Source organism: Mesoplodon densirostris, chromosome 10 (assembly GCF_025265405.1).
Source record: "Mesoplodon densirostris isolate mMesDen1 chromosome 10, mMesDen1 primary haplotype, whole genome shotgun sequence".
In the NCBI taxonomy this organism is placed as follows: domain Eukaryota; kingdom Metazoa; phylum Chordata; class Mammalia; order Artiodactyla; family Ziphiidae; genus Mesoplodon; species Mesoplodon densirostris.
In genome coordinates, this window is record NC_082670.1 from 20,115,254 (window position 1) to 20,691,969 (window position 576,716).

The 576,716-nt window shown below is 41.7% G+C and overlaps 11 protein-coding genes, 1 non-coding gene and 1 pseudogene across 28 annotated transcripts; 4 read left to right on the forward strand and 9 right to left on the reverse strand.

Annotated features, from left to right (window-relative positions):
• Positions 1-20,454: 20,454 nt before the first annotated feature.
• On the forward strand, positions 20,455-123,454 carry MRS2 (magnesium transporter MRS2). Its single transcript, XM_060110692.1, has 11 exons — positions 20,455-20,756; positions 22,572-22,645; positions 25,049-25,085; positions 26,335-26,447; positions 28,367-28,540; positions 30,671-30,801; positions 31,820-31,936; positions 40,330-40,482; positions 40,740-40,857; positions 119,203-119,316; positions 119,854-123,454. The coding sequence occupies exons 1-11, from the start codon at positions 20,567-20,569 to the stop codon at positions 119,962-119,964; spliced, it is 1,332 nt and encodes a 443-aa protein (XP_059966675.1). The 5' UTR covers positions 20,455-20,566; the 3' UTR covers positions 119,965-123,454.
• On the reverse strand, positions 113,646-115,092 carry LOC132497150 (5-azacytidine-induced protein 2-like). Its single transcript, XM_060110112.1, has one exon. The coding sequence runs from the start codon at positions 114,952-114,954 to the stop codon at positions 113,983-113,985; it is 972 nt and encodes a 323-aa protein (XP_059966095.1). The 5' UTR covers positions 114,955-115,092; the 3' UTR covers positions 113,646-113,982.
• On the reverse strand, positions 120,276-213,875 carry GPLD1 (glycosylphosphatidylinositol specific phospholipase D1). Of its 11 annotated transcripts, none has more exons than XR_009533602.1 (33): positions 213,768-213,875; positions 207,419-207,498; positions 194,250-194,325; positions 188,622-188,769; positions 184,344-184,455; positions 174,253-174,326; positions 173,852-173,982; positions 173,336-173,418; positions 170,482-170,537; positions 160,337-160,415; positions 157,201-157,298; positions 156,592-156,702; positions 155,763-155,811; positions 154,688-154,742; positions 149,041-149,148; positions 148,786-148,813; positions 148,543-148,682; positions 145,274-145,339; positions 143,562-143,685; positions 141,413-141,549; positions 139,132-139,318; positions 135,943-136,053; positions 134,536-134,610; positions 134,280-134,436; positions 133,264-133,405; positions 132,345-132,450; positions 132,164-132,257; positions 129,515-129,691; positions 129,011-129,171; positions 127,804-127,830; positions 127,299-127,349; positions 124,496-124,641; positions 120,276-121,728 (listed from the first exon to the last, which is right to left on the reverse strand). XR_009533602.1 is itself a non-coding variant. In XM_060110680.1 (33 exons), exons 8-33 carry the CDS (start codon positions 173,875-173,877, stop codon positions 124,555-124,557), a joined length of 2,535 nt encoding a protein of 844 aa, XP_059966663.1. In that variant the 5' UTR covers positions 173,878-173,982; positions 174,253-174,326; positions 184,344-184,455; positions 187,139-187,243; positions 188,622-188,769; positions 194,250-194,325; positions 207,419-207,498; positions 213,768-213,875; the 3' UTR covers positions 120,276-124,554. The 11 variants fall into 11 exon arrangements, 10 of the variants coding, with proteins under 10 accessions (XP_059966663.1, XP_059966666.1, XP_059966664.1 ...); XM_060110680.1 differs by adding an exon at positions 187,139-187,243 and having other exon boundaries at positions 120,276-124,641; XM_060110683.1 differs by adding an exon at positions 195,998-196,125 and having other exon boundaries at positions 120,276-124,641.
• Positions 178,396-206,373, forward strand: ALDH5A1 (aldehyde dehydrogenase 5 family member A1). Of its 2 annotated transcripts, XM_060110690.1 has the most exons (10): positions 178,396-178,803; positions 184,621-184,704; positions 186,885-187,055; positions 188,643-188,759; positions 190,270-190,413; positions 194,301-194,444; positions 196,232-196,390; positions 201,388-201,557; positions 203,970-204,028; positions 206,024-206,373. In XM_060110690.1, the coding sequence occupies exons 1-10, from the start codon at positions 178,477-178,479 to the stop codon at positions 206,227-206,229; spliced, it is 1,581 nt and encodes a 526-aa protein (XP_059966673.1). In that variant the 5' UTR covers positions 178,396-178,476; the 3' UTR covers positions 206,230-206,373. The 2 variants fall into 2 exon arrangements, with proteins under 2 accessions (XP_059966673.1, XP_059966674.1); XM_060110691.1 differs by lacking the exon at positions 196,232-196,390.
• Positions 213,876-218,082: 4,207 nt separating the features above from the next.
• Positions 218,083-288,733, reverse strand: KIAA0319 (KIAA0319 ortholog). Its single transcript, XM_060109353.1, has 22 exons — positions 288,630-288,733; positions 273,398-273,445; positions 265,102-265,261; positions 258,687-259,429; positions 255,819-256,011; positions 253,102-253,200; positions 251,824-251,921; positions 250,852-250,939; positions 249,802-249,894; positions 248,354-248,486; positions 240,390-240,618; positions 237,129-237,252; positions 236,355-236,487; positions 235,187-235,335; positions 233,573-233,724; positions 231,779-231,917; positions 230,937-231,096; positions 226,236-226,378; positions 224,423-224,545; positions 223,088-223,178; positions 221,278-221,369; positions 218,083-218,753 (listed from the first exon to the last, which is right to left on the reverse strand). The coding sequence occupies exons 3-22, from the start codon at positions 265,154-265,156 to the stop codon at positions 218,575-218,577; spliced, it is 3,216 nt and encodes a 1,071-aa protein (XP_059965336.1). The 5' UTR covers positions 265,157-265,261; positions 273,398-273,445; positions 288,630-288,733; the 3' UTR covers positions 218,083-218,574.
• Positions 288,734-291,777: 3,044 nt separating this feature from the next.
• Positions 291,778-304,113, reverse strand: TDP2 (tyrosyl-DNA phosphodiesterase 2). 3 transcript variants are annotated; one of them, XM_060109107.1, is made up of 7 exons: positions 303,820-304,113; positions 303,648-303,733; positions 299,240-299,413; positions 298,417-298,508; positions 296,541-296,659; positions 295,059-295,229; positions 291,778-292,701 (listed from the first exon to the last, which is right to left on the reverse strand). In XM_060109107.1, the coding sequence occupies exons 1-7, from the start codon at positions 303,982-303,984 to the stop codon at positions 292,420-292,422; spliced, it is 1,089 nt and encodes a 362-aa protein (XP_059965090.1). In that variant the 5' UTR covers positions 303,985-304,113; the 3' UTR covers positions 291,778-292,419. The 3 variants fall into 3 exon arrangements, with proteins under 3 accessions (XP_059965090.1, XP_059965091.1, XP_059965092.1); XM_060109108.1 differs by having other exon boundaries at positions 303,922-304,112; XM_060109109.1 differs by lacking the exons at positions 303,648-303,733; positions 303,820-304,113 and adding an exon at positions 303,422-303,576.
• ACOT13 (acyl-CoA thioesterase 13) lies at positions 304,063-319,453 on the forward strand. Of its 2 annotated transcripts, none has more exons than XM_060109110.1 (3): positions 304,063-304,520; positions 315,784-315,968; positions 317,637-319,453. In XM_060109110.1, the coding sequence occupies exons 1-3, from the start codon at positions 304,089-304,091 to the stop codon at positions 317,791-317,793; spliced, it is 774 nt and encodes a 257-aa protein (XP_059965093.1). In that variant the 5' UTR covers positions 304,063-304,088; the 3' UTR covers positions 317,794-319,453. The 2 variants fall into 2 exon arrangements, with proteins under 2 accessions (XP_059965093.1, XP_059965094.1); XM_060109111.1 differs by having other exon boundaries at positions 304,063-304,466.
• A 575-nt stretch (positions 319,454-320,028) lies between these two features.
• On the reverse strand, positions 320,029-335,273 carry C10H6orf62 (chromosome 10 C6orf62 homolog). Its single transcript, XM_060109112.1, has 5 exons — positions 332,898-335,273; positions 330,976-331,152; positions 329,842-329,964; positions 325,692-325,826; positions 320,029-321,424 (listed from the first exon to the last, which is right to left on the reverse strand). The coding sequence occupies exons 1-5, from the start codon at positions 333,024-333,026 to the stop codon at positions 321,299-321,301; spliced, it is 690 nt and encodes a 229-aa protein (XP_059965095.1). The 5' UTR covers positions 333,027-335,273; the 3' UTR covers positions 320,029-321,298.
• A 22,510-nt stretch (positions 335,274-357,783) lies between these two features.
• LOC132497835 (AP-3 complex subunit sigma-1-like) lies at positions 357,784-358,324 on the reverse strand (annotated as a pseudogene).
• A 26,941-nt stretch (positions 358,325-385,265) lies between these two features.
• Positions 385,266-395,991, forward strand: GMNN (geminin DNA replication inhibitor). Its single transcript, XM_060109947.1, has 7 exons — positions 385,266-385,403; positions 387,571-387,625; positions 390,570-390,647; positions 391,389-391,536; positions 393,873-393,955; positions 394,262-394,372; positions 395,578-395,991. The coding sequence occupies exons 2-7, from the start codon at positions 387,578-387,580 to the stop codon at positions 395,737-395,739; spliced, it is 630 nt and encodes a 209-aa protein (XP_059965930.1). The 5' UTR covers positions 385,266-385,403; positions 387,571-387,577; the 3' UTR covers positions 395,740-395,991.
• A 3,558-nt stretch (positions 395,992-399,549) lies between these two features.
• On the reverse strand, positions 399,550-402,052 carry ARMH2 (armadillo like helical domain containing 2). The gene is made up of 2 exons (XM_060109146.1): positions 401,791-402,052; positions 399,550-399,977 (listed from the first exon to the last, which is right to left on the reverse strand). The coding sequence occupies exons 1-2, from the start codon at positions 402,050-402,052 to the stop codon at positions 399,550-399,552; spliced, it is 690 nt and encodes a 229-aa protein (XP_059965129.1).
• An 8,009-nt stretch (positions 402,053-410,061) lies between these two features.
• Positions 410,062-465,280, reverse strand: RIPOR2 (RHO family interacting cell polarization regulator 2). 3 transcript variants are annotated; one of them, XM_060109914.1, is made up of 22 exons: positions 465,159-465,277; positions 461,296-461,451; positions 460,484-460,562; positions 458,535-458,558; positions 455,660-455,713; positions 451,903-452,052; positions 448,395-448,458; positions 442,418-442,461; positions 440,958-441,083; positions 440,490-440,638; positions 439,014-439,143; positions 438,164-438,310; positions 433,641-434,318; positions 430,509-430,693; positions 427,626-427,794; positions 424,247-424,382; positions 422,824-422,985; positions 421,720-421,878; positions 418,689-418,891; positions 417,332-417,415; positions 413,854-413,944; positions 410,062-410,162 (listed from the first exon to the last, which is right to left on the reverse strand). In XM_060109914.1, exons 1-22 carry the CDS (start codon positions 465,257-465,259, stop codon positions 410,062-410,064), a joined length of 3,192 nt encoding a protein of 1,063 aa, XP_059965897.1. In that variant the 5' UTR covers positions 465,260-465,277. The 3 variants fall into 3 exon arrangements, with proteins under 3 accessions (XP_059965897.1, XP_059965898.1, XP_059965900.1); XM_060109915.1 differs by lacking the exon at positions 438,164-438,310; XM_060109917.1 differs by lacking the exons at positions 410,062-410,162; positions 413,854-413,944; positions 417,332-417,415; ... (5 more) ...; positions 430,509-430,693; positions 438,164-438,310 and adding an exon at positions 431,791-431,862 and having other exon boundaries at positions 465,159-465,280.
• Positions 465,281-479,770: 14,490 nt separating this feature from the next.
• On the reverse strand, positions 479,771-479,877 carry LOC132498112 (U6 spliceosomal RNA). The gene has a single exon (XR_009533724.1). It is a non-coding gene; the product is annotated as a U6 spliceosomal RNA (small nuclear RNA).
• Positions 479,878-576,716: the final 96,839 nt, after the last annotated feature.

Consider the following 576,716-nt stretch of genomic DNA (forward strand, 5'->3'; position numbering starts at 1 on the left):
GCTATCAGCAAAATTTAAAATAAATATCTCACTATAAATTCTATAAAGCATTGAGCACAAACAGCTCTTCTTTTATACTGTGTGTAAAATATAATGTGGAAGGGAGATGGAGAAGAGAGGCTTTCTGGTGCAGGGAGCGGAGTCACCTTGGCGGTGCCTGCCTGGACCCTGTGGACTGTAACGTAGCATCCATGGTGCTGGCACCTGGCAAGAGATAGCATCACCTCACAGAGGCAACGGTACACAGGTGGCAGTGCCTGGCTTCACAAGCAGTGGAAGCCTCAGTAGGAAACAGCACCAAAAGGAGCTAGAGCAGGGAATGAGGAACATGCAGAAGCTGAGCAGACTTAAGAGCTCACTCCCTGGGAACTCTTCGAAGTAACTGCGGGAAGTTTCAGGGGGACAGTTATGGGATGCACACGTATGCTTCATAGGAAGCAAGAACCTGCCAAGCTGTGCCTTAAGAATTTTGACCAGTTTTACCCACTGGCCTGATGTGACCTGAGAAAATATAGGGGTTTGAGATCTTGAGAGTGAGAGAGGTATACGCAAAAAAAATGAATAGAACCTAGTGATGTTGAAAAAGACAAGAGAGTAACTATTTTAAATATCAGTGTGGGTTTTTTAAAGATAAGAAACACCTCTGTATTAGGGAGTTTCATCCAGAGATTCTGAAATGCAGCATCACATCTGCTTCACGATTGCTTCACAGACATGCCACTTCTGTAGATCCCATTGTAAGAGGTATGATTAATGAGATTCTTTGGCCAATAAGGCCACTTGTAAGCTACAGAAATCCTCAGAGGGATTCATCAATGCCCTGTGCCTTCTGGAGTCATTTAACTAGCCACCTGAAGGATTCCCTTGTCTCTAGACAATTATTTCACGGCAAGGAAGAAAAAAATTGCCTGAGGTTTCCAACCACAGTCAAATTCATTGGAGTCAATAAACATGTCAGATGGTCCATGTGGCTGCCACAGGATGGTTAAACACAAAACTTTACTCTTGAAGGATTGCTCTTTTTCTATACTAGAAAGCAGACAGATGTGACCAAAAATCATATATTCTAGATATCAGAGGATCTGACCTCTGTAACTGACTTCCTCAAAATGTATTGGTAATGATAGAATTTTATTATAAGAGAGAATGAAGAAAATTGCTAACTAGGGATGTTTCATGTTTTAAAATGCATACACATTGCAATGCGGTCATCAAATTATTATTTTTTTAATTAATTTATTTATTTGTTTATTTATGTATGTATGTATTTATTTTTGGCTATGTTGGGTCTTCGTTGCTGCGAGTGGGCTTTCTCTAGTTGCGGAGAGTGGGGGACACTCTTTGTTGCAGTGCATGGGCTTCTCGTTGCGGTGGCTTCTCTTGTGGAGCATGGGCTCTAAGGTGTGTGGGCTTCACTAGTTGTGGTGTGTGGGCTTCAGTAGTTGTGGCTCGCGGGCTCTAGAACGCAGGCTCAGTAGTTTTGGTGCACTGGCTTAGTTGCTCCACAACATGTGGGATCTTCCCGGACCAGGGCTCGAACCTGTGTCCCCTGCATCGGCAGGCGGATTCTTAACCACCGCGCCACCAGGGAAGTCCCAAATTATTTAAATCTCTTAATTTAGGGAAGATTTGCATCTATTTCACAGGGATGATCTCATAATTGATTTTAACTTGCTTCACTGAAAATGTTAATGTACTTCAAAGTAGATTGGTTTTGTTGTTTTATTTATACATAATACTTGTAACCTGGTTTTGAATCTTGGCTCCATCACTTAATAGCTCTGTCACCAGGGGTCTGTTGCTTCACTTTTCTAAGTCTCAGTTTCCTCATATATAAAATGAGCAACAAAACCCTACCCATATAGGATTAAAAGAGATAATGACAAATGTATAGTGTTTACAGTATGCACCAAATAAATATAATCTCATTTTTTTAAGAGATAATTTTTTTCTTCTTCTCTTGTGTAGATGAGTGTGGTCAATTTTAGATATTACATGTACAATATTTGGCCAGGCTCAGTAGAATATAACAGAGCAGAGAGCAACAATCCTGCTTGGGGTTTAGTCTTGAGGCCTCTTGCCTTACTACCCCAAGATGGACAGTGCTCAGCCCAGATCCTCTCAGATCCCTGAGACCCTGTGTGTCCCACCCCTGGCTTCTATGTTCCACGCCTGTGACTCTTCTTCACAGGCAGCCTCAGGCTACTGGAGCAGCAGCATCTGAACTGGCTGAGAGCAGAGAGTGCCTTATCTTTCCTCACCCCTACCTCTACCTACCACCAGCCCACACCTACCCACTGTCCCTTACCCTGTGACTAACCAGTGCAAGAGTCTGAAAGCCCTCCTCCCTTGCTTTAGGTTAGGTTAATTCTAAGGCATAAAGTATACTTCAGAGCTCCGCTGTGGAATCACGTTGAAGTGGCCCTCAGTGGGATACCGCCTGAAATCACGCCCTTACCTGGCTCCTTACCAATTCCTTTAAATGCACTTCCATAATAAGTCACTATATACAAACCTATGACCCTACCCCTTCTGACTCTCTAACCTCCAGTCCTGGACCTTAGCTGCCTACCTAATGCATGCACACATTCATTCATTCATTCATTCATTCATTACCAAATACTAGCTCAGAACCTACTCTGGGCAAAGCACTATTTCTCATTTATAGAGTATAGTAAATATTCTGCCCTTTCTCCACCTTCTGTGCCCTAATTTCATCTTCTTAAAAAGATTCCTGTCATATTGTATTAGAACTTACCCTAATGATAATTACCTCTTTAAAGATCTCCAAATACAGGCACATTCTGAGGGAATGGGGCTTAGGACTTGAACATATGAATTTTTGAGGGGTATGCAATTCACCTCATAACGTCCATTATTAGTAATTCGAGTAGTGCCAATTCTATCAAATCACCACTCTCTTTATTTTACATATTGTTTGTTCTAAAGAATGTCTAGTTATATCTGTTAGTTATACCCATTTACTTCCTTTTTGGGAAAGTGGATAGACCCATAGGTCTTAGAGTGAACCCAAGCTGAGTTTAAAGCTGGTAGTGAATGAAAAACACTAACCATCAAATGTCTCAATGAACCTATAAATGCTAGCTCAGTGGCATGAGGTACCAGTAAAGGATGCAGCAGAACTGGAACTATAGCGATTTTCCATTCTTTCAGTCAAGTCATTACCAATTGACTTACTCTTTGATTTGTTTCAGTGCATCTGTTGGCACTATACATCATTTGTATCATTGATTTGTTTTGTTCTTATACACTATAGTTTCTGGAAACCGAAGGACAAAGTATTACACTATTTTACAGAAAACCAGAACCCCCTTGAGACTTGATCATTTATGACAACTGAGGACTAGAACAAAGAGCTTCGCTTTTTAAAGGGTTTCTGCCTCAGTCTGGGAGGTGTAGGAAGCTGCTAGGCTGACTTCGCTTGCCTGCAGGACTGCTGGAAGCTGATGTAATGTTGATATTTTTCTTTGAGTAATTCCCCTTACAACACAATTTACTCTATCCTACAAGGAGTTTGTTGTGACACTTTGATTCTTTAAACAGAAAAGCTATTTAATCAAAGCAATTTCTCCTCCATGGTGATTTAACAGTCCAACTATAGGGAGGGGAAAAAAAAAACTTTCACAATACTAGGCAACCTAAGCTCAAAATCCTTTCAACACTTCATGCAATTCTCCATTCCCTTCACTTACAATTAAATTATTTGCATCACAAAAAGAAACTCAAAATGGATTAAAGGCCAGACACTATAAAACTCTTAGAGGAAAACAAAGGCAGAACACTCTATGACATAAATCACAGCAAGATCCTTTTTGACCCACCTCCTACAGAAATGGAAATAAAAACCAAAATAAACAAATGGGACCTAATGAAACTTAAAAGCTTTTGAACAGCAAAGGAAACCATAAAGAAGACAAAAAGACAACCCTCAGAATGGGACAAAATATTTGCAAATGAAGCAACTGACAAAGGATTAATCTCCAAAATTTACAAGCAGCTCATGCAGCTCAATATCAAAAAAACAAACAACCCCATCCAAAAATGGGCAGAAGACCTAAGTAGACATTTCTCCAAAGAAGATATACAGATTGCCAACAAACACATAAAAGGATGCTCAACATCACTAATCATTAGAGAAATGCAAATCAAAACCACAATGAGGTATTACCTCACATCAGTCAGAATGGCCATCATCAAAAAATCTACAGACAATAAATGCTGGAGAGGGTGTGGAGAAAAGGGACCCCTCTGGCACTGCTGGTGGGAATGTAAATTGATACAGCCACTATGGAGAACAGTATGGAGCTTCCTTAAAAAACTAAAAATAGAACTACCATACAACCCAGCAACCCCACTACTGGGCATATACCCTGAGAAAACCATAATTCAAAAAGAGTCATGTACCACAATGTTCATTGCAGTGCTATTTACAATAGCCAGGATATGGAAGCAACCTAAGTGTCCATCGACAGATGAATGGATAAAGAGGGTGTGGCACATATATACATGGAATATTACTCAGCCATAAAAAGAAACAAAATTGAGTTATTTGTAGTGAGGTGGATGGACCTAGAGTCTGTCATACAGAGTGAAGGAAGTCAGAAAGAGAAAAACAAACACTGTATGCTAACACATATATATGGAATCTAAAATATATATATATATATATACATATATATATATATATATATATATATATGTGTGTATATATATATGGTTCTGAAGAACCTAGGGGCAGGACAGGAATAAAGACGCAGACATAGAGAATGGACTTAAGGACATGGGGAGGGGGAAGGGTAAGCTGGGACGAAGTGAGAGAGTGGCATGGACATATATACACTACCAAATGTAAAATAGATAGCTAGTGGAAAGCAGCCGCATAGCACAGGGATATCAGCTCGGTGCTTTGTGACCACCTAAAAGGGTAGGATAGGGAGGGTGGGAGGGAGACGCAAGAGGGAAGAGATATATGTATACGTATAGCTGATTCACTTTGTTTTAAAGCAGAAACTAACGCAACATTGTAAAGCAATTATACTCCAATAGAGATGTTAAAAAAAAAGAAAAGTCCCTTCTTAGCCAAAAAAAAAAAAATTTATTTGTGTCACCCTCAACAGGAGCAAGACTTTCTTCGATGCTGAATTAATAAAATTGTTAACTCATCTTCTTCAGCTTGACTCTACAAACTGGCCAATACTTTTGGAATGGTTTCACCATGCCAAACTGAGTTCTGTTTTTCTACCTCCCAGTTCTCTATTTATATGCATAATCATTAAGTAAGTAGGTATAACTATCTTATTTACGTTAAGTCAGGAGTGATGTTTATAAAATGAATATATTTATCTTTACATATAAGGAAATAAGTTAAAAAGAAATAAAGCCAAAGCTTAGTAGTCACTTGATACCTCCACCCAGACCCCACAGCCCAAAGAATTCAAGGTCCTCTGGTCTCTGATGGGCTCGCTGCCTCTCCAGGTTGTTATCAGATTTCATTAAAGTGAAAATTAGAGTAATGCATATCTGAGATTGATTTTTTTTTGTTGGTAAACTGTGCTAATCCTTTTGTAATTCAGATTTGGAGCAATAGAACCACACAATGAATGTGGATTGGGCCTGTCTCCAACATTCCAGGGGCTTCTTTCATATCTTCGCACTACTAACGGGCTACATTTCTCCACAGACCTTAATTCTACACAACCTCAGAAGAGAGTTTTTCTTTTCTTTCCTTTTTTTAATTCCAAAATGAAAATTACTATCCTTTAACACCAACAAGTATGTGTCGATGGCTAGTTCTCTGCCTCTACCGTCATTAAAAGATTACTTCTGTGAAAACCTTAGATGTCCACTTTGGACTAACAATTTTTGAGTTAGTGTTTTAAAGGATTTTCTTTAGGTCACTGATAATTACTGAGGTAAAACGGTATTCTCTCTTAGTACCTGGGGGGGTGTTTGGTTTTGTTTTCGGGTCCAATGTGGTAAGCCACAGTGAATTTATTATAAATAGAAGACTTCCATGAAAGAAAACTACCCCTTGCTGTGAACAAACCAAGAGAGAAGTTAACCATTACAAAGTAACAATTTTGCAGGAAATTATGTCACTAATACAGAAGTTATTGGTTAACTGCAGTCCAGTTTCTGGATTAATGGAGGGAGCTGCTTTAGGGAACTATGACGTTCTGATGTTATTTAAAGTTTGGGAATTCTAATTAAAAAAAATTTTGTCAGTCAATATGACCACGACCAGCATAGGAGATGGTATTATTAAGGCTAGACACCCTAATGTTTGCTCGTCACATATATCGATTTCTAACTTAATTATAAACTACAGAACTTTCAGTGCTTGCACAATATAACATTTTTTCAACTCTCTGTTTTATGACCTATTTGATCACTTCCCAATGACATGTTCAGATAGTGCAGCAAAACCATACTGAGTGCAGATTTGAAAAGCACTTCTTAAAACATCTATGTGAGTGGATGACAAGGTTTAAATACTATATAAGTTAAAATGCAGTAAAACCTTTCCTGATAAGAACCCAGGGAATTCCCTGGCAATCCAGTGGTTAGGACTCTGCGCTCTCACTGCTAAGGGCCCGGGTTCAATCCTTGGTCGGAGAACTAAGATCCAACAAGCCATGCAGCGCAGCCAAAAAATAAAAAAGAAAAGAACCCAGCACACCCTGAACCCTGCCTACCTGACTTTTTCCCATGATTAACTCAAATTTAATCTGAAAGAGACAAATGACAAAACAGTATCAGAAACTTACTTAAGCCAGAAGGAAGAAGAGAGGAAAAAAAGAAACAAATAACTACATTACATTTATTTTTACATTATATAAAAGATGCCCATTTTTTCCCACCACCTTTACATCTCTGAAATCGGGATGTGCCTTACAAAGTCCTACACTTGTCCTTGACCAGGTGGTGTATTGTGTGAGCAGGTAAGAACCTGGCCATACTGTTCACAGTGTCACCACTTGAGATATGTTCATGGTTGGTACTTCATATGTTAGGTTTAACTGACTTTTAAAATGAATTTTTTAAAGATTTTTTTAAGATTAATTTTTTTAAGATCATACCATGATTTAGCATTGAAACAAAAAAGTTTTAGAAATGCCATAATATTTTGCTTACATTTTCCCCATTTATATACAAGAATGTCATGTGATAAAGAGCTATGTCTAAATAAGTCTAAAAGAGCACTTTCAATAAGTATATAATTTTTAAAATCTATGTTATAAGAAAGCATTGCATCATCATTTAATTGAATTTAATATTTTTCTTTGTTAGGGGTACATAAAATAACGGTGCATCTTGCAATCATGTTACCGAATTGGTCTTATGGACCCTGACTTGGGCCCTAGCCCAGCCAAGGCCTCCTGTTTCTTTTCCTATTCAGAGTCACACAGCCAATAATGAAACTGTTGCTGAGACTGAAACAGCACAAGCTTTATTGAATGGCCATTCAGTGGCTGAGAATGGAAGTGGAAACTTAGTTCACAAATCAACTTCTCCTCGGGGAGGATCAGGGCAAGATTTTTAAAAGTAAGGTTAATGAGGAGGAGGCCTATGCATTGGTTTTCTGGGAATGGGTGGGGTTCTTCCTGGAACTGGACTGCCATCTCTGTTTCTTCCTTCTATGGTCCTTCCTGTCTTGGCTGCCAGTAGGTGTGTCATTTAAAATGCTAGTGTAGGGACTTCCCTGGTGGCGCAGTGGTTAAGAATCTGCCTGCCAATGCAGGGCACATGGGTTCAAGCTCTGGTCCGGGAAGATCCTACATGCCGCGGAGCAGCTAAGCCTGTGTGCCACAACTACTGAGCCTGTGCTCTAGAGCCTGCGAGCCACAGCTACTGAGCCCGCATGCCACAACTACTGAAGCCCGCGTGCCTGGAGGCTGTGCTCTGAAACAAGAGAAGCCACCGCAATGAGAAGCCCATGCACCACAACAAAGAGTAGCCCCTGCTCGCTGCAATTAGAGAAAGCCCGTGTGCAGCAACGAAGACCAAACACAGCCAAAAATAAATAAATTATAAAAAACAAAGTAAATAAAAAATAAAATAAAATAAATGCTAATGTAGTACAATGAACGTATAACGGGGCTCAAGGTCTGCTGGAGGTCGGGTCTTCTGCCATCTTGGATTTGGCCAGTTGTTCTAACCAATTCTGGTGGCCTCTTGTTTTTCTCTTCTGGTGGTTTCCCATAGACAAAGATAACACTTGCCCACAGCTTACCTTCCCTCAAGGAAGGGAGAAGGTTAGAGCCCGAGGCTAACAGCCATGGTAACAATCCCAAGGGTCTTAGATTGGAAGAAGTAGTGCCATTCCAGTCCGTAGGGTCACTACTCATAAATCTCTCCAACAGCTTTACATGTACAGCTGGAATGCCCCACCCCAGGATCTTCCCTGACAAGTCTCTGCCCTAGTTGCCACCATCATTTCTCCACCACCAAAATCAGAGTTTCCCAGGAAAGGAGGAAGCAAAGCTGGCAACCACTTTTTCAGGCTCCAGGCATCACCTTTTACTCTCATCAGTCAACTTTGATTATAAGATATTATGGAACGCCAAAGTAAGTCTAGTGCTAGGGTATTAATCAGTAAGAAATTACATTTAGAATCATGACCCAGATTACCAAAGATTCATTTACTCTTGCAGAAAATAATAATATAGCTTAGAGGGCTTCCCTGGTGATGCAGTGGTTAAGAATCCTCGTGCCAATGCAGGGGACACAGGTTAGAGCCCTGGTCCCAGAAGATTCCACATGCCACGGAGCAACTAAGTCCGTGCACCACAACTGCTGAGCCTGTGCTCTAGAGCCCGTGAGCCACAACGACTGAGCCGGCACGCTGCAACTACTGAAGCCCACGCACCTAGAGCCCGTGCTCCGCAACAAGAGAAGCCACTGCAGTGAGAAGCCCGCGTACCGCAACGAAGAGTAGCCCCTGCTCGCCACAACTAGAGAAAGCCCGCACGCAGCAACGAAGACCCAATGCAGCCATCAATAAATAAATAATGTATAAAAAAATAATAATATAGCTTAGAAACATTCCCAATAAGAAGGGTTGAAACAAAAATGAGGTTTAGCTAACTCACCATCAGCTAAATCTTCACTTTCTGATAAACTAAAATTATGCCATTCTGTATTATAATCAGGATCCTATGAGAACTTCCCTTAGGCATTAGGGTTATATTAAAAATGTATGGATAAAAAACAAACAAACAAACAAAAAAACATGTATCGATGTACCTCTATCAGTTTCAAAGCTTCACTTCCAGGTCTGGTAAACTGGGGAAGGTCTAGAACATTTCCAACCTTCCTGAAAAAGTGAACTTAAATTCTTCTAACATCTTCCCAGATGATCATATCTGAACACGGCTTCCCTTTGTGTTGGCAGAGGGTGTAAAAAGCACAGTGGCATATCCATATGATAAGCTCGGTTTTTAAAAGAGTAAAATGGTAAAATTTAGTAAATTACATACCATGTCATACAAGGTTTTATTCTATTTATTTAACTCTATCTCGCCCACTCTAAATTTCTTGAAAGTAATTTTTCACCAAATTTGCCATATCATTCTTGGCTGTTGCCCGGAGCCAATTCAAGCACATTACAGTATGAAGTACATGTACATTTATTTTTTAAAGCATACGGATGTACTTCTATTAAGGTCTATTATCTTCACACACCAAAATCTTCACACATACATTTTGACAGCTGCCAAATTTTTATAAAAATTTCTAAAATGCTGCTTTATGTTAAACACCTTCTCAATACACCTGTATTTGGTACATAAAGGTGGAGACTTCACCAGTTATCAGATGTCACCATATACCCTGTGTTTTCTCCAAAGGAGAGGATATTAGTTCCAATACTTTTATTCTAGAAATTCTTTAAACCATCTATATGGTGCAGCAATCTTTCATCTACAGGTATGTATGGTCAGGCCACTCAAGATGGCTGCTTTCTTGCTCTCTGTACGCCCCCTGCCCGACCAGGGCCTGCTTCACCTACACCCTACTGACAAGACTGGCCTTCCTACATACTTGCCCCAGCTGTTGAGAGCTTATCAAAGGGGCCATGAGGGGCGTTCCCCTCTGCTGGTTTCCCTGATAACTAATGAGCCCACCTGACATCAGTTCCCCTATAACTGGTAACCTTCCCCCCGCCACCCCAGGAGCAAGACTACCTCCAACTCCTGCCCGCCTGGTGGCATGTGGCTCCAGGACCTGGCTTCAGACGTGTAAGCTCCCCCATCCATTAAGCCATTGATGTTTCTGATTGCTCACTCCAGGCTCTGTCTTCCATCCTGAAGCTGGGCAAGCACAGCCCTTGTAGGCCTATGGGGCACAGCCCAACAAGCTGCTATCTTACACTACTGGTTTCAAAAAATGTAACTGAAAAAAATAAATGTAGTGGCAAGTGTTTAGATTATAAAAATGGAGATGTGGTTAGATTCTCAATGTGTAAACTAGTGGTGATGGTTGATTTTATGTGTCAACTTGACTGAGCAGCTCAGGTTAAACATTATTTCTGGGCATCTGTGAAGGTGCTCCCAGATGAAATTAGCATTTGAATCAATGAATTCAGTAAACTGTTCTCCCCAGTGTGGGTGGGTGTCATCCAATCCACTGAGGGCCTGATTAGAAAAAAAGGCAGAGGAATTCTCCATCTTTTTTATTTTTCCTGCCTTCCTGTTTGAGCGGGAATACCTCATCTTCTCCTGCCCTCAGACTGGTATTTACACCATCAGCTCCCTTGGTTCTCAGGCCTCAGACTCAGACTGAACTACTCCCCCACTTTGCTGGGCCTCCAGCTTGCAGATGGCAGATCAAGAGACTTCTCAGCCTTCATCAGCGTGTGGGCCAATTCCTCGTAATAAATCTCCTTTTATCCTCTTGGCTAGAGTTCCCTGGAAAATCCTGACTAGTATACTAGCAGTGTTTCTGATTTCTGTATTAGGATTTCCCTGCGTCATTGAACTCTGTGGGACAAGCATGTATTAAAATAGTTAATAAATAAATAAGCAAGCATAGGAATAGTGCGCCCTCTTGTGGCCAAATTCCTTGAAAATTTTCCAACAAGGGAAACCTATCTCTTGCAGACACCAGGTGTTGTCATGGACCCAGACCCCAGAGAAGACCACTTACCATTGTAGGTGCTGTATGTAAACAGGAGCATGATTTAAAAAGCTGGGATTTGGGTTTGGGATTACGGACACAAACAAATAAGCACACACATTTAAGCCATAAAAACAGGAAAAATAATATTTTACTGGAGTCTGGTAACATTAGATTTTCACTTTTTAATGTCTACCACGTGTGAAGAATATGTCGAGAAACATCGAAAGGGATATATCTTCTAAAGGCAAAAATGGTCTTGGGGTTTTGTGGATTCTTCTCCTTGTTATAAAATACAGTAGTTCTCAATCAGGAGTGATTTTGCTCCCCAGGAAACAGTGGTGATGTCTGGAGACATTGTCACAACTCAGGGAAGGGGTGCTACTGGGACCTAGGGGGCAGAGGACAGGGATGCTGCTAAACATCCTACAACATACAGGACAGCCCTCACCCCAAAATTATCTGGTTCAAAATGTCAGTAGAGCTGAGATTAAAAAAATACCTGATATAAGAATTCTTTAATCCTTTTCATTCATTTGTAATATATAAACCTGCAACTTACAAGTAGTAGTTATTCATCTCTTGTGTATTTTTCGACTTAACCACAATACTTCTATCACACCTTAAATGCAAGGGAGATTTCTTAGTCTCTTCAAATAAACATTCAATGTTAAAATTTCAAAAAAAAAGTAGTAGTTATTAACTGCAAAGCCAAATACATTCTGTTAGAATTCCAGCAATAAAGCTAAAAATTCAGGAAGGATGATTCTTTTGAACTCAGTCTCATGTCTGACTACATACTTTTGGATTATATATTTTGTCTTATAATGTAATATATTTGCAATGTTTAACCATTGTTCTTCAAAATAGAAAATATATTTGGATGTTTTGGTTGCTAGCTACCGTGAGACATAAATTCAGTTATTCTTCTCTCTTAGCGAAATACTAGGAGAGTGAAGTTTTTAAATTAACTCCAGGTGGATCTGAAGTGTTTTCATTAGGAAAACATGCCTGCTAGCGACAGGTGCATTGAGAGCGGGAGAGAAGAGAAAAGATTGACTGCGGCATAGTCCTCCCTCTGGCAAGCAAGGAAAAGCAATTATTTTAGGACCTGGAGCCCCAGCCTGGGATCTCTGAATCCTTAGGCTCTGTGAAAATAAGAGGAGTCTGAAAGCTATTTTCAACATTTTAAAAATGCTCCAGGGGCTTCCCTGGTGGCGCAGTGGTTGAGAGTCCGCCTGCCGATGCAGGGGACACGGGTTCGTGCCCCGGTCCGGGAAGATCCTCACATGCCGCGGAGCGGCTGGGCCCGTGAGCCATGGCCGCTGAGCCTGCACGTCCGGAGCCTGTGCTGCGCAATGGGAGAGGCCGCAACAGTGAGAGGCCCGCGTACCGCAAAAAAAAAAAAAAGTAAAAAATGCTCCAATAACAACTAAAAATTTATCTACAAGAAAATTTCTTAGACTAACTAAAATAAAAATCTCGGTGTGTAGACACTTACTACATACAAGTTCATTTCATCTGATGAAATATTGTAGGAATTTATAGATCCTTTGGGACAAAATAATACGAGGAGTCTTTTGTGATTAAATAAAAAGTTAGAAACTACTGCCCTAAGGAAACCTAGCAGTTGAGATAAGCGTGGAAAAGTATAATCATGATACTACAATATTGCGCCAACTTTTTGCCTCTAGTTTACTACTTGCAGTGCTTAAGCACAGTGCTTGGTATATAATGATAAACTCAAATATTCTGGTTTAACCCAGGACTTTAAAAAGGAGTAGAACCTCAACTTCAGAATGGTGGTGATGACAGTAAGAAAGCCACAAGGGAAACAACAGAGGGACGATGGGCCAGACTCCTAAACCCATCACAGAGAGCCCTCCCCTCACATCAACGCTGAGGATCTGCATTTGTTTTTATCAAGGAGACCCATGGGTTGTTTCCTTATGGATCTTAGTGAAATTTAGAGCTATAGTAACTTCTAGGTCCTCACCATAACTACTCTGCCACCATAGTGAAAAGCAGTATTCTTTCAGGGTAACTCCACTATTTTATTTGGGGGTCACCGCTGTTTAGGCCAGTATATGCAAGCAACAGACAAAGTACCCACACTCCTCAGTCTCCTTTGCTGGCTCTTCCTCTATCACTCCGGTTTTGGTTGGTGTGCCTTGGAGACTGTGATCTGGACCCTTTTCTCCCCTCCTTATTATACACCCCCTGCCCCCAGGCAATCTCCTGCACGTCTATAACCTCACTGATTATCTATACACCAAATCCCCCACATTTATCCATCTAGCCTAGATAAACCCATATTCTTAGCTCCAGACCAATGATCTGTTTATTCAGTTGGATTATTTACTAGGCAGTCTCAAACCCAGCAGGTCCAATATAGAATTCCCAGTCTTTCCTCTGAATTATCTCTTCCTCCAGGTTTTCCTAACTCAGTCAACAGCACCATAATTCAGTATTTTACTTCTCCCAGAGTCATGGATTTCATCTTTACCTTCTGTCATTGAATGCATTGTGTCCCCATATTCATATTTTGAAGCCCTAACCCCCAGGACCTCAGAATATGACTATATTTGGAGATAAGGCCTTTAACGAGGTGATTAAGTTAAAATTGAGGCCATTAGGGTGGGCCCTACTCCAATCTAACCGATGTAATTATTAGAAGAGGAAATTAGGACTTACAGAGAAACACCAGGGGTGTGCGTGTGCAGAAAAAAGACCATGTGAGGACACAGCAATTAGGCAGCCAGCTGCAAGCCAAAGAAAGAGGCCTCAGGAGAAACCAAACCTGCCAACAGCTTGATCTTGGGCTCCCAGCCTCCAAAATAGTGAGAAAATAAATTTATGTTGTTGAAGCCATACAGTCTGTGGAATTTTGTTATGGCAGCCTGAGCAAAGTGATACGCCCTCTCCCTCGCCCCAGTCACCAAGTCCTACCCACCCTACTTCCTAAATAACTCTTCAGTCTATCCCCTCCATATCCGTTTCACCTGTCCTCATCCAAGCCCCCATCAAATCTTTTACGGATGCCTGCAGCAGCCTCGCAATGCTCTTCCTGCTTCCCCTCTCACCCCCCATAACCCAGTCTCCAAGGGAAACCAGAGTGACCGTTTAAAAATGAAAATCGTGGGACTTCCCTGGCGGTCCAGTGGTTAAGACTCTGTGCTTCCACTGCAGGGGGCGAGGGTTCAATCCCTGTTGGGAAACTAAGATCCCACATGCCATGTGGCATAGCCAAAAAATAATAATTTTTAAAAATTAAAAAATAGAAATGAAAACCACATCCATTCCCCTAGTTTAAAACCCTTCAATAGTGTCCCCGTTTCTCAAAGAATGAAATCAAAACTCTTTCAGTTGGTTGGTAGAGCCTGGCATGATATGCCCCTGCCTTCCCCTCTGGCCTCATCTAGAATCACTTGAACTCCAGACACAGCCACTTCTGATAGGTCTTCCAGTGGCCCAAGAACACTAGTCTTCCCACACAATTTTTCCCCTGGTTGGAAATTTTTCTTAGCCCCTCCTCTTCATTTGGCTAATGCTTATGCATCCTTCTGGTCTCAGCCAAATTGTCACTTCCTAAGAAGGGCTTTCCTTGGCCTCCCGTGTTGGTCCACCTCTTCTAAGTCCTCATAGAACTCTGTACTCTTCTTTCACAGTACTCTTCACAAGTGAAATTAAACAATTATCTGTAAAATCATGTTTTGAATGTCTGTCTCTGATATGTAAGCTCCCTGAGGCTAAGTATCACATCTCTCTTTTTTTATATTTCCAGAGCTAAATACAGTGCCTGGAAATATTGGTTGAAGGGATGAAGAATGACCAGAATATATAATTACTTTCAAGAAATGCATCTGAGGCTCCAAAGGAAATGAACGTACTTCTCCTAAAGGCCCAAAACATTTTGGGAGAAGGCTTTGATTTGAATTCCAAAGCCAAATATTAAAGAGCCATAAAAGCCAGAACTTAAGCCAGAGGAAAACATAAAATTATAACAGGTCTTACTTGCTTTTGGTCTATATCACTGTATTTCCTGACACTGTAAAATTATTTTGTACCTTAAATGACTGCAGAGTACTCCATCTGCTAAGACAGAGTAGAGTTTGGCTGGAATAAGAGGTTTGAGGATACCAGTAAATATTCAAAGGAGGTGTAAGGGGAAAAAAAGAAGGGACTGAGAGAGGGCAAAATAATTGGCAAGCAGCACTGAGGGCAGAGCTGGGACTGTGAATTTTATGGGCCCCAATGAACTAGAATTTAAGCTACATGAAAACATGTAGCTTATGAATTTCCCAGGGCTGCCATAACAAAGGACCACAAACTAGGTGGAGTAAAACAACAGAACACTAGTCTTTCACAGTTCTGGAGGCTAGACGACCAAAATCGGGTCAGCAAGACCATGCTCCCTATGAGGTCTCTAGGGGAGAACCCTTCCTTGTCTCTTTTGGCTTCTGGTAGCTTCTGGTGTTCCTTGGCTTGTGGCAGCGTCACTCCAGTTTCTGCCTCCATCTTCACATGGTGGTCTTCTATCTAGGTCTGTGTGTCCAAATCTCCCTCCTTTCTCTGACCAAGACACTGGTCATTGTGGGGCACACGCTAAGTCCAGGATGATTTCATCTTGAGATCCTTAACTAATTAAATCTGTAGACTCTACTTCCAAATAAGGTCACATCCTGGGACTTCCCTGTTGGTCCAGTGGTTAAGACTCTGTGCTTCCACTGCAGGGGGTGTGGGTTCCATGTCTCTGGCCGGGGAACTAAGATCCCACGTGCCACACAACCAAAACAGAACAAAACAAAAAACAAGGTCACATCCTGAGATTCTGGGTGAACATAAATTTGGGGGGACCACTATTCAGTATAAACAGGGACTTGTTTCATTCACTCCTCTACCCCTAGAACTTAAAATAATACTTGGCATGAAGTTTATGCTCAATAAATATTTGTGAAATAAATGACTGCATAAACGAATAAATAAAACAGGTGCAACAATCAAAGGTGCTGAGGAGTGTAGGTGCTTCCACGGAGATGCCAAGATAGGGTATCAGCACCAAAGTGAGTTACCAGATGGATTGCCAGATGCAAATTCCCCAGGGAACAATCTGAGCAGCCATCACAGAGCTCTTCGACCTCTCACCTCTCACAATATAGAAGGATTGAAAGACTGAAGACTTAGGGGCAGATATTATATGGAAGATTTGGAGAAAAAAACTGTGCTTGGGAATCCCACCCCTACCACGACCATCAAGAGAAAGGAGTAGGGGAAGTGTTGCCCACTCCAAGTCTAGTGAGAGGAACTTAAGAGCACTCCAAGAGCTGGAAGAGATCCTAGACTCACACCTGGGCGAGGGAGACCAGCTCTGCAGGGAAGTAACTGCACTCCCTCTAAAGGTGCATGAAATCCTACATGCAGACCTGACAACAGGAATATCAATCTGGGGTTGTTTGTAAAAGGATCCTGCCCCAAAGGGCAGGAAGAGAGGAACCTGGTCATCTGAGGCAAGAAGGGGCAGAATCTGAAAGTGATCAGGACGGTCACTGCCCACATCAAAGCAATGGCAATCAGATGGCCCTGGGTTGGGGGGTGGGGTGGGAGAGGGAGGGAGGTGGTCCTCTGGAGACCACGGGAATATGCCCACGATGAAATCAGCTTAAAATCTGCCCTGCCTAGAGAGAACACGGGGCCATCTTTCAATAAACACATTTGGTTCACTTTTTTTTTTAGTTCTTTATTTATTTTTAAACTTATTTATTTTTTTAAATTTATTTTTGGCTGCATTGGGTCTTCGTTGATGTGCGCGGGCTTTCTCTAGTTGCGGCGAGCAGGGCCTACTCTTGGTCGCGGTGCTTCTCATTTCAGTGGCTTCTCTTGTTGTGGAGCACGGGCTCTAAGCACGTGGGCTTCCGTAGTTGTGGGTCGCGGGCTCTAGAGTGCAGGCTCAGTAGTTGCGGTGCACGGGCTTAGTTGCTCCGCGGCATGTGGGAACTTCCCGGACGAGGGCTTGAACCCGTGTCCCCTGCATTGGCAGGCGGATTCTTAACCACTAGCGCCACCAGGGAAGCCCCGGTTCACTGTTAACTTTGCTTCACTGCCCCAGCAGAGTCAGAAACAGCAGCCATGGAATAAGAAAGGCAGTGGGAAATGGGTAGAAGGAGCTGCCCAGAATCTCTACCCACACCCAAAATTCTTATTTGCCCCCAGGCTTAACAAGGAAAGAGGAACTGAGTCTTTCCTTTGAATGAAGATTGAAACAACAATTAGTATACTGGGTCTGAGACTGCAAATTACTGAATTGAAGTATACGGAGTGGATGTTTTATTTTATTGACGTATAGTGGATTTACAATATATTAGTTTCAGGTGCACAACATAGTGATTCAAAATTTTTATAGATTATACTCCATTTATAGTTATTATAAAATATTTGCTCTATTCCCAGTGCTGTATCCTGGTAGCTTATTTATTTTATACATAGCTGTTTGTACGTCTTAATCCCCTACCCCTATCTTGCCCCTCCCCACATCCCTCTCCCCACCGGTAACCACTGATTTGTTCTCTGTATCTATGAGTCTGTTTCTGTTTTGTTATATTCATTCATTTGTTTTATTTTTTAGATTCCACATATAAGTGATAACATACAGTCTTTGTCTTTTTCTGACTTATTTCACTAAACATAATAAGGAGTGGATATTTTAAATTGCTGAATTGCAATTAAATTTAAATTGCTGAGACTAAAACGAACATAGGACTGAAAGACTGGAGAAGTCATGGAACCGGCTCAAGTTTTCAAGAGGCAAGAGAAAGACTAGCCCCACTCAGCAGGATTAAAGAGACAAAAATAAAGTGGCTTCTATGATTACATCCCATGAGTGCAACATGCTCCAAGTACAAGTCTTAGTGGTTTCAGTGATCAGTTACATAATATGGGCTGGGTAGAGAAGGAAGAGTATCCAGGAAGGGTCTGATGGAAGAATATAATCACTGTGGGTGTAGAGCCTCCAGGAGGCTATGGTGTGCATAACTGGTATAACATTTCTGTGATGAAACAATTCTGGGTGAGAACACAATCCAGAGTGTGATCCTGGGGGATTAGGTCACCGATGTGCTTTGAAGCTCAAGAGATAAGGAAAGAGATTAAGGAATGTTAAAGCCAAATGGTTATATAGGTGCAGAATCTTTTGGGATTCTGTCATGGCTTGAGATGAAAAGGAAGGTGATGAACAGTAGAGACTAACACAACATTGTAACACAACTATACCCCAATAAAAAAAAAATTTTAAAAAGGAAGGTGATAATCCAGATCCCATTCCCTACCACTCTCTGAAAACGGTTCCTGTCAAGATCACCAGTAAGCTCCACAGCATCACATCCACTATAGACAATTCTCATTTCTCACTTACCAAACAGTAGTATTTGACATAACTGATCACTTCCTCATTCCTGACACACTTTCTCCACTTAGCTTCAAGGATCCCACCCTCTCTAATTTTACTTCTCCTTCCTGGCCATGCCTTCTCATATTCTGCTGGATCCATCTTCGATTCTTAACCATTAAATGTTGGAGGACCTAGAGCTGAATCACAGGAACTTTTCTCTTTCCTGTCTCACCTCCTAAGAGATTTCACCCAATCATATGGCTTTAAATATTTCTATATAGTCTCAAATGTATATATCTAGCTCCAAAATCTCCCCAGACTCCACACTGCTTACTTGATATCTATGCTTAGATATCTGTCTAGTAGAGCTCTCAAAGTTAACATGCCCAGAAACAAACGCCAAGCCATCATCTGCTCTCCATCTAAACTTGCTCCTCTCCAAATTTCCCTAGTTCAGTAAATGGCACCATGATTGCCCAGTTGTTTAGGCCAAAAAATTTGGCGTCAGCTTCTATGCCTCTTTATTTACATCCCATCAGCAAATCTGGTCAACTCAGCCTTCAGTTTATAGCACCAAACCCATCCAGTCTCCACCACCTCCACCTTAACCCAAACCATCATCACCATCTCTCTGCTTCCACGCTTACCTTTCTGTAATCTCTTCCCCACACAGCCTGAACAATCCATTTAAACATAAATCAGATTTACTTCTCTGCTCAAAGTCCCCACAATGGCTCCCACCCCTCTCAGATGAAATTCTAAATCCTTGACATGAGTTTTAAGGCCATGTGTCTGGCCATGTCCCAGAGTTTTTCTAAGGCTCTGTAAGGGTCATCTTAAACAGAGTTGTCTCTTCATGCTGGGGACTAAGTACTGTCTCTGAAGGCACGCAATGTTCTTGAAAGATGTATTTCATCCTTTTTGCCCTTAGTTACATGAAAAATCTACCGGCCATGTACTATATACCCAGGGCTCTTTTCCAGACTTTCCAAACCCCACCCCATCCCACTGCCAAGGAAGCACTGCTGGAAGTCCTCCTTTGCCCTCAATGCTCAAGTCAAATGTCCCCTGTTTTGGAAGCCTTCTCTCTGTCTACTGCCGCCTAATCCATCCTCAGTCTCAATATCCTACAGGGGGGGAGAAGTTCTCTCGTGTTTCCTCAGCTCTGTACTCATACATAGTGATTGAATGAGAATCTGTGAAACTTGTGTCTGCCTTGCATTTCTACCTTGTAAGCGACAAGTCTTAACTCACACTTTAAAAAGATGTATATATACTATATTTCATCAATTCTAAGCCTAACTTTTTTTTATTTTACAGACTGAAATTGGGATGACTCTTAAATGATATAGAGAGCAAAGTTTATCAGCAATTTTTCTTTCTTGGTGGTATATAAACTGGCACCTTGAAATTGATACTATCTTACGTTTGATTAAATACAGACTATAAATCCTACGCGTTTATGTTCCTCAGTCTTCACTAGCAAAATGTAATATATCATTCCATATGACGGTTAATTATTTTTGCTACATTAAACTTAAATATAAATTGAGTTGGGAATGGGATAATTTCCTCACTTCCAAATTGCAGACTGCATCATACGTTTGAAAGTGCTCCAGAGACCGCAAAGCATTATATACATGCTGGGTATTTTTTCACATTTAACGATTACTAGTTAATAGAAATAATCGACACTCTACGCGCCGACCTGACCGCTCCAAGGCCCTAAGGGTCGAATCTGGGTTAGATAGTTCGACTCACGCACGTGAACGCGCCCCGCCCCCCCGAGCCGGTCCCTACACGCTTTACAGGTACAGACTCAGGTGCAGGAGACAAACTCCGATTGGCCGAGGGACACGAGATGCCCGCCCAAAGGCACCTGCCGAGCATGCGCAGAACATTAGACGCCAGCACGCTCCGCGCATGCCCGGTAGGCAGCGGCTGCAGCTTGGGCGCTCGCGCGGCGTCGCGAAGTGCCGGCTGCTTCGCTACCCTCAGGTATGAAGGGCTGGGGTCTTGCAGCTGCCTCCTCCTCGCTCCAGCGCCATGGAATGCCTGCGGAGCCTGGCCCAGCTCCTGCCCCGCGCGGTGAGGTTGCCCCGGCGCACCCTGTGCGCTCTAGCCTTGGGCTTGACCCCCGGGACTCGCCCCGTTGCCGCCTGCGGCCGCGCTGCCCAGCTGCTCGGAAGGAGGTGGGCCGCGCCGCTGTACGGGCCCCGCCGGCTCCCCACGGCAGGTACTCCCTTCTCCGCCCCGCAGCCCCGGGACGCCGGGCTTGCCGTGCTCCCGGGGCCCCGACCAGACCGCCGGAGCCCACGTGGCTGTGGCTGCTCCGGCCTCGGCCTCCAGGTCCGCCCTTGGGCGCCCGGCTCTTGTCCCCTTGCAGAGGTCCGCGGGCCGAGCTGCGTCCCACCAGCCCCGAACGCGACTGAGCACTGCGCCTTGTGCCCAGCTAGAGCCCGACCCGACAGGCCTCTGTCTTTCCCACCGCCCCGGCTGCAAATCTCCAGGCCTAAGTGCGCTTGTGAAAAGACTTTAATCATCATAGTGCTGAAGCTAAGATTAGGCTTATCTACCTGAAATATTTTTTTAAGTATCTTCCCTGTCTTCTTACTCTTCCTTATGGACGGACACATTTATACCTTTTCCAGTTGCTCAGGTAAGGGGTGGGGGAAGCACCTAGAGGTGAGGCTGAAGACTTTGAAACTTAATAGGAAGAGTTGCTTCTGAGAAAGATCTGACTTTTTTTCCAAGTACTGTGTAACCAGACAGCCAGAAGGAGTCGGGGGGATGGGGGGAGCGGGGTTGAAATTTGAGTTATTTTTTTTTCCCCTGAATGATAGAGCATGACGGTAATACGTTGACATTTTCACACATGTGACCGTGTGGGTGCTAAGATTGCTGAGAAACAAAAGGCATTAAAATATATGGCTTCGCAAAAAACGTGCTCAACTAAGTTTCTCAGTTGTACTTTCAAAATGCTCCCGAAGTAACTCACCATCTCCACCTTCTTCCCCAAACCCATTAGGAGAGTCTTTCCAAGCTGGGTTACATTTCGTATTCCCTTCTTTGTTTGGTAAATGCCTGGGAACCCAGGTTCAGCCCATCTCATGTTTTAGAACAAAACATTAGATGGTAACATTTAATCTAATTTGTGACTGATTAGCAAGTGCTGATGTGTAGCTCTTTAACCTTTATTCAGCTGACCCTCGTAACATAGTTTGTATTTTGTAGAAGGGAACCAACAAACCTCAGGTGGTAACAAGTTACATGTCTTTAAATGTATGTAATAGGAAGGAATAAGGTCAGAAATGAGAATATATCTACACGTTCTGTAGATAGCAATTCTGTTCATTCCTCTTATGTTTAGTATTTTGAACAGTGTCCTTTGTCGGGCATTAAAATTTACTTGGTTATACTTGAGAGCTCACTTCAGTTGAAATCACATGTTTTAAATAGGTTTATTTTCAAATAAAGATTTGTCTTTATTCCAGTTCACTGGGGTCTCCATTCCAGTGCAGTAGGTTATTTCATAAGTATGTTCACTCTAAAGTATATGTGTGGAAAAGAAGTTAATACACAGAAGTAAAATCAGTAGGTTTCATAATTTAAAGGTCAAATAATCCTGATATTGGAATGCTGAAAGGTCAAGTGGTTCTTGGAATGTATGTTTTCTAAACTGTACCAATGTAACTTGCATGAAGAGCCTTTCTAAACTAGGCAAAAAAGAATGGACATTTTATTTTAATCTCAGAACATTGTAATATACTTGTTCATCCAACTATAAGATATCAATAATACTTAGAAAGGAAAAAGGGTGATTGGAGTCCATAGATTATTCTAATGCCTCACCTAAGCTACTCATTCATTGCCAAACGTAACATTATCACCTACAAATATTAACAAGAGTGTTTCTTATTTTCCCTCTAGGAAAAAGATTCAAAACATAGTAAAATAGTCTGAAGACCTCCACATACTGTGAGAATTATATCTTAGCTGCATGTGAAAACCAATCATATGATCACAAGGAATTCTCTGATTCATTTTTCAGGTGAAATTCACCGGTTTAGAACTTCTGATGTCTTTCAAGCCACTTTAGCCAGTGTAGCCCCGGTGTTTACTGTGGTGAGTATGTGTGGTCCGTTTGATGATATTACTTACTTTGTTTTATAATGAATCCTTATAAGTCATTGTCTTTTGCTTAGCCAGTGACCTGAGTACCAGCTAGGTTTGCTTCACAGCACTCCCGAAACTTTGCTAATGACTATAGAGCTCATCTTTTAATACTAGAACAGGTGGCTCAAATCACAATTCAGAGCTGCCTATTTGAATACTCAAGATTTCTCCAGAAATCTATTTAGAAATCCTTGAAGGCTGTTAATTACAAAACGCCTTGAACCTGTGCTATGCAACGTAATATATGCAGAAGCATTTTGAGGGCAGCACAGTGTATTACCTGAGAGTGCATGCTTTGAAGGGTCATGATCTCTGCAGCTTTCTCTTTTTTTCAGAAAAAAAATTGAATAAAATAACACAAATGGTGTGTTTCACACACACACATATTTAGAGAGAGAAAAATAAAGTGCTTGCTCTGAGCCAGAGTTTCTAATTTCAGATCTCAACTCTGTCTCTTACGAACTGGATGGACTTGGACAAGTTATGATAACATCTTTGTGCCCTAGTTTTCTCACCTGTATGCTGGGGGTAAAAGTACCCACCTTATAGAATTGTGAGATTTAAATTAACTCACATATGTAAAACCCTTAAAAATAATACCTCATGCATAGTAAGCATTCAGTGTATATTAGCCATTATATATCATCCTTATTATTTAGGCTTACTAACATAAGAACTTTTCTTTATCAACTATACAGAACAAGATAACTTTTACACATAGTTCTGGGGGTTATCACTCTTATTCACTGTTCTGGAAGAATTAGCCAGTTTAATTAACAGTACAAAATCAGGTGTTAACTATTGAAAGAAGGTTCTTTGCAGGTGAAATCATTGTCTACCAAGAGCACTTAACATCAGTTGATGCTATTTGAAATAATGTGAGTTATATTATAAGGTAAACATTTTTTTTAAAAATCAGTTTGTGTGATCTCATGGTTTTTTTTAAACCAAAAAAATCCCATTAAGGAAAAAATATAAATATTGAGATGCAAAAATATTCACCATACATTGTTAAGTTGAAAGTGGAGGGGAGACTGCAAAGAAGTGTGTGTAACATGAATATATTTAATAGGAAAAAGTCTGGAAGGACATTCAGTAAAATATTAGCATGGTTTTCTCTAAAATTTGTGACCAAATAGTTTTATTTATCTTTATTTTCAAATTTTCTGCAGCAGATATATATATTTGTGAAATAAGTGTAAGGAGGAAAGCTAGTGTGTATTACACAAAACATAAAGCTTCCCTTGATGTAAATTTCCCTTGAACTCTGATGTTTTATGATACTCATATATTCCTGTTGATCTTATCTTTGCTCATGAGAAGCAAGCTGATATATATATTGTGAGGTTTTATTGTGTTATTATTAACACAGCATGTGTATTTTCCATGGTAATAACCCAGGACTTGGACCTACAACTGTATCTTAGAGTATGTCTTCCTGAAAATGCATATTTAATAGTAATTAATACAGCCCAGTACCTAGTGATTCATTAAATATTATTTGATATCTTCAAACTTGACTATGGACAAGTATTACAGGAAAACCTTCCCTCTGCTTTATAGGAAATAAGCACAGTTTCTGCATTGTGTCCTCTTTCTAAACTATCAGAAGAGGTCTTTTTTGTAAACATTTATTGATTCTGCAACACCCACCAGAGAGACTTCATAGCCTCCCATAGATACTTAGATTCACAAGATAAGCCACACTTGGTCCCAGTCTGTTCAGAAGGATAAAGGATAGGAAGTGCAGAAGGGAAGCATTAGGTGTTTTCTCTTCAAAAGAAGTCCTTACAGCCAGGCAGGGGCTCCTGTGGCCCCCTGTGTGACAGCTCAGGTGCGAGGAGAGGATATTCTCAAATGTGGCTGTGAGATCCACCTTGGCTTAGAATTCCCAGGCCCTCTAGTGCCAGTATCTTGTAACCATCCCAGAGACACATCCAGGGCTCCCACAAGGAGCATAGTCAGTTACAAGAACCACTACACTCGGGAAAGGCAGAACCATGGCTTCCCCACAGGTGTCTGTAGTCTGTTCTTAGTCTTTCCAGTCCAGGGCAGTCTGTCTACCAGTCACTTTTACCATAAGCGTTGTTGCCTAGTAACACAACTGACACTCCTTTATCAGATCTCCCGGGGATCCAAGTTAGAAAGTTAATCCAAGGTCAGATTTGTCCTAGCAAAGGGAAAGGGATTTTTTTTTTTTTGACCCTTAACTCAAAACTGAATTTAACTTAAGGGCAGTTATGGTTTTTAATCTGTATTTCAGTATTTGGGAGGATTATAATACCATATGATATGATACCATAAATAGTGTACTGATTTGGGAGAAAATAATATTTTATTATCTCTCTCCAGACAAAATTTGACAAAGGGGGAAAGGTTACTTCTTTTGGTGAGTATCTGTAATTTTCTTTTAAATCACTCAGCAGTGAATGAGTGAACCCACTGGAAGTCAAGAAATTATAATATTTTGAGTAGAATATTCTTTGCATATATGGATGTGTTGAAGGAGATCTTTTTCAGCATTTGCCAATCTGTCCTAATTGGAACTGGCAACACCTGATCTGTGTTGTTGTTGTGTCAGGAGCCACTTTCACTCTAACAGGATGTTAAAAGAAGAGCATAGGCTGGTGTGCAGCTGAGAGAGAAACACTCTTCTTCTCCCTTTTGTTTCTCTTCCTTAGTCTCCCTTTCACTGCCCCGGTCCTCATGTCCCTCTCCTCCTGTACCATGTTGAAGGCAGAGAATCACATAATACCACTGTTATTGCAGTAGCACTGGGTGACAGCAGACAGAAGGGACAGGGCACTGGATGGCAGTCAGATGGAACTCTGCCAGCGATGGCTCCTATGGACGGTTACTTTTTTAAATGAAACCAAGCATAACTTTACTGTCTGAGCTCAGGTGCAGGCTTCAGGTCTCCCACGTCCTTCCCACCCGGTGGTCCTGTTCCTGCTGTTGCTAAGATCCTAGTGGAGTATTGTGGGCATTTTTTGGCTCGGCATCTCCTTCAAAAGGTTACTCTACTTAGAGCTCTATCACAGGTGTGACTTGATACTACAAGAATAGATGCTACTATTGCGAGCATCATTTCTTGAGTTCCTTCATCTGTTTTGCTTTCTCTTAGGTAATAAATTTAGTTCTCAGGTAGGAGAATCTAGTGTGAGAACTGACTTCATTTTCTCATTTTGTATTAGTCCAAGAACAAAGAAGATTGAACTTGTCTGTTCATAGATTTAAAATGCTGAAGTTGATAATGTAGTAAGGAAAAAATAGAAAATAGAACTGTAGTTCTATACAGTTCATATTTAAAAATCCATGAATCTAGAGCTAGAAATTGATACTGTAAATTCCAATGATGTATAGCTATGGTTTTTATATTGGTCCCAAGGGGCTTTTCTAAGTACAGAGAAATTTTATGAAGTATGGTTAAAAGGAGAAAAGAAAAATTAGTTTGACCAGATTTAGCTTGAGTATGTTTTTGAGGTAGAAATGGGTATTAAAAAGACCCAGTTTAGCTCTCGTTTCTGGTAGTAATAGAAGATTATCTTGGTGGTGGGAGGGTACTCTGATATAAAAACCTAAACTTTTCGGTTTGTTGGTTTACCCACTTTTTTTTATTGAACATGTTTCTTTTATAGAAAGGAAGAAAACTGACTTATATCAAGAATTAGGTCTTCAAGCCAGAGATTTGAGGTTTCAGCATTTAATGAGCATCACAACCAGAAACAATAGGATTATCATGAGAATGGAGGTAAAGGATTTTATTTCATATACATTTCTCCACTGCAGTCTTATAAAAGTTACTTCCTAACTATCTTGATCAATAACTAGGTTAAAAGTAATTTCGTAATAAAAATAGCTATGTGAAACATAGAATATTTTATAATATAACATGTTGTTAAGAGTAAAACTCATTTTACATGGATTATATACATAATGCTCAGCAGGCATAGCACTGCTCTATTTATGATGGAAAAGATCTGACTTCGGTCTCCATTCTCACTGTTTGAATTTAGTCTCTAGTTTCTGAAATAAGAGAAAGAATCTTGATTTATAATAGACATTTTCAGTTGTATACAGTTATGTGTAATTGTAGTGTAACTTCAGCTACTAAGAATATATTCTGGTTTTCCAAATAGCCTAAGAATATCCTTTAAAGTTTATCATCTTAATTTAAATTTTTTTTTTTTTTTTTTTTTTTGCGGTACGCGGGCCTCTCACTGTTGTGGCCTCTCCCGTTGTGGAGCACAGGCTCCAGACGCGCAGGCTCAGCAGCCATGGCTCACGGGCCTAGCTGCTCTGCGGCATGTGGGATCTTCCCGGACTGGGGCACGAACCCGTGTCCCCTGCATCGGCAGGCGGACTCTCAACCACTGCGCCACCAGGGAAGCCCTAAATTTTTGTTTTTATGGAAAGCTTTAAGTTATTTTGGTGGGCTAATGTTTAAGGTTTGGAAATAGATGAGGGGACGCAGGTCTCAGTGGTATCGGTGCTGCAGTGGACATGAGACTTGCTTTCTTCAAAAAGTCTTTGATGGCAGGTTTTTGTCAATTTATCTAGAATTAATTTTTTAAAAAATTAAAAAGGGAAGCAGTCTTTTCCCAAGTGATTTTTCTCCAAAACACATTCTTCACTTTTATTATCAATAGATAGCACCCTTCCAAACAGTACCTCTTTAATGAAGAGATAGAGAAGTATGTGATAAAGCAGATTTAGCAGAATGTTAATTGTATCGAATTGGTATGTGTATAGGTTTTCACTGTGTAATTTTTCAACTTTTCTGAATAAAAATGTTCATATTATAGTTGACCCTTGAGCCACATGGGGGTCAGGGGCGCTGAACCTCCACACGGTCAAAAATCCACATAAAATTTATAGTCACGTTTCCTCCATATCTGCTGTTGCACATCCTCAGATTCAACCAACTACAGATAGTGTAGTACTGTGGTATTTACTACTGAAAAAATTCTGCATGTAAGTGGACCCGAATCGTTCAAGCCCGTGTTGTTCAAGGATCAGCTGTAAAATGGGGAAAATGTGAAAGAAAAATTTCTGATTTTTATGTCACTAATACAGTGGCCACAGGCTACTCTTCTGTGTTACTCTTCTAACATAAAAGATATCAGTCATTTTAGAATAAATTTTTAATTTCATAGTGTTCTAAATTAGAGCGCTAAGGATACATTTTATCTTTATCATTTTGAATTAGCTTAATGTGTTTTGGTGATATTTTAAAAAGGAAACTTTCCCATTTCAGCCAAACTAATCATGATTAAACTAAATCTTTTCTAAAAGTCTGCTGAATACCTGACTTTTAAGAAGACCTTATCTTGTTTCCTTTGTTCTCTATATTCCTCATGGTTACCCTGGAAGTCCTAATAAATACATAATTTGTTTAATTCTAGTTCTGTTGAGACTGAGTTAGAGGTATCAAGACTTGGATTTATTTTAGGCTTCCTCTCTTTAAAAAAAAAAAGTCTTGACTTTTTTTGAAAAACCAAATGAACAGTGATTTGGTTTAGGCTTAGTCCAAAATTAATAGAGTATTAAATCCTCTTTTATGAAGGTTATTTTTTCCCTACAACTCTACAACTTACATACGCGCGTGTGTGTGTACATATATATATGTGTGTGTGTATATATATATATATGTTGTTTTTTTTTCCCCAGTATTTGAAAGCTGTGATAACTCCAGAGTGTCTTCTGATACTAGATTATCGTAATTTAAATTTAGAGCAGTGGCTGTTCCGGGAGCTCCCTTCACAGTTGGCTGGAGAGGGTCAACTTGTCACATACCCTTTACCTTTTGAATTTAGAGCTATAGAAGCACTCCTGCAATATCGGGTAAGCCTGTTTTTATTTAGCTTCTTGAATGTTTTCTGGTTTTACAGTGCTATTGAGGAGGAAGACACATTGGTATTGGGTTTTTTTGTTTGTTTGTTTGTTTGTGGTACGCGGGCCTCTCACTGCTGTGGCCTCTCCCGCCGCGGAGCACAGGCTCCGGACACGCAGGCCCAGCGGCCATGGCCCACGGGCCCAGCTGCTCTGCGGCATGCGGGATCTTCCCGGACCGGGGCACGAACCCACGTACCCTGCATCGGCAGGCAGACTCCTAACCACCGCGCCACCAGGGAAGCCCGGTATTGTTTTAGTAGCGTTTTCCCTAACCACACCCTTCCCCCAAATAAAAACATTTCTAAGGGTCTTATATGCAGAAAGTACTTAATTCTTAAAATTTATGACCCAAACAAATAGATGTAAAGTCTCTAGGTATGGTATACATAGAGTCTCTTTGACAGTCATGTTATGACATTCAGTGAAGCTCATTTCAGGTTGTTTATCTGTTGTTCAATTTTAATAAGTGTATTCAGGGATGCTAATTCAAAAATACTTATCCTAAATATGATATAAATGAACATATCAGAAGGTTTTAACTGTACTCCATTTTATTCTCTAAATTGTTGTGTAACTGCTTGCACATGATAAATATTATAGCACAAATCTTTCATCAAATCATTCTGATAGTTTCCATATCATTCTTTGATTTGTTTGTGTAATCCTTTTTTTGAGCTAGCTGAGTGATGCCTGTGTTTGAGACCTAGTTTGACATAGAAACCGTGTACAATTCTTCTTACCATTCCTCCTTTAAGTTGATAATCATTGAGTGTCTGGGGATCCTGTCAGGCTCTGAACAAGGATGGTCACTGCTTTCCTGGCCCCGACAAATCTTTCATCTTTTCTTCCCCCTATTAGGATACTACTGTTCAGGTACTACGTTAGTCATGTAGTACCTGGCTACGTGCAAGAGTCAGTGCCATGAGCATGCTGGCCAGAGTGGGAGAAGAAGAGGGGAGAGTAAAGGGGACATGAGGTGGGTGGGGGTTGTTGGAACCTGGCACCCTTCCTTGTCTGCCTTGCTCTACTGAAGGAGTAGGAGAGGGCTCTGTTCCTTACTCAGGTTAATGAGGCAATGGCACCAGCTCGTGCCGGCCACTGAGATGGTGACTAGTTGAAGCCCAGTTACTAAGCGGGGAAAAAATGGAAAGAAATGAAGGTATAAACGGTCGCTGGCAAGCTACACAGACTGACTAAGCTCTTAGCAGCTAATGCTGGGATGGACAGTATATGTTGGAATTTACATTATTAATTAATCTTACTGCTTAGTTCAGCTGCTGTTCTGCTGTTTACCAACAGGTATGGAAGAATTTTAATATTTTAAGAACTAGTATAGCTGTATCAATGTATATCTGCTGATTGGTTCCTGCTGTGCCTATATTAACCTGAATAATAAATACACTTGACTTTTCAAGTTTATTTTGTAAAGTCTAAGGTATGTTTTGGTTTTCAAAAGAGCCTTGTTCATAGGAGTTTTGAACTGTATCCTATTTACAAAGAACATAGGTATTGTTTACCAGATGTAAAGTTTATGTTTGTTTGTTTTTTTGTGGTACGAGGGCCTCTCACTGTTGTGGCCTCTCCCGTTGCGGAGCACAGGCTCCGGACGCGCAGGCTCAGCGGCCATGGCTCACGGGCCCAGCCGCTCCGTGGCATGTGGGATCTTCCCGGACCGGGGCACGAACCCGTGTCCCCTGCATCGGCAGGTGGACTCTCAACCACTGCGCCACCAGGAAAGCCCAAGTTTATGTTTTAACCAAAGAACGGCAGCTTTTCTTTTAATCAGTCCTCCATTCCTTTCATAAGTGTCTGGTGTCTGTAGGGGGAAGAGTCTTATGGGAGTTAATTCCTTGGCAACCAAATGGGAGTTTACTAACAACGTTATGCATGGTTATCTTTTAACCTAGGAGATCTAGTTTTTAATCATCTGGGATGGGCATTCCAGCAGTGACCATGTTCTGAAATGTTACCAGCCTTCCTAGCTATTACAGATTTCTGTATTTAATCAGAGGATTCACTGACCCTGAGTATTCTAAAAAGATTGTTTTAATTCTTATGAAAGGTCATGTTGTTATCTAGATCAACACTCTTCAGGGGAAACTTAGCATTTTGCAACCAATTATCCTTGAGACATTGGAAGCTTTAGTGGATCCCAAACATTCTTCTATAGACAGAAGCAAACTGCACATCTTACTACAAAATGGCAAAAGGTAAATATGGGTGATTTACCAAGTTGGAAGTTAGACACAAATGTCTTAAACTTCTCTTTCAGTAGTCTTAACAGTGAAATGTTTAACGTATATTCAGGTCCAAAATTAGTGTAATTCTTAGCTGTTTTAAAAATACCAACTAATCTTGCTAATGATAATGACATTTTTTACTTTGTGACTTACTCTCAGTACCTTCATTTCCATATTTGATTTTCACTGTCTTTCATAACTTTAAGAAAGTAGCCTAGGTGGGAAGTTGAGCTAAAGGGGGCACACAAACTAATGTTTATTGAAAAGCTATTTTGCATGAAATGCTGTATCAGTCTCTTTTATGTGTGTGATGTCATCTCATCCTGTCAGCAATCCTGTTGACATGGTCCTCATTTTGAAGATAAGAAAACTGAGGTCTAAGTAACTTGTCTAAACTTTAACAGCTACTAAATAGCAAATCTAGACTCAAATCCAAATTTCTTTCCCTCCAAGGTCCATGGGTTTTTTTGTTTATCATAATGCATTCCAGAATTTAAGGATAATATTTTAATTTATATTACAGACTGAATGAACATGCCCTCAGGATTTGTACCCCCTAAAAATCCATTCAGGAGTTAACAGTTAAAATTCCTGAATCAGTAGTTCTTTGTCTGAAAATATTAGGATGTTTTTATGAATTAAAAGTAAATAGTCTGTTCATCACTGCCATACTTATTAAGAGTAAAGATAAATTTCTGAGCCCAGAAGCTTAAATCACAGTGATTATATGTTTCTGAGGTAAATAATATATGCTGAAAATTATATCATTGGTTAATTTTACTACTTAATGTAGTTTTGGAATTGGGAATTGATTCTCAGAGTGCATAGTAAATATAAAAATTTTTTTTTTTTTTTTTTTACAAATCAGTGTTTACCATGAATTTATAAGTAGATCTACTTGATAAGACACTAAAAAGGCATTATTCTTGTAGGGAAATATTTTTATAGGTTTATGTTATTGATCATTTTTATGCAACTACTCTTACAGCCTGTCAGAGTTAGAAACAGATATTAAAATATTCAAAGAGTCCATTTTGGAGATCTTGGATGAAGAAGAGTTGCTGGAAGAGCTCTGTCTGACAAAGTGGAGTGACCCACAAGTCTTGTAAGTAGACAGTCATGCTTTGTTAGTTTCTCTCTTAGGATCAGTTGTTTGTCTTTTTCAGGATGACTTTTTAGGGAGGACACAACATTTTTCTGGGATAGAGGATGTAGGCACTTTTCATCCCCAGTTGTTTCACTATTTCCTGTACCATATTGCATCTGATTGAATTTAATGAGGACTTATTAAGTGCACACTGTGTACACAACAATATGCTGGGCTTTGACTGTACATGCACCATTACCTTTATCTTCAAAGGACTGGCCACCAAAGTAACATACAAATCTACCCAGATAACTTACCTGGAGAGTTCAGGAGAGAAGAGGGAAAGGGGTGCAGGGAGGCGAGTAGAGACACTGGCACAGATTCTGTAAGTCTGGTTAATATAAAAATGCTCTCATCTTATAAACCTTTTATCTCTTATGAATTTAGGAATCATTTACACTTCTTGTGCACACCCAAGTTTAAATGTTGACTTTTAAAATACCCCAAATATTTCATTTTTGTACTTTGCAGATCAGTATCAGAGATTAATACACCTTTGTGATGTGCATAGTTTCTGTAGTGTGTACAGATTTTTCAACATTTTGAGAAATTAGTTATCTATATTCTAATGAACGATTAAGATAAAAAGGGCTCTATAACGCTTGATACTATAGCAGCTAGATATAGTAGCAGAAACTTCATCACTCTTGTAACTCTTGCTTTCTTTGCTTCTTAGACCAATTTATCTCTAATATGCTTTATAAGTGTCTTTTACAGAGTGCTTCATTCCCACTTATCCTCCTTGGTAGGGAGGATAATTTACAATGTGTGCTAATTTCTGCTATACAGCAAAGTGACTCAGTTATACACATATATACATTCTTTTTTTATATTTTTTCCATTGTGGTTTATCCCAGGAGATTGGGTGGATATAGTTCCCTGTGCTATACAGTAGGACCTTGTTGTTATCATTCTGTATGTAATAGTTTGCATCTGCTAACCCCAAATTCCCAGTCCATCCCTCTCCCTCCCCCTTCCCCTTGGCAACTACAAGTCTGTTCTCTATGTCTGTGAGTCTGTTTCTGTTTTGTAGATAGGTTCATTTGTGCCATATTTTAGATTCCACATATAAGTGATAGCATATGGTATTTGTCTTTCTCTTTCTGACTTCACTTAGTATAATCTCTAGTTGCATCCATGTTGCTGCAAATGGCATTATTTCATTCTTTTTTTATGGCTGAGTAGTATTCTATTGCATGTGTGTGTGTGCATGTGCGTGCATGCATATATATGTGTGTGTGTGTGTGTGTGTATGTATATATATACACACACACACCTCCACATCTTTATCCATTCATCTGTTGATGGACATTTAGGTTGTTTCCATGTCTTGGCTATTGTGAATAGTGCTGCTATGAACATAGAGGTGCATGTATCTTTTTTAATTATAGTTTTGTCCAGGTGTATATGCCCAGGACTGAGATTGCTGGATCGTATGGTAGTTCTATTTTTAGTTTTCTGAAGAACCTCCGTACTGTTTTCCATAGTGGCTGCACCAATTTACGTTCCCGCCAATAGTGTAGGAGGGTTTCCTTTTCTCCACACCCTCTCCAGCATTTGTTATTTGTAAAGTTTTTAATGATGGCCATCCTGACTGATGTGAGGTGGTACCTCATTGTAGTTTTGATTTGCATTTCTCTAATAATTAGTGATTTTGCGCATCTTTTCATGTGCCTACTGGCCATCTGTATGTCTTCTTTGGAGAAATGTCTATTAAGGTCTTCTCCCCATTTTTCGATTGGGTTGTGTTTTTGTTGTTGAGTTGTATGAGCAGTTTGTTTATTTGGGGAATTAAGTCCTTGTCAGTCTCATCATTTGGAAATACTTTCTCCCAGTCCATAGGTTGTCTTTTCATTTTCTTTATGGTTTCCTTTGCTGTGCAAAAGCTTGTAAGTTTGATTAGGTCCCATTTGTTTATTCTTGGTTTTATTTCTATTGCCTTGGGAGACTGACCTAAGAAAACACTGGTACAATTTATGTCAGATGATGTTTTGCCTATGCTCTGTTCTAGGAATTTTATGGTGTCATGTCTTATGTTTAAGTCTTTAAGCCATTTTGAGTTTGTTTTTCTGCATGGTGTGAGGGTTTGCTCTAACTTCATTGACTTAACATGCAGCTGTCCAACTTTCCCAGCACTACTTACTGAAGAGACTTTTTCCTGTTTATATTCTTGCCTCCTTTGTAGATGATGAACTGACGGTAGGTGTGTGGGTTTATTTCTGGGCTCTCAATTCTGTTCCATTGATCCGTTGTTTTGCTTACTGTAGTATTGTCTGAAGTCTGGAAGAGTTATTGTAGTAGTATTGTCTGAAGTCTGGAAGAGTTATGCCTCCTGCTTTGTTTTTGTTTCCTCAGGATTGCTTTGGCAATTCTGGGTCTTTTATGGTTCCATATAAATTTTGGATTATTTGTTCTAATTCTGTGGAAAATGTCATGGGTAATTTGATAGGGATCTCATTAAATTTGTAGATTGCTTTGGGTAGTATTGCCATTTTAACAACATTCTTCTAACCCAAGAGCATGGGATATCCTTCCATTTCTTTGAATCCTCTTTAGTTTCCTTTATTAATGTTTTATAGTTCTCAGCATGTAAGTCTTTCACCTCCTTGCTCAGGTTTAGTCCTAGGGTTTTTTTGTTTGTTTGTTGGTGTGATTTTAAAAGGTATTGTTTTTTACATTCCCTTTCTGATATTTCATTGTTAGTGTAAAGAAATGCAACCAATTTCTGAATGTTAGTCTTATATCCTGCTACTTTGCTGAATTCACTTATTAGATCTAGTAGTTTTTGTGTGGAGTCCTTAGGCTTTTCTATGTATATGGTATCATGTCATCTGCATATAGTGACAGTTTTACCTCTTTCCTTCCAATTTGAATACCTTTTATTTCCTGTCTGACTGCTGTGGCTAGGACTTCCAATACTATGTTGAATGGAAGTGGTGAAGGTGGGCATCCTTGTCTTGTTCCAGATTTTAGTGGAAAGGCTTTCAACTTTTCACCATTGAGTATACTGTCTTTGGGATTGTCATAAATGGCTTTCACTATGTTTTTATCATGAATGGATTTTGAATTTTGTCAAAGGTTTTTTCTGCATCTTTTTTTTGAATTTATTTATTTATTTATTTATGGCTGTGTCGGGTCTTTGTTTCTGTGCAAGGGCTTTCTCTAGTTGCGGCAAGTGGGGGCCACTCTTAATCATGGGCCTCTCACTATCGCGGCCTCTCTTGTTGTGGAGCACAGGCTCCAGATGCACAGGCTCAGCAATTGTGGCTCACGGGGCCAGTTGCTCCACGGCATGTGGGATCTTCCCAGACCAGGGCTCGAACCCGTGTCCCCTGCATTGGCAGGCAGATTCTGAACAACTGCGCCACCAGGGAAGCCATTTTTCTGCATCTTTTGATGATCATGTGGTTTTTTACTTTTATGTGGTGTATGACACTGATTGATGTGCGTATGTTGAACCATTCTCGTGAACTTGGGATGAATCCTGCTTGGTTGTGGAGTATGATCTTTTTTATGTGTTGTTGGATTCAGTTTGCTAATATTTTGTTGAGAATTTTTGCATCTATATTCATCAAAGATATTGGCCTGTGATTTTCTTTTTTGGTGGTATTTTTGGCTTTGGTATCAGGGTGATGGTATGTAGCTTCATAGAATGTCTTTGGGAGTGTTCTCCTCTTCAGTCTTTTGGAAGAGTTTGAGAAGGATGCGTATAAGTTCTTCTTTGTGTGTTTGGTAGAATTCACCTGTGAAGCCATCTGATCCTAGACTTTTGTTTGTAGGGAGTTTTGTTTTGTTTTTTTACAGATTATATTTCACTTCTAGTGAATCGGTCTGTTCAAATTATCTACTTCTTGATTCAGTTTTGATGGGCTATACGTTTCTAGAAAGTTGTCTGTTTCTTCTAAGTTGTCAAATTTGTTGGCATATAATTGTTCATAGTATTCTCTTACGGGTTTTTGTATTCCTGTGATATCAGTTGAGATTTCTCCTTTTTCATTTCTTAATTTGCTTATTTGGGTTCTCTCTTTTTTCTTCTTGGTGAGCCTGGCAAGAGGTTTGTCAATTTTGTTTACCCCTTCAAAGAACCAGCTTTTGGTTTTATTGATTTTTTTTCTATTTTTTTTAATCTCAATTTATTTCCTCCCTGATCTTTATTATTTCCTTCCTTCTGCTGACTTTAGGTTTTGGTTTTTCTTCTCTTTCTAATTCTTTTAGGTGGTATGTTAGGTTGGTATGTTAGGTGGTATGTTAGGTTGTTGAGATGTTTTCTTGTTTTTTGAGGAAGGCGTGTATCGCTATGAACTTACCTCTAAGAAGTGCTTTTGCTGTATCCCATAGATTTTGTGTGGTTGTGTTTTCATTGTTGTTTGTCTCAAGGTACTTTTTTATTTTTTTTTTATTTTTTTATTTTTTGCTTTATAACAGATTTAATCAGTTATACATATACATACGTTCCCATATCCCCTCCCCCCTGCGTCCCCCTCCCACCCTCCCCATCCCACCCCTCCAGGCGGCCACAAAGCACCGAGCTGACCTCCCCGCGCCACGCGGCTGCTTCCCACCAGCTATCTACCCTACGTTTGGCAGTATATATATGTCCATGCCGCTCCCCCACCCCGTCAGAGCTTACCCCTCCCCCTCCCCATATCCCCAAGTCCACTCTCTAGTAGGTCTGTGTCTTTATTCCTGTCTTACCCCTATGTTCTTCATGACATTTTTTTTTCTTAAATTCCATATATATGTGTCAGCATACAGTATCTGTCCTTCTCGCTCCGACTCACTCAAGGTACTTTTTAATTTCCTTTTTGATTTCCTCATTGACCTATTGGTTTTTAGTAGCATATGGTTTAGTCTTCATATAATCATTTTTTTCTCATTTCTTTTCCTGTGGTTGATTTCTAGTTTCATGCTGTTGTGGTCAGAGAAGATGCTTGAAATGATTTCTATACTCTTAAATTTGTTGAGGTTATTAGTTTTGTGCCCTAGTATGTGGTCAGTCCTAGAGAATGTTCCATGTGCACTTGAAAAGATGTGTATTCTGTTTTTTGGTTTTTGGTTTTTTTGATGTAATGTCTTGAAAATATCAATTAAGTCTAACTGTCCTATTCCATCATTTAGGATCTCTCTTGCCTTATTGATTATCTAGAAGATCTGTCCATTGATGTGAGTAGGGTGTTAAAATCTCCTACTATTGTTGTATTCCAGTCAATTTCTTCCCTTATGTCTGTTAGTGTTTTATGGATTTGGTGCTCCTATGTTAGGTGCATATATGGTGATGATTGTAAAATCCTCTTCCTATATTGATCCTTTTACCATTATATAGTGTTCTTTTCCTTTATGGCCTTTGTTTTAAAGTCTACTTTATAGTCTGATATGAGTTTTGCAACTTCTGCTTTCTTGTCATTTCCATTTGCATGAAATATCTTTTTCCATCCCCTCACTTTCAATCTGTGTGTGTCCTTTGCCCTAAGGTAGGTCTCTTGTAGGCAGCATATTGTAGGCTCTTGTTTTTTTATCCAGTCTGCCACTCTGTCTTGATTTGAGCATTCGGTCCACTGACATTTAAGGTAATTATTGATACATATGTATCCATTGCCATTTTAAACCTTGTTTTCCAGTTGATTCTATGGATTTTTGTTGTTGTTCCTTTTCTTTTTGTTTTTCTTTTTTGTGGTTTGATGATTTCCTTTTATTTTATGCTTGTGTTCTTTTTGTTTTTTGTGGATCTAGTGTGTGCTTTTGATTTGTGGTTGCCCTGTTTTTCAAGTATGTTAACCCCTTCCTATATCTGCTTGCTTTAGACTGATAGTCATATAAGCTTAAACACATTCTAAAAAACAAGAATCTACATTTTCTTACTCTCCTTCCCCACATTTTATGATTTTGTTGTCCTTTTTTACAGCTTCATATTTATCCTTTTGCTGTTTCTTGTGTTTACCATCCTTTCACAGTAGGTTTTTTTTTTTCTTTTTGATCTGTATACTGGCTAACTTAAGTGATTTACTTTTCAACTGTGATTTCCCCTTTCCTATATCGTCTTCTTTTGTATTTAGAGAAGAGCTTTCAATATTTCTTTTAGGATAGGTTTGGTATTGCTGTATTCTTTTAGTTTTTGCTTGTCTGAGAACTTTATTTCCCCTCCTATTCTAAATGATAATCTTGCTGGATAGAGTATTTCAGTTTGCAGATTTTTTCCCTCTCAAAACTTTGAATATATTTTGCCACTCCCTTCTGGCTTGCAGTGTTTCTGTCGAGAAATCAGCTGATAGCCTTAAGGGGATTCCCTTGTAACTAACTTTTTGTTTTTCTCTTGCTGCCTTTGGAATCCTCTCTTTAACTTTTGCCATTTTTATTATAGTATGTCTTGGTGTAGGTTTGTTTGGGTTCATCTTGTATGGGACCCTCTGTGCTTCTTGTATCTGGATATCTGTTTCCTTCTTAAATGTGGGAAGTTTTCAGCCATAATTTCTTCGAATATATTTTCAATCCCCTTTTCTCCTTCTGGAATCCCTATTATACATAGATAGGCACACTTTCTATTATCCCATAGGTCTCTTATATTGCTTTCATTTTTTTTCATTTGGTTTTCTGTCTACTGTTTTGATTGGGTAATTTCCATTATTCTGTCTTCCAGATCACTTATTTTTCTGCATTATTCATTCTGCTATTCATTGCCTTTGGCTTAGCTTTCATTTCAGTAAATGAATTTTCTAATTTTTCTTGGCTCCTCCTTATAGTTTCTAGTTCCTTTTTACAGTAATCTGCATTTCTGTTGATGGCCTTTCTTAATTCCTTCAGTATTTTCATTACCTCCTCTTTGAACTCGGTGTCTTTTAGACTGAAGAGGTATGTTTCATTGTTCCTTCAGGGCAATTCTCTTAACTGGGAGTGGTTCCTCCGTTTCTTCATTTTGCTTATATTTCTCTTACTGTGAGTTTAGGAGAAACAATTATCTACTGTAGGCTTGGAGGGCTATTTATATGCGGGAGCATTCCTGCTTAGCTTTTGTGGGTTTAATATTTTTTTGGCTTGAGGGCTGTTTTTGGTTTGGATGCTTGCCATCTCTTTCCTCAGCGTGTGCTGGCCATTATACCCTTGTCAGAGGGTGAGCAGGTGCACGCCCCATGCATGCTCCCAGGAGGTCAGGGGCAGTGGTTGGTGCTTGGTCACGGGACCCTCGGCGTTGGCAGGCTGCTCCCACCTCTGGAGCCTGAGATGGCAGTGGTGGCCCGTGCCCACCCCCAGAGCTCATGTAAGCGGTGCCCTGCTGCCTGAGAAATAAGCTCCTATGGAGGTCCCACCCCTCTCCTCATGCCCCCGCCCCAGCAGTGGTGCCCTACCTCTCTGGGGGGCCCAGGCTTCTTCCCTCAGTGGTGGCGCACCACACCGTAGCCCCCTCAGGCAGCCACCCCCAGTCTTCTCCCCTGTTCTGACCTCCGAAGCCTGAGCCTCAGCACCCAGCCCCCACCCACCCCAGTGGAGGACCGTCTCAGGCTGGGGAATGCCAGGCAGTGGCACCAACTGACTGTGTGGGGCTCTCCCCGCTTTGCCCTCCACAAACTGCTTGTTGTGCTCTCCTACGAGGCTCTGAAGCTCCCCCCACCCCGCCCCCCGTCCCAGCTGATCTCCCTGCCAGTGAGGAGACTTCCCAGTGTTCTGACACCTTTCCTCTTTCACAGCTCCCTCTGGGGAGCAGGTCCCTTCCCGGTTCCTTTCTCTCTCTCTCTCTTTTTTTTTCTTTTGTCCTACCCAGTATGTGGAGATTTTCTTGCCCTTTTGGAAGTCTGAGGTCTTCTGCCAGTGTTCAGTAGGTGTTCTGTGAGAGTCGTTCCACGTGTTGATGTATTTGTGGGAGAAGGTGAGCTCCCCGTCCTACTCCTCTGCCATCTTGAGCCCTCTGACTGTATTGACATTTTTCAAAAACGGTTTACTTCATATATGAAAATGATGTTATATATTTACCTTGGAAAGGAAATGCTCTTTATGTTCATTTTTAGTTTTTGGTTTTGTTTTACCTGATAGTGATTTGGGATTTGCACTAATTCATCAGCATTCACATGTCTGCATTTTCCTGTAACTGGTAGCATTGCATGAGCGTCCCTGGGATCAGGGCCATGGAATACAGTGAGGCCTGTGTAGGGATGGAACCCGTGTCCTCAACTACCTGTGTCATGTTTAGGATCAGTTGGCAAAGCCACTCCAGACTGGCCTCAATCACAATAATAGTAATGGCAAAGGGTAGTTTTTTCACTGGTAGCTGAATATTTTATACTAATTCAGGAAGTTCTGTGGTACTAAATGTATAATGCATGTATTGGGGGCATGTTAATTATGTTAATTCTTAAATAAAGTGAAAAGAGCAGTGCTGGGATTGACCATGCAGAAGAGATGGAGTTGCTGTTGGAAAACTACTACCGATTAGCTGAGGATCTTTCCAATGCAGCTCGGGAACTTAGGGCACTGATTGATGATTCACAGAGTATCATATTCATCAACTTGGACAGGTAAGAAGGCCTCGTATAAAACAGTCAGTAAGTATTTTCTTTATAAAATAGTACACAGTAATAAAGCTTTTAAGGATAGCTTTGTTTTTCCATTTTGGAAAGAATTATACCATCATTATTGTTTGTAATTACTACATGGAAATGTCCTTTTTTTAAGGTGTATGTTTAATCCATGTGGTCTTTAATAGATTATGTAGTGAATTTGCTGCGTGTAGTTGGTAAGATCTTCTGAACTAAGCAGTTGTTCTCCTCCCCAGCCACCGTAATGTGATGATGAGGTTGAACCTACAGTTGACCATGGGAACCTTCTCTCTTTCACTCTTTGGACTAATGGGAGTTGCTTTTGGAATGAATTTGGAATCGTCCCTTGAGGAGGTGAGAATATATTATTTCAGTAATCTAGAGGTTGTTTTTAATGTTTTGAAGATAATTTTTTAAATGGATTTTTTTTAAAGAGAACTTTATTTTACTTTTGGCTGTGTTGAGTCTTCATTGCTACGCGTGCGTGGGCTTTCTCTAGTTCCGGTGAGCGGGAGCTACTCTTCATTGTGGTATGTGGGCTTCTCATTACAGTGGTTTCTCTTGTTGCGGAACATGGGCTCTAGGTGTGCAGGCTTCAGTAGTTGTTGCTCGCGGGCTCTAGAGCACAAGGTCAGTAGTTGTGGCACATGGGCTTAGTTGCTCTGTGGCATGTGGGATCTTCCCAGACCAGGGCTCGAACCTGTGTCCCCTGCATTGGCAGGTGGATTCTTTTTTTTTTTTTTAACTTCTTTATTGGAGTATAATTGCTTTATAACAAAGTGAATCAGTGATACATATACATATGTTGCCATATCTCTCCGCTCTTGCATCTCCCTCCCTCACACCCTCCCTATCCCACCCCTCTACTTGGTCACAAAGCACCGAGCTGATCTTCCTGTGCTACGCGGATGCTTCGCACTAGCTATCTGTTTTACATTTGGTAGTGTTCATATGTCCATGCCACTCTCTCACTTTGTCCCAGCTTGCCCTTCCCCCTCCCCATATCCTCAAGTCCATTCCCTAGTAGGTCTGTGTCTTTATTCCTGTCCTACCCCTAGGCCCCTAATGACATCTTTTTTTCTTTTCTTAAATTCCATATACATGTGCTAGCATACAGCGTTTGTCTCTCTCTTTCCGACTCACTACACTCCGTACGACAGACTCTACGTCCATCCACCCCACTACAACGAGCTCAGTTTCGTTTCTTTCTATGGCTGAACAACACTCCACTGTATACATGTGCCACATCCTCCCCATCCGTTCATCCGATGATGGACACCTAGGCCGCCTCCATCTCCGTGCCACTGTAGATAGAGCTGCAAGAAACATTTTCGTACATGACTCTTTTTGAATTATGGCTCTCTCAGGGTATATACCCAGTAGTGGGATTGCTGGGTCATATGGTAGCTCTGTTTGTAGTTTTCTAAGGAACCTCCATACTGTTCTCCATAGTGGCTGTACCAATTCACATTCCCACCAGGAGTGCAAGAGTTCTCCGCACCCTCTCCAGCATTTATTGTTTGTAGAGTTTTTGATGATGGCCATTCTGACTGGTGTGAGATGATATCTCATTGTAGTTTTGATTTGCATTTCTCTAATGATTAGTGATGTTGAGCATCCTTTCATGTGTTTGTTGGCAGTCTGTATATCTTCTTTGGAGAAACGTCTCTTAAGGTCTTCTGCCCATTTTGGTATTGGGTTGTTTGTTTTTTTGATATCGAGCTGCATGAGCTGCTTGTAGGCAGGTGTATTCTTAAGTACTGTGCCACCAGGGAAGTCCCTTTAATGGATTTTAAACAGAAAGTTTTAACATGTATACTCCCCTAGTGAAATAAAATATATACTCTAACTCATTTAAAATTCATCCCATATTGTTAGACTCTGTTATAACGTAGATAACCTAGGTTACCTTATGATTCCCAAAACGTGTAATTACACGTGGGAAAGGTTTGACAAAACTGTAGTACACTGTGAGGCAGTGTTAATGAGGGATTCTTTTTTTTTCTTCGTTTAAATTCTTGTGTGTCAGGCAGTGTTCCGGGCAGTTGCATGCTTTATTTGACTCAGTTATCAAAACTCTGAAAATGAATGTATTTTCCCTGCTTTATAGGTAGGAAAACTGAGGCTCAGAAAACATTAGTAACTTGACCAAGGACACAGAGCTAGGAAATAACAGAACTAGGATTTAGTCCCCAAGACTTGCACTTTCCACTTTGCTCCATTTTAATATAACACGGAACTTGCACAGGTTTTTTTTTAAATTAAATTATTTACTTATTAGGCTGTGTCAGGTCTTAGTTGCGGCACGTGGGATCTTCGTTGCGGCATGCAGGATCTTTCGTCGTGGCATGCAGGCTTCTCTAGTTGCAGCACGTGGGCTTCTCTCTAGTTGTGGCGCAGGCTCAGTAGTTCAGGCATGCAGGCTCCAGAGTGCAAGGCCTCAGTAGTTGCGGTGTGCGGGCTTAGTTGCCCTGCGGCAGGTGGGATCTTAGTTCCCTGCCCAGGGATGGAACCTGCATCCCCCGCATTGGAAGGCAGATTTTTTTTGTTTGTTTTCTTTTTTTTTTTTTATTGGCGTACAATTGCTTCACAATGGTTAGTTTCTGCTTTACAACAAAGTGAATCAGTTATACATATACATCTGTTCCCATATCCCTTCCCTCTTGCGACTCCCTCTCTCCCACCCTCCCTATCCCACCCCTCTAGGAGGTCACAAAGCACCAATCGATCTTATCTCCCTGTGCTATGCGGCTGCTTCCCACTAGCTATCTACCTTACGTTTGGTAGTATATATATGTCCATGCCGCTCTTTCACTTTGTCACAGCTTACCCTTCCCCCTCCCCATATCCTCAAGTCCATTCTCTAGTAGGTCTGTGTCTTTATTCCTGTCTTACCCCTAGGTTCTTCATGACATTTTTTTTCTTCCTTAAATTCCATATATATGTGTCAGCATACAGTATTTGTCTTTCTCTTTCTGACTTACTTCACTCTGTATGACAGACTCTAGGTCCATCCACCTCATTACAAATAGCTCCATTTCATTTCTTTTATGGCTTAGTAATATTCCATTGTATATATGTGGCACGTCTTCTTTACCCATTCATCTGATGATGGACACTTAGGTTGTTTCCATCTCCGGGCTATTGTAAATAGGGCTGCTATGAACATTTTGGTACATGTCTCTTTTTGAATTATGGTTTTCTCAGGGTATATGCCCAGTAGTGCGATTGCTGGGTCATGGTAGTTCTATTTGTAGTTTTTTAAGGAACCTCCATACCGTTCTCCATAGTGGCTGTACCAATTCACATTCCCACCAGCAGTGCAAGAGTGTTCCTTTTTTTCCACACCCTCTCCAGCATTTATTGTTTGTAGAGTTTTTGATGATGGCCATTCTGACTGGTGTGAGATGATATCTCATTGTAGTTTTGATTTGCATTTCTCTAATGATTAGTGATGTTGAGCATCCTTTCATGTGTTTGTTGGCAGTCTGTATATCTTCTTTGGAGAAACGTCTCTTAAGGTCTTCTGCCCATTTTGGTATTGGGTTGTTTGTTTTTTTGATATCGAGCTGCATGAGCTGCTTGTAGGCAGGTGTATTCTTAAGTACTGTGCCACCAGGGAAGTCCCTTTAATGGATTTTAAACAGAAAGTTTTAACATGTATACTCCCCTAGTGAAATAAAATATATACTCTAACTCATTTAATATTCATCCCGTATTGTTAGACTCTGTTATAACGTAGATAGCCTAGGTTACCTTATGATTCCCAAAACGTGTAATTACACGTGGGAAAGGTTTGAAAAAACTGTAGTACACTGTGAGGCAGTGTTAATGAGGGATTCTTTTTTTTTCTTCGTTTAAATTCTTGTGTGTCAGGCAGTGTTCCGGGCAGTTGCATGCTTTATTTGACTCAGTTATCAAAACTCTGAAAATGAATGTATTTTCCCTGCTTTATAGGTAGGAAAACTGAGGCTCAGAAAACATTAGTAACTTGACCAAGGGCACAGAGCTAGGAAATAACAGAACTAGGATTTAGTCCCCAAGACTTGCACTTTCCACTTTGCTCCATTTTAATATAACACGGAAGTTGCAGAGGTTTTTTTTTTAAATTAAATTATTTACTTATTAGGCTGTGTCAGGTCTTAGTTGCGGCATGCAGGATCTTTCGTCGTGGCATGCAGGCTTCTCTAGTTGCAGCACGTGGGCTTCTCTCTAGTTGTGGCGCAGGCTCAGTAGTTCAGGCATGCAGGCTCCAGAGTGCATGGCCTCAGTAGTTGCGGTGTGCGGGCTTAGTTGCCCTGCGGCAGGTGGGATCTTAGTTCCCTGCCCAGGGATGGAACCTGCATCCCCCGCATTGGAAGGCAGATTTTTTTTGTTTGTTTTCTTTTTTTTTTTTTATTGGCGTACAATTGCTTCACAATGGTTAGTTTCTGCTTTACAACAAAGTGAATCAGTTATACATATACATCTGTTCCCATATCCCTTCCCTCTTGCGACTCCCTCTCTCCCACCCTCCCTATCCCACCCCTCTAGGAGGTCACAAAGCACCAATCGATCTTATCTCCCTGTGCTGTGCGGCTGCTTCCCACTAGCTATCTACCTTACGTTTTTTAGTGTATATATGTCCATGCCTCTCTTTTGCTTTGTCTCAGCTTCCCCTTCCCCCTCCGCATATCCTCAGATCCATTCTCAAGTAGTTCTGTGTCTTTATTCCTGTTTTACCCCTAGGTTATTCATGACATTTTTTTTTCTTAAATTTGATATATATGTGTTAGCATATGGTATTTGTCTTTCTCTTTCTGACTTACTTCACTCTGTATGACAGACTCTAGGTCTATCCACCTCATTACACATAGCTCAATTTCGTTTCCTTTTATGGTTGAGTAATATTCCATTGTATATATGTGCCACATCTTTTTTTTTTTTTTTTTTGCTTTATAACAAATTTAATCAGTTATACATATACATATGTTCCTATATCCCCTCCCTTTTGCGTCTCCCTCCCACCCTCCCTATCCCACCCCGCCAGGCGGTCACAAAGCACCGAGCTGATCTCCCTGTGCTATGCGGCTGCTTCCCACTAGCTATCTACCTTACGTTTGGTAGTATATATATGTCCATGCCGCTCTTTCACTTTGTCACAGCTTACCCTTCCCCCTCCCCATATCCTCAAGTCCATTCTCTAGTAGGTCTGTGTCTTTATTCCTGTCTTACCCCTAGGTTCTTCATGACATTTTTTTTTCTTCCTTAAATTCCATATATATGTGTCAGCATACAGTATTTGTCTTTCTCTTTCTGACTTACTTCACTCTGTATGACAGACTCTAGGTCCATCCACCTCATTACAAATAGCTCCATTTCATTTCTTTTATGGCTTAGTAATATTCCATTGTATATATGTGGCACGTCTTCTTTACCCATTCATCTGATGATGGACACTTAGGTTGTTTCCATCTCCGGGCTATTGTAAATAGGGCTGCTATGAACATTTTGGTACATGTCTCTTTTTGAATTATGGTTTTCTCAGGGTATATGCCCAGTAGTGCGATTGCTGGGTCATGGTAGTTCTATTTGTAGTTTTTTAAGGAACCTCCATACCGTTCTCCATAGTGGCTGTACCAATTCACATTCCCACCAGCAGTGCAAGAGTGTTCCTTTTTTTCCACACCCTCTCCAGCATTTATTGTTTGTAGAGTTTTTGATGATGGCCATTCTGACTGGTGTGAGATGATATCTCATTGTAGTTTTGATTTGCATTTCTCTAATGATTAGTGAGTGATGTTGAGCATCCTTTCATGTGTTTGTTGGCAGTCTGTATATCTTCTTTGGAGAAACGTCTCTTAAGGTCTTCTGCCCATTTTGGTATTGGGTTGTTTGTTTTTTTGATATCGAGCTGCATGAGCTGCTTGTAGGCAGGTGTATTCTTAAGTACTGTGCCACCAGGGAAGTCCCTTTAATGGATTTTAAACAGAAAGTTTTAACATGTATACTCCCCTAGTGAAATAAAATATATACTCTAACTCATTTAAAATTCATCCCGTATTGTTAGACTCTGTTATAACGTAGATAGCCTAGGTTACCTTATGATTCCCAAAACGTGTAATTACACGTGGGAAAGGTTTGACAAAACTGTAGTACACTGTGAGGCAGTGTTAATGAGGGATTCTTTTTTTTTCTTCGTTTAAATTCTTGTGTGTCAGGCAGTGTTCCGGGCAGTTGCATGCTTTATTTGACTCAGTTATCAAAACTCTGAAAATGAATGTATTTTCCCTGCTTTATAGGTAGGAAAACTGAGGCTCAGAAAACATTAGTAACTTGACCAAGGGCACAGAGCTAGGAAATAACAGAACTAGGATTTAGTCCCCAAGACTTGCACTTTCCACTTTGCTCCATTTTAATATAACACGGAACTTGCAGAGGTTTTTTTTTTAATTAAATTATTTACTTATTAGGCTGTGTCAGGTCTTAGTTGCGGCACGTGGGATCTTCGTTGCGGCATGCAGGATCTTTCGTCGTGGCATGCAGGCTTCTCTAGTTGCAGCACGTGGGCTTCTCTCTAGTTATGGCGCAGGCTCAGTAGTCAAGGTATGCAGGCTCCAGAGTGCAAGGCCTCAGTAGTTGCGGCGTGCAGGCTTAGTTGCCCTGCCGCAGGTGGGATCTTAGTTCCCAGCCCAGGGATGGAACCTGCATCCCCTGCATTGGAAGGCAGATTCTTTTTTTTTTCCTTTTTTTTTTTTATTGGCATACAATTGCTTCACAATGGTTAGTTTCTGCTTTATAACAAAGTGAATCAGTTATACATATACATCTGTTCCCATATCCCTTCCCTCTTGCGTCTCCCTCTCTCCCACCCTCCCTATCCCACCCCTCCAGGCGGTCACAAAGCACCAATCGATCTTATCTCCCTGTGCTGTGCGGCTGCTTCCCACTAGCTACCTACCTTACGTTTGGTAGTGTATATATGTCCATGCCTCTCTTTCGCTTTGTCTCAGCTTACCCTTCCCCCTCCGCATATCCTCAGATCCATTCTCAAGTAGGTCTGTGTCTTTATTCCTGTTTTACCCCTAGGTTCTTCATGACATTTCTTTTTCTTAAATTTGATATATATGTGTTAGCATACGGTATTTGTCTTTCTCTTTCTGACTTACTTCACTCTGTATGACAGACTGTAGGTCTACCCACGTCATTACAAATAGCTCAGTTTCGTTTCTTTTTATGGCTGAGTAATATTCCATTGTATATATGTGCCCCATCTTCTTTATCCATTCATCCGATGATGGACACTTAGGTTGTTTCCATCTCCGGGCTATTGTAAATAGAGCTGCAATGAACATTTTGGTACATGACTCTTTTTGAATTATGGTTTTCTCAGGGTATATGTCTAGTAGTGGGATTGCTGGGTCATATGGTAGTTCTATTTGTCGTTTTTTAAGGAACCTCCATACTGTTCTCCATAGTGGCTGTAGCAATTCACATTCCCACCAGCAGTGCAAGAGGATTCCCTTTTCTCCACACCCTCTCCAGCATTTATTGTTTGTAGAGTTTTTGATGATGGCCATTCTGACTGGTGTGAGATGATATCTCATTGTAGTTTTGATTTGCATTTCTCTAATGATTAGTGATGTTGAGCATCCTTTCATGTGTTTGTTGGCAGTCTGTATATCTTCTTTGGAGAAACGTCTCTTAAGGTCTTCTGCCCATTTTGGTATTGGGTTGTTTGTTTTTTTTGATATCGAGCTGCATGAGCTGCTTGTAGGCAGCTGTATTCTTAAGTACTGTGCCACCAGGGAAGTCCCTTTAATGGATTTTAAACAGAAAGTTTTAACATGTATACTCCCCTAGTGAAATAAAATATATACTCTAACTCATTTAAAATTCATCCCGTATTGTTAGACTCTGTTATAACGTAGATAACCTAGGTTACCTTATGATTCCCAAAACGTGTAATTACACGTGGGAGAGGTTTGACAAAACTGTAGTACACTGTGAGGCAGTGTTAATGAGGGATTCTTTTTTTTTCTTCTTTTAAATTCTTGTGTGTCAGGCAGTGTTCCGGGCAGTTCCATGCTTTATTTGACTCAGTTATCAAAACTCTGAAAATGAATGTATTTTCCCTGCTTTATAGGTAGGAAAACTGAGGCTCAGAAAACATTAGTAACTTGACCAAGGACACAGAGCTAGGAAATAACAGAACTAGGATTTAGTCCCCAAGACTTGCACTTTCCACTTTGCTCCATTTTAATATAACACGGAACTTGCAGAGGTTTTGTTTTTTAAATTAAATTATTTACTTATTAGGCTGTGTCAGGTCTTAGTTGCGGCACGTGGGATCTTCGTTGCGGCATGCAGGATCTTTCGTCTTGGCATGCAGGCTTCTCTAGTTGCAGCACGTGGGCTTCTCTCTAGTTATGGCGCAGGCTCAGTAGTCAAGGTATGCAGGCTCCAGAGTGCAAGGCCTCAGTAGTTGCGGCGTGCAGGCTTAGTTGCCCTGCCGCAGGTGGGATCTTAGTTCCCAGCCCAGGGATGGAACCTGCATCCCCTGCATTGGAAGGCAGATTCTTTTTTTTTTTCCTTTTTTTTTTTTTATTGGCGTACAATTGCTCCACAATGGTTAGTTTCTGCTTTATAACAAAGTGAATCAGTTATACATATACATCTGTTCCCATATCCCTTCCCTCTTGCGTCTCCCTCTCTCCCACCCTCCCTATCCCAACCCTCCAGGCGGTCACAAAGCACCAATCGATCTTATCTCCCTGTGCTGTGCGGCTGCTTCCCACTAGCTACCTACCTTACGTTTGGTAGTGTATATATGTCCATGCCTCTCTTTCGCTTTGTCTCAGCTTACCCTTCCCCCTCCGCATATCCTCAGATCCATTCTCAAGTAGGTCTGTGTCTTTATTCCTGTTTTACCCCTAGGTTCTTCATGACATTTCTTTTTCTTAAATTTGATATATATGTGTTAGCATACGGTATTTGTCTTTCTCTTTCTGACTTACTTCACTCTGTATGACAGACTGTAGGTCTACCCACGTCATTACAAATAGCTCAGTTTCGTTTCTTTTTATGGCTGAGTAATATTCCATTGTATATATGTGCCCCATCTTCTTTATCCATTCATCCGATGATGGACACTTAGGTTGTTTCCATCTCCGGGCTATTGTAAATAGAGCTGCAATGAACATTTTGGTACATGACTCTTTTTGAATTATGGTTTTCTCAGGGTATATGTCTAGTAGTGGGATTGCTGGGTCATATGGTAGTTCTATTTGTCGTTTTTTAAGGAACCTCCATACTGTTCTCCATAGTGGCTGTAGCAATTCACATTCCCACCAGCAGTGCAAGAGGATTCCCTTTTCTCCACACCCTCTCCAGCATTTATTGTTTGTAGAGTTTTTGATGATGGCCATTCTGACTGGTGTGAGATGATATCTCATTGTAGTTTTGATTTGCATTTCTCTAATGATTAGTGATGTTGAGCATCCTTTCATGTGTTTGTTGGCAGTCTGTATATCTTCTTTGGAGAAACGTCTCTTAAGGTCTTCTGCCCATTTTGGTATTGGGTTGTTTGTTTTTTTGATATCGAGCTGCATGAGCTGCTTGTAGGCAGGTGTATTCTTAAGTACTGTGCCACCAGGGAAGTCCCTTTAATGGATTTTAAACAGAAAGTTTTAACATGTATACTCCCCTAGTGAAATAAAATATATACTCTAACTCATTTAAAATTCATCCCGTATTGTTAGACTCTGTTATAACGTAGATAACCTAGGTTACCTTATGATTCCCAAAACGTGTAATTACACGTGGGAGAGGTTTGACAAAACTGTAGTACACTGTGAGGCAGTGTTAATGAGGGATTCTTTTTTTTTCTTCTTTTAAATTCTTGTGTGTCAGGCAGTGTTCCGGGCAGTTGCATGCTTTATTTGACTCAGTTATCAAAACTCTGAAAATGAATGTATTTCCCTGCTTTATAGGTAGGAAAACTGAGGCTCAGAAAACATTAGTAACTTGACCAAGGACACAGAGCTAGGAAATAACAGAACTAGGATTTAGTCCCCAAGACTTGCACTTTCCACTTTGCTCCATTTTAATATAACACGGAAGTTGCAGAGGTTTTTTTTTTAAATTAAATTATTTACTTATTAGGCTGTGTCAGGTCTTAGTTGCGGCATGCAGGATCTTTCGTCGTGGCATGCAGGCTTCTCTAGTTGCAGCACGTGGGCTTCTCTCTAGTTGTGGCGCAGGCTCAGTAGTTCAGGCATGCAGGCTCCAGAGTGCAAGGCCTCAGTAGTTGCGGTGTGCGGGCTTAGTTGCCCTGCGGCAGGTGGGATCTTAGTTCCCTGCCCAGGGATGGAACCTGCATCCCCCGCATTGGAAGGCAGATATTTTTTGTTTGTTTTCTTTTTTTTTTTTTATTGGCGTACAATTGCTTCACAATGGTTAGTTTCTGCTTTACAACAAAGTGAATCAGTTATACATATACATCTGTTCCCATATCCCTTCCCTCTTGCGACTCCCTCTCTCCCACCCTCCCTATCCCACCGCTCTAGGAGGTCACAAAGCACCAATCGATCTTATCTCCCTGTGCTGTGCGGCTGCTTCCCACTAGCTATCTACCTTACGTTTTTTAGTGTATATATGTCCATGCCTCTCTTTTGCTTTGTCTCAGCTTCCCCTTCCCCCTCCGCATATCCTCAGATCCATTCTCAAGTAGTTCTGTGTCTTTATTCCTGTTTTACCCCTAGGTTATTCATGACATTTTTTTTTCTTAAATTTGATATATATGTGTTAGCATATGGTATTTGTCTTTCTCTTTCTGACTTACTTCACTCTGTATGACAGACTCTAGGTCTATCCACCTCATTACACATAGCTCAATTTCGTTTCCTTTTATGGTTGAGTAATATTCCATTGTATATATGTGCCACATCTTTTTTTTTTTTTTTGCTTTATAACAAATTTAATCAGTTATACATATACATATGTTCCTATATCCCCTCCCTTTTGCGTCTCCCTCCCACCCTCCCTATCCCACCCCTCCAGGCGGTCACAAAGCACCGAGCTGATCTCCCTGTGCTATGCGGCTGCTTCCCACTAGCTATCTACCTTACGTTTGGTAGTATATATATGTCCATGCCGCTCTTTCACTTTGTCACAGCTTACCCTTCCCCCTCCCCATATCCTCAAGTCCATTCTCTAGTAGGTCTGTGTCTTTATTCCTGTCTTACCCCTAGGTTCTTCATGACATTTTTTTTTCTTCCTTAAATTCCATATATATGTGTCAGCATACAGTATGTCTTTCTCTTTCTGACTTACTTCACTCTGTATGACAGACTCTAGGTCCATCCACCTCATTACAAATAGCTCCATTTCATTTCTTTTATGGCTTAGTAATATTCCATTGTATATATGTGCCACGTCTTCTTTACCCATTCATCTGATGATGGACACTTAGGTTGTTTCCATCTCCGGGCTATTGTAAATAGGGCTGCTATGAACATTTTGGTACATGTCTCTTTTTGAATTATGGTTTTCTCAGGGTATATGCCCAGTAGTGCGATTGCTGGGTCATGGTAGTTCTATTTGTAGTTTTTTAAGGAACCTCCATACCGTTCTCCATAGTGGCTGTACCAATTCACATTCCCACCAGCAGTGCAAGAGTGTTCCTTTTTTTCCACACCCTCTCCAGCATTTATTGTTTGTAGAGTTTTTGATGATGGCCATTCTGACTGGTGTGAGATGATATCTCATTGTAGTTTTGATTTGCATTTCTCTAATGATTAGTGATGTTGAGCATCCTTTCATGTGTTTGTTGGCAGTCTGTATATCTTCTTTGGAGAAACGTCTCTTAAGGTCTTCTGCCCATTTTGGTATTGGGTTGTTTGTTTTTTTGATATCGAGCTGCATGAGCTGCTTGTAGGCAGGTGTATTCTTAAGTACTGTGCCACCAGGGAAGTCCCTTTAATGGATTTTAAACAGAAAGTTTTAACATGTATACTCCCCTAGTGAAATAAAATATATACTCTAACTCATTTAAAATTCATCCCGTATTGTTAGACTCTGTTATAACGTAGATAGCCTAGGTTACCTTATGATTCCCAAAACGTGTAATTACACGTGGGAGAGGTTTGACAAAACTGTAGTACACTGTGAGGCAGTGTTAATGAGGGATTCTTTTTTTTTCTTCTTTTAAATTCTTGTGTGTCAGGCAGTGTTCCGGGCAGTTGCATGCTTTATTTGACTCAGTTATCAAAACTCTGAAAATGAATGTATTTTCCCTGCTTTATAGGTAGGAAAACTGAGGCTCAGAAAACATTAGTAACTTGACCAAGGGCACAGAGCTAGGAAATAACAGAACTAGGATTTAGTCCCCAAGACTTGCACTTTCCACTTTGCTCCATTTTAATATAACACGGAACTTGCAGAGGTTTTTTTTTTAAATTAAATTATTTACTTATTAGGCTGTGTCAGGTCTTAGTTGCGGCACGTGGGATCTTCGTTGCGGCATGCAGGATCTTTCGTCGTGGCATGCAGGCTTCTCTAGTTGCAGCACGTGGGCTTCTCTCTAGTTATGGCGCAGGCTCAGTAGTCAAGGTATGCAGGCTCCAGAGTGCAAGGCCTCATTACTTGCGGTGTGTGCGGGCTTAGTTGCCCTGCGGCAGGTGGGATCTTAGTTCCCTGCCCAGGGATGGAACCTGCATCCCCCGCATTGGAATGCAGATTTTTTTTGTTTTTGTTTTTTTTTTTTTTTTTATTGGCGTACAATTGCTTCACAATGGTTAGTTTCTGCTTTACAACAAAGTGAATCAGTTATACATATACATCTGTTCCCATATCCCTTCCCTCTTGTGACTCCCTCTCTCCCACCCTCCCTATCCCACCCCTCCAGGCGGTCACAAAGCACCAATCGATCTTATCTCCCTGTGCTGTGCGGCTGCTTCCCACTAGCTACCTACCTTACGTTTGGTAGTGTATATATGTCCATGCCTCTCTTTCGCTTTGTCTCAGCTTACCCTTCCCCCTCCGCATATCCTCAGATCCATTCTCAAGTAGGTCTGTGTCTTTATTCCTGTTTTACCCCTAGGTTCTTCATGACATTTCTTTTTCTTAAATTTGATATATATGTGTTAGCATACGGTATTTGTCTTTCTCTTTCTGACTTACTTCACTCTGTGTGACAGACTGTAGGTCTACCCACGTCATTACAAATAGCTCAGTTTCGTTTCTTTTTATGGCTGAGTAATATTCCATTGTATATATGTGCCCCATCTTCTTTATCCATTCATCCGATGATGGACACTTAGGTTGTTTCCATCTCCGGGCTATTGTAAATAGAGCTGCAATGAACATTTTGGTACATGACTCTTTTTGAATTATGGTTTTCTCAGGGTATATGTCTAGTAGTGGGATTGCTGGGTCATATGGTAGTTCTATTTGTCGTTTTTTAAGGAACCTCCATACTGTTCTCCATAGTGGCTGTAGCAATTCACATTCCCACCAGCAGTGCAAGAGGATTCCCTTTTCTCCACACCCTCTCCAGCATTTATTGTTTGTAGAGTTTTTGATGATGGCCATTCTGACTGGTGTGAGATGATATCTCATTGTAGTTTTGATTTGCATTTCTCTAATGATTAGTGATGTTGAGCATCCTTTCATGTGTTTGTTGGCAGTCTGTATATCTTCTTTGGAGAAACGTCTCTTAAGGTCTTCTGCCCATTTTGGTATTGGGTTGTTTGTTTTTTTGATATCGAGCTGCATGAGCTGCTTGTAGGCAGGTGTATTCTTAAGTACTGTGCCACCAGGGAAGTCCCTTTAATGGATTTTAAACAGAAAGTTTTAACATGTATACTCCCCTAGTGAAATAAAATATATACTCTAACTCATTTAAAATTCATCCCGTATTGTTAGACTCTGTTATAACGTAGATAACCTAGGTTACCTTATGATTCCCAAAACGTGTAATTACACGTGGGAGAGGTTTGACAAAACTGTAGTACACTGTGAGGCAGTGTTAATGAGGGATTCTTTTTTTTTCTTCTTTTAAATTCTTGTGTGTCAGGCAGTGTTCCGGGCAGTTGCATGCTTTATTTGACTCAGTTATCAAAACTCTGAAAATGAATGTATTTCCCTGCTTTATAGGTAGGAAAACTGAGGCTCAGAAAACATTAGTAACTTGACCAAGGACACAGAGCTAGGAAATAACAGAACTAGGATTTAGTCCCCAAGACTTGCACTTTCCACTTTGCTCCATTTTAATATAACACGGAAGTTGCAGAGGTTTTTTTTTTAAATTAAATTATTTACTTATTAGGCTGTGTCAGGTCTTAGTTGCGGCATGCAGGATCTTTCGTCGTGGCATGCAGGCTTCTCTAGTTGCAGCACGTGGGCTTCTCTCTAGTTGTGGCGCAGGCTCAGTAGTTCAGGCATGCAGGCTCCAGAGTGCAAGGCCTCAGTAGTTGCGGTGTGCGGGCTTAGTTGCCCTGCGGCAGGTGGGATCTTAGTTCCCTGCCCAGGGATGGAACCTGCATCCCCCGCATTGGAAGGCAGATTTTTTTTGTTTGTTTTCTTTTTTTTTTTTTTATTGGCGTACAATTGCTTCACAATGGTTAGTTTCTGCTTTACAACAAAGTGAATCAGTTATACATATACATCTGTTCCCATATCCCTTCCCTCTTGCGACTCCCTCTCTCCCACCCTCCCTATCCCACCCCTCTAGGAGGTCACAAAGCACCAATCGATCTTATCTCCCTGTGCTGTGCGGCTGCTTCCCACTAGCTATCTACCTTACGTTTTTTAGTGTATATATGTCCATGCCTCTCTTTTGCTTTGTCTCAGCTTCCCCTTCCCCCTCCGCATATCCTCAGATCCATTCTCAAGTAGTTCTGTGTCTTTATTCCTGTTTTACCCCTAGGTTATTCATGACATTTTTTTTTCTTAAATTTGATATATATGTGTTAGCATATGGTATTTGTCTTTCTCTTTCTGACTTACTTCACTCTGTATGACAGACTCTAGGTCTATCCACCTCATTACACATAGCTCAATTTCGTTTCCTTTTATGGTTGAGTAATATTCCATTGTATATATGTGCCACATCTTCTTTTTTTTTTTTTTTTTTTTGCTTTATAACAAATTTAATCAGTTATACATATACATATGTTCCTATATTCCCTCCCTTTTGCGTCTCCCTCCCACCCTCCCTATCCCACCCCTCCAGGCGGTCACAAAGCACCGAGCTGATCTCCCTGTGCTATGCGGCTGCTTCCCACTAGCTATCTACCTTACGTTTGGTAGTATATATATGTCCATGCCGCTCTTTCACTTTGTCACAGCTTACCCTTCCCCCTCCCCATATCCTCAAGTCCATTCTCTAGTAGGTCTGTGTCTTTATTCCTGTCTTACCCCTAGGTTCTTCATGACATTTTTTTTTTCTTCCTTAAATTCCATATATATGTGTCAGCATACAGTATTTGTCTTTCTCTTTCTGACTTACTTTACTCTGTATGACAGACTCTAGGTCCATCCACCTCATTACAAATAGCTCCATTTCATTTCTTTTATGGCTTAGTAATATTCCATTGTATATATGTGCCACGTCTTCTTTACCCATTCATCTGATGATGGACACTTAGGTTGTTTCCATCTCCGGGCTATTGTAAATAGGGCTGCTATGAACATTTTGGTACATGTCTCTTTTTGAATTATGGTTTTCTCAGGGTATATGCCCAGTAGTGCGATTGCTGGGTCATGGTAGTTCTATTTGTAGTTTTTTAAGGAACCTCCATACCGTTCTCCATAGTGGCTGTACCAATTCACATTCCCACCAGCAGTGCAAGAGTGTTCCTTTTTCTCCACACCCTCTCCAGCATTTATTGTTTGTAGAGTTTTTGATGATGGCCATTCTGACTGGTGTGAGATGATATCTCATTGTAGTTTTGATTTGCATTTCTCTAATGATTAGTGATGTTGAGCATCCTTTCATGTGTTTGTTGGCAGTCTGTATATCTTCTTTGGAGAAACGTCTCTTAAGGTCTTCTGCCCATTTTGGTATTGGGTTGTTTGTTTTTTTGATATCGAGCTGCATGAGCTGCTTGTAGGCAGGTGTATTCTTAAGTACTGTGCCACCAGGGAAGTCCCTTTAATGGATTTTAAACAGAAAGTTTTAACATGTATACTCCCCTAGTGAAATAAAATATATACTCTAACTCATTTAAAATTCATCCCGTATTGTTAGACTCTGTTATAACGTAGATAACCTAGGTTACCTTGTGATTCCCAAAACGTGTAATTACACGTGGGAGAGGTTTGACAAAACTGTAGTACACTGTGAGGCAGTGTTAATGAGGGATTCTTTTTTTTTCTTCTTTTAAATTCTTGTGTGTCAGGCAGTGTTCCGGGCAGTTGCATGCTTTATTTGACTCAGTTATCAAAACTCTGAAAATGAATGTATTTCCCTGCTTTATAGGTAGGAAAACTGAGGCTCAGAAAACATTAGTAACTTGACCAAGGACACAGAGCTAGGAAATAACAGAACTAGGATTTAGTCCCCAAGACTTGCACTTTCCACTTTGCTCCATTTTAATATAACACGGAAGTTGCAGAGGTTTTTTTTTTAAATTAAATTATTTACTTATTAGGCTGTGTCAGGTCTTAGTTGCGGCATGCAGGATCTTTCGTCGTGGCATGCAGGCTTCTCTAGTTGCAGCACGTGGGCTTCTCTCTAGTTGTGGCGCAGGCTCAGTAGTTCAGGCATGCAGGCTCCAGAGTGCAAGGCCTCAGTAGTTGCGGTGTGCGGGCTTAGTTGCCCTGCGGCAGGTGGGATCTTAGTTCCCTGCCCAGGGATGGAACCTGCATCCCCCGCATTGGAAGGCAGATTTTTTTTGTTTGTTTTCTTTTTTTTTTTTTTATTGGCGTACAATTGCTTCACAATGGTTAGTTTCTGCTTTACAACAAAGTGAATCAGTTATACATATACATCTGTTCCCATATCCCTTCCCTCTTGCGACTCCCTCTCTCCCACCCTCCCTATCCCACCCCTCTAGGAGGTCACAAAGCACCAATCGATCTTATCTCCCTGTGCTGTGCGGCTGCTTCCCACTAGCTATCTACCTTACGTTTTTTAGTGTATATATGTCCATGCCTCTCTTTTGCTTTGTCTCAGCTTCCCCTTCCCCCTCCGCATATCCTCAGATCCATTCTCAAGTAGTTCTGTGTCTTTATTCCTGTTTTACCCCTAGGTTATTCATGACATTTTTTTTCTTAAATTTGATATATATGTGTTAGCATATGGTATTTGTCTTTCTCTTTCTGACTTACTTCACTCTGTATGACAGACTCTAGGTCTATCCACCTCATTACACATAGCTCAATTTCGTTTCCTTTTATGGTTGAGTAATATTCCATTGTATATATGTGCCACATCTTCTTTTTTTTTTTTTTTTTTTGCTTTATAACAAATTTAATCAGTTATACATATACATATGTTCCTATATTCCCTCCCTTTTGCGTCTCCCTCCCACCCTCCCTATCCCACCCCTCCAGGCGGTCACAAAGCACCGAGCTGATCTCCCTGTGCTATGCGGCTGCTTCCCACTAGCTATCTACCTTACGTTTGGTAGTATATATATGTCCATGCCGCTCTTTCACTTTGTCACAGCTTACCCTTCCCCCTCCCCATATCCTCAAGTCCATTCTCTAGTAGGTCTGTGTCTTTATTCCTGTCTTACCCCTAGGTTCTTCATGACATTTTTTTTTTCTTCCTTAAATTCCATATATATGTGTCAGCATACAGTATTTGTCTTTCTCTTTCTGACTTACTTTACTCTGTATGACAGACTCTAGGTCCATCCACCTCATTACAAATAGCTCCATTTCATTTCTTTTATGGCTTAGTAATATTCCATTGTATATATGTGCCACGTCTTCTTTACCCATTCATCTGATGATGGACACTTAGGTTGTTTCCATCTCCGGGCTATTGTAAATAGGGCTGCTATGAACATTTTGGTACATGTCTCTTTTTGAATTATGGTTTTCTCAGGGTATATGCCCAGTAGTGCGATTGCTGGGTCATGGTAGTTCTATTTGTAGTTTTTTAAGGAACCTCCATACCGTTCTCCATAGTGGCTGTACCAATTCACATTCCCACCAGCAGTGCAAGAGTGTTCCTTTTTCTCCACACCCTCTCCAGCATTTATTGTTTGTAGAGTTTTTGATGATGGCCATTCTGACTGGTGTGAGATGATATCTCATTGTAGTTTTGATTTGCATTTCTCTAATGATTAGTGATGTTGAGCATCCTTTCATGTGTTTGTTGGCAGTCTGTATATCTTCTTTGGAGAAACGTCTCTTAAGGTCTTCTGCCCATTTTGGTATTGGGTTGTTTGTTTTTTTGATATCGAGCTGCATGAGCTGCTTGTAGGCAGGTGTATTCTTAAGTACTGTGCCACCAGGGAAGTCCCTTTAATGGATTTTAAACAGAAAGTTTTAACATGTATACTCCCCTAGTGAAATAAAATATATACTCTAACTCATTTAAAATTCATCCCGTATTGTTAGACTCTGTTATAACGTAGATAGCCTAGGTTACCTTGTGATTCCCAAAACGTGTAATTACACGTGGGAGAGGTTTGACAAAACTGTAGTACACTGTGAGGCAGTGTTAATGAGGGATTCTTTTTTTTTCTTCTTTTAAATTCTTGTGTGTCAGGCAGTGTTCCGGGCAGTTGCATGCTTTATTTGACTCAGTTATCAAAACTCTGAAAATGAATGTATTTTCCCTGCTTTATAGGTAGGAAAACTGAGGCTCAGAAAACATTAGTAACTTGACCAAGGACACAGAGCTAGGAAATAACAGAACTAGGATTTAGTCCCCAAGACTTGCACTTTCCACTTTGCTCCATTTTAATATAACACGGAAGTTGCAGAGGTTTTTTTTTTTAAATGAAATTATTTACTTATTAGGCTGTGTCAGGTCTTAGTTGCGGCACGTGGGATCTTCGTTGCGGCATGCAGGATCTTTCGTCGTGGCATGCAGGCTTCTCTAGTTGCAGCACGTGGGCTTCTCTCTAGTTGTGGCGCAGGCTCAGTAGTTCAGGCATGCAGGCTCCAGAGTGCAAGGCCTCAGTAGTTGCGGTGTGCGGGCTTAGTTGCCCTGCGGCAGGTGGGATCTTAGTTCCCTGCCCAGGGATGGAACCTGCATCCCCCGCATTGGAAGGCAGATTTTTTTTGTTTGTTTTCTTTTTTTTTTTTTATTGGCGTACAATTGCTTCACAATGGTTAGTTTCTGCTTTACAACAAAGTGAATCAGTTATACATATACATCTGTTCCCATATCCCTTCCCTCTTGCGACTCCCTCTCTCCCACCCTCCCTATCCCTCCCCTCTAGGAGGTCACAAAGCACCAATCGATCTTATCTCCCTGTGCTGTGCGGCTGCTTCCCACTAGCTACCTACCTTACGTTTGGTAGTGTATATATGTCCATGCCTCTCTTTTGCTTTGTCTCAGCTTACCCTTCCCCCTCCGCATATCCTCAGATCCATTCTCAAGTAGGTCTGTGTCTTTATTCCTGTTTTACCCCTAGGTTCTTCATGACATTTCTTTTTCTTAAATTTGATATATATGTGTTAGCATACGGTATTTGTCTTTCTCTTTCTGACTTACTTCACTCTGTATGACAGACTGTAGGTCTACCCACCTCATTACAAATAGCTCAGTTTCGTTTCTTTTTATGGCTGAGTAATATTCCATTGTATATATGTGCCCCATCTTCTTTATCCATTCATCCGATGATGGACACTTAGGTTGTTTCCATCTCCGGGCTATTGTAAATAGAGCTGCAATGAACATTTTGGTACATGACTCTTTTTGAATTATGGTTTTCTCAGGGTATATGTCTAGTAGTGGGATTGCTGGGTCATATGGTAGTTCTATTTGTCGTTTTTTAAGGAACCTCCATACTGTTCTCCATAGTGGCTGTAGCAATTCACATTCCCACCAGCAGTGCAAGAGGATTCCCTTTTCTCCACACCCTCTCCAGCATTTATTGTTTGTAGAGTTTTTGATGATGGCCATTCTGACTGGTGTGAGATGATATCTCATTGTAGTTTTGATTTGCATTTCTCTAATGATTAGTGATGTTGAGCATCCTTTCATGTGTTTGTTGGCAGTCTGTATATCTTCTTTGGAGAAACGTCTCTTAAGGTCTTCTGCCCATTTTGGTATTGGGTTGTTTGTTTTTTTGATATCGAGCTGCATGAGCTGCTTGTAGGCAGGTGTATTCTTAAGTACTGTGCCACCAGGGAAGTCCCTTTAATGGATTTTAAACAGAAAGTTTTAACATGTATACTCCCCTAGTGAAATAAAATATATACTCTAACTCATTTAAAATTCATCCCGTATTGTTAGACTCTGTTATAACGTAGATAACCTAGGTTACCTTGTGATTCCCAAAACGTGTAATTACACGTGGGAGAGGTTTGACAAAACTGTAGTACACTGTGAGGCAGTGTTAATGAGGGATTCTTTTTTTTTCTTCTTTTAAATTCTTGTGTGTCAGGCAGTGTTCCGGGCAGTTGCATGCTTTATTTGACTCAGTTATCAAAACTCTGAAAATGAATGTATTTCCCTGCTTTATAGGTAGGAAAACTGAGGCTCAGAAAACATTAGTAACTTGACCAAGGACACAGAGCTAGGAAATAACAGAACTAGGATTTAGTCCCCAAGACTTGCACTTTCCACTTTGCTCCATTTTAATATAACACGGAAGTTGCAGAGGTTTTTTTTTTAAATTAAATTATTTACTTATTAGGCTGTGTCAGGTCTTAGTTGCGGCATGCAGGATCTTTCGTCGTGGCATGCAGGCTTCTCTAGTTGCAGCACGTGGGCTTCTCTCTAGTTGTGGCGCAGGCTCAGTAGTTCAGGCATGCAGGCTCCAGAGTGCAAGGCCTCAGTAGTTGCGGTGTGCGGGCTTAGTTGCCCTGCGGCAGGTGGGATCTTAGTTCCCTGCCCAGGGATGGAACCTGCATCCCCCGCATTGGAAGGCAGATTTTTTTTGTTTGTTTTCTTTTTTTTTTTTTTATTGGCGTACAATTGCTTCACAATGGTTAGTTTCTGCTTTACAACAAAGTGAATCAGTTATACATATACATCTGTTCCCATATCCCTTCCCTCTTGCGACTCCCTCTCTCCCACCCTCCCTATCCCACCCCTCTAGGAGGTCACAAAGCACCAATCGATCTTATCTCCCTGTGCTGTGCGGCTGCTTCCCACTAGCTATCTACCTTACGTTTTTTAGTGTATATATGTCCATGCCTCTCTTTTGCTTTGTCTCAGCTTCCCCTTCCCCCTCCGCATATCCTCAGATCCATTCTCAAGTAGTTCTGTGTCTTTATTCCTGTTTTACCCCTAGGTTATTCATGACATTTTTTTTTCTTAAATTTGATATATATGTGTTAGCATATGGTATTTGTCTTTCTCTTTCTGACTTACTTCACTCTGTATGACAGACTCTAGGTCTATCCACCTCATTACACATAGCTCAATTTCGTTTCCTTTTATGGTTGAGTAATATTCCATTGTATATATGTGCCACATCTTCTTTTTTTTTTTTTTTTTTGCTTTATAACAAATTTAATCAGTTATACATATACATATGTTCCTATATCCCCTCCCTTTTGCGTCTCCCTCCCACCCTCCCTATCCCACCCCTCCAGGCGGTCACAAAGCACCGAGCTGATCTCCCTGTGCTATGCGGCTGCTTCCCACTAGCTATCTACCTTACGTTTGGTAGTATATATATGTCCATGCCGCTCTTTCACTTTGTCACAGCTTACCCTTCCCCCTCCCCATATCCTCAAGTCCATTCTCTAGTAGGTCTGTGTCTTTATTCCTGTCTTACCCCTAGGTTCTTCATGACATTTTTTTTTTCTTCCTTAAATTCCATATATATGTGTCAGCATACAGTATTTGTCTTTCTCTTTCTGACTTACTTCACTCTGTATGACAGACTCTAGGTCCATCCACCTCATTACAAATAGCTCCATTTCATTTCTTTTATGGCTTAGTAATATTCCATTGTATATATGTGGCACGTCTTCTTTACCCATTCATCTGATGATGGACACTTAGGTTGTTTCCATCTCCGGGCTATTGTAAATAGGGCTGCTATGAACATTTTGGTACATGTCTCTTTTTGAATTATGGTTTTCTCAGGGTATATGCCCAGTAGTGCGATTGCTGGGTCATGGTAGTTCTATTTGTAGTTTTTTAAGGAACCTCCATACCGTTCTCCATAGTGGCTGTACCAATTCACATTCCCACCAGCAGTGCAAGAGTGTTCCTTTTTCTCCACACCCTCTCCAGCATTTATTGTTTGTAGAGTTTTTGATGATGGCCATTCTGACTGGTGTGAGATGATATCTCATTGTAGTTTTGATTTGCATTTCTCTAATGATTAGTGATGTTGAGCATCCTTTCATGTGTTTGTTGGCAGTCTGTATATCTTCTTTGGAGAAACGTCTCTTAAGGTCTTCTGCCCATTTTGGTATTGGGTTGTTTGTTTTTTTGATATCGAGCTGCATGAGCTGCTTGTAGGCAGGTGTATTCTTAAGTACTGTGCCACCAGGGAAGTCCCTTTAATGGATTTTAAACAGAAAGTTTTAACATGTATACTCCCCTAGTGAAATAAAATATATACTCTAACTCATTTAAAATTCATCCCGTATTGTTAGACTCTGTTATAACGTAGATAGCCTAGGTTACCTTATGATTCCCAAAACGTGTAATTACACGTGGGAGAGGTTTGACAAAACTGTAGTACACTGTGAGGCAGTGTTAATGAGGGATTCTTTTTTTTTCTTCTTTTAAATTCTTGTGTGTCAGGCAGTGTTCCGGGCAGTTGCATGCTTTATTTGACTCAGTTATCAAAACTCTGAAAATGAATGTATTTCCCTGCTTTATAGGTAGGAAAACTGAGGCTCAGAAAACATTAGTAACTTGACCAAGGGCACAGAGCTAGGAAATAACAGAACTAGGATTTAGTCCCCAAGACTTGCACTTTCCACTTTGCTCCATTTTAATATAACACGGAACTTGCAGAGGTTTTTTTTTTAAATTAAATTATTTACTTATTAGGCTGTGTCAGGTCTTAGTTGCGGCACGTGGGATCTTCGTTGCGGCATGCAGGATCTTTCGTCGTGGCATGCAGGCTTCTCTAGTTGCAGCACGTGGGCTTCTCTCTAGTTATGGCGCAGGCTCAGTAGTCAAGGTATGCAGGCTCCAGAGTGCAAGGCCTCAGTAGTTGCGGTGTGCGGGCTTAGTTGCCCTGCGGCAGGTGGGATCTTAGTTCCCTGCCCAGGGATGGAACCTGCATCCCCCGCATTGGAAGGCAGATTTTTTTTGTTTGTTTTCTTTTTTTTTTTTTTTATTGGCGTACAATTGCTTCACAATGGTTAGTTTCTGCTTTACAACAAAGTGAATCAGTTATACATATACATCTGTTCCCATATCCCTTCCCTCTTGTGACTCCCTCTCTCCCACCCTCCCTATCCCACCCCTCCAGGCGGTCACAAAGCACCAATCGATCTTATCTCCCTGTGCTGTGCGGCTGCTTCCCACTAGCTACCTACCTTACGTTTGGTAGTGTATATATGTCCATGCCTCTCTTTCGCTTTGTCTCAGCTTACCCTTCCCCCTCCGCATATCCTCAGATCCATTCTCAAGTAGGTCTGTGTCTTTATTCCTGTTTTACCCCTAGGTTCTTCATGACATTTCTTTTTCTTAAATTCGATATATATGTGTTAGCATACGGTATTTGTCTTTCTCTTTCTGACTTACTTCACTCTGTATGACAGACTGTAGGTCTACCCACCTCATTACAAATAGCTCAGTTTCGTTTCTTTTTATGGCTGAGTAATATTCCATTGTATATATGTGCCCCATCTTCTTTATCCATTCATCTGATGATGGACACTTAGGTTGTTTCCATCTCCGGGCTATTGTAAATAGGGCTGCTATGAACATTTTGGTACATGTCTCTTTTTGAATTATGGTTTTCTCAGGGTATATGCCCAGTAGTGCGATTGCTGGGTCATGGTAGTTCTATTTGTAGTTTTTTAAGGAACCTCCATACCGTTCTCCATAGTGGCTGTACCAATTCACATTCCCACCAGCAGTGCAAGAGTGTTCCTTTTTCTCCACACCCTCTCCAGCATTTATTGTTTGTAGAGTTTTTGATGATGGCCATTCTGACTGGTGTGAGATGATATCTCATTGTAGTTTTGATTTGCATTTCTCTAATGATTAGTGATGTTGAGCATCCTTTCATGTGTTTGTTGGCAGTCTGTATATCTTCTTTGGAGAAACGTCTCTTAAGGTCTTCTGCCCATTTTGGTATTGGGTTGTTTGTTTTTTTGATATCGAGCTGCATGAGCTGCTTGTAGGCAGGTGTATTCTTAAGTACTGTGCCACCAGGGAAGTCCCTTTAATGGATTTTAAACAGAAAGTTTTAACATGTATACTCCCCTAGTGAAATAAAATATATACTCTAACTCATTTAAAATTCATCCCGTATTGTTAGACTCTGTTATAACGTAGATAGCCTAGGTTACCTTGTGATTCCCAAAACGTGTAATTACACGTGGGAGAGGTTTGACAAAACTGTAGTACACTGTGAGGCAGTGTTAATGAGGGATTCTTTTTTTTTCTTCTTTTAAATTCTTGTGTGTCAGGCAGTGTTCCGGGCAGTTGCATGCTTTATTTGACTCAGTTATCAAAACTCTGAAAATGAATGTATTTTCCCTGCTTTATAGGTAGGAAAACTGAGGCTCAGAAAACATTAGTAACTTGACCAAGGACACAGAGCTAGGAAATAACAGAACTAGGATTTAGTCCCCAAGACTTGCACTTTCCACTTTGCTCCATTTTAATATAACACGGAAGTTGCAGAGGTTTTTTTTTTTAAATGAAATTATTTACTTATTAGGCTGTGTCAGGTCTTAGTTGCGGCACGTGGGATCTTCGTTGCGGCATGCAGGATCTTTCGTCGTGGCATGCAGGCTTCTCTAGTTGCAGCACGTGGGCTTCTCTCTAGTTGTGGCGCAGGCTCAGTAGTTCAGGCATGCAGGCTCCAGAGTGCAAGGCCTCAGTAGTTGCGGTGTGCGGGCTTAGTTGCCCTGCGGCAGGTGGGATCTTAGTTCCCTGCCCAGGGATGGAACCTGCATCCCCCGCATTGGAAGGCAGATTTTTTTTGTTTGTTTTCTTTTTTTTTTTTTATTGGCGTACAATTGCTTCACAATGGTTAGTTTCTGCTTTACAACAAAGTGAATCAGTTATACATATACATCTGTTCCCATATCCCTTCCCTCTTGCGACTCCCTCTCTCCCACCCTCCCTATCCCTCCCCTCTAGGAGGTCACAAAGCACCAATCGATCTTATCTCCCTGTGCTGTGCGGCTGCTTCCCACTAGCTACCTACCTTACGTTTGGTAGTGTATATATGTCCATGCCTCTCTTTCGCTTTGTCTCAGCTTACCCTTCCCCCTCCGCATATCCTCAGATCCATTCTCAAGTAGGTCTGTGTCTTTATTCCTGTTTTACCCCTAGGTTCTTCATGACATTTCTTTTTCTTAAATTTGATATATATGTGTTAGCATACGGTATTTGTCTTTCTCTTTCTGACTTACTTCACTCTGTATGACAGACTGTAGGTCTACCCACCTCATTACAAATAGCTCAGTTTCGTTTCTTTTTATGGCTGAGTAATATTCCATTGTATATATGTGCCCCATCTTCTTTATCCATTCATCCGATGATGGACACTTAGGTTGTTTCCATCTCCGGGCTATTGTAAATAGAGCTGCAATGAACATTTTGGTACATGACTCTTTTTGAATTATGGTTTTCTCAGGGTATATGTCTAGTAGTGGGATTGCTGGGTCATATGGTAGTTCTATTTGTCGTTTTTTAAGGAACCTCCATACTGTTCTCCATAGTGGCTGTAGCAATTCACATTCCCACCAGCAGTGCAAGAGGATTCCCTTTTCTCCACACCCTCTCCAGCATTTATTGTTTGTAGAGTTTTTGATGATGGCCATTCTGACTGGTGTGAGATGATATCTCATTGTAGTTTTGATTTGCATTTCTCTAATGATTAGTGATGTTGAGCATCCTTTCATGTGTTTGTTGGCAGTCTGTATATCTTCTTTGGAGAAACGTCTCTTAAGGTCTTCTGCCCATTTTGGTATTGGGTTGTTTGTTTTTTTGATATCGAGCTGCATGAGCTGCTTGTAGGCAGGTGTATTCTTAAGTACTGTGCCACCAGGGAAGTCCCTTTAATGGATTTTAAACAGAAAGTTTTAACATGTATACTCCCCTAGTGAAATAAAATATATACTCTAACTCATTTAAAATTCATCCCGTATTGTTAGACTCTGTTATAACGTAGATAACCTAGGTTACCTTGTGATTCCCAAAACGTGTAATTACACGTGGGAGAGGTTTGACAAAACTGTAGTACACTGTGAGGCAGTGTTAATGAGGGATTCTTTTTTTTTCTTCTTTTAAATTCTTGTGTGTCAGGCAGTGTTCCGGGCAGTTGCATGCTTTATTTGACTCAGTTATCAAAACTCTGAAAATGAATGTATTTCCCTGCTTTATAGGTAGGAAAACTGAGGCTCAGAAAACATTAGTAACTTGACCAAGGACACAGAGCTAGGAAATAACAGAACTAGGATTTAGTCCCCAAGACTTGCACTTTCCACTTTGCTCCATTTTAATATAACACGGAAGTTGCAGAGGTTTTTTTTTTAAATTAAATTATTTACTTATTAGGCTGTGTCAGGTCTTAGTTGCGGCATGCAGGATCTTTCGTCGTGGCATGCAGGCTTCTCTAGTTGCAGCACGTGGGCTTCTCTCTAGTTGTGGCGCAGGCTCAGTAGTTCAGGCATGCAGGCTCCAGAGTGCAAGGCCTCAGTAGTTGCGGTGTGCGGGCTTAGTTGCCCTGCGGCAGGTGGGATCTTAGTTCCCTGCCCAGGGATGGAACCTGCATCCCCCGCATTGGAAGGCAGATTTTTTTTGTTTGTTTTCTTTTTTTTTTTTTTTATTGGCGTACAATTGCTTCACAATGGTTAGTTTCTGCTTTACAACAAAGTGAATCAGTTATACATATACATCTGTTCCCATATCCCTTCCCTCTTGCGACTCCCTCTCTCCCACCCTCCCTATCCCACCCCTCTAGGAGGTCACAAAGCACCAATCGATCTTATCTCCCTGTGCTGTGCGGCTGCTTCCCACTAGCTATCTACCTTACGTTTTTTAGTGTATATATGTCCATGCCTCTCTTTTGCTTTGTCTCAGCTTCCCCTTCCCCCTCCGCATATCCTCAGATCCATTCTCAAGTAGTTCTGTGTCTTTATTCCTGTTTTACCCCTAGGTTATTCATGACATTTTTTTTTCTTAAATTTGATATATATGTGTTAGCATATGGTATTTGTCTTTCTCTTTCTGACTTACTTCACTCTGTATGACAGACTCTAGGTCTATCCACCTCATTACACATAGCTCAATTTCGTTTCCTTTTATGGTTGAGTAATATTCCATTGTATATATGTGCCACATCTTCTTTTTTTTTTTTTTTTTTTGCTTTATAACAAATTTAATCAGTTATACATATACATATGTTCCTATATTCCCTCCCTTTTGCGTCTCCCTCCCACCCTCCCTATCCCACCCCTCCAGGCGGTCACAAAGCACCGAGCTGATCTCCCTGTGCTATGCGGCTGCTTCCCACTAGCTATCTACCTTACGTTTGGTAGTATATATATGTCCATGCCGCTCTTTCACTTTGTCACAGCTTACCCTTCCCCCTCCCCATATCCTCAAGTCCATTCTCTAGTAGGTCTGTGTCTTTATTCCTGTCTTACCCCTAGGTTCTTCATGACATTTTTTTTTTCTTCCTTAAATTCCATATATATGTGTCAGCATACAGTATTTGTCTTTCTCTTTCTGACTTACTTCACTCTGTATGACAGACTCTAGGTCCATCCACCTCATTACAAATAGCTCCATTTCATTTCTTTTATGGCTTAGTAATATTCCATTGTATATATGTGCCACGTCTTCTTTACCCATTCATCTGATGATGGACACTTAGGTTGTTTCCATCTCCGGGCTATTGTAAATAGAGCTGCAATGAACATTTTGGTACATGACTCTTTTTGAATTATGGTTTTCTCAGGGTATATGTCTAGTAGTGGGATTGCTGGGTCATATGGTAGTTCTATTTGTCGTTTTTTAAGGAACCTCCATACCGTTCTCCATAGTGGCTGTAGCAATTCACATTCCCACCAGCAGTGCAAGAGGATTCCCTTTTCTCCACACCCTCTCCAGCATTTATTGTTTGTAGAGTTTTTGATGATGGCCATTCTGACTGGTGTGAGATGATATCTCATTGTAGTTTTGATTTGCATTTCTCTAATGATTAGTGATGTTGAGCATCCTTTCATGTGTTTGTTGGCAGTCTGTATATCTTCTTTGGAGAAACGTCTCTTAAGGTCTTCTGCCCATTTTGGTATTGGGTTGTTTGTTTTTTTGATATCGAGCTGCATGAGCTGCTTGTAGGCAGGTGTATTCTTAAGTACTGTGCCACCAGGGAAGTCCCTTTAATGGATTTTAAACAGAAAGTTTTAACATGTATACTCCCCTAGTGAAATAAAATATATACTCTAACTCATTTAATATTCATCCCGTATTGTTAGACTCTGTTATAACGTAGATAGCCTAGGTTACCTTATGATTCCCAAAACGTGTAATTACACGTGGGAAAGGTTTGAAAAAACTGTAGTACACTGTGAGGCAGTGTTAATGAGGGATTCTTTTTTTTTCTTCTTTTAAATTCTTGTGTGTCAGGCAGTGTTCCGGGCAGTTGCATGCTTTATTTGACTCAGTTATCAAAACTCTGAAAATGAATGTATTTTCCCTGCTTTATAGGTAGGAAAACTGAGGCTCAGAAAACATTAGTAACTTGACCAAGGGCACAGAGCTAGGAAATAACAGAACTAGGATTTAGTCCCCAAGACTTGCACTTTCCACTTTGCTCCATTTTAATATAACACGGAAGTTGCAGAGGTTTTTTTTTTAAATTAAATTATTTACTTATTAGGCTGTGTCAGGTCTTAGTTGCGGCATGCAGGATCTTTCGTCGTGGCATGCAGGCTTCTCTAGTTGCAGCACGTGGGCTTCTCTCTAGTTGTGGCGCAGGCTCAGTAGTTCAGTCATGCAGGCTCCAGAGTGCATGGCCTCAGTAGTTGCGGTGTGCGGGCTTAGTTGCCCTGCGGCAGGTGGGATCTTAGTTCCCTGCCCAGGGATGGAACCTGCATCCCCCGCATTGGAAGGCAGATTTTTTTTGTTTGTTTTCTTTTTTTTTTTTTATTGGCGTACAATTGCTTCACAATGGTTAGTTTCTGCTTTACAACAAAGTGAATCAGTTATACATATACATCTGTTCCCATATCCCTTCCCTCTTGCGACTCCCTCTCTCCCACCCTCCCTATCCCACCCCTCTAGGAGGTCACAAAGCACCAATCGATCTTATCTCCCTGTGCTGTGCGGCTGCTTCCCACTAGCTATCTACCTTACGTTTTTTAGTGTATATATGTCCATGCCTCTCTTTTGCTTTGTCTCAGCTTCCCCTTCCCCCTCCGCATATCCTCAGATCCATTCTCAAGTAGTTCTGTGTCTTTATTCCTGTTTTACCCCTAGGTTATTCATGACATTTTTTTTTCTTAAATTTGATATATATGTGTTAGCATATGGTATTTGTCTTTCTCTTTCTGACTTACTTCACTCTGTATGACAGACTCTAGGTCTATCCACCTCATTACACATAGCTCAATTTCGTTTCCTTTTATGGTTGAGTAATATTCCATTGTATATATGTGCCACATCTTTTTTTTTTTTTTTTTTGCTTTATAACAAATTTAATCAGTTATACATATACATATGTTCCTATATCCCCTCCCTTTTGCGTCTCCCTCCCACCCTCCCTATCCCACCCCGCCAGGCGGTCACAAAGCACCGAGCTGATCTCCCTGTGCTATGCGGCTGCTTCCCACTAGCTATCTACCTTACGTTTGGTAGTATATATATGTCCATGCCGCTCTTTCACTTTGTCACAGCTTACCCTTCCCCCTCCCCATATCCTCAAGTCCATTCTCTAGTAGGTCTGTGTCTTTATTCCTGTCTTACCCCTAGGTTCTTCATGACATTTTTTTTTCTTCCTTAAATTCCATATATATGTGTCAGCATACAGTATTTGTCTTTCTCTTTCTGACTTACTTCACTCTGTATGACAGACTCTAGGTCCATCCACCTCATTACAAATAGCTCCATTTCATTTCTTTTATGGCTTAGTAATATTCCATTGTATATATGTGGCACGTCTTCTTTACCCATTCATCTGATGATGGACACTTAGGTTGTTTCCATCTCCGGGCTATTGTAAATAGGGCTGCTATGAACATTTTGGTACATGTCTCTTTTTGAATTATGGTTTTCTCAGGGTATATGCCCAGTAGTGCGATTGCTGGGTCATGGTAGTTCTATTTGTAGTTTTTTAAGGAACCTCCATACCGTTCTCCATAGTGGCTGTACCAATTCACATTCCCACCAGCAGTGCAAGAGTGTTCCTTTTTCTCCACACCCTCTCCAGCATTTATTGTTTGTAGAGTTTTTGATGATGGCCATTCTGACTGGTGTGAGATGATATCTCATTGTAGTTTTGATTTGCATTTCTCTAATGATTAGTGATGTTGAGCATCCTTTCATGTGTTTGTTGGCAGTCTGTATATCTTCTTTGGAGAAACGTCTCTTAAGGTCTTCTGCCCATTTTGGTATTGGGTTGTTTGTTTTTTTGATATCGAGCTGCATGAGCTGCTTGTAGGCAGGTGTATTCTTAAGTACTGTGCCACCAGGGAAGTCCCTTTAATGGATTTTAAACAGAAAGTTTTAACATGTATACTCCCCTAGTGAAATAAAATATATACTCTAACTCATTTAAAATTCATCCCGTATTGTTAGACTCTGTTATAACGTAGATAGCCTAGGTTACCTTATGATTCCCAAAACGTGTAATTACACGTGGGAGAGGTTTGACAAAACTGTAGTACACTGTGAGGCAGTGTTAATGAGGGATTCTTTTTTTTTCTTCTTTTAAATTCTTGTGTGTCAGGCAGTGTTCCGGGCAGTTGCATGCTTTATTTGACTCAGTTATCAAAACTCTGAAAATGAATGTATTTCCCTGCTTTATAGGTAGGAAAACTGAGGCTCAGAAAACATTAGTAACTTGACCAAGGGCACAGAGCTAGGAAATAACAGAACTAGGATTTAGTCCCCAAGACTTGCACTTTCCACTTTGCTCCATTTTAATATAACACGGAACTTGCAGAGGTTTTTTTTTTAAATTAAATTATTTACTTATTAGGCTGTGTCAGGTCTTAGTTGCGGCACGTGGGATCTTCGTTGCGGCATGCAGGATCTTTCGTCGTGGCATGCAGGCTTCTCTAGTTGCAGCACGTGGGCTTCTCTCTAGTTATGGCGCAGGCTCAGTAGTCAAGGTATGCAGGCTCCAGAGTGCAAGGCCTCAGTAGTTGCGGTGTGCGGGCTTAGTTGCCCTGCGGCAGGTGGGATCTTAGTTCCCTGCCCAGGGATGGAACCTGCATCCCCCGCATTGGAATGCAGATTTTTTTTGTTTTTTTTTTTTTTTTTTTTTTTTTTTATTGGCGTACAATTGCTTCACAATGGTTAGTTTCTGCTTTACAAAAAAGTGAATCAGTTATACATATACATCTGTTCCCATATCCCTTCCCTCTTGTGACTCCCTCTCTCCCACCCTCCCTATCCCACCCCTCCAGGCGGTCACAAAGCACCAATCGATCTTATCTCCCTGTGCTGTGCGGCTGCTTCCCACTAGCTACCTACCTTACGTTTGGTAGTGTATATATGTCCATGCCTCTCTTTCGCTTTGTCTCAGCTTACCCTTCCCCCTCCGCATATCCTCAGATCCATTCTCAAGTAGGTCTGTGTCTTTATTCCTGTTTTACCCCTAGGTTCTTCATGACATTTCTTTTTCTTAAATTCGATATATATGTGTTAGCATACGGTATTTGTCTTTCTCTTTCTGACTTACTTCACTCTGTATGACAGACTGTAGGTCTACCCACCTCATTACAAATAGCTCAGTTTCGTTTCTTTTTATGGCTGAGTAATATTCCATTGTATATATGTGCCCCATCTTCTTTATCCATTCATCTGATGATGGACACTTAGGTTGTTTCCATCTCCGGGCTATTGTAAATAGGGCTGCTATGAACATTTTGGTACATGTCTCTTTTTGAATTATGGTTTTCTCAGGGTATATGCCCAGTAGTGCGATTGCTGGGTCATGGTAGTTCTATTTGTAGTTTTTTAAGGAACCTCCATACCGTTCTCCATAGTGGCTGTACCAATTCACATTCCCACCAGCAGTGCAAGAGTGTTCCTTTTTCTCCACACCCTCTCCAGCATTTATTGTTTGTAGAGTTTTTGATGATGGCCATTCTGACTGGTGTGAGATGATATCTCATTGTAGTTTTGATTTGCATTTCTCTAATGATTAGTGATGTTGAGCATCCTTTCATGTGTTTGTTGGCAGTCTGTATATCTTCTTTGGAGAAACGTCTCTTAAGGTCTTCTGCCCATTTTGGTATTGGGTTGTTTGTTTTTTTGATATCGAGCTGCATGAGCTGCTTGTAGGCAGGTGTATTCTTAAGTACTGTGCCACCAGGGAAGTCCCTTTAATGGATTTTAAACAGAAAGTTTTAACATGTATACTCCCCTAGTGAAATAAAATATATACTCTAACTCATTTAAAATTCATCCCGTATTGTTAGACTCTGTTATAACGTAGATAGCCTAGGTTACCTTGTGATTCCCAAAACGTGTAATTACACGTGGGAGAGGTTTGACAAAACTGTAGTACACTGTGAGGCAGTGTTAATGAGGGATTCTTTTTTTTTCTTCTTTTAAATTCTTGTGTGTCAGGCAGTGTTCCGGGCAGTTGCATGCTTTATTTGACTCAGTTATCAAAACTCTGAAAATGAATGTATTTTCCCTGCTTTATAGGTAGGAAAACTGAGGCTCAGAAAACATTAGTAACTTGACCAAGGACACAGAGCTAGGAAATAACAGAACTAGGATTTAGTCCCCAAGACTTGCACTTTCCACTTTGCTCCATTTTAATATAACACGGAAGTTGCAGAGGTTTTTTTTTTTAAATGAAATTATTTACTTATTAGGCTGTGTCAGGTCTTAGTTGCGGCACGTGGGATCTTCGTTGCGGCATGCAGGATCTTTCGTCGTGGCATGCAGGCTTCTCTAGTTGCAGCACGTGGGCTTCTCTCTAGTTGTGGCGCAGGCTCAGTAGTTCAGGCATGCAGGCTCCAGAGTGCAAGGCCTCAGTAGTTGCGGTGTGCGGGCTTAGTTGCCCTGCGGCAGGTGGGATCTTAGTTCCCTGCCCAGGGATGGAACCTGCATCCCCCGCATTGGAAGGCAGATTTTTTTTGTTTGTTTTCTTTTTTTTTTTTTATTGGCGTACAATTGCTTCACAATGGTTAGTTTCTGCTTTACAACAAAGTGAATCAGTTATACATATACATCTGTTCCCATATCCCTTCCCTCTTGCGACTCCCTCTCTCCCACCCTCCCTATCCCTCCCCTCTAGGAGGTCACAAAGCACCAATCGATCTTATCTCCCTGTGCTGTGCGGCTGCTTCCCACTAGCTACCTACCTTACGTTTGGTAGTGTATATATGTCCATGCCTCTCTTTCGCTTTGTCTCAGCTTACCCTTCCCCCTCCGCATATCCTCAGATCCATTCTCAAGTAGGTCTGTGTCTTTATTCCTGTTTTACCCCTAGGTTTTTCATGACATTTCTTTTTCTTAAATTTGATATATATGTGTTAGCATACGGTATTTGTCTTTCTCTTTCTGACTTACTTCACTCTGTATGACAGACTGTAGGTCTACCCACCTCATTACAAATAGCTCAGTTTCGTTTCTTTTTATGGCTGAGTAATATTCCATTGTATATATGTGCCCCATCTTCTTTATCCATTCATCCGATGATGGACACTTAGGTTGTTTCCATCTCCGGGCTATTGTAAATAGAGCTGCAATGAACATTTTGGTACATGACTCTTTTTGAATTATGGTTTTCTCAGGGTATATGTCTAGTAGTGGGATTGCTGGGTCATATGGTAGTTCTATTTGTCGTTTTTTAAGGAACCTCCATACTGTTCTCCATAGTGGCTGTAGCAATTCACATTCCCACCAGCAGTGCAAGAGGATTCCCTTTTCTCCACACCCTCTCCAGCATTTATTGTTTGTAGAGTTTTTGATGATGGCCATTCTGACTGGTGTGAGATGATATCTCATTGTAGTTTTGATTTGCATTTCTCTAATGATTAGTGATGTTGAGCATCCTTTCATGTGTTTGTTGGCAGTCTGTATATCTTCTTTGGAGAAACGTCTCTTAAGGTCTTCTGCCCATTTTGGTATTGGGTTGTTTGTTTTTTTGATATCGAGCTGCATGAGCTGCTTGTAGGCAGGTGTATTCTTAAGTACTGTGCCACCAGGGAAGTCCCTTTAATGGATTTTAAACAGAAAGTTTTAACATGTATACTCCCCTAGTGAAATAAAATATATACTCTAACTCATTTAAAATTCATCCCGTATTGTTAGACTCTGTTATAACGTAGATAACCTAGGTTACCTTGTGATTCCCAAAACGTGTAATTACACGTGGGAGAGGTTTGACAAAACTGTAGTACACTGTGAGGCAGTGTTAATGAGGGATTCTTTTTTTTTCTTCTTTTAAATTCTTGTGTGTCAGGCAGTGTTCCGGGCAGTTGCATGCTTTATTTGACTCAGTTATCAAAACTCTGAAAATGAATGTATTTCCCTGCTTTATAGGTAGGAAAACTGAGGCTCAGAAAACATTAGTAACTTGACCAAGGACACAGAGCTAGGAAATAACAGAACTAGGATTTAGTCCCCAAGACTTGCACTTTCCACTTTGCTCCATTTTAATATAACACGGAAGTTGCAGAGGTTTTTTTTTTAAATTAAATTATTTACTTATTAGGCTGTGTCAGGTCTTAGTTGCGGCATGCAGGATCTTTCGTCGTGGCATGCAGGCTTCTCTAGTTGCAGCACGTGGGCTTCTCTCTAGTTGTGGCGCAGGCTCAGTAGTTCAGGCATGCAGGCTCCAGAGTGCAAGGCCTCAGTAGTTGCGGTGTGCGGGCTTAGTTGCCCTGCGGCAGGTGGGATCTTAGTTCCCTGCCCAGGGATGGAACCTGCATCCCCCGCATTGGAAGGCAGATTTTTTTTGTTTGTTTTCTTTTTTTTTTTTTTTATTGGCGTACAATTGCTTCACAATGGTTAGTTTCTGCTTTACAACAAAGTGAATCAGTTATACATATACATCTGTTCCCATATCCCTTCCCTCTTGCGACTCCCTCTCTCCCACCCTCCCTATCCCACCCCTCTAGGAGGTCACAAAGCACCAATCGATCTTATCTCCCTGTGCTGTGCGGCTGCTTCCCACTAGCTATCTACCTTACGTTTTTTAGTGTATATATGTCCATGCCTCTCTTTTGCTTTGTCTCAGCTTCCCCTTCCCCCTCCGCATATCCTCAGATCCATTCTCAAGTAGTTCTGTGTCTTTATTCCTGTTTTACCCCTAGGTTATTCATGACATTTTTTTTTCTTAAATTTGATATATATGTGTTAGCATATGGTATTTGTCTTTCTCTTTCTGACTTACTTCACTCTGTATGACAGACTCTAGGTCTATCCACCTCATTACACATAGCTCAATTTCGTTTCCTTTTATGGTTGAGTAATATTCCATTGTATATATGTGCCACATCTTCTTTTTTTTTTTTTTTTTTGCTTTATAACAAATTTAATCAGTTATACATATACATATGTTCCTATATTCCCTCCCTTTTGCGTCTCCCTCCCACCCTCCCTATCCCACCCCTCCAGGCGGTCACAAAGCACCGAGCTGATCTCCCTGTGCTATGCGGCTGCTTCCCACTAGCTATCTACCTTACGTTTGGTAGTATATATATGTCCATGCCGCTCTTTCACTTTGTCACAGCTTACCCTTCCCCCTCCCCATATCCTCAAGTCCATTCTCTAGTAGGTCTGTGTCTTTATTCCTGTCTTACCCCTAGGTTCTTCATGACATTTTTTTTTTCTTCCTTAAATTCCATATATATGTGTCAGCATACAGTATTTGTCTTTCTCTTTCTGACTTACTTCACTCTGTATGACAGACTCTAGGTCCATCCACCTCATTACAAATAGCTCCATTTCATTTCTTTTATGGCTTAGTAATATTCCATTGTATATATGTGCCACGTCTTCTTTACCCATTCATCTGATGATGGACACTTAGGTTGTTTCCATCTCCGGGCTATTGTAAATAGAGCTGCAATGAACATTTTGGTACATGACTCTTTTTGAATTATGGTTTTCTCAGGGTATATGTCTAGTAGTGGGATTGCTGGGTCATATGGTAGTTCTATTTGTCGTTTTTTAAGGAACCTCCATACCGTTCTCCATAGTGGCTGTAGCAATTCACATTCCCACCAGCAGTGCAAGAGGATTCCCTTTTCTCCACACCCTCTCCAGCATTTATTGTTTGTAGAGTTTTTGATGATGGCCATTCTGACTGGTGTGAGATGATATCTCATTGTAGTTTTGATTTGCATTTCTCTAATGATTAGTGATGTTGAGCATCCTTTCATGTGTTTGTTGGCAGTCTGTATATCTTCTTTGGAGAAACGTCTCTTAAGGTCTTCTGCCCATTTTGGTATTGGGTTGTTTGTTTTTTTGATATCGAGCTGCATGAGCTGCTTGTAGGCAGGTGTATTCTTAAGTACTGTGCCACCAGGGAAGTCCCTTTAATGGATTTTAAACAGAAAGTTTTAACATGTATACTCCCCTAGTGAAATAAAATATATACTCTAACTCATTTAATATTCATCCCGTATTGTTAGACTCTGTTATAACGTAGATAGCCTAGGTTACCTTATGATTCCCAAAACGTGTAATTACACGTGGGAAAGGTTTGAAAAAACTGTAGTACACTGTGAGGCAGTGTTAATGAGGGATTCTTTTTTTTTCTTCTTTTAAATTCTTGTGTGTCAGGCAGTGTTCCGGGCAGTTGCATGCTTTATTTGACTCAGTTATCAAAACTCTGAAAATGAATGTATTTTCCCTGCTTTATAGGTAGGAAAACTGAGGCTCAGAAAACATTAGTAACTTGACCAAGGGCACAGAGCTAGGAAATAACAGAACTAGGATTTAGTCCCCAAGACTTGCACTTTCCACTTTGCTCCATTTTAATATAACACGGAAGTTGCAGAGGTTTTTTTTTTAAATTAAATTATTTACTTATTAGGCTGTGTCAGGTCTTAGTTGCGGCATGCAGGATCTTTCGTCGTGGCATGCAGGCTTCTCTAGTTGCAGCACGTGGGCTTCTCTCTAGTTGTGGCGCAGGCTCAGTAGTTCAGTCATGCAGGCTCCAGAGTGCATGGCCTCAGTAGTTGCGGTGTGCGGGCTTAGTTGCCCTGCGGCAGGTGGGATCTTAGTTCCCTGCCCAGGGATGGAACCTGCATCCCCCGCATTGGAAGGCAGATTTTTTTTGTTTGTTTTCTTTTTTTTTTTTTATTGGCGTACAATTGCTTCACAATGGTTAGTTTCTGCTTTACAACAAAGTGAATCAGTTATACATATACATCTGTTCCCATATCCCTTCCCTCTTGCGACTCCCTCTCTCCCACCCTCCCTATCCCACCCCTCTAGGAGGTCACAAAGCACCAATCGATCTTATCTCCCTGTGCTGTGCGGCTGCTTCCCACTAGCTATCTACCTTACGTTTTTTAGTGTATATATGTCCATGCCTCTCTTTTGCTTTGTCTCAGCTTCCCCTTCCCCCTCCGCATATCCTCAGATCCATTCTCAAGTAGTTCTGTGTCTTTATTCCTGTTTTACCCCTAGGTTATTCATGACATTTTTTTTTCTTAAATTTGATATATATGTGTTAGCATATGGTATTTGTCTTTCTCTTTCTGACTTACTTCACTCTGTATGACAGACTCTAGGTCTATCCACCTCATTACACATAGCTCAATTTCGTTTCCTTTTATGGTTGAGTAATATTCCATTGTATATATGTGCCACATCTTTTTTTTTTTTTTTTTTGCTTTATAACAAATTTAATCAGTTATACATATACATATGTTCCTATATCCCCTCCCTTTTGCGTCTCCCTCCCACCCTCCCTATCCCACCCCGCCAGGCGGTCACAAAGCACCGAGCTGATCTCCCTGTGCTATGCGGCTGCTTCCCACTAGCTATCTACCTTACGTTTGGTAGTATATATATGTCCATGCCGCTCTTTCACTTTGTCACAGCTTACCCTTCCCCCTCCCCATATCCTCAAGTCCATTCTCTAGTAGGTCTGTGTCTTTATTCCTGTCTTACCCCTAGGTTCTTCATGACATTTTTTTTTCTTCCTTAAATTCCATATATATGTGTCAGCATACAGTATTTGTCTTTCTCTTTCTGACTTACTTCACTCTGTATGACAGACTCTAGGTCCATCCACCTCATTACAAATAGCTCCATTTCATTTCTTTTATGGCTTAGTAATATTCCATTGTATATATGTGGCACGTCTTCTTTACCCATTCATCTGATGATGGACACTTAGGTTGTTTCCATCTCCGGGCTATTGTAAATAGGGCTGCTATGAACATTTTGGTACATGTCTCTTTTTGAATTATGGTTTTCTCAGGGTATATGCCCAGTAGTGCGATTGCTGGGTCATGGTAGTTCTATTTGTAGTTTTTTAAGGAACCTCCATACCGTTCTCCATAGTGGCTGTACCAATTCACATTCCCACCAGCAGTGCAAGAGTGTTCCTTTTTCTCCACACCCTCTCCAGCATTTATTGTTTGTAGAGTTTTTGATGATGGCCATTCTGACTGGTGTGAGATGATATCTCATTGTAGTTTTGATTTGCATTTCTCTAATGATTAGTGATGTTGAGCATCCTTTCATGTGTTTGTTGGCAGTCTGTATATCTTCTTTGGAGAAACGTCTCTTAAGGTCTTCTGCCCATTTTGGTATTGGGTTGTTTGTTTTTTTGATATCGAGCTGCATGAGCTGCTTGTAGGCAGGTGTATTCTTAAGTACTGTGCCACCAGGGAAGTCCCTTTAATGGATTTTAAACAGAAAGTTTTAACATGTATACTCCCCTAGTGAAATAAAATATATACTCTAACTCATTTAAAATTCATCCCGTATTGTTAGACTCTGTTATAACGTAGATAGCCTAGGTTACCTTATGATTCCCAAAACGTGTAATTACACGTGGGAGAGGTTTGACAAAACTGTAGTACACTGTGAGGCAGTGTTAATGAGGGATTCTTTTTTTTTCTTCTTTTAAATTCTTGTGTGTCAGGCAGTGTTCCGGGCAGTTGCATGCTTTATTTGACTCAGTTATCAAAACTCTGAAATGAATGTATTTCCCTGCTTTATAGGTAGGAAAACTGAGGCTCAGAAAACATTAGTAACTTGACCAAGGGCACAGAGCTAGGAAATAACAGAACTAGGATTTAGTCCCCAAGACTTGCACTTTCCACTTTGCTCCATTTTAATATAACACGGAACTTGCAGAGGTTTTTTTTTTAAATTAAATTATTTACTTATTAGGCTGTGTCAGGTCTTAGTTGCGGCACGTGGGATCTTCGTTGCGGCATGCAGGATCTTTCGTCGTGGCATGCAGGCTTCTCTAGTTGCAGCACGTGGGCTTCTCTCTAGTTATGGCGCAGGCTCAGTAGTCAAGGTATGCAGGCTCCAGAGTGCAAGGCCTCAGTAGTTGCGGTGTGCGGGCTTAGTTGCCCTGCGGCAGGTGGGATCTTAGTTCCCTGCCCAGGGATGGAACCTGCATCCCCCGCATTGGAATGCAGATTTTTTTGTTTTTTTGTTTTTTTTTTTTTTTTTTTATTGGCGTACAATTGCTTCACAATGGTTAGTTTCTGCTTTACAAAAAAGTGAATCAGTTATACATATACATCTGTTCCCATATCCCTTCCCTCTTGTGACTCCCTCTCTCCCACCCTCCCTATCCCACCCCTCCAGGCGGTCACAAAGCACCAATCGATCTTATCTCCCTGTGCTGTGCGGCTGCTTCCCACTAGCTACCTACCTTACGTTTGGTAGTGTATATATGTCCATGCCTCTCTTTCGCTTTGTCTCAGCTTACCCTTCCCCCTCCGCATATCCTCAGATCCATTCTCAAGTAGGTCTGTGTCTTTATTCCTGTTTTACCCCTAGGTTCTTCATGACATTTCTTTTTCTTAAATTCGATATATATGTGTTAGCATACGGTATTTGTCTTTCTCTTTCTGACTTACTTCACTCTGTATGACAGACTGTAGGTCTACCCACCTCATTACAAATAGCTCAGTTTCGTTTCTTTTTATGGCTGAGTAATATTCCATTGTATATATGTGCCCCATCTTCTTTATCCATTCATCTGATGATGGACACTTAGGTTGTTTCCATCTCCGGGCTATTGTAAATAGGGCTGCTATGAACATTTTGGTACATGTCTCTTTTTGAATTATGGTTTTCTCAGGGTATATGCCCAGTAGTGCGATTGCTGGGTCATGGTAGTTCTATTTGTAGTTTTTTAAGGAACCTCCATACCGTTCTCCATAGTGGCTGTACCAATTCACATTCCCACCAGCAGTGCAAGAGTGTTCCTTTTTCTCCACACCCTCTCCAGCATTTATTGTTTGTAGAGTTTTTGATGATGGCCATTCTGACTGGTGTGAGATGATATCTCATTGTAGTTTTGATTTGCATTTCTCTAATGATTAGTGATGTTGAGCATCCTTTCATGTGTTTGTTGGCAGTCTGTATATCTTCTTTGGAGAAACGTCTCTTAAGGTCTTCTGCCCATTTTGGTATTGGGTTGTTTGTTTTTTTGATATCGAGCTGCATGAGCTGCTTGTAGGCAGGTGTATTCTTAAGTACTGTGCCACCAGGGAAGTCCCTTTAATGGATTTTAAACAGAAAGTTTTAACATGTATACTCCCCTAGTGAAATAAAATATATACTCTAACTCATTTAAAATTCATCCCGTATTGTTAGACTCTGTTATAACGTAGATAGCCTAGGTTACCTTGTGATTCCCAAAACGTGTAATTACACGTGGGAGAGGTTTGACAAAACTGTAGTACACTGTGAGGCAGTGTTAATGAGGGATTCTTTTTTTTTCTTCTTTTAAATTCTTGTGTGTCAGGCAGTGTTCCGGGCAGTTGCATGCTTTATTTGACTCAGTTATCAAAACTCTGAAAATGAATGTATTTTCCCTGCTTTATAGGTAGGAAAACTGAGGCTCAGAAAACATTAGTAACTTGACCAAGGACACAGAGCTAGGAAATAACAGAACTAGGATTTAGTCCCCAAGACTTGCACTTTCCACTTTGCTCCATTTTAATATAACACGGAAGTTGCAGAGGTTTTTTTTTTTAAATTAAATTATTTACTTATTAGGCTGTGTCAGGTCTTAGTTGCGGCACGTGGGATCTTCGTTGCGGCATGCAGGATCTTTCGTCGTGGCATGCAGGCTTCTCTAGTTGCAGCACGTGGGCTTCTCTCTAGTTGTGGCGCAGGCTCAGTAGTTCAGGCATGCAGGCTCCAGAGTGCAAGGCCTCAGTAGTTGCGGTGTGCGGGCTTAGTTGCCCTGCGGCAGGTGGGATCTTAGTTCCCTGCCCAGGGATGGAACCTGCATCCCCCGCATTGGAAGGCAGATTTTTTTTGTTTGTTTTCTTTTTTTTTTTTTATTGGCGTACAATTGCTTCACAATGGTTAGTTTCTGCTTTACAACAAAGTGAATCAGTTATACATATACATCTGTTCCCATATCCCTTCCCTCTTGCGACTCCCTCTCTCCCACCCTCCCTATCCCTCCCCTCTAGGAGGTCACAAAGCACCAATCGATCTTATCTCCCTGTGCTGTGCGGCTGCTTCCCACTAGCTACCTACCTTACGTTTGGTAGTGTATATATGTCCATGCCTCTCTTTCGCTTTGTCTCAGCTTACCCTTCCCCCTCCGCATATCCTCAGATCCATTCTCAAGTAGGTCTGTGTCTTTATTCCTGTTTTACCCCTAGGTTCTTCATGACATTTCTTTTTCTTAAATTTGATATATATGTGTTAGCATACGGTATTTGTCTTTCTCTTTCTGACTTACTTCACTCTGTATGACAGACTGTAGGTCTACCCACCTCATTACAAATAGCTCAGTTTCGTTTCTTTTTATGGCTGAGTAATATTCCATTGTATATATGTGCCCCATCTTCTTTATCCATTCATCCGATGATGGACACTTAGGTTGTTTCCATCTCCGGGCTATTGTAAATAGAGCTGCAATGAACATTTTGGTACATGACTCTTTTTGAATTATGGTTTTCTCAGGGTATATGTCTAGTAGTGGGATTGCTGGGTCATATGGTAGTTCTATTTGTCGTTTTTTAAGGAACCTCCATACTGTTCTCCATAGTGGCTGTAGCAATTCACATTCCCACCAGCAGTGCAAGAGGATTCCCTTTTCTCCACACCCTCTCCAGCATTTATTGTTTGTAGAGTTTTTGATGATGGCCATTCTGACTGGTGTGAGATGATATCTCATTGAAGTTTTGATTTGCATTTCTCTAATGATTAGTGATGTTGAGCATCCTTTCATGTGTTTGTTGGCAGTCTGTATATCTTCTTTGGAGAAACGTCTCTTAAGGTCTTCTGCCCATTTTGGTATTGGGTTGTTTGTTTTTTTGATATCGAGCTGCATGAGCTGCTTGTAGGCAGGTGTATTCTTAAGTACTGTGCCACCAGGGAAGTCCCTTTAATGGATTTTAAACAGAAAGTTTTAACATGTATACTCCCCTAGTGAAATAAAATATATACTCTAACTCATTTAAAATTCATCCCGTATTGTTAGACTCTGTTATAACGTAGATAACCTAGGTTACCTTGTGATTCCCAAAACGTGTAATTACACGTGGGAGAGGTTTGACAAAACTGTAGTACACTGTGAGGCAGTGTTAATGAGGGATTCTTTTTTTTTCTTCTTTTAAATTCTTGTGTGTCAGGCAGTGTTCCGGGCAGTTGCATGCTTTATTTGACTCAGTTATCAAAACTCTGAAAATGAATGTATTTCCCTGCTTTATAGGTAGGAAAACTGAGGCTCAGAAAACATTAGTAACTTGACCAAGGACACAGAGCTAGGAAATAACAGAACTAGGATTTAGTCCCCAAGACTTGCACTTTCCACTTTGCTCCATTTTAATATAACACGGAAGTTGCAGAGGTTTTTTTTTTAAATTAAATTATTTACTTATTAGGCTGTGTCAGGTCTTAGTTGCGGCATGCAGGATCTTTCGTCGTGGCATGCAGGCTTCTCTAGTTGCAGCACGTGGGCTTCTCTCTAGTTGTGGCGCAGGCTCAGTAGTTCAGGCATGCAGGCTCCAGAGTGCAAGGCCTCAGTAGTTGCGGTGTGCGGGCTTAGTTGCCCTGCGGCAGGTGGGATCTTAGTTCCCTGCCCAGGGATGGAACCTGCATCCCCCGCATTGGAAGGCAGATTTTTTTTGTTTGTTTTCTTTTTTTTTTTTTATTGGCGTACAATTGCTTCACAATGGTTAGTTTCTGCTTTACAACAAAGTGAATCAGTTATACATATACATCTGTTCCCATATCCCTTCCCTCTTGCGACTCCCTCTCTCCCACCCTCCCTATCCCACCCCTCTAGGAGGTCACAAAGCACCAATCGATCTTATCTCCCTGTGCTGTGCGGCTGCTTCCCACTAGCTATCTACCTTACGTTTTTTAGTGTATATATGTCCATGCCTCTCTTTTGCTTTGTCTCAGCTTCCCCTTCCCCCTCCGCATATCCTCAGATCCATTCTCAAGTAGTTCTGTGTCTTTATTCCTGTTTTACCCCTAGGTTATTCATGACATTTTTTTTTCTTAAATTTGATATATATGTGTTAGCATATGGTATTTGTCTTTCTCTTTCTGACTTACTTCACTCTGTATGACAGACTCTAGGTCTATCCACCTCATTACACATAGCTCAATTTCGTTTCCTTTTATGGTTGAGTAATATTCCATTGTATATATGTGCCACATCTTTTTTTTTTTTTTTTTTGCTTTATAACAAATTTAATCAGTTATACATATACATATGTTCCTATATCCCCTCCCTTTTGCGTCTCCCTCCCACCCTCCCTATCCCACCCCGCCAGGCGGTCACAAAGCACCGAGCTGATCTCCCTGTGCTATGCGGCTGCTTCCCACTAGCTATCTACCTTACGTTTGGTAGTATATATATGTCCATGCCGCTCTTTCACTTTGTCACAGCTTACCCTTCCCCCTCCCCATATCCTCAAGTCCATTCTCTAGTAGGTCTGTGTCTTTATTCCTGTCTTACCCCTAGGTTCTTCATGACATTTTTTTTTCTTCCTTAAATTCCATATATATGTGTCAGCATACAGTATTTGTCTTTCTCTTTCTGACTTACTTCACTCTGTATGACAGACTCTAGGTCCATCCACCTCATTACAAATAGCTCCATTTCATTTCTTTTATGGCTTAGTAATATTCCATTGTATATATGTGGCACGTCTTCTTTACCCATTCATCTGATGATGGACACTTAGGTTGTTTCCATCTCCGGGCTATTGTAAATAGGGCTGCTATGAACATTTTGGTACATGTCTCTTTTTGAATTATGGTTTTCTCAGGGTATATGCCCAGTAGTGCGATTGCTGGGTCATGGTAGTTCTATTTGTAGTTTTTTAAGGAACCTCCATACCGTTCTCCATAGTGGCTGTACCAATTCACATTCCCACCAGCAGTGCAAGAGTGTTCCTTTTTCTCCACACCCTCTCCAGCATTTATTGTTTGTAGAGTTTTTGATGATGGCCATTCTGACTGGTGTGAGATGATATCTCATTGTAGTTTTGATTTGCATTTCTCTAATGATTAGTGATGTTGAGCATCCTTTCATGTGTTTGTTGGCAGTCTGTATATCTTCTTTGGAGAAACGTCTCTTAAGGTCTTCTGCCCATTTTGGTATTGGGTTGTTTGTTTTTTTGATATCGAGCTGCATGAGCTGCTTGTAGGCAGGTGTATTCTTAAGTACTGTGCCACCAGGGAAGTCCCTTTAATGGATTTTAAACAGAAAGTTTTAACATGTATACTCCCCTAGTGAAATAAAATATATACTCTAACTCATTTAAAATTCATCCCGTATTGTTAGACTCTGTTATAACGTAGATAGCCTAGGTTACCTTATGATTCCCAAAACGTGTAATTACACGTGGGAGAGGTTTGACAAAACTGTAGTACACTGTGAGGCAGTGTTAATGAGGGATTCTTTTTTTTTCTTCTTTTAAATTCTTGTGTGTCAGGCAGTGTTCCGGGCAGTTGCATGCTTTATTTGACTCAGTTATCAAAACTCTGAAAATGAATGTATTTCCCTGCTTTATAGGTAGGAAAACTGAGGCTCAGAAAACATTAGTAACTTGACCAAGGGCACAGAGCTAGGAAATAACAGAACTAGGATTTAGTCCCCAAGACTTGCACTTTCCACTTTGCTCCATTTTAATATAACACGGAACTTGCAGAGGTTTTTTTTTTAAATTAAATTATTTACTTATTAGGCTGTGTCAGGTCTTAGTTGCGGCACGTGGGATCTTCGTTGCGGCATGCAGGATCTTTCGTCGTGGCATGCAGGCTTCTCTAGTTGCAGCACGTGGGCTTCTCTCTAGTTATGGCGCAGGCTCAGTAGTCAAGGTATGCAGGCTCCAGAGTGCAAGGCCTCAGTAGTTGCGGTGTGCGGGCTTAGTTGCCCTGCGGCAGGTGGGATCTTAGTTCCCTGCCCAGGGATGGAACCTGCATCCCCCGCATTGGAATGCAGATTTTTTTTGTTTTTTTTTTTTTTTTTTTTTTTTTTTTATTGGCGTACAATTGCTTCACAATGGTTAGTTTCTGCTTTACAAAAAAGTGAATCAGTTATACATATACATCTGTTCCCATATCCCTTCCCTCTTGTGACTCCCTCTCTCCCACCCTCCCTATCCCACCCCTCCAGGCGGTCACAAAGCACCAATCGATCTTATCTCCCTGTGCTGTGCGGCTGCTTCCCACTAGCTACCTACCTTACGTTTGGTAGTGTATATATGTCCATGCCTCTCTTTCGCTTTGTCTCAGCTTACCCTTCCCCCTCCGCATATCCTCAGATCCATTCTCAAGTAGGTCTGTGTCTTTATTCCTGTTTTACCCCTAGGTTCTTCATGACATTTCTTTTTCTTAAATTCGATATATATGTGTTAGCATACGGTATTTGTCTTTCTCTTTCTGACTTACTTCACTCTGTATGACAGACTGTAGGTCTACCCACCTCATTACAAATAGCTCAGTTTCGTTTCTTTTTATGGCTGAGTAATATTCCATTGTATATATGTGCCCCATCTTCTTTATCCATTCATCTGATGATGGACACTTAGGTTGTTTCCATCTCCGGGCTATTGTAAATAGGGCTGCTATGAACATTTTGGTACATGTCTCTTTTTGAATTATGGTTTTCTCAGGGTATATGCCCAGTAGTGCGATTGCTGGGTCATGGTAGTTCTATTTGTAGTTTTTTAAGGAACCTCCATACCGTTCTCCATAGTGGCTGTACCAATTCACATTCCCACCAGCAGTGCAAGAGTGTTCCTTTTTCTCCACACCCTCTCCAGCATTTATTGTTTGTAGAGTTTTTGATGATGGCCATTCTGACTGGTGTGAGATGATATCTCATTGTAGTTTTGATTTGCATTTCTCTAATGATTAGTGATGTTGAGCATCCTTTCATGTGTTTGTTGGCAGTCTGTATATCTTCTTTGGAGAAACGTCTCTTAAGGTCTTCTGCCCATTTTGGTATTGGGTTGTTTGTTTTTTTGATATCGAGCTGCATGAGCTGCTTGTAGGCAGGTGTATTCTTAAGTACTGTGCCACCAGGGAAGTCCCTTTAATGGATTTTAAACAGAAAGTTTTAACATGTATACTCCCCTAGTGAAATAAAATATATACTCTAACTCATTTAAAATTCATCCCGTATTGTTAGACTCTGTTATAACGTAGATAGCCTAGGTTACCTTGTGATTCCCAAAACGTGTAATTACACGTGGGAGAGGTTTGACAAAACTGTAGTACACTGTGAGGCAGTGTTAATGAGGGATTCTTTTTTTTTCTTCTTTTAAATTCTTGTGTGTCAGGCAGTGTTCCGGGCAGTTGCATGCTTTATTTGACTCAGTTATCAAAACTCTGAAAATGAATGTATTTTCCCTGCTTTATAGGTAGGAAAACTGAGGCTCAGAAAACATTAGTAACTTGACCAAGGACACAGAGCTAGGAAATAACAGAACTAGGATTTAGTCCCCAAGACTTGCACTTTCCACTTTGCTCCATTTTAATATAACACGGAAGTTGCAGAGGTTTTTTTTTTTAAATTAAATTATTTACTTATTAGGCTGTGTCAGGTCTTAGTTGCGGCACGTGGGATCTTCGTTGCGGCATGCAGGATCTTTCGTCGTGGCATGCAGGCTTCTCTAGTTGCAGCACGTGGGCTTCTCTCTAGTTGTGGCGCAGGCTCAGTAGTTCAGGCATGCAGGCTCCAGAGTGCAAGGCCTCAGTAGTTGCGGTGTGCGGGCTTAGTTGCCCTGCGGCAGGTGGGATCTTAGTTCCCTGCCCAGGGATGGAACCTGCATCCCCCGCATTGGAAGGCAGATTTTTTTTGTTTGTTTTCTTTTTTTTTTTTTATTGGCGTACAATTGCTTCACAATGGTTAGTTTCTGCTTTACAACAAAGTGAATCAGTTATACATATACATCTGTTCCCATATCCCTTCCCTCTTGCGACTCCCTCTCTCCCACCCTCCCTATCCCTCCCCTCTAGGAGGTCACAAAGCACCAATCGATCTTATCTCCCTGTGCTGTGCGGCTGCTTCCCACTAGCTACCTACCTTACGTTTGGTAGTGTATATATGTCCATGCCTCTCTTTCGCTTTGTCTCAGCTTACCCTTCCCCCTCCGCATATCCTCAGATCCATTCTCAAGTAGGTCTGTGTCTTTATTCCTGTTTTACCCCTAGGTTCTTCATGACATTTCTTTTTCTTAAATTTGATATATATGTGTTAGCATACGGTATTTGTCTTTCTCTTTCTGACTTACTTCACTCTGTATGACAGACTGTAGGTCTACCCACCTCATTACAAATAGCTCAGTTTCGTTTCTTTTTATGGCTGAGTAATATTCCATTGTATATATGTGCCCCATCTTCTTTATCCATTCATCCGATGATGGACACTTAGGTTGTTTCCATCTCCGGGCTATTGTAAATAGAGCTGCAATGAACATTTTGGTACATGACTCTTTTTGAATTATGGTTTTCTCAGGGTATATGTCTAGTAGTGGGATTGCTGGGTCATATGGTAGTTCTATTTGTCGTTTTTTAAGGAACCTCCATACTGTTCTCCATAGTGGCTGTAGCAATTCACATTCCCACCAGCAGTGCAAGAGGATTCCCTTTTCTCCACACCCTCTCCAGCATTTATTGTTTGTAGAGTTTTTGATGATGGCCATTCTGACTGGTGTGAGATGATATCTCATTGAAGTTTTGATTTGCATTTCTCTAATGATTAGTGATGTTGAGCATCCTTTCATGTGTTTGTTGGCAGTCTGTATATCTTCTTTGGAGAAACGTCTCTTAAGGTCTTCTGCCCATTTTGGTATTGGGTTGTTTGTTTTTTTGATATCGAGCTGCATGAGCTGCTTGTAGGCAGGTGTATTCTTAAGTACTGTGCCACCAGGGAAGTCCCTTTAATGGATTTTAAACAGAAAGTTTTAACATGTATACTCCCCTAGTGAAATAAAATATATACTCTAACTCATTTAAAATTCATCCCGTATTGTTAGACTCTGTTATAACGTAGATAACCTAGGTTACCTTGTGATTCCCAAAACGTGTAATTACACGTGGGAGAGGTTTGACAAAACTGTAGTACACTGTGAGGCAGTGTTAATGAGGGATTCTTTTTTTTTCTTCTTTTAAATTCTTGTGTGTCAGGCAGTGTTCCGGGCAGTTGCATGCTTTATTTGACTCAGTTATCAAAACTCTGAAAATGAATGTATTTCCCTGCTTTATAGGTAGGAAAACTGAGGCTCAGAAAACATTAGTAACTTGACCAAGGACACAGAGCTAGGAAATAACAGAACTAGGATTTAGTCCCCAAGACTTGCACTTTCCACTTTGCTCCATTTTAATATAACACGGAAGTTGCAGAGGTTTTTTTTTTAAATTAAATTATTTACTTATTAGGCTGTGTCAGGTCTTAGTTGCGGCATGCAGGATCTTTCGTCGTGGCATGCAGGCTTCTCTAGTTGCAGCACGTGGGCTTCTCTCTAGTTGTGGCGCAGGCTCAGTAGTTCAGGCATGCAGGCTCCAGAGTGCAAGGCCTCAGTAGTTGCGGTGTGCGGGCTTAGTTGCCCTGCGGCAGGTGGGATCTTAGTTCCCTGCCCAGGGATGGAACCTGCATCCCCCGCATTGGAAGGCAGATTTTTTTTGTTTGTTTTCTTTTTTTTTTTTTTTATTGGCGTACAATTGCTTCACAATGGTTAGTTTCTGCTTTACAACAAAGTGAATCAGTTATACATATACATCTGTTCCCATATCCCTTCCCTCTTGCGACTCCCTCTCTCCCACCCTCCCTATCCCACCCCTCTAGGAGGTCACAAAGCACCAATCGATCTTATCTCCCTGTGCTGTGCGGCTGCTTCCCACTAGCTATCTACCTTACGTTTTTTAGTGTATATATGTCCATGCCTCTCTTTTGCTTTGTCTCAGCTTCCCCTTCCCCCTCCGCATATCCTCAGATCCATTCTCAAGTAGTTCTGTGTCTTTATTCCTGTTTTACCCCTAGGTTATTCATGACATTTTTTTTTCTTAAATTTGATATATATGTGTTAGCATATGGTATTTGTCTTTCTCTTTCTGACTTACTTCACTCTGTATGACAGACTCTAGGTCTATCCACCTCATTACACATAGCTCAATTTCGTTTCCTTTTATGGTTGAGTAATATTCCATTGTATATATGTGCCACATCTTCTTTTTTTTTTTTGCTTTATAACAAATTTAATCAGTTATACATATACATATGTTCCTATATTCCCTCCCTTTTGCGTCTCCCTCCCACCCTCCCTATCCCACCCCTCCAGGCGGTCACAAAGCACCGAGCTGATCTCCCTGTGCTATGCGGCTGCTTCCCACTAGCTATCTACCTTACGTTTGGTAGTATATATATGTCCATGCCGCTCTTTCACTTTGTCACAGCTTACCCTTCCCCCTCCCCATATCCTCAAGTCCATTCTCTAGTAGGTCTGTGTCTTTATTCCTGTCTTACCCCTAGGTTCTTCATGACATTTTTTTTTTCTTCCTTAAATTCCATATATATGTGTCAGCATACAGTATTTGTCTTTCTCTTTCTGACTTACTTTACTCTGTATGACAGACTCTAGGTCCATCCACCTCATTACAAATAGCTCCATTTCATTTCTTTTATGGCTTAGTAATATTCCATTGTATATATGTGCCACGTCTTCTTTACCCATTCATCTGATGATGGACACTTAGGTTGTTTCCATCTCCGGGCTATTGTAAATAGGGCTGCTATGAACATTTTGGTACATGTCTCTTTTTGAATTATGGTTTTCTCAGGGTATATGCCCAGTAGTGCGATTGCTGGGTCATGGTAGTTCTATTTGTAGTTTTTTAAGGAACCTCCATACCGTTCTCCATAGTGGCTGTACCAATTCACATTCCCACCAGCAGTGCAAGAGTGTTCCTTTTTCTCCACACCCTCTCCAGCATTTATTGTTTGTAGAGTTTTTGATGATGGCCATTCTGACTGGTGTGAGATGATATCTCATTGTAGTTTTGATTTGCATTTCTCTAATGATTAGTGATGTTGAGCATCCTTTCATGTGTTTGTTGGCAGTCTGTATATCTTCTTTGGAGAAACGTCTCTTAAGGTCTTCTGCCCATTTTGGTATTGGGTTGTTTGTTTTTTTGATATCGAGCTGCATGAGCTGCTTGTAGGCAGGTGTATTCTTAAGTACTGTGCCACCAGGGAAGTCCCTTTAATGGATTTTAAACAGAAAGTTTTAACATGTATACTCCCCTAGTGAAATAAAATATATACTCTAACTCATTTAAAATTCATCCCGTATTGTTAGACTCTGTTATAACGTAGATAACCTAGGTTACCTTGTGATTCCCAAAACGTGTAATTACACGTGGGAGAGGTTTGACAAAACTGTAGTACACTGTGAGGCAGTGTTAATGAGGGATTCTTTTTTTTTCTTCTTTTAAATTCTTGTGTGTCAGGCAGTGTTCCGGGCAGTTGCATGCTTTATTTGACTCAGTTATCAAAACTCTGAAAATGAATGTATTTCCCTGCTTTATAGGTAGGAAAACTGAGGCTCAGAAAACATTAGTAACTTGACCAAGGGCACAGAGCTAGGAAATAACAGAACTAGGATTTAGTCCCCAAGACTTGCACTTTCCACTTTGCTCCATTTTAATATAACACGGAACTTGCAGAGGTTTTTTTTTTAAATTAAATTATTTACTTATTAGGCTGTGTCAGGTCTTAGTTGCGGCACGTGGGATCTTCGTTGCGGCATGCAGGATCTTTCGTCGTGGCATGCAGGCTTCTCTAGTTGCAGCACGTGGGCTTCTCTCTAGTTATGGCGCAGGCTCAGTAGTCAAGGTATGCAGGCTCCAGAGTGCAAGGCCTCAGTAGTTGCGGTGTGCGGGCTTAGTTGCCCTGCGGCAGGTGGGATCTTAGTTCCCTGCCCAGGGATGGAACCTGCATCCCCCGCATTGGAATGCAGATTTTTTTTGTTTTTTTGTTTTTTTTTTTTTTTTTTTATTGGCGTACAATTGCTTCACAATGGTTAGTTTCTGCTTTACAAAAAAGTGAATCAGTTATACATATACATCTGTTCCCATATCCCTTCCCTCTTGTGACTCCCTCTCTCCCACCCTCCCTATCCCACCCCTCCAGGCGGTCACAAAGCACCAATCGATCTTATCTCCCTGTGCTGTGCGGCTGCTTCCCACTAGCTACCTACCTTACGTTTGGTAGTGTATATATGTCCATGCCTCTCTTTCGCTTTGTCTCAGCTTACCCTTCCCCCTCCGCATATCCTCAGATCCATTCTCAAGTAGGTCTGTGTCTTTATTCCTGTTTTACCCCTAGGTTCTTCATGACATTTCTTTTTCTTAAATTCGATATATATGTGTTAGCATACGGTATTTGTCTTTCTCTTTCTGACTTACTTCACTCTGTATGACAGACTGTAGGTCTACCCACCTCATTACAAATAGCTCAGTTTCGTTTCTTTTTATGGCTGAGTAATATTCCATTGTATATATGTGCCCCATCTTCTTTATCCATTCATCTGATGATGGACACTTAGGTTGTTTCCATCTCCGGGCTATTGTAAATAGGGCTGCTATGAACATTTTGGTACATGTCTCTTTTTGAATTATGGTTTTCTCAGGGTATATGCCCAGTAGTGCGATTGCTGGGTCATGGTAGTTCTATTTGTAGTTTTTTAAGGAACCTCCATACCGTTCTCCATAGTGGCTGTACCAATTCACATTCCCACCAGCAGTGCAAGAGTGTTCCTTTTTCTCCACACCCTCTCCAGCATTTATTGTTTGTAGAGTTTTTGATGATGGCCATTCTGACTGGTGTGAGATGATATCTCATTGTAGTTTTGATTTGCATTTCTCTAATGATTAGTGATGTTGAGCATCCTTTCATGTGTTTGTTGGCAGTCTGTATATCTTCTTTGGAGAAACGTCTCTTAAGGTCTTCTGCCCATTTTGGTATTGGGTTGTTTGTTTTTTTGATATCGAGCTGCATGAGCTGCTTGTAGGCAGGTGTATTCTTAAGTACTGTGCCACCAGGGAAGTCCCTTTAATGGATTTTAAACAGAAAGTTTTAACATGTATACTCCCCTAGTGAAATAAAATATATACTCTAACTCATTTAAAATTCATCCCGTATTGTTAGACTCTGTTATAACGTAGATAGCCTAGGTTACCTTGTGATTCCCAAAACGTGTAATTACACGTGGGAGAGGTTTGACAAAACTGTAGTACACTGTGAGGCAGTGTTAATGAGGGATTCTTTTTTTTTCTTCTTTTAAATTCTTGTGTGTCAGGCAGTGTTCCGGGCAGTTGCATGCTTTATTTGACTCAGTTATCAAAACTCTGAAAATGAATGTATTTTCCCTGCTTTATAGGTAGGAAAACTGAGGCTCAGAAAACATTAGTAACTTGACCAAGGACACAGAGCTAGGAAATAACAGAACTAGGATTTAGTCCCCAAGACTTGCACTTTCCACTTTGCTCCATTTTAATATAACACGGAAGTTGCAGAGGTTTTTTTTTTTAAATGAAATTATTTACTTATTAGGCTGTGTCAGGTCTTAGTTGCGGCACGTGGGATCTTCGTTGCGGCATGCAGGATCTTTCGTCGTGGCATGCAGGCTTCTCTAGTTGCAGCACGTGGGCTTCTCTCTAGTTGTGGCGCAGGCTCAGTAGTTCAGGCATGCAGGCTCCAGAGTGCAAGGCCTCAGTAGTTGCGGTGTGCGGGCTTAGTTGCCCTGCGGCAGGTGGGATCTTAGTTCCCTGCCCAGGGATGGAACCTGCATCCCCCGCATTGGAAGGCAGATTTTTTTTGTTTGTTTTCTTTTTTTTTTTTTATTGGCGTACAATTGCTTCACAATGGTTAGTTTCTGCTTTACAACAAAGTGAATCAGTTATACATATACATCTGTTCCCATATCCCTTCCCTCTTGCGACTCCCTCTCTCCCACCCTCCCTATCCCTCCCCTCTAGGAGGTCACAAAGCACCAATCGATCTTATCTCCCTGTGCTGTGCGGCTGCTTCCCACTAGCTACCTACCTTACGTTTGGTAGTGTATATATGTCCATGCCTCTCTTTCGCTTTGTCTCAGCTTACCCTTCCCCCTCTGCATATCCTCAGATCCATTCTCAAGTAGGTCTGTGTCTTTATTCCTGTTTTACCCCTAGGTTCTTCATGACATTTCTTTTTCTTAAATTTGATATATATGTGTTAGCATACGGTATTTGTCTTTCTCTTTCTGACTTACTTCACTCTGTATGACAGACTGTAGGTCTACCCACCTCATTACAAATAGCTCAGTTTCGTTTCTTTTTATGGCTGAGTAATATTCCATTGTATATATGTGCCCCATCTTCTTTATCCATTCATCCGATGATGGACACTTAGGTTGTTTCCATCTCCGGGCTATTGTAAATAGAGCTGCAATGAACATTTTGGTACATGACTCTTTTTGAATTATGGTTTTCTCAGGGTATATGTCTAGTAGTGGGATTGCTGGGTCATATGGTAGTTCTATTTGTCGTTTTTTAAGGAACCTCCATACTGTTCTCCATAGTGGCTGTAGCAATTCACATTCCCACCAGCAGTGCAAGAGGATTCCCTTTTCTCCACACCCTCTCCAGCATTTATTGTTTGTAGAGTTTTTGATGATGGCCATTCTGACTGGTGTGAGATGATATCTCATTGTAGTTTTGATTTGCATTTCTCTAATGATTAGTGATGTTGAGCATCCTTTCATGTGTTTGTTGGCAGTCTGTATATCTTCTTTGGAGAAACGTCTCTTAAGGTCTTCTGCCCATTTTGGTATTGGGTTGTTTGTTTTTTTGATATCGAGCTGCATGAGCTGCTTGTAGGCAGGTGTATTCTTAAGTACTGTGCCACCAGGGAAGTCCCTTTAATGGATTTTAAACAGAAAGTTTTAACATGTATACTCCCCTAGTGAAATAAAATATATACTCTAACTCATTTAAAATTCATCCCGTATTGTTAGACTCTGTTATAACGTAGATAACCTAGGTTACCTTGTGATTCCCAAAACGTGTAATTACACGTGGGAGAGGTTTGACAAAACTGTAGTACACTGTGAGGCAGTGTTAATGAGGGATTCTTTTTTTTTCTTCTTTTAAATTCTTGTGTGTCAGGCAGTGTTCCGGGCAGTTGCATGCTTTATTTGACTCAGTTATCAAAACTCTGAAAATGAATGTATTTCCCTGCTTTATAGGTAGGAAAACTGAGGCTCAGAAAACATTAGTAACTTGACCAAGGACACAGAGCTAGGAAATAACAGAACTAGGATTTAGTCCCCAAGACTTGCACTTTCCACTTTGCTCCATTTTAATATAACACGGAAGTTGCAGAGGTTTTTTTTTTAAATTAAATTATTTACTTATTAGGCTGTGTCAGGTCTTAGTTGCGGCATGCAGGATCTTTCGTCGTGGCATGCAGGCTTCTCTAGTTGCAGCACGTGGGCTTCTCTCTAGTTGTGGCGCAGGCTCAGTAGTTCAGGCATGCAGGCTCCAGAGTGCAAGGCCTCAGTAGTTGCGGTGTGCGGGCTTAGTTGCCCTGCGGCAGGTGGGATCTTAGTTCCCTGCCCAGGGATGGAACCTGCATTCCCCGCATTGGAAGGCAGATTTTTTTTGTTTGTTTTCTTTTTTTTTTTTTTATTGGCGTACAATTGCTTCACAATGGTTAGTTTCTGCTTTACAAAAAAGTGAATCAGTTATACATATACATCTGTTCCCATATCCCTTCCCTCTTGTGACTCCCTCTCTCCCACCCTCCCTATCCCACCCCTCCAGGCGGTCACAAAGCACCAATCGATCTTATCTCCCTGTGCTGTGCGGCTGCTTCCCACTAGCTACCTACCTTACGTTTGGTAGTGTATATATGTCCATGCCTCTCTTTCGCTTTGTCTCAGCTTACCCTTCCCCCTCCGCATATCCTCAGATCCATTCTCAAGTAGGTCTGTGTCTTTATTCCTGTTTTACCCCTAGGTTCTTCATGACATTTCTTTTTCTTAAATTCGATATATATGTGTTAGCATACGGTATTTGTCTTTCTCTTTCTGACTTACTTCACTCTGTATGACAGACTGTAGGTCTACCCACCTCATTACAAATAGCTCAGTTTCGTTTCTTTTTATGGCTGAGTAATATTCCATTGTATATATGTGCCCCATCTTCTTTATCCATTCATCTGATGATGGACACTTAGGTTGTTTCCATCTCCGGGCTATTGTAAATAGGGCTGCTATGAACATTTTGGTACATGTCTCTTTTTGAATTATGGTTTTCTCAGGGTATATGCCCAGTAGTGCGATTGCTGGGTCATGGTAGTTCTATTTGTAGTTTTTTAAGGAACCTCCATACCGTTCTCCATAGTGGCTGTACCAATTCACATTCCCACCAGCAGTGCAAGAGTGTTCCTTTTTCTCCACACCCTCTCCAGCATTTATTGTTTGTAGAGTTTTTGATGATGGCCATTCTGACTGGTGTGAGATGATATCTCATTGTAGTTTTGATTTGCATTTCTCTAATGATTAGTGATGTTGAGCATCCTTTCATGTGTTTGTTGGCAGTCTGTATATCTTCTTTGGAGAAACGTCTCTTAAGGTCTTCTGCCCATTTTGGTATTGGGTTGTTTGTTTTTTTGATATCGAGCTGCATGAGCTGCTTGTAGGCAGGTGTATTCTTAAGTACTGTGCCACCAGGGAAGTCCCTTTAATGGATTTTAAACAGAAAGTTTTAACATGTATACTCCCCTAGTGAAATAAAATATATACTCTAACTCATTTAAAATTCATCCCGTATTGTTAGACTCTGTTATAACGTAGATAGCCTAGGTTACCTTGTGATTCCCAAAACGTGTAATTACACGTGGGAGAGGTTTGACAAAACTGTAGTACACTGTGAGGCAGTGTTAATGAGGGATTCTTTTTTTTTCTTCTTTTAAATTCTTGTGTGTCAGGCAGTGTTCCGGGCAGTTGCATGCTTTATTTGACTCAGTTATCAAAACTCTGAAAATGAATGTATTTTCCCTGCTTTATAGGTAGGAAAACTGAGGCTCAGAAAACATTAGTAACTTGACCAAGGACACAGAGCTAGGAAATAACAGAACTAGGATTTAGTCCCCAAGACTTGCACTTTCCACTTTGCTCCATTTTAATATAACACGGAAGTTGCAGAGGTTTTTTTTTTTAAATGAAATTATTTACTTATTAGGCTGTGTCAGGTCTTAGTTGCGGCACGTGGGATCTTCGTTGCGGCATGCAGGATCTTTCGTCGTGGCATGCAGGCTTCTCTAGTTGCAGCACGTGGGCTTCTCTCTAGTTGTGGCGCAGGCTCAGTAGTTCAGGCATGCAGGCTCCAGAGTGCAAGGCCTCAGTAGTTGCGGTGTGCGGGCTTAGTTGCCCTGCGGCAGGTGGGATCTTAGTTCCCTGCCCAGGGATGGAACCTGCATCCCCCGCATTGGAAGGCAGATTTTTTTTGTTTGTTTTCTTTTTTTTTTTTTATTGGCGTACAATTGCTTCACAATGGTTAGTTTCTGCTTTACAAAAAAGTGAATCAGTTATACATATACATCTGTTCCCATATCCCTTCCCTCTTGCGACTCCCTCTCTCCCACCCTCCCTATCCCTCCCCTCTAGGAGGTCACAAAGCACCAATCGATCTTATCTCCCTGTGCTGTGCGGCTGCTTCCCACTAGCTACCTACCTTACGTTTGGTAGTGTATATATGTCCATGCCTCTCTTTCGCTTTGTCTCAGCTTACCCTTCCCCCTCCGCATATCCTCAGATCCATTCTCAAGTAGGTCTGTGTCTTTATTCCTGTTTTACCCCTAGGTTCTTCATGACATTTCTTTTTCTTAAATTTGATATATATGTGTTAGCATACGGTATTTATCTTTCTCTTTCTGACTTACTTCACTCTGTATGACAGACTGTAGGTCTACCCACCTCATTACAAATAGCTCAGTTTCGTTTCTTTTTATGGCTGAGTAATATTCCATTGTATATATGTGCCCCATCTTCTTTATCCATTCATCCGATGATGGACACTTAGGTTGTTTCCATCTCCGGGCTATTGTAAATAGAGCTGCAATGAACATTTTGGTACATGACTCTTTTTGAATTATGGTTTTCTCAGGGTATATGTCTAGTAGTGGGATTGCTGGGTCATATGGTAGTTCTATTTGTCGTTTTTTAAGGAACCTCCATACTGTTCTCCATAGTGGCTGTAGCAATTCACATTCCCACCAGCAGTGCAAGAGGATTCCCTTTTCTCCACACCCTCTCCAGCATTTATTGTTTGTAGAGTTTTTGATGATGGCCATTCTGACTGGTGTGAGATGATATCTCATTGTAGTTTTGATTTGCATTTCTCTAATGATTAGTGATGTTGAGCATCCTTTCATGTGTTTGTTGGCAGTCTGTATATCTTCTTTGGAGAAACGTCTCTTAAGGTCTTCTGCCCATTTTGGTATTGGGTTGTTTGTTTTTTTGATATCGAGCTGCATGAGCTGCTTGTAGGCAGGTGTATTCTTAAGTACTGTGCCACCAGGGAAGTCCCTTTAATGGATTTTAAACAGAAAGTTTTAACATGTATACTCCCCTAGTGAAATAAAATATATACTCTAACTCATTTAAAATTCATCCCGTATTGTTAGACTCTGTTATAACGTAGATAACCTAGGTTACCTTGTGATTCCCAAAACGTGTAATTACACGTGGGAGAGGTTTGACAAAACTGTAGTACACTGTGAGGCAGTGTTAATGAGGGATTCTTTTTTTTTCTTCTTTTAAATTCTTGTGTGTCAGGCAGTGTTCCGGGCAGTTGCATGCTTTATTTGACTCAGTTATCAAAACTCTGAAAATGAATGTATTTCCCTGCTTTATAGGTAGGAAAACTGAGGCTCAGAAAACATTAGTAACTTGACCAAGGACACAGAGCTAGGAAATAACAGAACTAGGATTTAGTCCCCAAGACTTGCACTTTCCACTTTGCTCCATTTTAATATAACACGGAAGTTGCAGAGGTTTTTTTTTTAAATTAAATTATTTACTTATTAGGCTGTGTCAGGTCTTAGTTGCGGCATGCAGGATCTTTCGTCGTGGCATGCAGGCTTCTCTAGTTGCAGCACGTGGGCTTCTCTCTAGTTGTGGCGCAGGCTCAGTAGTTCAGGCATGCAGGCTCCAGAGTGCAAGGCCTCAGTAGTTGCGGTGTGCGGGCTTAGTTGCCCTGCGGCAGGTGGGATCTTAGTTCCCTGCCCAGGGATGGAACCTGCATTCCCCGCATTGGAAGGCAGATTTTTTTTGTTTGTTTTCTTTTTTTTTTTTTTATTGGCGTACAATTGCTTCACAATGGTTAGTTTCTGCTTTACAACAAAGTGAATCAGTTATACATATACATCTGTTCCCATATCCCTTCCCTCTTGCGACTCCCTCTCTCCCACCCTCCCTATCCCACCCCTCTAGGAGGTCACAAAGCACCAATCGATCTTATCTCCCTGTGCTGTGCGGCTGCTTCCCACTAGCTATCTACCTTACGTTTTTTAGTGTATATATGTCCATGCCTCTCTTTTGCTTTGCCTCAGCTTCCCCTTCCCCCTCCGCATATCCTCAGATCCATTCTCAAGTAGTTCTGTGTCTTTATTCCTGTTTTACCCCTAGGTTATTCATGACATTTTTTTTTCTTAAATTTGATATATATGTGTTAGCATATGGTATTTGTCTTTCTCTTTCTGACTTACTTCACTCTGTATGACAGACTCTAGGTCTATCCACCTCATTACAAATAGCTCAATTTCGTTTCCTTTTATGGTTGAGTAATATTCCATTGTATATATGTGCCACATCTTCTTTTTTTTTTTTTTTTTTTGCTTTATAACAAATTTAATCAGTTATACATATACATATGTTCCTATATTCCCTCCCTTTTGCGTCTCCCTCCCACCCTCCCTATCCCACCCCTCCAGGCGGTCACAAAGCACCGAGCTGATCTCCCTGTGCTATGCGGCTGCTTCCCACTAGCTATCTACCTTACGTTTGGTAGTATATATATGTCCATGCCGCTCTTTCACTTTGTCACAGCTTACCCTTCCCCCTCCCCATATCCTCAAGTCCATTCTCTAGTAGGTCTGTGTCTTTATTCCTGTCTTACCCCTAGGTTCTAAATGACATTTTTTTTTTCTTCCTTAAATTCCATATATATGTGTCAGCATACAGTATTTGTCTTTCTCTTTCTGACTTACTTCACTCTGTATGACAGACTCTAGGTCCATCCACCTCATTACAAATAGCTCCATTTCATTTCTTTTATGGCTTAGTAATATTCCATTGTATATATGTGCCACGTCTTCTTTACCCATTCATCTGATGATGGACACTTAGGTTGTTTCCATCTCCGGGCTATTGTAAATAGAGCTGCAATGAACATTTTGGTACATGACTCTTTTTGAATTATGGTTTTCTCAGGGTATATGTCTAGTAGTGGGATTGCTGGGTCATATGGTAGTTCTATTTGTCGTTTTTTAAGGAACCTCCATACCGTTCTCCATAGTGGCTGTAGCAATTCACATTCCCACCAGCAGTGCAAGAGGATTCCCTTTTCTCCACACCCTCTCCAGCATTTATTGTTTGTAGAGTTTTTGATGATGGCCATTCTGACTGGTGTGAGATGATATCTCATTGTAGTTTTGATTTGCATTTCTCTAATGATTAGTGATGTTGAGCATCCTTTCATGTGTTTGTTGGCAGTCTGTATATCTTCTTTGGAGAAACGTCTCTTAAGGTCTTCTGCCCATTTTGGTATTGGGTTGTTTGTTTTTTTGATATCGAGCTGCATGAGCTGCTTGTAGGCAGGTGTATTCTTAAGTACTGTGCCACCAGGGAAGTCCCTTTAATGGATTTTAAACAGAAAGTTTTAACATGTATACTCCCCTAGTGAAATAAAATATATACTCTAACTCATTTAAAATTCATCCCGTATTGTTAGACTCTGTTATAACGTAGATAACCTAGGTTACCTTGTGATTCCCAAAACGTGTAATTACACGTGGGAGAGGTTTGACAAAACTGTAGTACACTGTGAGGCAGTGTTAATGAGGGATTCTTTTTTTTTCTTCTTTTAAATTCTTGTGTGTCAGGCAGTGTTCCGGGCAGTTGCATGCTTTATTTGACTCAGTTATCAAAACTCTGAAAATGAATGTATTTCCCTGCTTTATAGGTAGGAAAACTGAGGCTCAGAAAACATTAGTAACTTGACCAAGGACACAGAGCTAGGAAATAACAGAACTAGGATTTAGTCCCCAAGACTTGCACTTTCCACTTTGCTCCATTTTAATATAACACGGAAGTTGCAGAGGTTTTTTTTTTAAATTAAATTATTTACTTATTAGGCTGTGTCAGGTCTTAGTTGCGGCATGCAGGATCTTTCGTCGTGGCATGCAGGCTTCTCTAGTTGCAGCACGTGGGCTTCTCTCTAGTTATGGCGCAGGCTCAGTAGTTCAGGCATGCAGGCTCCAGAGTGCAAGGCCTCAGTAGTTGCGGTGTGCGGGCTTAGTTGCCCTGCGGCAGGTGGGATCTTAGTTCCCTGCCCAGGGATGGAACCTGCATCCCCCGCATTGGAAGGCAGATTTTTTTTGTTTGTTTTCTTTTTTTTTTTTTTTATTGGCGTACAATTGCTTCACAATGGTTAGTTTCTGCTTTACAACAAAGTGAATCAGTTATACATATACATCTGTTCCCATATCCCTTCCCTCTTGCGACTCCCTCTCTCCCACCCTCCCTATCCCACCCCTCTAGGAGGTCACAAAGCACCAATCGATCTTATCTCCCTGTGCTGTGCGGCTGCTTCCCACTAGCTATCTACCTTACGTTTTTTAGTGTATATATGTCCATGCCTCTCTTTTGCTTTGTCTCAGCTTCCCCTTCCCCCTCCGCATATCCTCAGATCCATTCTCAAGTAGTTCTGTGTCTTTATTCCTGTTTTACCCCTAGGTTATTCATGACATTTTTTTTTCTTAAATTTGATATATATGTGTTAGCATATGGTATTTGTCTTTCTCTTTCTGACTTACTTCACTCTGTATGACAGACTCTAGGTCTATCCACCTCATTACACATAGCTCAATTTCGTTTCCTTTTATGGTTGAGTAATATTCCATTGTATATATGTGCCACATCTTCTTTTTTTTTTTTTTTTTTTGCTTTATAACAAATTTAATCAGTTATACATATACATATGTTCCTATATCCCCTCCCTTTTGCGTCTCCCTCCCACCCTCCCTATCCCACCCCTCCAGGCGGTCACAAAGCACCGAGCTGATCTCCCTGTGCTATGCGGCTGCTTCCCCCTAGCTATCTACCTTACGTTTGGTAGTATATATATGTCCATGCCGCTCTTTCACTTTGTCACAGCTTACCCTTCCCCCTCCCCATATCCTCAAGTCCATTCTCTAGTAGGTCTGTGTCTTTATTCCTGTCTTACCCCTAGGTTCTTCATGACATTTTTTTTTTCTTCCTTAAATTCCATATATATGTGTCAGCATACAGTATTTGTCTTTCTCCTTCTGACTTACTTCACTCTGTATGACAGACTCTAGGTCCATCCACCTCATTACAAATAGCTCCATTTCATTTCTTTTATGGCTTAGTAATATTCCATTGTATATATGTGCCACGTCTTCTTTACCCATTCATCTGATGATGGACACTTAGGTTGTTTCCATCTCCGGGCTATTGTAAATAGGGCTGCTATGAACATTTTGGTACATGTCTCTTTTTGAATTATGGTTTTCTCAGGGTATATGCCCAGTAGTGCGATTGCTGGGTCATGGTAGTTCTATTTGTAGTTTTTTAAGGAACCTCCATACCGTTCTCCATAGTGGCTGTACCAATTCACATTCCCACCAGCAGTGCAAGAGTGTTCCTTTTTCTCCACACCCTCTCCAGCATTTATTGTTTGTAGAGTTTTTGATGATGGCCATTCTGACTGGTGTGAGATGATATCTCATTGTAGTTTTGATTTGCATTTCTCTAATGATTAGTGATGTTGAGCATCCTTTCATGTGTTTGTTGGCAGTCTGTATATCTTCTTTGGAGAAACGTCTCTTAAGGTCTTCTGCCCATTTTGGTATTGGGTTGTTTGTTTTTTTGATATCGAGCTGCATGAGCTGCTTGTAGGCAGGTGTATTCTTAAGTACTGTGCCACCAGGGAAGTCCCTTTAATGGATTTTAAACAGAAAGTTTTAACATGTATACTCCCCTAGTGAAATAAAATATATACTCTAACTCATTTAAAATTCATCCCGTATTGTTAGACTCTGTTATAACGTAGATAACCTAGGTTACCTTATGATTCCCAAAACGTGTAATTACACGTGGGAGAGGTTTGACAAAACTGTAGTACACTGTGAGGCAGTGTTAATGAGGGATTCTTTTTTTTTTCTTCTTTTAAATTCTTGTGTGTCAGGCAGTGTTCCGGGCAGTTGCATGCTTTATTTGACTCAGTTATCAAAACTCTGAAAATGAATGTATTTCCCTGCTTTATAGGTAGGAAAACTGAGGCTCAGAAAACGTTAGTAACTTGACCAAGGGCACAGAGCTAGGAAATAACAGAACTAGGATTTAGTCCCCAAGACTTGCACTTTCCACTTTGCTCCATTTTAATATAACACGGAACTTGCAGAGGTTTTTTTTTTAAATTAAATTATTTACTTATTAGGCTGTGTCAGGTCTTAGTTGCGGCACGTGGGATCTTCGTTGCGGCATGCAGGATCTTTCGTCGTGGCATGCAGGCTTCTCTAGTTGCAGCACGTGGGCTTCTCTCTAGTTGTGGCGCAGGCTCAGTAGTTCAGGCATGCAGGCTCCAGAGTGCAAGGCCTCAGTAGTTGCGGTGTGCGGGCTAAGTTGCCCTGCGGCAGGTGGGATCTTAGTTCCCTGCCCAGGGATGGAACCTGCATCCCCCGCATTGGAAGGCAGATTCTTTTTTTTTTCCTTTTTTTTTTTTTTATTGGCGTACAATTGCTTCACAATGGTTAGTTTCTGCTTTATAACAAAGTGAATCAGTTATACATATACATCTGTTCCCATATCCCTTCCCTCCTCCGTCTCCCTCTCTCCCACCCTCCCTATCCCACCCCTCCAGGCGGTCACAAAGCACCAATCGATCTTATCTCCCTGTGCTGTGCGGCTGCTTCCCACTAGCTACCTACCTTACGTTTGGTAGTGTATATATGTCCATGCCTCTCTTTCGCTTTGTCTCAGCTTCCCCTTCCCCCTCCGCATATCCTCAGATCCATTCTCAAGTAGTTCTGTGTCTTTATTCCTGTTTTACCCCTAGGTTATTCATGACATTTCTTTTTCTTAAATTTGATATATATGTGTTAGCATATGGTATTTGTCTTTCTCTTTCTGACTTACTTCACTCTGTATGACAGACTCTAGGTCTATCCACCTCATTACACATAGCTCAATTTCGTTTCCTTTTATGGTTGAGTAATATTCCATTGTATATATGTGCCACATCCTCTTTTTTTTTTTTTTTTTTTTGCTTTATAACAAATTTAATCAGTTATACATATACATATGTTCCTATATCCCCTCCCTTTTGCGTCTCCCTCCCACCCTCCCTATCCCACCCCTCCAGGCGGTCACAAAGCACCGAGCTGATCTCCCTGTGCTATGCGGCTGCTTTCCACTAGCTATCTACCTTACGTTTGGTAGTATATATATGTCCATGCCGCTCTTTCACTTTATCACAGCTTACTCTTCCCCCTCCCCATATCCTCAAGTCCATTCTCTAGTAGGTCTGTGTCTTTATTCCTGTCTTACCCCTAGGTTCTTCATGACATTTTTTTTTCTTCCTTAAATTCCATATATATGTGTCAGCATACAGTATTTGTCTTTCTCTTTCTGACTTACTTCACTCTGTATGACAGACTCTAGGTCCATCCACCTCATTACAAATAGCTCCATTTCATTTCTTTTATGGCTTAGTAATATTCCATTGTATATATGTGCCATGTCTTCTTTACCCATTCATCTGATGATGGACACTTAGGTTGTTTCCATCTCCGGGCTATTGTAAATAGGGCTGCTATGAACATTTTGGTACATGTCTCTTTTTGAATTATGGTTTTCTCACGGTATATGCCCAGTAGTGCGATTGCTGGGTCATGGTAGTTCTATTTGTAGTTTTTTAAGGAACCTCCATACCGTTCTCCATAGTGGCTGTACCAATTCACATTCCCACCAGCAGTGCAAGAGTGTTCCTTTTTTTCCACACCCTCTCCAGCATTTTTTGTTTCTAGATTTTTTGATGATGGCCATTCTGACTGGTGTGAGATGATATCTCATTGTAGTTTTGATTTGCATTTCTCTAATGAGCAAAGATGTTGAGCATCCTTTCATGTGTTTGTTGGCAGTCTGTATATCTTCTGTGGAGAAATGTCTATTTAGGTCTTCTGCCCATTTTTGGTTTGGGTTGTTTGTTTTTTAGTTAGTGAGCTGCTTGAGCTGCTTATAAATTTTGGAGGTTAATACTTTGTCAGTTGCTTCATTAGCCAATATTTTCTCCCATTCTGAGGGTTGTCTTTTGGTCTTGTTTATGGTTTCCTTTGCTCTGCAAAAGCTTTTAAGTTTCATTATATCCCATTTGTTTATTTTTGCTTTTATTTCCATTTCTCTAAGCGGTGGGTCAAAAAGGATCTTGCTGTGATTTATGTCATAGAGTGTTCTGCCTATGTTTTCCTCTAAGAGTTCGATAGTTTCTGGCCTTACATTTAGGTCTTTAATCCATTTTGAGCTTATTTTTGTGTGTGGTGTTAGGGAGTGATCTAATCTCATACTTTTACATGTTCCTGTCCAATTTTCTCGTCACTACTTATTGAATAGGCTGTCCTTTCTCCACTGTACATTCCTGCCTCCTTTATCAAAGATGAGGTGACTATATGTGCGTGGGTTTATCTCTGCGCTTTCTATCCTGTTCCATTGATCTACCTTTCTGTTTTAGTGCCAGTACCATACTGTCTTGATTACTGTAGCTTTGTAGTATAGTCCGAAATCAGGGAGGCTGATTCCTCCAGCTCCGTTTTTCGTTCTCAAGATTGCTTTGGCTATTTGGGGTCTTTTGTGTTTCCATACAAATTGTGAAATTTTTTGTTCTAGTTCTGTGAAAAATGCCAGTGGTAGTTTGATAGGGATTGCATTGAATCTGTAGATTGCTTTGGGTAGTAGAGTCATTTTCACAATGTTGATTCTTCTAATCCAAGAACATGGTATATCTCTCCATCTATTTGTATCATCTTTAATTTCTTTCATCAATGTCTTATAATTTTCTGCATACAGATCTTTTGTCTCCTTAGGTAGGTTTATTCCTAGATATTTTTTTTGTTGCAGTGGTAAATGGGAGTGTTTTGTTGATTTCACTTTCAGATTTTTCATCATTAGTATATAGGAATGCCAGAGATTTCTGTGCATTAATTTTGTATCCTGGTACTTTACCAAATTCATTGATTAGCTCTAGTAGTTTTCTGGTAGCATGTTTAGGATTCTCTATGTATAGTATCATGTCATCTGCAAATAGTGACAGCTTTACTTCTTCTTTTCCCATTTGGATTCCTTTTATTTCCTTTTCTTCTCTGATTGCTGTGGCTAAAACTTCCAAAACTATGTTGAATAAGAGTGGTGAGAGTGGGCAACCTTGTCTTGTTCCTGATCTTAGTGGAAATGGTTTCAGTTTTTCACTGTTGAGGATGATGTTGGCTGTGGGGTTGTCATATATGGCCTTTATTTTGTTGAGGAAAGTTCCCTCTCTGCTTACTTTCTGCAAGGTTTTTATCATAAATGGGTGTTGAATTTTGTCGAAAGCTTTCTCTGCATCTATTGAGATGATCATATGGTTTTTCTCCTTCAATTTGTTAATGTGGTGTATCATGTTGATTGATTTGCATATATTGAAGAATCCTTGCATTCCTGGAATAAACCCCACTTGATCTTGGTGTATGATCCTTTTTTTAAATAAATTTATTTATTTATTCATTTATTTAATTTTTGGCTGCATTGGGTCTTCGCTCCTGCACTCAGGCTTTCTGTAGTTGCAGTGAGCGGGGGATACTCTTTGTTGCGGGGCGCAGGCTTCTCATTGTGGTGGCTTCTCTTGTTGCAGAGCACAGGGTCTACACGCGCGGGCTTCAGTAGTTGTGGCACACGGGCTTCAGTAGTTGTGGCTCGTGGGCTCTAGAGCGCAGGCTCAGTAGTTGTGGCACACGGGCTTAGTTGCTCCGCGGCATGTGGGATCTTCCAGGACCAGGGCTTGAACCCATGTCCCCTGCGTTGGCAGGCGGATTCTTAACCACTGCGCCACCAGGGAAGCCCAGGTGTATGATCCTTTTAATGGGCTGTTGGATTCTGTTTGCTAGTATTTTGTTGAGGATTTTTGTATCTGTGTTCATCAGTGATACTGGCCTGTAGTTTTCTTTCTTTGTGACATCCTTGTGTGTTTTTGGTATCAAGGTGATGGTGGCCTCGTAGAATGAGTTTGGGAGTGTTCCTCCCTCTGCTATATTTTGGAGGAGTTTGAGAAGGATAAGTGTTAGCTCTTCTCTAAATGTTTGATAGAATTCACCTGTGAAGCCATCTGGTCCTGGGCTTTTGTTTTTTGGAAGATTTTTTATCACAGTTTCAATTTCAGTGCTTGTGATTGGTCTGTTCATATTTTCTATTTCTTCCTGATTCAGTCTTGGCAGGTTATGAATTTCTAAGAATTTGTCCATTTCTTCCAGGCTGTCCATTTTATTGGCATAGAGTTGCTTGTAGTAATCTCTCATGATCTTTTGTATTTCTGCAGTGTCAGTTGTTACTTCTCCTTTTTCATTTCTAATTCTATTGATTTGAGTCTTCTCCCTTTTTTTTTGATGAGTCTGGCTAATGGTTTATCAATTTTGTTTATCTTCTCAAAGAACAAGCTTTTAGTTTTATTGATCTTTGCTATCGTTTCCTTCATTTCTTTTTCATTTATTTCTGATCTGATCTTTATGATTTCTTTCCTTCTGCTAACGTTGGGGTGTTTTTGTTCTTCTTTCTCTAATTGCTTTAGGTGCAAGGTTAGGTTTTTTATTCGATACGTTTCATTTTTCTTAAGGTGGGATTGTATTGCTATAAACTTCCCTCTTAGAATTGATTTTGCTGCATCCCATAGGTTTTGGGTCATCGTGTCTCCATTGTCATTTGTTTCTAGGTATTTTTTGATTTCCTCTTTGATTTCTTCAGTGATCACTTCGTTATTAAGTAGTGGATTGTTTAGCCTCCATGTGTTTGTATTTTTTACAGATCTGTTCCTGTAATTGATATCTAGTCTCATAGCATTGTGGTCGGAAAAGATACTTGATACAATTTCAATTTTCTTAAATTTACCAAGGCTTGATTTGTGACCCAAGATATGATCGATCCTGGAGAATGTTCCATGAGCACTTGAGAAAAATGTGTATTCTGTTGTTTTTGGATGGAATGTCCTATAAATATCAATTATGTCTATCTTGTTTAATGTATCATTTAAAACTTGTGTTTCCTTATTTATTTTCATTTTGGATGATATGTCCATTGGTAAAAGTTGGGTGTTATTTAAAGTCCCCTACTATGAATGTGTTACTGTCGACTTCCCGTTTTATGGCTGTTAGTATTTGCCTTATGTATTGAGGTGCTCCTATGTTGGGTGCGTAAATATTTACAATTGTTATATCTTCTTCTTGGATTGATCCCTTGATCATTATGTAGTGTCCTTCTTTGTCTCTTCTAGTAGTCTTTATTTTAAAGTCTATTTTGTCTGATATGAGAATTGCTACTCCAGCTTTCTTTTGATTTCCATTTACATGGAATATCTTTTTCCATCCCCTTACTTTCAGTCTGTATGTGTCTCTAGGTCTGAAGTGGGTCTCTTGTAGACAGCATATATATGGGTCTTGTTTTTGTATCCATTCAGCCAATCTGTATCTTTTGGTGGGAGCATTTAGTCCATTTACATTTAAGGTAATTATCGATATGTATGTTCCTATTCCCATTTTCTTAATTGTTTTGGGTTTGTTATTGTAAGTCTTTTACTTCTGTTGTGTTTCTTGCCTAGAGAAGTTCCTTTAGCATTTGTTGTAAAGCTGGTTTGGTGGTGCTGAACTCTCTCAGCTTTTGCTTGTCTGTGAAGGTTTTAATTTCTCCATCAAATCTGAATGAGATCCTTGCTGGGTAGAGTAATCTTGGTTGCAGGTTTTTCTCCTTCATCACTTTAATTATGTCCTGCCACTCCCTTCTGGCTTGTAGAGTTTCTGCTGAGAGATCAGCTGTTATCCTGATGGGGATTCCCTTGTGTGTTATTTGTTGTTTTTGCCTTGCTGCTTTTAATATGATTTCTTTGTGTTTAATTTTTGACAGTTTGATTAATATGTGTCTTGGCGTATTTCTCCTTGGATTTATTCTGTATGGGACTCTCTGTGCCTCCTGGACTTGATTAACTATTTCCTTTCCCATAGTAGGGAAGTTTTCAACTATAATCTCTTCAAATATTTTCTCAGTCCCTTTCTTCTTCTCTTCTTCTTCTGGAACCCCTATAATTCGAATGTTGGTGCGTTTAATGTTGTCCCAGAGGTCTCTGAGACTGTCCTCTGTTCTTTTCATTCTTTTTTCTTTCTTCTGCTCTGCAGTAGTTATTTCCACTATTTTATCTTCCACCTCACTTATCCGTTCTTCTGCCTCAGTTATTCTGCTATTGATCCCATCTAGAGTATTTTTAATTTCATTTATTGTGTTGTTCATCGTTGCTTGTTTCATCTTTAGTTCTTCTAGGTCCTTGTTAACTGTTTCTTGCATTTTGTCTATTCTATGTCCAAGATTTTGGATCATCTTTACTATCATTATTCTGAATTCTTTTTCAGGTAGACTGCCTATTTCCTCTTCATTTGTTAGGTCTGTTGGGTTTTTATCTTGCTCCTTCACCTGCTGTGTGTTTTTCTGTCTTCTCATTTTGCTTATCTTACTGTGTTTGGGGTCTCCTTTTTGTAGGCTGCAGGTTTGTAGTTCCCGTTGTTTTTGGTGTCTGTCCCCAGTGGCTAAGGTTGGTTCAGTGGGTTGTGTAGGCTTCCAGGTGGAGGGGACTAGTGCCTGTGTTCTGGTGAATGAGGCTGGATCTTGTCTTTCTGGTGGGCAGGTCCACATCTGTTGGTGTGTTTTGGGGTGTCTTTGGACTTTTTATGATTTTAGGCCACCTCTCTGCTAATGGGTGGCGTTGTGTTCCTGTCTTGCTAGTTGTTTGGCTTAGGGTGTCCAGCACTGTAGCTTGCTGGTCGTTGAGTGAAGCTGGGTGCTGGTGTTGAGATGGAGATCTCTGGAAGATTTTCGCCGTTTGATATTATGTGGAGCTGGGAGGTGTCTTGTGGACCAGTGTCCTGAAGTTGGCTCTCCCACCTCAGAGGCACAGCACTGACTCCTGGCTCCTCAGTTTGGGATGATTCGTTGTCTATTCGTGTATTCCACAGATGCAGGGTACATCAAGTTGATTGAGGAGTTTTAATCCGCTGCTTCTGAGGCTGCTGGGAGAGATTTCCCTTTCTCTTCTTTGTTCTCACAGCTCCCGGGTCTCAGCTTTGGATTTGGCCCCACCTCTGCGTGTAGGTCGCCAGAGGGCATCTGTTCTTCGCTCAGACAGGATGGGGTTAAAGGAGCAGCTGCTTCAGGGGCTCTGGCTCACTCAGGCGGGGGTGGGGGTGGGGGTGGGGGGGAGGGGCACGGAGTGCGGGGTGAGCCTGCAGTGGCAGAGGCTGGCGTGACGTTGCACCAGCCTGAAGCACGCCGTGCGCCCTCCTGGGGAAGCCGTCCCTGGATCCCAGGACCCCGGCAGTGGCGGGCTGCACAGGCTCCCTGGAAGGGCGGCGTGGACAGTGACCTGCGCGTGCACACAGGCCTCTTGGCGGTGGCAGCAGCAGCCCCAGCGTCCCACGCCCGTCTCTGGGCTCCGCGCTTTCAGCCGCAGCTCGCGCCCGTCTGTGGAGCCCCTTTAAGCAGCACTCTTTTTTTTTTTTTTTTTTTTTTTTTTTTACGGTATGCGGGCCTCTCACTGCTGTGGCCTCTCCCACTGCGGGGCACAGGCTCCGGACGCGCCGGCTCAGCGGCCATGTCTCATGAGCCCAGCCGCTCCGCGGCATGTGGGATCCTCCCCGACCGGGGCACGAACCCGTGTCCCCTGCATCGGCAGGCAGACTCCCAACCACTGCGCCACCAGGGAAGCCCTAAGCAGCACTCTTAATCCCCTCTTCTCGCGCACCAGGAAACAAAGAGGGAAGAAAAAGTCTCTTGCCTCTTCGGCAGTTCCAGGCTTTTTCCCGGACTCCCTTCCGCACTAGCCCCCTTTAGGCTGTGTTCACGGCGCCAGCCCCAGTCGTCTCCCTGCGTTCCGACTGAAGCCTGAGCCTCAGCTCCCAGTGCCCCCTCGCCCTGGCGGGCGAGCAGACAAGCCTCTGAATGCCGGTCGGCACCGATCCTCTGTGTGGGAATCTCTCCGCTTTGCCCTCCGCACCCCTGTGGCTGCGCTCTCCTCCGCTACTTGGAAGCTTCCCCCTCCGCCACCCGCAGTCTCCGCCCGCCGGAAGGCAGATTCTTTTAACCACTGGACCACCAGGGAAGTCCCTCGCTGGGTTTTCCATATCATTGTAGGCTTGTACTTTCAGAAGATGTCTTACTGTGAGATTTCTAGAAATGAATCTGCATGTGCATTTGGCAGGCACACTCTGGCACTGGATTCTGTGTCCTAGTTAACAGATCTATTTGTCTCTGGCTGTTGCCAAAGTCCAACCCACGTCATCTCATCAGTACCACTATTCACTTTTATAAAGTGGTCTTTAAAAGAAGCAAATCTGATAGTCACTCTTCTGTGTAAAATTATTCAGGGGGGTTTGATTGTCATTAAGATAAAAGTCCAGATTCCTTGGCCTGTAGGGCTCTTCCCGGTCTGCTGCACCCACATCCCCATCTTGGCTCCAGACACCTTGCCATCACCGTCGTTTACTTCATCACTATTCTTACTCACGGCGCCTCCACACGTCTCTCCTCGGCATCCACCTGTTTTGGCCTAGTTAACATCTTTCTCTCTCACGCCTCAACTTACGTGTTACTTCCAAGGAGACTCTTCCCTGACTGCATCCCCAACCCAGCCGAGTAAATTTACTCCCCTGGTTATATGTGCCCTAATCCCACACTTCCCATTTGCCGTGTTCCTCAAATTTGCAGTTGCTGTTTAAAGTCTGCAAAAGATCATAGCTCCCTGAAGCAAAGTCAGCATTAGTCATTTTAATGCTCCTTATAAGATGTGAAAGAAAAATAAATGCAACATACTCCATTCATTCATCTTACAGATACAGTTTTTGGTGCCTGTTGCACACTAAACACTGCTTTTCGCCATGGGGATATAGCAGTGAGTCCCTGCCCTTGTGGAGATTCCATTACAATGAGGTAGAAGAGAATAAACAGGTCCATGGTATATTAGGTGATAAGTTCCATAAAGAAAAATAAAGCCAGGTAAAGGGCTAGAGACTGTTAGCAGGAGGTGAGACGAGGGGCATCCTGGAGATAGGGTGGTCGAGGAAGGTCTTTCTGAGGAGGTGACCCTAGAGCAGAGACCTGAATGAAAAGAGAAAGTGGGAAGGCCTGGGGGGAAGGTGATCTAAGCAGAGGGAACCATGCGTGTGAGACTGAGGCAGGGATGCACTGAGCTTGTTGAAGGAACAGCAAGAAGGCCAGAGTGGTAGGGGAGGTGCGTCAAGTGGAGAAAGGCAGGGAGAACGTCAGAAGGGCAGAGGGAGGGCATGTTGATTTTTCTTTTTCATTGTGAAACACCTTAGGTTTATTAATTAGTAACACATATCTGATTCTTAGCCAGAATATGGAGCTGGAGGGTGTTCTTTCATACTGAAAAGTCAACTACATAATATGGTACATTATGTGCAAATGTAAATACTGAAGAACTCTGCAAAAGTTTAATCAAAATCTGCTTTCAGTTTGTTAATGATTTCCCAAGAAAATCACTGAGGGAGATACAGCAACCTCGTGAGAACATCATAAATCTCTTCATAATTAATTTTTATAATGTCAGTTTTGATTATGTTGATCCAACTAATGCAGTGGTGGCAGGTTGGGTAAAGGCAAAGGTTTATTTTTAGTTTCCCCAAATGTTGTCTCACTTGATTTAGGAGGGCTTGGGAATACCCAAGAATTATCTTCCAGAGAATTTCTGCCGTAAGAATTGTGTTCCTGAAAGTTTGTGCCATCGTGAGGAATGGATCACTCATGATCTGTCCATGACTGGAGAGCTGCTTTCTCTGATAAAACCTTTGCATCTCCTGGTAAAGGGGAAGACGTGGTATGACAAAGAGTTTTGCCGTTTGGTGAGAGAGGGGCCTGTCTTTTGTACGTTGCAGTAAAATTCGTCAAGTGCAGTTTTGTACTGTCTTTCCCAAGGTCTTCCATGCATCCTGCTGGGGCGCAAGCTTTCTTGATTGCAGTTGGGGTTTTCATCTTTCTTAGCAGTTCAGCTTGTACTTGAGTCACCAGATGTAAATTAGACATTTCTCTCTTCAGTTCCCAGTATGCACTTTGCATATTATCACTTGAAATGCTTAGTCTTTGGAGATCTCTGCTCTTCAGATTGTCTTCCTGAGATGGATACGTTTGTCTGGCTTTTTGTAGCTCTATTTTGAGATCTCTACATTCTTTCCTCATCAGTTCCAGTTCTTGTTCCAAACCATGGATCTTCAGGTCACAGCTCAACTTTTCCACCTCCCAGTTGGATGAAGGTGGATTTAAATTTCTTATCACCTGCTGAGTTTCCACCTCTGTCCTCAGCTGGAGGAGTTCTACTTTAGATTGTAGCTGTTCATTCAATACTTTCAAAGATTCAGAGTTGTCTTTATTCATTTTATCCAATTTGCTCTTCAAATTATCTCTGTCAATGCAAACCTCTCGATATGCATGGTAGGCCTTATTTACTTGTTCTCGTCCCACAGAACTTGTTTCTTCATCCTTTCGAGCTCCTATAAGCTTTTCTTCCAAAACTCTTATTCTTTTTTTTAAGAAAGAGTTCTCTTTCTCTGAATCCTTAAGTCGTTTTTTGATGTCTTCATATGCAGTGACAAGGGCAAAATGTGAAGCAACAGATTCATCTCCTGAATATATTGAGACTGGAGTCACTGTATCTCTCCTATGGGCTTTTTCATGATTCAGAATGCAGATATCATCTTCTACCAGTGCATCCATGACAGCCCGAACACAGGCTCCGTGGGGCCGCCCCAAGGGCCGCCGAGTTTCGATTCCCCAGCGTTTGGAAACGGACCGAAAACAAACCGGGTCGCTAGGGGTCACCGCGGGCTTCCTGTTTCCTCAAAGACAGCTCCGCTTCCGGGAACGCCGCGGAGGGACTCCCATTTCTCCCGCCTCGGTGGCGCCAGGGCCGGCGCGGCCAGCCAGTTGGCTACGGCCCGGGAGGCTCTGGAAGGAGGGCCGAGCCAAGGCCGAGGGCCGAGCCGCCGCCGGAGAAGGCCGGTCAGCGCCCGCCCTAGCCCAGCGCCGCGCAGGCATGTTGATTTTGTGGCGCATGCTAAGAGTTTGGGCTTGTTCTAAGTGTGATAGGAATCTCTTGGAGGCTTTTGAGCCCAAATATAGTAAAAACTCCAGTAGTCGCCAAAATATCTTGTGCGACATAGACCAACCCTGGACATTCTCAGAAGGTACTTCCAAAGACCTTTGCAAATTCCCCAATTTGTGACTGCAGAACTCTTTCCTGTTATTCTCCCAAATTACTTTTGTTAAGAACTATTTTTATGTACATATACTCACTTTACAAGCTAAGTCTATCTTATGCTCACTCTAATATTTTTCTCTAAATGCCTATTTTAAAAAAATAATTTTTAGAAATTCCTTTCTGATAGTTTCAGCATATGCAATAATTCTGGTTGTAATGAGATCTGAGTAGAAAGTAGTGAGCTAGGCTTGCCCCCAGAGCAAGATTCAGAGCAGTGTCTCACCAGAGTCACAAATGACATCTCCAGGTTTCCTGGAGAAGAGTTGAAAGATGTTCATTAAATCTATGAATATCAGAGGTTTCCCTGTTCTTGTATAGTTGGAGTTAATATTTACAATGGTGAATCCAAGATAGGAAAAGCATTTTTCTTTTTTAAAATAATACCAGACTGTCTCAAGAATAGTCAGATATTACCATACAGCCTTTACCCAGATTCTTCAAACAGCAACATTTTAACATATTTACTCTATCATTCTGTCAATATATACTTTTTTTCCAAATCATTTGAAAGTAAACAAAAAATGATGCTCCTTTACATCTAGATATTTCAGTATATATTTCCTAAAAACATGTATTCTCTTACATAACCACAGCTCCAGAAAATTAACATTGAAACAACACTATTTTCTAATCTGGACCCTGGTCAGGTTTCACCACTCAGCTCAGTAGAGCCCTTTGCCTCATTGAAAATCTTGGATCGTGTGTTGTTATATAGTTGTCACGTCTCCTTAGACTTCTTTAATCTAGGCCAGTTTTTCGATCTTTGTCTTTCATGACCTTGACGTTCACAAAGAATGTAGGTCAGTTGTTTGGCCCTTGATACTCTTTCTTCATTATTAGATTCTGGTTACACATTGTGTCAGTGTGTTCCTCACATTGAATCCCATCAGGAGACCCTTGATGTCAGTTTGTCTCACTACTGGTGATACTAACTATGATCAATTGGTTAAGGTGGTATCTGCCCACTTTCTGTCCTGTGAAGTTACTCTTTTTCTCTGTGGAATTAAGTATCTTGTAAGAACTCTGCTATTCATCAAATTTGTACCCTCTCATTTTTTTTTAATTCAAGTATAGTTGATTTACAATGTTGTGTTAGTTTCTGCTGTACAGCAAAGTGATTCAGTTATACATATATAAACATTTTTTAATATTCTTTTCCATTATGGTTTATCATAAGATATTGAATATAGTTCCCTGTGTCATACAGTAGGACCTTGTTGTTTATCCATTCTCTATATAATAGCTGACATCTGCTCACCTCAACCTCCCACTCCATCCCTCCCCCAACCCCCTCCCCTTGGCAACCACAAGTCTGTCCTCTGTGAGTCTGTTTCTGTTTTTTAGATAGGTTCATTTGTGCCATACTTCAGATTCCACGTATAAGTGATAGCATATGGTATTTGTCTTTATCTCTCTGACTCACTTTGTATGATAATCTCTAGTTTCATCCATGTTGCTGCAAATGGCATTATGTCATTCTTTCTGATGGCTGAGTAATACTCTATTGTGTACACATACCACATCTTCTTTATCCATTCCTCTCTCGATGGACATTTAGTTTGTTTCATGTCTTGGCTGTTGTGAATAGTGCTGCTATGAACATAGGGGTGCTTGTATCTTTTTGAATTATAGTTTTGTCTGGATATATGCCCAGGAGTGGGATAGCTGGATCATATGATAATTCTATTTTTAGTTTTCTGAGGAACCTCTGTACTGTTTTTCATAGTGGCTGCACCAACTTACATTTCTCACCAACAGTGTAGGGGAGGGTTCCCTTTTCTCCACACCCTTTCTAGCATTTGTTATTTGTAGACTTTTTCATGATGGCCATTCTGACCTCTGTGAGGTGGTACCTCCCTGTGGTTTTGATTTGCAGTTCTCTAATAATTTGCACCCTCTAGTTTTAGCATCCACTAATTGATCCAAAATGGATTCATGTCTGAATCAAGTACTGCAGTGATGATTATCACATGGTGATTTCTAATTCCGTCACCCCTCCTCCTTTTATTCTTTGTAGAATAGAGCCCTCCTTCTCTCCCAGTTATTTATTCATCTGTATCAGTGTGGACTCATGGGGTCTTTCTTTAGGCAGTGAGTTATAATCTGTTACTACTGTCATTATTTATCTTGGTGTTCAAATCGTTCCTTTCATGCTAACTTCTGAGTCCTTTTGACATGTCCCCATCAGTTTCAGTGCTTTTTTAGCCTCTGGCACATCAAGATGTTCTAGGCATCTTATTTTTAAGGAGTAGATAGACTGAACAGTGGCAGAGATGAAGAGTTTGAAAGGCAGGTACTTAAACATACAGTACTGCAGGGCACGCCCAGAGCAGAGGGGGCATTAAAAATCCAACTCTTAGACACTTGTCCCTTCCCTTAATCTCCTAGGGATTAAGGTCTCACACTGTGCTGTGTGTGTATTTTAATGACACATAGAATTTTGGACTTGCTTACCTCTCAAGTTTATCACATTTTAGCATTCCCAGACTTTTGATTTATAAGGCATTACAGAACCAGTCTATAGCAAAAAAACGACGGTAATCTGGGTATGCTGAATCTCATTTAAACATAATTTTTACTTAATAAATTAGGGCCTTCGTTTAGGATAACTGGAAATGTGTTCATCCAAACAGTTAACTCACATTAGCACTTGTCTTCTTGATAAATTATGTCTAACATCGAATTTCATGTCTAAAAGGAGGCAGATTTCTTTTTCGTATGTGGCTTGAATTTCCATCAGTGGTTACTGATCATTTTGGAGGAAACTGAGCTCCCAGTCACTGGAGACCAAGCGGTTGTTGATAATAACGAATGGCATTTCTGTAGCTGAGACTCCTTCCATGTGGGAGATTAATATAAATTCTGTGATTCTCTACATTCACACATGACCTCAAAAGCATCACACTGCAAAAAATAATACAATTCTGAAAACGACAGTGAGGGGAATTCCCTGGCAGTCCAGTGGTTAGGACTCTGGGGGCCTGGGTTTGATCCCTGGTCAGGGAACTAAGATCCTGCAAGCCACGCAGCGTGGCCACAAAAAAAGAAAAGAAAAGAAAATGACAGTGAGGGAGAATATTCACTGTAAGTCAGAGGTTCCCACACTTTCTTGGTTCATGATGCTTTTAGTGTCTTAGTAATTTTTTTGCAGCATCCCTAGACCAAAAGTTTCTTTCATTATGTTAGAGTTTCTGTCATGTTACCTTACAGTTTCCTTTAGGAAGAAGGTAGGTCACAACAATTTAAGAGTAGCAGTTCCCATGGTATCCCACAGATGGCGCTGTGAGTTCCTCGAGAATTTAAAGTGTTCTGCGGTGCTGTCATGCCAGGACACCGCAGCTCACAGTTTGGCAAATGTGGCTATAAGCAAAAAATTTAAATTAAGTTGTATGTCCTATGTAATTATAACTATTATAACTATTAAAATTTGTGTGAATGTAAACAGACCGGAAGGAAACACAAAGTAAAAGCAGTTAATGTGGGTTCACTGATGATCGTAAAATACTCTTAAATCCTGTTTTCCTTCTGATTTAGTTTCTGACGCTTGGTCTCTGGGTGCTGTTTGTTCTTAGTTCCTATAGGAAAGAGCAGTACAAATAACAGAAGGTTTCTTTTAAACTCTGGGGCAATGATAAGTTCAGGAAATTTTATCACTAAGGAAACTAAGCTTTTGTGATGGAAATGAACTGTGTGTTCTCTTTCAGGACCATAGAGTGTTTTGGCTGATCACAGGAATTATGTTTATGGGAAGTGGCCTCATCTGGAGGCGCTTGCTGTCATTCCTTGGACGACAGCTAGAAGCTCCTTTGCCTCCTCTGGTATGAAGGGTCTGGTTCACAGCAGTACTGCAGAGGGGCTACAGTCCTGGGGGCTTAAGCTGTCATGGGCTTTGTGACCCTGAGCAGGTTACTTAATTTCTCTAAGCCTCGCTCAGTTTCCGCATCTGCCACCTGCTTCATGTAATTAAAGGGAGAATTAGATAATGTGTGTAATGCACTTATGAGCACAGGGCCTGGCACAGTAAATAAGTTAGAAATTTATTCTGTGTGGGACACTGACAAGCATTGTACGTTTAGACAGATGTTAGTAACTTTCTGGTGCAGCTTTTGTCATAACCAAAATTGAAATGTAGAAAACATGTATCGTGTATAGGAAAACATGTATAGGAAAAGATACACAGGTTACCTCTGTTTCTTAACGTTTCTACTTATAGTTTATACCCCTGGAGCAAGTACTCAAGACACTGATACATGGCTTGCAGTCCTTTCCTCGTTTAGTGGGTAACGTATTGTTTTACTGGTGGCTTTTCTTTTAACAGACACAACTAAAATTACAAATTTTTCTGCTTCATTTAGATGGCCTCTTTACCAAAAAAGACACTGCAGGCAGACAGAAGGATGGAAGTGAAACACAGCTTCAGGCCGGATGGACTTGAATCAAGCAGGAGTGTCCTAACAAACCGTTAGGCACAACCCGGTGGAAACTGCATTATTTTTTTATGGTAGTCACAGGAAAATTCTGATATTCTTCTATTTTCTTTTATAAGAGTCAGAGACTTGGGGGGGAAATCACTGACATTTAAATTACAGTGTCTGATGTTAAAAATATGGCAGTCACAGTACTAGAACTTAATTGCATTTTCAGGATTCTGAGTAAAGAAACAAAGCGCTTGCTTTGTAAAAGGCCAAAGTTCTATTTCCTACAAACTTAAGCTGTTTTTAGAGACATGTAAGACATGGAGAGATTAACTTAACACAAGAATAGATTGTGGTATCAATTTTATTTAATTTATACATGTCAACAAAAGTGCAACCTCATGCCAAATGAAGCCTGGAAACTTGACAAGCCCACAGTTATGAGAACAGGTAACCATAGTTCTTAGTACAAGGAATCACATTCTTGTGAATTTGTCACTCTCAGGTGACTGAAAAGCTAGCAGAATATATATTAACCTTAAAACAAACTCTGGGAGTTTGTGCTTTAAACCAGTCTTTGACATAACCTAATTTTCTTGTATTTGCCCCCTTTTTATATAAGGAATAAAAAAAAAGAAATGAGTTTAATGTCAGCTTTATATAGATTCCAGTTAATCAGAATTTTACTTCCTCAACCAATGAAACTATTTTTCTTTGCTTGACTATAATTAAAGCTTTTGGAAATTGAGCTGAAAGAATTTCCATTCTATTACTGCTTTATAGCTGTTTTGGTCATTCCCTGGTTTTTAGAACAGATAGACATGTCACCCCAAAAAGGAAAATATATGTAGCCTAGTTAATCTATTTGCCTACACCTCAGAGGTTGACAGATGGGCTTCCTAAAACAAGAGGGTAGATAAACTTTAAAATTGTGATACCTTTTTGTTTTCACAATCAGATTTGGGTTTAAAACAAATGACTGATATTTGTATGTCTCAAAGCTCCTATCCTGGGGCTTCCCTGGTGGCGCAGTGGTTGAGAGTCTGCCTGCCGATGCAGGGGACACGGGTTCATGCCCCGGTCCAGGAAGATCCCACATGCCGCGGAGCAGCTGGGCCCGTGAGCCATGGCTGCTGAGCCTGCGCATCCGGAGCCTGTGCTCCGCAACGGGAGAGGCCACAATGGTGAGAGGCCCATGTACTGCAACAACAACAACAAAAAAAAAAGCTCCTATCCTACTTAACATCTTCTGCCTCTTTTAATGTTGGGTTTATAAACCTGGATGAACTTTTTGGCCAACCCAAATTATTTTCTGGAGGTTAAGTACAGTTATGCAATAGAACATGACAGTTATATCTGCCTCCAAAAGATGCATAGAAGATTCTAGAGTGTTCAGAGCAGCTCTTGCACTAGAAATTTAGTAATAAAATAAATATGTATACCCTGATGTTGTTGGAGGATACCTGATACCCTAATATGTCATATGAGGGAGTTTAGGGGTCCATTTACCAGGTGGTTTAGTGCTAGGAATAAAAATGCTCTTCTAGTAGCTGATTTGAAAGAAAACAAAGTTACAAGTATTAAGTTTTCCTTGTTCCCATGTCTGGTTATGAGAGGACATTAGAATAGCATGAAACAGGCTGGGCTTGTCTTGGAGCACACTTTATGGTGTGGTTGTTGCAATGTGAATAGCATCATACATCTGTTTGATGATTTCCAAGATGAAGTATCTTTGACAATATTTAGATTTCACAGGGCACTCTTCTTTGGTATGCCTCAGAGCGCTCTGCTGATATTTTTGATCTTAGGTCATCACTGTAAAATAAGGTAATAAATATCATTTAACTGTGACATATGAAGAATTGGAAGTCCAGAGGGCCAAATTTGATTTGGTTAAGATCAGGCATAGGATAGAAGTTTGGTCTTTTCTTCTTTCTGATGTTGCTTAGTTTGTGGGCTCACATAAAGTTTTGATGAGTCATGTCTCATCAGTAAACGGGAAAATAAATGCAACTACCTCATAAGTCTGATAAAGGGAAGGTACTAATGGTTTATTAACTTCTTGAAGGTGGTTAAATCAAGTATGATTTCCAGATGTCAGCTAGCTCTGCTTTGGTGATAGGTAGCAGGATGCTTCTTATATTAAAGAGACGGAGTACATAAACTATTTGTAAGTAAGGTGAAAGAATACCAAACATTGTTATGAGTAAGCAGGCCGTCGTATTCTGTTTAACATGTATAAGTACAAGGAATGATATTCTTAACAGATTGCCTTTGTAAGGCCTTTAAGAAAATGTGGCAAGAATAGACGTCATTAAGATGCTGTTAACACTTGCTTCATCCTTGATAAAGACTGATAACCACTAAATAGTCATATTAAAAAGCTGTTTGTTTTGGTGAGTTATTCCAAGAGTTGTACAAGCTTTATGTTTTGGAATTGCAATATTAAACTCACTTTAAATTCAGGATTTATTGTCATTACCTTAGTAATATCTATGCAGATGGAGCACGGAATAGGGAATTCAGAGATCTGAGTTAATTCCCAAACTCACTTCAAATCTCTGTAGGTCTGTGATACAAAGGCATAGAGCAATTCCAGTCTTGAAGCCTTGATGAAAGTTTTGGCATATACAGGTAATAGATAAAAATTGCAAATATGTAAATGTGTTCTGATATCTTAAAGGTAATTTTGAGTTAAATTGTTTAAGTTCAGATTTGTGTTCAGGAGAGATTAAGGTATTTTTGTTAAGTATTTCAGAATCAATGTTTAGAACTACAGTTAATACTTAGTAGAGTGAAAATTTAATCCACCTATTAGGATAATACATTAGACTGTCAGGCATTAGACTTTTTTCCTGTATGCTGGGTTTTCACATACTTGCCATATACACAGAAATACAATTTATATAATTTTGAATATGGGGTTAGTATGGTTTAATATCCTATATGAAAACCTGCTTCTAACACTGTAAATTTTAACCTTCTACTGCTGCTGCTTGCTATGTGGTATGTTCAGGCATTGAGAAAATAAAATCCTCAGGTAAAGAATAATCATGTTTAAACATAGGCCCTATCATTTAGTAAAGCATAACACTTTCTGTAATAATGGCAATATGAAGGTATGCATCCTTCTAATCCAATAGTGAAAACATGCCTTCACTAAAATGCAGTGTCATTAGCTTGTTCTACACTCAGACTTCTCAATTCATAAAAGCTCATAATTACAACTAATTTCTGGTCCCCTAAAAATAAACTTCCTTTTAATTAAAAATAATTCTTCAAATAGGTTGAGCTGCCCAAATAGGCTGAGCTGCCAATAATTGTTAACCAAAAACCACACGGTGTTTCTGTGTGCTTTTTGCTGTGCCATAGGGGAACCATGCAGCTAGTATACCTCTTTAAGAAAGATGAGCCAGTCCCAGGAGTGATCCAGAGGTCCTATCTAGGTATGTGCCTGTTTATGCTGTTTTCCTATATACATACTCACCTTATGCTCACAGTTGTAATTCTACTAGCTTTTCCTTGATTTCTGATTTAGCTTACTCTTCAGCTGAATTCCTGTCTCCTTTGACCAGTCTCTGTACTGTCTCTAGAGAAGCTAAGAGAAGGGCTCTGGTCATTTTTTATTTTCTCCTGCTTTTTAGTATCATTTCACTAGTGTCAGAAGAAAGAGGTTCTACCCTGACTGATAATCAACTAGTTACTGTTTATGGATAACAATGCCTGCAGATTTTTAGTGAAGCTGAAATCCTATGGTATGTTTCCTTTCCCTTAAATATGCCACCCTTCAGGACTGGCAGATGAGATCTACTCTGCTAAAACCAGCCCAGAAACAAGGGCGGCCAAGGCCTGCTTCACTCCTCTTGGTCCCTTGCAGCAGCCTCCGGCTCAGGACAGATCTCTCCTCTTTCTGCTCTAGTTCTGTTGGCACAGCTTGTGGCAGCCTAACGCACCCAAGGCTTCGTGGGATGACTTCAGGCCTGTTCACTAGGTTCATCTGCTGTTAGAACAGTCATTTCTCCGAAAGCATCTGAGGGCGCAGTAAGATGATGTTTTCCTTTTTATATTTGTCTTTCACTATATGAAACATTGAAAATACAATCATCCTCATAAGAAAGGACCACATCATTTGCAGCATGATTTTGGAGTTGTGAGGTTATGCCTCACCCCTTACTTTTCTCCTCCTTTCAGTTTGATTGGAATGGGTCACCAACTTTAAAAGGACATTTTTAGGAAGAATTGTGTTAGAGGTTTTCCTAAGAGATAACCAGAGAGGGGCCTTTCCAGTCATCAGAAAGACACAGGTACTCATGTGGAAGAGGAAATAGGTTGTACGGCAAGTCTGAGCACAGGAAACAAGTTAGGAATAAGTTTAGGTACAAAGGAAACAAACTTTGGAAGGGGACATGACTAACCAGAGTCTTTGCTGTTTCACATGCTTCTGATGTTGTCCACATTTACTGTATCCTATTTCCAGATAGTTTGGCTGTTAGTGTGTATGTCTCCACCCCCAGGAGCCCCACCTGTGGTAGGATCTACAAGGCTCCACTGGATGCACCACTCTGTCCACCAGAACGCTCACCCTGGAGATGACTTGGCATGAGAGAGGGAGGGGCAGGTTAGGAGAACGGAGTGAAACCTTTAATCTTGGCCGAGGCTGTAGATGTGAAGTGCCCCAGAGAGTCGGGCTCCCAGAGAACTCTTGCCAGCAGCAATGACAACTTGGTTCTGTAGGGGACATAAAACAGAATTCATTTTCCATTCATAACATCTATTAAGTTCCTGCTGTAGTCCAGGCATCATGTTTATGCTCTGGAAATATAAAGATGAGTAAGACATTGGCCAGGGCTTGAGCTTAAATACCCCCCTTTGGCAGATCTGTAGGTTCAGAAAACCACAGCTGAGGAAGTTCTCTCTAGTCCCTTCTCTGAAAAGTGCATCCATGCGTGTTTATTCAGCATCCGAGCTATGGTGCAGTGTAGACGGCGTATCTGGAGTAATGAGACTTCCACAAACAGGCTGGCCTTTGTCAGTGTGTTCACACCACCTTCTCTGCCCCTGCTGCCAAAAATATTTTAGGAACTGTCTTTCAAAATGGTCTAAGCTTGTACAAGTTTTTAAACATTTTTTGAGGTGGATTTTAGTTTTGGAAACTACCAGGAGTTTTTCTGGACCATAGCTGATAAATGAGGTGTAGCTGATCAAACTGGCTGGTAGGGTTGTGGTAGAGCAGGGTATGACCATAAAATGACCAGCCCTTCTGTGATGCTGCTCATTGACTTAATTTTGAAAACTACCAATGGTATCCAGAAATAAAGGCTAACATATTGAGCCTTTACCATATGTTAAATACTGTGCTTAACCCTTTGCTTGTATCTTTTTAAATACACTAGTGTCAGATAAGAGGGAAAATCTCAACTCTTATTGATGGAATTACTCATTTACTGGATTTGCCTGTAGTTTGGCTGTGATCTACGTTTCCTCTCCATTTCCTGGTTAAACCATCTTCATGCCTAATATCAAGTCTTGCCCTCTCTGCCCCGTCAGCCTACTCCTATTTCCAGATCCACTCAGGCCCAAGGGGCCCTGCAAGGCCTTCCCTGACTCCACCAGCATAGACTTCCATTGATCTGACTGCTTTTGGTCATCCTAAATGGACCTGCTGGTCTTACAGGTGTTTCATTTTTCCACTTAGACTCTAAGAACCTGGGGGCAGGGACCAGGTCTCAGGTTTGTCTGCCTCTCTGGTACCCAATGTAACACTGCTCCGCCAGGGCCCTCGGGCTGACTGAAGGCAGCCCCACAGGAGGTTTCAGAAACACAGTGGCAGTACCACTCAGGTAAGTGCCGAGTCCTCCTGGTTCTAGTTGAATACTTAATGCTCACATAGAGAAAGGAGTCTTCAAAGTCATAACTTTTACTTAAGTAAAAGGCCACCCACTCTGATCATCCTCAGATTGTGTCCATTTTTTAAATGTAACCTTTGATTTATCTTTACACTCAGAGTGCTTTAGGAGCCCCCAGTCTCAGGTATGTGTTGGGAAAGTGGAGTAATGTTACTATTGACTTGTGAAATGTAATTAGGAAGATGAATTTGCATTGTTATACGGAAAGGAATCAAATATACTTTTAGATGATCTATACCACCCCCCTTCAGTTGGTATAAATAATGGTTGAGTATTTGCTTTCGAGCTTGCCTATAAATGAGTTACAGCAAGGGCTACTTGAACTGTTGGCCTGTAGAGGGCAGTTTCACCACAATTCTCACAAGCCAGAGCAAGGGCCACAACACCTACCTGGTTCTATACTCGAAAATCTTTGAAGGCTTCCCTAGCCTTTCATCCCATAGTTCACTTACTCTTTACCATTTAATCCTATACTGATTTGCATTTTATTTAACTTCCCATGTGTATAAATCTTAACTTTATCTCTCTCATAGCCTAGCATAATTCCATACAATGTCATATCCTAAAATAAATGAGTGGAATCAGTGGTTTCGCTGTATATTTTTAGATAAAACCCATTTAATCTGTTGTATCTATTAAAAATATAAAATGTGCATACCCCTTGACCTAGCAGTCTTCTAGGAATCTTACCAGCAGAGAAATTTGCACAATTCTAAAGATACAAGAATGCTCACTAGAGCATTGTCTGTAATAGGAAAAAAAATGGAAATAACTATGAGAAATAACTGTCTGAGAAAGTAAACCAAAGAAATAAAATATGGTGCATCCAGACAATTACTATGCAGTCATTGAAAAGAATCAGATAGTTCTATATGTACTTGTCTGGAAGGAGGCATTAAAAGACAGTTGCATGTGTATGTTTCTAAAGTCATACAAAAACAGTCTTATAGAAAAAGAACCAAAATATTAACAGTGCTTAGCCAGTAAGGGCAAGGGTCGGCATACTTTTCCAGTGAAGGGGCCAGGATAATACGTTAGGCTTTGTGGGATGTCAGTCTGAGGCAACTGATCAACGGTATAGTAGCAGCTGTAAAGAAAGGAATGACCATGGCTATATTCCATTAAAACTTGAGACACTGCAAGTTGAACTTCAAATAAATTTCTTGTGTCACAAAATATATTTTTTGATCATTGCAAACATGTCAACCATTTTTAGTTCATGAGCTATACAAAAACGGGCAGCCAGCGAGAGTTGACCCACAGGCTGTAATTTGCTAACCCCTGCTGTAGAGGATGAAGTTGGAGGGGTAGTGAGGGAAACTTTTCACCAAAAAATGATGGGATTATGTGTGAGTGTTTTTTGTGTGTGTCCCTCTATTTTTCAAATAAAAAGATCTAAAATACATACAAAATTAGATCATCCCCAAATCCCAGCCTTAGAACATGCAGATATCAAAGTGGTACAGTCTTGGTACTCACCTTTTTCTTTGACCTCACAGTGATTATAGAGCTCCCAAACCTTGAGCCTGCCTGGAAAACACAGTCTGTTAATAGCCTTTGAAAACACACCATGGGGCTTCTCTGGTGGCACGGTGGTTAAGAATCTGCCTGCCAATGCAGGGGACACAAGTTCGAGCCCTGGCCCTGGAGGATCCCACATGCTGCGGAGCAACTAAGCCCGTGCACCACAACTACTGAGCCTGCGCTCTAGAGCCTGCAAGCCATAACTACTGAAGCCTGCGTGCCTAGAGCCCGTGCTCCGCAACAAGAGAAGCCACCGCAATGAGAAGCCCACGCACTGCAATGAAGAGTAGCCCCCACTCGCCGCAACTAGAGAAAGCCCACGCACAGCAGCGAAGACCCAACACAGCCAAAGATAAATTTATAAAAAAAAAACCATGTTATTTTATCAACTTGAAATAAGGGGAAGGTCTGCTTTTTTTTTTCTTTTGGTAGTTTTTCATTTTTTTCAGAAGGTACTTACTTCAGGAGAAATCAATACGTATTGGGCCTGAAAGAAAGTGATGAGAAAGGGAGATTATTAATGTTCATGGGGTTTTTTTTAAACCAATTTTAATTACACCCTTACACTCACATTTCTTCATTTTAGAGAAGCCCTTTGTCACCAGAAATTCCACTTATAGTTTAGCTCAGAAAAATAGATGTATAAAAATGTTTATATGTGAATATTTATCTTACTATAACAGCAAAAATTTGAAATGGACTAAGTGACTAATAATAATCACTTAATGATTAAACTGGTTTATCTACAGATAAAATACTAGGTATCTGGTAGATATATTGTATAAGACTATAGGAAGGCATAGAAAACAAAGTTATATACAAAATCATGTACAATATGGTCACCACTGTTAGTAAGATACACACAGTGTAGTGGTTAAGAGTGCACTTTAGAATCAGCTCTTGGTTCAAGTCTCTGTTCTGCTATTTCCTAGCTGTGTGACCTGTAACAACTTCCTTCTCCAATCTTCAATTTCTTTATAATGGGTATAAAATACCAAATTAATAGCTTTGATGCGGATTAGATTTTTTATGTGTAGCATAGTGCTAGGCACAGTGAATGCACAATAGTAGCAATTAAGTTCATAGCAAAAAAAATACTAGGATACACATCAAAAGGTTAATAGATGTTATCTCTGTAGAGTAGAATTCTAGGTAGATTTTAATTTTCTTTGTACTGTGTATTTTCTAATATTTTTACAATAAACTTTCATATTTTGCAATTTAAAAAGTAATTTTTAAGTTTAAAAATAACAGCCAAGTGTTTTAGACCCAGGAAACTTAGGGAAACCTACCTGAGAAAAGGAATAAAACAAAGTAATGAAAGATGAAGTAAAAAGATTGGGAGTCTTCATGAAACTCCAATGGCCGTGGCCTGTTTACTTCTGCCGTGGGCTTCTAACCAAGCAGTGGCTGGCTATGACCAAGAACCAATATGACCCACATCCAGCTGCAGCTGTGGGGGTGAACACTGCAGAACTGCCAGCAAGCAGGCAGCCTGAGCCTACAAACACAAGCAAGGGATTGTGTCCTGACCCCAGGTAAGGGGCAGGTTACCTGAGTTCAGGTAGAAACTAATAAGAGTTCTATAGTGGACATAATTTATTAAGGCATCAGCAAGTAGCCATCCTTTCCCAGCATGGTATGGAATTGTGTACAAGAACAGTTACCTTTTCTTCTGGACATGGAGCTACCCATGATTTGCATTTGCCTGTCATGTCGCCGAAGGTGACCTGTTTGCCATTATACACATAGACACGGCCATCTTCTCCCCCCATCAGTCCAGAGGTTACATCTGTGATCCTCAGTGGGGCTGCCATGATGATTTCATCTGTAAACAATGAAAACCAGCAGCAGGAAGTATCTACTCGCTGTCATTGTTCCACTACACTACTGGATCCTGACCCAACCTTGAACAAATAATATTAGTACTTCTTTTACCAGGTCTGTCCTGATTTCATTCCAACGTAGTCAGAGGCTTTTGTTTTCTGTTATCATTCATGAATAGTAGTTGATGTGGGTGGCATTCGTGTCACCATGTTCAAAAAGTACTCCTGTACATGCGGCTCTGGTCTTGATTCATTATGAGGGTAGAGCCTAGGTGATCCGATTAGGGGGACTCACCAATTAAGCAAAGGACTCTCTTACTGGCCCGAGACACTGTTCCTTCCTACCTAAGCCATCGTTATCCAGGTCACTCAAGTGCAGAACGCCACCAAATCGGGAGAAGCGGCGGTCTCCACCGAAGGTGCTAAGCAGAGAAGGCTGCGAGTCGGGTGGCAGTTCATACATCCGAGTGCTTCCACCTTGGTGCAGGGTCGTGGTCAGGAATGCCATCTTAGCCACGACATCTGAAATAAACCAGAGTACAGTAACGGCTGCCATCACAAGGACGAAAACAGGACACAGAAGTTATAGGTTACTTTGTTCATTGACTTTCAGGATTACTGTGAGATAGTCAAATTTGTGAATGCCAAGGTTTTTTTTTTTTAAATATATGATCATTATAAAAGGTGTGGGAAACACCCCATAAAAGTATAAAGAAGAAAACGTATATAAAGCATATATTTCTTTCTGGACAATGATATATACTTACATATACATACACACATTTTAATGGGGGTTTTTGCAGGTTATAAAATTCTTTTTAGCTCAGGCCATTTTTAACTTTTTGCTTTTATAATTAATACTATGATAAATATCCTTCCCCGTAGTTCTGAGTAGTTTCTGAGAACAGATTCTTAGAAGGGGCCCATATAGCATTGGGTTTGGGGAATGGCTCTTGCCATTTTGCCAAACCTTTCGAGAAAAAGTATATCTATTTACATTTCACAAGCAGTGTGTGAGTTCCCATCTCACTTCAACCTTGCCATCATTGAGTATTCTTTTTCATACTGAAAGTACTTCATAGTTTTTAATCAGCACCCTAAAATCCTCACTGAATATTCAAACTTGTGTATAGTGGCCACAGTCTGACCCAGAGGTCCTGCCGAGGCAGGGGACAGGGTGAGAGGGACAAGCCTAACTGTCCTACTCAAACTTGCCCTGAAAGTAGATCAGATTTTTCACATTTAACTTAATCTGTCCATAGAGCTGCGATTCCCCAACTATACACTGAAACACTTCAGCAAACTCACAGGGATACTGCAGGTGTCTTGAACTTTTGCTAGTAACACAATGACATCTGTCTGATGCCACATGACCTACCTGCTGGGGGTGGGTCATAGTTTCAACATTAGATCCCTATGTTCCTTTCAATGATGTCACATCTTTGCAAAACTGGGATTTTATCATGATGGGTTGTTACGGTAAAATGCAGGTACCACTAGAAAATCAGTGTGGATCGAAATGAGGATAGCGGTGTCTAATCTGATTCCAGGGTTTGAGAAGTAGTACAGTACCCCAAAGGAGCTAAGCTGTCAGGACATAAACACAGCATCTGCAACCTATTGAGTCACACAGGGCCCCATACTGAGAAAGGCCCTGTGCTTGGCTTTATGCTCTCCTGTTAAAAATTATCCAGAATTTCAGGTAACAAATTTTAATTTTGTCTGGGCCCCTCAAATTATGTAGCTGAAATACAATCAAAATACAACTAAAAATAGGAAAATCTGAGCAAGATTGGTGGATTATATCTGTTGATAACCCAGTTGTGACACTGGTTATGGTGTGCAGATTATCATCATTGGTGAAAACTGGATCAAATGTAACATGACCTCTATTATTTCTTACAACTGCATATGATAATTATCTCAAAAAGCATCATTTATATATCATATATCATGATATATATAATTAACCTTTTTATTTTGTATTTTATACAATATTTGATAATGGAGAAAATTATTAAGGTAGTAAAGGGACTAAAACTAAGAAAATTGGGGAAGCTCTAATTCACAGCACTCTGGGAGCAAGAGTGGTGAGACAAAATTAGTAATGTGTGTTGCAAGAGTTTAGAAATCACTACCTAGATTATGTAAAGGAGAAAAAAAAACTTCCAAAGCTGAGTCAGCAACTTTCTGTTGTAATGCTTTATCCTTACTCATGCAAGGAAAGATTTAACCATTCCTTTGCCCAATCCACTTCTACGTATTATTCAAATATATTGTATGAAACGAAAATCTTTCTGAAAAATAATTTCACAATATGTAGTAAGACTCTTAAGATTAGGCCCTCTAGCAATAGGATGATGGTAGTAAATGTTGGCATGTGCATATGGAAAAAATGTGATACAGGTATCAAAAGTAATGTTTTAGAAGAATATTTAACATGAGAACATGCCTAAGATATAAAATATTAGGTGTGAAAAAACATGTATGCGTTTAAGCTTTAAAATATCTGGATAAGGGGTGATTTTTTTCTTCTATATACTTCCTTATATTTTCACAAATTTCTACAATAAGCATAATTTACTTTTATACTCTTGGAGGGAGTAGATTTTTGTTTTGTTCTTTTAACTCACCCATAAATTAAACAAAATAATGTTTTATTAACATACACCCTCAGAGTGGACCTATTCCTGGTGAACTGGTTTATAAAATTTGCTCCGTCTCCAAGCTCAATGGGATAGGAGCTTTAAAAACACACCAAGTTACTTTCACGTGTGATTTTCAGCAAACCTTTGAAGTAGATATTATAAGTTGTGTTTTGCGTTCAGGGAGTTCAAGTAACTTCCCCAAGGTGACCCAGCTTGCTATTAATGAGAAAAGGAAATATTCAAACGCAGGTCTGTCTGCCTTCATATCTCCTAACTTTCCCCCAATATGACTTGGTCAAGAAGCCACATGACTAAAAGGAAGCAAGTTTCATGGCGGGCGACCTACCTTGAGTCGGGGCCCCAACCAGCAGTACTTGTGTACGGGTCCCATTCATCATCACATGGCCGCTGGACAGGGAGGTACCCAGTTTCCCCATTTCCTGTGAAATAGCAGTAAGTCAATATAGTACAGCTAAGAAAACTCTCTGTGGTGTCCACTTTCCTGGCGGGGGGAGGGGCTGTCATACCTTATCTCCAGAAATGGTAAACCAGCTTTGACAATTTGGCGGGAAATATCCAGATACCTGTCCAGGGCTCTGTTTCTCATCACGAGTGTGGAACAAATGGTCCAGACTGGAATGAAGCATACTGGTCTTAGCTGATGGGGCACAGGATTCAATGCTGGCCAGGTATTGAGGTCCAAGGAAAGACAACCCACATCTTCCCCACCCATGCCCCCCTCCCTGTGTGCTCCTGGGTCCCTGTGATCCTAGGCACGAGTGTGGGGTGCTTTCAGAATGAATCCCAATATCAAGGCTCTCCAGATGTGAGGTTCACCATTCTACTTCCCGACTGACAAAACAGAGGGATGCCTACCGTTAGGGGCTGAATTGTGTTCCCCCAAAATTCATATGCTGAAATCCTAACTGCCAGTACCTCAGAATGTGACAGCATTTGGAGATAAGGTTTTTAAAGAGGTAATCATGCTAAAATTAGGTCATTAGGGTGGGGCCCTGACCAATATGACTAGTGTCCTTGTAAGAAGAGGGAAAGACACCAGGGATGGGTGCACAGAAAAGAGGCTGTGTGAGACACAGGGAGAAGGTGGTCGTCTGTAAGCGAAGGAGAGGCGCCCTAGAAGAAACCAACCCTGCTGACACCTTGATCTCAGATCTCTAACCTCCCAGACTATGAGACCATCAATTCGTGCTGCTTAAACCACACAGGCTATGGTACTTTGTATGGCAGCCCTGGCAAGCTAACCCATCTCTCTTTTAAACGTCTAAAAAGGAACATTTGCAACCTTGCCCCAGAGCCTTAGCGTTTCCTTGAAAGGTAAGAATTTCTTAGCTGCTTCCTCTGAACCCCACACTCAGGGGGCTCCCACAGCTACAGGCACCTGTCCCTTGAGCTCACTGGTCCCTGGGCCCCAACATCAGTGCTCACCTACTGGCGTTCTTCCAGGTCGGGCTCCCAGCCAACAGCAAGGTCCTGTTGTTGACACTGACACCATGAAGGGAGTATCCTAACCAGGCGAAGTCCTCCTCGCCTCTCACCATCCAGTTGGCCGCCTCCACATTCAGCTCTTCTACACAAGACAACCAGTGCCTTTTACTTTATGTGGAAAGACTACCAGAATGGAAAGAGTGGGCCCCTTTTGTAGGACAACGAGAAACGGGTTCACTGGGCTGAGTTTTTGCCACAACTCTTTTATGTGCCCCCATGCTGTCCCCAGGGCCCCAACGTCAGAAATGGAACTCACGCTTCATATAAGCAATGCATTTCTAGAGCTCACTTCTGTGGAGTGGAGGATGCTATTTAAAAAGGGCCTGGGGCTTCCCTGGTGGCGCAGTGGTTGAGAGTCTGCTTGCCGATGCAGGGGACACAGGTTCGTGCCCCGGTCCGGGAAGATCCCACATGCCGCAGAGCGGCTGTGCCCGTGAGCCATGGCTGCTGAGCCTGCGCATCCGGAGCCTGTACTCCGCAACGGGAGAGGCCCGCGTACTGCAAAAATACATACATACATTTTTTAAAAAGGGCCTGTTATGAGTTTCCTGGCGGTCCAGTGGTTAGGACTCTGTGCTCTCACTGCCAAGGGCCCGAGTTCAATCCCTGGTCGGGGAACTAAGATCCTACAAGCCACACAGCAAAAAGGGCCTGTTAGACAGTTAGAGCATCACTGGGATGCTTGAGTGTTTCTACTCTTCCATTCCACAGAGACACTATAAGGATAACTATCGCCCCCTCCTTTGGATCTGGACCTACACGCTGGATCCCTCTATGTTTATTCAGTGAATCTATCCATATCATTTGCCAGAACATCTGCAAGAATAAGAGTGTTAGAAAATTTAGGTGAAATGCTATGCAATGAGGAAAATAGGACAAAACCCCACATGCAAGAGAAGGCACCACAGACTAGAGCAGTGGAGGTCTCCGCCCATTCCACCCCCAGCCAGCACTACCTTTGTCGCTGTGGCTGGGGCCAGAATAAAATGCAGCCACAATTCCCTTCTGTTTCCCTCCACCTGGAGCAAAAGGGGAGCCAATCACCAGGTCAGGTTCACTGTCTCCATTCACATCTGCGGCCAAGAGTGTCCAGCCCAAGTTACAGTAGGTGTCCTAAAGAGGAAACAGGGAAACACGTCTTACTCAGCCCTTGAGGCAAGTAGGATATGGCGAGTTCTAGTTTTCTGTACCTGTCAGAGGTGCTCAACATACCGGGCAAGAGATGGTGACGTTGGGGGAAGAAGACAGTCTTCCTTGTTTGGAACCGAAGTAGATGTACACCGCACCCTAGGCAAGGACAAACCACAGGGCGATCGGTAAGACTGGGTGGTGACCCGAGAACCTTAAATGATAGCAAGACGAAGGTGACTGATGATGAAATAAATCACCATCAGAGCCCGGTAGGGTCAGGAGCTTAGTTACTGCCAGAAGTCAGTGTCCAGTCCTGTGTATTGGCCACTTCCATCAGACTATTAGAGCCCCCAAAGCAGAAACTGTCATTTTTATCTTTGCCTCCCCAGCGTCTTGCTCCGGATCTGCCATCCATAATTGTTCAGTGTATTTGCAGAATGACCTACTCGACTCCCCACCCCTTCAAGGCCGAGCTCAGTTTCTGGCTTTTCAACGAAGCCCTCCCCCGGCCCAGCCCATTATTTCTCTGAACACTAACACGTTGTGTCAGACTGCTTACTTGCCTTGGGATGCAGCCTGTGCTGTTATCGTGTTACGAACTAGTTCTCAGTTCTCATAACTTGCCTGTCTCCATCCCTACTCCTCCTACATGCCTTTATTTTCCATAGTGAACCGAGGACTGAGTACACAGTGATGGATAAGACCAACCTCTCTCTGCCCCAAAAGCTGGCCAATTGGCGACTGTGACATCACAGCGTGGGGAGCTACAAAGGGGCAGCGAGCACAGGACAACGAAGCGTCTCCTGAGCCAGGGATTAGATCACACTTCCTGCAGGAAGTGACATGTCACCCCTACGGAAAAAAGGGGAGAAAGGGCTTTCCAGGTAGAGGGAGCTGGGGGAGCACCAGTCCTAACGTGAGGGCACCTGATGGGTCTGGATGACAAATTGTTCACAGGACTAGAAACAGGGTGAGGAGGGAGAGCAAGAGGTGAGCCTGCAGTGGGAGAGGGAGACGAAGGGCCTTTGACTCCACTGTCACTCGCGGTGCCGGGCTACGGTGTGGAGGACTTGTGGGAGGTAAGCCCTGTGGGCCAGGACCCAGGATCTCTGCTCTCGGTAAGAAAAGAGGGAACCTGCTGGGTTCCTCACATGAGAGGAATGATCCAGGAAGTCACCTTCCTTCTGTGATGACAGGAAGCTATGGATTAGCTGGAATTTCTACCTTCCCTATCATTCAGCATCCCGGGGGAGGGGGGAGGGAGAGTACAGTACCTGGTGGAGTGCCACCCGTGAAGCCCAACTAAGGCCAGGGAGGCAGGAACAGGAGCTGCCAGGTAACCGGAGTCCCATCAAGGACCTGAATGGGGGGCTGGGATCATCTCCCCACAAAAGCTCTGCCCGGCACCCCTGCTGCCTGCTTTCCTCCGGGGCCTCCGCTCAGTGTCTCCTCCCCTCCCGCCACCATCACCCCCAGCAGCCTCCTTACTGTGTACGTGAGCTTCTCGGAGCCCACTGAGGGGGCTCCCACGGCCAGGTCAGGCACGCCGTCCTTGTTAAAGTCCAGCACGGCCACGGCAGAGCCGAACCGACCTGAGGGCTGAAGAGGCACCAGTTACTTCCCCTGGGCTGAGCCACAACCTCCAGAAGAGCACACCTGACTCCCTGGGGGACCCCACCCAGCACCCCAGGACTGAGGAACAAAACTGCAGCCGCCTGTAACACACCCATGACCCGCCAGATGGGTAGCTCTGCTCTAAGGATGTTTTTGGCTCATCTGTCTGCCCCGAGGGGAAGATGAGGTGCCGGAGAGAAGAATGTCGGTTCTTAAAAGTTCTAGGTTTTCAGAAAATGGTCTGGTGTGTATCATGCCCCACGTTAAGGCCCAGACTCCTCTTGGAAAGTATCCAAGATAATAATCACATAACAGTAGCTGTCAAATACTCAGGATGCTCTAGAGCCATGCTGTCCAGTGCAGTAGCCACTAGCTAAATGTGGCTATTACTTTTAAATTTAAATTACCTAACATTAAACCAAAACAGTTTTTCAGTTGCACTGGCCACTTTCAAATGCTCAAAAGCCAAAGCACTTAGTAGCTCCCACACTGAACAGCACAGCTTTAAAGTATCTCCATCATCACGGAAAGTTCTATTGATGACAGTGCTGTAGATACTAAGCACTTGACATGGATTAATGTACATACTTTTACTACTCCTACTTTTGTGGTTTACAGATGGAAAATTCACTCCATTCAGGGATAATTTTCTTCCAAGGTGGATTTTCTAGATCTTTCATCTCCTACTGTCTAGAATGAGCCTTGACCTAAAAATAACTCATGAGCTTCTCCTATTCTTTCACAACTTATCTAACAATGAACAAGAGTCTTGCACAAGTGATGCTTGCCACATAACACACATGCCCCAGAACCCACATCTGTTATTTGTTGGCTAATCTCCCTATACCTGTGTGCAATGGCATTTGAGAACACAGCCTCTTTCTACAAGGCAGGAACTTGATAAACAAGAGAGGACTGCCCCGGGACACAAGCACACTGGGGCAGTATGGGGACCAATGAGTAGGGGTCCCTGCCAACTGAAGATGGGTTCGTTTCATCACCACCAGCTTTACCATCGAGCCCTCCTGCAGGGTAACCATCATTCCAAGAAAAGCACAGCATTCTAAAAGTAGGCAAATGCTTATCTATCTTAATCTTCCACTTAATAGACAAGGACCAGAAGGGTTAACTGCAGACCAGGGATGAGTACAGAATTCCCATCCCTAGCACATGCTTAACCTGGCCATCTTCCAAATTATCAAAGGTCACTGGGACAAGAGAGCATGGAGCTACCTCCTTCCTCACCCCAAGGGTCTTTGAGATAATTTCTCATCCACAGGAAGCAGTTGCCTTTCTTATTCCTTGTCTACAGGAGACCAAAGGATTACACTTTACACCACAGTCTGACAGGGGAATGGCTTGGTGAAGAAAGAAGTAACAAGAATGAGTTGATTTATTTCGGAACTTTCTCATGTGGTGTCAGAAGGTTCCAGAAAATGCTGTCCCTCTGGTACTGTGTGACCTCCTACACTGGTCATCAACTTAACACCTTTTGGACTCAGAGGCTCCTTCCATCAGAGCTTAAACTAGATTGTATGGACTTCCCTGGTGGCGCAGTGGTTAAGAATCCGCCTGCCAATGCAGGGGACACAGGTTCGAGCCCTGGTCCAGGAAGATCCCATATGCCACAGAGCAACTAAGCCCATGCACCACAACTACTGAGCCCGTGTGCCACAACTACTGAAGCCCATGCGCCTACAGCCCATGCTCCGCCACGAGAAGCCACCGCAATGAGAAGCCCGCACACTGCAACAAGAGTAGCCTCTGCTCATCGCAACTAGAGAAAGCCCGCTCTCAGCAACAAAGACCCAACGCAGCCAAAAATAAATGAATTTATTTTTTTAAAAAACCTAGATTATAAACCATTGGACTTTTCATTATTTAAAGTATGTTCAGGTGCACCATCTTATTTTTTTCACAGCATTAACTCCACAGCGAACATTTTAACGGTATGTCTGGGGCAAGAAAGCATCTGACCCCGAATTCCCCTGGTGTTTGATATTTGGAGCTTGCAGTGTCACCAAAGCCCCCATACTCATCTGTGGCTGGTAGCAGGGCTCTGTCAGCCCCTCTTTGTTTATTGCTCATGTAAGGACTAATACCAAAGACATCAGGGAGGTAAACCCTCCCGGTCTCTAGTACTCCCACGAGGAATTCATGCTGCCTCCATGTGGAACATCTGTACAGTCACTGCGGGACTCCTCTGGTGGTGAATAACGACTCAATGGAATGAAACTTGAACAGTCTGGAGTTTAGTTAATAGCAGTTTACCAGTGTTGGGCTTCCCTGGTGGTGCAGTGGTTAAGAATCCGCCTGCCAGTGCAGAGGAAATGGGTGCAAGCCCTGGTCCAGGAAGATCCCACATGCCGCGGAGCAACTAAGCCCGTGCACCACAACTACTGAGCCTGCATACCACAACTACTGAAGCCCGTGTGCCTAGAGCCCGTGGTACACAACAAGAGAAGCCACTGCAGTGAGAAGCCTGTGCACGGCAATGAAGAGTAGCCCCTGCTCGCCACAACTAGAGAAAGCCCGTGCGCAGCAACGAAGACCCAATGCAGCCAAAACTAAATAATTTTTTTTTTAAATAGCAATTTACCAGTGTTGGTCTCTTAACTTTGACAAGTATGCCATAATTACGTAAGATGTTAGTTAACACAGGGGAAACTGGGTCAAGGGTACATGGGAACTCGCTGTACTGTCTTTACAACTTTTCTGTAAATCTAAAACTCTTACAAGGTAAACTATTTATATTAAAAGAAACACACCAAACGAGGTTTTATATTATCAAGATATCACATTCTGATTGGCTACTCAAAGCCACTACATGGTATGGGTGTTTCTGGAAGGTACTGGACTAAACACTCAAAGTTAATGATAGAATGAGATTAATGACGTGAAGATGCTTTTAAACATGAAAAGTACTACACAAATGCTGGCCACCAGCTGTTTGTTACCTATCATTATTCTTGCTATTGGTCATTCATCCTGGAAGAGTTTGCCGGGAAACACGGGCACTGGCTTATTGATACTAAAAGGGAAAATATAAGATGGGGGCCTCACCTGGAAACCCTCCAGGATCCCATGGGCCTCCTTGTCTAGGTCCAGGTCGACGAGGGGCAAGCCCAGGTCGCTGCCATAGATGAGGTACACCCGCCCCACGTGGACGTGGCCGGGGCAGCTGTAGCCCGGGGCGCCCATCACCAGGTCACCGTGCCCATCCTGGTTGAGGTCAGCCGAGGTCATCGCCCTGTAGGGAAGAAGAGGGAGCCCACTGCAGTGTCTACTGAGCTATGAGGAAAACTGTCTTCGGCTCCTTTCCTTTCTGGATTCTAGAATTTAACTTCCTCTCATGGATTTTTCCATCCTGTATGACTGTTGTGAATATTCACCTCTGAGGTTATGTTGTGTGTGTGATTCAGCCTTGTTCTCCGGCAGAAAAAATAACAATAAAACTGGACAAATCAAGGTCTCTGGGCATTTCTGGACCATATAACCTGAACACATAAAAAGCATCCTCACAAAAGCACCTTGTCCTACATGCAAAACCCAGAGCAGCCAAAGCACAATCCCAGGCTCCACCTGAGAACAGAGAGGAAACCCGCCATCAGCCAATGGCACAGGTTACTTTACAATCGGCTCAACTCATTTCAATTTGTTACCTGATCAAAGACAAGTTTGTGGTAAGTAGACCATTTTATTTCTACCATAGCTACATAGGGTGGCTTATATTGGAAAAAAATTCAATGCCTAACAGGTTTAGTGGATGTTTCTAAATGAGAGTCCATGACCTACCAGTTACAGACCTGGACAAACTGAGGCAATGGTTCAAATGTCTCTGGCGGGGCTGGAATGACCAAAAGTCATTTATTTATTCTGGTTCTGATGACCACATAAGAATAAACAGCAGAACAGAGGAAAAAGAGCAGTTTCTAACGGGTGTGACGCCTGGTGAACTGGGTCAAATGCACACCGTGGAGATACTGCTGGTCTCTGCACTCCCGAGGCTGGACTCTGGCCAGTCATGGCCCCCAGGAAGGACCTCTGTGCTGCCCCCCACCCCCCACCCCGCCCCATGTGGCAGAGAGCCCAGCAGGAGGCCCTCATTTGGATTTTCAGGAAGGCAGCCAAGAAGAGCTCTTCATTATTCACAAATGAATGGCCAGTAAAGACAGCATTCACCCCCCATTCCTTGTGCTGGAGCTGAAAGCATTAGTGGCCTGAAGAGGAAGGGCTGTCAGTATATTGTTCCAAGGGAAATGCAATGTTATTTGGATTTAAAAAGTGTGGTTTTAAAAAAAGAGGTTTTACAAAAACCTCCAAAAAATAGTCACTTTTATATCCTCGGGCTCAGTTTGGTTGTGAAACTGAGTCCCCCTAAAACCAAGTTCCCTTACCGAGTTTATGATTAATCTTTCTATCCAAAACTTTATTCCCTTTCTTGTCCCCTCCGACCTCAGTCCTGTGCTAACTGAACACTAAATCAACCAGAGTCAGATGACTAAAACAGCTGTTGTCGATAACATCGTTAACGTACTAAAATGGCTGTTGTAGATATAATTAAGGTACAAACTCAGGTTGTTTCTCCAGGCCAAGCAAGGTACCAGAACCCCGAGCCACGGACCACCTGGCCAGAGAATCATAAACCGAAACATCCTGACCCCTGAAAGTATGATTAAGAAATGTCACAAGACGATGACTGATCCCAGCTTCATTGGTCTCCCCCCTTTAAAAACACCCCTAACTCGAAGACCAGATTGGAGTGGACCTGAGGCTTGTCTCCAACTCCCTTGCTTGGGGCCCTGCAATAAATGCTGTACTTTCCTTCACCGCAGCTCGGTATCAGTAGATTGGCTTTGCTGTGCATCAGGCGAGGGGACCCGAGTTCGGTTTGGTAACAGTTGATCTTTAAAATCAGAGGAATCCCTAACATGCTCTTTATAAAATTATTGTGGTGGCCTAGGCTTTTGCCTTATGAAGTTATAATAGTCCAGTCACCATAATAGCTACCTGCTTTTATCTTTCTAATGTCATTAGATGCCAAGATATCTGTAATAATCTATCTCCGAAAACATTGAAGCTTTACAAATATTCTATAAAGTAATAGTTTATTGTTGTGGTTATTTAATAAAGTAAAAGTTGTTTGTATTTAAACATATTTTTGACCAATTTTAAGGAGATAAAATTATCTTTACCAGAACTTAACCACAAAATTACTGTTTTTGTTGATGATGAATTGATTGGAAAATAAAGTGCTAACAGGCACCATTTTAAACATTTGTGAATGACTGCTTGAAATTAATACTGATGAAAATGTTCAGGAGTTATATAAACTCATACGTACCAACCTAGCCTTGTGTAGGGAAATGACAAGTAGTAAGATGCTGAGGGGCTAGAAACATGCTTCAGTGGCTGAGAGCTGCCAGTAAACATTTCCTGTATGCTCCTCTCCAAAGACCGGTACATGAAAGATAAGGAATCCTGAAATAAAATGATTACAGAAAAAGACACAGCATAATCAACAAAGCTACCGTTTCCTGCCAAAAGCATTAGACTTTAGGAAACAAGTTTTTACAAGTGCTGAAAAATAACATCAATTCCTATCAACAAGTAAGACGACTTAAGACTGGCAATTAGGAGAGTGGAATCACACCCCAGTGTGCACTCACAGATGGGAGTTACAGCCCTAGAGGTCAGGGCCATCATGGAAAGAAAGAGTCAGCTGGGATTAACCTAAACCAAGTCAGGATGGTCTATTAATTTGCAGAATGTAACTGAACAAAATAATTGTTACGAACTAAAGTTTTTTTTAAGATAAATCCATTCAAATCTAGAACTGTAATTATATTTGTATGTGTATATAGTGTATGTGTGTGTGTGTGTGTGTATATATATATATATATATATATATACTTCCCCCCCCCAAACAAATGAACTGAAATACCACCAGGAATGCTAGAAACCCTCCCAACCACACTCAAATTGAGAGGCTGCTGGATTTGCTCTGAGTCCCAAGAAACCGGGCAGGCACGAGGGGTCACGTGCGGAGTGCTGGAAGCTGTATGCGAGAGAAATGAGGGGACAGCAAGCCCCTCAGCTTGGGATGCTGAGTTGTTCTTAGTGTGGTTACTGCAGAGACACAAATACAGACTGCAGTGGCCCAGAACAACCTGGCCAGGCACCAGATCCAGGCAAGTTCAGGGAACACAACTCGAAATCCACCCAGGGGTAACATAAGACCAAACAAGAATTTCCGGGCCTTCCCCAGAGCAGAATCAGCTCAGAGCCATGGGACAGCCCTGGACAGCTCAGGCTCCAGGGAAGTGCAGGTTATAAGGACCCTGCAGGAAGGGACCGTGCCTTCCGTTTCTCCAGTCTAACACCTCTGGCAGGCCATCCACAGATTGCTCATCGGCTGCCCAGCTCTGGCGTCCTCACTCATCCAGGAAGCACCATGCCAGGTACCACCCAGGCCTTGGGAATATAAAGTCCTTCTCTAACACAATTTTCCTTTGCAAAGAAGACTGATCCACATAATTGCAAGACCAAATGAGAGTTGCTTTGACAGAGCTTCCCAGATCTAGGTGTGGGTACATAATTTGTAGAACTCATTGCAAGATGAAAATGCAAAGTTCTTTGTTCCCAAGTTATTAAGAATTTTAAAGCAATGACAGCAGAGCATTAAACCAAGAGGCGGCCTTCTGTGTGACCAAGCAGGCTGCAGACCTGTAAAGCAGGCCCTGCCCGGGCCCTCGCCCAGGTCACAATGTTGTCTAAACCCTTCTCTATCCCCAACTCTCGCAAGTACCTTGTATCCCTTATCTTGATTTCCAGGCAAACAAGACTACTAAGATTTCCAAACGTCATGAAACTTTCCCAACCCTCTACCAGAAATACATGCTCACTGATGAAAAACCATCTAGTATTCAAAGCCTAACTCAAATGCCACCTCCTCCATGAAGCCTTCTCTGAGAGTAGGGATATAATTTTTTATCCTCATGAGAGTCTATGTACCCACCCCCACCCCCAACCATAGGATTTGTTGCATCCTACTCACAAATGGTTGTTTTTGTATTTATCACCCCTATTAGACTGAAATTTTCTAAATGTCAGAGACTATTTCCCTTTCATCTTCTATCTCCCTGGTGGAATGACACTTAAGATGATCTCATGGAGGAACTTCAAGGCCCTTGGTGTCGGGCCTTGCACAGTGAGCCTACGATATTGCTGATACACTTTGCCTAAGGACAGAGCAGGACTGGCCCCATGGCCACCTTGGGCTCCACCTGGCTTGCCAAAGGCCACTGAGGTCCAGACTCTCGTCACAGGATGTTTCTGGAACAAGCCAGACTTGGAGGCCAAGGATACTTGCGAGCCTGGCTCATGCCCAGGTGACTTTCAATGAACGATTAAACAACCAGCGACTCTACAAAACGCGGTATCACAGGAAGCGGCAGGTGCCTGTCTCTCCATTAAAAGCCAAAAATTCTTACCATGGTCCAGGAATCCACAGTAAAGAACACTCCTCGTTTGGTATAGTTTATATTTTTTCCAATATCTTTAGTTAGGGCTGCAGTCACGTTTCTATGAAAATCATTTTTCTGTACTTTTGAGCTGCTGGAAAGAGAGGAATAAACTGGTTAAGACTGAGGAAATAGCAACTCCCCTGCATAACTGAGTTGAAAACTATAGTTAAGTTAATCACAGGTTAAAAGGCCATAACATTTTAACATCTGCAAGTTGAAGGAACAGCAACACAAAAAACAAAATTTTAGAAAACCTTTTATAGGAGATTTTACATCTTTTAATAAACACATTTCCAAGGTTGAAAAAGCCTGTCCTTACAAAAATAAGTTCTATAAGCGTATAAGTTTGAATTCCTTCCAGATTAAAAAAAAAAAAATCAAAAGTCAACATTTCATACAAATGGCCAAGAAAAGGTCATAGCTGTTTGGGAAACCAGTATGCAGGTGGACTGATTTATCCTTAAAGACATGCAAGAATTAATTATACAATAAAAATACATTTTCAAGTTCATATGTTTTAACCAGTCTACCAATCAGATGCCTAAAGAAGCCAGACAGGTTTCAGAAATGCTTACAGTGGAAGCTGGGCAACAAATGAACAAAGGGGGCCCGCATAAGATACCAGCCAGTGCAGGAATCCGACAATCTAGAGCTTGCAAACCCAACCTAAAGGCGTTCAATTTAATTAAAACAAAACAAAACTTACCTAATTCACATAAATTAAAAAGTGAGGGCTTACCTGAACACCCTTTGCACATTTTCAATTCTTTGGAAGCTCCGAACTCTCTCTCACCTTAGCATCTTTTATTACAATGCCCTCTTTTTGAGTATCGGACACTTGCTCACCCTAAACATCTTGGTTGAAGCGTCAGTTCTTCACAGGAAGTCTCCTGTGACTGAGCTAGGACACTCTGTGGTACATCCTGAGCACCCAACACTTGTCCTTCTCCTAATACTCAAAGGTATTTACAAGTTCTTGTTCAGCGCCCATCCACCAGCCATCCTCTGAGAGCAGAAACTCTTTCTGTCTTGTTCACAATGAGGTCTCTAAATTCCTGAACTAGTTCCTGGCACATAGTGATGAGGAAATATTATTTTATAATTTTTACTATTTTATTGTAATTGTATTAGTAATAATAGTCATTAGGATTAATATAGTTATTAAATGCATGAATGAATGGTTGGTGGTTGGTACCTGAGTCCAGCAGGGAATACCACCCCTTAGAATACAAAGCAGATCCTCTGGCCCTCTTCCTCAGAAACTAACTGAGAGGACTTCTCCCCACCCTGTCTTGTTGATAATTACTTTTTCAGGGTGGAATTTGGCCAAACTTTATGAATAATAACAATAATGATGGTAATAATAAGAATAATAATACTATTAACTATCATCTACCAGTTAATGAGCAACTTACTAATGTGCTAATTGCTTTGCATCCATTCTCGCACATAATCCATACCATAATTCTGGGAGTATGGATATGTATTTATTCCAGTTTGCCAAAGGAGAAAGCTGCAGCTCAAAAAATAATTAGGCAACTTGTTTAAAAATCACACAGCTGTAAGTGGCAGCCCTGGAATTTGAACCTCTGTCTACAAAGCCCATGCTTTCAGAGTCTACTGAGCACCCCTCTGAGTGAGATGTTCTTTTTCTGTGAGCCATTTTGGAATCCACTTACCTGTGGGTATTGTTTTGCTGGCTGCCACATGTGATAAACAGAGGGTTCTCAGGTAGGTTGCAGTTACTGGGGAAAGAGTCAAATGAGTTAGGCAGTTTTCTACCTTCTTTTCAAGCATGAATTTTTCTGAGAATCAGTGTAACATTTCAAACCACCTCCAAAAGTCTTCATGCAGAGGTTTTATGACTTAGCCAGGCAGGACTGGTAAGGGGCCTGAGTCCTACTTAATGAGGGTGGATAAGCAGGTGCTATTACGGTAACACAGGCAGCGCCACACGGCTGGTCACCCTAGACTCACAGCCTTCCCCTTCCCTCCCGATTCCACCTGCTGAATTCTCCCTGCTGACATGAACCATCTCAGAGTTAGAGACGGAAAGAAACTGATTCCCAACTGTGCCACCTTTTGCCCGTCTATGCTCAATGTTTTAATTTCTCATTCTCATTCCTTTAAAAACAAAAACTTATAAACTAATAATTAAATAGGTAACTAGGTATCCCTTATCTACAAGTGAAAAGGTTGCTGATAGAATGTAAGAGGTGAACTTTCTCCCTAACACTGAACAGAAGTACTAAGGGAGTGGGTATTAGCAAGAGTCTCTTCCAGAATGAAGACTATTCTGAAGGAGAGGAAGCTTTGGAAGTCACTGAGGGAGTCTCAACCTGGGGCAAAAGGACTGGTTGCTGGAAAAGAAATTCAGAAAAGAGGTGAAAGAAGCTGAAGGCAAACTTTTCCCATCAAAATCTTTCTTAGGGCCAGCTTTAAGCTTAGGAAAAGGTTTTTCCTCAAATTCTCTTTTCTGCACCACCAGGATTTAGACGGCAGCCTTACAAGATTAGCGCTACAATTACAAATACTTTTTGAGTTAAGTAGAGTTCTGGCTGGGAACGTAACTACCATTATTTCACTGTTTCTTTAAGAAGATATACTATGAGTTTCAAGTAACACAAGTTTGCTTTGGAAGATCACGTATTAGTAAATTAAGAAGTGGTTATAATGTGAAAATACATATGCTTTTCTTTCTGTCATGAGTTTGTGTTGTCTTTCTTTGGAGCATTCTCCAAATTTCCCATAAAGTTGCATAAATTCTAGTGAATCTTTCTTTGCACATGTCTGTAAAGATACAATCAATTCATGGAATTTTCTGCCTTGATAAATTAAGACAGATCAAGAGACAAGAAATCTGTTCTTTCTCAGTTATCTCCTCCTAATTAAAGAATAAGGTCCAGCTACATAACTTTCCTTAGCTACATTGGACAACTGAGCCAAAGACAAACACCAAAATTGTTTTTGCAATTTAAGGATCAATACACTTGGACTTTATAAAACAAATAAATGTAGGTCATTCACTCTAACATGGCCATGTGTTATGAATCTCTCCAATATAAACTTAACTTTTTTCTAACACTACTACTAACAGCCCACGTTTATCCAGTGCTTACTGTAGGCTAAACCCTTTACATGAGTGGTCTCATTCACACCTCACAATAGCCCTATGAGAAAGATTGAATTATTACTGCCTACACTTCATGCATGAGGAAACTAAGACTTGGGGAGATGTAACAATTTGCTTGGGATAGCTCAACAGAGAGTGACACGTCTCTTAAATTCCAAAGGTCATCCTCTCTACAACTCACGTGGACTGAAACACCCACAGCCATAAAAGAGCTTGGGGATTTTAATGAAGGTTAATTTTCACTATTAAAAGTGCTATTTGGGGGCTTCCCTGGTGGCACAGAGGTTAAGAATCTGCCTGCCAGTGCAGGGGACATGGGTTCATGCCCCGGTCCGGGAGGATCCCACATGCCGCAGAGTGGCTGCAGCCGTGAGCCATGGCCGCTGAGCCTGCACGTCCGGAGCCTGTGCTCCACAGAGGGAGAGGCCACAACAGTGAGAGGCCCACGTACCACAAAAAAAAAAAAAAAGTGCTATTTATATTGGATGGTTTCCATCTGCCACACCGTTACTTGCCGAGTATTAAGAGCAAGGCTAAGGTCGAATTTATCAAAGGGAATTTTGTTTCAAATCAACACAATATATATAATTGTGTTGTAGATACATATACACACATATATATGTTGTGTAAATAATATAAAACATAATATAAAATTATGGTTAACATTCTTTGAATACTAGCAAATGTTTTAAGGGCAAAGGATCGTCATGCAGTGTGCACCGTTCTGGAGCTGGGCTTACACAGGCCCCTGAACTTACAAAGCCCAACCCTCCTATGATCCTCACCCAGAATAGCACCCCCCAGTGCAGCTCCTGCCACAGAACCCTCTTTCTCCCTGCCCGCTGCTGCTTCAGCTTCCCACCCTGCCCTTTCCCTGCAGCAGGTGCTGCCTCCAGGGGTCCCTATCCAGACCCATCCCTACCCTGCTCAGTTCAACAGCGTGGGAGGGAGGGGTTGCATCCTCAGTGGTCTGGTCGGACACGGGTTCTGAGAGACCCTTGGCTCCCTCAGGCCATGAACAGATTCTGTGAGAGCCGAAGTGTCTACTACAGCTGGAACTGGGGACCAGACCAGTCTACCCTGGTCTACATGCCATCTGAGTCTCTGATGGACACTCGTCCTAGGTGTGCTGGGGAGGAACAGAAAAGAAGCTGGAGGTTGAGCAACTGTCCCATCTGGGCTAGATGTCAAATTCCAACAGAAGACTGAGCTTTACAAATACATTCATTTCGATTTCACTTTGGAGTGCGGGGGTCAGGTGAAGTAACCTTTTAAACCCTAGAGCCCTGAGAGCTTGATCGGGTGGAGAGGAGGATGGCCACAGCCACTGCCGGAGCTTGGGGAGGCGGAGAGCCCAGCCCACAGCATGGGGTCTCCCAAAAGAAACAGATGCAGTGCAGCTGTGGAAGCAGATTCCTTCTCACCTGAGCCATTTCTCCCAGACCACAAACCTTGCAATATCTACCTCTTCATCCCTAAGACAGGAGAGACATCAGCAAACCTAAACAGATGGGAGCTAGTTGGAGTTTTGAGAAAACAGTTTCCATTCTTTTCCTTCTTTTTTTGGCTACGCCACATGGCATGCAGAACTTCCCCAACCAGGGATCGAACCCATGCTCCCTGCATTGGAAGCACAGAGTCTTAACCACTGGACCACCAGGGAAGTCCCATTCTTTTCCCTCTCGATTAGGATAGGATAGCCTTCATGAGACTTTCTTCTTCTTCATTTGATCAATTGAAAAACCTGAGAGTTATATTGGGGACAGGGTAGCAAAGCAGGGAGTGATTGGAAGGAGAAATAGAGTAAGAATTCACCTGGTCCCATTCTTTAACATGAAACTTGTTAGATGGTAAATATTAGTGGACCAAAATGCCATATCATCCAGTCCTCCTAGGAAGTATTCTTGAAATTGTTCCACCAAAAATGGGGACTTTCTAGAATAAGTGGGATAAAGCTATGGCAAAGAGAAAGAAAAATAAGTCAATAAGTAAATGAATCAAGTGCTTCTCATGGTATCTTTATAACGCTTTAAGATTTTGAAGAATAAATGCCTTTACCTTGGAAATAGCTAGCATCTCACCATACCTGCAACATAAGCAATAATTTTGACTGTGAGCTGTGGTTTCCACAAAGAAATGAGGCAAATTAATGAAGAAAAGATTCCAGCAACATGTATCCACTATCAAGCAACTGCCTTTGAACAAGCAAAATCCATAAATCCAATATCCACTCTCAGAAAACTAAAACATTGAAAAGTGTGTTAAGGAAGTCACAATAAAATTGACTGCAAATATTCCTCTAGTTACACTTACATTTCCAAGAACTGAAGGTATGAACAGTCAACAATGGCATTTTTGGTGATGACTGCTCGGCCATAGAGTTTCTTATAAATTTCCAGGAGATCTTCAACAGGCACATACCTGAGAAAAGCATTAGAATAAGAGTTGTTTTGATTCTGAAGTTGAAGATAATAACAGCAGCAGTAGCAGCTACCAGTTATTCCAGGATTATTATGTGCCAGACACCATGCAAAGGGCTTTACATTCATTATTTATTTAATCCTACCAACAACCCCAAGTGGTTAGTGCTATCATAGTCTTACTTCACATACAGGAAACTGAACAGGCACAGAAAAATTCAATAATTTGCCCAATGCTGCAGAGCAAACTGGTACCCTAATCAAATATTTATACAAAGATAAGTAACTATAAAGTATAAAAAGAATGTTTAGTTTTGTGAATTCAGAGTTCAAGGAGCAATATAAAGTATTTTTATTCTTTTGAGTTGAATTACTCTCAAGAATCATTGTTTTAAAAACACCAAAAATGGCTCCTTACCCCAACATCCTACTTTCAGGTACATAGTGGAAGGTAGTAAAAAAGAATTCTAAGTCAATCTTTTGGTTCACAGATATTAGTTATTTCAGTTGGAAGAAGAGCAGCATTTTAAAAATTAGATTTATACTGTTATTTATATAACAGTATAAACAGTTATTTATACTGTTATCTTTTATCTTTATTTAAAAAAACCTTAGAATATACCAGACAGAAATCACAACCAATAAAACCTGATTTTAGTATATTTATAAGAAGGAATCTACTGAGATTTCCATTTTTTACTTCACAAGCGCACCAGAATGGTCCTCCCCGTAAACATAGCTTAAAACGCTAGACAAAATAACAAAAATATTTGTTTAGATGAATCACCAAGCTAACAAGAAAGTGAAATTTTTCCAAAAGTCAAAAACAAATTGAAACTGGAAACTTTGGGAGGTAAGCATGTGGGAAGCCAGCTTTTGCCCTGGAGACATCTGCTAAACCTGGGAACCTAGGAGTTTTTTGTTTTGTTTGTTTGATAGCTGTGTGGTATACAGGAGACAGGAGATAAAGTATAGGAACCACCGAATACCAAAAGGGGGCCATCTCAGAGGAAACTCCTCATTAAAGGCTATACCTTCTGCATGAATATTAGCTAGAAATAAACTCAACATACCAACAAGGACAGCAAAGAAACCTGCCTGTCTTCACCTTGGCAAGGATACAGAGAGGGAAAAATATCTCCCCTGAGAACTGGTAACAACTACCCAGCCCCACAAATGTTTTGTCTTTCATTCATGCCAGCTGTGTAGTCAGAAAAACTTCAAGGGTTGAAAGTAACTTAATGTGGTCCCAGGTTGTGCCTTGAGGTATCATGCAGAAGGCAGAACCTTCTCTGGAGAAATGCAACTCTAATGCAAGCCTCGAGTAATTCAAGCACCAGTGAATATAACCAAAAGAAGACAGGATCCCCGATGACACACAATTTGAAATGGACGTCTAATCCAGTGCAGATGACCTTGTGTGGAGAGTTAGAGGGAAACCTCATGTCACTGCTACCACCACCTCTTCCTGGGACATCCAAAGGCCAGCTGGCCTCATCTGATCTGGGAATGGCTTGTTGGTTCTGGGCCTCCCTTAGCTCTAAGGCAGATGGACCAGGGATGGGAATGGGCAACTTGCCAAGCCCCCAGCTCTACTTCCTCTTTGTTCTGTAAGCACTCCTCCCAACTCTCAGCTCTCCATCCTCAGGGGCTGAGGCTGGGACTGAGGGATAGAGTTATGTCACCTGACTGCTTAGTAAACATTTGAAGAAAAAACAAACAACAAAAATTACAGTAGTATCTGGTAAAATGGACCTGAAGGCAATAAGCATTGTGGGATACAAAGAGTCACCAGATAAAAAGTTCAATTCACTAGAAAAATATAAGACTTTAAAACTCGAATATACTTAACAACGTATCTTCAAACACATGTATGGCAAACTAACTACAAGGAGAAACTGAAAAATTCAACCATCACAGGGGGAGATTTTTAAACCAATTTCTCAGTAATTGTTAGACCAACCAGATAAAAATAGTAAGACTATCTTACTTATAGCTTAAAAATCTTCTGATTTGAGCAGCACATTTAATAAGCTTGAGCTAATAAGTATATATATAACATTAAATCAAAAATTGGAGAATTAACATTCTTCTCAAGTACAGATGGAAAACTGATAAAAATTAATCATATGCTAGACCTTAAAATCAAGAGTCAAATTTCACAGGAACCGAAGAAAAGTAGAAGGAAGAAAATAAATATGAGAAAAAATAATGAAAGAGAAAAAGAACATACAGTAAAGAGGATCAACAAAGCCAAAAGTTTATTTTTTTAATAATAAAACAAAATATTAGACATGATTAATTGTTTAAAAATATAAGAGAAGGCAGGATAAAAAACATTATGGATAACAAAGGAACATAGGTACAAATAAAACAAGAAAAAAACATAAGACATTATGAACTACCTTATGCCAAAATGTTTAAACACTTAGACAAAATGGAAAAGTCCTAGAAAAATATAAAACTCTTTAAGAAGAAACTGAAAAACTGTACAGTCCTAAAACCATTAAAAAAGTTTTTTAAAAGTCCCTACTTTTTAAAACATCAGGCCTAGATAGCTTTGCAGACAAGTTCTACCAAACATTCAAGAAATCAAAGTTATAATTTTACACAGACTTCCAGAAAATAGCAAAGAAAGGCATACTCCCCACCTGATTTCATGAAGCCAGGATAACTTTAATACCAAAACCAAACATGGAGAGAAGAAAGGAAAATTACAGTACAAACTAACTAATAAATATAGATGCAAAAACTCTAAACAGCAAGAAGAGATGAAACAAATATAAAAAAAGATGATATAGCTTTGCAAAATTGGCTTTGTGCCAGGAGGTAAAGTTGATTTAATATTTGCAAATAGATTAGTATAATTCACTATATTAACAGATTAACAAATAACTATCTCAACAGATGAAGAATAAGAGTTCAATACACATGAAATGAATTTATAATAAAAACTACTAACAAACTAGAAATAGAAGGAAACTTCCTTAATTTGATAAAGGATACTCCCAAAAATCTACAGCAAACCTGATGAAACATTGAAAGCATTTTCTTTACAATAAAGAACAAGAAAAGCATGCTCAATATCACCACTTCTATTGTACTGGAAATACTAGCCAATATGATACAGCAAGAAAGAAAGTATGGGTATAAAGACTGAAAAGGAAAAGCAAAAGCCAGGAAGACCCAACACAGCCAAAAACAAATAAATGAATTTCAAAAAATTGTTACAATTTGTAGATTATGAATTGTGAGTCAATTCAAAAGAATCTCCTGATAATTAGAATAAGATAGCTAAGAAATGTTGCTAGACACAAAATCAAAATTAGAAAGTCACTTACATTTCTATACACCAGCAATCAATTAGAAAATACAGTTGTTTCCAAAAGTTACCATTTATGGTACTAAGTCTAATAAAATGTGTAAGACCTCAATGGAAAAACTTATAAAATTTTAGTCATTAAAGACAACTTAAATAAAACATATAGCATATTTTTGGATAAGAAGACCCAATATTGCAAAATTGTTAATTCTCTTCCAATTCATCTCTAGAGTCAATAGAATTCTAAACAAAATTCCAACAAGATTTTTCTTGGAACATGGCAACTTGATCCTACCAAGAGCCAAGGCAAGAGAATGGACAAGGTACAGTTGAAGAAAAAGAACAGGTTGGGAAATCAGCCCTAATAGATGTCAAAATGTATTAAAGCTGTTGTAATTTTAAAAATCAGTATTGCTCAGGGAAAGTCAATTAGACCAACAGAACATGATAGAAAGCCCAGAAACTGACCCGCATATGTAGGGAATTTTAATTTATGTCACAGAGGGCATTACGGATCAGTGAGGAAGGGCAGACTATTGATAAATGGTTCTGAGACAATCGGTTATCTCTACAGGAAAACAGTAAAATTTCTGTCACAGAATATACAAAAAATTAACTCCAGGTAAATTAAAGATATAAAGTTAAGAAATGAAACTATAAATGATTTAGAAGGCTACCTAGGAGAATAACCTCATTCCCTCAAGGTAGGGAAGGATTTCTTAAATAAGACATCAAAAGTACAAATTACAAAAGAAAGGATTGATATATTCAACTACATTAAAATTAACAAATTCTGTTTATCAAGATACACCGTAAGTAAAAAGACATGCCACAGACTATAAAAAGATATTTATAACAAATAAATGATAATAAATGATAAATGGACAAAGCTTAGAAACCAGAATATACAGAGAATACTCAGAAATAAAAAGGACAACCCAACAGAAAAATAGGCTAAAAACCAAACAAAAGGTTTTCACTTAAAATGAAATACAAACAATCGATAAAATGCAAAAGAATATTCAACTTCATCAGTAGTCTGGGAAATGCTAATTAAAACTATAAGGAGATACCATTACACACCAAATAGGTTAGAACAATTTGAAAGCTGGACGATACCAAGTATTGGAGAACACACAAGAAGCAGAACAAAGCTGATGGGAGTGCAAACTGGGAAGACCATTTGGAATGACAGTCTGGCATTATTTACTTAAGTTAAACATGCATAAGCCCTACAGCCCAGCAATTCCACTTCTGGTGCCACTTGCTTGAAAGACATTCCCCTCTGGTGCAAAAATACATGTGCAAAAAAGTACATAGCAATACTATGTGTAAAGCAAAAACACTTTACACTACTTACACATCCATCAATATTAGAATGAAGTCAAGTCATTTTGGTATATCCACTCAATGGAGGACCATATATAGTGGTGAAAATCAAGGAACTACAGCCGAACATATCAATATGATTAAATGTCAGAGAAATAATTTTAAGCAAAAACATTTTTAAGTTTAATTACATTAAATTCTAATTTAAATTTAATTTTAAGCAAAATACATGCTGTGTAATTCTATTTATCTAAAGTGAAAACCCATATAATATTTTGCATATGGATATAGCTACATGTAGTAAAACTATAGAGAAAAGCAACTAAATGATTAAGAAAACCTAGGGTAGTGATTACATCTGGTGGGAGAAAAGGTGATGTGACAGAGCAGGAAAGACTTGGAGCTTCTAGATACCAGCAATGCTCTACTACTTCTTTTTTTTTTTTTTGGCGGTACACAGGCCTCTCACTGTTGTGGCCTCTGCCATTGCAGAGCACAGGCTCCGGACACACGGGCCCAGCCGCTCCGCCGCACGTGGGATCTTCCCAGACCGGGGCACGAACCCGTGTCCCCTGCATCGGCAGGCGGACTCTCAACCACTGCGCCAACAGGGAAGCCCAATGCTCTACTTCTTAAGCTAGGTGACAGCAACACAGTGTGCATCATCTTATTTTTTTATTTATAAAAATACATGATTTTATATGTTTGGCATAATTCACAAATTTTTAAAAGAATCTACTTAGGCTAGTCTAATCTTTAGTTTTACTTTTCAAAATTGACGAATGCAGAAGGCTCCTAATTACATTGCAAGTTATATTTCCTAAGGAAAAAATAATCATGCTCCTAACTGCCATTTGTTATCACACATTTAAATGTACATTGCTCTTACCAGTGCCGTGAGAGGTAATTGAAATTAAACTCAAACTGGCTCAACACGTCTCCTCCTATGATATGAGAAAAATATTTGCATCTGGTGAGTTAATGACAACACATAGCATGCTTCTTTGAACACAAATTTGCACAATCCAGATTATTAGTTCTTCACATTGGTATAGGTTTCCATTCATTGTTTTAGGTATAAGCACGTCTTTAAGAAAAAGTGATCTTTTAAAATTTTAGTGAAACACGTGAATTAAGAAAGAGTCACCCATATAACCAAAAGGTTTTTTACTTTAAGAAGGACCATAAGGGTTCTTGTAAATAAACACCACTCACCAATACTTTGTATATTTAAAGGTAATTTACTATAGAAAAAAAAGATGGAGTTTACCAATTTAAAGCTAAAGTATTAGGAGACACTAGGCAATGGATTTAAATCTGATTTAAAAAGCAATGCTTTTCTAAAATAATGACACAAGTAAATGATAAAACGTAATGGGTTTTTTGGGTTTTTTTACCAAAAAAAACATGCAACTTTACAGAAGTACATCTCTATGTGAAATGAGGTGTTCCTGTACTCCAAACAAACTGCAATATTAAAATAGTAAGCTAGTGGCAAGAGATTTAAAAAAATACACATTTAAGATACAATAGTGGGCTTCCCTGGTGGCACAGTGGTTGAGAATCCACCTGCCAATGCAGGGGACACGGGTTCGAGCTCTGGTCTGGGAAGATCCCACATGCAGTGGAGCAGCTAAGCCTGTGTGCCACAACTACTGAGCCTGCACTCTAGAGCCCGGGAGCCACAGCTACTGAGCCTGCATGCTGCAACTACTGAAGCCCGTGCTCCTAGAGCCTGTGCTCCTCAACAAGAGAAGCCACTGCAAAAAGAAGCCTGTGCACCGCAACAAAGAGTAGCCCCCGCTCACTGCAACTAGAGAAAGCCTGCGCACAGCAATGAAGACCCAACGCAGCCAAAAATAAATAAATAAAATAAATAATTTTAAAAAAAAAGATACAATAGTGACTGCAAGTGAAATATAACTAGCGCAGAAGAAAATCTGGTAAATGTAAATAAACAGTACCGAAATCACCAGCCGGATGTGCCTCAGAATAGGAGCCGTGAAAATCAATCTGAGGAAAAAAAGAGACCCATTTGTTATCTCTCACAAATTAAAGCCCACAATGAAGTGAGTAGTGAGGAGATGACAGCCTAACCCAATGATTGTTGAGAATGCCTAGTGATGGACTCACTTTTCAAAGAAACATTTAATTTTATTGCTTTATTTGTTAAAAAATGATATTGGCAGCTGAGTTGTATACTTAATATCTTGAGACAGATAAAGCTACTGCAGACATATGCATCGAACAGGATGCATGGAAAATCTCTACTAAGTGCAAGTTTAAAGTTGGTACAGAACGGTATTAATATCAATGAATGACCAGAGGGGACTTTCAGAAGCTAAGTCACCAGGTAAGATCACAATTTTAGTGGTGATATGGCATCCTCATATAGCAAAGTAAGAAGGAAAGAAAAAAACATGTGAACTTACTTTTAAATATGGTAGAACCAAGTAGTAGGTATTTATACCTTTGTTAAGAGGTACAGCTTGAACAAAACATACAATTTCTCAAATACTGTTTGTGACTAAAACAGAATATCACATCCATCACTGTTTTCAGTGCACATTAGTCATTCTGCCCACGTGGATGAATTTACCCGGGAAGCAAGAAGAGTAAGAGGAATGAACAGGAAAGATGGAAATCTAACAAATACCGCGTTGGGCAAAGTCTTGTTTCCATGTGAATCCGAATAACCTAAAGTTTTCCTTTTCCTAAGAGGGTCAGTTTTGGATCTTGGGTATGACAGTATCACTCCCATAAAGCCATTAAAACCTGAAGATATGTACTCACGGCTCCCATTGTCCTAAGGAATCCTTGTTCAATACCCAGGCTATGCCAGCTGACATCTGCCACCATGTGAGAGGTAATTCCAAACAAGAAAGCTACCAATTTCTCTGTGTCCTGCCAAATGAGCAAATTAGAGTTGTGTGTGTGTGTGGGGGGGTTATTTTATAACAATCTTATTAAAGGATTAATACAGATGAATTCATTTCCATCATTGAGACTTAACAAAAAAATCAGAGACAGGTATATTGTAGTTTCCCAAAAAACACAAAGGACTTTTTGAAATGTTTTCGAGTGCCTTGGAACTGCTTTCAGATTAATTTACTATTAGAACAAAATGACCAAGTGACATAGCCCCAATTTTAAAAACATCATGTACTGCAGATAAAATTGAAGGTATAAATTTCAAAACACAAACACAAAACCATCATTTATTCAGGTATTAACTAACCATCTACTATGCCCCTCATGCTGTGTTTGGCCCTGCAGGCACAACGGTGAGCAGCCCTCACAGAGTCTGGGGGTGGGGTTGCGGGTCACAAAGGGGGTTAATGTAGGAGCAGGAAGAGTACTTGGCAGGAACTGAGTATCTTTAGGGTTAGAGGCTGTGCCTACCTTATCCCAGGGAAGGGGATAGTTCTCCCGGATATAATGAATGCTTGCATTAAGAAATGGAGTCCAGTGAGTGCTCTCTGACACTTCATGGAATTGTCCTGACAAAACAAAAGCAACCCTCAGAATTCCTCCTTAAAAAGTTGGACATTCTAAATCAAATCTTCCACCACCACCTGATGTGTTGCTACGTCCCTTCGTCTTCCCTCCAAGCCTCTTATTTTCCTGAGTCAATGTTCCAAGGAAGCCTCTAGAACAGAAGGGCCAGTCAAAAGAAAAGGAGCCTTAACTGCTCATAGCATCTGGAAACAGTTGGGCTGCAAGAGAAGCTGGAAGTGTTTAAGTTCTGTGCCGTAAAGCTAAGTTGTCCTTTTTTTTTTTTTTTTTTGGTTTTAGGGTTTTTTTCCAATCTTTTTTCCATCACAGTCAGCCTCCCTAACAGCACAAAAGACAAAAGTAGATACTCCAAAGACTTTCAAGCATTTGAGTTTATAATATTTTTAAATGGGGTGTCTCATATGCCTCTTTATTCCCTCAGGAGGGGTGAAAAAGACAGGAACTGACATCTACTCAAAACCTTCAAGTACCAGATTCTTCATGGAGTGTCACATGTCACGGGGCAATCAAAAGCAAAACTCCAGACTCAGATCTCTCAGGTCAACTTTTTTATACTGTTTTTAAACTAAAAATAACCTAATCGGGTTTTGTTTAATTGAAGTATAGTTGATTTACAATGTTGTGTTAGTTTCAGGTATACAAAAAAGTAATTCAGTTATACATATACATCTTTTTCAGATTGTTTTCCATTATAGGTTATCTAGTCCCCTGTGCTTGATACAAATGAACTTACTTACAAAACAGAAATAGACCCACAGACATAGAAAACAAACTTATGGTTACAAAAGGAAAAGGGAGGGAGGGGGATAATTTAGGAGTTTGGGATTAACAGATATACACTATTATATATATATATAAATAAACAACAAGGACCTACTAACCAGTTTTAAATCACTGGTTTCTCTGAAAATGATTTTCAAAGAAGTTGTAACTAAGCAATCTGATTTTCTCCAACAGTTTTCCTAGAGATAAACTTACCATCCCTATTCTACAGAATACAGCAAAAATCCAAAATTAAGTATAGCAGTAGCTCTTTTGACAAAACTTCATTTAACCAAATTGCTGGATTAACCGAAGCTCCTTGTTCCCTCTGTAAATCATATGGACTGGAAGCAAAAGAAAGCCACATCCCAGGACTGCTGGATTCTGGCAAGTAGCAGGCCACTGTTCATAGGCCCAAGCATCTCGGCGCCCATGGCTCTGTTACAATTTATGGTAGGTCAGTCATGTCTGTTTCTAATCCTGTTTATTAAGTCAATTGTCCTTGTTACTATGATGATAGAATTTAATTAGGTAAATTGATGAAATATGAGTTCAAAAAGTGGCTTCTTTTGCAACTAAGTATCTAAGAAATTTAAGTCCTTTCGAAAGATGCAATAAAAGTGAATCACCAAAGAAGAAAAAACTGTTGAAGTAGATATGCATGAGAGAAAGGTAAGATTTAGAAAAACTGAGAAAATCTAGGAGGAGTCTGGGTAAAATTCCATGTAATCCGTACACGTTTTATAATTCTAATTGACCTTTTCACTTCAGTCACATACTGGTCCCAATCTTTATAACAGATAAGAGGGTATATCTTATCTACTGATGTATTTAAAAAAAAAAAGGAGAGAAAATGCTGGAGTTTGCATTCCTCTTACACTCTTCTCAGAACCTTTATTATTGTGTTGGGGTTTTTTGGTCTCTAAAAAGGGCATACGTTAAGCAAAAGTATCTCAAATTTAATTGACAAAAAAATCATTTTTACTTCTTTCTTTTTCTGTGTAAGATATCAAGGAGCTGTTAAAAATATCAAGAAACATTAAAGCCTCCTAAATACAGTTTGGGAAATGCTAAATTAGAAGTAATAGGTTATTCGATTATTAGAAAGAACTACAACAAGCAGGCAAAATATAATAGGATAGAGAAAGGATAGTGAACAGACTAAGAGGGAAACAGGAAAAAAACGGTACAAATAGACAAACACAAAAGCTGAGTTATCTGGGATCATAACTAGAGGGGTGAGTAGCTCTAAACATTTCATTGACTTTAAATGTATCACTATATTGGGGGAAAAAATGAGATAATGGCTGATGACCCTTAGACTCCAAAAATGGTTTATGTGGCAACCCAATGTACTGGATGTCTTTCATTGGTCCCCCCAGACTCACTTTCCATCCTTCTCCCTCCTGCACTGTTCCTCTGAGGTGACCTGTTTCAACTGAATACTTTGTCCTCTGGCTTGAGGTGGGCTGGGTTTGGCCAATGGGGAGAACTGACAGGAGATCAGAGAAAAGGAGGAGAGAGAGGGTGGGGTATTCACTCTCCCAGCTCCCCTTCTGTGGGGTCACAGGGTTCTGGCTGCGTCCCTGACTCAAGGTCTGGCCCCATCAAGCGACCCCCTCCCCGCAGTTGTGTCTGCCCCGCCACTGCACTATGCCCTGCAATTTTCTTGTATCCTGTCCACACCTTTGTAAACTGTCCCCGTATAAAACTCCCCTCAGATTATTCAGTTTGAGTGTATCTTCTATGCCTCCGGGGGCCCTGACTGAAACAACTCATAAGCCCAGTTCACTAATAACACTACCTTGGATTTGCATAAGACTTGACAAAATAACGTGCATTAATGGCAACAGCAATTCAGTAAAGCTGCAAAGCAGGCATTAATTATTACTATTAATTAAATAGTAATTAGATATTACTGTGTTATAGATGTGGAAACAGACTCAGCATGGAAGTGACTTTTTCAAGGTCACATGCTAACAGACAACATAGAAGGAACAAAAACTCAGACCTTTTGATTTCTTTCAAAATGTTTTCTCTTACTGCCATGAAGCAGGAAAGCAAGTCAGGGTGCTTGGAATAAAGCTTTCAGAATTTCTGTGCTTAAGCAGGTAAGTTTTGGTTAAATGGAGATTTCACCTAAGTCATTGATCAACAATAGTAGAAAATATAATGTGTTATTTTATATTTTTTTGAGTCCTAGCTATTCCTATCACCCAAGGAAAAGTGACATCATTTGGTCTATATATCTTTAGCTTACCGTTTTCGCAGATACTGGGGTAAAAGACGTCAGGAAACACGGTTCCAGCCTGATACGCATCCTGGTGTTCAAGTAACAGCTGGGGAGCAGGCAAATATAGAGATTAGAGGGCAAGCGTCAACAGTCTGGGAAAAGCAGGCCCAGTCAATCTCCAGGTATGGGAAGTTAGAACAATGTGATGGCGGGGAAGGGGGTGATGGAAGGAAGACGTAAATAAAGAAATTGTAAAAGTTCACGTATAATCCAAGCAGCACCCTGCCACATATAACTTCAAGTTCTTTCCTACCAAAAGCAGACAGGCTGATTAAGTAGTAGCAAAAATCACCTGCTTGAATTTTTTTTTTTTTTTTTTTTTTTTTTTGTGCTGTACGCAGGCCTCTCACTGTTGTGGCCTCTCCCGTTGCGGAGCACAGGCTCCAGACACGCAGGCTCAGTGGCCATGGCTCACGGGCCCAGTCGCTCCGCGGCATGTGGGATCCTCCCAGACCGGGGCACGAACCCGTGTCCCCTGCATCGGCAGGCGGACTCTCAACCACTGTGCCACCAGGGAAGCCCCACCTGCTTGAATTTTATCTCCTTTCACTTTTTCTGTCCACCCACTAGAGCAGGATTTCCCCAAGGCTATTTCACTGACCCAGAACTGGTGCGTGGTAAAATTTTCAATGATCTAGTGACAATCAGTGAAATGAGAAAAATACAGACATATGTACATATATATGTGTGTGTGTATATATATATATATACACACACATATATATACACACACATATGTTTAGAGTTGCTACCTGTGCTTTAGAGTAAGATTATATCCTTTATAAGTTAAAGGTTAAGATTATAACCTTTTGGAGGGTTAAAAAATATCCCTTCCCCCTTTAAAATGACGTACAAGTCAGTGGTAGAGGTGTTCTTTTCAGCATTCTTCCTTGGTGGCCTGGCTCACTCCATCCCATTCCGACCCCCTTATGGGTGTGCCCAGGTGCACACCAGAGTCTAGAAAATGAAGACTACATTTCCCAGCCTCTACCGAGGAGCCCACTTCTCCCTCTTTTGCTACTTCAGCCAGCAAGGAAGTGCTTGGCCTTTCCACAGCAAAGGTGGAGGGGGCCCAGGTGATCACAGGCAGAGGGCAGGGCATCTATTTTGCTCGCACGGAGGGTGGCTGAGGTGATGAGACCCCAGAGCCAACAGTCAAGGTGGTGGCTTCTTCCTTTCCAAACCACACAGGAGACAGCTGGATGTGGAGCTAGTGAATGGGACAGTGGCTGTCTGATTGCATGGTGGCCCTGGCAGGCCAGTTCTGCGTGTTTTCCTGGGAATCCGTTCTGGACACTCAGCTTAGAGCTCGCTCCTCCATTTCTCACAGTTTATCAGCACTGAATCCCCTAATACATGATCTTATGCCCCTCTCAGCATACGCTAGCCAGAGGGGTTTCCATGATCTGCAAATGAACTCTGACACCATGGGCAAAGTAGAAGTCTGGCACTCCAACTTTTTAATTTTTCAGTAGGGACTTACTAATAACATAGGCTATATATGAAAGCAACAAAGAAATACCTCAAAGAACTTAAAACATAAGGAAATATAGTATCATCTACTTTTTGTTTTTGCTTTTTCAAGCAGTGTCTCATCCCCAGTCTTGTAAAGACAGAATCTCTTCCATACTGATTGGTGAGGCTGACCATAGGGGTACAAGGCCAGCATATCCACTCCCACTACAGTGCTTGGCTCAGAACTGCACATTTGATGGAAGCTAGTTCAGCTAGAACTTTCCCCAAGACTTCTCAGCTAGAGCTGTGGGGAAAATACCTTCCTCTCATCAGGGATTTTAAACTTAGAGGTTGACTCCTGGATGGCCAGTGTCTTCCACTAGGAGAGAGAGCACCATCTAGACCTCTTGGTCCAGCTCTTTCCCGGGGCTATCAGTTACATGAACCCATAAAGTCTCCTTCTTTTCTAAAGATAGCTGGAGTTGGACTTTTGCCACTTAAAAGTAATAATTAACCTTATTGAATATTTACCTTCCAGCCACTGTTTTTCACTTTATATGCATTAAGACTTGTTGAATCTGCATCTCCCAGTGAGGCTGTGTCATTTAACAGGGAAAAATAATTCTAAAGTAAATTTTTAAAAGTAAAGGTGTCAGAAAAATAGTCAAGAAACTGTTAGAGGGAAAAAAAGTACAGATGGAGGAGGTATTCTTCAGATATAAAAATGTATTTTTAAGCTACAGAAATTAAAACAGTATGATATCAGAACCAAAAGAGACAGATCAATGAAACAGAATAAAGAGTAAAGAAACAGACTCAAGCATAGATAATAATTTAATGCATCATAGAGATGAATAAAAGATGGAGTAATCGACAGTTGTGTTAGCACAATCCCACGACAGTGAGTATTCCATTTTTGCAGGGAATTCATATTTAGCCTAGATGACGCTGACTTGAAGTTGACATTACCAATAACAGGTCACTGGATCACCATCATGCTTTATGTCAAAATGATACAAGATGACAGTGGAGAAAGGACAGCCTCTTCAATAAGTGGTGCTGGGAAAACTGGACAGGGACATATAAAAGTATGAGATTAGATCACTCCCTAACACCATTCACAAAAATAAGCTCAAAATGGATTAAAGACCTAAATGTAAGGCCAGAAACTATCAAACTCTTAGAGGAAAACACAGGCAGAACACTCTATGACATAAATCACAGCAAGATCCTTTTTGACCCATCTCCCAGAGAAAGGGAAATAAAAACAAAAATAAACAAATGGGACCTAATGAAACTTAAAAGCTTTTGCACAGCAAAGGAAACCATGAACAAGACCAAGACAACCCTCAGAATGGGAGAAAATATTTGCAGATGAAGCAACTGACAAAGGATTAATCTCCAAAATTTATAAGCAGCTCATGCAGCTCAATAACAAAAAAGCAAACAACCCAATCCAAAAATGGGCAGAAGACCTAAATAGACATTTCTCCACAGAAGATATACACACTGCCAACAAACACATGAAAGGATGCTCAACATCTTTACTCATTAGAGAAATGCAAATCAAAACTACAATGAGATATCATCTCACACCAGTCAGAATGGCCATCAGCAAAAAATCTAGAAACAATAAATGCTGGAGAGGGTGTGGAGAAAAGGGAACCCTCTTGCACTGCTGGTGGGAATGTGAATTGCTACAGTCACTATGGAGAACAGTATGGAGGTTCCTTAAAAAACGACAAATAGAACTACCATATGACCCAGCAATCCCACTACTGGGCATATACCCTGAGAAAACCATAATTCAAAAAGAGTCATGTACCAAAATGTTCATTGCAGCTCTATTTACAATAGTCCGGAGATGGAAACAACCTAAGTGTCCATCATCGGATGAATGGATAAAGAAGATGTGGCACATATATACAATGGAATATTACTCAGCCATAACAAGAAATGAAACTGAGCTATTTGTAATGAGGTGGATAGACCTAGAGTCTGTCATACAGAGTGAAGTAAGTCAGAAAGAGAAAGACAAATACCGTATGCTAACACATATATATGGAATTAAAGAAAAAAAATGTCATGAAGAACCTAGGGGTAAAACAGGAATAAAGACACAGACCTACTTGAGAATGGATTTGAGGATATGGGGAGGGGGAAGGGTAAGTTGTGACAGAGAGAGAGACAGAGAGAGAGAGACAGAGAGAGAGAGAGAGAGAGAGAGAGAGAGAGAGAGAGAGACAGAGAGAGACAGAGAGAGACAGAGAGAGACAGAGAGAGACAGAGAGAGAGAGAGAGAGAGAGAGAGAGAGAGAGAGAGAGAGAGAGAGAGGCATGGACATATAAACACTACCAAATGTAAGGTAGATAGCTAGTGGGAAGCAGCCTCATAGCACAGGGAGATCAGATCGGTGCTATGTGATCGCCTGGAGGGGTGGGATAGGGAGGGTGGGAGAGAGGGAGACACAAAAGGGAAGGGATATGGGAACAGATGTATATGTATAACTGATTCACTTTGTTATAAAGCAGAAACTAACCATTGTGAAGCAATTATACTCCAATAAAGTTGTAAAAAAATGATACAAGATAAATTAGAGTTAAATGTCAAAAATAGAGCCATGAAATTAACAAGACATTTTAAGTGAATATTTGTTTAATCTCAGAGTGGGAATGATATTTCTAAGGAAAACATACAGGCAAAAACCACAAAAGATGACGCACTTAACTACACAAAAATTTAAATGTTTCTGTATGGTTAAAAGCATCAGAAACAAATTTAAGAGAAAAATAAATAACCACAAGAATCACTTGACACATGACAGGCTACTATCTTTAATAAATAAGCCATTCTTCACATCAAGATTAGTATCATAATAGAAAAATGAGCAAAAGACACAGGCAAGGGCTTCCCTGGTGGCGCAGTGGTTAAGAATCCTCCTGCCAATGCAGGGGACATGGGTTCGAGCCCTGGTCTAGGAAGATCCCACATGCTGTGGAGCAAACTAAGCCCATGCGCCACAACATGCCTAGAGCCCATGCTCCGAAACAGAGAAGCCACTGCAATGAGAAGCCTGCGCACCGCCGTGAAGAGCAGCCCCCGCTCGCCCCAATTAGAGAAAGCTCGCGTGCAGCAACGAAGACCCAAAGCAGCCAAAAATAAAATAAATTTATTTTTTAAAAAAAGACATAGGCAATTCACAGAAGAGGCAATAGTCAATAGACACTTGAAACATATTTAACCTCATTAATAGTAAATCGATCATTTAAATGTCTATTAAACCAATAACAAAATACCATTTTCACATATGAAATCGGCAAAAATGAAAAAATAATTTAAAAAATAGGCCATAAAAGTGAATCCATTTTCAAATCTGAATATAAAGAAATTTCAATGAAATACATGAACAATTAAGGATATTAACCCTTTCTTGGTCATGTATGTCTTCCCTGTTTTTTCTTTCTTTTTTAAAATTTGTTTCTGGGCCAAGGGGATTCGACTAGCAGGGCCAGGGCTGAAGGGATTTGCCAGGTAATGGATCACATACAAGGAGATCTAGCGTGTAAGCATATATATTGAGGATGATGGAGGCCAGGTTTCTCACTGTTGGAGAAAGGAGGTACAGATACACACAGGGAGAAAGCTAGAATAAATCCTGTGCTGATGGGTTGGAACTGGAGATGTTTTTGTGTGAACTCAGGGTTTTAAATAGGTAAAGAGACAGACACAAAAGCCAACTTCAAGTGAAATCTGGGACAGTTTGAGCATCAAGATAAACAATGTTAGTAATGTGATATAAACCACTGAATAAAATCGGAATCCATGACTGTATACTAATATAAAGAAATAGATAAATGGGGAATAAGGAAAAGCTCTACCTTACAGCAGAGTGCTAACTAATAAATGTAGAGGAATGATGGAATCAGAGAAACAATTTGGCAACTATCAAAATTATTTCGGGCAAGAATAAGCAACGGATGCTAAAAAGTTTGAGGAGAAACAGGATATTTACATTACTTCAATATATCTCCTCACAAAATATTTACTTACTAATTAATTTAAAAAGTAGAAAATATTAACTTTCCAATATAAAAAGGTGGCAGACACCATCTTAACCAAGTGATAAAATTAACTTCAATAGGACTTCTGCTTCCAGAAGTGGGTGTACTTTTCCCTATTCTTCTTGCTAAATACAACTGAAACCCTGGACATTGTATACAGAACGAATATAAGATGACTCAAAGGTGGTTGGTGATTGGTTAAGAAATTCAGGACCTGAAGAATAACAGTGGTGAGTTCTGTGGATTTTCTTTTTACTTCATATATCCCAAACTGGATAATGGGAAAGCCAGTCACCAAGAAACTCCAATGGGTATAGAGAGAACAAAACAATGCCACAACAAAAGCCTGCCCTCTCTAGCCACAGAACCAGGAAACAGACAGCCTAGCAAGACAGAAGACTTCTACACAATAACCTTTCTACTCCAGTTAAACATCACAGAAAACCTGTGGCCCCACCCTTCCTCACCACCAGCTAAGGTCTAATGGGGAGCCTAGACTTGTCCCCTCACCAGGCTGCAGTAAGGTGCCCCAGCGCCCCAACTACCCAACTACAGTGGTATCAGAAAAGGCTAAGGAGGGAGCCAGGACTTTCATCCCTACCATCCTGCCCCCTACCCCTACACTTTGATGTCAGTGAGACCATGAGGAGAGCCTAGGCATCCAATCCCAAATGGCAGTAACAAGGAATCTCTCCCCATTCCCACTGGGGAGGGGGGCAGTGTCAGAAGAAGCCCAGGGGAAGTCAGGACATCCACCTTCAGCCAGCAATAAGAGGCCACCTCTGCCTTCTGACATCAGTAGAGGCCATGGTGAGGAGCAGCAATTAGGCATTCCTACCCTCCTGGCCAGAGAGGCATCAGGGCAGGCCCAGTGGGGAACCTTGAATTCTAACCCCAGCTGGCAGTTAGGAGGCAGTGTCCTCTGACCCCTTCCCCGACCTGAGTGGTATCAAAAGAAGACAACTAAAACAGGAAGTTTAAATAAGATCCAGAGTCTCATAACCTAATACCTAAAATGTCCAGGTTTCAATCAAAGATCACTCATCATACCAAGAACTAGAAAGATGTCAAAAGGAATGAAAAGAGATAATCAGTAGATGCCAGCATTGAGATGGCAGAATTTTTTGAATTATCTGACAAATATTTTAAAGCAGCCATCGTAAAAATGCTTCAGTAAACAATTACGAACACAGTTGAAACAAACAAAAGTCAAAGAAACAGAAGATATAAAGAAGAACTGAATGGAAATTATAGAACTGAAAAATATAATAGCTGAAATAAAAGTTCAGAAATGGTACAAGTTGACATCATGTGCCTTCTGGTAAGAGGCAATGAGAAGAATACAGCATCACTTCACTGGTCTATAATATTTCTGCCCCAAATAACCTGCAGGAGAATCTAATCATGAGGAACCATCAGACAAAACCAAATGAAGGTGCATTCTACAGAGTTACTGGACTATACTTTTTCAAACTATTGAGGACAATAAAGACAAGGTAGGCCTGAGGAACTGTTACATGTTGGAGGAGATCAGACAACTAAACACATGCTCCTGGAACCATAAAGTATATTGAGACAACTGGTGAAATTTGTAAGAGTCTGAGGATTGGGTGATAGTGTTATTTCAATGTTGATTTCTTGTTTGTGATTATTATACTGTAGTTATATAGATACAGATAGTAGTTATATATATGTATATGTATATATATGTTGTCCTTGTTTTTAGGAAATATAGTCCCTCCTTATCCATGGTTTTGCTTTCCTTGGTTTCAGTTACCCATGGTTCAAAAATATTAAATGGAAAATTCCAGAAATAAAAAATTCATAGTTTTTAAATTGGGTGCCATTCTGAGTATCATGATGAAATCTCGAGCCATCCTGCTCTGTCTGCCTGGAACGTGAATCATCCCTTTGTCCAGTATATCCTGCCCATTTGTCTCCACTATTAGATCTACTATCAAGGCAGCGCAGTGCTTGGGTTCAAGTAGCTCTTATCTTTCTCAGTAATGGCCCCAAAGCACAAGAATAATGATGCTGGCAATTTGGATATGCTGAAGAGAAGCTGTAAAGTGCTTCCTTTAAGTGAAAAGGTGAACACTGTAGACTTAATAAGGGAAGAAAGTGTATGATGAGTTTGATATACAGAAGGAACTACTATACAGTAAGAACAAACCTTCTAGCCATGAAATTGTGAAGAAGGAAACGGAAATTTGTGCTAATTTTGCTGCTGCACCTCAAATTGTAAAAGTTACAGCCACAGTGTGTGATTAAGTGCTTAGATAAAATGGAAAAGACATTAAATTTGTACAATATTTTGATAGAAAGACCATATTCACATAATTTTATTACAGTATATTGTTATAATTGTTCTACCTTATTATTAGTCATTGTTGTTTCTCTTACTGTGCCTAATTCATAAATTAAGCTTTATCATATGTATGAACATATGTATAGGAAAATACAGTATATATGAGGTTCGGTACTATCCACAGTTTCAGGCATCCACTGAAAGTCTTGGGATGTATCCCCCGAGGATGAGGGGAACTACTGTACACAAGGGTGTGTTGAAGGGTAATGATTACCACGTCAGCAACTAACTCTCAAATGGCTCAGGGGAAAATCAATACGTATACAGAGGCTCAAAAGGCAAATAGGATAAGTTATCGCAAGTGGGGAAATTGGGTAAAAGGCATACAGGAATTATTTGTCTAATTTTTTCAACTCTTCTATCAGTTTTAAATTATTTCAAACTAAAAAGTTAACATAAGGAACTGGTTAAATGAATTATGGTACAGAAAAGTATGTAATGGTTTAAAATTATTCTGAAGATGTCTATTGATATGGACATGAACAGATATATGCCTATATCTCTGATATGGTCAATGACAAAAAAGGCAAGTTTACAAAATAATGCGTAACTTAAAAAAAGAGAGAAAGTGCTAATAAATGCAGAGAAAATGCCTGGCATGATTTAAAGCAAAATGTTAACATTGGTTATTTCTAAGTTTTTTTTTTTTTTTTACAATGAGTTTCTATTAGTTTTATAATCAGAAAAGAGGAAATCATTGTTTTGATTTCCTGGTTAACATACAACATTCTGTTTATTGTTGTAGAAAGAGAATAAAATCAGGGCAATAATGACCACCAATGTGAGGTACACTTGGTTCTTACAGTTCTTATAACTTAAGAAGCTGGTTTTCTCAGCTTTATGCATTAGTCTCTTATTAACTTGATTAGGGTAAGTCAAAGTCATTAAAATGTAGTCACCTCTGGATGTATCTCAGCAAATGATAATCCCAGAACCAACAAAACTCAGACCCTGAATGTGCAGGGCTTGCTGAGATACCGCCAGCCTGTGGGGGTCTGCCTGGCATCCTTTGGGTAACCTCCCTCTGTATCCTTTCACCAAACTGGACCAATGATTCCAGCAGTCACCAAAGAGCAGGTTTTAGTAGGGAGAAAGAGAAACTCCAAAGATTCCCACATATGGAGATATAAAATAGATCACCAATCCTTGGAAAGGGACTTTTTGACAACATGATAAAAGGTAAAGTAATCCCTATCTGTTTTCATAAGTTAAAAGGGGGAGGTGTGTGTCCTCAGGGCATTTCCAATGATGACATCAGTATTTGGATTAGGACCAATGCTGAGGGGAAGTATGTGTGTCCATTTAACATGCTTTAAGTTAGTGATAGGAGCTTGAATGCCTCTACTAGAAAATCACTCTGCTCAGGATTGATTGTTCACACCATGAATTAGATTCTTGCTTCTCCTCTTTCCTGTCGACTTTCTATCAGGGTCAAGGAAGATGACAATCAAATATAAATGCTGTTTTTTTTCCTAGAGGGCCTGTTAAATTGGTGAATAAGGAAGTTGAAACTAATGACTAAAAGTGACTTATGGATGATGCTAGATTTCAGTTATGTTGTTGTTGTTGTTGTTGTTTTTAACCATACTGATTTCCATACTGGATTGTCAAGACTCACTGGTTAATAATTTGATCCAATTCTGATGTCATGAGGGAATTTACCCACTTCTCTCAAAGGTAATATTTAAGAATCATCTTTGTCACAGTTTTATTTAGCTATAGGACTAGAAATAGTGTATAGGACCAGAATGGGTACAACTAATTTGAGGATGGTTAAAGGTGAGCCATCAGCTAGTCCTACCAAGAATACAGTAGGCAGAAAAATTGGAAGAATTATCTCAAGGCATACTTCTCAATAAATACTTCCTTCTCACGGTGATGCAATTTTTATACAGCACACAGAGATAAGAAGTGGAAAATAAATGGCTCATCTTAGGTATAAACTTTCTTTATAAGAACAAATAAGATTTAAATTTAAATGCTTTCAAATATTTTTCAAACTATCATTAATATAATTAAAATATTGCAATCATATTATTTAAATTATTATATATATTCAAGTTGTGCCAGAGGAGACATATACATTTAACCCCAAATATTAATGTTTTATAAAGACATATAAATGACTCTTAAAATTACTATTTCAATATCTGTTAGGACCTTTGTTTGTCACCTATGGGAGAAAGTTAATGACCAAGGAAGAAAAAAAAAAAATCAAACTTCTTACCTCTTTGTAGTTAATAGTCCTATCCTGAAGGTGGAAAAACTCCAGAGCTCTGTGACCTGAGAGAAATGGATACATAAATCAATTAAGTTCAACTATAACAGAAAATAGAACTTCCTAGAGATCATTTTAAAAGGAAAATATATAATTTTGTGGTTGTAACTGTCAAAGAAGTGGGAAATGAAAGTTAACTTTGTACTAGTAATTTTCATTAGCTATGATTAGATTCAAACAATATATTGTTATAATACAAATCACAATTGCATGATGATTTAATGTTTCTGCTTAACTAGCTCTTATGACCTTGGGTAAGTTACTTAACCTCTCCAGGCCTCAGTTCCCACCTATGTAACATTAAGTAAATAATATCCACCTTACAGGTTTGTCAAGAGAAACAGAAAATAAATGCTAAGTGAGGAGCTCATGGCTGACACATGGCAGGAACTCAATAAACAGAAGTTGTCATCATCATATTTTGCTTCAGCAGCCCACTGGGGTAGATAAACCCAAGTAGGAAATACAATACAGGGCCTAAACCATGGACTGAATCAGTGTCCCTCAAGTGTTTCCTCATCACTGGACTACTTCAGAAGGACAAAAGTCTCAAAAAGCTACCTGCTCCACCCACATGCCCACACCCTGAATCTCCTTAGAATCAATAGGAAGACAGAACACTAATTATATGAAGAGACATTTAAAGGCAATACCTTATTTCTACTGGAAGTCACATCCAATTTTTTTTTAATTCATACAACAAAAATATAGCTACTACCATATTATAAGCATTTATCCCATAAGAGAGACAAGGTCACAGCCCACAAATAACCTGTATATAGGATTCCAGTGATTTATAAACCCAAATCACTGAGTGAGGCCAATTCTAATAATTAACTCACATAAATGTCAACCATCCACACAGGCCCTACATAAGAGGTGAAAACAAGAACCAGGATATTTATGAAATCTAAGTAATTAGTAAATAAGTGTTGTTTTAATCTTTTATATAAAAATATTCAGTGTGCAGATTAGGAGTTGCCTTCAATTATGTCCACATAAACATGTTTATTATTTTTATTACATGTTTTATATTGAGCATATAGATTAATATATATTAACATATTAGCACCTTTGTTTTGCAACTACTGAAGAACATAAGGAATTATCTGATTTTTAAAAACTTTTAGATTTCATGTCTAATTTTTAAAATCTAAAGATTAAAAACTTGAATATTCCCACTTATATTTGTTCCTCTTTGGCCCACTGCTATAATTTCAGCAATTTCATTTTCAGAGAACTTAGATGTGCAAAATAATTTAGAGTTCATTAAGAAGTTCAGCCCCCTCATTTTGCAGAAGAGGGAGAGAGAGAGAAAGTGAATTGTTCAGAGTCACCCATGTAGTTTACAGCAGAGCTGGTACTAGAACCTAGGTCCAATTTCCTTTCCCACTGTCTCCTGACTCCCTTTTAGCAATAGATGTTTGGGTTTTATAATAATTTTATTTATTTATTTTTGGCTGCATTGGGTCTTTGTTGCTGCGCGTGGGTTTTTCTCTAGTTGCCGTGAGTGGAGGCTACTCTTCGCTGCGGAACACAGGCTCTAGGCGCGCGGGCTCTAGAGTGCAGGCTCAGTAGTTGGGGTGCACAGACTTAGTTGCTCCGCGGCATGTGAGATCTTCCCAGACCAGAGCTCGGACCTGCGTCCCCTGCAATGGCAGGCAGATTCTTAACCACTGTGCCACCAGGGAAGCCCAGCGATAGCTGTTTAATGGAAAGAACCTTGGACCAGCTGTCAGGATATGTAATTCTTGACCAGGTCACTAACAAGTGAGCTGTGAAAACTCCCTGGGATCAGTTTCCTCTAGCTGTAAAATAAAGGAACTGGACTCAGTGACCTCAAGTGTCCTTTCAGATCACAGAATTCTGTGATAATATAGTTCTTGCTCAGCTGAGCTCAATATTCTAGGTCTGTTTTGCATTGATAAATTTTCATATTTTATTTGTAACCTTGTTCTGTTTTGAATCTTCTGAAAGTAGCATAACTATAAAGTATTGTTATTGTTTTTATCTAAAGAGTTAAAAAACATTACAAATACATTTTGTCCTCTCCCATTGCAGAGCACAGGCTCCGGACGCGCAGGCCCAGCAGCCATGGCCCACGGGCCCAGCCTCGCCGCGGCATGTGGGATCCTCCCGGACCCGGGCACGAACCCGCGTCCCCCACATTGGCAGGCGGACTCTCAACCACTGTGCCACCAGGGAAGCCCAGAAACAACTTTTTGTGTTACCATTTACTTATATCCGGGTAACTCAGCCTTCGCCCGAGCTCAGAGGCACTAGCTTGCTGTACTCCTGTGTTCCCTAAATCCTGCCATCATTCTGGGCATTTCTAGTGCCAGGGACCATTCCTTGCCCTCCTTAAAGCCAACCATCTTTAAAGCCACTTGACTCAGGGGACCCACTCCCGTGGCCACACAGGGTCCTTTACATATACTTGGAAATGTAAAAACAAGCATAAATTCCTCACTCCTACCATACTCCACCCGTCTTTCTCCTCTCCCACTCTGTCAGTTCTTCTGCTTCATGGGAACCCCTAGTTTATCCAGTTCCTATTTCCCCACGCGGAGAAACAGCCAGGGACCCAATGACAAAAGAGGCTTCCTGTTCCTCCACAGACCTCACCCCAGCAGTCAATCCCCAATCCTGGACGACTCCATCTCTGGCTTTTTCTTCTCCACTGCCCCACGGCTCAGTGCAGCAGGGAAACTCTATCAATACACGGGTTAGACTTTAAATCCCTTCCTTAACATTTCTGACAGGTATACTGTCCTTAATACCATGACAAGGGGTCGGCACTTACCTATTTCTATGTGTGTTGAAATGCCACACGGTGAACTTCTCGGGCAGAGGGAGCCCAGTGCCATCAGCACTCCTGACCAGAATCTGAAAGCAGACATGCTCTCATTACTCCCTGCTCCTATGGTGACGAGAAATGCTCAGAGCTGCAGCAGCACGGAGTCTGAAATCCTGGCCCAGACCCACTGCTCTCCTGCTAAGCAGGTCACTGACACGGGAAACCCAGCCTCATTTCAAAATATCATTTTCCAGTGAAGTCAACTGTTTAACTACTGTTTAACTTCACCAGAACAGCAAACAAACTCCACCTGGGAAAGAAAAAAGCGATCAACTGAAATCTAAATGCCTCCAGGTGGTGCATTCCCATCTTCTGACCCCGGTTTCCCCTGGACTTCTTTTTAACATGAAATCTGGACGGAGACACAGGCAAAGTTGTCTCCAAATATTCTTCGCTTTCTTAAAAAAAAAAACAAAACACTCACCTGTCTCTATTGATAATCAGTATATTGGACCACCTCACCTTACAAGAGCCGATTTCTCCTGCATCTTTCCACACGTACATCTGGTTACCCTGTTTCCTTAGCCTCTGAAGCCACAAGGGCTGGGAAAGCTTTTATGATGATCAGCTGGAACCAACTTCTCTTTCAGTATCTGCCAACAAATTATGACACTTGTGTGGGATTGATTACACAACAGCAACCACTCCTGGTCTTTTTATCTCTGGCTATTCTTATAGGGCTTATCTAGAGCTTGCTGCCTGGTCAGATTCCTGCAGCCGAAACAAAGAAGCCGATACCACTGTCGGTGGGTGGGGAGTGGAGGGGCAAGTGGGGAGAGACAGATTTAGGACCAAGAAAGGAGGATTCAGAAAATGCTAGGCTCAGAATACACCTGACAAAGTATCCAATCTATAGCACTTACCCCATGGGAAACATTAGGTTTAACTCTTCATAGAAATGATGGTGATCTTAAAGCTCGAATTATGCATATCATACCTTAAAAACAAGAGAGGAGATTTTAAAAGAGTGGGAGGACACGGTATTCCTTCTCAGGTTAGCCAAATGGAAGAGGAGAATAGAAGATGGGATGATTTGAGACCCTTAAGTGTCTGCCAAGTTTCCTCTGTAACCTTAACTCTGCATCTGCAAAGTCCCAAGGAAAGGAATCCTAGAGCTCTCCCTCACCCCTGAGGGCATGAGGCCCTGCTGCTCCTGTTTGTAAGTCAGAGGCCAGAAGCTGATGTGTCTTGTTTGGCAAATAGGGTGTTTTATAAATTTAGGCCCACTTTTTTTTTAATGGGGAACATCCACATAGAAACCTAGATTCCTAGCCCTCTTTAAAAAAGCAAAACAAAAAACTGGCTACATGAACTGACATTCCCATGTGATGTGACCATCAGCTGGAGCTGAAGAGCCCGCAGTCTCCCCTCCACAGACAGAGGGTGCCCTCCCCACGTCCTCCAGCCCTCACCACACACACAACGTGTACAGGTTGCCATGCCGCTCTGGCCATCAGAGGCCATGGAGTATGCTCCCATCTCACTCCGGGCTTTCCAAAGCCTGCAAGTGAGGGGGAGGCAATTATAACTTAGGGCTCTGGTAAGCCCAGAAGACCCAGGAGTATTCAATGAATGACAACAGTAAAGGGTTGCAAAGGGTCGACAGGGAAAATGTAACACTGCCTGAAGACAATATCTAATCAGGTTTACTACAACAAACCTATCCAAAGAGCACCAGAGAAGGAAATGGGTTCAGGGTTCAGTAACTAAGCCATATTAATGCCAAATTTCTCATTACATATATTTTTTGTGTTTAAGATTTAGAATGACTTAATTTTAGGTATGTAATAGAATGGGAGGGAATTATTTGCTTAGGCAGTACAGTGTGATGGTTATGAGATAGGGCCTTTGTAGGATGCTGCTTGTAACAAAGAGAGGACTTTTAAAGGAAAGTTAAAATAGAGCTGGCAATATTAAGAAAACTACCTGACAAAGGTGTATGGAATTGTTTTTCTTTCTACCCCACGCCCTCTTTTCCTAATACAGGTGGCTTTGTTATAAAATAGACATCATGAGTCTACCATTTAGAGCTTTTCTGGAAATAGAGACACAAGCTGAGAAGTAAACATGCAGGTATATTAAGGAATGAGTGGGGAGATACAGGCTTGAGAGCCACAAGGCCTTGGGTTTCATTTGGGCCCCTGTTCTGCTACCTTCTATTGGGGTGACCTTGGGCAAGTTACTAAAAGTTTCTTTGCCTCAGTTTTCTTACTTATAAAATTATCCATAAAAATGGGGATAATAATAATGCCTACCATATAGGGTTGCCGTGAAGATCAAATGAATATATAGGTAACATGATTAAAAGAGACTGGTATAGGGCTTCCCTGGTGGCACAGTGGTTGAGAGTCCGCCTGCCGATGCAGGGGACACGGGTTCGTGCCCCGGTCCGGGAAGATCCCACATGCCGCGAAGCGGCTGGGCCCGTGAGCCATGGCCGCTGAGCCTGCGCATCCGGAGCCTGTGCTCCGCAACGGGAGAGGCCACAACAGTGAGAGGCCCATGTACCGCAAAAAAAAAAAAAAAAGAGACTGGTATACAGTAAGTGTTCAATGAATGTTAACTATTATCATTCAAAAGAAATGTTCCCTTTCTAAAAGATACACCTTAGACTTCTATTGAGTAACTATATTCCTTATTGAATTTAAAAATAAAAACTTTACACTCAGATATACAGCAATATACATTTTATAACAGCTTAGATTGGTGTATGAAGCCAACACAGAGTAGGACTTTTGAAGTGAAGGTGGGTCTCCTTGTGCAGTTAAATGAGATACAATTTTGAGGTCCAGAAACTTCTGAGATAAAGCAGACAATTTCAACTCGCTTCTGCACAGTCTAATATGTTGCTGTCATCATAGTGCCCTTAGAGTGAATGGAAGAGAGGATGGAGAAAGTGAGAATTAGAGGTGGAGGTGCTCAGGGGAAAGGAAGAAAGGCCCCTGTCACCTGGTGGTCTTATCCTTTTAAGCCCTGGTGAACACAACTGGCCAGCTCTGGGCGGGCCTAGAAACAAGCCTGGAACCAGGAGGGAATTTTTCCCACTCTAAACGGGAACTTGCGAAGAGCACAGAACAGTGACTTGGGGAGGAGGGCAGGGGACATGGTGAATTTCCTAGGCCCTGGGCACTTTTGCCTTGGTTGGGGTCGGGGGGACGGTCCCTTCCTTCATAAAAATAAACACATTTTTAAAAAATCACATTTTACATCTGCACTGGTATAAAAGTTAATATATTAATACTGAACGTAAAAGCTTATTTTTTTATTCTGATTTTTTTTTTTTTTTTTTTTTTTGCTGTACGCGGGCCTCTCACTGCTGTGGCCTCTCCCGTTGCGGAGCACAGGCTCCGGACACACAGGCTCCGCGGCCATGGCTCGCGGGCCCAGCCGCTCCGCGGCATGTGGGACCTTCCGGGATCGGGGCACGAACCCGTGTCCCCTGCATCGGCAGGCGGACTCTCAACCACTGCGCCACCAGGGAAGCCCTATTCTGATTTTATAAGAAGGTCAACATTTTTGTGTTCCCCTAAAAGTCCTATGGGCCCTAGGCAGAGTGGGCACCGTTTGAAATAGAACCTTGAAAAAATAAGCAGAGTAATTTTGGATCGAGAGAGGCAACCACAGCAGACTTCACTTTTCTAGGACTTAGTTTTTGCTCAGCAGAATGGATTTCCCCAACCCTTAGAAATCAACTATCCGTAGAGCTCCCTCTGCAGGCAGCAGGTGGAAGCACACCAGCTCCCCAGTCCCGAATGGGATACCCAACCAGCTGTGGTCTCCATCAGGACTGCCTCTCACCTCCCAATTTCTTCAATAGAATACAGAACCAAAAAGTGAACCCACTCACACAAAAGATTAAACTCTAATTAAGTGCTATTCCCATGTCTGCCAAATGTGACGGACTCCAGACTGAGTGACAGTGACTCAGCAAAAACCGAAGTCAAAATATAAAGTACTGCCTCGGCCTTTTGCAAATAGAAATCTAGAAAAGGTGAAGAGCCCACAGGCTCTGCAAAAGCCAGCAAGAGACTCTGCACTCAGGAGAAACACAGAAGGGGAGTTTTTTGAGACTAGTGATCCAATCAACGCCTAGAGTTAGGCTTCATTTGAATCCACAAATTCCGAGTACAGGCCTGCTATTTTTACTTTTATCCTTATTGAAGTTGGGGCTTCCTTGCTACTTCCAGGGTTTTAGGCCAAGTCTAATTGTGATTATACCTTGGTTGATTGATTTTGACAAAATGGTCCCACTGACTTGTAGGTGTCCTAACTTTAGTCTTACTAGTTGTTTGAACTAGCATGGCTTTGAACACTGCTGAATTTAACGTACTGAGCATTATGTTAAATCACAACAAACCTTTGGGGGTAGGTATTGTTCCATTCTACAAAGGAGAGGAAGGAGGTTAAATAACTTGTAGAAGGTCACACAGCTTGCCAACAACAGATTCTGAGCTTAGATCCAAGTCTGTTCGTCTCCAAAGGCGCTTATATCATGGGCACCTCTGCTTGCTCCCAGTTAATGGGCAGAACACTTAGACACCCACCCAGAAAAGCATCCAGGCAGCAGAACGGTGGACCACACTGCACCCCCTCGGAGAACCCTCGCCCCAAATCCTAAGTGCACAGGAGCTATGGCAATAAAGAATCGTGATCATGTCCTTAGAAGCTAGGGCAGACACCAGCATATCCATGGGCCAAGCACAAATTCCGGTGGCGGGGGAATACCGGTTTGGGGGAGTGGTGGAGAGAGGGAGCGGTTCTCTTGCAGCGGTTGAGGGGCTAAGGAAAAGTTAAACAAACGAGAGGGACAAAGGTGACGGCACGGCGGTCCTCAGGTGCCTCTCCCAGCGACCCTTCCCAGGTTGCGCAGGAAGCCAAGCCGGCCGGCGCTCAGGGTTAAGGTCTAGAGTGCGCGGAGATGCAGAGCGAAGAGCGCGGGGAGAGGGCGCTGCTCCGCCTCTCGGCCACCTTCAGCCCGCGTCCGCCGCCACCCGGCGCGTCCCCGCCGCCGCCGCCTGGATCCCTGCACTCGGGTGCGCACGCTCGCTTGCCTGCTTCCTGCCGCTGCCGCCGCCGCCGCCTGGGCCATGGCGACCTGTTTTCGGCTGCGGAGCTGCCTGGCCCTGCACCTCCCGCGGACGCCTCCCAGCCGGGTCCTACGCCCCCGCGCCGACTACCCGATGGCCCGGATTCGCGGCTACGCCCGGGGCCCGGCGGGCCTTTCCTCGGCCCTGCTGCGCACCGACGGCTTCGTGGGCGGCAGCTGGCTCTCGGCCGCCGCCACCTTCCCGGTGCACGACCCGGCCAGCGGCGCCGAGCTGGGCTTGGTGGCCGACTGCGGGGTACCCGAGGCCCGCGCCGCCGTGCGTGCCGCCTACGAGGCTTTCTGCAGCTGGAGGGGGGTCTCGGCCAAGGTGAGTGCGCGCCAGGTCCAGGGGACGATCGGGCTTCGCCCTCTAGTGAAACCAGCTGTCACCTCCCCCTCCCCAATGCTCCGGGATACACCACGCGGAAAGTCATGGTAACAAGAAAAGAGATGGCCAACAAATCCGTTTGGAGCGTCGGCTTTGTGCCAAGCCCTGTGCCGACGCTAGGGAGCACAGCCCCGGCCTCAAGCCTCATAAAGTATCCAGTAGGTGATGCAGAACACCAACATGCAATTACAAGCTAGCAGTCCGGTGCGTGCGTGCGTGTATGTGTGTTGGGGGTGGAGGGCGGGAAGGGTCAGGGAAAGTGAGAGCACGAGTGACTTCAGAGCATCTGAAGCGCCTCCCCGGCTGCTTCAGTGGTCCACGAGGAGGCTGGTAGTGAGTGCCCCGGGCTCAAGTCACGAACTCGGCAGTGGAGAGAACTGGGGAAAAGAATCGAGCAGGGGAAGGGACCAGTCTCCAGGTTTGGGGCCTGATTAGAGAGCTCCATCTATTAACTGACATAGAGAATAGTGGAGAATTGGGGGTGCGGGATGGGGGCTGTTAGAGCATTTATTATGTGACACCTGGAGTCAGCCCACTGACTGTCCAGCCCAGTGACTGTCCACCACCCAGTGGAGTCAGCGAAGTGACTGTCCACCCTGTCCCTCAGCATCCGCCCTCTGAAGGAAGATACAAATCCAGCAATAAGGTCTAAGTACCCGAGGGAGTCATAGCTTTCATTCATCCATTAGATATTGTCCGGGCAACTGCTATGCCACGCACTGTGGGAGGTGCTTGCGATACAGCAATCAACAAAAGAAAGATTCCTGCCCTCTTGGAGTTCACTTGGGGGTGAGGGGTGGGAGGGGAGTTCTAACCTGTAAACAAAACATAGCTAAACAAATGTTAGAAGTGATAGATGCTATGAGGGAAAAAAAGGTAGAGAAGGAAGGCTAAGAGGATCAGAGGCCAGAGAAGAGGGGCAAGATACAAAATAAGTAGTGTGGGCAGGTGTATTGGTTTGCTAGGGCCGCCATAAGAGTATAACAGACTAGGTGGTTTAAACAATAGGAATTTCTCGTCTCAAAGTTCTGGAAGCTGGAAATCTGCTTTCCAGGTGTGGGCAGGGTTGGTTTCTTCTGAGGCCCCTCTCTCTGGCTTGTAGATGGCCGCCATCCCCCATCTTCACAAGCTTCTGCCTCTGAACTTGTCAGTGTCCTAGTCTCTTCTTGTGAAGACACTAGTTATATTGGGTTAGGATCCACCCTAATGACCTCATTTAACCTTTAAAACCTCTTTCGGGCTTCCCTGGTGGCGCAGTGGTTGAGAGTCCGCCTGCCGATGCAGGGGACACGGGTTTGTGCCCCGGTCCAGGAGGATCCCACATGCGGCAGAGCGGCTCGGCCCGTGAGCCATGGCCGCTGAGCCTGTGCTCCGCAACGGGAGAGGCCACAACAGTGAGAGGCCCGCGTACCGCAAAAAACAAAAAACAAACAAAAAAAACCTCTTTCAAGACCCTATCTCCAAATGCAGTCACATTCTGAGGTACTGGGGGGTTATATGAATTGGGGGGGACCCTGTAACATCAGGGTAGGCCTCATTGAGGACATGAGACACAAAGACCAAAGGAGTCAAGGGAATTCAGCTGGAGCAAAAATCCTGAGTCAGGGGCATGGCTGACACAGGTGTAGATCAGCAAGGAAGCCCGTGTGCTGAGGGAACTAACGTGGGGGGAGAGTCTTAGGAGGAGGGTGCTGGAGCCAGTGGGCTACGGAGCTATTTTAAGGACTGAGTGGGGTTTTACTGCGAGTGAGGCGGGGCTCCATTTCAAAGGGTTTCAGTCTATTCACAGTGTGGAGAATAGGCTTGAAGGGGGGCAATGGTGGAAGCCCAGAGGGCTAGGAAGCTGTGGCAGTGATTCATGTGGGAGATGCTGATGGGCCTGCACTAGGGTGGGAGCCGCCCAGGCGGTGAGGAGTGTTCTGGTAAAGGATACGTTTCGAAGGTAGAGGCAACTGCATTCCCTGACAGATGATTACAGACGAGGTGGGCGAGAAAGACAGGATGGAATGATGACCCCAGGGCTTCTGGCCAGAGCCACTGGAAGGAAGGAGTAACTATCCAGAGACGGGAAGGGGGTGAGAGGAGCAGCACTGGGGCGAGACGTCGGAGCTCAGCTTTGGACACATTGAGGCTGAGATGTTGTTAGTCACCAAGTGAGGGTGTTAAGGGTGTTAAGTAGGATGTTGGCTACGTGAGTCAGGAGAGGGAGGCCTGAACTAGGACAACACGCATAGCGCTTACAGCTGTGGGAGTGGCGAGCTTACAGGAAGGGTGGGCGTCGAGGCTGAGCCCTGGGCCCTCTGCCGTTGTTTGGGAGCCGCACCGGGGCCCACAGCCTCAAGCCTGCCGTGCAGGGGTGTTACAGTGCCCTGGAGCTCTTCCAGGTACAGTCAGGTGGTCTTCCCTGAGGCTTCTTGAAAGGACCTTGGAGCATCTTACTAAGGAAGTGGGGGAATCGGCTTTCTAAGGAAGCCGGGTCCACCTCTGCAGCTTGGACGGTGGGGCGCAACCGCAGCTTGTAAGGCAGCTTTCTTGCCCCGAGGCCTCTGCTGCTCGCCCCGCTACCCCCCCACCCCAGCTATTTTCTGCCTTCCTCTCTAGGCCCACTCACGTCCCGCCATTCCTGGGGTCTGGCTCGTGTATTATTTCTGCCGTGGCGCCCGTTGGACCACACAGCCTTCCGTGTCTCTCCCCTGAACCCGTAGCACGGCCCGTACCCTGGTCTCGCCCTTCCCCTTGACACCTTTTACATTACTTCACGTCTTTCTTTTCACGCGTTTTATGCCCTCCTTTCTCCACCTTGTGAACTCCTGGAGGACTTCAGGGGAAGACGGTTACTGACGCGTCTACTGACCGCCTCACAGGCTGATGCATTACTTTCTTGGGGCCTGCTGCAACAAATCACCCCAAACTCAGGGACTTAACAAAACGCAACAACACAAACTTATTCTTACAGTTCTGGAGGTCAGAAGTCCAAAACGGGTTTGCAGGGCTGCATTCCTTCAGGAACTCTAGGGCTTTCCTTGCCTTTTCCAGGTTCTAGAAGCCACCCGCAGTCTGTAGTCTGTGGCCCCGGAGCACTCCAACCTCTACTTCTGTTATCACATCGCGCACTCTGCCTCTGACCCGCCTCTCTCCCTCTTATAGCCATCCTCGTTGGTTACACTGGGCCCACCTGGGTAATTCAGGATCATCTCCTTACCGCAAGGTCCTGTACTTAATCACGTAGGCAGAATCCCTTCTGCCTTGTAAAGTAATATGTTCACAGGTTCCAAGGATTAGGATGAGGACCTCTTTGAGGGCCGTTATTGTGCCTTCCACAGCTGAGTGCTGTTCTTGGTGCTTCACGTGCATCTTGTTTAGTCCTTTCAATGGCCCTGTGAGGTAGATAGTCGAGCCATGCTGTGCGTGAGGAAACTGGCTTACAGAGGCTCCTGGTTCTGTAACTTCACTCTTGCTCAAGTGGAGGGCCTGGGATTTGAGCCCCACATTACTCCATCTACCACCAGCCTCCCCAGCCCCCTGTCTGAGTCCTGCACGCTTACTCAGCTCCTTACAAAGGCTGGAGTAGTTTCCTGGGGCTGGCGTCACAGAGTACCACAAACTTGGTGGTTTAAACCACAGAAATGTGTCACCTCAGTTCCAGAGGCAAGAAGCCTGAAATCAAGGTGTCAGCAGGGTTGGTTCGTTCTGAGGGCTCTGAGGGAAGGAACGGTTCCAGGTCTCTCTCCTTGGCTTATAGATGGCCATCTTCTCCCTGTGTCTCTCTGTGTCATCTTTCCTCTGTGCGTGCTTCTTTCTTGTCTAAATTTCCCTTTTATAAGGACATCAGTCATAGTGGGTTAGGGCCCATCCCGATGACCTTGTCTTAACTTGATGACCTCTATCAAGACCCCATCTCCAAACAAGGCCCATCCTGATGACCTTGTCTTCACTTGATGACCTGTGTCAAGACCCCATCTCCCCATCTCTGAGGTGCTGGGAATTGGGACTCCAACACACCTTTTTTGGGCAGGCACAACTAACCCATAACACGGGCTGTGCACACTGAGGGCAATTTGTGGCCTCTGCTGGTTTCTGTGTTCCGACTGGACCTTGGGTTTTCTTCCAGCAAGCAGAATCTGCTTTTTAGTCTTACCATTCTCATGCTGTTCCATGGTCTTCTCTCATCCTCTCTCAGACTATGTGTGGCGCTCTATTCCTTGCAGGCCATTTACGCACATTTCTTTTTTTTCTCTAAGCCAGGCCTCCTAGATTTCAGTCTCTCCTTTCTTACCCAGAATAAGTCACAGCACACAGGCCCACAGTCATCAGATTCTTAACCAGTATTGCACAGAGTGAGGGTGAAATTACTGTAGTAATACTGTTTTAAGAGCTGTCAATGCCTGTTTTCTGGGGGTTTGAGATTCAGAAGACTTCATCTCAACAACACCCTTGAGAGCTAAGATAATGAAGCTTATTAGCTTATCCAAAATAGGGAAGGGAAAGAACCCAGAGAAAGATGGTTAGTGGTGTTTACAGTCTCAGGCTCCCCGCTCATGAGTGGAATGAGAAAATAATTTAAATCTTAACACCTGCTGGATGGATTAGGCTGACAGACTGACAAACCAGGTTTGCTCGTTGCTGTGGGCAACCTTTCAGGCAGGTAGGAATAAACCAAAGATTCTCCTTTGCTTCGGATACACCTGTTTGGACGCAGGAAGCCAGAGCTCGGGGGCACATCTTCCTTCGGGGCACCTCTGTGTGGCCTGGTTGACCTGGATTCTCTGGGCTCTCTTTTTTTTAATGGTTTTATATGAGTTCCTTTAAAAAAATTTTTTTAAGAAACCATTTCTTCCATAATATACTTAATAATCCAATTTATTCATTCATCCTTTTATCTTTGGAAATTTTTAAAAATTGTGATAAAATGTACATAACACAAAATTTACCATTTTAGCCATTTGCAAGTGTACCGTTCAGTGGCATCAAGTACATCCACGGTGTTGTGCCTGGGCCCTCTTCTTAAGTGTGCAAAACCCCTTCAGATGCCTTACACACCCTGCAACCTCCACCCCAGTCTGTAGGACAAATTTAACTAGCCAGTGAGTCGTTAAAATAAAGAACTATACTTGAGGACATTGTGTTGAGTGAAATAAGCCAGTCACGGGACAAAGGCTGTATGATTCTACCTATATAAGGTACCTAGCGTAGTCAAATTCATAGAGACAGAAAGTAGAATCGTGGTTGTCAGAGGCTGCGGGGAGTGGAGAGTTGTTGTTTAACAGGTAGAGTCTCTGTTCTGCAAGATGAAAAGTATTCTGGAGATGGACGGTGGTGATTGTTGCACAACACTGTGAATGTGCTTAATGCCACTGAACTGCATACTTAAAAATGATTAAGATGGCAAATTTTATGTGTATTTCACTGCAATTAAACATAACTTTTTAAAAAAAGGAACTATACCTTAGTGTGGTGAAATTCAAGTTATTCATATTTACCATAAATAATAACAGCTGTTCCACAGACCTTTTGTCTCACAATTTATGACTCCGCACACCTTGTTAGATGCAACTTGAAATTGGATCTTTGTTATCACTTATCAAAGAACACCTGAAACAAATATAATGTATGTCAATTATACCTCAATTAAAAAAAGGTCAATGTATGTCTCCCCAAGAATGAGACCACACAGCAAATATTTTAGGAAACTGAAGACTATTTAATAGTCTGTCTTACACTTGGCATTTTACTATTTATTTTTTAATTCTTTTTCAGGAGAGGAGTTCTTTACTTCGGAAATGGTATGACTTAATGATGCAAAATAAGGATGACCTTGCCAAGATAATCACAGCTGAAAGTGTAAGTTCAGGACCCTAACTTACTACCTGAAGAAATTGCCTAGGAATTCTTAGACTGAAGCATGGGGAAGCCTCTAACTTCAGTGCTGTAGCTAAAGAAAAGGTGAATTCCTTGCCTAATGATCAGATATCAGCTAATTCTTATTTTGGGCACAAAATTAAGTCAGGCACACCTATTTAATAATATGCAAGAAATAGATTTAGAGTGGAACTGTGTGAATACTGCTTTTCCACCATTTCAGGTTTTTAGCATGTGACTGCTTTGATTGATTTTTCATGTTGTTTTTGTACATTTTCAAAGGTACCAGTTTTTTGGTTGCTCTAATAAATTACTTGCCACCGTTCACAATATTTAGAAGATGTTAGAAGGCAAAAAAATTGAAGAGGCAGTTCTAGGTGCCTCCCCCTAATTGTAAACACATTGAGAATGCAAATGATGATTGTGGCTCAGGGCAGAACCGTTAGGTGTCATTTCGGGGGACTCCAAGGAGCCTGGTCCTTTATGTCTCAGTGCAGAAACAATTCAACGAGAGGCAGAGTGATAGATAAGAAGTGATTTAGGACTTCCCTGGTGGCGCAGTGGTTAAGAATCCACCTGCCAATGCAGGGGACACAGGGTCGAGCCCTGGTCCGGGAAGATCCCACATGCCGCGGAACAACTAACCCCGTGCGCCACAAGTACTGAGCCTGCACTCTAGAGCCCACGTGCCACAACTACTGAAGCCCGTGCGCCTAGAGCCTGTGCTCTGCAACGAGAAGCCACGGCAATGAGAAGCCCATGCACCACAACGAAGAGCAGCCCCCGCTCGCCTCAACTAGAGAAAGCCCGTGTGCAGCAGCAAAGACCCAACACAACCATAAAAAAATATATAAATTTTTTTAAAAAGTGATTTAATAGGTTGCTTGTGAGGCTTACAAGCGGGCAGGCAAGCATTGCGCTGCCCCAAGTACTTAGTGGGTTACATTTTTATAATCAAAGGAAGAGAGGGGAGGGGGAGAAGACAGTCTTTGTCTTTCTTGAGTAGGTATCACGTTTCCGTCCTCGGCTCTGCCTCCACTTTGGGTTTTTTGTCCCTACATGGTCAGGCCAGGATTGTCGTGGCACTTTGGAAAAATTATTTCAGGTCTCACTACAATGAGGGTCTTTCACTTTGAAATGTCCTTTCCATAAATGATTTTTTTTGTGTGCGCAGAGCATGTGCTGGGGGTCATTAACTTGATGACACCACCAGGCAGGTTGTAGGTCTCATGCCACCATTGTTTTATTGTTTGGGGGCATGTCTCATGCTTCTTTTGTATGATTTTGTTGCTAATCAAGTTAGCTTGATTTTGTTGTTAAGCAAGCCAATCTGGCTTTGATGCTTAGTTGTTCGGCTTTATGAGTCAAACAAGCCCACATTGTTTCAGGATTTTCCCATTACTTTCCTGAGTGATCATTAACCTTACTGTGGTCTCCCAAAGCCCCCCGAAGTCCCTCTCTATCTACAGTCCCCTAATGGGGTTTCTAAGCTTACTATTTGATTATCCTACTCAACTATCAGCCTGGCAGGCTTCCTTCCATCCCCATTTGTGATTCTGCTTTCTAAGACTCACACGGAGGTTAGTGTTGACTTAAAATATATTCACAACCTAAAAGGTGAGAGTTTTGTTTCATTCGGCGGGAATTTTTAGGACCTCAAGCCCAGGAGGCGGCATCTCAAGTAACCCTGAGAGAACTGCTCCGAGGAGGTGAAGTGCAGAGCCAGGTTATACAGAAGTTTTGCAACAAAGAGCAGGTCGTCTGAATGTCAAAAGATTATTGTAAAGAAAACCAGATCCCAAGTTAAGGAATTGAGCGCTTTTCTTTGTATGGGAAGATGCAAGTCTGGGCTTACTGAACTCATTCCTTTGATGTGCACCTCAGCTCTCTGGGGCCAGTATCCTGTGTTTTCACATCCTGAGTTCACTCAGGGCTCACCAGCTCACATTGGAGGGCTGCAAATCGCTGATGACTGTGACATCCTTTGTTCACTGATGTGGCAGGAAATATTCCATTCCTCATTAGAAATCTCTCAACTACCCTGTGCGTTTTGTAACGGGAGACTTTTCTGCTCTGCTTGCATCCTTGAAGAATTTAGAAACTCAGAATCATGCTTTCGTTATTAGAAGGTAATGAGTGTGTCCTTTTCTGATTTAATTTAGGGAAAGCCACTAAAGGAGGCAGAGGGAGAAATTCTCTATTCTGCAAATTTCCTGGAGTGGTTTTCAGAGGAAGCCCGCCGCGTTTACGGAGACATTATCTACACCCCAGCAAAAGAAAAACGGGCCCTGGTCCTCAAGCAGCCCCTCGGTGTGGCCGCAGTCATCACCCCAGTATGTGGCAGTATCTGCAAGATCCTAGGGGAGGAGGTTGAGTGGGGTTTGAGCAGGTGTGCTCGTCCTGTTAGCTCTGTTACCTGTTCTTGGCTTCCTGATGCCATTGCTGCATGTGGAGGTGTGTTTCCTGGTCCTCTGCGATAGGTGTGAGAGGTGTGGTGGTGGCCAGGGGGCGTTTCCAATGCCTGCAGAAGGGGGATGACCCACTGGAGGACCCAGGGCCTCCTCTGACTTAGCATAAAGGCTTCTTTTGGCATTGCCTAGTACATCTAAAAAGATCGTCTGGTATTTATCATGTTTTAAAAAGACTTAAGATTTGACAATTTTTAAATGTGCTATAGTTTTGAGAAAAATTTATGCTTAATTTATGGTTATCATCAACAGCAAAGTATTTATGTATCTACCAGCAGGCACTGGGCCAGGTTCTGAAAGTAAAAAGGCTAAAAAATAAGATATTGTGTCTGCCTGGAGAGGGCTGCAGTATACTTGTGGGGCACCCAGCTTTCTCTACATGAACTGCCTTTCTTGGGTCCACCTTCTAGATCCCATGTTAGCTTCTCTACAATGTCTGCCAGCTGGTCTCCAGACTGCTTCTCTTTCCCTGCTCACCACAGTTACAGAGAACTGCCCCCCTCACTGCCTAGACTAGCCAGGTTTGACTCAGAGCCGACTCTCCACTAGCTGTGTGACCTTGAGCAAATTACTTAACTGCTCTCTCACTTTGTCCAAACCTGCAAATGAGGAGAAAAATACCAACCTCATTGGGTTGTGGAGAGGATTTAATTAATTATAGTTTAAAAGTGCTTAGAACAGTGCCTGGGACAGAATAAGCACTATATGAGTTTTTGCTGAAATAAAACATTGTTACTATAGATACACAGATGTGTACAGAGAGCTATCTCTAAATATATAGAGAGAGGAAAGTTATATATCATCTACCATTTTCAAAATCACCTTTGCTAATATTTTCCCCCCACAGGGTCAGCAAACTATGGCCCTCAGGCCAAATCCAGCCTGCTGCCTGTGTTTGTAAATAAAGTTTTATTGGGACAGAGCCACGCCTACTCATATACATACTGTATTGTCTGTGGTCTTGAGTCCTCGTGACAGAAACTGGACATCCCACAACGCCTAAAATTTTTACTACTCGGCCCCTTACAGAGAAAGTTGGCTGTCCCCAGTGTAGATGATTTTGTACTGTTTTTTGTTGTTGTTGTTGTTGTTGTTTGTTTTTTTATTAGTTTCTGCTTTATAACAAAGTGAATCAGTCATACATATACATCTGTTCCCACATCCCTTCCCTCTTGCGTCTCCCTCCCTCCCACCCTCCCTATCCCACCCCTCCAGGCGGTCACAAAGCACCGAGCTGTTTTAAGCTCTGAAGGTGTTTCCTTTCTCTCTGAGCCTTTGTCTCCCCAGTCCCTGCAGTCAGCAGGTACCAGGTGTTCTGAGAGCTCATCTGTGCAAGAACAGCTCTGCCAGGCAGCTGTGCACTGGAATTTGCTGGCTGACTTCCCAACCTGCCTGCCTTTGGACCAGGGGGCAGTCCTTCCTCTCACTTACCTCCTCTCTCTTCTGATCCAGTGGAATTTCCCCAGCGCCATGATCACGAGGAAGGTGGGGGCCGCCCTGGCAGCAGGCTGCACGGTAGTGGTGAAACCTGCGGAGGACACGCCCTTCTCTGCCCTGGCCTTGGCCGCGGTGAGCCTCTCTGCACAGAGTCCAAAAAAAAGGATGTTATCTGGGACAGAAGGAAAGACTTTCGAAACCTTCTTTGCCTGCGTCTCCTGTTTGATGGTGTTGTGTTTTAATTCACTAGCCGTTATTTTAACCCAGATGATGTTCTTTTTAGAAAAAATAACAGGGGAGTTTTCTGTCATCTGTAGGCAATGTATTGTTTAGGCTACCCTAAAAATGATATCTAGCCATCATTTTTAGTAAGTCATAGTAATGTGACTAAAATGTGGGCATTTCTCAGATTCAGGGCACCTCTTATTTACTGTTCCCTTCTCCAGCTCAATCTGCATCAGGCAGATCTTGTTCTTCTGTTGAAAACCCTCTAATAGCTTCTCATGTCTCTCAGAGTAAAATTCAGGCTTCCTGCAGTGGCCTGCACTTTTTTAAAATTGGGAATGTTTGATGAGTTTCTTCTGTTCTACACATTCCCCTTCATCCTTTTCTGTCCCTTACAGTTTATCTTTTGAAGAAGCAAGACATTTGACCGGTAGAGCTCCCCATAATCTGGGCTTTGCAGATGGCACACCATGCACCGTGTTCCTCTGTCTGCTGCACTTTCCACAGATTGGCAGCTGCATCCAGACGCTTCCTCAGACTTGGGTTTGATCCCATTTTGTGTCCTTTTGTCAGGAGGCGAGTAATGTCTGGGTGTCTCTGTTTTCATATTTGCAGCCATTGCTGTGCAATGCTGCTCAGTCTGTTAATTGATTAGGAGTGCAAAAATGGTGATATGTGAATTCTTTCCTTTTTCTTTCATTTCATTGATTCTTTTTATGTACAGTTTTCCAAATTAATGCATCTATTCCTGTCATCTGCCTAATGTTCCCAATTAGTTTGTTAGTAGCATTACGTGCCAGTAGATTTTAATGTATTTGATGAGTTTCAGTTTGCTGTGGTTATTATCCTTGATGAAGGTCAGATTGCCCCCATTTTTGGCCAATGGCAGCCTCTTCGAGTTGGCTCTTTTATCTTTTAACATAACTCTAACAGTTTTTGAGACCTTCCTTGCTAGTATGACAAGATATTTTAGACTTATTATATGTATTTCTTGCCCCAGACCTGGGATTAACCATTTTTGCAGAAAGCCCTTATTTCTTCTGGTAGGAAATTATATTTTAAGAGTACATTTGGGGCACTAGGGATGGTCATTGCTACTAGTTGGTCATTGTTTCTAGGCCTTTTAGTGTCAGGGCTAGGAAATATACGTATATGTATTCTCTCTCTCTCACACACACACACACACACACAAAATAGTGCTTCAATTCATACAGAAACTTCCAACAACACATTCATATTAATATCACATTAGCACTATTAAGAATCTTACTTCAGTTCCAAATATATTCTGTCCCTAAAGTCAGCCTAGTTTTTTTTTTTTTTGCCATTACTTTTTAGATTAAAACATCTATTTATTTCTCTTTTCTGTTTTTCCAGTTTGACCATTTGCTGCCACGTTTGCTGTTTCTCTTTACAGCTTGCAGACCAGGCTGGAATTCCTCCGGGTGTATACAACGTTATTCCCTGCTCTCAAAAGAAGGCCAAGGAAGTAGGGGAAGCACTTTGCACGGATCCCCTAGTGTCTAAAATTTCCTTTACGGGTTCAACAGCCACCGGAAAGGTATGTGACTCAAGTCTCAAAAAAACAAATGGCATTCTAATATCTTGTCTTTATAGAGTATCAAAATACTATTTCATCTCAATCACCATTTGTAGGAAGATTTCTGGCAGAGTGTTAAAAGCTCTGTCCCATAACGTAACGTCCAATCATTTTCTGGAGATATTTGGATGCTGCTCCTTATTGTGACATGACCTAGGTTTCTATTTGACAAAACTGAAAGTTTAGGGGTAGACAAGGTTCCCATTATTTGTTGCATGTGAAGTAGCTGAAAGTTTTCCATAACTTTGGAATTCCCATAACTCTGGAATGCATGTTTCTTTCATAAACTAGAATTAAAGAAATGGATGTCTTAGGACTGAACAAAAATTGTGTTTAGTATAAAGGTGCTCACAGAAACAGGAAGGTCTTTTTTTTTTTCATTTTTTTTCCCTCCTCATATGTTGAAAAGTTCTTTCCCGAAAACTTCATTTGTGTGCCTGTGAGTGCATTTTTACTTATCCTTTTAAATGTTCAAAAGAAAAAAAAAAAGCAGAGGAGAACAAAAGTTCTTATTTATGGTGTTTCTCTCCAGATAGTATACTTTTTTCTGCTGGTATTTATATACACACACACACACACACACACTCATGCTAGAGACGTACATAAACATATATCAGATAAAAATAATATAAATCTAATCTGAAAGTTTTGGTGAAACTGGTCATTTTTTGACACCATGAGAAGCAGGAGAGAATAAAGCAATTTTAGTAGCTCCCAACCATAACCACGTTTGTCATGCCATAAACTCACACTTGGGAAGCCTGCCGTTCATTCCAGAAGCAGGAATTTTTAGATCCATAAGCTGCTACCACCCTGATCAATGAATCCTGCAGAGCAAACTTACTCTCAGAGGGTTTCAAGATATCAATAGTTAGAGAAAAAGAGAGAAGCCTGGGAAAAAGGGTTGTAAACCTTTGCCATTGAAGCCAGAGAAATTCTCAGATGCTGGGCAAAGGCCAGCCACTCATTACTGAACCTCGCTTTGCTCAGTGAACTATCCCCATTGGATAGACCCCGAAGGAAAATGTCGAACACGTTCCTGCTAAGTCCAACTGTGCCTCTTCAATTATTTACACAGGACAGTGATTCACTTCAAGTGGTTTAAAGGGAAGAGTGATAGGAATCACTGATAAAGGAATAGCCAAGGGCCTCTTCTGAGCTGATCTTTGCAGAGGATCAGTGGCTGAGCTCCTGATCCTGGAACGTAGAATCCTGCCCCTACTGAACCCCGTTCGGTCAGCCTGTTCTGGAGATGCTGCCCTGCCCTCAATCCTTCCAGGAGGACCACCCCTCCCGGGGCCTGCTGCGGGGACAGCAGCCATGCTTTACAGCACATAATACCTCATCTGTTCCCCCACAGAGAATTCAACCATGAGTGGTCATTTGACCCGAGGAAAACAGATGCATAGGCTGGCCAGTGACCTAGGACGAGCGACCTGGCCATAGAGAGATGAGCTGGGCACTCACGTTCCCTTTCTAGGGCTTTGAAAGCTGAGATCCTGAGAAGGTCAGCAGGGGGAACTGGAGCAGAAAGGATTCCTTAAGACGTAGCAGGCCTGCAGGCAGTGCCACAGGGGTCATGAAGGTCAGAGCCAGGTTCAAGCCCTCATCATGCGCACTGAGTAGCAAGAAGACGCAGTCAGAGGACACAGGTGGAGGCAAGTGACCCATGAGCGAGCACAGTCAGAAAAATCAATGGCCTGGCAGAGAGTATTTCTTAAAAATTCAAAAGAAAATAAGGAAATAGGTTTACTCACTCCAGTCAGAATGGCCATCATTAAAAAGTCTACAAATAAATGCTGGAGAGGGTATGGAGAAAAGGGAACCCTCCTACACTGTTGGTAGGAGTATAAATTGGTGCAGCCACTATGGAGAACAGTATGAAGGTTCCTCAAAAAACTATGATCCAATAGAGTTGCCATATGATAGAGTTGTCATATGATCCAACAATCTCATTCCTGGGCAAATATCCAGACAAAACTATAATTCAAAAAGATAACATGCACCCCTATGTTCATAGCAGCACTATTTACAGTAGCCAAGACATGGAAGTAACCTAAATGTCCATCAACAGATAAATGGATAAAGAAGGTGTGGTATGTATATACAGTGGAATACTACTCAGCCATAAAAAAGAATGAAATAATGCCATTTGCAGCAATATGGTTGGACATAGAGATCATCATACTAAGTGAAGTCAGAAAGAGAAAGAAAAATACCATATGATATTGCTTATATGTGGAATCTACAATATGAACTTATCTACGAAACAGAAACAGACCCATAGACATAGAGAACAGACTTGTGGTTGCCAAGGGTGGGGGTGGGGTGAGGGAGGGATGGAGTGGGAGTTTGGGATTAGCAGATGCAAACTATTATATATAGACTGGATAAACAATAAGGTCCTACTGCATAGCACAGGGAACTATATTCAGTATCCTGTGATAAACCATGATGGAAAAGAATATGAAAAAGTATATACACACACATATACCTATATATGTATATATAACTGGATCACATTACTGTACAGCAGAAACTAACAACATTGTAAATCAACTATACATCAATAAAATAAAATTTAAAAAAAGAAATAGGTTTAATCTTAAAACTTGTACTACTTTGTTGAATAGTAACATTTCATTGAGAACACCATTTTTACTAGTTCATTGCTGGAATATTAACATCTGGGCATATAGAGAAGTACCAGCACTGACGCAATTTTCCAGCTTTTCTGAATTTTGACTAACAGATCTATTATAAAACCCACAGCGGTGTATCACAGGGACCAGTCCTGGAGTGACCTTGGACTTGTGACCACTGTTAGTTTCACTTGAACCATCCAAAGTGGGTCCATCATTCTCATAGCTGTGACTGGACAAAGACCTACCATCGTGTAATAAAGCAAACATCCCTGGGCAGCTTTCCTAGGCCATAAGAATCTCTTCCTGGATATTTAAAGCCTAATAGTTATATGTATCAAAAAGCCTTACAGTTGTGCATTGAGCTAGTGATTATACTTCTTTTTGTTGTTGTTATAGTGATTCTACTTCTACATATTTATACTGAGGGAATAATTGCAGTGTTGTTTTAACAGCAAGGAATTGGAAGCAACTTAAATTTCCAACAGATGGGGGCTGAATAAATAAATGAATGAATAGCTCTGCAGTGGAATACTAGGCAAGCAGCTAAAGGATGTTCTAGAAACACATGCTGATATGGGTGTGTTTAAAGTGTTGTGAGCATGTTATGATGTTCCAGATATATGACTAATTGGGAAGATAAAGCAGGTTATAAAGCTGTGTAACTCTACCATCCTGTTTTCTTTAAAAAAAAAAAAAGGCACATGCCCCTGGTGTGTGTGGCCAAATTCTGGACAGATACACCTTAAGATTTTATCAGTGGTAAGCTATGGGTTATGGGGTTATGGGTGATTTTATTAGCATATCTCTATAATATGATAATTTTATCATAATTTTTATCATAATTTTTTGTTTATCATAACAAATTTTTCCTAATTTTTTAATAGGTCATACATTGACCTGGTTCAAAAATCAGGACAATATAAACATGTTTATATTCAGAAGTTTCACCCTCACCCCATCCCTGATTTCCTCCCTTTTATAAGTAATTTTTAGTTTCTTTATCTTCCTCGTGTTTCTTTACCAAATGCAAGCAAATATGAATACATATAGATTCTTATTTTCCCGTTTTCTTATGCAAACTGTCATCTCGTATACACGACTGTGCACCTGGCTTTTTCCACTACTGGGTAGTTTTTTGAAACAAAGGCTCACCGGTCCATGTAGTTGATTCGGTGCTCACAGCATCCTCTCATCTGCTCCCAGGTCCTGTTGCGTCATGCAGCAAACTCTGTGAAAAGGGTGTCCATGGAGCTGGGCGGCCTTGCCCCATTCATCGTGTTCGACAGTGCCAATGTTGACCAGGCTGTCGCCGGGGCCATGGCATCTAAATTTAGGAACTCTGGACAGGTGAGTCCCAGGGCATTTTTCTGGGTTGTGTGTTTTACAGATCCTACCCCCTTCCTCACCTCCTGGGAGGACACTCCCCTCATTCTTTGTCCACATCCTCTTTCATCAGGTGTTTAGTAAGTGCCCCCTCTTTGCCTGGGACTCTGCTAGGCTCAGAAGGTCCAAAGAGTAATAAGGTATCATCCCTGGCTTCAAGGCATTTCCTGAACAGCAGATGCCTTTTAATCAAATCGTTCTCTCGTCTCATCTTTCAGCTCCTCTTTGAATCTGGTTATTTTCATAGTTTTACCCCAATGGGCTTTTCTCTGCTGAACAGGTTTAAACATCTCAGACACAAAATAGCATGAACACCTAGGGTCTGAGGCCCACAGTCTTAAGGAAAAGAAGGGAGGAAAATGTTGAGATGGAGCCTTGAAAAACTCAAAACCCTGCTGCCTGGATCTCATTCTTCCCGAGATGGAGGGGGCATGACAGGCACACACTACAGGGCTGCACACACTACAGTGGCCCAAGGAGGGTCCAGGTTGTCCTTGGGAGAGTGGTGGCCTGAGCTCACACCTTGTAGGGAATCCTGGAGCATTAGGTCTAGCAGGGACCTTCCCAGTTATCTGACACAAACCTTGCATGTTACAGCTGAAGACATGAAACTCTAGAAAGACTAATTGACTTGAAGTCATACATCCTTGGGTTCAGGATCTGGGACTGTGAACCTAGGGCCCGGTCTCCCAACTTCTATCCAAGCTGTTGCCAGGATCCTGGCTTCTTATACAATATTCTTAAGCACTTTGTCTTGGAGAACCATCACTAAGCAGTTTTAAATGCATTCCAGAAATGGAATGATAACTCCTGAAAGGTTATCTGGGGGGGAAAAAAAGGTGAAATGTTGTACAGTATTCCATATTAAATAGTTTTCATCCTTGTTTTGGCCTTTGGTAATTAATTTTTCTCCTTTCACATAACCTAATAAGCTTGGTTGTTTCAGAAACAGGTATGTTTCCTTTTAGAAACAGAAAATGGCAAGGTGTGTAACCTTCAGAGTTACACTTATAAAACTACAACCTTGGGGTGTATTGCTTTAAGCCAATAAAAATGGATAGGATACAAAATTATCTACAGGCTTGTTTCTATTAGAAAAATACACGATTAAGAAAAAAGCCAAAAAAAAAGAGAAAAAGCCAAGAAGAAAACGTATCAAGGATAATAACTACATTTCCTGTAATGTGTTTATATTACATAATTTTTAAATATTAGGTCTAATTAGAAAAAATAATAAGCAAAGGGCTTTTCAATAATTTAGGCTGACATGGAAGAATGGTCTTGCGTCCGTTTTCAAAATCTCGGATTCCGCCAAGCATCTGAAAGGTTTAATAAGCTAGTGGATGTAAGTTAGCCTTTGAATCCCTTTCCTTCTAGCTCTGCTGCCACTGCAGCATCACTGTCTCAGGGAGTTACAGTTTCTTGTGTTGGTTTTATTCTTTCCAATAGGAGCCATTCGAAAAAACCTGGGTTAGGTGGCTTTTGGGTTTTTTGTGCAGATATTTATCCTCGCTTACCTGTTTAACCACAGAGATGTGGCGGCTGTAGAGGGGCTTGGAGAAGTACATGCACTCAGCACGTTTGTCTTTAGGGCCAAGCCCACGTGGGGAGGAACATAGCAGGTTGAACACAGGACGGGAATCACCTGGGAAAGTGCATTCACGTTCAGAGGTAGCAGCAGTCACACGGTTGTTGGTTGGGTCAATAGCTTCCAACAAACTGTCAGTGTGAGTTTGTTTCTTTTTGCCTAGACTTGTGTTTGCTCAAACCGTTTCTTGGTGCAAAGGGGTATCCATGATTCCTTTGTGAAAAAATTTGCCGAGGCAATTAAAACAAACCTGCACGTGGGTAATGGATTTGAGGAGAGAACTACTCAAGGCCCGTTAATTAATGAGAAAGCTGTAGAAAAGGTAAGTTCGTTTTATTATCTGTTCAATGTCATGGTTTCAGTATCAGAAGCTTAACTAGCAAAACCACTCTGGTAAGGTGGCCGGCAAGGCGGTTTTGGAAATAATGGAGAAATTGGGAAAACAACTGAGTTTCTGCCAATTTGTATAAACTGAGTGGCACCACATGGTTATAAGCTTTTCCAGCTCCATCATTTCACTGAGTCCCCATGAGATCTGTCACTTCTGTTCTCCTACTGCCCTTCCTAAATTTTCTTTTACAGTGGTGATAATTTTTTTTTTTTGCGTTGCGCGGGCCTCTCACTGCTGTGGCCTCTCCCGCTTCGGAGCACAGGCTCCAGACGCGCAGGCCCAGCAGCCATGGCCCACAGGCCCAGCCACTCCGCAGCATGTGGGATCCTCCCAGACTGGGGCACGAACCCGTGTCCCCTGCATCGGCAGGTGGACTCCCAACCACTGCGCCACCAGGGAAGCCCCAGTGGTGATATTTTATCTCCTGCTGCCTCAGGAATTAAGATCCTGAAATACAAAGTTCTTTAATTTTTGGAACATCTAAAAGGAAAGGAAAAAGGCTTTTTTTTTTTTTGCTGTACTCGGGCCTCTCACCCTTGTGGCTTCTCCCGTTGCGGAGCACAGGCTCCGGATGCGCAGGCCCAGTGGCCATGGCTCACGGGCCCAGCCGCTCCGCGGCATGTGGGATCTTCCTGGACCGGGGCACGAACCCGTGTCCCCTGCATCGGCAGGTGGACTCTCAACCACTGCGCCACCAGGGAAGCCCCAAGGCTTTGTTTTTGAGATCGTTTATGTTTCAGCTGACCTGCTGGCTGGCACTGAAAACAAAATGCCCTTGCAGAAGAATCCTTGGTGAAAACATCCTGGCAGGAGATGTAGAGCCACAGAAGTCATGTTTAAGATTTAGAGATGGCAAGAAAGGGAAACTCCTTAAGCAAGGATTTGTTTGTTCAAATAATGTCACAATCTTGACTACTAGTGAGGTGAGTTTTCTCTTCTTGTTCCACTGTTTTAAAAAAATAATCCTGGGCTTCCCTGGTGGCACAGTGGTTGAGAGTCTGCCTGCTGATGCAGGGGACACAGGTTCGTGCCCCGGTCTGGGAAGATCCCATATGCCGCGGAGTGGCTGGGCCCGTGAGCCGTGGCCGCTGAGCCTGCGTGTCCGGAGCCTGTGCTCCGCAACGGGAGAGGCCACAGCAGTGAGAGGCCCGCGTACCGCAAAAAAAAATATAATAATAATAATCCTCTTTAGAGTTGCTTACAAGGAGGTTTCTTATAATACCAATCATCCGGTATGCTCCCTAGATAAGTCCTTACTTGGTAGAAAGGATTTCAATAGAATTTTAGTAAAAAATGGAGGCTGGAGGTTGTGTGTGGGGAAAAAAGGGGGCACAGCCAGCCTCCTGGGTCACCTGAGGAATCAAAATCAAGTTAGAGCCAGGTCAGCACCCAGGTGGGAAGCACAGCCCAGTCGCTGTTCGTCGGCCTCCTGAGGGCCTGAGGACCAAGCCCTGGCATGGCTGCCCTGACCCAGTGGGCAGTCTGGTTGGCTGAAGATCATGTCTGGTGCCTTCCCTAGAGGACACCAAGGAAGCACTGGGGTTTTACAGAGCTCTGATGACATTGCCTTGGGATTCTCTACCTCTAGATAAAGAACATACGTTAAAGTTTACATGGGTGCCACCTGCATTTTTGAGATGACTCTAGACCCTGGGCACTCAGCCAGCGAAGAAAATTTGACTCTGTACCAGCTGTGGTTCAAGTCCCAGAGGGGTGGTTCTTAACCCACCCAGGACCTTTAACAACTACAGATGCCTCGGTCCTACTTGAGGAGATTGGGGGTGAATTTGTCTGGAGTAGGGCCCAGGCATTTAGTGCCCCAGTTATTGCTAGTTTGCAGACTGGGAAACCTGTCTGGAGACTTTGTTGTTATTCTTGCCAAAGTGATTGTATAGACATTACTCTCTAGAGGACTCTGTTTCCTAGGACCTCAAGCCACTACAGTTGAAGGGTTTTTTTGTTTTTGTTTATTTTCCTCTGAGAGTTTAGTAGAAAACATCTTGTCTGAAAACAATCCATTGGGCTGGCTTTAGTGTACATACAGTCACAGGGTAACTACCTGGGGGAAAAAGTGCACATCACTTTTAATGTGACAAGAGGACACAGCATATTCTATTTGAGGTCAAATAGGATGGGGCCTCGTTAAGTATGTTAAATAGAGGTGTTTTTCGAGATATAAATCACAGAAAGTAAGCTAATGGGGATTTGTCGCAGACAGTAGACTATGAGGGCATTGGAAGGGGTAAGGATTTCAAAGGGTGAATCTCGATGGCAGACTGTGCCCAAGCCTATATTTATCTCTTCTGAAATCCTACAGCATATTCCACTGAGAATGGGAGGCGGGGGGAGACTCCAGTGGACCATGGATTGTGATGAACTTCTGGAAGGCAGCAGGGATTGTGTTAACAGATGAGGCAGGCCCAGGGGAAGCCTGCAGAGGAAATGGGTGTCATTTCTAGGATGGAGCTTTCCTAGAAATGGCTGGGGTAGAGGGTAGCAGTGGGAGGAGGGGAGAAATAGTGCTAATTGGTTCTACTTCTGCACAGTTTTCTGGGTCATTTCCCTCCACCCACCACCAACACATACAACCTAACAGAGGCGTTTGCTGTGGGCAGGAAAATGCCTCTGCAGAAATAGAGCAGCCAGCCTAGGAGGAGTACAGCTTGAGGGGTGAGGGTAGGCACGCCAGAGAGGGGCTCCCCTGCCTTTGCCCTTTGCTCGGGTGGGGCCACCCCTAAAGTGAAGCCGGCCAAGTGAGATAAACCCAAGCTTGGCGCTGTCCCTCTCGTTCGGGGAAGAGACTGGAAACAACAGAGGTCACCCATGTCACCCGTTGAAATTAACCAACCCCATCCTTCATTAGAAAGATGAACAACCAAGAATCATGACAGCCCTAGAGGAAAACCCATAGCACATCAGAGGAGGGTCAAGAACAAACAGAACCGTTGACCCTCAAGGAAGTAGACGACTCTGTGAACAGACAGGATTTTTTCTAGGAACCTAACAGTATTCTCCAAGAGTTCTGAGAAGACAGTACATCTATAAAACAGAAGCAGGTTCTATGAAAATGAAGCAATGAGAAAAGAAAGAACATTTTGTGTTTTGGGTTTTTTTTTTTTTTGCGGTACGCGGGCCTCTCACTGTTGTGGCCTCTCCCGTTGTGGAGCACAGGCTCCGGATGCGCAGGCTCACAGACCCAGCCGCTCTGCGGCATGTGGGATCTTCCCGGACCAGGGCACGAACCCGTGTCCCCTGCATCGGCAGGCGGACTCTCAACCACTGCGCCGCCACCAGGGAAGCCCGAAAGAACATTTTTATTTATTTATTTGGCTGTGCCGCACAGCTTGTGGGATCTCAGTTCTCTGACCAGGGATTGAACCCAGGCCACAGCAGTGAAGGCCTGGAATCCTAACCACTAGGCCACCAGGGAACTCCTAGAAAGAATGTTTTTAGAAATTGAAAACATGGTGGTCAAAATCTTTTTAAAACTCAGTAATGGGGCTTCCCTGGTGGTACAGTGGTTGAGAGTCTGCCTGCCGATGCAGGGGACACGGGTTCGTGCCCTGGTCCAGGAGGATCCCACATGCTGCAGAGCAGCTAGGCCCGTGAGCCTGCGTGTCCGGAGCCTGTGCTATGCAACGGGAGAGGCCACAACACTGAGAGGCCCACATACCGCAAAAACAAAAACAGAAACAAAAAACCTCAGTAATGAAGATGGAAGACAAAATCGAGGAGAGCTCTTAGAATTTTTTTTTTTTTTTCTTTTTGCGGTATGTGGGCCTCTCACTGTTGTGGCCTCTCCCGTTGCGGAGCACAGGCTCCGGATGCGCAGGCCCAGCGGCCATGGCTCACGGGCCCAGCCGCTCCGCGGCATATGGGATCCTCCCAGACCGGGGCACGAACCTGTATCCCCTGCATCGGCAGGCGGACTCTTAACCACTGCGCCACCAGGGAGGCCCGAGCTCTTAGAATTTATAGCAAAAGACAAAGAGATGAAAAATATGGCAGGAATGCACAAAGAAATCTATCTGAGGTGAGGGGTGTATCCATTTTAGTAATAGGAACTCTAGAAAGAAAGACATGAGATGGAAGAAATAGGATTATCAAATACTAGAGGAAAACTTCTCAGAGCTGGGGGACAATAACAATTCTTCAAAATTGAAAGACTTCGTCAATTGCCAAGTAGAATAATAAAAAGAAAAACCCAGATATGTTTCATTAAAATTTTAGAATGTCAGGAACGTACCAGAATATTCAAGAAGCTTCCAGAGGCGGGAAAAGCTACCACAAACCCACAAAGGAGTGATTTTTTTTTTTTTTTTTTTTTTTTTTGGCTACGCTGCTGGCATGTGGGATCTAAGTTCCCTGATCAGGGATCGAACCTGCACTCAACGTTCTGAAGGAAAACTACTTTGGGTCCAAATTCCATCACCAACCAATGCAAGGTAAAACACCAGACATGCCATGTCAGAAAACTCTGAAGGTAAACCATTTTCAGTGCACCTTTTTTGAAACAACTACTCGAGGAGAATGTATTAGAACAAAATGAAAGTGAAATCCAGGGAGGAGAACAACATGGGATCCAAGAGCCTGGAACTAACCCAGGAAGGAGATGAGAACAAATCCCAGGAAGACAGCTGAGCATCAGGCCTGCAAAGACATGGGCATATGTATATTAGACCGTTAGACAAACTGTAAGAGCAAACAGCCAGAAAATCACAGAGCTGGGAGGAGACAGCATGGTACACACCATGTGCCCTCTTGCCTCTGTACCTCTGTGTATTTGGTTCTTTCTACCCAGAAGGGACCAGGGTACATTAACCTATTTGAAAAAAAAAGAAACCCAGTTACAGTTTTCTGCAGTTTAAACGTTTCCCAAGTATCCTTGACCACCTTTCCCAAGGGCTGTTCTTTTTCTCTTCACACAGGTAGAGGAACATGTGAGTGATGCCATTTCCAAAGGGGCCACCGTTGTGACAGGTGGGAAGCGACATCAAGTTGGAAAAAATTTCTTCGAGCCCACCCTGCTCAGCAACGTCACCCGAGACATGCTCTGCTCTCAGGAAGAGACTTTTGGGCCTGTGGCACCCGTTATCAAGTAAGGTCATCCGGCGGGTCGGAAGACAGGAGAAAGGATAGGAAAGGAAAAGGAAACCCGGAGAGAAATCCAGTTCATGTGTCGTTTGAGGCCTGGGTGGGGGATGGGCTGAAGTAGAGAGCAGGGTTGTGGAAGCACTAAGTTCAATGTAACATTTAAAAAATTTTGTTTCTATTATTGCCTCTTCAGACCACAAAATTCACCAAATTCTCTACTTTGCTCTCTTGCTTTCTGCCGAACTCATTTTTCTTTGTAATGAAGTACATCCTTTAAGAGTTCTTTCAAGGGTGTCTGTGGGAAAGGAACTGTGTGTTCTTAGGTGACCTTTTATCTCACAGTCACAAGTAAATAATTTACCTGCATAAAATTCTAGCTTCAACACTTTGAAGATGTCACACCTTGGTCTACTTACTTCCAGGGTTGTCACTGAGAAAGCTGATACCTGGTTCTTACTCCTGTGAAGGGATATGCGTTTTCTCTTTAGAGACTTTTAAAATATCTCACGGCCTTTGACGTTCTTAAATCTTACCATGGTAGCTTGGGTATGGCACATTGTGAGCTTTTTCAGTCAGAGGTCCTAATGTCTTTCTTTAATGTCTAAAGTGTTTGTTTAGTCCTGGGAAATTCTTGGTCGTTATTTCTCCAAATATTTCTCTCTCTTCTATTGCTAATGAAATTTATAGATTAATCTGACATTGGGGAAATGAACCACTGGGAGAACTTTCATCTTCTTTGTTTTAATAAAAATTTTTTTTACCTGGAGTATGAACTTGACATTTTCCAAAAGGATGCAGTGGTTAGGAATGCAGGCTTTGGAGTTGAGTTGGGTGTAGTTTCAGGCTTTGCTATTTCATACCTGTGTCCCCTTGAACAAGTTAACTTCTCTGAGCCTCAGGGTCCTCGATGGGAAAAGGAATTAAAACTAGTACCTGCCTCACAGGACAGTTGTAAGGTTTAAATGACATAATGTACGTAAAGCACTTAGCACATTGCCTGATGTCATTATGGTTGTTGTTGTGTAAATAAAGCATTAGGTCAGGGAGGGGGACACAGTTGTTACTAGGGGTCTCTAGTCTCACACTTTTGGGACACAGGGTGGTGGGAGCACCACCCACATTAGCACAGAAAGGTGAAAATCCTCAAGGATGTCACAACTGGTGATGTGATGACTGCATTTTCTTTTTATTTATTTATTTATTTATTTGGTTGCACTGGGTCTTAGTGGCTCCAGGGCTCCGTAGCTGTGGCACGTGGGCTCCTTAGTTGCAGCAGGTGGGCTCCTTAGTTGCGGCACACATATGGGATCTTGTTCCCTGACCAGGGCTCGAACCCGGGCCCCCTGCATTGGGAGCTCAGTCTTATCCACTGTGCCACCAGGGAAGTCCCGATGGCTGCATTTTCGAGGGACAGGTGGGCAGTGAGGACATGGGTGATGCCCTGTTTTCTGTTCTCTGGCGGATAGAATGGCTTGCTCTCTACAGGTGGAGAGCCAAGCCCTGGGAGACGCAGCTGGTCATCCTCGGAACAAATAATTTTCTTGGGGTCACCCTCCTTGACCTGCCCTCCCCCAGAGCGCTCTCTTCTCTCCCAGGCGTCCTCTTGCATTGACTGGGGTCTGCCAGCTCTGCCTGGTGCCTTCAGCGGGCTGGCTGGCTGGCTGCCACCGCTGCTGGACCTCTGAATTGAGGAACTGGGATGTGGACACTCTTTTGCCCCCAGTTATAGTTCTGGGGCAACAGAAAAAGGCCTCTGAAATGTTGTTCCAGAAATAATGATGATAAAGCTGGAAGAGACTGCATAAGGCTTCCATACTAGCAGTCTCATTGCCAAGGGGAACAGACCCCCAGCACCGTCACACTGTTCAGAGCGTAAGTGGTGGGGCCGACACTGAAGCCCTGGGCCCCAGTGGCCTCTGGATGTTTTCCTTCTACATTATGGCTGCTTCTAAAGTAGTTGTTATGATCGGTACATTTCTTTTTTTTTTTTTCGGCCCCGCCTTGTGGCTTGCGGGATCCCAGTTCCCCAACCAGGGATTGAACCCGGGGCCACAGCACTGAAAGCGTGGAGTCCCAACCACTGGACTACCAGGGAAGTCCGATCGGTACATATTATTCTTCTTAGTAGGTAGCAAGAGCCGTCATCCTTTTCTTAAGGCGTTTTGTTCGACATTCTGAATACTCCGCGGTTCCCTGTGTGTCTCCCGATCTCCTAGAGGAGATGAACTGGTGTTGATCCGAGCTCGCTAGCCTTGAGCTCTGCACGGCTGCAGTGAGTGATGTTTTCCTCTGTCCTCTCTGCAAAGCTCTGGTTAACCCCTCGCCCTTATTTGAGAAACAAATCAGGAGGAAATCAGCTGGTTTTCCTTACTCTCCCCTTAGGGATTTTGCTGATGACCCCTCTTGACTTTGGCAGGTTTGATACAGAGGAGGAGGCGGTGGCGATCGCTAACGTGGCCGACGTCGGGCTGGCAGGTAGGCGTCTGTCCTCGCTCAGTAGCTGTCATAATCACCTCTCCAGCTGATGCCAGGGTGACCTTTTAAACGTCACCCTGGGTTTTGAGAAGGCAACTTCATTGGAGCATGTGTTTCATTGCTTTCCCAGGGGCGAGGGTGGGCTTGTGCAAGTCCGTGTTCTTTTGCCTCGTTCCCGGATGCAGGATGGGGGCTCCCTGGTTGGAGCTGGGTATGGTTGTGGGAGAAGAAGCAGTGCCGTGTTTCAGGTGGAGAATCACACGCACCCTGTAAGTCCCATGTTCCCAGAGGCTCAATGCCTGGAAATTCCAAGGGCTTTTCCTCCCATTTTGTGTGGCTCCTGGAAGCCTGAACAAAAGAGATAGCGCCCGACCTCACAGAGAGCATCAGGGGCAATGAAGGAAGTGAAGGCAGCACAGGCAGAGGGAGCCTCACAGGGTAGCTGCCGTTCTTTCAGTTTGGACATGGACAAGGTGGCCACAGAACGTACCCTATTTATATGTGCATAAATGCACTCAACAAGGGCTTCCCTGGTGGCGCACTGGTTAAGAGTCTGCCTGTCAATGCAGGGGACACAGGTTTGAGCCCTAGTCTGGGAAGATCCCACATGCTGCAGAGCAACTAAGCTTGTGCGCCACAACTACTGAGCCCGTGAGCCACAACTGCTGAGCCCGCATGCCACAACTACAGAAGCCCACGCACCTAGAGCCCGTGCTCCACAAGAGAAGCCACCGCAATGAGAAGCCCACACACTGCAACGAAGAGTAGCCCCCGCTTGCCACAACTAGAGAAAGCCCGCGTGCAGCAATGAAGACCCAATGCAGCCAACAATAAATAAATGACTTTATTAAAAAAAATAAGGCATTAAAAAAATGCAATCAACCAATCTGTATTTAGCATCCAGAGTGAATGAAGTGCTGACGAAGATACAAGATACAGCTGTGCTCTATTGGAGCTTCCCCTCTGGGTGGAAGAGAACTGCTGATAACCAGAGGAAGGCCGTGCACACTGTAGGGTCCCTTACTTTGCTGCTGAGACTGAGTCTGCCCCTACTCAGAGAGCCTAACGCTGGAGTAAGGTGTGCACAAGTCCCTCCATAACGCTGAGTTTGGTATTCCCTTCGTCCCTTCTCGATGGGATGGATGGTGGAGGAAGCCACACTCCGAACCAGGTCGTCAAAGATGGGCAGGATTCTGGTTGTGCAGAGATCGGAGGAGAGAGATTCTGGGCAGAGGGGGACCAGGGGTGTTAAGAAGTGAAGTAAGATAAGACAAAGAGGACTGGGTGGACAAGTTTGGTGACAGTGGTTGGTGCCTGGAATAGTGGAAGATAAAGCTGAAAATGTTGACTGAAACCACGTTAGGGAGAGTTCAAATACCCACCAAATTTAACCTTATTTATAGGTAACAAGGAGTCACTGGAAGGTTTGGGATTAAAAATATCACATGGATAATCTAACTGACGTGTGCAGGATGCCCTGAACAGGAGGCCACAGAAGCTGCGTTCATTATTGTTACAGTCCTGATAGGAGACGGTGAGAGTGCTAGCGAGAGTGGAACAGAAGCAGAAAGATGATTTCCAAAGGTTTTGAGATGAAGACGTGCACAGGACCACCTCGGGGCTCCACATGGGAGCAGGGAGGGTTCTCGGCCCGCATGACTAGGCAGATGGTCATCCGTGGCATCCTCAGCTGTGGACATGATGTCTTTAATCAGGGGTCCCCAACCCCCAGGGCCACAGACCAGTACGGGTCCGCAGCCCATTAGGAACCGGGCCACACAGCAGGTGGTGAGCGGCGGGCGAGTGAGGGAAGCTTCATCTGCCAGTTCCCATCACTCCCCCCACCCCCCACCGCTCGCATTACTGCCTGAACCGTCTCCCCCTGCTGTCCATGGAGAAATTGTCTTCCAGGAAACCAGTCCCCGGTGCCAAAAAGATTGGGGACCGCTGGCTTTAATGACTATTCTACATCCATGTCCCTTATCCCCATGACAGGTTATTTTTACTCTCAAGACCCAGCCCAGATCTGGAGGGTGGCGGAGCGGCTAGAAGTCGGCATGGTCGGCGTCAACGAAGGACTGATCTCCTCCGTGGAGTGCCCTTTCGGTGGCGTGAAGCAGTCGGGCCTCGGGCGAGAGGGCTCCAAGTATGGCATTGATGAGTACCTGGAGCTCAAGTATGTGTGCTTTGGAGGCTTATAGGATTCTTTAGTTCTTTAAAAAATAAAAAAGGAAGCTTCGCCACAGGTATGGGGACATGCCATCCATTATTTTAAATAAGCCCATAGGGTATCTGAATTAGGAATTTTTTTTTTTAATTTGTTATCTAGAGGTCAAATTTTAGTAAGGTCATTTTTTTTTTTTTTTTTTTTTTTTTTTTGCGGTACGCGGGCCTCTCACTGTTGTGGCCTCTCCCGCTGTGGAGCACAGGCTCCAGACGCGCAGGTTCAGCAGCCATGGCTCACGGGCCCAGCCGCTCTGCGGCATGTGGGATCTTCCCGGACCGGGGCACAAACCCAGTGTCCCTTGCATCGGCAGGAGGACTCTCAACCACTGCGCCACCAGGGAAGCACCTGAATTAGGAATTTTTTTAAAGCTCATCCAATCTTCATAATCTTAAACAGATGCAAATCCTCCCCCTCCCCCTACCTAACTAGGGACCAATATATGCCATGCGCCTGAGGCCGCAGACTCCCTGAGAACCAGCGTAGGGTTTATAGAATGAAGCCCTGGACCCCATCACAACCCCCTCTGCCTCAGAGCAAAGTGCAGCGTGAGGCCAGCCGGCCCCCGCAGCCCCATGGTCACGGCTGGATCACTGCCTGGGCGCACTAAAGACACTTGCTGGGTATTCTGGGGTGTTGCTGCAGAGGCTGAACCACTCATTTTTTTAAGACTTCAGAAATAGCACAGAATTGCCTGTGTTTCTTTGAGACATGAAGGAACCCCTCTCCCTTTTTGGACCATTTTTTAAATTGAAGTCTCCATGGTCCTAAATTAGCTGCTTAAAGGTTTTTTCATTTCTGTGCTGTTTTCCATGTCATGTTATTTCCGTTAGGAAATGAGCCTAAGCATAAAGCACAGCAGCAGCAGCTTGGTGGGATGGATGGCCCACAGGTAACGGCCTGGCCTGGCTTTGTCCCCATGGATGTGCCATTCAACCCCTCCCCGCCGCCCCCCACCCGCCACATCCCTCAGGAGAGTGGAGATTCTATACATGCCTTATTTAGCTCCATGGGCGATTGTGAGCCTCAGAGAAAGCGAAAGTGTTTGCCAAAAAGTAAAAATTCAGTGTAAGCGCAGGAGTCGTCATTATTATGAGTAGCCCCTCCCAGCCCCGTTTGGGTGTCCGGCAGTGGCTTTGCCAAGGTGAGCGGAGGTTGGTACCCACCTGCCCAGCACCTGAGCCTGAGTGAGGGCTCGTCACCTGCAGCCTGCTATTTCTGTTCTTATGAAGTGCTGCTCCTTCACCTGCAAAAGAGCGAAAGCACTTTCATGACAATAATCCCAAAAGGAAAAAGAATTTCCATAATTGCCAGTTGGAAGAGGCATGAGGTTTTGCCCTTCAGGCACCTTTTATCCAATAAGAGTTTTTATAGTTCATCATTTAAAAAACAAAAACAAAAAAACCCTATGACCACTGTTTCCTGTCACTCTGAAAGGAAAACTCTGATTAAAAACACAGTGGGGGCTTCCCTGGTGGCGCAGTGGTTGAGGGTCCGCCTGCTGCTGCAGGGGATGTGGGTTTGTGCCCCGGTCCGGGAAGATCCCACATGCCGTGGAGCGACTGGGCCCGTGAGCCATGGCCACTGAGCCTGCGCGTCCGGAGCCTGTGCTCCGCAACGGGAGAGGCCACAGCAGTGAGAGGCCCGCGTACCGCAAAACAAACAAACAAACAAAAAACACTAGGCTTTTCTGTATCATGTCTCCGTCTGGCCTGATATACAAGGAAAAGGAATAAAAGCTGTTCCTGGTAGAACAAAGATGAGGCACCTCCTTTTCCACTCTCCCTGTGTGCACACCCCACTGACATTCTGTGGATATTCTGGGGAGCAAAAGGAAAACATGAATGAAACTAGTGCTAGAGGCAGTCACTCCTGGACCCAGCTGGGATGTAGCGTCCCTCACTGAGCCATGGGGAGCTGAATAGCTAAAGGTCTGAGATGTCCCTGTGCACAAAAGTACCACGGCTAGTCCTGGAGCTGCCTTGTGTTTGCCCTGGGTTACATCAGCCATCTCCCCTAAGGCCCAATAAGGAATGAGCTGAAATCCACCTCCTGGTAACATGCATTGCTCAGACCCTGTCCAGAATCACGTTTGCATCGTATTGACAGTGAATCTCTACTTTTTAGTTTTAGGGTGGTTTTATGTGTAACACCCTAATTACTTAATATTTGGGTGTGTCCATCTGTTTGCTATTAACAATAAAAATGCTCTAACACTGGTTTTTAGAAGTCTGGAATACTGGTGCTTGAAATGTTTGAAGGAATACATTCAAATACATTTGTAACTTTGTAAATCAGTGAATGTCTTGGCTGGGTGGCAGATTTTGAGTTTTCTAGTATATTTGGCTCACCAGGTACATAAATTGAGGGCCAGACACTCATTCCAATATCTCTGATTAATTTTGGAATTAAAATAATTTGAAAAGGAAATAGCTTACTGTTAGTAAAATTGTTCTGGGTTGTGGGGAAAACAGAGAAGTATTTTTAAATGAACATTTTGGGGGCTATTTTTCAATAAGGTAACCATATGTGATGGATTTTTAAAAATGTATGTTATAATGTGAAATAGAAAAGGACCATTAAACCAGGGGTTGGCTCACAGCCCAAATCTGGCCTGCCGTCTGCTTTTGTACAACGCAGAGCTAAGTATGGTTTTTATATTCCCAAAGGAGTGCTTGGGGAAAAAAATCAAAAGAATAGTATTTCATGACACGTGAAAATTTTGTGAAATTCAGATTTCAGTGTCCAGAAATAAAATTTTATTGGAACCCAGCCACATCCATTCATTTACCATATATGATCTATGGCTACTTTCTTGGCAAAGTTGAGTATCTGCAGCACAGACAGTATTGCCCACAAAGCCTAAAGTATTTACTCTTTGGCTTTTTACAGAAATAATTTGCCAACCCCTGATCTAAACCAAGAGGGAGATATTGACCTTCCCCCGTTTATGAGGCATTATATCATTTTATTGAACACCTACTGTGTAAAAAATACTTTTCTGGGCCTTGCTCCAGTGAATTCTCACCAAGAACTTCCCAGCAATTATTCCATAACTCATATGAAATTACCCAGAGAATGGGAGTCTGTTGGCCTTGAAAACAACACTTCTCGATTTACGTTCCCCAGCTGTGCAGGGATTCTCATTTAAAAAGCTCCTCTGTACATATTATCTTTATCCATTTGAGTAGCTTTTAAATACAATTTTATGTCAAGCGCTGGTTCATCTACCTTTATTTTTATGTAAAGACTCAGTGAAAGTAAAGATCAGAAGCACAATGCAAATAACTATTTTATTGTACACTTGTATCATTAACTTTAAACTGTGCCACATGACTGCCTTCTCCGAAGGCTGGAGCCCAGGGTTTTAACTGTTCGCGAGCAGCTATGGTAGATAGCATTTTACCTGAATGACATTTATGCTGTGATTTTTTTTGTGCTGTATTTTATGGGATAAAACTTGGGAATAAGTGTAGTTGGAAGTGTGGAAATATTTTGTTTTTTAAACGTGCACATAATTCATTTTTCCAGTTTTTGATCATTGTATGTGTGTGTCAATGTCTTGTCAGCAGAGTTGTGCGTGTGTAACTAATAAAGGTTGAATTAACAGAATTTCCTCTTTTTATGTCAAGGTTTCTGGTTTGTGGGTTTTTTCCTTGCCAGTTCATCATTTGAGTTTACTTTGGAGATTATGAGACCAGTTTGGATAGGTATGCCACCCCAAAATAAGACTGTAGGAGTTCAGGACATGCCACCCCAAAAGATGCCACTTTGGCATAGGTTTTTTGTGAGCTGAAGGCAATTAAGAAGCAGATACAAGAAAAGCCCTCTCGGAACTTTCCTCAACATAATAAAGGCCATATATGACAAACCCACAGCCAGCATCGTCCTCAATGGTGAAAAACTGAAACCATTTCCACTAAGATCAGGAACAAGACAAGGTTGCCCACTCTCACCACTCTTATTCAACATAGTTTTGGAAGTTTTAGCCACAGCAATCAGAGAAGAAAAGGAAATAAAAGGAATCCAAATGGGAAAAGAAGAAGTAAAGCTGTCACTGTTTGCAGATGACATGATACTATACATAGAGAATCCTAAAGATGCTACCAGAAAACTACTAGAGCTAATCAATGAATTTGGTAAAGTTGCAGGATACAAAATTAATGCACAGAAATCTCTGGCATTCCTATATACTAATGATGAAAAATCTGAAAGTGAAATCAAGGAAACACTCCCATTTACCATTGCAACAAAAAGAATAAAATATCTAGGAATAAACCTACCTAAGGAGACAAAAGACCTGTATGCAGAAAATTATAAGACACTGATGAAAGAAATTAAAGATGATACAAATAGATGGAGAGATGTACCATGTTCTTGGATTGGAAGAATCAACATTGTGAAAATGACTCTAATACCCAAAGCAATCTACAGATTCAATGCAATCCCTATCAAACTACCAATGGCATTTTTCACAGAACTAGAACAAAAAATTTCACAATTTGTATGGAAACACAAAAGACCCCGAATAGCCAAAGCAATCTTGAGAACGAAAAATGGAGCTGGAGGAATCAGGCTCCCTGACTTCAGACTATACTACAAAGCTACAGTAATCAAGACAGTATGGTACTGGCACAAAAACAGAAAGATAGATCAATGGAACAGGATAGAAAGCCCAGAGATAAACCCACGGACATATGGTCACCTTATCTTTGATAAAGGAGGCAGGAATGTACAGTGGAGAAAGGACAGTCTCTTCAATAAGTGGTGCTGGGAAAACTGGACAGGGACATGTAAAAGTATGAGATTAGATCACTCCCTAACACCATACACAAAAATAAGCTCAAAATGGATTAAAGACCTAAATGTAAGGCCAGACACTATCAAACTCCTAGAGGAAAACATAGGCAGAACACTCTATGACATAAATCACAGCAAGATCCTTTTTGACCCACCTCCTAGAGAAATGGAAATAAAGACAAAAATAAACACATGGGACCTAATGAAACTTCAAAGCTTTTGCACAGCAAAGGAAACCATAAACAAGACCAAAAGACAACCCTCAGAATGGGAGAAAATATTTGCAAATGAAGCAACTGACAAAGGATTAATCTCCAAAATTTATAAGCAGCTCATGCAGCTCAATAGCAAAAAAACAAACAACCCAATCCAAAAATGGGCAGAAGACCTAAATAGACATTTTTCCACAGAAGATATACAGACAGCCAACAAACACATGAAAGGATGCTCAACATCTTTACTCATTAGAGAAATGCAAATCAAAACTACAATGAGATATCATCTCACACCAGTCAGAATGGCCATCATCAAAAAATCTAGAAACAATAAATGCTGGAGAGGGTGTGGAAAAAAGGGAACACTCTTGCACTGCTGGTGGGAATGTGAATTGGTACAGCCACTATGGAGAACAGTATGGAGGTTCCTTAAAAAACTACAAATAGAACTACCATATGACCCAGCAATCCCACTACTGGGCATATACCCTGAGAAAACCATAATTCAAAAAGAGACATGTACCAAAATGTTCATAGCAGCCCTATTTACAATAGCCCGGAGATGGAAACAACCTAAGTGTCCATCATCGGATGAATGGATAAAGAAGATGTGGCACATATATACAATGGAATATTACTCAGCCATAAAAAGAAATGAAATTGAGCTATTTGTAATGAGGTGGATGGACCTAGAGTCTGTCATACAGAGTGAAGTAAGTCAGAAAGAGAAAGACAAATACTGTATGCTGACACATATATATGGAATTTAAGAAAAAAATGTCATCAAGAACATAGGGGTAAGACAGGAATAAAGACACAGACCTACTAGAGAATGGACTTGAGGATATGGGGAGGGGGAAGGGTAAGCTGTGACAAAGTGAAAGAGCGGCATGGACATATATACACTACCAAACGTAAGGTAGATAGCTAGTGGGAAGCAGCCGCATAGCACAGGGAGATCAGCTTGGTTCTTTGTGACCGCCTGGAGGGGTGGGATAGGGAGGGTGGGAGGGAGACGCAAAAGGGAGGGGATATGGGAACATATGTATATGTACAACTGATTAAATTTGTAAAAAAAAAAAAAAAAAAAAGAAAAGCCCTCTCTTTCCTTCCCCCTCCATTTGCCTAAAAGCAGGATACAGATTTATAAAGGTGCTCCCTTCCCCGCATCAGGAGGGAAGGACAAAGGTTAATTCCCAGAGACAACTTCAGGCCCAATCAGCCTGGAATCTAAATAACAAATTTTACTAACTAGCTTTTATCTCCGCCCTTGAGAGCCTACAGGTGCTTTCCTCTGTCCTGTCATTTCTCCAGAGATTTGTTGTTCTTTGCAGAAATGCTCTGTCAGCTGAAGTTTTAAGCCACCTCTTCAAGTTACTCATTTCTCCGAGTGTGTCCCATGTTTACATGAGATGTACATGTTAATAAACTTCTGTTTGTCTTTCTCTTGTTAAACTTTCATTGCAGTGGTCTCAGCCAAGAACTCAGAAAGGTAGAGGGAAAATTATTTTTCCTCTCCTACGTGTATAAATGGTGCTCCCTTGACTAGTGTGTGAATCTCTTGGGCAGGGAACCTGCTTGTGAAATTTGGTACCCTAGCACTTTCCTACAGGACTGCCTGTAACAGGGAAGAACATTTTGCATTCTATTACAAGTTAATCACTAAAGGGATGTTGCCTATAAGCTTAAACTATACATAACGGCCCATCTCTGGGAACCCTGCTTCCCAGGTAATGAGCATTAAGCTAAAATACCTTTGTTTAGCTCACAGAAAACATCCTGACCAGGCCCACCTGTGAATGACTGCAAGGAGGAAGAAATTAACATATACCCTACAGAGGCAGACCCGAACCAGGAAATGTTTGACTTTACTCCCTCCCCTTTTAGTATAAAAGAAGCCTGCATTCTAACTCAGGCAAGATGGTTCTTTGGGGCCTGTTCTCAGTTTGCTGGCTTTCCGAATAAAGTCGCTATTCCTTGTCTCTTGATTATTGGCCTGTTGTGCAGTGAGCAGTACAAGCTTAGACTTGGTAACAGGCCTGTCGTATGGTTCGCGCTCATTAAATGTTTGCTGAACTAAATTGAAAATTTACCTGGTTTGCGGGTGTGGTTACCTAAGAAAGGAGTAGCCTCCAGCTTTCTCAAATTCACCAGCTTCTCTCCTCTACATGTGCCACTGTTATCCATTATGTACTCTTTTCAAAGGTTGGGTTTTTTGGATACAGAAATATCATGAGGAAGACATTCCTGAAACCCTGCCATTCAGATATAATCACTGTTAATTATTTAAACAGCATATCTTGTATTTTCATCCAGTGTTCATTTATATTCTAAGAAATTTCACGTGGCCTCACTGAATCAAAATTGTATCAGTAGGCCTTGAACAAAGGTAAGGTTTTCTCTGGAAGAAAGAATACACATCTCCCTTTGTCATTCATTTCTCTTAACCTGCTTTTGATTTTTAAAATTACTTTGTTACCAGGATAAACGATCCACTTACCTCTTGTTGACTTGAAACAAATAGACTCCCAGATATTTCTCCAGCAAAGATGGGTTTGTTCGGTATCGGCAAAGAAATACAACACAGCGCCTGCGGCCACGGCGAGCCGCTTGCAAGCCCCTGCCCAGCAAGGGAAGAACACTTTTATAGGGAGGAAAGGGAAGTTGGGCGGGTTCTCATTAAAAACTTCATGACTTTTCATTGGCTGAGTCCTTACCAGGGAAGAGAAGTCTTCCTTCTTCCTGTTGGGCTTTACTATCATCACAGGGTGTGAGAGCTCCGCCTTCTGGTCACCCGGCTCTACTTACTTGAAGTTTCTGTTCATTTTTTATACTCTCAATTTGTGGGTTTGTTCAATGCTTGGCCTAGGCCTCTGCTTAGAAGCAAGTGTATTTTCATCTTCCTACTATTTCTAACAGGAAATTTTCACCTGTTACAGCTGCTTTATCTCTGACTTAGCTTGCAACAAATTTAAAAAGCAAATTAGTTTGGTTTTCATTTATCAAGTGTGGGAAACCTGTCTGGAAAAAGAACAGGTCCTGCATGGTCTGAGTGTTGAAAGGCTACAGGGATATTCTATTTGTGTGCTATTTATAAACTAGTGGAAATGGATTTGGAAATTGGTGGTCTGTAAATTTACCTATAATCCATCCATTTTATCAGCTAGCCAGGAAGGAGTAGCCACAATTTAGACCACAGGCAACACCACTGTCCCGGCGGTTTAGTGGACAAGGATGTTTTTTCAAATGTTCTGTCAGATTATATAAGGCTATGTGCTTTTTCCTGTTGTGCCAAGACTCAGCACTGCAACTCTGGGCTCATCTTCAGGAGAACAGAGGTAGTAACTCTCACCATGTAGGCTTCAAATAAAGGAAGCTTGGCTGTTCGCTAAGCTCATCTCAAAAAAGGAGGCTCTATGGACCATTTAGTAGGAGAAATGATGGTTTTGCCTTTTTAAAAAACTTGTTCCCGACTAATGGAAACGCTTCTAGTGTTTTGCGATTAATCATGAATCTGTATATTTCCCCTCAAAATCTTTTGACTTTTTATTTTTAAATACAGTATTTAAAAATAAAATAAATAAATAAAATAATAATAATAAAATAAAATAAAACTGTATCGTCCCTCAGTATCCGTGGGAGATTGGTTCCAGTACCCCCATGGATCCCAAAAGCCACCCATGCTCAAGTCCCTGATGTAAAATAGTACCGTACAGTCGGGCCTTCGAATCCGAGGTTCTGCATCTGCGGATACAGAGGGCACAGGGTAATTTTAAGTTTACAGGAAGTTGCAAAAGTAATAGATTCCTGTGTACCCTTCACCTAGCTTCCCCCAGAGCTTAACATCTTACATAACTAACACAATATCAAAACCAGGAAATACACACCATTCATACAATCTTTATACCAATTTCACCAATTTTTCCATGCAAGAGTCATACGGATGATGGAAACTAGATTAGGGGATGTAGTTTAAGCACACACACACCTTAATCTAATTTGCACCTCCCCCAACTGAAGGCATTTTCCAGCAAAGGGTAGACTACCCATTAATGTCAGAGAAACCAGGGGAATGTACTCTTTTGGCAGCCGGTAGGCAGCCGAATCTAAGCAGGGGAGAGAAGACAGGCAGCACTGAGCACTCTCAGTGCCTCCCCAAATCCTGTCCCCCATGGGGCGGAGGGAGCCAGGGGTGCTACTCTAGGCTCCAGCAAATTTTTTCTGTAAGGGTTCAGATAGTAGATATTTTAGGCTTGAGACACAGTCTCTGTTGAAACTACTCACCTCTATTGCTGTAGCACAAAGGAATGAATGAGTGTGCCTGTGTTCTAGTAAGACTTTATTTATGGACACTGACATCTGAATTCCATGTAAGCTTCACCTGTCACAGAATATGATATTTGTTTTCAACCATTTGAAAATGTAAGAACCATTCCTAGCTCCACCGGCTACACAAAACCAGGTCGTGGGCCAGCCTGCTGCCCCCTACTCCAGGGAAACCCCTCCACACAGAAGCATAAAGAGTAAGTATTCCCATCCTCCACAACAACAAGGAGGCATTACAGAGACTACAGACACCTTTATTCAGATTAGCATATATGTTTAATAGTGTTATATTGGAAATGATACGTTGTCAATACATGGGGAAAAGATAACATTAAAAAAATAAAACCAAGACTTCAGCCAAAGCAGCTAAGAATCTCGTCAGCCTGTGAGCCCCACCAATGCCCTCTCCCACATTCTCGGGTCCTGCTTTTCTCATCTATCCTGAGCTACTAGTGAGCTTCATCTTCCCAAGACCCTTAATGCAAAGTGCACAAGAGAAGAATGTTGGCTGCCATTCCACCTCAAGCTCTGCTGCTCTGCTAACGAGAGGACCCACCCACTTTCTGATCACTGGTGTGGTCTTTATTTCTGCTCCACCATAGATTCAAGATCCATCTGTGGTGGAAAGATCAGACCAGCGGGGCTGGAGACAGAAAAGGAGGAGTGACCTGGAGGGGTGGCCCCGGGGGTGATCCAACCAAAGAGATGAGGCAGGCTTCTCTCCCTTTGTCTTTTGCTTTTTTCACAAAGGGAATTCTTGGTCCTAGGAACAGAACTTCCAAGTGGTTCAAAAGATCCACCAGAATTTTCCCTCCAACAGTTGGAGGTGGGAGTTCTTTGTGTAGGGGAGGAGGGTGGACATCATGGACTTTGCAGCTTACAAAATTTGCATTCGATTCCTAGATCCACCACTAATTGGCCGTGACCTTGAGCAAGTTACTGAAACTCTGGGCCTTCATTATGTGCAACACGAGAAGAGTATCTACTTTTCCTGGATGACTGTAAGGGTCAATGGCCTATGTAAAATACGTGTATTATGTGCATAGCACTTAACAGATGATCACTCCCTTCTCCATCACTGTGCTCTACTGACCTCATATTTAGGCTGCCATCCTCTGTGCTAGAAACTTCCAGTTGTGCACAAAAATAATATAACCCTGGACACTGGGTAGGGCAGATTTTAAGTGTATGAAGCTAAATATTCATGTAAAAAGCATCACATTTTCCTTCTAACACCATCGATAGTATTGAACTGGCTGGATACACAGAAAATGTAGACATAAGCAGAGAAATTATTTTAAAAATAAAATCACACTCCTGTGCTTTTTACTTTTTTTTTTTTTTGCCATTCCCTACAAAGCAGAATAATTAAAAATAAGGCGGTCTCATGAGGATGAATATTAGCAGCAAGAACAAAAGCACCGGAAAGCTTAATGTTTTTCAAAGGCCCCTGGGAACTGTTTTCTCTATTGTCCTGTCTTGATGATTTAAACCTGACAGTTTAATCACTTTGCTTCTCCACTTAGTCATAGCTAAGCAATCCTAGTTTTCCCCTCATGTGACAGAAGCTTGTGCAACAGAATATTGCTTAGGTGTGGTCACGCTTGTCTGTGACGGGCCCCACCTCTCATTCTAATCTCTCCACAAAGAATGCCAAGGGCACCACCCAGGCCCCCAGCCTCAGGACCCCGGGGCGGATGGGGAACGGTCATCAGCTCACCAACTTGTCAGGCTACAATGAACTCCAAGTCCTTTCTCTGGGGTGCTGCTCTGTGGTTGGGGATGCTTTAATTTTTTTTTTCATATATTTAAAGTAAGATATTTAGTAGAAAATGGTTTAATATATTTTTAAACATATGAAGTGGATGTCTATGTCAAGTTATTAGGGAAAGTTCCTGTAGGGGCCGAGTATCATAAGCACACCATCCTCATTAAGACTGATTGTATTTCAGAATTTGGGAATACAGTCGGCCCTCCCCCACCCTCCCACCTCTGCATCCATGGGGCCCACATCCCTACGGGTCCTGCATCCATGGACATGGAGGCCCGACTGTATATATTACCAGGTTGCTGAGTCTTTATTCCTACTGATAGAGGTCCAAGTGCATGGCCTATAGCACATACTCAACAAATGTCTAAGGAATTAATAATCACTTTTCTTGTGTTTCATGTAAACTGGGGCTGAGAGAGGCCTCAGTGTGGCTTGTTTTTCTCAGAGAAAGAAAAGGTGAAACATGCTAAAATGCTACCTTCAACCTTCAACCTACACGTCAGCAAACCCCACCTTCCTCTCTGTTGCCTCCAGTCCTCGGAATACAATTCTTATTTAGCTCTCGTACTTCCAAGAGCAGCTCTGTAGAGAAAGCACAGAAATGGCGGTTGGCCGTAGCGAAGGAGCGAAAACAGAAAGCTGGGCTCTGTATGGGTGTCTCTTCAGCACAGAAAACTTGCTGGACAGAGGACAACCCATTCCTCAGATAAAGTATATATATATATATATATATATATAGACACACAGCCCTCAGACTCCAAGGGTCCTACGACAGAAACCACGCTTGAAAAGTCGTCTTTAAAGGCAATCACAGCTCCTAAGAGAAATTGGCCCTCTTTACATCATGTTGAACTCATCTTCTGCAAGTGTCTGCAGGTAGAAACAAGTTCGTCTTTCTCTTAACATAGGAACATAACACTGTGCCAGCTACAAAAACACAAACCTCTTCTAAGTATATACCTTAGAGTCTTACCCAACCTTTATTCCCATTAACAAGCATCTCAGTTAAAAGAGCTATGTTTTTGTTTTGGTTTGTGTCTCAAAAACCCCAGGAAGACAGGTCTTTTAAAATATGGGGACACACCTCCAGCCCAGTGTGAAAGGATGGGAACACGCTATTCTAACAAGAGTTAGTTTTGTTTTTAACTCCCATTGACTGTCCTGGATTAAAGGATTCCTGTGGGCGTCCTTCCATTTCACCACCGCTCCATTATCTGTCCTTTGAGCAATAGCTGAAGGAAGCTCCGTTTCTGATGGATCCATTCATGGAAACCTTTGGATTCCCTCGCTCCATCCTCTCTCGGCTGAAGATCGTGTCCTGATCACTGTCAAACTCAGACTCAGACACCATCAGGCTGGAGTTGTGTTCTGTGCTTCTGTGCTTAATACCTAGGGAGAAGCAGACAGATGCATCTTGGGGGGAAGGGCACTTTCCCTCTCAGGTGCCCATCATTCTGGTCCCATGCACCGAGTCATGCGCTCTGCACATGCAAAACGATCACTCACAATGCAGCAGGCGGTTGGGGTTTCCTAGTGAGTATTAACAGGGGCTTTGGAATCACTGCTGAGCTTGAGCCCAAGCTTTGTCACTCACCAGCTGTGTGACCCTGGGCAAGGTACCTAACCTCTCTGGGCTTTCAGTCTCCTCATCTATTAAATTAGGAGATAACAAAGCATCTACTCTACGGGTTTATGGTGAGGGTTAAGTGAACTCGTGCATGTAAAGCTCCTGCCGGCATTTACCACTTAGTAAGCACTCAATAAATGAAAACCGTTATGATTTTACCACTTTGTTCCCCTCAAATATTTTTAGTAGAATATTTGATTGCTGGGAGTTAAAATAAGAGAAGGGACAGGTATGTGACCCCTGCTCTCAAAGAATTTATAGTGTCTAGCTAAGGATGTAAGACAAAGACGAGATGAGGGTTGATGACAGGCAAGAAAGTTTTAAAAATAAATTTTACATGAATCAAGAAGGGATAAGCGCACACTTATAAGCTTCAGGGATGGTTCACACAGGATGGGATTTAAAGAGAGTGAAGGGTTTGGACAGGAGGACGGTGGAGGAGCATGGAGTATGTGGAGGCATCCAGAAATATTTGCAGAAAGCAGTCTGGAGCAAATGATTCATGTAGGAAATGCAAAAAAAAAAGAGGCTGGGACCTCATAGAAAAGCACATAAATCCAAGGGAAGCCATGAAGCTTGGACTTTGTCCTACTAGCAAAGGAGTGACACGATTAAAATGTTGTTTTAAGATATTACTAAAACCCAGTGGCAGGACAGAAGAAAGAGGAGTAGCTGGAGAGCCAGCCACACACACGGAGCAGCACAGCACGGAGGAAGGGAGCCCAGGCTCTGCAGCAGACGGCCTGTCCCTGCTGCCTTTGGCACCTACTAGCTCTGTTACTTGGGCAAGTTGCTAAACTTTTCTGTGCCTCAGTTTCCCTTTCTGTAAAATGGGGATAATCACAGAGCTGTTGGCAGGATTGGAATTCAGTGGTAAAGTGCATAGAATGGTACCTCCTACATATTAAACATTAAGTACCTGCTAACTATGACTGTTGTTACTATTAGCCCACAGGTGAGATCACAAGGGTCTGAACTAGGGTGGTGGTGAGAACGATGAGGAAAGAGGGCAAGAGATTAGGCAAGATGGAGTGGCTGGAGTGAGGACGAGGCATCCTGGACCAAGCACCAGTGTCTGAGGTTTAGAGCCTGGTAATGAGGAGCACAGGGGGGCTGTGAGTAGAAACAGGAAGGGGGAGTGTATTTTAGGAGGCAGGTGGGTGAGACAATGCACCCAGAAGCACTTTGAGGTCTCAGGTACAAAGTCTCTTTATAACACCTCTGATATTAGTTATGTAATACAGATGGTGAGCACTTGATAAATGCACGCTATGATGTGGATTTCCTGAGAAGCTTCCCCTGCCAAAGGCCCAAACCACACTCTCCATACATGCTCAGTCATTCTGGCCCCTATGTTCCTGCAGGGCATCGTCCGGCTTCTGTAGGACCCTCACTCTGGTGTAATTATCCTCCCCTGGGCTCTGAGCGCCCCAAGGCAGGCGCTATGCTTCATTCTCCTCCCCATCTCCAGGGCCTAACTCAGGGTCTGTGCAGAGGGTAGATACATGACATTTGCCGTGGACAACGTTCTGCATATCACAACTTCGAAAGTGATTACGACCCTCTGTAAGAATCAATTTAGTCATCAATCCAGAATTATGACAAGTCCATAGAATCAGTGCTAAGCAGCCTCAGAGGGCCAGAGAAGGCTCCTTTAGTCTCCAAGAGTTAATAAGTGAGAATCAGAGAGTTAACTGAGGTGGGCAAGAGGTAGTTCTCAGCATGGGGATCAATTCATGCTGTGAACAAAGTCAAATGTTTGTAAAAGCTTTTGTGTCCATCTATACACATGGCTGATTAGCTAATGCAGATGCTGAAAAATGTTTGGTTTTGAAGTCCAAATGTTATTTGGTGGCATTTTGTGTGTGGCAGATCTAAAGGGAACAGCATTCAGAGATGAGCCAGGGTGAAACAGCACCACAGGCCCCACCCTCCAACCAAGAGTAGAGAAAAGCCAGGCACTGGGGACACCTGTTTGAAAAGCAGTCTTATTCCTGGGGTCATTTGGTTCGACCAATAATAGGCATTTCCTATCCCTCACCCATTCATGCCTCAAAGCACTTTGCCAAGATTTCATTACGTGTATAATACAACTATCGCCTCCCAGGTAGCATAGCCCCGGGATTGAAGTAGGTTGATTCTCTTCACAGAATCCCAGCCTTGCTCTTCCTCCCTGGTTAAAGCGCCCACTCCAGCCTGCTGTTCTCCCTTTACCTACGGTGACACTCAGACACCTGGATCAAATAATGGAAAGGCACCAGGAAATCATCTTGGAGGCTGCCTTACCATATTTGGGCCTCAGCTCCATTCTTTCTTGGTCATCCATGTTATCCAGGATTGTGTACTTTGTTTTTTTCCTTATTTTAGTCCTTTTTCGTCTGAAAAGAACAAAGGAAAGGTGAACTCAGATTCTCAGAAAGGGTAACTAGGATCCAGGATTTAAAACACGTGGAGGACACCAAAGGAAATGTTTTGCCTTTAGAATTGATTACATTCTATTAATTGGCATCTTTTATTAAGGATATGCATACACGGCCAGATCTGAGTTTGGTGAGTCTGAGGTACATCATGCATCATGAAGAAACACATGTCAGAGTAAGAACGGCCATACTGCCATCACCCTCCTAACTGCAGGCTCTCACCCAATCCTCAGGCTGAGGTGCCAGGGACCTTTCCCCTGAACCTATATTATCCTGAGATGTCCAAAGATGCAGGAATGAAAAGATGATGTAACTGGCAGTCAGAAAAAACAAACAATAGAAATTATAATAAATTCCCCCAAAGGAATAAGCAATAACTCAAGTCAACACATAAAAACAACTGGGCTGATCCTATGTACCTCATCCTACGCTTCAGGGGATAATTTGAAAATACATATCAACCCTATGGTTAAGATATGTAGAGAACAAACAAAGGCAATTTTCTGATAGCTTGGTGATTAACAGCATGGGCCTCTAACCCTGGGTTTACTATCGGGGTGACTTTGAGATCATTTTTTTTACCTCTGTGATTCCATGTTCCCACCTGTAAAATGGGAGTAAGAATAGTCCCTTTCTCATATGGTTGATAGGAGGACTAAATAAGAAAATACACAGAAAGCACTTAGAACCATTCATCACAATGGCAAATACTTAATAAGTGCTCACAGTCAATCACCATCATCCTCATCTACTTTATACAAATGTCACAAAGCTGCAGAATTTTTAAAGCCAAGCACAGCAGGGTGACCATCATCCCAGATGGTTCTGGGAAAACTTAATGGGATGGAGGCCTCTAAGTGCCTGTGCTCTCTTTCACCAGTCCTACCTTTGGGAAAATAACCACAAATAAAACTAAAAAAAATTGATAAGTGATATCTGAAAAATAACTATTATGGTATAACCATTATTTCTTTTTTATCATGTCTTCTTTGGAGAGCATTTATAGAGTTCCATATAGGAAAGTGGACCCAATGCTGTCTTCTAAGGACTTGAGTCATCACTGTTCCTACAAATCTCCTTATAGAGGGTCAAGCATGGGGTTATGGAAGGTTTGGACAAGTAGGCAGCTCTGGGGCTTCTCAGCGGTCAGCTCCATGGGAAAAAATAAGGAAAAATCTAAAGCAAAACCTCTTTGGTGATAGTATTCACTTCGCTTAAAGTTTTGCATTTATGAAATAGAATTCAGGTAGATTAGATTGTTACTTCACATACGTAAAATAATGTAAATCTAGCATTTGGATCAGTCTACTTCTACAACTCCTTTCTCTACCAAGGGTGGATTAGTCAGGCCACTTAGGTACTGTTCTAGGGAACATAATGCGAGACTGATAGAAAAGAGCATTAGATTTGATACAGAATCACTGAATCTTCTAGAAAATATGAGAGCTGCAATGAAAAAAAGCTGTCTCTAGTATTATTCTATTTAACTAGGCACATAAGCCTCGTGGGGGAGAATGCATTATAAAGTACTTTTAAAGTCGAGTTTCTCTTCATAAAAAGAGTGACTGTCAAACAGTTCAGCAGCTTCACAAACCCGAGTAAAAGCTGCTAGAACTGTCCTATCACCTTCAATGTTGCGTCTTTGTTTCAAAGACATAAGTAAGCGTGCCAGGTACCTCTTGCAGCAGCAGATACAAAGCCAAGTTAAACCCCCTGTTAGCACGACAAGAGTTAGAGCGAATGTTGTCACATAGAACACACTCCACTCTGAAAAACAAGAAAACCACAGTGGACATGTTACATACCATTTGCAAAACAGCTTTATTTCAATGACTCACAATGAATATTTCTGAGTCCTTACAAGCAAAGCCATCTGTGGTGCTGCCCTCACCTCGCCAGGTTGGTCGAGAGCCTAAGCAAGGTGAAATACAAATAAATCAAGAGCAACTTAAAACCACCCGACTTCCATCCAACTGATTCAGGGGCCTCCTGGAGCACATATTTCACACTGACCTGAGAACAGAATAATCTGAAAAAAAGTAAATTCATCAGTTAAGAAGTAAGGCCTCTTAAACACCCATGAAAGTCACATCAAAATATTCACTCCAGAATCACAGAACCTCAAAACTAGTTCTGGCCTGGTTTGAATAAAGCCAATAAAGTATTTGTATGGTCGCCTATGACACGAAGACACTTTTCACAGAGCCAGACAGCCACTCAGAAGCTACCTGATCTTCACTTCCCCCACATCCTTGTGGAAATCCAGGGTAAAAAGTTCTGCACCAGCCACTCAGGAAGAGAGAAGCCAATGGAGCAAAGACAAAAGGTTTACCTCTGTTAAATGTTATATATGCTCCTTGGAATAACAATCCAAGGGCTGGCTATTTTCCAATTTTTACGTAGTAGAGAGTGGGAACATAATTTGGCAGTCAGCTCGTCCTAATTTTTCGGCTAATTATGTCCATCTACATCCCCAAGAAAACAAAACTACTCTTAGGAACAGACTGGCATTGAAATACAGTTCCCTCCTCAGAAGAGACTTAAAGGCACCAGCTTGGCCAGCTGAGGCGGTGGTTCCAATTTTTGGTGCCTGCTTGGGCAGACAGCCTGGAAGAATGGGCCAATTTTCTTGTTCATCTGATTCCAGCCAGGTCCACACCAGGGACCACTTCACCAGAAGGTCACACTCAGCTCAAGCCAAGGCAGGTGCAATCTGGAAATGGGGACCATGTAGCCCAAAGCAACCTTCTCAGCAATGCCAGCGATGGTTAGTCACATCTGCTCTGCCAAGGTGAATCTCCTCATCGGGAAGTTTTACGAAAAGCCTTAAACACACCCCCAAGGTGAACTGTGGGAGGATCTTAACCCATCACCACGTGAGCTCGTTCGCTTGGCTTCGGGTGAGAAAAGGGTTGAATTTACAGCTGCAAAGCTAGGCAGATCTTTCTGACAGTTCAGAGTGATTCGTCTGAAGGCTCCTCATCCAAAGCCACCATCACACCAGGACTCACCACAGTTGCTTTCCCCATCCTGGATATAACGCTGGATCAGGTTCTCCATCCACAACTGAGAGCAAATGCAGCGCTTTGTGATGGGGTCACAGTGACCGTGGCCAGAACACTTCAGGACGCACCCTGCAAGGAGGCGAGTGGGGCAGAGGTCACCATGGAGAAAAGGGGCTCCCTGGCTTCAGCTGTGTCTTTTCATAGCATAGACCCTGAACAGAGGCAGCTCGTTGAATCAAGAGACTCCTACGCTGTGAACAGGGGTCCCAGGGAAAGTCTCTCGGATAGACAATCTCATCTGGAAGCAAATGGCAGAAATATGCCAACACCTGTGCTGTGAAACAAAAGCCTTAATCATGTAGCAGAAACGTAGCACCCTTTGGCTTAAGAAAGAGAAATTCTAAGAATTTATCCAGTGAAAACAACTGGGGATGTGCACAAAGATTTATCTACATTGCAGTATTATTTAAAATCAACCTGATGGTCTGTGAGTAGAGGATTGGTTGTATAGGTTGTGGAACGTATCTAGGATGGAGTACTGTGAGGTCATGAATATGTTATTGAGGGATGAATTTTAAAAGATTTGAGAAAATGATCATAATATGATTTGAAGTTAAATACCAGATTAAAAAATTATATATCAAATTATCCTGATTGTATTACGTGTGTCTAGAGATGGGGGAACTAGAAGGAAAAACATCAAAATATTAACAAAAGTTATCTTTGGATGGTGGGAATTCTAGACTCTAGAATCTAAAGGATTATTCTAATTTTTTTGTCTTCTTGGATATTCCAAATTTCCTACAATAAATAAATATTACTTTTGTAGCTAGAAAAAAAGGAGTTCTTAAAAAAATAATTTACTCCATATTACAAAGAAAGTCAATTGTGGATAGGTATACATCTGAAACAAATTAAATTTTACTCCCCAAATGGTATCACAGTCCCCAGTGTTTATTGAAATGACCCCTTTAACATAATAAGGGATTCATGTTCCTTGGAAGGTGGGGACAGAGACCTGGGATAAAGACCACATTTCCATCCACACATATGAATGAGTTTGGTGCCAGGAAGAGATGGCAGGCAAGCCACTAAGAAAAGAGGTACCACTGGAAGGCACTTAAAAGCTATCTTAAATTTCCAAGAGTCTACATAACACCATGTTCACAACCTAAGGCACGATGTCCCAGGTCAATAAATTATATAAACATGGCTTTTCCAACCAATAACACTTATCTGTCTTTTAATACTGTTCTGACCATCTAAGTATGAAATCTCTGACAATGACCAGTATGAAAGAGTATGGTTTTAAAAACAGACCATAGCTGTTGTTTTTCTCCAGTTTCCCTCAAAGACAAAGCATAGTTGGCAAATGTACGTTGCAGGAAACCAGCTGGAGACATAAATGCAAAACAAATCCCTGGATGCTAAAGCAAAGATGTCCACATGCCCTCTTTCTGTGCCAGTAAAACATAGCCACGATCAGCAAATCTGATTCTTTTAGAATATTCCCGTAGGGGTTGACATGGAGAAATTGGAAAGATAATGAAATATTGAACTTCATTCCTACTTAAGTCAAAAAAGACTATGAGACCTGGCTACTGTCCCACCATATAGGAACCAAATCATATTTCACCTTCTCCGAAAAATCTTTTCCTTTAACCTGGGTAGTTATGTTTCTATAAGACTCCCATTGCATTTAATTGGATGGGATGTCTAGTCCAGTGGAATCCAATTCTGAATATACAACAATTAGGTATTTACATTACTTGAACTTTAAAACTAAAAATAAAAAAGAATATTTCTGATGGGGACATACCTGCTGTGTCAATCCTCAAGACTTTGAAAAGCAAGAAATCAGCCTTTTCCTTTGAGAGCCGCCTGTGCAGATTTCGGGCCACTTCCGCAGCTTTGAGGACCTTGAAAGGTGGCCCAGTCTGTACATAAAACACAATCATGGTACTGCAGAGGAGACAGAGAGAGAGGCCAGCCACACAGTTATGCAGTGACCAATGTGACACGTCCACTCCAGCCATCTGACCTGTGGGGCTGAGAAGACAGACAGCCACAGCTCTGCCGCTTGGCAAGGACATAGGGGTGTATTCTGAGGGCCAAGGGATTGATCGGTTTCTATTCACAAATAAAGGCTCTTTGGTCCCAGAGTTCAGCTGATGATAGATAGACCTTTGGATAAAAGGAGCAATGTATATGTGTGTGCAAACAGACATAACCACACACAGAATGAGAACTTTCAGACACATCTTCATTTTTACCTTTTTGTTGAGATATAATACACTTAAAATAAAAAGTCACCCTTTTTTTTTGGCGATGCTGTGCAGCTTGCAGGATCTCAGTTCCCAGACCAGTGATTGAACCTGGGGCCAAGGCGGTGAAAGCCCAGAATCCTAACCACTAGGCCACCAGGGAACTCCCAAAAGTCAGCCTTCCGAAGTGTACAATTCAGTGGCCTTTAGTATATTCACAAAGTTGTGCAACCAACACCACCATCTAATTCCAGAACATGGGCTTCCCTGGTGGCGCAGTGGTTGAGAATCTGCATGCTAATGCAGGGGACACGGGTTCGAGCCCTGGTCTGGGAAGATCCCACATGCCGCGGAGCAGCTAGGCCCATGTGCCACAACTACTGAGCCTGCGCGTCCTGCTCTGCAACAAGAGAGGCCGCGATAGTGAGAGGCCCGCGCACCGCGATGAAGAGTGGCCCCCGCTTGCAGCAACTAGAGAAAGCCCTCGCACAGAAACAAAGACCCAACACAGCCAAAAATAAGTATAAAAATAAATAAATAATTCCAGAACGTTTCCATCATCACAGAAACTCCACACCCATTAACAGCCGCCCCCCAGCTCCTGCCAAACACTAATCTACTTTCTGTCTCTGTAGGTTTAATTATCCTGGGCTTTTGATATAAATGGAATATATATGAGGCATTTTGCATCTGGCTTCTTTCATTTAGCATATGTTTTCAAAGCTCATCCAAGTTGCAGCATATATCAGTATTTCCTTTGAATTGCCAAATATTATTCCATTGTATGAATATATCTCATTTTATTTATCCATTCATCAGTCGATGACAATTGGATTGTATCTACTTTTTGGCTATATGAATAATGCCACTGTCAATGTTCACGTGCCAGATTTTTTTTTTTAAACATATTTATTGGAGTATAATTGCTTTACAATGGTGTGTTAGTTTCTGCTTTATAACAAAGTGAATCAGCTATACATATACATATATCCGCATATCTCCTCCCTCTTGAGCCTCCCACGTGCCAGATTTCGTATGGACATATGTTTATCATTTCTCTTGGGTATATACCCAGGAGCAGAATAACTGGGTCATATGGTAGCTCTATGTTTAGCACTTTGAGGAACTGACAAACTGTTTTCCCCAGTGGCTACACCATTTACATTCCCACCAGCTACGTATGAGTGTTCCAATTTTTCCGTATACTTGCCAACATTTGTTATGGTCTGTCTTCTGGATTACAGCCATCCTGGTGGGTGTGAAGTGGTATCTCAATGTGATTTTGATTTGCATTTCCCTAATAGCTAGTGACGCTGAGCATCTTTTCACGTGCTTATTGGCATTTGTATATTTTCTTTGGAGAGATTTTATTCAAATCTGTATTAGTTTCCAAATGTTGCCATAAAAATGTACCACAAACTGGGTGGCTTAACACAACAGAAATTTATTCTCCCACAGTGTTAGAGGCTAGAATTCCAAAATCAAGGTGTTGGTAGGACCATCCTCTCTGAAGGCTCTAGGGGAGAATCTGCTCCATGCCTTTCTCTTAGCTTCTGCTGTTGCTGGCAATCCTTGGCGTTCTGTGGCTTGTAGACACATCACTCCAATCTCTACCTCCAGTATCACATGGCAGGCTCCCTGTGTGTCTGTCTCTGTGTCTCTTTTCTTATAAGGACACAGTCACGTTGGATTAAGGGTCCACCCTACTCCAGTATGACCTCATCTTAACTAATTCCATCTGCAAAGACTATTTCAAATAAGGACACATTCACAAGTCCTAGGGGTTAGGGCAGAACATATCTTTTGGGGAGACACCATTCAACCTACAAGTGTTTTTATCAAAAAAAATTTTGTCAGGGCTTCCCTGGTGGCGCAGTGGTTGAGAGTCCGCCTGCCGATGCAGGGGACGCAGGTTCGTGCCCCGGTCTGGGAGGATCCCACATGCCACGGAGCGGCTGGGCCCGTGAACCATGGCCACTGAGCCTGTGCGTCTGGACCCTGTGCTCCGCGATGGGAGAGGCCACAACGGTGAGAGGCCCGTGTATCGCCAAAAAAAAAAAAAAAAAATTTTGTCAAATGCTTTTTCATGTCTATTAGGATGATCATATGGTTTTTGTCCTTCATTAATATGCTTTACTATATGTACTGATTTTCATGTGTTTACTCACCCTTGCATTGCTAGGATAAATCCCACTTGGCCAGAGTGTATAATCCTTTTAAATATTTCTGGATGGATCCAGCAATTCCACTCCTGGGCATATGTCCAAAGGAAATGAAAACAGGATATCGAAGAGATATATGCACTCCCATGTTTAGTGCAGCATTATTCACAATAGCCAAGATATGGAAATAACCTAAGTGTCCATCAGTGGATGAATGGATAAGGAAAATGTGTTATATATACATAATGGAATATTATTCAGCCATGAGAAAGAAGGAAAACCTGCCATTTGCAACAACATGAATGGACCTTGAGGGCATTATGCTAAGTGAGATAAGCCAGACAGAGAAAGACAAACACTATATATCAGTTATATGTGGAATCTAAATAAGCCGAACTTATAAAAACAGAGAGTAGAATGGTGGTTACCAGGGCTGAGGGTAGGGGGTGAGGAACTGGGGAGATGTTTAAGGGTAGAAACTTGCAACCAACAGATAAATAAGTCCTGGAGATCTAATGCACAGCATAGTGATTATAGACAACAATACTGTATTATAAAGTCAAAGCTGCTACGAGACTAGATCTCTTGCACACGCACTAGATCCCACCACAAAAAAGAAATGATAATTTTGTGACATGATAGAGGTGTTAGCTAACTCTAGGCGGTAATCAATTGCAATATATAAATGTACAAAATCAACATATTGTACACCTTAAATTTACACAGTTATACGTCAATTATAGCTCAGTAAAATAAATAAATAAATAATATGTTGCTGGATGCGGATAATATTTTGTTGAACTTTTTTGCTTCTATATTCATAGGGCATATTGGTCTGTAATTGTGTGTGTGTGTGTATGTGTGTGTGTGTGTGAGAGAGAGAGAGAGCCAGAGAGAGAGAGAGAAAGAGAGATGGAGAGAGAGAGAGAGAGAGATCTTTGTCTAGTTTTGCTATCAGAGTAAAACTGGCCTCATAGAATGAATTGGGAAGTGTTCCCTCCTCTTCTATGTTTTTGAAGAATCTGTGACTGTGGTGCTAAATCTTTAAACATTTTGTAGGATTCACTAGTGAAGTCATCTGGTCCTAGTTTTTGTGGGAAGTTTTTTGATTCAATCTCTTCACTTATTATAGGTCTATTAAAATGTATTATTTCTTCTTGAGTCAGTTTTTATAGTTGTGACTTTCTAGAATTTTGTCCATTTAATTTAGGTTAACTAATTTGTTGACATATAATTGTTCATAGTATAATCCTTTTCATTTCTATAAGGTTGGTAGTGATATCCCTTTTCATTCCAGATTTCAGCAGTTTGAGTCTTCTCTCTTTTTCTTGGTCATTCTAGCTAAAGCTTTATCGATTTTGTTGATCTTCCAAAGAAACAACTTTTGGTTTTATTGATTTTCAGATGTGTTTGGTTCAGTGTTTGATATAAGAAAGGGAAACGTATGATCCATTTTTGAAAGAGTTCCATAAAAAAATAACTAGTATTTTTAATTTATTATTTTTCTAAGTAAATTTCAGTTATCTGAAAAGCAAACCTAAACAGAATAGCTGACAATAACTGGCAGATGGATTTACTGTGAATAGTAGGTTTTTATTCCCATATTCTGTCTGTCTGTCTCTCTCTCTCTCCCCATCCCACTTCACTGTTCATAGGTTGGATAAGAGTTTTTTAAAAACTCAATTAAAATTGTAAATCTTATAAGAAATCAAGGAAGAGGTTGAACCTTATAGACCCTCAGAAGACAGCAATGGTAACCCATAATCCTCTCACACTGAGAGAAGCCTCAGCCCCTAAACACGGGGCAGGGATGAAGTCTGGCTGTGAGGCATCCCCCGTGCGTGCCCCAGACCACGCGCACGCCCTCTGATGATACCAGAACTAAAACCCAGCTCCCTCTGATGTTCCCTATGCCTTCATTCAGAACATTCTCAATCAACAAACATTTACAGAGACCTGTGGGAAAGACCTATAATGATGTCCTTACTGCTTCCCTTTGAGAAAAAAAAGAATATGAATGGGATAAACATGCGTGCAAAGACACAGAACAAGAGAGGAAATGACGAGCTTCAGGCTGGACTGTGCAGTTCTTACCTGAGATCCGAGTGGGCCTGAATCTTCTGAACCTTGATGTCTGAGTCCAGCACATTCAGCAGCACCGCCAGCTGCCTCACAAGGGTGTCCTTCTGCTGTTCCGTCAGCTGCCCGACGCCAACCTGCAGGATCAGCTCCACCAGGCCGCTCTTTTTCGGGTCTGGGGAAATGAGAAGACATGGGCTTTCCACTTGGAAACCCCAGGCTTGATAATAGGAGGAGCAAGGCCTGTGTAATAGTTAAAGAGCTTTAAACGACCCCTGTGTAATTTCTACGCTTAGGTTCTAGGGCTCAGGTCAATTCTTCCAAGTACCACAGGAGCCACTATCTGAGAGTACTTCTTCCTTCTTTTATATCAGCCTGCTGTCTATTAACTTTTCTCCAGGTGATAAGGAGGTGTGCCTAATCTGCCTCTGGGCTCACGTAAAATTTTGGGACCTCACACACCTCCTCGGGCCTGGTAAGAGAACTATGTCTCCGAGCGCTGCGGGCCCGGCCCAGTTTATGCCGGGGGTCGGGGTGGCCACCTCGCTGGAGCTGCCCTCTTCGCGCTCCCAGGAGTGAAGGCCTCGTGTCCACCTCACATTAGGTCTTTGTCTTCTGGCAGGAAAATCAAAGTGACCAGGGAGTCCTGCTGCCAGATCCAATTCTCCCTAATGAGTTAGGAGGCTGGATCTGTTTGGGGATAGATAACCACAGGCAGAGAAAACCTCAAAGTGGGCCCAGCTTCCCACACCGGGTTCCACTGTCACCTGCAAGGAGCCCCAAAGGCTGACCCCTCCCCCCAGCCCCCGCTCACGGACCAGCCCCACAAACCCAGGCCCGGAAGCCTGTGAGCGCACCTGGCCGCACTTCCACGGTGGCAGTGTCCATGTCCGAGGCGCCCTGATTATCAGCGACTCTCAGGTGGAAAGTGTAGACCCCCTCCACCAGGTTGGTGAGCTGCAGGGCCGTGCTGTGGTCAGAGCCATCCATGACATCCTGAGAAATAACCCAGTTCATGATTCAATAGTCAGCTCCCAACCTGGGCCTCTGTTGATCCCAAACCTTGGGGTCCCGTCTTTGTCACACATGCATGATTCTAAGGGGCAGGGTGAAGAGGAAGCAAGGTGGTGGGTTAGTGATGGTCCGGGTAATCCTCAGCGTCTTTTCCACTTTTAAAGCACCAGGAGGCACAATCCTCAGACAGGACTTTGTGAGCTGAGCTGCTTCCCAAGGGCTCTCTAGGAATTACCAAATTCCACCCTACAGAGGGGGAAACCACCGAAATTAGGGCAGAGACCTGGAGGGTGAAGCACTCTCTTTGAAGTGCTTTGGGTCTTATTTTCAAAGATAGTTTTACAATGCTCCCATCTTGGATTTCCTCATGGTGTATCAGGTTCACCTCAAATGACCCAAGAGCCTGAGTAGCAACATCTCTTCTCAAAGAATTCGAGAAGAATCTCCCAGACCCTCGCTCTGACCTTGCTAACAGAAGAGGGTGGTAATAAGGGCTCTGATCAGAGAGCTGTTATAATTGCACTTAGAAGCTAACCCCCCATCTGTCTGAACAGTATTCATTCCAGAGGTACTTTAGAAATTATAAAGCATTCTCAGTTCTTTCCCTGGGACCACTCCTTCAGTACATCTCCAAGAGTAAATTTGCATCTCTCAAGTCCATAGCAACAGCAAGAATGAAGATGTACCTAAATTTACAGCCTAAGAGGCAGAGTGATCTAATGGGGAAAAAGGCCTGCCAGGAGCTAAAAAACCTAGGTCTATCTGGTTTGACTAAGGATGAGTTAGTTAACCTTGGCCAAGTCACTTTCCATCCCTGCATCTCATTCTCTGCACTTAGGAAATGGGAATAGCAATCCTCGATCTATTGACCTATCTGGTACAATGTTGAGGAAAAGGAAAGAATCCATTTGGACCAAAATAGGAACAACGGGGAAGCTAAGGAGCAGAATGAGTCCCGTGAGAAGACATGGTTTCAAAGTCCCTCCAGGCTATGGCTTTGTTGATCCCAAACCTGGGCAAGGAAAGTCTGGGCAAGGAAAAAGTTGGAAGGGACTTCAGATTTGTTTAAACTGAACAGCAGCCTGCTGCCTCCAGCCCTCAGGAGAAACCTAGAAGCATAAACACCTTAGTGGGGACCGTGGAAAGGGAGATGAGGTCATAACAGAGACATTGCTATGGAGTTAACTGTGTTCCCTCATCTGTTGAAGCCCTAATCCCCCAGTGTGGCTCTATTTGCGATAAGGTCTATTAAGAGGTAATTAAGGTTAAATGAGGTCATAGGGTGGGGTCCTGATCCCATAGGATTAGTGTCCTTATAAGAAAAAACACCCAAGAGCCTTCTCTCTCCCCCTCCCCTCCCCTCTCTCTCCTCTCTCTCTCCCGCCACCCCCAACTCCCGCCCCACCCCTGTGAGGACACAGCAAGAAGGCAGCTGTCTGAGAACCAGGAAGAGAGCTCTCATCTGGAACCAAACTGGGTAGCGCCTTGATCTCGGACTTCACAGCCTCCAGAACTGGAAGAGCACAAATATCTGTTGTTTAAGCTACCCCGTCTATGCTATTTTGCTATGCAGCCCTAGCAAACTAATACAGATGTAATGATTAGTGGTCCAGGGGCAATTCTCTTCAAGTACTCACTCCAGCTGCTGGACTCTGGCCATCCCGGATCCACAGATAGGACACAATTCCTTGGTCATCAGTAGACCTTGAACCATCCAAAGTAATGGAGTTATTGGGAAGCACAAGAACATGTCTGCCACCAGCCTGGGCTCTGGGAGGACTATTATTTTCTAAGTCAAATATAGCAGAAATGAAAGCAAAGAAATTGATTTAAAACACTTGTGATAGAAGTGTATCACAAACTATCCATGACTATTCCATCTTGCAGATATGTGGATTTAAAATATCCAAAAAGCATAATTTCCTGCCCCAAATACCCATTAGATAACATACAGACTTTCTTAAAGTTCTTTTTGCACTTAGCTAGTTGTAATTTGGCAGCCTATACAGTGGACAGTTTTCTATTATCATTACAGTTTTTTCTCTTTTTAGAAAAGAGAAATCATGATCTTACTTATGTTCGGGGTCCGGAAAATGATAATATTTTGGTTTAGAATATGCTATGGAGTATTTTGTACTGGTCCACACTATCTGGTCACAGAAATATTTTTGTTTCTAATAGTGCCAAATCTTGCTTGTCTAAGTAAATTGAAGAGGGAGGATTCAAGGCAGTGGGGAGAATCTGGCACTGAGGAGGCTTAATTCCATTGTCGATACAGGGAAAGGCTAGAAAGAATAGAAATAGACTGGCAGTAAATTGAGTAAGCCCAAAAATCCTTCTATAAAAAACAATCGAGCTTCAAAACTGGAACTTAAGACAACCACCCCCTTTTATGCACATATCCCCATACATATCCCCATACTTTCACTACTATTATATATGGCTGAAAACTTCCATAATAAGACGTTTGAGAAAAACTCCAATCGATGTCACTGTGCTGATAAAATTGTTTCATCCTTTCCCAACTGCCCAGCAAATAAAGTCCAAACGCCTCAGCGTGACACATGACACATACAATACCTCAAGGCTGAGCTTCTGCCTTTGTCTCAGCCACCCTCCCCAGTGAACTGACACTCTTGCTGGTCCATAATACTGGTGAATGGATTTTCCCATCCAGCCATGCTCTTTTACACCTCTGATCTTCAATACATCATAATCATTTACTCATTCACTGAAGTAACCAACATCTTTGATTTGCCATGAGTCTAGCACTGTGCCACATGAAAGAGACAGAAATATCTGAAACAAAGGTCTTCAACCAGCTCACGCTCAAATGGAAAAGAAAAAAGAGACAAGTACATAAAGCAGGATGTCATAAGACCGGACCACACATTTCATATTAAGAAACAACACAGAATTTGAAACCATCTCTGCTCTTAGATTTCCAAGGAAGAGAGAAAGCAAAGCATCATGTGGTCACTAGGACATGGGGCTTTAGTTGCCAGTAGTCATAGAAGGAGAATGAAGCTATTAGGACACACACTCCACAAACAAAAGGAAATGCTGTGCACATGGATGGAAGAAGAGTGACCTTTGCTTGGCCAAGCAGAGTTCGGTATCTGCTATAGCCAATAAGCAAACACTAACGTTTCCAGGTAACCATGGCCTGGCTTAGGGTCTGTGAGACTGAAAAGCAGAAGGGGCCCAACCTCCTCCACTGGCAGGTCCACCTGCCCTCTGCCTTGACTCACCCTTCCTCACGGTCACGCTGAGGGTGGTTGTGCTGCTTAGTCCCTGCTGGTCTTTCACCGCTAAACGGAAGTGGTAGGTACCCACCTGAAGACCGCTTACTGTGGCTATAGCTTTGTCGATGTTTTCCATCTCCACTGCGCTGGGGCCTCTATGAAACAGGACAGTCATTAACAAAAGGCAGGGGGCATGGGATTCTGACGACGGCAGGTATGTTGTTTGTGTCCTTATAAATGCTTCTTTTCACAGCAATAATATATACCATCTAGAGAATTCTAAGATAATTTTGTATTCATTTAGATTCTCTAGTTCTATGTAAGAGTCACAAGTTAAAGCCTATTTCAGACAGAGGCTGCTGGATTCCTGGGCAGAGGATTTTGGAGTCTTTGGTTTTTTAAAATTGAACTGTCAGTGAAATGATCAGAATGGAGCCTTATAAATTATTCCTGTTTCTCCTTTGAATAAAATCAGCTGAAATCCTCAGTTATCTTTTGAGAGAGTGGGGAGGAGGAGAGAGCGAGCCAGGTAATTGATCTGGCTCAAGAGAAATTATTCAGTACAGCGGAGTCGTGAAGATCATGGGCTTTGTAGTCAGGAAGACCCACGATTGAGCCTCAGCTCTTGCTCTTACTATCTGGGCAACCAGAGACCCTGTGACTCACTCATCTCTGCAAGCCTCAGTTTCTTCACCTTTAAAATGGGAATAATATTATCATTTACCTCTTAAGAACTGACCTAGGATTCCATGAGATTAAGCATGTACAGCACAGAAAATGCTGGAGGATAAAGGAATCCCCTTGAACTCTGCACTTCTGTTGTCTACAGTCACTGCACGTGGTTTGAGTGAGTGTAGACTGGCGGGCCTCGTGAGGACCCCACCCAGGTTCCCCTGCACCTCTTCTGTCATGAAGCTCACCTCACACTAAGACAGCCCTGTCCACCTGCCCCAGCTCCACCTCTCTCCACTGTCAAGGAATGTCCATCTTGTCCATCCACACCTGATATAGAATCCAATCAACAGTTCCCTGGCCACTTCTAGAAATGTGCTTAAATACTGACTCCTCAACACTCTCAAGCTGATTGTTTAATGTAGACCCTCCAGAGCAGGGGTAATATTAGCTCTCATCCAGAGAGGGAACCCAGCACTCAGTGGTGAGATGGGCTGACTACCTGACATGCTCCCAGTGGTAGAAAACAATGCCATGGTCATCACTGCTTCTGCTCCCATCCAGGGTGGTGCTTTCCACTGGGAAGACCAGCTCCTGATCCGGGCCGGCGACAGCCATCGGAGGCCTGTTGTCTTCTAGAATTATAGAAACGGTGTGAAGAAATATTATCTCTTTGCATTAAGTCTGCCATCCTCTGATTTCTTGATTCAAGCAAATTACTCATATTCAGCTCAGGCAGCTACTAGAGCATGCCCTGTCCTTTGGGAATCCTGGGGTGAAACACTGCAGTCTCCTAGCTGACCCAGGAGTTAAACATTCTAAGTTTGAGATGGGGGTTACAGGCAGCAAGAAATACTGTTCCCTAATATGTACGTCTTTGGTTTCTTTAAAATACCTTAAAAGTCATGGAGTGGAATTGTAGTTAATTCCCCAATGTCCGGCCACAAGCCATCTGAGTATCAAGCCACACATAATAACTACCAGCCTTTTCAAGGATGCCCTAGAGCTTTGCAGCAGAGTGGGGCACCCAAAGTGACTCTGGAGATAGCTCTCATTTTGTCCCTCATGCCATGGTTTGGAGACACAGATAGGACATAATTCAGAACCACAAAAGCAAATTGCCTTGATATTAAGACTCAGCTCCTGCAGCCCTGATTTCTTGATAGTTCAAAGATTTAGAGAATTTGTACCAAATTTGGCTGGTCTGAAGCCCAGAAGCCCAGATGTCATTTCTGTTTTAATCTCTGGGGCTAAATCCCTTTCCCATCTCACCTACCAGGCTGGACAATCACAGTGACCACAGCTGTGGATTGCTGCCTTGAAGAATCTGTTACCATCAGCTGAAATGTATAATCTCCTTCCTTCATTGCAGACAAATGAAGGTACGGTGTCTCTACTCCCTAAGTAACAGCAAATACAAAAATGAAAAAGAAAAAATAATATTAAAGAAGCACAAGTAATTAGCGTGACATAATGAAAAACTAGTGATTTTACTAAATGTGGAGATCCTGCTTTAAAAAAAAAAGTGCATGCCCCAGGAAAATGGGATCTAAAGTCCATTGTATATCCTCAGATGCTATTGAAAGAATATAAATTAATATGGACTTTTTGGAAGCCAATCTGGCAGCATCCATTCAAATGTTAAAAGAACATGCTCTTCAACCCAGCATTTCTACTGAGTACCTACACTAGAGAAACGCCCACATGTGTAATTATGGAGACTCGCCCATAGGTGCTGACTGAGGCACTGCCTATGACACCAATAAAAAAATGGAAACAATCTGAACAATCATCAACAGGGGAATGGCCAAACCCACCACGATACACTGTGGGATGCTAGTTGAAAAAAAAGAAGTTTAAAAGAATAAAGTAGATTTATAAAGAATAAAGTGGAAAGATGTCAAAGACATATTACGAAGCAAAAAAAGAAAGCTGTGAAACAATGGATACAGCATGATAGATATTTGCTACATGCACATATACACGTATGCAAACACATAGAGGAGATTCTGTATGCACACACATTAAACTCATAAAAGTAATTATCTTGAGTAAAGAGACTTGGATGAGGTCAAGGTGTATTTTCACTGTATCAGAATTTGAGTTTGTTTGTTTTTAACCACATGAAGTAATTAATGTATTACTTTTATAATCAAAAATAAATTTTGTGGGCTTCCTTGGTGGCGCAATGGTTAAGAATCCGCCTGCCAATGCAAGGGACACAGGTTCGAGCCCTGGTCTGGGAAGATCGCACATGCCACGGAGCAACTAAGCCCGTGAGCCACAACTACTGAGCCTGAGCTCTAGAGCCCTCATGCCACAACTACTGAGCCCACGTGCCACAACTATTGAAGCCCGCGTGCCTAGAGCCGGTGTTCTGCAACAAGAGAAGCCACCGCAATGAGAAGCCCGCACACCGCAACGAGGAGTAGCCCCCGCTTGCCGCAACTAGAGAAAGCCCGTGCAGCAACAAAGACCCAGTGCAGCCAAAAATAAATAAATAAAATAAATTTAATAAATAAATAAATAAATAAATAAATAAATTTTGTTATTTTTCTCCATTTATTGTTATCTTTTGAGTTGAATTTTTTGCGTGTATTTCTTTTTTAAAATTTTTTACTGAAGTATAGTTGATTTAAAATGTTTCAGGTGTATAGCAAAGTGATTAAGTTATATATATATGTGTATATATATATATATTCTTTTTCAGCTTCTTTTCCATTATAGGTTATTACAAGATATTGAATATAGTTCCCTGTGCTATACAGTAAGTCCTTGCTGTAAAAATAATTTTTTTTTAAATGCTAGGACAACAAAACTATTCAATGAGGCATTTTTTCAATTGAGTATATAGTAGCTAGCTACTTCTTGCCTACAGGTTAATACCCTTTCATTTTGTTGCTGCTGTGTTGTTGGTAATATTTCCAGTTATTGCCTATGTTTGAAGTTCATGGCAACCTGAAAAGGATTTTTAACTTTAAGTCCTATTATAATTTATTTATTTTCACAGATCCCAAGATTGCCTAAAGATAAATGTGTCTTATTTGTTTATTTATTTATTTATTTATGCATGTATGTATGTATGTATGTATGTATGGCTGCATTGGGTCTTCGTTGCTGCGCGCAGGCTTTCTCTAGTTGTGGTGAGTGGGGGCTACTCTTCGTTGCCGTGCACGGGCTTCTCATTGCGGTGGCTTCTCTTGTTGTGGAGCAGGGGCTCTAGGCGCGCAGGCTTCAGTAGTTGTGGCATGCGGGCTCAGTAGTTGTGGCACGTGGGCTCCAGAGTACAGGCTCAGTAGTTGTGACTCACGGGCTTAGTTGCTCCGCGGCATGTGGGATCTTCCTGGACCAGGGCTCGAACCCGTGTCCCCTGCTTTGGCAGGCGGATTCTTAACCACTGTGCCACCAGGGAAGTCCTATGAGTTGTTTAGCTCTGGGCACATACTTCCCAGTAATTAGGGAAAGAAAATTTGGAATATTTTTTAACTGAGAAAATACAAAATATCCATCTTCCTGTTTGTATCCAAACCCCACCAAATGCAAATTCTTAACCTAACAGAAGCAAACATAGCATCTGCCACAACTCTTAGGTAGAGATGAACTCTATACCAAGTGCTCTCCAAGGGTATCTAGAGGACTCGCGGCTCTTTCAAGACCCATGCATCCAACCAGTCATTTTTAATTCATCATAATCACAAAGCACTTTCCAGAAATATCAAAAAGTAAAGTAGGTCAGTCTTCATGGAATGTCTGACTTCACCATAAACACTAATGAGAAATTTGACTTGGACTGGTGAGATGGAGTTTGAAGGAGAAGAGGAAGGTGGTAATGTAAGGTATTATCTTTCTTCCATTAAACTCTTAAATAATAACATAACTTCAAAAATACAAAGCTGGTTAGTTCTGGCCATCACCAGAAGTAGAATAAGCAAACAGCTCACACATACTCACACATACAAATACAGCAACATTTCAAGGTTATTATGACTTTAGACAGATATATTTGCAATCTGAACAAATCAAAAGGTAAATACAAAAGGATCTTAACAAGAGACCACTGGATCCAGAAAAGGTAACATGCAGTTTCTAAAAATAGGAGAAACAAAATAAAAAGGAATTTTCTGATAATGAGGTTTAGATTAGATTATTCCTAAGGTTTATCCTAATACTAAATTAATATTTCTGTAGCAAATATTGGGTCAGACTTTTCCTAAACTAACCTCAAGTTCAAGTCATCCGTATAGGAGCTGCTTAGTTGCTATCCTGGGCTTACATAGAGTAGGTGAAGGAAAGTGACATATATTTGGAAGATTTGTGAGTTTAGCTGTTCTTCTAATAGTTGTAATATATCAGACAACTTTATAAAACATATTTTCTGAGTTTAGCTGCCCCCTTGTACCAATATTTTAGATGATAGATAGATAGAGAGAGAGAGAGATGGATGGATGGATGGATGGATGGATGGATGGATGGATGGATGGACAAATGAACACACAGATAGACAAATAAAAGTCTGAAGGCAGGATGGAGAACTCACCTGCATGGCCACCTCTTTGCTCTCACTCCCGGGCCCCAGGGACCACTCATAGAGGACAATCTGGTGATCATCACTGCTCTGGTTTCCATTCAAAGTGATGGAGTTTTGGGGCAAAGTTATGGTCTGATTTGGTCCCGCATTGGCAACTGGTGGATGGTCCACAGCACTGTTGACTATTAGGGCTGCTGTTGTGGAGCTAATGGCTCCATCTGAGTCTGTAACAGTCAATCTATGCAAAGGAGAGGAAGCTATTACACTGCATGAATATGCCAAATCTCAAGGCAAGTGGTCAGTTTAGTCTGCCTATGGTACATTTCTCAGGACAACTGAGAGCAGGTGTAAATAGAAATTTGAGGATGAAGCTGAGGAGAGAACAGAGACCTGAGGCTATACTTTTTCTTTGTTTCTGTTGACTTACTTTATTTTTAGCTAGTAATATAGTCACATGATAGAGTTTTATTTTATATGGGTTTCTCATTATTCTTTGAGATGCTGGATGAAGAAACCATCCTCAGCCAACACAGAAGCCTTTCTCTACCACCTGAGACTCAAAATGTATCAGCTTTAAGTCCTGCCTTCAGGCCTGAGCATGTAGAGACAGCAAATCACTCCTGAATTTTCAGCTACAAAGTTTTTAATTTTCTCATTCTTTTCTAGAGGACTTAATATTAAGTGTTTTCAGGACACTCCTTGCAAAGCAATTTTAGGATTAAGCACTTTGAAATACAAACGATACTCTGCCTACACAAACAACACAGAGAGCTGCACTGACCCTCCTGTAGTAAACTCATTGGTGACGTGGCAACTGGATCAGTGAAATAAGGTCACTTCATTCTTCTGGGGCCAAGATTTAGTCTGGAGCAGCAATGCCTGTGTAACAGGTGTAAATAGGAATACGAGAATGAAGCTCTGGAAAGAACACAGGCCTTATTTGTAGGTAAGGCACCTGTACAGGGGGCCCCCGTATTCTGGGCCTCTATCCCACATACTCCATACAGCCAGGGTCCAAACTCCAGTTCTCCCTCTGACAGCAAACCAAACACCTAAGGTCCTTCCTCCTCAACCAGGCTGTCAGGACACATTCTGGGCCCCTAAGGGAATTTCTTCCTAGTAAAATGGGGTTAGCAGTAGGCCTGCCTTGGGACTTCCCTGGCGGTCCAGTGGTTAAGACTCCATGCTCCCAATGCAGGGGGCACAGGTTTGATCCCTGGTTGGGGAACTAAAAAAAACAAACAAACAACAACAAAAAAAACCCAAAGTAGGCCTGTCTCAATGAGACGGGTAAAGAGTCATTAAATTAAAATTAATCAAAAGAACCTCATAAAGTGGCATTTCACTGTATATAAATTTTACCCCAATAAATAAGTAAAGTGTTATAGAAAGACTTTTAAAAATAACTTTTCTTAAGTCCCCTTAGACTTTTATGTCATAAAGTTTCCACAAGTTTACCTTAGCAAAACCCTCAGATAAGAAGTAGACAATAATTTGGCAACATGTATCAAACTCCTTAAAAACATACAGGCCTCTGACCCAGAAATTTTACTTGCACTCCAAAATTTAACTATAAGAATGTTCCCCCAAACATTGAATAACGGGGCTAAATTAATTTTCTAAAATGTATCAGCATCAAACATGATGCTGCAGAATATTTAATGACACAGATATCCATAATTAATGGGAATCCAAAATCAGATCCACTCATATATGACAATTTGATATAGAAGAGACGTGGTCTTGCAGATTGGGAAAGGACAGACTAGACAATAAACAGTAATGGGACAATAGGCTGATTATCCATGTGGGAACAAATAAAATTGGATCTAACCATGGTAGACATGCAGTCAATTCTAGATGGATAAAATTTAAACATGAAAGACAAAATTTTTAATTTTAGAAGAAAATATAGAAGGTAGCTTGTAAAACATCTTATACATTTTGATCCAAGTAAGAAAAAAGTTTTAAGTTTATGTGTATAGAAAAAAGACCATAAATATAAGTACTATACTCTTAAGGATGTTTATTCCTAGGTAGTGGAATTATGGGAGGTATTTAATTTCCTTCTTTCTGCTTCTAGATACATTCTGTTTTTTATTTTTATAGCAAACATGCATTATTATTATTATAAGAAGAAAATATCATTTTTTTAAAACACCTGCATTGTTACTTGTCTCTTGAAACCTATATTTCTTCTGGATCAAGCTGTGGTGGCCAGTGTGGTAAACTAAAAATAAATACATGACAAGTTTTTTTTAGTTCCCCAACCAGAGATCAAACTAGTGTAAATACATACTCAGCAAAGAAAATGGCAGATAAGCATATGCAAAGATGCTCCACATCATACAGTATCAGGGAAATGCAAATTAAAACAACAATGAGATACCACTACACATCTATACTATGGCCAAAATCTGAAACTCTGGCAACACCAAATGCTGGTGAGGATGTGGAACAACAGGAACTCTCATTCATTACTGGTGGGAATGCAAAATGGTACAGCCACTTTGGAAGACAGTTTGGCAATTTCTTACAAAACTAAACATACCCTATAAGAGGTGCTGACTTTCAGACAATAAGGTTGCAGCTGGAAGCTACTAGCAGATATTGTTTTGAGAATGACTGGTGGTGTCCTTAGATCCCATACAGTTCAGAACATTCAAGTTCTCAGCAATACACAAACATGTCTGAAATCACATCCACAATGATCACCTAAGTTTTGCCTTGGATAAACAAACAAAAGCTACTCTATTTTGACTTTTAAATGCATTCTCCTCCTCAAGGGCCACACCAAATGTACAATGTATGTTTAGTAAGCCACAAAACAGGTCACCAAAAAAACCCCACAAAACACCAAGCATGCTCTTACCGTACAATCATGCTTCTTGGTATTTACCCAAAGGGGTTGAAAACTTCTGTCCACACAAAAATCTGCACATGAATGTTTATGGCAGCTTTATGGACAATTACCAAAACTTGAAAGCAAGCAAGATGTCCCTCAGTAGGTGAATGAATAAATAAACTGTGGTGCATCCAGACAATGAAATATTACTCACCACTATAAAGAAATGAGCTATCAAGCCATAAAAAGACACGGAAAAATCTTAAATGCATATTACTACATGAAAGAAGCCAATCTGAGAAGGCCACTTACTATATACTTCCAACTGTATGATACTCTGAAAGAGGCAAAACCATGAAGACAGTAAAAAGGTCAGTTGTTACCAGAGGAGGGGGAAAAGGAGAGGGATGACTAGGCAGAGCACAGAGGGTTTTTAAGGCAGTGAAAATACTCTGTATGATACTATAATACTATCATACTCTGTATGGTACTATAATACTATCATACTCTGTATGATACTATAACGATAGGTATCTGTCATGATACATTTGCCCAAACATATAGAATGTACACCAAGAATAAACCCCAAGGTAAACTATAGAGTTTTGGTGGTCATGATGTGTCAATGTAGGTTAATCCTTGGTAAAAAATGAACCATTCTGGTGAGTGATGTTGATAACAGGGAGACTGAGCGTGTGGGGAGCAGGGGACGTATGGGAAATTTCTGTACCTTTCAATTTTATTGTAAACCTAAAACTGCTCTTAAAAACATAAAGTTTAAAAAAAAAACCCACACATGAGCACTGGATGCCCCATGTGGCTATTCACTCTACCCCTACAAGGCCTATAGAGTCCCAGAAATCCACTCAATAATAAAATAAGCTTTCAGAGCTAGGTAAATTTCTTTTTTTTAAAATTGGGATAAAGTATATATAACTTACCATTTTGACCATTTTTAAGTGCACAATTCAGTGGCATTAAGTACATTCACATTATTGTACAACCATTACCACTATCCATCTCCAGAACTTTTTCATCATTCCAAACGGAAACTTTGTACCCATTAAACACTAACTCCCCATTTCTCCCCTACCACCACCCCATGGCAATCACTATTCTGCTTTCTATCTCTATGAATTTGACTACTCTAGGCACCTTAACTAAGTGGAATCATACAATATTTGACCTTTTGTGAGTGGCTTCATTCAGTTAACCAAATGTCTTCAAAGTTCAGCCATGCTGTAGTATGCCTCAGAAGTTCATTTTTTTAAGGCTGAATAATATTTATTTGTATGTACATACCTCATTTTGTTTACTCATTCATCGGTTGATGGACATTTGTGTTGTTCTATTAACATTGGAGTATGCTATAGACTGAATGTTTTCTGTTCCCCCAAAACTCATATGTTGAAACCTAATCCCTAATGCGACTGGTATTTGGAGGTGGGGCCTTCCGCCGGTGATTAGGTCATGAGGGCAGAGGCCAGAGGCCTCCTGAATGGGATTAGTACTCTTACAAAAGAGACCTCAGAGAGCTCCCTTACCCCTTCTGCCATGTGAGGACACAGTGAAAAGATGGCTGTCTATAAACCATGTGAAGAGGACCTTCACCAGACACCAAATCTACCAGCACCTTGATCTTGGACTTCCCAGCTTCCAGAGGTATGAGAAATAAATTTCTGTCATTTAAAAGCCACCCAGTCTATGGTTATTTTTGTTATAGTAGCCTGAATGGACGAAGATAGTATACAAGCATCTATTTGAGTCTCTGCTCTCAGTTCTTTGAGGTATATATCTAAAGTGAGATTGCAGATATGGCAATTCTATGTTTAACTTTTTGAGGAATTGCCAAACTGTTTTCCACAGCAGCTCTACCATTTTCCATCCCTACCAGCAATGCACAAGGATTCCCATTTCTCCACAGCCTCACCAACACTTGTTATTTTCCATTTTTTAAATAATAGCTATCCTAATGGAGTAAACTGCTTCTTAAGCTGAGATTTCCAATAAACCAAAACAGAAGTTTTTACAACATGTGTAAAATCTAAAGCACTTTAGAGCACCTCTGTGGACTTTTTAGTCAAAGATGAATCCAGTCAGATGCCTGAGAGTTTCTTAACCTGGCTAGACTTCTGAGGATTCATAAATACATATGTATGGGCTCCTTCTCTGAAATCATCATATTCTTAAAGCAGTATATGAGGTCTTAAAAATATAATAAGCTAAAATGTATGGGGTACAGCTAAGCAGCACTTAGAGGAAAATTATACCTGTGAAAGATTTATAAGCTTTTAAGGAAGCTCTAATATGAATGAACCAAGATTCTACTCTAAGAAGTTAGAAGAAAAAGAACAAAGTAAATCAAAAGCAAACAGAAGTAAGGAAATAGTAAAGAGCAGAAAAGAACAAATTAGAAAACAGGCAAATATAATTAAAACAGTTCTAGTTAGGGTTCCTTGAGAAGATAAACAAAATTAACAAACCCCTTAATTAGACTTATCAAGAGAAAAAGAACACAAATCACCAATATTGGAAATGAAAAAGAGGTTATCAGTACATATCCTACAGACATGAAAGGATTATATGAAAATACTATGAACAACTTTATGCCAAAAAATATGATAATTTAGAAGGAATGGATGAATTTCTTGAAAAATACAACTTACTAAAAACTGACACAAGAAAAAAACAGATAACACATCATCGTTAATCAACTATACTCCAATATAAAATAAAAATAAAATAAAATAAAAAAGAAGAATTTAAAAAAACCCAGAAAATCTAAATAGGCTTACATCTATTAAAGAAATTGAATTTGTTATCAAAACTTTCCCCAAAAGAAAATTCCAGACCCAGATGATTTTACTGGTGAATTCTATAAAACTTTCAAGGAAGAAATACCACCAGTTGTTCATAAGTATTTCAGAAAATAAAGGAGGATGGATCATTGGTCAACTTGTTTTATTAGGCCAGTATAATCCTCATATCAAAACCTTATGACAATGCAGAGAGACAGAGAGAAAGAGAGAAGAAGGCACAGACCAAATCTTTCATGAAGACAGACATAAAAATCCTGACAAAAATACTATCAAGTTGAATCCCATGCTACATAAAAAGAATATCATGATCAAATAGGGTTTATCCCATGAATGCAAGGTGGATTTAACATTCAAAAATCTCACACAATACATAAAAATAACTCAAAATAGATCACAGATCTAAAAATAAAACCTAGACCTATAAAACTTAGGAAAAAAAACAGGATCTTTGCAATCTTGGGATTAAACAAAGGTTACTTAGATAGAACACAAAAAGCATGAAACAGGGCTTCCCTGGTGGTGCGGTGGTTGAGAGTCCGCCTGCCGATGCAGGGGACACGGGTTCGTGCCCCGGTCCGGGAAGATCCCACATGCCACAGAGTGGCTAGGCCCGTGAGCCATGGCCGCTGAGCCTGCGCGTCCGGAGCCTGTGCTCCGCGACAGGAGAGGCCACAACAGTGAGAGGCCCGCGTACCGCAAAAAAAAAAAAAAAAAAAAGCATGAAACATAAAAGAAACAATTGATAAATTAGACGATCAAAATTTTAAACTTTTGCTCTTTAAAAGATACCATTAAAAGAACAAAACGCCATATACTGGGAAATATCCACAACACATATATAAAATAAAGAACTTGTTTCAGAATGTATAAAAATCTTACAACTAAGTAAGATGTAATTTTTTTTTTTTTTTTTTTGCGGTACGCGGGCCTCTCACCGCTGTGGCCTCTCCCGTTGCGGAGCACAGGCTCCAGACGCGCAGGCTCAGCGGCCATGGCTCACGGGCCAAGCCGCTCCGCGGCATGTGGGATCTTCCCGGACCGGGGCACGAACCCGTGTCCCCTGCATCGGCAGGCGGACTCTCAACCACTGCGCCACCAGGGAAGCCCCAAGAGGTAATTTTTAAAACAGGAAAAAGATCTGAATGGAGACTTCACAAAAGAAGTTATATGAATGGCCAGTAAACACCTAAAATATGCTTAATATCATTAGTCAACAGGAAAATGCAAGTTAAAACCATAATGAGATACAACCACCCATCAAATTAGATACAATTAAAAAGACTGATTACACCAAGTGTTGGTGAGGATGTGGATTCTGGAACTCTCATCCACTACAGGTGGGAATATAAAATAATACACCCACTTTGGAAAAGAGTTTGGCAATTTCTTAAAATGTTAAACATAAGCTCACCGTAGAACCTAACCTTTCCACTCTTGGGTATTTACTCCACAAAAATGAAAATACATGTCCACACAGACTTGTACACAAATGTTCATGGCAGCTTTCTTTGTAATAGTTCAAAGTTGTAGACAACCCAATGTCCATACTAGATGAAAGGATAAATTGTGGTATATCCATACATTGGAATAGTACTCAGCAACAAAAAGGAACACACTATCAATAGAGACAACACCATGAATGAATCTCAAAAATCATTTGCTGAGTGAAAGAAGCCAGGCAAAAAGGAGCACATACTGTACAATTCCATTTATGTGAAATTCTAGAAAGTGCAAGATGATTTAAAGTGGGGGAAAGCAGGTTAGTGGTTGCCCAAGGACAGGAATAGAGAGAGGTTTGAATTGCAAAGGGGCATGAGAAAACTTTTGGGGATGATGGAAATGTTTATTATCTTGATTGTGACAATGGTCTGACAGGTGTATGCAAATGTCAAAACTCATCAAGTTTTATACCTTAAATATGTTCAGTTTATTCCATTTCAGTTATATCTTTAAAAGTTGTAAAAAGATAAAGAAACAGGTAAATCATATAAATCTGCCTCACTGTCACTCTGAAGATAGAAACTTTCTTTCACATATCTCAACACAGCAAACTAGATGCCATCCCATACTATTCCTGACAACCAAATCCAAAGGTTGGATACAATACACACTTGTAATTTGGATACAAATACACACTTGTACTTTATATTATTGATGACGGTATCAGAGTATAAAGTGGCTGACAACCAAAGCCCCAGAGGAAACCAAATCTGCCCTGCCTCCTGAGCAAAATGAAAAGAAGCACAATGTTGTATCGGCATCTATTGGAAACAGTCAAATTATCAGTGCTGGAAAGCGAACCCACTTGCCTGAAAGTATAGTTTCCAGGAACAAGGTTAGACAGATGTAAGACAGGGGTATCAGCTGAGGTCTTCTCCTCTTGGAAGGGCCCATTAACTTCTTCCCAGTGATAACTCACTATTTTAGTATCATCTGTACTGTCTAGAAAGATTGACAAATAAATGAAAACTAGAATTAAATACAAGAATATTAAAATATACATTTTGTAATTTACATTATTGGGGTTTACATTTGATTTTATATGAAATTATATAATTGCACAAATTTCAATGGCCATATATTATGTGTTAGAAGGAGGATTACTTCTTCTCTCTAAATTAACATCATGATTTTTTCTCCTGGATTTCCACCAGATTTGAGTGAGGGTGTTTCAACTCAGTTGTGAATTTAAAAAGCAAAGTGACAGGCACTACTGCTTTTTTTTTTTTAACTCACATCAACTACAGCACACAATATCTTACTGATAATCAAATAGGTATCTGAACTGACAGATTCATAAAGAATTGAGATGCTTCTATGTAATTACAAAACACCTTTTACTACCCTAATCATTAAGTGTAAATCCAGATAAAGGTAGTATCTTACATGAAAACCTCCTATTTCTACTTTAAAAGACAGCAAACAAAATGTACTAAGTAGAATCACAGAAGTTTAGACCTGGAAGGGATCCAGTTTCATCTAATTCATTTAAGGAGAGAAAAGTTCATGCAACAGATTAATAATCCTGAACCATTTCCTGTAACTAAATCACACTGGATTAGAGGAATCAAAATGTAATGTATTTTCTCATGTAAATATTTCATTTAAAACAGGCTTTAGGGACTTTCCTGGTGGTGCAGTGGTTAAGAATCCGCCTGCCAGTGCAGGGGACATGGTCCAGGAAGATCCCACATGCCACAGAGCAACTAAGCCCATGCGCCACAACTACTGAGCCTGCCCTCTAGAGCCCGTAAGCCACAACTACTGAGCCCTTGTGCCACAACTACTGAAGGCTGCGTGCCTGGAGCCTGGGCTCCACAACAAGAGAAGCCACCGCAATGAGAAGCCTGTGCACTGCAACAAAGAGTAGCCCCCGCTCGCCGCAACTAGAGAAAGCCCGTGTACAGCAACAAAGACCCAACGCAGCCAAAAAAAATAAATAGATAAAATAAATAATAATTTTTTTAAAGTGATTTCCAACTGCTCATCACATATACTACATCGCAAGGAGATTCTTTAATAATTGCTTTAATTCCGATCAAATAGCTAGACCCTAAAGAATTTTTTCATACATAACTGAAGGGAAGTTCAGCCTAAGACAGAGAAGTTGTGCTAAAGGAGCTGAAGGACTTGAAGATACAGATAGGTGCTCATCTATAGGTGAGTTAGTCCATAAGTCCTCACAGCCTCAATAGAGACCTCCCATTACGTCTCAGTGCAGAGGGCAAACCCCCCTGAAGTATGGCAGGATACCCACGGCTGCCATCGATGAGGGCCGACATCAGAGGCAGAGTGAGCTCCTGTCTCTCAGGAGAAACAACTGCCACGGGAGGCAGGTTGACTCTTCCGGCTGTGTGAGAGAAAAAAGGACACGGGCTGAGCCCAAGTTGTCACCACCCAAATAAACCACCTGATTTTCAAAAATTGGTTATAAATATCCTGTCCTGCAGGCCTCAACTATGGAAAGTACTTTTAATGTTTTGGAACCCCCCTATACACTTTAGGAGCATGTCTGCAGGCTTAGATTTTTTGTATGAAAGCCCAGGCTCAATGAACACATGTAATAACAAGCAAGGGGTTGGTCACAGAACCTGAGCAGCAACTGCAAGTGAGGAGCAACGGAGGAGGGTTCCAGCTCCTACGATTAGCTGGCTCTTGACTCTTTGAAGCCCCGCCCCCGGCCCCGCCCCCACCAACCACGTTTAGCTCTAAGAATAACCAGGCAGCATGTGCAAAATGGGGAGCTGTCAGCCCCTGGGGAAGAGGCTGGAGGTGAGGTTGGCACTGAGCTGGCCCACATCCCTTGTGCCCAGAGGAGGGGGTGGCAGAGGCTCAAGGCCCATGCTCCATGCACTGAGCCAGGGCTGTGCCCACCCAGACAAAGGGCCACTATTTCTAATTCACACCAGTGCGCTGACCTATGGACTAGTGGTGGCCTGTAAGGACCAGGGGGCTTGAAAGCCCATGGCATACATTTCCCTTGACCCCTGAGTTGCTCCCTTCACCTAAGGACAAGCTGAGTCACGGGGAATGGAGGTAGAAGGGTGAACGCAGCAAATGTCAGACGGAGGAGGCTATTGCCACACCTAAGAACAGCAAGCAATAAGCTTGCAACCTTACACAGCAGTGTCAAGCAAGTACTAAGAATTATACAGAAAGAAGAAAGAAAAAACCCGTATAATCTTTGCATGTTTTCTCTACAATGGAGCCTAATGTAAAACTAAAAAAATATATTACCATGTTATCCAGGCACCAAAAATTGAGATAAATCTGTACAACAGGAGGCTGTCCTCTTACACAGGCTTACCTGGCTTAACGGTGACATTTACAAATCCCTCTCCAAAGGCATTTTCACTAGAAACTGCTACTTTGAAGGCATAAAGTCCTACTGACAACTGCAAGATAAAGAAAAGTTATACTGATAAACATGCAAACAACAGGATGGGTCCACTGCCTAGAAAATCCTTAAATATTCCAGAAGCCGTTCTCCTGGAATCAGCATAGAGAAGGGGCTCGGGACCTGTGGACACACTGCCACATGTCTGAAGCCTATACTCTGGAACACTGAAGATCACCCAGGAAGGCCTTCAGCTTAGTTACAGATGTTCACAGGGCTTACAGAGGCATATGTGACATGGACCAACCGAGGGTGGCAGTTCTCAGACTTGAGTGTATGGGAATCTTGCATTTTTACCAAGTAGCTCTGGTGGGTCAGCTGTCAATGGTCTGGGTACCAGCCTTCGAGAAACAGCGCTCAGTGGCATGGGGGTGATGCTAACTCATGTTGCACCAGGAGCTGTGCAGTATCAGAAATGAAGAGAACATAATCATCTATGGGCCAAGAAGAGGGAACATTTCTTCTTGTGAGGGCTTATATCTTGGAGCAATATTTGGTAGTCAAATCATATGTGAACTGGAATGGAATTTTTGGCAATCCTAGAAATGTGCCTGACTAAGAATCAGAGATGACCAGAATGTCTCTAACACTGCAAAGGGAGCAAGAGTTGGAACACAGGCTTTAACCTCACTACAGAGACCCATACCAGCCTGGGCCAGCCTCTCTTCCCTGGGCTGACATGCCAAGTAAGTCAAATAAAGAAAAGATCCCGAAAGCCCCTTTATTTAAATCTACCTGTCTACCTACATGCTTGAAACTTGATTCATTTATATTCTTCTTTTAATCTTAATCGTAAGAGAGACGTCTAGGTTCAACAGCTAAGAAGGTGTTACCTGAATTCTAAGGTACGCTGTCAGTTACTACCGGTTACCAGTTACTTACCTGAGAGACATTAAGAGTTTGCGTGTGTCTTTGTTTTATTTCACCTTGGTAGTATTCAGGGTGGCTTATTAAACTCCATTCGTAGTTGTAGGTTGTTTCTGAGAGCAAAGAAAAATATGAGTAGTTATAAACTCTTAGAAGTCACTATAATCTGGGCAGAGGGAGGAAAATGACAGTCTTCAATCTACTAGCAGAAATTCATTTAGATATACTGCACTCAAGTTTCAACTATCATCCAAGTAAGGAACAGTAAGGTATCTATATCTTTTTAATGTAAAATTTCTCTGTTATTATAAGAACATACAACTTATAAAAAATTTAGAAAATATAGAAAGTTTTTAAAAAATTGCCCTAATTTCATTGTTAGCATTTGATGACTTTCCTTCCAGACTGCTACACCTGACTACACATATAAATTTTAACATAGTATAATCCACTGTACTTTTCTCCTTTTAATAAAAGGCAAGGAGATTTAAATTCATTCCAGCTGTCGTAGGGGTTTATAGAAGGCCATAAGAACAGATTAAATCTCTTGATATTAAGATGAAGCTGTCTTCCACCTTGTGATTCTAGTAATAGTTAAAGCACGAGTTACCTCAGCTGAAAGGAGTAAATGACAAATGCCAAGTATTAACATCTATGCTTACATTTTGATCCATGTGTGATAGGGAAAAATGAATAAAGGAACTAACCTGAATGAGAAATACTCAAACACCGTAAAAATGAACATACTTTAAGAAAGAATGCATTTGACAGGTCACAGGAATAGGTCAAATGTTTGCTGAAGAGCAGAGTGCTGGATCCGCAGAAGAAAGAGTATTTTAAACCTTTTTTGAACAACTGGTGTGAGGATCCTGAGAACCCGAGAGACGTGTTGCCACTGAAATATCTGCAAACGACCTTTGTGCACGTGCTACCTCCCTCGCCTGACAGTGGGATTTTCCCAGGCTCTGTGGGTTATTACAAGTCAGAAGCTGGTAAATGGAAACGTCTCCTGTTCTAAGATATCACTCTGCTTTGCATCATCAGAAATGTATGACTTTTTATCCTGACCAATTAAAGGAAATGTTCTGTGTTTAATTCCTATCCTCTCGCTCCATTTTAAACTATTTCAATAAACTTTAAAGCTTATGATCATCAAAGCCTTGTCATCCACTCGAGAGTGACATTCACTACGTTGTGAAAATGAATCAAAGTTGTAAATGACCAGTAAAGACACCTTAAGGACACACCAGCTAATGGGCCCCTACTGGTCCCAGAGGAAAGTCAAACTCTCACCTGCAGGTAGCGCTGGCACAACAGACGCCTTCAGTTCAACTTCATTTTCCGGCCAAGTTATTACTAGGTTATCACCAGCAGACACCATGAGTTCTTTCACTAAAAGTTAATTAGAAATAGTACATTTCATCATATACTTCAATGATGTTAAATTACTGCCCTATGATAGATTTGTTTTTAGTATCCATACAATAAAATAACACATATTTTTGTAATAGTTCTTCATGCGATTTTTATCTAAGATACTTTATTCCCTCTGGCTAGTAACTGAACTGTGCCCTATATTATGTTGCCGGGTAGATTTCTGAAATTTAAAGCTGTTAACGTGAGTAGGCACTGTGGAGAAAATAATGCTTCAGATCGACTGAGCAAGGTGTCGGTGACAAGAGCTGCGTGAAAACAGGTAGTGTACTGCGGATTGGGTCTATTTTCTCTCTTGCTTCCAGCTTTGCTTGACCCCCTGGTATGTGCTATTTTTAGTCTTAAAAAGATGGAGTGTAATCATAAGTGTTTCTGTAGCATTAATCACACGCCATTCAGTTCTGATAGTAACTCCACGAATTACTGCAATGGTCTTGCTCTTGGAACCTTTCCAAGAGAAAAGCCAGTCAACCTCAGTATAAAAAGGCTATTTTAACTCAAGCAGCAGGCACATCCACTCTCATCAGCAGCACCTAGTCACTAAATCAGCATTCAGAACAATGCTTGTTGCCTTGCTCTATAACCAGGATTATATTGATACATTCAATTGGCTTGACTCAACTGGACATTAGTCTCCCTTGTAAAATACAATTGATACGTCAAGATATCACATAGAGAAAAGCAAAGACTTAAAAAAAAAGCTGAGTGCTCTCTAGAGGTCCTAGCTGCTTGGAGGTGTGAGATGGAGATGTGGCTCATTTAAATCTACTTCTCTCAGTCTGTACTCAGTCTCTCGAGTGCCTTCCTAGACCAGCTGCAGAGGCTTCGCTGCCCTCTCTGGCTCTTCTTCCCTGTCACTTTCACTGACTCTTTTCAAGAAAAATCAGCAATTGTGGACCTAAAAGGGATATTGGTCCAAACCCATCATTTTACAGATAAAGAAATTGAGCCCTGGAGAGGCAATGTAAGTTGCTTGAGGCTACGTGGATCATTAGCAATAGATCCACCAATATCTAACTAATTTAAACTGTATTTATTTCAACAGCCACTTATCTACAAGATTAAACTCTGAGAGGCTCTGTTCCAAGGACTTGAAGATTATCAATTCATTTCTTCCTCTAACTACTCTATGCGGTAGGTGCTACTAGAACTCAAGGATGCTAATTCCCAGGCCAGTTTCCTTTTCCATATACTGTACAGCTCCTCCACCATTAGCCTTCTCTCTACTGAAGCTCAGGATCAAAGTAAATAACCAAAGAAGAGAGGGTGATCCTCAAAGTACATTACCCACAGAAAGGCTCGGGAAACATGACAAAAGTCTCTAGTAACTTCTTTAGTATTAAATCCCATGGGAGCTTTTCAATCCTCCTGTAACACCCGGCCCCTTCATCACTTCCTCCAACGTGGAACCCTCTCCTCTCTCCTTCTCTCAGTCCACGCTCTCCTCTTTCTCTCCTTCTCTGTCACGGCCACTCAGTCAGCTCTATAGGCTCCTTCTGCTGTCCCGGCTCCTAATACAATGACAGCTCCAAAGTTTCACCCCTCAGGCCTCTCCCCAGCCCACCCCGAGGCTCTCCCTGGAGGGCCTTCAACTATCACCTCTACACCGAAGACACCCAGTCCTTTATCTTCAGCCCAACCACTCATCTAATTTTCAGTTCCATGTGTTCATATATCTTAGTGTCCTTTTACCTTCATCGTGACCTTCAACCACTTACCAAATTCTAATGATTCTGCCCTTCTAATATCGCTTGAATCTGGCTCCTTCCCTCCATCCCTGCAACCACTCACTACAGTTTTTTTAATGGATCCCCTTGCCTCAGGTCAACCCCATACTATTTTCTTGATATCAGTCTGATCATTTCACTTTCCTGCTTCAGATCATTCAGGGATTCTCTCTACTCATCCAATAAAGCACAAATTCCTTAGCACAGAACACAGGATCCTTCAAAGTACTGCCCTGCTCACCACTCTAGACTCAGACCTTGCCATTTCCACTCCAGTTCCATGATCAGTGTCAGCCATACTGAACCCCTTGTAGATCTTCCCAAAATGCCCCTTGAGCTCTTGTCCCTCTGTTCCCTGGCACAGGCAGTGAATGAGAGGATGGGCGGGAAATGCCGAGTGTGGTGCCTGGCCCTGGGTAAGTGCTCAGTAAGTGTAATTATCATTATTGTTATTACACATGTCGCTCCCTCGACCTGAACAGCATGCCGACTCCATTTTTGCTGGCTCATCTATCCTAGCATTACCACCTCTGGAAAGGCTTCTGTGGCCCCTCTGAGCCGGTCAGCCGGGCTGCTCCTTTTCTCTCCCATAGCAGCCTCTCAAAGCACTTACTGTACTGTATCAAACCATCTATTTGTCATTCAGCCTCACCCTCTAGACTATAGAGTCAAGGAGGGAAAAGACAATATCTATTCATCTTTTTATTCCCAGCACCTAGCATCATTTCTGGCACATGATGGATGCTCAAAAACGTGCCCGGAGGGAATGAGTATACTTTCGAAGTTGTCACTACTACATTCTACAGCGTGTCTTCAGTACACTTCTTCCAGTTATATTTTTTTAATTACCTGTCCTGGGGGCAGTAGGAGCAGATACAGGTTGCTGAGATGGGGCGGACTCAGTGGGGAGGGTGCTAGCGGGAAGGGTTGAAATGTTACGCTCTGTGCTCCATGGGGTGACTGTGAGAACTGGGCTTTTCTCCATGGTGGCTGGGCTGAACTCCAGGCTGGTTGGAGAAGGATTATGGGAAGGCATTAGGACCTAGGAGATCAATTACAGGATAAGTTGTTATGGGGGAAAAACAAAGGTTGAACTCTTCAAGACAACACCATGTCATTGACGTTTTCAAAAATTAGATTCAGTAGCATTTGAAATACCATGTCTAACATTGCAAACCACTGGAACTCTAGACCATCTCTTTTAAATATTCTTTGCTACCTGCTAAAAATGTAAGGCAACTCTGGGTTGGAGAATTATTATAGGCAAACATACACATACAGAAAACATTCAAGATAAAAAGAGAGAAAATACTTAGAGTAGCAATAATTGAAGACAATCAGATAATTCAACAATGAACAGGTTTCTAGAGTAAATGGTCTCTATTCATATCATCCACTGTATATAATTTATAATTTAAGATTATGGTTATAGGGTTATCCAACTTAAAGTTTTAAATTAAATGTTATGTGCTGGGGGAAAATCTCACAACATGATAATAAAATGCTCTTCTGAGCTTCAACTGCCAGTGCCCGTATGGAGCCAGATAAGTAAAACTCAGGCTAAGAAGATAGGAGACCCAAAGGGGCGGCTGAGTGTGAGATCCACAGAAAGAAAAGCTGTAACTCAAATGTTAACTGGGGGGGGGGGGCATTGGTATTTATTGAAAACACAGCTACTCTTTTTTGCAGTTCACTTAGCCACATAAAAGAAGGTAAAATGTGTTAATACTCAGGGATGGGGGAAAAGAACACCATAAGACAAGTACAAGCACAGAAAAATATGAAAACTTTGAAATGAAAAATACATCAAAGCAGGAAAAAAGCTGATAATCTCACTGCTTAAAAGAATGTTTAGCAAGTTTTAATGGTTGAGATTATAATGTCTAGTCAATTCAATCCAGCTTTCTTCACTTATTCTAACCTAAGCACTGATATCTTAAATAATATTTTCCTTTTTTAAAAAAAAAATCTTAACTGGTTTATGTCCCTTTACATTCTGATTTGCTCCCTTGTATCTTGAAATACACTAAATTCTCCCATGACTTTTGTCACTTTACTGCCAACTGCATTCGGCTTCTCCTGATCAGCACACATGTAGTCATCCTCACCTTGTCCCAAATGAGCAGTCTCTGAGCTCCCACTACTCTCCCCACAGTGCAGCCTCCTCCTCTAGCTCCCTGACCTTCTTCTCTTAGCACTTGAACCTTCCCTCTGTTCTGGGTATGTCTGCTCTCCCAAAGGTTCCCATTCTTTTCACCTGTGTTTTTCATGGAAAGTTCTGTACAGCTTATGTTCTCTCCTTAGTATCTTGTTCCTCCTATCCAACTGATTCTTATCACTGGTGAGTTCCAAGCAACCTCAGAACCTGTTGGGTCTTGAAGAAACTGTAGGGGGTCAGAATGTCACTCTAAAAGATAGCACTTTGGCATGCTGATTATTCTGAATGAAAGGTACCTGAGAAACAGACAGTGCAAGAAGGACACTCTGACCCTCCTTTGTCCCCCCCTGAAAGCGAGAGACAAATCTCCCATGCAAAAGGTACCCTTCCTTGCAAGGATTATCTACAACTTAATGCAGCTCAAAAAAATTTAATTGTGACTATAGGGGAAAATATGTACTTTCGTGGAAAATAAAACACAGTACCAGGAGGATAGAGGGTATCCTTATCACCACAGAGAGGAAATTTAGGGCTGAGAAGGCTGTAGAAACAAACCTCGTGTTAAAGCAACAGGCCCCAAATAGAGTCGTTTATGTTAAGCCCCCAAACCAAGACTTAATTACAGTTTCAGCTCTCCCAGAAATGGAATCTTAAACCAGTCAATCAGGAATAATTTTGAGGTAATCTGCTTGATAAACCCCTACTACCCCTTAAAGGAAAGTAACCTTGTAATAACCAACCCACTTTTTTGCCTTATATCCCTTGTTTCCACTCCTGCCTAAAAAAGTTTTTCATTTTGTACAGCTCCTCGGAGCTCCTTTATATCTGCTATACTGGATGCTGCCTGATTTGAATGCATTTTTGCTCAAACTCTTAAAAATGTTAACATGCTTCAGATACTTATCTTTAACGGATACTTATCTTTAACAGATACTTTGTCACCAACTTATTACCCCAAGCCTAATCCTCTTTGGCTTGTCAATTCTTCACAGACTGATTGTTTCTTTGTTTAAAAGATACAAAGCCTTCCTGCTTTGGTCACCTCTCATATTTTTATGGGGTCTCCAATACATACCAAAGTAAGTTTGTTTTTCTCCTGTTAATCTATCTTAGGGCAATTTAATTATTACCCCAACCAAAAAACTTAGAAGGAAAGGAGAAAATTTTTTTCTGCTCCTACAAAACCTACCACGAGAGATTTGCAAAGCCTCTGGCTCCACGCGCTGTGTATATGGGCTGGCTCCAGAAACTTCTATAAAACCTCATTCATCTGAGATACCGGTAGAGGCCTCTCTAAGGAGAAGCACTAAGTCATCATTACGTGGCTGACTTGTGAAGGCAGAAGAAATATTTGCTCTTTTAAACAGTCTGGTCATGAGTGCACAACAGAGGAAGGGGATGTTTTGTTTGGAAGGTTCTGAGAGTCATCTTTTTTAGACGATACCTTAATAGGTGCCCCCAAAAGGAAGCTTCGCGTGCCGTGTGTCCAGATGAGGGCCGGGCTCTGAAAGTGAACTCAGCCCCTCCCACCCTCTCCTACACACACCAGCCACACCCACCTCTTTTCCAGAGCTGTTGCTGGATTGCTCCTGGAGCTGAAAAGTCTCTTTCTCCAGTTCCTTTCCGGAAGGTGGAGTAGTGACCAAGGGAAGCAAAAACCTTCCCCCGGGGGAGGGTTTCGGGGCCGGGGTCCATGCCGACTCGTTCAGCTTACGGTGCTCTGGGCCCTCCTGCTGCTTCTCCGCTGATGTTGCTGGGCTGCCTCCAGCAGAGGAGTTGGAACCTCCCTTGCCACCGGCCGGCAAGCCCCAATCCGTGTACCCGGCGCTCCCTCGGGGCTCCTGCTTGCCGATGGGCCGGAAGAGGCCCTGCTCCAGCTCCCCATCTGAGTACTCAGACATCTCCTCCAGGCCCCGATCTTTGCCCAGGAAGGCCAAGTCCTTTCTGATATCCTCAGCTGAGTCCCCCCAGATTCCTGACGGGGAACCCCTGTTCAGCATCACCTCCCCGTAGTCCAGCAGCTGTGCGGGCCTCTGGGCAGGCCTGAGCACAAAGGTCAGGTAAGACCTGATGGAGCCCATCTTTCTGGGCTCGCAGTTCTCTTTGTGAGGGCAGCTCACCAGGTAGCAGCGGCCCTCAAACCACCAGGCCAGGTCACAGCTGTACAGGTCACAGCAGGCAGATGTGCAGTCTACCACGGGGGTGGTTTGAGGCACTGGCATGATTTTGCTAGTTTCCAAGTTAGGAGAAATGATGGCATTGGAATACGTCCTCCCCTCACTGCACTGCGTACAGGCACAACCTACAAACACGCAGTCTCCAATAAGGAAGCGAGGCATATCACTTCTGGCAAGCAAATAAACCACCAGCCTCTCCTATAGAAAGTCCACTGCTTTAGAGCCCATCCATCAACAGCCCCATCCATACAGCTGTCCTCCCATCCTTTCACCCCCATCCATTCATCCATAGATTCATCCACCTGTCCATCTAACCGTCCATCCTCTCTCTTTATATGATGTTACTCCACTCAGGGAAGAGAGGCATTCTTTTCTACGTGCGTATTGCTTTTACACTGTAATATTTTGCTCCTTACCCAAAATCCAACTATAAAGGTTTGCTTTAGGAACAATGTCATGTTGTTAATTGAATTTTTAAACATCTCGGGTTATTCTGATGATAGATCAATTCTGATGACATATCAAAGGAGAGAAAAACTTGTCCTAAATATAGGTCTATAACAACTAGCTTTAAGCACGTTCTAAACCATGAACTACAAATGTTGTCAGTTGGCAAATACAGCAGGCAGGAGAGCAGTGCTACGTAAGTGTGATCTGCAGGCCACAAACGTTGGGACCAGTCCATAAAGAATAAGGGCAGGGCTTCCCTGGTGGCGCAGTGGTTGAGAGTCCGCCTGCCAATGCCGGGGACATGGGTTTGTGCCCCGGTCCGGGAAGATCCCACATGCTGCGGAGCGGCTGGGCCCGTGAGCCATGGCCACTGAGCCTGCGCGTCCAGAGCCTGTGCTCCGCAACGGGAGAGGCCAAAACAGTGAGAGGCCCGCGTACCGCAATTAAAAAAAAAAAAAAAAAAAGAATAAGGGCAACTGGGGCTTTTAGAAACCTCTGTAGCAATTTGTCATTCCCTGACATCCAAGGACAAAAATCACGTTCCTGCTTTTTTGTTTATTTTGTAAAACAAAGAATGCTGCCCACCATCCAGTTCTACAAGGATAAAGTCTTTACCCACCGCAGTCACTGACAGTGCACCCCGAAATGAATTCAGGATGAGAAACAGGATAAGGCGCTCTGTGCTTTGGACAAACAGGCCCTATAGATACTTAGATGCATATCTTAGGAAGAATTTTAATGAGCCCAGATTCTTGTATCTTCCCATACATAGAAAAGCACTAAATCATCATCTGAGATATCTGTTCCTTGTGACTAGCAGTAATCGTTTACTAAAATGTGTGCTTGACTGCACATATTCTCTAGCCCCAAATCATATATATATGGGCATCTCCTCCTATCTCTTCAGAACAGTTCCCTTAGAGCTACTGAGAGACTGTTTCCTGGGCTATAGTCTTCAGGAAGGTCCCTGAATAAAACTGAAACCCACAACTTTTACACTGTGCATTTTTCTTTCAGGAGAAATTGTTTGTTGATTTTTTTACCAAAGAATCTGTTGGTGGTAGATTGGAAATAAAAACAAATTGGTCCCTCACCACATATAGTTTGATGAACACTGTTCTGCTGCAGAGCTCAGAACAGCAAAGGATCTCTTTTCTAGTGAGGGCTCATCACTGATCATTCTCTTAATAACTGTTACATTTTTCATAATGACAGAGATCACTTCTAACCGGAGGTAAGAGAAATGGTTAAATACAGTATAAGAATCGTCTTTTTTTTTTTGCAGTATGCGGGCCTCTCACTGTTGTGGCCTCTCCCGTTGCGAAGCACAGGCTCCAGACGCGCAGGCTCAGTGGCCATGGCTCATGGGCCCAGCCGCTCCGCGACATGTGGGACCTTCCCGGACCGGGGCATGAACCCGTGTCCCCTGCATCGGCAGGCGGACTCTCAACCACTGCGCCACCAGGGAAGCCCAAGAATCATCTTATTTTTATTTTACCTGCATACATATCGTCATTGTTATAAATTTTAAAGAATCATTCAATGACTAACACTGACTCTACAGGAAAGTCTAATTGGTCCAATTCAATAAGAATTAGATATAATAAATATACATCTTTCCCAATGAATAAGCTAGCAACAAACCACTTTAATTCAATTGAAATGATATTTTCTCAAACCAAATACACTTTTAAAAAAAATCACCTTAATAGTTTTAGCCTTCTATTTTCTAAAGAAAAGCTTAGTCTCAGATACGAAGAGGAGGAAAAAAATAATTCTGCTGAACATAACAAAATAGCATTTCTAATTAAGGTCAAGAGTGTATAAAATAGTGTATAAAATAGGCAGGTAATCTCCAACTCCCAGCTCTACTCTCAAAAATAGTGTCCTTATTTGTAAAGATATCACTACGTTCCTTTAAACGAAGGGGCCTTTAAATGAAGACTCAAACTAGAAATTTCTTTCAAACACAAATGGCAGGATATATTTTATTTCCCTTGAACAACTGTTGGGTCCTCTCCTTTTGGGCAATATGATTCATAAGAACTATCATGTTTCATTTCTGGCTCTGGCCACCAGAAGCTTAAAAGCCAACTTATAAAACCGTGTCACAGAAACCATTATACAGGGAAAAGGCTGTGATCCTGGAATAAGCAAATTGTTACACGTGGGTAAGAAGCATGGCAGGAACCTTCAACACAAAGCTTAAAGCAGTTTTCCATCAGGTTGAAGGTGGAGATCGCCATTTATTGGCTTGGCCAAAAAGTTCGTTTGGTTTTTTGCCATAAGATGGCTTTAGTAGCACTTAGTTGTCTTTAACTTCATTGGAAACAATTTTGTTAGATTCAGTTGTGACAGCTGTCATATCAGCGTGCATTTTAAAAAACCTTATCGGGCCTCCCTGGTGGCGCAGTGGTTGAGAGTCCGCCTGCCGATGCAGGGGATACGGGTTCGTGCCCCGATCTGGGGGGTTCCCATATGCCGCGGAGCGGCTGGGCCCATGAGCCATGGCCGCTGGGCCTGCGCGTCCGGAGCCTGTGCTCCGCAACGGGAGAGGCCACGACAGTGAGAGGCCCGCATACCGCAAAAATAAAAAAATAAAAAAATAAAAAAAATAAATAAAAAACCTTATCAAAATTGGTGAATTTTTGAATAGCCATTTTAATATTGAAGATGGAAGAAAAAAGCAACGTTTTCAGCATATTATGTTTTATTATTTCAAGAAAGGTAAAAATGCAACTGAAACACAAAAAAAGATTTGTGCAGTGTATGGAGAAGGTGCTGTGACTGATCGAGCATGTCAAAAGTGGTTTGCTAAGTTTTGTGCTAGAGATTTCTCACTGGACAATGCTCCATGGTCCAGTAGACCAGTTGAAGTTGATAGCAATCAAATTAAGACATTAATTGAAAACGATCAATGTTATACCATGTGGGACATAGCCGACATACTCAAAATATCCAAATCAAGTGTTGAAAATCATTTCCACCAGCTTGGTTATGTTCATTGCTTTGATGTTTGGGTTCCACAGAAGTTAAATAAAAGAAACCTTCTTGACCGTATTTCTGCATGTGATTCTCTACTGAAACGTAATGAAAACGTTCCATTTTTAAAACAAATTGTGATGGACTATGAGAAGTGGATACTGTACAATAATGTGGAACAGAAGAGATCATGGGGCAAGTGAAATGAACCACCGCCAACCCTACCAAAGGCCGGTCTTCATCCAAAATAGGTGATGTTGTGTATATGATGGGATTGGAAGGGAGTCCTCTATTATGAGCTCCTTCTGGAAAACCAAATGATTAATTCCAACAAGTACTGCTCCCAATTAGACCAACTGAAAGCAGCACTCCATGAAAGAGTCTGGAATTAGTCAACAGAAAATGCATAATCTTCCATGAGGGTAACACAAGACCACATGTTTCTTGGATGACCAGGAAAAAACTGTTACAGCTTACCTGGGAAGTTCTGATTCATCCACCATATTCACCAGACGTTGCAACTTCGGATTTCCATTTATTTCATTCTTTACAAAATTCTCTTAACAGAAAATATTTCAATTCCCTGGAAGACTGTAAAAGGTACCTGGAACAGTTTTTTGCTCAAAAAAATAAAAAGTTTTGGGAAGATGGAATTATGAAGTTGCCTGAAAAATGGCAAAAGGTAGTGGAACAAAATGGTGAATACGTTGTTCAATAAAGTTCTTGGTGAAAATGAAAACTGTGTCTTTTATTTTTACTTAAACCCCAAAGGAACTTTTTGGCCAACCCAATACCTCTGGGACAGATCATCATTTTGTTCTGCAAAAAATCATCCAATGGGCTGTTTAGAGATACATACCTTAAGCAGAGATTTGAACGCTAAAGAAAGAAGTCTGAAAAGGTGGGTTTCCCAACAACTAAACCACTCTCCCTTTGGGCCAAGTTGCCATAATTACTTTAGAATCTATTAGACTCACTCAAGAACGTTCTTGAAGAGACCAGAAACACTCACACGTTCATCCCCTCTACAAATTGCCAGCCCAATCCATGAACATAGTAGGCACTCCATGATTGTTGACAAATCAATAAAATCATCGGTTAGCATCTTATCGAAGGTAAAGAGGATAGAGAGAAAAGACAGACAAACCCTAAATAACATTATTTGGGCTCAGTAACTCAGGAACTTTGAACTAATGAAAAACACCTCATAAGAAAAAGACAAAAAGCAGTGAAAAAGTGGGGATTTGAGAGAGAGAGAGAGAGAGAGAGAGAGAGAAAAGAGGGCTCAAACATTAACGACAGCATTTTCCAGAGTATAGAGCACACTAAGTATGGAATAAAGGAACATCTTGCCTTGCATACTAAGCAGTGGTGAATTTAATAAGATGGATGGATGGCGTGGGGAGAGTAATCCTCAGGAAATGATACGGGTTTCCTGATTGTAGTATTTCCTAAAGTGGCCCTTGTATGATCTAAAATTGTGCTTATAAAAATTTAGATGCTTCAGACTCCTGAGTCACACCCACTAGAAGTTCTGATTCAGTAGGTCTGGATGGGGCCCAGGAAACCACATTTTAACAAGGGTCACTCTCAGGGAAGCCTCAGCATGGTTTTACCATACTTGGACAAACCCTGGATATAAAACCATATAAACCATATAAAACCCTGGCCATATCTCCATCCTCAATCTTTGGTAAGTTCAAAGGGGCTTGGCTGGCTTGGCTGGCCTAGTTGAGGCATGAATCATCAGAATTGATGCTCACCAATGATTTTATGCCATGGTGTGTCCACAATAAGCAAACAGACTATATGAAAATAAAGATTTAAGATAAAAAAAAGTCTGTCATTTGCTTTCCAAAAAAGATCTACTATGCAATTCTTTTAAATAAATACATGGTTTTCCTAGTATATATGAAATGTTATTTTATTTCCCCCAAAATAGTCATGATAAAAAATTTAAATGCCTGTTTCCAGAAACCACTTATGCATGAGGTCTGCCTTTTTTTTTTTTTTTTTTTTTTTTTGCCGTACACGGGTCTCTCACTGCTGTGGCCTCTCCCGTTGCGGAGCACAGGCTCCGGACGCACAGGCTCAGAGGCCATGGCTCACGGGCCCAGCTGCTCCGCGGCATGTGGGATCTTCCCGGACTGGGGCACGAACCTGTGTCCCCTGCATCGGCAGGCAGACTCTCAACCACTGCGCCACCAGGGAAGCCCGAAGTCTGCCTTTTTATATGTGAAAGAAGTCTATTGGAAAGCAAACACACAGCACCTTCACCTCCTCAGGTTGATCTGAGTTACTTAAGCCAAAGATAGGAAGTCCAAGTGTGCTGTCTGGTGGTGTCTCCAGGGTAACGGCTTCCTACCTGTAAGGGTCACCAGCAGCAGCAATGAAGAGAGCGCACCTGTGGGGGGAGCCATTTTGACTCACACGGTGGGTGGAAGCAGGCTTCAGAGATGGCCCTGAGAGGTCTTTGGTGCAGGCTTCCTTTGACGTTTCTTAGGAGCCAGATTCGGCCTCAAGAACTTCAAAGGAAAAACAGGAAAGAGATGAGAAGGAAGAAAAGAACAGGTAAATGCAGAAACATACAAAGTTATTTCTATTATTTATTCATGGCAATGGGAAGCCTGTCTTGTTTACATCCCAGGGCCATAGTGGGGTTCAGGGCAGGACACGCCAAGATGTGCCACTTTGGCATGTGTATTATTTCAAGCTGGAACGAGTCAAGGTCTAAAGGATTCAGAAAGAATCTTTGACCTTCCCCCTAACTACTCAAAAGGATTTAGATAGAAGACCTGTTCCAGGAAGGGACCTCTCACCATAAATAAATACAGTATAATGTGAACTAGGTGTGGTAGACAGGGAGGAACCTAGCAAAGTCTGTTGGTTAAAATTCCTCTCTGTTCTTCTGTCGCTGTAAGATTCAGCAAACATTTGTTTACCAAACGTGCTCTTTTTCCTCTTCCTGTGAATTGCCTTCCTTCCCTTTGAAGTCCCAGACCCCTACCCCCTTCTCCTTGGTCCAGGATGACATATATACCTCATTCTACTGACTCTCATTTTACCTGGAATCTCTCACATTATGTGGATTTCCTGTACGTAAGCAATTAAATTTGGTTTTCTCTTGTTAATCTGCCTTATGTCATTTTAATTATTTGACCAGCCAAAAGGACCAAGAGGGGAAGGGGGAAATTTTCCCCACCCTGACAACCATATCTCAGGCAAACCATCCACTGAAGTTTGTTCAAATAGCAAGTACAGTTCCTAAGAAGGGGCAAAGGGTTTCTCATGCTTTCTCCCTTTATAAGCCAAACCTAGGGAATGAAATAGAGTCAGTCATACTACTATATTTCATCAATTCTAACATGTAAATATTTTCATGCTTTGCCATCTCTGAAATTGGGATGTCTTAAGTTGGCCAAACACTGGGCAGAAGATAATGCCATTGCTTGTACACACACGTGGACTGTGCAGAACTGGTGTCAGAGGCTTGAAAGAAAGCAATGTGAAGCACTCTTTTCAGAAATGCTGCATCCCCAGTGCTCATGACGACACAGAGGCAAAATTGTGCAGAAAAAACACAGACCTCACTAAATGCTTTGACAAGCGATTCAGCAGAAATGGACAAATATTGACAGGAAATTTAAAAATACCTTAATGTATATTCACTTATATTTCCTTCTTATATATGCACAAGAAAGACTCAGGATAAAAATCTGCCGAAGCAACCCCCAAAAATGTCTTTCAATGTGTAGAAATAGTTTACAGGCTAAGAAAGTGATGTGCTATGGTATAACTGACAGGATTTCTTTCTTCCTTCATGGTATTTAAAATAATGATGGCTCTTCCAATCATTAGCATCTTAGATTCAATGAACTAGAGTAATATTAGCATTTTATTTTCGCCTGGCACTTTCTTCAATGTGATCTTCACAACAACCCAGGCAATATTATAATCTATGCTTTCGATAGTACGAAGATGATGAAATTGACGCTCAAAAAAGTTCACTGATTTGCTCAAGGCTGAAGAAGAACCAGTATGAGGAGGTCTGGACTCCAAGTATTTGTTATTTCAAATATGTAACAAGGCTTCCAGGAGTAAGCACATCTAGAATAAGGGCTTCCTAGAGCATGCCAGAGCCTTGCTGTGAGTTACTAGTTGGCATGTTATGGGAAACTAGAGTTTAATCCCAGTGCACACCACTCTCTCCCCGCCCATTCCTTGTTCCCTCCCCACCCACACAGCTTACACTTGTTCTTTTAGGAGAGAACAAGACTCATCACCTTCCCTCTTCCCGCCCCCTTTCCAGAAGCATCTCAGTACATTTAGAAATTTACACGTGAACTAGATGACAAAGAGTGGGACACCCCAGCAGAGGCCTCCCAGCTAGTCATTTAAGAATGACGTGGAAAATTCCATAACAGACAGGGTCTTCCTCCCATTATAGTAGTTGAAAATGCCACACCCTTGCTTTCATGACGTCCTCTGAATCCGAAGTGCTGTCCTAGAACAACCAGGCACCCTCAGAAACTGGTGACTTGAGGTTACAGGGAGTGCAAGATTCCACCCAGTGGGGTGGTGGTGGAAGTGTCATACAGTAACACTTAATTTCCGGAGGAGCAGCAGAAGTGATTCCAGGCTTGTGTTGAGACCCCAGCATGAGCACTGCTGGCCCTGCAGGTGAGACGTTTGTGCCCAGTGACAACGGCGTAGCATCTTCCTTGGACTAGGTCTGTCACGTTCCTGGCTGTGTAGTGTCCAGCCTTGTTTTCCCAGTTCCCAGAAACTAATGTTGTTTAAATAAATTCCTTATATTGCAGAAATTAGCCAGAGGTTTTTGGTTTTTTTTTTTTGGATACCCTGTGTTCAAACACAATGACAAATATCCACCAGAGACACAAATTTACATTTTGCTATGGTTATAACCAGAAAAACTATTATCACTGGAGAAAGACTGGAAGGAAGTCAGTCTTGGGTTCACACACTCAACAGTACTTAGGTTCATACATTGAAGTTTGGGTGATTTTTTTTCCTCTTTACCAATATATTGTGTATTTTTCTATATATATGTTATTAAAATAAACAAAATTTGGGGGGGAAATGATGTGGTAATCTAGGGGAGGTGAGGGTTATCAAATGACAAAACAAACAATTTAGTGATGAGTTGGCTGACCTTTATTCAAGGGAAAACAATCCATGGGGGGCTTCCCTGGTGGCGCAGTGGCTGAGTCCGCCTGCCAATGCAGGGGACAGGGGTTCGTGCTCCGGTTCGGGAGGATCCCACATGCCGCGGAGCGGCTGGGCCCGTGAGCCATGGCCGCTGAGCCTGTGCGTCCGGAGCCTGTGCTCCGCAATGGGAGAGGCCACAACAGGGAGAGGCCACAGCATTGAGAGGCCTGCATACCGCCAAAAAAACCCCAACAATCCACCGATTGGGAGAGTACAGGATGTCATAAGCAGTGGACCACTCTTCCTGAGGGATTTTGGGCAAGAGTGAGTTTTTTTTTGTTTTTTTTTTTTTTTTTTTGAGCTGGAATCCATCTTGGCTAAGAGATGCAGACACACACAGGGGAGGACCCTGAGTTATACCAAATACGGACTCAGAGCCAGGCAAAGCAAGGTGACTGGCCAGAGGAAACCCAGAAGAAATGCCCCACATACGTGATTTAATCTACCACGAAGGCACAACTGTCTCTCTGAGCCCGCCCATGTGTGTCTATTCACATGTACTTTTTTCTTCCTCCTAATAAACACTTTACTTGTTTCACTACTTTCCATCTCTTTGTTGAAATTCATTTCTACAAAGAAGACAAGCCAGGGCCTTGTCACTGGCCACTGGCCCTCATGGCCTAGTGGTTAGCATTCAGCGCTGTCACTGCCACAGCCTGGCTTCAGTCTCTGGTCGGGGAACTGAGATCCTGCTTCAAGCCGCTGCTGGCCAAGGCCACCTGAGATCAGGCTGACTGTGGTTTAGATTTGTGATGTGGAGCGGGCCACGGGGTAGCTTCCATTTTGAAGGTCCTGATATGTGAATTAGCTCTATCAGAGGCAGCCAGAAAGAACAAGGGGCCTATTAAAACAGTCAAACCCAGCACCCTATAGAAGAAGGGCTTGGGAACTGCTGGACCTTGCTTTGAGTCTTCCTCAAGAAACAGCTCAAATCACAAGAAGGCCTCCCACTGAACTGCGCTGACGGCTCTGTCGTTGACCACTTGGAACAAGGTTGCTGCCCAGCCTGCAAGCATCACTGGCCAGTGCCCGGTGGAGTTCAAAAGAGGCCTCCAGGGGTTCTGTGTTATTGAGCCGAGTTAGGTCAAGAGACTGGAAAGGAACCAGAGTGCAGGTGACCGAAGGTAAATTCAGGAGGCGGGTATAACGTTTCTCTGTGTCAGGATAACAGAGGCCATCAGAACATGAGCTTCCAATAAGGTAAAGGGGAGAATGTGAACATTCAGTAAGTGTCCCATAAGCTTCATGCCTAACAACCCAGAGACAGACCGCCTGCTGGTGCAAACAGCAGCAAACTTCCTTGCCCTGCAGCAAGGAAAGCGTGGTTTGGGATGGGAAGTGGATAGAAGAAAAGACTGGCCATCTCCTGTCTGCAGTAATTGACCACGCCCTACCTAAAAGGCAGGAGAAGAGCAACTGGCCCTCCCGTGATGGCTTTCAGCCAGCTGCCAAGACGCTGCCCACAGTAGCAAAGGTGCTGTCAGTCGGGGGCAGTTGGTCAGGAGCCCCACGGATGAAGACTGGGCCCCTGCCATACCAAAGGTACCTTCAGCCGAATTAATAAAAGGTGCATCTCTGGGCAGACACTGCTCCAAAGGCACACAGCCTGGTAAATGGGCTGTGGGCCAGATTTCCAAACCCTTGACCCTTTGGCAGATGCCCTTGTGCAATGTACCTTCACAAACATATTGTACCTGGAAAGCTCTGGAAAGCAATTATCTTAGTGCAAACTTACAGTGCTCAGCAACAAAAGCATTTCCTATTCTCAACATCATCTGTAAGGTTCCTTTATTCAGTACATTAATATAAGCAAACAATGGATCTCCATTTCCTCAACATTAAAAGGCGTATGGACTTCATGTTATCAAAAATCTTTTTAGTTCTAAGTTTACAGGGGCTTTTTTTTTTTTTTTAAGATTTTTTGATGTGTACCATGTTTCGAGTGTTTACCGAATTTGTCACAACATTGCCTCTGCTTTATGTTTTGGCTCTTTGGCCGTGAGGCATGTGGGATACCAGCTCCACGACCAGGGGTTGAACCCACACCCCCGGCATTGGAAGGCAAAGTCCCAACCACAGGACCACCAGGGAAGTCCCTAGGTTTTGGGTTTTTTTTTTAATACATATAGAGCAGGGGTCCCCAAACCCCAGGCCGTGGACTGGTAGCGGTCTGCAGCCTGTTAGGAACCGGGCTGCACAGTAGGTGGTGAGTCGCGGGCGAGCGAGGGAAGCTTCATCTGCCGGTTCCCGTGGCTCCCCATCGCTCGCATTACCTCCTGAACCATCCACCATCCCCCGCCCATCCATGGAAAAACCGTCTTCCACAAAACCAGTCCCTGGTGCCGAAAAGGTTGGGGATCGCTGATATAGAGTGCCTCATGAGTTAAATCATGTTTTGCCATATATTTTCCCTTCTGATCCTGATAATAACTCTCTCTGAGGTAGGAGTTCTTATTATTCCCATTTTACACAAAAGGAAACTGAGTTTTAGAGCCAGTCTTGAGACTCTGGACCTCAGACTTACCCTGTAGCTGCCCCAGTCCTCCTCCGTGGTTCTCGGAAGCAAGAACATTCTGCTCTGGGTTACTTAAGAAGACCTCCCCTCTTTCCTTATTATTCAGTCTCTCTGAATTGCCTGAGTCTCTTGATAGAATCATGCCCTCTCCTGCTGCTTGCCTCTGCCTACCTTCCCGTTGTTTCATGTCCTCGTTAAAGGGAAAGAAAAATATTAAAGAATTCACAGAGAAAGCCTCACTAGCTTCCTAAAAACTTCAGTCAAAGATAGAGCTGAATCTGAGCGGTAAAATAGGTCTTTTAAAATAAGGCTTAACAAGTTCAAAACGTTATAAATAGTACAGATGCATAGATCCTTACATAAACTCTGCATGGATCAACTTTATACATGTGAAGATCTGAAAGAAATGCCCCTCCCAAGGTGAAAGTAATTTTTTTCTCCCTTCTGATGATTCTTTTCTCTTCCTTTTTTCCTTCCTCTCTTATCTGTATTTTCTATTTTTTAATACAATGAATACATCTTACCTTTGTATTAATAAAATACAATTACATTTTCATTTTTAAAGAAGGCTTAGGTATTTTGCCATGGTTGTTCTAACATAGCATTTAAAAAAGAAAAAGAAATTACCAAGCCGTATGTAAAATGGTTATTTCTGATTCCTGATATTTCTGGCCTAATCTTGTTCTTGAACATCACCCCATCTCTGAGCTTCCTGTCACCCGTGACCATCCTGGAAGCCTCACCCCAACTGTTCTTCCTCTTTGGATGATGGTGATGACATCACTGACTCAGAGATGACGTAAGGCTCAGGGATGGTGTTAGAGAGAGAATGAGCCCTAGGAATGGGCTGAAGAGCAAAGCACGGAAATGTATTCAACAAGTAATGATGGTGCACATCTTGTCCTGGACAAGAAAGGGATGAGGGTCAAGGATGCAGGAAAAGTGAGGCTCAAAGACTGCTGGTGTCTATTCAGTGAGTGTCCTCCCCTTATTCCTTAGTAATAAGATTCAGATAATTATTTGGGGCACCAGGGTACTTAGCTAAAAGACTACATTTCCCAACACCCCCTGCAGCATAGTGGGGTCATGTGGTTAAGTTCGGGAAGATCCCACATGCCGCGGAGCGACTAAGCCTGTACGCCACAGCTACTGAGCCTGTGCTCTAGAGCCCGTGAGCCACAATTACTGAGCCGGCGCGCCTAGAGCCCGTGCTCCGCAACAAGAGAAGTCACCGAAATGAGAAAGCTGCGCACCACAATGAAGAGCAGCCCCCGTTCATCGCAGCTAGAGAAAGCCCGCGCACAGCAACGAAGACCCAATGCAGCCAAAAATAAATTTATTAAAAAAAAAAAAAAAAAAAAAAAAAGAGGGGCTTCCCTGGTGGCGCAGTGCTTGAGAGTCCACCTGTCGATGCAGGGGACACGGGTTCGTGCCCCGGTCCGGGAAGATCCCACATGCCACAGAGCGGCTGGGCCCGTGAGCCATGGCCGCTGAGCCTGTGTGTCCGGAGCCTGTGCTCCGCAACGGGAGAGGCCACAACAGTGAGAGGCCCGCGTACTGCAAAAAAAAAAAAAAGAAAGAAAGAAAAAGTCACTGTAGTAGCTGTGACCAATAAACTCAGGTCAACCAAGTAGGAAGCATCCCGTGGCCCCAGGAAGGCCTCTTGGGACTACGGTGACTTCGTGCATCTTACACAGACGGTTCAGATGACGGAGATAGTATTACAAATCCCTGAAATATGCCAGAACAGACACCTTGAGAAAGGAGAGCAAACTCATCACACGACTCTCCATGTCCCCCTCTTCCCAGTCTTCTTTCCAGCATCGACCAGCCTCCCCTACCCTGCCTATAGCCAGCTCAAAAGCCAGTTCTAAGAAGCCTTCCTCAGCTTCCCAAACATAACCTCCAAGCTTCAGTCATTGCTCCGTCCCCTCGGGACACATCCCAAGGCTACATTATCACCACAAATATAACATTGTATGAAAAGTACATTAACATTTGTAAAAATTCCATTTATTTCATAATGTCCCTGGAACTTTACATGCACTCATTTTAATCCTCTGTAACTCCTCCAATTGCATATTATCCCATTTTATAGATTATGAAACTGAGGCTCAGAAAAGCTAAAATGTCCAAGAACTGGAACCGAATCCAGGTATGTCTGACACCAGAGAACGTGTCTTTCCACTATTCTGTACTGCCTTATGTGTCTCTCTCCATTAAAAAAAAAAAGCTAATTGGGTTTTCTTCTAATTTATAAAAGCAATAATATCCAATATTAGGGTATAATTAAATATTATTGTATATCCCATGTATGTATAACATCCATGTATTATTACTATGAAGTCTATGGTCCAGTACTACATGAAAGATGCAGATTTTAAAAAGAAAACAGTATTACACATGCATGGGGAAAGTCTGGATTTCTGTGGCTAGCAAAATGGCAACACAGCAAAATATTGAAATTACTGGGGAAAATATAACAAACACCTTTTAAAATATATAACTGCATTCACAAGAATATAAGCGAAATCCCCCAAGGCTGAAAACAAACAAAGCTGGAAAGCTGATGCTCAGGCAGCAGCTGCATGAGCTACCTGCTGATCTCTAGAACCGAGAGACACAAGTTTCATGGCTACAACACAGACAGAAGTTAGAGCCTTGGGTGCATTCGAGATGAGGTGTTGGAACTAAGCTGCCTCATAAAACCAGGAACCTTTAAGAGGTGCATCCTTGTGGGTGAAAGGATGAACTAGAAAAAAAAATCTGGCCACTGTGCTCTGTGGAAAGAAATAATTCTCCTTTGAGAATTGACAACCACAGGTTTGCTCCATTTTTCATTACAAGTTTAGTCCAATTAATCCCAAGGGGAGAAATTACATTTAAGTGGTCCTGGGTTGGTAATTCCCACACATACCTGGCAGAGGCAATGATAAATCCTTTCTGGAAGAACTCTCCTCAACCCCTGGAGAGAGAACCCAGACAAACATGAGCTTAGAATTCCAAATTACAAAATACACAGGCACCATGAAGAAAGGTAATAGAAAAGAAAGACAAGAGAATCAGGTCCCCAAGCTTTTCAAATAATGAAATCATGGCATACAAATATAAAATAAGATGCTTAAAATATTTAAAGAAAGAAAAGAAAAAGTAAGGTATAAGATTTGCACACACACACACACATGCACACACACACACACAAAGACCCTGGCAGATTTGAAAAATAACCAAGCACAGGTGTAAAAATAACCAGATAACATTGTTTGCTTATCAAAAGCTCAACAGATGTGTCAAAGAGCAGATGAGACACTGTTGAAGAATTCATGAGCTTAGAAGGTCCTATTTGAGCCAAGTCTTAAAAGAGATGAGAGAATGAAACACGTGGATGTCTGAAAGAAGAGTTCCAGGCAGAGGGGAGACGAAATGCAAAGGCTTGGAGGAGGGAATGTGCCCTGTATTCCAGGAACAGCAAGAAGGTCATCATGGCTAGAAACGGGAAGGCACCAGGAGGCAATGTTACAGAGGCAATGGAGGCCATGCTGGTTTGTAGGTCAATACGAGGGATCTTTTGGCTTTGCCTCTGAGATGGGAAGTGTTGCAGGATTAGCTCCCTCAGCTGCTGGCTTCTGTGTTGAAGAGCATGTAGAAGGCAGAGAGCTAAGTTAGAAGCCTGGGCAGTTATCTGGGTGGGGGCACGGCGTCTTGCCCCGAGGTGGTAACAGTGAAGGTCTTGAGAAGGAGTCAGATTCCTGATTTCTTTTGCAGGGAGAGCCTGAGGATTTGCTGTTGGATGGGATGTAGGGTATGAGACAAAGACAAGTGATCAGGATGACTGAGCAACCGGAAGAATGGGGTTGCCATGACCTGAAATGGGCACCAACCCAAGACATCCAAGTGGTTGAACAGGGCACCAGATAAACATGTCTGGAGTTCAGAGGAGAGAGATGCTGGAGGTATAAATGGGGAGCCATAGAGCTGGTATTGAAAGCCACAGAACTGCTTAAACACCAAGGGAGGAAGTAGAAAGGAAAGGAAAGGAAAGAGAAGAGGGGGAAGAATTGCCTGAGTGGTGAACTTGGGTAGGAGAAGGGAGGTGTGTGTATGTGAAGGGACTGGCCCATCTTCAAACGGTTCCATAAACAACGGCTCTCATCTAGTCAGATGGACCCCCAGGGAGGCCTTCTGACCTTGACAGTGCCACATTTTGCTGTCAGCAGGGGTGCAAATCACACGGTAGCAACTCCCTGGCTGCTTCAGCCAGGGCAAACCAAATATAGCTCCGGGCTGATTAAAAGGCTCAACTGACAAAAACTGTAATTAAGTGGATTCTGATTGCTGATAATTCGAACACTACCAGATTAATTGATTTAAAATCCTGTTCTGTATATCCTTGGTTAATAATTTACCACTGGGGGAAAAATTAGAAAGTTATTTTCAATGTATATTATCAACATTGGAGGGGAGTAGGAGAGTCAGGCTTCTTGAACTTGACATTGAGACACGAAAAAATATGCAATTTTACTTCAGAAATTTTTTTTTTTGCGGTACGCGGGCCTCTCACTGTTGTGGCCTCTCCCATTGCAGAGCACAGGCTCCGGACACGCAGGCTCAGTGGCCATGGCTCACGGGCCCAGCCGCTCTGCGGCATGTGGGACCTTCCTGGACCGGGGCACGAACCCGTGTCCCCTGCATCAGCAGGTGGACTCTCAACCACTGCGCCACCAGGGAAGCCCTCAGAAACTTTTTAAACGTCAATTTTTGTAAGCAGGGCTGCAGCCCTTCAGAGCTTGGCGTTAATCTTAGCTAGGAAGATTCCAAACATGAGGGCCTCTTCGGTTTTTGCCCTGAAGGGAATGCTGACAATCTATAATTGTGTTTTTCTATCCTCAACCTATCCCTAAAGAACTGCTATCCCTTGTGCCTGTGCAGGCAAAGGCCTTACCTTCCTGCTGCCCATTCTCTTTAGTATTTCATTTCAAAGCAAGAAGCAGAAGCAACATATCAGCCAGCGTGGGCACACAGGACAACGAAGAAGCACATAATTATGCCTCTCTCCCCTTTCAGGGAGTCTTGGTCGGGCTCTCCCCTTCCCGTCCATCAATCCCCTCCCTTCAGGTTTCTATAAACCCAAGCTTCCAGGCAAAGATGTTGGCTGTTATTACTTGTTTAAGCCTTAAGCTCCTATTCTTTATGAGGATGCTAGCTAGCATTGTCACACAGAGATTCCTGATGACCAAAGGCTATTTTAGGTACTTCTGACAGATGGCAGTATAGGAGATATTTTGGGGTAGGTGCTTGTCTTATGGTTCTCTAATCATAGCTACTTAACACACCTACTTTATCCTCAAAGCTTGAGACAAGCAGGATGCTATAGTAATAGACCAAGTCCCTAGGTGTTCCTTAAAGAGGGATGGTTCCACCCTTGCTGTTCGAAGCGGTTGAGTTCTCTAAACAGGCAGATCCTGCAGACAAGGGTCACCATTATTCCAATGACTGTCCAGAGACCCAGCCTGCACAGCAAATATATTCACATTAATCTTCCTGGGGGGAAATGAGCTTCATTAATAGGACTTTGGCAAGCTGAGAATAAAAAGGAAACTTTCTAGTTCAAGATGGCAGACTGGACGTATCAATACATCTATTTCCCCTCTTTCCTATGTTCCCATTGAAAAAATAAAGGGGAGGGACTTCCCTGGTGGTGCAGTGGATAAGACTCCATGCTCCCAATTCAGGGGGCCTGGGTTCGATCCCTGGTCAGGGAACTAGATCCCACATGCATGCCGCAACTAAGAGTTTGCATGCCACAACTAAAGAGCCTGCGTGCCTCAACTAAGACCTGGTGCAACCGAATAAATAAATAAATAAATAAATAAATAAATAAATAAATATTAAAAATAAATAAATAAAGGAGAAAGATAGGCAGGACATATGAACAGATGGAAGAAAATACCACACAATGGCAGAAAAATAAGAATGAGAACTACTAATAGACCAGAAATTCCAAAAAAACTCCCTGGAAGATAGAAAGCAGATGGCATGGAACTGATGGAGAGAGAGGAAACCCACTCCCTAGAAACTGAGAACGCACAGGACCTTCAGGGGTCACTGGAGAAGCTCTAAGCCCTGAGCCCAGGAATGTAGAAACAGGATGGGTCAACGTACAGCACTTTGGGTGATGCACTAAAAGACAGATCTCAAGTTTATTCCAGAAAACTTCTCTCTCAAGAGATAGAGATTTGTCCTCATAGGGCTTCAGCGGCAGCAGCGGGCCTCTGGAAACAAAGGAGAGCCAAGAGAATCCGAAGACTGTCCTGGAAGGAAACACACTCCATTCCAAAGCATTGCACCTCTAGAGCAGAGGTGGCTCCCTGTGGCTACCTGGGGAGTCCCTACCCACCCACACCAGAGGGAAACCTGCCCGGACCCTGCCTACACACAAACTCAGACACCATAGTTAACCTCCCACTCAGGCAGTGAATGGACAGCTCCGGAGGAAAGCAGCCACACCCTCATCAGTAGAGTCTTCAGAAATCAACAAGACTAGGCAATCAAAAAATGCCCTACATTTGAGAAATAGAAAAACAATGCATTGAAGAGAAGGACCATGATAAACAAACAGGTCAGTTAAAAGGACAAAGAAAACTTTAAGCATGGTAAGTAATATCCTCAGAAAGACTTGAGAGGGTACATCCTCCATAAAATAAAAATAGTTGCTACAAAAGAGGAGAAAAAAAATCAGAGAAGAAGAAAAAGTTCTTGGAAGTTCAGATAGGATTGCTAAAATAAAAACTGAATGAACAGGTGAAATAACAGCTGATGATACTAGCAGGTAATATATATTGAGTGCTTCCTATGTGCCAGGCCCAGGTTGTTTTTAGCACTTAAAATGTACAAACAGAGGGCTTCCCTGGTGGCGCAGTGGTTGAGAGTCCGCCTGCCGATGTAGGGGACACGGGTTCGTGCCCCGGTCCGGGAAGACCCCACATGCCACGGAGCGGCTGGGCCCGTGAGCCATGGCCACTGAGCCTGTGCGTCCGGAGCCTGTGCTCCACAACGGGAGAGGCCACAGCAGTGAGAGGCCTGCGTACTGCAAAAAAAAAAAAAAAAAAATGTACACTAAAAACATTACAATCAAATCATACTAGATAGCTAGTGGGAACATGCTATAAAGCATGTTCACTGGCTCTGAAAAGCAGTTCACCAACCAAGTTTTGTTAGCCAGTAAACCAGCCAGTATACTTCAGCAAAGCTACCCTCTTAGAGAAACACGGTCTCATTTTCATTTAACATTCTATCACAAAAGTATCCTTCATTGCTATTGATACTTTCTTCTTCATTATTCTTTCTTGTTACTTTCCAACATCCCATTGAGGTGATTATTATAACTGACTTCACCATTTCCTAATTGCTAGGCCATTAGGTTGTTTCTGATATTTAGCTTTTTTATCAAAAATGCTGCAGTGAAATGCTTCTACAGGCTCAGAAAAAAAGCAAGTTGCAGCTTGCCTGTTTGAGGTAAATGAAAACAGCTCAAAGGGGGCCTAATTTCAAAGATCCCAATGGATCTTCTGGAAAGCATTTTCCTACAGGCTACTCAGAACAGACTGTGTTTATAATTTGTCCTGTTTGTGGTTTACTGGCTAACAAAACTTGGTTGGTAAACTCCTGCTTTTCAGAGCCAGTGAACTCAAACAAGATGAGCTGTATTTTGCTATTTCAGCTTAGCCCCTGGGGGCTACCGGAGATGTTCTCTTGTCTTTTATTATTCTTCATTCCTTGCTTTATCAGCCACTACTGTGACAAAAACTGTCTTTGCTGAGGCAGCCTTTAACCACAGGGGTGACTGCAGGCCATGGGTTACCATCTGAGCATCCTGCACTCAACAAGAGTCAAAGCAACGTTAGAAAGGAAGTGGTGATTTCCTGGAAGTAACTGGATGAAACAGGTAAGAGAACAACTATTTATTTTCTTTATGTACTAATTCCTAGGGTATACATTTTACCATCTTTTCTAAACTGCTGCAAATGAACACACTGTCTCACGGTCTTTGTATTATAAATAACACCAGAGTTTTATATTCCTGGAGATACTGTTCCTAAACTAAGAGGAAAAATTTCAGGAGGTGAAACCTTAAGTGTACATCATGGGGCTTTAAACAGTCTCCCTAAGTATGGGAGTAGCTTAGCTTTCAATCGGCTTAGCACTTTTCCTTCTCCTTAAATTTAATTCTTACTAATGGGGTCAACACTGCTACCTAAATAAATGCTTTGTCCTGTGCTCTAATAACTAAATCATCACCTTTAGAAAACATGCAGAAGGAAAGGCCAGAGAGAGTGCAGACACCATCTGCCAGAGACTTTGGGGGAAAACCCAGTTTGTGATCTGTGATGTCCAAGTTCAGATGCCAGACGTCCTGTGTGTCAATGACAGTGAATCTGCTTTGCATCAAATTCTGAAGACAGCTGGTGATTACCAAACTTCTGAATCAGGCAAACTGTTCATCAATTCTGAGACTGTTCATTCTTTCAATTCCATTTATCAGCAGGTCTATGATTAGCTTGTCAAAGAGTTCTCCTTTAAACAACAAAGATTTACTGTATAGCACAGGGAACTATATTCAATATCTTGTACTAAACTATAATGGAAAAGAACTGAAAAAAAAAAGATCTGAACCACTTTGCTGTACACCTTAAACTAACACAATATTGTAAATCAACTATACTTCAATTTAAAAAAAAAGAGTTCGCCTTTAGAATTTAACTTTCTGGCATTAAGGAAATAATTATTCACTTATTCCCTATGAAAGAAAAGGGATAAAATGAAAGAAGGTAGAAAACTGTCAGTTAATAATCTATCCTGTTAGTAATAAGAACATTTTAAAGATGGTTTGTAATATTTATCATCATCATCATCATCATCAACATAATAGCCATTTATAATAGTCCTTTTATTCACAAGGCAATTTTACATATTTCATATTATCTGAAGCTCCCATTAAGAATCTGAGAAGGTAAGATAGATACGTGTCATCCCCAACAGGTACACAGAATATTCTGGTTGAATCAGTTGAAATTCTGCGGCTCACTAATCAGAAGTTAGTTTCCGGTTTCTCCAAAACAAGCCTCTAAGTTTCAGTGGGTAAGGAATATAAAGGATAAAACTGAGTCAGAATTGCTTTCTCCTGATCTTTCTCACTTTCAGCACTTTCTCTTGCCAAGGCAATCGATAAACTCTTCATGAGTCACACTCCTTCACCCCCCGACCTGCCTGAGCCTGGAGAGTAGTATTGAAAAGAAAGCAGCTGAGAAAGTACCTGTAGAAGAGGTGTAGACCCACTACTCCTGCATCTACAAGGGGCTCTCAAGCCCCCAAATCCTCACCAACAAAAACAAGGAGGTAAGGCAGAGGAAACTCAGACAATACATGTAGTTAGGTGCCTTGCCAAGAAGGTAAAAACTTGGCAATTTTTCAGTAGTGAAATCTATGCTCTGAATTTCTCCACTGAAAGCTGATAAAGTAAAATAAGTTCTAGAAAACCTGTGCTAATCAACACAGAGGATTACCCAGGAATTTACTGGCATCAGAGATAATGCCTTACAATTACAGTATAAGATGACTTCCTATTAGGAGATGAAGCAGAATTAAGGGAAACATGATCCAGCATTGGTTTTTAAACACAGGAAGGGCATTCATGTGGAATGGGGAGCGAACAGATTCTGTGACGCTCCAAAGGGCAGACCAGGGACAAAATAGGAGAAAATACAAGCCAAAAAAAAAAAGTGTCAAATCCCTCCTTTAATAATGTTCTAAGAATCAGATTATATCGGACTTCCCTTGCAGTCCAATGGTTAAGACTCCGTGCTTCCAATGCAGGGGGGCATGGGTTCGATCCCTGGTCAGGGAACTAAGATCCCACATGTTGCATGGTGCAGCCAAAAAATAAATAAAATAAAATAAAAGAATCAGATGATTAAGAAGATGGTGGGAAGAGTAACACAAGATGTTTCCTTATCATTAAACTCATCAAATTAATGAAAGAAACATCAGCACTAGGATTAATACAAGCAGGCTGGTGAAGATCAGCAAAGTTCTTTGAAGCAACAGCATCTCTGTATAAAACAGACAAATATACAGATAGAAAGAGCGCTAATGAGAGAGATCCCATTCCTAGGCATGGCCAGAAGCATTACAAATATGCAAAAAGACTTACAATGTGACAGAGAATATCTTTAAATACAATAATAAAACTGTACTGGGAGAGATAATGGGAGATACGAATAATTGGGGAGGGAAACCTTGTATAACCTGGAAAGACTATAGGTATTAAAGATAACAATATATTAGGTTAACAAAGAAACAAAATGAATGAAAACTCAACAGAATGCTTTAAAGTACTTAACAAAATCCATTTGCAAAAAATAAACAGGCAAAAATATGCAAGGATATTTGGGGAATGAGAAGAAAAGACAATGGTAGATTCTCACATTCATTATAAAGCAAAAATCATCTAAAATATATAAACTAAAATTGTAACAGGGAAGAACCAAATCTGACTACATGTTGGATCTGTTTCTTTTACTTTAACTTGCTTTCCGCTGCTTTTGTTCACTAAAAGGATACTGTCTGTACATAATGGCCTGCCTGGGGAACCCTGACCCTCTGCTTGAATGTTAAACCAAAGTGCCTTTGTTCAGGAAAATATCCGGACCCTGTCCACCTGTGGATGGCTACAAGAAAGAAGAAATTCACACATCCCCTCCAGGAGCCTGGCCATTCCAGGAGATATTTGCAAAACTTATGGCCTTTTTACTTTAGTTCCTCATCTCCTCCCCATCTCTGTGCTATAAAAGTAACTGGCATCCAAACCCTGATAAAATGGCTATTTTGAGACTTTAGTCGGCCATTTCTCGGTCTGCCCGCTTTCCAAATGAAGTTGTATTCCTTGCTTCAGCACCTTGTCTCCGATTTATGGGCCTGTCTTGCCGGGAACGAGAAGAGTGAGCTTGGACTCGGTAACAAATTGACTTTTTATTAGGACTTACTCTGTAACAAACTAGGAGTAACAAAACAAAGGGATGGGAATTACTTTTTAAGAGATGCCATTATGATAACTATATATTCCTAACTAGAAGGAAAATCTACTTGAATGTTCAAAAGACAAACAAAAACCAAATGGGAATAGTTATAAAAAAGGAAGAGAAGGAGGGAAAATACAATATTAGTTTCAAACGCAGGGACAAAAATAATTTGGGTCAATTAAGGAATTAGATATTATCAAAGACTAATGCAGTGGGAAAGTAGCTGAACATCTATTGACATTATAAAATATTATGAGGAGCCTCACAAAGACCACTGCAGCCTAGAAGGACTAATGCATCCTAGAATAGGGGCTAGAAGAAACCAGAGGCATGTCATGATGAGACTGAAAGCAAAAAGAGGAAGGATTGCCAAGATGTGCCTCTTTACGGGGACTTTCTTTTAACAACCCTTATAGAACTAAATTATAACTTCCATTTCCAGGCTAAATGAAGCATATGTATATATAACAACAACAGCAAAACTTTTTAAAATTAACACATAGCTAAGCTCCTATGCAGAAGCAATGCAAAATCTGTCTAGAAGGACAGTCCTCAACACAGAGCACATAGAACTCCACCAGAAAAACAATCCCCACTGAAGATGAACCACCCTAAAAACAAAAGTAATACAAGCTAGGGAGCAAACCAGTACAAAGGAGAGGTGGCGGACGTAAAAAACTGGAGCAAGAAAAAGAAGTAAAAGTACACCTAAGAGGCACTACAAAATAAGTATGTTTGAAGTGGTGAAACACATTAAGGTGAAGAGAGGAGACAAAAATCATAATAAAGTAACAGTACAGTAAGATATTTATTTATTTGTTTGTTTATTTATTTATGGCTGTGTTGGGTCTTCCTTGCTGCACGTGGGCTTTTCTCTAGTTGCAGCGAGCAAGGGCTACTCTTTGTTGCAGTGCACCGGCTTCTCATTGCGGTGGCTGCTCTTGGTGCAGAGCACGGGCTCTAGGCATGCAGGCTTCAGTAGTTGTGGCACGCGGGCTTCAGTAGTTGTGGCTCGCAAGCTCTAGAGCACAGGCTCAGCAGTTGTGGCTCACGGGCCTAGCCGCTCCATGGCATGTGGGATCTTCCCGGACCAGGGCTCAAACCCGTGTCCCCTGCATTGGCAGGCGATCCTTAACCACTGTGCCACCAGGGAAGCCCTAGTAAGATTTTTTTTACGGGCATAGTTTAAAAGATCCAAATCAGAAGTTGTGTAGTTAGAAATAAAGCCACTGGATTTTAAAATTCAATGAACTTGAAAAAAAAAATTCAATGAACTGAAATGAAAGCTATATTGTGTGAGGAAGTAATCCAAAATGCAATTCAAAGAAATGAAAAATTGAAAATACAAAGGCAAGAATAAGAGTCCTGAAGTAAAAACTGGTCCAATATACATCTTCTGATGACTCCAAAAGGAAAGAATAAAAAGAACTGGGAAGAGACAAAATGTAAAGAGATAATGGCCAAGAAGTTTCCAGAACCAATGAAAGACAAAAATCTTCGTATCCAGGAAGTACAAGAAGTACTGAGCAGGTTAAAGTAATTCTATTCCTATTCTCACTGAAATGAAACTGCAGAATTCCAAAGACAAAGATTACATTTTATAAAGAACCAGAGACAAGAGACAGATTATCTTAACAGGGGCAAGAATTAGACTGACAACATGATTTATTAGCAAAAAATAGGTGCCAGAAGATAATAGAAATAGCATCTTCAAAAGTCCTGAAGGACAAAAACTGCCAACTTAGAACTTTATACTCACTAAACTGTCATTCAAGAGTAACAATAAAATAAGGGTTTTTTGTTTTTTTACATAAACACAGAGTATACCTACCTATAGCTCCTCACTAAAAGAGCTATGAAAGGAAAACTGCACAGATGGACAGAAGAAGCATCAGTAAGGTAGAAACTGACTAACAGTGTTGGAAATAATAATAAAAATGTTATCCAAAAAAAAAAAGCTAAACAATAGTGAAGTGAAAGATGAGGGGCAGATTAAAGTATACTAAGGTCTTATGTAGTTCTGGAGAAGAATGGAAACATTAACTTCAGTTTTTTTTTTTAAAGAAAATATGCATTTTAAAAATAAAACGTCCCTGCTCTATAGAAGCTCATAGGATACAGTAATGGGATAAGGGACACTGTGGAGGCACAGCCACAAGCTAGACTACCATCAAAGCAAGAGGAACTGAGGACTCGAGGGAAGACTTCAGAAACGTTACATGTAAGCTCTATCCTGAGGGATGAGTGGTTGCTTCTCAAAAAAAGAAAGGCATTCTAGGCTGTAGGGACTGACTACACAGAGAAAGCGTGGGATCCTGCAAGGGATGGCATATTTTGAGTGGTTCCATATGGCTGGAATGTAGAATATGTGCAGGAAATGATGTGATAAGAAGATGGAAACGTAAACCAAGAAGAAGTAGTAAATACTGTCCAGGTCACACTAAGAGGTCGGCACTTCATCTAGTAGGCAGTGGGGAGTCACTGCAGATTAAACAAATTTTTTTTGTTATTGTGATAAAATACATATAACATAAAATCTGCCACTTTAACCATGTTTAAGTGTATAATTCAGTGGCATTCAGTACATTCATTCTTGCGCAACCATCACCACCACTGTTTATCTCCAGAACTTTTCATCATTCCAAACTGAAACTCTGTACCCATTGAACCCTAACATTACCTGCTCTGGCAGTTCCTGGTAATCACTATTCTACTTTCTATCTTTATGAATTTGACTATTCTAGATGCTTCATATAAGTGGAGTCATACAATACTGTCCTTTTGTATTTGGCTTATGTCACTTAGCATACCATCTTCAAGATTCATCCATGTTGTAGCATGTGTTACAATGTCCTTCCTTCTCCAGACTGAATAATATTCCATTGTATGTAAGGACCACATTTTGTTTATCCATGCATCCACGGATGGACATGACATTGAAGATTTTGAAGCAGAGGTGTGACATGGTCATATATCTGCTTTAGAGAGTAACCCTAGGAGGGACTGAAGGATGGAACTTGTGAACCAAGAGAGGTTCTTGTTTCAAGAAAGTGAGAATGGTCAACTGGGTGGAAGAGGTCTAGTAAAATGAGGCCAGAAAAAGTTTCTCCTGATTTGGGGAGGAGAAGTTGCTGCATAGGTGTAGTTAGGAAAGCCTGATATAAACGAGTGAAGACTGGTTAGCTGCTAGTAGCATGCTCCTAAACACATATGTGTCTGGAAGGAAGCTTTTCCCACACAACAATAAAGTGTTGAGCATTTGGCACCTAGAATTTGAATGTCTTGAAGCTTTAAGACAAGGAGGCTGAAGATACTAAATTAATAGAATATTTCAACCTCCTGATAAGTACAAATATACTGAGAGAGATGGTAAAGCCAATAATTTTATTGAAGATAATTCATCTTAAGAGATTCTTCTGAAAAAATTTTGAAGACAGGCAACTATGTTATATTGACCAGAAGACATCCTACACTTCATTTTAATGAGGAGGATAGAAAAAAAAAAATGGTAAGACATGCTGACAATCACAATGTTAGAATAACAGGATTGTTATCCCAGAGAGGAGCAAGCCCTACTTCCCCACCACCACATGAAAAAACATTCTACACACTGTAACATTCAAAATTTGCAGGTGGTGGGACTTCCCTGCTGGCGCAGTGGTTAAGAATCTGCCTGCCAATGCAGGGGACACAGGTTCGAGCCCTGGTCCAGGAAGATCCCACATGCTGTGGAGCAACAAAGCCCATGTGCCACAACTACTGAGCCTGCGCTCTAGAGCCCATGAGCCACAACTACTGAAGCCCGTGTGCCTAGAGCCTGTGCTCCACAACAAGAGAAGCCACCGCAATGAGAAGCCCACGCACCACAACAAAGAGTAGCCCCCGCTCGCCGCAACTAGAGAAAGACCACACGCAGCAACGCAGACCCAAGGCAGCCAAACATAAATAAATAAATTTATATTAAAATAAGTAGTGGGCTCCCCTGGTGGCGCAGTGCTTGAGAGTCCGCCTGCCGATGCAGGGGATACGGGTTCGTGCCCCGGTCTGGGAGGATCCCACATGCCGCGGAGCGGCTGGGCCCGTGAGCCATGGCCGCTGAGCCTGTGCGTCCGGAGCCTGTGCTCCGCAATGGGAGAGGCCACAACAGTGAGAGGCCCGCGTACCGCAAAAAACAAACAAACAAACAAACAAAAAGTAGTAAAATTTGTACGTGGCAACACTGGAGTTAATTTGCCCTCGATACTTAATAATTCTGGTGCTTTATATTATAGCATGCAATAAAACCAACTTTGAAAATTCATTTTAAGGGTGGAGTTATCTGTTACTCTAGCTACATTGCTTAAACAGATGTTTACTAGAATCCATTGCTTATTTGAACTTAAGGAAAAGAATGCACAGCGGGTTGGACATAGTAACACTTTCCAACAGGTAACATATTCTACCAAGGTTATTTGGAAGGGATTAGAGTTAAAACTCCAATACCGTATCTTTATCTACTTGTGTGTCATTTAAGAAGACTTACTTTGAAATTCAAACACCTCTAGTTAAAAGACTCTGTCAAATGATGCAAAAATAGATGTAATTTTGGTCCAACCATATTTACTGCTTAATAGAAATAAATAAGAAAGTTTCTCACTATGGAATTCACATAAATAGTATCTAAAAATACAGATTTTAAAAAACAAATACAACAATAACCCAGCAATTATCCCAGGCCTACTAAAGCAAAGCTCCTTCCTTAGGGTATCAAATATAATTACCTGGAATTGATGTGCCTCTAAGATTGTAATTATTATATTTATTATTGTTGTTGCAAAGATGCTGCAAGGAAAAATTTATGCATTTTATGATTATTTGACATTATAAACCAGAACAAGTTTTGGTCATATCAAAATAATTGTATTTTTAGTGAGAAATTATTTTGAAGACATAGAAAATATTTCCTTGAAAAGAAAACTTATGTCAAGAATAACAATAATGGGACTTCTCTGGTGGTGCAGTGGTTAAGAATCCGCCTGCCAATTCAGAGGACACGGGTTCCATCCCTGGTCTGGGAAGATCCCACATGCTGTGGAGCAACTAAGCCCGTGCACCACAACTACCGAGCCTGCGCTCTAGAGCCCATGAGACACAACTACTGAGCCCGCGTGCCACAACTACTGAAGTGCACGCACCTAGAGCCCGTGCTCCTCAATAAGAGAAGCCACTGCAATGAGAAGCCTGCCCAAGGGAACGAAGAGTAGCCCCTGCAGCAATGAGGACCAAATGCAGCCAATAAATAAATAAATTTATTAAAAAAAGAATAACAATAAGAACTAACTTTTATTGAAGTTACTTGCATACCAGGCAATGAGCAAAGAGCTCTTATACATATTGTTTTATTTAGTTCTTATAGGAATTTCATTAAGTTGGTCTTATTATTATCCCTATTTTACAGATGAAAAAACTGAGGCTAAGAGGATTTAAGGAATTTGCCAAATGTGACACAGCCATTAAGTGGCAGAGCCATGACCAAACCCAGGCCATCTGACCTTGCAATCTATTAATACATCACGGCCCCAGAAACAGTCATGCCTTGTCCTACAGATTTATTTAAAGAGAATGCTGCTTATCTGTTTGGCTAGAAAAAAAAATTAAGTCAAGAAAATTTAACAGCAAATCCATTCTTGTACATTAATAAAGTACTGAAGCTCTCTTTTGACTATTTTTAATACATAAAGAGTTTGGCTGAATTATTTTTGTTATTCTGAAAGGAAATTAATTCCCTGACTTGGCATTTTATATGGCAAAGGTGTGATGAATCTTTCTATCACCTGTGGTTCTAAGAAGTCTTGATATATAATTATATTTTTCTTTTTCGAATTACAGAGGAATTCAGCTTTCTGTATGATGCCTAAGTCTATAGCTGAACTGATATTTCCAGATTTCCTTATCTGTACAAAAAATTATGTAAAATGATAAGCACAAAATAAAATTTTACATTTGGCCTAATCTCGGGAGTCTCAATGATTGTGGTCTTCTTATAATAAACAATTTGAAACATATGGACATTGAACATGCATTTCAGGAATAAAGAAATAAACACTAAAGAAATAAACACTAACAAAAATTCTTGTTCTTTTTTGGGGGGTTGTCTAAAACTTACTTTTTCTATTATTATCATCAAAAATATCATTCAATTTTTCTATTTAAGCACTGGAAAAACCACTAACATTTAACCCACAAACAAAAATGTTTAGATGAGAAGTCTAACAATAAAAATGGATATGAGTGGGTATATCATACTCTTTTCTCTCTCCATATACTTAAGAGAATGAATGATTGAAAGAATGACTTTCATAATCTTAGGTTTATGCTCTTGATTAATAATATCGTGATTCATATCCATTCTGTGGAGGAAGTTCAAAGGGAAAGAGAAAAAAAGCCATTCAAAGGTTTCAAGCTTCAGATTATGGTAAGATACAGAGACAAAATGAATTTAGCAAATAATAGCAAAGATCACACATATATTACCAAACGAAGTTTAAAGAAAACCGATTCTACAGGTCTAAGAAATGCAATTCATGAGATTGGGAAAAGATGCAAATTTCCTCGACTCCACCCTACTAAGAAACAATCAATCGGTGCAGCCATCAAGAAAAGCCCTTTCCTAGATGTTCAGAAGAACCTTAAGAAAGTCACCTCCTAACTCAGGGCCTCTTGATTTTATTTTCCTTTGGCATAACCTGCCTACTTGCTGCCCTCCCTTCCCATCAATCGCCAGACGGGCTGGGAAGTGGGATACTGCATCGAGGCGCTGCTGGCCTCACTAAAGCTAGCCCTATTCGGTGCGGCTGGCTAGGAGCATCACCTGCCGTCCCACCTGCTCCTCTTCTTCTTCGTCTCCCGGCCCTACACACACACACACACACACACACACACTTTTACACACTGGCACGCGCATCTGTTGTCAGGGAAGAGGTACCGCCCCATCCAAGCCAAACCCTCGCTTTCTCTTCCCCAGGATATAGCCCCCGAGGAGAGACTCTTGCCCAAACCGGTGACAGGATGAGGCTACTGCTGCGCTCTTACCTCCAGTAGTGACAGAGATCCTGGCCACCGCTCCTCTGCGCCAGGCCAGCCAGGCCCGCCGGGGTCAGCCCCGGTCTAGTCAGGATGCAACCAGGAGGGCACCCCCGCCCGCCCCCGCATCAGCTTCTGCTAGAGCTGGGAAAGCGCGCGCCCGTGATTCAGCGCCTTTCCGCTGCGCCGTTACCACGGCGACGCGCGCGCACGCGCACACGCGCCCCCAGGAATGGGCGAGCAGCAGTCCTTCTTGCCTAACTCCCGACTCCCAGCTCGGGCTCTAAAGATGGGTACCCAGGCGACGGACTCCCACCCCGCAGGCGACCAAGCAGAAGGCTTTCGGGCAGCAGGGCGGCCTGCATGCCCCACCTCCTTTCCTTCACCAACACTTTGACGGACACCGTGGTCCTAAACAGCCTGGGAGATGAGTGCCTCTTCCAAATGCCGCGGGCCAGGGTGGCGAGCACACTACTTGGGTCAAAAACCCTTTGCAAATGTCTCCCCCGAAGCAAATTCACCCCACACGGACAAGTCCCACTCCTCCAGCGGTAGCCTCTTTAGGCCCTCCTATGTTTTGAGCACGTGTTGCTTTCTGAATGAGGATGGAAACAGGTGTTAGGAGGGGCCCAGATCAACCCCACGCTTTATAGGTTAACCAGGTGCCCAAAGTATTTAGATTACATTTGCATCTATGGGAAGGTGATCATCTGAACAATAGAAAACTCATGTGGAAGACTCTTCCTTGTATTTATACTGTTTTCTTGTAAGAAAGATTCATGCATCTAGGTATGGTAACATAGGGCACAAAAGGAAGCCAGGGCATTCCTGAAGCATTCCTTGCACATCCCCATGACTACAGTACAGTGCTTAGACCTGATGAACAAGCCCCTACTAGGCTACTCCCTGGCTATGGCTGGGCCTTGGATGAGTTACTTGCTAAACCTGTTTTGTCAGTTATAAAATAGAGGTGGTAATAGCATTCCTTTAGGATGATTAAAAGAAAATGCACTTTTAAAGAATAAAAACTGGGCTTCCCTGGTGGCGCAGTGGTTGAGAGTCTGCCTGCCGATTCAGGGGACACGGGTTCGTGCCCCGGTCCGGGAAGATCCCACATGCCGCGGAGCAACTAAGCCCGTGAGCCATGGCCGCTGAGCCTGCGCGTCCGGAGCCTCTGCTCCGCAACGGGAGAGGCCACAACAGTGAGAGGCCTGCGTACCCGGAAAAAAAAAAAAAAAAGAATAAAAACTGCTTGGGACTGAAAGAGTCAACATCAGTTTGGACTAAAAAGAAAAAGGCAACTCTGCCAATTATCGGGCTGGGAGGACAGGCACAGATTAAGCCAGAAGCAAAATTAACAGGAAATATTTCCCCCAAAGTCGTGCAGCAGCTGTAAAACGACATAACAACCCCCTCTTTGAATGACTACTGCTTTCCTACCACAGACGCCCCCTTTGCTTTGCTATTTTCATCCGTAACTTGTGACACCCCACTGCTGAATTCTCCTTGCCTCATGACAGCACCCAGTCCGTAGTTAGTCCCTGCTTCTCCTAACCTGCCTCTGAAAGAGTAAGCAACAGTACCAATCTGATTCCAAGACCCTCCTTCAAAGGGAACCCAAACCTTACAAGACACTTCCATCCTTTCTCTTCTCACAGTGGCATTCCACTGTACCCCCAGAGTGACCTTTCTCACCACATCAATAAATCTGATGTACTCAGACAACAAGCCCGTTCCCAGGAGTCTTTAAATAAAAATTAAGTCATTAATACATGGGCTTAAAGTCTACATATATACATACTTACATATATATAAGCTTAGCCTAGACTTCTAAACTCAGAGCCATTACAATGAATATCTATTTTGATACATATAATACATATAATATCTATTTTGGTACTGACTTATGAAAATGTTAGTCTGCCTCCCTAGGACACAAATGTGAGGGCACCGTCTCATTTCATTTCAGCATTTATTGAGTTCCTGCTACATGCCAGACACTATAGTAAATACTAAGGATAAAATGATGTGTTTTTAGTACAGCTTTTCTGACTTCGTCTGCTTTTTATATGTTGTTGGTTGGGACATTTGTTGTTACTAAACTGCACAATAAAAGACAAGGAACTACCTTGTTTTGAAGGTGGGAGAAATAGGCCTAGCAAGATTCAAGTACGTTCCGTATCAGTGGCAAAGATGGTGCTTAGCATACTGATATATAACATTGAGTTGGAATTTCACCAAGAAGGGGGGTAAGGTACACAAAGCTACTATACTGAGAAAACTTGAGATTCAAAGTAAAAAGTTCAAGATACTGCATATTAGTAGTTTCTTAATTCTCGCATTATTTGAGAACTATTGCCCATCGAAAGCAGACCAAAAGTACTTTTGTTCCTATTCACTTCACTTATAACTTGTTTCTTAGATTTTGTCACTGTAAGGAGTAAATGGGAAGGTATTTCACTTGGATGCTGAGTCATAAAAAGAAAATGATACTCCTTCAAGTTTTTTTTTTTTTTTTTTTTTTTTGCGGTACACGGGCCTCTCACTGTTGTGGCCTCTCCCGTTGCGGAGCACAGGCTCTGGACGCGCAGGCTCAGCGGCCATGGCTCACAGGCCCAGCCGCTCCGCGGCATGTGGGATCCTCCCTGACCGGACCACGAACCCGTGTCCCCTGCATCAGCAGGCGGAGTCTCAACCACTGCGCCACCAGGGAAGCCCACTCCTCAAAAATGAACTACTGCTTCCGTAATACATGCTAAAATATTAGCATTAATACTCATTTTAAATGATTAAAATTATGATTAACATATAAGTTTTCCATTATGACAAAGCATATGTTATATATAAATTCAGCTTGTCTTTTTTTAGGTGTTTTAGTTGTTAATTTTGACACCCCTGATGAAACTAAGTTTCTGCCACTTCTCATTCTAATTATTACCGCCAGCTTTCATTTTTATACACTGAGGAAGTCAATATATTCTTGGCAATACTTGGCAGAGTGAGAAGCCACGTGGAAAGCTGTTTTCTCCCACACAAAGGTGAAACAGTAGCAGTGGAGCCAGAAACAGGAAGCAGGTAAAAACTTCAATCCCATCATGAGCACAAAAACATACTAAAACAAACTATAAACAAGCAGAATTCTTTATTTAAAGTACATTCTCTTATGGGAAAAAAATGTTTCCTTAAAGCACATGTAGAAGTATTCCTCATCCATGTCTTGAAAAAAATTCAGTTTTACAAGTAGCAAAAAAGGCTAATTCTTTTTACACATTTATTTTTCTCTTAGAAAAAAAGTTCAATGCCTCTATAAAACTGACTTTAATCATTATCAAGCCTAACTTTGCCTCTGTTGGTGACATAACTACAAACATGAATTTTTAAAAATTAACGGATTTTAAATCATGAGTTCATTTCTAGCTTACCAATTAGGCACTGTTAGCTGACAAAAAGTCTGACGTAGGATAGCTGCAATCTATTTAAATGCAGATCCAGCCAGCAGCTGTGAGCACTATTACAAGCCAGAGCTTGTAAGAGCTGATAGCCTTCGCGACCTTTCATTAAGAGGCCTCATGTTCTGAACACAGGTATGCTTTCATTTAAATAAACACTAAGATTTAGTTCTGAAATCTGAGGACACAATCCACAAAATAAAATCACAGTCGTTTTTTCTTTTGTTACAATGATCCAGTATATTAATTCCTCCATATTAAACTACCTTTCCAGACAGGTAGCAATTATATTTGCAAAAACACAGAACAAAATTGCTCAGAACATTTAAAACTCGTATTTGAAAAGCAGTTCACAATATTACATCTAAGTTGCACAGAAGACCCCAGTGATCACTAGGAAATCTACCACAGTTCAGTTTTTCCAACCCAAGGAGGTCCAAACTTCGGGGAATAATGTGGCCACCTTCTGCTGCTGCTCTAAAAAATATTCGATCAAAACGAAGCTTACAAGTAGCAGCTATTCCAAGATTAGAGTTCATTTGTGTATCCCATGTATACTGGCAATGCTTAGGTTTGCCCAAAAACTCCCAGACATCCAAAATGTTGCTGGGTAAACCACCACATTTGGTAACCTAAAAAGAAAAAGAAAGAAAACTCTTTTCAGTCTTTTTTCCCTTATATTAAAAAGGTCTTTACCATTACCACATCTAAGTGCAACTTTTCAAATCAGAATGCCACAGATTATTTACTAATGCACAAATGCACAACTAGATACAACTAGATATGTTATAAAATTATTTTACTGCATGATAATAAGTAGGTAATATAAAAATATCAAGAGAGACAGAGAGGTCTGAAATTTGCCCCTTCTCTTCTGCCACAGTGGCTTCCTAACTTTGGGAGTCAGATACAACTCAGAAGACTGAAAATCCATGGTCTCAGTTATTGCTATTAGTAGTTTTTTAAAAATGAACATTAAGTGTAAAGAAGGCAAAACTGTTACTCTAATCTATAAATTGAGAAGTATACCATTTATATGATCTAACAATGTCAAATGCCTTCAGTTTTATTTGAAATTTACTAACAACATTAACTTTTCCTCCCATTCACTCTAGGATTTAAAATTTTTTATCGTGGTAAAGTATACATAAAATTTACGAATTTAACATTACAGTTCAGTGGCATTAAGTACATTCACATGATTGTGCAACCATCACCACCATCCAGCTCCAGAACCTTTTCAATGTCCCAAACTGAAACTCTGCGCATTAAACACGAACTACCCAATCCACCCTCCCCTCAGCCCCTGGCAACCACCATTCTCCTTCCTGTCTGTATGAATTTGACTACTTTAGGAAACTCATATAAGAAGAATCATGAACATTTGTCCGTTTATTACTGGCTTATTTCACTTAGCATAATGTCTTCAGGGTTCATTCACATTATAGCATGTGTCAATACTACCTTCCTTTTTAAGGCTGAATAATATTGTTTCATGTATCAATATATGCATTTTGTTTATTCATCTGTCAATGGACACTTACATTTAGGTTGCTTCCATATTTTAGCTACTGTGCATAATGCTACCAACACAAGTGTACAACTTTGAGGCTCTGCTTTTGCTTGCTTGTATCCACCCAGAAGTGGACTTGCTGGATCATATGGAAAGTCTGTTTAATTTTTGGAGGAATCCTTACACCATGTTCCACAGCAGCTGCACCATTTTACATTCCCAGAAGCAGTGCACAAGGGTTCCAATTTCTCCATATCCTTGCCAACACTTGTTATTTTCTGTTGTTTTGTTTTTTTATAATAGTCATACTAATGGATGTGAAGTGGTATCTCATCATGGTTTTGATGTGCATTTCTCTCATGACCAATGATGTTAAACATCTTTTCATGAACTTACTGGCCATATGTATATCTTCTTTCGAGAAATGTCTAAATCTTTTGCCCATTTTTTTCTTTTTTAAATTGTATTTATTTATTTTTGGCTGCGTCGGGTCTTAGTTGTGGCACATGGGATCTTTCATTGCGGCGTGCTGGCTTCTCTCTAGTTGTGGTGCGTGGGCTCCAGAGCATGTGGGCTCCAAAGCTGTGGCACGTGGGCATTCTAGCTGTGGCGTACAGGCTCTCTAGCTGTGGTGTGTGGGCTCCACAGCACGTGGGCTCAGTAGTTGCGGCGTGTGGGCTTAGCTGCCCTGCTGCATGTGGGATCTTAGTTCCCCGACCAGGGATGGAACCTGTATCCCCTGCACTGGAAGGCAGATTCTTAACCACCGGACCACCAGGGAAGTCCCCTGCCCAGTTTTTAATGAGGTTTTTATTTTCCGTGTGTTTTTTTTTAATTGTAGGAGGTCTTTGTATATTCTGAATATTCAGATATATGATTTGCAAATATTTTCTACCATTCCATGGGTTGCCTTTTCACTCCATTGATAATACCCTTTGATGCACAGAAGTTTTTAATTTTGATGAAGTCTACCTTATCTATTTTTTCTTTTGTTGTCTGTGCTTTTGGTGTCATATCCAAGAAATCACTACCAAATCCAATGTCATGAAGGTAAAAAAGGTTGAAAAAAGAAAATCCAGAAGGAAGAGTTAGGGACAACTATGTTGGTCAAATCTTTCTGTTCTTCTTACCTTACAACTAAGAAACTGCAAATAAACAATCTTTTCTAAATTCTTCTAATCATTATTTTCTCTATACCCCTCTTGTTAACCAATATATATTGTTTTGTGTTGTCTGTTTCATATACCATATATATGTTTTCACCCAATAATGTAACAGCCCCTTCTGCCTCTGCTTCCCCTGTGCTAGGCAAGTAGCACAGGCTAAATAATCATTTGCTGAATTGCATCTGCAAGGTCACTTATACATTATGAACAGATCAAAGTCCTAGTTTTAATAGCTTTAGTCAAAAGAAACCTAAATTAGTTTCCACAGCAATAATCTGCCCATAAGCACTGAAATGACTTCATCACTCACTTCGTGATCCCTTAAATTCGTATCTCCTGCAAATATAACTGTAGTGGACTCTGGAACCTCTTGCATTTTCTTTAAAACCATTTTCAACTGATTCATTCGTTCCTTAGCATGCCCTTTGGTGCTCTCCAAATGAGAAGTCATAAGGCAAAGTTCATTTCCTGACACACTCACCTGCAACAAGATAAACAGAGTTGTTAAAATGATCCACTAACAATTAACACTGAACTTTGTTAACAGAATCAGTAATTATTCAGCTGATTGGTATGTATTTACTAAAGTGAAACTAAATAATCAGCACTGTGCTTATCCTTAAAGGTCAAAGTATACTGAGCAAGTACCCACTAATACTTCAAAACCTCCCTCGAATGTCAACTCCACTGTGAGCCCTTCCCCAGCATCCCAGGCATCAGTGGCTCCCTCCCCTATCCTCCTACAGCACGCTGTGTAGACTGTTTATAACGTCCCCTAGATTGAACTGCAGCACAATTCTCTCTCTCCTACAAAGCCCTGACTCATCTGAAAGCAAAGATGGCTCTTTTATTTATTACTATGTTACCGAGAGCCTGGCACATAGGTAACTCAAAATAATGTCAGTTAAATGAATGAATGAGAATCATTTACCATTTGCAATTAAGATACCAACAATGTAAGATCTGTCATTATTTAAACTAATTGCCTGCAGAGTCCAGTTCAAATTCTTCACATTGGGCATTCATGATCTCCTATAATCTGGATCCAACCTACTTTACCAACCTGTCGTCAGACTACCCCCTTTGTGCCCTCTACATCCAACTGAATAGAAGGCTCGTTTATAGCTACACATGCCGTCTTTCATATATACATACCCTGCTATGTACAATTTGTAAAAGTTTGCTCATGGTGGTTCTGCCACCTGCACTGTTCTTAATGTCTACATTTTACTTATTTTTCAGGGCCCAATTCAAACACAACTTCCATCATGAAACTTTCACTAAACAATGCAGCTGAAAATCATCTTCCCTTTCTCTAAACTTCCATGGTATATCATTATACCTCTCCCAGGGCATTTATGCCTTTCGTTTATTTTAGGTACTATACATACAATCTCTCCCCAGCTAATCTATGAGCCCTATGAGACCAAGATCTATTTGACTCATTTTTGTAAGACTCACAGAGTACAACACAGTACCAAGTACAGTGCATTTAAAAAAAAAAAAAAAAAAACTACTTTAGGAAGCAACTGTGGAATGTCAGCAAACTCTTATATATTAAGAAAACATCCAATGAATCAAGGATTTTATTTTTACAATTTGTCTATATTTGAAATGTATGTAAAATTTTAATTTATAAAGTTCTTTAAGACTATTTAAAAGAACCTACAAGTGAGGAGTAAATATTTTTCTAAAGACAATGGTTTTTTAAAAAGAACACCATCATGGAACTATGAAAAAAACAGTTCATTCTTGTTTTTAAAAAAACAGTCAATTTAAAAACATTACTTACATGCACACACAAAAGGTTTCTCATCATTTTTGTATTTGGAAAAGGAATAATCTCTTGGCTTTTAAATTTCAATCTCGATTTCTTCAACATTATAGCTGTGAAATAGCCTTCTTCATGACCTTCAAATGATTGCGGAAAAGAATTTAGGCTGAGAGATCAGGGGTATCTGCAGTTTATCCCAAGCTCCCCTATTGAAAATTTTATAACAAGCAGGTATAGATATATAAATGGATATAAATCTTAAAAGTAAACTATTATTTCAAAATAGTTGAAGATGGTCAACCAAGTCCCTCTGTAACTGTAAGTATGGAAGAAATATAAAAGTGTAACTGGAAGTACGGAAGAAATACAAAAATAAAAATGAATTTACATAAGTGCCCAAAACAGTTAACAGTGCTAATACCAAACCAAAAAATTTGAAAAATTTCTGAAAGGCAGAGTAGATGAGACTTAAACTGAGGCAAGTTGACATGCAGTTACTTTTCACTCGGGAAGCACCAGAAAAATCACAGTAAGTGAATAAAAAATTTAGAAAGGTATAAACTTGCAAGAAGAAACAGAAATGGAGGGGCAATGAATGAAAGCTTCCAAGTTTTGCAGAGAACAAAGTAGGTGGAGAAGTGGTAACTGGTTTATCAGAACGGAGGGGAACCTGGAAAAGAGGAACAGGAAGAGAAGGGAGGAAGAACGGGAAAGGGAGGGGCAGGGAGGAGGGCAGCAAACTAGAAAGATGGCAGGTGGGGAGTCCAGCAGGTGGAAAGGATGAGGAGAGGGAGAGGGAGGGAGGAAAGAAGAGAGAGACAGAAAAAAGAATTTTCCAGAACTGAAGGTCACAAACCTCCAGACTGAAAGGTCCTACCAAGTGTTTGGCATAATAAATGAAAAAAAGACCCCCAAAACACTGGAGTTAAAAAGAAGAGCCTCAAAGCTTCCAGAGCGGGAAGAAAGATCAAGAATTAGAATGGCATCAGACTTCTAATCGTCAATACTGGAAACTAGAAAACACTGAAATCATGCCTTCAAAATTCTGTGGGAAAATGACTTTCTACCTAGAAATCTTTGTCCAGCCAAACTATCAAGGAACTATGAGAATAAAACATTGGCATTTCCAAATAGGCTGGGATTCAAAAACTTCACTCCCCATGTGCTACTTCTTAGAAAGTGACCAGAGAATGTGCTTCAATAAAATGAGGAAGTAAACCAAGGAAGAAAGCATGGGATTCAGAAAACAAGATAACCAAAACAGAAGACAGGCAAAAGGAATCCCCAAGAGAATGCAGAAAAGTTGTCCCGCAAAGAGAGAGAGAGAGAAAAGGCAGATAGAGAGAACCCTCTCTTCAGCAATTTTGGATTAAAAAGTAAATCAAAATTAAAATCATACACTAGGTAAAAGTGAAAGTCAAAGAAAACATGAGATTTAGCCAAAAGTCATGAAATGAAGCCAAAGTGGTATATTAAATGCACTTAGTAAAAACAAAATAGATGAAAAATCAAAAACTAAAATATTCAGGGCAAAAAGGTAGAAAAAGAACAAAATAAATAAAAAGAAATTAATAAAGACTTCTTGAAAAAGCATAACCACAATGCAATCACCACACTTAAACATTTTCTAACAATTTGATTTCACCAAAAAGCTACTCAGTGCCTCAAATTTTGGCAATTTATATTTTCCTGAAAAATCATCCATTTCAACCATTTTTCCACATATGCAACATATTCTCCTATGATTTTTTTAGTATCTTGTGTCTGACTTCTTTTTCTCAAACTTACTTTATTTGTGCTTTTTCCTGTCTATGTTCCAATTGTCTAACTTTGGTTTATCTCTCACCTTGTTTTTCAAAGAAAAAGACAAGTTAAATAACAGGAAAACTGTTACCTGTAATAATCTCATAACTACTTGCTTTCTTCTTTAGGTAGGTAGAATATGGGGGAATAACTTCCTGTAGAAATACCACATCTGGGCTGTACCTAATTAAACACATCAATTTATGAAAAATATGAGGTATACCATTTCATTTGCAGCTACCTGGATTAGGAAAATGCCACAGCATAGAAGAAACACAAAATTATAGCCCTCTAGGACATCTAATATTCAATATTTATGCTGACCTTTGATAACGATAACATGAGAAAGACCTGTGCTATTTAACAAATAATACCGTAAAGATAAAATTAAAAAAAAAAACATATACATGACAACCCTTCAAAGTTAGAAGAACAGGAATCATTGACACTAGAAACCAATAATATTAAGAACCTACAATGGTCCTCACTCTTAACAGATGCTTTAAGTGTTATTTTCTTCAATCCTCTTGAAACAGTTATTATCCATGATGAAGAAAACTGAGCTCTGGAGAACTGAAGTGGCTTACAAATGGTTCCACAAGGTCACAGAGCTAGTGTGTGGCAGATACGGATCCTTTTGGTAATTTTCTTTTCATAGCAATAATTATATACAAAGTTTAGTAAGTAAAATAGTACTAGAAGGTTATGAACAAAAATTAGTGTTCCCTCTGTACCCCAAGCCACAATCCTGCTCCCAGAGGTGGTCACTCCCAGTTCCTTCAGATGTTTCCTCTGAGAGCTGGACTCTGAAGTCAGGACCAATTCCAAAGCCCATAACCTTGAACTGTTACCCTCCTTGTAGGCAGGTAAGACACATTATCACGTTACCATGACACAGATGTAATAATACTTACAAAGTTAAATAGGAACACACCCCTCGAGCCCTCTCTGGCAGATTGTTCAGGTCCAATCCATCAATATTCCAGGTAATGAAAGAGAACATGCTGCCATCTTCTTGCTGAACATTTTCAGATGTGCTGGATTTAGAACTAATGGAATCACTTGTTTCTTCCTTGGTTAGGTCAACACTGGCAAGATAAGAATGAAACACAACTTTGCAAATAATCTATAAACTGATTAATTTAAAAATTATTTTGTGACTCTCTGTAGCCCTCATTCTACAGGTAAATAAGTTTTAAGAGTCCTAAAAGTATCTGCCTATAGAAGAGCAAGAGTCTGAGGAGTGAGGAAAAATAGATTCTTACTGTGTTATCCAAATGTCTGCTCACTTAGAACCAACTCAATATCCCTCAATGACATAGGTCACTAAAATGATTTGATAAATTATGACCCCAAATCAGACTGAGTAATGTAAGATTTCCACATTTATCTGGATTCATTTTAAATCACACTTGAAATAAGATCTCATTGTGCCAGATAAATAATGGCTGCAATTCTTTGTTATTCCCCTCACTGAGAGGTGAAGTCCAACTAATACCCTTCCCCTTGAATCTGGACCTTAGTGACTTGCTTGACCAATAGAACTAGAGTTTTGTATTTATAATTTTAATAAATGTAATGCCAATACTTTAACTTCTTTACAAATTTTTTATTTTTTAATTAAAAAAATTTTTTTTTGGCCACGCCACGCAGCTTTTGGGATCTTAGTTCCCCAACCAGGAATTGAACTTGGGCCACAGCAGTGAAAGCGCCAAGTCCTAACCACTGGACTGCCAGGGAACGCCTGAAAAATTTTTTTTATTGAGGTATAATTAACAGATAATGTTATACTAGTTTCAGGCACGCAATATAATGATTAAATATTTGTATACACTGCAAAATGATCACCATGATAAGTCTAGTTAACTTTTAAACTTTTTTTGAAATAATTTCAGACTCTCAGAAAACAGTAAAAAGAATTCTACTCACCACTCATCCAGATAAATGTTAACATTTTACTTATTTAACATTTACTTGCTTTACTCTTTTTATTCTGAAACATTTGCATAAATACTTTTGAATGCATTTCCTAAAAATAAGGACATACATACATACCCTAGTACAATTATCAAAAATCAGAAAATTATCATTGATATGTTATTATATAATTTAAAGATCTATTCAAACTTTGCCAATTGTGCCAGTAATGTCCTAATCCAGGATCACATGTTGCATTGCGATGGCATGTTTCTTTCAAGCTCCTTTGATCCAGAATAGTTCTTCGGTCTTTGTCTCTCCTGACCTTGATGTTTTGAAGAATACAGGCCATTTATTTTGTAGAATGTCCTTCAGGTTGGGTTTGTCGGATGTTTTCTGAGGATGTGTATTTTCTGGCAGGAATGACACAGAAGTGATAGGGTGTCCTCCTCAGTGCATCAGGTCAGGAGGCCTGATCCAGAAGTATTGGATTTGTCTCCAGTACTGGTCACGTTAACTTTGATCCCTTGGTTTCTCCACTGCACAGTTATGACTTCCCCCCATGTAATAAGTATTCTGCGGGTAGGTACTTTGAGACTATGTAAATGTCTTGTTTCTCATCAACTTTTACCTATTAGTTTTTTTTTTTTTAATTTATCTTTTTTTTTTTGGCTGCGTTGGGTCTTCATTGCTGCACACGGGCTTTCTCTAGTTGCGGCGAGCAGGGGCTACTCTTTGTCGTGGTACACGGGCTTCTCATTGCAATGGCTTCTCTTGTTGTGGAACACGGGCTCTAGGCGTGCAGGCTTCAGTAGTTGCAGCACATGGGCTCAGTAGTTGCAGCGAGCAGGCTCAGTAGTTGTGGCGCAGGGGATTAGTTGCTCAGTGGGATGTGGGATCTTCCCGGACCAGGGATCAAACCCGTGTCCCCTGCATTGGCACACGGATTCTTAACCACTGCGCCACCAGGCAAGTCCCTTAGTTTTAGTGTCCATTGATGATTCCTGTCTGAGATAATTACTATCAAGATAGTTCCCAAATGGTAATTTTTTTTCTAACTCTCACATGCCTGCAACATTTAGTAGTTGGAATTCTACTGTGAGGGAAAGTGTTCCCTTCACTCCTGGACAAATGTATTTATATCAGTGTGGATTCTTATTCTATTCTATAGATGAAGCCTCACTCTCACTGGCATTTGATCTGAGTTCCAAGAGACAACAGACCACAGCCTCATCCATCACTTTGCTGGTTTTCTGCCAATTCATGATTCTGGGCTAGGGGACTCCTAATGCTCCTCTACCCAACCATTACTCAGCTCCACCCACATTTTTTTTGAGGGACGATTTCAGGGACTCCACCTCCTTTGTTCCAATTTCTTTACTGACTACAATTTAGGATACAACTAACAGACACTAACACAGGCTAGTCTGAGTAAAACAAAAGGATTCACAAGGAAACAATCATGTCCCAGAGCCAAGTACAGGAACACAGCTATGCCTATGGAAGTTCGATCAAGGCTCTCTCTCAATCCTACTCAGCGGCCCTTGGTTTCACTCTCTCTCTGCAGACTAGCATTCTCAGCTTCCCCATGCATAAAAGAGTATGGGTATGGGTCCCCCACAGGTACTGAGTTAACATGTACAGTCCCAGCTTGACAGGAAGATTCACTAAACACTCTTGGTCCTAATCCCAGGAGAGAGGATCTGACTGGCCAGCACGGGCTAGGTGAACACCTACTACTCTAACTGGCTCTAGCTAATACAACATGGGAGCCAGAGATATGTCACTGTGGATGGGTAGACAATTCCCCAACAACAGGCCAGGCAGATGGAGAAAGGAGCCTAATGAAATGATCTTATCACATTTAAAAGACAGTGCAGCTGAAAAGATCACAGGGAGAAAAGAGTATCTACTACGAACAGTTAACTGTAGAGGTTGCCCATACAGCTGGGAGAACTTTATATAATCAATTCATACTTATTGAGAGCTTATTACATGCCAAATATTGTATGAGACTTTGGGAAATCAACAATGTATGAAACAGATACTGGCTTCACCAAATACGTAGTCTAGTGGGAAATATAAAATACTAAATAGCGATTATAATATGAATTAAGTTGTCATGCATGATGCTATACAGAATTACTTAAGAGGAGAACCTTACCCAGACTTGGGAAATCAGGGAAAGCTTCTTGAAGACAAATCATATCTAAGCTGGACTTTTAAGATAAATGTTACTTAGCAAGGAAGGAGGAAGAAAAGGGTTCTAGGCAGAGATGATAAATATCTTTACAAAGGTTGAAAGGCAAGAAAAAATGGCCCACTGGAGAAAGGGAAAGTTTAGGGGCCTCCCTGGTGGCGCAGTGGTTAAGAGTCCGCCTGCCGATGCAGGGGATACGGGTTCATGCCCCGGTCCGGGAGGATCCCATATGCCGCGGAGCGGCTGGGCCCGTGAGCCATGGCCGCTGGGCCTGCGCATCCGGAGCCTGTGCTCCGCAACGGGAGAGGCCACAACAGTGAGAGGCCCGCATACCGCAAAAAGAAAAAAAAAAAAAAAATACTAAATAGCGATTATAATATGAATTAAGTTGTCATGCATGATGCTATACAGAATTACTTAAGAGGAGAACCTTACCCAGACTTGGGAAATCAGGGAAAGCTTCTTGAAGACAAATCATATCTAAGCTGGACTTTTAAGATAAATGTTACTTAGCAAGGAAGGAGGAAGAAAAGGGTTCTAGGCAGAGATGATAAATATCTTTACAAAGGTTGAAAGGCAAGAAAAAATGGCCCACTGGAGAAAGGGAAAGTTTGGTATGCCTGGAAGTTTTGTAGGGTAGGAAAGAGAGTGTGAAAGGAAACGAACCCAGAAATATGGTCAAACCGTGGAGGGACCTGTAAGGCACCTGGACTTTAAGAGCAGAAGTGCATGAATTGGGGAGGGAGCACTGGAATAATAGGGGCGGATGTGCAGTTTATAAAAACTATTATCCTGGCCGGGCGGCAGAGAGTAAATAAACAACAATATAAGAAGAAGACTTCCAAGTTAACATTCCTCAGTAGAGGATTTTGCCTCATTCATTTGTTTTGAAACTCTTGCTTACATATTTCCTAAAATTGGAGTCAAAAAATTACATTTCAGGTATTCCCCCACTCCCCACCCCCCGACTCCAAAGTACCTTCCAAGTGACAGCCTGGACTTCGGGGGAGAAGCGTCAGCCCCGCTGCTGCGACGCGTCTCCATCCCACGCACCAACAAAAACCCTCCACCTCCGGCTATTCAGAGGCGAGACGTGCCTCTACTCAAACCCGCCCGTCCAACTCGACTGCAGGTCCCAGGACGCCCAACGCAACCCGGTATAAACTGCCTCCGCCCTGAGTCGTCCCCGCCCCGTCATCACTCACCAGGACTCGGGCTCAAAGGCGGTATCAAGATGGCTTTTTAAAGCGCTCTCCTCCACTGCCGGCTCGAAGTAGGAGTCCAGCGCTCTCTGCAAAACACAGACACAGGGATGGGACGTGTGCGCTGCACGGACCAAAGTAAAGAGCGGGAAAGAGAGAAGCAGCGAAAGCGTACTTCCATCTCCCAGTCGTTCTCGGCCAGGTAGCACTGAGCCACGGCGGTGTCGCAACTCGCGACCGAGGCAAACTCCACACACAGAAGTCTCCGCTTCTTTACCTCGGGCTCTCCCTCCTCCCGCTCAGCCTCCGGTGCACCATCCGGACCGCTCTTCTGCTCCATGGGATCTACGCCAACTCACCTCCCTCTAACCCGGGCCGAGCGGGGAGACGCCTGAGCCTCTGCGCAGGCGCCTAGCGCCCCGGCGCTCACGAATCAACCGCCTCATGCGGAAACGCGCTCCGCTTTCGGAGGACGACAGAGCGCCTGCGCAGCCGGAAAGCGGGCCCGGGCTGGCGAAGGCTAAACAGCGCGTGCGCGCGAGGTCACAACGAGGCGCGGAACATCAGTGCGCGAGCCGTGGCCGCGGGTGCGCGCGAGTGCGGACTTGGAGTGCGTCGCGGGCCCAGAAGGCTGCAAACCTTTCGCCCTTTCTGTCCTTGTTCTTTTGCGAATTTCCGGGCTTCCCTGCTCTTCCAAGAATCATTCTTGAGTGGGACCTGGGAGCCGGCGAACGGTCCACGATGAGCTGTAAGGCAAAGAGTCTGCTGGAGGCGGTAAAGTTCTCAGGCAAGGCTCTCGGTTTTGACAGAAGTTTGGAAAAGGTATTAGAGGCGAAGACGCGGTTTCTAATGAAGGGAAAGAAAGCACCATGCTTGGTTCGTGGTGAGCGCTGAATAAATTGTCTCTGGCTAGATTCTGTTGGACTGCGTCCCTAAATTCACCTTAGTAATAATAATTACTACTTTAATGGAGCACAGTTATGTGCTAGGTGTGCCTACATTGACCTGTCAGTCTTTAAAGCGAAAACGTAAGTGGTTTAGCCAGCAAAATGGCTTAGCCAGCAAAAATAGCAGAGGAATTGCACTTTGGGACATGCAAACTGTGGCCAACCATAGGCAAGTCCTCAACTGTTCTTTTTTTTGCGGTACGCGGGCCTCTCACTGTTGTGGCCTCTCCCGTTGCGGAGCACAGGCTCTGGACGCGCAGGCTCAGCGGCCATGGCTCACAGGCCCGGCTGCTCCGCGGCATGTGGGATCCTCCCGGACCGGGGCACGAACCCGTGTCCCCTGCATCGGCAGGCGGACTGTCAACCACTGCGCCACCAGGGAAGCCCTCAACTGTTCTTTTATAGCGAGGAGAGGAGAAAGTTGAGAGGAGCTGTTCTGAACAAGTTCGCTGGAGGAGAGGAGAGCTGGGGCTGTCGGTCGTCGCATTGGTTGAGTTGCGGAGGTTTCTCAGCAGCTGGGTTGTTGCTGGACGAGAAGAAAATCTTGCTTTTTTCCTGCTGGGGTTTATAAAGTAAGCTGTGAGGAGTGGTAAGTGGGGGAAAGTTCTCCCTTCAGGGCTTCCCAACTCCATTTTGAATGAGGTATTTTATAATAATAATTTTATAATTGTAACATTATATAATTGTTATTACAATATTATAAACATTTTTAAAAGAAGTGAAATTAATTTTAGTAAAATATTCTAATCATTATATCCAAAATATTTAACATGTAATTAGTAGAAAAGAGTACTTTTTGTACTTAATCTTTGAAATCCCGTGTGAATTTTACACTTACAGCACATCTCAGTTCATACTAGCCATGTTTCAAGTGCTCAATACTGACAGGTGACTAGTGGCTACCATGTTACCGGCACAGGTCAGTACCATAGTAGGTGCTCTGTATTTGTTAATTTTATCAAAAATGGATTTTGTAGTTGTCTACTTTTTGTGTGGGAAGAGTTGCTCAGGCTAAAGTACAGGTTTATGCTTAGTGATCTATAAATCCAGTCGTGAGCATGGTTTCTCTTACCATAAATTTTAAGGTAACGTGATCTAGACCAGTGGTTCTCATTTGAAGGTGGTTTTGCTCCCCATGGGACATTTGACAGTGTCTGGAGACATTTTTGATCATCACAACTGGAGTGTGATGGGAGGGGTGGGACTGGCATCTAGTGGCTATTGGCCAGGGACGCTGCTGAACATCCCACACTGCACAGGTTCCCTCCCCTGTCCCCATGACAGAGAATCACCCACTCCAAACGTCAACAGTGCTGAGGTTTTGAACACTTGACTTAAACCATCCTCTTATCATTCATTTTTTCCTAGGTCAAAACTAGATAAATTGCTACTTTGTTGTTCTTTATAAGAATATATAAACCTGTCTTTGCACTGAAGTTTGAGTTGGTTGTTCAAATCATGCGATTTCTACATGTGTTGGCATGGAACAGAATGTGGTCTTTCTCTAAATCTCTGGTTAATAATTCTTTTTTAATTAATTAGTTTATTTTTTGGCTGCACTGGGTCTCTAGTTGCGGCGAGCCGGGGCTCCTCTTCGTTGCGGTGCACGGGTTTCTCATTGCAGTGGCTTCTCTTGTTGCGGAGCATGGGCTCTAGGCGCGCGGCCTTCAGTAGTTGTGGCACGCGGGCTCAGTAGTTGTGGCTCGCGGGCTCTAGAGCACAGTCTCAGTAGTTGTGGCACATGGGCTTAGTTGCTCCGCGGCATAGGGCTCGAACCCGTGTCCCCTGCTTTGGCAGGCGGATTCTTAACCACTGCGCCACCAGGGAAGTCCCAACAATTCTTTAAAGTCTCTTAATATAACTAGTGTGGTTTTTGCACCTCACTGGACCTTGACTGACAAAATTATTTTATGTCAAAGAATTGTCCCTTTGGTGATTTAAATATGACACCAGAGATTTTTCAAGGCAAGAAATGCTCACTTTTAAGTGCAGGATTTTAAAATGCAAGAAAATTGTTAAAACTAAATTGGAGTAAAGACGTATATGGTCTCTCAGACACACTTGTCCTCTATACCTCATTGCTTTTGCAAAGGTGAGAAGGAATAATGTTTCTGGGTGTAAGAAGCAAGTGAGATGTACAGTACTCTCGTGTCAAGTCTACTCCATCACCCCACAAAGTCAATGAATCAAGTAGAATAACACTTGAATATTTGGCTGGTAATATTCCAGTGGGAATTTTGTTTTTTGAACAGATGTTTTGACCTGGCATATAGAATCTGATAAAGGATGGTGACTTTCTGTTCCTCTAAAAATGATCTGTTGAAAAAGGCAAATTGCAAAATTAGTCCTGGTACAGATGTCAAGTCAGTGCATGAGATCATACATTAGAACTTCTTTATTTAAGCCTGTTCTCTTTTTAAAACCTCTGTTTTATCAGTGTTTATAAATACCCACAAAACCTATGTTTTATAAAACACTGATACAGAAAAACTAACACACAAAATGAATGTCCTACATGTGGTCTGTCACTCCCATCACTCCAGCCAACTGCCAGCACCAAGCACCATACATGTGAATTATGCCATCTAAGTCAACCGGCTCCTAGCAATCTGCCAGCTGCCTGTAGAAACAAGAGTGAGTCCAGGCAGGCCCAACAGAAGAACTGGCTGGCTGAGCCCAGCCTAAATTGCCAACTGACAGAATCAGAATCTAATAAATGACTTTGTTTTAAGCCCAAAAAAGAAAGTGTCCTGTTCTTGCTATACGATCACTTTTAAATCAGTCAACAAACTAAGTACTCTAGGTTATAAAGAAATGCCAATCACAATTCCTCGCCTCTAGGAGTTTATCATCTCAGAGAGGAGAAAAGTGGGTTCCAAGGAACAGTCCCATCAGATGTGCCCTGAGAAGAGTCCTATGAATAAATAATTTCAGAAAACATTGATGTTGTATACCCCCTTTTAAAAATTGTAGTAAAATACACATAAAGTTCACCATCTTAACCATATTAAAGTATTCAATAGTAATTATTGCATTCACATGGTTTACAACCATCACCACCATCCATCTCCAGAACTTTCCTATGATAACTTTTATCATAGGACTTACTATTCATTGTTGAAAATATCCGTTGATTTTTCTGTCTTCCCTCTCCTCACTGAGAGCTCTTTCGGAGCAAGTCCATAGCAGAGTTCCATCTTGCAAAACTGCAACTCTACCCATTAAACAATAACCTCATTCCCTTTTTTTCCCCAGCCCTGGCAACCCTCATCTACAGTCTGTCTCTCTGAATTTGGCTACACTATGTATCTCCTCTGAGTGGAGTCATTATATCCCTTTTATATCTTAAAACTTTTGACTAGTTCTGTGATAAACATGTTTAAACTTATTATGTTTAAGTTACTTGCCAGTGGAACTCTTTCCCCCACAATAACACATGTGGAAGAACATATCTCAGGTGAGATCCGGAAATACCATGTGGAATCCAACACACAAAGAAATAAGGGAGGGCAGTTCCGAAGCAAGGTAAAATTGTGTAGAGTCATCCTTGTGGAAATGAGAGGTGAAGATGTGTAGGTGAATGAGATGTCTCAAGAGGAAGAACAGACTAGAGAGAAGCATTAAGGATTTAGGACTGAACCTTGAGGACATACAGGGTTGAGAAAGATAAGGAGCCTTTGAAGACTATAGAAATGATTAGGAAGGTAAGAATTGACCTTATACTTACTAGAAAAACTTTGAGGCTTTGGATCTACCACAAAAGGACAGTAATATTATTTAAAATTTATCAACATGATATGCCAATAGATATTTCTGGAATACTGTTCCTCAGTGAACAGAGATTATTTAAACTGCTTTGTTGCTGTTTGACTTGTGGCATTATCGCAACTGGCTCACCATATTTACATTCCTGCAGAGCATAATTCCTTCCCGGGAATGACTCTATATTCAGGTACCACATTCCAAACTAGATCAGCTGCAAAAATTCTACCCAAGTTTGTGCTTTCCCTCTTGAGAGGAGATCTGGAGGAGTGGATAGCCCCAATCCTCAGTCTGTAGGTGGTGAGGACGTTCCTCCTCTATTAGCCCCTCTTTTCCAGGTTCAAGGCAGCAGAGAAGCTGTATTTGAGAGAAATCTTGCCAATGTGATTGATGTGACAGAGGCCTTCATAGCATCCACCTTTATAGGCATTCTAGAATAATTTGATAAAATCTGCCATTTGCCAGCCTTTGGGAAAAAATACAGGGACACTCAGCACATCTCTCACCATCACCAGCACTCCAGTGAACAAGAGTAGTTGTTCAGCTGGCTAAATCTTCAGGGAATATTTAATTAAATTCCTCTTAGCTCTTCCCTAGGGCTTTGTTTTGCCTCCCATGGCACCCATTTGCTAACTTTTATTTTTGGTTTTCTCTTATAGCCTCTACTGGTTCATACACTCCCTATTTTTGGATCCTCTACCTTTGACCCAATTGGCCCCCATTTTTACTTTTATCTTTCAGTGTCCTTTTCAAATAGCACCCACTGTCCCTAGAAAGACTTCCCTGGCATCTCCAACTGTCTTCCTCTGATTCACTTCTATACCTTGGCTAACTTTTATCATAGGACTTACTATACATTATTGAAAATATCTGTTGCTTTTTCTGTCTTCCCTCTCCTCATTGAGAGCTCTTTGAGAGCAAGTCCATAGCAGATGCTTAATAAGCATCTGTCAGTGCCTAGTGAGAATGCCTTTCACATAGAAGATAGTCCCTGTGGTTTGTTCAATCAGTTGCTGAAGCTACTAAATGTTGGGCATATTGTTGTAGAATGCTCTTAGCCGACCTTCAGATTTGAATGTATTCATTCATTCAACAAACATTTGAGTATCTACTATGTGCCAGGCACCATTCTCGGCACCAGGGATATACCAGTGAACAAAACTAACAAAAACCCTACCACTCGTGGAACTTATGTTGTATTGTGGTAAATCAAACACTGAACAAAATAAGTAAATAAAATATATAGTATGTTAGATGGTAATAAGTGCTATCAAAGAAAATAAAGCAGAGAGCCATGATAAGCAATATTGGGACAGGAGAGTATTTTTCCCTGAAATATGTGTTTCTGTGGAATTATTTTTTTGAAAGTTCAGTTTTAAATACTGTCATCTTGGAAGATGTCACTGAAACAGTAAAGATCTGCACGTAATAGATACTCCAAGGGGAAGATTGATCCAGGCAGGGGAACAGCAAACATAAAGGCCCTGGGACTTTACCACACTGTCTGCTTGCAGTGTTTCAAGAGGATTCCCAAGGAGACTCGGAAGGGACGATTTGGAGATGAGCTAACCATGTATGGCTTCACTGTGTAAGGACTTTGGTTTTTACCCTGAGTGGAATGGAGTTCCATTAGAGAGTTTTGAACAGAAGAGTCATATAACCTGACTTGCATTTTAAAAGGAGCACTCTTGTCGCTAAGACTGAGAATGGACAAAAGGTGGGCAAGGGCAGAAGGAGGGAGATAACTTGGGAGGCTTCTGTAACGACGGGAGGGGAATGAGGGCTCGGATTCAAGTGGAAGTATAATGAGTGGTGATGGGGGCTGGGAAAGTGATTGGCATTCTGGACTTGTTTGAAGCTAGAGCTGACAGGCTTTGCTGATGAGTTGGATAGTGAGATAGGAGGGAAAGAGGAGTGATGACTCCAGGGTTTGGGGCAGTTCTGTATACTGGGGTATCTGCCCTGAGAAGGCCTTTTATCTAACTACCTTAAATTGGTCATGGCTTACATCACTCATTAGATTTATCACTATTCCCTTCCTGTAGAGTTGCTACATACATCTTGCGCACTCATATCAGGGGACTCTGCTGTTTATCTGGTAGCTGGGACTTTTACAATCAGTCAGGTACATTGGGGCATGCTCAGAAAGGAACTGAACTGCAGAGTAGAAGGCAGGGGATCTGATGGGATCATATTCACCTTCAGAAAAGCACCTTCAGGGTTGTTCCGGCCTCTAAAAATAAGCCAAGCGAAAGTTCTGAGAACCAAGCGGGCTGGAGTCATCTTCATAGTTGTGGCATTTTCAGTAATAACTAACATTTATCGAGCCCTCTGAGCCAGATGCTGCACTAAACATTTTACCTAAATTATTTCGTTTAATCCTCAGGACAACCCAATGAGGCAGGTACTATTATTATCCCCATTTTACACATGAGAAAATAGAAGCTTAACTTTTCTAAGGCCTCACAGCTAGTAAGGGGGATCTAAACCCAAGTTGTCTGCTCCCTGCCTGTGTATTAACATTGTATTATAGTACCTACCCTTAGAGAAACTGTTCTGTATCCTGAGTGAAACTGGCACCAAGCGTAGCCTTTGGTGGGCTTGTGAGTCTGAATGACTGGTGGGCATTGCAGAATAAGAGCCAGCAAAGGGGATGTGGAGTGGCTAGTGGAGGAGGAAAAGAATCCGGAGGTGTGAACGTGGGAGTTCAGGAATGGCCAGAAAACAGTTTAGATGTTGCAGAGTGCTGAGAGGTCAAGTGAGGGACAGGCTGAAAAGCATCCAGTGAATTTAGTAATTAAGTCATCCTTGATCTTGGCAACAGAAACAATTCCAACTGGGCAGTTTTAAGCAAATCCATGTGAAACTATCCAAACCAACTTTCAGTTTGATGGTTGTGTTTGAGTCACAACTTTGATAAGGATGAGAATTAAAATGTTTTAATCACCTATGATATGCCAGGCCCCGTTCTAACTTAATTTGAATTTTATCTTAATCTTTATAAAACTCTAGGAGGGTACTGCTATCATTTTCACTTTACAGCTAAGGAAACCTCAGTTAAGGATCTTGCCTAAGGGGCTTCCCTGGTGGCGCAGTGGTTAAGAATCTGTCTGCTAATGCCGGGGACACGGGTTCGAGCCTTAGTCCGGGAAGATCCCACATGCTACGGAGCTACTAAGCCCCTGCGACTAAGCCCATGCACCACAACTACTGAGCCTGTGCTCTAGAGCCCACGAGGCACAACTGCTGAGCCTGTGCGACTAAGCCCGTGTGCCACAACTACTGAGCCTGCACTCTAGAGCCCGCGAGCCACAACTACTGAGCCCACACGTCTACAGCCCATGCTCCGCAACAAGAGAAGCCACTGCTATGAGAAGCCCACGCACCGCAATGGAAGAGTAGCTCACGGTCCCTGCAACTAGAGAAAGCCCGCACAGCAACAAAGACCCAATGCAGCCAAAAATAATTAAAAAAAAAAAAAAAAAAAAAAGGATCTTGCCTAAGTCTGGCTCCAGAGCTAGTACTCTTTAACTATTGGTCTCATCAGCTGTGTAACTAAGCTACTAAAACATACATTTATTATAAAACTGAAGTGTTGGACTGATACAGCAGCATGGCTGAACCACAGTTCTTGAATAGCTTATGCCCTTTTATGGCCCCTTAACAGAATTTCCAACTATTTTTCTTGCTGTTGCCACCCCATCACACTGCCACCTTCTATCTTACTGTTTACCTCTTCTCCTGCTGATAGGCAGTGCATTTTTACATCCTCCTCAGACACACTTCCTCTGGTATCTGCACTGTGTCACGTATGAAATCAGCTGTGTCCATCATCAGGGCAAATTGCTTTGAAAACAGCCTCCTTTACAAATACACAAAATTCTCATCCACTAATATGACCTGTTCGCTGTGCTTCTGTGCATACATATGGTCTTTCGCATTCCATCTCCTTGGTTGACTCACGTTTTTACATACGTGCAGGTTTTCTCATGCCATGTGCCACACTCCTTGAGGCCCGTTACAGACACCCTTACAGAGCCAGAGACATATGTTTCTTTATCCATTAGCAGAGGCCGTGTGCATGCTGCTCAGCAATCAGCAGCAGTCCCAACGAGGCGGTGACTCTTAAAGACCAGAAAGATTGGAAACCTCAAGGTCTAAGAATAATTCTGGGTTCTGGGCAGAGCTTCCTATTAGGGACAGTCTCCTTCATTGCTGCTGACTATTAGGGATCCCTTCTCAATGTCTTTACTGAAAAGCCAAGTGAGGAAAGGAGAGACTGTGTTCGTCACCTGAAGCATCTCTCTCTGTGATGGAATTTGAGCCTGCAGGTCAGGGGTGGCAGGGGGGGATGCTGTGGTAGCATGAGTCATATAAACTCACGTGAATGCCTGAGGTGCAGGGAAGAGACAGTACACTGCAGGCATACAGAAAAGGGGCACATGATTATATGAGCGCATGTCCATTTAAGACCATTTTTATGCTAAACTGAGGAGTCTGCTGTGTCAGACTGGGCTGAGCCATAAAAGTTCTTGCCAATCTATTGCAGTCATCCAACCTGCAGGATTATTGGGGCCATGGCAGCTATATTTCTGATCCCATGGCATCATAAAAGGCTACACACCCATCTTCCTCCAGATGCATGAGGTCCTAGTTGTCTGCAGCAGTCCAGGTGAGATGTGAGGGGAGGCAGTTTTGCATTAGTGGTTAAGCCAGAGACTCCTGGGTCCAATGGAGATAACACTATCTACTTCAAAGATTTGTGAGGATCGAGACAGCGTCTCAATGCCTGTAAGACAATGCCTGTACATTTCTGAGCATGGTCTGTAACACAAAGTTAGCCGTGTGCTAACTAATAAACACGTGTGCTCTCTACAGCCTATATCTTGACTGAGATCTATTTTTTTTTTAAAATACTGTCCTCCCCCAGCCCCATTCTTCATCAGACAGGTAGCTCTCCATTGGTTTCTTCCACCACAAGACTGTTTGTTAGTTCTGGGAGGTTGGGTAAGACATCCCTTCATTGTTGTCTTCCATTGGTTTACTTATTTTTACTGAGGGAGACAAGAATCGGCAACACAGGGAATTCCCTGGCGGTCCAGTGGTTAGGACTCCACACTTTCACTGCTGAGGGCCCCGGGTTCGGTCCCTGGTCAGGGATCTAGGATCCCACAAGCCATGCAGCCCAGCCAAAAAAACCAAAAAGAATTGGCAACACATAAAAGCATTTCTCTGCCATATCTGACTGACCAGTACAAAAGTATTTCTATTCCAACATACCTTTTCAGCCAGTTTTGTATCTTAGTATGTCCTTTGTCCTTTCAAGTTGTGGAAAAAGATAAAAATTAAAATCAGTATTTTGGGGGACTTCCCTGGTGGTCCAGTGGTTAAGAATCCGCCTTCCAACGCAGGGGACGTGGGTTTGATCCCTGGTCAAGGAACTAAGATCGCACATGCTGTGGGGCAACTAAGCCCATGTGCTGCAACTACTGAGCCCGCACGCTGCTACGAAGATCCCACATGCTGCAATTAAGACCTGATGCAGCCAAAAAAAACCAAAAAACAAAAAACAAAATCAGTAGTCTGCAGTAGAAAATCCAATTGACATTTGTTTTACCTTTTGTCATCCCAGCCAAAGTTAGATAATAAAATGGAACTTTAAGAACTGACCTCTACTAAACACACCATACCTTAAAGTTACACTAAACTACCTTTGGTGACTATGATGCTTTCCTATTCGATTCTATTTCTTGAACTGCCTGGCTTTTTCCTGTCTTCACCTGCCTAACTCCTGCCCGCCCTTCAATCCACAAATAATTCCCCAGGATGCCTTTCCTAATGTCTCTTCCCTGAAAACATACTTTGATAAGTAAGATCCTTACTTCCAGCAACCTGTATTTATCCTATCTGCAGTAATTCGCTCTACTGCAGTGTGCATGTGTCTATTCCTTTAAACTGGGAACCCCTTAAAAGCAGGGATTAGATCTCGTTCATCTTTAGATTGCAGTGCTTGACAGACTTGGGTAAATGCCCCCAATAAGGTGAGTTTACACCTTGGGCTTGCTTGGTGTGTATTATTAGTTTATGAGGACATCTTGTGGCTAGGTCATTTATTGTATAGACTTGATCCCGTTCTAACGTTTACTTTTCCGTTGATTTACCCATTAAGCAAAACATGACATATTATTTAGGATGGTTCATATTTTATAGTTGTTTCTGTTTTACATCAGGGCCTTCTAGGGGATAAACAACAGCAAACAACTAAAGTCATAGTTTGTGAAATGCTGAAATGTCTTCCCGGTGGGAGCATAAAGGACGCTGAATACCTAGAGATTCTATAGTTAGCAACTAGGGAGACTTGGAGGTGGACAGACCTAGATCTGAATCTCAGTTCTGTCTCATCCTGGGTGACCTTGAGAGTAAACCACTCTGAATTTAAGTTACACAAACTGGAACTAATCCCTTCCTTGTTATATAGTATATGGAAAGACTTTGGCACAGTGCCTGACATGAACGTGCTCAGTAAATGGTAGTTATCTAGAATTAAACCATTTAATGCTTGAGACATCCTTTCCTGTATCTACAAATAGACACATCAAATATTCATCCATATTCTGCCTGAACACGTCTAGTGACAGTGAGAATTACGTTGCTGGATGCAGCACATTCCATTCACAGTTTGGTTCCAGCTTCTAAATATTATCTATGATGTTTTTTCCTAGTAATTTAGATAGGATATAAGAAACATATTTCTATTATTTTTCTTTAAGTTTCCTTTCTAAAGATGTTTGATATAACATTTAAAATTCATTGTTCCACATTTTATCTTTCATATAATTTTTTCATTATGATACTATAAATGGGGCAGGACCTTAAAAGCAGCAATTTAACTTTGCTGGCTTCTATCAAACTTTTTTATATTAAAATAGGTTTGTGGTATAAGCTTATTAATTCTAGTAATGCATTGAATTACTCAATTTCTTCTAGTAAATGGTTTTAAACCATTCATTATGAAGTCATTCTAAAAAATTACTTTGTGCAAAAACTAGGGAACATCCAAATTAAAACTATAATGGGTTAACAGATCACAAGGACCAGCTGGCTTTGTTGGTGCAAAATTTCTAAGGAGACATTAAGAGATGCCAGGTTGTTGTACATAAGGCTGAAAAGCTCAGACGGAATGTTTGATTTCTGCAGAGGAGTGGAGATTAAGAAAAACTACTCCTGTTTTTCCCTAAATATTCCTTTTAATTTCAAAACAGTTTACATCAGAGTTAACTTCTATCAGAGAGAGATTGGTAACTTGATTTTCAATTTCTGAATCAATTTTTGGGGGGTGACTTGGTTTAATCCAATGATAGTTCTTGTTAGGCTGTTTGGGCTTTTCTAATACCACCAAATATTCAAAATTCTTTTTTTTTTACACTTAGGTGACTGTTGTTTCTGCTGTCCCTGGGAAAGTGATTTGTGAAGTGAAAGTAGAAGAACAGCACACCAATAAAATGGGCACCCTCCACGGTGGCATGACAGCCACCTTAGTGGATGCCGTATCGACATATGCTCTGCTGTGCACAGAAAGGGGAGCACCCGGAGTCAGTGTCGACATGAACATAACGTAGGTATCCAAACTGTACCCCAAATAACTTTGTCCAATGTGGTAACTCATTTCAAACAAACGAGACTAAACACGTTTGTAACATAAATAAAGCACGAGGTGCCCTTAGCTGGTCATCCTTAAATGCAGCTATAGATTTGCCTTAAAATATTCCATGGTTTTAGAATCTAGAACTAGAGGAATTAATTTCTAAGTACAATATATATCAGTAATAATAAGTAATCAGTAATACAACCAGTAATAAATGGGGAATGATCTAAACACTCAAAAAGGCAAACATTCAGCTTCTAATATGCATACTGGTGGGGAAAAGATCATCACAAACTCACGGTTTGTAACTGTTTTTCATACAATCCTTAAAAGTGCCACTTGTACAAATGTCTCATGAAGGTTGTACTGAGTACCTATAGAGAAAAGCTAGAATAAAAATCAAAGAAAAGTTGAGGAATCCTTCAAGTACACGTCGCCATTGCCTTCTAACAAGGTGAACACAAATGTCCAGTTTTGCAATACTTCGTGTTTTCCTGCAACTGCACAGACATGCCCTCAGGATAAGGAAGCAGAACCCCAGGTGTCAGGTTTGTCACTCACTGTTGTGAAGATGCCTGCAGGGGCCAAACACTTCCAGATGCAAAAAATTAAATTCCCACATTAACTAGTACTGTTGCCAGTGTCCCGCTCACTAAAGAGTGCAGGGCCCGGGGACTTAGTTTCAAGACAATTGATTCTTCCACCTAAGCAAGAGAAGAAAGATTTTTGTTGGAAGGGGAGGCAGGGGTTAGGGTGGGAAAGCCAATGTGATGTATCACAAGGGCAATGGAAATAATGTTATCAGGTTTTTAAACAATCGAAATCTCTTTTTAGGCTAACTTAACTTTCAGTCCCTCTCTACTATGGAAATAAATTGAGAGTGCAGTAAGCAAATCACAGGACAAGATGCAAATGGTGTTCTGAAATTAAGATGTACAAAAAGAAGGATCTGCTTGGGCACTGGTGAGCCTATTCAGCAGTCCTTACCTTATTCCACATGATAAGGGTAAGACCACTTGATGACTCTGCTTTGCCTTAAGACCCTCTATTACGAGCAGAGAGATCTTCCAACCTAGCACTGCATTTCATGATCTTCTGAGATACTGCTGCTACAATCCTAAAGGATTTTTAATAAGCCAAACATAATTTTGGCCTTTCAAAGTATGTGTTGCCAAAGTACTGGCCACCATCAAGAGCTGAGATCCAAAAGGGCCTCATATTAATTCCTTATAGTTCTTATTAAGTCACTTTAGAGTTGAATAAATTCTGCATATTGATATGACAAGATATTAACACCAAGTGTTACTTCACCTAGGAAGTTAAGCCAATTAAGTGAAAGCTCAAGGAAATCCCTAGCCACAAATAAGTATGAAGCGGGAAACAAAAAAAAAAAATAGGGCAGTACGGGGAGGCGGGGGCAGTTGAAAACCCCTTCTTATATTTTTGGGAAAAGAAATTTGTGTGCATAAGGAATCAGTAAGATATAACTTGGTCAGGACCAGCCATTCAAATTAGAAAGGATATTATTCTTAAACTATTTAGGAGTAAATAAGTAACATAAGGCTGTTATGAGATGCATACAACTTTCTCTTTTAAAAACTATTTGCTGTTAACTAAATTTAAATGTTTCTTTTCAAGGTACATGTCACCTGCTAAAATGGGAGAAGATATAGTGATTACAGCACACGTTCTGAAGCAAGGAAAAACACTTGCATTTCTTTCTGTGGATCTGACGAACAAGGCCACGGGAAAATTAATAGCACAAGGCAGACACACAAAACACCTGGGAAACTGAGACCAGCAGGGTGACCTAGAGAAACTCAACAATGAATGTCCAGAGTAAATCTGACTTGAACAAATATAATTTTCAAAATAAATTAGCACAACCAGAAGTGGCTAAGAAATATTTTCTTTGGGGAAAATGCCATAGAGATCAAGTGGAATATAGGATAGAGTTGCCTATATTCTAAGCCTCTTTAGTTTTAGTTTATAATCATACATGATACTTAGATGAAAACATTCTTCGCTCAGAAGTGTTTTGAAAACAGGTAAAGCAAAGCTAGCAGGGCCGTTTTGAGATAAGATTACCTTGAAACTAAAATTCAATATTAAGATAAAGGAGAAATACAAATTAACGATTAATCCTTAACAAATTGTAGGTCCTTCTCAGCTCTAAAATGTTACATTTTTTTAACCCAATTTGAAGATTATGGAACTTCAAAATAGTTGAACCATAGGCCACACTGGAAAATAAAAGACTGAGTAGTACTCAACAAAGTTTAAGGCTAAGCACATTAGTGATAAATAGTCCAGTGGATGCACTGCTTTTCTGATTGAGAATTTATTACAGGATTGGCATATTTTATAGTGGTGGGGGGAGCATACTATTAGCCCCTTTTCTCATACCTATGATAAAACCATGCAGATCTTGAATCTCCCCATCTGCAGTACTGGAAAGTTCACAAATTGTTCAGTCCATTTCTCGAAGTTCTCCTGACTATGGCATTCATAATAGTTGGTTTCTGCCATCAGGGGGTCTTAGTTAACATTTCATGACTGAAGATCGTACAGTTCCAAAGCAACTTTGGAAACTGGAAACACAGTCAACAGTTAAAGGTTTATTATCCTTTGGTTGTATTAGAATACATGCTGATCTGTCTGCTGAAAGGACAGAAGCAGACTTGATAGTAGCAGTGAGCACACAGGAAACCCAGATCTAGTATTGCCCACTAAAAGTAACTTGGGCTCCTTGGAGAAATACCTGATTTCAGAGCTGGGGGCTCAGATTGGGAAATACAAGATGAACATATCTTGTGCTTTGAAAGTAAGGAAGTGCTCAAGAAAATGAGAGGCATGAAAATTATACAGCATTGAAAAGGAAGGGAGTCCATACTGTTTAGGTAATAATATTGAATAAACAGCAAAGACAGGAGAGTTCTTCCTTTTAACAGAATGCTGGTAAATGTGGAGGGGTAGATATAAAATAATAACTATAAAATTGGGAAATAGGACATCACATTGACCAATTAAAATGAAAACAGTGTACACTGACAGTGTGTTTCTGGATATTAACTTTAGGGGGCATAAGGTACTTACATTGGGCGTTGGCCAGGATACATAATCCAAATCTAACCATGAAGGAACATCACTCAAATGTAAAATAAGGACACTCTGTGTTTTAAAAAATTGGCCTGTACTCTTCAAAACTGTCAAGGTCATTAAACAAAAGCTGAGGAACTGTTCAAGATTAAAGGAGACTAGAAACATGACAACTGAATGCAATGATCCTGTACAAACTATAGGGAGATAAAAAAAACATAATCAAAGATAGGAGGACAATCAACAAAACTGAAATATGGATGGTAAATTAAAGTATATCATTGTTACATTTGAGTCTGATAATTTTACTGTGGTAATAAGAATATCCTTGTACTTGGGATATACGGAGTACTGAGGGGGAAGGGATCAAATTCCCAAACAATTCAGAAAATATATATAAATATATGGAGAAAGACAAAACGTCGAAATGTCAAAAGAGTTATTTTGTGGGTGAAGTTTATACAGGAGCTTTCTGTATTACTTATAACTTTCCCAATTACAATTATCCTAAAATAAAAACTTTAACGCTACAGAGCCAGACAGCCAGGTTTTAAATCCTCCCCTACTCACAATGCGTGTGGGCAAGTTCCCAAACCTCTGCATCTAGATCCCCTCAAGGTTGTTAGGTTAAGATTAAGAGCTTAGAACAGTACCCAGCCATGAGAAAGTGTTAATTTCAAATAGATTCTAATTTTAAATTGATCAGAAAACATGTGAAAAATTATTCTGAAATTAAGAATATTTTTTTCTTTTCCATGAAGCCAGGCATAAGGCCAGGATGTTAAAAGCTGACAAAATATCGATTCCCATACCTGTTGAAATTATAAACCCAACTTCTCTTGAGTTTACTGTTTAGCCATGTTTATAAACCCTCCTAAGGTCATCAATAACGGGTACCCAAGCGACTTAGAAGAAAAGTTACCACTTCGAGTTTTGTGTATTCACCTGAATAGTCAGGGAACTTTCACCTATTTTATTTAGGTTTTCATTTATTCAAATTCCAACCAGAAGCTAAATACAATTGGAAACTGGTAAGCACTAAGTTTTACTCCAAAGGAGTAGGATCATTCAGATTTACTCCGATAAAAGTATGCAACCCTTAAGCAAAGCTTTTCTTCATTTAAAAGAAAAATAAAACCAAAAACCAAAATAAACTATACAGTAGTCTTTCCTTATGTTCATTGCACAAAATGAGTTCTCCTTTTAGAACTTTGACACTCAATGGTGTTTTTGTATGTTTTCACAATTTAAAATCCCAACTTTAGTAACTTTTCTACTTCAAAAAACCCTAAGTTTTCCTTTAGGATGGTGTAAAAACCAGTATTTCTGCACAATTCACTGGAATTTTTTCCTTTATAATAAAAATCTCTTTTTAAAACAAAAAAACAAAACAAAAACCAAAAGGAAAGTCCTCTACCTATTATGGTTTCTGCAGCTATGAATGTATTTCTCAGTTTCATAGCTGCTTAGCTACTTCAGACTCCAGATCTGCTTTAATGTGTATAACTGTATCCACACTCAGCAGAAGCTCTTTCATAACAGCAACTTGGGGAAAGAGATCTGGAAATAAAATACATATATTTATGAGTACCAGGAAACAAACATGGCCCAGTAATATATGAGGCAAGAATGCCTACAATGAGATGCTTTTTCCATTTAAGATTTCTTTCCCATGGTTGTATTCTCTTTTTTTTAAACAACCACTTCTGGTCATTAGAATGAATCTGACAGTGCTCTGGAACAATGTGATTATAGCAAAGCTGTAAGTTTTTAAAATGTTATTTATACCTGTTACATTCACTTCTCACCCTCCAAATACTGATGACAGATGTCAAAGAGGCAAAAACCAGCACAAATGGAAAGACTATCAAAAATGAGTATCACCTTGTGCTTTCAGATACATTTAAGCATTTCAGTGTACAATAGTCCTTTCATTTCACATTTTTAGTAAGATGCTGATGCAGTGCAGCAAATATGCAAAGCATCTTCTTTCACACAGTCTGTGCAGAAGACATCTAATTTAAGTTCTGAGATACAAATGATAAAAAAAAAAAAAATCCAGGATGAACAAGTTTCAAAATGCATAGTGTTCTGTGCATGAGTCCATTTTCTTTAAACTCTGAAAGAATAAAGTGGTAAGAAAAAAAGAAAAAAAACTGCTGCTGCACTCTCTGATCTTCTCCATTTTGCTGGTCAGCGCTCTATTCTGGCATATAAGGATGGAGGTGATCCTCTATGGTGCCAACTGCCCAGTGGGTAAGCTGCTCCTGTGGCAGGTAGAGGCAGATGCTGCATAACTTGAAGATTGTAGCTTTGTTTTTTGGAGTCTGGAAGGGGAAACATTTTTTTTAATATTCTTAATAAATAAAGACTTTAACATAAATGACTGATTATCACATGACGTCCATCTCCCACAATTTATTAAGCACTTATGGACACGGTAACAAAGCATACAGAGTAAGGGAAGAAATTATGGTTCCCATCCATAGGGACCTTAGCCTAAATAGGACAGAACCTTGCCATACAAAATAGAGAAAACAGAGTAAACATGATTATAAACTAAATGTTTACAGAGTTTATGCAGAATAAAAAATTGAAAGTTAGGAAAGTCAAACACAGACTACTTGCTGAAAGAAATTAGGGTTAAAAGCATTTCATGGAGACAGATTTGAATAGAGGTTTGCAATCACATTTGTATACAGAAAGACAGCAGATGTGGTGAGTAGATGGTAGAGAGATTAGAAATAGGTAAAAAAGATTTAAGTGTATCCTGCGGGAAAGGACTAGAAGGCCAAAGTATTAACAGTTAAATCAAACTCTTAAGTATTTTTAAAAAGCAGTTACTATTTTAACATCTAATATCTGATAAACAAGTGCTAGGTGCTTTCACAAATAACCACTGCTAGTAAGTGGAAGACGAAATCTGAACCCAGAACTGCCTTCAAAGTTTTGCATCTTTTCACTATAGCACCTCTTAAAAAAAAAAGGCGAAAGACTGCCTTTGCCAATGTCTGAAGCAGACTAGCTACCTACATATGTAAATGAACCTATACATATATATTTTTTCATTTTAACTTTTAAAACAACCTATGACTGTTCAGACTCTAGGCATGTGCCTCTATGCCACTGTGCATTCAAAATTCTTTTTTGCTCTAGCCTTTATCATATATTATATTAGGATATAAAGGGCAGAAGATCTCTGCTAGATGATTTTTATCAAATTTCTTAATTTCTGGATTTCCTTAGCTATAAAATGGGAGTAGTAAGATCTACACCTCAGAAGACTGCTGTGAGGATTAAATGAGCTCATACACATAAAGCTCTTAGTATAGAGTCTGGTACATAATACAGTTGACCCTTGAACAACAAACATGGGTTTGGGCTGCTCAGGTCCACTTACATGCAAATTTTTTCCAATAAATATACTGGAAAAATTTTGGAGATGTGTGATAATTTGAAAAAATAGACAAACCACACAGTCTAGAAATATCAAAAAAAGTTAAGTGTCATGAATGCATAAAATATATATACAGATGGCCCTTGAACAACACGGGGGGTGGGGCACCGACCCTACCTGCAGTTGAAAATCTGCATATAGTTTACAGTCTTCCCTCCATATACACGGTTCCAGATCAGCAGATTCAACCAACCACGAATTCAACCAACTGCGGATCATGCAGTACTGTAGTATGCATTTATTGAAAAAACTTCATGTATTATGTGGACCAGCGCAGCTCTAACCTGTGTCATTCAAGGGTCAACTGCAGACCCTAGTCTATCCTTACATAGGCATAAGGTGAGTGACATTTAATATATAATTAATGTGTTAGTTTTCTACCTGTTTTATTGCTTTGCTTTCAAAGGATTACATTACCATACAGTATGCCTCTCTCACAACTGGAGAAATGACATAGCCTGTAAGTGGCTTTTTAAAAAATGTTACAATGTTTCTAATACTGTATTATGAATATGACTATAATACTGTATGCCATAAAACTTTCATAATGATTCATTCATTAGCATTCGTTAGTGGACAGCTAGGCTACCAAGAAGCAATCGTATCGATTACACTAGGCTGCCATAAAGCAACCATACTGCACTTCTTCAATATCAATATATGGATCATTATACCTGTAAATAAATATGAATTTCTTTTTCACATTATCCTTTTTGATGTCTAATGTTACTAATATAATTAGTAGATGTTACTAATATAACACCTAGTGTTTTGTATCATATAAAACAATATTGTAGTTACTGACAATTCATCTTGTAAATAAAATTCATAAACTTAGGTATCAAATACAGTACAGTACTGTATTTTCTCTTATGATTTTCTTAACATCTTCTGTTCAGCTTTATTGTTAAGAATACAATATATAACACACATTAACATACAAAATATGTGTTAATCGACCATTTACATTTATTAGTAAGGCTTCCAGTCAACAGTAGACTAGTTAAGTTTATGAGTCAAAAGTCATATGCAAACTGTACAGGGGTTGGCACCCTTAACCCCTGAGTTGTTCAAGCATCAACTGTATACTATAGGCGGTGGCCACCACTATTATATCAATTCCCTCATGAACTAGTGGAGGTTGATTCTTCCATATAATGCAAATACAGCAACACATCTCCAGCTTATGAAGATCAAGAACAGAACCTGAGTGGAAGAAGGGGACTAAGAGCACTAAAGAACAAATTCATCTACAACTAGGGGATACCAGTGATCCCAGTTTGCCCAGGACTGACTGAGGGGTTTCTAGGACTTGGGACTTTGCAGTATTAAAACCAGGACATTCCAGACAAACTGAGACTACTGGTCACACCCTACCTACAACCCAAATTTAGCTTATGAGCTTATAATTTTCTTTTCATTAAAAGGATTCAAGCTGTTTGCTTCATAAAACATTAAGAACACCTGACCTCGATACATAAAGAGATGATTTGTTAACTTATTTAGCCAAGAAACTCCTTCAATTCACTAGTCATTTCTATATAGCATTATTGATCTCATATATATTCACGTGAAAATGAAGTTGCTACACTAGTGTATGTTATTATTAAATCTTCTATGACTAAAAATCTCTGTTGTGGATTTCACAATATAAGTCAATACCCTGCTATACAGTATTTTCTCAACAAGTAACTCAAATGAAAGTACACTACAGGCAATTAAAAAGGAAAAAAGAGTCAACTAAAAAGTATTCACCAAAGGAGAGCTGAGGTAAAGAAGAAACTGAGAACAAACAAACAAAAAGGCCAAAACCTAAAACACCCCACCTAAATTGTATGGTTCTTCTATCAGTTTTATCAGATGCTTCCAGTGAAATTAATCTTCTTCTTAATTCCCAGTTTTTTAATTTGTACCTACACCATAATTACTTAACTTTTTACAAGATGGAAAATGTACAATCTTTCCAAGTAGTCTATTAGCTCCTTGAAGGTAGCAGTATGATTCCCTTTTGTATTTTTCTAGTACCTTGCATAGAATCGCTCTTAAATAAAAACAAAAATGTTCTACAATGCAATTAATAGTGTACTTTTAAAATAAGTCTTAATTTAAATCACCTTCTCAATGAGGCCTTCTCTGGTGACACCATCTAAGAATTCACACCCAACAGTTTATGTAATTCTCTTTTCTCTTAGCACTTATCACTATCTAACTATATATTTTACTTATCTACTTCTAGGTCTCCCACAATGGAATGTCAACCCAAAAGGAATTTCTAACTTGTTCATTGCCATACAGTGCCTGGCACTTAGCGCTCATTTGCTGAATGAATGCTAAATAAATTAAAATGATGCCATTTTTAAAGGTTAATAACAAAGTATCGATTATCTACTATAAATTCTAAGTGATGATATTTAGGCTTAGATTGGTAAGAATAAACAACATTTTACAGAATAAAAATCAATTTGGAATACCTGGATTGCTACTTAAATTGGAAGTACTTATTTAAAACACATGTGGACCTTTTAAAAACAGATGTGCCTCATCCTTTCAGGTATTTATTTAAAAGGTCTAGGCCAGGGCCTCCCTGGTGGCGCAGTGGTTGAGAGTCCGCCTGCCGATGCAGGGGACGCGGGTTCGTGCCCCGATCCCGGAGGATCCCACGTGCCGCGGAGCGGCTGGGCCCGCGAGCCATGGCCGCGGGGCCTGTGTGTCCGGAGCCTGTGCTCCGCGACGGGAGAGGCCACAGCAGTGAGAGGCCCGCGTACAGCAAAAAAAAAAAAAAAAAAAAAAAAAAAAAAAAAAAAAAAAAAAAAAGGTCTAGGCCAGTGCTTCTCAAAACATAATGTGTTATCAATCACTTGAAGATTTTATTCAAAGTAAAGACTTTGATTATTGCACACTGGAATCATGACTTCTAAAAGCTCCCCAGGTAGTTCTAAGATGCAGCAAAGTTTGGGAACCATTGTTCTAGGTTAAGGTCAGGACGTCTGTTTCTTGGTTTTTAAGTAACTTCAAAATTAATGCCATGTTGAAGGAGCAAACAGAATTAAGTAACATATAGAAAACAGTTTGCTAACCAATACGCTTTTAAAATGAGCCCTTATGTGGTTTAAAAAAAAAAGTAAAAAACAGCTTACCTGCAAGTGCTGTCTGTCAATGAAGAGAAACACTGACTGGTTAGGATTGTTGACAACAATTCCAGTCTTGTCCTTTCGGCTCAGTACATGCAGAAACTGTTTTTCATAGTCACCGTGATGAAACTCAAATTTGGCCTAATTAAGAAATATAAATGTTTACGTGTAACCACAAACATGTTATACCACCTGAAACACCAACTGCACTCGCATGCATAGAGTTGTGCTGTTCAGTATGGTAACCAATAGAGGCTACTTAAATTTATATTAATTAAATGCAATTTAAAATTCAGTTCTTTAGTAGTACTAGCCACATATCAATATGATCAATAGTCACATGTGGCTTGTGGCCTCCATTCTAAATAGTCTCTTGAGATACAGAAGATTTCCTTCATCACAGAAAGTTCTACTGGACAGCACTTCGTAATTTGACCTTCAAGAAAAACTACACCAAACTGACTAAATCCTAATACTCAATGATTTTAAGCCAAATATCATAAAATCAAATTTTCAAACCCACTCAGCTCAAGACTCCTACCTTAGTATTTTAAGCCCAATGACACATCCCTTCTTCCTATTATAACATATAAGCAACACTGTAGATGGTTCTTGGAAAGACATCTATTTATATTCCAATCCCAGCTGCACATCTCACTACTTATACGACCTGTGCAAATCCTTTAACATTTTTAGACTTAAAACAGGGCTCTAACCCATCAGTTAAGAGGAGTAAACGAAATGTAAAGCCCACACCTGAAATATGCTTCCAATCCTCACAAGGATGAGCACCTGAGGATACAGGAACCCCTCAATTTTTTTTCTTTTTTTTTTTTTGCGCTACGCAGGCCTCTCACTGTCGTGGCCTCTCCTGTTGCGGAGCACAGGCTCTGGACGCGCAGGCTCAGCGGCCATGGCTCACGGGCCCAGCCGCTCAGCGACATGTGGGATCTTCCTGGACTGGGGCACGAACCCGTGTCCCCTGCATCAGCAGGCGGACTCTCAACCACTGCGCCACCAGGGAAGCCCAAAAAAAGTTTTTTTTTAATGTTATGAAGAACAGTTATCAAGTCAGTCATAATATTCTTTTAATCTTTTAACATGAGGAAGATTAACACAATCCTCCCAAAAAATGTCTGTGAAGAGGCCAAATGCTAGGTGAAAACACCAGGCTAACGGGGAATTCAAGAAACCTGGAAACCTTAATCTGATATTTAGATAGTGAACTGTAAAAATGATTATTAGTCCTTCAGTTCAAAAATCTTTATTCTCCTATTATGTCAAAGACAGCAGAAAATACTAACACGGAAAAAACATCAGTTCCTGCTATCTAGGATTTTACTACCCAGTAGTTTTTCTCATAAACCATAACGCAAATACTATTGTATGTAAAATATAATACTGAAATGTACCTCTGCACAATTCAAATATTTATTGAACTCAGAATACAAAAAGCATGTTATTAGATACTGAAAAATATGAATAAGACTATCTCAACCTTAAGGGACTCACATACTGCTGAAGAGGAAAAGCACATAGAAATATAAAACCTAACCTGCTTCAAATCTTTCCCCGAATAAGATGTGGTTATTTGTAAAAAACCTAAAATGGGTTCTTGCTGTTAAAGTGCTATGGGAAGAAAGAAGAAATAATTAACAGAGTAGACAAGAGTGCAATATTAGGAAGTGAGTTTGGATTGGGCCTTGAAAGATGACAGTTATTTTCCTTGGGGAAAATAGTAATGGTAAGTAATTTAGAAAATGCCGTTCTAGGAAACAGAACCTACACAAACACAAGTGTCAAAATCAAGACACTGCTCAAGAAAGCAAGTGTTTCAATATGGCAAATATCAGGGTGGATGGAAGAGGCCAGTAGAGTATCACACTGAAAAGAGATTTGAGTGAGACTGGAAAACGCCTTGCCTGTATTTCTATGGCACTTCAATTCTATCCTATCTGAATATCCAAAGATTTGGGCAGAAATGGTCCACACTGAAAAGAAAACTCTCATAGGTACCATGTAAGAAATAATTCCCAGAAGAAAAGTAATGAATGTTTTAATAGTGTGATGAAGAGCTAACCTAAAGCAACAGCATGAGGGATGAAGAGGAAAGAAGAGATCTACTTTACTAGTACTTCTCTGTATTTCACAGCACTATGACTACAGTAGAACTGGATATTTTAAAATAATCTTTACTCTGGTTCCTATTAAATCTCACGACTGAAGTATTCAGATTTTAAACTGCTTTGAGTCAAAAAAAAAAAAGTGTGTGAGTTAAAGTTTACTTTTCCTTTTCTCATCTATCTTGAGAGAAAAAACTGTTATTTTTATTTAAAGCTTCTCATTCAGGATACTTATGTATATTAAGTTACTTCAGAGAAGTGTATTTGTTTTTACATTGTTACCTTATTTACTGCAGTAGAATTCTAAAATTATAAAGCTATTACCTATATCCTAATGCTTATATTCAGTCCGTAAGTTAAGGTTTTATCATTCGCGGAGCTTTCCACAGTACAGAGTAGCGAATTAAGAGCGTAAGCTTTATAGTCAGTCTAGACTTAATGTCTTGACTGCCACTTAACTGCATGACCTTGGATTATTTACCTAATCTCTGACTCAGTTTCTTTGCAAAAGGAGGTCCCTATCTACCTAGTTTATTGTAAGGACTAAGATTCAATGTATATATTTAAGAGACAGCCTAGCACACTCAACACTCAATATAAAAGCCACGATTTTAAAGAAAAGTTACTTGAGACAAGACTATTTTCATACAATGATTTTTTTAAAAAGGTCTCAGAGGAAAAGACAGGGTACTAGAAATTCAAAAATATACTGTGATAAGTGGACCTAAATTTTTCCAATGGGAAATTCTGAACTTAAAAAAAAAAAAATCCTAGCAGTGCTTCTGGAGAGCAGTTACACCTGGTTGAGGTGTAAGACATGCCCTGATAACCATGTAAACATGCCTTTTCCATTCCCGTCTTCCTGCCTTTTATATTCAATTTAAATTCTCCAGTACATTCATGTTAGTCAGATGTCACCTATTCAAAGACGCAAATATATGATACGTTCACCTCTATTTAGCCTATGCATTATCTTTACAACTTACTACCGTCAAATGAATCTTAGAAAAAGGAATGATAATTTGAGCTAATGTGTAGCAACATTACCATGGGGACAGGAGCTAATGTGTAGCAACATTACCATGGGGACAGGAGGAGTATACCAATTTGCCTATCACACCCAAAAGCACTATAAAGATACTTCATAGTAATGGATAAATGCACAATTTTTTCAATGACAATTTTCATATTCCTAAGCAATTAGCTTAAAATAAGCCTTCTAATATTTAGCTTAGTATATAAAGTTGAGTCTTTAAATAAATGTAATTATTTCTTTGTTTTTCTGATTGTTAAATAAGTATGCTCATATAGAAATTTACTGAAACACATACATATATTTAAGTAAAAGAGGAAAAGTTAGCTATATCTGACCTAAAACTAACCATAATTAACACTTTGGTGGATCTTGTACTTCCTCCATTCATATATATTATATATATATATATATATATATATATATATATATATACACACTATAAATAAAATTAAAATCAACACCCAGGTAAATGCCCTGAAATAAAGCACCAGAAATTGTCAAGCACATCAAATGACAAGTCAAAACATAGCAAGATGTCAAGGAAAGTTAATTAAGAACGACTACTACATTTACTTTTCTCCTATAAAGTTTTATATGCAAATCAACTCCTAGAAAAGGGTTTCTTAATTCATTTCTTAGATTCCTTTGACAACCAGGGTTAAGAATAAAGTATTTTAGGAGAGTGTGTGGTGCAGGGGAAGAGATTTTCTGAAGTTCATCTATGGGCTCCTCTATAAATAAACAAATGTCTACCTTAAAAGATTTTCTCTGACCATAATTTCAAGGACACACTGGATAGTTAGAACCACCTCATTCTCAAGAGATTCTATAATCCAAACGCTTTCTATTCTTGCATTACAACAGTCAAAAGGCGAGGAGGGACTCACGAAGTAAAACTTATTAGAGAGCGTATTCCCAAAGAATTTCTTAAATTGGACCCTATTCTGAGTTTTCAACTTGTTTACATGTTCACCACACTTATTTTAGAATAAAATACCTGAACAGGCCTAAAAGGCTCATCAGATTCTTTCCACCGAGAGAACAGGAGACAGACAATTTTTTCAATATCATTCCGAGGCCAAAGAATGAAATCCATCTCCTGAGTACAGCCAATTACATCCTATAAAATGCCAAAAAAAAAGATTTTTACTTTCAAAGAAACAAAGCCGTAACAACCAATGTCACAACTTACAGGGTTTGACTACAGGAACATTTCACAAGTGCAGAACATCCACTATACAGCTGACCCTTGAACAGCCTGGGCAGGAAGGGCACTGACCAGAGTGGATATCTCAGCAGACAACTTTACAGCCAGCCCCCCATCCATCTACAGTCCCGCATCTGTGAATTCAGCCAACTGTGGATTGAGTAGTACTGTATATGTATTTATTGAAAAAATCTGCTTTTAAGTGGATCCTGGCAGTTGGCGCAAATCTGTGTTGTTCAAGGGTCAACCATGTATCGTTTTATGTCTTTTAAGAGGTTTGAATACAATCTGAACAGCTCATGACCTAATTCTAATTTTTATCTTATAGAGTCCACATATAATCACTCAGTCCAATATTTTTCACATCAAGATCTTAACTCAGTGCATGGTGAAAACTCCAACAGCAGCTCTAATTTTTTGTCTTTTCTTTAAGTCCTTGTACCATTATTTCCACTCTTCAAAATCAGAACTTCTAATATGAATCACTACCTTCTAATCACAGGTGAAATGCTATTTTTGTTGTATGCTGATTATTGAGGCCAACTAACCTCTTCCAGACCAGTATATGGTTATCTCCAGCCTCCCCAACAAGCCCACTTATCCTGGGGACCTCTTGTTCAAGTTTGCCCAGACTAACTTTCTTTCAATGAGCTGCAGAAGTTTAGCAAAATTCCTTACTTATAAGGGGCGATGTTCTCCCCTGAAAAAGGAAATCCCAATGAACAGTAATATAAACCATGAACCACAGCAACAATGTACGCAATTACCAACATAATGACACACAAGAAAGTTATCCATGCTTTATTTAAATTCCACTTTTAAAGAGATTTATGACCATAATTAACTACCCATTCTTAGGAGGAAGAAAAACCCAAGTTTTAACTCACAAAAACCTACCAAAACCAAGACAAAAACAGAATTTACCCTTCTCATAGACTGGTATCGAGGAGCATGGAGCTGTACCACATCCTTCTGTAAAAGCTCTATGGAACTTTCCAAGGAATAGCTGGAATCTCGCACACCTTTCAGGATATTTTCTTCATAATTATTTGTCATGACTGGTATAACCTCAGACACTTCAAAGAGTGCTGATTTTTTCTTCTAAAAGAAAAAAAAAAGGTGTATTAACCCACAGGTAGCACACTGTCTTAACACCCAGAGTTCACATTACAATGTCATGTTACCTTTATTCTAACTCAGCAAAATTCTTAACTGATGTAATTTTTGTACTGAAAACACAGATTTTCAAATAGGTGGATCCTTCTGTTCTTCCCCCAACCCCCTTACTCCTCTACCATACACAAACAGGCTATTATCAGAATATTTTAACTGCATGGTTTTATAGCATTATGGTAACCATAGCAAGTACTTATTTTAGACAATATTTCTTAAATGCTGTGAGAAACAAACACCAGATACCCCTAAGGTTAAAAAAAACAAAACAGTGATTTACTCTTGATGTAAATTCACTTAACTGGTCCTACATACAGCCAAATTAAAATCTCAGCAGTTTAAAATCAAAGCTCTTCAGGCAAATTAACTGCTTCACTCCTTAAAAGGGTCAATTTCCATTACTCCTTCTGGACATTACATAACTACAAGCGTCAACATTCAAGAGGAGGGGAAAAAAATGTCTACCAAATCTTCAAACATAGTTAAGATCAAGGGCTCATCATCAATTTAGGTTATAAAATTTATCAACTGCTCAGACAACTGCCTGGATACTGTCCATTCAAAGAATAAAAGCAGGTTTTCATAGGTGTTAGAAGAGCTAGATGGTATAATCTGGGGCATCTCACAGATTAAATTCAAAGATCTAGTCTCACTACTTATATCTTGTATTTATTTCTAGTGAACCTACATTATAATGGCTTCAACTAAAATCTCGTCTTATCAATTCTGCAATTAACAAAAAAAGGAAAAAAAAGAAGTAAATCCGTGATATCATTTCAAAACAAACCACTTTTGAAACCACTTTAAAATGCTATACTTTAGCAGCTAAAAGCATTCTTAAATATTGAATACTATTATCTTTAATAGTGGGGTAAAAACATGGGAAAATTAAAGGGATACCACGCTAAGACGATGTTTCTGATGTGAAATTAGCTCATAATTTAAGCACAAAATCAAAGTGGTATTTCCTTAATATTCATAACCTGACCTCATGTCAAAGAGAGATCGATTATCTAAGAAACTGTCCATTATTTTAAGTTGCAAAAAAATACTGCTTTTAACATGTTCTCCTTGACTACTCACAACTCATTATTTGCTATTTAACTGTGGAATTAATTCTGATCAAGACAAAAAAAATTTAAACTTTTGGTCATTTTGAATTTTAATCAACTACACTTCTAAACACAAATTAAACCTTTACAGTAATCAATTGCTCCTAAGAATTAAAGTGCATTCTATTTCGTTAAATGTACCATGAGAAAAGGTAACGGAGTTGATGAACCAGATCGCTTTCAGCATATAAACATTTTGATTGTAATTTACTACTTTCAAACATTCTGTATACTTTAAACCATCTTTAAATTCAGTTATCAAGTTCTCTATATAACTCCACATAAACGAAATTCATTGTAAAACATAAATGAGTTTTACAATGCTACCCACCCCATGTTAACTAAAAGTGGATCCTAAGAAGCTTTAGAATTAAGTAATACCAAACCAAGAGCACTCAAGCCTTCCATTCAGTGTTATACCGCAACTCCTTTGATTGAGATAATGACCCAAAAGGGTCAAAGTTAAAGCACACAAATGTAGACTTTTGTCAACCACTCTTTAACCTAATATACACTTACAAAAATCACTTGTGCTAATTCACATTAAGAACTTTAAATTACCTTCTCCTTGAATACAAAGGCAATATACATCTTGAAGTCAAACTGGTCAGCTAGAGATTCTTTTTTCTTTCTAAGCTGAGCACGTAGTCTGTTCAGAGCTTGTTTCTTCCGGGAGTTTGGGTCCCCCATTTTGAAATACAGGTGGTACTAAAGCCTTTGGAAATTGTCACTAAACTATGGGCACTTTTTCTTAAGACTCAAGTACAACAGAAACAAGTCATTTTTTTCCTGCTAATATGATTGAATAGCTAAAATCACGACTGTAACCCAAAAACTGCACCTTCTGGCAATATTAGCAGACTGTCATATTACAGGGTCAAGAAACAAAAGCTGCTGTCCAGTCATGTTTGGACAATAACGTTTGGGGTCAGATGGGAAAAAGGAAGGGAAGGAAGGAAAGAAAGAGGAGAAAATACTTGAACTAACTTTTTGGAAAACACATTTGGCTTAACTGCCAAAATAAAGGGGGGGACTGAAAAACCTATTAATAGGATTTAGGTGTGCAATAAAACACAGCTGACATCAGTCCAATCCTTAAAATCCATACGGATTTTTTTCCCTCTTTTCAGAGAAGGGATAATGAAAAGGAATGGGGAGGGGGACTGTGATCCTTGCTTTCTGAATCTCAAATAAAAAAAAGGGAAGGGGAAAAAAAAGCCACCAAAATAACCCCCCAAAACAGGGTAGGTGAATGAAACTGAAATACCCAATTGGATTTTACCCAGCCAGATCCATGGCTGTAGTACCTAATTAATTCTTAGTTATTTCAGATTTCACTATTGCTATGTATTGTCAGTGCGTGTTATTGATTACACTTGGTGGTGAGCAAAGAGAAAAGTGCAAAATCGGTAGAGAAGGAAGGGGAGAGGTACAGGGTTTCCCTGCAATCAACTACAGTGTATACCGGGGGCGGGCAGCTGTTGCCCAAAGGAGCCATAAGAAAAAACAGCGGAGTCATTACCAACTTCCCCATCACCCACATTTTCACCCTCAGGCGGCTGCTAATGCTGCTGCCAAGGAGAATCATGATGGCACAGGGAAAGGGGGTACAGAATACGATACAATAATGACTCCGGCTCTGTGGTTAGACCTGATTAATGCCCGGGATCCCAACACCCCAAGTCCTGCAATGAGTCCTACATTCCCCAAGGGAGCCTTCCCTATGAATCTGCCCCCGTGCAAGACCGTGGGGAGTGCGACTTATCTTCCTGTGAGCATTGCTGAGGCAAAGGTGGCGGGCTCTTCTCCCAAATCCCAGGCAGTGCCCGGGGACCACCGGCCTTCCACCCCCCAGGTCCCACCCCCACCCTTTGCCTTCAGCGGCAGCGACTCACTCGCACCACGGGAGACACTGGATCACTCGGGTTTTCACTCATTTCATCGTGGAAACAATCCCCGCCCGGGTAGAGGAGGCGGGAGAGGGTAAATGGGAAGGATCAGTGGGAAGAAAAGAAAATAGTTGCGTTAATATTAATTATTTTTTAAAGTATGCCCACCCCACCCCCCCAAGAAAAAAAAATTAAGTTCCCGGATTCCGCTCTCACGTTGAACAGACCATGTTTCCCGAGTTTGAATTGCTTAGGGCGGGGTCGTTAGTTGGTTTCCCAAAGGGGTAGAGGGTGGACTCGAGGCAGCTGGGGCGGGGGTGGGTGACGGGGAAGTCCCCTCCCTGTCCCCGCGGAGACCGGGACTCACTGACCGACTCTCGGGCGGGGTTCGGGCCCTCTAGCCGCAGCCCGCGGGCGGAGCGGTGGCGGCGGCGGAAGAGGAGGCGGCGGCGGGGGCGCTGCTCGCAGCACGGGCAGGAGCCATGTCAAGAGAAAACCACCAGCCAACTGAGCCCCTCCATCCCCGCTGCAGTGCGCACTGTGACCGGGCCGCCCGCGCTGCTGCCGCCGCTCAGCCCCCACCTGGGACCCATAGTCTGGCTCGGCGCCCCGGGCGGCGGCGGACTGGAAGGACGCGGGTACGGCGACGACGGTGAGAGAAAGAGAGGAGGAGAAGAAACGAGGAGGAAGAGGGGGGTCGGATTTGTACTGGCGGCGGAGGGGGAAGGGAGGAAGGGGAGGGGAGCCCTGCGCTAAGGGGGGGGGGCTGTCAGCGAAGTAAACCCCCCAAAATAAAGTTATTTCAGTTCAAGCATCTGCTCTGGAGTCTTTCTTCTCCGCACGGGTCGAGTTCCGGCTCTCGGAAAGAAGGTCGAGGAGACCAGGACGGGGGAGATGCTGAAGCAGAGGGTGGGCTTCCGCGGTGGCACAGCTCGGTTCCCCCCCCCCACCGTTGGCTGCGGAAGCGGCGGCGGCGGCGACCTCGGCGCCTCCCGGGTCCGGGGCAGAGTCGCGTTTGAGAAAAGAAGCGAGAACAAACAACTTAAAATGGCAGCGACGGCCGCTGCGTCACCCGCCCCTCACCGGCACCACCCCGAACTCTCTGCGGCTGCGCACCCCCCGGGCCGCCACCATCCGGGCAGAAGCGAAGAGGGAGAAAAAACTGGAAGGGGGGAAGGTTTACATGGTTGTCAAAGGTGGGAGGAAAGAAGAGCTGGAGCAGAGGGTGTGAGCAAGCTTTTAAAAGGGTGACTCTTTGAGCTTAAGCTTCTTAGTTAACATTCCCGCCTCAAAGGGAAGTTTGAGAATAGACACTCCCCTCTTGTCCCGTATGGAGTTTCCATAGGGCGTGGAAAGAGCCAACCCGTTCTCCCTCCGCCCCCTCTGTCGGGAGGTGCCGGGCTCCAGAGTTGGCCCCTCGCCCCTCCCCCTCCGTCGTCATAAAGCCACGCCCTTATGCCCTCCCAGACGAAGCACCAGGATGGATTCGCTCTTCAGTGGTCTGGTCCGCCTCTTAGACTCCGCCGGGTCGCGGGACGGGGCGGAGCCGCTGGGCAGAGAGTAAGCGAAGGTGAAGGAGGCGGAGTGACTGAGGAAAAGGGAAGTGTGTGTCGGAAGAGGAGGCGAAGACTCTCATTTCAGTTCGTTGTGGTTTTATTTCTAAGCCACTGATTGGTCTGCCCCGCAGTATCTTGCAGCCGAAAATTCATTTCCAATACCTGGAATTTAAACAGCGTGCAGCAGAAAGTGGCTCACGTTGGTCGCACATGGCTCGCTGTCCCCCACCTCGCCACGTGCGCAGGGAGGGAGGGCGGCCCTCAAGCTCCGAAGAAGGTGAGAGACGCCGCCGTTGGAGCTTTGCTGCTGTGGCTTAGGAGAAAAACTAACGAACCTGCCCCTTGGATCATTTTAACCCTACTTTGAGAACACAATTTCTTTTTTTGTTTGTTTTTGAACTTTATTTTATTTTTTTATACAGCAGGTCCTTATTAGTCATCAGTTTTCTACACATCAGCGTATACATGTCAATACCAATCGACCAATTCATCACACACACCCCACCCAAGGCTTTGCCCCCTTGGTGTCCATACGTTTGGAGAACAGAATTTCTATGGCGATCCGTCAATCAGGACCTTAGACCAAGGACCTGTCCCTTAGACCTAGGACCTGTCCCTTAGGTGGTTCTCTGTCTTCCTCAAAATATGAAGAGGGTACTGTGGGATGGACCCACACATCCAAATCACAGGTCTTTGGCACCAAAGTGAGTCCCACTTTTCAGAGTGCCAGTGTGCCTATAAAAACTCAGTTATATAAATAAGTAATCAGCAAAGGCCAACACTCAACAAAAGCAAAGCCTACATAATCCTTTATAAGCTACTCTGTGATGAAATTTTAGAACTCTATTGGGTCCCCAAATTACTGCTCTTCACTTGGTAAAATCAAAATAGATTACCTGTAATGACATATTTTTCACCCATGAGTTAAAAGAATAATTGCAACCCACCCTTCAAAATAAAATGTTCACAACTAAAAGATGAGATTCCTGAGGTTTCCAAATTATTGCTAACCTTGAAAGATAAATCTAGCATTTTCCTAGTGCTTCCCTGATTGATTTTCACAATCACATAATGATAACTGTGCAGAAAACTCAAAGGGTAAAATTGAGGATTTCAGGTAGTTTAGGACATTGGTTTTTAAAAAAAGATATAAAAAAATAGTAATGGTTCATGTCTTCTTGATCTGGCCCTAATTTGTATCCAAGATCATATCCTTGGAAGAGTTGTTTTTTTTTTTTAAGTAGCTTTATTAGACATAAAATTCACACACCACAGAATTTACCTAAAGTGTACAATTCAATGGATTTTAGTATATTCACAGAGTTGTGCAACCATCACCAGAATTTGAGAACATTTTCAACACCCAAACAAGAAACCCCACGCCCGGTGGCAGTCACTCCACTTCTGCCTCCTCCCAGCCCAACCACTAATCTATGTTCTGTCTCTATAGATTTTCCTTTTTTGGACATTTCATATAAATGGAATCATACAATGCATGGTCCTTTACTTAGCCTAATGTCTTCAAGGTTCATCTGTGTTGCAGCATGTTTCAGTACTTAACTCTTCGTTATTGCCGAATAAGATTCCATTGAATGGCTATTCCATATTTTGTTGATCCATTCATCAGCTGATGGACTTTTAGGTTGTTTCTGCTTTCTGGCTATTAAGAATAATGCTGCTGGGACTTCCCTGGTGGCGCAGTGGTTAAGAATCCACCTGCCAGTGCAGAGGACACGGGTTTGAGCCCTGGTCTGGGAAGATCCCACATGCTGTGGAGCAACTAAGCCCGTGTGCCACAACTACTGAGCCTGCACTCTAGAGCCCACGAGCCTGAGCCCACATGCCACAACTACTGCAGCCCACGTGCCTAGAGCCCGTGCTCCGTAACAAGAGAAGCCACCACAATGAGAAGCCTGCACACAGCAAATAAAGAATAGCCCCCGCTTGCCACAACTAGAGAAAGCCCGCGTGCAGCAACGAAGACCCAACACAGCCAAAACATACACATATACATAAATAAATAAATAAATAAATAAATTAAAAAAAAGAATAATGCTGCTATGAGCATTTGTGTAAATATTTCTGTGTAGACTTCTGTTTTCAGTTCTCTTGGATGGAATTATGGGGCAAATGTTAACTCTATCTTTAACCATTTGAGAAACTGCCAGACTGTATTTACAAATTGTTGGCATCATTTTACATTTTAGTCAGCAGTGTATAAGGACTCTAATTTCTCCACATCCTTGTTGTTATCTGCCTTTTTGATTATAGTCATCCTAGTGGGTGTGAAGTGGGTATCTGACATTGGTTTTGATTTGCCTTTCCATAATGATTAATGGTGTTGAACATCTTTTCATGTGCTTTTGGCTATTCTATCTTCTTTGGAGAAATTTCTATTCAGAGATTTTGCCCATTTTTTTTGGAGTTGATTTACTTGTCTTTTTATTATTGAGATGCAGGAGTTCTTTATTCTAGATACAAGTCCCTTATCAGATACATGATTTGCAAATATTTGCTCCCATTCTATGGGTTGTGGGTTTTCCCCTTCTTGGTGGTGGTCTTTGCAACACAAAGTTTTAAATTTGGTTCAAGTTAATTTTATCTGTTTTTTCTTTTGTTACTTGTGCTTTTGGTGTCTTAGCTATGAAACCACTGAAAACTTTTTACACTACTATAATAATCGTGAAAAAGCAGGATGGAGCAGATGTTGAGATAAAAAATGAAGTTTTCAGTTTCAGCTCCTATGAAATAGAATTGGAGACACCTGGTCACAAGCTGAACAAATCCTAAGACACTGTGTGCTGTGGGTCTGTGTCAGGTCTCAGTGACACGAGCCAAGGAATAGCAGCAATGTTCCCTGGAGGAAGAAAACACTTCTAGCTCAGTTTTCTCTATAACTACAATTACGGCCAGTAAGCATACCAGCTGTTTCAGGAATTCTCAAATATTTTGTCTCCCTTCATTAATGCTGTTAAGTTTATCAGACATGGGCCTTGATTTTGGTCATGTATATGACTTACAGTTCAATAAGCATGACAAACATCTATACAGAACAAGTTTATGCTTAAGTCAATCCAGGCCTAGAGAACTAGTTCTGAAAGTCTCCAGTTTGATCCTAAAAGCAGCAGCACCAGAGCCTGGTCTCCAGATTACAACCTTACAGGTGTACCATCTAAGGTAACTGATAATATGGGGCAATAAAATTCCACAGTCCAAGAGGGTTTATTCACAGCACACACTCTGGCACATACAGCCCTCCCATCCACAGCAGTCACATGGTTACTAAACAAAAATGATATAAAAAGGGGCCTCCCTGGTGGCGCAGTGGTTGAGAGTCCGCCTGCCGATGCACCAGGAAGATCCCACATGCCGCGGAGCGGCTGGGCCTGTGAGCCACGGCCGCTGAGCCTGCACATCCGGAGCCTGTGCTATGCAACAGGAGAGGCCACAACAGTGAGAGGCCCGCGTACCACAAAAAAACCAAAAAACCAAAAAAAATATATAAAAGGAAAAATTATATTTGTTTTCTGGGCCTTTTCTGGGGTGTGGGGGGAACATAAGGAGATAGTTAATTTCTCCTCTAGGCCTACCCTAATTTCATGTAGGCCCGAACTGTGGAGGTCAGTACTTATTTGCAGCTTGATAGTTGAATATTTCCTGAAGGCCTAAAGCAAGTTACAGGCTTGGAAAATAAGATTTGGCCAGGTAACCAGCGTTATCCTAAGTTTGGAACACAGTTAAGAAGCAGAGGAATAAGCTAGGGAGTACTTACACCGCACTATGCTTTTTCTTTATTGTTTAACCTCTTCTTCTTTCCCCACTTCCTTTCTTTATCTCTCCTAACTTTCCTTTTTTCTTTTCTACTTCTCATGCTTTATGTCTACAGGTATTATCCAAAAATATTACTTCACGCCCTCCTGTTTATACTTTGGGTTAAAGATGTACAGACTGCTGTCCAGAAGAATCTGCTGATACTATCTGAGAAGGAATTTTTTACCCATTATCTTTGTCTGTTAGCCTCAATTTGTAAAAGAAAAAGTCAATGCCATCAGAAACATTCTAATTTCATTTTCCTTGAACCCTGGCTCCCACTGACTTTTGCTTCTTCACTATTAACTTCACTTCAAAGATCTTTCTTGATTCCCTGTCACTCCCCAAATTCCACATGCTATTACTAACTATTCCATTGAATGTATATAGGAAGGTTATAGCAGTCAATTGGAAAAATCTGGCTTCTAACACTTTTGTTAGAAATACATGATCACCATTAGAAATAAAGTATTATAAAGAGTTTGCTCCAATCCCACTACTGGGCATATACCCTGCCCTGAGAAAACCATAATTCAAAAGGACACATGTACCCCAATGTTCATTGCAGCACTATTTACAATAGCCAGGACATGGGAACAACCTAAATGTCCAACGATAGATGAATGGATAAAGAAGAAGTGGTACATATATACAATGGAATATTACTCAGCCATAAAAAGGAAAGAAATTGGGTCATTTGTAGAGATGGGGATGGACCTAGAGTCTTCCATACAGAGTAAAGTAAGCCAGAAAGAGAAGAACAAATATCGTATATTAACGCATATATGTGGGATCTAGAAAAATGGTACAGATGAACCTATTTGTAGGGCAGGAATAGAGACGTAGATGTAGAGAACAGACATGTGGACATGGATGGAAGGGGAGGGTGGGACGAATTGGGAGATTAGGTTTGACATAAATACACTACCATGTGTAAAATAGATAGCTAGTGGGAATCAGCTGTATAGCACAGGGAGCTCAGCCTGGTGCTGTGTGACGACTTAGATGGCTGGGATGCAGGGGTGGGGTGGGAGGGAGGTCCAAGAGGGAGGGGATATAGGTATACATATAGCTGATTCACTTCATTGTACAGCAGAAACTAACACAACATTGTAAAGCAATTTTACTCCAATTAAAAAAAAAAAGTTTGCTCCATTCATTCTACCTAATTCTTTTACAAAGAACTTAAAGCAAATTGAGCAGTTAACATATGAAGGAAAATTTAAATATTGGGGGAATTTTTTTCCCTTCTTTCCCAGAACACATTTCACCCTTTTTTCCACAAAGATTAAGGTGTTGAAAAGCAAATGGGGAAGATAACATATATGTATAATAATTTCCTTCACAGGATAATTCTACCTATCTATATTCACACAAGTATACTCTAATTATTAAAGTGCATAAATTCTTTGTCTAGTAATAAAATAAAATAATGTGTGTGTATAAAGTTCAATGTACAAATATATATATAAGCATATAGAGTACCAGTACACTGTTTCATTGGAACCTTGCATTAATTATTTCTTCATAACCAGTTATGCCAAAACTTAGTGGTTTAAAACAACACATTTACTATCTCATCATTTCCATGGATCAGGATTCAGGAGTAGCTTAACTGGGTGATCTGGGCTCAGAGTCACTCACGAGGTTGCACTCAAGATGTTGGCCAAGGCTGCAGTCACCTGAAGGCTTGACTCATGACTTGGCAGGAGGCTGCAGTTTCTTACCACATGGGCTTCTCCATAGGGCTTCTTGAGTGTCCTCAGAACATGGTGGGAGCTGGCCTCCTCCAGAGTGATCTCAGAGAGGGGGAGATGGAGGTGAGTGTCTTTCATGACATAGGCTTGGAAGCTACACTGCATCACTTCCACATTGGTCATACAAGTCAGCCCTTATTCAGTGTGAGAAGGAAATGCACAAGGGTGTGAACACCAAGAGATGGGGATCATCCGGGCTATCTTGGAGGCTGGCTATTATAAACATCATTTGCGTTGTGCACAAAACAGATAGTGGCCGCATAAGGGCACTTATCAAAGACCTCCAGTTCTGTCACAGGCAAGACAGACTAGGTCAGAGGTCAGCAAACGTTTTCTTAAAGAGTAATAGTAAATATTTTTGACTTGAAGGCCACACAGTCTCTGTTGCAACTATTCAACTCAGCTGTAACATGAAAGCAGCCACAGACAATACATAAACAAATGTGCATCACTGTGTTCCAATAAAATTTTACCAGAACAGCTGGCCTGCAGGCTGTAGTTTGCTTGACCCTGGACAGCAGTAATTTATACTCAATGGCTTTAAACAACAAAGGTTTATCTGTCACACTATGTTTCCATCACAGGTCTTCAGAGAGACTGTTCATTATGGACTTTTAAGAATTCAGAATTATGGAGCATCACATGCTTCCATGACCACTGAAGCAGAAAACAGGAATATGGCAAATCCCTCACTGGCTTTTTAAGCTTCCACCTGGAAGTGACATCACTCCCACACTCATTTCTTTGGCCAAAGCAAGTTGCATGGCTACCCCTAACTTCATGGGATCAAGGCAGTACAAACCTACCATGTGCCCAGAAGGTTGGTGAAGCTGATATATTTGGTGAACAGCACTTATAACTAATCCTCTTGCTCTTGTTCCACCACTAGACCTCTTTCCTTTTTAAATGAAAATGACACTGTTAGCAATGTGGTGAGAACACACTGCTAGAAACGTTGTGGAATTCTAGATTGTAAAATGTATTTTTAAATCACATTTTGTTACTTTGGTTTTTTTCCAAACCACTCTTGCCTCTGCTGATTCAACTCTGGTGGATCATTCTATCTCTGTTGCTTTCAGCAAACATTTATGCTATGTAACTTGTTTTTTGCTTTAGTGGAGAAGAATAAGCATTTCTTCTGCCCGGAATGGAGTGTCCCCAGTTCAGCTTCCAATTCAAAGACAGGTCTCCTGGGCTTCCCTGGTGGCGCAGTGGTTCAGAGTCCACCTGCCTATGCAGGGGATGCGGGTTCTTGCCCCGGTCCGGGAGGATCCCACATGCCGTGGAGTGGCTGGGCCCGTGAGCCATGGCCGCTGGGCCTGCGCGTCTGGAGCCTGTGCTCCACGGCGGGAGAGGCCGCAGCGGTGAGAGGCCCACGTACCGCAAAAAAAAAAAAAAGACAGTTCTCCTACTGTTTCCAGAAAGAAAGAAAAAACAAAAAAGCTGTCATCTGCCTCCTTTCTTGCAAATAGTAGGGAAGTTATTACAAATACTTACTGAATATCTACTACGCATGCATACTATGCTACGTGTTTTGAAGGACAGAAAAAAAAAATACCTGTTCCCAAAGAGTTTTTAATAGTTACCAACATAATAATAAACATCTGAAACAAGAATGAGCAACACTAGCCTGTATAATTAAGAGCTGAATTGTGGGGACTTCCCTGGCGGTCCAGTGGTTAAGACTCCATGCTCCCAATGCAGGGGGCCCAGGTTCGATCCCTGTCCAGGGAACTAGATCCCACATGCCACAGTGAAGATCCTGTGTGCCACAACTAAGACCTGGCGCGGCCAAACAAATAAATATTTTTTTAAAAGAGCTGAATTGTGAATGACAGGTACTGAGTTGGATAGTAGTAAGATGAAAGGGATGTCAATGAAAGCTAAATTAAACAGGTGGGATTCATGGAGGAAGTGTGCTCAAGTTAGCTTCAAAAGTTGGGAAAAAATTTCATTAGGCTTAGGTGGAAGAAGAGGGTGAAAAGAAGAAGGAAATATCTGGGAAAGAAACACAATAACTGAGGGCAAGAAGGTAGCTACTAGTCTGGTATATCCATGAGACAGTAAATGTAACAACCTAAATATAGTGGAAGATGCCCATTTAGAAAGAGCAGGAAATAATTTTTAAAAGATAGAAGATTTGGTTCAAAACAACAGCCTAAGCAAAAACTTTTGTCTCCCCTCCCTTACAATACACAATTTAAAAGACAGTAAAGAATTTTTTAAATGAATAAAGCCATAAAAGCTAAGAGTAATGGGAACAGGACAATAAGCAGACAATAACTTTTTTTTTTTTTTTTTTTTGCGGTACGCGGGCCTCTCAGTGTTGTGGCCTCTCCCGTTGCAGAGCACAGGCTCTGGATGCGCAGGCTCAGCGGCCATGGCTCAGGGGCCTAGCTGCTCCGCGGCATGTGGGATCTTCCCGGACCGGGGCACGAACCCGTGTCCCCTGCATCGGCAGGCGGACTCTCAACCACTGTGCCACCAGGGAAGCCCCAGGCAATAACTTTAATTAAATACTGATGAACTGATGCTAAGGTGAGTGGTAGCCGTCCAGGTAAGCCCTCCTCTCTCTGGCTCCCTAGCCTTTCCTTGTAACTAGAAGCCTCCCTGTTTAGCAAGCTCTGCTCATGAACACAGAATTTTCTGTCAATCTCTTCTGTTTTTCCGGGAAATTAACTAGCAGAAAACAGCCTGATATGTAACAGTTGAAGAAACAAATCTAGAAAAAAATCAGCCTATTTCCTCTTTTTCAAATGTTAAAAAAAAGCACCCTCACATCACTGGACACACAAGGGAAATCAGCTACATAAAACAGAAAAGAAAAAAACCCCAAAAAACAGAAGAAGCAAAAATAAAAGTTGACCTCACAAGAACCAACTTGGGTAACAGAAAAAGATTTTTTCAAACCTCTAATTAATATTCTCAAAGGTATTCTATAAGACAGTGAACACCTAACGTAAAAAACAGGGTGCTATAATAAGAGACACTTGGAAAACAAGAAAGTCAAGAACGGCCACTTGGAAATTAAAAATATGCTTGCCAAACTGAAATTTTTTCTAGAAAGATGGTAATATGACATTAGAAAACAGAAAAAGACCAAAAATAAAGCGAAAATATAAAAGACCTAGAGGTCCAATCCAGGTCCAAGATCTAACCAATAGGAATTCCAGAAAGAAAGCTCAAAGAAAGTGCAACAATAGAAGATGTTATAGAAATCGTTGAAGAAAATACGCCAAAGCTAAGATAGCCATGAATCTTCAGATTCAAAGGTATACTGAAAGATAAGCAAGATAATATTAGATGTACTAAGGAAAAGAGAAGATCCAGAAAGCACTCAGAGATGAGAGAAAATAGGTCAACTTCAAAGGAAAAAAAAAATCAGACTGGCAACAGGCTATATGCAATTATCAGACGTCAGAAAAACAACAGAATCTTTTTTTTAAACACTGCTAAAACGACTGGATATTCATATGGGAGGAAAAATATTCTTGACACCCCCCCATCAACCCACACACAAAAATTGATATGAATTCTTGACCTAAATGTAATAACTAAAATAAAAACGTAGAAGAAAACACAGGAGAATACCTTCATGACTTGGGAGTAGGAAGGATCCTGACAGCAAAAACCATAAAAAAAAGAATTGATAAATTCATCAAATTTTCAAACTTCTGCTCATCAAAAAGATGCTATTAAGAAAATGAATAGGACTTCCCTGGTGGCGCAGTGGTTAAGAATCCGCCTGCCAATGCAGGGGACATGGGTTCGAGCCCTGGTCCAGGAAGATCCCACATGCCGTGGAGCAACTAAGCCCGCGCGCCACAACTACTGAGCCTGTGTGCCACAACTACTGAAGCCCACGTGCCTAGAGCCCATGTTCCGCAACAAGAGAAGCCACCATAATGAGAAGCCCGCACACCGCAATGAAGAGCAGCCCCCGTTCATTGCAACTAGAGAAAGCCCGCACGCAGCAACGAAGACACAATGCAGCCAAAATAAATAAATAAATAAATTTATAAAAAGAAAATGAATAGTCAAGCCACGGATTGGGAAAAAATATTTCCAAAACACATATTTGACAAAGGTGTAGAATCCAGAATATAAAAGAACCCCTACAATTCATAAAAAGATAATCCACGTTTTTAAATGAACAAAGATTTGCTTAGACACTACCTAAAAGAAAATACATGAATTGCACGTGAAAAAGTGCTCAAAATCATTAGACATTAGGGAATGAATACTAAAATCAAAATGAAACATCACAACATATTCATCAATATGGCTGAAATTGAAAAGACTGACAACAACAAATGTTGGAAAGGATTGTGGAGCAACTAGAACACTCATATATTGTTGGAAGACTATAAAACGGTACGACTCCTTTGCATAAAGATCTGGGAGGTCCTTATAAAATGAAACCTACAGCTATTCTATGACTCAACAATTCCACTCCTAAGTGTCTGTCCAAGAAAGTTGAAAACTGTGCCCACAAAAACATGGGTACAAGAATGTGTATAACAGCTTTATTTATAATAGCTGAAAATTGGAAACAGCCCCCATGTGTCTATCGATAGGGGAATGGATAAACTGTGGTATATTCATTCATACAGTGGAATAGATACAGACTACGATGTAGATGAACATCAAAAACATTATGTGGAATAAAATAATTCTTACAAAGAATGAATACTGTATGAATCCATCTACATGAAGTTCTAAAACAGGCATAATTAACCTATGATTGAAAAAAAAAACCAGAATAACGGTTGTCTCTGCAAGGGGTAGGTACAGGGGTTTACTGGAAAGGGACATGAAGGAACATCATGTTCTGTATCTTGATATGGATTTGGGCTGCAGTGTCAAAACTCACTGAATGGTACCCTTAAAATTTTTGCCTTTTGTGTATACAAATTTTAACTCAAATTAAAAAATTATAAACAAATATTGAACTCTAGGTAATGATATGCATGCCAAAGTGTTTGGGAGTAAAGTGTAGTAATGTCTGAAACTGATTTTGAAATGCCTAAGAAATAAGATGGATCAATAGATAAATAGAGGGATGAATAATGGATAGATATTCAATAATGTAAATGTAACAATTGTAGAATCTAGGTGATAGACATATGGGTGTTCACATAAAATGCTTTCAATTTTTCTGTACTTTTGAACTTTTTCATAATAAATTCTGGGGAAAAAGAAAACAATGAAATATTCCTTTAGACATTTTGGAAGAAAATTATCATAAACCTAGAATTTTATGTACAGTTAAACTATCAATCAAGCTATTGATAAAGCTATTTTCAGCTTTGCAAGGAATAATGTGATTTTCATCTACCAAGGCTCTAGGCCACCATCCTTCCCCATTCTTATTCCCTGTGGTTTAGGTAGGGTCATTTCACCTCTCATACTAGGGGTGCGCATGTGACCCAGGTTAGGCCGAGCAAGCTTTGTTCATTCCCCTGACTACAGTGATAGGTTCAGAGATGAGCCAAACAAGGTCTATCTGAGACTTCCTTAGGTATTTTGCTGAAACTATCGGGAAAGTCATTTGTATTTTTTCTTGGATCATAATCTATGAAGAGGATGAGCTTAGAGAGATGCTAGAACCTATCTTTGCTGGCACATGAGGTAAGCTTGCTTGGGAATGAAGCCAACATAGAGGAAAACAAAGCCATAGTGTTGGAGAGAAACAAGGCAATGATGACATTGTTTGAGCTCCTGGGTTCATTTTGGACCATAATTCCCTCTTTCTTCAAAGTAGTTAGGGTGGGAAAAACATTAATGATATACTGAACAAGTCATATTTTTCCCTTATCGTGGGTTGAATAGTGTCCCCTGAAACTTCATGTCCACGTGGAACCTCAAAATGTGATCTTCTGGTCCTCAGAGCTCATGAGAGTATCAACATGGCCTCCATGGGCTGGAAGCTTCAAGATATATTTAATAGGAATAAATGTAAAATCTCATATTTAGTTTTTTTTTAAATCAATTGCATACGTGCAATTAAAGACTCAGAATGGTATTAATTCTTAAAATAATAGATAAAGACTTTAGTTCATCACAAGCTTGGTACAACAGTGGATGCAGATACTTTAAAATAGTCCCCAAACTTAGTTTGCATTAAAAGAAACACTGCATGGCTGATGGGAAGTAACCACATCTCTCTGGGCAGGACAGGATGTCACCTTTGGGGTATTGTGTTTAGTTTTAGGTACACACTTAGGCATATTGAAGAATTGCACTGTCTAGAAGGCACAGGTAAGCTGGGTAAAGTACTAGAAATCAAGTTATTTGAAGAATGATTGAAAGAACTGGGGCATTTCTTAGTTGATGGGAGGATGGCTCAGCGGCAGCAGAGTAGCCATCTTCAAACACATGAAGGGCTGTTGCATGAAAGGGAAACGAGTCTTGGTTTATGTTACTCCAAACAGAAGCTTTAAGTTCAGCAGAAGACAAGAACATTCACTCCAGATTCTTGGACAGTGTTGAGAAATCAACACTTTAATGGTAGCATGGAAAAATCCTGTTGGGGGTTGCTGGTCAAAAAGCCAATGTATAATTATCCAGCCTTCATGTTCTCTTTTGGGAATGTTTAGGGGAGGAATAACTGCTTTCATTATTTAACTACCAATTATTTTCTCAAGCCCGGGATGTTACTACAGTTTTTGACCTGAATTTTTGTCCCTTTGTGGAAAGAGAAGAAAACCTGTAAGGGAATCAGATCTAACCCTAAAAAATGAGTTAATGGAGAAAAAGAAGACTGGAATCTGGATCCTCAGTCAAGAATACATTGCAAATCTGGAAGTTGTACCAGTCAACATGCTAGATACTATGATTTAGCTGAACTCAAATGCACATTCTGTCTTTTTTTTCTGGTACTTATTGTTGCCTTATGCATTTTCTTGGTAACCTGGTAAATATTTCTTTTCGTGAAACAAAGTGAAAAACAACACCCTTAAAAAAAATGTGACCTTATTTGGACATAGGGATTTTGCAGATGTAATTAGTTAAGGATCTCAAGATGAAAACATCCTGGATTTAGGGTGGTCCCTAAATCCAATGACTGGTATCCTTACAAGAAGAACAGCAGACATACACAGAATCACAAGGAAGAAGGCCATGTGAAGATGGAGGCAGAAACTGAATAATGAAACTACAAATCAAGGAATGTCAAACATTGCTGGTTCCACAGAAGCTAGAAAGAAGCAAGAAAGCCTTCTTCCCTAGAGCCCCGAGAGAGCATCCCCTTCCCAACACCTTGACCTCAGGCTTCCAGAACTATGAGAGAATAAATGTATATTGTTTTAAGCCATCTAGTTTGTGGTAATTTGTTATGGCAGCCCTAGGAAACTAATATACCTTTCAATAAGGAAAAAAATAATAATTAGAAGCTCTAAAAATAATTAGAAAATGTCCAAATATGAAATGAACTAAATGTGGCAAGATTTTTTTTTTTTTTTTTTTTTTTTTTTTTGTGGTATGCGGGCCTCTCACTGTTGTGGCCTCTCCCGTTGCGGAGCACAGGCTCCGGATGCGCAGGCCCAGCGGCCATGGCTCACGGGCCCAGCCGCTCCGCGGCATATGGGATCCTCCCAGACCGGGGCACGAACCCGTATCCCCTGCATCGGCAGGCGGACTCTCAACCACTGCGCCACCAGGGAGGCCCGTGGCAAGATTTTTGAGCAACTGGTGGAGTGACAAAAAAGAGGATGTATTTGTATGGTTGTTAAGAGCAGCTTATTTCGGATGGCCCAGGGCTTGTTAACAGTGGGTCTTTTTTTCCCTTTTCCATTTTCAAAATTACATTTGGACCTTTAAGAAACATATACCAACAGTTACACCACTATTCAGTAAAAATCTATTCTAGTTTTTGGAACGCATATGTGTCACAAACTATCTTGCTTCTAGTCTCTAAGAACAGTGGATCTTAAGGAAAAAATGTACTCCTGGCACAGTATTTGGCTCTACAGGGAGGCTACATCTGGGCGATGGGCCTGGGATTAGGGCAGAGGACTGTTCCTTTTGATTATTAGCGTTTATATTTCTTACAAACATGAATGGCTTTGACAAAAATACCAAAAGAAAAGATTAGGTGAGTCATTATAGAGGGCCTTATAAAGACTAGGCAAGGAAATTTAGAATTGATTAAGGTCTGAGAATGGCACTGGGAATGGTGGTAAAGAAACAGATTTAGACACAATAGGAAAAGTCTAGAAGACTAAATGTCTGGATAGAAGATAATGGAGATAAGTAAAGAGGAGAACCAAGTTTTATGGCCTGGGTGACTATAATGGATGAAATTATGCCCCTCCCCCCCGAACTCCCAGCACACCTCAGAGTGTGACTGCATCAAGAGATAAAGCCTCTAAAGATGTAATTAAGGTTAAATGAGGTCATTAGGGTGAGCGCTAATCCAGTATGACTGGTGTCCTTATAAAAAGAGGGAGAGACAAAAAGAAGAGAGGGAGAGACACGAGGGATGTGTGTGGATAGAGAAAAGACCATATGAAGACACAGCAAGAAGGCAGCCATCAACAAGCCAAGGAGAGAGGCCTAAACTTGTCAATGCCTTAATCTTGGCCTCCTAGCCTCCAGAGCTGTAAGAAAATAAATTTCTGCTGTTTGAGCCAACTTGAATTTCTTTCGTTTCTACCAAACAACAGCAGTGACTAAGAAAATGACCGTGCCATGACCACAGGCAGGAAAATGGAAAAAGGAGACAGTTGAGAAGGGAGATACGATCAAATTGCAGTACCCGTGAAGTATCCAAGAGTAAATAGCAAGAAGCAGCGGGGGATGTGACCTTGAGTGAAAGAATAAAGAACGGAGGGAGCAAAGGACTGGGGAAAGGGAATATCTCATGAACGGGTGGCGTGAGGACTCAAAGGCGATAAAAAGCGAAGAAACTGCTAGCAAATAGAACGGAAGTCAAGGAAGAGAGCATTTGAAGGTAGGAGTAATTGTTTTCTAAAAATGCAATAGAGAGGTCAAGAAAATGAAGAACCGGAGAAGAATAATGGATTTAGCTAAAAAAGAGGTCATTGTTGAAATCAGTAATAGATACCAAGCAGTAGTAATACCCACTAACTAATAGGAGCTTAAGCATGTATAAGAATAAAGAATTAAAGGCTGTTTGAAGCAGTTTATGTAACCCAAGTGTGTGACCTCAAGAAGCTCCTTCTGAATCATTTTCCATTATTGCATTGCCATTTCCAGTGTTCTGGAATTCTATGCCACAAGCTAAAGGTCACTTATGTAATCTGAAGCTGGGAAGATTCTCTGCTAGGAAGATTTTTAGTACAAAGTCAACTCTTCTCTGCTGCAGGTGAAATACCTAAACGTCTGCAAAGGCAAATGGTTAAAAGCTTTGGAGGGGAATATTTTGCTAAGCAAGATTAATCATGACCTCCTTGTACTATAGGCCTGAAGACAGAAATGAAAGTTGCAAGGAAAGATATGAGTCACTCTGCAACTCGGTGGCTGGCCTTCATTCAGCGAAGTCATCAGATCTCAGGCTCCTTCCCTCTGCTCTGCCAGCCCTTATTCTTGTTGATTCATGAACACAAGATGGCTCCCACAGCTCCTAACATCACAGGCACATTCAAAGGCAGAAAACAAAGGGTAGTCAGGGTGAAAGGTTTTATCCTCCTGGGGCTAATCTTATCAGGGGAAAAAACTATATTTTCCGGTGCCCTGCAGTAGGTGTCCCCTCAAGTCTCATTGGCCATAAAAATGGGCCATGCCTACTTGAGAATGGACTTGAGGATATGGGGAGGGGGAAGGGTAAGCTGGGACAAAGCGAAAGAGAGGCATGGACATATATACACGACCAAACGTAAGGTAGATAGATGGTGGGAAGCAGCCGCATAGCACAGGGAGATCAGCTCGGTGCTTTGTGACCGCCTGCAGGGGTGGGATAGGGAGGGTGGGAGGGAGGGAGACGCAAGAGGGAAGGGATGTGGGAAGAGATGTATATGTATGACTGATTCACTTTGTTATAAAGCAGAAACTAATTAAAAAAAAAAAAAACAGGTCATTTACCAGTGTATAAAAAAAAAAAAATTGCCTGCCATTCCAGTAAACAACGAATGTTGCCTGTAATCAAGCCATCAGCCACTGCAGCCACCCCAATGGTGCACCCTGAGGAGAATTCAGGATGGAGAAAAACAGGATACTGGCCCTAGATAGTTAAGATACACATCTAAGGAATAATTTCAATGAGTCCAGACTCTTGCATCTTCCCATACACAGACAAGCCCTAAAATCATTAACTTGAGATGTTTTTTTGTGATTAGCAGTAACCTTTTGATGTTTGACGACATGTTTTTGTTTTTTTTTTTCTGGGTGAGGGTGTGTTTTTGTTTCCCAACAAAAAGTCCTGTATACGTGGCTCCTCCCTTCCCTCTTTGGAAGAGTTTCTCAGAGCTATCTGAGAGTCTGTCTCCTGGGCTATACAGTCTTCAGTAAGGTCCCCGATTAAAACATAACTTGAAACTTTTAGGTTGTACATTTTCCTTCAGTCAACTCCTGGCTACTCTTAGATGTAAGGGATGCTGACAAAGGGACACAGAATACCCATGCCCAGCTTAGCCAATAGTGACTCATCCCAGAGGGCTGGGTACATGCTCCAAACAAAAGCAGGGTACAAAAAAACAGGGAAAAGGCAGGGCAATGGCTGTTGGGTAGGCAACAGTGCCTGTCAGAGTTAATTAAGCTCATATACATATACGTTTGGTCTTAACTCTGCATCACACTTTGTAGAACGTTTTTCTGGATTGGTTGTTTTTTGTTTGTTTGTGGTGTTTTGTTTTGTTACTGTTTAAATCTTTCAATACTCAGACTGTATTTTCTTCTGTAGGTATGGGTGTGGGTTATAAGGAAATACATATTTGTATTTTTACCCCAAAAGTTACTTCTTTAAAAAAATTATTTATTGAAGTATAGCGATTTACAATGTTGTGTTAGTTTCAGGTGCACAGCAAAGTGATTCAGATATATATATAGATATATATATATATAGATACACACATATATATATGTATCTCTCTATATTTTTTTCAGATTCTTTTCCCTTATAGGTTATTAGAAAATATTGAGTATAGTTCCCTGTTCTATACAGTAGGTTCTTGTTGGTTAACTACTTTATATATAGTAGTGTATATATGTTAATCCCAAACTCCTAACGTAATGGTTCTTTATAAATGTAAATTTATGTAATACACTTAATCCTCTATTCCTTAGACAGGACCAATTGACCCCATACTATCAGCACTGATGAAATTATTACCACTTCTTCCTTCTTTCTGCTCTTTTTAGTATTTATCTTTACATTTTAAAACATACTTATTCTACTACACTTGATTTATCAAATCAAAAAAATTATCTATTTTTATTCCTGGCTATTAAATGATTGAATCAGCACAACTTAATGACTTCCCTCTTTTTGTCACTTTTCATTGCCCAACTATTGTTCATTACAGTGTATACTTCCTGTATAGTCAGATGGGAATTGGGATGAATGTAGGTACTGGGGACTTCTAGTGACATATGAGGGAGATTTGCTTGCTTGGGAGATGGGTAAGATAGCTTTTCACTTTGATAATGGAACTAGATATATGGCCTAGTCATGAAAGAAGGACAAGCTTCTGCCCCAAGGTAAAGATATAAAGGTAAAGATATCTTGTAATCAGTACTTTGTGGAAATGTATACAGATCATCTCCAACTTACGATGGTTTGACTTATGATGGTTTGACTTATTTTTCAACTTCACAATGGTGTGAAAGTGATATGCATTCAGTGGAAGCCGTCTTTCAAATTTTGAATTTTGATCTTTTCCTGGGCAAGTGATAAACAGTATGATACTTTCTTGTGATGCTGGGCAGCGGCCGGCGAACTGCAGCTTCCAGTCAGCCACTCAAGCACGAGGGTAAACAATTCTGTTTTTCACTTTCAGTACAGTATTCAATAAATAACATGAGATATCCAACACTTTATTATAAACTAGGCTTTTTGTTAGACGATTTTGCCCAACTGTAGGCCAATGTAAGTGTCTGAGCACGTTTAAGATGGGCCAGGCTAAGCTATGAGGTTCTGTAAGTTGGGTGTATTAAATGCATTTTTGACTTACGATATGTTCAGCTTAAGATGGGTTCATCAGGACGTAACACCATTGTAAGTGGAGGAAGACCAGTATCAAGGAAAGTCTAGTGGTCAAGGGAAAAACGATTTTTCTTCAGCATCCCTCACAGGAGTTAAATCTGTGAGAAGGTAGGGTTCCCCTCACATCCTTGATTTTCTTCTGAATGTCATTAGTAGTTTTGGACCTAATACCATCCAACCCCAGAGAGCAGTGTAAAATGGTACAGTGACCTTTGTCTCAAGATTAGAATGTGGGTTTGGTTTCACCCTGCTTGTTCATGCAGCTCTTGCAAACTCTGACCTTCTAGGCTCTTCCCAGACCACTCATAACATGCCTCCTATTCCTGTCTCCTCATTCCTCAGCTGACTTCCTAAAATGGGACCTTTCTATCAGATCACCAGGACCTGCCCAGCCTCTTCAGCCATATATTAGCTCTTCCAGTACTTGACATCTTACCTTTGTATTAGTGTCTGCCAGGACATCTTACCTTTGTATTAGTGTCTGCCAGGCCCCTCCTAGCTAGCCACACTCCTTGTCCTATCCTCACCAGACCAAGCCTGTCATATGGCTGCTTAAATCCCAGAGTGGCAGTTAGCTGGAAAGTCAAATGAGAACACTGCTCTGAAAACCAAGAGGGAGGTGTGTGTGTATGGGGGAAGTTGTCTATAATAGAATTGACAAACTTTTTTTCTAAAGGGCCAGTATATGCTAGATTTTATCATCTCTGTCACAGCTATTCAGCTCTGTCTTTGTAACAGAAAGGCAGCCATAGAGATATTGGTGTGTTCTAATAAAACTTTATTTACAGATGCTAAAAGTTGAATTTCATTTCATGTGTCATGAAATATTCTCCTTTTGGTCTTTTTTTCTTCAATTATTTAAAAGTGTAAAAACCAGTCTTAATTCATGGGCTTTAAAAAAAAGAACAACAACAGGCCAGATTTGGCCCATGGGCTACTGTCTGCCAGCTGCCTGGTCTCTAAGACTAAGTGCCAAGAACTGTGGTGGGACCGGACACACGTTCTTTGGGTTAGTTAGTTAGTTAGTTTATTTAATAAGAAGGCATGTGATATCTTTCATGAGCTCTACAAAATTACTTATTAAAAGAGCTCTGGGGGCTTCCCTGGTGGCGCAGTGGTTGGGAGTCCGCTTGCCGATGCAAGGGACACGGGTTCGTGCCGCGGTCTGGGAAGATCCCACATGCCGCGAAGCGGCTGGGCCCGTGAGCCATGGCCGCTGAGCCTGCGCGTCTGGAGCCTGTGCTCCGCAACGGGAGAGGCCACAGCAGTGAGAGGCCCGCGCACCGCAAAAAAAAGAAAAAAAGAAAAAAAAAAATGAAGCTTAAAAGAGCTCTGTCTCCTGGGTTTTTAGATCTTACCAACTGTCCTGATTTCAGAAATATCTGAATATCAGAAAAAAATGGAAAAAGAAGATATATATGGACATCTGATTCCTTGCAGTTCTTTATTTTTCCTTCCAAATTAACGAGAAATGCAGGAGAAACTGGCAGACAATAACTTTCTTTTGTTCAAAGGGCCTCATCCAACTTATTTTGGTCTCAAGAAAGACGATTTCTGGGTATTCTAATATCCCCCAAATTAGAGAACTGTTCTTAGTCTGTGCTTTATAGGTTACTTGTTTAGAAGTGATAGTCTGAGCTGAATTTTTAAATGTAGATTTTACTTAGAAAAGTCCAAAATATTAATTAACAAGCTTTTTATGTATAATTTTCACGATTACAGTAATCATCTGGATAATACTGAGCAAGCCATTATCCTTACATCCTTACACCCATTGTTATAAATATCATCACGTGCTAGGCTTTTTAAAAAATCATAACCTTTTTCTTTTAGAATAATTTTATATTTACAGAAGAGTCACAAAGACTCTTTTTACTCTTTTATTTACAGAGAGTTCCCGTATTACTCTCAGCCAGTTTCCACCAATGTTAACATTTTATATTACTGTATTGCAGCTGCCAAAATAAGAAACCAACATTGGTATAATACACTACTATTAACTAAACTCTAGACTTTCAGTTTTCACCTGTGCTAGTCTTTTGACATAAAGTCAGAGTAAGTTGTTTACAACTGGGCTACCATTTTATAATAAAGCAGGCATAAAAATTAGTAATTAATTTAGTGTCTAGTTAGATTAAAAGTAGATTACAATCACAGGATATGTCTTTTTAACTATTCTTTCTCCTCTCAAGTATTTTAGTAAATTCATAAGAAAGAAGTCACATCAAGATTATTTTATTATTAAAAAATTCTGATTGGGGTCCTTTAGATATTTGAGAGTATTTAATATGTAATATGGAATGGAAAATAAAAAGGGCAACCGTTTTATTTTTAAAAGCCAACAACGTCGAAAACCAGTGCATTTGTGATTTCCTAATAACATCATCTGTTTTACTTCTGTTAAATCTGTAGCTGCTACAGTTTTACCATATTTGGTAAATAAAAGAAAACTAAAAAGGAAACTATCTTGCTTTAAACTAGTTCCTTTTTTTAAAACTTTTTTTTTCAATAGTAAAATATATGCTTATTAATGCCCATCTTACACACTAATTTATCTTCTGCATTTTGTTGATTTAAACATCCAGTTTTCTTATTCTATTTAAACATACACACACACACACACTAAAGGACTCAGCTTGCCTCCGTCCTTGTTCTTTACCTGACACATCAGCACTGTGTACTGGTTCTTCTCTCCTAATCTCAAGGTCCACTTTACCTCAGTTTAGGTTTAATTCTCAGCACAGGTGTTGTCTCCTTAATAGCAATGAACTCCTGAATGGAAGATTTACCTATCATTCAGGTAGCACAGGGAGTTGCTTTTCTCTTTTGTTTATGGATTAGCAATCCATTCCCTAATACTTAAAGGATTAGATGCAGTCCTTTCAAGGGAAACACCTTGATTAACCCTGTGAAGCACTAAGACCTGAGATCAAGGTGCACTGTGTGTATTTGGGGTTACCATGTATACTGTGTTAGTGGGGTTTGCAATTGTCCACTTTATGTGTGGAGATGGGGGAGACAGGTCTTTCCCATGGATAGATGACATCCCACAACTTTATAATTGAGAAAGATGATATTCTGCCTTATTTGCCATCAAATCTTTTCCCTAAGCCTCTAACATGCAAAATCATTTTTGCTTTTTACCTACATTCCTTCCTCTGAATAGCTTCGGGGTATGGTTTTTCAGTCAACACCCAAAGGCCAGAACATTCTCTTGAGTTCTCCCACACAAAGCAGATTTTCTCCATCTTCTTACTGATGCCTGATATTCCTTTAATAAGTGACAAAATGTTTTAGTGCTTAATTGAAGACAAAGCATGGAGTTGGAGTCATTTAGAATGCCTGGTTCAAGGGGCAAGCAGCAAGCAGAATTGGTGAAGGGTTCTGAGCAGGGACAATTAAAAGCTCAGGAGGAAAGGGAAGAAATAGAAGGAGCAAAAAAGTGTCACAAAGAATTGCAAATTGTTCAGTTAAAAAAAACTATATGCAGAGAGATCAAAAACATGGCTGTTAAATCTGGGTAGAGGATATACAGGCTTTCACAGTACTAGTCTTTCCATTTTCATATATAGTTGAAATTTTTCAAAATAAAAAGAGCGTGAGAAATCTGTGGACAGGCCATATATGTGTGTTTGAAAGATTTCTTTCAAAAATATTGGGAGGTATTCAAATACAATGTGAACATAAAATTACAACTGAAAAGTTTTGATTAAATGTTCATAGTCATACCTAATGGAATGCAGATCATACTGAGATATGGACTTACTGAATTGTTCACTTGAATTATTTTTCCAGGTACCTTGGCATTTATTTTAACTAAGGGAAAAAGGGTACAACGCCGTCATGCAATACATATTTGGCTCTTTAAATAACAATTGTGACAAACAGCAGAAAGAATTAAGGAATGCTGCACTTGATACCCATTCAAATGCCAACGTTTTGGGTTTTGATAGTTAAAGAAATGTTTCAAACACTTTTTGAAATATTGAATACTACAGTAGCCAATACTAGAGCATGCCTTTGGTGGGCATAGAAATGCAGTTTAGAAAAGGAAAAAAAAATCATACAGGAACTACTCAATTTCTTTAAAATCACCGAGCAAGGAAAGCAACATTGAACTCCACATACTAATTTTGCACAACTTGTATATAGTACCTTGGCTTCAATCCAAGAGCAAAAGCTAAGACTTCCCTATTTTGGGTGAACAAGTGAATGGTAATCTTAGATGACTTTTCCCTCTGGATTTTACCTGGGAGTAACCTTTTACATTTTTTATCTGAAAGAAGGCAGGTTTGGCACTTTTATACTTATATCACCACCGTTGACATTTCTTGGATCACAGGAAGATTCTTTTTTTGTTTGTTTTTTTACATCTGATACATACAGTACAGCTTGGAGCTCCTGCTATGCTAATCTCAGAGATCTTCAGCTTATTTTGTGCATCAATTTACGCAATAATCTCATTCATATTGGTCTCTAATATCATTATTCTCATCACCATTTCTATTCCTGTCTACATGGAAAATTAAAACCAGTTCACAGACACTTTCAAAAACACTTATTTAATGTTTCCAAAATACTTGAATTAGATCTAAAATGCCAAGTTCACTCTCTGAAGAACCCACATGGAAGACAAAATATAATGTTATATAATGTCTATAAGTCAGTTTGTCATTAGATCCTACAATTAATAATCCTCCTTCTAGGAAATTACAAACATTTTCATCTCTCTTAGGTACCAAATGGAAAGTCTCCTGATGATTTGCTGTTGCGTACCTTTACTGCAGGGTTGGTAGAACTTGGAAAGTTCCCATGTGTATGATTAGGCCACCGAAGATGGCTGTTCTCTCGCTCTCTGTACATTCCCTGCTCCACCAGCGCCTGCTTCACCTACACCCTACTCACATGACTGACCTTCCTACATACTTGTGCCGGCGCCAGCTAGTGATTGTTCTTATCTTAGATCAGAACATCTACACCTTGATAGTTTATCAAAGGGGCAATGAGAGGTATGTCCCTCTGCTAGTTTCTCCGGTAACTGGTAAGCCAACCCTAAGTCAATTCCCCCTGTAACTGGTAACCTCTCTCTTTCCCCGGGAATGAAGACTACTGCCGTGTCCTGCCCACCGTCCACCACACACAGTTGGGGTGTCACTCCAGCACCGTGTAAGATCCCCCAACCCATTAACCACTGATGTCTCTGTCGCTGACTCTCGGCTCCTTCTCAAGGATGGGCAAGTACAGGGCTTCTAGGCCTGCAGGGTGCAGCCCAGCACCATGGGTGCTGAAAACGAGGATTGCCTTTATCTCGCCTGGGCTGAGCAGGGCTGGTCCGGCAGATACTGAGAGGCAGGCTAGAGAGCCTCTCTTGGGGACTGTGCTGGCCATTCTTTCCCCTATTTGAATTTTTTAGTTACCTTTTTGTTTGTTTGTTTGTTGTTGCTATGGGCTTTTCTTGTTTACTTTTTTTTTTTTTTTTTTGCTTCACCACACAGCTTGCATTTTAGTTCCCGGACCAGGGATCGAACCCCAGCCCCCAGCAGTGAAAGTGCAGAGTCCTAACCACTGGACCACCAGGGAATTCCCATTTGTTTACTTCTTATTTTGAACATTTTCATACAAGTAGGAGTGGGGATAATAAATGGGTATAGAATGGAAAAAAGTGGATATAATGAAACACCACCTACTTTCAACAGTTATCAACACTTTCCCAGTCTTGGTCCATGTATTGCTCACACTCTATTTTTTATTTATCTGGAGTATTTTAAAGTAATCTAGATATCTGTGGGGGGGGAGGGGGGCGGGGAGGTGGGAGGGAGGTCCAAGAGGGAGGGGATATAGGTATACATATAGCTGATCCACTTCACTACACAGCAGAAACGAACACAATATTCTGGAGCAATTATACTCCAATAAAAATAAATAAATAATTAATTAAAAAATAAATCTAGATAGATATCATATCATCTCACATATAAGTGTGTTGAGGGTATCTCTAAAGATAAGGACTTTTTCTTATTTTTAACCTGACAACAGTGCCATCCTCACACCCAACAGAATTCATAACGATTCCTTATAGCAAATAATATTTTAAAGTACTAAGAGTCTCCAATAAGTCTTAAAATAATTTTGGTTGACTTTTGTGATGTTCTTAATTGGCCTTCTGAAAACTTAATACAATATTGAGGAAATAAATATTTATCTTCCTATATACTGAATGTTTGTACCCCCCCCCACAAATTCATATGTTGAAACCCAACCCCTAACATGATGATATTTGGAGGTGGGGGCCTTTGGGAGGTGATTAAGTCACGAGGGTGGAGCCCTCATTAATGGGATTCGTGCCCTTATAAAAGAAATTAAAAAAAAGAGAGACCCTAGAGGTTAATATCCAAAATATATAAACAGCTCATATAACTTAAAGTTAAGAAAAAACAAAACAAAAACCAATTAAAAAATGGGCAGAAGACCTGAATAGACATTTCTCCAAAGAAGACATACAGATGGCCAACAGGCACATGAAAAGATGCTCAACCTCACTAATCATCAGAGAAATGCAAATCAAAACCACAATTTGATGTCACCTCACACCTGGCTACCATCAAAAAGGCCAAAAGTAACAAATGTTGGCAAGGATGTGGAGAAACGGGAACCCTCGTACACTGTTGGTAAGAATGTACATTGGTTCAGCAAGTATGGAAAACAGTATGGAGGTTCCTCAAAAAGATAAAAATAGAATTACCATATCACTCAGTAATTCCACTCTTGGGTATTTATCCAAAAAAAACCCCAAAAACACTAATTCAAAAAGGTACATGCACTTCCAAGATATGGAAGCAAACTAAGTGTCCATGAACAGATGAATGGATAAAGAAGAAGTGGTATATATACACAATGGAATACTACTTAGCCATAAAAAAGAATGAAATGTCATTTGCAGCAACATGGATGAATTTGGAGGGCATTATACTAAGTGAAATAAGTCAGAGCGGGACAAATACTGTATGATACCACTTATATGTGGAATTAAAAAAATAAACTAACTAGTGAATACAACAAAATAGAAAGACTCACAGATACAGAAGACAAATGAGTGGTTACCAGAGAGGAGATGAAAGAGGGGGAGGGGCAAGATAGAGGTAAGGGACTAAGAGGTACAAACTACTATGTATAAAATAAATAAGCTACAAGGATATATAGTACAACAGAGGGAGTATAGCCAAAATTTTATAATAACTATAAATGGAGTATAACCTTTAAAAATTGTGAATCACTATGTTGTACACCTGAAACTTACATAATATTGTACATCAACTATACCTCACTTTTTTTAAAAAAAGAGAGAGAGACCCTAGAGGGCTCCCTTGCCCCTTCTACCATGTGAGGACACACATGAACCAGGAAGCTGGTTCTCACCAGATACAGAATCTGCCAGCTGCCTGGGCTTGATCTTGGGCTTCCCAGCCTCCACAACTGTAGGAAATAAATTTCTATTGTTTATAAGCCACCCAGTCTATGGTATTTTGTTATAGCAGCCTGAAGGGACTGAGATCATACTTATGCAATGGCCTTTAAGAAACTGAAGTTCAACAGGAAAAACTATCTGTGATAAAAGATAAATAACAACATCGGTGCCCAGAAAAAATAAAGAAGTAAGGGTAAATGCTAAGTAAAACCTCAAAAAACGTTTGGCGTGACAGTATTGCCAGAAGTATGGGAAAACAAGTATTCTCAGCTTATTAGAGAGAGTGTAAATTGGCTAGTGTAGCAGTCAGATGGCATGTTAAGAGGGTAACTGAAGGAAGATTAACAAAAAGATTATTTACAGAGATGTAAGGGTTGAGGGAACGTATCAGGGTTGGCGAAGCACCCAAGGACAGGCAGCTGCAGGAAGTGGTTGCCACCAGGCCTGAACCGGCAAGGGGAGGGAGCTTTTACTGAAGCGTGGAGGGAGCGGTGGCCACTGGGGCGGAGTTGCCAAACAGGCTTCTGGAAAAGGAATGCAGCCACTGCCAAACAAGCCTGGAGCTCCTTTCTCCCGCCCTTCCATCTGGTGCTAGTGTTTCTCACAGGGAACCTGATTGGAAGTTGGTGGGCAAAGACACTGGCTGATAAGAGTTTTCATGGAGGTCAGCCTCCTGGGGTACCAAGCAGAGTGGTGAAAGGCAGTGTATATTTAGAGGACAAAGAGACTATCCAACACAGAAACAAGGTGACATTATCTATCAATTTTAAATAAACATCCTTGGGTCTAGCCATTCAACTTCTAAGAATTCACCCTACAGAGAAACTCAAATGTAAAGTTGGAAAATAAAAAATAGCAGCATTTTATATTTGTTGAGAGCTTACTATGCACTAAGGTACTTTACATTTAATCCTCACAAGGACCCTATGAGTTTGGCACTATTATTATCACCATTTTACACTTGAGGAAATTAAGGCTGGTGAAGCTAAGACATGGTCACAGAGTAAATAAGTGACAGCATTGGGATTTAAATCCAGTCAATCTGACTCCAGCGGCTGAGCTATAAGAGAACCCACAGCAGCATTGTTTGTAAAAACAGAAGACTGCATATAAACATAAATGACCCTGATCTGGGGACAGGGTAAACAAATTATGGTACCTCTACACAATGGAATATACTATGAAGCTTAAAAAAGAATGGAGTAAATCTATGTGTGCTGATATGAGAAAGTCTCCAAGATACACAGTATATATGAGGGAAAAAGCAAGCTACAGAACATTGTAGTCTTAGGTATCCATTTGTACATAATAATGAAAGGTACACAAGAAACTCCGAGCAATGGTTTATCTCTGGGGAGAAGGTCTGGTAATCAAGGAAGAATTTTTCAGTGTATATCTATCTTTTTCTATACATTTATTTATTTTATTTATTTTTGGCTGCATTGGGTCTTTGTTGCTGCGCACGGGCTCTCTCTAGCTGAGGCGAGCAGGGGCTACTCTTCATTGCAGTGCACGGGCTTCTCTTTGCAGTGGCTTCTCTTGTTGCAGAGCACGGGCTCTAGGCATGCAAGCTTCAGTAGTTGTGGCACGTGGGCTCAGTAGTTGTGGCTCGTGGGCTCCAGAGCACAGGCTCAGTAGTGGTGGCACACGGGCTTAGTTGCTCTGCGGCATGTGGGATCCTCCTGGACCAGGGCTCAAACCCGTGTCCCCTGCATTGGCAAGCAGATTCTTAACCACTGAGTCACCAGGGAAGCCCCCAGTGTATATCTTTTAGTCCTGTTTAATACATATATTTTAAATTTTATTTATTTATTTTTGGCTGCATTGGGTCTTCATTGCTGTGCACAGGCTTTTCTCTAGTTATGGCGAGAGGGGGCTACTCTTCATCGAGGTGCGCGGGCTTCTCATTGCAGTGGCTTCTCTTGTTGCAGAGCATGGGCTCCACGTGCACAGGCTTCAGTAGCTGTGGCACACAGGCTCAGTACTTGTAGCTCGCGGGCTCTAGAGCGCAGGCCCAGTAGTTGTGGCACACGGGCTTAGTTGTTCCGCAGCATGTGGGATCCTCCTGGACCAGGGCTCAAACCCATGTCCCCCGCACTGGCAGGCAGATTCCCAACCACTGCACCACCAGGGAAGTCCTAGTCCTGTTTTAATATTTAATATTTATTTTTCAATAAATACATGCAATTAAATAAAAGCCACACACAAATACATGCAAACATAGTTGTAAAGTGCCCAGAACAGACCAATAACAGCTAACATGTAAAGAGCGCTATCCTGTTTTACATGTATTATCTTTCAGTATTCAAAAGAACCCTAATAAGTGTGCTTTATTCTTACCCTCATTTTTTAAATGGAGGATCAAGGACACAAAGAGATTAAATAATTTGTCCAAGGTCACCCAATGTAGCAGAGCTAGTACTTGAACACTGACAATCTAGTTCCAGAGCCAGTGCTCATAACTCCCTCTCAATAAATGATTATTGTGTTTCTGATAATTGGGCCAAAAGCAATATGAGCTTTTTCAACAGCTAGAGTGTAGAGATGGTTCACTTTAACCCATAATCAAAACTTCTACATTTTTATTTGTTTTGTGTTGTTTTATGAGTTGTTACCAAGCCTGGTTTCCTCCTTCCTATATTTGCACAATTTTTTTTTAACCTAAAAACATCTCTTTACATTTTTCCAGATAAAATGTCAACCTGTTGATTTGGGATTGAGATTCCAGCTGTGAAGATAGTTGGGAATCTTTAGCTAAGCCATTGTGTTAACCATCCCTCCTAGTTAGGGATAATCGTTAAATCTGGTAAGCACACTTTCTGTGCCAACATGTAAATTACTGACATTAAGGAGAAAACCACAGGCGCAAAATGGCATCACTTGTGTTAAAGCCCATGATACCAAAGAGGTAATTTGTCTGGGCCCTCTCCATTCCCCTACTCCGCCCCAGAGGAAAGAAAGGTAGTCTGCATGATAAAGACCCTTGTGTACCACCGCCCACTCCCCACCCAACCCTAAGAAGAAGTCCTTGTCCCAAAGAACCCATTCTTTTCTTTTGCTAATGACTTTCTTGCTCCACCATCCTTTCTATAAAAGCCTTCTATTTTGTACCACTCCTCCAAGTGCGATTCTACTTGCTAAATGGGATGCTGCTGGATTCATGAATCGCTTAAAAAAGGCTATTAGATCTTCAAATGTTTTGGTTGAATTTTATTTTTTAACACTGAGAAAGGTGCCAAAGAAGACAGTGATGGGTAAACCCTTGTAAGATGCCACCCAGACAAGTTGACTCTGATACATTAACTCATCAACACTGTTTGGATGGTTCAAACTGCTGATTCGTCTGTCAACATTTCTTCATCTTGTTCCCAAGGACAATATGATAGATTCTGCTCATCATTTTGCTGTAATTTCTGTTTTATTCAATCAATCTGCCACCACAACTGTACCCCACCATGCCCCCTTTTAAAAATAGACTGGATTGAAAAGATTTGTTTACAGACACATAACAGGACTTCTATCATCATTTCATTCTTACATAAGTCTTCGCAAACTGTTTGTATAGTGGTGATTATTCATGATTTTACCAAAAGTTTAAATTTCAACTTTACTGAAATTGAGTGGGGGATGTGTTGGAGGGCCCTCCTGGGTACCAAAGCCTTTTCATGTTCCCCATTTCTTGTTTGTAGGAAAAAAAGCCGTCAGCTACATCTTCTCTGAGTTCCAAAGGGCAGATTCAAGCAGTTACTAAGTAAGGGAATGCAGGAACAAAGGAAAAGCAGTGAAGGAACAATAATGCAGTGAAAAAACAGAGTCCCAGTTCCTCCTCAAGGGACATACATAACAATCTGACACACATCTTTGAGTTGTTCTACAGGAACTAAGGCCTCCACCTAGGGAGAGGATGGTAACTACTTACTGAGATCCCAGACTGGTTGGAACCAGAAGGCTGATGATTGAGATTCCTGGAGCACCACCCTGTCACCTTACCATCAACCAATCAGAAGAAAGTCATACACCCTGCAGCCAGCACCCCAAATGTTGCCTTTAAAAACTTCCCTGAAAACCATCAAGGAGTTTGGGTCTTCTGAGCACAAGCCACCCGTTCTCCTTCCTTGGCCCTGCAATAAACCATTCTCTGCTCCAAACTCCGACATTTCAGTTTGTTTGGCCTCACTGTGCATTGGGCACATGAACTTGGGTTTGACATTACCAGTCCCTGGTTGGAGAATTAAATTTTCCTCTTTTTGTGAAAATTTGAGATTTTTTCCCCCAGTTTTTTTTTTGTTTCTCCATACGCGTCCTATGATTTCTCAAAGGGTAATTACAGTGACTCAGCGCACATGTACCAATTCCTACAGTATCCCAGGAATGCATTTTGTCTAGTTCCAGACACTTAAATTCATTTAAAACATCTGTATTATTATCTGATGCTCTTACACATTCTTTTATTGTTTCCATTTTTTTTCTTTGTTAAAACTTTGCAGATTACTAAACCTTGCTTTACAGAAAAGAAGAAGAAAAACAACTGGTTATTTTCCTTGCTTATTGTTATCTCTTAGCATTTATGCTTACTCCATCAAAGCAGCAAAGAATACTGCTTTTTCTGTTTCTTTTTCAATTCAAATGTACTTTTAAAAGCCCTTTCCCTCAGGATGGGGTGAGGGAACTGGAGAAGGTCCTTTTCTCACCTTCAACTTTGTTCGCCTCCTAGAGGAGGCTGCTACTGATCTGGAGTCATAAATAGTGAACAGGGGCTTCCCTGGTGGTGCAGTGCTTAAGAATCCGCCTGCCAATGCAGGGGACACGGGTTTGAGCCCTGGTCTGGGAAGATCCCACATGCAACTAAGCCCGTGTGCCACAACTACTGAAGCCCGCACACCAAGAGCCCGTGCTCCACAACAAGAGAAGCCACAGCAATGAGAAGCCCGCACACCACAACAAAGAGTAGCCCCCGCTCTCAGCAACTAGAGAAAACCTGCGTGCAGCAGCAAAGACCCAATGCAGCCAAAAATTAAATAAATGAATAAATAAATTTATTTAAAAAAAATAGTGAACAGGATGCTTCTGCCAGAGGGAGAGGTCATTAGAGTTGGCTTTTCTCTCTAGCTTAGTTGGTGCCTTCAGTCATTTGCTCTTTTTCTCGCCTCTATTTACATAAACCCTCAGGCATTCTCAGTTCCTTCTTGGAAGAAAGATTTCTGTCCTGAGCCTCAATTGTGCCCTGCAGCTGAGTTTAGCAGACGGCTCTGCAGAGACAGTTATAGGAATCCACTAAGAATGAAGGGGTACCTGGTGTAGTATCCTATATGTTGTGTATTGCATGGCTCCCTTGAGAACCTTGAAGCAGAGATGGCTTGGCTGAGGCAGGGTTCGATCGGTCTTATGTCCTCAGCCCAGGGCCTGCTTCCTAAATGTGTACCTGAGCAGTCACTCAGAACCGAGCCCTTTGCTCGGTTTACTGCTCTGCTGTCACCATCTTAAAACTACTCATAATTTTTTTTTTTTTTTTGCAGTACGCGGGCCTCTCACTGTTGTGGCCTCTCCCGTTGCGGAGCACAGGCTCCGGACGCGCAGGCTCAGCGGCCATGGCTCACGGGCCCAGCCGCTCCGCGGCATGTGGGATCTTCCCAGACCGGGGCACGAACCCGTGTCCCCTGCATCGGCAGGCGGACTCTCAACCACTGCGCCACCAGGGAAGCCCTACTCATAATTTTTTAACAAGGGGACTTGCATTTTCATTTTGCACTGGGTCCCCCAAATACGCAGCTGGTCCTGACCCAGGCTAACCACTACCTGCACTCAATCCCACCACAACTTCTAACCAAAACCTTCAGCTTCTTAAGGGGGAGGATATAACTTTCAGTTTGTTCTAGGATTTAGCTTTTCAAACAGTGTTCACGTAGGCTTTTGCTAATGTTGCGTTCATTTTGAGGAATGTACTCTGTCTTTCATCTTTTGTATAAATCTTTAAAAATGCTGAACTCCTAGGAAAACTCTTTGTCACAATGGTTCTTCAGATGGCTCTCTTCTCTCTTCATTCTCACTGAGATTATTCACAATTTAGACTGGAGCTCGTGTTTCTACTTTTCTTAACAGTTTTGGAGTCCTAAATCATGAGGTACACTTTCTTCTTTTCACTGAATTGTTTTTCAGTCCATTTTCCAAAAATCTGTTTCATATCTAACCTATAAATTCCCCAAAGAAAAAAAGATGTATTGAGCAAATCAATGACACAAATAAGGCATCATATAACTTCCCCTAATTCTCCTTTCACTTGAGGGCACCTGCCTTAGCTCTTTTCATAAGCCTACTTAATTGTACCTTGCTTGCCCACTTGTCCCTTTTCTTTCTCATTCATGTCGATGAAAAATTAATCAGTCGATCTAAGAAAGAAATGGGAAATTTTATTCTAGCCAAATTTGAGGATTATCACTTGGGAAGAGCATCTCAGAAAGCTCTGAGAACTGTTCTACCTGTTAGAAGTCAAGGCACAGTTATATAAGTTTTTTGAGACAGAGGGCTGTACATCAAATGACATATTATTGACAGTTTACATAATCCAGATCTAAGCGGCATCATGTAGGTCATGTGACCTCTTACAAGACCAAGAAAGAATGCTGTCTTTTAAGGAGTGTCTTGTTGATACTGGGAGAATGTTGCCCTTTACAGTTGAGCAATGGGGGAGGTTTGGTTGATGCATAATGCAGATACACAATGCACACTGAGGGGAGAGAGGAGGCCAAAGGGCAGAGATTTTTTGCTTAAATTTCTCGTCTTGCAATAAAAATATAACTTTTATTTCACACAGGTAGAAAGAAAATGAGTGTTTCACACACCCCTTTCAAAATGATTTACCAAGTCTCTTGCAAGAAAATAGCCTTAGAGCAGTAGAAGTAACTTCATTATCTCTAACAGATTGCTTGTGATTTCTTTTCAGTTCAAGAATGTGTCAACTATCTAGAGCAAAGTTCACCAAAGTATGGTCCTCAGGCCAATTTGGGCCCATGGCCTATTTCTGTCCTTCCTGAGAGCTATGAATGGTTTTTATGTTTTTTAAGGGTTGTAAAAACAAACACTATGCAATAGGGAAAGCCTAAAATATTTACTATCTGGCCCTTCACAGAAAAAAAGTTTTCCAGCCCTTGGTTTAGAGAACAGTAACAATCTGCCTTCCCTCCCCACTGAGGTCGTAACAGAAAAAATGACTCCAAGCTTTAGCAAGAGGAACTTGTGGTCTTCAACCTCCTCTGGGTCCTTCGTCCTGTATTTCCTTTCAGTTCTGTCTCACTCTTCACAGCAGCTATTTCAACTCTACTGAGCTCTATACTCTAAGGGCAAGCCCTTAGACCCTTCTGAGGAAAGTAGTCCCAGGCAAAGCATTTTCCTCGTAAAACGTTTGTGGTTTGCGCCATTTGCGAGAAGCCAATGCTGCTGCCGGGTCAGGAGTCAAAAGTAGCCGGGGTAAAGGCAGAGCCTCCTCTCCCTCCCCCGTCCCCCTCCTCTGAGAGAGTATAGTGGAACTCTTCCTAACAGGGATGCTCATTACAGTGAATACTGGCACACCCACCCAATCAAATGCTCTCTTAGTGAGGACAAATGCTTATGTGAACTCAGATTATCCATCCAATTATCTGAGGCCTGTTGTTCACCCCGGTTTTAGAAGTCCTGGGACCCAGAGTGACTGGTCAGCTGCTGAGGTGGTCTCCTATGCTATTTCTGGATCCTGCCCCTCCATGCAACATAATCCCACCCCGTTCTGTGCCTCCTCCAATCTGCGCGAGCCTTAATAGTGCACTTTCTGCTACAATCACCACGCGCATCAGCTTCCCCTTATCTCACAGATGGCGCTGCTCCTACAACCTTGCTAAGCCTCCTTTGGCTTTCCTTCTACCACAAGGGCAGAATGTCTTGGTGGCCTACCAAGGGGGAGGGGGAGGTGCAGTCGCCCAGGTGCAGGCCATGAAGGATGTGTTGTCTGTAGCTATTTAAAAACAAAACCACTTAGTTGGTCTGCTTTTAACCATCCCCAAACATTGGCAATGCTAAACAATGTCAGATAAAATACTCCTTGCTGGAAAAAATCTTTTGCTAGTCAGTTCTAAACAATTAACGCACTTACTGTTGAGTTTGCATAATATATGTATAAGTTTGAAATGAACACATTTTTATTACTCCTTCTTTAATAAACATTATGTTCTAGCTGGAAAGTAGTTCAGAGAACTCCCAGCCACAGAGTGGGCATCCAATACACCCAGCCTCGGCCACAGACAGTTGGTTTGGAGAGTCCTGTTTCTAGTGGAATCGCTGGAGTTCCCTTTGGGTACAGTTCCTGTCTCTAGTCCGTGGGGTATTACAGTTTTGCTTCTAAACACTAGATTCAAAATAAATGATGGCACGTTGATTGTAGAGGTGGAGAAACAGAACTTGAGTTACTTCAATTCTGTCATTGTATATTTGACCATTTGGGATTTTTATGTGTTTAAAACATAAGACAATGAACAGAGCAAACTGAAAAGGGTGATATTTTTGTTTGGTAAGTACAAATTTTAGTTCATACTTGAAATATTTTACTGAATTTGAGTAAACTCCTTAAAATTGACATTTCTTTTTAAATTAATTGTTTAAAACTGGAGAATGACTAAAGAACATATCCACATCAGTGGTACAATTCAGTATTCTTCCTAAATTGTACCTTTTGCATGTAACACAAAAGTATTAATGCATTACTTTCCCCCCTTTGTACTGTAATTTTTTTAATTAAAAATTTTTTTACTCACATATGTACAAAGTTCACTAAGAGAAAATTTTTACTTTCTGCGCTTACTTTCTAGCCATTCAATTATTTGTTTCATTTCATGATTCCTGAAAATAATGTGTTAAAAATGACCCACTCTAAACTGTAGATCAAAACTACAATGAGCTGTTGTCACCTCACATGGAGCAGAATGGCCACCATCAAAGTCTACAAATAATAAACACTAGAAAAGGGAACCCTCCTGCACTGTTAGTGGGAATGTAAATTGGTGCAGCCACTATGGAGAACAGTATGGAGGTTCCTTAAAAAACTAAAAATAGAACTACCATATGATCCAGGAATCCCAATCCCGGGCATATACCCAGAAAATATGAAAACTCTAATTCGAAAAGATACACAAATACCAATGTTCATAGCAGTACTCTTTGCAATTGCCAAGACATGGAAGCAACCTAAATATCCATCAACAGATGAGTGGATAAAGAAGATGTGGTATATATATATATATATATATACAATGAAATATTACTCAGCCATAAAAAAGAAAGAAATAATGTCATTTGCAGCAACATGGATGGAACTAGAGATTATCATACTAAGTGAAATAAGTCAGACGGAGGAAGACAAATATCATATGATATCACATATGTAGAATTTAAAAAAAATTATACAAATGGACTTATTTACAAAACAGAAATAGACTCACAGATATAGAAAACAAATTTAGGGTTACCAAAGAGGAAAGGAGCAAGGGAAGGATAAATTAGTTTGGGATTAACAGATATACACTACTATATATAAAATAGATAACAAGGATCTACTGTATAGCACAGGGAACCATATCCCGTATCTTGTAATAAACTCTAATGGAAAAGGATCTGAAAAAGAATACCTGAATCACTTTTCTGTACACCTGAAACTAACACATTGTAAATCAACTATACTTCAATTTAAAAAAAATTATCCACTCTAAATAAACTGTGGTACATCCAGACAGAGGAATATTATTCAGCACTGAAAAGAAATGAGTTATCTAGCCAGGAGAAAACACGGAAGAGCCTTAAAGGCATATTACTAAGTGAAAGAAGCCAATCTGAAACAGCTACATATTATATGATTCCAACTATATGACATCTGAAAAAGGCAAAACTCTGGAGAGTGTAAAAGGATCAGGGGTTGCCAGGCATTGTGGGGGAGAGAGGGATAAATAGGTGGAGCAAAGAAGACTTTTAGGGCAGTGAAAATACTCTGTATGATATTATAAAGATGTCTACATGTCGTTGTACATTTGTCCAAACCCATAGAATGTACTCCAGCAAGAGTGAACCCTAAGGGACTATGGACTTTGGCTGATAAAGATGTGCCAGCAAAGGCGCATGAATTGTAACAAATGTACCACTCTGGTGGGGATGTTGATCATGGGGGAGGCTATACATGTGTCTGGCGCAGGGAGGATTATATGGGAAATCTCTGTACCTTCCGCCCAATTTTGTTGTGAATCTAAAACTGCTCTAAAAAGGCAAAGTCTCATAAAATAAAAAGAAGGTCCACTCTGGGTGTCTAATCAGCTCAGTACACCTCTGGGTGACCCTCTTCCAGTCCACAAGGCTTTACTTCCTGTGCTCTCCCACCTTCCCAGATGCCACCCTTGCCCCACAGCCTCATCTGCCTCTCCCCCACTACCTGTGACCTTTCCCTGTCTCCTTTGCAGCAGCATCTAAACATGGTTTAAATGTTCAGTCATTTTCCTATCTGGATCTTCCCTTCACTGCCAGATTTCTTGAGTTTTCTGTACTTGCTGGCTCCACGGGTTCACCTGCTACTCTAGCCTCAACCCACTGCAATGTGGCCGCTGCACCCACCAGGCCACTGAATCTTCTCTTACCAAGTCTAATGGCAACTTCTTACCGATAAATTAATGGTCACTTTTGACTATTTCTTAAATTACTTGACTTCTGACAGTTGATCAATGCTAAGTTCTTAAATGCTCGCCTGCCTCCGAGATACCACGCTCGCCTGGTTTCTCCTGCCTCTGACGTTGCCGATTCCCAGCCTTCCTCGGTAACTCTTTTTTCTCCGCCTGTCTCTTAAGTATCTGAGGTCCTCAGGCTTAGGTCTTGAGCCCTCTTATCTCCCTCTCCACAATCTCCTCAAGTGATCTTATTCACCTTTAGAGTGAGGACGCCTGGGCTCGAAGAAGTGGCAGATCTGTCCAAAGTCACACTGTATGACAGCATCAGAGCGACAGTTATGTTTAACAAAAGTCTACTTGCCGCGGACCAGCCGGAGAAAGAGGATTTCACCGCCCAGGGTCAGAAGGGAAGGGGTAAGGAACTGAAGCAGCACCGACAAATGGGGTCAGAAGGACCAAGACAACTGATGGTTGCAAGGCAAATTTTATTATGCTACAGTTGCAGATTATATAGGCTAGAAAAAGGGAGGTTGGTTGCCAGATGGTGGGTTACATCATCTACAGACTGTCTCGGCTTCAAGGTTAACTTCCCTGGGAGGAAACCCATAAGCCCAGAATCATCCAAAATAACCTGCACGTGCAGGGGGGAGACAGCTTTGCTTGTCTCATTTTACATTCTTTCTAATCTCTGGGCCCTGGTGATTTATCTCCCATGGAATGAAACAAGGAGGGGAACAAGTAGGCACAGTCCCTTCGAGCAACGGTGGCATGCCTGGCATGTCCACAGCGTGCTCTCAAGGCCGACCGTTTCCCACAACTACTGTGTGCTAGGCATTGTGTTGGGCACTGGGGATACAGATTCGAATGAGATGCTATTCCTCCCCCTCCAACTTTTGCAGCCCGGATGGCCCTTCCCCTCTCCCATTCCATCTGCCGCCTCCCTATCTAGTGTCTATGTATCCTTCACAAGTCAATGTAGGATGCCCCTTCACTTGGGAAGCTTTTCCTGACTACTCCTAAACCCGGCTGGGCTCTTTCCCCCGCCTGTGGGCTTCACAGCACCCTCTACTTACTCCCTTGCATTTCTCGTGTTGCCTTGTAATTATTTCCTAATCTGTTCTTCCCCACTGGCCTCCATTTCTTATCGTTGTAAGATCTTTCCTCTGCTTGAGTTGAAAAGAGCAGAGTAAGCCATGTTACTAGGAGCCACACCAACTCTTCCACTTTTTCAGGAAGGCCAACTGCCAGGGCAATTGATTGTAATATCACTGAGGGCAACAGACGGTGTCTGCGGGCACCACCCTATCCCCAACACCTAGCAAATTACCTGGCGTACGGTAACTACTCAGAAATTGTTTGCCTTATGAAGAATGAATGAAGAAATAAATGAACCACTTGACTTTATGCTAAATGTTGGAACAGAACTTTGAGAAATGTCCTATTTCCCAGGCAGAGAAAAGATAATGAGTCAGAAGGTTATTCTGTTTGAAGGTAGGTAAAGGGACTAGCAGACTTCTAGAAGTCCCACCAATCCAGTGATTCTGAATTTGATTTAATATAGCCCATGGATGGGGAAATAGGATCTATTTTTTTTGTTGTTAAAATTCTGAAGAACATTACTTTGCATAGATATTAATGAAAATCTAGTTTGCTCGATAGGTGAGAAAATCAGTGTAGCATATAGATTGTTAGATGAATGAGTCTTTCCAATTCAAGTTCTACTTTTAATTAGATTAGGGAGCACTGCCACCTAGTGGGTAGTAAAAGAAATTCTTCCTGGAACTATATGCAATGAATACTGCTTGGTAAATTATTGTGAATAAGGTTATTAACATTCTGAAACTGAATCTAAGCAAGCTATTTCAGGAAGAATTCTGTTGTCCTGGTACTTACTTTAACTTGGGAGATCTGACTGACTGCTTATCATGAAGTCAACATAGATTCCTAATAAGCAAAGTTCAAGATTTCTTTGAAATTTTTCGTCCTTTGAATACATCCCACTAAGAGTGTAGGGAGTACTATGTTCAAAACGTACTTGAATTAATTCTTTTCTCTATGTGGTTACATTATCAATTTGATGCACAATTAGAATTAGTTTAGGGTTTGCTTTTGTGCATTTATATTCATTTAATTTTTTCCAACATTTTACTATAAAATTTTCAAACATAGAGAGCAGTGGAAAAAAATTTAAAGTGAACACTTGTATACCCACTGCCTAAATTTACCATTAACATTTTAGTATATTTACTTTATCACATTCTTCTAAACAGCTCTGTATCCATCCGTGTATCTTATATTTTTGAAACATTTCAAAATAGATTGCAGATACTGGTACATTTCCCACTATATACTGCCACATCCACATCAGTAATAGAGCTTTTTTTTTTTTTTTTTTTGCGGTACGCGGGCCTCTCACTGTTGTGGCCTCCCCCGTTGCGGAGCACAGGCTCCGGACGCGCAGGCTCCGGACGCGCAGGCTCAGCGGCCATGGCTCACGGGCCCAGCCGCTCCGCGGCATATGGGATCCTCCCAGACCGGGGCACGAACCCGTATCCCCTGCATCGGCAGGCGGACTCTCAACCACTTGCGCCACCAGGGAGGCCCAGTAATAGAGCTTTTGATTTAATTTTTTTTGCATTTGTAAAACATTTACAGAGTTCAAAAATTTTATATACACTCAAAACACTCACTCCTATCCTGTTCCCCTCTCCTAAGTAATGACTTTCTATTTTCATCCGTTTCTTATTTAGCTTTTCTGTGTTTTTTAATAAAAAATAAGCAAATACACACACATCTATATTCTTATTTCTTTCTTTACTAAAGGTAGAATGCTATATATACTCTCTTACTCTACTCTTTTCATTTAATGATATATTCTAGGAATTCTCCATCTCAAAGAGCTTCCTAATTCTTTTATTACGGTTTCATAGTACTACACTGTGTAGAGAAACCATAATTATTCAACCTGTTTCCCATGGGTGTGCAATTAGGTTGTTTCCAACACTTAGGTATTATAAATAAATAATGCTATAGTGAAAAGCCCTGAGCACATGTTGTTATAAATGTATAGCGGTATATCTTCAGAGTAAATTCCCAGAAGTGCAACTGCTAAGTCAAAAGTCAATGTGGGGCTTCCTTGGAGGCGCAGTGGTTGAGAATCCTCCTGCCAATGCAGGGGACATGGGTTCGAGCCCTGGTCTGGGAAGATCCCACATACCGCAGAGCAACTAAGCCTGTGCGCCACAACTATTGAGCCTCTGCTCTAGAGCCCACAAGCCACAACTACTGAAGCCCATGTGCCTAGAGCTTGTGCTCTGCAACAAGAGAAGCCACTGCAATGAGAAGCCCACACACTGCAATGAAGAGTAGCCCCCGCTCACCGCAACTAGAGAAAGCCTGTGTGCAGCAAAGAAGACCCAACGTAGCCAAAAATAAATAAATTTATATATATTAAAAAAAGGCAATGGGGGCTTCCCTGGTGGCGCAGTGGTTGAGAGTCCGCCTGCCGATGCAGGGGACACGGGTTCGTGACCCGGTCTGGGAAGATCCCACATGCCGCGGAGCAGCTGGGCCCGTGAGCCATGGCCGTTGAGCCTGCGCGTCCGGAGCCTGTGCTCCGCAACGGGAGAGGCCACAACAGTGAGAGGCCCAAATACCACACAAAAAAAAAAAAAAAAAAAAAAAGGCAATGCATATATAGACACTGTAGAAATGCACTGTTGCATATTACCAAATTCCATAGGGCTTTTATCATTTTGCACTCCCATTAGCCATGTATGAGAGTGCTTGTTTTCACCAAGCCTCACCTATAGAATGTTCTATCAGTTTTCTGCTGTGTAGCAAACAGCTACAATCTTTTTTTTTAATGGCTACAATCTTAGTGGCTTAAAATAAAACATATTTACTATCTTATAGTTTTTGTGTCAAGAATCTGAGCACAGCTTAACTGGACCCTGTGCTCAGGGTCTTACACAGCATTAAAGGAGGTGTTGGCCAGGCTGTGTTCTCATCTGAGGGCTCTACTGGGGAAGAATCTGGCTCCAAGCTCATTCAGGTTGTTGGTAGAATTCATTTCTTTGAGGCTATAAAGCTCATAGTGGCTTGCTTCTTAAAGGACAGTAGGAGAACATCTTCACCTTCAAGAAAGGTCTGAGCCTTCTGCTGTAGGGCATCCTACTGGTTAAGTCAGGGCTCCAGGATCATTCCTCTTTTGATTAATTTAAAGACAACTGATTTGGGACCTTAAATACATTCATAAAATTCAATTTCCTTTGCTATATAACATAAGCTATTCAAGGTTATAACTCCAGAGGTCAAACATCATGGTGGGGGCATTTTAGAATTCTGCCTACCACAAGGATGTTGTCAAGTTTTCGAATATTTGCTAATCTGATAGGTGAGAAATGGTTTCTCAGTGTTTTACTTTGCATATAGCTTCTTATGAGTAGAGTTGAGTATTGTTTCATATATTCAAGGACCATTTGTATATCTTTTTCTGGGAATTGACCGTTCCTGTCTTTTGCCCATTTTTCTATCGAGGGTGTCTTTTTTCTCTTTCAATGTTTTAGAACTCTGTAAATTAGAGAAATTAGCCCTTTACCTGCGAAATACATTGCATCTATTTTCTCTCGGCTTGTCATTTGTCTTTTGTCTCCAAAAATTAATTGGTGCAAATATTTGTGGTTGCCAAGGTTTTTATGGTCAAACACTTTGCACTATTTCTATCTCTTCATCCATTTTAAGTTAATATTTTTAAAAGATGTATAATTGAAAGTTTCAAACATTATGAGTAAACAGAATAACGAATCCTCATGTATTCATATACACTGACTTCAACAGTTATCAACACTAGGCCAATCTTGTCTTATTTACACCAAAGACTCTCAACTGGGGGTGATTTTGCCCCACAGGGTAAACCTGTCAACGTCTGTTGACATTTTTGATCATCACAACTAGGCAGTGGTCCTGGCAGCTAGTGGGTAGAGGCCAGGGATGCTTCTAAACAGCATACAACGCACAGGGCAGCCCTCCACAACAAAGAGTTATCTGGCTCAAAGTGTCGATGGTGCCCATGTTAGAAAGCCTAACTTATACCTTTACCCTTCCTTCCCACAATGATTATTTCAAAGAAAATATCCAATAGGTAAACACTATTTACAAACAAAGCCACTACAGTAAAAACCATAATACCCTTATTACACCTAATATCTTAACATCATAAAATATCCAGTCAGCGTTCAGATTTCCCTTATTATTTCATTTTTTTTTACATTTGGTTATTCCACACAAGATCCATATATTGCACCTGTTATTACGTCTCTTTGTACTCTACAAATCCTTCCTTCTGCTTTTTTTTTTTCTCCTTCTCATCTTGCCATTTAGTTGTTTAAGAAACCAGGTTATTTGTTCTGTAGCATTTCCTATACTTTGGATTTTGCTGATGGCATCCCCATGGTGCTTACCACATTTCTGTCCCCAGTATTTCCTTAAACTGGCAGTAGATTTCCAATTCACATTCAATTTGGGGGTAAGAATACCTCATAGGTGGTACATTTATCTTTAAAGAAATATCCAGGAAAAAGCCAGTGAATCTTTGTTTCTAAATATAACTTTGCTGATCTGGAAAATAAATTCTGAACTCTTGACATTCTCATATTAGAGGATTTAAGAGCAGAGTCTTTAGAGCTCATACTCTCAGCAGTCTTCTCAGATGGCAGCTTCACCTAGGATGATGGCCCTTCTAGGCACTTACCCAAGCCTCAAGAGTCCCATGTAATTTTCCTGCCTACAGCCCAGTGCCTAAACGAGATGACCTGAGACTAAGATGAATGACTTCAAATTTCCTGACAGCCTTGAACAAGCTGTATCTAGTCTCTTGGGGATAAAATAATAAACGCTACCCTAGGGAGATAGAAAAGACAATCTGATTTAAAACAAGGTGTTCATCCTACTTGTCAGAAGTAAGGATTTAGTCAGAAGCAAGTTCTAAAGGTGACTAAGGTTCTTTCTATGTGCACGTACAGGTGTGCAGGGATCAACACATCCCAAAGTCACTGGAGTGGCAGCCAGTTAGAACAATTGCTGTCCTACAGATTCAGGTTAGAAGGAGACTTTGCTGAGTAAGCTACATTTCCAAGTTTCCCGTTAATACCCAATAGTGCATGTGACAGGAGTCTGCAGAGGCCATCAGCACCCAGCAGCCAGCAGCTTCCCAGGTGCCACCGGCCCCCACATCTTGGGCAATATTGTAGTAGAATACCCCTCTGGTCTAGGGGGAGACATCTCCCAGGGAATAGCTTCCTCTGGCACCCTAGAGGGTGTATCTCAGGCAAGTTCCAGAGGGAAGATTTCCAGCAAGTTCCCTGGGTGCAGCACCACAGGGACCTCCCTGCCACTGGCATGCCCTCTCCAACAAGGTATAGATCTCGGCTGGGGGCAAGGGGTCTGCCTTGGATGCTGTGTTTTAGATGCAGGAACAGTGGCTGCTCATTATATTGCACTCTTGAGAGTTCTCTTTGCTTCCTTGGGTGCTGAGATGGAGCATCTAAGGAATTTCCTCCTTTCTGAGATCCAGACCTCATTGGAGAGGATAGAAAGGACAGTGGCAGAAGTTGCTGTGGTGCCGTGCTGGCAGAACTTGTGGGAAAATCTTCCCTCTGGAACTTGACAGTGAATCTGGGGCTGAGAGGAAATAAATCGATACCTGGCACACATTCTGACACCAGCCCTACTGTTCAGTTTGTCTGTGGCATATAGAAAAAATAATTTTGTTAACTTTGCAGGTTTTTGTGCTGATGAAAGTGAAATGGCACATGTGAAATGCTTCATAAAAGATACAAATGTTAAGATAGGATTGAAAATTATTTGGCTGTAAGGATGCCTGTCCTTGGTTTCAGGCTCTCTGATGTTAATTTTGTTGAATTTTCTCAGGCCACTTGAAGATTTTCCTGAGCCCAAGTTCTGTTTCTGCTTTGTTATCTGCTGAAGCACAGTCACTTGGTGGCAGATAAGTTGGCTCTAGCCTCCTCCAAGTGAGGGGTTCTGTCTATATTCTCCTTCAGCATCCAGGCAGCCTCTCCCAGGAACTGGCCTGTTTTATTTTCTAGCGTTATTGTATGATTTACACACAATAAAATTCACCTATGTTAAGTATACAGTTTAATGCGTTTGGGTAACTATATACAGTCTTGTAACCACCATCACACTAAGATATAGAGCATATCCTTGATCCTCAAAGTCTCCTTGGCCTCAGCTACTTTTGATCACTTGAGCTATACCCTTGCATTTTCCACTTTCAATACTCAGACTCACTTTCTGTGCTGGTCACCACGTTTCATTTTTCTGAGAAACATCCCTGTTTTTGTCTATTTTGCAGAGTAGAAGTAACCGACAGGTTTAGAGTTCAATAACTAAACAGTCTTTTCCTGGCTCAAATGCAAAGTGTCCATCATACGTTTTTTCTTAGTCATTTTACCTCCACCCTCAAAGTGTGGTGATCTTTAATGATCTTGTTATATTTTTTAATGCCTGAAGGAGGCCTCCTAGGGTAGCAGCCATCCACTGTTCCCCAGGAACAGCCCTTATACCTGGAGTGGGGTGAAGTGGCACGTCTATGGGACAATGCATCACACCACCTCCCCCCATATACATGTCTAAGGCAGAGCCTATTGGACGATCTGACCCAAGCAGAGTCAGTCAGATTCTTGTTCCCAGGAATTTCAAGGGTGGACCATAGGGGCACAGGCTGTCATTGGAGCTGCACTATGGGAAGATCCTGGAGACACAATCTAAGCACTCCTGCTGTTGATGTCCCCATGGTTTCGTCCCTTCCCATTCTATGAACTTTCCCTTTCTTTCCTGAAGTTAACCAATTAATGTCTGTTGTGTGCAATCTGAGATATTTTACTAAACTGAAACCTCTACTAACTGGTACAATTTCCCCTCAAAAGTAGAATACAATTGTTCTCTTACTGGCCGACAGAAACCTAGTCCCAAGAGCTACTGAGAGGGGAAGTATAATGTAGCTTACTTGACCAGGCTTCTTCCTGTACTGGGAATCCATCTACCCAGAAGGTCTCCTGCCCTTTCTGAACACATGTCTGACCACTTTTCTTTCAGCCAGTCTTAAGCCTTTTCTCTACCTCAAGATTTTTATTTATTTATTTATTTATTTATAATTTTTTTTAAAAAAAAATATGCTATTATTTTCATTCATATTTCCTAATGTCTATGAATAAAATTCTATGTTTCCTGTATTATTTCTGACAAATGTGTCACTGGAACACATTTTATATGTTCAAAAACATAATATAACAGGACAGACCTTCCTGAGACTGGTGATGTATAATGTCAAAAGTTAAATTTGGGCCTCATATACCAAAACTTACTTAGAAATACTTCTTTTCATTGAGAACAAGATAAACAGATTTTTCAAAGAAAAGGGGTTTTCTCCTCTTGAGAGCCCTTTTAAAATGCAGGAGCTGCTTAGCATTGCTTCAAATACAATAAAGTTGAAATGAAATGACCATAAAAAGGAAAAATTACACAAATTGCAGAATGGCTTAGGTAGTTGCTTTGCATTAGTTCTAGAGTTCATGCTGGCTACTCCCACTCTGAAGTGAGGAGGAAGCAGCTGAGAAAGGTGGAGTGGGAAAGCTGAAAAGCTTCCTGTTACGGGTTGAATTGTGTACCCCCCCCCACCAAACTCCTATGCTTAGGTCCTATTGCCCAGTACCTCACAATGTGACTTTATTTGGAGACAAGGTCTTTACAAAGGTAATCAAGTTAAAATGAGAAAATAAGGATGATCCTATCTTAATCAGTGTGGGCTGGTATAATAAAAATACCAGAGGGACTTCCCTGGTGGTCCAGTGGTTAGGACTCCGTGCTTCCAATGCAGGTGTCATGGGTTCGATCCCTGGCTGGGGAGCTAAGATCCCGCATGCCGCACGGCGTGGCCAAAAAAAAAATTACTAGAGACCGCATGGCCTATACAATAAACATTTATTTCTCTTGGTTCTGGGAAGTCCAAGATCAAGGTGCCAGGAGATTCCGTCTGGTGAGGACCTATTTTTCAGTTCATAAATGGCCAGGTTCTCACTGTTTCCTTGTATGGTAGAAGAGGTGAGGGAGCTCTCTGGGCTCTCTTTTATAAGAGCACTAATCCCATTTATGAGGGTTCCACCTTCAAGATCTAATTACTGTCCAAAGGCCCCACCTCCAAACACTATCACATTGGGAATTAGGTTCCAACATATCAGTCTTGGAGGGGCACAAACATTCAGTCTATAGCTGACCCTAATCCAATATGACTGATGTCCTTACAAAAAGGGGAGATTTGGATACAGACACATACAGCAGGAAGATGATGGGAAAAGGCACAGGAAGAAGATAGCCATCGATAAGCCAAGGAGAGAGATCCTTCCCTCATAGCTCTCAGAAGGAAGCAAGGTCTGCTGTTAGAAAACAGAGCTGCAATCACTCACCTACACATAAAGCTCAACAATTTTTGGTTCCTTTATACTAATAAGACACAAGACATAATTTGCTCTCTCCTTCATATAAGACATTCCTATTAACCCATCAGCCGAGTATGGACTGTAGTGTACTCCCAGGCCTTCCCATTCTAAGGGGATCCAAGTAAATCCTCAGTCAAGGTCCAGGCAAGGCTTTCTTTCCCATTGTGATGGCTAATTTTATGGATCAACTTGACTGAGCCACAGGGTACCCAGATATTTGAACAAGCATTATTCTGAGTGTTTCTGTGGGTGTTTGTTTTTTTTTTAAACATCTTTATTGGAGTATAATTGCTTTACAGTGGTGTGTTAGTTTCTGCTTAGCAAAGTGAATCAGCTATACATATACATATATCCCCACATCTCCTCCCTCTTTCCTCTCCCTCCCACCCTCCCTATCCCACCCCTCTAGGTGGTTACAAAGCACCAAGCTGATCTCCCCGTGCTATGTGGCTGCTTCCCACTAACTATCTATTTTACATTTGGTAGTATATATAAGTTGTGAGGGTGTTTTTGAATGAGATAAACATTTAAATCAGTAAACTGAGTAAAGCAGATTGGCCTCCATAATGTGCTCTGCAATGGGAGAGGCCACAACGGTGAGAGGCCTGCGTACTGCAAAAAAAAAAAAAAAAAAAAAAAATTCAACAGTTACTTTATACAAATGACAACTAGTAGACAGAAATATGTCTTCTGTAAATAATGGACTCCTCAGGATCAATACTCACTGTTCTGACACCACCCTTTTAAAGTGAGAATGAAATATACAACGAGAAGAGAAATTATAATGACTTAAGTAAAAGGTTTATGTTCATCATGGACTGCACTCATTGTGTGTTTTATTTTTCATTTCCTTGGTGCTTTGTAATCACCTGGTAACTATCTTTTATAGCTGATTAGTCATCTTTAAAATTACTATGTCTCATATTACCTATTATTAAAATGTTATCTTAAAAATAAAAACCTTAATTCTGATACTTTGAATTTTAACATTTTTTCCTACTCTTTTTTTTTTTAACCTTGCACATGTCACAGGTAACCTAAAACCTAAGTTAAACTATTTGAATACAATTCAGAGCTGGGGAATTGGGTAAAATGGATGCTCTACAGATGATCTTACATGAGCTTTCTGAATCAGAATGTAACAAATTATTATTTGTTCTCCTTGGCAGTTTTCAGAAGGATACAGATTATCATGTAAAAGCCAGGCAATTTCTGCACTCTGGCTGAAAACCTTGGGAACTTAGTTTAGCCTTAATAAGTAATAACAAAATTTTAAAAGGTTCTATTGCTTTTTACTAACATTTTATTATTATTCTTTATACCATACTAAACGATTTAGCTTTATTTTTCTATTATCATATAGTATTGTGTTTCTTTCTTCCTTTCTCTTTCACAAACTGATAAATGCTCTTGGGCAAGATAAGAAGACACAGCCCTACAATGCCCAGCAACGGAGCCTGTGCTAAGCTACAAATGGCTAATAGAAAGATTACATAAAAATACCCATAATTTTTCAAAACTTGTATAGTGGAAGACTGCAATAAATTAAAGGATTATATATGAGTTAATATCACTGCATAAACTTAACCCTATCAATACCCATCATTTCTTACTAAAGATAAGACACTATATTTGGATGCCTAGGGGAAAATTCTGATTAAATGATTAACTACTTATAACTTTTTTCCAGATACCTGCAAAATTGTTTCCTTATAAATTGTTTTTCAAAAGCAATAGGAAAGGATACGGTGAATTCCCTGGAGGTCCAGTGATTAGGACTCCGCACTTTGACTGCCGAGGACTCGAATTAGATCCCTGGTGGGGGAACTAAGATCCCACAAGTCACAAGCAACACGGCCAAAAAACAAACAAACAAAAAGCATATGTTTTGGAGGCATTCCCCAGTACTTCGAGGGTTTGAGGAACCTTTGTCTCTTGAGAGAGGAATATATTTAGAACCTCCCTCTTTCCACATGTGGACTTTGAGTCAGAAGATCTGAAGTCTCAGTCTACCACTGCCTAGTTGTGTGAGATCTTGGACTTGTGATTTAGCCTCTCAGTCTTGTAAAAAAGGGAGTAGAAAACATTTGCCCTACATGGCTACTGAGAGGATTCAATGGGATAATGTACATTACGATAGTTTAGAGCAGCCAGGTGCCATGGAAATAAAATGTGAGACACAAATGTGAATCACATCTGTAATTACAATTTTTTCTGGTATCCATATTAAAAAAAATTAAAAGTGAAATTAATTTTAACAATATTTGTATTCAACCCAATATATCCAAAGAATTATTTCAACATGTACTCAATACAAAAAATTATGGAAACATTTTACATTCTACCTTCTTTTCACACTAACTCTTTGAAATTCGGTGTGTATTTTACATGTTAGTATATTTCAATGAAAACTAGACATATTTCAAGTGCTCAATAGCCATCATGTGGCTGGTAGCCACCCAAATGAATAGAATAGGTAGATATCTGAATTAATTTGTCACATCAACTAGTTGATCATTTAGCAGGCAAAGCATAAGGGATCTTACCTAAGCTGGTGACATGGTTGTTGCAGACTCTGGGGGCTTCACAATTTTTCCTAAGGGAGGCATCATCTCCTTTGGTATGCTGAACTTAAAAAAAGTCAAACAACACTAAAATGTGTAAAGTTAATGTCTCTCCACACCATTCCAAAATTAACCAATACTATTAGTAACTACAGATAACATTTGGGGAGGTGTGCTTCATAAGACGTTTAAAAAATCAATTCTTTTATTGCCTCTAGATTTTCAACTATGATAACCTCTAAATTCTACCCCTCTGGTTTGGTTACCATTTTCATACAGAAGACATTTTTCTTTCCCAGCTTCTTAGTTCTGTTAAGAAATAACATTAGGTACTTTGCTTTATACAATACTTAGTACAGACGACCTGAATATAACTTTTTATATATTTTAAAATATATACTTACTATTTGGGCTCTTTTCATCAGTGATGCCTTTTTATCATGTGGCTGAATGAAGAAATTAGAAGTCAGATTTAGTTTTGACTGGCTGGTGTTTCAAAGTCAAATTACACAGTCAAATTACAGGGTCATCAAAATTCTTACTCAGAAACTCAGTCGTCTACTGACACTTTTCAAATCAGTGGGTTGTTTCCTTTATTTAGAATTTATATTAAGTGTTACATTTCACCCCAAAGAAAGCTAGATTTTGAGCTCTGTCAAAAAGAAATACGGGTGGGGCGGGTGGCAGGAGGTGGGCACGCAGTGTCTGCAGCGTATACAGCTGAGAAAGCATTTCCTAAAGGCGGTGCTGTGCGTAATTAGTAGATAAATATTTCCTGCCTTCTGAGAATGATAATCCTATGAAAAGTTAAGAAATGGGAAAACAGACTTGTATTAATAGCTATGGCAGGCGTAAACAAAAGATTTTAACAAGACTCCAGTAAACTGAAATGTATTACGCCCACAAAGTAAGTTGAGAAATTTGTAAAACGACTTAAAGAAAAAAAAAAGCTAGACGTAATTATTATTAGGGCTTTCCTGCTCCTTCATATTGCAATGGCAGCTGTTTTCCCGGCGCCCAGAACAGTACTTGGTACGTACTAGGTGCTCAGTGAATAGGATTCATTGCAGGATTAGGCCTTCCGGCACTACTACCGCACCACAATGCAGTCAAAATAAAAAAACCAAGATATAAAAGCTCTTAATACAATTAGGAGTCCGAGGAACGAGGGTTTTACAGAAAAATAAGCCGTACTACATATACAGTATTTTGTTCTCCCAGTGTTTACAACTAGTGGGCGCAGGTCTTTTCCCCGCTTGTAAAAGTCAAAAAAAAAAAAAAAAAAAAAAAAAAGAGGATTCTACTCTGAAGGGAAGTTCCGAGCACGGGTCAGAAGGCAGGATCCGAGGACACTAAGGAATCAGGTAGGAGAAGCGCCAGGATATTCCAGCCCAAACACACGCTACGCCCACCACGCAGACGCAGGAAGGGGCAGAGCCGAAGCGGACGCAGCCGAGAGGCGATTCGCCGGATTCGGATGGCCCCGCCCTCCGTCTCGTGTCAGGCTATCACGTGGCCGTTCTAGGGCCGAAGGGCGGAGTTCTAGTCCTTTACAGCCGCGCGCGCTAGCATTCCTGCGGCTGCGGAGACGAACGCGTATTGCCTGTGGACCCCACGCGAGGCGCCGCAGCCACAACTACGTGAGTTCGCTACGAGGATTGCCCGCTTCCATCCAGTAAGTGTGAGAGAGGTGGCCGGAGTGGGTCCGCAGGGGCTGCTAGACTAGCCGCTTTGGGCTCCCACCGGCCGAAAGTCGGGTAGTCCTGTGACAGCTGCGGGGCCGCTGCCGGGGTCTAACTGAAGGGGCTGTTGAACGGTCACAGGAGCCGGGACGGGGAGGGAGGTGAGGCTCGGGGCTGCCCCATTGGTTGGATCTATTTTGGCGCGCTCTCCCGTCCGCGCTCTCTATTGGCTGGCGGGCGCAGTCCCTGTGGCGCGCTCAGCGGTTGGAGGGCACCGGATCTTCTGCCCAGGTTTTGGTTTCTGGGTCTCTGTCCGTAGGACGAGCTGGCGGGGTCGCGGGGCGGTTTGTCTGCAGCTGGTTGGTGTGAGGGCCTCAGCCTGTGCGTGCCTGGCTGTCGGGATGAGGCGGAACATCCACCCTCTTGACCAGTAATTAACTGGCGGTGATCCAAGGGGGTCTGCAAACTGGGCTCATGGGACAAGGTCCCTGAATTCTGCGTCCCCCTTAAAAAAAAAAAATTGAACTTGGTGACACTTGGTTTCACCAGTTTATCAGGATTTCCTTGGACCCAGTCCTACGCCAGAGTTTTCAACCTAGTTGTTTAAAAGAACTAGAGAATAAAAAGTAAGGACGCAAGGTTTCTGGCGGGAGTGTGATGAACAAGTGAAGGATTAGACTTGATCCCGTGGCTTTCAACTTTTTAAATCTGGGCATGTACTAAAGAACATTTTTTACATCGCAATGTAGGATGTAACCCTCCAACTAAATTAGAACCTTCACTAAGCAGTATTTATTTCTCACATGCCTTGCACTCTGATGTTTTCTCGTCTGTTTAGTTACATTTTTCTAAACAACCACTGAGTGATTTTGGAATCCCAGGCTGCAACCCGCAGTTTGAAAATCACTGCCTTGGCTCAGCTCGACCAGCATTTGCTTAATATTAACTAGAATAGAAAATAGGGTGCGTCACACAATTAGATTTTCTTTCCTAAACATTTTCGTTTGCGTTTGTGTGTGCTAGGGCACAGTGTAAAGTGTACTCACATGGGATGGGTCATAGTCAGAGTTTAAAAGCCACTGCACTGGGTAAAGAAAGGCATGCCACAGAAATCAGGGAGATCTGTTTGAGGGAGAGACCTGGCTGGGAGTTCAAAGTTGGGTTTGGAGTGAGTCTGGCCCAGTGGTGTGGTTAACAGCGTTACATAGCCCTTTGTCTCTTGCTCCCTTTGCTTTGCTTCCACCAGCGTCTCAGTTCATGATGGTGGTTAAACATTCCCTACAAATGTAAATGCATAATCTTATTTGATTGGATATTAAATCACTATTAAGTTATTGCTGGTTACCAGAGCCAAGTTTATTATAGCTTAAATCTGCCTCTGAAACAGTAGAGTTAGGATGCTGCTCTTGACTTGGGCACACCCAAGTATCTGGGTTTTGCTTTTCCTGGTGACTGTTTTTCAGATCTTTTCTTTAAAATTATTTATTTTTGGCTGTGTTGGGTCTTCATTGCTGTGCGGGGGTGGGGGGCTTTCTCTTGTTGAGGGGAGCAGAGGCTACTCTTCACTGTGGTGCGTGTGCTTCTCATTATAGTAGCTTCTTTTGTTGCAGAGTATGGGCCCTAGGCGCGTGGGCTTCAGTAGTTACAGCACGTGGGCTCAGTAGTTGTGGCTCGCGGGCTCTAGAGCGCAGGCTCAGTAGTTGTAGCACATGGGCTTAGTTGCTCCGTGGCATGTGGGATCTTCCCAGACCAGGGCTCAAACTTGTGTCCCCTGCATTGGCAGGCGGATTCTTAACCACTGCTACCAGGGAAGTCCATTTTTCAGATCTTTGAGAGCCCTGTATTTAATCCAGGACACTGTCACGTTTTGTAAGTTTGTTTAGAATGCAAATTTTCCCTTTTGTAACAATATTTTCCAGCCAGAATTACTGTATGTGTGTGTATAAAGTAAAGATATTAAGAGTCATTAGCTTTAGTCACTTGTCATTGACAGGGCTGAGTTTGGGTACAGTGAGAAAAGATAGTTCCATCATTTTTTATTGCTATTATTTTTTAATTTTTATTTTTATGATTGTACTTTCAACAACAACAAAAAACTAGGTTTCACTTTCTGATGCAGACCATATTCTGTTTTTGAATTACTAATCTGTTCTTCACCAGGTGTATAATGAATCACAGTATGAAGCAGAAACAAGGAATCCAAGAGAATGTAAAGGTATGTGAATGCAATCACTTTAATTTGTTATAGAAAGCATGTAGTTAGATGTTTTTTGACATAATTTAGTCAAATTTAACCTGAATATAATTTCTATGAACGTTGAATTAATCAGTTTTTAGTCTGAGGGCAAGTAACAATAGAGAACTGTTTAAAAATTAATTATGGTTGAATATGAAGTTTTCTGATCCACATACATGGGATGTCTTTCCATTTATTTAGGTCTTTACATTCTTTCAACAATGCTTTGTTGAAAGAAAAAAGTTTCAACAAAGTTTTTCGAGTTTTGAGTTTTTCACTTTTTTGTTAAATTTTTTCCTAAGTATTTTATTCTTTTTAATGCTATTGTAGGTGGAATCATTTCCTTAATTAAATTTTGGGGGTGCTCATTGCTACTGTATAGAAGTACTATTGATCTTTGTACCTTGATCTTGTATCTTGCAACCTTGCTAAACTTGTTTATTCTAATAGTTTTTTAGTAGATTCCTTAGGATTTTCTATATACAAAAAATGCTTTGTTTCTACTTTTACTACATTTCATGAAATGATTTTATTAAAATCCTTTTTGTGTATCTTCAGATTAGTGTCTTTGACCACAGAGACAGTTTCCATTATATTGCATATATTTCCAGGATACATTATGCTCATTACCATCCAACTTGCTCATTTTGCCACACTTCTTGAATCCCTGTATTATACTGTCACTGGAAATCTAGTTCCAAATGTTTATTCTTATAACAATAAAGACAGAGCTTAATTTTGAGTTTGTAATTTTGACTGGCTTTGCTCTTAAGGTTCTAAATGAATTTACAACTTAGCTAGGAGGTCCTGCCACACAACTTAGACTATATGTATTCTCAGAATTCCTGGGAATGAGACTACATTGTCAGGAAAGTGTACCAGTTTCCAGATTTAAATTAAATAGTATAAATAAAAGCCTTTTTGTAAGTGATAGCAGGTGCTTTTTGATAGGTTGTTTTGTTTACCTTGTCTTAGTATCTTCCTTACATTATTTTTCGTGACTAATTTGCATTGATAATTTGTGAATTTTGTTCCATCAGCTTTCATAAAGGGTGATGGCATCTTCCCACTGTGCTTCGTATGTGTGTTTTTAAACTTTTTATTATGAAAAATTTTAAATATTCAAAAATAGAGTCAATAGTATAATCTCATTTTACTTCCCCCATTTTCAACAATTATCAGTATATGGCCAGTCTTGTTTCATCTCCATCTCCATTCACTCCCCCTTTCCTCCACTGAATCAAATCCCAGACAAATAATTTATGTAATTTCAGCAGATTCTAACAGTTAAAGAGAAGTCTAATATTTCCTATCTATAGTACAACTATCTGGGATATAAAAGGATCTGGGTTCTGTTTGGTTCTGCCTCCAAAACTGTGACGTTGGGTGAGTTATTTAGCATCTCAGCCTCAGTTTACTCATCTGTAAAATGAGGGAGTTGGACTGAAACTAGGTCTGTAAAAGATCAAATTTTAGGAGTTCATGGCTTCCTTGCCAATTATACACAAAATTCTGTGTGAGTATGCTCTTTTTTTTTTTTTTTTGAGGGGGTTCATAGAATCTCAAATTGTTTTCTAAAAAGATTATGACTCAATATATAAGAACCTTTCTGGCTGTAAAGAGATTATTATTCTAATGCATGATCTGTATGAATAAAATGATAATAGCAATATTACATTTGGATGGCTGGATGCTATAAAGCTTACAGTTGTGGAAATTAAATCTTGGAAGTGGTCATTTAGCTGACTTCTTTGGCCTTTATGAGTAGCAAGCATTTAAATAAATTAACACCTCCTATTATTAAGGTTCCAAAGTTGTATTTTCTTCTATTTGTCTGGACAATGTTGACTAATCTGTAATCTAAATTATATCTGAAGTGTTGGTGTAATATTTGTTCTCCCAGTAGCCAGCATTTGTTCTTCAGTTAAATAGTGAGATAATAATCAGCAGTAGAAACTTTACCGTGGGAAAGGTGAACTCTAGTCCTGTGAAGTACAGTGTGGAATCGTAACTTTCTCACGCTGCTTTGGTGTCATGTTCACCATTGTTTGCTATCTCGTGGTGGCAGTATAGCTAATGATTTTTTGCAAAAATAGAGAGACCTTTTAGATCAGGAAATATACAGGAAGGTATTTACATATTACAAGGAAACCATTTTTTTTCCAAAAAACAATAGCTTGTGCATGTTAGAGTGTTTGTATGCCTCAAGCACTGACATTTTCTCTGTCTGCTAATGAATGGGCTTGAAGCAAAACTGTTTCTACAGTCAGGTAAAGGTTGAAGGGGGGGAAGCGGGTCTTCTTACATGTGTAATATTCTTTAAAGTGATATTCTTTTGGTGGATTCATATAAATGTGTTAGGGACTATTCGCAATTTAAAGGAAGCCTGAGATGAATCCTTTTGATTAGGGGAAAGAAGTATTTTGCAGTGTAAATAATTAACCTTTTCCTCCAATTTACCTCTTTTGTGGGTAGCATTAAATGTTATGATGTTTGGTAAATTTCTAGTTTCTGTGTAGAAGATCTTTTTAACAGGGAATACAAATATTCCTGTTTTACTGGAATTTCATCATATATGGTTTGGAGTACTAGAACTTAATGTTATATTTTTGTTTTAACTAAACAAATGACTACATGACTATAGCAAGAACGTATATTGAAATGGAAGAAGAGCTACTTGTTTGTGTCAAGTTTGGGTAATGTGATTTATTCTTAGAATTTCTTCAAACTTTATTATAATTTTAGGGAAATAATAAGCTTGCTAGTTGATCAAATCATATGTAGCATTATAAAATTATATAGCAGATCAAACATTAGTGTCCTTAGCATTTTATTTTTCTTTTGTAAATTATGGTAGGATTGAGATGGTAACAATCCATATAGGAACTTATTAACCAGGTGATTCATTATCTTGACTTTTCAGAGTAGTCCTGTTCCAAGAAGAACTCTGAAGATGATTCAGCCTTCTACGGCTGGATCTCTAGTCGGAAGAGAAAATGAGGTGTGTATTATTGAGCTAGAATGGGGTACAGATGATGCTACCTTTACATTAAAAACATTTCAAAGAGTTCCTTGGTCAGAAATACCTAAATCTTTGAAATTTGGAAATAATTTAAGGATAACAATTGTATATTCCCCACAAAAGTGGTTTTTGTTTTAATTTTTCAATTTAGGAAGTTCAAAAGTGGTATGAATACCTGTAGTAGAACTGGGATAATGTAATAAGTTATGAGTTAACCTATAGGCATAATGTTTGATTTTTTTTTTAAGAATAAAATGTTAGATTCAATCATTTACCCCTGTATGTAAATGATAAAATCATGGATGAGGGTTTCTAGACTTTTGCAGGTTGAAAATAGTGCCTTTCCATGGTACTGAATCATTTAAATAATAAAAATAAATTCAGCTAAGCCTTAGACTCAACTCTAATTCAAAATAGTTGATGTAAATAAAATTCCTAAAATATAACTATACATTTTGGTAGAGTTTTGAATTGTGTAATTTCTTAAAAGGGCCAAAGACATCAGAAAGATAGAGATACGAGTGCTTTCGGTTTTTAAAAAATCTTTATTGAAGTATAATTGCTTTACAACGGTGTGTTAGTTTCTGCTTTATAAAAAAGTGAATCAGCTATACATATATCCCCATATCTGAGTGCTTTAGTTTTAATTCATAAGAGACTAAACCGCTTAGCTTTCTTGTTCGTTAAACAAAATGACTGATGTATATATTTTCATTATAGTTGGTTAAAAGCTTGTCCAAACGGAAACATTGGAACGACCAGTTAATATCTAAGACTTCCAGCTCTGGAGTTGTTACTGACCCAGAACACAGTGAAAATAAAAATCTTGGAGGCGTCACCCAAGAAGCATTTGATCTTATGATTACAGGTATGGGGGAAAAAAATGTGTGTGTGTGTGTGTGTGTGTGTGTGTGTATGGCTTTTATCTTAAATTTTTTAATTATAATAAGGGTAAATATTATTTTTTGTACTGTTATGAACTCTGCCCACAGCTTCTTAATTTATTAGGTATTTTACTTTTATGTTTTTGATAATTTAAGATTTTTTATGGTGTAAATATATAAAACTGTACATTTGGACAGGTCCTACTGCTTGGTAAATCCATATATGGATGAAATATTAAAGAAAAGGAAAGTGATTAATAGGGCAGCTCTGATATTGGACTTATAAGACTTGGAAATAGTCTTTTCAGAAGAAAAATGTATAGAGATAATGAATTTGAAGAAAAGGTACCAGGAGAATGAAATAAGGGAACAATAGGAATAATAAGGGGAGTGAAGATGAATGAGAAGCAGGTGCCTATAATAAATCCTAGTTTCTAATGGCAGTGGAACTCAGAAGAGGAAGTTAATGATGTTTTGTAAGGATTATGGAAGGTGATTACTTCTGTCCTAATCGTGGGTCATTATTACTGAGGAAAAAGGTTGAGCCTAGAGAAGTTAATTGTCTTACTCAAGGTTATAGTGACATTTGGGCTCATTTTGAGTCCCCTGAGGACAGTGAGGGGAAACATAAGTAGACAGTGGGATTTCATTTATTGGGTTGGCCAAAAAGTTCGCTCAGGTTTTTCTGTAAGATGTTAAAACCCGAATGAACTTTTTGGCCAAGCCAATAGAAAGGTTGACTGAATACAAATAAAGAAGCTCTAATAATAATGTAGAATAAACAACAGGATTTGTGACACTCATATCTGATTTGGCTAAAATTAATGAAGATTGGTGGGAAAAAAACACTAAAGTTAAATATGGAAATAACTCAACTATACATTATATCGCTAACATACCACATAGATGAAAAACATTAATCCATGCAACTTGAACACAGAACTCTGACGGTAGACCCTCAGAGGGCTATACTGTGGGGATTAAAAGAACTATAAAGAAATCTTGAATTTAATTTTTGTTGGCAGTGGTATTAGTGTAGTAGCAGTTTGGGAAAAAATTTGTGTATATTTTAGGATTGAGCAAATGAGTAATATGTTGATATTGTTGGGTCCATGGTATGGTTAAGGGAGATACAGTATGTAATGGGGAAGGAAAGGAAGAACTCTGTTGTGGGACTGGAATTGGGAGTGTTGGTATAAACTGATGATTTTTTTAAAAAGAACCTTTCCTAACTCTGCCAATGAAAGAGCCCAGGAACGAATGACACCCGAATAATGAGAAGCACAATTGCTTTCAGTTCTTGGTTTGTAAACACTATTCTCCACTAAGGCTCCCAGGAGAAATGGCTGCTTCCAGGACCTGGGCAGGGAAACTACAGAGTGAGCTTGGAATCTCTTGTGTTAGAAAATACGGAAGTACTCAAAACCTGATGGGTACCGGTTAAAAGGACAAGGAGTCTGCTTGAAGGGATTCCCCCCTGGCTAAATTTGGGAAAACTTGAGCATCAAAATGAATAATGACAAGAACGGATTATAATACATTGAATTAAAAAAGAATACATGAATCCATACTGGTAATTTTCTTTTGAATTGGGGTAGGGAAAGTTCTTTTACCGAATAATGCCAACTACTAAATGTAGAAGGAACAAGAAACATCAGTGGAGGTAAAATTGGGTGAAAGGTTGTTAGGGAACTGGATATTAATACCACAGACTCAAAAATTTTACTCCATAGATTATTTATTTGTTACTAAAGGAAAAAAATAGCTTTACAAGGGAGAAATCATCTTAATCAAGTGATCAAATTTAACATCTCCAGTATTGTGACCAATTAGTATGTGCTTCTTTGGTGATACACTGAGAAGGATACAACATTCTTACACAGTGTTCCTGCCAACTTGTGTAGCTTGAATTTAATCATGGAAATGGACAAATCCAAATTTAAGGACAGTGTAAAAATAACTGATCTGGACTTTTCACAAATGTGAATGTTAAAGAAATTAAAAAATATGAACACACAAAGCAAATGTTGCAGACACCTTTAACAATCTAGGTTAAAGTTATATGTGTATTGTACCTGTGTTTCAGTTCCTTTGAAGGGACTGAAATCTTCAAAACGTTGGGAAAAATAAGAGAAAAAAACTGATTTGGCTTTCTAACTTTAATCTTTAAAAAAATGTGTATTACTACGTACTGAATGATATTGTAAACTTTTAAAAAATAGACAAGTTATTGGTTTTTTTTTTTTTTAGTTATTGGGCTTTTACAGCAGTATGTAACAGTAATGATTTTCAAAGTTACATGTAAAACAATTTATTTTAGAAAATCCATCCTCTCAATATTGGAAAGAAGTGGCGGAAAAACGGAGGAAGGCTCTCTATGAAGCACTTAAGGAAAATGAGAAAGTATGTACTGAATATAATTTGTGGAATTTTTAAGCATTCCAGGATTATTTTCTTTCTGCTGCCCAGGATATTTTATTAGAGCAATATAAACTAGATTTAATGCTGTCTTAATAAAAATTTAATTAGGCAACTCTGTTACCAGAACTATTATACAAAAAGAAGCCTATCGTGTTGAGAGCCAAAGACAGCACCTTTGTTAGGAACGTTGTGCTAAATGTGTGTCAGCTATGTACTTGGAGGCAGGTAATTTGGTTTATAGCACAGCAAATCTATGAAAAACTGAACTTTTTGATTGATGTCACATAGCTTCATAAAGAAATTGAACAAAAGGACAATGAAATTGCCCGCCTGAAGAAGGAGAATAAGGAATTGGCAGAAGTAGCAGAACACGTACAGTATATGGCAGAGATAATAGAGGTAGGTATTCTAACATTCACCTGATTCAGAGGCATCTGTTTTTCTATAAAGTTGAGGGAGTAGTGTGAGCAGCAAGTGTTCGGGCTCTGGAATGAGATTTCCCGGGTTTGAGTCCTAGCCCCCTGCCTAGCACCATTAAGTTTGAGTCAAGCAGGTTATTTATCCTGTCAGGGCTCCATTTCCCTCAGTTATAAAATGGGAGTAATAGTGCCTACCTTTATAGGCTTGCTATGAGAATAACAAGTAGAGAATAGGTAGAAAATTGAGAGAATTGCATGTACATAGTGAGAGCTCAATAATTGTTAGATGCTATTATTATGAAGCAAAAGAACACCTATTTTCTCGTAACAATGTAGAAAGGAATACTTACATCTGAAAAATATATGGAAAATTATATTTCACAGTTGTCAAATTTTCAGACAGGTTGTTCTTTTTAAATTTTTACTGGAGTATAGTTGATTTAAAGCGTTGCATTAGTTTCAGGCGTACAGCAAAGTGAATCAGATACATATATCTATCTCCAGACAGTTTTTAATTTAACTATAATGCCAGTGAGATATTACTGACATTTATAAAACTGGTAATTGGTGTATGAAATACCTTCGGTCGTCTTATCTGACTTTTTTTTTTAATTTGGAAGTAACTAATATGTTTATAAGAATTAGCCTGATGACTGTTACTTTACCAGTCTTAAAAAATAGGTCTTAAACTTATTCATGTCTGCAAAAAATCATCTTGCTGTTGGGAAGGACATTTTTCAAATCAAAACTTCTCTTGTACTGAATTTCTGCCGTACATTTTAGTGCCATGACAGAACTCACGTTTGAAGTTTTCATTTGGAAGTACTGTAGTAGCTCTCTTAACTGCCATGGAAGTATTGGTCCAAAGCAGATGGGAAATTAGGAAACCTGGTCCTTTACTGTAGATAGTTGGAGAAATACTGATTTAAATTGTATTCTGAAAGCATGTGAGTACTTAAAAAAAATATATGCAAATTTTTAAACACTGTGACTTTTCAGAAATATGATCTAACATGGTTAGCACTTTGATCTAACAAACACTTGACTGCATGTAAGTGAATTTAATATAGAGACATTATGAAATGAAACCTCATTATAACATTGAGGGTCCGTTGTATCAGCATACTGATAATGGGCTTGGATTGTGAAGTTTTCACAATAAATTATTGGTTTATTCTTTACAAGAGACTGAATCAAGAACCTCTGGATAACTTTGAATCACCGGATAGTCAGGAATTTGATTCTGAAGAGGAAACCGGTGAGGATTCTGAAGTAGAAGGCTCAGAAATGGGTACATGTGCTGCAGAAGTTGTCTCTTCCTCTACAGATGCAAAACCGCGTGTGTGAAATTCAGTAATACTGACTCTTGAGAAATATACTGCCAACGTTCACCTCCACTGTCGTTCTTTGTAGCAGAGCAAATAACTTTATAATGAACACTTGGACTCAGACTTCCTTGTTTGTATCCTGAGGCCCTATTATTGTATTAAAATACAAATACTACGTATTTTTAATCTACGGTGTTGTTTTGTGTAAATAGCATTTTCTCAGTTGTCAGACATGACTTGTGTATATGATAAATAAACTTCATTCTGTTGAGCTTTGTGTCTATTTTGAAGAATGAAGTATAAGGAGTCTGGGTAGAAAATTTGTCTATTTCTGTGCTTTTGTTTCCTTTCTAATCTGCTAACTAGCTTGGAGGAAACAAGGGGAAAATGAATTCTCCCTTTTTAGACTGAGATAGCTGAGGTTTTACCTCGTAAACCTGGTTGCACCTCAAGCTCACTGGAGGGAATGTTGATTTCTAGACCCTGTGCCCAGGTAATCTAACCCAGTAGGAGTGTGAGCATCTAGAGTCAAAGGCTCCCCAAGTGAATCTGAGTAGCCAGGTAAAGGCTGGTATGATCATACTCTTCTTGGAAGATTAAAATGTTGGGGTGGTGTTGGTAGTCCTCTAGAGAAGCAAAGTGGGGAGCAGATGAAGAGATGCATGAATAGCTAAGGGTTCTGAAACTTTCTATTTGCACATTTCACATACTGGTATAGACAAAGTATGTATAGTGAAGGAATATGAAGTAAGAGTAGGGTGAAATTAAGGATTTCTCATATGTACTGTTCTGAAGGAAAAAAAGGACAAAATAAAGGGAAATTGTTTGCAAAGTTTACAGCATTGGGATTAAGTTCTGTGGAAAGCACACAAGAAGCTTTGTATAAATTGGCAATAAAGAGCAATGTCAAGCTTTAAAGGATTACTTTAGGCAAGTTATTCTTATAGAACTTTAATTTTCTTATCTCTGATATTAAGTCCACCTCTGTTTTTTTGTGAGAATTAAAACCTTTACCAGAGTGCCTGATCTAAATGCTTAAATAAATATTATTAATCTATAGCAACGCTGTCCAATAAAGTTTTCTGGGATGCTGGAACTGAGTTGTCCAGTATAATAACCAGGTAGCCATATATGGCTTTTGAGCACAAATGTGGCTAGTATGAATGGGAACTAACATTTTAATTTTTTAAGTTCTATATTTTATATTTAAAGAGCCATGTGAGGTCAGTGGCTACTCTAATAGTGCAGCTGTATGTGTTTTAGATTTGGGCCATTAGCCCAAAGAAAGAGGAGAGCTAAGTAGAATAGGATGACTTGGCAAATAGTATTTCTGGAAAATGTCAAAAAATGGATTGCCAGGATTTGGTGGCAGGGAGCAAAAGAGGAAGGAATTGAAGAGGGTTTTAAAATTTAATGGCAGAGCTAAAATTATTAATCTTCTAGAAGAAAATATTGGAGAAAATTTTAGTGACCTTGGATTTGGTAAAGATTTCTCAAAAAGGACACAAAAATCAAGAATTATACCATAAATCAGACTGCATAAATAAAAATCAAAAACTTCTTTTTAAAAGACTTAAGAGAATGGAAAGACAAGCCACAGACTGGGAGAAAACACTTGCAAAATATACCCAACAAAGGACTTCCATCTCTAAAGAACTTACTACTCATTAAGTAGACAACCTTATTTTTTAAACAGGAAAGATTTGGACACTTGCAAAGCACATGTACAGATAGCAAATAAGTAAGTGAAAAGATGGCAACACAGTCCTTAGGGAAGTGCAAACTAAACCTACAGTGAGATACTGTTATGTGCCCATCAGAATGGCTGAAGTTTGAAAAACAAAACTTGACCGTACTGAGTGTTAAGGACGTGAAGCAACTGGGACTCTGGCCGTGCTGGTGGCCATGTTAAATGCCACGGATGCCATCGGACTGTTCGGCAATTTCTTAAAAGTTAAACATACACATTCTGGGGCTGCCCTGGTGGCGCAGTGGTTGAGAATCCGCCTGCTAATGCAGGGGACGCGGGTTCGAGCCCTGGTCTGGGAGGATCCCACATGCCGCGGAGCAACTGGGCCCGTGAGCCACAACTACTGAGCCTGCGCGTCTGGAGCCTGTGCTCCGCAACGAGAGGGGCCGCGATAGTGAGAGGCCCGCGCACCGCGATGAAGAGTGGCCCCCGCTCGCCACAACTAGAGAAAGCCCTCGCACAGAAATGAAGACCCAACACAGCAAAAATAAATAAATTAATTAATAAACTCCTACCCCCAACATCTTTAAAAAAAAACAAAAACAAAAACATACACATTCTGTATGATCCGGCCGTTCTAGGTATTTACCTAAGAGAAATGAAAGCATGTCCACATGAAGATTAGCAAATAAAGCCCTTGTGCTCAAATTCTTATTGTGGATTTGCTTCTAAGAAAATCCAAATGTTGGAGAGAGATGAGCTTACAAGGGACAACAAAGGAAAACAGTAACCATTTGTTGTTAAAATTTTGGTAAGCGATTTTAAAATCATAGCTTAGCATAAAAATGCCTCAAGGCCCAAATCTGAACCTCTGTTTCTCATCAGAGGCCTGGCATTATTTGACTCTTCAAACTACGTTCATGAATTACTCTGAGGAAAAACTAAAATTCAATTTAAAAAGCACTTGAAAAAAGTAATCTGTGACCGTGACCCAGTTTCTAAAGGGGACTTATGATTTCCGACCCTTATTCTCCCACTGTAAACTGAATTCTAGTTTCAGAAACTCTGCGTTAACACAATTCACAAAATCCACCAAGGATGAAAAGATAACAGTTGCTCAGCAGAACACAGCTTTTCCTGGTTTGAGTTTTGAGAAAATTGCCCCCCGAGAGCCTCATGAATCCACGTGATGTGATTACCATCCCCAACAACATTCCTGTAATAAATACAAGCACGGATCACGGACCTACACTACTTTTTTTTACAGGCCCCTCAGTGAAAGGTAGAAGCGTAACGCTAAAGTAAGCTTAGTCAAGGCAAGTCTGTGAAATAGGAAAAGTACACAGTTCAATCTATGATGGCTCCGACTTAAGCTAGAGGTAAATGTTAATGTAGTTAGAGACACAAACAGGTACACATCCTGTAAGCGCTTCTCCGTAAACATTTTTGGTAACAAAGCTTTTGATGAGGCTGGGCAGTACAGAAGTCAGGTGCAAGCTTTCTTTTACATATTCTCTTAACAGGCAAAATAGGGAGAGTAAAAATCCAGGAGCCTAACTTTAGGCTGTCTTTAGGTGTCTGAACACATGGTACTCCATCTCTATCCAGGGTTGTGCCAGTGGAGGTAAGCACTGCTCCTATTCAGTGTAAATTCCCCCAAACTGGTCAGCCTGATGTGCAGAAAGATCATGGTCTGGTAGCCAGAATGCAACCTCAGTCAAAGACGTGGCAACCGGAAGGCCGGCACTGAAATAGGGCTGAAAGGATACATACGGGTGGGACGACAGTGTCCACTGTAGGGTGTGGCTGTGAGTTGGCTTTGGATTTGGCATTTCTGGGTGCCTTAGCTTAATGTCATCTAATAGCCCCCCAAACACACCATTGCTCCTAACAGTTATATAGGGAATGCATCTTCGTGAATTCTCATTTTATGAACTTAATTTTTATGAGGTTATTTTAAACAGTGGCGCTTTTCATAAGTTTGGTTATTGCAGTAACTATGAAAATGTATATAGAATTTTTCAACTATCTAAAAGAAAACGCTGAAGAATAATGTGATCAGATATTGTTATTTATTTCAGTTTTCCAGGGTGATACAATGGTGCAGACAGCTGCATCAGGTAACTGGATTTAGAGAAATTAATTCCTGTGAAAACCAATGAGGAAATACAGCACCTCTGCAAAATTCTCGGGCCATCCAGACCAATTCTCACTGGCCAACATTTGCAAGTGATATTTTAGAGAACTGTAGTCTCTAAGCTCCTGCATACAAGACAGGTTATTGCATGTCATGACAAAGAGAACATAGCAAATCCAAAATTTAACCAGGAGGTTGCTGTTTATGTCACTTTTCATGGTAGGCTCAAGTCTGTTATCAAAAAGATCAATGAGAATAGGAATAAACTGCGAACGTCTGGCTCTTCTCTGGTTGACAGGGTTTAAGTAACACCAAGATGCAACACTCTGGAGCAGCTGGATCTTTATTTTTGGTTCCATCTCGTAATTTTGCAACAAGTGAGCTACTTCTTTCATGTACTCAGCTGCAAAATTTCCAGCAGTTGGTCCTCCTGTAAAACAAGCATTTGCATTTCCAGAAGCATTTGGTGTATCTAGTAGCTAGTGACATTTGAGTTCATATTCTCGTCGCTATGGATGTGATACTTTGGATATTTTGGGTTTTCCTCTTTCTCCCCCACCCCGTGTGCTGCTGTGAAGATAAGAAAGTGTGTGTTGATCAGCGTGGAGTTATATGAAGAGCACTGGGAGGTCCCTGCCTGCCCAAAGCTCCTCCCTGTTTCCTTCAATCAGGCGCCTATGAGTCAGTGTTGTAAGATGAATAAAGCCTGGCTGTGTTCACCTAGCAAATCTCCCTCATGGTCTCATTCCTGAGTCTCTGTCTTCAGTACCTGAAAAAGTACCAGAGCATTAGAGCAAACAAAGGAAAAACCAAAAGGCCGAGCTGCAAAGCCAGGGTCTAAATGGTAAGAGAGAGGTTTTTCATGAGTTGTCCGTCACTGTCCTGTTCTCCTTACACATTTCTCAGCCCAAATCTTTTGCAGTTCTGGGACCAACCTGGTGCTTGACTCTACTTCCATCCTATACCTGAACCCCAGATCATCCTAGTTCAAATCTCAAACTCCGAGCAGGTCCTAGCTAAGAAGGCACTGATGAAGACAATTTAGATGGTGAGGAGAAGCTGGTACAGTTGGCTGGATTCTAGCCACTGGAATTTTGACCTGGTTTGGAGTCCTCTTATTTGCACTACCACAGTCCCCTGGTCCCAGGGATATTCTATGCAGTGTAAAGCTTTAGCCAAAGCCTGGGCATAAGCCCTTTCCATTGTTTCCCACCAGTACAACCAAGGCTAAGTAACATCAAGTTAAAGGATTCCGATCCCTTTACAATTAGCTAACTCTTACCCCAAATGGTGACCACAGCTCTACAGGGAACTGAGCCTGCCTCAAGTGGTGGGTGCCATTTACACCCCCCTCACCTGGGTGTTCTCCTGAGTTTCTGTCTTCCCTCTGGTCCTATGCTAGTGGTTCTCAATCATTCTGGTACCTAGGACCCCTTGGTCCTTGAAAACAGTAAATGTTTTCTCTCATGGACACCATTCTGTGAAAGTAGTCTATTAAACTACACTGAAGTAATTCATTTTCCCATTTAGAAAATAATCGATCTACCAAGGACACGAACAGCTACCAACAAGAGCTTCTAATAAGGCAATGTGTTGTTGAGGATTGTCCATAAAATTTTTTTACATGAAATTTTTTAGAAAAAAAAGTGAAGCAAGTTTGGACTTGACAATCAGAGCAGTGTGTCTTTAAATGGTTTACCACTTAATTCTCTAGCCAAGTATACATTAATAGTTGCTTTTCACTAATGCACCTATTGGCTTTCCTAGTAGGTATTTTAAAAACTTTAAGTTCTTCATGATTTTTCTGAACTATTGTCTGTGTAATGCATTTTTACAAAATAAAAAATAAAATACTGAGTAGTTTTATCCTGTAAAAGGGTTGAAATTATTTTTTCATGATACTGAAAAGTTTGATAGGCAATTTCAGTGTATGTGTGTGTGTGTATATATATATATATATATATATATATATATATATATATATATATACTTTTTAAATTAACAGGAAAGTACCTAATTAGTAATTTATTTGATGGACACATTCTTTTGAAAACATGAGATCCTTGAGGAGAAAGTAATTAGTAATATCTTTGGCGGTGCAAAGACAAAAAACTAATAATTTAGGCAAAGGAAATGTTATTGGAATGTTAAGACGAGTGCTATGAGAATCACTCACTGACAGTGTTAGAACAGGCAAAAAGACTGTGGAACACCTCTGTCAGCACAGCTGGTTAAATCAGTACCTGTAAAGGCCAACAGTCCAATTCTATAGGCAGCTTGAGCTCTCTGTTCAAGGGCTAGAGATTTATCCTTCAACATATGGCCAAGCACCGCAATTTTTTCTTTGTGAAAAATACTCTCAGCTGGAGGGATGTGTTCTTCCTCCTTTTTAGTGAAAAAGCCCTTAACGACATTCCAGCATTTCCTGAGGCGGTGATACAGCCCCACAAAATATCGACAAACCTGAATCCAAAATTGCGCATAGTTAGCCTGGGTCTTTGCCATTGTGTAAAAAGGCCAAGGGTGCTTAAGTCACACCACTGGCAGTAACAGAAGTGAACAGTCAAGAACTCTGGAATGCATTGCTTAGCAACACCATAGAATGGAATACACAAATCCGGGGGAAGCCATGTATGCCTAGATTCTTTCTTCAGCCTAGCACTGAAGGCCTTCTACAGTTTGAGCTGAACCAAGCTTACTTTCACTTCTCTGGTGCACAGAATCTCAGCTTAAACTAAACTGGCTTTTCCCCTAACACACACTCAGCTCGGTCCTGTCTTTGTGCCTTTGCTTAGGTGACGCCTACTGGGAACTTGCCCATTCTGCTTCGACTGTTCCAACCTGTACTGAACTTTCTATTGATCTTTAATAGTATTATGCCTATTTTGCTTATTCGTTACATAGAGTTTTTCTCTACATCATAGATTTCCTATATTGATCTTATTTTGCTGAGAAAATAGAAGCAATCAAAAGAGAACTTCCATAGCTCTCCCCATCACATCTACCCACCCATCTGCGTCTGTGCCCATATCCTCTGGCTTTCCTCCTGTAATACGGATGGCCCCTCCATGTATGCAGATTTCAGCCAATCCTTCTCACCCCATTCAGGGAGACTGCTCACTATTCGTCTCTTGCCTTATTAATTTTTCAATCTCAACTGGGTTCTTTGCATCAACAAACATGCTGTACTTTTTCTCATTAAAAAAATAAAACAACTCTTTTGACTTCATATAGCCCCTCCTCCTGGTTATTGCACATTCACACAATGTGCAATATTCTGCTCCCCTTTAAACAAAACTCTTCAAAGAGCTGCCATACTTGCCATTTGAAACATTCTTTTTTTAAAAAATATTTATTTATTTTTGGCTGCATCGGGTCTCAGTTGTGGCATGCAGGATCTTTCATTGCTAGTGTGGGCTCTTCGCTGCGACACGTGGGCTCCTCTCTAGTTGCAGCGTGAGGGCTCTCTAATTGTGGCGTGCAGGCTCCAGAGAGTGCAGGCTCAGTAGCTGCAGCGCACGGGCTTAGTAGCCCCATGGCATGTGGGATCCTAGTTCCCCGACCAGGGACCGAACCCGCGTCCCCTGCATTGGAAGGTGGATTCTCAACCACTGGGCCACCAGGGAAGTCCCTGAAATGTTCTTTTATCCTCTCTTGGATGTACTCCAAGTTGGATTTTAACCCCACCATGACTCTACTGAAATTGCTCGTCAGGGTCACCGATGACCTTCATTCTGCTGAATCCAATTCTCAGTCCTCAGCATTTGTCACTCGTTTCTCCTTGAAACGCGTTTTTCACTTGGCTTCTAAGCTGTCATAGTCTTTTAATTCCCTACTGGTCACTCGTTTCCTTTGCTGCTTCCCCCTCTTCTTTATGACCTCTAAATATTGGAGTGCCCCAAGGCTCAGTTCTTGTATCTCTTGTTTTCTATCTATACTTCCTGGAGGAAACAAACCAGTTTCATGGCTTTAAATACCATTCACATGCTGAAGACTCCCAATTTTATATTTTTAACTGGATTTCTCACCTGAACTCCAAACACAATTACTTTCGATCACCAATGTGGTATCTCCATTTGGATGTCTAAGAGGCTTCCCCAACTTAACATGCTGGAAGCAAAATTCCTGGTCTTCTTTATTATTTTTTAATTTAATTTAAATTTTTAATTTATTTAATTAATTTATTTATTTTTGGCTGCGTTGGGTCTTCGTTGCTGTGCGGCGAGCGGGGGCTACTCTTCATTGAGGTGCACGGGTTTCTCACTGCGGTGTCTTGCCTTTATTGCGGAGCACAGGCTCTAGGCATACGGGCCTCAGCAGCTATGGCATGTAGGCTCAGCAGTTGTGGCCCGTGGGCGCTAGAGCGCAGGTTCAGCAGCTGTGGCGCACGGACCCAGCTGCTCTGCGGCATGCAGGATCCTCCTGGACCAGGTCTGAACCCATGTCCCCTGCACTGGCAGGCGGATTCCCAACCACTGCACCACCAGGGAACCCCCCTGATCTTCTTTAAATCTCCTGCTTCTCAGTTTCCCTATCTTGGAAGATGGCATTCCTTCCTTCCAGTTGTTCAGATTGAAATTTTTGGATTCATCCTTGGCTTTTATCTGTTTCACATCTCATTTCCAATTTATCAACAAATCCTTTTGGCTCTACTTTCAAAGTAGATATCTGGACACCCTGTCCAAAGTTGGGACATTCTACAAAATGTACTTGCTTGTACACTTCAAATATAGTAAGGTGTGGAAGTTTAAAAAAAGGGGGGGCCCATTACTGTTCTAGAGTAAAAGAACCTGAAGAGGAGAGTTACCATATGACCCAGCAACCCCACTCCTGGGCATATATCTGGAGAAAACTCTAATTTGAAAAGATACATGCACCCCAATATTTATAGCAGCACTATTTATAATAGCCAAGACATGAAGGCAACCTAAATGTCCATCTACAGATGAATGGATAAAGAAGATGTGGTGCATATATACAATGGAATACTACTCAGCCATAAAAAAGAATGAAATAATGCTATTTGCAGCAACATGGATGGACAAAGAGATTATCATACTAAGTAAAGTAAGCCAGACAGGAAGAAAAATATCATATGATAGCACTTATATGTGGAATCTAAAATATGATACAAATGAACTTATTTACAAAACAAGCAGGCTCACAGACATGGAAAACAAACTTATGGTTATCAAAAGGGAAAGTGGGGGGAGGGATAAATTAGGAGTTTGGGATTAGCAGATAAAAACTATTATAAATCAGACAGATCAACAAGGTTCTACTATATAGCACAGGGAACTATACTCAATATCTTGTAATAAACCATAATGGAAAAGAATTTTTGAAAGAATATATATATGTATAAATATATGAATCACTTTGCTGTGATTCAGAAACTAACACAACATTGTAAATCAATTAAAAAATTTAATAAAGAAAAGAACCTGAAGAGGCATGACAACTAAATTAAACATGTAACCCATGGCTGGATCCTGTATCTATGTGTGTGCATGCATGTGTATGTATATGTATGCTATAAAGGATATTACTGGGACAATTGGGGAAACATAGACCTGCATTATCCAATATGGTACCCACTAGCTACATGTGGCTATGGAGCACCTGAAATGTGACTAGTATGAATTGAGATGTGCTGTAAGTGTAAAATATATACTGTATTTCAAAGACTTAGTATGAGAAAAAGAATGTAAAATATCTTATTAATAATTTTTATATTGATTACAAGTTGAAAGATTTTGGATATATTAGGTTAAATAAAACATATTATTAGAATTAGCTTTCCCTGTTCTTGTTACTTCTTTTCTAGTGGCTACTAGAAAATCTAAAACATCAAGCATGGTCCCTTTCTAAGGTCTTTGTGGTTATTGTTGCTTCTGCCCAGAATGTTCTTCCCAGGGATATCCACATATCCACACGACTGACTCACCCCATCAGTTCCTCAGGCCATCCTCAAATGTAGTTTTCTATTCGGCCTTCCCTGCATGCTCTCTTTGAAACTTGTGATCTTTGCCCTATCACATCTCCCACGCCAACACTGGGCAATTACATTACTTTTCTCTGTCTTTTTTTTTTTGGCCGTGCTGCACAGCTTGTGGGATCTTAGTGCCCAGGTCCCCGGCAGTGGAAGTGCGGAGTCCTAACCACTGGACTACCAGGGAATTCCTTCCTTTTCTCTGTCTTATTGTCTCCTCTTTCCAGGATAGGAGCCCCGCAAGGGTAGGGATTTTTATGTCCTCTCATTTTTTTTTTTTTTCCTTCACTGCTATAGCTCCATCGCCAAGAATAGTCCCTGGCATATGCATACCTCACTTATAGTTAAGTATGCAACAAATACTTGTTGAATAAATGAGAAGTTAGAGAACTAGTTTTTAGCAAACAACTGTTGTTCCCTGCAAAAAGTGTACTTAGAACTTTCTCAAAATCCATCATATTTGTTTTATAAGAGCTAATGTCCCCAGGAAAATTTCAGGGATAAAAATATTTATTTTTCTATTTGACTAATTTGTTTTCCTGATATAGTGAGAAGTGCTGGTGTTTTCTGCTGACTTTGGTTTACAATTTTACTTTATAATTTTATAAAGTAAGTAAGGTAATTCAGTTAAGCAGTACAGCAACAAACCATATAGGGGAAATTGTTTTTACTGCTCACTCAGTAACTAAGCAATCACGTATTTAATGAATCACTTGGTAAATACTCTCAGAGCTGAATGTCAGGGGCTTCTCTGTGATGCTGCTGGCGGGGGTCTGGGTTGGGAACATATACAAATAAACCAAGACTCATTTAGCCTCAGGGGGCTTACAGTCTCTGCTCATAGATACCACAACTCTGAAACGCAGCTCTGGGACATGGGGTTTGCAGAGTTGCAGTCACCGTGGCATTGCAAGGCATCATCACAAAGTAGAACAGAAAAGCTTAGTTTGGAAACAGCGCAGGCTCTGTTATGGCCACCTGCAGTAACTACAGCAAGGAAAGCCACCGTGATGGAAGCAGTACCTTGGCATTAGCAAGGCGTGCACGGGTCTATCGAGATTTCTTCAACTAGGTACCTCTCCTAAAGAAACTGTTTATGCAGGCTGGCGTTGGGAAGACAAAGTTAAGGCCTTTGGGTGATAAACACATGCACTGAGGCCAAAACGTGGGAGCAGAGAGACCCTGAGCTCACCTCCTCTCACAACCACACCAAAATCACAACTGCCTGCAGAACAACCATCAGTGCAAAAGGCTGGAACCTACCAGAAAAGATCTACAACCAAAGACCTAAAGAAGGAACCACAGCTAAATGGGTAGGAGGGGAGGACTGTGATATAATCAAATTCCATACCCCCTCCCCCTACAGACGGCTGACCCACAAGCTGGAGAATAAATACATTGTAGAGATTCTCCCACAGGAGTGAGAGCTTTGAGCCTCATGTCAGGCTCCCCAGCCCGGGGTTCCAGCACTGGGAAGACGAGGCCCCAGAGCCAGCGGGGCTTTGTTGCAGGAGCCCCACAGGACAGGGGAAATAGAGGCGTCACTCTTAAAGGGCGCCCACAAAATCTCATGCGCACTGGGACCAGGGCAAAAGCAGTTAATTGGTAGGAGCCTGGGCCACACCTACCTGCTGGTCTTGGAGAGTCTCCTGGAGAGGTGGGGTGGGGCAGCTGCAGCTCACCCTGGGGACACAGCCGCAGACGCCAGAAAACAGTCAGCAGCACGAACACTCCTGGCGGCCGACATCTTGGATCATTAAGACCTGGCGGAGGGGGGGGTGGGGACGGGGATACAGCCCCGCCCATGAGCAGACAGGCTGCCTGAAGACTTAAGGGCCCACAGCTGCCTCTGGACACACCTCTAGACACGGCCCTGCCCACCTGAGGGCCAAGACCCAGCTCCACCCACCAGTGGCCGACCACTGGCCCCTCCCTCCAGGAAGCCTGCCTTAAGTCTCCAGAGCAGCTTCACCCACCGCAGACACCAGAAGCGAGGAAACCACCATCCCATAGGCCAGACGCTACCCTGGGACCAGCTGGACCCTGATCCTGCCCACTAACAGGCCAACGCAGCCTCCTGGACACCCTGGACCCCACACCCACCTGTATCAGGAACCGCCATCCCCAACTCCCCAACGATCTGAAAGGAGTTCTGGGATCCCTGGGCCCTGCAGCCAGGCTCCAGGACCTGGCTCTGCCTGCCAGTAGTCCAGCACTAACCCCAGGATCTGGCTTCACCTGCCAGTGGGTGGGCAACAGCCCCAGACTCTTCGGGACCCTGACTCCACCCACCAGTGAGCCAGAACTGGCCTCAGGGCCCCCAAGGATTCCACCACCAGCTACCTCGTGACCAGGCCCCACTAAACAGCAGCCAGCAGCATCTGTACAAGGCAGGGTCTGGCAACCCACCAGACTAGGGGCCAACCAAGCCTACCAGACGGCCCACACAGTCAGCCTGCCACAAAAGAAGGACCCACGCAGCCCTCTTAGGGGGAAGCCCCAGAGCATACAGCTTGGGTGACAAGAGAGGAGGGCACTGCTGGGATGCATAGGAGCCTCCTACAGAAGGCCACTTCTCTAAGGCCGAGAAGCGTAACTAAACTACCACAGACATAAAAATACCAATAGCAACTTAGACAAAATGAGGTGGCACAGGAATGTGTTCCAGACGAAGGGATATGATGAAACGCAGCTCTTTTTTCTCCAGTTAGCACTACAACAAATCTGAGAAGTAAATATCATCCTCATGTATGGATAAAGGAATTTCAAGATAAGAATAAACTCAAGTTGAGAATGAGGTGTAGTGTGTTGTATAAATACCAACTCAAGAAGGGCATGTGAAAAAAATACACCAGACTCTGAACATGAGACTAGTAATTCAAAAATAATTTTTATTTAACTTACATGATTGAAAGAGTGACGAATACAAATGCCACAAAACTAAAAGCACCCCCTTCAACCAAAAATAAAATGCAGAAGTGAATACAAAAGATATGGAAGTACTCATGCAATATTCAAAAAATAAAAAAAAACCCAAACAACAAAGCAAACAACTCTGTAACATTTGTGATTTGACTTTCTATAAAAAGAATCATTGCAACCATTTAACAGAGACTGTAGACTATACATACTAACTATAGACTGTACAATGTACCTTTAAAATGAAAGATATATGCATATATATAATATTTATAAATTTACAAATACATATATACATTATAACTTCACAGTTGAAAGAACTTATTTGCCAGGAAGCCTGACAAACAATTTTCACTTTAAAATGAAATAAGAGTTGTTTTTAAAGGTCTTGCTAAAATGTAAATATTTAAAATGACATCTAAATGATATTTTATATAAGCACATTCAGAGAACAGTAGATATTCCACAGTTCAAATTACACTCACACATATTATTTTGATATCTTGGCATATCCCACCTTGTATACTCTTAAGAGGAAGAAAAGTTATTTAATAAGAGCTACTGAATGGACTTGTACTTTATTTAAACGACTTGCTATCCTGATATGGAAGCAATATGGGAGCTGTTGGTTTAACTATTTGGCCAAAGGATCCTATCCAGTGATGAATGATTTCTCTGGGGGCAGTAACCATCATTCAGGGCATTCTTCTTCCTAACCTTATGGTCATTTGTATAGAAGAAAAGACCACTGTTAATGACCCTCTGCTTCCACCCCATTAGGATTCCTCCAACTTCTATGTTCTACTTCAAGGAGCATCATAACTTTCTGAATTAATCACAGCTGTCTGAAAACTTCTGGGTTTGATTTGTCTTAGCAGCAAAATACCTCTATTGTAAAAGTATCATTATAAAATGGCTCTTGTTTAAAAAAAAAAGCTTAAGTTTTGAGTATCTGTTTTAAAATGAGTATGGGTATAACCTTAATAAGGTAGTTTTTAGTGATCTACCCGTCTTTTTTACCATAATGGAAACATGCCTTTGGAATTTTCACGATAGACAAAAGAAACGAGAAATAGTGTAGGCTTGAAAAAATGAAATTAAAAAGAAATAAACTCTTACAATATGTCCTTTTACCAGGTTCTGCAGGCAAACTTTTACTTGAAGAAATCTTTTTTTTTTTTGCTTTGCACTTAAGGTAAAATTAGGTAGCTAAGGGGGCCACTCAACCCTGAGAACACAACAGAGGAAAAACTGCAAGGCATATGATATTTATCAAAGTATCATGTGACTATTTCAAGCTTATAGAAGAACTTCCAAAAATGTATAAAGACGGCTGTTTTAAAATCCCATACATACTAGATAAGACAGACTCTTTTACTAAGTATTGTCAGACGCAATCAACCATGTAATCTACTGAAATATACATAGCCCTATTCTGTTGGCTGAAGGAAAAGCAGATAAGTACTGTGAAAGGGGACTTTGAATTCCTCCCATAACATGTTAAATTTCCAGACAACCTCAACAACTTCGAGCTAAGTCACAGCACCACCTTGATTAACAGGGCCATTTATTAAGATATCTGTTAGGCAGAGTTAACTGGTAATTAAAAGGCCGTGGCAACTTCACTTGCATGACGACCTCCAACTTTAACACAGTCTCGAGGAAATTTGTCCAACTGTTCATATGCCAGCCGCCCATCTTCTCCTGCATATAGAGCATCAAAAATGAATACCAGTTTGAACTTAACTTTTTTATTCATCACTCAGAATAATAATACCAGTTGTTTAGGTAGGGGTCGCTATATTTTGCTAAGGTTGACTTTAGGTGAGGAAAAGTCATCTTTGGCTATTCTTAATTATGTTGTTTTCTAGGTAATGTTTAGAACAACCAAGAACTTTTGAGCTAATGCCAGAGACTAAAAGAATGTGAAACACAGTAGACGTCCTATGGGCATTTGATGTCAATAACTTCACCTAATAGATTTATTCCTGAGAAATTATATGGATTATATTTTAAGTGCATTAGTAATTTCAGTATGGCTAGTCCTTGATTTCAGTGCATTGAACTTTTACATAACTTTCACTTTTATACATTAGATATTGGTACATCCAAATGATCTGTCATAAAATCAAGTTTAGGCTTTCAAACTTCTGCTAAAAAATTATTCTTTGCCCTGTACACATGTAGTGATGCTGTCTACCAGCCACCAACTAGGCCGGTTCTATCAGTAGTACCATCTTGAACAGCCAACATGTATTTGCAAATTATTTGAATATTTTACTCCATTTTTCCTATTTAAGAAAAAATGATTAGAAAATGGGAAAATGAAGTACAGGTAACTAGTGATAAGAAACAGGCTTTCATACATTTAATACAAATGAGACAAAGATGCAAATAATTAATTGTGCTCAATCAGAAGTTCACTGTGAAGAGAAACAGTGAAATGCTGGAAATATATTGATATTAGTGGGTTTTAGAAAAGGAGTGTAATCATGGATTTATAATATATTGCCTCTATATTTGTATAATTTATTGGATATAAAGGCCTTTCAATAAACCAAAAGTCTGTTTTTGGTTGTTTTTTTTTTTCAGTACATTTAACTTTTTCAGTAATACACTAGATACAAAAGTAGAGATTTGCGTGTATTTAAAAGAACTTTGTAGTGAACTCTTCTATAAGCAAAAGCCATCAATTTTTAGATTCTTTTGTTGTTTCTGCATGCCTTGACTTTTCTGAAGCAAACGTTATTTTTTCCCTAATTCAATAGTTTCCAACTTTTTCTTACTTTGGAGTAGAACCCTTTATTTGAAACAAAGTATTTATGCAAAACCCTGAATATAAAACATTAACAGCAATGCCTTTCCGGCTGATGATACTGGGAGGAGAGACAGAGTGCCCTTAAATTAAGCACATTTATACCATACTCCCTGCCCGCTCACACACACCCCTGTGGATGCCTAGGCTAATGAATGCTACTTAAAAACCCAATAATACCAGGCTAGTTCCTAGTTTGCTCACAGGGAGATTCCAATTTAGAGGTCTTCAGTTCTTCCTCCATTAACCTACAGCATCCAGGTGACCTAGAGGGTCAGGATTCCATTGCAGTGCTTGACTGGGTCTGGGTGTCGTGGGTGAGTTATGCAACCCTAGCATGCCTCACTGTGCCCCTCTGTAAATTGGGATTAACTGTCCCTCCTAGAGCCTCAGGAGGATTAAATGAGCTAATCCATGCAGATCCCTCAAAACAGTGCCTGGCACGTGTTACCCAATATTCTTTACAGTGACACAACCCGGGCCAGGATTTCAGGGCATCTCACTGTTACTAAGATTCAGTTTTCAGGGGCTTGGATCTGCGTTGGCTCCTCTGCTAGTCCTTTAACAGGCAGGGTGTTGGAGGAGGAAGAGCTCGAGCCTTGGGGTGTCAGGCAGTGTGGTTCCAGCCGGGACGCACTGGAACGGCCAGAGCCACAGTGAAAACTGCTCTGTCCAATCGAGAGGCCACCAGCCTCAGGTGGCTGTTTACATCTAAATGGTAACTACTCACAATTAAACTTTAATTCCTCAGTCATAATAGCCATGTTGAACTGCTCAGTTGCCACACGTGAATACTTCCTGCCGTCTGGGACGGTGTGTATAGAGCAGCCCCATCATCACAGAGAGATCTACTGGACAGCTCTGGGTTCAAATATTGCACTAATTCCATACGGGTTGGTAAACAGTGGCTGCTTGGAGCCCCTCGAATGCCCTGTGACAACCCTCAGCCCTTTATCATAGAGTATCTTTTACCAATCCCCATCCAAAATACTATTTTCACTACATTAATTCAGTCGTCTGTGTAAGATAAAAATACACCAGTATTTGTGCCTTAGGGTCAAAGGAAATTCATAACATTGAGTTCAGAGGTTCTCCACCTGGGAGACTTTTAATAATCCCAGTGCTAAGGCCCAGCTCAGACCGACAAGAGCAGAATCATCTGAAGTGGAGCCCAGGTATGGGTGTATTTTAAAGGTTCCCTGGTGATTCCAATGGGCATCTAGTGTTGAGAATCATGAACCGGTGGTGTGGTGGGCTATGGGGGCTTTGGGGAGCCACATCTGTAAAGTGTTAAGGTGAAGCAGGTGTGATGACCAACCCCGAGATATGGCTGTCTGTGCAGCTGAACTGGATCTGGATCATCTACAGGGATGAGCCTCCTCAGGTTACAGTGGGAAGAGCAGCGTTGCTGGCTATGCCTTCCTTCATTGTTATTTCAGAACACTAAAGGCTAAAAGAAGTTCAAGCTAATAATACCCTGGGCACATTTTTAGGGAATTAAATAATTTCTATGCCTAAAGCAAGCCGTGAGGAGTAACTGTTTTATCCTTTAAACACACATATGTTGCCTAAGATTTCTATGCATTGCATGATATATCAAGAGCAGACTGAAGCCTTATTAAACCCTAAGAAAGAGCACCAGACAATGAGTATGATTGCCACGGTGACTATAAGTGCCATGAGAGTCTCCCTTACATTCTTTTTTTTTTTTTTTTTGCGGTACGCGGGCCTCTCACTGTTGTGGCCTCTCCCGCCGCAGAGCACAGGCTCCGGACGCGCAGGCTCAGCGGCCATGGCTCACGGGCCCAGCCGCTCCGCGGCATGTGGCATCTTCCCAGACTGGGGCATGAACCCGTGTCCCTGGCATCGGCAGGCAGACTCTCAACCACTGCGCCACCAGGGAAGCCCTCCCTTACGTTCTTAAGCTGCTACTAGAGTCACACTAGGGCAGTGGCTTTTTCCCAACTAGTATAACAGAGCGGATTATATTCGAGGACTTTGAGGGGTATAGTATTTATACTTAGAGTGAAGTGAAGGAGAAGGGTTATTTGGATATTCCAGAAAAAAATAAATACTTCATTTCTTTTCTTTGGTGTCGGGGCTCAGGGGCAATAGGCCTGCAGGGCAATCAGAGGTTAACCTGAGAGTCTGGGGGAGGCTGTGGTACGTGGGGGATTAGGGCATCCTGGGGAACGCATCACTGTCCTCCAGGTAGTGCCAAGCCCAACCCGGCAATCCGACCTGGATTCCTGACTCTGACCTCTGCTTGAGAGTTCGATTTCTATGTTCTTGATTCCAAATAGTGCCCAGACTATGAAATCAGCTAGAAAGGCTCCAGAGAGCAACCTTCTCCCTCAACATCCAGATAGTTAGAACGAGGAACTGGGGTGAGATGGAAATTGATCAGTCATACTGTATGTGTATGTGTGTGTGTGTGTGTGTGTGTGTGTGTGTGTATAAGTGTGAGCTGATAGCCTATAGGGGAAAAATTGCTAAAACAAGGCACATGAAACTTTTCCTTACCATTCCCTTTGAGGGTGTCAGAAATAAACAATCGTGTAAAAAAAAAAAAGAACTCACCAAGAGATAGGAGAGTTTCTGAGGCCACATTTCTGATTTCTTCAGTATCAGACTGACACAATGTCACCAGCATTTTAATGCTTTCAGTAGCCTACAGGAGAAAATAGTTAAAATAGTGTTCTGACATTTATGTGTGGGATTACATGAGACTTAGCATTTCGTAGCTGGTAGCTGACTTTAAAAACCCAGGGCTTCCCAAACCTAGTTGAGTATCAAGATGACTTAGGGTGCTCTTGTAAAGTACAGATTCCTGGGTGCCACTCCAGACACACTGTATTAGAACTTCCTGGGTTGGAGCCCAGAATTTGTACTTGTGGGAGCTCTGATGATCAGCTAAGTTCCTATTTCACAGGGGACTCCAGACCTAGAGAAGTGAAGTGACCAGCCTGCTTTTCCAGAATAGAATCCAATTCTCTTAGTTCTTTCTACTGTATCTCATTCCCTCCAAAACAGCTCTAATGTAAGAATTCCTAATTTTAGTCTATATACTAAAATAGAGGAGGGGAATAAAGATCAAGGATGGGAATTCTTCTAATGTTTATTCCACAAACATTTACTGAGCACTCTGTGAACCAGGCAGTTCACAGTGTCTGGGAAACTCAAGCCAGGAACATGACATGGTCCTGGCCCTCAAGAGTTTACAATCTGGTGGAAAGACAGACTGTGAAACAAGTGAACTAATTATTATGATGAATGATAGGTTGAGTCAGGGCAGAACACGACTGGGAAATGCAGCCTGGTCTGATCAGGGAAGTCTTCCTGGAGGAAGTGATATCTTAGAGGAGTTAGTCAAGTTTGGGCACATGGTAGGGGTGTATGTGTGTGTGTATGTGTGTGTGTGTGTGTGTGTGTGTAGTGTTTGGGGGTGTGGAGAAGGAAATACATTCTAGGTAAGGGGAATAGCTTGTTACAGGGTCCAAATCGAGGGGAGGCTTATAAGCCACATTAAAGATTTTGGACATCATTCTAAGATCATGGGAAGCCATGTAAGAGTTTTAAGAAGGAGTTGTCTTTTATTCTGAGCTTTCTAACTGCAGTGGAGAGGATGGACTGCAGGGAGGCAGAGAGACGAGTGGGAAGGTAGCTCAAATCCAGGTGAATAGAGTGGGGATAAAGAGTGGACAAATTCCAGCTACTGAGGAGATAGGATCCGCAGGATGAGGAGGCTGGTTGGATGTGGAGGATGAGGGGCAGGGTGGGGTCACTGATGGCTCCTAGGTTTCTGGCCTGAGCTACTGAGAGACGGTTGTACAATCCACTAAGATACCAGAGACTAGAGGTGGGGGTGAGATGGGTGGCATTCGAGGTGACTTCCTAGGGGAGATACCTAAGAGCAAGCTGATCAGAGGTGGGAAGGGAAGACCTGGACTGGAAATACGAGGAATTATTAGCATAGAGATGATGATGGAAAACGTAGGAGTTGATGTTTCCCCAGGGAGGACTTGTAGAGGGAGAAGAGGGCCCAGCAGGTGTCTCTACAAACACCAGTATTGAAGGCAGGTAGACGAAAGAGAGCCTGCTATGAAATAAAATGCTCTCTTCCTGTCATTTTGAGGAGTCGATACTGGGTAACAAATTACAGTTTTCTTTTCTGGAAGAAAGGTAGGCTTATGAAATGGTAGCTGCATGGGTAGACTCTGGGTTATTTTAGCCCAGTAAGACAGATGGGGAACCTAAAATTGGAGGGCCACTGGATCTGGGGACCTTGACCTCTCAAGCTTGTTTTCATTTTGATAATAGGAAAGAAAAATGTCAGCTGTTTGCCATCATTAATTAAAAAAAATTTTTTTTCCCTGACAAGTTAACAAGAGTTGATTGGTTGAGTCTGCACTGTTTTTCACATCATGCTGCATGGAGCCCCTTTCAGGAGCTGGGGGGCTGCAGGTGGTTTAGAAAGAGGTCTTTTAGTCAGCACAAAGGATCCTATCCTCTAGGAGAAAAAGGTAAAGGAGAGGAATTGGTGCTCCCAGACTCTGGATAAGCTAGACTTTAAAACTGTAGCTTTTTTTTTTTTTTTTAATAGATTTATGGCTGCGTTGGGTCTTTGTTACTGTGCACGGGCTTTCTCTAGTTGCCGCGAGCGGGGGCTGCTCTTCGTTGAGGTGCACGGGCTCCTCACTGTGGTGGTTTCTCTTGTTGAGGAGCACGGGCTCTAGGTGCGTGGGCTCAGTAGTTGTGGCACGTGGGCTCAGTAGTTGTGGCGCACAGGCTTAGTTGCTCTGCGGCACGTGGGATCCTCCCGGACCAGGGCTCGAACCCGTGTCCCCTGCATTGGCAGGCCGATTCTTAACCACTGGGCCACCAGGGAAGTCCTAAAACTGTAGCTTTTATGGTAAGCTTCACAGCACGTAAATCCACAAAAACTGGTGCAGATCATTTATCCTCATGTCTTAATTTATGTTAACTCTGTATCAGAGCTACGATCACCGACCTGTCACTGTATATCAGGAGAGCACCCAAATACACAGCAACCACTGTGGGCTTTTTTTGGCCACCTCAAGGTAATTTTTTGACCAAGTAACAAGGAAGGCAAATTTTCCTAGAGCTGTTTTTCTTCACAGGTCATTAACTTTTTCTTTTGAGGTGTTAATCCCTTCCTTCATGTTCCATCAGGCCTGCAGGTCCTTGCACCAACCCAAGAGTTCAGCAAATCTTAAGGTGTGGCCTTTTCATTCTTTTCTCAAGGATGATTAATCTTATATTTTGTGATTAAGGTCGGTCAAACATTAAATCTTGACTACTGAAAGGCGAGCTCTTTAATGCTGGCAATTCTCAGCCCTTTTTTCATTTACACCTCCCTCTGACACAATTAAGATTGATGTGCTGCTTAGTAAAAAAAGAGCTCTCCGGGAAGGATTTGGCAGTTTATTGGCACACTGGATTTCAGTACTTCTTTGCCAATTTTATTTGTCCCTGCTATTTTTTTGTACACAAGAAAAACTGAGGAAATCAGCATGTCATCTCTTTTTTGGGATGGAAGATAATTTTCTAACAGTCATTCTGAGGCAAACTGATTCCTGTGGGCTATTGAAAAATGGAATTGTTTTCTGAAACGTATCGGCTTTAATAAAACTAAGTTACATTTAGGTATTAAATTTGGGGTTGGTAGATGCAAACTATTATATTTAGAATGGATAAACAACAAGGTCCTACTGTATAGCCCAGCGAACTATATCCAATCTCCTGGGATAAACCATAATGGAAAAGAATATTTTAAAAAGAATATATATGTGTATAAAACTGAGTCACTTTGCTGTACAGCAGAGATTGACACAACATTGTAAATCAACTCTACTTCAGTTAAAGAAAAAGACAAAAAGGACTCCCGAATTAATATACAGTGTAAAGGAGAGGAGAAATGCTGCTAAAGCAGGTACTTCCAAATACAGAAAGAAAGCTGTTCTATGCACCTGGCTTAGTCTCAAAGCCAAAGTCAGCTCAAAGCTGACCTGCCAGGGGCTCTGAGGCTGAGCCTTACCTTCAGGCTTTTCAGGGCCAGGCAAGCTCCCTTCTGGAGCCAGAGGTCAGTCTTTGTTAGGGCTTCACAGTAATAGAGCAGGGCCTGAAAAAGAAGAAAGGACGCTGTGAAGACACTTTGATTTGTTTGTAGTTTTAGATGTATATATCATTTTTACTCCCTGAGATAAGCTACAGATAAAACAAGACATTTTGCACTACCTTCAGAACAACAACAACAAAAATCCATTAAAATTCATGTTTATTAAAAGAGCTGTCTCTTTACTCAATTCATCATGCCTTCTATTCTATGACTGGAATCACATAATACATGGCCTCTTGTGTCTTGCTCTTTCAGTGGGGGTGACGGTATTCAGCCCATAGAAGAGAGTTTTGAGCAAATTCTACCAAAAGATCAGAACTTTGTAGGAAAGAACAATATGAAGTTCATGCTCTCGGGCCAAAATGGCATTAGAATGGAATATCTTCCTGTGAGTGCATCTCACCACATGCTAGCTTATGTAATGCCTTAGAAAAGTTAAGCAAACTCTTCTCAGAGTTCAACATCGACCTCCCCAGGACAAGAAGGACCAAGTTTGATTTTCTTGAGCGGATCTGAAGGTTGACGTGAATTGATTTTTAGAATGACTGCTCAAGTTGTAAAGGGCTCCCAGAGGACCAAGGCCCTTGCTTGTACTGGGCCCCAATGTGCTTGAATTGCAGATGTTTATTATACCTGGATGACTGTTGAATTAAAGCCGAGAGAGGTAAACTGCCTCTTCCCCAGCATCAGGAGTGATGGCTTTTCAAATTAAAAATATTCTAGCTGTTTGACCCAATAGTTTGATGACTTAACCCCAAACTACTCATGAGAAATGCATGTGCGTGAACATACATACGTATGTTCATCATAATATTTTTCAGAGTTGGAAACTACGCAAATGCTCATCAATATGGAATAAGAAAATAATGGGTTATTCATATACTGAGATGCCATTTATCCATCAAATAGAATGAAGCAGATCGATACGTTCTGCCATGGAAAGAAAATAACCACGATATATTACATTTAAAAAACCAGTTGCACAACAGAATAGTGTGATCTCGTTTAAGAAAAAAATGATTATCCATGTTAGCATGGATAAAATAGAAAAAATCTGAAGGAATGTACACTAAGTTATTAACAGTTTTCTCTGGGGGCTGGACTTACAGGTACTTAACTATTTTCAGTATATTTTTGTAGTTTAAATCATTTTACAGAATATATTAATAAGTGAAAGAAAATTATTTTTATAAAGGAAAAGATGACAAACTATTAATAGTAAATGGCATAAAGTTAAACAAGCTTCTGCCTTGATGTCCATCATTTCATGCCCTACCTTTTCCCTGAAATGCTCGTTTCTGGAGGCTGCTGCCAAGTAAAGCATCACAGCCTCACTAACTCCACTGTCATCCCCGGTTAAGAGCAGAGCCAGAGTCCTGAGTATTTCCTGCTGGGCCTGGAGGCTGCTGGGTGCAAGGTCACTCATGGCCTGTAGCAGTTTTTCATCTTTCAGTGACTGCAGAGTCTGAACCATGGAAACTGCAGAGTGAAAAGAAAACAGAGGTCACCTTCTGACAGTAAAGGAACATGCTCATTAAAAATATAAATAAGACACAAGGATATACATAATAACAGACCCAAGGATATATATGAAAATTAGCATATTAGAAAGGCGATGTTTCCAATTAGTGAGAAAAGGACAGATTATTCAAAAGCTATATCAAGGCAAATGAAGAATCAGATGAGAAAAAAGTGAAAGTGGATTTCCACCTCATAATGGCTACTATAATAACTTAGAGATGAATTAAACAGTCACATGTAAAAATAATAGTGAAGAAAATACAAGTAAACAGTTTTTACAGTGTTCTTTTTTTTACTGTCTTTTTATTTTTAAAGTCTTCATTGAATTTGTTACAATATTGCTTCTGTTTTATGCTTTGTTTTTTTGGGTGTGAGGCATGTGGGATCTCAGCTCCCCAACCAGGGATCGAACCCGCACCCCCTGCATTGGCAGGTGAAGTCTTAACCACTGCACCGCCAGGGAAGTCCCCAGCCCCCTGTATTTCAGTCATACTTGCCTGGCAAAACCCTGACCCTGAATGACCCCTGACTCAGCCTTCTGTCTGTCTGCACTCAGGAAACTGGACCCTGATGGAAAAATCCAGTTGGTTGGAATATGGGGACAATATGATAAAAAATAGGATTTTGAGTTCCATTTGGACAAATTGACCATGCTCTACGTACTCTAGTCCTTAACTAGACATCCAGCATGGGCATCCATTAGCCACAAAAGCATTAGGATAAGAGTGTATCTGGTCCGTGCAGATGGGAAAATATAACCTAAAATTCACATTCCATTGATAGAGCCACATCCTCTACACATGAACAAATTTGTGAATGATCAAGATTTTTTTGCTTTAATTTCCCATTTCTCCTGTTGTGGTTGTTCTGGTAACTTCACTGTTTTATAAATAAAAAGTCTCCAGTGGACTTCCCTGGTGGCGCAGTGGTTAAGAATCGGCCTGCCAATGCAGGGGACATGGGTTCGATCCCTGGTCCAGGAAGATCCCACATGCCGTGGAGCAACTAAGCCCGTGCGCCACAACTACTGAGCCTGCTCTCTAGAGCCCACAAACCACAACTACTGAGCCTATCTGCCACAACTATTGAAGCCTGCGCACCTAGAGCCCATGCTCTGCAACGAGAAGCCACCACAGTGAGAAGCCCGCACACCGAAAAGAAGAGTAACTCCCACTCTCTGCAACTAGAGAAAGCCCACAGGAAGCGACGAAGACCCAATGCAACCAAGAAATTTAAAAAAAAAAAAAATCTCCAGATAATATTATGTATAACAGCTAAATAAGTAACAGAAAACAACCTAAACATTCAACAATAATCAAATATATTAGTATGCATATAAATGTAGGGATATTATAAAACTAAAAAATGTTTCAAAGAATTAATAACATGGGATATAATGTCAGATTAAAAAACCAGGATATAATATTCTATAATGAGTAATCACAATTTTGAAATTTAAAACCAGCGCACAATCAACTGAAAAACACATTATATTTTAAAAATAGGAGAATAGGTGATTTGAATCTCTTCCTTCATCCTTCTCCATGTTTTCTAAAATTTTTTTTTTTTTGTATAATGAAGGGCTTTTCTTTGTATAAAGAAAGGGGGAAAAAAGATAAGTAAAGGCTTAGAGTTCTTCCCATGGTCATTCTTCAGGGCTGTGTAACAGGAAGAAGGGGATGTGGTTTCAGGACCCCAGGGTCTCACTTTGTTATGCTCTTCATTTATTGATTCTAAATTTGTCACACTCTAAATTGATTTTCTAAAAAAAAAAAAAAATCTATTTTCTGAGTAAATTTCTATATTATCCAGTTTCCATCAGAGGCATCTCCTGCCCAGGCTTGCCCTCTCTGGCACTCTGGACTAGCATGGCTATTCGGGGGTGGGGAGTGGGACCTAAGCACAGACTCCCGTGTGCAGGCTGGAGTGGCCCTGGGTGGAGGAAGATTTTCTTCTTCTCCCTGTGATGCCAATCACCGTGCTGAACGTGGTGCCGCAGGGTTTAATGTCCTGGAAAGAGAAGGGCTGAGACCGGGTCTGGGTCAGGGTCAGAAGTGTTTTTGCCACTAGCGCTGTGCCAACCTGTCTACTCCCAAGAACACACCTCCCTCCCTCCCCTCCCCCCACTCCTCCATTGCCCCATTGTCAAGCGTGGGTGGAGAAATAGAGCACAAACTTGGGAACCAGAAACCAGCCCCTTACTGCCTGGCTCCATTCCCAAAGAGGTTTTCACTCACTGCAGATACTGATTTTATTTCTTATATTCGAAGGGCCACATGAGAAGGCAATAAGGAGCTTCGTTGCTGCAACCCTGCGTTGGTGCCTGTTCTCTTCAATCCTTGGATATGAAGCCTTAGATTTGGTTTTTCATCTTCTTTCCCTTCCCAATCTGTCACCCCACTGGCCTTCTTCTGAACCTCACTTCTGCTTAGTATTGTGAAAGCGACACCAAAAAGGGCAACATAAAATAGCACTGCCTGCGGGCTTGATCCTACAAGTGGCAAACACATTAATGAGGGAAAGAAATTACAGCAGTCTTAAATCATTTACCAGCTTCCTGTTAATGGTGCACCCCTGCTGGATGACTGGGACGTGCTTAGCAAATCCCTGGTTCATTGCCAAGGGGCTTACTAATGTGAAAGGTCCAGAAGTCATTTAAAAGGCGAATCTTAGCCCAGCTGTTGACTTGGGGAAAAAAAATTACCATCACTAAACACTATGACTAGAAAGACCAGGGATCATTCCAAACTGAGCCCCACACAGTGTGACCAAAGAACGTGTCCCACCTTGCTTGGCCAGCTGGTTCAGATAACTCTCTAGGTCACTCACACCGTGGCTCGTAAAGTAACTGTAATACTGGAAAACAGTGATGACTTCGGAGGAGAGGCTGGAGGTAAGCAGGGGCTCAGCCCGGTCCAGGATTTGGGACACCAGTGTGAGAAACACTGTTTGGAAGAGGAAGATATGGAGCAGCTTTTAACAAACATGATCAATCATTCATTCATTCACTCATTCATCTTTCTATGGTGGTACATGACAGAGTGAAGTCTGTAAAGTAAAATCAGTGCACAGCCAGATGATTTTTGCATATCTATACACCTGTATAGCTAGTCATTTGGATCAAGATACAGAACACTGCTAGGACTCCATTAGGCTTTCCTGTGCCCCTTTCCAGTCTATACTTACCCATCTATCCCCACCATGGGCAACTAATAATCAAACTTCTATCAATGTATTAGCTTTATCTGTTCTTGAATTCATATAAATGGAACTATATAGTATGTACTTTTTGTATTTAGCTCCTTTTGCTCAAAAAATATCTGTGAGATTCATCCAAATTGTTGCTTGTAGCAGTAATTTATTCTTTTTGAAAACTGCTATGTAATACCCTATTGTATGACTCTATTACAATTTATCCATGTTCTTGTTGATGGGCATTAGACTTGTTTCTAATTTCTGGCTCTTGTGAATAAAGCTGCTATTAAAAAATGAGCATAAGCATGTATTTCTCTTGACACATTTAGGAGTGGACTTGCTGGATCGCAGGGTAGGAGTATACATATTTAGTTTTCATAGACACTGCCGAACAGTTTTTCCCAAGTGGTTATACCATCTGACACTCCTGTACTGCTGACATTTTAATGAAAAAAGGATACATACTTCAAAAGCAACACAGACATATAGTCCTTTTCAAAGTCACTGCTGATATTCAGAATGAAAACATGTTCAGTGTCTTTCTTCTCTTCGATTTTACTGAGTAGATGATGTTTTCTCTGGAGGGGAAGCCCTTTCTCAGGGCTAGCTGCGGGGAAAGTGTTGAGGGAACCTCTCTAGCGCTCACTCTCAAAACCAACGACAGAAATGTTTCCCTTGCTCCTGCTGTCCTGTACCTGGGTCTGCAAGTCCGGGATAGTCTCTGTTGACAGTTCTGGCAAAGCTGGCTTCTAGCTGCTTAATCACTTTGTCTGCTGAGCTGTGGTAGACCCCAGCCGGGCTGCAGCACTTGGTCCAGAATGACAGCAAAGACAGCTTTTTGTGAAATTCCGGTATGGCTGGAATAGAAGAGCAACCCCCATCCCATGATACATGTTTTGAGTGAAATAGATGAAGAGATGCACCTGGGTGAGGATGGGGAAGGCATCACCAAGGGCCTTCCTTTTTTTTTTTAAGACTGTTTTTAAATCATAACTACAGGATTTCTCTGTCGTTGGCAGGTGTCCCGAGGGCAAAGAAGTTGAGATGAGGATCTCATCCAGCCTGGGCAGCAAAGAAAATGCAGCAAAAGCAAAGCTGTTTGCTTTAGGTGATAAAAAAAACAGCAGGTCTACCCTTGGGAGAAGGTCCAGTCATCTCATCTCCTATAACTTAACAGCAAAAAATATACAGGATCAGAGACTCAAACCTCAGGAGACTTTTCTGCAGGGGGTGCAACAGAGCAGAGGATGACTGAAGGAGTTTTCTCACCCTACCCAGGCGGCTCTCTTACTGAAATGATTGAAGAGCCATATGCCATGGTCAGCATTTCACTCATGTGGCTGTGATCATGCAGAGGGGCCTGGGGGAGGAACGGACAGGAGTCTGAATGTCCTGCCCCTTTTCACATCTCTCAGAGACCTGCCAAGGTCCCCCGCTCCTGGGAGGACCGGAAGCAGGAGGCAGAAATGTATAGAAAGAACCTACAGGGTGTTTTAAGCTTAATCAGAGATAATCCAGAGGATCCTAGTTTTCCACTATTTCCACAGACTATCTGATGTGAAAAACGATACAGATTCTTGCCTTTAGGAAACAGCCCTGTAGCCAGACCACACAGATTCAAAGGCATATTTCCTGGGTCAAGTTCTCTACCTAAAGCTCTCTGAACCAGGGACGCTCCTGAAGGCCTTTGACTTCTCCTTTTCTACCTTTCCCAGTAGGGTCTGAGAGCACCTTGCCTTGACAGTCAACCACTATGGGAGCTGTCTCAGCCAGCTCTGTGGTGCAAGCACAATCCTGATCACCTGTCCCAAATGGAACCACACCAGGAGAACAAGTCTGTGAAACTGCCTGGGAGGTGGATGCTGGTTCTGTGTATACACTAGAGTCTGCCTTCTGGAGGCGGAGGCCCCTCTAGAAAAAGCTAGGCGTCTGCTGCTTTGACTCTGAAGGCTGAAGCATGGTGTTAATTACGACCACAGTAATTAGTGTGGAGACCTTCCTCTACAGCCCAAGAGCCCTTCTCTGCCATCCTAACAAAGCCATGAATAGATGCAGGCAGGGGAGGGGGCTCATGGGGTCACCATTTACAAGAATGGCAGCGTAACTGCAGGTGCTCACCTTCGATGACAGAACTGATGTTTCCTATGTTCTCATCACTGACGGCCGAGAGCTTCTCCATCACCTGGATTTGCCTAGAAAGCTTCTCTAAGAGGTTTCTGGCCACAAATGGGGTTTTGCTTGAGAAAACAATTTGCTGATAAAACAAACAAAACCACTGTGTCAATTACATTGTTGTCAACAGAGCTTTCCCCACTCAACCTTGTCCTTCTGAATGAAGTGGGGATGTTAAGCTCATACCCGTTTCTCTTCCGGTTTGAAAATGTTCCTCATTCCAGGCCGGTTACAACATCTGCTGAAATCAGACATGTTTTTGTGGCTTTCAACTTTTTTCAGGCCTGTGTAAATTCCTGAATTTTCTCAGTAGTAGGGTTGCAAGGTTATTATAAAGTTACCTTTCTTGTATGTACTGTCAATCTAAAAATCCTCTCTGAAACTTGAAGGGCATATTTAGGTTGCCCTCCGGTATGGACAGAGAAAAAAGATTTTGTTTTATAAGCATAGTAATTTTTCACGGCCTGATTTATTTCCTTGTCTTCAAGCTGAAAATTAAGAGCGTGCTGTAGAATAATCCTAATTACAATGAAAGCTATCTCACTAGAGTTAACAAGTGCTTACTATGTACCAGGCACTGGTCTGAGCCTTATCCATGTATTAGTTTGTGTTATTTTGCACAACAATCCAATGAGGTGGGAACTTTTGATTTTCCATTTTACTGATGAGGAAACCGAGGCACAGAGAGGTCAAGCAACGTGCTCAAGGGCACATAAATAGCAAGTGACTTCACTTGTGTGCAGATCACGAGAATAAGGGAGGGCTTGAGAGGGGAAAGGATAGAAGTCAGTCGCTGCCTGAAGGTTCTAGTCCTTTCTGTGTCTCTCAGAAACCTGTGCCCTTCACTTGGTAGGCATGGCTGCAGGATGCAGACCTGTACCGCCATCCTGTATGGTCTAAAGCACTTGGACTCAAAGGCAAAGAGAATTTTTCAAATTCAAAAGTCAAGTGCAGCAATTATGTACTAATGCCTTTCATGTAAATAAATACAGTAGAAAATAACTTATTTATTTATTTATTTATTTATTGCAGTACGCAGGCCTCTCACTGTTGTGGCCTCTCCCGTGGCTGAGCACAGGCTCCGGACGCGCAGGCTCAGTGGCCATGGCTCACGGGCCCAGCCACTCCACAGCATGTGGGATCTTCCCGGACTGGGGCACAAATCCGTGTCCCCTGCATTGGCAGGCGGACTCTCAACAACTGTGCCACCAGGGAAGCCCTAACTGCTTTATTTTAAACATAATTATAGCTATTATGATTCTTATGGACTGCCCATTTTTATCTCTTTGCAATTATATACCAAATGAATAAGTAAACTCAGTGATTCAGGAGCGGGTGTGAATTAGAAATCAAGCTTCTAACCCTTACTCTTTTATTCTGTATCTTTATGTCTACCTCTTTTTTCTTTTTTTTTTCTTTCTTTCTTTCTTTTTATTAGGGTATAGTTGTTTCACAATGTTGTTTGTTTCTACTGTACAGTGGAGTTCCCTGTGCTACACAGCAGGTTCTCATTAGTTATCTATTTTATACATGTTAGTGTATGTATGTCAATCCCAATCTCCTAATTCATCCCACCCCTCCTTTCCCCACTTGGTGTCCATACGTTTGTTCTCTACATCTGTGTCTCTATTTCTGCCTTGCAAACCGGTTCATCTGTACAGTTTTTCTGGATTCCACGTGTAGGCGTTAATATACGATATTTATTTTTCTCTTTCTGACTTACTTCACTCTGTATGACCATCTCTAGGTCCATCCACGTCTCTACAAATTCTTTCCCTTTTTTTAAATTTTAAAGATCTAATTGGCTTTACTAAATGATTCATGGATTGGGCAGTATCTCATGTACCACGTAGAGAGGAACCCCCCTCTTGTTTTTCTAGTGTTGATTTTCTCCACAGAAGAGTTGAAGTGTTATAACCAAGGCCTTATTATCGAGAGAAACACTGCACTGACCATTGCATGCCAATTATTCTTTGAGAGAAAACATCCATCCCTTCATGGAAGAGAATTCTCCCATGCCTCACAAAGTAATGACTCTACATCTAAAAGGTGAACGGGGAGTTTGCTCAGCACAGTCTCGGGCTCACCAAGGACAAAGAGCTGCGAAAACCATCTCATTCCAGTGCTTGGTGAATAGAGGATAGCTATAAGTCAACGACAATCCTTGTCCATTTAGGTCAGAAAAAAAAAAAAAATTGCACCTTCTGCCAGATTGGTTGTCAGCACCTGGCTTTTAAATTCAACACTCAACAGAAGAGATCTGCTGGGGTGTTGGCCAACCTAGTGCAAGAGTCATACTGACAACCAGTTTCCCAGAGCACGTGAGGTGTCTGAGGCTGCTTTGAGGGTCTACATTTGTGGAGGAGAAGCAGATTCTTCTACATGTCATCACAAGTGTGTTACTAAAAAAGCAACATTAACCCACTCCCGGCCTCCCTGGGGCCCTTCCTCCTCACCCTGCCTCTGGTCTTCCAGTTGGCCATGTGCTCTTAAAAGCACGATTCCTCCTCTTCTTGCCTGGCCCATCCCCCTGAAACCATTATACATTTGCTTTCACATTCTTTTCCTGTTCCCCACACATCCAAGCAAGCGCGAGAAGAACAAGATTGGGAGAAGACAAGCCACCAGGTGAGGAGGAAGCATTCAAGTACCAATAGCTGCTTGGGGGAAAATGTTTTGTTCAAGACAGCTGAAACTCTCCCTGCAACAAAAGAATGTCAAAATAGCTGCTCTGCTGTGGCAAAATCTTAAGTGATAAACAGCCTGAAATGAGAAGAAAAGTGAGCCCCAGGGTGTCGCAGAATGAAAGCGAACTGGTGAGGAGGATAATACCTGTAAAATGTTCTTTCTTGTTGCTAATAAGTACTTATTCAAGATCTGGAAAACTGTGGTTATGTTCTGGAGCATTTTGCCTTTAGCTGTCCAGGTGGTAGAAAACTAGCTCATGTGATGGGTTCATATTAACGTATGTTCAATAATACTGGCTTTCAAAGTCCATTTGTAGATGGCAGAATACAAATTCCTTATCTAAAAAACAATCACATTACTCTCACCTATTATCAAATGATTTGAAAGCCAGAGCACATTATATGTCACCTACTACCTGTTAAAGTCTGGAGATCTAGGTTTTAACATAGAAAACCCAGGGTTGAGGGAGCATGGCCATGCCTTTCAGAGTTTCTGAGTTGGGTCAAATCAAAGCAGGATGGTTCTCTTATTCCTGAATTCTCATTTTCCTGGGAAAACTCAAAAAAGGAAGCACACATTCATTCTTGGTGCATCAACAACCTGGGCTCTAAAAACCCAGTGCCGTCACCAGTCCTACCTGGACGAGTTGGGTGCAGTACTGGAGGTGCCTGATGATGCTGAGGTCCAGGCTTTCATTTCCCGTGGTCAGTGGGAGAGGGCTTCCTGCCACACTAGTCCCGACTCCCGTGTCCTCAGTCAGGGCTTCGCTGAGGTGCCCCCTGGCTTCCGGGTGTACTGATCTGTAACTGTTGAAGCAGGAAGGTGAGCGAAATGTTAGCTGGTTCTTTCTGCATGGAAATCACAGGTCAACTCAATCACAGCACCCACTGAAAAGAGTCTTGTGCTTGCCTATCTTGAAAAATAGAGATACCTTTCAAAAACTATTTTATAACTAGGCCTGGTCACCAATTTGCCTAATATTAAAAAGATCCTGCAAACAGACTGTTTCCAGAGTTCTCTGCTTCTCAAGCACAATGAACCATCTGTAAAGTTGGCTCACTAAGAAGTCTTTTGAAATGTGCCCTCATTTTGCAGCACTTTCCTGCTCTGTTGACGGAGTGGTTTGCCAAATTTTCTGGGATTCAACTGTCCTGTGAACCTGTGGTTTCCCAAGAGCAATACCATTAAGAAATAATCAGTCAAGGCTTTTTCCTGGCCTTAAATCAATTGCGACTTGAAGAAAAGGAGAAAGGAAAGCTGTTAGGAAGAAACATGATGTTCTACTCCAGACAAAAGCTAAAAGGGGCATTTGTATTGCTTAGTTCTGCCTCGAAGGCTTTGTGTAAAGCCCACCGTTGAACTGTCTAAAGTTGTATCATGATGGGCACTTACATTTAAAAATAAATCTGTTGCATCTATTATTTAATTTTATTCTTAATATGAATCTGTGCAGGAGGGCGAGGGGGAGGGAAGAGTCTCATTTCACACATGGAGAGAATGACCAGCAGAGGTGTTAACCAGAGCGTCCTCGTTCACACAGCTAGGCGGTTTTTGGCTTCTAGTTTCATGCTCCCCAGTCTCCACAATTTAAAAAGATAATGCACCAGAGTTTAGAGGCGTTGAATGCCTTACTCTGAATCACATTTGCCTCCAAGGGGAAAACATTCAGCTTGTGTCCTGGTAGTCAACACATATTTAAAACACACACACGATTTCCACAATTTTCCATAATACCTCTGATGACATATGGTAAGACTGATCAAATTAGACATTTAATAGCAATGTTCTGTGAAATTTACAAAGGCTATGATGTTTTTAAAATGCTTCTTGGGGCTTCCCCGGTGGCGCAGTGGTTGAGAGTCCGCCTGCCGATGCAGGGGACACGGGTTCATGCCCTGGTCCGGGAAGATCCCACATGCCACGGAGTGGCTGGGCCCATGAGCCATGGCTGCTGAGCCTGCATGTGCGGAGCCTGTGCTCCGCAATGGGAGAGGCCACAACAGTGAGAGGCCCGCGTACCGCAAAAAAAAAAAAAAAAAAAAAGAAAAAAGTTAAAGTGCTTCTTATAGCAAGAAGAAAAAAAGTTTAATCTGACCTTGCTCAATCATCTAATAGCTTAAGCTAACAAGTATACAGGAAGATGTCTGGTTTAAGAAGCATTTCACAAATTCAATCAAGTTAGAAAAATCTCACTGTAGAATGTAGAAGGATAATTAAAACATGACATTCATTTCATAAATTTTCTTTGCTATGCCCCCAGTTTGCTCAAAGGATAAATTCTATTTCTCACTTTTTCTTTTCCTGGTTTCACTTTGGCAAAAGAAACCCTCCAGGAACTACAAAACTCCAAAATATTACCACCACCCACAGAGAGGTTTGCGAAGGTTGAACAGCCATAGCTTGTTGTAACTTGAAAATCAGTGTATATAACATGTCAAAAGAAAAGATGGATGGAAACCCACCCTTTCCTTTGGGAAAGTGTTTGTGTGTTTTTTTTGTTTTTTTTTTTTTTTTTTTGGTAGGCGGGCCTCTCACTGCTGTGGCCTCTCCCGTTGCAGAGCACAGGCTCCGGACGCACAGGCTCAGCGGCCATGGCTCACCAGCCCAGCTGCTCCGCGACACGTGGGATCCTTCCGGACCGGGGCATGAACCCGTGTCCCCTGCATCGGCAGGCGGACTCTCAACCACTGCGCCACCAGGGAAGTCCTGTGTATTTTTTTTTTTTTTTTTGCAGTAATTGATGGAGCTGAGTGTGTTCACTGTGCTTACAGAATGGACCCCAGGCTCTAGCTCTAAACACGTGGTTTGGTACAAGAAAGCCCAATGGAGAAAGAAGGTGACAACCTTTCACCTTTATCCTCCCTTCCCACTGCTCTGTCCCATCCCCATCCTAGAGGAGGCCACATTCCAGCTGGAGGCCTGCAGATCCAGGGGCAGTTGTATCAGTCATCTCTTCTTACGCTCTAAGGAAAACATGGACCACAGGGCTTAAACCTGGCTTTGATATAGGCACTGATGAGCTTAATCTACTGCAAAGACCCAATGGCCAAAAGGAATGGAGAAATAAGGGGTGGGAAAAAGCAAAGTCTAACAAAATAAAGAAATTAGAAATACGATGCAAATCAAGGAGAACCAGGTCCAAACTGATCATCCAGTAAGAGTTCTCCAGAAACATGGTATACCTACTTAATTTGGAATTAATTACATTGGGGACAAGTTGTAGACACTGAAACCTACAAGATGTATGTATATACACATAAATATACACACACACTCATATAAAAATCTCCCCTTCATTTATAAGGAAGAAAATCAATTTAATTTTCCTTAAACACCACCAAAAAGGGGTGAATGATATTTAAAAGTTGTACTTAACAATGAAAAGGAACTGTAAGCCAATTCATGTATAGGGGGTTTTATCTTCCTGGAGATGTGTATCAGGTCCCGTCTGGTAGCTACAAAGAACTGCTGTACCAGCTATGACAGTAGAAATAGAAGCAGACGCTAACTTCAGACTTACCTATTTTTCTCCGTCTCAGTGTCTGAAAATACTGAGTCAGCACCTCCTCCAACATTACAAACCTCATCACCATCCTCCTCCTCCTCGTCAAAATCAGAGGTGTTCAGAAAATCAAAGCTTTCTAAAGCACTTTCAACTGTAAGACTTAAACTGGAAGACCTGCTTCGGCTTACTGCTGGCTTGCACTGCAAAGGTAGAAGGTACCAAGGAGAATATCAACATATTCGGATGGAGAAACACAACAAAGACACCCAGCGGGAGATGTGACACTTTCTTTTTTTCAAGCTTTTATTTTTTTTGTTGGCATTAAAAAATTCATTTAAAATCTTCTTATTAAAAGAAAGTACAACCGTGGATAAAATGACACAATATCTGGGATTTGTTCCAAAACAATCCAGAGGGAAGGAAGCAGGCAGAAGAACAGACACAAGACTGGCTATGAATTGAGCACTGTGCAGGCTGGGGGATGGGCACATCAGGGTCCATTATCTGATTCTTTCTACTTCTGTTTGAAATTTTTATAATAAACAGTTTAAAAAATATTACAATCAGGCGGCTTTGGGAAATAGAACTGCTATACTCTCTCCACCTCGTGCTCAACCCTAAATAAAATTCAACTGGCAGACAAATCTAGGGAGTCAGTCAATGCCAACTACTAACCAATCTCTAATTCCAAGTGGCGACATGTTTACTGACCTGAGGCAGGGGTGAGCTATCTAAGGCACCTGTTCTACAGGATTCACAAAACAAATCCCAGAAACAGAAAACTACTCGAATTCACTTAATCCACACTCCCTAGGTAAGTACACTTAAATATTAATTTTACATTCACAGCATGTAATTTTTCTTCGAGCATCGAGGAGAAAATAAATGGCATGGGCATGACAAGGAGTAGCCGTGTTTCCTCTACGGCTCTTTGAAGGAACAAGTTCCATTTCTTCCCTGACTGGGCCCTGGAATTATGTGAGCAAACCCATTCTATGGTCTGGAGAATTCTACATTGCTGGATATTAAGCAGAAACATTACAAACAGGGTAATACCAGTTGCTATGGGCACAGAGATGGAGAGAAGTTCTTCCAAATAGTCAAGAGGATGCTGGGGGTTACTGAATGGGACAAAGTCTGCAAGTAAGAAGAACTAAATGTTCTCCATCCAGCTAGGTGGCACTCCCTGCTGACTTCGTTACTCAAGGTCGGAAGGGCCTTGCAGGGATCTGAGTCTCTGACACTCAAGACAAAGCATATAGGAAACCGTCTTTCGGGCTTTTAAACCAGAGTTGTTTCATTCGCCCTCAGTGATCTCCGTCCAAGAGGCAGCAGCAGTTAGTTTCTGATCCTCAAGGTGTTTAGCATCCTAGGGATGTGAAGGAGGGAAAAAGAGAAAGCTTTGTCCAGAGGATGCTTTAATCCTGGCTGGAGACAAAGCCACTTGCCCCAGACCTCAACTCTAATGCCGTTTTCCATCTCAGAGAGAGAGGAGGAGCCAGTCCCGACTCGACCCACTTCTAGGGTCTTCTTCCCTGAGCTAGATTGCAGAACCTGATCTTGCACGGTATGGATGTGTTTAAATATTGATCAAAATAAAGAAAAGGGCAGTTAAGGATTTTAGTAGCGGGATAGTTTTGGAACAACAGCAGATTGAAATAATACTCTGGAAAGAAACCTATAGCCACCAGGTTTTTATAAGACTAACAGATGACTTGCTTAGTGCTTCTTGGTGGATTGAGCTACTGATCAGCGCCCTAGATGCCTGGAAATGGGGGCATCTAGACATTTGAGGCATTTACTTTAGGTGGATCAACTTGTGTCTTAGCTCTTTACATTTAATAACTTTTTGCCCAGTAAGCAAAAGCTGGTCAACTGGTCTGACATGAGCTTGTTGAGGGGATAAAAGATGTTTTCACTGCGGTCCTGGACAAACAGCCTCCATGCATGAGCCCTGAGCAGATGCTTTTGAGTTATGTTTTACAGGAAGCAGATCCAGAATGCCCATCCCTACTGCTCGGAGGCTATACCTACAGCTGAATCAATCTGTCATGAGCATTAGAGGATGTGGGGAGTCAGAGCATGAATTATTATCTGCCCTGGGCAGACATCCCCTCCGGACCTAGGTCAGCGTGACCGAGACTGTGAGAAAAGCCTTGGGAAGGTTGTTCCAGATGCCACGGGGAAGGCCACATTTTAAAACTGTTATGCCAAGGGATGCATCAGCCTGCTGTGGGTTGCCTTGCCCCTGACACCGTATTTTCAAGCTTATTTTATAGAACAGGTTCCCAAAGAACTGCTCTTTCAAGAGAAAAGATCGAAGTTCTCTTCTCTATGGCACTATAAATCAGAGTGGCAATGCAAAGAATACAAGAAGTGGCAGTGGGATTCGGGACAAAAATTCCAGTTCTGTCTTCTTGTGCCTTGTTTTTAAAAATTTCATCTGTATGCCAAGTGGAGACAGATACATTCTGGGGTAGCATTAATGATCTCATTGCTAGGACCTCCTGCCTAAGAGAAAATCACCCCCTCACTCCTATCTTCCCATGTCTAACCTGAGCGGTCTGATTAGGAACAGGAGAGAGGAAGATAACTCTGGTGGAGTCAGGGTTCTCTGGCTTCTAGATTATTCGTGGGGGATTATCTGGGGTTCTGACTCAGCGATTCGGGCCACTTGCAGAGAAGGGAATCCTCCAGGAGGTGGTGCCCTGGGCAGGGGAGAGATGCCCGTGGCCCTCACATCTGTACTGCCTAACTCTGTCTTCAACCATGGGAGGGCTTTCCTGCTTCCCTGATACTCAGAGAGGTACCCTCTCCAGGAGCATCTCAATGAGATTATGATGCCCAAAAGGCCACCATTTCACATTTGGGATCTGAATGATGAACTTAGGGACTGAGGGAATTTAGACGTTCTCTAGAGCTGTTCATTTAACTCCTAATCGTTTTCCTTAAGTTGATCCGTTGTCAGGAAAATAAAAATTAATATACGCTACTAGTATTAAAAATCAGTGCCATTTACGTGGTGATTATCTACTGATCCTGTGATGGGGCAGGATAAAAAAAAAAAAGATAGGCTATTTTAAATAGAATGTTGGCTGAAGATACCTGTCTCCAGACCTAACCCAATTTCCCTAAAAATGTACTTACTTTTAGAATATCATCCAAGTGCATGACTTCTTGGTTCAGATCCTGAAACTCTTTATATTGCTCTTTATGTGGTTCTAATGCAAGGAAAAGCCCATTAAAGGCATCCTCTAAGCTTCCATCTAGGAAGGATCTAGAGCCTTCGGACTCTCCACTGACAGAGCCCTCAAAGAGCAGCCTCTCGGTGGCCGCCGGCACCTCTGACGAGGTGAGCCTCTTGACCAGCTGCTTCGTGATGTTTCCTTCAAAAGTATCCAGTTCCACGGGCTTGAGTTCAGAGGCCTCGTCAGACTCTTGCAGAAGGGCCTCTGCGACACCCTTCTCCAGGAATAGGCGCTCCGTCCGGGCACCCGCGGATGCTCTGCAGGCCTCGGGTTTCCCAGGCCCCTCGGTCTCTTCCTCCCGGTGGGGCCTGGGCTCTGAGCCTTCTCCCAAGGAGCTCTTGGAAGAGGCCGAGCTGGAGTCATCCAGGCCCTCGTTCTGGGAGGAGGGGCTGCCGTGGTTCAGCTCTGCGGGGGTGATGGTGATTTCTGGATTTGCGGAGCACGCGCTGGGGAGAGAGCCGCCTGGGCTGTGGGAGAGGGCGCAGTCCCCATTGGGCAGGTCACTGAAGCTGAGGGACAGTGGCGTTTTCTCCCCAGCTGCCTTCCCATTTTCAAAGATGTCATCAGGTAGATTCGACTGCGGATAAAAGGCAAATCATTATGATTTTAAATACAAGTGATGCGTTTGGCATGGTTCGTTTCCAGACAAAATGTAAGACAATTAAAATTTAAAAAACAGACCTTTCATGATATTAACATTGTACTGTTGATTTTGTGTGTGTGCGCGTGTGCACATGCGTGGCAAAAGAAAACAAGCCTTTAAAAACTCTATTAGCATTGCTGAATCTAGGTGAAAGTTCATTGCACTATTCTCAGGTTTGACATTTTTCAAAAGAAGAGGTTGGAGGCAGGTGAGCGGTGCTTGTTTCCCAAATCCCAGGATCTCACAATATTTGGCAGCCATAGTTAAGAATAGCACCACCGTTTTGTTTTGTTTTGTTTTGATTTTTTTGTTTGTTTTTTGGCATCGATCTTAAAAGACTTTACAACATTCTTGCTATTTCACTCAAAAGATGTGATGCTTTGTTCTGCTTCAGTTCTCATAAAATTATTTTTTGAAAATCTCTACCCACAAATCCCAAGCCCTGGAAAAAGTTTTTATTAATTCAGTAACCATGCCACAAAGAATTCAAGACCAGAAATACGTTCGCAGAGCTTCTATAAAAAGAGGAGAAAAAGACTGATAAACTGAACAACTATCTTCCAGGGCTGCAAACCCCAGAGCTCCCAGGGTGTCTAGAAATCCCAAGGGCTCTGTCAGGCAGCCCCAGGCTCTGTGATCCGTGAAGCAGAACTCAGAAGACAGAGGTCAGAAATATCCAGGTAACCAAGATAATTTGTTTATGCAGGCCTAAAGCAATTTCTAAGTCACCTTTCCTGACACTGTGGTCTTGGCGAAGTGCTAAATGTTGCTCTGTGGGAAAAGTGTTTTAGTTGAGATCAGCTCCTTCAAAATGAATACTCTCTCTTGGATTCCAGAATTGATTAAGTAAAGGTAAGTACCTCTTTTAATTATACATAAAACAATGAGGGGACTCCCTGGCAGTCCAGTGGTTAGGACTCCGCACTTCCACTGCAGGGGGCGTGGGCTCCACGATCCCTGGTGGGGGAACTGAGATCCCACACGCTGTGCGGTGCGGCCAAAAAAATAATAATAATAAAAAATAAATAAAACAACGAACAATCACGATAGTGCTGGGAATTAGCCCAGGAAACAAAAATGTTACAGCAAGTGAAATGGGGAGCAGACAGAAAGAGGCTCCCCATCCTCCTCCAGCAGCGTCCATGGTCCCATCACTGCTGGATCTGGGCCACCAGCTCCCAATACATGCAGTTTCAACTCAAACTCTCCATTCTCGTCTGGATGGAAGGTTTTTTACTTTAACCACAGGATGAGTAAAAGGATGTGTCACTGGGGCACTCAAGTAACCTCTGCAGGCTCAGTTTCTTTGCCTCGAAAAGTGAGAATGTTTTCCTGGATTAGTGATTATTGAACTGCGCTCTAGAGTCCCGGGGGGTGGGGTCAGGGGGTGGGGACGGAGTTCTAGGGACCGTCCTCGAGAGGGGACAGGGAGGGGGTGGGTCCCCGTGCGACTCACTACTTCCAACCTCCTTTACTTCAGTTTCCTTACTCCTGTATCTGTACCCCCCTTTTCCCCCAAACACACTTTATGCCTCCAGGACAGACAAAAAAGGAAGTTTCTGGGGAGGGATGGGGGAAGGCTGAGTCCTGCTCCCTGCACTTCCTCCGTGGGGTTCCCTGGGGATCTCACAGAAGCCCTGGGTCCTCTGAGCGCTCCTGCCCAGCCTCAGCTCATCTTCAGAGCACACATTCCGAGCAGCTGAGGGAGGCGGGAGGCGCCGGCTAAGGAAGGAGGGGGCCTGGTGGTCATGATTCTTATTTAAATTCCAAACTCCTCTTCAGCCATTTCTCCCAAGTCTCACATTCCCAAACCCAATTTGCATGTACTTAAGTGGCAAATATCCAGTTAGACTGAGATGCCCTGCTGAAGGGGACATACAGCCTGCCAAGAGCACGAGCCTACAAACGGGCACACGGGGAAGGCATGCTGTAACTGAGGGGGTGATGTAGGGATGCTGCAGGGTGGTAGGAGCCCTGGCAGGGGGGTGGTGGCTGCCCAGGAGAGAGAGGGTCTGGAACTCAGCCCTGGAAAATGCGGAGAAGAAGGGCAGAGGAGGAGGAAGTGCGTCCTAGAAGGAACAACAGGCTGTGGGAGCTCTTGAGAGGGAGGGTGCATTTGGATAGTGAGGGGGGTTCGGGGTCGCCAGGGGGCAGTCAGGCAGAGAATGAAGCCTGGAGAGACGAGAGGTGGGCCTGGAAAACGGGGCCGGAATGGAACGGCTGCTCCGAGGAGTTTGCGTTTATCCAAAAGGCTATAGGAAGCCACCACATTCTTTTCTAATCGTGCTCTTGTTTACATGATGCAATTAAAACCTCTACTAACCAGCTCCACACCCTCCACCTTGCAGCCTATGAGCCTGAATATACACGTGACATTGGCAGGTACTGCGTCGGCTCTACTCTCCTCTGGCACGTGCATGTCTTTCCCAGGTAGTCCTCCCACTGTCCGTGGAAACTCCACTAGAGTCTAGCTTGGTCCATTTCACCTGTGTTTCTTAACCCAATGAATAAGATGCAATTATGTTTTTTTTTTTGGATGGTTTATTTATTTATTTATTTATTTGAAGAAAAATAAAAAACGCGTTTCAAGTAGTCATTTAGAAAGAAAAATAAATCTATTTTTAATTTTTAGAAAGAAAAATCTATTTTTAATTTTTAGAAAAGAAAAATAAATCTATTTTTAATTTTTATTTAAAGTATATTTTAAAAGATATCTTACTAATGCAACATTCTTTTACCTCATTTGAGCATGCAGAGCGGGTACTTGAAAGTGATTAAAAAAATCTATTTCAAACTCCTCTATAATCAGTCTCTCTACTAATTTAGCCTTGCCAGTTAGTCTAGAGCTGCACTCTTTTTTTTTTAACATCTTTATTGGAGTATAACAATTATTATTATTATTAACCAGAAGACTTTTAACCCTTTCCTCTCTGGACATTCAAAGATTACTTTTTTTTTTTTTTTTTTTTTTGTGGTATGCGGGCCTCTCACTGTTGTGGCCTCTCCCGCTGCGGAGCACAGGCTCCGGACGCGCAGGCCCAGCGGCCATGGCCCACGGGCCCAGCCGCTCCGCGGCACGTGGGATCCTCCCAGACCAGGGCACGAACCCGCGTCCCCTGCATCAGCAGGCGGACTCTCAACCACTGCGCCACCAGGGAAGCCCAAAGATTACTTTTATATGTCTGTAAATGGCAGAACATTCCAGGTATGTATGTACATATCTGTATGCGTATTCTCTTGTGACATAATGGATAACACATATAATGTAGGTTACCTATTACATTCCTGATTGCAAATTAAAGAGTTTCTTTTACTGCGATAGTATAAAACTAGCAAACAATACAATAAATTAAGGCTAAGAACCTCTTTCAATAAAAATAGTTTTGGGAAAATTGGTTTAAATCCACTGCCAGGTTTTGAAGGCTACAACTGTAAAGATTGCTATTAGTGATACGTTAGCTTAACTTGTGAACGAAAATCTTCTTTGACCTTGAGTGCAACTGTATTTTTTTTTAGATGACAATATTGTTACCATGGATATCTTTGCCACAGCGCAGAAAAGTCACAGCACAAAAGCGGAGATCATGAGCAGGGAAGGACAAACGGCCTCTCTCACAAAGGTGCATGCATGCCCAAATTTCCCACCCAGGGATAGGAGGCCTGAAACCATTAGCCAATGAGCGAGAGAGAGAAGATAAAACAAAAGCCATGCCAAAGCCCACATGCCACAAGCCCCCTACAGCAAGCACGTCACACCCAGGCGGGCCACACACACTCACATAAAACTCTAGCACGGCCTTGGGTCTCAGCCTGAGGGAGGGCAGGTCACTGAAAGAGCGGCTGCGGTGCAGCTTGGCAAAGAAAGAGTCTTGCAAGGCACTCAAGACAGACAGCCTTGGCTTGTCTGGTGAAGGATGCAACCATCTCTTCAGAAGTCAAAGCAAAATGGGGGAGTTAGTGGAAAGCAGCAGGTTACCATGTTTTTGTCAGCTTTTTAGCGAGCATTTCTGATTAAAACAAGAAGGCCATTATTTACACCCACTTCTTTAAAAGTCTGATCTTAGAGAATGTGCGGAAAAGTCTACATGTGTTTACCAAAGCAACAGGTTAAGTGGGGAGAGGAGAGGAGAGCCACGGGAGGTTTACCACCTGTGCGCGGGTGGCCACAGACATCTCGGAATGTCCTTTCCTTAGTCACCATGTGCTTAGGGTGAACTTGAAGATGACATTACAGTCAGCCCTCTGTATCCAAGGGTTATGCATCCATGAAAAAAAAATTCCAGACAGTTCCAAAAAAGCAAAACTTGAATTTGCCAATTTGCTGGTAACTATTTACATAGCATTTACATTGCATTAGGTATTAAGTAATCTAGAGATGATCTAAAGTATCCGGGAGGATGTGCATAGGTTATGTGCAAACACTATGCCATTTAACGTAAGAGACTTGAGCATCCTAGGATTTTGGTATTAAAGGGGGGTTCTCAGAACCAATACCTCTCGGATATTGAGGGACTACTGTATTAGGAATTATAGAGACTCCCCAACACCGTATATTAAGCATTTCAAACCCTGGGTGCAAGCATTGCCTGAGGCTCATCATTTCTCCTCTAGAAATCACACTGAACTTACAAAGAAGGAGTGGTCTTTGAAGGTGGGCGTTTCCGGGGTGCCCTGGCTGTACATGGACATTCTTCTCTGGAGAGCGGCTGCTTTGTTCCCAGCGCCTGAAGACGGGGTCATGTCCTCCACGTCAAACGGACTGCAAAACAACAGGTCCCCATGAACACACGTTTGTTAAAGTCACCTATAATCACCGGTCCGCAGGCCAAGAAAGCACCTCATTATACTAACGTAAACTCAAACCAGTGGGAACTGGGCTGGTTTTGGCCAAATTGGTCTGTCAGCAAACAAACAGAGATAAAAAAAAAGTGGAGCAGAAAACGGGGTCTAGACTCACCCAAGGGACCCCAGATTATCATCACAGCTTTAAGCACAATTTATGTGCACACCTGCACACCAGATAAATTTGCTTCCTCACTTGTATTAGACACAAACGTATTAATGTTTGTCCCAACACGAGATGTTGAAGAAGTCTGTAAAAATTCCTGGAGCTTTGCAAGGGCAGACACTTTAATGATACAAGAGAGCAACAGATTATTGTTCGGTTCTAAAGAAAACTGTCCTATTCCTTTCAGTTGACCCAGAGCCTGTTGTGTGACTGAGAGGATAACAGTCTGTTCACAATGATGCCATTTATCAGCATGCCATGTGTTCCTCCAGCAGAAGCACTGATCTTGCATTTGAGACGTCAATCATTACAAGTTACGAGGAGAGATGGGCTGGGCAAAAGCTGTGGACACTGTTCCAATAACAAGGCAACATGTCTTTGCTGCTTCCATGCCTGACCCTCGATATTGTAAGGGTGGCCCCAAACATTAATACTGAACATGTCCTAGTTACCTGGTAATATACCAGGGGCATAAGATCAAATGTTGTGAACAACCAGTATTTAATAGCTTATCATGACCTTTCTCACGGGGTGACTTCAGAAAACTACTTTTAAGTTCCCTGCTTTGACAAAAGGTATCTTTGGCCCTTTGGAAATATTCTGTTTCAGTATACAGAGTGTGGAGAGACTAAGGATATCCAAAAATTTCCAAAGCAGTGTCAGGTATCTGAGATAAAGAGGGCTAAGCAATTAAAACACCATAGCGAGAATCAGGATCTTTCTGTGGATAAAATATCTCATACTGGACAGTTATTTTCTTTCAAATTAGTGGACGTGAGAGATGTACTTTTTTATACACATCTAAAGGTGGAGAAGGAGGGGAGGAGACAGAATAAAATATTTAAAAATAGGAAGTTGAAGAGGAGAGTAGTGATATGGCAGAGGGTTCTCCTTTAACATGGGTGAACGTCACCCAGCTTATTAAAGAGATTCCTGGGCCCTGAGAGATTCTGACACAGCGAGTCTGGGGTGGGGCCTGAGACTCTGCTTTCGTGCCAAGCTCCCCAGTGATTCTGATGGTCCACACGCCACGCTTGGGACAGCACGAGCCTACAGCGCTTGTTTCTATCATGATGACATCGAAAAGGGCAACTTACTACCAGGTGATTTCCAGGTTGAGTTTGATGGTGCCAAGGTCATTGATGTCCACAGCCACCACCTGAGGTCGGGCTGCAAACAGCTCTTTGGTCTCGCAGGTCACACTGCCGACCAGGAGATGAGTCGCTAGCCCTTTGAGTTCTGTGACCTGGTGAGAGAGGGAGAGGTAAGAGAGGCCTTACAGGGGTGCAGAGGACGAAGGCAGGTTGCTCTTTCCCTTGTTTCTCTTGGCCAAGGCAGGCATTTCAGAATCACATCTGAAATCAGAGGTGGATGTTTCCCAAGCCCATCTCACGTTTCCATTGCCCGCTCTGACACGAGGGCAAGTCTTCTGATGTACCTGTAGTACATACAGAGGTCTGTGGGCTGGAGGGGCGGCAGGCAGAAGTCACGGGCACAGGCCTCCACGATGGACCACCCAGCCGTGGCACCAGCAAAGACAACAAACTGCAATGACGATATTGTACCTTGATGGAAATTAATCCAACCATCAGGGGCAGGAACACCATTTCTTCTCCATCCCAGGTCTGTTTGCCATTTACTTCTATTCTGCCTTTCAGTTTCCACCTCTGTCGGCCATACTTCATGAAAATCTGGGGAGAGACACCAAAGGGCCCTCAGGTTCCACTGCCCTCACCCGCCTTCCCACCAAACACCAGGATGAAAACGGCGAGTAAATACAGCAGCTCCTGCTCCCCCGCTTCTCCAGCATCCTCATGACACCCACTGACTGTCGCTTCTTCCAAATTCCCTGGCAGGGGGCGTGGACCAGAGCCCCAGCAGGGAAAGACTTTCAAAGGGGGTAAGTCCTGCTTCTCTAGGACAGAGGGTGCGAAGGGCTTTCTTTAGAGAAAGGTCGCTGCATCGTGCCCTTTGGCTCAGCTCTTTCTCTCGTTAGCTCTACTTCAGTAGAACAACCACTGGATTAATTCTCCATACTCCCAGCTCCTTTAGAAAGACAAGGAACCATCAGCTAAAATCTACTTCGTGGCCAGAAGCAAGAAATAAGGCATCCTTCTTTCGGATAAGGGAGACAGATCTGGACAAGGATTTTGAAATCTGACACACTCTGGGGGGAGGGTGTGCAGTTTCTCCTCAGTCAGACAGCTTTACTGCTTAGAGGAAGACACATTCCCCCTCACCACCCCCGGCCAAGATGAATGATTATAGAAGGTTTTGGAGGAGATAGTTCGATGAAATCATTATGTAAGTTCCCTTTTGAAGAGGGAAAAGATAAAAAGCTTTTTTACTTTTATGGAGTATATTTTTATAAAGAAAGAGCTAGATTCTATTATTCTTCAATCATGGTACTTTTGAGTAGTCATAATCTGGATTGGATCTTGCATCAGGAAAAAAAAAACTGCTATCAAGTACAATATTGGGACACTTGGAAAAATATGAATATAGATTGTACATCAAATGACATTAGCTAAAGGGCCAGTGCTAAGTTTGTTGGTGTAGAGAATTGTACGTTTATATGAGAGAATGTCTTTCCACATTCAGGAAACTAATTTTTTTTTTGGCTGTGCCGCATTGCTTGCAGGATCTTACTTCTCCAACCAGGGATTGAACCTGGGCCAAGGCAGTGGAAGTGCCAAGTCCTAACCACCGGACCGCCAGGAAATTCCCTCAGGAAAATAATTTAGGGGTGAAGGGTCATGATATCTGTGCATTAATCTAAAATAGTTCAGCAAAATAACAACAACAATAATAGTATTAATAATAATGAAGCAAATGTGACATAATGTTAAAAACTGGTGTCTAGGTGACCCATATATGGGAGGGCTTACACTAATCTCCAAAATTACTTATTGGCTCAAATTTCTTTCTCAAAATAAAAAAATGTAAAAAAAAAATTGAAGAAGCAAAATAATGACAGCTGACTCCTGCCTCTCAAGTCCAACACCCAGACCGAAACCGCACTTACTTCATATTGATCTCCAGGACAGAGGCGAGCAAAACCAGCCAGACCTGTAAGCAAGCAACTGGGATCAGAGGTGCAGAATTTATTTCCCCTCTTTATAAACCCACACTGGCACAGTTATAAAACTCAAAGTGTCAGGCCTTTGTGAAAACTCATATAATAGTTTCTGGGTAACGACTGTGTGTACAGCTATTGTTGGGAATTCCATCTATCACAGCAAGAGAGGATATTCCTTGCTGGGGTGATGGGAGAGGTGCTCTCTGGGGCAGAGAAGACTGTTCTTTCTAGGAAGAGCCCCGTTAAGTTGTGAGACTGTGGGACGGATGAATCTGCTTTGCACCAGTCTCAACGGGCTATGCCAGGGTTAAGATGATAGAGAAGGTCCAGGGAGGCCTGAAAAAGGCACCTGCTGTTACCATTCTCTGTCAGTAGATGGCAGCAACTCACCAGTTCGTCACACCTCTCCATCCACAGAGCCGGTCCATTGAGGACCAGTTTCCACTGACAAGTAGAACATAACAAGCCTCTTAAAAGACTTACTGAAATAAGAGCAGAATTAAAGAAGCCAATTCTCACTAATAATTTTCTGGAGGATTAGTCTTTTGTTTTTAATACTTCTGAAAAAAAGCACAATCGACTGATCTTTATAAGTCACAATTGGCTGGACATACCAATTCTAATAAAGTCCTAAACACTCTTTAAAAACCTCTGCAGAAGACATAGAGTATGGACTTGAGGACATGGGGAGGGGGAAGGGTAGGCTGGGATGACGTGAGAGGGTAGCATGGACATACGTACACTACCAAATGTAAAATAGCTAGTGGGAAGCAGCCACATAGCACAGGGAGATCAGCTTGGTGCTCTGTGACCACCTAGAGGGGTGGGATAGGGAGTGTGGGAGGGAGACACAAGAGGGAGGAGATATGGGGATATATGTATATGTATAGCTGATTCACTTTGTTATACAGCAGAAACTAACACACTATTGTAAAGCAATTATACTCCAATAAAGATGTTTTTAAAAAAACCTCTGCAGAATATTCAGGATTTATCTACTGCCTATTTACATACCTATGCAATTACAAGCCTGGTTAAAAAACAAAACAAAAAACCTAAAAAACTGATCTGATATCAGTGCTGGATAAAGGAGAGTAAAGGGGAAAATCCTTTGAGGGTTTTTATTTTTATTTTTTTCCTTTCAAAATCACCAGAAATTTCATATTGGAAGAACTTATCCAGATGGGAGAAAGCTACTTGGTAGTGATGTTTTTGAGCCTCTCAGCTCATGTTATTAAAGCAAAATTTTTTGGAAATGCTTGAGGCGGTATCACTCTGATACTCTGATTATAACCGTAACGTGGCACGTGGCAGTAGACAGGCAAAAACAGGCCTGGGGCTGTGCTATGATTCTTCAAGTCCTACATGCTAATGTAAGCCACTCATGGTACTGATTGCAGAATTGAAACTAATAGTGCGTCAGTTAGAGTCACTGCCTTGTATCTTTTAAACCTGGCCGGGTTTCTTTCAGACTCTGGTCTGAGGCCTGTTGGGATTTTCAGTTGGGGAAAGCGTCATGTTTTCTCAGCAGTTTGGGGATTACTGCTGCACTGTCTACAAAGCTTTCATTATGGCCACTCCAAAAACCATCATGGGGGTTAGCACCCAGGGATGAGCATGGGGAAGTGGAGGGGCTGAGGGGCATCTTCCTGCACCTTGTGGATGTTTTACTGTAAACATCTATTACTGATAAAACAGCTCTTCCATGACCTCATTCGGAAGGCCCAGATGCTACAGTCTGCAGCCACCCACCCTGTTCTTCTTTTGCTCAGGGACCATTCTGCCAGAAGAATGTGCCGCCTTTTTTTCTAGTTCTGTGAGGATCTTCCTTTCCAAAGATAAAAAAGATCACACATGTTGGCAGGCAGTGTATACACAGAGAAAATGCTGGTTGGATATTCATGACAATTTTAGCACTGGGGGGGAGCGATTCTGAAGCTAAGGAAGTGACACTTTCTACTGCAAGGAAAACAGCCAGACAGCTGAATAGGTAGGCGCTCCCATTACAGGACTGACTGATTTATGGACCAGGCATAAATAATGCAGATTTACTACCTCCCTGGTAGATGTCCCTCTCCCAAGGCCAGACCTGCCCTAAAAGCTGCAGGTGCCAACACAGACTTTTGGATATACACACTGCCTGGAACTTAATATGAAGTAGGTAATGCTTGGGAGAAGAAGTAGTATTTCTGTAACAGACCACGTCTTTCCATCTGCAAACTGGTGGATGGGTCTAGTGCTCCCTCTTTAGCCTGGCGTTGGACCTTCCTCAAAATCTGGCATCAAGGAGTTCCACAACTCTCTTCCCAGGGTCCTCTCATTCTAATGCAAAGGTGACAGCGGGAAGCCTTCCTCTTCCCCATTTCCCTCCCACAAATTAGGTGGGTGGCACCCTTTGCACCCCCTCCCGCCACCCCCCCATCCCCCAGGCATCGAAGCAATTGGCCATATTATTGATCCAGTAGATCATTTATTCCATGGAATTAGATTAGACTGGCTCATGCAACCATTGTCTCCAGTAGACTGTGTGGAAGTCAAGGCCAGAGACCATTCACTAGGATGCAGCCAAGAGCCTGGCCAACAGCAGGCTCAACTGTCTTTACCATCATCACTTACCCCGCCCCTCCAAAACCCCACAGAATGATTGCTGTCTGTGTGTTGGGGAAGGGTGTGGCAGGAGGAAGCTAGCTGGCTTCCCAGGTCTGAGGATATTATGAAAGATCCTCAGCTTATGTCACTATGTATGTTGGGGTGGCAATTTTTTTTTTTTTTTACCAGAATGAATAACAGATAAGAAAGTAGGTAACTGCAAAGATGCAAGATTTCTTGGCAGCCTGAGAGGCTTCCTTTTATCAAGAGAGAGGAAGATTTTTCCACGGGGGTGTTACCCCTGAAAGGCTTCATAGAAATAGTTCAAGTTTTCATGTTAGATTAGGAAAGTGGAAGTGAGATAAATCAATAATGAAAAAGGAGGATCACTTGCAGGTTTGAGTGACCCCCCTGGGAGAAACCCTGAACCCAGATAGAAGCCAGGGAAGCCCGTCGGGCAGGACAGAGAGAACAACATTGAGGGTAGAGATGAAAGAGCAGGAGCGGCAGGAAGTTGAGCCCGTCCGTCATGACAGCCCGTCATAGATCAGAGCTGTTCTTTAGCTGGGCAGCCGGACCCCCTGGTGGATGGTAGGGCCCCCAGAGCATCCTCACTGACCCTCAGGCCTGAGGTCCAGGTCTGGTGGGTGGGTGTCCCTTTCCTCCCACCCACTCCTGGGTGCCTGTGTGCTGGGTGGAAGACTACCGTCCCATAGAAGAGAACTTATTTTTTTTTTCTTTTTTTGCGGTATGTGGGCCTCTCACTGTTGTGGCCTCTCCCGTTGTGGAGCACAGGCTCCGGACGCGCAGGCTCAGTGCCCATGGCTCACGGGCCCAGCCGCTCCGCGGCATGTGGGATCTTCCCAGACCGGGGCACAAACCCGCGTCCCCTGCATCGGCAGGCGGACTCCCAACCACTGCGCCACCAGGGAAGCCCGAAGAGAACAGTTTTTGAGCAATAGTTTATAGTATCTGTTCCTCTGTTAGAACTTCCCTCCTCATATGGGGCTGGGGGACAGGAATGCACTAGGAGCCACGAGCTCTGGAATTCAGTTTCAAGTTTGACTCCAACGTACTGTGTGACTTCTGGGACAAGTCACTTAACCCCACTCCCCATCGACAAAATGGGGAAATCACCAACTCACCCCAAATTGGTGAGTTTGATAACAGTGAGCGTCAGAAATAGGGGAAATATGGTACTGCTTGTATTAACAGTGAGAAGACGGCATGATGGGAATTTCTCTCAGCTGTAAGACCCTAGACTGTGCTAGCCTGCGTGGAGGGTGCCCAAGAGTTAGGGGAAGGAGAGAGAAGTGTTTTCTGCTGAACACTGACTCAGGGCAGTGGTTTTCCAGAAGCAGGCTGCTGACAGAATCATCCCGAGGATGAAAAATATACCTGAAGGGTGCCACCCACCTATCTTGGGGGAGGGAAACGGGGAAGAGGACGGCTTCCCATTGTAACCCTTGCCTTAGGATGAGAGAATGCTGGGAAGAGAGCTGTGGAGCTCCTTGGTGCCAGGGCCCCGCCCTGACTTGCTGAGATGGGGGCAGGGCCTGAGTGGTTTTAGAACCAGTGACTCGGTGAGCACCCACAGCGAAGAGAATGGACCTAAAAAACTGAAAAAACACAGATGCCCCGCCTCAGTAGTAAAGTAAGTATTGAGACTTCATACTGAATAACTGATTCACTACGGGATCTGCTGGAGAGAAGAACGCAGCCGTGTGGGCAGCTGAGGGTCAAGGTCATGTTGATTGCAGGTACACTCAACCAGAGCAGCTCCACGGGCATCACACTTGACGGAAAACTTTGCCTCCTGAGTTAGGTGACTCATTGGACAATTAAGCTCTCCTGTTGAGCACTTAAAAAAAAAGCACCCCTTTCCTACTCCCTTAATGGCAAAAAGTAGACAAGAGGGTGATTAAATCCCCATTAGCAACCCAGGGGTCCAGCTGCTAAGAAACCTCAGAAAAGGAAAGGCCCACAAACTAGCCCTTCTCCCTGCGGTGAGCGGGTGAGTGGCCCAAACTCAGAAGGAAGATGGACTCGCTGTGATGGCTGCTCATCTGAAGCCCTGTTAGCAACTGAGATGTAAATCTCACAACACCTGAAGGATGCTCCGTTTTCTACAACTAGAGCTTCCGTTTGTTCTGAAGATGCTTGCAGTACAAATCAACAATGCTTTCAGAGTAGGACTTCCTGGAGTCAACACCAGAAAGGCACTGGGAAAAAGAGGAAAATGCACAGTCCTATGTGGGTTTAACACTAAAACACATTTAAAAATAAAGAAGTTGGTAGGTTGTTTATAGGAAAGGAGAGCATAAAGGAGCAAACTAAATGACACCACCGAGAAGCCAACAGACAAGTCTAGAACGTGGGACATTCTGTACAACAGTGACAACATGTTGAAAGTGACAACAGTGACAACAGCTTCAACATGACAAGTCAATGGGAGGAAAAAAGACAAGGGGGGTCTGGGCTTTAGATGAAAGGAAACCGAAAAGAGGCATCTAACGACCAGTGATAATGCATGGACCTTACCTCAGTCCTGATTTGAACAACTGTACAACTCAGAGACCACCAGGTCATGTGCTAATGGAATGGATTCATAACAAAGGCATATTCATTTTATTAGAAGTGATAGTACTTGGCACTGTGGTGTCCCTATCATAAGGTCTCTATTCTTTTTTTTTTTTTTTTTTTTTTTTTTGCTGTACGCGGGCCTCTCACTGTTGTGGCCTCTCCTGTTGCGGAGCACAGGCTCCGGACACACAGGCTCTGCGGCCATGGCTCGCGGGCCCAGCCGCTCCGCGGCATGTGGGATCTTCCGGGATCGGGGCACGAACCCGTGTCCCCTGCATCGGCAGGTGGACTCTCAACCACTGCGCCACCATGGAAGCCCAAGGTCTCTATTCTTTAAGCGAGGCACATCGCAGTCTACAGGGAGAGACTCCCGCATCTGGGTTGTATTTCATCAAAGGAAAAACAAAGACAAGAAAACAGATGAAGCAAAGGTGGCAAAATCTTGCTAATGATTAAATGGAGGTGATGGGTCTATGGGAGTTCCTTATAATATTCTTCCATGTTTGTGTATGTGTGAGATCCTGTCACAGTAAATATTTAAGTATGTAGGCAAGTCTCAGGACGAGAAGGTTCTGGAGCATCATTAACATTAATTAATTAATTAATTAATTAATTAACATAAGTGGGGAGGGTTGAGAGAGAGTGGCCCCATATCTTTGCAAGGAAAATAAAAACAGTGTGTGATGTCACACTTCAAGGAGCTAGGCGGAGATGGCACCCGACTCTCTATAGAAAAGAGGAAGGAGAATACCTTTCATCTTGATGGAGAACTCCCCCAGCTGCTTCTCCAGCTCTGCTTCAATGGTGCACATGTTCTAAGAAGAGCACAGGAGACCAGCGTTAGGCCTACATTTCTTTCAAAGCACAGGATGTTCTCACAGCAGTGGACAACCACTGCTCAAATGGGAGGCATTTACTTGTGTGCAGTGAGTTACAAGTATGTAGCAAATAGTTACAAAATGTTTAACCTAAGCCTAAGCAAGCCTTCTAGTGTGCCGGAAATTCAGAGCATAGAAGACCAAGTTAACTTATATCATAAACAGTCAGATAAATCCAGAATGTGGGAGATTCTAAAAGAACTGGCCTGGATTCTATAAAAAGGCAGTAGAATTATGGGAAAAAAAATTTTAGATAAAAGAGATTAAAGTGACATAACAACCAAATGCCATGTGTTAACTTTGACTCCATCCTGATTTGAAAGTAAATAAACTAAAACAGTTATAAAAGACATCATTGGGCCAAATAAGGGAAATTTGAAAATGCACAGGATATTAGATAATTCTATAGGAGGACTGGTAATTTTCTTAGATGTGATCATGGTGTGTGGTTATGCAAGAGATACACATGTTACATAGGTTATCATTAAAGGATCTGTGCTAAAATATTTATGGGGTGAAATGGCATGTTATCTACCATTTACTATCAAATGACTGAGAAAAAGGAAAAAAATTGAGCGTATGCAAGAGAAGAAAAGCAAATATGGCAAAACATTACCAATTGGTGAGTCTAAATAAAGGTATATGATGTTCAACATACTAGGCTTGACTTTTCTGAAGGGCTGAAATTTTTCTTAATAAGAATTTGGGGCAAAAAGAGCTCAGGAGCTCAGCTGTACTCAAAGTGAAGGAGGCGGAGGTCCTGCTGCCATGCCCTGAGGCCCTCAAAAGGATTCTTGGGTTCGACAAGCGTCCTCTCCTCACTCTAATGTTGAGGAACAGGAAAGGCAGAGGAGCCACACCATCTATGCCTGTGGTTAGATATCTAACCACTCGCACCCTACCTCCTCAGTGTCTGAGGACGTAAACAGAGCGATCGCAGTCAGAAATCAAGAGGAAAAGTGCCTGGCCCTTCTGCAGCATGGCCAGTTTAAGCTTTTGATGCCACCTCTGGTGTTCTAAGCAGAAGTCCTCATCCCACCCCCATGAGCGCGCGCGCGCGCACACACACACACACACACACAAACACACATCCCTGCTCCCCAGGGCAGCATCTGCAAGGTTCTTCCTCCATCCCGGCTAGGGGCTCGGACCCATGGCCTGGGCAGCTCAGTGAGCACAGACGGGGGCTGCTTCCGTTTGGATTTTGTTTGCAAAGGACTTCAGAATTGATTTGCAAGCTAGAGGTTCTGACTCTTAAATGTTGGTACCTCAAGTAGCTTAGCAAAGCTGGGGAAAACTCCTGAGGTTGAGTTCTGTGCAGCTGGAAAGTTTTGAAAACAAAGTCTCAGTTTTGTAAACCAATTTTCTTCCTCAGAGCACTGGGTGTCTCTGGGAAGGAATGCATTACTCTTTCTAGAAGTATATCAACGATGTTATCATGCATGTCAGGACTGCGACCAGTGTCTTTGAAAAACCTGGGGGGCAGCTAGTTTAACAGCTGAGGACATCCATGGTCAGAATTGCCTTCTGTCTCACCCAGGCAGCCATGGATGAACACTGCTGCTCTTGCAAAGGCACCCAGAACCATCTATTTCTAAACCTTCTTTGTGATAAAATCCTGGTTATGTGAAGATACAAATCCACTTGATGTCAAGTGAGGTAGGAAGCTACAGAAGTCTTGGACTTCTTTCTCCTCTTGCTGAAATTACACTCTACGTCTTTGAATTTGTGAGGACATATGATGCCATGTCTTGGCCCTTGACCACCAGGGGGTATTTCTGAAACAACCTACAAAAGTTCTGGGACAGGCACGGGCTGCCACTCAGTCCTCGTACGTGTGTACTCTGAACGGCCTCCTTCCTTGGCAACTGCTCTTTTGATTTCACAGATGTGTGGAAATGAGGTCTCATGAACTAGGGCTGCTTCGAAGCCAGAGATCCTTAACCTGTGCTCCATCAACTTGGATGGGGAAAAAAGTCACATCGTTATTTCCACTAACCGCTAACTGATATCTAAAACGTCCACACATCATGAACGTAGAAAACACGCCGCAGCCGTATGACTAGTACCTGTGACTTAGACCTGATAGAAGTCACATCTATGTTCATGTCACATCGATTGTTGCAGGTACCTTGAGAAATCATTTCTATTTTTCATTACTTTCAAATTGTAATAGTTATTGGAGCCACTGCTAAATCTTGTAGTTTGATGAGTTAATAAAGCAGCAGTCTTATACTGTATCACACATTTGATTTTAAAAATATTTTGATCACTGTACTGACAATATTGAAATAACTGTATTTCAATATAATTTGTTTCCTTTGAATTCCTATGGGTTTCATTTTATGCATTCAAAAAGCATTCTCCCAAATGGAGAGAAAGAAGCCCTGTTTTAGACCATGAAAAAGACAAATTTGGTTCAGACAAGAGGCGGGGCTGGAGGGTTACACAGGAAGCAATGCTGCAGCAAGTCATCCAAGACATCCCTCCCGTCCCAGGGCTGAGACCGGATGCTCAGCCCTGGGAATTGTCCAGCAGACCCTCATCAGGCCGATGACTTCATTCATGAAATTGGATCTTTGAACAAAGACACGTGGGAGAGTGAGAAGTGCTGCTTTAATAATTCAGTCATTTCATCAAAGGCACTGGTTTCGGGTGACCCCCGGAGGAGTGAAGACCTCCCTGTGTCATATGTATGGGCCCCAGAGACAGTCAGAAAGCAGGAAAGCATGCTTCTGTTCATGGTTCTTTATCTTGCCTCCTTTAAGATAGAAGGGAAATTTCTTACAATAAAATAATCGTAGGCAGGAGGTGGGTGAACCCAATATCCAGGGCAGCCATCTTAACCACAAGGTCTGTTCAGTTTGCAGGCATAAAGCTAGACTAGATTGTACACTAGAGAATTTGGAAGTGCATTTCAATGACCAATACCAGGGCATTTGTGACTTATTCATTTGCTGAAATTTTTAACATGCATTCATAGTCTATTTGTGCAGAGACTATACACATAAAGAAGTATAAGATTTGGTCAGTGAATGGCTTCACAGCGTCTAAAATCTTGTGGATTTACACGCCCAAGAACAAACCTATTACCAGGCTCTAGGAGGTGAGTGCTTGACAGGTGATGCTCACAACAGAAAGTCACATGCTCTGGAGTCCACAGAAGGCTCTAAACAAAAATACAACCAACAAAACCACCCGAGAGCCATTTTAAACAGCTCCACTGATGGCCTCAAGGAAACGCAAGACAGGCAAATAGTAAATCGTCTCTCTCTAAAGAGTAGAATGAGGTTGAGGGTGCCATTCCCCTGGTTCTTAGCAGGTATCGACAATTCAGATTGGGACAGGTGGAGGTCGGCAGCCGAGCAGGTTGGCACATACCTCTGTGTACTCTTTGTAGCTCCGGTTGATCTCTGACAGGCTCTCCCGGGCAGCTTTGCTGGCAGGGGACATTGCGAAGGCTTGCTTCATTTTGCTGGCACCATCTTGGAGGCGTCTTTGGATACAATAAGCTTCATAGAGTTCATCTACCTGCCGGAATCAAAACAGAAACACAAGGGACATAAATATTTGTCACACTTGAAGGAAGTGACATTGACCATTGTTAAGTGCTTAAGATACTTTATGTTTCTGACCTCAAAAGGAGAATCTTGTAGAAATGCCATCCTTTTAGACAGACCCATCATTTTTGTTTTAGCCACATGATCCATTTTCTATTTCAAACCGGATTTTACTCTGAGCTCTATTTTCAAATGACACAAAATGAAAATGAACTTAACGCTGGTGGACTGCGTGAGACAAGGTTTAGATAATGAAGACAGGAGTCTTTTATATGAGGAACGAACACTGGAAGAGTGTATGCAGTTTCAAACCAATGTGAAGACGTTGCATTATACTGGGCTATTATCACTTTATTTTAAGAGTGTCACAAGGTGATATTCATGCATCCAGATTTAGATTTTTTTTAAAAAAAGAACTCAAGGCTATTTATCGAAAATGATTTTTGTAAAGATGTGGCCCAACAGAAGAGAGAAAACAAAGGTAAGTTATTCTTAAAATGAGGGTGAAGCATGACTGTTAAAACTTAACAGACTGAACATAATAACTGTGACATTTTGGGCATGTAATTTATACCACAATTTAAAAAAGTAAACGGGAGGAATGGAAATGAACATTTCTCTGCAATACCTCTATACTTAGGCTTTTAAGTAATAATATACCCATTGCAAATGGCTACTGATCATATTCACTATATAAGCCTGACAGTCACTTAATACTTCTAAGGCAGTGATTCTCAATCAATCCAAGGTGATTTTGATATTCAGGGGACATTTGGCAACGTCTGGAGACATTTTTCAGTGTCACAGCTGGGAAGTGTTACTAGCATCCAGTTGGTAGAGGCCACGGATGCTGCTAAACATCCTGTAACACAGAGGACAGCCCCCTACAACAAAGAATTATCCCCAAATATCGATAGTGCCGAGGCTGAGAAAACATACAGCTATTCCTGACGACACTCACCTCCATAGTCTCTTGTCCTATCTTCAATTATCAACACACCAACCACAGTTAACTAAAGGAATTATCAGGTAGGTTAAGAAGAAGGATATCACCAGACATTATGTTTTCTGGGAGGCAGTTATCTACCTAGGACTACTTGATTTTTTCATTTCAGTACAAACTTTGTTCCCTCAAAAAAGGAGGCTACAGTTGTAGAACCAGAAGAAGGTAGAGGTGAATATGATGGACTTCAGGGTTTAACATTCCCCTTTTGTTCTGAAGGCAAACTTTTGGCTGATCACTAAAAAGCATTACTATTACCTGTTAATAGTACAATTTTCCATAGTTGCTTTCTCTCTACAGATGTGAATGATACTTAGCATATGAATGTTAGTTAAGAGACTGAAAATGATTCTCTTGGTTAAAGGATTCTTTGTTGCTCTTCAACAATTCACTCCACTTCACTGAGAGGAATCGTCAAAACTCTGGAAGGAACAGTCTTTCCTCTTTGGGGTTGGTGGCTTTGTCTCTGAATAAGAGGGAGGTATAAGACCCAAGGGGTTGTGGCATATCTGCTGATAAGATCCTTTGGTTGGGTGACTGGCATAGAGGGTGGTTTCCATACATTAAAACTAAGCTAAGACTCACTTGGTGAGCTTGTTAAAATGATGATGCCCAGGCCCCACTTTGAGATGCTGATTCAGTAGGTGAGGGATGGGTGAGGCGTCTGAAATTTTAAGTAAACAGTGCAGATTATTCTGATGTGGCAGGTCCCCTAGAGACTTAGGAACACAAGAGCTGGTACCTCTTCTGATGCAGGCCAGGCTGTTTCACCCAGATGGCCTCCTGGGGGACTGTCCCTTCAGCCCTTCCCCCACTGTAGTCCAAAGACTGTAATCCTCTCAACAAGGAAACTGCTAACTAGACCACTGGTATAGCCCTAACGACTTAGTAGACTACTTTGCGTTTAAAGAAAAGTTTACCCTTGTTTTCACTTAAATATGGATCTACCCTAGCCAAATGGAGTTAACCTTTAGAATAAAGGATAACTATGTACTCACCTAAGCAGAAACTGGCCCACCTGTAGGCAAGAATTTGTCTTACCTATAAGTCAGCAGTGGCTCTCATCAAAATAAACTGATTAATCAATGAAATATCATTTGTTAGGATTTGTTAGGGATCCGTCCATAAGATGCTGCAGATAGAGGACTACCAACCTTTAATAACCACTAGGATTGTTGTATCTTACAATGATGGATACAAGATGGATAAATACTCTCTTACCTAATACTAATTGTTTTCTTGGTATTTTTCCAAATAAACCGAGTAATTTCAAAGCTTGCCCGCCACATAAATATCTTCTAATGGATGTCATTGTTTGTTTATTTATTTATTTAGGCTGCACCGGATCTTAGTTGTGGTATGCAGACTCTTAGGTGTGGCAGGCGAACTCTTAGTTGCAGCCTGCATGCAGGATCTAGTTCCCCGACCAGGGATCAAACCCGGACCCCCTGCACTGGGAGGGAGGAGTCTTACCCACTGGACCAACCAGGGAAGTCCCTGTTTTATTTATTGAGTTGAACAGAAATAGAAGCAATTTCAGATTTGCCAAGGTAATAAATATCTTTCAAAGTGGGAATGGGAATGAATGTACAACAGCAGTAGCATATACATATGTTTAGATCATCACAGAATTTGAAACTGGAAAGGATTCTTAGGATCATCTAGATTGACTATGTGCACCTCCAGCCTCACTGCATGGAGTGGAAAGCTAAGGTGCACATAGATGTTATAGCTCAGTGAGTACATGGCAGAGATGGGACTAAAACCTGGGGCTTCTGACCACTAGTAGAGAGGAGTGCTAAAACCTCCAGTCTCTCCACTTGGAACACAGGATGATGGGTGCAGATAAGAACAGGAATTGCCAATGGTGTGATCCAGCTGCCCTCAAAGGGACATTGTTTCTAGGTTGTACTGATACTGCCTGATAGCATCCAGAACGGGGCGGGGGGACAGTCCCACTCTATGTTAGGCTGGTGGGACCATCAGTCAACTATTTGTAGGGTTCAGGGCTGGATGTCAGGGACCCTGACAAACTGGTGTATGTAGAGGGGGGCAATGGGGATGAAAAAGAATCTGGAAACTAAGCCATGTGAAGAAGAGTGGAAGGAACTAAGAGCTTGAGAACGATTGAGGGAGCTACATGACAGTTGTTGTTAAGTACTTTAAAGGCCTTCATGAAGAAGGCTATGGGGGTACCAAGTTGTATGTGGGATCTGAATGTAAAGTTAGGCAAGTGTGAAGATTTTTGTAGGTCAGTTTGGTTTGATCTTATCTCTAACCAGACTACACCCAGACTGTATCCTTTACCAGGCACTGTGCACGTCTGCACAGGAAACACTTAATAAATATCCGTTGAACTGAAGCAGAGTAAACAATGTGCTAGGTAATCAGGCTCTCCATTCTTATTTTTTTTTCTACAACTTTACTGCCTGTTGGAGGATTTAATTGCTAATCAGCTTAGGAGTCAACTGGATAAGAAATTCTCCATGGACTAGAGGCTATGCTCAGGCCAAAGGTGTATTGATCAGTGACTGAGAACTGAAAAACAGGCAAAGACAAGAGGAACGTCAGTTACCTTACTGATGTGAAACTCCAGGCGTCTCATGTATCTTTCAATTGTTTTAATTTGCTGGAATAAAAGAAGAAATTTGAAAAAGTACAGCCATTTACAGTTTCACTGATTAGACTTGTGTGGCTATCTTTATTATCTCATACTCAAAAGTACCAGAAGATGTTAACTATTTCCCCTTTCCTCCTATCTCTGTTGCTACTTTAAAGATCCTCTACTATCAACTTAGAAAGTATTTTTTAAAAAAATATTGAATAAATACTCTGAGAGATAAACTTGAGTTAGCTATTGGAATCCTTATGTTTAACATTAAGAGGGGCCAACCAAATGGAATTCACTGGATTTCTGGCAGGACAGTATCATATTGGAGTATACTTAAGTTTCTTCATAATAACATTTTATCAGCTCAAATATGAACTCGCCCCCCCCATTTTAATGTCTCTGAAATGGGGTGCATTTTACAATTGCAACTGTCTGTGCATGCCCCAAGATAATCATAGTTGGTTCTGTGTCATCTCTTCCATTTGAGTTATAAATATTATCACATGCGTTAAATTTAACTACCCTTTAAATATCTGCAAACAGATTATACTATGATTCAGTATTTTTTAAACATCTTTATTGGAGTATAATTGCTTTACAATGGTGTGTTAGTTTCTGCTTTACAACAAAGTGAATCAGCTATACATATACATATATCCCCATATCTCCTCCCTCTTGCTTCTCCCTCCCACCCTCCCTCCCTATCACACCCCTTGAGGTGGTCACAAAGCACCGAGCTGATCTCCCTGTGCTATGCGGCTGCTTCCCACTAGCTATCTATTTTACATTTGGTAGTGTATATATGTCCATGCCACCCTCTCACTTTGTCCCAGCTTACCCTTCCCACTTCCCATGTCCTCAAGTCCATTCTCTACATCTGCAACTTTATTTCTGTCCTGCCCCTAGGTTCTTCAGAACCTTTTTTTTTTTTGATTCCATATATATGTGTTGGCATACGGTATTTGTTTTTCTCTTTCTGACTTACTTCACTCTGTATGACAGACTCTAGGTCCATCCACCTCACTACAGATAACTCAAGTTCGTTTCTTTTTATGGCTGAGTAATATTCCATTGTATATATGTGCCACATCTTCTTTATCCATTCACCTGTTGATGGACACTTAGGTTGCTTCCATGTCCTGGCTATTGTAAACAGAGCTGCAATGAACATTGTGGTACATGACTCTTTTGGAATTATGGTTTTCTCAGGGTATATGCCCAGTAGTGGGATTGCTGGGTCATATGGTAGTTCTATTTTTAGTTTTTTAAGGAACCCCCCATACTATTCTCCATAGTGTCTGTATCAATTTACAGTCCCACCAACAGTGCAAGAAGGTTCCTTTTTCTCCACACCCTCTCCAGCATTTATTGTTTGTAGATCTTTTGATGATGGCCATTCTGACTGGTGTGAGGTGATACCTCATTGTAGTTTTGATTTGCATTTCTCTAATGATCAGTGATATTGAGCATCCTTTCATGTGTTTGTTGGCAATCTGTATATCTTCTTTGGAGAAATGTCTATCTAGGTCTTCTGCCCATTTTTGGATTAGGTTGTTTTTCTTGATATTGAGCTGCATGAGCTGCTTATAAATTTTGGAGATTAATCCTTTGTCAGTTGCCTCATTTGCAAATATTTCCCCCCATTCTGAGGGTTGTCTTTTCATCTTGTTTACAGTTTCCTTTGCTGTGCAAAAGCTTTTAAGTTTCATTAGGTCCCATTTGTTTATTTTTGTTTTTATTTCCATTTCTCTAGGAGGTGGGTCAAAAAGGATATTGCTGTGATTTATGTCATAGAGTGTTCTGCCTATGTTTTCCTCTAAGAGTTTTATGGTCTCTGGCCTTACATTTAGGTCTTTAATCCATTTTGAGTTTATTTTTGTGTATGGTGTCAGGGAGTGTTCTAATTTCATTGTTTCACATGTGGCTGTCCGTGTTTCCCAGCACCACTTATTGAAGAGGCTGTCTTTTCTCCATTGTACATTCTTGCCTCCTTTATCAAAGATAAGGTGACCATATGTGCGTGGGTTTATCTCTGGGCTTTCTATCCTGTTCCATTGATCTATATTTCTGTTTTTGTGCCAGTACCATACTGTCTTGATTACTGTAGTCTGTGGTATAGTCTGAAGTCCAGGAGCCTGATTTCTCCAGCTCCGTTTTTCTTTCTCAAGATTGCTTTGGCTATTCGGGGTCTTTTTGTGTTTCCATACAAATTGTGAAAATCTTTGTTCTAGTTCTGTGAAAAATGCCATTGGTAGTTTGATAGGGATTGCACTGAATATGATTCAGTATTAAAGGTCTTGTATATACAGAAAGGTGTGGAAAAGACAGCATCATATATAACTTAAAAAAATATATCTACGTTTAAAATAGGCCTAAGAGAGTTTTGTCACTAAGTATAAAATACATATTTTAAGTGAAAAGAAAGAACTGTGTCAGAGTGTAGCTGTAATAACTCTTTTTCTTAGTGGCAAATAAGATAATGATGTGTTTTCCAGTCAAAGAGGTCTTCCGTTTGATGAAATATGATAGTTCCCATTTAGAGAGAACACAGGTAAGGACCTTCAAACCCTTGGGAAATTCTTAAACTTAACCAGCACACTGGGAAACCCTGCAACCAGGTGACTTTTTTTTACAAAAGTGACCTTAAACACATTATTGGGTCTGTAGATCATAGTACTTATTCATCATCCTCATTAGATAAAAGCATGAACTTTTCTAGGATTAGAAAAATCATCATTTCTCTAGGATCTTACTGTACCTAAGCAAGGATCACTGACTTCTCCTCAAGGATGAAGGATTTTATTTCCCAGTAACTCCCCAACACAAAACAATAACTTACCTTGTCTAGGTCATACAGCACACCCTAAAATTAAAAAAAAAAAAAAAGAGTATCTGGATTAAAACACATCTTCCTCAAAACTGTTACTGATATGAATCGAAGGATTTTGTCTGCATTTCTGCACTGTCAGTGAAATAATGATTAGCCCCATAATGTCTGTTGGACTTTTTGATATTTGTTTTAAAAGAGTAAATCTGGGTTATTTTAAATAATAGTAAGAATACTTTTAAGAGCTAATATTTATTTATACTCTGTGCCTCCAGAATTCTACCCAGTCCTCTCTGCCTTCTGGGAGCCTTAAGATGTTCACTTGCTTTGGGCTCTCCTCTCTTACACAGTGAGGGACACATAAATTCACGTCCACTTAAATTTTTTTTAATGTTTTTAACATAAAAAGTAGCAGTGATTATATGTGTTTAAAAAAGACTTGCCTTCCTGTTTAAACACAAAAAAATTGGCATTTAAGAAGAGCCCTTGAGAGTGGTGAAAGCGTTTCACAAATTGTTTTTAAAGCAAGTTTATTCCTGTGTGCTCACAATATCACAGTATAATCAGTACACTAAGCCCACATCCCCCATCAGGAGGGTTTTTATGGAACATGAGGTCCTGCTGGAAGCTCCTCCATCTATACGCCATTGTTCTCCAAGGAGGAACATTTGTTGCCATTGAGGACTGCTAGAGACATTCAAAAGCTCTGAAGGCCACTCCACATTGAGTTCCACATAAATGGGAGCAATTTATCTTCTAATATTGTTAGAAAATAAAACTTTTAACTTCTATGAAGGCTTTAACCTCTCTAAGCCTTTGAAAAGGATAACATCTTTTAAAAAAAGAAGATAACAGCTATTCATGTATATGTATACCTCGTATATGTAGACTTTTCCTGGGCTTTCTGATGCCTTAAAACTTTAAGGCATAATATCATTTAGAACTTAAAATCATGTAAAATCATTAGAAACACCTCTTCAAGCAGACAAGTCCTCACAATTCATTAGAGTAAAGGAAACTTGCAAGCATCTCCAACAATACAGTGTGTAGTTGAACTGGCTCAAGGACTCCTCCGATTTTTTATACCAATGACTTCTTGAGCCTCCTTTTCCTCTCAGGTGTCACTGACCCATTACAATTTTTTTTTTTTTTTTCTTTTTGCGGTATGTGGGCCTCTCACTGTTGTGGCCTCTCCCGTTGCGGAGCACAGGCTCCGGATGCGCAGGCCCAGCGGCCATGGCTCACGGGCCCAGCCGCTCCGCGGCATATGGGATCCTCCCAGACCGGGGCACGAACCCGTATCCCCTGCATCGGCAGGCGGACTCTCAACCACTTGCGCCACCAGGGAGGCCCGACCCATTACAATTTTTAAAAATTGGATATAAAGGAAAGTTCTGGGTTCCAAATGCTGTACTAACAATATGGTAGGAAAACCCCAACTTTTCATTTCCTTATATTACTTGGGAAGAGGAGTATAGGGAGTTGGCTTTTTTAAAGTATTTTTTCCTGATTACAAAGTTTGTCTGCATAAACATGCTTGGAAAATACTGGAACATATTAAGCATTAAAATAAACATCAGGGGCCTCCCTGGTGGCGCAGTGGTTAAGAGTCCGCCTGCCGATGCAGGGGATACGGGTTCGTGCCCCGGTCTGGGAGGATCCCATATGCCGCGGAGCGGCTGGGCCCGTGAGCCATGGCCGCTGGGCCTGCGCATCCGGAGCCTGTGCTCCGCAACGGGAGAGGCCACAACAGTGAGAGGCCTGCATACCGCAAAAAAAATAAAAATAAAAATAAAATAAAATAAACATCAGGAAGCACATGGCACTTTGTCCCTTGGATCTGCTTTTCTTGAACTTTCTTCCTCGTCCCCATGTCTATCCAGTAAGAGAAGTTAGCCAAAACAAACAAACAAACAAACAAACCCACTGTGTTAACACCCTAAGGATTCGATGGTACCTACCAGGCGAGAGTTTCTTCTCATATCTTTTAACTGAGCTGTCAACTTGTCCAGCTCTATCTGGTGAACCTCCAGATACTCACTGCAAAGATAAGAGAGACGTGATCGTGAACTCTGTGACTGTCAAGTGGAATCTGATGCTGATGCTGACCTTTCCCTTCTAAAGGGGGGGCATTAAGAACCTGAACCTTGCTCTGTGGGGCACAGAGCTGGCAGGGAAGAGGCTCTGCATTTTCTTAAACTCTCCACATTTTGAAAGCTCTAGCAGTTGAATCTGATACTATCCAGATAGTCAAAAAGGAGAATCCCTATGAGGCTGGCATAGCAGGAAAGAAAAACCAATGTGGAGGGAACGGGAGGAACTCTGGAGTCAGTCCTGGACCTGGGCTCACAGAATTCTATCTAGTTCCATAGGACACTGACAGTAGGCATCTCACCACATACTAGGGAAGTTTTAATCTGGACAAATCATTGCTATAATATACTCAGGAAGGTTTTAGAATGCTTCTTCAGCAATCTCTAAAACAGATATGCCTGTCTACCAGTGTTTAAGTAAAATACAATATTACACAGAGCTAAATATAAACATATTACTATTTCAGGTCTCCTTCAGTGTTTGGTTATGATATGGAAACCCGATCAAGTTCATATCTTTGGGACTCATTTAAGGCTTCCTCAATTATGGCGCAATAATAAAACACCTACTACAGAAATAGACATTCTAAAATTATCTCATAAGACTAGCTTTTCTGACCGTCCTGAGCATTTTAGAAAGGAAAAAGGTTTCAGTGCATTATTAGGTTTGATGTTCTTACTCAAGTCCATTTTTCAAAGCCCTGTAGACCTCTTCCACCCTTTTAGGCTGAGGCTCTTTGGGAGGGCTGCTGTTTTTGTGTCCTAAATTGTGCATTTTCTTCAGTTTGGCCTGAGGCTTCTTGAGAGCAGAGGTATTTTCAATGAAGGAGTTACATCTATGGAAAGAGAAGAGGAAAAAAAGCTGAAATTGTTTGAGTCTTGGGCATCCAAAACGATCTGACCAAAGAAATGCCTTCTAATCATCTGGTGTTTGTGTTAGTGTCTTTTGGGGAAGGTAACGTTCCCTTGTATATTAATAGATCTGAGCCATCCTTCATTTAGTTTTGTGGTATTAGAGTTAACTGCTGAAATCTGGAAGCTTTGCTGGGCAGCAGTTACCCAGAGTCAAAGCCTGGATTCAGGTAATGTACACTTTGAGTGAAAGCATGTCACATCACTGAAACCTCATGGGAAGCCAAGAACAAACACTTCTAGGTGGAAATAATGAACAGGCAGAAGAATGTAATTCAGCTAAAAAAATATGTGCACTATGTGACATCAGGCATAAGCATCTATTAAATTTGACTGGGATGTGAATGAATAGTTTTTAAATAAAGGGCCATAAGCATGACAAAGGGCTAATGCTGTATACAAACACATCTTATTTTATTGCACTTCAAAGATATTGTGTTTTTTCACAAATTGAAGATCTGTGGCAACTCTGTATGTCAGATGATGGTTAGCATTTTTTAGCAATAAAGTATTTAACTAAGGTATGTACAATGTTTTTTTTAGACATAATACTATTGTACACTTAATAGACTGTAGTGTAAACATAACCTTTATATGCACTGTGAAACCAAAAAATTTGTGACTTGCTTTATTATGATATTTGTTTTATTGCAGTGGCCTAGAACCAAACCTGCAGTATCTCTAAGGTATGTCTGTAGTGTTAAAGTAAAGAAAAGCATACATAGATGGATGAATAGACTTTTAAAAAGTTTATTTATTTATTTATTTATTTTTTGGCTGCACCAAGAGGCTTGTGGGATCTTAGTTCCCCGATTAGGGAGTGAACTGGGGTCCCAGCAGTGAAAGCGCTGAGTCCTAACCACTGGACGGCCAGAGAATTCCCTTAAGCTTTATTTTTATGGAGTAAATTTTGTTTAGGTATAACATGAAACTCAACATCCCTATTAGTGGCAGGGAGGCAGCTTACAGTGGTAAGATGGACACCTGGTAACTTAAACCCAAACTACTGATCTGATTAGGAAGCTCAGAGGCCAGACTACTCACTGACCCAGCTGTTGAGTGGAAAGCCATGACCTCCGAGTCTGGTAGGTGTCTGCTGTGCACCTTCCAGGTTAATTCTTACTTTCCTCTGCCATTACCGTGTGCACCAAAGGGGACAATACAGGTCAAAGCACATAAGACCCCTAAGAATGTAAGATCTTTATCATGTCAGAAAAACTGAGGACGAACTTTATTCCATGTTACCTATTTCACTACCTGTGTTCTCTTTCTTGAGTTCCTCTAAGTCCTATTTTATTTTATTTTATTTATTTTTATTATTATTATTATTTTTTTTTTGCGGTACGCGGGCCTCTCACTGTTGTGGCCTCTCCCATTGCAGAGCACAGGCTCCGGACGCGCAGGCTCAGCGGCCATGGCTCACGGGTCCAGCCGCTCTGCGGCATGTGGGATCTTCCCGGACCGGGGCACGAACCCGTGTCCCCTGCATCGGCAGGCGGACTCTCAACCACTGCGCCACCAGGGAAGCCCTAAGTCCTATTTTAGATGAGGGGAGATTCTAGGGAAACTGAAGACTAACATACCCAAGCTTGTGTCTGAAAGGCATCTGCTCCCCAGAGTCAGCCTGCAGAGTCAGTCTTTATCAACTACGTAACTTCATACCAAAAATAATCTCCCAAATCTGGATACAATGGAATGTGCTTCAAAAAGGGGTGTGGGGTGATTTCAAACTCTATTACAAAGCTATAGTAATTAAAACAGTATGGTATTGGCATAAAAACAGACACATAGATCAATGAATAGAGAGCCCAGAAATAAACCCACTCATATATGGTCAGTTAATTTACAAAGGAGCCAATAATATGCAATGGGGAGAAGACAGTCTCTTCAATAAATGGTGCTGGAAAAACTGGACAGCTACAAGCAAAAGAATAAAACTAGACCCTCTCTTATACCATATTAAAAAATTAACTCAAAATGGATTAAAGACTTGAATGGAAGACTTGAAACCATAAAACTCCTAAAAGAAAACATAGGTAGTAAACTCCTTGACACAGGTCTTGGCTATGATTTTTTTGAATATGATACTGAAAGCAAAAGCAACAAAAGCAAAATTATACAAGTAAGGCTATATCAAACTAAAAAATAAAAAGCTTCTGCAAAGCAAAATAAAAAGGCAACCTACTAAATAGGAGGAAATATTTGCAAATCATACCTGATAAGGAGTTAATATCCAAAATATATAAAGAACTCATACAACTCAATAGCAAAAACCAAACAACCCAGTTAAAAAATGGGCAGAAGATCTGAACAGACACATATCCAAAGAAGACATACAAATGGCCAAAGCGTACATGAAAAGATGCTAAACAGCATTAATCATCATGGAAGTGCAAATCAAAACCACAATGGGATATCACCTCACCCCTGAATGGCTATTATCAAAAAGACAAGAAATAACATGTGTTGGCAGGTATGTGGAGAAAAGGCAACCCTTGTGCACTGTTGCTTGGAATGTAAATTGGTGCAGCCCCTATGGAAGACAGTATAGAAGTTCTTCAGAAAATTAAAAATAGAACTACCATATGATCTGGCAATTCCACTTCTGAGTATTTAACCAAAGACAATGAAAACATGAACTCAAAAAGATTTCTGCATTCCCATGTTCATTGTAGCACTATTTACCATAGCCAAGATTTATGGAAACAACCTAGTGTCCAATGAATGGATGAATGGATAAAGAAATTGTGATACATATATATGTGGCTGAATAATATTCCATTATATATAGAGAGGAATATTACTCAGCCATAAAAAAGAATGAAATCTTGCCATTTGTGACAACATGGAAAGACCTCGAGGGCATCATACTTAAGTGAAGTAAGTCAGACAAAGACAAATACTGTACAATCTCTCATACGTGGAATCTAAAAGAAAAACAACAAAAAACCAAGCTCATAGATATTGGTAACTGTCAGAGGCAGGGAGTGTGGGCAGGATAGAAGAAATGGGTAAAGGAGGTCAAAAGGTAAAAAAAAAAAAGAAGGCAGCAATTCAAATTAGGGGGAAAAAGACTACAATATATGGTGTTACAATGGATATATATAAAAAGCCTTTATTGTTCTGTAAGAAAATATGTAAATATCCACCCCCAAAATAGGCAATGGATGTGAATGCACTGGTTATTCCCAAAATAAATACAAAAGACAAGTAAACTTACGAAAGCACATTTAACCTCGTTAGGGATGACATAAAAGACTGGAAAAGATTTTTAGAAAATGCTCAGTATCAACAGATGTGTGGATAAAGGTAAATCTGTTGTTACTGGTTAGAGGATAAATGGGTTCAAACATTTGGAGGCATTTTGGCAATAGGCATCAAAAGATCTGAAAGAAATGGGGTGGGGGTAGGGAGAGCTATACGTATGTATTGCTAGCTTGTCCTAAATCTTCTCTGAAGGAGGAATTCTAACTGATAGAAATTTGGGGAACATTACATCTTTTTCATGAAAGAGATGAAAATAACACAGGTGTGTGTTTTGACAAGGCCACATGCATACGGACCCTCTTCAGAGCACCAAGGCTCACATCCTCTCAAGCTGCGTCCCAGGAGAGAACCACACACAACTTGCCTGGATCGCCTCTCCTGAAGGCCACTGAACCCCGCAAAGGACTGGCTCCTGATGATCCCATTGGGCCCTCCAGGCGAGAAGGACTGGGATCCTACCAACATGATTTCTGGGAGTCTGGCTGGTAGTCCTATAAGACAACAGAAAGATTACGGCAAATTACAGGCAGGTTCAAACAGAAAACACGCTAAGCTTGTCAACGATAATAGGAGGTGACATAAGGAAAGGTGAGTCATGAGGCCATTAGATGCTTGTAAGACTTCTTTCCTCCTACATGTTCTTTTTAAGCCAAAGGGTTCAGCTCTCAGGTGAACCTGAAGAAACACATGAAGATGTAAATAAATATAAATTACACACCATTATCAGTTACTTTAGGGTTCCTTCAGGGATTATTTTTTTTTAAACAAGGTTCAACCTTAAAAATATGCAAAAACTTTGGAATGTTTCCCTCCATTTAGGACAACAATAGCAACAGCAAAAGCACACAAATAGGCCAAGTCAAGTTTCAGATAGGTTCTGCGTGACATTCAAAACACAGTCCAGTCTTAGGGTGGAATTCTACACTTAGAAGTCACAAGGCTAAAAACACTAGGTTTCTTGAGAGATGAACTTACTTAAACTTGTTCTCCCTTTTTCTACCCTTAAGTATATTTTGAAAGATAAGATCGTGCTGCTCTTGTGGCAGTGAGAAAAAAGAAGAGCACAGAGAGTGCTCACAGAAGTAGTGATAATCTAGGTTATGATAAGAACACAAGAGAAGAGGCAAGAAAGGTAAAGGGGAAAATACAGCAGAAGGCACACAGCCTATTTCAGTCGTTAGCTCACCTTTTATAAAGACTCATCACCACTGACCAAAACATGCTGTCAAAATACAACTTCAGCTGGACAGAAGCCCAAGGTTAGTTCCCCCAAAGGGCTGCCCTAGAACAGTTAGGTAATTCTATTCCCTTTAGATCAGGAAGTCAAAGCACATACCATTGTCTTAGCAGGTAACCTCAGTCCAGAGAGGGGGACGGGCTAGCAGAAGAAAGGGGACACAGCCGCTGTCCAGACTAAAGACTTCCAAAGTGGGCAGCCACTAATAGCATCAATAGTTGCCCTTTAAAAACCCAGCAAACAGGGCTTCCCTGGTGGCGCAGTGGTTGAGAGTCCGCCTGCCGATGCAGGGAACACAGGTTCGTGCCCCGGCCCGGGAGGATCCCACAGGCCGCGGAGCGGCTGGGCCCATGAGCCATGGCCGCTGAGCCTGCATGTCCAGAGCCTGTGCTCCGCAACGGGAGAGGCCACAACAGTGAGAGGCCCACGTACCGCAAAAAACAAAACAAAACAAAACAAAACCCAGCAAACAAGCAAGCAAGCAAGTAAAGCTAAAAAACAGCAGCAAAACACTCTTGTAGTCCATCTAGATGTAGTGGAAAAGCCCTTCACTGGGCCCTATTCAAAGCTATTTGAAGCAGCTCAGCCAAGGGAGGAGGTTTGAGTGAGTTACTTCCCCAGAGAGAGAACAAACAGCCCCCTTCCCCATGAGGCTGCAGGTTTCTAAATCCCCTCCTCCCCACCCACCCCAGGAGAAAGCAGCTCTGAGGAAGCAAGCATGCATTCTTGCAGGGTACAGGAGCTGACTCACTTGGCAAGAGGCTTTGCAATGAGCAACAGGTTGCTCTTTGATCTGGGTAGGACAGGCATCCCACCCAGTTCTGCTAGGGATGGGGACAGGGAGGCTTAAGTTTTGGAACATTCTCTAGAATTTTAAAAGTAATGACGTAGAAGTATGCATGTGCAGTAAAATTAATATCTAGTGCACGAATGGCAGGACAAAACGCGGTGCAAATAAGACTCTTTCTGGTTACTTCCCCCCACCCCCAAGTTTCAAAAATAACCATGATTCACATAAATCCTTAATGAGGTTCTCTTAAGTGTTCTTTGTTGCTTACTAAGCAGTCTGTCTAGTTCTCATTAAAAACACCTTCTTGGGCTTCCCTGGTGGCGCAGTGGTTGAGAGTCCGCCTGCCGATGCAGGGGACACGGGTTCGTGCCCCGGTCCAGGAAGATCCCACATGCCACGGAGCGGCTGGGCCCATGAGCCATGGCCGCTGAGCCTGCGCATCTGGAGCCTGTGCTCCGCAACGGGAGAGGCCACAACAGTGAGAGGCCCGCAAACCAAAAAAAAAAAAAAAAAAAAAAAACCTTCTTAGGTTCATAAAGCATGCCTGTGCTATCTTTGTATCACATGCAAACATAGCAAATATCAAGAAAAAGATCCAGAAAATTTAATAAATATCAGGAAAACATGTTCTTTCTGTGCTCAATAATTTTATAACCTAAAACCCACCTCAAAGTCTCAATTTGGCAAATTTAATTAGTATTGTATCTCATTTTGTAAATTATTGTTCAACAGGTCTGTTGCATCATGGCGTTCTTTGGTCACAGGGAAAAGACTTAAAGTATTTGAACTATTTTAACTGCGTTATTGTCTTGTACTTCCTAGAGATTATGCTTTTAAACCAAAAAGATTTTTTTCTCTTATCCACTAGATCAGTAGTTTCACATACTCCCAGGCATTCTGACTTAACTAGTATGGACCTGTGTATTGGGATTTTGAAAAGGACCCCAGATGGTTCTGATGCTCTGCCTAGAAAAGAAAAAAAGGATGATGCTGAATTGGTGGAAAATGTTCAAACTTCAGTTACAATCATCTGCTACAGTTTCTCAAATGTCCAACTTTTAAAAAGTCTTAAATAAGCCTCTCTTTGCAAAGTTTAAATGTTAAATGAATTAAACATTAGAACTGGAGAGTGAAATAATTTTCCTTCTTCCCCCTTTTCAGTAATAGGTAAGAAAGCTTCGTAAGAACAAAACAAATGTTTGTCCTGGATTCTGAGTTTGTAAATTGCTTTGGGATGGATAAAATCCTCAGATGCTTTTCATTACATTTACGTGTTGAATGGATGCCACTGGGAACAGGAAGGGGGGTAAGTGGTTTTGCCTGTCTGGTCTTAGAAATGATCATTATCTATCAGAAGAGAATTCGACTGATAGCTGGCTTAGGCTGAGATCTCTATCCTGCCATCAATTCCCCTAGAGGCTGGCTCACTGCCTAAAGAGGGTCATAAAATAAGTTTGAGGGCCTCTGCACAAGGTCAGGCTCTTGGAGAAAAGGAGTAGGTTGGGAGAGGGGAGAGCAGGTGGGTTGAAGGATCAGAGTATGAAAAGCACCTCCCCGCCCACACCCCTAACTCTGAAGTAGGGGTGACAGTTGTTTTTTTTTTCTTTGCTGTACGCGGGCCTCTCACTGTTGCGGCCTCTCCCGTTGCAGAGCACAGGCTCCGGACGCGCAGGCTCAGCGGCCATGGCTCACGGGCCCAGCCACTCCGCGGCATGTGGGATCTTCCCGGACCAGGGCACCAACTCGTGTCCCCTGCATCGGCAGGCGGACTCTCAACCACTGCGCCACCAGGGAAGCCCAGGGGTGACAGTTCTTTGCTACTACTCTTCCAATGGCCTCAGCCATTCCCCAGTGGCTAGTTATCCTGCAACTCTGTTATCATCTTCTTGACAACACCACTCCCACCTCTTGGAGCCCTATGTCTTCAAGCTGCTCCTTGGCTTCCTAGAATCTCACAGACCTGCTTTCTTCCAGCAAAACTACCCTTAAAGCTACATTACTCATTTTCAGGCTTTAAGGACTTCAAACTGGTTCCTTGTCATTTGCATTTTAGTAGCAGATGCTTCTTTGAACCTTTACCTAAAGAAAGGTCTGAAGTAGAATTGCAGTATCACTGCTGGTAGGGTATAAAGTGGTACCGAAAGTTTGGACGACAACTAGGTAGTATCTACTATTTAAAATGTAAAACATACTTATCCTTTAATATGTCACATCTACTCTTTGCTATCTCCTGTGGAGAAATGCTCAAGTTCACAAACACTTATATACAGGGATGTTCACGACAGTTAATGTAATAGCGGAAAAATGGAAATGATGTAAATGTTAATCATCACAGGAATGGTTAATACACTATGGCATAACCATAGCAGTTAAAAACAATATGCCCACATAGAAAGATACACCCCCCCACCCCACCCGGCCGAGGACAAATTGCAGAACAAAATAGAGTATGATACCAGGAATGTTGAAAACAAAATATAAAATTATGTACATGAATAGAAAAGTTCTGAAAGTATACACAGTCTATGAAGAGGTGGGATTGAGTAGTAGTCAGAAACATTTTAATTTTTTCTATATTGTTTGAGTTTTTATAAAGGAAATGGATTTATGTATGATTGATATGATGCAAAATTCTCTTTTGAAAATGCAGACATTTGGAGTTGTCTAGAGTTGGGACTGGAGAGGAGAGAGAGCTCACATACAAGAACATATAAGATAGCTTTGATGGGTAACGGCTATATGTATATAGTTTATATTTGTAAGTTCTGAAGAGGAGAAATATAATTTCTGAGAAATAATGTATTAGGTTTCATAAATTCTGATTACACTAGAATAATTCAGATTCCCCAGTGAAGTTCCCATTATGAGCTCTGAGCTATGTACCAACTTCTTTATTTTCATCTGAAGGATTTTTAGACATGGTACTGTACTCCTGGTAGGACGCACTATTACCCAATACGTATTGCCAAGGTTCATCAAATACCGTATCTAATAAGCATGAAATTCCACATAAAACCACAAGTCTTCTTTGGCTGCTGCTACTTGAAACTCCTGGCGCTTTGAAAAATGTTTCCAGTCCCTAAGTTATTGACTTCTCACCTGGTCTTTCCGAAAATGCCAGCAGAACTAACATTCATTTTTGCGCATTAAATCCCAGAAAGGTCTCAAATCTTAGGCAAACGATAAAGCTGCTGTGCTTTGCCCCTTATTTGTTTTGTCCCAGGAGGCCCAGGCTGTTACACCGGGTGGCCACCCCTGCCCTGCCATTCTCATAATCCCTGGGAAGAACGGAATCTTTCTGGAAAGGATCCCCAGCACCTTGACTAAGAGTTGAACAAACCCTACCATTCTGAGCCGAGTCTCTTAGCACAGAAGCCAGAAAGTCACAGTTGTTTCTCTTCTCGACTCTTCATACAGTGAAAACCGCTGCCTTCTCCCTGGCTATGCAGTGCTAAGATCCAACTGAACACATACCGGAGTCTTTTGAAATTAAAATGAGTATAGGATTTCATGTGTTCTGATATGACACGGTGATACAAGTACACCGGGCCTTGGTGGGTACCATGAGCCACCAGCCAACCGGAAGTTCCTAGTTTGTTTAAATTAGAAGGCAGCTTATCAGATCAGCAGGCAGTTTGGAAACAGCACTGAGCCTGGCTGGAGATGGCAGGGTCTGGGGAGGGGGCTGAGGCAGATAAAAAAAAATCAAGGGTCAAGAGGTCCCCCCTCATCCCACCAGGTCTCACGCCTTGTTTAGATCAGAAATAAAAGGTACAATATGAGTGCAGCTCAGAGCGGGGAAATAGGCAGTGACCTGGAGAACACAGAGATAATCTGATTCTTAAGAATAAATGAATGAATGACAGAAGTCAACCTTGGAAGGCTGCTTGGAAGACAGGCAATGAAAGGCATCCGTCACACAGCAGGGCTACGCACCAGACCCCAAAACGCAGTTCCTGATAGCGCTACCAGTAGAAGTAGTAAAAATGGAAGAAAAATGCTTTGAAAGTTCAGTCTAGGTGACAGTTCCATTTCCCATTACATTTTTATAAACTGCTATTCTGGCTTAAACTTTCTTGTAAATTTGATTAGCCTGAGTTAGCAAGGTTCTCTACCCAAATGTGAACAATTCCTCTCGGGAAACCCCAAGGTTAGGTAAGATAGGCCAACCTCCTTTCATCACTTCTTGGGCATGAATCTCCAAACTGACGAGTTCACAGTAGAAGTGTTAGAGGCATTGATTAACTGATATGGTAACTGGACAAAGCAACCAGTCAGCTAGAAGGAATGTTAATATTGATCGTTAGAGTTAAATATACTAAGACTCATGAAAGCAAATAGGAATCATTAGGTTATTTTTAGTTTTTCCAAGCATAAAAGCACTCCTGTATTAGGAAAATACAGAGAAGTAGAAAGAAGTCAGGGCAGGGACAGGGAGGGAAGAACCATATTGTTTTCTAGCACCCATCGATAACCACCAGCAGAATTTTGGTGCATGTAATTTTCTTCAACTCTTCCCTTTCCGCATAAAACATAAGAATTTTGAGCACAATGAATGTTAAATTTTGTATCCTGCTTTTTCTTTTTTTTTTTTTTTTTTTTTTTTTGCGGTACGTGGGCCTCTCACTGTTGTGGCCTCTCCCGTTGCAGAGCACAGGCTCCGGACGCGCAGGCTCAGCGGCCATGGCTCACGGGCCCAGCCGCTCCGCGGCATGCGGGATCTTCCCGGACCGGGGCATGAACCCGTGTCCCCTGCATCGGCAGGCGGACTCTCAACCAATGCGCCACCAGGGAAGCCCTGTATCCTGCTTTTTCTATCATATTCTTTTTCTAAATAATTAATTAATTAATTAATTAATTTTTGGCTGCATTGGGTCTTTGTTGCTGTGCGTGGGCTTTCTCTACCTGTCGAGAGCAGGGGCTACTCTTTGCTATGGTGCATGGGCTTCTCACTGCAGTGGCTTCCTTTGTTGTAGAGCATGGGCTCTAGGCGTGTATGCTTCACTAGTTGCGGCACACAGGCTCAGTAGTTGTGGCACATGGGCTTAGTTGCTCTGTGGCATGTGGGATCTTCCCAGACCAGGGATTGAACCCATGTCCCCTGCATTGGCAGGCGGATTCTTAACCATTGCGCCACCAGGCAAGTCCCTATCATATTCTTTTTTAGAGGTATGTCGAGGGGTTTATAAATTAGCTTTTTTCTTCAACCACCTTTAAGAGGGTACTTAGGTCTACCCCACACTCCATGTGCTATCTTGGATAATAAAAGGGAATCCATACAGTCTATATTATTTATGCCTTTTATTTCTGATTTTAAGATATGGTCAAAAGCAAAGTGGACCCTTGCCAGGATGACACCTGGGCCTCTCTATGGGAGACGGGGGAGCAGATTAGCATTTGTACATGCTGGAGTTGCAGGACATCAAACATTATGAAATTTAAAAAACAACAACACAACAGCTGACATCACTGTCTTAATCCTGGAAGAGCAAGGTTTTTATGGTGTTTTCCTTTTTTTCATTTAACCAAATTCTCTAATATAGAACACAAACAGGTAATTCTGGAAGACCCCCACTATGGACAGAAAATATAACAGACATCTGTGATTTCTGAATGAAGTTAGTAAGGACATCTCAGTTCTCACCAAAGCATTTGTCGTGGAGCGAAAATGCTGACTTAGAAATCAATAGTTGTGGGCTTCCCTGGTGGCGCAGTGGTTAAGAATCCGCCTGCCAATGCAGGGGACACGGGTTCGAGTGCTGGTCCGGGAGGATCCCACATGCCGCGGAGCAACAAAGCCTGTGCACCACAACTACTGAAGCCCGTGCTCCACAATTACTGAAGCCTGCCTGCCTAAAGCCCGTGCTCCACAACAAGAGAAGCCACCGCACTGAGAGGCCCGCGCACCGCAACGAAGAGTAGCTCCCGCTGGCAGCAACCAGAGAAAGCCCGCGCACAGCAATGAAGACCTAACGCAGCCAAAAATAAATTAGGTGAAATAAATAAATTTAAAATATAATAAAAAACATTAAAAAAAAAGAAATCAATAGTTGCATAGCTACAAGGCTACACCATCTCCACGTTAGACTGAGACCAACCCTCTGAGATGAGGCAATGGCCATTAGGTCAGTTGGCAGGTTGCTGGAGTGACAATGCTGGCAAGAGTAGACAATTCTACAGTCAACCCAAGTGTTGGCCTGGTGCCAGGGATGGGAGCAGGCAAAGGACCATGAGAGAACTTTTGGGGGTGGGGCTGGAAGTGTTCTAAAACTGTGTTGTGGTGATGGTTGCACAACTGTATACATTTACTAAAACTCAAACTGTATACCTAAGACGAATTGATTTTATATGATATACGAGTTTTACATCAATAGAGCTGTCGGAAAATCACTATCAATTTCCAGAACATGTCATCATTCCTTTTGCAAGAGGAAGTGCCAAGGCATCAGGACCTGAAAAGGAAAAGCTCGATCAACAAGCAACCACCTGACAGTTGAATATTTTCGTGATGTGATCCTTTTCCCCATCAACACCACATAAGGTGCGGCACACTGGCCCCACCGTGCTTTCTGAGTCATTTCTTCCTGCCTGCTTTGTGCTCCTCCGCTCTCCTCTCCTAACAGTGCTGTCCTGTTTATGCACCTCCACATCTTGGTCAAGGGCAGAAGTATAATTCAGTTGTCTGAAAGAGGCATGTGGGTCAGATGTAAATAGCCTGCTATGCTAAATGATTATTTAAGATGAATCCTAAAAATAGGTGTCTGCTCATTATATGGTTGCAAGGTACCTATTACAGAACAGTTGAGTAATCTTTAAAAAAGTGGATATATTTAAGTCACGGGCTTTTTTTTTGTGTGTGTGTGGTACGTGGGCCTCTCACTGTAGTGGCTCTCCCGTTGCGGAGCACAGGCTCCGGGCGCGCATGCTCAGCGGCCATGGCTCATGGGCCCAGCCGCTCCGTGGCATGTGGGATCTTCCCGGACTGGGGCACGAACCCGTGTCCCCTGCATCGGCAGGAGGACTCTCAACCACTGAGCCACCAGGGAAGCCCTGGGCTTTTTTTTTTTTGGAGTGTACTGCCTTAAAATAAATCAATGCAAGGCTAATATTTGCCTCTCAGTTGTCAGCTTTGTTTGCTAACCAAACAGTAAATACATGCATGAGATATTACATTGACTGACTGAGACAAGTAATGTGAACGTATGAAAAAACTTAGAGCAACACAGACTCACTCCTCAGTGAGAGATGGAAGAACCAAGCTCAGGTGTTCTTACTGGCCTCTTGGGCACATACTAAACTTGCTGAAGCTCAAATTTGGTATCTAGAGAATGAGAGTAGTAATTCCTCCCCATTTTAATAGACAAGCATTGTAAGGTTCAACTGAGATCAAAGCATCATTCGATCTTACAATCGTGAGGCTACTTGGACATCTTCTAACCTGACTTCTCACCAGCCCTATAGACGGTAAGACTTCTGCTTAAAAACAGACAGAAAATGAGGAAGTGCTTTATAAAAAGTAAGGTGCTTGAGAAATACAAAGATTGCGATAACGAAGACTGAGGTTCAACTAACGTGGAAGAAAAGGAACTCATTTTCAGTATCTCTGGAAACTGATATCAATGGTTTTCTTTCCATATTTTCTAAGACACCTCATCAACACAATTATTAAGTACATATTATCGGCTCATCACTGGCAGGATGCTATATGTTGCCCAAGATCCAAACAGAACCAAAGAGTGATCTCTGCTATAAACAGTTTTAATAATTTAATGGGAGAAGAAAATATGACTGTACATAAAGCAGTTGGGAGATCATTTCTGATGTAAGAAATATGTAAGAAATAACACACAGTGAAATTTTAAGTGATGTCTATTTCTCAGTGCTCCAAGGAAAGCAGTAGAGCTGAGATGATTAGAATGTGGACTCCCAAGTCAGACAAATCTGGGCTCCATTTGGGGGCTACAGTTTACAGCTGTTTGAACTTATGCAGGTTACTTAACCTCTCTGAAACCCAGTTTCCTCATTTGTATAAAAGGACTAACACTTCAGAGGATCTTTGAGGTGCAAATGAGTTAGTATACTCAATACCTGGTGTGTGGTAAGTGCTTAATAAAATTTAAAATAATAGAGTTCTCTCAATGGAGAGGGAGATAAATGAGACAGGTACAGCCAGGAAGTTTCATAGAGAAGATAAAACGCTGGCTACATCCAGAAGAATGGATGTGATCTAAACAGGTGAAAACCAGGGAAGCCGGAAACTAGCATCTTTGTGAACATAGCAATTTTTAGATAATTAAAAAGCAGAACTACTTTAAATACTGACTGATAAAAACTAAAACCATGGGTACTTTGGAAGCCCAGTTCAAAAACCAATTACGGTTTTGTTTTTGTTTTTTTGAAATTGGAAGCTTACAGAAAAGTTACAAGAAAAGAACAAAAAGCTCATACATCTTTCATCCAGATTCACCATTTGCTGAAATCTGTCACGTTTTACTCTGTCGTCTCCCCCCATACACACATACCCATTACTACTTCCTGAATCATTTGAGAATAACTTGCATATACATATTTATATATATATTTGCTCCTCCCTGTTGAGCAATCTGCAGATACGATGCGTCAATGTGTGTATCCTAAAGACGTGGTCATCACTTACATAATTGCAGTACAATTATCAACATCAGGAAATTTAACATCAATACGATACAGACCTAATGTACAGACCTTATTCAAATTTTACAAATGGTCCCAATAATGTTTGGTATACTGTCCCTCCTCCCCCACCCCCATGCTAGGAGCCAATCCAGGATCATGCCCTGCCTCTCCTGAAATGTGCCTTTAGTCTCCTTTAATCTGGGATGGTTCCTTGTCCTTTGTCTTTTGTGACTTGGACATTTTCACAGAGTACAGACCAGTTGTTCTATAGAACGTTCCTTAGTTTGGGTCTGTCTGATGTTGTCTCATAATTAGGCTTAGGCTATGCATTTTTGGGAGTGACAGCACATAAGTGATATTGTCGTCCTTCTGAAGGTACTGCATTCGAAGGCACAAGGAATCACTTGGTCCTATTACTAGTGATGTTAACTTTGATTACTTGGTTAAGGTGTTGTTGGACAGTTTCTCCCCTGGAAAGTTTCTATTTTTGCCTTTGCAACTGATAAGTGGTTAGTAAGGAGGTACTTCGGGGCTACGCAAATATCTTGTTTCTTTAACCCAGAAGCTTTAGCATCCATTGATAATTTTTGCCCAAATCAATTATTATTATGATGGTGGCAAAATGGTACTCTTTGAACTCAATCATTGTTTTCTACTGTAAGAGCTTTCTTGAATCCTTTTATTTATTTGTTTTTACTTATTTTCAGGACTGTCAGCATGGATTCATGGATTCTTATTTTATTCAATGGGCTTGATCCATGACTATCATTTGATGCAAAAGCCAACTGTTTCTTGAAGCATTTTCTGAGCAGATCAACCAGCTCAACCAGAGGGGTCTTGCCTTGTGGACCACAAAACTTCCAACTATTTTTTGTTGTTGCACTTCTATTTTATTTAGTTAGTTTTTGTTTTCAAAGCTTGGTCTTTATTTTATTTTTTGATTTCTAAAAATAAATTTTTATTGGAGTATAGTTGATTTACAATGCTGTGTTAGTTTCTGCTATACAACAAAGTGAATCAGTTATACATATACATATACCCACTCTTTTTTAGATTCTTTTCCCATATAGGTCATTACAGAGTACTGAGTAGAGTTCCCTGTGCCATACAGTAGGTTCTTATTAGGTATCTATTTTATATATAGTAGTGTGTATATGTCAATCCCAATCTCCCAACTTATCCCTCCCCCCTTTCCCTCTTGGTAACTATAAGTTTGTCTTCTACATCTGTGACTCTATTTCTGACAAAACTTCCAATAATTAATGGGAATTAACATACTCAGGGGCTCAGTGTATTATAATTATCTCCCTGAATGTTTCATCTCTTTAATAAGCTACAAACTTCTTGAGTGTAGGTACAACCTGTCTGTACCAACTTCTTTCATGCTCAATACAGGGTAGAATAGAAAAGCATTGTCTCTGGAGCCAGGCTAACCCCAGGGTTCACCCAAGTTCTCTCTGAGCTCCAATTTTTCTTGTCAATAAAATGAGTATAATAAGAACTAAGTCACCAATTGTTATTGCAAGGAGAAAATGAGAAAACATATGTAAAAATCTTAGTGTGGAGTAATGGTCTTTTCTACTAAGTAGAATGTGCCCTTTGAAGATATATCTGGCTTTTATCCATCAAATAGAATGCACTAACTATAAAACCATACATAATTTACAGGTGAAGAGATACACAGAAATAAAGTAATTTGACATTACTGCTCTCCTCTTTCTTTCTCTTTTATTCCCCCTCTAAGCAATGACAGCAGAGAACTGTGAAGCTATTGTTAGGGTCTGGCTGAACCAGTTGAAGAGTAAAGAAGAAACGTTAATTGCACGTCTACTCACTGGGACAGTCAGTTGTAGGAACTTCTAGATAGTTGACACCATTTCAGCCTGGGGAAAAATGAAAACTCTATTTCTTCTTCCATTCTGGTGGATTAAATAAATGCAGGGAGAAGCGGCTGGCCTCACGATAATTAGAAGAGAAATGACTCAGGACATAAAACTCGCTTAAATGTCAAGAGGGGTTGAATGGATTTTGACTGTTGTTATAACTCATTTTAAAATGCAAAGTCTAGAACACTCGGAGACCCTCATTTGGTGCAAACAAGACATCAAAACAGGACCAACTGTTTCCTGGTTTGAAGGAAAAAGCATTTTGCACTTATTACCTAATTTTTTTTAAAACCTATTCAAAACCATGTACATCAAAAGGGAAAATTTCTTGGAAACATGGTCCTCACAGACAGCTTGGCTGATCCTGCTGAGAAAAAAATACACCCACCACAAATCCTCATTATTTGATCATCAGATTCAAAAACAACACTCCAACATAGAAGAAAATGGTCCCATGCCTGGTGTTACCAACTCCTTCAGGCTTTTCTTGCGTGTAGCCTGTTTACCCCTAGAGCTTGGCAACTCATTACTAGCTAATGGTGATTGTTGCTTCTTTACTTCAAAACAGCATCAAAATGACACTGACATCTTCTATTGTTATTTGACTTTACTGAAATTACCATTTTTATAAGCTCATAGTTTTAATCATTTTCACTAGAATGGAGCTACATCTTTGGACATCTTAAAGAGAAAAAAAATCCTTAGGTCCTGGAAGAATGGACCCAACAGTGTTCTGGGAAGCATAATCATGCACCATGTACTATTTCCTTGCCCAGCATGGGTGACCAACACTGGTATTCATTTGCGGGCATGAGAGTCAGGTAGAAAATGGAATTGAACCTTATAATTAAGCTACATGGTACAGTTCATCTCAGAGAAAGGAGAAGAAATTATCTTAAAGCTTTTCAGATATGGCCTACGTAATCAAACAAATAGATTCTTCTTATGGTCAATTAATTTATTTCTGGCCATCCGAGCAATTAAATTGAATTGATGGAGGACTGACAATTTTATGTGATGGCAAATATAGCTAAAGATACCGACTCAATTATGGTAATGTCATTTGATCACAGCCTTTGTTTGCACTAGGAGGTTACAGTTGAGCCCTTGCTTAGGTAAAGCAATGGACTTAAAACTAAGGCAGTCTTGGGTCTCCCTGGTGGTGTGGTGGTTGAGAGTCCGCCTGCCGATGCAGGGGACACGGGTTCGTGCCCCGGTCCAGGAAGATCCCACATGCCGCGGAGCGGTTGGGCCCGTGAGCCATGGTCACTGGGCCTGTGCGTCCGGAGCCTGTGCTCCGCAACGGGAGAGGCCACAGCAGTGAGAGGCCCGGGTACCGCAAAAAAAAAAAAAAAAAAAAAAAGGCAGTCTTTTCAAAGTCATGTTACACTTGTCATTTTATTCCTGTTGTTATGACAACACTTTTAAAAGCAGCACTTCAAATGCTTAGCATTCAGGCATCTTATTATAGACTTGAATATAATATATGAGGGTATAAAGTACAGGGGTTTTAAAGGGGCCAAGGGATGCAGGGTTAGAACACCTGGATGCCTTCTCAGCTTTAGCCCCTGGAGCTCCTTAACTTGGCTTTTTCTACTGGAAAAAAAAAAAAAGAAAGAAGTGAGGGCTCATCCAGAGGAGGGAAGATGAAAGAATTTATGTGGGAAGATATGCATTATTATTCAGTCTCTGTTCTGATTCTCTTGATTACAGCCTGCGTCATGCAGTTTTTATAAGTCTGTAAATGATGGCGTGTGCTGATCAACTTCAGGTGCTTATTGTTAGCTATTGGAATGATTCGTTTATGTAACTGTAACTTTATAGAAAGACTTCTCATAACGCAGACTTATTATGAAAATTAATAATCGATATTTGGGAGACTGGGATTGACACATATACATTATTGATACTATGTATAAAATAGACAACTGATGGGAACATACTGTATAGCACAGGGAACTCTACCTAATGCACTGTGGTAACCTAACTGGGAGCGAAGTCCAAAAGGGAGGGGATATCTGTATGTGTATGGCTGATTCATTTTGTTGTGCAGTGGAGGCTAACACAACATTGTAAAGCAACCACCCTCCAATAAAAATTAATTTTAAAAAATCGATAAAGGGATAGTGGTATTGGAGTGAATCTATTACATGAAGCAATGACCTGTTGTGTTTGCACTACAGTCTGATAAAAGCACAAAAATGTTTGTTAAATCTTATGTTGTAAGTTTTTCAATTGAAGTATAGTTGATTTATTAAAATACTGTTAGTTTCAGGTGTACAGCAACGTGATTCAATTATACATATATTTTTTCAGATTATTTTCTGTTATGTTATTATAGGATATTGAATATAGTTCCCTGTGTTATACAGTAAATCTTTATTCCTTATCTATTTTATGTGTAATAGAAAAATACAGAACGCTTCACAAATTTGCATGTGATCCTTGCACAGGGGCCATGCTAATCTTCTCTGTCTTGCTCCAATTTTAGTATATGTGTTGCCAAAGTGAGCACTAATTTTTTGTTGTTGTTGTTTAAGCAACATACAAATAAAAAAATGTTTTTATTAAGGAAATGAGCTAGTTGAATGCTGGCACTTTCCAATCATTATGTACTAATAGGGGGACATTTATCTGTCTTGTTAATTCTCTCTGCCTTAAAGTAAATTTCTCTGATAATTTTACCTTGGTCTCCTTAGACCTGTGGCGTTGTGTCTGAAGTCACGTGAATTATTACCAAACAAAGTAGAGGTGATAAAAAAAGGAGGATGCAAACGATAACATTTCAGAAAAACTCAGTGTCAGAAAGTTACTCTGTGGTTCGAATAGAATAAGGCTGTGTATGAATGTGCCATCACATGCCAGAAGTTTCAAAGCTGAGTGGTTTCCCAGAGGCCTGTACACGTGTTCTCTGAATGGTAATTTTAGCAAATTAAACTGCTATAATAGGGATAGTGGTTTCATTACTGGTCCTTGCTGCTGCATACCAAGAAGGTGGTCATATTAACAACATCTGCTGAGTTATTTTTGTTTGCCAAAACCAAATAATTTATAACCAGAATGCAAAGCAGTTAGGTATAGCGATGTGCAAATACCTACATTATCAACAAAGCAGAATTATGTTCCTTTTTATGGTACGCCAAGAGTGTAAAGTAATTTCTTACTATCCCTTGCTCTGTCCAGAGGATTTGAAGCTGTAGAAACAGGAATGAAGCAAAAAGTCCATTTAATCCTTAGCTTAAAGTACAATTTAGTGCAAAGAAAGAACAAATGTTTATGGATCCCACACTGGACACATCAACATATGGCCAATTCCCAACAGCAAAGACAAAAGAATACATTACGGGCTTATTTGTACACATGTGAAATGCCATATTACTTGGATTCTGAGCCCAAAGGCACTGTCAGGATGCTTCCCCTCTCAGATGCCCACATAACTCCTAAAATCACACCAAGCTCCCACTCAGCTAGCAAATTAACTTCTGCTCTTAGCTGTCTGTGACCCTTTGCCCATTCATGCCCTTAGCCCATCTACCTAGAGGGGAGTCAGATCCATTTTTATAGAGCAGGAAAAAGAGGGGTTGGGAGACTTTTCCCAAGACAACCTGTCTCCCCTACCACACCACTCCATCACCTGACTCTCACCAGTTTCAACCCTGTTCTAGGCCATTCCCTGTGAATTCACTCTATCCTCTGGGTCACAGTAGAATTGTTTGAAGGGATACTTTTTATCTTCTGGGACTCAAATCTCACTCTGAAATGCTTGGCTTTCTTTTGGCTCTGTGTTTTAAATTTTGTCTCTGGTTCACTAGTGAGAAAGTGGTTTTTATTCATTTTCTTGGGTCCTTAGCCACTGTCTCCACCACCCCACCCATCTGGTCAGCCTGGGCGAAGTTATAAAAAGTAGAGTGAGAGCGAGTGGTTCTTTGGTCAGCCTGGGAGAAATAAAGCAGGTAACAGGCTTTCTCTGGATAGATCTTCTCAGGGCTTCAGACTTCCTACTCATCAAATCATTTATTCATGGGAAAAAAGGGAGAAAGGACAAGAGACTAAAAAGACATACCATCTTGATGCAATGTGTGGACCCTGTTTTAGTCATGATGCCAAACCTAATGAAAAAAGTCATTTTTGAGACACTTGGGACATTTTAATATGGATTAGATATTAGACGATACTAAGGAAATATTGTTCATTTTGTTAGGTGCAAAATGGAATTAGGATCATGCAGGAAAATGTCCACTCTTTTGAGATGCCCGCGGAAGCTTGTAGGAGTGAAATGACATACGGTCTAGAGTTACTTTAGGAGGCTTTAATAACAACAATAACAAAAGGGATGGATGAAGCAAGTGTGGAAAATTCTTGACAGTCGTTCCACTGGGTGATGGGTTTTTAGGAATTTGTTATCCCATTTTCTTTATTTACATGCATATTTGAACATTTTAATTTATTGGATGTCTACTGGCCCAGTGCTGATAAAAGAAGGCAATCCCAAATAGTGTATGGGTGTCAGGGCCCGCATCTAGCATGAAGCAGGCAAGTATAGTGTCAGAGACAGTAATTCTTAACCTTCACCCGCTTTATGGAGCACTTTAGAACACAGTGAAGGTAAGAATGGGAGACGCAGGATGAATGCAACACATGACAATCCCTGTCCTCCTCGAATCTTGGTGCAGGTAAAGATGAGGTCATAGAGAAGGGAAATTTGTCTATTTTCTCTAGAAGGAGAGGGAGATTTGGTTTAGCCTTTTTCCTTGGTGAGTCGACCCAATCCTACTTCGAAGCCAACAAGAAGCCTATAATTTGACCACATTGGTGGTCAAATTAACTGGCTTTAATAAGTTCCAGATCCACCTAATTTTCCATTCCTCCCAGACCAACATCTGTGTAAACACAGAAACCCCCAAACTGGGACCATCTCTCTTAGACATGGAGCAGATTAACAGGGAAAGGAACTGTGTGGTCAGGGGGCCTCAGATTTTGCCTCCGTCCTCTGTCTTGGAGGAAGAAGCTCGTGGGAATATCCTGAGGCTTTCACCATGGACAAGGGCACAGAGGGGTCTAAGGCTGTCAGGACTTGAGAAACAAATGCATACTTTGAACAAATTGGCAGTACTGAGCTTAGTAGCATTAGTCATGCAAAAATGAAAAGATGAAATAATCTCTGTGTAGGGAAGTTAGGTGTTCAAGCCAATTGACAGAGGCCTTATGCACCATATGGAGCATCCAAAGAATTTAGTACCTGATGCTAAATTTAGAAGACTTTGGAATAGGTGACGCTTTGGGGAATAAAAATAAACAGAATGGTGCATCTTTTGGTGGTCACACAGCTGTCTGTAGTATCACCTAATGAGGAGACTCATAATAACATTTCATGTTTGCAGACTGCTCTTTTCCAAATGCTTTGACATCTATGTCCTGACAGCAACCCTGTACATTAGGTAGGACAATTACCATGATTCCTAGGTAAGGAAACTGACTTGTAGACAACCGTTCCAACAAGGCTGTTGGCAGAACTAGAACTAGCATTGGAGTTTCTACCACCCACGTGTGGTCTTGCTTCTACTCATCTCTATTTTCCTTTAGCTGAGAAAGCAGAATTCCTCCTCTAGTTTTCTTTGCCTGTTTCTTTTTCTTTTTTTTTAAATTTGGCCGTGCTGCGTGGCTTGAAGGATCTTAGTTCCCCGACCCTGGACTGAACCCACAGCCTTGGCAGTGAGAGCGCAGAGTCCTAATCACTGGACCGCCAGGGAATTCCCTTCTTCACCTGCTTCTTAATGTGACTTGCCTTCAACTTGGAGTGGAGGGTCACCAGTGCTCAGAATGCCCTGTGGCCCTGAAGACGTCATTAATCAGTTCTGATCAGGTGCTCAGAGGGTTCAGGAACAATTGATCTTTGTCTCACTGTCACTCTCCCTGCTTTTTCTTTTCTTTTATTTTCTTTTTGCGGTATGCGGGCCTCTCACTGTTGCGGCCTCTCCCGTTGCGGAGCACAGGCTCCGGATGCGCAGGCCCAGCGGCCATGGCTCACGGGCCCAACTGCTCCGCGGCATGTGGGATCTTCCCGGACCGGGGCACGACCCTGTGTCCCCCACATTGGCAGGCGGACTCTCAACCACTGCGCCACCAGGGAAGCCCTGCTTTTTATTTTCTTATTCCATAACCTTTCCTCACAATGAGATGCTCATTATAACATAGTATAACACAGTATAACAATAATAACAGCATTTTAGATTCAACAAAAATAAATGGGTAATCCTTGCTATTCATGAGTAATGCCTTGTACCTTAAACTCTTGTGGCTAAATCCAGAAAGTTCAGTTTTGACTAAACCCAGACCTGAATTATTGGGTTTATTTGCAGATATTTACCACATTAAGATAAATATTTAACCGATATCTCAGCCTCTCCACCTTCCTATTGATACAACTATCAATAACCTCTAGAAAGAGCCTCATATAATTTAGAGTGTCTCAAACCTGGCTGCGTATCAGAAGTTCCTGGAGAGCTTTTTAAAAATGTGATTGTCTGAGCCTCATCCCCAGAGATTTTGTTTTAATTGATCTGGGGTGGAGCCTCGCCAGAGATACTTAAAAAAAATCTTCCCAGGGTTTAATTTTTCTCTGTGCACACAGTATACCATAATCTTGATCACATCTGCCTTCCATTCTTTCAATATGTAAAAAATTGAGTCACCATTAATCTTCTTTAGTCACTTGATTCCAACTCCACTACGAGAAATATTTGAAAAAGGCATTGTAGTCTTTACCAGAAACACAGGACAAAATTATCTGTCTTATTTAGTGGCAAAAAGGAATGGCTCTGAGAGTCTTAGGATTTAAAAGAAAAAACTTTTCCACTGTTGTAAAGACTCAAAAGTAACTGCCTATCAGGACTGGAACTCATGGTCCTCTCATCTTCTGTTTTCCAGTTGTGTGCTGACAAAACAAATGAGCCTTGCATCTCAGGGCTGCTGAGACCAAAGAATTCAGCCTGCCTGGGTTTGTGGCCCGGCAGTACCACTTTATATTGTATAGCCTTGATGGGCTGCTTAACCTCTCCAGACCTTAATTGCTTCATCTGTAAAATTGGGAAAAGAACCAAACTCATAGTTTGCTGTGAAAATTAAATAGGTTACTGAATTAAAGTGCTTAGAACAGTGAATAGCATTCGCTATTCTTATCGTTACAATGATGAGGATGTATTATCAAGTTGTCTCCATTTTATTTTTCTTTATTTTTTTTTTGTCTCCATTTTAATGAGGTCTGGATGGAGACTTCCTGTGCATCTCCCAGAGGAAAAATCTTTCAAAGGAGGTTGATTTTCTGAGCTTTATAATTTACCTAGGATCTCATTTATAGTACTGTGCATTCTCAAGTGTCTTGAAAGTCGAATTAGCTGAGCTAGGCTTCAATTAGAGAGACTATATAATATCTGCAGAGGGGGTAAAAAAATAGTTGATTCTTCCTAAATAATAAAATGCAGTTGGTATTAAATATGGCCCAAGATCCTAGGATATTTTACCACCAAGCAGGCATTTTTAAGAGTTGATTTTCTATGGTATGATGTGTGAGCTTTTCAGCGGACGCCCTCCAGACAACCAGCTGCTCCGAACATTTTCTTTTTTGAAGGGTGTCATTCACACTGTGTGTTTCTCAAACCTCATCCCAAGACTTTGGAATTGAAAGTACAGAGAACATTAAATGTGGGTGCTGAGTACAATCCAATGGGATGAGCAGAATGTGGAATGTGAACTGGGCAATGTCTTTAAAAAAATGACATGCATTCACGTAAGAATGTATTTTGATCCCTAGGAGGGACAAATTTTTCTCTGTGCCAAAAATATACCATTTGGCAGGACGGGTTTATTGTTTCCGAGGCAGCACTGCGGGTGTTCCGGCCCCAAGAGCAGATGCCCTCCAACTGCTCAGCTTGGGGTATTCAGGGTGACGAGAAAAAGGGGGCAACAGTATGGACAGGTGGCTGGACACAGCCAGCCACTGCACCCCCTACCCTCCTGCCGCCTTCCAGAGCTGGATTTCAGACCACACTGTGTGCCACAATTAATATTCTCAGCAGGCAAGGGCAGTATCAAATTTATCAGTTATGTTTCTGTTAGCACTTCCAGAGTCAAGGAAAATGGTTTAAGTGGGAGCATTTGTCTTAGTGAATGAGAATACACTTAAACTTAACACGTGTGTATATATGTTACGTATTTCCTGAGAGTCAGCTCAGAGGCAATGTCATGCCATCACAGCTCTAATGAACAGAGGGTCTTACGTTAGACAGAATCCTAGAGGTGGCCACAGTCAGTGTCTTTGTATGCAACAGAGAGAAGCAGCAAGTAAGAGCAAGGGAGCAGCAGGATCCAGAGGCTTAAACATACACGTGCACACACAGATTCCTCAAGTTGTGTGGTGTGTGGTTAGACCATCAGTCTGCAGTCACACAATTGGTGTGAATTTCCTCTTTGGAACAATGACCTCTGCTCAGTTTCCTCTTCTCTAAAATGGGGCTCATAATATTTACATCGTTAAGTTATTGTGAGGATTAAGGGACATCAAGCCTGTAAAGTGTAACGCCAGGCACAGAGTATACACTCAGTAAAACAGATGCGGGCGACCACCACTACCATCATCATCAACATCAAGGTCAAGGATATAAAGACAAATGGCCTTACCTAAGCAATGAAAGTTTTATGTTTTTATGCTCTTCTTCATTTTGCTAATCAGGTTGGTCTTGCTGAAACCTAAGATCTCAAGTGCTGAATTCTGGCACTGTAATAAGATTATCATGAAGTTGCAACTCAATTGTCTCAGCCGGGCTCCCCTGTGAGAACATGTAGGCGGGGAGGAGTCACCCTCAACTCCTTCTGCTAACCTTGCCTGAAGACAAAAATCTGATTATGGCATGTAACTTTGCCTTAGAAAAGTTGAATCTCCTTTTTTTTTTGTCCAAAACAGAGCAATTGAAGGCCAACTATACATATTTCTTTTTCTCTTCATGAAGTTTCCTTTGATTTCTCCTTTTGGATCTTTAGGAGAACCTGGTGGAGGGATAAGAAAATAAGAGTGAAGGTCGACGTGCAGTGTCGACTTTTGAACTTCACTGCAATGCTCTGCTTTAATGAGCTCAAATTAACCTCCTCTGTGTCAGTTCCCACATAAGACATTTCTTTTATAATTCATTGCTGGGGGAATTGGCCCTCCGAGGAGCTGCTGTATCTTGCATGTCCATCTTCCTGATAGCAGTAACTTCAGTGATAACCGAGTGTGTACCCGCTTTGGTCTGGCTACAACGAAGCTTGGAGCAAAACGTGCTGCTCAACTGTAGCATAAACATTAGTTTTTTTAAGTTAGAATATTGACTTTCTGAGCTCCTTCTTTTGATACTTATTCTCTTTTTTTTTTTTTTCCCTTTTTGCGTTATGTGGGCCTCTCACTGCTGTGGCCTCTCCCACTGCGGAGCACAGGCTCCGGACGCGCAGGCCCAGCGGCCACGGCTCACGGGCCCAGCCGCTCCGCGGCACATGGGATCCCCCCAGACCGGGGCACGAACCCGCATCCCCTGCATCAGCAGGCGGACTCCCAACCACTGCGCCACCAGGGAGGCCCTTATTCTCTTTTTTAATTGTGTATTATTGTAACCTGTCTAAAATGTTTGAAAAGTTATGGAGAATAATTTTTTTAATAAACTTTAACAAAGTCTTGTTCTTCTCCCAATTATCATAGATGGGAATTCCAAGAGGCTTTAACAGCTATCTATTGCTTGACAAAAGTCACAAGGATATTTCCATCTGTGTCCACTCATCGTCCCATAATTTGTTCCAGCTGTTTGTTTCGGTTTTAGTTTTTGGAAGCCACTGGATCCCAGAGGTTCCAGACAATGAGGAAACTAGCAATCATTATTATAAATCCCCCATAAATCTTGATAAACGAAATAATCATCATTCCCACTGAATTATTCCCATGAAAGAAATTTTACTCAGGCTAACATAGGGCCCATGAAGATAATTTCTCTTGCACTGATTTGAAAAATGGGCACTTCTGGAAAAGATCAAACAGGAGTTAAGTCAGGGAATCAAAGCTTTTGTTCGGAAAATGATATTCAAATGTAGTCAGTCCAAATCTGAGAACTCTACTTGTGATGCAAATCAAAGGCAAAAATTACTTCTGTTTAACAAACCAATGCAATTTTGCACATCACACACACTGGTTACCGCTTTAAGTCTTTTCTGAGAGAGGGATAGAAGGGTGAACCATGCATGGATTAACCAGCTCTGACACTATTCATTTCCTTCAACTGCAGGTAATTATCCTGTATAATTCTCCTATGCATAAATTAAACTGCATGAATTAACAATGATCTTGTTTTCCTACATTCAGTCATTAAGACAAAATTGATCAAGGGACACTTTACATGTGGGTATGGATTAGACAATAATCCTTCTAAAAGGGAAGGAATGACTCCTTTTATCTCTCAAGTTTGCTTTTTCTCCATTTCCCTCCCCTTTTGTGGGGTTTTCAGACCGGAGGCATTGCGAAGGACAGTTGTTTGCATGAGGAAGGGGAAGGCTTGCCACTGACACGCATCACTTATCAGGACGCATTGTCTACTCAGAGGAAAAGCGTCTGTTTCCCTGTGATCAGGCACCTCTCAGCACAGGCACTGCTTACTTAGCGGGACTAATGAACCTTTTGGCTGGATGATGTGAAAAAGCTTCTCAGTGATTACAATAAAGTCCTGAAGTGTCTCATTAATGCCTTGATATCAACTAAGACTCTCAACCTGAAAATTGCATGGACCATCTGAGTACTGCGTGACTAAGCCAAGTGATCTGGCAACCACAATCCAGCTCAGTTCTGTGGGAGAACTCAGGCTTATGGAACATGCTACTAACCGGCAGTTACAGAAACTCTGAATCTGGGGTCTTTGTATATCTACATCCACAGCTACAGCCCCGACTGATACCAGGCGGCCCAGATTTAAAACTGTACTCTCTTTACTAATTTTGCTGAACTTCAGTTCTCTCGTCTAGAAATTACAGATGATAATAGTAATTACCTTGGGGTCACTGAGAGAATTCAGTGAATGAATACATGTGCCTGGCACATTGGAAATGCTATTAAATGACAGCTATTATTATTAATATTAGTATATAAAACATTTTATTTAGATTCGACGTTTCACTACAGAAGAGGGGCTTTATGTCAACACATGATGAGATACATGTGGACACATATGTAATTCAGGAATTGGGTTTATTTTTAAAAACCGCAATGGCTTCAGACTTCCCTGTGCCTTCATTCAGTATCACACAATTTACTTAAGGGGAGAAGATGCAAGGAACATCTTTTTTATACATAGAATCTACATGCAAGGTCTACCTGCACTTATTTCCCCCCAATGAGACTGTAAAGGAGTGAGACTCATTCCTTAAATGAAAACTACACATTCTTTCAAAATTTTTTTTCAGTACCTCTAGCTTGATCACTGCATATTCACATATTTGAAAGCACCTTGAGTTAATGTAGCCCCTTAGCCTCTTCTTGCTTTGGCTGTTTTCTTCCATCAGTGGCTAAAGAGCCATTTTGCAATACTCAGAGCCAAAAAAAAAAAAAAAATGACATCTGGAAAATATATTAATGTGAAGAAACAAACTTTGAGGATCTAAAAAAATAATAATAAATAACCGTTAAAAAAGAAACAGCACATGCCATTTCTATCCTATTTTAGGCCAAAGACCATTTGACAAAATTCAAAGGGCAAGCTTTTTTAGGGATGTCATGGGAGCCTGCAAAGGGAGCAGTTCCTGACCTTTCTTATGTTATTATCGGGGCAGGTTTCCACTTGCAAAATACAGTGTCAAACTGACATCATTAATCAGGTAATAAGAGAAAATAGTCATGCTTCAGGCTCTCAATGAATTGGGCTTCAAATAGGCCATATTTTGGTGACTGAAGATGGCGGGCAGGCAGAACAAATCACCCCTCCCTCTCTCCAGCTTAACACTGATTTTGCTACAAAGGCCAGTTGAATGGATATTCTGGGTGTCAGACGCCAAATGGGAGTGAGAACAGCTCAGCACTAACCCAGTCTCTTAGACATACTGGCACCGTGATTTTGGACAAGCCTTTTGTTTTGTTTCCTAATTGGTGGAACCAGGGACATTAATGTTAGTCCTGCCTACATCATGGGGTTCTCTGGTTGAAATGGAATAATGGATGTAATGAAAGTTGTTGAAAACTGCAAAAACCCGCAGAAATATAAGGTACTATGACTTAGACCAATGTATTATTATGTACCATTTCCGAGGGGACCTTGAACTTGAACTTCAGGAGCAGTAAACTTTAGGTATCAAGGAAGGAGGCATGTACAAAAAAGAAATGGTAGAAAAAGAAAGAAGAGCAGTCAGCCTGCTGGGGAGGAGGGCTAACACACTTCATTGTGTGTCAGTCTGGCTGTGTTTCATCTCTTTTTCTCCATCTCCTAAGTGGGTCCCAAATTTGACAACACTCCCCAGAGTAAAGATTTGCAGCACCTCTACCTGCCACACTGAGGCAATTCTACTTTCAAAAGAAGTTACCAGGAGTCTTGCTTATTCACATGTTGAATTAGCCAGTTTGAAATTCTTTCTCAAGGCTACCAATTCCCCTTTTCCTAAATCCTCCCCCAATAAACTAACCAACAAACTGCTTCTGATACATATTTTAAGAATGAGTTTCTTAGGCCAATATTGTACAGCAAGAGAAGATGGGCTTTAGATTTGGTTATTCTACTACTGACAACTGTCACACTATTTACCTCACAGTGAAGAAATTTGATAGGAATAACACAAGATTGTGGTTTTAATTGACATTTTTTTCTGCATCTGACAGCATGGACCAATCTGGTTATTTTTTGCTGCGTGACAAATCATCCCAAAATTCAGTGGCCTAAAACAACAAGAGTGAGTCAGGAGTTGGGAAGGGCTCTGCTGGACAGTCTGGCTCAAGGTCTACCATGCAGTCAGATGGTGGCTGGACATGGAGCAGTAGGGACCAGAGAAGCTGGGTACTGGCCAGGCATCTCTCTCTCTTCTTGTGATGCCAGGCCTCTCCATGTGGCTGGTTAGTTTGGGCTTCCTCACAGCATGACAGCCTCAGGATAGTCAGATAGCTTGCATGGTGGCTGATAGCTTCAAGAGCTAATAAGAAGCTGAGTTATCTTTTGTGATCTAGCCTTAGAAGTCACATTCCCTATTAGTCCAGAGAGTCAGGTTTTTGAGCAGAGAAACAAAGGCCTCATTTCTCAATGGGAAGAGTATCAAAGTCACTGTGTAGGAAGGCCTGTAGGGTGGAAGACACTGTTGAGGCCATCTTTGGAAAATATAGTCTGCCATATAGACTGACTGTATAAAGTTGAGATAAGTTGTAGAATGTCAATAATTATCCCTGATACTGATACTTACATACAATCTCTCCTTACTACCACCCTGCCAGCGATAGCTAACAGATCAGATAGTAACTTCTAGTTCGGTAAAACAGGCAACTATTCTGATGCCTTCTCTTCCCCTCCCCCTTGTGCCTTAATGACTTAATAACACTTGTTAAACTTCCTAAAAATCTCAGGCATCCAATTCTGTTCTGCCATATTTACATGCCTCTGTCCCTCAGGGCACTGTGCATATACACCCGTGGCTCCCCGGGCTCCCCATGTGCTCCCACAGCAGCTGCACTGGATATGAGTGATTGGCATTCGACGTTATTCCAACCCCATCTTTGGTGCCTTCCAGTACCGAAGCCCAGAAGCTGAAAACATTTCTGAGAATCCCCTGCAGCTCGGATTATGCACATGATGCAGGGGGTCTCCACCAGGTGTACTTGCCACAAGATTTGATGGGGAGGCTGTGGGTATTAGTTTCCTATGGCTGTTTTAACAAATTACTACAAATTTAGTGGCATAAGGTGACACACAATTATTAGCTTACAGTTCAGGAGGTCAGAAGTCTGAAATGGGTCTCACTGGGCTAAAGTCAAGGTGTGTTCCCTTCTGGAGACTCCAGGGGAGAATCCACTTCCTTGCTTTTCCTAGCTTCTAGAGGGCACCCACATTTCTTCTCTTGGTGCCTCTTACTCCACCTTCAAAGTCAGCAATGTTGCATCTCTCTGACCCTTCTTCCATAGTCACATGACCACAGCTGGGACAGGTTCTCTGTTTTTAAGGACTGATGAAATTAGCCTGGACCCACCTGGAGAATCCAGGATAATCCTAAGGTGCCTGACTTTATCATATTTGCAAAGTTCCTTTTGCCATGTAAGGTAATCTCTTCATTCACAGGTTTCAGGGATTAGGACATGGATATCTTTGGCGGGGGGGGGGGGGATGACACATTATTTTGCCTGCTATGCTATACTTCTGCCTTTTCTGTTGTCACCACTGGCAACCACCTTCATGGACTGTCTGGCTTTTCTGTGGTGCCTTCCTGGCTGGCTGTTTCCTGATCGTGGCGGTGGCAGCCTCATTCTGGAGACAGTACCTTCCTAAATCAGCAGGCAGCATCTTGATTATTGATCAGGCAGTGACTTCATTACAACATTTCAAAGTTGTTACAGAAAGCTCGACCTAGGGTGTGTTTCCCTGGCCTTCTTGACCTGACAATTCCATAAGTCATTTTATGTCCTTTCTGCTGAGTGGATTCTGTTGTCTGCAATGGAACCCCGATGCATGTTCTCAGTGCTATATCCCTGTGTGTGTCTACCTCTCTCTTTTCTAAGCTCCACATATTTCTGAACCATCACCAAGACAACACTAAATTATATTACAATTTTGGAAGACACGGATCATTTCCAAGCGGCTAAAACGTTGCTAAATAACTTTATAAGTGAAAAGTATGGCACTGCTGTTCAAGGGTTACCTGGTAGTTATACGGGAATCTTCATTTAGGGAAGTTAACCTTGAACCTCCATATATCAGCGGGGTCACATTAATTAGAAGGTAGACTGTTACAGTTAAGGCCAAGACCAAGTCACTCCGGGCCTTCATATATAGCAAAAAGTAGGGAAAGCAAATGCTGTACTGGGAATAACCTCTCAGGAGCTGCACTAGCTCCAGGAAACTGTCACTTTGGATTTATTTCCCCTATTAGGGGAAGGAAAAACCGTGTGCCCTTTGTGTTCATCTGTATTACTTTTGTATTTGTGAGGTACCCTTCCCCCACCCCGCTCTTGCCTCTCTTCCAAAAGTCCTCCCAGAAAACAAAGACAGAAGGGGACCAGCTTGAAGAGAATGGAGTCATTGTTCCTTCAGTTCCTTCCTGAACAAGTTGTTTGAGAAGGAATAGATCACTTCCAGTGCTAGAGGTGAAAGCCACAGCATTAAACCCCAAAGACAAGTGACTTTATTATACAAGAGTTACAGGAGATTGTTCTTCTGTACACAGGTTGTTTTATGGGATGGGCATCGCCAGCCTCGTTTTAGCACCATCACCATTATTAATAACCTAATTTCGTAATCGTGCCCATCTGACCTTTGCCAGGCACGCCGCCTCACTATCTTGAACTTTCCTACCTTCAGTCTTGATCTTAAATCTAGGTCACAGGCAATGAATTCACATTTGATGCCTATGATTTTCTAGGCAGCACGCAAGCCCTGAGGATCCAGGAACGAACGAAATAGATGCTCTGTGCCCTCAGGGAGCTCACCGTCTTCCTAGTCTTCTTATCTGGTGAGTCTTCCCTTTTCCCTTCCATTTATCTGTAATCTTACCATAGGCACTGATGAAATCTTCACTGGCTACTTCAATCACAGCCTTCCTCTTCTTCCTCTGACCTCTCACAGCCCTAATTCTAGGGTGACCAAACCGGAATCCTTCTGAATGAAAGGGGTGCTATTAATAATTATGCTGCAACAACAGATGTATACAGGGCAAACCAAGACATGTGTGGACAGCACTCTGTCCAACACAGTTGGGTTCTTCCTCCTTCTCTACCAGACTGTGCACTTCCTAGAAGGTATAATCAATATCTTACACTTGGGGCTTCCCTGGTGGCGCAGTGGTTGGGAGTCAGCCTGCCGATGCAGGGGACGTGGGTTCGTGCCCCGGTCCGGGAGGATCCCACATGCCGTGGAGCGGCTGGGCCGCTGAACCTGCACGTCCGGAGCCTGTGCTCCACAACGGGAGAACCCACAACAGTGAGAGGCCCGCGTACCGCAAAAACAAACAAACAAACAAACAAACAAACAAAAAATCTTACACTTTTATATTGAATGAAAAATCTAACTTTGGCCAGATCCCAGTACTCCCTTAAATCACAAAACACTGAGGACTTGGACTTCCAGTGCACCTCAGAAATAAAAATACTTGTTAATCACTTTATTATATTTTTGAATGCTAAATGGTGTGAAAAACGTTCCCTTTGTCTAAGACTCTGCCCTCCTTGGTCTGGCAGAGAGCTCGTTTTGATCTTATGAAATACAACATAGAAATATTGCACCTCATTTGCTTTCACTGTTGAAAAGAAATCTAATTTTCTTTTTTAATTAGTGTGATAGACATGTGAAAACATTCATCTCCTCCACGCAGTGCTCATCAGTGTCATGTAAACCATGCACACAAGACAGTAAGTCGGAGTGGCTTCTTTTCTTGATTGTGTCCAGGGAGGGCACCCCAGCATTGGGCCATGTGTAAAATGATCTTTTCTACATAGCCGGCCACATTCTGAGAAAAACACCTATTATTATTTGGGAATACTTCCAACTAAGGTGGGATGAGTGTACAGTGACCAAAAAACAAAAACAAAACAAAACGAAAAACCCAACAACAAACCTTGGCCATTCAGCCAGAGAGGAACTTGGTGGCCTCAGAGGGGAGATAGGAAGAGGGAGGAGGATGAGTGGGTGTTTCGATATTAATTCATTCAAGATCTGTGCATTGAGTGCTTTTGTTTAGCTGAATCGGCTGGAAGGCCTCCACGCGCACAATGGGGAGGTTTTCATTTTCAGGGGAAAAATGTTGTGCGGAGAAACAGTCTAGAAGGACATGATTTTGAAAGCGGAGAGGAATGAAGCCAAAGGAGGGTTCCCTCCAGATGAAAAGGCACATAGTCATAATCGTTCTCCTTTGTTGAAGGGATCTTTCAAATAATCACTGTGGGGTGTTTACATGACAACTGCTTTACGGAGCCATCCCGTGTCTAGGTTTGCCTTTGGGGAACCAATTATGTGCTGCTGGCCTATCTGTACCTCCTCTCCCCACCCGCAGCCCCAATTCCCTTGCTTCACTGTCTGTTTTCAGCTGGTATTCTTTTCTGGTTGAATGGCCACAAACACAAGCTGTCTATCTCCTCCAGCTCGTGGAGTTCAGCTTGGCAGATGAAAATAACCTTGGTAGAGGAGCTGTTCAGAAGCAGGAGGCCCTGCTCATGGCCACCAGGGCAGAGACGGCCCAAGTGGAAAGTCAAATCTGCCATTGCCCAGAGGAGCACCCACTGCATAAACAAAACAGACTTTCACTTTACCGCCACCTCCTCCCAAGAAAAGGAAGAAACTGGTTTTAGACTTCTGACTTCTTTGCAGAATAGAAACAAGACAGCTTTTTATCTTTTTTCCCCAACCCACTGAATGAAATGAACAGTAAAAATAAAACACTGGTTTGCAAACGCTTCAACCCCAGGGACTGTTGTTCGCCCGATTCTACCATTTAATGTGAAACGTGCAGGCTGTGCTGCTCACCCTCCAGAACTGCCTTTGTCTGTGTTTTAGTCTCTTGACACCAAGGGGTGAGCCAATAAGCTATAAATTAACCCAAAATATAGCAGAGAAGTGACTTGGTTATATTCAGAAGTGAGCATGTGGTTGGTATCACAGCTGGGCTGTGGGGTTTAACTACACTAGGGATTTATCCATTCAGCAACCTCAGACTTAGGGCAGGACACCTGGCCGTCATCGGCAGGGCCTCAAGTCAATGGACTTCAATACTAAAGAGTAGAATTGGATATGAGTTTAGCTACCAACACCTGTAGATATAAATATCTCCTTCCCAGGCCCCTTGGTTTCTCCAGGTCACCCTTGGAAAGGGATGGGTCCCTTTTCTGCTGGAAATAATTTGACTTTGCAGTCAACAAAAAGAAAGAGAGCCATTGCTGGCGCTTGTGTTCGGGTACTCAGAATTTTGTGCAAGTCCCTAGTGCAGGCTTTTATTAGCTTTTCCTCGCTCTAGCTTGGTATTTCTTTATATTTATACATAAGATAAAATATTTAAAGCAAAAATCTCGCACTGGATTGGCAGAGGAAGAGAGAAGCAGCACCCATTGGGGGCCTTTCAGAAAAGCAACATATGCAGTACGTTTTTACTCAACAGATTCTCCAGTATTCAGGTTTTCAGATGCTTGGATGCAGCAGATTTTTGGGCAAATGTATCACCTTCCTGGGGAAGAGAAAGGATTAGGCAGTATCTCTACTGAAGGGGGAGCTGGGCACAAGAGGCTGAGCCTGAGGGCTGGGCTACCAGGGACGGTGAAAAGCAGGGAGGTCCTTTCCTCTAGTGGCTGTTACCCTGAGTAGACACACCCCTGCAATTTGTTCCTACAGAAGGTTAGCCACTGGCTGCTTCCTAATTAACCACTGGAGAGTAGCCTGATGATGCTCCTTCTTGAAGAGTTCACAGCTGGCATCCCTTGCTTGGAACAGCAGCTAAAACAGTCTGATGGAGACACAATGGAGGTGTGTGGGGGGTGGGGATTAGAGGGAAAACTCAGAGGCTGGTCCAAAAAGGCTGGAGGAGGAAGAGGAAGAGGGGAAACAGGTGAATAGGAATATCCTGGGGTGGGGGTGGGTAGGAGGAGAGGAACATTCTCAGAGCCAGATAACCCTGATAGAAAACAAAAACGAAGAAGTGATCACGTGTCAGATAACAAAGGGGCAAATGCTCACAGAAGATGCCCAGTCCCAAACGGAGAGCCAAGTACAATCTCTTTGGGAATGGGGGCGACGATTAGTCCCAGTCCTAGAACTTCAACCAACTGCATGGCTGTGAGCGTGGAGGAAGTGGGGAGCAGGGAGGAAAGACGGACCCAACATGTTTTCCAAGACAATCATGATTGTTTCCCCCGGACCGAAAGCTTAAACGTTTCCTCTCCGTCACTCGAGCAACACGTTGGTATCTTCAGGATAAGAACCTTCCACGCTGCCAACATCCCCTCTGCACCACCCCCGCCCCTCCCCCAACAAAATCTGCCCGGTTATCTTGCTTTCCCACTTGCTCTCTTGCTCCTGAGGGAGCTGTCACTTCGCACGAGGGGCTGGCACAGCGCTTCTGCCACCTTAACATCTGGCTTCCGCTTGTCTAATTTCCAGCAGCACCTACTCCCTTCTAACGTTAGGTTCTCTATCCGCTCCCCACTACCCTGGGGGAGGGGGATAGGAGGTTACAGTCTCTCGGTAACAGAGCTGCAGATGCTTCTCTTCTCTAGACCATCTCCCAAGCCACAGAAACTTGCAGGGGTGCTCCGGTCCTCAGGTGCATCATCGCCCACCCCACTCCCTCCCCCCTCGTTTTTCCAGACACTGGTTGACATCAATGCAACAAATTTCTCCTTCTTGCCCCTCCTCCCAATTCTCACCGCCCCCCCCCCGTCACCCCACATTGCCAATTTGTAATTCAGACACGCGGGGATGAGGCTGGTTCGTTGCCAACCTGAATCCGGGCAGCCTGGGGGCAAGTTGGGACCCCAGAGACTGCGATCTCAGCCTGAGCTGGATTCCCCGTGGGCGCTGAGAGTGCCGGAAGTCGTTCGGTGGCAGCCGGCAGCTCAGGACCCGCATCCCGGGGCACTCTCCACCCACCCCCCCGCAACCGTCCGCCACAGGGCATCTAACGTCCGGCCACGCGTGTCCTAGGCCCAGAGATGCTCCAGCCGCCGGGCACTGCCGGGGGCCCCTTACCATCTTCTGGGCCAGTCCCTCCACTCTCCTGGGCATCCCTCGGTTCTGACTGCAAAAGTGCTTGCGCCCTGCACCGCTCGGCAACTTCGCGCCTCTACCCTGTGGGCATCAGAGACCCGAACCCTCCCAGACGGAGGAAGCCGAGGACGCCCCAGTCCCAACGGCTCCTTAACAGGCAACATTCATGCAAGCCGAGGACACCCTCGCCCCACAGACCTCACTCGGGTTGTCAGCAAAATCAAGCAAAAAAGAACAAATAAAAAGGTACTCATACCTACAGACGAAGGCTCCTTGTCATGACAGGAGGACACCTGAGGTCTCCGGCTTAGAATAACAGCCTCCGTGCCAATGCAATGCCCCGGGCCGCCCGCACCTCGGGCTTTGCAGCTACCCTGAGCGCGCTCACTCGGGTGAAGAGACAAAGGGTCGCGGGAAGCAGTCGGGTCCCCGCGTCCAGGCCCCGTCGCCGGCGGCCCTCCCACGTCGGCTCCCGGCAGCTGCGGCGCAGGCTGAAGTTGCGGGGCCGGCAGCGCATGAAGCGAGCGCGGCGGCCGCGCGGGGGGCGGGGGGCGGGGAGCGCGGAGCGCGCGGGGGGCGGGGCTCGGCCGAGGGGCCGGCGGCGTCACCCGGGCGGGGAGGGGGCGGGGGAGCCAGATGCTTGACAGTTACTTCAGCCCAACTCCGGGTGAGCTTTGCTGTCTGCGTCCTGCGGATCGCCGCCACGCCGAGCTCCTTGGCACTAGCTGGTGTCACCGCTTTGGAGTTATCCTTGGAATTCGCGCAGGAGACCGAGTGCATCGGAGGGAGAGGGCAGGGGAGAACAGCCGAGGCCATGAAAGGCCCTTTCAGCTAACCTTTTGGTACTTCAAAGAGAGGCTGTGTATTGAAACAATGCGCTGGGGCGACTCTGGTGGTGGTGTGTTGTGTGTGTGTGTGTTGTGTGTGTGTGTGTGTGTGGGGGGGTGAAGTTGGTTGCCCACGGCATGACGTTTGCTTTGTATGGGCTCTCCTCTAGGGCCTGTTTGAGCAGAGAGATCTCATAACAATGGGGAGAAACAGAGTTTTTTTTTTTTTTCTTTTTAATTTTGTTTTGGTGGATTTGAACTATATATAAAGGTTTCCTTTAGGAAAGTGTGGATATGACAAAGACATTCCACAGAAAGAGTCTTTGGAGTGGAAATTGTCCAAGACAGGGAGTCTACAAAGACCCAGAGACAAGGTCTCCATCCTTAAATAGGGAATCCCTTATACCTCAGTTTCCTTATCTGTAAAGCCACCATTCAGCATAAATTGTGTACGTAGAATATGTTAAATAGAATGGTACTGCAAGGTGCATCCGCCCTCCCCAGCTTGAAATTCAGTCACCTTGTGAGGGAGTAAGAGTCGATGAGCATAGATATGAACCAAAAGGGAACATCTGAGGACACTGTGTCCTTATCCAGTTGTGATAAGGAGACTGCATCCTCAGGCCTGGACCCTAAGCCACACAAATCCTAGCCTAATCAATGACATCATAACCGACCAATGATACAACAGTAGGAGCAGAGTGCGCCTGATGCCTAGAAAGGGCACCCCAAAGCAAGCTCTGGTCACTGTGTCTCTGCCTTCGACCATGAAGGCAGCCTGAGCAGTGAGTGCCTGGACAGGCTGAACACTTCACGACAGCTGGATTTTTCCAGACACCCACCTCCCTCTGTCCTTCTTCCAACTTACTAAATAGTTCCTGACAGTACTCAGTCCTCCCACATACACTTTCCTTCAGAAGAGAAAATGTGCTGAGCACATGATACGAACATTCCAGTCTTCCTGGCAACTAATTCCTCGTATGTGTTCAATATTGGTATTCTGGTCAATATATGTGTCCCTAGTGAGTTTGGTTGACTTGACGTAATCTTTATGACGCTGAACACTACAGTTCATTGGCTATCTTCTTTCCTTTTTTAAAAAAATCTTCATTGGAGTATAATTGCTTTACATTGTTGCATTACTTTCTGCTGTACTCAAAGTGAATCAGCTATATGTATACATATATCCCCATATCACCTCCATCTTGAGCCTCCCTCCCACCCTCCCTATCCCACCCCTCTAGGTCATCACAAAGCATAGAGATGATTTCCCTGTGCTACACAGTAGCTTCCCACTAGCCATCCATTTTACATTTGGTAGTGTATATATGTTCATGCCACTCTCTCTCTTCATCCCAGCTCCCCCCCCACCCCGTGTCCTCAAGTCCATTTTCTATGTCTACGTCTTTATTCCTGTCCTGCCACTAGGTTCATCAGTACCGGGTTTTTTTTGTTTGTTTGTTTTGTTTTGCTTTGTTTTCCACTGGCTACTTCTTATACCCTAGATTCTGGAGCAGATACTTTAGAAGCACTGTATCATTTATTCCTGACTATAAGTCTGCAGTAGGTATTATTGCTCCCATTTCATGGATGGGAAAACCAAGATTCAAGGGAGTTAATGTGAGCTGTCCAAGGTGACACAATTGAATCAACTTTAGATACATGTTCAAAAGCTGGGTTTTGGCACCTGCAAACATGGGTGGTAGTGGCCCCACTATCCTGTCTGTCATAGATCCTTGTTCTTCTCTTCATTCTGGACCTGGGTTCGTCTCTGTTGTATCCCTGTTGATACTTGACAGCTGAGCCCAGGTTTTGTGGGTATTTCCTGACTCTATCTCCTTTCTCACTTCCTTTTACCTATCTGATGACTCCCCCAGTCCTTTTCAGCATCAATAAATCTGAGAGTCACAAAGGTCCAAACAGCTGCACAACTCCCATAGCACCCCTTGGCCTCTTGGTAGCTTTTAAAATGGCCATAAATAAAACTGCTATTGAAACATTCATTCATACAATAAGTACTTGTGGAGAACTGAGAAAGGGACGGGGGATAAAAGAAAGAACGCTCCCCCCACCCCCATCCCTCAAAAAGTTTACAACCTAAATGGCGATAATGAGATTAAGAATGGGAGCTGAATGACATTGTTTAAGACAATGCTGAAATAGAGCACAAGGCCAAGTAGGATTAAGTCAAATGATACACTCATCCCCCCACCCCCCGCTAAGTAAGCAAAACCAGTGGGAGAGAGAGGATGGAACCTGGATACTCTTCTTAAAAGATAGTTAGAATTAGGGCAAGTGAAAGAGATGCAGTTCTAAAGGTAGACTGAGGCACTTTACAGAGGACTAAATGGGGTTCTAGGAATGACCTGCACATAAACAGCTTAGAGGGGTATTCAAGGGCCCACAGTGGGGCCTCATCTACTCATTCAGTTCATGGCTTTAAGTCATGTTCATGTGCTAAAGATTCCCAGATTTACATTCCAACTCAGAACTGTCCTCTGAGGTCAGATATCTGAGCACCTACCTAAAATTCCTGTTAATTTCTTGCTGGCGAATTCTTGATGCTCCTCCCCAAAAACCAAACCTGGTCCTCCCCTATACTTAACCATCTTAGTTAAATAAATAAATAAATAGCACCAATATCCAACCAGTTGCTAGAGGGCCAGAAATCTAGAAGTCGTTACTGATGCCTCTTTTTCCTTTACCTCCCACATGCAATTCATCAACAAAACCTATTGCTTTTGTCTCCAAGACACTTCTCATTCTTGGTTACTCTCTCCAGCTCTACTGCCATCACCCTTCTCTGAGATCCTTCATCTCTAGCCTGTATTGCTTATCTCCTTGCCTCCAGTTTGCCCTTCCCTAGAATCCATTCTCCACTGTGGCAGGCCATGTTTAAGATGGTCCTCAATGATTCCCACCCCCTAGTAGTCACACCCTTGTGTAATCCCTTCCCCATGGGTGTGAGTCTAGTGACTTACTTCTAACCAATAGTATATGGCAAATGGGCTGAGATGTCACTTTCATGATTAGATTATAAAAGGTTTTGACTTCTATCTTGCTAGCTGAATCTGTCCCTTGTTGGCTTCGATAAAGCAAGCTGCCATGTTGGAGAAGCTCATGTGACAAGGAGCTGAGGTCCTCTGTTCAGTAGCCCACAGAAACTGAACCTCGCCATCATCATGTTAGCTTGAAAGTGGATCTGTCCTCAGTCCAACCTTCAGATGAGACCCCAGCCCTGGATGACACCTTGATTGCAACCTGAAGCTAAGCTGTGCCTGGACTCCTGACCCACAGAAACTGTGAAATGATAAGCATGTGTTGTTTTAAACAGCCGAATTTGTGACAATTTGTTATGTAGCAATAGATAACTAATACAGAAAGAGTAATCTTTAAAAATAAAAATTATGCTGTGGTCACTCTCCTGCTTAAAACCCTGCCTTCGTTCCCCATTTATTATAGAATAATATCCAAATTCTACGCCAATGCTTACAAGACCTGGTAAGCCAATCCCTTCTAGTCCTTCCAGCCTCACTCATGCCTCTGGCTTCCCTCTTACTAAGCTCAGGTTACTGACTCAGGTCACAAGGGCCTTCTTTCAGTTCCTTAAACATGCCAAGTCACTTCTAAGAGAGTTCTTCCCTGACCACCCACATCTTTAGGTATATCCTTCCCCTCAGCTATTCTTTTTGAATGCCCTGTGCCTTTTATAGCACCAATTGTAAATTTTAATGGTTTTCTTTATCTTTTTAGTTGTTCTTTGTCTCTTTTTCACTGGACTGTGAGATCGTAAGGGTAGAGACAGTTTCTGTCTTATATACCATATCCCCACAGAGAACAAGAGCTCAATAACTACCTACTGAATGAAAGATGAATAACTGCCATTCTGGAGCACACCTGTACTCTTACCTCGATCTTTTTATTACCTTGTCAACACCCCCCCAAGCCTATCTCCATCCATGTAGCCTTCACCCATTTCCTAATAGCCACATCTATTCATCAAGATCCAGTTTCAGTACTCTAGTTTGCATCTGTTTTTCCCAGATCTCTTGCCCCATTCCCTGCCCTCTCACTTCAGAACTTTCATAACATCTTAGCTCTTAACATCTCCTGATATGTTGGGCACCTGCCACCTTGTATTACAGCTATTTGTGTAGAGTCGGATGGTTCCAAACATTTCTCCATTTACCTCATTCTAGAGATAGAAGCCTGGAAAGAAGCATAGATATGCAGGGAAAGTCTTGGGAGAAATAAGAGCTACTGCAGATTAGCATCAGAGCTAATAGGCTACCTAGGAAAAATCTGGGGGGGTGGGAGCAGGGTCTAACACCTCCCCTGGAGAGAAGCAGACTTTCCATTTCCCCACTATGTTAGTCTGCTAGGGGTGCCATAACAAAATACCACAGACTGGGGGGTTTAAACAACAGAGATGTATTTTCTCACAGCTCTGGAAGCTGGAAATCCAAGATCAAGTTTCTGGCTGATTTGATTTCTGGTGAAGGTTCTCTAATTCATCTACCTCAAAAACTTCACTGATCAAAGCATTCAGAGATTTCCTGGTAAAGCCCTTAAACCTCATCAAGGGAAACAGTGAAGGCCAGAGCTTGTTAGGCATTGGGGTGGGGATGTTATAGAAAACTCCGCTAGTGTGAGAGTTTGTCACTCTTTAACACCAATGGAAAGAAAGATTCCCTCCAAAGGAGTAACAGCTTAACACAAGTTCCCCTCCCCCTGTCCCACCCATGTATCAATTTTAATTTAAAAATCCCTAGGGGGCCTCCCTGGTGGCACAGTGGTTGAGAGTCCACCTGCTGATGCAGGGGACACGGGTTCGTGCCCCGGTCTGGGAAGATCCCACATGCCGCGGAGCGGCTGGGCCCGTGAGCCATGGCCGCTGAGCCTGCGCGTCCAGAGCCTGTGCTCCGCAACGGGAGAGGCCACAACAGTGAGAGGCCCGCATACCGCAAAAAACAAACAAACAAACAAAAACAAAAACAAAAATAAAAATCCCTAGGTAAAATGATAGCTATTATTTTAACAAGCTATTATTTCAACTCAGGTGCCAGGCACTCTGCTAAGGGAAGGAGCCACAGAGGTAAATAGGAAAGTCATGGAACCCGTCTCGGGGAGCCTGGTGGTGAGGACAGTGGTAAATAACTCAGGTGGGTGTCATGAAAGAGGAAGTACTATGGGTGCTATGGGAACTGTGATTATTTTTGGTGCCATAAAACAGGGTGTTTGAACTTCAGCAGCACTGAAAATGGTCTCTTCGAAAAACTGAATTTTATCCTGTTTTTCTCTCATGGTCATTTTTAAAGCCAGTTTTTGTTTAGGGAACAGAATTGGCAATGCCAGGCTGATTATTCTTTGCACCACCAATCAATCCTAGTAAATGCATAATTCATTAGAAGAAAGCAGAAGAGCATCCAAAGTGCAGCCAATTTAGTTTCCTCATTTAGAGCATCAGATATTTAATGCAGAATTCAGAACATGTCTGAAGACCCACTGCCATTGTGCAATGAAGTAGATGCTCTGATCAGAAGGTCCCGGGACATTTGGTTATATCTAGGGACCTCTATCCAGTTATATTCCTATATATTCCTTCTGCCTATGATACTTCCTACTTCTACCTTTTTGCTCAGGCTATTTCCACTGCCTGGAAATTTTCCGCTGAGAATTGCCCATCACTTTTTCTTTTACCTCTGATGTTTGTCTCTGAAAACCCTGTCTAGCCTATAAAGTCCTGTTCAAACACTACCTCCTTCCCAATGCCTTCTTGGCCCTCTAAACCCTACCTGCATCCTCCTGCAAGTCCCTTGTGTGTCCCCTGAATAAGACCCTATCACACACCTTCCTTCTGTCATAAGAATTTGGTACACAGCTCCTCATCAGTTTATAAATTCCTTGACGTCAGGAACTATGCTTAGTACCACTTACAGGATTGTAACCTCTATATTCATGAGCGTAGAGAATTGTCCGTGAATACTGACTACGTTAGGAATGAGAGCATACAGTTCCCCTGCTGCCTTCTGTCACCTTTTCTCTTGGAAAAAGTGCCTAACAAGCCTGTATTTATTGACATCAGAGCTGTAGCTACAGAAGTATGTTTCCACCTGACAAATGACAGCTGGGTCTTGCCTGCTGCTTTCTGAACTGGTGAGAGCAAAACCCCATTTTCCTTTGCCCATGTCTGGTACTGATGATAACGTCCTCAAGGGAGTAAACATCTCAAGCTGTTGTTTTCTTACCACTGTCACACGCATCTGCTTGCACAACGGGAAACTAGTTGGGCCAACACCCTTAGCATTTTAGTATGTCCCGGGAGTGGATGTCCCAGGGGGGCTGAAATCAGGCCTATGCATTAAGGCAAATGATCCCAATCCTAAACCCTGCCTTCACCCCCACTTCTAGCTTCTGCACCAAGTGACCTGGAAGTTGCATGGGTGGAAGATAGCAAAGTGTTCAAGGCTGACAGGAAATAAAACATGTCTTACATGTAGCAAACAATCCCCTTCTGTCCAGCAACCTGAGATTGGATTTCTCACACAGATTGGATTTCTCACACATTATTATTATATTACATGTAGAGGCCATTTTCTGCAATAATACAACCTATAAAAATCACTTCCCAATTTTTTGGTCTCAAGACCCATTACACAATAACATAATCTAGACTAGCCATTTTATATAACAAATATGTATATACATATGTTTATGTGTATAGGTACTTGGAAGGCATTATGCTAAGTGAAATACATCAGACACAGAAAGACAAATACTGCATGATATCACTTATATGTGGAATCTAAAAAAAACACGACAAACTAGTGAATATAACAAAAAGAAGCAGACTCACAAATATAGAGAACAAACTAGTGGTTACCAGTGGGGAGGGTAAGGGGAGGGACATTATAGGGAAAGGGGGTTAAAAGGTACAAACTATTAGGTATAAAATAAGCTACAAGGATATAATATGGGGAATTTAGCGAATATTTTTAATAACTATAAATGGAATATAACCTTAAAAAATTGTGGGGCCTCCCTGGTGGCGCAAGTGGTTGAGAGTCCGCCTGCCGATGCAGGGGATACGGGTTCGTGCCCCGGTCTGGGGGGATCCCATATGCCGCGGGGCGGCTGGGCCCGTGGGCCATGGCCGCTGAGCCTGCGCGTCCGGAGCCTGCGCGTCCGGAGCCTGTGCTCCGCAACGGGGGAGGCCACAACAGTGAGAGGCCCGCATACCGCAAAAAAAAAAAAAAAAATTGTGAACCACTATATTGTACACCTGTAACTTATATAATATTGTATATCAACTGTACTTCAATTTTTAAAAACCCCACATTTATATATATAACAGAATCTAGACTAAACCCTCTTATATTTTTATAAATTGTTGAGGACCTTGGGGACCCCCTGAAAGAGTCTTGGGAAACTTGATGGCTTCTCAGACTATATTTTGAGAACCTCTGCTCTAGACTGACAAACATTTTGGTAGAATATTAACTTTATAAATTCCTATAGCTCTGAACCCGGTAAGGCCGAAGGTAAATAGTATAAATCTAACAAATATTATTGCACAAAGATATTAAAAGAAGTATAAAATAATGCAGAATGAATGTAGAAGTGACTGGAAGCTATCACTATGCACATGTAAACACAGTGCTAGGTACTTGACATGTAGACTCTTTTTAAGGTTCTAAAATGGATTTTTCCTTCATAATGAATCCCTTCCCTTTTCTCTCATTATTAGGGGAAACATAAAAGAAGAGATTTGTCTGTAAGGTTCTCCAAGGTGATTTATTTATATTGTGTCCCCAGGCCCCCTGCAGTCCCTGGCTTGCAGGTTGTCCCACGTGGCCCCTTCCTGTCCATTCTCCACCTTTCTCTCTCCTGCTTCCTGCCCTGGGGGTCCCCAGGTAGGGACCACATCAATGACTACCCTGTGATGTCCAGAAGGGTTTAGCCAATGGGGAGCCCCAACAGGAGATCAGAAAAAGGTAAAGGAGTGAGGTGAGGATATTAATTACCTGGCTCCTCCCTCTGAGGTCACATTGGGCTGGCTGTGCCCCTTCGTAAAAGACAACTGCTCCCCCCCCCACCCCCTCAAGGCAGCCCTCTCTACACAGCTCTCTCTCCTTGCAGATTCTAGCAACCTCTTCCTCTCCCATCCTTTGGAGCCAGGAGGTGTTGGCCTCTCTCTGCCCTCTGGTTCCCCCACAATCCACCCGCACCTCTGTAAGTCATCTCTTTGTAAATAAACCTTCTTGGAATTATTCTAATGGGAGCTATCAGTTTCCTGACATTGCCCTGACCGATACACATTAACAATAGTGTACTGATTATTGGGAAAAAAATTAAATCCGTTTTTATCCAGTCATTCATATTTTTAAAATATTTCTTAAGTAACTCCTTTAATTATTTTCATTTCTCTTTCAAGTTTAGGCAAGATCTGTTGTTAATCTCATTCAATTCCTTTCCTCCTTACCGCCCCCCAACGATGCACAAATCTTTTCCAAGTTTGGTCCCTCCCTAACTCAGGAAATTGAGATCATTAACTTCAGGAGGTGATTTTAGGAGGAATTACGGGCCCAGAAGCCATTTTACCTAAAACTTTGTCACTGGTTGTTAATCTTCACCATCTTCATGGACATCATTCTGGAGTCCAACTCACATCGGAAACAGGTCTCTGAGGTTAAACGGCTGTCACTACCATTCAAGCAAAGTTAGAGAGAGCTGGAGAGAGTATCAAGGTACCTTAGAACACAAGGGAAAGATTCTGAAGCCATGACAGAGGTTCCTCCTGGCTGTTCGCTCTTCTCTACAGCTGCTCTCATATTCCTGCTCCTGGGCCTTGAGTTCAGCTGCATGTTTCAAAGGCCAGGGCCGCCTCTGTGAGGCCTGGAAACCATTAGCTATCCCTGCTAGCTTCAGCGTCCGGTGCCTCCCCCTACTAACATACATTTTATGCACAATCGGGATACTGGATACAAAGCTCCATCCCCGTGGGCCCCGCACAGTTTCACTTTGCAGAGGTGAAAGTGGAAATCTGACTCCTGCAGCCAGGCTTGCTCAACCCACAAAGCCTTCTTTGGTAGCAGGGACGAGACCTGGCCCCACTTCCCCTCTTTTCTTCTCTGCTCACACACAATCCACGTCCCTGGCAGCTTCGGATAGGAGCCGTGACAACAGGACAGGGCGCTGTTACCCTCCATAATTAGCCCGGCAGGCAATGCTGCTGTAATATCACAGCATTGACAGAGCTCTCACACCTATTAAATTATTCACGCCACCCAAGTGTAATCAGCTGTCACATTTGAAATAGGTCATTTGCACTAAGGCTGCTTGGAGGTGAAAATTTCACAGGGATAGCAACAGATCCAAGTGCTTTGGTTTCAGCCGATCTCCAAAGTAAGGGGCTGCTCCAAGCAATCCCCTATTAAATATCTTTCATTGAATCGCAGTTATGTTTTCAGGAGCAGGAAGCATCTGGAACAGCTGTCTGCTGGCAGGCACGAGAGTTGTGGGCTGGAAGGCTATATGTCAGCCTCTTCCTTCAATGACCCGTCCTCAACGAGCCTCAAGGGGCTGCTTGAGGAAGATAAATCTGAACACCTGCTCTCGTTTATTCTCTGCGCCCAAGACGGCAGCCGGGTCAGAATGAGGATGTAAGCACTGGGCAAGGGCAGGTTTTAGAAGAATGAATGCACACAGGCCTCTCTGAGAAGTGCCTCTCAGCCCTGGGTGCCGCATTCAAAGAGGAATTCAAGTTCAACAGCTGTGGGGCGTGTGCCTCTGCATTTCAGATCCTAATTCACAGACATCTGGGCCTGTTCGGCACTCAGGATACACTTGCCCTCTTGTTGGCATAGATGTACTATTCAACTCAAGTGCCTGGTGGAATACAAATATTTGACTGGCTATTGTAAGGTCTGGAGAATTACTGGTGTGTTAATATGTTCTTTTAATGGTTTTTGAGGATACGAAAGACTATCTTACAGGAGGAAGAACAATTTTCCCCTAGGATTAGAGTAAAGTAAGCTGACTGAAGACACAGTTCATGGGATTTGAGTTAAAATACAAGCAAATGTGCTGATTGCTAGCTCTTGACTGTTAAATGGATACGTGACTGAGGGAGGCTGATAAATCTCCTTGGGGAAGGGAAAAAAGGCAGGGAGTTTAGCAATGGGATTGACCCCTTGCCTGCCTTCTATTAGGAGAATAAGAATAAAAACCTCTAAAGAGGTCTCTTTCAGCTGAGATGTTATGGATGTACAGCCTTGGAGCAAAAGGGCAAGAGATGCAAGTTTTTTTTTTTTTTTTTGCGGTACGCGGGCCTCTCTCTGTTGTGGTCTCTCCCGTTGCGGAGTACAGGCTCCGGACGCGCAGGCTCAGTGGCCATGGCTCACGGGCCCAGCCGCTCCGCGGCATGTGGGATCCTCCCAGACCAGGGCACAAACCCGTGTCCCCTGCATCGGCAGGCGGACTCTCAACCACTGCGCCACCAGGGAAGCCCAAGCATTTTTTTTTAAATAGAACTTTATTGGAATATAATTGCTTCACAATACCGTGTTAGTTTCTGTTGCACAACAAAGTGAATCAGCCACATGCATACATATGTCCCCATATCCCCTTCTTCTTGAGCCTCCCTCCCATCCTCCATATCCCACCCCTCTAAGGTCATCTCAAAGCACCAAGCCGATCTCCCCGTGCTATGCTGCTGCTTCCCACCAGCCAACTATTTTACATTCGGTAGTGTATATATATTGATGTTACTCTCACTTCGTCCCAGCTTTGCCCTCCCACCCCATGTCATCAAGTCCATTCTCTATGTCTACTTCTTTATTCCTGCCCAAGATGCAAGCATTTTTACATGGTGAGCATAGCACCAAAAGCAGAGAGGCCACGTGAAGATGGAAAGGTCATGGATGCATTTCCACAATTATTCTATCAGAACAGTGCTCCCAAGGATGTTAAGCGCTCTCCTTCAAATATTCACCTTCAAGAAGCCTGCCCAGGGCTTCCCTGGTGGCACAGTGGTTAAGAATCCTCCTGCCAATGCAGGGGACACGGTTCGAGCCCTGGTCCGGGAAGATCCCACATGCCGCGGAGCAACTAAGCCCATGTGCCACAACTACTAAGCCTGTGCTCTAGAGCCTGTGAGCCACAACTACTGAAGCCGTGCTCCACCGCAACGAGAAGCCTGCGCACCGCAACGAAGAGTAGCCCCTGCTCGCCGCAACTAGAGAAAGCCCGCACACAGCAACGAAGACCCAACACAGCCAAAAATAAATATAAATAAAATAAATAAATTTATTTTTTAAAAAAAGCCTGCCCAGATGATCCACCCCATCCCCTGATCTTTCCTTTAGTTTCCTTTAAGTGTTTATGCACAGTCTGTATTGCATTCCCCAACTCCTGGTTTTATGGAACAGCCCATATAGGTTATATAGCCCAATCCCCATAAGCTAGAGATAAATCTATGAATAATTCTCATTTATGCATATGCTGCTTTATCATCAACATTTCAACAGATATTTCCCAGTGCCCACTCTTCTGGGCACTTGGAGTGGGACTTCATGAAGTCATCCACTATTTATATCTAAACTATCCCAAAGTGGACTCCTGCTTCCCATGGCCATACTACCCCAATGCAAGCCTGCTTCTCCAGCAGCCTTCCTCATCTCAGTAAAGAGCAGCATCATCCTTCCAGATGCTTGGGCCAGAGTCTTGGAGACATCCCTGGTAACATTTCCCTCCCTACCTCCAGAATTCAATCGGTATGAGGCCTGCTAAGTTCCCACCAATTCTCTCCTGGACTGTTGCCATCCTCTTCTAACTGGCTTCCCTGCTTTTGCCCTTTATGCCCCCATTTTAATTTTCCAGACAGTAGTCAGAATGATCCTTTTTTTTTTTTTTTTTTTTTTTGCGGTACGCGGGCCTCTCACTGTTGTGGCCTCTCCCGTTGCGGAGCACAGGCTCTGGACGCGCAGGCTCAGCGGCCATGGCTCACGGGCCCAGTCGCTCCGCGGCATATGGGATCTTCCCGGACCGGGGCACGAACCCGCGTCCCCTGCATCGGCAGGCAGACTCTCAACCACTGCGCCACCAGGGAAGCCCTGAACTCTTTTTATAGTAAGATATTTTTCCCCTCCAGCAAGTTAGAACTGCTCAGAGATGCCTAATAGTGCTAAACATTCCAGCTCCTTCCAATGCTTAGCAACCAGGAGCCGAGTGGCCCCCACTGAATGAGCGAGGGTGTGTGTGGTGGTGCTTTTCGCTCTTTCCTTCGTGCCTGTTTTGAAAAGGCTTCCTTGTCCTTGAATTAACATGCAGGCTGAGTGGACATCCGTGGATCTGCCCTACAGACAGAGGGCAGTGGGCAAGAGCCAGGACTGTTTTGGGGATGATCAAAGCTCTGCTAATCCCTTGTAATCTCCTAACGTAAAGGGGATATATTTCCAATTTGGTTTCTTTGAAAGCTGCCCCCAAGGTTGGCACTCTCACTTTTTGATGAATTGGGAGACTTGGAGTGGTGTGTGTGTGGAAAAGCCAAGAAGACGGCCTTGAGTCATGTTCGTGCCTCAGTCATCTCGTGCAAGCAGGTCCAAGGGTTTCAGATCTCGGGGACAAAGAACCCAAAGAGTCAAATGAGGAGGAGAGTGCCTCGAAGTCATGCAGAGGAGTCAGTGGGAAGGACCCTGGACACCTCCTGTGCGTCACCTTCTTTCACCTCATTTATCGGTGGGCTGGGAGAACCGGGCCTTAGTCCTCCTGTGTGTCTCCCCTTACATCATGCTGCCTTCTCTGCCCTCCCCCACCCAGCGCATTCTGTCTTTGGTTTTGTCTTGGACTGTTAATTTTTCATCATCCTACCAGTTGGTGTTACAGAGCAATGTAATATGGGGACATGTGTTCTCTTAAAAATAATATTTAGGGAGGGAGGGAGACACAAGGGGGAAGGGATATGGGAACATATGTGTGTGTGTGACTGATTCACTTTGTTATGAAGCAGAAACTAACACACCATTGTAAAGCAATTATATTCCAATAAAGGTGTAAAAAAATTTTAATAAAAATAAGAGGGGGGGCCTCCCTGGTGGCGCAGTGGTTAAGAATCCGCCTGCCGATGCAGGGGATACGGGTTCGTGCCCCGGTCTGGGAGGATCCCATATGCCGCGGAGCGGCTGGGCCCGTGAGCCATGGCCGCTGGGCCTGCGCATCCGGAGCCTGTGCTCTGCAACGGGAGAGGCCACAACAGTGAGAGGCCCGCATACCGCAAAAAAAAAAAAGAAAAAGAAAAAAAAAAAATAAGAGGGAATAAATCTTCTCTTAAATGGGGATTTTAAAATGATAGGACCCTCTCACCAGACATGAAAAGGGGAAGAGCTAGTGGGAGAGATGGTTAAGAAACTCTCAATGAACTTAAGAGGCAAAATGATGGAACGTGATGACCTAACCCAGGGGTCAGCAGGCTTCTTCTGTAAACAGTCAGATAGTAAATATTTTAGGCTTTGGGGCCAAGAGGTAAAAAATGAGGAAATTGTATACTTACATATAACAAGAGAGAAGACAAACTTTCACATTTTTATGGACAAAATTCAAAATATAATAATTGAGCTTTTTTTTTTTTTTTTTAATAATACCAGTCTACCAAGAAGAAGAATGGAATTCTTTTTCTTTGGGATAACATCTTGCTTAATTGAAGTTCAAGGTCAATGTTCCCTATCATCAAATCGATTGCAAATGTCCGTCTTTTTGTAAAAACCATTTATGGCAGGCGGTACAGAAACAGGCAGTGGGCTGGGTCTGGTCTGCAGGTTTGCCATCTCCTGCCCAGGCCAAGAGGTGGGTAATGAGCTACTGACTCACTATGTGCAGTTTTCAATATTGCCTGGGTAGCTTATAAAGGCACAAACATCTGTCTTTTGGGTGTATCGTTAATGTTAGGAAGACACGCAGGGCTTTTTTCTGTCCTCTGCACTCTAGTCCGTGGTGTAAATGACAAGATGTGTTGTCTTTTCTCATACAGAAGAGGATGCTTCTGACCCAGCAGCAGCTGTCCTTCCAGGAATGCGGAGGACCCAGTCTCCCCTCCTACAGCTGGGACCATTTCCAGCCTGACCAGTTATGTGCCCTAGTCCTAACTTTTATTGAGTGGTGCTCAATAAAGATTTGGTGATTAGTTCACAGCGGGTAGATCCCATTAACTTGCTCTCTGTCCCATGAAGTATTATTATTAAACAACTGAACTAACGTTTGTCCTCCTGTAAACACGTGTGCACATTAATATATTTACACACAAATATACATAAACAGATTACCATGATTTCTCCAGGAGGTTTCACCACTGAAAATATTTTAAAAAACAATGGAAGTGAAAACAAAGCAAAACACCACTAGAGGAAACGTTGTAGAGGCTTTGTTTAAAATCTTAATTAGGGCTTCCCTGGTGGTGCAGTGGTTGAGAGTCTGCAGTGGTTGAGAGTCTGCCTGCCGATGCAGGGGACACGGGTTCGTGCCTCGGTCCGGGGAGATCTCACATGCCGCAGAGCGGCTGGGCCCGTGCGCCATGGCCGCTGAGCCTGTGCGTCCGGAGCCTGTGCTCCGCAACGGGAGAGGCCACAACGGTAAGAGGCCCACGCACCGCAAAAAAAAAAAAAAAAACTTAATTACTGTCCTAAAATGCCATTAACATATGTATAATCCAAGTTTCAATAAGTGTTATCTTTAAATTAGAAATGGTTTAACAAATATAGAGAGCCCAGCCTTTATCAAATTACTTTTTAAAAAGTACTCTGTAAAGCGGCATGCAGAGGCAGTAACTGTGGTGTGTTTACCCCAAGTAAATATTTACCCAGGAGAAAGAGCCTGTGTATTGTTAAAGATACTGTTAAAGATATGATTCTTCACCTCCAGCATTCCTGACCAAGGCAAAGGGGACTCTCTCCACAAGAAAACTGCCATAGCTTATATCACTCTTTAATACTCAGAGGATTTTCAGAGGGAGACCAGATTGAATAAAGCAAAAAAAAAAAAAAAAAAGGTAAGAAATCACAAATTTATTTTGTGCCAAGTGAAGGGGTTATTCTGAGTCCTGCCTTTGTCAAATGGTGGAGGTCGGATAGCAGCCAGGCTTGTTAATTCATGAGCCAGACGCACCTCTATATTCCCAGGAAAGCATTTGAAGTGAGCAGTCTCAATAGCTGTGCTCTCATCAGCTTGTGTCTTTGTTAATCACAGGCCAAGGGTAGAAGAGGAGAACTGTATAGACTTGGGAGACTGGGACAGCTGAGAAAATCACAATTAAAAAATCACTGACATTTATGTAGTAAGTCCTTACTGGTTTTCCATTATCGCATACATTATCTCCTTTAACTTCAAGCAGTTTGTGGGGGGAGGTGACCACCACCACCGCCACCATCTTTATCACATCACCATCATCACCACCCCAGCATCATCACCATCACCATAATTATCATCATCTCCAAGTGGAAGAAGGAAAGTGAAGATTCTGAAGGGTTAGGTAACTTGCCTAAAGTCAAGCTACTAGTAAATTGAATTAGGTCTTTTGAGTCCAAATATTTTGCTCTTTCAGCTATGCTATCTTCCCTCAGTTTGGAAGTCTGAATGGTAAAAAAAAAAAAAAAAAAATCAAAGATTTACAAACATGGGTGGCTCTAGAATTTTTGGATGCCAAGTGCTTAGTACAGCAATATGGCCAGAAAAGGGGTCTGTCCTCCACTGGAAACTGTTTGCAGCATAAGCATATGATTATTTTACTCAGATTATAGAGTTCAAATCATTCAAAATAGCAATGTTTTCTGAAAAAGCTTTTTATCATGCTTTATATTGGGACTCTAAATTCTAATTTATTTTTTAGTCTTTAGAGATGCTAATGGAGATTAATAGCGGGCTGAGGCATGCCCCACCTCAAAGACATCCTTGGTAACCCTGAACATATAAACCAGAAGTTGAAGGAGAAGAGATTGTTTTTCAGAGGTTGTTTTTCGTAATATTTCAGTCATATAATTGATCTGAAAGTGGTTAAAAGTGCCTTCTACAAATCCTATCTGCATATTTGATTCTTTGACACACTTTTCTTCAAATGCCATTCTATCAGTTCGTTGTGCTGTTATAAATAGGAAGGAAAATCCCACCCTAGAACATGTTTTCATATTTACTCCCTCTCAGAGTTTCCTGAATGCCAATTCATAGAGAGAAAAAAAATATCTTCAACTGCTCAACCAGCTGACTCAATTTATGATCTGAAAGTCAAGTTATTTTCTTCCTGGTTCTCGGCTCATCACTTCTTACACTGAATGGGCAGTTTAGAATGACGTCGAGAGGGAGAAGAGACCAGCCGGTGTCCCCCTGTTGCTGTTTGAGTTGTACAGTATAAACATTTAAACTCTGAACTCCCAGTGATCCAAAGACTAAGAAGGAAAGATTTGCAGTGAAAAGATGGCACCATAACCTTGTCACTTTCCAGAAGGCAGCAACTTTTTTTTAGTTCTCTTTATTTTATTTAGAAATAATTATTTCCTAGGGTTAAACCTCCTAATACAGCAGAGATGACATACCCTCAAGATCTTTTCTCTGTTTACTAGGTTATCTATTAATGACAATTTTTACAAAGCTTGACACAGTTGTTTTCTCTCTCCCTCAGATGGGAAAATAGACACCTCACCCTGCCAAAAGTTCACATTTTCCTCACTTTTATATTTTAACATCTAGAATTTTTTACTTGTATCCATCATTGACCTTCAAGTGTCTTCTGCCTGAAGCCTCTGTTAAGCCAGTTGAGGCATGAAAAAGCGTAAGATATGGAAAGTCCACACGTGAGAGAATGACGATAATATAACTTATCACTAACTTGCCTTCTGGAGTGAAGCTGGCCATTATACCTGCCTTTTGATTGTTATCCCAGCATATGTGTCAAAATCTTTCTCTTAAAAATATCTAAAAGTGATCAAGTAAATTGTCGTTTTTCTTGAAGGGAAATTCTTGATGAGTGATGAGATACACTCTGTCTACACAGCACAAAGTGAAGTGGTTTTTCAGCTCAAACGACCTGGTTTGTCTATCAACAAGGATCAGACACTTCAGATTCTTGACAAATCCCTTCACTCTGCAGTGCACACATGGTATGGAATCATCACCCTCCTAGTCGGCCAGGCATCTCCACATTTCAGGCGCCCCAGAAACCAGCCCCCAATCCAGCCTGGAACTTACTGTCGAGGAAGTACGTGAATGTTCAATATCCCACCAGCCCCTGCATTGTGGTTTCATTTTCTTCTGTCCATTTTTACCTGACAGGACCAGTCACTATTTTTTTTTTCTTCCTCTCTGTCCTTCTGGTACTTTAAATAGTCATTTCAACTTGACTCAACTAATACCTTTTCCTTCTTTAAAATCTCTCCTGAAACCAACTGAATTGCAAACATTTTCATTAAACATCACAGCTGTTTGGTAAACAATCAATAGACAAAATTTAGCCATCCAAAAATAAATGAGAAGTGGAATAAGCCTACACTTGCTAAGCACAGTAAAACATGTGAGGTATAGGTAACGGGATACATCACATTTCTTTAATAAATAGGTTGACTTCAGTAAGTGAAGTAACTCCCATCAAAGAGCAGGGGCAATACTCCAACTTATTTCACTGCTTTGATCATAACAACTACACATTTCTTTTTTTTTTTTAACTATTTTTCCCCCCACACAAACAATGGGTATGCATATACTTGTAGTTTTCAACTCAAGTCCTGTAGAAGATATACGCAAGGCTATCTCATACTATTCCTAAAAAGACTTTACTGGCTGCTTATAGAGATATTAAATAAGCATTTAAAATGTTTTCTTTGTGATTCTGGGCCCCTTTTTGGCTTTGGCCTGATCTAAATAAGTCACCCTGAGGTCACTGGGGGCCATAAATCAGGGGGGGGTGGACTGGTGGCTAAGACAGCCTGCATAGCTTTAGTGCAATGTGCTATTTTAGTTTGTGCCCCTGAAATGACACCATCTCTTTGGCACCAGCCAAAGTAAGCTTCCTAGACATCTATGGGAAGGGAATGTTTTGCAGTAATCCAAGGCATAGGTCACACAGGCATGAAATATTGTGGGAAGGTCTGTGTCTGCTCCGGACCCTGTGACAAATAAAGTAGGGAAAACGACTTCCAACCAAAACGTTTATCCAGGATTCCAGGAATGGAAATTGACCCAAGCAATCTCAGCAAATTGCGAAAGCAAAGAGTGGTCAACTTTTTTCAACCCAGGAAACTAAGGCAGCCTCTTCCTATTCCTTCTCCAATCCCATTACTTGGGTCCACTTGAGAACCCCAGACATGGATGTTTTTGGGAAAGGGCTAACATAGCTAAATAACAATTATTATATCTACATGCTATAAAATGTGGCATAATAAAACAAAAAGGTCCAACTCTCTCTCTAACCAAGGCACATACACTTTTATGTTCTCTTTCTCAACACTTTTTTCATAGAGGGTGTGGACTTAACCAGTCTGAACTTTCAGGATTTATTGGTTTTATACATAATCTTAATTTAATCTCTTCTTCCTTCTTTCTTTTAATTTTGGAAAGGGCAAATGTAATTCAGTAAATATCAAAACGTGCCAGATTACAACAGGTTGCATAATTGTTTACCCATTTTAAAAAATCTACCTTGGCTTCATAAGCAGTTTACACAGAAAGACAAAGTGGGCATGTATTCTATGCTTACAATTCTCTTTTTGTTAAAACTTTTGCAATTTTCTTGCTCTCTCTGAGCTGAAGATCCCATTGAAAGGGGACAAAATTGCTAACTTACTTGGCTTGGGGAAAGGAGAGAGGTTTGGTTCGAAAGTGTGTGGCATTTTTTTTCAAGCATCTGTCAGTCTCTTTAAGAGCGACAGGCAGCTAATGGTCGAGTGGACTTTCCTTTGAGTTTCTCTCTATCTGGGAGAGTTCTTCTCCTCTGGGGAGTCTGAAACAACTTTCCTAGATACTGTAATCCAGGACAGGAGAAGTATTCTTATGCTATGCTGCATTGTACCAGAACATTTGAAGGTCTGGCAAAGCTTTGCAGTTTCCTGTGGTCTTTTTAGAAGCAAGATTTTAAAAGACATGTACGTGTCCAGGGACTATATAAGCCTGAGAAATACTTTGCACACATGACCGTGAACTCGTGGAGTTTTATTATTCTAATCATTGCACTTGACCACAGATTACCGAGCGCTGCTAAAAACAAAGGCAGTGAGGGCTTGTGGTTCTAAGGAAAGAAGGACTGCAACTTTAACTTGTGCCAAGGAGTAGTTCTGACTGCTAACCTACTGGCTGACCACCACCTGGGGAACTGTTTCCTCCCACACACGAATCCTGTTCTGTTCTTGAGAGCTGGCCAAGGGCCTCCACTGTGCGTGACACTTTTTTTCTATTATTATTATCGCCATCATAATTGTTAAGAGTTATCATTACTATTATTATCCATCCAGCTATTTCTACTAACATACACCAGACTGGCTGTCAAGAAGGCACAGTGACAAAAGAGATGAAAGCCTTTTAATTTGATAAGTTTGAAACAACAATGGGAGAGGAGCCCTCTAATTCCAATGACTGGTTTTTCAATAGCTTGGTAATCAAACAAATCATTCCCCCAGGAAGGAATAAAGCCTACTGGATAGTAACCATTTTCTAAATGGCATGGTGATATAAAAATAAATAAATACATAGTGATATTTGGAAAGCCAACCTGAGGTGGGGGTGGGGGAGGGAGGGAGAGAAAGAGGAATAAAATATTGGGGTTTCTGGTGGGTAGGTGGGTGACTGCTTTTCTTTCTCTCCCTCTTCCTCTCTCCCTTTCACTAATCATATGCAACGCTCCTCTAGAACAAGAGCGAAGTTACACACCAATGCTTCTTAATTTCGTGAACTTTAACATTTTCTTTAACCACAGAAAACAATAGCTGAAGCAAACAGGATCTCAGAAAGGCAGTTAAAAAAATATATTGTGAGCATGACTCAGTTTTTTCTTCCCAGATCTTTATGTGGTCCATAAATCTAAATGGATTATATATACTTTTGACCAAATGGACCTAAATTCTAAATTTGTGCTTTTTTTTAGGGGGAGAGGGTCCTTTAAAAATGTGTCCATTGCAAGGAAATATTGTTGCCTTGGTAACAAGCTCCTAGGCATCTTCCTTCCTTTATGTTAGAGGAAACTCACTGGACCGAAAGCTTTCTGCTTTCTTAGGCATGTTAAAGTGAGCTAAAAGCATGGAGGAAACCTAGAGCAAGCTTGAACTCTTCTAGGTCGATGTATGCCACTGTGCAGAAAAGATGAAGTAATAGAATGCTGGAGCTTTTCAAATGAGATCTGAGAGATTGGGTAATCAACACTCTTGTTTTAGGTAAAAAATGAGGCTCAGCAAGATTAAGTGACTTGCCCAAGATCCTACATCTACATAACAGCAGGTGCAGGGCTACAATCCAGGCTCCGAACAACTTGTCCAGTGCTGTTTCCACCCAGGCATACATCTGAAAATTGGTTTATGAACTGATTTTCTGTAATAAGTCCTATTCTGAATATACTAGGTGAGCCAGACATGTGAAAAAACTCTGTGCAGAATTCCTTTCATACATTGCTTTCTAACCTATTCTAAGGACTCATTTTTGTGAATACATAGTCAGAATTAGTATTTATCGAGTGCTTACCATGTTTGAGGCACTATTCTAAGCACCTTCCCTGCCTCAATATTTAATCCACACACCATCCTAGGAAGTTAGTACTCCATTTATAAGTGAGTCAACTGAGAGAGAGATTAAGTAACCAGCTCAAAAGTCATAGAGTGAATTAAGTGGCAAAGCCCAGGCAGTACAAGCCTGGAGAGGAAGCTCTTGACTATTACCCTGCAGGGAGCTTACTTAAAATGAAGGAACTACCCGGACAAGCTTTCACATAAATAGGCAAACATGATCCATGACTCTGAAAACTGAATACAAATATGCTGGATGTTGGACTTGCAAGGATTCTCTCTCTAATCTTTAGAGATTAAGTTAAATGAGATAATCAGTCTGGAAAGTACAAAGTATATCACCTGTGAAGTACAACGCAAATGTTATGAATCTATTATGAAGATACTCTGTACAACCCAATAGGTATTATTGTCCCATCTCACCACTGAAGAAACAGAGGTTTAGTTTAGCAATTACCTTGCTTATATCACATAGGTAATAAGAAGCAAAATGAGAATTTGAATAGGAATCTTGTCTGACTCCCAACTTGACTCTTTACCGTGCTGTTGAGGTTGAAATAATCACCGTGATAATCATGAATGCTCAAGAGAGAGAGATCTTACTCATCAAGCCCTGCTTTGCTGAAGTCTTAATTCTTTCCCTCAGAGTGGGGCCGCTCACCTATCTGTCTATAGGTGGCACTCTTTAGCACTGTAGCCATTGGTAAAAGAGAAAAATTCCTTTGGGGGAAAGAAATGTGGCCTGGCGTTTTGGAGGTTGGGTAGATAATTACCAAATTGTCCCATTTAGGCTTATCTTCTTAGTTGTAAACATGTTCTAATTGCTGAAGGGAGTAACTAAGTATGCATACACAGAGAAAACATCCTTTTTTTTTTTTTTTTTTTTTGTGGTACGCCGGCCTCTCACTGTTGTGGTCTCTCCCGTTGCGGAGCACAGGCTCTGGACGTGCAGGCTCAGCGGCCATGGCTCACGGGCCCAGCCGCTCCGCGGCATGTGGGATCTTCCCGGACCAGGGCACGAACCCGTGTCCCCTGCATCGGTAGGCGGACTCTCAACCACTGCGCCACCAGGGAAGCCCACAGAGAAAACATCTTTAAGTAGAAGTGAAAGCTGAGGAATGGAGCCTAAGATCAAACTTCGAGTCAGAGTGGCTCTACCTGTCATCCAAGTAGAGCAACAGCTTGAGAACATGCCAAACAGCAAGGAAGCTGGGGGAGATATTCTTTAAGCTGGTTGAAATTGTGATAAAAACCCAAATTATGGTTTTAAATATTTCTGAGGCTACAACAAAGTAATGTGAAGACAGACATCAGTAATGGTTACCTCCTAGATGACTAGATCACAAGGGCTTCTTATTATGCTATACTCTTTCATTTGTCTTCAATGAGCTTGTACTACTTGGGTAACTGCAAAAAATTTTACTAGAGCTCCTTTAAAAAATTACTTGATAAGAGTTTTTTAAAAACTACCAGATACGGATCTTGCGGAAACCAATGAGTTTATGGGGTCCCGAGTCCAGACTGCCATTTCTTTAGACAGTTCCAAATTCTTGAAAAGCTCTTGCCTACAGCCCAACCTCATAGGCAGCATTTGATTACAAAGCATCTGTAGATTACAAGATTAGCCATTTCAAATCGCAACCCTTACAGTCAAATCCCACAACACCGGTCTACCTGGGGAAACCTAAGCGGTGCAGGTGATGTCAGAAGCTAGCATGGCTGCTGCCTTCCAGCCTGGAAGAAGAGGAAAAGGGAAAGGCAACCGAGAGAGAGTTGGGGTGCCAAATAAGCCCACGGAAGAGTGGAGAGGGCAAGACCCAAAGGCAGAGAGAGAAAAGAAGGAGAGGTGGGTACTGCAGAGCAAAGCAATATGGCACCGTGGGGCACCATCCCCGGCCCATCTGTCCAACTGCTGCCCTGCAGTCCTGCTGTGTGCTGAGCACGGAGACAGACTTATTTCCTTAAGGTGTTAGACAAGAGAGCACAGAAGAGGGACAAGGGGAAATTTTAGTACTATTTTCTACCCTAAACTAAACCTTTGGCCATGACTTAAAAAAAAAAAAAAAATGTATTTGGAGGAACCATTCAGTTCCCTTGTCCCGGGTTTTGCAGTGTACTTCTGGGGTGCCATCCCATCCAGGATGCTTTCAAAGTCCTCAAGTCCCTTACCCAAGCCGGGCCACAGTTTCCAACAGTGTCAAAGCTAAGCAAAGTAGATCAGAAAGGCTCCTGCCAGAATGACGTGTTTACCTTCACCAAAAACATCATCCTCTTCATCCATCGGGAGCTCCTTGGAGTCTAGATACTGCATCTTGGAGCCGGCAGTCAGCGTGTGCAGCGGCGTCAGCAGCTACCCTGCCCTCCGAGGTGACTTCCTTTTCCCAGGTTGGCTAAGCGCCCCGAGAGGGCAGCGTCCGCCTCTGCCCTCGAGAAAGCAGCTTCATTCATGTGAACAGGCTGCGTGAGCCTTTTGAAGAGTGCATTCCAGGTGGGGTAATTTTCACCACTGAGAAGAAAGAATTTTTTTCTTTTTTTTTTTTTGGAAGGGGGCTGCAGATCCGGTTGGAGCTGAACAGAGATAGCGCTTAAAGTCTGAGGGCAATGAATTCTATTTCAAAGCGACAGCTTTCATATTTTCTTAAAGAGGAAGGCAGCCGTTTAACTTTCTTATGAATTTGAACACAATGGGTAGTGTTGAAAGAGAGGGGGTTCACATTTCTCCTATCTTGGTTTTGCTTCAATGACAATTTATCTGAAAGGAAAGCAAGCCACTCTGCTAGACCCAGGCAGGCATCTGGAGGGACAGAGCTTTTCTTTCACTCAGTAATAGTTGCATTTTTCTTTCTTTGCAAACCCCTGGCATTTGACGATTAGAAAATTTCCAACACTTAAACCAAATTTAGTGCACATCTAGGCTCTTATTGACTCAATTAATCTATGGTCAATGAATGGATAAATCATTTGGGTCAAACGACTTCCATTTCATAATACTGACTCAGTATGATACTTCAGACTTATCACTAAAGCAGAAAGGAGAAAATGTAACTCAGAAGGCAGTTCCTCCCAGAGGGAGGACTAACCACTGAGCCGTCACATCAGTACCAGTGGTTGGCATCACCATATTGAAACACCCAAAGTGTGCTAAATTCTGTATGGCAGTTCAAACACAAATCTCTGAGTGATACTGCAACTTCACTTGAGGTTTCCCAGCCCTCTGCCTTGTGTTATAAGATGCCTCAGGCATCAGAAGCTTGGAAAATGCAAATGGAGATGATGGTAGGGAGTTGTTGGCCCAAGGTGTTTATTTCTGGCAACCTTATTTATTGAGTAGGGTTTTAAAAATATGTACATATATTAATAGACTTTGTTTTTTAGAGCAGTTTCAGGTTCACAGTAAAATTGAGAGGAAGTAATAGAGGTTCCCCATAACGCCCTGCCCCCCACAGACATATAGCCTCCCCCATTATCAACACCCCGACCCCCAGAGTGGTACATTTCTTACAACTGATGAACCTACGCTGATACATTATTATCACCCAGAATCCAAGGTTGACATTAGTCCAAGGTGCATTCTTGGTGTTGTATATTCTATGGACTTGGACAAATACATAATGACATGTATCCACCATTACAGTTTCATACAAAGTAGTTTCTCAGCCCTAAAAATCCTCTGTGCTTCACCTATTTATCCCCCCCACCACAACCCTTGGCAACCACTGATTTTTTTTTTAATTGTTTATTTAATTTTTGGCTGCTTTGGTTCTTCGTTGCTGCGTGAGTGGTCTTTCTCTAGCTGCAGTGAGTGGGGGCTACTCTTGTTGTGGTGCGCAGGCTTCTCATGGCGGTGGCTTCTCTTGTTGCGGAGCATGGGCTCAGTAGTTGTGGCTTGCGGGCTCTAGAGCACAGGGTTAGTAGTTGTGGTGCATGGGCTTAGCTGCTCTGCGGCATGTGGGATCTTCCTGGACCAGGGCTCAAACCCGTGTCCCCTGCACTGGCAGGTGGGTTCTTAACCACTGCACCACCAGGCAAGTCCCAACCACTGATTTTTTACTGTCTCCATAGTTCTGCCTGTTCCAGAATGTCATAGTTGGAATCATATACAAGGTAGACTTTTCAGATTGGCTTCTTTCCCTTAGTAGTATGCATTTAAGTTTCCTCCTTGTCTTTTCATGGCTTGATAGCTCATTTCTTCTTAATTTTGAATAACATTCCATTGTCTGGATGTAACACCGTTTATCTATTCACCTACAGACGGATATCTTGGTTCCTTCCAAGTTTGGGCACTTATGAATAAAGCTGATATAAACAACCATGTGCAGGTTTTTGTGTGGACATAAATTTTCACCTCCTTTGAGGGCATAAAAAGGAGCGCGATTACTTGCTTGTATGGTGAGAGTAGGTTAAGTTTTGTACGAAACTGCCAAATTGTCTTCCAAAGTGACTGTATCATTTTGGATCCCCACCACTAATGAATGAAAGGTCCTGCTGCTCCACATCCTTGCCAGCATTTGGTGTTCTGGATTTTGGCCATTCTAATAGGCGTGTAGTGGTATCTCGGATTACTAAGTGCTTTTGAAGAGACTCCTGGGGCTACGTTCCAAGCTAAGAACTATCCCCTCCTCCCTTAACCGTATCCTTGAAATTACACCAGCTCCTCCCAGGGGAGAGTATGGAAAATGGAGCTGGAGAAGTCCAGCTGTGAGAAAGGATGTGTACAGAGGAATTCTAGAGTCAGTCCATCATGAAGGGTTATTTGAGCACCAGCAGTGGGCTTATCCCTGCACTGGGTGCCGTGGGGTTTCCAGAGACAATATATAGCCTGGGGCCTGTTAGAACCTCCAATTGCTCTCAACCAGGGTTCAGACCATCCTTAGGGGAGAGTTTGGAAATGGTGAGTGTTTTCGGTTGCACAACGACTGGGGGTATGACTGATATTTAATGTCTTGGTAACCTTCCTGTAATGCATGGGACAGTGGCTCGAGAGGCCTTTAGTGTCCAGCCCTAAAGGCCAGTAGTGCCCTTACCCCCTTGAGAAATACCCTGAGAGGCAGACAGCTGGAGCTGAAGCCTTTCTCTAGAGTGCCTTTGCTCCCCTCGTTTCTGACCCTTCCACCACCATCCCCCACCCCAATTCCCACTCAAATGACTTTTCTGGTCAAGGGTTGTGCTTAATTATCTAAATTAAATTAATTTAAATGGGCCTGAACTGGAGGATGGTGAAGCCACTATGGAATAGAGAATGGGGGTTCCTCAAAAAATTAAAAATAGAATTACTATATGACCCAGCAAGCCTACTCCTGGGCATACGTCCCAAAAATCTGAAAGCAAGGTCTTGAATTGATGCTTGCACTGCCATGTTCATTGAAGCATTATTCACAATAGTCAAGATGTAAAAGCAATCTAAATGTCCATCAGTGAGTGAATGGATAAAGAAAATGTGGCATATAGATACAATGGAATATCATTCAGCCTTAAAAAATGAAGGAAATCCTGTCATATGCTATAACATGGATGAATCTTAAGGACATTATGCTAAATGCAATAAGCCAATCACAAAAAGACCAATACTGTATGAATCCCCTTATGTAATGTATCTAAAGTAGTCAAATTCATAGAACAGCAAGGAGAATGGTGGTTGCTGGGGGCTGGGGGGAGAGGAAAATGGGCAGTTGTTTGATGGGTATAGCGTTTCAGTCATGCAAGATGAAAAAGTTCTAGATATCTGTTGTGCAACAATGTGCACATTGTGGACTTAAAAATTGTTAAGAGGGTAAATCTATGTTATGTGGGGTTTTTTTACTATATACAAAAACAAAACAAAACAAAAAAATGGTCCCAAATGTAGGAAATTTGCATGCAGACCCGAGCTCCATTTGTTGTGGCTGGGATGAGAGGCTAGGTGTCAATTCTGATGATCACTACATTTCTCGCCCATTGTCCTGTGCCCTTTAATCTGCATAACCGCACAAGGCGGGTGTTATCTCATTTTACAGCTGAAGCGGTGGGACTCTGAGAGCTTAAATAACTTTCCTAAGAGCACATAGCTAGCGAGCAGCAGATTGCACTAATTCTAAAGCTCACCCCATTACCTCTCATCTAAACAGCTTTATGGAGTGACTGCCAATGATCCGGGTCACCAGAGCATCCCCGTGGCTCCTGGGGACCTGCACCGCCTCCATTTCCTCCCACCCCAGGACCACCAGGTTACCGTAGTAACCCTGGGGTCCCTAGCCATTCCACTTCAGCAAGTGAACATAACCTCGCTAGGCCTACCTCCTTATCTTCAAATGGAGAAAATAATATCTCCCTGTTAAGGGCTTAATTGTGTCCCTCCCCCATCCACAACCAAAGTCCATATGTTGAAGTCCTAACCCCCAGTACCTCAGAATGTGACCTTATTTGGAAACAGGATAATTGCAGATGTAATTGGTTAAGATGAAGTCATACTTGAATAGGATGGGCCCCCTAAAAATCCAGTTGTCCTTATAAAAAGGAGAGATTTGGACACAGACATACACACAGGGAGAACAGCATGTGAAGATGAAGGCAGAGATCTAGAAATCAAGGAATGCCAAAGATTGCCAGCAAACCACCAGAAGCTATGGAACAGATTCTGCCTCACCTTCTTCAGAAGGAACCAACCCTACTGACACCTTAATCTCAGCCTTCTAGCCTCCAAAGCTATGAAACAATAAATTTCGGTTATTTAAGCCACCCAGCTTGGGGTGCTTTGTTATGGAAGCCCTAGCAAGCTAATACACCTCCTCATTTGGCTTGTTTTGAGGATTACAAAGAATAATTCATGTAAAGGAACTGACATAGCACATGGCACACCATACATACCCAATTGTAATTATCTAAATTAAATCTCTCACAGGGCAGTTTAGGGCCATTTCTTGGGCTGAGGCCTCAATGTGGGTGGAGAGTGAGCAGCCACCATGCTCGGTACAAAATCTCAATAACCCTTTGGACATTCTCCTCCATCTTTTCTCCTCCAATTTAGATATTTTAAAAAGACAGCTAAGGGCTTCCCTGGTGGCGCAGTGGTTGAGAGTCCACCTGCCGATGCAGGGGACACGGGTTCGTGCCCCAGTCCGGGAAGATCCCACATGCCGTGGAGCAGCTGGGCTCGTGAGCCATGGCCACTGAGCCTGCGCGTCCGGAGCCTGTGCTCCGCAACGGGAGAGGCCACAACAGTGAGAGGCCCGCGTATCGCAAAAAAAAAAAAAAAAAAAAAAGAGGGCCTCCCTGGTGGCACAGTGGTTGAGAGTCCGCCTGCCGATGCAGGGGATACGGGTTTGTGCCCCGGTCTGGGAGGATCCCATATGCCGCGGAGCGGCTGGGCCCGTGGGCCACGGCCGCTGGGCCTGCGCATCCGGAGCCTGTGCTCCGCAACGGGAGAGGCCACAGCAGTGAGAGGCCTGCATACCGCAAAAAGAAAAAAAAAAAAAAAAAAAAAAAAAGAAACAGCTAAGAATCTCAAAGAACAAGTCATAAATGCCACTAAGAATGCCTTGAGAGCAGCATTATAGAAAACATGTTCCTTGCTCCCAAAGTTCACAATCACCTTAGAGAGAGAAGGCATATATGCATGACATGTTGGCTTAGGGGGAAAATGAATGACCTACAGATGCATGCATCCATACGGATCCATTCCAGAAACATCATGTTGACTAAGAAAGTCTCATAAAAATATAAATAATATGAGTTGACTTATATAAATCACAAAAATGGGCAAAATGAAAAAATATATAAATAACAGCTAAACTGACAAAAACAGTTTAACAGGAGAAGAGGCATACAAATTTTATTAACATTTGTATAATGCCTGGGGGCTTCACAGAAAAGAAGTGAAAATCCCAGAGAAGTGGTTAGACATGGGGGCTATATACTATTTTAACAAAGAGTGATAAGTTGTGGAGAAGTGACTAGACAAAGAAAGGCGGGGAGGTTTGGACTCTTAGGGGTAGTGACTTGTGGGAAGGAGACTAAGAAATATATGACAGATAAGGGTTGTTTAATAAGATATGTTATACAGAGACACTGAAGTGTAAGGAGTTGATGCACCTTTGCTAGCTTGAAGATGGAGGGGGTACCATGCAAGGACCAAAGAGCAGCCTCTAGGAGCAAACAGTGACCCCCTAGCTGACAGCCAACAAGGTAACAGGCACTTTAATCTTACAGCTGCAAGGAGCTGAGTTTTGCCAACAATCTGAACGAACTCGGAAGTAACTTCTTCCCCAGAGCCCTGCCCAGCTGACATTTTGTTTTCAGTCTTGTGATACCCAGAGCAGAGTACTCAGTTAAGCCTAACCTACAGAACTGTGAGTTAATAAATAGGTGCTGTTCTAAAAGAAAAAAAAAAAGATATGTTATGCAGACTCATCTCATCTCTGGTGATAAAAGTGGCCTTCAGTTGATAAAGAGTCATTTTCCTCTTCCTGGTACGGGAGAGGGGAACACTTTTACAAAGAGAAATTTATGCCCTGTGTCTGCTACTTCTGAATTGCCTTCAGCTAAAAGTAATCCTAATGCCAATGTGGCATATTTTGGGGTGGCGTATTCTGATCCTCTTCAAATCCATACTAGAAAAGAAAGACTAAAGCTAGGGAAACTCAGTGCTCAGAGCTAGGCAAGTCAGTGAGGTGGAGTTAAGGGGGTGTAGGTTATAGAGAGTAGTTTTGACTAAGCAGTGAGAGATGAGTCTGGAACAGTAACTAAAGGACCTTGCATTTCAGTGATTGAGGCAAACAGCTGACACTTGGATTTGAGGAAGAGAACAAAAGTAAGGATGAACCAGTGTGAGCCAACTATTTTAATAAAAGGCTGATTTGTGATAACCTGGGATAAGTTTAACAACAGAACTCACCAAGGTCAAAAGCACAGGAACATGGCAAAGCTTTTATACTCTGAACAGTTGGTATCCACCTTGTGCTATACCAGGTATGCAAATATGCAAGGTCTAGTCCTTGCTTTGAGGAGCTTTACTTGCCCATTCCTGTGTTCATTCATTTACTCATTCATTCATTAATTCATCCATCCATCTATCTATTTGAAAAATGATAATGAATGCCTACTATATTTCAGGCACAGTTGAAAACACTTAAGTAAATATATAAATGACTGTGCTTGTGTTGTGTTGAACATGTGAAAATCAACATGGTGATATTATTTTGTGGTATGAGAATTTGTTATAATGATTGGCTATTTATTAATTTTAAACATTTCTGCATGGTTTGCTGTTCTGAAAAAAAATTACCACTTGTGAAGTGCTTAGAGGAGGAAGTCACACTGATGGGAAAATGTCATCATCCAATGTGGGCTTTCATTTCAATAGAGGATGGGCTTCACAACCTTCTCTCTGTACCCATTTCTGGAGAATTTCCCACTCCCTCCGGAAAGTATTTCTAAATACATAATTTTCAGATACAAAAACTTCAGAGCAGGGAGAAGAATCTGAAATAATTAGGAGTGTTAGAAACAGAAAGGAGAACAAAGTAGGAGAGAGGAATTGAAACTGTGAGGAGTGTTTGGAATCAAGAAAGAAAAAGAAGGTGAAAATACCACAGAGCCAGAAATAAGCTTATCTTTGGGTAACTTTGCCTGTAAAAATGCACATAAAATGTATCTAACTTCAGAATGCCATGGACAAGGAGCTGAGACTAAAGGAACATGTTTTTTTTTTTTTTTTTTTTTTTTTGCTGACAAAGCAAGAGACTTTATTGGGAAGGGGCACCCGGGTGGAGAGCAGGAGGGTCAGGGAACCCAGGAGGACTGCTCTGCGATGTGGCTCGCGGTCTCGAGTTTTATGGTGATGGGATTAGTTTCTGGTTGTCTCTGGCCAATCATTCTGACTCAGGGTCCTTTCTGGTGGTGAGTGGAACCGCTCAGCCAAGATGGATTCCAGCGAGGAGGATCCTGGGAGGTTGGTAGAACGTGTGGACTGGCGTCTCCTCTCTCCTTTTGACCTTTCCCTTATTCTTCTGGTTGGTGGTGGCTTGTTAGTTCCGTGTTCTAAAGGAACGTGATTTTAATGGTGTTCCTGTTTTCACATTACAAGAGGAGACACCCATGTCATGGGATTACAGCTCTCCCAGAGGCTTCGGAAGTCTTCCTGTTCACCTTCCTCCATTTTAGGGGTATCTTTCAACTGTAGAAGCCACACTCAAGGTCACTTACTACAGGTGCTGGGGAAGCCTGAAGGACAGGCTGACCAAAGCTCTGGATGGATTTGCCTCCCCAGCTGTGTCGTAGCCTTTAAACCCAAGAGCGTACAATATAGTGAAACCAGCAGACTGGTAGTCACTGGAGTGGTTAAAGAATGGGTGTGGAGCTTCTTTAAAGCCCCTTTCCCAGAAAATTGTCATGATTTGACCTGTCTTTTGGTTCCTTGGAAGACCCCATTTACAAGGCTGTCTTTATTTAACTTGACTCAGTGCTGCCCAGAGTGAAGAGCCTCTTCCCTGGGCCTGCTTGTTGAAAACAATCAGAAGCAACTGGTGAATAACTAAGCTGCCTAGGGCAGTGGTAAGAATTGGGGTCAAACAGTAGGTGAACCAAAATCTTAAAAAAAAAAAAAAAAAAGCTGAGGAAACAGATGACCACAGCGGGCTTTGAAAAGCTCTGACATATTCCTGGGAATCCAGAAGGCCAAACATGTGTAGGGCTGTGTGCATGACCAGGCTGTGCACATGCTTAGAAAAGACCTGCAAAGGCCATAAACTCTCACCTCTGTCTAATCTTGAGGCTCTGCAGAAGCAGGAAGTAAATGTTAAGGCAAACTTATAAAGTGCCTAGCTGAGTGTTGAAGGTGTGTCCCAGCTTACATACAGAGTCACTTGGCAAAAGCTAGGACTTATTGTTTCCAAGCATCTAAAGAAATCTCTGTTCAACGTTAGCTGACTGCTAAGTAACTAAGCAGAGATTTCAGTGTCCACAAATGACAAAGAATACAGACTTTACAGAACTAGTTCAGAAAAGTCACTAAACAACAATAAAAACCCATAGGGAAGGGGGAGAATCTGATTTCCAAAGTTCCCATATAATATTAAATAAATTGTCCAGTTTTCAACAAAAAATTGAGACATGCAAAGAAACAAGAAAGTATGGCCCATAAAACAAAACAAAACCAATCAATAGAAACTGTCCCTGAAGAAGCCCAGATGTTAGACTTACTAGGACAAAGACTTTAAATCATCTATTTAACATGTATTCAAACAACTAAAGGAAACTAAATATGAGAAGAATGTCTCATGATGGAGAATATCAACAAGAAGGTATTGTCTGAAGAAAACAGAAAACACTCACTCAAAAAGATATATGTACCCCCATGTTCATGGCTGTGTTATTTACAATAGTCAAGATATGGGAACAACCTTAGTGCCCATCAATGGATGAATGGATAAAGAAGACGTGGTATATATACACAATGGAATACTACTCAGCTATAAAAAAGAATGAAATCTTGTCCTTTATCAACAACATGGACGAATCTAGAGGGTATGATGATAAGCAAAATGTCAGACAGAGGAAGACAAATACTGTATGATTTCACTTATATGTGGAATCTAAAAAAACAAAACAAATGAACAAACAAAACAAAACAGAAACAGACTCATAGATACAGGGTAAAAACTGGTGGTTGCCAGAGGTGGGCAACTGGAGTGGGGGGATGGGCAAAATAGGTGAAGGGGATTAAGAGGCACACACTCCCAGTTGTCAAATAAATAAGTCCTGGGGATGTAATATACAGAAGAGGGAATATACTCAATAATATCATAATAACTTAAGATGGTGACAGATGGTAACTAGACTCATCGTGGTGATCATCTCATAATGTATATAAATGTCCAATCACTATGTTGTGTACCTGAAATTAATATAACATTGTATGTCAATTATACCTCAATAAAAAAAAGAAAGCCGTATGTATATGTATATTTTTTTCTGACAGAGAAATGTGATAGAATGATCAAAAAAGAGTTTCAAATAATATTACATTATTAATAATGTGATAATATTACATTATTATTTTAATGTAATAAAAATACATTACATTATAAGAAGGGAAATTGTCCCAAACTTGGGCTGAAGTCAAACTTTGTGGTGTGGTTGGAACAGCAGCACCTTCTGGGATGTATCTAACATTCTTCTTTTTTCGGTACACAGGCCTCTCACTGTTGTGGCCTCTCCCGTTGTGGGGCACAGGCTCCGGACGCGCAGGCTCAGCGGCCATGGTTCACGGGCCCAGTTGCTCCGCGGCATGTGGGATCTTCCCGGACCGGGGCACGAACCCATGTCCCCTGCATCAGCAGGCGGACTCTCAACCACTGCACCACCAGGGAAGCCCTGACATTCTTAATAAAATGTACCATCAATTTCCTGATAGATTTTCATTAGTTAAGAGTCCTTCTGGAATATCGATTTATCCTACCTGCCTAACTTAGAGCCTTATACGGAGCTAAGATACTGATGATATTAAACTAGAAATTCTTTTTTAAAAAGTCCAATATGTTAATGATCATCTAAATTACATAAATTGCATCCTTTGTAAATTTTAAAACTTATAATAAAAATTTTTAGATATACAAAGGTACATAGTTTCCCAAAATTTACTTTGGGCTTCAAAAACTAGACAGTTAAAGACCCCTGGTACAGATCCCATGTTGAGTGGAGCAGGCCTGCAGCAGGCCCTGTAGGACCTGGTGCCATGATCGGGTGTCCCACATGGAAGCTGGGGCCCATGGCATCTGGACATCAGCAGAGGGAAGGCCTGGCAGCTCCATCCCTTTACACGTACTAGCTTTGTGGGTTGTGACCCATTCACCTCTTGACCGGTTTCTTCTTAGCCTCAGAATTTCTTCTCCTCAAGGATAGCAACGAAAGTTAGGAGTTGAAATTTGGGACTTGCTATGCTCTGATTTTGGCCAAATGTTTTTGAAAACTCTTCCCAGTGTGGCTTCTCTTTAATAGATATGTCTCAGTGACTCCTGACTATACAGAGGACAGAAAAACATCTGGGGAAAGAGATCTTTCAGAGACCACATTCAAGGAAGGAAGGAAGGGAGGGAGGGAGGGAGGGAAGGAGGGAGGGGAAAGAAAGAAAAGGAAAGCATGAGGCTAAGGGCCGAACATTTCTCTTTTGGAAGGAAAATACTTCCAGATTGCTTTTTTTTTTTTTTTTTTTTTTTTTTTAAAGCTTCTTGGGGAAGAACACTCCTTGATTTGAAATTTTAGCCCTCCTGGAAATTCAGAAATCCGGCTCTGGGTGCTGTATGAACACTACAGGGCAGAGTTGGGCCCTGGATAAACCCTTGACATGCTTAAACTCTGATTCCCAAGTTCCTGGCTCATCTTAGATAAGCTTCAAATGTGCTTTGTCAGGCATCCAGAAAGACCTAAATGCACTGAGTTATTTGGATGGAGAAAATGGAGAATTATAGATGAAGAAATCATGATTCCTCCTTTGTTTCTCTGTAGGCTCCTTCCTCCTTTAATGTTTTATTTTGAAGTGTAAATCACAATTAAGAGGATCAGTGAAAACAGAGCATGGAGTAAAAGGAAAGACAATGCAATGCGTCCCGTCTACCAAATAAGGGCACGGTCCTGCCCAGGAGGAACTAAGTTCCCATCTCCTAACTCTGGCTTTCCAGTGTTCCCCATCTACCAGCTCGATGGTGGTTTTTAAGCTTTTCCCTCTAAAAAGTGGAGTAGCAACAGCTGCTTCCCTGCCCTCCCTGAAAACATAGCAGCAAGCTGGTAGAGAAAGAGGGTGATCCAGATCTGACGCTTTACAGTTCAATGAGCAGCCTTGAACTTCAGTGGAAAAAGGGGGGCTATGGTTTCGTCTCTTCCCTCGAACTAAAAGAAAAAGCTAGCTGAAAGAGAAGGAGGAGAAGATGGAGAGAGAGAGGAAGAGGGAGGGGGAGAGGGAAGAAGATGAGGAGGGAAGAAAGAGAAGAAAGAGAGAGAAAAGAAAAAAGGAGGAGGAGGAAGAGAAGAAGAAAAAGCTGCTTTGATTCTAAACACGATACTTGACCATGGCCATAACCTGAAGCACTGGGGATGAGCTTCGCCTCCTCTCAAGGGTGGCTCTCTCTGTCTCTCTCAAATTATTGCACATGGGAATTTGGAGTTATTGAACAGTCTGCATATTTTTTTAAATTTCCCTTTTAATTGTGAGTTCAGGTTGCCGATGGAGAAACTTTGATATGACCAAGGGATCTTTATTTTCAGGCACTGGACTCCCCTTTCCTCTTCTTTCCATCATGCTCCCTCTGGTTCCTGCTCTCTGATTTCTTTTCAGCTGAGAGGTGTGAAAAACAGTCTATGGTTTGTTTCATCTCTGCACAGCTGTGTCAATCTCTCTTACTTACCTCTTCAACATAAGACCAATTTTTTGTTTCTTTTCCTAGAGCCATATTGGGTGTGATAACAGGTTGAAAAGTGCCACCCATCCTCTCTGAGACCACAGACAGAGCTGAATCAATGAACCTAGACTTATAAACAAGGGCGTAGACCAGAGAACGTGATGAGGCCAGAGAAGGAGAAAGAAAGCAAGAAGATAAAAGCACTGCAGCTTCAAGTGCGAGGTGAGCGGAAAGCAGCCGGCCCTTCAAAAAACAGGAATCAAAACCCAAAACACAAACCTCATGAAACTGTCATGAGGGGGAAGGTTTTGAGAGTCATTTCTACTGCAGATTTTAGAGACTTCTTCCATTACCCCGAGGTACCCAAGAGCTATAAACCCAAATCCTTAGAAGTTCAGCCTCAAGGTATAGGGTCTAAGGGAAGGGTCTCAGTGGAAAGGGTCTCTGTGCTCCTCAGGTAACCTTACAGTCAGCTTTTGTGAAGTGGTTCAGTTGGGCCAGCTTTCTGGTCATTCCATCAGCGAAGAAGCAAGCAAATTTGGAGAAAATGGGTCAGGGGAAAATGAAGGTGAATGGGTGGGCTTCCTCTAGCATGGACTTGGCAGAAGCCAAAGGCAGTGTAAACGTCAACTTCCCATCTTCTAATATCATGGAAACCTGGGGTGGTAGTGGGGCAGGGGCTTCCTGAACCCCCTTGAGGTGGAAGAGAGGCCCCAGAGGTCAGAAGTAGGCTAGCAAGAGCTCAGGAGGACACGTCTTCTTTGCCCTCGATGGGGGGAGGGGTGGGGGGGCACCAGCCCACCCCGTGGAAGGAGTAGCTGCTGGGAAAATGTTAGAATGAAGCGTGAGATATTTTCCCATAAAATTTCATCCAAAGTTTTAACAAAGTACAAAAAGGAGAAGGTGCCAAGGACTGTGTGTGGGTGGGGTGGAGGGAGCAGGGAGAAGGGGAAGGTCTATGCTCTGTCCAACTTCTTGACCTAGTGTCAAAACCTGCACATGCAACCAGCTGCCCGTTTCATCCACATGGCTCGGTTGTTATGTATAGAATCCTATACATGTCCCTGATGTTCGTACGGAACAGGGTGCTGAGCTGAGCACCGGATGGTCCTGGAAGAGCACCTAGTAGTGTTTCTTTCACTGGACAGAATCTAACAAAAGCTTTTTGCAAAAGTAATGAACTATTATTGATTATAGATATTATCTGATAATAATAATTCTGTTAAGTTCTGGTTTGGACCAGGTAACTCTGTGAGGGGAGAAAGTTGATACTGCACATATTAAAAGCAAGATTCTTGGGCTTCCCTGGTGGCACAGTGGTTGAGAGTCCGCCTGCCGATGCAGAGGACACGGTGCAGAGGACACGGGTTCGTGCCCCGGTCTGGGAAGATCCCACCGCGGAGCGTCTGGGCCCGTGAGCCATGGCCGCTGAGCCTGCACGTCCGGAGCCTGTGCTCCACAACAGGAGAGGCCACAGCAGTGAGAGGCCCGCGTACCGCAAAAAAAAAAAAAAAAAAAAAGCAAGATTCTTTCTTTTGTTTTCCTCCCTCCCTCCCCTCCCACAATCCTTTCCTCACCCTCAGGAAAATTTGGGCCCTGCCTTAGCTTTTGCACACCCCTAGGATCTCATGGTTTCCTCTGCGATGAGAATTTTAATACCAATGAAGGCACTTTTCTCTTAAGGAATTTAGGAGTGTCTGTTGCTTGTTCTTCTGAGTTTCCTATGAGGTAAGAAAGCGAGTTCAGTATGACTGTCCTCAAGTTATTGATGGGGAGATTTAGGACAAAGGAGCTATAGATGCATGGGCAGCAGGGCACCCGTGACGCGGCACAGTCGCCAGAGCAAGTCAAAACGCTCTCAAGGAGCAAGTGAGTCAAGACTGTGGAAGCCATGCCGGAGAAGTTTTTCAGGGATGGCTGAACTGCTCCATATACATGAAAAGAAAATATATTCATGTGGGCTTCCCTGGTGGCGCAGTCGTGGAGAGTCCGCCTGCCAATGCAGGGGATGCGGGTTCATATCCCGATCCAGGAGGATCCCACATGCCACGGAGCGGCTGGGCCCGTGAGCCATGGCCGCTGAGCCTGCGCGTCCGGAGCCTGTGCTCCACAACGGGAGAGGCCACAACAGTGAGAGGCCTGCGTACCGCAAAAAAAAAAAAAAAAGAAAGAAAGAAAATATATTCATGTAAAAAAAAGCCCCAAAGTCTCCCCAAAGGAGATATCTGACAGGCAAAGGGGACAGGGGTGAGTGAGGAGGTTTTGCTGCACTGGGGCTCATGTCTCAAATCTTTCATTTTCTGTGCTGAACTCCGAACACAGTGCAAGCATATGACTTGAAGCTGCAGGATCTAGGTCATATTTATTTGTTTTTAATCCAGGCTGTCCTGCTAGACTTGGAGATTCCCAGAAAGCAAAGGTCAAGCAAGACCTTGGCATCTTCATTTCAAGCCCAGTGGGAACCAGCACTCCACAGACATTTTCTAAATGAATAAGTGATGGATTCCCTGAAGTTCTCTAATCTCATTGTGATCAGAGATTTTAGAAGGTTCCTATTAAGGGGTGGAATGACACCTGGGCGAGCAGCAGGTGGTCACGAGGTCACCTGCTGGTGTTAGGATGGTTGGGAACACAGCTTTGCCTGCGAGTGAACTTTATCCCACTTCCCAAGGTGGGGTGGAAGCACAAACATCACACAGGACCTGATGTAGCCTGATTTGGCTTTTAATGTTTGGAAGGATCTGTGTTGCCTTCCAGGTGCTGCAGAGAGGGACTGACAGATATTGTCTCATGTAAATTAATTAGCTAATCCATGAGTTTTACAATTAAATAGATGCCTTTACACAATGTTATCTGTCAACTCCTGGAGGAGATATCTTCAAATTTTATTGACAAAGGTAAGACTTTCATAAAAGGATCCCTCGGTGGTGTTTAATAAGGAAATCCAAAGCAAGGTGTTTATAACTATAATAAATGTTTCTCTACCACTTTGCCCCAGGCATCTGCCCCTGTATTTCTTTTTCCTGGTTCCTCTCCTCTTTTTAACACCCTAAAAGAAAACTATATAAAAGACTCAGTAGAAACATTAAAAACTGGTATAAGGGAAATTTCACGTTAGGGCACGTTATAAAGGTTTGCTGAGAAAAGGTTCAGACCTTCCTTCCTTCTTGCATTTTCTGGATAAGATTTTCACTGGTCCTTAACACAGAGACTACCCTGCTTCAGTAGTAATATTTAGTTCCTTTTTCTTTGTACTCACTGGGATAGGTGGCACATGTGAACGGAACTTGTGGTAAAAATAACCTTGCCACAAAAGGACTCCACCCCTGCCTACCTTCCGCTGGATCTACTTGTAAATATGTGGTGAGTGGTAAATGTGGAGTTTCCTGTATTCTGCAGTGTGCATTGCCACACCACTATCTCCAGTGGAATGAGCTAGAATGGAAAATGTACGCCTCTTTTGAAATGTGATGAAGCAACACTGAATTCAGAAATAGGATGACTACATTTTCTGTACTATATTGCACTCTTTTGCACAATATGAAAGAACACAACATGAGAAACCTACAAAAGACGGAAATAGAACAATGGAGGTTGTTGGCTGGGCAGGCTGCAAGGAAAAGAGCAGAATATGAAATACCCCACCTAGCTAACTTCCTCTTGTGGGTGTTATTCCTGCCTCCAAGGCTCTGCAACTTTCCCCTCATGCATTATTCTTTCCCATCATCCATCCATCCTTCTGTCCATCTATCCATCCATCCACCCAACATTTGGGCACCCTGCCATTCTAGCTGCTGGGAATACAGACTATCAGTGACATGCTGCAAAAGTTAAGGAACTAGCTTCTGGTGGGGGAGATGATTTGCAGTGTTTGTTGATTTTCATAGTGTAAATACTCCCACCGTGGCTGATTTCAAACTCCCAACATGGATGGCATCACTGAACACAAAGTTGGGAAGAGATGTACAGGAGCACACCATTATATAGTGTTTCCACCCTACAGCTACAGTAGATGCAAAACCTCAAGTACACAGGTATTAGTTAAATGGTTAGTTAAAGGGTAGTTAGGAAGTGATACGTTTTGAGTACTTACTAAGTTTGTTGTCATATAATTTATTCAATTGTACATTTATGTAATTTAATTTTACATAATAGCTGTTTCAACAATCAGCTCACAACATCTCTGAAAATTTAACAATTGGCTCTTGTGAGCAGGCATGAGCTGTCTCCAGCACAACACTGGACAGAGATAAATAATGTAGGCTGTCTGTTTTACAAAAGTTTTTGGTCTAGAAAGGAAGATGCATACACATGTAAATAATTAGTAGCCCTACAGCTGATGTGATATTGCAGTAGGGGAAAATGCTGGGTATTAGAATTAGTGGGGAAATACAGTGAGACTCCCAGAATAAAATTACCTTGAGGAGAGGGTGTTGACTTGGACTCAACACAAGCACCTAAGAATACACAGAGCAGGACTGGTCTGAACTCAGCATGTGGCCCTTCCTTTCTCAATAATATTTTCTATCTCTACTCAGTGTCTTCAGACCCAAACACCCTGGCACAACTGTTATCCTTGGCAGACTGCTGACTGGGCAATGGGAAACTGTAACTTTGGAGCCCAAGCTGAGACACCCTAGCAGGGCAGGTGAGTATTGGGGTGAACAAGGACCCCTCAGTGTAACCAGAGGAGTCACACCTGTTGAACTGTACAGGCCCCGTCTTCAACAGCGACATCTTGTGGCAACAAAATGAACAGCATAAATAGGATTGATGACATTTTCTAATTCCCTCAATTCCTGGCACTGATAGCAAAATGTATGCCCTTTAGAATGAGAAAGTCCCTGAGATGTTTTAGACAACTTGGTGGCTGGACAGAACGTGAGGGGTTTCCCCCTAATGTGGCAAATAGTAAAAAACAAAATTAAGAGTTGTGACCTTTATATTCTGATGTGCAGAGCAGGTCACAGGTGACATAATCAACCACGTGTGTGTATATGTGCTTAGAGAAAAAGATGTTGGCCAAAACGTTAACAAGTGATTCCCTCTGGATGATAATTTCTGCAGGGAGGGTTAATTTTTATATATTTGCTTGCATGGTTTAATAATTGTATCTTTTTCTGCCAAAATATAATGTAAATATTTTTTTGTGGCAGTAAACAATATCTGCTAATTGTGAAAAAGATAAATAATGGGGCTTCCCTGGTGGCACAGTGGTTGAGAATCCGCCTGCCAATGCAGGGGACACGGGTTCGAGCCCTGGTCCGGGAAGATCCCACATGCCACGGAGCAACTGAGTCCATGCACCACAACTACTGAGCCCACGTGCCACAACTACTGAAGCCCGCATGCCTAGAGCCCGTGCTCCACAACAAGAGAAGCCACTGCAATGAGAAGTCGGTGCACCGCAATGAAGAGTAGCCCCCGCTCGCCACAAATAGAGAAAGCCCGCACGCAGCAACGAAGACCCAATGCAGCCAAAAAGAGATTATAAATAAATAAATAAATAAACAAATAAATAAGGTTAAAGATGAAAACTAAAAATACAACCATAACCCCAACAGCTGGAAATAACCACAGTTGGTATTTTGGTATGTGACCTTCTAGACCTTCTCCTATGCATGATGTATTTCCCTTTGTTACCTCTCTTCAGCCTTAGGTTAGTCTGTCTGTATTTCCTGATCAGCGCTTCTGAGCACTGCCGGGCAAAACAGCTCACACTATTATTGTGTTTTGTTTTGTTTTTAACACAGTAAGCCCTTCATCTCAGCTCGCACATTTATTTTAAGATTTATCTCTAATTAACCCCTTTTCATTCCCCACAACTACTTCAAAGCTTAAGCCATTCTTTGTATTACTTCCTATTTCAGAGAGAATATAGACCATCATATGTGACTCTTCAATTCCTTCCCTTCCACCTTTAAATCTGTGCCCATTCTTTCTTCCCTGCTGTGTCAGATGAAAACCTACCTTTTTCCCTAACCAAGGTTCATGCTGTTTCTTTGAAAAAAAAAATCACATTTTCTTCCTGGCTTCACAAGTAATCATACCAATATTGAAAAATTTAGAAAAATAAGAAAACACAAGGGAGAAAATAAAAATCACATGTAACTCAAACACTGAGAGACAATCGCTGCTAACATTGTAAATTCTTTGTTTTTTCCAGGCATGACTGTATATATCTGTACCTTAAATAAATATTTTTCACACAATGGAAATTATTCTGTAAATACTATTTCATAAATCTCCCTTTTCCTCTTATAATAGATGATGAATGTTTTTTGCATGACTGCAAATAGTCTCCTACAATGAGATTTTAAAATAATTTTTTAAAGTTACGAATAATTTTTTTCTTAATTTAAAAGCAGTGCAGGGACTTCCCTGGCGGTCCAGTGGTTAAGACTTTGCCTTCCAAAGCAGTGGGTGCAGGTTCGATCCCTGGTCAGGGAGCTAAGATCCCACATGCCTCGTGGCCAAAAAACCAAAAAACATTAAAAAAAACAAAAACAATATTGTAACAAATTCAGTAGAGACTTAAAATAAATAAATAAAAGCAATGCATGCTCATTGTAGAAAAATTAGAAAATATAGTTAAAAGGAGGAAAAACAAAATACCTATAGCCCCACCTCTGAGATGTAACCAGCAGACACAATTTTATATAAAACTACTTTATAAAAATAGGTTCAGTCACTACAAGGATATATCGTACAGTACAGTGAATATAGCCAATACTTTATAATAACTCTAAATGAAGTATAATCTATAAAAATATTGAATCACTGTTATACCTATGAAACTAATATAATATTGTAAATCAACTATACTTCTATTAAAAACATATATATAAAACTACAAGGAAAAAAGTCTCCATCAGGCATCATTCTATAGTATTTGTGATATACGAATATTATCTCATTGGATTCTCATAACACATTGTGTAGTTGGTATTATGATGCTAACTTCCATTTTCTAGATGAGGTAACTGATGCCCAGAGAAGCTCAGTAACCTGTCCAAAGTTACATAACAGAAAGCAGTGGAATTGGGATTTGGATCGAGGCAGTTTGCCTCCAGAGGCTGAACTCTTCACAACTCATCTATAGAGCTCTCAGCTTATAGAGAACATCTTCCCATGTTAAATATACCATGATAAATAGTACGCTCTGTGCCATGCTTATAGAGATCTACCATACACCAGGATCAAATACTGAGTTTTGTTTCTGCATGGTTCTTTTAAGATTTTCTTTTTCAATTCATGGTTGCATGTGGAATTACTTTTATTCTGTGGGTGAATTCTCACTTCAGCTTTTTCCACATGGTTAGTCAGTGAACCAAGTCTTATTTCTTGAGTAACTTATCCTTTCTCCACTAATTTAAACTGCTACCATTGTTTTTGCTTCTATCTTCTCTTGCTTTCCTTGGAAACTTGTTTTATTTAGCATCCACTATTTCTCCTGGATCTTGAAAATATGAGCTAGCTTTCAGTTATCTGTAACTGATTGGTTAATTGATTGATATACTTGTTCATTAATCAATTGATATACTTGTTAATTAATTGGTATATCAATTAATTGATTGCTATGCTTGTTCATTCAATGATATTTATAGGGAATGCCACAGTAAATAAGACTTTTAAAATCTCTTTTGAGGCGTAAAGTCTAGGGACGTATACAACACTTTTAAAAAACACTTATCTTGCACTTGTAATGTGCCTGGCATTTTTCTTAGTGATTTAGAAATATTTTCACTTTGCTGTACAGTAGAAACTAATACAACATTGTAAAGCAACTATACTCCAATAAAAATTAATTTTAAAAAATATTATTTCATTTAATCCTCATAGCAAGGCTATATATATAAGGTAGGTATTTTAATTTATTTATTAATTTAATCGAGCCGTGAGGCATGTGGGATCTTAGTTCCCCGACTAGGGATCTAACAAGTGCCCCCTGCACTGGTAGCACAGTCTTAACCACTGGACTGCCAGGGAAGTCCCAAGGTAGGTACTCTTTTTACCTCCATTATTCATATGAAGAAATGAAGCATGGAGAGGTTAAGTGACTTGCCCGAAGTCTCTTAACTGGTAACTGGGGAGTTGGGGGACGTTAGTAGGCAATTCCCATTTAATGCAATAAATGTTATTTACCATCGGGAAATATAGGGTTCTGTGAGAACTCTTAGCAAGGGCCATGAGGGTCAGGAAAGACTTTCAGAGGAGTGACATCCAAATGATTCCTAAAGAATGAGGAGCAGGTGGAACATAGGCTGGAGAAGGGACCTGTGAGTGGGGAGTCGGGGGAGGGGGAGAAATATTGAAGCTGGAGAGAGTAGTAATACAAAAGCATAGAAGAGAATGTTATGTACTAGAAGCTGAAAGAAACGATGTATGGTTGGGACAAAGGGTGGGGTAGGGTGGGTGGGAGGTGAAAGGTCCTAGAGTTGGAAGGGCCAACAGAAGCCCATCTTCTTGTGAGTCTCTTTAATGAGATTTAACTGTAGTCTAAATATCAGAGGAGACAGAGAAGGGTGTTGAGCAGGAGAGAGATTTCTCTAGCTGCTGGGTGGAGGGTGGATGTCAAGAGGGCAAGAGTGTGGGCAGAGTAAACTGTTAAAGGGGTTCTTGCAAAAATCTGGGTGAGAAATGATGTTGCCTATAGAGCAGTAGAAATGGGATGGAGAGAAACAAACAGGTGGATTCAGATGTCCCTCTGAAGGAGCTTCATTGGACAGGCGGTGAAAAGAAGGGGATTCAGTGATTACAACCTGGGCCTTGGCTTACCTAGTAAGTCTCCCAAATTACCATCTATGGCTTTGGTTAAAATGTGGATAATAAATAGACTAGACCTAATGTGCAGAGGAGAAAAGATAACTTGCCTAGAGTCTAATTATAACATTCCCATGATGCCCTCCTTCACCACTCACTAAACCCTTAATAAGGGAGGTCTGCAAAGTTTATAAATACGGCAAAAGTTAAGTGCATTATCTCTTGTGGTAGGATTAGGCAAATTAAAAAAATTTTTTGCAGCTTTATTGAGATATATTTCATGTATCATACAAGGCACCCATTTAAAGTATTTACTGGAGTGGTTTTTGGTATAGTCAGAGTTGTGCAACCATTACCACAACCTAACTTTAGAACACATTCAATATCTCAAAAAGAAACCCTGTACCGGTAAGTAGTCACTCCCTATTCCAGTTTCCCCAGCTCACGCAGCCCCAGGCAACCATTTATTTACTTTCTGTAGAATTGGTAGGATTTGTCTATTCTGGACATTTCACATAAATACTGTCAGGTAGTACGCAGTCTTTTGTGGCTTGCTTCTTTCACTTAGCATAATGTCTTCAAGGTCCATTCTCGTTAAAACTTGTAACAGCACTTCATTCCCTTTCATGGTTGAATAATATTCCATTGTATGAATATACCACATTTAGTTTATATATTCATTAGTTAATAGACATTTGAGTTTATTCTACCTTTTTGCTATTAAGAAGTTTGCTGCCGTCAACACTGCTGTACACCTTTTTGTACAGACATGTATCTTCCAAAGCTGCTGCACCACTTTATATTCCCAGCAGCAATGTGTGACGGTTTCAATGTCTCCACCTCTTCTTTAATACTTGCTATTCTCTGTCTTCACATCCTACTGGGTGTGAAGTGGTATCTCTTTGTAGTTTTGGTGTGTATTTCTCTCATGACTAATGATGTTGAACAATTTTTCACATGCTTATTGGGCATTTGTAGATCTTCTTTGGGTAAACGTCTGTATAAATTCTTGGCCCATTTTTTAAATTGGGTTACTTATCTTTGTAAGCATTCTTTATATACTGTAGACACAAGCCCCTTGTCAGATATGTGATTTGCAAGTATTTTCTCCCATTCTATGGGTTGTATTTTCTTGATGGTGTCCTTTGTTACACAAAATTTTAAATATTGATGTAATTCAATTTATTCATTTGTTTGTTACTTGTGCTTTATAAGAAACCACTGCCTAACCCAGAGTCATGAGGATTTGGTCCTATGTTTTCTTCTGGGAATTTTATACTTTTAGCTCTTATATTTAGGCAAAGGTCCATTTTGAGTTAGTTTTTGTATATTGTGTAAGGAAGAGGTCCAGCTTCTTTCTTTTGCATGTGGATATTCAGCACCATTTGTTGAAAAATCCCCCATCTGAATTGTCTTGGCACGCATAATTTAACTTTTATTCTTTATACTTTCCTTTCTTTCCCAAAATTACCGAAAGACAGAAAGAAAGAACATCAAATCCACATTTTTTCCCCCTTTTTAAATGGAAGAAGCAGTAGATCATTAAAAACAGCATATGCACCAAACATTTCAGTTGAGCTGGGTTTAGCCGGGGATCTTTTCTGACACCACCAGATCAAGCCATCCTTTTGTCCTTTGCTCACTGTGAAAATAGCCAGTCTCCTCTCAAGTCCTACTGTTTTAGAGTTTTTGAGAGCAGACCTACTTTGTGAATTTTAGCTGTACAAGTAAAGTGAAGGTCCTTAAAAATAGCTAATAATTTTCTTAAGGATGTTATGTATCAGTTACATGGGAGAAATTACTCTTGTGCTGGGGCAGGAAATAAATGTACTTCAGCTGCAAGAGTTATTTGATTATAATGCTGATTTAAAACATCTTTTTGAGGTTTATGGAGAAGTACATAATGTTTGGTATTATACATCTGTCAAATGAAACTTTAAAATGTTTAACTCCTTCTGAGCACATTGCTGGTAGTATTGTCAACTGTATCAGTCTTTCGTGAAAGTCCCTTGGCAACATGTAACATACTGTTAATGGTTTCACCAAGTAAGGTCTTTTGGAAAATAACTTAAGGAAATATTCTAGGAGTAGAAAAAAATACATACTAAGATGTATTATTTATAATAGGCAAGAATGGAAAAATATTCCAATGCCCAAGAAGAAGAGGACAGATAAATAAACTATGTTCTCTAGTGAAACAGAACCCTAAATAATAACTATGGTTACTGTAACGTGGTCTGGTAATACACACGAATGCATATACTAAATAATGTTGAAGTGAGCAAAACAGAATTTGCACATACGCGTTAATTGAAATGGTCTAAGGATGGATGGATGACAACAAAGCTTAAAATTAATACAGCACAATATTAATATCTATTAGATCTTTTTGAACCAAAAAAAAAGGCTGCTTGAATATAAAATGGAAGTTAAAATAAACTCTTTCTGAAAGGCAAAATAAACACCTTCATATTTCTTCAACACATCTTTTTCTTAGCTATTTCCCAATTCACTGAATCCTTATTTTACTATCTAGGAAAGAAAGAATAAAAACTTGGAAAGAAGAAAGTAAAGATTTCTCAGAATTTAGCTATTGAGAATTCCCATTCCTGAGAAGTGCAACCAGTGCCTTAATGAAGTGTTATTTCTTTGATGTTTGATGAGTTACACTGAGAATGTGTCTGCATAGAATTTGGGGTGAGAAAGAGTGAACTTTCAGTTTGGGGGTACAGGGTGGTATATTTATTTCCTGGGGCTGCCGTAGCAAAGTACTACAAACTGGGTGACTTAAACAACAAAAATTGATTCTCTCACAGTTCTGGAGGCTAGAAGTCTGAAATCAAGGTGTCAGCAGGACTGGTTCCTTTTGAGGGCTCTGAGGAGACTCTGTTCCATGCTTCTTCCCAGCTTCTGGTGACTCCCGTCAATCCTTGGCACTCCCTGGTTTGCAGATACATCATTCCAATCTTTGTCTCTGTCTTCACATGGCATTTTCTCCCTGTGTCTCTGTATCTTCTTATAAGGATATGGATTACAGGCCCACCCTACTCCAGTATAACCTCGTTTTAATTTAATTAATCACATTTATAATAACCCTATTTCCAAATATGGTTACAATCTGAGGTATTCTGTTAGGACTTCAATATACCTTTTTAGGGGGACAAAATCCAACCCCTAACAGGTGGCCTTGGAGATAATTTAATTAATATACTGTTCTGATTCATTCCAGAATTTTCTCAGAGCAAACTCTAGGCTGCCATGACAGGTCCTAGAAGGATCCACTCAGGAGAAGTGGTAATGGGGGAATGGTCATATGAAAGTGGGATGGATTGCTCTAATAGACTGCTGGCTTTTCTCCCTAAGAGGGTGGCCTCACTTTTGGCTGACCATGGAAGTAATGGTTAAGCCTGATGGCTGAAGACAGATGGAGGCTGTTGTAGGGAGTTTCTCTTCCCTGATTTTGTATTTCCACATGGAGGGACACACATTAGAGAAGTGTCCCTGTCATCATCCCTCCCTCAATCAGCCTTCTCAGTAGAGGAAGAGTGACTTAGCTGATTAGTGAACTTGGAAGATGGCTCTGAGCAGGCTCCAACCACCCGCTTTCTCTCCTCTTTGGAGCCAGCTGCTTGCATGTTCTCTGTTCTTCCACGCACTAAACTGTCCTCAGGCAATGCTCCATGGAGGAGGCCAGTGGTTGTCCAGTGCTGCTTATGAATGGGTAGGTAAGTCTGCCTAATTCGGGAGGCTGGGGCGGTCAGGATTAGCCTATCAGTTGGCCAAGAGATCTAAGCCACACCCTCCAACCTGGTCTTTATCTACATTGGAAATGTGTCTGCATTTCCTGTAATACAGGTGTTATTTTGATTTTCGTCTGCCTACTTCCTGCAAATGGTTCCAAGTTCAGACAAAAAAAAAAAAAAAAGAAAAAAAAAGATGCCTCTCTAGGTTTCCTTGAACCTCCAGAAAAGGATGCGATTAGCTCATTTTCAGTTACTCCCTCTATCCTAAGTACCAGATGTTACAGACAGAAAGGAAAGATACGGAGGATGCCTCTTATTAACTTCCATCTCCCAAACCCCGCCTCTTTTCCCCATCCTGAGTGAGGAACAGGGTGTGTTGTAGTGCTAAGAGGGGCAGTGGTGAGAATAAGAGGATGCTTTGTCCATTTCTAGCTGCTTTTGTGCCCGTTTATCAAACATTTAAGGAGAGTCTGCTCTGGGCAAGGCGCCATCCTAGTCCCCACCGGGAACACAAAGAACCGTAAGGCAAACAAAGTCTATGCTCAGTGGATTTACGGTCTTGTTGGAGAAACGAGGCACATAAAAAAGACAAGTTACAAAACAAGACAGGATGTGGTCAGTGCCAGTGAGTTTTATAGACAGTTAAAGAGCCATGAAAATTCAGAGGAAGAGAAGAACACTGTGGAACACTTTGAACTGATAAAATATTGGGGGGATGCTTGTAGGAGAAGAGAGTATTCCGGGCCAGGGGAATTGTGTATGAAAAGTTAGAATGTTCAAGATATTTTAGTAAGCAATTCAAGCAACATTTAAGGAGTCCCTGCTGTGTGAGAACCAGGGAATGAGGTGGATACAGTGTAACGGGGTTGTCAAGAGGGTGGGCTCTGAAGCCAGATTTGTAGACTGGAATTCCAGCTTGGATGCATCGGGGAGATCTAGGGCAAGCCATTAAACTCTGCAAGCCTCAGTTTCCCCATCTACGTGCTGGGTGCTGAGGATATGACAGTAAGTAACGAAAGTCCCTATTTATTATTTGTGCTTACTGTATGGCATGGGTGCTATTCTAAGAACTTTATAGGTGTTAACTTACTTAATCCACAGAATAACCCAGGGAGGTGGGTGCTTTTATTAGCTTCGTTTTACAAATGCAGAAAGTGTGGTCTAGAGAAGCTAATCACCTCGCTCTAGGTCTTACAGCTCACAAGGGGTAGAGGCAGGATGCCCACCCAGGCAGTCTGGTGCCAGAACCCATGCTCTTAACCCATTGTGCCAGCTGGCCTTTGAGGTGGAGGGCTCACAGAGGGGATATGATGGCATGGGATATGCGATTGCATAGTGTGTCATGACCTTGAGTACCAGAGTAAGGGAAATAAGAATATCTCGCAACTGGAATTCTTTTCCATTTACTGCTTTGCTTCTTGAATGAGTTGTTTTGGACTTATAATTATAGGTTCCATGTGGCCATTGAAAGCCTCGCAGGAGAGATAAGTAAAAACTATTTTAAGATTGTTCTTCCTGTGACATAAATTATGGTTTGGCGAGGAGAGAGTTTGGTGGTAGTGGGCACGAATTCAAGGGATGATAAGATCTGGACCTAGGGCAGGGGCTGTAGAAATGAAAAATAAGGAGCCGACTTGAATGATACTAAAAGGGAGAATATTAGCTCCATTTAACAATGCTTAATATACTAGTCTATCATAGTATTTAATGCCATGGATATACAGGGCTGTGGTTTTTAAAGGACTCTGCAATCACTAATTAATTAATCCATTCAAAGTGCTGAGAGGAGAGGCACAGTTAATCGTTAAAAGGAGGCAGTTGAGGGCTTCCCTGGTGGTGCAGTGGTTAAGAATCTGCCTGCCAATGCAGGGGACACTGGTTCGAGCCCTGGTCCGGGAAGATCCCACATGCGGTGGAGCAACTAAGTCCATGCGCCACAACTACTGGGCCTGCGCTCTAGAGCCCGAGGTGCCACAACTACTGAAGCCTGTGCGCCTAGAGCCTGTGCTCTGCAACAAGAGAAGCCACTGCAATGAGAAGCCCGCACACCGCAATGAAGAGTAGCCCCCGCTCGCCACAACTAGAGAGAGCCCACACACAGCAGTGAAGACCCAACACAGCCAAAAATAAATAAATAAAATTTAAAAAAAGGAGGCAGTTGATCTCAAGTATGGATACCTTTCTTTCATAGTTCACCTTTTTATTTGGTTTTCATGGTATTATATATTGCCTGGTAGAGGTGGGAGAAAAGAGACTTCATGTTTGTTTACTGCGGTAGGTTTTGAGGCTGCTTAAAGAATAGCATTTGAGGGCTTCCCTGGTGGCGCAGTGGTTGGGAGTCCGCCTGCTGATGCAGGGGACACGGGTTCGTGACCCGGTCCGGGAAGATCCCACATGCCATGGAGCGGCTGGGCCCATGAGCCATGGCCGCTGGGCCTGCGCATCCGGAGCCTGTGCTCCGCGGCGGGAGAGGCCACAACAGTGAAAGGCCCGCGTACGGCTAAAAAAAAAAAAAAAAAAAAAAAAAAGGAATAGCATTTGAAGGTGATGTAAATCTTCTGGCCACATTAGTTCTATGAAAACCTCACAATTTAGAGAATGAAGTATATCTGCTAATCTTCAAGAGCGATATTAGAAAGTCAAATAGCTGCATTTGCTTGAGGTCTTAGGATTCAGTGGTCTGGAAATGGAAGAATGACTCACAATACCTTTGTTCTGATCAAGGCCAGGTGGGAGAGAATTTGAGCTCCAGATTCCACTGGGGCAGGATTATCTAGTCCTCCGACATTTAACCTTTTCCTTGGTTGGCTATGGAGACCTCAGCAGAGGATGCTGATGTTTTTCACCCCTCTTTCCAGACTTCTACCACACAGACTGATAGCTAGCAAATTCTCACTTTTTTTCCCTTCCTCTTCTCAGTTTCAAGGTTTGACATAGTTCCTAAGGTTCCCCAGTAGGGGTGATGGCAGAGACGGGATGGGGGAGCTGGTTTATTTCCAGTTCACGCTTATATTGAAAGTGAGTCCTTTGGGATCCTAGCTTTGTATGGGGTGGAGTTGGGTAAGGGAAGATCTCCTATCAAACCTTAGGCTGGCCCTGGGTTTTGCCTGCTGTGTGAATATATCTTTTCCAAAGACAATTTTTTCAATCATGAGATTATGGGAGATTTAGCTTCCCTTTTATATGTTTTTAATTTTAAAACTTAATAAAAATATTAAAACAAAATGCTAAAATAAATAAAATCTTTGCTTTAAAAATGCTTTTAAAAAGCCAACATTAAGGAGAGAAAGATGGTTACATAGCTAACTAATTTACTATTTAGTAAACAGCAGTAAGTGTGGCAGAGCTGAAGAGTTCCAGAGGATGTGAAACCATTTTTTGGGGGTAAATGCTTCTTTTAAGAAGAAGGGAAAACCTGAAGTCTGAAGTCCTTTAGAGGAAGGAAAAGAGAAAGAAGAAGTCATAAAGAAAAGGGAGTGCTAGTAGAATTCTAGTACAGCATAGTGAGCTGAGCTTAGCTACCTATCAAGGAAAACTGTGTATTAGTTTCCGACGGCTGCCGTAACAAATTACCACAAACTTAGTGGCTTAAAACAACACAAGTTTGTTATTTTGCGGTTCTGGTCAGAAGTCTGAAATGGATCTCACTGGTCTGAAATCAAGTTGTCACATTCCTTCTGGAAGCTCTAGGGGAGAATCAGTTTCCTTGCCTTTTCCAGCTTCTAGGGGCTGCCTGCATTCCCTGGCTCATGGCCTCCTTCCATCTTCAAAGCCAGAAGTGGTGGCTGATTGAGTCTTTCCCACACTGCACAACTTTAATGCCAACCCCTCTGCATCCCTCTTCCACTTTTAAAAACCATTTATGATGACATTGTGCCTAATAGGATATTTCAGGATAATCTCCTCATGTCAGGGTCAGCTGATTAATATCCTTAATTCTATCTGCAATTGTAATTCTCCCTTACCATGTAATGAAACATATTCACAGGTTTCATGGGTTAGGACATGAACATCTTTGGGGGACCATTATTCTGGCTACCTTAGAGGGAGAAGTCTTTAGGTCATTTGGTCCAATTCAGATGGGAAATTCTTTTACAAATTATCTGCAGATCAGTGATATTTAAAGAATGTTTTATTGTAAAATAAAACATAAGAAAAATATGCAAAACAAATATATAGCTAATGAATTATTATAAGGCAAATACTACTGTAACTTCTGCCTAGGTCTAGAAGTTAAACTGTGACAGCCACTGCTCAAACCCCTCCATGTGCCCCATCCCTACCCTAATCAGTAACCTTCAAAATTACTCATCACATGGTAGACACAATTCTGGATAAAAGAATTTTCCTCTGTCTTGCAAGAGTTTCAAGCCCTAGAAATTGTAGAATCTCCGATTAACACAACTGAGTAAACTGGATACTTTGAAACTTTTACAAAATCAACTGCAGCATGAAACAAAATGATTGCCCCATGTAGAGAAATAGAATGGGATTAGGTGAAAAGCACTAAAAGAAATGTATAATCTTTCTTCTTCCTCCTTTGGCTCTGGAACAATTTCTTCCCTTTAGCTATGGAGAAGAAAGACAGCCTGTGAAACCATGCTTCCCACCTGAAGTTCTCTTTGCTTTAAACGTGATGCTCAAGATCTCAACCTGGGACCTCAGAGGCATTAATCAGCACATAAAATCAGATGGACAGATCGCCATCAAGCTCTCTATAGGACCCACGCTAAGGCAGCCTGCAAAGCTCCTTATGTAATGGTAACAATAATAATATAATTAAGGTATACATGTAATTGACTGAATGATTCTTTCTGGGAATAAAACATTCAGTGGGGCAATTTCTTGGGGAAGTGGGAGTATTTTTCATACTTCAGCTACTGAAGTAAGTCACCACGGGGGAAATCACAAAGCAGATATTTCATCATCATTATACAAAATCTGCATGGAGTTTTATTGAGTCTCATCATTGTTATTAATATGCTATTAAGTTTACCAAATTACCTAACCCTAGCCCAAAATGCTTTGTTTAATACTGTGTTTTTGATCCCTGTATCGGACAGCTGGGATGCCATGTGTTGGGGCCCCGCCGAGTTGGGAAATTATACATTTGATGATTATGAAATTGGACTTGATTGATTTAATCACTGTAATCACTGGCATTGTGCAGATATGCAACCGGGAGGTTTTCATTCCAACAATCATGCACGATGAAGTCACGTTACACGGGAGGCTCATCTCTGTGTTTATTTCTGTCTAAATGGGAAGGAGAATGGAGAACAAGGCATGACCCAGGGTACAGCACTGCCGGGCGAACCCACGTTATGCAGCCGGGAAAGATGAGTTCAAGTAACAAGCTTGATGAAGTCACTGCGTTGTACCTGGCTCCCTCTGGACTTGGGATGCAAAGAATACCTTATTAAATACAAGTTTATGCCATTATCCCTCAAATAGGATTAAAGGGCAGAGTATCTGGCACATGGTAGGAGCTCCCTAGATACTAGTTCCTTTCTCCATGACAAGTCCTTCAGGGGGGTCTAGGGGTGGAGCTACTCCAGACCATCACCCTCCCTTGTAACTACCTGTTACCCTAAATACCCTGGAGGGAGATTGGCTGGAGGGGAATGAGTGCTTTCCTCCCTGCTGGCTCTACAGATGATTCAAGTTACTGACCAAAGGAGTGACTCCCCCTTGGGAAGTGGTACAAAATTATGGGAGCTAGTCAGGCTTTGGGGAAGGCTTTGAAGAGAGCCAGCAAAGCCTAAGCCATTCTCATCATTATCAAATCTCAGAACTCTGGCTGGGAAAGGAGCACGCTGCAGCTTGGGAAATCAGCTCATTTTCACAGCGTTCTGGGGGTGTGATTTGGAAGGAGGCTGCGTGTGGGAGTGTGGAAGCGGGCACCAAGAAGGGAGAAGGATGCGGGAGGAATCCTTGGTCTAAGATATTGTCCAAGTGCAGAATAAAGGACAAAGACGTATCGTCCACTGCCACCATGCACAGAATCACAGGGCAGTGGAGGGAAGGAGGGTATTGAAGACCATCTGCGCCAAACCCTTCATTTTGCTGCTGAGGGGCTGAGACCTGGAAGAGTGATCAGGATCACACAGCTGACGGGAAGTCAAGTGGTCCCTGTGATGCAGGACACCCGATGAGTCTTCTTTTATTTTTTCATTTTATTTTATTTATTTTTTGGCCTCGCAGCGCAGCATGTGGGCATCTTAGTTCCCCGACCAGGGATTGAACCCGTGCCCCCTGCAGTCCTGCAGTGGAAGCTTGGAGTCCTAACCACTGGACCGCCAAAGAATTCCCCCGACGTGTCTTGTGCACATTTCTCAGGTGACTCGCTGAACTTACAAATCTGTTTATAACATCTAATTGGCCCCTCTGCTAACTGGCATAAAGCTTCCTTTAGGACAAGAGTTTACTGCATGAATTAAAGAATATATTCATTGTTTTCCTGTGAGATCATATGCGATCTAATTCAATCCTCACAATAGCTCTGTACAGTAGGTAGTTTCATTATTTTCTTTTGTGGATGAGGAGATTGAGGATTAAGAGAAATGACATGATTTACAGATTAAATGGCTGGGCCTTGAATTGGAGCCCAGGTCCTCAGAGCCCCCCTGAGCCACGTGTCTCAGCTGCGAGACCCCAGTCCTGCCACATGCAGTGGACTTTCATACATCACACCTTGACCCCCACGCATCAAAGTTGACTTCAGCTGCCTTTCCTCTATCAAGGATTCATGTTCAGAAATCAAGCGGTAGCTCAAGTATTTGAGCCATTGTTGCCACCGAGAGGGAAGGCGAGCCCTCTCTTGCCTGGGGGGAGCATCTTTGGGGTATTTTCAGTGTCTCCTCCCAATGCTGTCACTCCCTGCTGAGTGGAGGCACCTTCTACACCCAGCCTCCAGCCAGAGGACCCGAGGATTAGAATCTTAGTCTGTAACAAATCCTTGTGCTTGCCTCTGTATCAGTGGTTCTCAGCTGGGCAACTGTGCTCCCCCAGTGTCTGGAGACATTTTTCATGGTCAAAAACAGGGGATGGGGAATGGGAGGTTGCTACCAGCATTTAGTGAGTAGAGGGCAGGGATGCTGCTACACAATCAGGACTCGGGTGAGGCAAGTGAGGCACCTAGGATGCACGATTTAAGGAGGCACTTACTCTCAGAGTCATGCAAATGCCAAACCTCTACATGTAGGTCCCTGAGAGCAAGTGCCTCCTTAAATTGCGTGCCCTAGATGCCCCCACTTGCCTCACTCCAGGCCCTGGCTTGCTCTAAATAGCCTACAATGCACAAGGCAGCCTCCAGCAACACAGAGTTAGCCAGCCCAACCTGTCATAGTGCCCAGGGTAAGAAACCCCATACGACATCATGATATCAGTGGCCTGAACAATACTGAAAGGGCTACACCTTTCAGAGACTGTGCCTTTGACTCCTGGCTGCTCCTGCAGGTGACCAGTTTAATCAGCTCATTGCTTTTCCTTCTCTTCCCATTACGTTCAACCACTTTCCCATCATTAGACAAGTTGTATAAGTTGCTTGTGAAAAAGAACCTAGGTGTTCCAGGGCAACGGCTCTCAAATTTTAGCTTGCATCAGAATCACCTGGAGCTTGTTAAACCACAGACCTCTGGGCGCCCCCAATGTCTCTGATTCAGTAAATCTGGGGCAGGGCCTGGAAATGCATTTTGTACATGCTCCCAGGTGATGCTGTAACTGCTGGTCCAGGAACCACAATTTTCGAGAACCACTATTCTAGGGCCTGGCTAGGTAGAGTGGCTCAGGGACCTGGGAGTATCTGATCACCTGGGAAAAATGCAGAATCTCAGGCCCTCCCCTGCTGAGCCACTGTGGGTAAGAATCTGAATTTGCCAGTTAACAGATCCCCAGGTGATTCATGTGCACATTAAACTTTGAGGAGTTGGCCTCAGAATCAGTGGTTCTCCATTCCGGTTGCACATTAGAATAACCAGAGGAAGCTCTTTGACTTACTGAGTTGAAGAACCTTTATTCACTATTTTTCCTGGGAAGGGAAGTTTTATGAGTCACTGGGTGGGTGGGGGGAGAGACCCCAAGCACACACTTGAATTGCCAAGGTGCCCACTAAGCTCCCAGGCTGCAGTCTAAAGTGGATGGGCCCTGGACCAGCGCCAGGATGGGTTTCACTGACAAGGTTCTCTGGGATCGGCCCTGCCCTGCTCTCCAACTTCACCTCCTCCCACTCTCTCTCTTACGTGCTCAGCCAGGCATCCAGCTACCGGCCCTCCCCCTATTTCTGTTCTTCCAACCTGCTGAGCTCACACATCTCAGGACATTCCTACTCGATGTGTCCCCTCCTGGAGGAACTTTCCCAGAGTCCCCTCCCACCAAGAGTGGCTACCTGTTCCACTCTTTCTATCCCACCGGCCTTTCTGATCTTCTTCAAGGACTCAGTACTCTCACTAAGTGAAATTATCTATTGATTTACGTGCCTCTTCCACCAAAGCAAGAAGGAACTGCTCCACATAGTAGATGCTCAATAAATATTCGTTGCATAAACAAAATAAATTAGTTTGGGGATAGTTTTAAGGCGGAGAGTTCAAATGTCTTTTATAAGAGAGGCAAGAGATCTTTGAAGTTCCTGGGTAGGAACTTTGTGAAAAGAAGAGCGCTGAGGGGGCAGAGCGCTGCACGGACGGTGCAGGGAACACGGGGGCGGAACGAAAAGGCCCTGTTGTCGGGGGAGCGGGAGGAACCACGAAAAACAGAAACACCTCATTCGGTTGTTTACCTCGTGAGGGATGTGTACTTTGTACTGGAAACCCCTATTCCTTCTCTCCTACAAAGTCTTCAGTCAAGTCTACATCACCCAATAAGAACGTTGTGGGTAGAGGATTATTTAGGGGAAACTCAAAATGCTGCTGAGTTCTGTATACTTGGTGGCACAGGGCTGAAAATGGAAGGGACAGGTTTCAGGAAGCAAGAGCAAGACGGAGGAGGGCTAGTAACTGGGTTACTTTTCAGATACAAAGTCCTGCTCTTTCTCCCATGCCAGGTAAGCTAGACCTCTTTGGGGAGGAGTCCAAGAATGTGTGTTTTGTTTTGTTTTGTTTTTTGTGGTACGCGGGCCTCTCACTGTTGTGGCCTCTCCCATTGTGGAGCACAGGCTCTGGACGCACAGGCTCACGGGCCCAGCCACTCCGCGGCATGTGGGATCCTCCCACACCGGGGCATGAACCCGTGTCCCCTGCATCGGCAGGCGGACTCTCAACCACTGCGCCACCAGGGAAGCCCCAAGAATGTGTTTAACTTAAAGTTATACTGCTAATCTGCGGGGAACCACAGGTCTCTCAGGTTGTAGCTCCCAGGCCCACATAAACACCATCCCAGATGAAAGCAGAGCTGCTCTGATGGAAGGGTCAGATGACACCCGGGAAGGCACCCTTCATCTCCTGAAGCAGCTATGGAACCTTTAGGGCTCTGTGGTTAGAAAACTGAGCTGGATGGAGCCACGGAAGCCACGCTTGCCAGGTGTGCAGATCAGGATGTTGGAAGGCAGTGACTCCACTGGCTCAAGAGTGCTGGCCTTCCAAGCCATAGGAGACAATATGGTGAATCGCCTAAGAGCTTGGCCTTTAAATACAGCTGATATGGATGTGACTTTCAACAAGTTAACCATGCCAAGTCGCAAATTCTTCAACTGTAAAATGGGGATAGTAACCGTGCCTACCTCATAGGGTATGCGTGAGATTTAAATGGAAAAATGGCCATAGAACTTTTGACCTGTTATTATTTTTAATATTATTATTATCATTAATTATCGGTACTTGATGAAACCAAATTCAGCAAAGTGACATTTAACAGGGTAAAAATAAAATCCTATATTTGAATCCTACAAAGATATGCAGAAACACAGAGATGGAGTTCGTTAGCAGTTCACGTAGGAAAAAAACACATAGGTATTTTTGTTGCCAGTGAAACTCAGTGTAAAAGCCAACCATATGACAGGAACAACAGGAAAAGAGCACATAAACCGCATAATTTAGAAAATTTCTGTCTTACCTGCCCCTGGTCAGTTCACCCCTCCCATGCTGAGAGTCACACTCTCATAGGGAAATAACAAAATTGGACTTTGCAGAGAAGGTTTGTGAAGGCTCTATACACGAACCATAGTGTCTGAGGACAGCTGAGGATTTATGATATTTACCTCGAAGAAGAGAAATCTCAGAGGAGGGTAATAGGATAGAGGTTTCCAGGTATCTGAGTAGGACTCAGGGATGTAATAATGACTCAAAGGTAGAACTAGATGCTGGAAGCTTCAGAGAGGTAGATTTAAGTTCAATATAATGAAGAACTTTCTAGGAACGAAGTTGTTTGTCCAGCGATACAATGAACTGCCTGAGAGGTAATAAATGCCCTGTCGTTGGCCGTGTGCATGACTTGGTGAGGTGTATTACAGAAGGAACTCATGGGGGGTTAGACTGGGTAATTTTTAAAAGCCCTTTCAACCTTGAAAACTGTTTTACTAATGAACTTTGAAATGCTGAGTAATGACTTTATTTTACAGGTAGAGACAAGGACAGTATCTCTTTACTGAAAACGTCTGTTAGTGTGAAGCCTGGACCAGTACTCATGCTGGAAGTGGGCTTGCTCAACTGCTGAGGGACATAGGCATTTTCCAGCTCTTTTGACTGTCTTAAAGCACAAATTCGAGAATAAGTAATGGAAAGAGAGGGTGGAAGAAAAGAAGAAAGGAAGGGAAGGAAGAGGGAGGGAGAGAGGGAAGTATCTGTCAAAATATATTCATCTGATCAGAATAGACATTTCTTCAAATAAGATATTTAAATAGCCTATTAGCACATGAAAAAATGCTCAACATCATTATTCATCAGGAAATGAAAATCGAAACTACAGGGAGATACCACTTCACCCCCACTAGGATGGCTATGTCAAAAAGATAATAACAAGTGTTGAATAGGATGTGGAGAAATTGGAACCCATACATTGCTGGTGGGAATGTAAAATGGTGCTGCAGCTTTGGAAAACAGTTCAGCGGTTCCTCAAAAGTTACTGTAAGAGCCAGCAATTCTTTTCCTAGGTATATACCCAAGAGAAATAAAAACATATGTCCATGCAAAGACTTGTACTTGAATGTTCATAATAGCATTATTAATAATAGCCAAAAAATGAAAACAACTCAAATGTCCATCAACTGATGAATGGATAAACATAATGTGGTTATTCGTGTAGCGCAAGAATATTCAACAATGAAAAACAGTGAACACTGATACATGCTACAGCATGGATGAACTTCCAAACATTATACTAAGTGAAAGAAGCCAATCATAAAGACTACATATTGCAAGAATTTATTGATGAAATATCCACAATAAGCCAATCTATAGAGATAAAAAGTAGATTGGTGGTTGCCAGGGGCTGGGGAGAAGGGGAAATAGGTAGTGACTACTAACAGTATGGGGTTTCTTTTTGGGGTGATAAAAATACTCTAAAAACTGATTGTGGTGATGGTTGTACAACTCTGAATATACTAAAACCACTAAATTGTACACTTTAAGTTGGTGAATCATGGAATGTGAATTATATCTCAATAAAGCTGTTATATATATACACATATTATATATATAATATGTGTATACATATATATATCCATTTCGAAATTCTACCAAACTACTAAGTTTTAACTGTAATAGTCCACCTAAATGTAAAGCACTTAGAAATACTTACACCAGGGGCTTCCCTGGTGGCGCAGTGGTTGAGAGTCTGCCTGCCGATGCAGGGGACACAGGTTCGTGCCCCAGTCCGGGAAGGTCCCACATGCCGCGGAGCGGCTGGGCCCGTGAGCCATGGCCACTGAGCCTGCACATCCGGAGCCTGTGCTCCACAACAGGAGAGGCCACAACACAACGTGAGAGGCCAGCGTACCGCAAAACAAACAAACAAACAAAAAAGAAATATTTATACCAAGTATAAAAAAGAATGGGAAATATCCTTTAATAAAGAACTCTTCCAAATAAAATAAATACATATAAAGAAAAAGATGAATAGCACAGTAAAAAACTGCATAAGGACACAGTATTTAAGAGAAGTACAGATGGATAGTAAACCCAGAAGAGTATCAAACTCATGAACAGCTAAAGAAATGCCAACGGAAGTGTTCATTGGTCCAGTGTTTTTGGAGAGCAAATTGGAAACATGCTAAGAGAATCTCAACAATACTCATCCCATGTACAGTGGAGAAAGGACAGCCTCTTCAATAAGTGGTGCTGGGAAAACTGGACAGGGACATGTAGAAGTATGAGATTAGATCACTCCCTAACACCATACACAAAAATAAGCTCAAAATGGATTAAAGACCTAAATGCAAGGCCAGAAACTATCAGACTCTTAGAGGAAAACATAGGCAGAACACTCTATGACATAAATCACAGCAAGATCCTTTTGGACCCACCTCCTAGAGAAATGGAAATAAAAACAAAAATAAACAAATGGGACCTAATGAAACGTAAAAGCTTTTGCACAGCAAAGGAAACCATAAACAAGACCAAAAGACAACCCTCAGAATGGGAGAAAAGATTTGCAAATCAAGCAACTGACAAAGGATTAATCTCCAAAATTTATAAGCAGCTCATGCAGCTCAATAACAAAAAAACAAACAACCCAATCCAAAAATGGGCAGAAGACTTAAATAGACATTTCTCCAAAGAAGATATACAGACTGCCAACAAACACATGAAAGAATGCTCAACATCATTAATCATTAGAGAAATGCAAAACAAAACTACAATGAAATATCATCTCACACCAGTCAGAATGGCCATCATCAAGAAATCCAGAAACAATAAGTGCTGGAGAGGATGTGGAGAAAAGGGAACATTCTTGCACTGCTGGTGGGAATGTGAATTGGTTACAGCCACTACGGAGAACAGTATGGAGGTTCCTTAAAAAACTAAAAATAGAAATACCATACGACCCAGCAATCCCACTACTGGGCATATACCCTGAGAAAACCGTAATTCAAAAAGAGTCATGTACCAAAATGTTCATTGCAGCTCTATTTACAATAGTCAGGAGATGGAAGCAACCTAAGTGTCCATCATCGGATGAATAGATAAAGAAGATGTGGCACATATATACAATGGAATATTAGTCATAAAAAGAAACGAAATTGAGCTATTTGTAATGAGGTGGATAGACCTAGAGCCTGTCATACAGAGTGAAGTAAGTCAGAAAGAGAAAGACAAATACCGTATGCTAACACATATATGTGGAATTTAAGAAAAAAAAATGTCATGAAGAACATAGGGGTAAAACAGGAATAAAGACACAGACCTACTAGAGAATGGACTTGAGGATATGGGGAGGGGGAAGGGTAAGCTGTGACAAAGCAAGAGAGGCATGGACATATATACACTACCAAACGTAAGGTAGATAGATAGTGGGAAGCAGCCGCATAGCACAGGGAGATCAGCTCGGTACTTTGTGACCGCCTGGAGGGGTGGGATAGGTAGGATGGGAAGGAGGGAGACGCAAGAGGGAAGGGATATGGGAACAGATGTATATGTATAACTGATTCACTTTGTTATAAAGCAGAAACTAATACACCATTGTGAAGCAATTATACTCCAATAAAGTAGTAAAAAGAAAAAAAAAAGAAAATACTCATCCCTGTTGACAGTTTTACATTTAGATTATAATAAGGAAACAAAGAATATATATAAACATACTACTATGGCATAATTTATAATGGAAAAATTGCTACACACCAAATGTATGACAATAAGAAAATAGTTACATATATTATGGTACATCCATATGTTGAAATACCATGCAACCATTTAAATTATGTTTCTGAAGAAGAATATATTATACTAGAAAATGCTTATAATTTTAAGGAAAAAACCCACTGCAAATAGAGTATGATAATTTTGTGGGAAATAAGCCACACATATAGAAAAAATACACAAAAGCATGGAATGGATACTAATGTTTTCTATTTTTTGCTTGAAACTTTTCTGATCATTCTAAAAGGTCTACAATGAACATGTATTCCTTTTTTTGTATTTCTTTTGAATCATAATAAAGATAAACATTTAATTTAAAACAAAGAAATATGGAACATGAGGTGAACCACTTTAATCCTCACTTAAGAGCTAGGTCTTTCTGGAACATTAGAGGTAATTGAGAGCAAATTATTATCTCCAAAAATAAAGCACTGTAGTTTCACATTTTATTGTTCAAATATAAGAAGACTCAGGGGAATGATATGTAATAAATACCTTTTAGTTTTGATGAAAATCTTGATGATGGAGGGAAACAATGAGCTCCAGCCACTGACACGTCAGTGGTGGGAGGGTAACCACTGCTCCTGTTGAAAGGCTGCCCTGATTTTTTGATGGTTTCTAGAAGCATCTTGCTCTTTGAAAGCCTAATTATTCAGCATGAATATGTTTTGAGAACTAAAGTCATCAGCATCTCAAAAAAAGTTAGAAGTGTTTATTCAACTGCATCTAAAGCTGTATAAACCAAAGTGGGTTTTTGGGTTACCAGCTTGAATGTCAGTCAAAACTCCATTGACATATGGTGAGTCAGGGCTGCCTGTTTATTTTGAAATAAACTCATGAAGGAAGTGCAGCATTCAGCCTATGAAGCTATGAGAGTTACAGCTTCCCTACAACAGCCAGAGCGAGGTTTTGATATCCCATTAGGATAAGTAAGAAAGTTCTTTAAGGTGAAAAATGCTTTAAAAACAACTGTATTGCCCAAATATGAATCTAGTGTGAATGAGTCTTTTCCCTTCTACATTCCAAATTTCATAGACTTTCCAAATGAATACATAGATATATAAACAACATATATATAAAAGCACCAGGCTAGCTTATTGCAGTTTCAGAACTATTTTTGTTAAGTTGAAGGTCACCACTTGTATGTATAGTTTTAGGTGCATCCCTTAACTTCTCTGAGCCTGAATTTCCTTGTTTTCAATATGAGGACGCCTTTAAATTTTAAAATTATATAATTCACTGAAACCACCACTTTTATTCATACACACACACACACACACACACACACACACACACACACACACCCCTCACATGAATATATAAATACATAACATTTTAAATGACTAGTTTAGAATCGGAGTCTTGTTAATACCGAAGATCTTCTCTGAAGATAAAAGCCAATTGATTCAACCAGTTGCCATGAAAAAAATGCCCCCTTTCCTCCCTAACTTCCAAGTATCTTCTCATACCAGACGGCACAGTGTCTGCAATTCCACTTTCAGAGATTTATTATTTAGGAGTGAGCTTGTTGTTACTAATGCTGCATGGTGAATGAAGGCTAGGAGCATGTGCTCAGGGTTCAAATCCCAAATTCTACTTCATTGTATGACCTTGGGCGGGCTGTTTAATCATTCATTCTTCAGTGTTCTCATTCATAAAATGGGGTGAATATTAGTACCTTTCTCAGAGGGTTATCATAAGAATTATGTCGGGGCTTCCCTGGTGGTGCAGTGGTTGAGAGTCCGCCTGCCGATGCAGGGGACACGGGTTCATGCCCCGGTCTGGGAGGATCCCACATGCCGCGGAGCGGCTGGGCCCGTGAGCCATGGCTGCTGAGCCTGCACGTCTGGAGCCTGTGCTCCGCAACGGGAGAGGCCACAACAGTGAGAGGCCCGCGTACCGCAAAAAAAAAGAGAATTATATCATAAGAATTATGACACATATAAATTCTCAATAGATGCTTATTATTTCTTCTGGTGGGAGAATTTCAGAGCAATGTGAGCATCTCAGGGAAAGATGCAAAAAGCCCCCAGGGTGGAAATGGTGATGAAATAAAGCTGACATTACTTCACATGCTGGATACATTTGCTTGGGCCTGAAGTACACCCTACTGAGACTGATATATTTTGGAGTAAAGGTTTAATATGGTTTTCTCTATTTCATGAACTAGTTCCTTCCCATCTACAACTCTTTTTTATAATTGACCTCTCAACATTGTCTATTGCTCCTTGTGAAATAATTAAAAACAATGGGCTTAATTTTCCTCTTTCATCTGTTGTGCATCTTATCTATGGGCTACACAGAACCCCTCTCTGCTCCATTCTCACTGGGTCTACACCTGGGTGAACCAAGGACCATGGAAGGAACCTGAATGGTGAGCTAGTTATTTGCAAAGGTATATGTATTTTGCTGGTTTCTTAGCCCTAACATTCTTTTTCTTGTTTTTAAAAGTCACACTGTACACCTACTGTCCTATGGGAGGGACCATGCCCTCTTCCAAGTCATCCCTAAGCCATATTAGCAAGTCCCCACCACCAGGCATAAATGTGTTTTCTGCAAAATTGAACGCAGGGAGCTTCCCATTATGAAAAAATCCTGATGAGATTAATGTGAATTGGATTTCATTCTTCTTTATGTAACCAACTATCTGGTGTTAAAAAAAAAAAAAAAAAAGGGACTTCCCTGGTGGTCCAGTGGTAAAGAATCTGCCTTACAATGCAGGGGACTCAGGTTCGATCCCTGGTCAGGGAACTAAGATCCCACGTGCTTCAGGGCAACTAAGCCCACGCGCCACAACTACTGAGCTCGTGTGCCTCAACTAGAGAGACTGCGTGCCACAAACTACAGGGCCCACGTGCTCTGGAACCTGCGCGCCACAACTAGAGAAGGGAAAACCTGCACCCTCAACTAGAGAGAAGCCCGCGCGCCACCACGAAAAATCCCACACGCCTCAAAGAAGATCCCGAGTGCCACAACTAAGACCGAACACAGCCAAAAAATAAATAAATTAATTAATTAATAATAAATAAATAAAATCTTAAAAAAAAAAAAAGAAGTCTAAAAAAAAAAAAAAAAAAAGACTTGTAGGTTGATGGGAAGCCACCAGTTCTGCTTTGCTGGGAAAGGGAAAGGCCAGTTCTCAAGACTTCCTCTACACCATGTTGGGACCCAAAACCAAAGAAATGGTCCATCCATATGACTAGTTGTTGTGGTGGTGGTTTTTTAAAATAAATAAATTTATTCATTTATTTGGGGCTGCATTAGGTCTTCATTGCTGTGCACAGGCTTTCTCTAGTTGTAGAGAGCGGGGGCTACTCTTCGCTGTGGTGTGTGGATTTCTCATTGCGGTGGCTTGTCTTTGTTGCGGAGCACGGGCTCTAGGTGTGTGGGCTTCAGTAGCTGTAGGATGCAGGCTCAGTAGTCGTGATGCACAGACTTAGTTGCTCCGTAGCATGTGGGATCTTCCAGGACCAGGGCTCGAACCCATGTCCCCTGCATTGGCAGGCGGATTCTTAACCACTGTGCCACCAGGGAAGTCCCATATGACTAGTTTTAAGTTGGAAAATTACAAGCCTAGTTTGAGTACTGAAAGCAAGTTGCTAGTATAGCATGGTGATTAAAAGCACAGGTTTTAAAATGGACAGATCTGGGTTCAAATTTCCATTTAGCCACTTAACAGCTTTGTGAGTTACCAGTCTCACAGCTATACTTTCATCCTCTGCATGGAAGAATAGTAATACAAACTTCATAGAAATTAAATGAAGTTATATATCTGGCACACAGTAGGAACTGAATAAATGGTAGTTAACATTATTATTGCTGCTAGTTGGCTAGTGACCGTGTTTTTGACCAACCAAATACAGCACTGGATGTAGGAGAGCACGTGGGAGAGGAATAGCCTATAAGAAACTGTATCCCCAGGTGGCATGCCTCTGCTAGGATGCGTCAGAGAATTCCATCCTAGAGAGGCTCCTTGGCCTTGAGTATGTAATGCAATCCAAATCTTCCCTTTGCTATTCCACAGTCTAGCACTGTTAATCTGAGAAGTTGCTAAGAACTCAATAGACACTGTAAATTACTTTGAATCACTCTCTCATTATCTTTGCCCAGATTTGGAAATTTACAAAGCAAGTAAAGCGCTTCTGAGTTTATCTGCTGGAGCAATATGAGTTGAGTCTGTTATAGCAGGAATGCTTCCTCAGACATCCATACACCACTTACACATCACCAATAGTAAGCAAAATCAGGACACCTGGACATCTTAAATGTGACCCAATAGCATAATGTTTTACAAACATATGCATTTTTGTTCTGTTTTGTTTTGTTTTTTGTTTTTGCGGTACGTGGGCCTCTCACTGTTGTGGCCTCTCCCGTTGCAGAGCACAGGCTCCGGACGCGCAGGCTCAGCAGCCATGGCTCACGGGCCCAGCCGCTCCACGGCATGTGGGATCTTCCCGGACCGGGGCACGAACCCGCGTCCCCTGCATCGGCAGGCGGACTCTCAACCACTGCACCACCAGGGAAGCCCAATATATGCATTTTTATATAAATGGATTTTTTTCTTTAAAAAGTATGAATTGTGTACTTCCCTGATGTGAAAATAAGATCATGGCTAAGCTATGGTTTTCCTCCCTTTCCTGCTCTTGTTATAGTCACAAGTGCAACCACGGTTTGTGAATTAGGGAAGCAGTTGGTCCCTCACACCTATAGGGTAAAGGGTGGATGAGGAGCAGTGGGTACACAGAGCTCTGTAACTCTCCGAGCGCACAGGAACACCTGTCAATCCACAGGCGCATGAGGGATGCAGGCAAGGGTGTCGTGGAGTCATGGAGCGGGTAGGGGCACTGATGCCTCCTTTTATTCCATTAGCCTGTCTCCCTACCTCCAGCACCTGCAGGCTGAGGCTGGGCTCTGGGTAGGTAAGCGAGGTTAGTTAGTCAGGATGAGAGCAGGGAAGCAGTGTGACAGTGGCTGGGACCAGGGGAGTGGGGAGCGGGCACACATCCTTTCTCTGGTCCTTGAATGAATGAGCACATTCATTCACTGTCCCAGGCTTCTATCTCAAATTCCTCTGCCTCACTTCTCTGTGGGATATTTTCTCCACCTCTGTATGAGATACAAAAACAGGGGTGGGTCTCAAATAGTTGGAATTCTTTTCTCCTTTGCCACTGCTTTTGCTCTCTTCCATTCAAACAAAAGGGTGTAGAGTTTGGATGAAAACCAACAGGGTTATAAAGAATTTTATCTTTGGATAAGGCTTTCAATAGCTGCTTTCTGTGTCCTGAGAGCAGAGTTGCCTCGTGAGTGAGTGAGTAGAAAGCACTTATCAACCCAAAGAAATATTTTCCCAGGTTTCCCTTCCCCACAAAGCCGCACTGAATTCTCAAAAGAAAACAGTCAGCATAAATTCTTGCTTACCCTCCACACTTTTCCCCTCTAAAGCAGAAGGAATTCTGAATTTAGGAAGGATGGAGATAAGGCTGAATGACAAAGTATGACGTGTAATGGAGGGGAGGGCTTTCTCTCTTCACCTCTAGGGAGCACTTCCCTGCCTTTGTCCCCACACTAGCCAACTGGGTCCTGACTGAGCCTGCTCTGGCTGTGGAACTGGTAGAAGGAATCTGTACTGAGTAGGCCCAGGGTCTCCTGGCCAGTCCCCCAGTCCCAGCTTAGCCTTGAATCCCACCTACAGCCTGGTCTGTTTGCCTTCAGCGGAAAATACCACAGACTCTGGAACCATATTGCTTGGGATCTAATCCCTGCTTCCACCACTTTCTAACTGTGCAACCTTGAAGAAGTCACTTAACCTCTCTGTGCTACAGTTTTGTCATCTGTAAAATAGGGGTTATAATAGTAGCTACCTCATAGGGTTGTTGAGTGGATTCGATTAGGTAATACTTGTAAAATGCTTAGAAGGTTTTCTGGCACCTAGTAAATGCTCAATACATGGTAATTATTTTGCTGTAAGCCCACAGAAGCATGGAGAGGAATAGGCTCACCCTGTCCTTTGGCGTTAGTGAAACAGAGAGCTTGGCACACCTTGCTCTAGACATGGTGCCCCGGGCTGGGCTTCAGCTCCTTGATTTACAAGGAATGAACTGATGAAAAATGACCCTAATCCAGAGTATTTGCCTCAGTCTCAACCTGTCAAAGGTTAATAATGTCTTTGCAATCTCTGATTTCTAAAAGATTTTTTTTCTTTCCTTTTTCAGTAACAGAAGAAAAACATATTTGTGGTTAAAATTCATATAATTCTAAACTATAGAAAATGAAAACCAAAAGCTTTATTCCACAAAACCCATTTTCCAAAGGCTATTAACAATTATTGGCTTTGTTCAAAAATAAAGAAATATATAAAATAAAAAGAGTAATAGTTTTGTTTGGTTGTTGCTACTTCCAGGATCCAAATTCTTTTAGTTCTGCAGAATGAATTCATGCAGAATGAATTATTCAGTAGTTAGTGTGACTAGCATGGCCCATGTGAATGAATTTAGTAGTTTAGTCAAGGTTTTTTTGTTTTTTGTTTTTTGTTTTTTTTAGTTCCATTTATAAGTGACTCAACTTGCCTTGTTACTATTGTCTTAGTAAGATTTATTCTTGCTTAGTGTTGCATTTTGTTAATTACATATTTCTGAGGCCAAGCAAGCTTATCATATACACATACTCAGGTGCTAAATATTTATTTTGAAAAAACTTTTCTAAGCGTCTAAATTTCTTCACACATTAAAGAACATTTGATCTCAATGACTTGCTTACTGTGTGACCTCTAGAGAATCAAAAAAAAGTAGTTGGTCGTGTTCCTCTACATATAAAATGGATGCCATATATTAGTTTGTCAGATGGTCATAATAAGGACCTAATAAGTGTGAAATATCTCCATTAAAAACTAGTTAAGATAGGGACTTCCCTGGTGGCACAGTGGTTAAGAATCCACCTGCCAATGCAGGGGACATGGGTTCAAGCCCTGGTCTGGGAAGATCCCACATGCCACAGAGCAACTAAGCCTGTGTGCCACAACTACTGAGCTTGCTCTAGAGCCTGCAAGCCACAACTACTGAGCCTGCATGCCACAACTACTGAAGTCCACGCACCTAGAGCCCGTGCTCCACAACAAGAGAAGCCACCGCAATGAGAAGCCCGTGCACCTCAACAAAGAGTAGCCCCTGCTCTCCGCAACTAGAGAAAGCCCACGCACAGCAACAAAGACCCAACACAGCCAAAAATAAAAAAATAAATTAAGAAATTAATTTTTAAAAAACTAGTTAAGATAGTATATTTCTGCAAATTGTTAAACTGGACTTCATCAAAATTAAAAACATCTGCCCTTTGAAAGATACTGTTAGTGAATAAAAAGACAAGCCACAGATTGAAAAAATATCTTTGCAAAGCACATATCTGTTAAAGGACTTCTATCTACAATATATAAAGAGCTCTCAAATCTCAACAATTAAAAAAAAGTAATAGGGCAGGGCAAAAGATTTGAGCAGACACTTTACCAAAGAAGATATACAAATGTCAAATAAGTACATGAAAAGATACTCAATGTCATTAGTCATTAGAAAAATACAAATTAAAATCACAATGAGATGTTACTATACATTAATTAGAATGGCTAAAATTAAATAGACTGACCATACCAGGTGTTGGTGAGGATATGGAGGAACTGGAGCTCTCATACACTGCTGGTGGGAATGCACAACAGTATAACCTCTTTGGAAAAGTCTGTCAGTTTCTTAAGAAGCTAAACATATACCTGCCATACAACACAGTCTCTGCAGGAATAAGTATTTATCCAAGAGAAATGACAACATATGTCTATACAAAGACTTGTTCACCAATGATCATAGAAGCTTTTTTGGTAATAGCCAAAAACTGGAAATGACTCAAATATTAATCAGCAAATGATTGGATAAACAAATTATGGTATGTCCATACAATGGAATACTACTCAGTAATAAAAAGGAATAAACTGTGGATATATGCAACAACATAGATTAATCTTTAAATAATTATGCTGAGTGACTGAAGCCAGACCAACAAAGAGTACATTTGATTTTATTCCATTTATGTAAAATTCTAGAAAAACACAAATAATCTATAGTGACAAGAAGCAGATCAGTGATTGCTTGGGGAGGAGGTCAAAGGGAGGCAGGAAAAATGTATTATAAAGGAGCACAGGGAAACTTTTGGGGATGATGAATATGTACACTGTCTTAACTGCAGTGGTGTTTTCATAGGTTTACACATATTCCAAACTTATCAAATTGTACATTTAAAATATATGCAGTTTGCTGTATGTCAATTAGTCAATTATACTTCAGTAAAGTTGTTTTAAAAAATAATGTAGTTCTAGAAATATAGCTCAGAGTACCATAGTAGCACTACTTCTTGTTTCCAGTGCCCTTATGAAATTTCTCCCCAATTTTTCTATTTAGAGGCCAGACTGAATTTTTATATATATATATATATATATATATATATATATATATATATATATGCTAAAATAAAATAACTATGAAAATACGCATATAAACTTTGGAATCTGACTGACCTGGGTTTTAATTCTGGCAAAGATAGTTAGCTGTTCCCTAACGCCTTTTCTCCGCTTATCTCTTAATATTAGAATGCTTGAGTCTTAGCTAAGCTCATGGCTGCCTAGAGTAAAGACTATAGTTTTCTGACCCTCTTTGCAGCTAGCTGTGGCCATGATTAAGTTCTAGTCAATGGAATATAAGCAGAAGGATTATGTGTGACTTCTGAGAAGTGTCTTTAAAGGGTGGAGCACACACTTCTTTGGCTTTCCTCCTTTCTGCTGGCTGGAATGAGGATGTGATGGCTGGAACCTGAGTAGCCTTATTGAACCATGAAGAAGAAGCCATATGTGAACAATAAGGGGTGACAACATGGAAGGAGTTCTAGATCTTGACACACTGAAGCATTACATCGGCCCTGCACAACTTACTTCCAGCCTTTTTATATATGACAGAGAAAATGAAATAAACTTCTACCTTTTGTTTAAATCTCCCTGTTTCCTAACATGTACAAGTGGTCCAAACCCTAACTGATATATTGGACAAATTACTCACAATTTTCTAATCTGTCAAATTTGAATAAGTTTATAATAGTTTCTATCTTAAAGAGTTATTGTGAGGACTAAATTAGACAATACTTTAATACACTAAATGAGACAATCATTAAACACTTGGAGTTGTATCTGACCCCACAGTAAATGCTCAATAAAATATAAGCTTCACTTATTGTTATTACTTACATGAACTCATCCCTGACTTAGGAAATAAAATAAGCCCCAAGATCTTAGCTCAGCGACCGTGTAGTACAGAGGAAAAGAGGGCATCGTGCCCCCGCCCTTGCCCTGGTACCCTGGTGCCCCAAGGAGACACCTTGATGGAAGTTCCTCCTGGTGTTCTACACATCCCATTGCTGTTGCTGAGACTGGTATCAGGGTCTGGGGAAGCCCTGCCAACCACTCTGCCACCTATTCTGATCAATTAAACGAACAAAAGTCTGACTGAAATGAAAAAGCAGTGGATTTGGCATCCTCTCCTCCGGAAGTGCTCCCCCTGGACAACATACATGACTGGCACCAGGTTTCTTTGCTGTGAGCAATTCCATATCCAAAGGACCTTAATTTTTTTCCAGTAGGGAGTGGATAATTGACTAAAAACCATGAGGAAACACCACTACTTGAGCCAGTATCATCCTCTCAGTATTCTCAACAGGGGCATCAACTCCTTGGACAAGTTAATTTTCAGTTCCGTAAACTTGGCTAGGCGGTTTAAAAGGACAGAAGGCATCTTTGCTAGGAGAAAAGGGGTCAGTTACTGTTTGGAATTCAAGAGCTTCCTCTCTTTTAACACTGCCAGAAGATGGCCAAGAACAGCAGCTGTAGGTAAACTGGATTCTGAAAAGCAAGAGGTGGTACCTGGGGTTCCAAAGGCCAAGTAATTCAAAAAGAAGAAAACCCACTGAAATGAAAGAGAAGGCTGTAAGTGAGCAAAATCTCTTGACAATAACAAGTGGTTGACTGTCCCTGAATATCTCAGTGGGACCACATTGTCCCAGGAAATCCTAACCCAAGTGGATTATAAACCTGAGAATGGAAGGCAGTTACTTAGGACACCCAGCCCTGACATGTTCTTCAGCTGGTGATGAAAGGGCCATGGACAAGAGGACTTTGTGTGCGCCCCCCCCCCCAGCCCCACGACTGCCACACACACTCTTCCCATTAGAGATGACTTGGGAATGAGAAGTAGGGGATTCCGGGACCGCTAGGCCCCTGGTTAACATAAATCCAATTACTCTTCATGGGTCCTAGATAGAGAAGTGTCTGGGCTAAGGTAGAGAGTAAGTTACTCTGGGAAACTTCTATTTTATTTCACATGATTTGGAGTGGTAGTTAATAGAACCAATGACAGAATCAACATTCAAAGACTGTAGAAAGGCTGGAATAATGTACTAAAAATCATGCAAAATGTAAATAAGAGCTACAGATTATAATGTCCTATGTTTACATTCCAGATATCAATTGCATGAACAAAGGGTGGGAAAAAATCTTGATAATATTTCAACATGATAAAAACAAAGGGAAGCACTGTCCAAACCTTCTTCCATAGAATTCTCTTTCAGAAGATTCATAGCATACATTGCATAATATGAATTCATATTTTCCTAAGCACTTATTACATGCTGGGCATTGTTGTAAGGCTTCAGGTATATTTACCCATTTATTTCTGGTAACAATCCTCTGTGGTAGGTGCTATTATTGTTGTTCCAGTCTCCCTGTGGGGAACCTGAAGGACATTTGATCAAGGTCACATAGCTGGCAGAACTAGGATTTAAACCACTCTTAACTGCTATGTCATAATGCCTCTCCAAGGACTCATTAGTAAAGAAACTGGTTTTACTTTGAATTAAAATTTCACATACTTGTTTGAGCACTGAACAGTCTTTTTTTTTTTTTTTTTTGGTCGCACCATGCAGCATGCAGGATCTTAGTACCTCAATCAGGGATTGAACCCACACCCCTTGCAGTGAAAATGCAGAGTCTTAACCACTGGACTACCAGGGAAGTACCTGAACACTTTTTTTTTTTTTTTTTTGCGGTACGTGGGCTTCTCACTGTTGTGGCCTCTCCCGTTGCAGAGCACAGGCTCCGGACGCGCAGGCTCAGTGGCCATGGCTCACGGGCCCAGCCGCTCCGCGGCATGTGGGATCTTCCCGGACCGGGGCACGAACCCGTGTCCCCTGCATCGGCAGGCGGACTCTCAACCACTGCACCACCAGGGAAGCCCTGAACACTTTTTTTTAAGGCACTCCAATTATATCTTACAGATTAGTGTTTCTTTAAACAAGTTGGGAACCAGTGCTAAGAAGGTTAGTTGATCCTAATGAAGACCAATAAAGTGGTATAGCTGTCCTCAAACCGAAATAAATGTACAGAAGAACAATTTTATTCCAGAGATGTAGTCGTTTGCCTGTGTACCCTGTGCTTATCCAGCCTCACCTGGAGCATTCTGCTCAGTGCTGGGTACCATGTTTTCTCATAAACCAAAGATGACCAAGAGTCACCTGAACATCACTATTAGCTGAGAAATAGCTGACATGGATGGGGGAGTGTAGTCTGGAGAGGGGCTGAGAGGAAGATACTAACTTCTTTAATGTATCTGAAGGGCTTCTGGGTATTCCTTTAGAGGACAGAAATGGGATGAACAAGGAAAAGTACTAGAGAAGCAAATTTCCACTCAGAAGGAAGGAGAATTTCTTAGCATACAACAGGCTTTTTGTGAAGTCTTGGATACCTGACTCTGTGGGATGGCCGAGCAGGAGTCAAGGCCGACTGACACGGCCATGGAGATAGCTGTGGCGAGGTGGAAAGAGTGTGGTCAGAGGACCACAGCTACGGGACCTACATTCCAGCCTGTCTCAGCTTCCCAGCAGTCAGATGGAGGTAAGGACACGGATTTCATATTGGGAGGGCAGGAAGAAGTTTAATGATGGAGAGACTGATGGGTGGTGTCATACGGGAAGCTGCTTGATGCAAGGACACGGATTTCATATTGGGAGGGCAGGAAGAAGTTTAATGACGGAGAGACTGATGGGTGGTGTCATACGGGAAGTTGCTTGATGCAATGGAAGTCTCCAAGTATATACCATCAGACAAACTATCCTAGATGTTATGGAACAGAGTGGCTCCAAGACCAAATTAAAAGGCTCAAATCACATATTTCATTCAATCATTTTAAAACACAAAAAGAGATGGAGGGCTTCCCTGGTGGCGCAGTGGTTGGGAGTCCGCCTGCCGATGCAGGGGACACGGGTTTGTGCCCCGGTCCGGGGGGTCCCACATGCCGCGGATCGTCTGGGCCCGTGAGCCATGGCCACTGAGCCTGCGTGTCCAGAGCCTGTGCTCCGCAACGGGAGAGTCCACAACAGTGAGAGGCCCGCGTACCGCAAAAAAAAAAAAAAAAAAAAAATGCAAAGGGAGTAAGGTGGAGTCCTATCAGTATGCTTACAATAGGGTTACAAGCAGAGTGGAGGGACCGTATCATGTAAAGCCTGGGATGTGCAATGTTCACAAAACAAAGACTGACACCACATTGCCAACAAACTGACTTTGTACCCAGGTACAAATGGCCTTGTCGTTCGGTGACAAGTATAGCATACACCACATGGGGTAAGTCAGAAAGCCCTGGGGGTTGTCAGAGGCTTCCCTATTCACAGCATTGCACCTAAATAGAAGATTTTATCCTTCTCCATACTGAATATAATAAATTAACCAGACCTATACTGTTTTGTCCTCAACAGATGGTTCTTGTTTTTCCCTTACATTCATCTAAAGGCCCTTACCACAAACTACAGCTCTGAAATTGAGTTTTAGAAGAAACATCAAAGAATCTCAATAACAGATGGTGTCTGATACCTGCCAGACTCTACCGTAGGACAGAATTGGGATTTTCAGGACTCTTTTAGTCATGAAGCAGACTTCATGAAAGTCGAGCTTAACCTAAGATCACAAAACAAGAACTAATTACCTAAGACTGAAATAATGAATTTGATTGTGGTTAATGTTCCATTCTGAATTACTCCTTAAGCTGTCTTGATCTGTCAGTTGAACACTGAACACACTTTCAACTGGTATCTTGTCCTAACTGATCCCTCAGGTTTCAGAAAACTTTCTATAAAAGCTCTTCTGATAGGCTGTCAAGAAAACCTAACGAAAAACGATTCTGTAGAAAAGATGTCATATATTGATTGATATTACTACTTAGAAAAGTAGTTGAAAGCTATGCAAAGTACATTTACTCTGTTTTAAACATTTTGTTGTGATATAATTAATTGCATAGGTTCAATACTCAATACCTCTTGTACTTACATAAATAAAACAGGCCAGGTACCACAAAACTACTATATCAGAAATAAAATTTTCAGTCTTAGTTTCTGCATACTTTTTCAGTCTTGGTTTCTGGATATTTTTTCACAATGAGAGTGTTGGCTTACCTAAAAATTAATGATATTTGTGGTCAGATTGCAATATGTGCTTTTTTTAGACTATGTCTCAATGTGCTCAAAAGATAAAGGTCTTACCTTCTGGACCTGTCAGAGGACATGATGAAATCAACTTTAATAGGTGGATAATTACACAAACATCACAAACAATGCTTCTGATAAGGACGCACAAGAGCTAAATCAACAAATAAGAATTCAACACCAAAAGAGGAATCTTGACATTGCAAAGACAATAGAGCAGATGAAAAAGATATGACGCCTGGATGTACAGAGCTTCATGTGGCCTCATGGTCTGGAGAAGCTGACAGCAGTCACAGCCCCGGGGCTTCTGAAAAGATTGGACTGATTGGACTCATGTTGATATGGGTGAATTGTTTAAAAGATGTTATTTCCATATCATTTAATAATGACGGTTTATAATAACATATCTGTATGATATGTTAGAATGGAAACAGTGAATATTCAGAGGGTGACTTGTAATGTGCATTTGTTGCACTGTTGAGAAGATAAAGCTATGCCATAGAAGAAAAAAACCAAATAGGATGGATGAAACTCATAAGATGTGCTGAGTAAACGTAAATAGCTAGTAAGTAGAGCATGTGTATGTTAAACGTAGACAGAAAAGAGTGGACAAGCCAAGAGAATCCTAATATTCATGAAATAACAAATATACATGAGACATGTGAAGCACTAACAAGAAAACCCAAATACTCAGGATACAAAATGTGCATATGAGCACTCAATGTTCCTAAGGCCTTAATTCGGCCAACCGCTGGTGTCAGCCATCATGGCCAATGCATTCTCTCTCCATGAACTACAAATAAAACTCATGGTTGTTCACTAAGCTAATTAATGACAAGGGCATACTTGTCCCCATCCCTGTGTCTCTCTGACAAGTGTGTGTCCTTAGCTCCATACACCGTCTGCCTGTGGACCCTCTTGCTCAAGCTTCAGTTGTGGTTTTTACAAACCAAAGCCTCAGTGGCGAAGGCTGATGGGGCTGGGAGAGAAAGAGAGAGACAGAGAGAGAGACAGAGAGAGAGAAAGAGAACAGATGAACTTTGCACACCCTAGGATTCAGGCGCCATGTTCCTTCCACCCCATTTACATCCTGTTTTGTGTTACTACCACTTGCTTCTCCCTGTGTATTTTAAATTAATAACCCATGTGATGTGAGCATTTGAATTTGATCTGTGAGCCTTTCTGTTGTGTGACCTCTGGGTTAGCTTGCCTGGTAGTGCCCTAGGAGGTACACACTGCATCAAGGTAATTTTCCACAAGACAGATGGAATCCAGGATTCTGGAACCTTAACCAGCTAACTACTATGATCATGTCCCCCAGCTAGGTTCCCAAGGGACATCTGTACACTGTGTCTGGGGGCATCTATGGAATCCTATGTATGGATTTAGGCCCACGGAATTCACAGTGAAATCTGACCACGGGCTCCCAGTGTTCTGGGCCACTTGGAGCCATGAGTTCTTCTGCTTAGATTAGGTGTCCACCAAAACTGTCTAAGTGGCATCCTTATCACCTGGGCCCATAACCAAACTTTAGCTCAAAGGATCAAGGGAAAAAAACAACAGCATCCTGGAGACAATGGGTCAAGGGAAGAGTTACATGAACTAGTCTAATCTCACTCCAGGCCTTCCCACGTCCCTGATTTCTGGGATAAGAAAGGATTCCACAGAGAAAGTTCACCATATGGACTCAGGGTTCCAATTCCTTTTGTGCTCACCGTCACATTTTGAAAGCTCTGGCCCTTAGCACCAAGGCCCTGGGTGGGGGAAGGGAGGGGGGGCGGGGGCAACAGAGGGAGCCAAGCACTCCACCTGGTGGTCAGAATACTGTATTAATAGGTTTTTACTAAGAATTGGTTGCACTGAGTTATTTAAGCAATTGATAATGGTTTGTTTTCTCAAGGGCTCGGCAAATGGTCACAAGATAGAATACTATAGGAGACCCTTCCTTTGGAAGCCAGGTGGCCTGGGTGACCTCTAAAGTCCACTCTAAATCTTAGATCTTATGAACCTTTCATAATTTGTCTTGTCACAAATGCAAAAGACATTACAGGCAGTCCTCGCTTTGCATGATTCCCACGAATTTCCGTTTCCATAATTTAGTTAAGTAACACCAGTCCCTCAACTACACGGTTCCAATTTCAGTTCCTGCAGTATATTAACCATGAGTGATTGCATAGGTACAAACTTCGCTTACAGCTCCTCAGTCCACAAATCACTTATGGAAATGACAGATTTGCATTATGGTCTGTGACTGGTCATGTCAGTTTGCAAACAGACAGCAAAGTGTGTAGTTTTGTTGCCTCATTATCTCTCAGTGATAAAACCATGTGACGTTTTATCAAAATGGATAATTGAAAAAGGGAATTGGCCAATAAACAGAGAAACAAAAAGGGATAATGTGGTAAGTGAAATTCCAACTGAATGTAAGGCGAGTTATAGAAGTAATAAGTAACTGTGGGAATCTGTCACTGCCATGTTGTAGAGACTAGATATTCAGTCAGAGGAACTTTGGGAAGGAGAACTTACTGACATAAACGAAGGAGAGGATGAGGATATCTCAGAAGAAGTGATACCGGCCAAAACTTCTCACTAAAAAAACTCTCAGAGAGATTTTATGACATTGAAATCACGAAGGACAAAATGTTGGAAGCCGATCCATATTTAGAAAGGAGTATGACAATTTGCTAAGGTGTAGAAAAGATACTTGCTCTATATGGCATATTATACAGAAGTCAAGTACAGTTTAAATTGCTTTTGATAAGTTTTTTACAAAGAAATAAAACACGTTAATTCTCAGTAATTCTAACGTTTAAATTACAGTGTACCAGGGACTTCCCTGGTGGCACAGTGGTTAAGATTCTGCACTCCTAATGCAGGGAGCCGGGGTTCAATCCCTGGTCAGGGAACTAGATCCCACATGCATGCTGCAACTAAGAGTTCGCATGCCACAACTAAGGAGCCCAGCTGCCGTAACTAAGACCTGACGCAACCAAATAAATAAGAAAAAAAACTTGAAATTACAGTGTACTAAATATTAATTTTGCAATTTTTTTCATTTTCCTATCTATTTATAACTGGCAGTAAAAGAGTCTTTAATGTTTTGACAAACATTTTTAAAGTTTATGGAACAATTTTCATTTTCCTCTTGATTATCAAGATAGCTTTGCATGATTTCAGCTTACACAGTCATTTTTAGTCCTGCACAACCATACAAAGTAAGCACTGTCTGCAATCTTTAAAGCAGGGTTACAAATTCAAATGCCTTCAAGAGCCAGGAAGGTAAGGCAAATGAGGGAAGCAGGAAGGTAAAAGATGATATGTGACCACAAACTCCCTGGCCTTTGTGGGAAATGGTGGAGACCATGCCCTAGGGAGCTTTATCCTGTTAAAGAAAGACAGCCTCGACTCAACTCTATGGAAAGCCGAGAGAAATGTTGGCCCAGGGTTGCCAGATATTCTGATTCTGCAAGAGATGCCTGAAATCTGGATTTATATGTGAAACCTCACAATTTTTAAACAAAGACAGTGTTTCAAACTTAAAACATGCTGTGAAGCAAACAAAATGGCATCAAGCGATGCCCTTTATTTTAACATGCCTGCAATAGAACGGTGTCAGTGTTGGATGAAAGATAGCCA

Bases quoted from the DNA above. Each gene is read 5' to 3' on its own strand.
- MRS2 (XM_060110692.1), top strand. From the start codon at position 20,567: ATGGAATGCCTGCGGAGCCTGGCCCAGCTCCTGCCCCGCGCGGTGAGG. The intron at 40,858-119,202 runs GTGAGAATATAT...GTTCTCTTTCAG, and splicing joins TGGAATCGTCCCTTGAGGAG to GACCATAGAGTGTTTTGGCT. The intron at 119,317-119,853 runs GTATGAAGGGTC...TGCTTCATTTAG, and splicing joins AAGCTCCTTTGCCTCCTCTG to ATGGCCTCTTTACCAAAAAA.
- C10H6orf62 (XM_060109112.1), bottom strand. From the start codon at position 333,026: ATGGGGGACCCAAACTCCCGGAAGAAACAAGCTCTGAACAGACTACGT. The intron at 331,153-332,897 runs GTAATTTAAAGT...TTTTTCTTTTAG, and splicing joins CCTTTGTATTCAAGGAGAAG to AAGAAAAAATCAGCACTCTT. The intron at 329,965-330,975 runs GTAAATTCTGTT...GGCATTTTATAG, and splicing joins GATACCAGTCTATGAGAAGG to GATGTAATTGGCTGTACTCA.
- GPLD1 (XM_060110686.1), bottom strand. From the start codon at position 173,877: ATGCAGGAGAAATCGGCTCTTGTAAG. The intron at 148,683-148,785 runs GTAAAGGCATTT...TCTTTGCCATAG, and splicing joins AGATGCTAGCTATTTCCAAG to CTTTATCCCACTTATTCTAG. The intron at 132,451-133,263 runs GTGAGCACTGAT...GCTTCATTCCAG, and splicing joins ACCTGGAAGAACGCCAGTAG to TCTGGACCATTTGTTCCACA.
- ACOT13 (XM_060109110.1), top strand. From the start codon at position 304,089: ATGCGGAAACGCGCTCCGCTTTCGGAGGACGACAGAGCGCCTGCGCAG. The intron at 304,521-315,783 runs GTTCGTGGTGAG...TTTTACACTTAG, and splicing joins GAAAGAAAGCACCATGCTTG to GTGACTGTTGTTTCTGCTGT. The intron at 315,969-317,636 runs GTAGGTATCCAA...TTTCTTTTCAAG, and splicing joins AGTGTCGACATGAACATAAC to GTACATGTCACCTGCTAAAA.
- TDP2 (XM_060109107.1), bottom strand. From the start codon at position 303,984: ATGGAGCAGAAGAGCGGTCCGGATGGTGCACCGGAGGCTGAGCGGGAG. The intron at 296,660-298,416 runs GTAACAGTTTTC...AATCATTTGAAG, and splicing joins TAGTTATGAGATTATTACAG to GTCATGAAGAAGGCTATTTC. The intron at 295,230-296,540 runs GTAAGTAATGTT...ATCTTGTTGCAG, and splicing joins GAAACCTTTTGTGTGTGCAT to GTGAGTGTGTCAGGAAATGA.
- RIPOR2 (XM_060109914.1), bottom strand. From the start codon at position 465,259: ATGTTGGTAGGATCCCAGTCCTTCTCGCCTGGAGGGCCCAATGGGATC. The intron at 448,459-451,902 runs GTATGTGCCAAC...TGCTCTTCTTAG, and splicing joins GCTACAAAGAGTACACAGAG to AACATGTGCACCATTGAAGC. The intron at 434,319-438,163 runs GTGAGTGTGTGT...TTTTATCCGCAG, and splicing joins AGGCCGTGCTAGAGTTTTAT to TCGAATCTACCTGATGACAT.
- ALDH5A1 (XM_060110690.1), top strand. From the start codon at position 178,477: ATGGCGACCTGTTTTCGGCTGCGGAGCTGCCTGGCCCTGCACCTCCCG. The intron at 178,804-184,620 runs GTGAGTGCGCGC...ATTCTTTTTCAG, and splicing joins GGAGGGGGGTCTCGGCCAAG to GAGAGGAGTTCTTTACTTCG. The intron at 201,558-203,969 runs GTAAGGTCATCC...TGACTTTGGCAG, and splicing joins CCTGTGGCACCCGTTATCAA to GTTTGATACAGAGGAGGAGG.
- KIAA0319 (XM_060109353.1), bottom strand. From the start codon at position 265,156: ATGGCTCCCCCCACAGGTGCGCTCTCTTCATTGCTGCTGCTGGTGACC. The intron at 249,895-250,851 runs GTAAGCCTGTGT...TCTCTCACACAG, and splicing joins AAATGTCACCGTTAAGCCAG to CCGGAAGAGTCAACCTGCCT. The intron at 231,097-231,778 runs GTGCGCTCACAG...TCATTTCCCCAG, and splicing joins CACCGTGGAAGTGCGGCCAG to ACCCGAAAAAGAGCGGCCTG.
- LOC132497150 (XM_060110112.1), bottom strand. From the start codon at position 114,954: ATGGATGCACTGGTAGAAGATGATATCTGCATTCTGAATCATGAAAAA.
- ARMH2 (XM_060109146.1), bottom strand. From the start codon at position 402,052: ATGGCAAAGACCCAGGCTAACTATGCGCAATTTTGGATTCAGGTTTGT. The intron at 399,978-401,790 runs GTACTGATTTAA...CTTGTTTTACAG, and splicing joins TGGACTGTTGGCCTTTACAG to GAGGACCAACTGCTGGAAAT.
- GMNN (XM_060109947.1), top strand. From the start codon at position 387,578: ATGAATCACAGTATGAAGCAGAAACAAGGAATCCAAGAGAATGTAAAG. The intron at 391,537-393,872 runs GTATGGGGGAAA...AATTTATTTTAG, and splicing joins ATTTGATCTTATGATTACAG to AAAATCCATCCTCTCAATAT. The intron at 394,373-395,577 runs GTAGGTATTCTA...ATTCTTTACAAG, and splicing joins ATATGGCAGAGATAATAGAG to AGACTGAATCAAGAACCTCT.